This window comes from Harpia harpyja, chromosome 8, assembly GCF_026419915.1.
Source record: "Harpia harpyja isolate bHarHar1 chromosome 8, bHarHar1 primary haplotype, whole genome shotgun sequence".
NCBI classification, from domain to species: domain Eukaryota; kingdom Metazoa; phylum Chordata; class Aves; order Accipitriformes; family Accipitridae; genus Harpia; species Harpia harpyja.
Window position 1 is genome coordinate 51,486,622 of NC_068947.1, and position 514,823 is coordinate 52,001,444.

The 514,823-nt window shown below is 46.1% G+C and overlaps 23 protein-coding genes, 3 long non-coding RNA genes and 2 other non-coding genes across 86 annotated transcripts; 13 read left to right on the plus strand and 15 right to left on the minus strand.

Moving 5' to 3' along the window:
• Nucleotides 1-19,625: 19,625 nt before the first annotated feature.
• Nucleotides 19,626-36,231, plus strand: CD86 (CD86 molecule). Of its 2 annotated transcripts, none has more exons than XM_052795094.1 (6): nt 19,626-19,799; nt 25,814-25,863; nt 27,153-27,494; nt 31,505-31,816; nt 33,863-33,994; nt 34,795-36,231. In XM_052795094.1, the coding sequence occupies exons 2-6, from the start codon at nt 25,818-25,820 to the stop codon at nt 34,812-34,814; spliced, it is 852 nt and encodes a 283-aa protein (XP_052651054.1). In that variant the 5' UTR covers nt 19,626-19,799; nt 25,814-25,817; the 3' UTR covers nt 34,815-36,231. The 2 variants fall into 2 exon arrangements, with proteins under 2 accessions (XP_052651054.1, XP_052651052.1); XM_052795092.1 differs by lacking the exon at nt 19,626-19,799 and adding an exon at nt 25,486-25,681.
• Nucleotides 36,232-60,908: 24,677 nt separating this feature from the next.
• Nucleotides 60,909-138,965, plus strand: CASR (calcium sensing receptor). The gene is made up of 7 exons (XM_052795041.1): nt 60,909-61,140; nt 96,469-96,914; nt 104,773-105,079; nt 107,975-108,856; nt 128,747-128,977; nt 132,585-132,708; nt 135,569-138,965. The coding sequence occupies exons 2-7, from the start codon at nt 96,730-96,732 to the stop codon at nt 137,017-137,019; spliced, it is 3,180 nt and encodes a 1,059-aa protein (XP_052651001.1). The 5' UTR covers nt 60,909-61,140; nt 96,469-96,729; the 3' UTR covers nt 137,020-138,965.
• Nucleotides 138,966-141,107: 2,142 nt separating this feature from the next.
• Nucleotides 141,108-147,455, plus strand: LOC128144947 (cystatin-B-like). The gene is made up of 3 exons (XM_052794442.1): nt 141,108-141,260; nt 145,798-145,899; nt 146,637-147,455. The coding sequence occupies exons 1-3, from the start codon at nt 141,150-141,152 to the stop codon at nt 146,763-146,765; spliced, it is 342 nt and encodes a 113-aa protein (XP_052650402.1). The 5' UTR covers nt 141,108-141,149; the 3' UTR covers nt 146,766-147,455.
• A 3,241-nt stretch (nt 147,456-150,696) lies between these two features.
• Nucleotides 150,697-167,503, minus strand: LOC128144948 (cystatin-A-like). Of its 3 annotated transcripts, none has more exons than XM_052794445.1 (4): nt 167,444-167,503; nt 157,487-157,673; nt 153,205-153,306; nt 150,697-150,920 (listed from the first exon to the last, which is right to left on the minus strand). In XM_052794445.1, the coding sequence occupies exons 2-4, from the start codon at nt 157,550-157,552 to the stop codon at nt 150,792-150,794; spliced, it is 297 nt and encodes a 98-aa protein (XP_052650405.1). In that variant the 5' UTR covers nt 157,553-157,673; nt 167,444-167,503; the 3' UTR covers nt 150,697-150,791. The 3 variants fall into 3 exon arrangements, with proteins under 3 accessions (XP_052650405.1, XP_052650404.1, XP_052650403.1); XM_052794444.1 differs by lacking the exon at nt 167,444-167,503 and adding an exon at nt 157,858-159,044; XM_052794443.1 differs by lacking the exon at nt 167,444-167,503 and adding an exon at nt 157,797-159,044.
• Nucleotides 161,965-172,695, minus strand: MIX23 (mitochondrial matrix import factor 23). 3 transcript variants are annotated; one of them, XR_008236273.1, is made up of 6 exons: nt 172,573-172,695; nt 171,559-171,684; nt 170,894-171,040; nt 167,444-167,503; nt 163,759-163,872; nt 161,965-162,450 (listed from the first exon to the last, which is right to left on the minus strand). XR_008236273.1 is itself a non-coding variant. In XM_052794440.1 (5 exons), exons 1-5 carry the CDS (start codon nt 172,621-172,623, stop codon nt 163,822-163,824), a joined length of 435 nt encoding a protein of 144 aa, XP_052650400.1. In that variant the 5' UTR covers nt 172,624-172,695; the 3' UTR covers nt 163,579-163,821. The 3 variants fall into 3 exon arrangements, 2 of the variants coding, with proteins under 2 accessions (XP_052650400.1, XP_052650401.1); XM_052794440.1 differs by lacking the exon at nt 161,965-162,450 and having other exon boundaries at nt 163,579-163,872; XM_052794441.1 differs by lacking the exons at nt 161,965-162,450; nt 167,444-167,503 and having other exon boundaries at nt 163,579-163,872.
• A 46-nt stretch (nt 172,696-172,741) lies between these two features.
• On the plus strand, nt 172,742-181,844 carry FAM162A (family with sequence similarity 162 member A). 2 transcript variants are annotated; one of them, XM_052794439.1, is made up of 6 exons: nt 172,742-172,960; nt 173,245-173,471; nt 173,953-174,078; nt 176,391-176,499; nt 179,684-179,792; nt 181,587-181,844. In XM_052794439.1, exons 3-6 carry the CDS (start codon nt 174,000-174,002, stop codon nt 181,680-181,682), a joined length of 393 nt encoding a protein of 130 aa, XP_052650399.1. In that variant the 5' UTR covers nt 172,742-172,960; nt 173,245-173,471; nt 173,953-173,999; the 3' UTR covers nt 181,683-181,844. The 2 variants fall into 2 exon arrangements, with proteins under 2 accessions (XP_052650399.1, XP_052650398.1); XM_052794438.1 differs by lacking the exon at nt 173,245-173,471.
• Nucleotides 181,845-186,543: 4,699 nt separating this feature from the next.
• Nucleotides 186,544-239,330, minus strand: KPNA1 (karyopherin subunit alpha 1). The gene is made up of 14 exons (XM_052794436.1): nt 239,220-239,330; nt 226,588-226,721; nt 224,085-224,192; nt 222,708-222,807; nt 222,038-222,132; nt 219,049-219,180; nt 210,785-210,873; nt 208,840-208,939; nt 208,105-208,268; nt 206,857-206,935; nt 203,726-203,851; nt 191,958-192,085; nt 191,048-191,226; nt 186,544-189,574 (listed from the first exon to the last, which is right to left on the minus strand). The coding sequence occupies exons 2-14, from the start codon at nt 226,714-226,716 to the stop codon at nt 189,387-189,389; spliced, it is 1,617 nt and encodes a 538-aa protein (XP_052650396.1). The 5' UTR covers nt 226,717-226,721; nt 239,220-239,330; the 3' UTR covers nt 186,544-189,386.
• Nucleotides 239,331-243,824: 4,494 nt separating this feature from the next.
• Nucleotides 243,825-258,954, plus strand: FBXO40 (F-box protein 40). 2 transcript variants are annotated; one of them, XR_008236351.1, is made up of 4 exons: nt 243,825-244,200; nt 252,299-254,194; nt 256,299-256,807; nt 257,761-258,954. XR_008236351.1 is itself a non-coding variant. In XM_052794765.1 (3 exons), exons 1-3 carry the CDS (start codon nt 244,192-244,194, stop codon nt 256,494-256,496), a joined length of 2,103 nt encoding a protein of 700 aa, XP_052650725.1. In that variant the 5' UTR covers nt 243,825-244,191; the 3' UTR covers nt 256,497-258,954. The 2 variants fall into 2 exon arrangements, 1 of the variants encoding a protein (XP_052650725.1); XM_052794765.1 differs by having other exon boundaries at nt 256,299-258,954.
• A 4,447-nt stretch (nt 258,955-263,401) lies between these two features.
• TAPBPL (TAP binding protein like) lies at nt 263,402-276,848 on the plus strand. Its single transcript, XM_052794094.1, is given in 9 exon segments — nt 263,402-263,421; nt 264,560-264,701; nt 264,703-264,805; nt 266,056-266,349; nt 266,781-267,122; nt 267,307-267,630; nt 268,349-268,438; nt 276,463-276,476; nt 276,759-276,848. Coding segments are annotated over 9 exon segments (1,419 nt in total).
• Nucleotides 276,849-283,684: 6,836 nt separating this feature from the next.
• Nucleotides 283,685-284,252, minus strand: LOC128145291 (uncharacterized). The gene is made up of 2 exons (XR_008236415.1): nt 284,079-284,252; nt 283,685-283,947 (listed from the first exon to the last, which is right to left on the minus strand). It is a non-coding gene; the product is annotated as an uncharacterized LOC128145291 (long non-coding RNA).
• A 184-nt stretch (nt 284,253-284,436) lies between these two features.
• SCNN1A (sodium channel epithelial 1 subunit alpha) lies at nt 284,437-291,904 on the plus strand. Its single transcript, XM_052794477.1, has 13 exons — nt 284,437-284,625; nt 284,853-285,226; nt 285,637-285,892; nt 286,776-286,963; nt 287,767-287,867; nt 288,562-288,725; nt 289,071-289,169; nt 289,340-289,457; nt 289,712-289,790; nt 290,106-290,163; nt 290,291-290,346; nt 290,902-290,977; nt 291,205-291,904. The coding sequence occupies exons 1-13, from the start codon at nt 284,608-284,610 to the stop codon at nt 291,529-291,531; spliced, it is 1,914 nt and encodes a 637-aa protein (XP_052650437.1). The 5' UTR covers nt 284,437-284,607; the 3' UTR covers nt 291,532-291,904.
• A 4,464-nt stretch (nt 291,905-296,368) lies between these two features.
• VAMP1 (vesicle associated membrane protein 1) lies at nt 296,369-302,745 on the minus strand. Of its 8 annotated transcripts, none has more exons than XM_052794481.1 (6): nt 302,672-302,745; nt 301,985-302,114; nt 300,999-301,157; nt 300,699-300,750; nt 297,447-297,560; nt 296,369-296,751 (listed from the first exon to the last, which is right to left on the minus strand). In XM_052794481.1, coding segments are annotated over exons 1-6 (465 nt in total). In that variant the 5' UTR covers nt 302,674-302,745; the 3' UTR covers nt 296,369-296,743. The 8 variants fall into 8 exon arrangements, with proteins under 8 accessions (XP_052650441.1, XP_052650446.1, XP_052650439.1 ...); XM_052794479.1 differs by lacking the exon at nt 296,369-296,751 and adding an exon at nt 296,759-297,311 and having other exon boundaries at nt 297,447-297,545; XM_052794478.1 differs by lacking the exon at nt 296,369-296,751 and adding an exon at nt 296,759-297,311.
• A 2,381-nt stretch (nt 302,746-305,126) lies between these two features.
• Nucleotides 305,127-305,913, minus strand: MRPL51 (mitochondrial ribosomal protein L51). The gene is made up of 2 exons (XM_052794275.1): nt 305,576-305,913; nt 305,127-305,396 (listed from the first exon to the last, which is right to left on the minus strand). The coding sequence occupies exons 1-2, from the start codon at nt 305,829-305,831 to the stop codon at nt 305,200-305,202; spliced, it is 453 nt and encodes a 150-aa protein (XP_052650235.1). The 5' UTR covers nt 305,832-305,913; the 3' UTR covers nt 305,127-305,199.
• Nucleotides 305,391-332,111, plus strand: NCAPD2 (non-SMC condensin I complex subunit D2). Of its 4 annotated transcripts, none has more exons than XM_052794273.1 (31): nt 305,391-305,525; nt 306,440-306,515; nt 306,665-306,723; nt 307,180-307,343; nt 307,843-307,982; nt 308,316-308,443; nt 308,528-308,651; nt 308,733-308,880; nt 309,437-309,634; nt 310,162-310,296; nt 310,851-310,935; nt 311,569-311,746; nt 312,013-312,134; nt 313,109-313,318; nt 315,177-315,351; nt 317,625-317,709; nt 317,860-317,993; nt 319,444-319,576; nt 321,116-321,200; nt 321,304-321,465; nt 321,711-321,928; nt 323,094-323,205; nt 323,521-323,644; nt 323,852-324,007; nt 324,220-324,397; nt 325,442-325,536; nt 328,761-328,841; nt 330,925-331,111; nt 331,366-331,492; nt 331,635-331,793; nt 331,982-332,111. In XM_052794273.1, the coding sequence occupies exons 3-31, from the start codon at nt 306,714-306,716 to the stop codon at nt 332,062-332,064; spliced, it is 3,936 nt and encodes a 1,311-aa protein (XP_052650233.1). In that variant the 5' UTR covers nt 305,391-305,525; nt 306,440-306,515; nt 306,665-306,713; the 3' UTR covers nt 332,065-332,111. The 4 variants fall into 4 exon arrangements, with proteins under 4 accessions (XP_052650233.1, XP_052650230.1, XP_052650231.1 ...); XM_052794270.1 differs by lacking the exon at nt 305,391-305,525 and adding an exon at nt 306,004-306,326; XM_052794271.1 differs by lacking the exon at nt 305,391-305,525 and adding an exon at nt 306,004-306,326 and having other exon boundaries at nt 311,572-311,746.
• Nucleotides 306,784-307,105, plus strand: LOC128145334 (small nucleolar RNA U85). Its single transcript, XR_008236438.1, has one exon. It is a non-coding gene; the product is annotated as a small nucleolar RNA U85 (small nucleolar RNA).
• LOC128144888 (uncharacterized) lies at nt 325,734-338,505 on the minus strand. 4 transcript variants are annotated; one of them, XR_008236251.1, is made up of 6 exons: nt 338,146-338,503; nt 335,918-336,074; nt 335,299-335,430; nt 333,894-334,188; nt 333,026-333,226; nt 325,734-327,188 (listed from the first exon to the last, which is right to left on the minus strand). It is a non-coding gene; the product is annotated as an uncharacterized LOC128144888 (long non-coding RNA). The 4 variants fall into 4 exon arrangements; XR_008236252.1 differs by lacking the exon at nt 325,734-327,188 and adding an exon at nt 330,529-331,100 and having other exon boundaries at nt 333,894-334,211; nt 338,146-338,505; XR_008236253.1 differs by lacking the exon at nt 325,734-327,188 and adding an exon at nt 330,529-331,100 and having other exon boundaries at nt 333,894-334,064; nt 338,146-338,502.
• On the plus strand, nt 335,425-339,736 carry LOC128144887 (C-type natriuretic peptide-like). Of its 3 annotated transcripts, XM_052794277.1 has the most exons (3): nt 335,425-336,001; nt 336,392-336,445; nt 338,928-339,736. In XM_052794277.1, exon 3 carries the CDS (start codon nt 338,928-338,930, stop codon nt 339,198-339,200), a length of 273 nt encoding a protein of 90 aa, XP_052650237.1. In that variant the 5' UTR covers nt 335,425-336,001; nt 336,392-336,445; the 3' UTR covers nt 339,201-339,736. The 3 variants fall into 3 exon arrangements, with proteins under 3 accessions (XP_052650237.1, XP_052650238.1, XP_052650236.1); XM_052794278.1 differs by lacking the exons at nt 335,425-336,001; nt 336,392-336,445 and adding an exon at nt 336,452-337,430; XM_052794276.1 differs by lacking the exons at nt 335,425-336,001; nt 336,392-336,445 and adding an exon at nt 338,726-338,836.
• A 1,882-nt stretch (nt 339,737-341,618) lies between these two features.
• On the plus strand, nt 341,619-345,592 carry GAPDH (glyceraldehyde-3-phosphate dehydrogenase). The gene is made up of 12 exons (XM_052794243.1): nt 341,619-341,697; nt 342,049-342,092; nt 342,727-342,826; nt 343,054-343,160; nt 343,246-343,336; nt 343,522-343,637; nt 343,761-343,842; nt 344,012-344,163; nt 344,297-344,375; nt 344,602-344,685; nt 344,832-344,929; nt 345,287-345,592. The coding sequence occupies exons 2-12, from the start codon at nt 342,070-342,072 to the stop codon at nt 345,354-345,356; spliced, it is 1,002 nt and encodes a 333-aa protein (XP_052650203.1). The 5' UTR covers nt 341,619-341,697; nt 342,049-342,069; the 3' UTR covers nt 345,357-345,592.
• A 174-nt stretch (nt 345,593-345,766) lies between these two features.
• Nucleotides 345,767-351,528, plus strand: LOC128144875 (uncharacterized). Of its 5 annotated transcripts, XR_008236245.1 has the most exons (6): nt 345,770-346,639; nt 348,171-348,317; nt 349,485-349,668; nt 349,763-350,021; nt 350,435-350,678; nt 351,189-351,528. It is a non-coding gene; the product is annotated as an uncharacterized LOC128144875 (long non-coding RNA). The 5 variants fall into 5 exon arrangements; XR_008236243.1 differs by lacking the exon at nt 351,189-351,528 and having other exon boundaries at nt 345,767-346,643; nt 350,435-351,013; XR_008236242.1 differs by lacking the exon at nt 351,189-351,528 and having other exon boundaries at nt 345,767-346,639; nt 350,435-351,013.
• A 4,941-nt stretch (nt 351,529-356,469) lies between these two features.
• On the minus strand, nt 356,470-366,836 carry IFFO1 (intermediate filament family orphan 1). Its single transcript, XM_052794242.1, is given in 10 exon segments — nt 356,470-357,116; nt 357,703-357,833; nt 358,037-358,129; nt 358,823-358,943; nt 359,421-359,581; nt 360,524-360,664; nt 360,921-361,016; nt 361,115-361,175; nt 366,060-366,622; nt 366,624-366,836. Coding segments are annotated over 10 exon segments (1,629 nt in total). The 5' UTR covers nt 366,783-366,836; the 3' UTR covers nt 356,470-357,013.
• Nucleotides 366,837-374,737: 7,901 nt separating this feature from the next.
• Nucleotides 374,738-380,456, minus strand: NOP2 (NOP2 nucleolar protein). Its single transcript, XM_052794086.1, has 16 exons — nt 380,280-380,456; nt 380,148-380,193; nt 379,947-380,059; nt 379,093-379,367; nt 378,752-378,795; nt 378,411-378,589; nt 377,414-377,613; nt 377,223-377,312; nt 377,056-377,143; nt 376,819-376,959; nt 376,498-376,637; nt 376,131-376,220; nt 375,715-375,837; nt 375,533-375,630; nt 375,305-375,435; nt 374,738-375,194 (listed from the first exon to the last, which is right to left on the minus strand). Exons 1-16 carry the CDS (start codon nt 380,383-380,385, stop codon nt 374,941-374,943), a joined length of 2,118 nt encoding a protein of 705 aa, XP_052650046.1. The 5' UTR covers nt 380,386-380,456; the 3' UTR covers nt 374,738-374,940.
• Nucleotides 380,457-380,710: 254 nt separating this feature from the next.
• CHD4 (chromodomain helicase DNA binding protein 4) lies at nt 380,711-402,771 on the minus strand. 10 transcript variants are annotated; one of them, XM_052794082.1, is made up of 40 exons: nt 402,620-402,771; nt 401,386-401,547; nt 399,209-399,336; nt 398,825-399,016; nt 398,316-398,434; nt 397,639-397,880; nt 397,425-397,552; nt 397,156-397,291; nt 396,531-396,712; nt 396,158-396,397; nt 395,025-395,228; nt 394,714-394,919; nt 394,346-394,477; nt 393,941-394,037; nt 393,351-393,542; nt 393,063-393,263; nt 391,950-392,087; nt 389,764-389,885; nt 389,482-389,655; nt 389,014-389,155; nt 388,412-388,543; nt 388,182-388,299; nt 387,843-387,967; nt 387,323-387,560; nt 386,981-387,153; nt 386,638-386,818; nt 386,451-386,537; nt 386,192-386,298; nt 385,973-386,106; nt 385,319-385,463; nt 384,975-385,140; nt 384,479-384,588; nt 384,104-384,239; nt 383,768-383,845; nt 383,515-383,652; nt 383,309-383,417; nt 382,851-382,983; nt 381,685-381,880; nt 381,409-381,584; nt 380,711-381,283 (listed from the first exon to the last, which is right to left on the minus strand). In XM_052794082.1, the coding sequence occupies exons 2-40, from the start codon at nt 401,480-401,482 to the stop codon at nt 381,266-381,268; spliced, it is 5,772 nt and encodes a 1,923-aa protein (XP_052650042.1). In that variant the 5' UTR covers nt 401,483-401,547; nt 402,620-402,771; the 3' UTR covers nt 380,711-381,265. The 10 variants fall into 10 exon arrangements, with proteins under 10 accessions (XP_052650042.1, XP_052650040.1, XP_052650039.1 ...); XM_052794080.1 differs by having other exon boundaries at nt 386,192-386,277; nt 386,451-386,561; XM_052794079.1 differs by having other exon boundaries at nt 384,104-384,236; nt 386,192-386,280; nt 386,451-386,561.
• LOC128145338 (small Cajal body-specific RNA 11) lies at nt 384,809-384,948 on the minus strand. Its single transcript, XR_008236442.1, has one exon. It is a non-coding gene; the product is annotated as a small Cajal body-specific RNA 11 (non-coding RNA).
• Nucleotides 402,772-423,589: 20,818 nt separating the features above from the next.
• Nucleotides 423,590-433,447, minus strand: LPAR5 (lysophosphatidic acid receptor 5). 2 transcript variants are annotated; one of them, XM_052794786.1, is made up of 3 exons: nt 433,222-433,447; nt 431,677-431,774; nt 423,590-425,214 (listed from the first exon to the last, which is right to left on the minus strand). In XM_052794786.1, the coding sequence occupies exon 3, from the start codon at nt 424,891-424,893 to the stop codon at nt 423,781-423,783; it is 1,113 nt and encodes a 370-aa protein (XP_052650746.1). In that variant the 5' UTR covers nt 424,894-425,214; nt 431,677-431,774; nt 433,222-433,447; the 3' UTR covers nt 423,590-423,780. The 2 variants fall into 2 exon arrangements, with proteins under 2 accessions (XP_052650746.1, XP_052650747.1); XM_052794787.1 differs by lacking the exon at nt 433,222-433,447 and having other exon boundaries at nt 431,677-432,296.
• A 74-nt stretch (nt 433,448-433,521) lies between these two features.
• On the plus strand, nt 433,522-438,168 carry LOC128145116 (protein Wnt-4-like). The gene is made up of 5 exons (XM_052794789.1): nt 433,522-434,820; nt 435,175-435,413; nt 435,868-435,999; nt 436,158-436,300; nt 437,093-438,168. The coding sequence occupies exons 1-5, from the start codon at nt 434,756-434,758 to the stop codon at nt 437,558-437,560; spliced, it is 1,047 nt and encodes a 348-aa protein (XP_052650749.1). The 5' UTR covers nt 433,522-434,755; the 3' UTR covers nt 437,561-438,168.
• A 19-nt stretch (nt 438,169-438,187) lies between these two features.
• On the minus strand, nt 438,188-454,294 carry ACRBP (acrosin binding protein). The gene is made up of 10 exons (XM_052794785.1): nt 454,204-454,294; nt 452,648-452,860; nt 449,149-449,243; nt 448,919-449,027; nt 448,380-448,797; nt 440,058-440,190; nt 439,654-439,833; nt 439,379-439,546; nt 439,220-439,306; nt 438,188-438,678 (listed from the first exon to the last, which is right to left on the minus strand). Exons 1-10 carry the CDS (start codon nt 454,223-454,225, stop codon nt 438,565-438,567), a joined length of 1,539 nt encoding a protein of 512 aa, XP_052650745.1. The 5' UTR covers nt 454,226-454,294; the 3' UTR covers nt 438,188-438,564.
• An 8,564-nt stretch (nt 454,295-462,858) lies between these two features.
• Nucleotides 462,859-478,908, minus strand: ING4 (inhibitor of growth family member 4). 4 transcript variants are annotated; one of them, XR_008236364.1, is made up of 10 exons: nt 478,816-478,887; nt 472,748-473,014; nt 465,987-466,058; nt 465,625-465,791; nt 465,321-465,435; nt 464,890-464,998; nt 464,413-464,560; nt 463,944-464,005; nt 463,550-463,723; nt 462,859-463,456 (listed from the first exon to the last, which is right to left on the minus strand). XR_008236364.1 is itself a non-coding variant. In XM_052794902.1 (9 exons), the coding sequence occupies exons 2-9, from the start codon at nt 472,785-472,787 to the stop codon at nt 463,684-463,686; spliced, it is 753 nt and encodes a 250-aa protein (XP_052650862.1). In that variant the 5' UTR covers nt 472,788-473,014; nt 478,816-478,887; the 3' UTR covers nt 462,859-463,683. The 4 variants fall into 4 exon arrangements, 3 of the variants coding, with proteins under 3 accessions (XP_052650862.1, XP_052650863.1, XP_052650864.1); XM_052794902.1 differs by having other exon boundaries at nt 462,859-463,723; XM_052794903.1 differs by having other exon boundaries at nt 462,859-463,723; nt 472,748-472,847; nt 478,816-478,881.
• Nucleotides 478,909-481,219: 2,311 nt separating this feature from the next.
• Nucleotides 481,220-509,558, minus strand: ZNF384 (zinc finger protein 384). Of its 20 annotated transcripts, none has more exons than XM_052794884.1 (13): nt 509,460-509,558; nt 508,820-508,868; nt 507,976-508,129; nt 507,701-507,890; nt 504,907-504,973; nt 504,514-504,754; nt 503,834-504,164; nt 498,876-498,953; nt 491,465-491,689; nt 490,636-490,818; nt 489,727-489,805; nt 488,686-488,844; nt 481,220-488,517 (listed from the first exon to the last, which is right to left on the minus strand). In XM_052794884.1, the coding sequence occupies exons 4-13, from the start codon at nt 507,751-507,753 to the stop codon at nt 488,242-488,244; spliced, it is 1,692 nt and encodes a 563-aa protein (XP_052650844.1). In that variant the 5' UTR covers nt 507,754-507,890; nt 507,976-508,129; nt 508,820-508,868; nt 509,460-509,558; the 3' UTR covers nt 481,220-488,241. The 20 variants fall into 20 exon arrangements, with proteins under 20 accessions (XP_052650844.1, XP_052650843.1, XP_052650840.1 ...); XM_052794883.1 differs by having other exon boundaries at nt 508,030-508,129; nt 509,460-509,557; XM_052794880.1 differs by having other exon boundaries at nt 509,397-509,494.
• Nucleotides 509,559-514,823: the final 5,265 nt, after the last annotated feature.

The window sequence follows — 514,823 nt, forward strand, 5'->3', positions numbered from 1 at the left end:
GAGCCTGTGCTACACTATATAGATTCTGCATCTATTAGTGTTTTCTCAGATATGCCCAGAACATTCTCGGAAGTGTCCTGTGCTGAAACCTAAAGGTTTTCACAGGAACCAGGGATTTCTTGTACTCACCGCCTTGTCTTTGATCAATTACTAGTGTAACTGGGAGCTTGAGGTGCAAAAGTGCTTGATCATCAGCACTAAAGTCACTGTATTACCACAGGCCAACATTTCTGGAAAGTTATTAGGGTAGTTCACATTTTTCAAAGGTAGACAAAGTAAGTCCTGTGCAATTACAGATCCATATCCGCTTATTACTTCTTTCTTCTTGAAATGACCACAATGATCCCTTCTAGCATCACAATCTGGGCACACAGTCTGCAATCATTATTTGCAAAGCCGCCTCTTCAGTTTTCTCCCAAGCCCTTTCCAGCCTTTCCTCTGGCCCCCAGGTTCCATGGAACGTCTGACATCATAGCTCAAAACGGCATTCACGTCCTCTTGGACCAGATGGTGACTGGGCTCTGGTGAGCATACTCTTTGTGAAATCTAGTCTCTAGTGGCTGCTGTGACTCTCTCTTCATTTTTTCTCATCCTATCCTTCCAACCATTACTTCTTTGGAAGAGACTCTTCACCCGCAGCCAAGCTTCGCCGCAAGACTTGGGTCTTTGGCCCATTTCCCTGCTCTCTATATACCTCCTCCCTATGTTGCTGAATGTATGTAAGCATACATTTTACTATTATTTCTAATAATCAACCTCTCCAATTCAGAACCCATTTTGTTCCAAACAACCCTTACCTTTAGATCTTTTTGAGGAAGACTAGCCCTTGCTCATCCTCAACGTGGCTATAGCAGGATGATTAATACTGCCTCATCTCATTAGACTATACCAGTAATTTAGCAGCTATAAAAACTGAACTCGTGGCAACTTCTGTAGAGAGACACAAAATAGGCGTAAATACCAGATTGTAGAAGAAAATGTGAGGTCTATGAGTGTGTGTTGGGATCAGTAGCAGCACTGCCATTCTTTGGCTGAGAAAGTGAAAATAAGCTAGCCAAAGATGCTCAGAAACAAGGGTCAGGAGCTGCATGGCTTCAGGACCTTGAGACCAAATAGTTGCCTGTAGCGTGTACTGGGAAGACCATCCCTAAATTATTGGAGCTTGTTAAACATATGGAAGAGATTGTGTAACAAGTTAAATATATCAACTGCATGGTGGTCTGGGTTTGCACGTGATGGGACTTGATGACTGAGGTTGTCCCTGGAAATAAAAAACAAGCTGATCATTCAGCTGGACACGAATCTCACACATTTGACGTTTTACATCCAAGCACAATCTGCTTTAAAAGAAAAATAGGATTTATGCCCCATTTGTGCAATCCTAAAAATAGAATGCTAAGACATCTTTACGATAATGGAGATGAGAAATTTCTAAGTAAATAAATTATAGCTTCCCATTGCCAAAAGTTTATTTCAGAAATGAGTCAAGATAAAGATTTTCAACATTATAAAAAACAAGTCAGAGTCCTCTTAGAAACGTAATTTAAAAACCTGGCACCCACTGCCACAGGCATGCTGAGATGGACAACACCGAACAGTGGCAGATCAATCAATGTTTGAAAGGCTCACGTTTTTCTTAAAATTCCAGACCAGGTCTGGTAACCACTACAGGGGAGCATGAAAATCAGCTTCATATTTCACAGTGAAGTGTTCTTCCATTCTGGAGAGGGCAGATTAAAATTTGGCTAGAAAAGAGAGAGATTCACTTCCTTACAGCTATGTTTTGGAATATCTGCCTGTCCCTGTTCCTCTACACAGATCGTCATGCCTGTCTCAATGAGCCTCCCTGCAGGCATATGGGCCCAACTGCACTGATTACTTTGCAGAACTGGGGGTTAGAAATTACAAAGCCACATGCTTTATAATTGCAAACTCACTAACTTATCCCAGTCTCGTTCAATGATCTTCTCCTTCCCAGCAGGGCCCATCTGTCACCATTTCACTAACTCCATGTTTTAATGAGATCCAATTTCGCTCTTTGCTTTCAAGTGATTTTATTCTATATCTGTACGTCGAAAGAAAAAAAAAGTTTTCTATTAAAAGAAAGTCATTAATATGTAGAAAACCGAAGGGCCCCTGCTTATATTGCCATTTGACATTTTATCATTGCATTGTTGATAGCTCTGCATTATCTTCATTCCATGCTAAAAGAGCAATTAAAAGACATTTCTCTTTACAAAGAAAGATAAAAAATAAAAAATACATGAAAGAAATATGGACATTCAAGTCTGAACTGCCTTAGAACTACAACAAGCTGATAAGCCAGTCCTTTGGAAGCCTAATCTCCAGGTAAAATGTTCTCATTCGGCTCATGCTACTGAATTAGACTTGGTCCATGGACGGTCAGTGAAGAATTCTGCTGTTAAAGAAGAATATACCACTTGATGCAAAAACGATAGAGCCAGCTCTTGCATTAGCAGCTCCCTTCGTTAGCCCAGCCACAAGTCTGGAGGGAAGAAAGGCACTACACAAACAGAAGCTCTCCCAGGCTGTACCTATATTACCTTTATACCTTGGATCTCCTAGGCTAGCTCAAGCCTGAGGGTGGAGTTGAAGGCATCAAAGCAAATTGACTGGACACAGTAGCTGTCATTTAGCACGACACACTGTGGACTGTATGAGCTTCATGTACCAATGCTCCCTTGTTCCAAATGAATTAAAAAAGCCAGATCGCGGGCACCATCATCAGCTACAGTGGGCAAATGCATGGCTTTTTGTTGTGTGGATGCTATGCTCAGCCAACAAATTCCTGGCATACTGTTGTCTAGCCTGCATTTATCTAGCTAACTGCAGACTGACGTGCGCAGCAGGGAAAGATGCATTGCTGTGCCCCAAGCACTGTGCTCACCCTTGCTACCTTGTGAAGCCATCAGGGTGCCTATCGGGACTGGCAACCGCAAGACAGGGATTTCCCACCCACCTCTGTGCGGGTTGAAAGTCAAGGCAGTGGATCTGCTTTCCGTGAAAGATTATATTCATCACCCAAACACAAGGCCTTCTCGTGATTTGTCAGTCTGCCCATTACACTTGTCAATAATCCTCCCCCTCACTTATCTAATAGTTTCTCCCTCTCCCCATCATTCCCTCCAAGTCATCTAAAGCCACCCAGCCCTCAGGTGGCCACTGTTCTTCCTTCCCACAGTCTCTGAGCTGAGTTTGTGCTTGGGTCTGTAATTACACATACCCAAACATCAGGCTAGCACTGCAGGGCTTCTCTGCAGAAGCTGCAATGGAAATTTATCCAGCAAAGGCCCTACATGGTGTCTCCAAAGTGCCTCTAGTTGGCAGTTAGGATATGCCTTATGCACCTAGTAATACCCTCCCCACTTCTACTCCGTGAGGCTTTCTAGCCACAAATCCCAGCAGATCCCTGCCTGTGTTCCAGCTGTGCCATGAGAGGCTGAGTGGCCTCCCACTGCTGGTCTGGGATTTCCCAGATGTACGTCAGTGTGTGTGAGTAGTAAGTCTGAGCTTTTGGATCATAGTGCATTTATTAAGGTTTGAATCAATGCCATACATACACAATGAACCTAGCATTTGCTGGTCAGGCTCAACTGACTGAATAGCAGACAGATAGTAATTGAGTCCAGTGCGTCCTCACGGCGTTAGCTCTACTTGACAGGTATGCAGCAAACTGCACGAGGTGTGTGTTTGAAACCATCGTGACTTCCAGACATACAGCCGCCCAGCTGGAACAGCTATGCAGGAGACTTGCAGCCACTTGGATCTACTAGACACACCTAAAAATCCTCCAGTTCCAGCAAGTGTGAAATTCTGGATATCAAAACAGAGCTTCTCTGGGGAAATCTATGCATGTGGCAACAGGTGAGGAAAAAAGGTGTTTCTGCTGCTGCCTGTTGCCGCTGTTGATGGAAATGCCCCCAGAGATTTGACTGGGAACTTCTGCTCTACTGTATGTATCTATGATTATATACTTTCACCGTCATTATACATTCTCTTTCTTTTCCCTTCCAGAAACGCACACATGCACGCGTGCACATACTCTGACAACTAAGAACACCGAGCCACCTCCCCTCAGGAAGAATGAAGCCAGCTTCATCCCTTCTCTCTCAAGCATGAATAAAATCTGCTGATCTCACCTGAACAACTTCAGAGCTCTACAGCTAGTCCTTTCGTGCTTCAGAGAGCCCATCCAGCCTCCCTATAAATGCTTGCGATGGACATTTATGTTCCATCCGATAGTTAAATAACTGCTGGCAGGTTATTGCGTTGTACCATAGCTAGATTTTCACAGACTCCTTCATGGATAGAGCAGAGACTAAAGTCAGGCTGAAAGATAGCAGCATGAGTGCTGTGCTTACTGTTTATGTTTTTATTTTTGTTACCTAAAATTTGCATTTAATAGGACTGGAATGCAATGGAGTCCTTAAAGTGGAACTCACAAGTCCCAGTAAATATAGAAAAAAAAACAAGGCAGTGGAAAATGATGCTGGGTCCTACATTTGGGTCACAACAACCCCATGCAACGCTACAGGCTTGGGAAAGAGTGCCTGGAAAGCTGCCCAGCAGAAGAAGACCTGGGGGTGCTGGTGGACAGCCGGCTGAAGATGAGCCAGCAGTGTGCCCAGGTGGCCAAGAAGGCTAACGGTGTCCTGGCTTGTGTCAGAAATAGTGTGGCCAGCAGGAGCAGGGCAGTGATCGTCCCCCTGTACTCGATGCTGGTGAGGCCGCACCTTGAGTAACGTGTTCAGTTTTGGGCCCCTCACTACCAGAAAGACATTGAGGTGCTGGAGCGTGTCCAGAGAAGGGCAACGAAGCTGGTGAAGGGTCTAGAGCACAAGTCTTATGAGGAGCAGCTGAGGGAACTGGGGTTGTTTAGCCTGGAGAAAAGGAGGCTGAGGGGAGACCTTATCGCTCTCTACAACTACCTGGAAGGAGGTTGTAGCCAGGTGGGGGTCAGGCTCTTCTCCCAAGTAACAAGCGATAGGACAAGAGGAAACAGCCTCAAGTTGCACCAGGGAGGTGGGGGGTTAGATTGGATATTAGGAAAGATTTCTTCACCAAAAGGGTTGTCAAGCACTGGAACAGGCTGCCCAGGGAAGTGGTTGACTCACCATCCCTGGAGGCATTTAAAAGACGTGTAGATGTGGCGCTTAGGGACATGGTTTAGTGGTGGACTTGGCAGTGTTAGGTTGATGGTTGGACTCAATGATCTTAAGGTTTTTTTCCAACCTAAACAATTCTATGATTCTAAGATGTTGGATGAAATCAGTACAGAAAAATTATAATAAAAACGAAGTTCCAAAGTCTCTGGGGTGGCACCGTGTAAATAACCTGGCAGCTTTAAAATTGTGAGAGATGCTGATGAAATCCTGAAAAAGTGCAGATTCAACCAGCGCTTTCTGTTGTACATGAAAATCATTAAGGCTAGTAAAATGGATGACAATTAAAGGAATGGCAGTGGTTTGGGGAGTATTGGTTGCATTTTGTATAGGGAGATAAAGGGGAACATTGTTTTGAAATGCTAATGCAAAGGTAGGAAGAACATTGTGTCCATAGGAAGAAATGCTACCCATTTTCTCAGTCAGAGTTCAGAAAAAAAAAGGAAGCAGGTTTTTTTTCCCCACCCTGAAGAGTTTCATTGTTTGTTGTGGGTTTTTTGTTTTTGTTTTCGTTTTTTAAATCAGGACTATTCATTAATGATCAGAAAACTTGTGATTCATTAAAGAAAGGAATATCTCAAAGACCGCTGTATCAAAATCCCAAAGGCCTTTAAATGGCACGGATTACATGATACTAGGCAACCCATTTTAAACTATTTCAGTAAAGACTAGAGAAAACGAAATAGCAAAGGAAATAAACATGCCAAACAATGTCAGCAAACCAGCAGCTGGCAGGTGTAACAGAAGACGTTCAGATGCAAAGCAAAAACCCAGCAATTGTAGTGATAAGCCCAAATAGTTCACAAAGATGTACACACAAAGCAGGAAAATATTTGGGTTATAGATGGAAGGACTGGGAATAAACTCTTCCTAAGCAGAATAAAGGACAAATGTGCAATTTCTGAGAATACCTAATAAAAACAGGCACAAATGGTTCATATTCTAATGTATAAAACAGACAGAACACCATCAGGGAAAGTGAAAGCAGAAATAGAAATAACTGAAATAAAATTATTTACACACGGAACAAGCTTCAAATGTCAAAGAGTAAAATGCCACGCTGGGGGAGAAATTCCAGGCCTGGGTAACTGGGCAGCATCAATTCAGAGAAAAGGCAAAACGGTGGAATAAGGGTGCAGCAGCCTACCCGGACTAGTTTCCATCAAAATCTCAGGGGGAGCACACGTGTTTGGCATAAACAAGGTGTATGCAACTACAGAAAATCAGCTTCCTTAACAAACCTGACCCAGATCTGAGCGAGCCAGCTCCATCACACAAAGTTGTTCTCACAGGAAAGAGATGTCTCTCAGAGACAAAAGAATATTTATAGAAGGCCTTAGACATCACTGTAACTTGCAGATTTTTTACAACACTAAAGACTTGTTCTCCTGATATGTTTGGTAGATATTGCTTCACGAAACTCTTTCATAGTGTGCTCTGCAGCCATGACATTTCTGTGCAGACACAAGGACCTGTCTAGCTATTTCCAGGCCTGGTTTCTACCTGATGCTTGCTCCTACTCTGCCTGCTTTTGTGTAGAGGAGAAATTCTGGCAAAAAGACCGGCTAAACTGATACCCTCCCCAACCCATCGTTCTCCTATCATTAGGTCTATTAGCTTCTCAATTTATCAGCTACATTTTTATGAGTTTATGACATCCCATGTCCATATTTTCTGCTTCCCTTGTGCTATATTTGACTCAACCTGGGTTGCACCTACATCTCAGTGTGCCAGGATGTTCCAGAAATTCATTCTTCAGTGACTAAAATCTACTAGCATCTGGTTTAAATTTGGTCGGACTAATTTATAGCCATTCATTTTTGCTCAATGTTACTGATAAAGTAGTAACATTATCATTCAGGGTTTATGATTTATTTTTTGTAGGAAGACTTTGAAATTTAGGTTTGGCTGAATTTTTCTCATGGCAGAGATTCAGAGATTGTTCATGGATATCCCATAATAAATAACACAAATGTCTGTAACATTTGATGTAGAACCATGCCTGGTATAGTTCTGGTTATGCTATTTCACGTTTTTTCATGTCTGTTTACCTAATTACCAACAGGTAGAAGAAATGTACGGTTTACATTAGACAGAAGTCTTTTAAGTACAGCTTAGAGCACTATACTCCATGTATGTTTGGTGACAGCACATAAATCTTAGATGTTCTCTGTCATCAGCTACACTTCATATCCCTCACAGACATTATTTAACAATTGAAATGTATTAGGAAACTAATTTGATGCACTTTAAAAATAATTTCAAGGTATACAGGTACATAATAGTCTTGGCGTGGACCCTGGGAAGCAAAGGAATGAAAAGTTAGGGCAAGCAACCTACTTCCACCTTCCACACCTCTCCCAAAGGCATGTGCGTTGTGTAAGTTACCCTCCGAATTAGCAGCTCAGCTTCTCATCTTCATTTGCCTGGGGACCCCCATTACCCGTCTCACCAGCCCACTCTGCCTCCAGGACACAGCACCAAATAGCCACATGGCCAGTCACACACAATCCTTCGGTCCCGCTTCCTTGTTTTCAGCCCCTTCCTTTCTTAGAAATGTGCTGGCACTGCTGCACTCTTCACTCCCTGACACGAGGTATGATTAATGACAGTTCTTAAAAAATACAAATGCCCTTTTTTGTCAGCATGGCCAACAACTAGTGTTTCATAAGCTAGCAGCTTCATCAGTCTTCAGGCAGGAAACAAATCATGACACATTCCCCACAGGTCAGCATAAATGTTCCACTGTGGGATTTCTTTATCATTACTAAAAGAGAAATGCACCTAAGAAGAAAGCACCCAAGTTTCATTCTGAAAAATCCTTCAAAAATTCCCTTTAGTCTGCCTTTGCTCAGGGCTCCAGGACACAGGTCGTGGGAAGCAGAGAAATATGTGCCTACACTGAGCCCTTTTTTGGAAAAAAAGAAAAAAGGTTGAAAAGTTGAGATTAAGCAAAAGATACATCATCTACAATATAGTTTTATGGAATCAGTAATGCTCATTTTGGTTAGGCTGCATATGGGTTTAAATTCTAATCCCTTGTTTGCTATTACACATAATTGTCTCTGACAAAAATTTCCCATGCCTGGTTTAGCCAGTTGCTGAATTTTCTTCTGTTAAGTTTAAGCAAAAACAGTTTCAGTCTCTTTCATCAGGAAAGCAGGGGGGGAATTCCTGATTTGTTACAATCTTATCTCCAAAGCACCTCAAATTTGAACAATGAGTTGAAAATGAAAAGTTCTGACTTAATTAGGTGATGAGACTTCGAAAATGTCTTGCTAGATGCGTGCAGTCAGGGCATTCGTGCCACAGCCAGGGAGGACTCAAGATGGCTTTCCCACCCAAGAAAAGCTAGCCCATGGTTATCAGACCTTCTGTCCTGATTTGCACCAAGTTCCCCTGAGCTCTTGTCTGCGAGCACGGACTATCAGCCAAAGTCTGCCACTCTTTTGCTAAGAAAGTGGGCGTTTTCTTTCAAAAGCATCTGGGGGAAGCTGTGCTCCATTTTACCTCTGCTTTTGAGGTAGAGTTATCACAGTGAGAGTCCTCGGGCTCTTCACAACTGCTCACATCACACACGGAGCTGCACCACAACATGGTCCTCTTGAGCAGAAACCCACCTCCCGGCGCGTGCGTAGTCACAGCGTGGCTGCCCAAAAGCAGATTCAGAGGAACCCACGCCGTACGCCACCTGACGAGCCCACTGCCAGCTGATCCTCACTTCTGAGTAATGAAACACAATTGCTCAGCGACAGCTTCTGCTTTGCAAATAGATACTGGGAGCTGTCATTTCGCCAGTTATTAATCCAGTTAATGTGGGCTCTCTTCTCGTTGCACTGTGCAAATTTTTTGATCAGTGTAACGAGGTACTAAATCAACTGCCTTATAAATGTCCGTATATACTATATCAACGGTGTTGTCTTTATCAGTGTAACTTGCTGTCTTCTCAGCACAAATGTTTGATCTGACTAATTTCCCTAAAAATATGCTAACTGACATTAATTATAATCTTACCCTTCAGGTATTTCTCAGCTAATCCCTTAACTGCTTTTCCCTTATTTTACCATGACTGAATCAGGCTAACTAACTTATAATTAGCTGTATCATTCTCATTCTCTTTGAATATTGACACAATATTATCACTGAGACTTGATTTTCTGGTGGTTTTCCATCATTCCGAGATTTGTTAAAAATTATCAGAGGTGCAGAAGTCAACTTGGACTTTTTTTTATGACTCTTAGGAGCAAATAATTTGGGCCTGCAGATTTAACGATGTTAGCAGCTGTTACTTAACATGTCAATAATTAGCGGGTCAGAAATTAGTTCATCGGGCTAATTTGACATACATGTATCACACTGCTTTCTTCCAAATATAGTAAAGAAATTATTATTCTGTCTTTTCTGCACCATTAGCAGCAATTTTATCAGCTGCATCTAGCTATGGCCAAACATTTCTGGTTTCTTGGTTTGGGTTTTTTGTTTTTAATACTATTGTTCTTAAATAACTTGATATTGTACTTTGACTTTCCAGCCAAAGACCCTCTTCTTTGGCAGTCTTATCTCCCCATATCAGTTTTCCAAGATTTGTGGCTCCTCATTCATCATTCTTATGACCTGTTTCCAATTTTTCCATTTGTTATAAATCATGTATTTATTTCTAATCATGGCTTTCCCTTAAGCAACTGAAAACAGTACGGCCAATGTTCCTTTTCTTTGATGGTGACTTTTGGACAGCTAATACACCCTCCTCAAGAGCCATCATCTTCCATTTACATTGTTCTGCCCAGATATATTTCCCCAACTGATTCTACTTATAACTTTCTTGAGATTTGATAAATTAAAGCTTTTGAAGCTGCATGTGTTTGGAACTCTCCGGTGGTTGGCCACGCTAAATATAATCAGACTGTGAACACTGGTCTCTTGGCAACCACCAACTTCCAATTCAGCAACTTTCATCTTTATTCCTTGTAGTGAAGTCCAAAATATTTACCTTACGCTGGTAAGGCTTTTAAGTTATGTAAGTGACATTTTACCAACTTTTTGGAAAAAGTGGTTAGGTCACCATCCCTTTGAATGCGGAAGACAAGATTAGATCTCTTTTTAAAAGATGTTCTTTGATCTAGTTCTGAAAAAACATTATCCAGCCTCTGCACAGGGAGGGTCAGCCTAGGTGAACGGGGGGGTCCCTTCTGCCCGGAGAGTCTGAAAGTCTCTGAACAAAAAAAGAAAAAAACTCTATTGATGTTTAATTGGTAACTGCAAATCTTCCAGTTTTTAATTTCCCCGTAACAGTGCAGGTTTGAATTCTGCCCATTGTAGAAACCTGCTTAGGTGTTACTCATCAATGTAATTGCTAGTTTTCTAACCCTTCTAAGCTAAAAGGTTGGTCCTTTTCATATTCCTCTTATTCTGTCCTTCCACCCTGCTATCTCAGTTGTATTTTCCTAGACAGTATTAGTTGGCACACTGGTCTATAGGCATTCAGGAATCTTCACTTCTGATTTATCTCTTCTTGCAGATGCACAGCAATAACATGAGAGGCAAAAGACACAAGACAGAACATGAGAAATTCCAATTATGCATCAGATTTTTTTGTTTTGTTTTAGTTTGGGTTTTTTTTTTTACCTTGAGAGTAGTCAGATACTGGAAGAGGTTACCCAGAGAGGTTACAGGATGTCCTTCCCGTGAGGTGTTCAAGACTTAACTGGACATGGCCCTGAGCAACCTGATCAAATTAGACCTGCTTTGAGCTAGGAGGTTCCCCTAGATGATCCCCAGAAGTCCCTTCCAACCTACATTATTCATGGCTCTATGATCTACAGGCCTAAACCAAGGTAATTGTATCTTCCCTGTATAGTCCTACCTCTGAAACTTTTTTTCCTCTCTGTCCTTCTTAATCACATTATAACTAGAGGTGTTAAGATTCACATCATTAACATCTGAGCAGGTCAATGTCATTGATAATGTCAGTGAAATTAAAATGTCTTTTTATTAAGGTTGTTCCATTTCTTCAGGTCTTTTCCTCACCAGCCTGCAACCCAATGCTTCATAAAAACAAAGTCTTTCAAAACATGTCTTATTTCAAATGTTAGTATGCCATAGTACTGAAGTACTCTAATGCTGCTCATGACTTTTTGTAGGATAAAAATAGTACATTACAGAAATAATGCATTGAAGGAGGTGTTTGAATGGTACTACACATAGGCAGATACATCTGTCTCAATTAAAGAGGTTTTGATTATACTGTTCTTGCACAGTACTAGTTTTGGTACATTGCTCCTTCAGGCCTACATAAATGAATGCACCGGGCAAGGCAGGTGGAGCTCTGTAATGTATGCAGGGATTTCTGAGATTTGAAGAGCTTGCCTTTGCAGTATAAATGTAAATCTAGGATGTATCAAAAAACATGTTTGTGGATTATATAACCCTTTTTTGGCACATTCTGATGAACTAAATATTTCAGAGCATTGCTAATAAATTCCACAGCTTTTCACTTGATTCTGCCAGAACTGTAATGAGATAACAGAAGTACATTAAATAACCTTGAAGAATATTTCAAGATCCATTGGCTGTTACACGTCATGCAATTTCAAGGCGAAGTACTTTGAGTTCTAGAAGTTACAGTAGTTCGAAGAGTAGAGCCTAATGATGAGGGATGACAAAATACAATGGGAACTGCAATGTGGACCGAATAGATTTTTAGGAGACCTAACTACACAAACAGTCCATCAAACCTCCTGAAGTTATATATAATTAAAAATAACTAGATTTTTTTTCCTGGTTCATAGACTGTTAATATAGTACATGCTCACACACAGGTATATATAGGCATGTAATGTAATGGTCTTAAAAGATAAGGTAAGCAAGTGTCTTACACAGAAGTGTATGATGTACTGTGAAGAACACAGGTACGCATCAAGAGGTAGAGATAAATATTTACCAGCAAAGTGACTGTAGCTTTTATAACCTTATTGCATTTCTGAAAGGGAAAAACCCTATGCCTGAGAGCCTTTTACAAGGATGATTACCTATTATAAACAAACAAGCTTAAAATGCATTCATATCCTCATAAAACAGTATTTCCCACTAAGCTAACTAAAATCATGCAAGATAATGCTCAAATTAACATTACAACTGGAATAAAGTGAATTAATATATTTTTAAGATATAGTATGCAGTCAACAACTACACTTCAGATGAACACAAGTGGGATCCAGATTGTGAAATTACCTGTCTGAGCCTTAAAAATGCGTAATAATGGTAATATAACAAACATAACCTTTTTTCAGTCTCTCTGAGGCAGCTGCTAGACTTATCAAAATTGCTGTTTATTGAGCAACCTATGCAATTTTCCATTATTCAACCTAATTGCTCTCATTTCATTCAAAATGACTTAAAACCCTCTGTTTCCCATTTTGGCAAGCTAGTACTCTACAAACACAGTTTCCAAACCTCGCAATGCAATATGATTTAAGATAGCAATTTCTACATATTTGGATGTGTACGAGCTATCATGCACATGCACTTAATCACAGTTTCTAAAGGTTACAATAATTTCTCACCAGTAGGCAAGCTATCTATAGGCTAGTCTGCAGAGTCTTGAGCTGTTGTCTGCTTTGGATTAGCCTCAGGACAGCAGTAGTCTGCATCTTGCTGGTCCAATAGAAAACTACCTGGACTGCTTACCCTTATGGATGGGATCCTTCTTTCTCTGTAACTCCCCAAACGCATCGAGGGATGTCACATCTTGCATCTCCAAAATATGCTGTTTCCTCTCCTTTTGCTGTCCCTTTTGACTTCAGGGTATTATCTTCAATTTAGCCCCATGTCAAACCCTGAAAATTGAACTCTTTTGCTGGCAGTTTGCATATTGTCACCCACTTTTAAAGCAATGATAGAAGGGTCTCAAAATATGAAGCTTTCAGAATAAGGAAGAGATTGCTGTACAGCTCTTCTCTCAAATCCCACATAGGATAAGAGATGAGTTGGTGATGAGGTCAGTTTCTCACATTTCCTCTGGCTGTTTAGTTTCACTGATGACCTAATTCACCAATATTTTCTCTGACTTCGCTGATACTCCCAGTGCACGTGACAATATTTTGTATTCTTTCAACAATTCTTCAGTCATTTTTGGTCCTATTAGCAGCAAAGGGTCGGGGAAATAAAGTAATTTTGTTCACTCTAGCTAGAGGAGGGTCACCCCTGGCAAAAGAATTGTCTGTAGTTCCATTAATAAGAACTTTAGTTAAGCAAAGAAGAGCAGCGTTACCAGAGCATAGCATAGGAAAGTATGGAAAGAGAGGTTTAAATACCCAAGCTTTGTTTAAAGGGGCTTATTATTTCACTGCTGCCTCCAAGTGATGGCTTCAAAGAGAAACTAGTTATTCTCAATACTTATAAAAAAAAACACACAAAAGTGACTATAAATTGTCAACTTAACCTCTTATGTGATTATTTCTATTTTTCAGCAATGAGTTTAATTTATTTTAAGTTACATATAAAAAGCAAACCATTTAATAGCAAAATCTTCTGTTTCACGTGCTAGTTCTCTTTGGATAACATTTCCACACAGTGGACTTGCACTGCAGAACAGAGTACAGTCAAGTTCTTCCATTTTCAGCCAGTTTTTCTTTTTTATTAGGAGGACGGCCAGATTCTCTTATGCTCTGGGAGGACTTGAGTTGAAAAGGATGCGCTCTCTGCTCTGGTCTCAAATGTCATAATTCTTCCAGTTAGAATAATATAGAAAAAGAGTGAGTGAGTCTATAGGATGCACGGGCAGAACACTTCAGTACATCAGCATATATACAGGGTGAAGTGTTTGTAAGCTCATTGCCTGAATTTAAATTTTATGTATTTAATTCCCTTGTATGTTACCATCACTTCCACATCAAAGAATCACATTTTGTTTAAACAAGTTGCTAAACCAGAAGCCATGAGAAAGAAATCCTCTCCAAATGCACTGGATACTTTAATCTTCATCTCACAAAACTCAGGCATTGTATATTAAATAAACCTTGCTCCCAGTTTAACTGGAACATCCTGTAGGACACAGCCAATTAAATAACCTGACTGATGTTTAAATGTAGTTCCCCTGCCTTGTAATAGCAACTGCTTCTTTCTCTGAATCAAAACTAAACAGGGTGTGCCTGAGAGCTCTAATGCAGTTCTCGTTCCTGGACAACTGTTAGGACTTGCCGAAATGGGCCCTGGGACCAGCAGAATTTTAAATCTCAATCTTTCCTGAGGGCTAGAGTGTTTTCCCAGGCACTGCTGGCCATTGCTCCTAGGAACTGCAGAACCTTCTATGAGATTTCCTTTAACCTCCAGAAGTTTTTGCCATACTATGAGATGAGAAGATGTGGGATGTTATTTTCAGCAGGCATTGGTAATCCCCAGTGACCAAAGACCTAACCAAAATCAATGCAGAAGCTGCCCCTGGCCATGAAAGAACAGAAAAAGACTGTCCAGTTAGGGCCAAATCCACCAAAGTTTCTCAGTACCTAAGATGGCTCCTGGGTTGGATTTAAGGCATCCAAACACAAACTAACAAACATGAAAGCCCCTCTTCAGCTGTTACTCAACCTAAATTCTATAGGTCTCCAGGGTTTCAGGCTTCCAGGTGACAAAACTTGAGATGCTTAGAGAGGGTTTACCAATTCAGGCTCTAGCAAGACCCAGTCCGAGCCAAGACCGAGGAGAAAGCCTTTCCTCTCTTTGTCTTGTTTGATGGACTTGACATAGTTGGTTGTCTCAGAACATATTTATTGAATCAGTCTCTGCACAAAATTGGATTGCAGGTGCTTATTCCTTTTGAAATATGGTTAGAAGGACGATGTCTCTCTCTGCCTATTAGATTGGGACTATTTTTACTGCTGTTTAGTGGTTAGAGCCCTCATTCAGAGGTGGAGAGGGTGCAAGCCAATTCCCAGGCCTGCCTGTGAGATGTCTGTATGCTTCCGTCTCACACGTTATGGAATAGCACTGTAGACAGGTATTCCCTGGTAGATGACAATTCGCAACCACTCCTGAACCTCTGAAGTAGAAAGAGAGAATACTGCTTGAGCTGTATGATGAGAGCAGTCTCACGGAAAAGGTCATTCCTGGTCTTCTTTTCTCAGCCCCAAGCCACCGCCAATGCGTTTGGCATAATAATATTTAATGCGAAACTCTTAATACAGTCCTGGGAGCAGCAATATGAATCCAGAGCTCCCACGTCCCATATGAAGCATTAGAAAATGGAGGTCATTTCGCTCCTTCTCCTCCTCTGACCGAGAGAGTAGTTCTTCTGTGCAAAGTGGAACTGGTTTGGAAGTGATTCAGTCCTATCCCAGGGCTGCCTTTAGCCTGAAAAAGTAAGTCAGAATCTTCTCCTGAGGACCATGAACCTGGGCCTCCTGCGTCCTGAGTGAGTGGCCTGGCTCCTAAAGAAGAGAAATGGGGATTTGCTGGCACTCTTCCGGTAGAGCGATGCATCCTTCTTTTAAAAGGAGGTGATGAAGGTGCCTGTTGGCAGAAGAAGCTTCTAGAGTATGAATCTTGAGGGAGAGCAGGCACCTATTAGCACAGAATAAGAAAGCCACATCCTAGAAAGTGGTCAGACTGAAGACATATTTGTGCTGGCTTTTCCCATAGACTCATGTAGGTGGCTCCCTCCTCAGTGTGCTAATTGTCAAAATTTCCATTCTAAAGCATCGCATTCTCTCCATGAACTGTGCAATCTCTATGTTTAGCATCTCTTGTTTTCTGGATGTGGGCATGCAAAGCCTTAATTATAATAGCAGTCTTGCTGTAGCCAGGATAGTCTAAGTGAATTCTAGAGAGATGGTATTTTCTTTTGGAGTTACTCATACAACAGGAAAAAGAAAGCAGGCTGTCAGGCCTTTTTCAAGACTTTTCAAGCTCTTCTGGGTTTTTTTCCATCAATATTTGGATCTAATAAAAGATATTTCTCTGTCTACAAAACTTGTCTTAGCAATTTATGGCAAAGAATGTTTTACCACCTTTCCTAAATTTTAAAACTTGTCCCGTACAGCCGATTTGGGGAATACACCATGCCAGTGTTGTTTTCATTTCTCCAAGTGAGCTGTGACTGAGGCAGTACAAGCAAGACAGTTTCGTTTCTCAATCTTTTTGTGCTTTGTACCCTCAGGCCACTTAGCAGAGGTTTTGGCCTTAGTGGTACCCAGAGGCTCTAGAGGGACTATGCTGAAGCAATTTCATAATCATCCCTCCAGAGTCTCAAGATACCTCCTAACAATACCGTGGGTACTTTCCTGTTGTTTACTGTGACACACCTTTGTCTGGAGCTCATCTTGCTTTTTAATCAGTCAAGCATCATTTCTGCATTAGCATTTAACATTCTGGGGCTAATGAAGATTGTCTTGGCATCCCTTATGTCTTTAACAGAAAACTGAGATCCTACACAGGGCTGAGGGGGTTCTCTCACCGTAAACTGGGTTGTTCTCTTTGCCACAGGTGCCATCACCCCGGATTTGGGCTGCTCGCCATTTCTCACCTGCCTCCCTGGTGGCTACTTCAGCCTTAGCCAACAGATCACACAGTTCTTCTGGAAAGTTTCTGGGGTTCCCAAGGAAGGCAGCACTTGCTCACTTGCAGGCCACACCGCTTCGTAGGGCATGAAGGTCCCTTCCTTCAGGATGTCCTTTACCTCCCTCCCAGTAAAACCCAATACCGGCTTTCTGAGAAAACCTCTCCAGAGCCTCATGTGATTCAGTACATCAGATTTGCTTGCCTTTGACCATTTTATCCCATGCTTTTCCCACTCTGGCAAATATCTACCAAACATCTGCCTGCCATAAGTAAAATCTACTTATAACACTAAGCTGGTAAGTAGTACCCGTGTGTACAGTAATCAAGATTTCAGCCACCCGCACTTTGGCCCTTTGTCAGCTTGGGGCATCTGCTGAGCATGGGGGATGCAGTCTGAGCTGCTCACAGCATTCACACCCGTGCTGTGGGTGGCAGGCATATGTCCACATATGCCTCAGTCAACCTCTTGCACATCATCTTATCATAATGTAAGTGTCTTGCAGTATCACAAGCAGCTCCAGGTTGGCAAATCTTTTTAACCTGCACCCCTGCTGCACAGTTGTGAATTTCAGCGAGGCTCTGTGCAGTCCGTAGGATCTTGTCCTTGCTGCTACATGTCTCTGGGGGAAACCTCTACAGACCTGGAATCTAGGCTGCAAGGAAACATCTTTCCAGATACCTGTCAGCTTTTAGGGTTGTGCTGTATTAGAAATATACACAATGTTTAGTGTGACCTATTTCAACAAAGAACGTGTTTCCTCTTTCTATGTATGCTAACTTGGAGATCTATTTTCAATCCTTGTTTTGTATCTTCATATTTTTTCTTCAATTTCAAGGGTTTTCTTTCAGCAGCAGACAAAAAAGTGGCTGAACAGTTGATGAAAATTCACTCTTAAGCCTGGGCTTTCAAATTCAGTCTGTCTTTCTGAATAATTGCTTACCTTTTCTTCATGATCTACCATCAAGTTGTTTGGGTTTTTTTCCCCTAACACTGAGTATTCTCATTAACCTCTTCTTAAAAACCTTCTTATCTGCTGCTAACTCCTAATTCTGTTCTACAAAATCCCTGCCTCTCTGTGGTCTTCTTATGTAATTTTTATGTGTTTCAGTTAAAGCCTGATCTGGTTTCTCTTTCCTTGCCTACACATGGTCTCTGTCTTGCTCCAAACCTTTTAGGTTCTCTTCTGATTTAGCCACATTGGTTTCCTATTTCAAATGCCACTCTAACAAGTTTTTAAGAGAGAATCACAGGCAATACGCTGCAAACTGAGTTATCAGCGTCAAATATCTATTATTATCAATAACAGTATAGGCAAAGCTAACCTATAAATGCATAGCAAAACTTTCACCATGAGCAAGGAACCAAATCCCACCACATCAAAAGTTACTCGGGCTCATACAAAGGGCACTACCTCCTCATCCAACTGCAACCAGCCTGGCTGGCTGGTGATTTGACTCAGATGAAAACCGAACTCAATAAATTTGTATGATGTTCAGGTTAAATGGTGAGACTCTGTAGGCAGAAAGACAAAGAATATTTCCAATTTGATTACTTCCAGTACAATGTTTAGGTCTCATCCATCATTACTTTCGGTGACACCTTAGAGTGGGGGGAATATACTCCATCATCTCCGAAAATCCTATGCACCTCTCCTGCTTTTTTTGTTAACTACAAGACTAAGTTGCAAGCAAGTAAAAAAACCTGAAGCCTGTAAAAGCTCCCAGGTTTTAGATTTTTGCTGAACTTGTTTGGAAAACATTTAAATTAGATCCAATTAGTTTTTAATCAATCTAGTTGCAGAAATTATTCTTTTGGCTGCATTCACAGGAAACTTGAGTTAAAAGCAAATTATAGTTCCCTGATTGCTACTGACTGGAGAAACAACTTCCCCTTTTTCACTCATAGCAGCCTACTTCTCTGGTTTTAATCAGAGCTGTTGAGCAGTTTGTCCTGGGCAAAGACAGACGTGTCTAGAAACCAATTTGGAATTAATTTCTAATAATGTTTAATAGGCAATAGATACAGGATGGATTATTCTCCCCAGACAGCTCCTTTTTGAATACCATGTATAAACTGTGATTCAGACAAAAAAGACTCAGGTGTGAATAATGTTTGATCTACGGCTGGCAAGCACAACTGCAGTCATTAAGCTGGGCTTTTATGAGGCTCACTGCATGCTCATAAGCTAACTTAAAACAAATCTTAATGGGTGATAAAGTTGCAAGTTTTACTAAGCTGGCAGAATCAAAATGAGGTTACAGGAGAAGTCAAATTCCATGTAAATAAATTGACAGTACAGGAAAATTAAGTTATCAGTTTATCAAAGAATTATACATACAAATAGTCAAACACATAAGCACAACTCTTTACTCAGTCATATAGAAAAATCAGTTAGAACATGGCAAGCATGGCAGCTGTGGTAAAAGTATGGCCTTAAATTTCTCTAATTTCCCATAAATGCTACGGAATTAGTCCTGATACCACCATTCTTACATAACAATCCATTCAGCTGTATTTTTATTGTGTCATCAGATCTTAAATTGACTTAGTGACTTTCAGCAGGAGAGTGCTGGGGAAGAACAGAGTTTTGTCTAATCTGATTGGAGAAACTTCAGTCCTTGCCAACAAATCTATTTCCCATTCTATTAATATAAGACCTATTTAAGCAAACAAAAGTGAATGGAATTTGCCAGCCATAAAAACTAAGCCTTATCCAAAAAGGGTTATTTCCTTCAGGCAAAATCCAAGCAAAGGTTTTCTTGAAGACCAGGGCTACACAGCAGCTCAGGGACTGCTGTGAATAACACTGACATTTGTCGGAGAATTAAATGCGCTTTGAAAGAAGGGGAATTTCAACTTAAAAAGAGGAAGCTTCTTTTGGACAGAGAGTGCTTGCTGTAAGAAGCACATACGTATTTGTGATAGGAAAGGGTTGATTTTATGTGAGCCAGGCTTTCTGCATGTGGCGGAGGACAGAGGAAAGAATGAACATTTCTGTTGTCACGATCCATACTGGAGTATTTTGCTGCCTCTGAGACAGGAAGCCTGGAGAAAGAAATAAGGTACTCCCTAGTATTGTAATAATGCTTTCAATTGAGTGGTTTTGCTTTTTTATTTATCTGATAATGATTTCAGCAGTTACTGAGGCAAGCCTTTGTAATGATCCTATAAACAAGTAGGAGCATACATTTGTAAAAATGTAATTGCTATTAGTAAAGTGACTCTGCAGCTGCTCTCTATTTCATTTGAGTCACAGCTGCTAATCATAGCAGCTTCACAGACATCCCTTATTCCCTGGAGCAAGCTGACCAATCTATAGCAGAATGACCCAGAGCCCATTCTATAGTGGCATCAGCACAATTATTTCCTGAATTCCTGGAGCAGGACATTTATAATCAGAAACTGGGCAAAAGGACCAAAGTGGATCTGCAGGGCATTTTCTGATTGTGCATGTTATAATGTGGGTGCTGGTCTCTTCTGTCAGGTGGCTGGAGATAGGACGAGAGGAAATGGCCTCAAGTTGCGGCAGGGGAGGTTTAGGTTGGATATTAGGAAAAATTGCTTTACTGAAAGGGTTGTCGGGCATTGGAACAGGCTGCCCAGGGAAGTGGTTGAGTCATCATCCCTGGAGGTATTCAAAAAGCGAGTAGACAAGGCACTTCAGAACGTGGTTTAGTGGGCATTGTTGATGGTTGGACTCGATGATCTCGAAGGTCTTTTCCAACCTAAATGATTCTATGATTCTATAAGGACGGCGGTCTTAATTTACACCAGTAGATAGAAGAATTGGGTCCTTTCTTCCCAACTACTATAATTCTGGTGGTTGAAGGGAGGGACCCAAAACCAAAAGGCAAAACCTCTTCCTTTAGCTTTGTAAGTCAGTTAATGTGCCATGAGAAGTACTGTGAGAAAATCAGTATGTGTCCCCAGAGTGATTTCTGCACTAGAACTGGGAGCAGGAGGGCTTGGCTCATTTAACTGCACTTCTGAATATCACGTCTTCATCCAATAATTGAGATTAATTTATTGCAAGAAAAAGTAGCTTCTGATCAGTGATCCTCCTGTTTAAGAAGCAATATGAGGTTTGTGTCACATGCCCAGCTGGTTTTGAAAGACACTTATTGAAAATAAAGAATGTAATACCTGATGACTAAACATATAATATATTGTATGGCTGCTAATCCTTGTTAGGTGCGTTTGGGTATAGGTTAGGAATCAACTACAGATTCATCCTTTTGTGTACAGCACATATCTTGCCATCAGAGGTGCCTTGCAAATTGCTATTTGAGGTTATGCCTGTACTGCATTGTGTAGCCATGCTGCTATTTCCAGGCAAAGTGTCCTGTGCCAAAGTAGGAGGCTCAGAAGATGGACAACCTGGGAGCGGGCATTTAAATTTCCTTTTCTGTACAATGACTCCTGAGGAAAGTCCAGCAACTGACTGGTCTGTTAATCAGCTGGCATCTCTAAATTGTCACCTGTGTGGGAACAGGGGTGTGCTCCTTCTCTGTTTCACTGCGAAGTCGAACAGGTTAGTGTGAGCTGGTGAGAAGTGAATCTGGCAATTGCTACTTCCCAGCTGACAAGTTTGCTTGACTAACCTCGAGGCAAGCGCGAGGGCTGGGAAAGGAGGACAGACATCACCTGATGTGGTACCTGTGGTGCAGAAGTGGTTCAACCAACTTGCCAATTCTGTGGTCAGGTGTAGCTTAGAGTGTGGAAAAATACGTCAACCTGACCTGTCCTTTAGGTGGAACTCAGAATAAACGCCACAGCTAATCCCAACAAATGGTTTGTTCTGGTTGATGACATTCTTCCCCTCCGAATTTCCCCAGCAGTTTCACTTGCTTGGAGTACGTGTTTGTGTCCTATTATTTGTGCTGTGGGGCTGTGCGTTGTTAGGCAGTTGTTGTGGCTGTCTTTCAGAGATACCTGCCCTTTAGTTGTGGATGAAGAATTCTGCTTGCAGAGGCAGTGGAATGCTCCATCATCTTGGGACCAAAGGTATTATTTAAACAATCGGTGTTGTTTAATTGTTATTAAAAGAGCAGTTTCTGGATGTTAAGCAGAGTGATCCCAGATTCACAGACAAAGTCATAGTTCTCCTAAAGATCTAATAAAAGGATATTACTGAAAGAGGGGATAGTGGGAAGGAATACAAAATGCACTCAGAAATCAAAGGTTAGGGAGACAGAGGGGTTTTTTTAATGTAGTAACAACATAATTAAACAACAAGCCCAGAGTTTTTAAATGTAAAAGATTGTTCTAAAAGAATGAGCAATAGAAAAAGTTTAGCAATTGATTAAAACGGTGCCACTTTCTAACTGGAGAAGCACACAGGAAACACAAGTTTCCCAGTATGTTTTTAAAATGTGTCCCTTGTTGGATATTTATGTGGTTGTATGGCTTAGTATTTGGGTGGAGGGTATCCTAGAATTCTCTGACCTTGCCACTTTAAGGGAATTTTCTTAAGTTGTGATTTCCTTTGATAACGCTTGTTCAAATCAACCTGTGTTTACAACATGGGAGAAGGCTGGTAAATGCTTTTTTAGCAGAATTGCTTTTAGAAGTCTCTAGGATAGCTTTCAGGTCAGTGGTGGAAAGCCTTAGTCACAGATGTCCTGTCTCCAGGAGGTTCACAGTGCTGCTCATGGAGCTACTCAGTGTTGCATAGGGTGGAAATTTTAGAAAAATTCCCTACACTAGAAAAGTCAAAAGCGTAGGTTACTAGTTCAGTGGCCAGTTTTGTTTTGAGTTCATAATGAAACATGGGGGAGGAAAGTCTTCCCATAGAAGACATGTACCTGATATGAGAAAATAAGCTAGTTACATGTAAGAACATGTCAGAAAGGAACATTTTGGAAGGAACTGAAGGGCAGTGAAGGAACTTAGGAGTCAAAAAGCACAGATTTGACAGTGTCTTTCAAAAGATAATGACTACATCCAAAAATGAAAACAGGAAAAGAGAGAGCAAATGAAAACCCAGGCAAGCATACCAGATACAGAGCTCTTGTTTACTCCAAGACCTTCACGCTTCACTGTGCGTATTGGGTTTTCACATGCTGGATTCACATGCTGGATTGGGAGGAACAAGAGACAAAAAGCACAAGCCAATAAGTTGCACAGGGCTTTCTGGCAATTGCCTCTTTTTCCGGAACATCAATCTTTGAGTTCTTCAGGGAAGGAATCCCCCTGTATTCAGCCAAGTGGGAACTGCTCATGACTTTTCTCAGACTGGTTTGGACCAAACCAAAGCAGTCATGAATAAGACCAGTAAAGTGCATGTACTCATATGGTTTCTTCTCCTTTCAGTGATCAGACTGCAGAGATAGTAAATAAAGGGTTGAGCGTGACTACTGACTGCATACTGACATAATTTCGATTAATATACTTCTCCATTTTTCATCTCTGACATCCACACATGGTTTGTAATTGTGAGTCATGGGAACATCTCCAGGAATGGCTAACAAAGCCTCAAAAGGCAAGAAAGACACACCACATCATAGTGCTAGCTTTATTTAGCAGGGGAAAATGGTTACCTCCCTGTGGACTGACCTCACATAATTCTGGATGTCAGAGATAATTTTTAAGTCCTGGGTCTTCAAACCACTCCCATCTCATCAGTTATCACTGGCATCGTGAAAAAGTGCCACTTCCACAGCTGGATGCAGCCAGCACGTGAACAGAAAAAACTGCACATCCATACACAGACCTGCAATGCTCTGAAGAGAAGCAGAGTGCTCATGCACTGGGCCATGGCCACGAAGAGGGCACTTTGGTCTGCACTAGTTGCCAGCAGCAGGCCATACCCTGAAGCAAAGTCTGTCTTTCCCCTCTCACCTAGTCCTCTCTGACTGCTAAACAATTCTGGGACATAACCAGACTTTCAGTGGCCTGCAGGTATAAAAGAGAACGGAGCACAGAATTTGTATTGAATATGCCAAAGAAACGGTGTAAGTAGCCAACACACAGACTGTGTAATTCTCTTTCCTCCCCTCAGTCTCCTGGACACTGGCTCCAAGGATTTGCATTTGTTGGTTAAAGGCATCTTGTAAAAAAGGGGAAGAGAAGCTGCTTGCAGCACTGAAGTTTTAGTGGCCCGATTCATGATTCAGCACCTCTCTATAAAGCAGCTCATGTAGGAGAAGCAGCTTGTCACGGTCAGTGACCTCCCTCTTCAGGGAATGTGGGTGTACACCCCTCTGCAGACTTGGGATTCTCACGGGATGCGGCCATCCCCAGCACACGCCTTCTCCTGGCAGACAGCAGCCAGGAAACCGTGTAGGATCTTTGAGACTTCTGTCCTCACAGCTCCAAATCCAACCCATAAAGAAAGGCAAGCAGTGTTATCTGGTATTTTTGCCTGGTTTTTATTTCTCTCTCTCACTCTTTATTTTCAGTTCCGGTTTTGGTCTTCGCTGCCGTGAGATAGTCATTGCAAAACATGCCTAGCTATAGCAGTACACTCTCTCTACTTCACTTGTTTCCAGTTGCAAATTGTTTTAATTTCTCCTCTTACACACTTGCACTGGACCCAAAAAAGAGGGCTATCCTTTTTTTTTTACTTGACTGGAAGCAAAAATTCTTATTCATAGGAGGAAAACATGACTGCTAAGAAGGAGTTTCTGTAGTTTTCAGTGGCTTGGCACAGGCAATTTTATTAGGCAATCAGTTGTGTGGTTTAATTCAGTGGGGCTCAGCCAAGGAGGAAAACCCCTTGATAAAAGTTCACCATGTAGTAGGGCGGCTGGAGCAGAAAGAGAATGACCTCTGTCTATGGCAATGTATTCTGCACAAGCTCTCCCTCCTTTTCTGCTACGACAGGTGGATCACAGAGAAAATTATCTATATCCTCTGAGACATTTGGGCTTCTTTCTCCCCTTTCCTAAGAAAGGGCAGGATGAATCTGGTCTGGAAAATATATCATTCACAGTTCTGTACGTTACAGCACACACACAAAAAACATGTCAGCGGACTGAGGGGAATTCTGTATGAAACAGGAGAGACTCTTGCTCCCAGAGACCTGGGGTAAAGACCAAAGTGTACCAGCTTAAAATAAAACATGACAAAAAATGGGAAACCATCAGGAAGCTGTACTATCAGTCAGTACAGCAGACAGCAATCTCACTGTTTCTAAGCAGTATGAGAGCTGAAGAGTTTTTACATCTGCTCCAGCAAAAGAGGAATCTTTGGAGCTGTTTAAAGGAGGAGAGTGAAGGACCTTGGCCGGGGAGGTGTGGAGGCTTCTCCCAGATGTATGGAAAAGGCACAGGAAAAACACAAAGGCGCAGCTAAAATGCAAACCAGCAACCACAGGCCAGTCAGATGCAGGTGCCGTTCTCTGACTGCTGCATGGGAATGATATTTAGCTGTTTACCAGGATCATAGGCCCTTATCCCACATGAACCCAAGCAGCCATAGAAGTGTTTTGCTTATGAGATGAGTCATAGGGTTTTTTTCTTTTTTTCTAAACAGATACCAGTTTTTCTTGACCACAGATTATGTGCTGTTTAGCCTCCACTCTTTAAAGCATATAGGATTTCTCTCAGTTACCTTTTACTGTCGTGAAAGATAGGTTCCTGTTACAAAACTAAAGGTCACACACTTCATCGCTTCTGGTAGCTGACATCATAGCGCCGTCTTCCCCACCTCCTCCTTCTGTGTCACCCTCTCCTCCCCCTCTACTTTCAATTCCCCCATCTTCTTCCCTACTCTGCCGGGCCAAGCATGCTCCCCATTCCCCTTTCCTCTGTACCAGGTATTTTGGGTACTCGTCCTGTCCTTTGCACCCCAGGGGCTCTGTGTTCCTCCCATGGCATACCCTGTCTGCAGTAATCTTGCACTACATCCCCTTCTTTGTAAACCAGAGATCTGTCATGGCATGCTTCTTGTTGCTAAAGGCTGTGAAGCACACAGAAGTCCTTGCACCAGTCCATGGGAAAAGGTGAGATTAACTTTCTCAATAGTCTCTCTCTTGCTAAAACTTCTTGGTTTACCACTTCTTGGGGAGTACTGGAGAAGGTACTGGAGTGTTTTCGAACCTCTAACATGTTTCTTTCATTCTTCCTTCTTACAGCGTCATGGAGGTCTGCATATTCTTCCTTTATGCTATGATGCTTCTCCCAGGTAAAAGGCGAATTTTTAATTGTGAAAACTGTTTTGATTATTTGTGTCCTGCTATGTGATACTTCCTCATCCACTAAGAAGCTCATTCCTTAGTAGTAATTAATCATTTCCATTGCACAGTCAAGGTCATATAGCCTATGATGTGACATGTATTTAAATTGTGTGCAGGGACTTTATAAAATACATAGTAAGTACTTTCTCTCTTCAACTTTATATCTTTACATTACACTTATTTTATGGTGCTTTTAAATTTTCAGTTTAAATCTATCTTTTAAATGTGTGTATATCACCCCTGTATATCAGAGAGCAGAGCAGTATTAAACGGAAAACGGACAGTTAGATACGGGACAACTGGAGTTTTAGGTAGCCATGGAGATCATTTTGCAGTCTGGTGCTCTGGATGAGCAGTCAAAACTTTGCACCGGGAGAGAGACTGCAAATCTTCTCGTCCTTTTGAACAGAGCAGAGGTGTTGCTATCTTCTGGGACAGAGGACTGCATTTCTCATTCCAGGAAGAGATGGTCCTCCCAGCCCATCACCGCCCATAATAATGGCTACACGCACTGATGAAAGTGGGAGAAAAATCATCCCTTGTGGGGGTGCATGCTTTCTTTGCATGAAAGCATAATTGTGTTTATTGACTATTTCTGTCAACAGGATCAGCAACAGAATAGTTAAATTTGACATTTAATCTGTCATTAAACTCTAGATTAATTACAGAACAGTTAAATTTGACATTTAATTTGTCATCAAATTTTAGATTAATTCTTCAGTGAGACTGAAAGTGTTCACCTGTTTCTGACATTCTGGTCATATATTCCCTAGACACCAACATTTACCACACAGTGTGCACTTTACATTTTCTTCACTGCAATGCTGTGTTATTTTATTAGGAGAATGAACTCAACTTTTTAAAAGAAATTGTGCAACCATCTCCTTTGTGGCAGAATCTCTGCACTCAGGATGCTACATACAAGAATGGTTTGGACCTTTTGCCTGCATATAAGTCTTCTAAAATATAGACACTCACAAGCTCTGCGTGGTAGGCCTTCCTTGGAAAGTAAAATATAGGAAGAAAAATAAGAAACAGTTTTATGACCTGAACGTCACAAGACTAAGTGAGTCAGTTTGAAGAACTATGTGTCCTGTCATACCTAGTGGGAGAATTTGTGTCTAAATGCTGGAGTTTTTATTGCTACTGTCATTAAGTGTTGCCTCTGTGAGTGCAAATACTTGGTGTTCTTTTGTAGCTGATGGAAATCTTAATTTCTTCTCTCTCTTTGTCTAAGGTATTGTTGCCAGTGTGCATCAGGTGAAGTCATTTCTCAATCACACTGCATATCTATCCTGCTATTTTCCAAACTCTCAGAAAACTGACATAAAGGATTTAAGAATTTTTTGGCAAAAAGGTGATGTTGAAGTGGTGCATGAAGTATACTACGGCCAAGAAAAACATGATAACCTTAGTCCTAAATATATAAATCGCACCAAGATGGATATGGACAAATGGACCTTGCAATTGTTAAATGCAGGAATTGTGGATGAGGGACAGTATACATGTATTATACAGCACAGAGATAAAGGATCGCCAAAGGTCATACACACATCTGAGTGTGTACTGCACATTATTGGTAAGTAATCTCTTCTATTTGTCATCTGGTCTGGGGTTTGGGTTTGGTTTGGGTTTTTTTGGGTTTTGGGGTGGTTTTTTGGGGGGGGGGGGCGGCGCATTTCTCTGTCACTTTGTTCAGTCCAGAATTGCATGGTACTGTCCTCAAGCCACTGAAGATGCACCTGCACTGGAACAGACTTTCTAAAGATGGATAAGAGCATTCTCAATAGAAAATCCTCAGCTCTGAATGAAAAGTACTTGGGTGGAAGCAATTAGTAGTAGAAAATGAGGCAATAATTTGCTCAATACTGCATCATTCCTGATTCTCACCCTGTCATACTTTGTAGTGAAAACCATTCTGCCTTCTTCCTCTTGCCTCCTGCAAGTTTTATGGCTTTTAGGACTCTGGAAAATACACTTCTTTATTTGCATCTGATGCACTGCCTTCTATTAAAAGCAATAGTAGTTAGCATTGTTGGTGGTAAATTACAATTGAAATATAACAAGATTTCTGCAAACACCCAGCTATTTTATGATGATATAAATTACAGGGAGAATAAAGAAAAGAGCAGCTCATATGTGGAGGAGTAGAAATTCGTATGCTCAGTTAGAGTAAGATTGAAAATATCTCCGAAGAAAAAATGTAGGCAATGATGAGATTCAACCTGATTTCTTGCATGTTATCAGAGGAAAAGCCAGAAAATCTTTTAACAGGGGAATGGGGTTCAGTGAGGAAGCAATCTTTTCCTAATATTTTCTAGTATTTTTAGTAATTCCTAATATAATTTCCTAATGTTTTTCTATTTGAAGCTGTTCTGCTAGTAACCTTTGTCCTTATGCCTGTGTTCTCTCTTCCACTATGATAGTGCTAGTCATTAATAATATCATCTAACTTCCACTGGTGTTTTCAGGCTTCAAAACTGCTTCAAAGAAGAATAGGCCATGTGTAACAGCAGCCAAAACCAGTACCAGGATGTCTGAGCCTATTTAGCTTTGTGCTACCAGCAAGTGTTCCCTCAATTCACAGATAGAAAACCTAGATTGTTAATTTTGATTCTCCCAGAATTTACTCAACAAGTATTTTCAGCAAAGTTTTAGAACCCAGAAACTTATAATGTGCACTCAGTATCAAGACCTCCAATTTTAGAGATGCTTAGCATCAACCATTCAGTTAATTAATTCAAGCAGTTAAACCAGTTATCAGCTTAGCCAACATCTGAGCAACATGTTCTAGAAGTCTCAGGCTGAGGCACTAAAACTCTCCCAGACCCTTTAAGGTTTAACTTAGGAAGCCTGTTTTAAACTATTTGCTGCTGTGTTCCTTCCAAATGACTCTCTGTTCAAGAAGCTCCCAAAGGAAGGAGCAGTATAAAATCATATTTTAAAAAAACAAACTTAAAAAGAATTATAAGAAAAATACAAATGTTGAAATGTGCTTATGCTTACCTACTGTTTCTTAATTAGAATCTCATATCATACATGGAGGGGTTTTTGTAGTATGGCGTGTCACACTTAAAATGGACATAAGAAAGATTGAGTGCTGTACAAGAATGATGGGGCAGTCATACAAAGCTATCCAGATCACTTGGTGACCAAGCCCATTCAGAAATACTGAAGTACCTTCTAATACAGTTTACATGTGTTATTTATATGTATTACATTAGGAAAATAGATAGATAGATATATGTATATTATATGTATTGTGTACAGCCAGGATGATTTATATAAGAACAATGAACACAGATCATCCTCCAGAAAGAAGGGAAGGCTTCACAATGGAAAGCTTTGGCTCCTAAAACAGGCAAGGTAGGGACCATGGTGACAAGCAGCTTAACTGGAAATTCTGCTGCTATAGCATGGCTGTAGTGCTTCCTTTGGATGGATCAATAAGGGAAGTAGGTGAGACTAGGGAAGCTATTTCAAAATATGCTATTCAAAGAGTTGGGAGTGAAACTGATGTCAGAATAGAGAATTAACAGTTTGTGTCCTCATTTTAAAGGGGATGTTGAAAAACTTAAAAGCATGAAGAAAAGCTCTACTAGAGTTATCTGAAGGCTAGAAAAAATACAGTCCAACTGCAGACATTAAAAGATCGATCTGATTACCTTATAATGCAGAAGACTGAGAAGAGTCTTGTTTTCAGAGTGTGGAAACCTGAAATACACATAAAATACTGGATATTAAAAAAAAAAGGCTAATTAATTCAGTGAAGAAATAAAAACAGTCAGTGGCTGGAAGCAGGTGAGAAGTAAGGCACATTGCCCCTTTAGAAAATGGAACAAAAACAGGTAGGGTGATTAAGCCATTGAGAAAAATATTAAGGGCTTGATGGATCTGCTGCCTCTTGAGGTATTTAAATCTAAGCCCATAGCCTTTTTGGAAGAAATGTTATCTTTAAATACAAAAGACTTCCTGAAACATGCTTTTCTGTTAACAGTCCAAAGCTCACATATACATAACCCACGCCCTGCATGCAACCAACATCACTTTTCAGTAAATTGAGGTTCCAGAAGCCATAATAACAGAAGTGCTTTGATCAGGGTCTATTCCACTATTTCCACATGTTTACTGTCAATAAGATCAAAACTCTTAAATCACTTGGATGATTTGGCAAGTTTCACAGCCATGGATTACATTCCTACCCTCGCTGTAAAATGCCAAGGAGAGAATAAATACTCCAGACCAGAAGCTGGAGTGAGCAGTCAGCTAAGCAAGTCAGACCTTGAGGAGAAAGAGGAAGCTTGAGCTCTCCTGAGGGACAACTTAGCTAAATTTTGGGGTGTGAAAAAGGTGGGGCTTTTTCCATTTTGAATTCACAGCCATGGACTCTCTTGGGGATTTAAGTGACTAAGCTAAATCCTTCTCTCTGTGTGTTGGCATACAGCAACTAAAAGCAACATCATGTTTCTTCATCCATCCATATTAAGAATTCACCAGAGCAAGGATTAGAGCCTGGATCAAACACATTGAGTGTGCGTGCAGAAGAGTCAGACCCTCTTAGGCTCATATTTTTCTAAGAATCCTTTTCCCCCTCTCCAATGTTTCTCTATATTGTCTTTAGTCCTATTGGCACTAAAATAATGAAGTATTTTCAATGAAGCCTTGAGTCTGTTTTTTGGGTTTTGTTGTTGGTTTTGTTTTTTTAACTTGCTGTATGTCAACATGCAGTCAGTATTATGTCCACATTCTCTCCTTCTTTCCATTATAGTCTACTATTTCTACTATGACCTTTTAACCAAACAAATCCTGTTTGAGACTATTTGGGAGACTACTTAAGAGAGATCATTGGTTCAAAGCTTCCATTTATCATTAATATTTTATGTTTAAATAATTCTTCCCACTCCCATTTCACTAATTATGTCTTGCCTGGGAAACTTGACTTTTTAAAGCAACAGGTATGTTTTTCATTTACTGGGATGAGTATCCAATGACAAAGTAAAAGAACTTGTACTGTAGACACTTCCACATAAAATGCCCAGCTAAGGGAGGTCTACTATCAAGATGAGTGAATTACTTTATATGCTGCCAAATGATTACTCATAATACTGACAGACACCAAGGATATTTCTACCTATGACAGCACTGGACCTCCAACTTAACCCATCTGAAGTCCCTCAGATGATTTCTTTTTCTATATTTCACAGTTAGAAGTTTGTGGTTTTCCCCTTACCTAATCAGGAGGTTGGGAGTAGACAGCACTGTGTCCCATTCCCTTTTTGTGCTTACACACTGACCTGCAAGCAGGCCAGGTTTGATTATTCTGTGGTGTCAATGGATCTAAAGGAGGTGGGAGAGACAGAGGCCCAGTGTCTGGCTGATCAGACTTATGTCCTTGAAACACCCTGAGGACAAGGAGTAGCAAGTCTACATGTACACCAAAAACATAACAAACTCTTCTTGGGACTCCCATTGTTTTCCTGGGAAAATTGTTTAGACTTGCTTCTGCCTGAAAATCTTAAATAATTGGCAGGAACTGTCACAAGATGTGGTATGTCTGACTCATGATGCTTTCTCTTTGGTCTATTTCAGCCAACTATAGTCAACCTGAGATAGCAAGGCTGCACACTGGGGAACTAAAGTCCAACAAATACTTGAATCTCTCCTGTTCTTCCAGCGGAGGTTATCCAGAGCCCAAGCAGATGACTTGGCTAATTTCACACGAAAACACAACACGTGGGCTTGTGCGTCACATGGACATCTCACAGGATGCTGTAACAAAGCTGTACAATGTTACTAGCAAGCTGAATATCACAGTTCCTACAAACACCCTCACTAATATTAGCTGCTTGCTTTACCTTGGAGAGCAGCTGGGGAGCCTTGTCTCAGTGCCACTAGGCATAGGTGAGTCTCCATTTGCCCATTCCAATTTTTGCACGGGTAGGAGCAGGGCACATTGCAGTAGAGCTGATCACAGATAGTAGCATAGTCAAGGCAGGGAATAAATCCTAAGTAGCAGTAGGAGTTGGTTACAAGGGTTGTACATTCTCCATCCTGTCGCCAACAGCCATGGCCACCAAATTCCCTCTCCTTTCCATATGGGAAGTCTTATTACAGCAAGGAGAGGGCACAGAGAAGGAAGGCTACTGCTACACAATCCAGAACACAGCCCTGTTCACCCCCTCCCTAGATGCTGCTGCAGTAGCCACAGAGCAACCTGGATGTCTGGATTAGACAGCAACCAGTCTCTGGAGGTGACATTTAGCTGTTAAGGGAGGTTGCCACTTCACAGAATCAGAGAACTGTTGAGGTTGGAAGAGGCACCTGGAGCTCATCTAGTTCAGCCACTCTGCTCAAAGCAGGGTCAAGAGGTAGCACAGGGCCTTATCCAGTTGAGTTTTAAGTATCTCCCAGGATAGAGACTCCCCAACCTCTTTTAGCAAACTGTTCCAGTGTTTGACCGCCCTGACAGTAAAAAAGTTTTATCTAATGTTTAGGTGCTTGAGCTGCTATTAATCATTCCCTAGAGAGAAGCAGGCGGCTAAACAGAAGAGTCCCTTGGACCAGATTTGGCGCAGAAACTGCCAAATAGACTGTGCTGAGTTTACGAGTAAAGGCCATGAAAATTTGACTAGTCTTAGAAGCATTCCTGGTGGTTTTCGTAACATTTGACAAAATGAAGTGTGCATTCCAAAATGACTGTTTGGGGATTTTTTTTTCTGGGACTGTGTCTTTTTTCAGACACCTCTTGCAAGAAGAAGCTGGGGCCCCGAGTTCCAATAAGACTTCACTGCTGGATTATCTCAGGGTTCCACATGCCTGATCCTTTATTTAAAGTAAAGCTGTATTTTATTTATCTCCTGGGAGAGGAAAACATTCTTTGACATATTGGTTTGTAAGCCATGGCACAAGCGCATCAAAATAAAGACAATTCCTACATGGCTTGCAGGTGTCTGCTTTAGACAATGTTGAAGATGGAGAGCTGTGCTTCAACTGACAGGAACAGGGAGCCAAGAGGGAATGGTAATATTGCAGGAAAGCCTACCAGGGTAGTACAGGCATACACCTTACTACTGCAGATGGAAAAGAAGCTTGCTACTCATTCTGGAAAGAAGTTCCACAGTGCAGTTTTATTCATATAAATTTATCTAAAGGGTTAAGTCATCAATGCTAGGTGTGGCAAACTGCCTCTGTTCTCCTTACATTCTAGGATTTTTAAATAATATTAAAATACAATACAGAAGTCTTCTGAGGTTTGCACAGCTCTACATGTTGCTCATGAATGTTGATATGGCTATATTAGCTATAGTGCTGCATCCTCCTCTTCCCTATTCAATTCTTCTTCTCTCCTCCCTGGCTTTATGAAAGTAGCCACCTGATAAGCAGTGATGGTGGGTACGAAACTAGGAACTCCACATAAACAAAAGCTTTGTTTGGCAATAACTGAAGCTCTGTCAGTTGCTAAACTTAGCACCAAAACCTCAAAAGCACAATAACCAGAAACAGAGGGAAACTCCTTTGCATTCCCTGCTACTTTCACATCCCTTGCAGCATTTTGTTAGGCTTTGACCATCATTTCCAACAGATACCAGGTAGTAACATATCCCAGGTTCTTCAAACTTGCACAGTAGCACAGTAGCTGCCTCACAGGCTCTTGTATTAATCAAGTTGCTGATCTCGCATGTGTTACCCAAACTTCAGAAAGAGTACTTTGCCTTACTGTTGTTTAAGTAGCTGTTAAGACTTGGTAGTTTCATTAGTTATTGGAAATGGAAATAAAGCAATGTGGATAGTGATTTATTGACACTATTAAAACACTGTAAAAGCAAAGGATGCTGAGGGTCTTTCCCTAAACTTCTAATTCACATAACTTTGGGATAGATGGTTTAAGCTAATTGTAACCGAATTAAATTTTTGCTGTGTGTATATCTCTTCTGTTTTCTAATTCAGAGATACAGGGGGAAGAAATGGAGCAAGTGAAGATAAATTTCTTCGGCCCACTTATAGCTGTGATTATACTGATCACATTTCTCCTGGGTTTTGTGATACTGAAGAACAGAAATACCTTATCTACCAACCAGAGTAAGTTATTACTTCTCAGCTTCAGCTCTACTGTCCCTCACGTCACAGGCTTTGCTCTTTGTAATCATCCCTTTACCTACATTCAAGCTGCTGACAGAAGGTTGTGTTTCATGCCGGACTTAAGCTAAACTCCGTGGACAATTTAGTTCCTGCAACAACTTACTCCATCCGGCAGTAAGTCAAAACATCTTTCTCCTGTCTTGTCCTGAGATCCACTTCTCCCTCTTCTTTGTGCTCTGTGAGACTGCCATGGCAACAGCTCACCACTTTTTCCTGCAGTTTCATCCTTTTTTCCTGGTTTATTGGTAGATTTGGCTCCTAAAACCACTGAACTGTATAAACCTTTCTTGTCCATCACCATTTATAAGAAAGGTGGAGCTGGGGGAGGGATGAGATAAGGCTTCTGTCAAGTGCAAGTATCTTTGTCATCACAGAGCTGAAGGATCCAAGGCATTGCTCCACCACAGGCTGCCCAACAGGGGAGTGGAAGAATCATCTTGTACTAGGAACAGAATTCAATCTTTGCATTGCATTTCTCTATTTTGTTCCAACACTAGTCTCAGCAGTCCAGGGTTTATTCTGCACTGAAAGTATCCTCATGCTGACATCAGAGACTATCCTTCCTTGCAGCAAGAGCGAAGAGCATTCCTCACAGTCAGTCCTGTTTCCTTACTCAGCCAAGGGTCCTGAGCCCCACCTCATTCTTTCTCCAAATCCTAAGATAACTGGACATTTACTATCAACTCTTTTTCAGCTCCTGTTTGTCATGTTTCTGTAAATGACATATTCATCTATTTTAGGTGTCAGTCTAGCAGTCTAGAAGCTATCCAGCTTGAAGCTGAGGTGATCAGCCAGACTGCTGACTGGGAAGCATCTCTGCACATAGCAAGTCCTGAGGTCCTGTGTTCCTAGATGCTCTGCCAGAACAAGAATCCACCCCAGATATCCTACAGAACAACATGCAACATTTTTGTCTGATGGCTGAAATCCATTGTCCAGTGTTCTCTGCTTTTAGTTTTGCTCCAGAATGGTGGTAATTATGATGCTCTGCCTATCTGCACGACTACCTCTTTGCTCTATCTTCATGATGCACCATGACATTGTAAAATCCTGAGAGTCAATGAAGAAAGCAGAGCTGCGTGGGTTACAGAAGGGAATGTCTCAGAAATAGAGTTAGGCCACAATCTGTGAATCATAACCATCACTGGAAACATGATCAGAGGCAGGCTATTAATCATGAGCTATAAACGCTTTTGGCAGAGCCAGTGTGGCTTTGTACCAGTGAACTTTCTTGTAAAGCTCCACAGCAGAAAGAGGAACTTCGGGGCACGTCCCCACCTTCTGAGAAAAGTCATGCAATTCATGTCGGCATTTGAAACTAGAAATCACCTGAAGGAAAGACTTGCTTTAAATATAATTTCTGGTTATCTGGATTTTATTTTTTTACTACCATCTAAGCTTAATATGCCCAGTTAGTACCTCCACACTTTGTTCCTCTGTATTCTGGCCAGGTGCTGTACTAGTTGTTCAGGTGGATGCAGGGATAGCAAATGAAAGCATGAGGTATCATTCATATGTGTATAAATCTAAATATACAAAATTAAGCTAAGCAGATAACAAAAAAAAATATTACGTAAGTAGGTCATGTTGCAATTTGGTTGACTATGTTGTCCCTTTCTTAATCGTGCTTCAAACCTTGAAGCTAAAGCAATCCGTGCACTATGCTCAGCTATAGGAAGTAGTTTTACCTTTCAGAAAAGATTCTTCATTTCATTCAAAATATGCCGGTTCTCCAGTCTTGAATGATCTCTGCACTTTATATTCTTCAACAGCATTGACATCGTTCAGGAGGAAGAATGCAGCAGAATTGAGACAAAATTCTTCTGAGGTCTTGATTGTGTTTGTAGGTCTGACATTTTCAGCAAGAGCAGGGACATTAGCAACACATTCTCAAGACAAATTTCAGCTCAGAGTTGCAGTCTGGGGACATAAATTCTCTACAGTTTCTGCTGGGTACAAATATTCTTTTCTGTTAAATAATGTTGTGAGTTGCTAGACTCCACTGCAATTTTTACTCCATTTTCAAGTGTGTGAGAGAATGTGCATGTCCTTTTGAGTTAGCAAAACCATTTGGGAGTCAGTTCATTAAGCTATTACACTATCATTCCAAATATTTTCATTCAGATTAGTATCATTCAGATTTTGTTAAAAGTTTTATTATTATGTAAAATTTTATATTTGCTAGCAAACTTATTTAATGACTTATTAAAATATATGTCTTTTTCTGTGTTGGTGTTTTATTCTCCTGTCATTAAAGCAGTATATTGGGGAATACCCACATTTGGTGTTCTTAGGGAGGAAACACTCCCAGAATTATTTCTTGGAAGCAAATGAAGAAAAAAGGTATTGCTGCAATGACCAAGAATGGGACAACTGAAGGTTTCATACATTCATTTATAGAGCTAAATAAATGTGCACAACTCTGTGTATGCATACCTCCTTGATTTATTGACCTATACACCTTAAAGATAAGATTCACTTAGCAGAAAAAAAAATTCTGAGCACTTGGAAATTCAACAGTTTTTGCAACATCTTAGTACCTCTGAGGGGGCTTTTCACTCTGATACACTGTCTACTATCACTATCACCAGCTGTAACTAGTGGAAAAAGTCACATGGTGGGTTATGTTTATCTTTTTACAGCTCTCATCCTTAATTTGTTCCTAATTACTGAAGTTGTTTGTTTTCCCCCTTGCCATCCCTCTACTTTAGGCTTCCAACCTCCTTCTATTACCTGATCAATTTCTCTACCTCCTCTTTTCTTGCTCTTAAAATCAACTCTAATTCCCTCCTGCAGCTAAAGACAGTTAAGGGGGAAAAAAGCAGGTGGGCTTCAGGGAAAATCTTAGTTTGTCTCCATCTGTTCAAAAGCATTAATCCTCTGCTCTAGCAGGTGTAATGAGCACAGTAGCAAGGCACAAGAAAAATGTAGTTGATGTGCTGGCATTTCTGTCCTCCATACAAATACATTCAGTTTTCCAGGCTATCTCCTCACCCACTTTGTAGTTTTTTCTTTGACAGCATGCTTTCAGTCATTTAGTGACTCTATAAACATGGCAAGCAAACAAATGAGCATATGCCCACTACATACCACAGCATATAACAGCTTCACTTAAAAACACCATTGCTTTATTTTTAGGCATAACATTATGAATTTCAGAAAATGCTAACAGAAATGGAAACTGTGTGTTAAACCAGTATCCAATGCCCTAAGGTAAAATCCTGTCATCAGACTTACAGTTGTGATAGATTGCTTCAGGTTCACTGGTTAACCAGCACTGAATCACAGAATAGTTGAGGTTGGAATGGACCTAGGGAGACTGTCTGGTCCAACCCCCCCTGCTCAGGCAGGGTCACCTGGAGCACGTTGCCCAGGTCCACATCCAGACAGCTTCTGAATATCTCCGAGGGAGGAGACTCCACGACCTATCTGGGCAACCTGCTCCAGGGCTCAGTCAGGCTTCACAGTAAAAAAGGGTTTCCTTGTGTTCAGAAGGAACCTCCTGAGTTTCAGCTTGTGCCCATTGCCTCTGGTCCTCTCACTGGGCACCACTGAAAAGAGCCTGACTCAGTCTTTTTCCGCACCCTCCCTCCCTTCAGGCATTTATACACACTGATGAGATTCCCCTGAGGCTTCTCTTCTCCAGGCTGAATGGTCCCAGTTCACTCAGCCTTTCCTTAGATGAGAGATGCTCCAGTCCCTTAATTATCTTTGTGGTCCTTCGCTGGACTCCCTCCAGTATGTTGATGTCTTTCTTGTACTGGGGAACCCAGAACTGGACAGAGGACTCCAGGTGCTGTAGGACTCAGCACTGCTGAGTAGAGGGGAAGGATCACCTCCCTCGGCCTGCTGGCAATGCTTTCCCTGATGCAGCCCAGATCCTGTTGGCCACCTTTGCCACGAGGGCGCACTGCTGCCTCATCTGCAACTTGTCCACTAGGCCATCCATCTCCTTTTCTGCGAAGCTGCTTTCCAGATGGTTTGCCCCAGCCTGTACTGGTGCATGGGGTTATTCCTCCCAAGGTGCAGGACTTTGAATTTCCCTTTGTTGAGGTTCCTCTCTGCCCATTTCTCCAGCCTCTTGAGAACGCTCTGGATGGCAGCACAACCCTCTGGTGTGCCAGTCCTCCCAGCTTTTTATAGTCTTTAAACTTGCTGAGGGTACACTCGCTCCCATCGTCCAGGTCATTAGTGAAGAGGAAAGTCGGTTTTACTGCTGATTTCTTAATGTCACCCAGTGCTACTGCAACAAGCAATACTTTCTTATGTTTAACGGGCGAAGGGACAGTGAAGTGTTGCATTTCCAGAATATTCCATGGTCAATTCTGAGGGGATTGTCATTAACAAACCATCTTATGGCAAACGTCCCTTAGTGGTCGTCTTCCTCTTCAGGTGAATTATTTGCTACTGGGCATTACATTTGACCACAGAAATATGGCAATTCTATTAAAGAAATCTAGTTCTTATGTGTATTACCTCTAATATTTGGTTTCAAATTCTCTTTCTCCCTCCTTTCCAAACTCAGAAGAAAAAAAACAACAAAAAAACTTGGATATGAAACACTTACCTACACTGGAATGCTGGGCTGTCATAATTCATAACTGGTCTCTTTGCTTTCCCTTCTTCTGCACTGGGAGGGCCACAATGCTGGGGCAGGGAAGGGCCTAAGGAAGACATGTTTTCTGATCCCAGGATGGGCTACCAGAAGGTTCTCAAGAGAAAATATACAATTAGGCAGGACAGCTGGTGAAAGAAGAGAAAGAGGGGGTAAATGGATGAGGGCTAAGAAAGCGTAAGGAAAAGAGTGACACTCCGGGCTGCCTTGCAACGGGAAGTGCATGTGCATGAAGTGCAGAGCCTAGGCACAAGCCCCTGCTTCACAGACCCCAGGAAAGAAAAGGTTCTGGCAGCAGCACCACTAGCAAGGAGAGCTTCTGCACAGAAGTCCTGAAATCTAGAATATTCTTACAGTCCTTGACTTGCCATACCTCCTTACATACTCGTGAATTTTATGGCAGGTTTGCAAGATCAAATTTTCCTGCACTTGGTGTATGCTTGATGCTGAGACCTGCCTACCTTTTCTCCACTGCTTTTGTTAATACAGCTCTTAAAACAAAAACTCATGAAAATCATAAAAATTATGCCTAGCCACCCATTCCTAATAAGCAGTGCTTATTATTTCAGAAGGACATGGAACTAGGAAAAAATGGAAAGATGAGGTGAGAATAGCTCAAATTGCAGTTACATATATACATGCACAGCTTACGAACGATTTACATTGCCCATGAATATTGTTTCTTCTGAAACATAAAAGTTAGACCAAAAGCATAACTAGTTTCTTTCAAAATAATTTTCTAAAGCCTTCCTCAGCCTTGTTCTCTTGCTGTTAGCAAGAGAAACTGCTCCATTTTCAGAGTGTTCAAAACTGAGAACCTCTCTACCACCTCAACAACTTTCTTTTACACCTTTTTTCATCTTTGCCCTCCCTCTGTCCTGCAAACATTATAGAATCCACAATCTGAGGGAGACTTTTCTCAAGGGTCTCAAGATACTCCATGAAAACAGCTTTCACTTGCCTTTCAGTTTGCCAGAACTACAGTGTGTTTCCCAGCTGAGAGGGCTAATGCAATCCCTGCAGATATGAAAATGGGACTATGACACAGAAGCAGAGGAGAGATCTTAGTACTTTACCTTGCACTGTTAAATGCACTCCTGTATCCAGATATATAAGTCATGGTTCAAAAAGATGTTAAAACATTAGAAATAGAGGTGATAAAAAATGACTAAGGCTCTAGAAAGCAAGTTTACAATGTGTAGTTTATGGAGCTCAACATATGCAGACGATGAAGAAAATGGAGAAAGGACCTGATGAATCTGTCTAGCATTCCAACACTTGGAATGACTGGTTAGATAAGGAAGATGTGAGAGATCCTTCCTAGGAGTGACACTTGTACTGGGGACCCCAGAACTGGACACAGTACTACACATGTGGCCTCACCAGTGCTGAGTAGAGGGGAAGGATCACATCCTTTGACCTGCTGGCAACACTCCTCCTAATGCAGCCCAGGATAACATTAGCCTTCTTTGCCACAAGGACATGTTGCTGGCTCATGTTCAGCTTGGTGTCCACCAGGACCCCCAGGTCTTTTTCTGCAAAGCTGTTTTCCACCTTGTCAGGTCCCAGTGTGTACTGCTGCATGGAAAGGAGACAAAGAAGTTGAGTTAAAAGAGGCAGAGTAAGCAGGTTTCTGGAATGTATCTGAAAGAGCCAGCATATAATAAAGGTTTGTACTGAGGAATAGAAAGGGAATGATTTAAAAAAAAAATTAGGTGGAGAAAAATTATGACACCTAGCAAGACAGTCTGTGTGGGAAGAAAAGCCAAGACAAACCCAAGGAAAGAAAAGAAGATGCTCAGTAGCATATTCCCTCATCACTAGATAGCTTCTTGAGAGAATTATCAGTGGTCACAGCTTCCACTATTCAAGTTGCCTATGGCAACAGAGCATATTGTGAGAGAGGTAGAAATCAAGCTTTTCCTATCAGATCAGACATCCAGCAGAGGAAGACTCTAAAACCCTGAGATCTTCTTTCTTCAGACATCTTCTTTCTATGTCTGGGATATTGTACAAGACCCGCTCTCCATCTGCAGTTTGGAGAGTGTCTCAGATGAGGTTTATTCAGATTGGATTGGCTGAAACTGGCAGAATTATGCTGATGGATAACAACAGATCATATGGCCAGTCATCTTTGTCCAGATGTATTGGAAAAGATCATTTAAAATAATGAACCTCTCAATAACAACTAATTCCCTCTCCTGCTTTAGTTCAACTACAGTTAGAGCTGATCATTATACTTAAAAGGTAAAGGTATTGCTTAACTTCTTTGGAATGATGGGAAAGAAGGTTAGAAGTGCTCAGGAGTGAAAAACAGACTGCAGACCTAAGCCTTTATAGAATTTCGATTAGCCTATAAGCACTAGGAAGGGTTTGGTTTTTTTTAATTGGGTCAGTGGTTAAGTCCTTCAATATTATGTACGCACCCAGATCAGAAAATGTATAAAAACAACTGCAGTACAGGAACAGAGTAGGTTTTATCAAGCAAAATACCAAAATGGTCTATCAGCATAACACACTGATACATCAAAACCCAGCTTCCTCTAAAGTAATGCAAAGCAGCTGTTTGATCCCAGCAACCAGAGTTAGGAACCACGGCACATACTTATCAGTTTTTACCACTTCTTAGCTTCCTCTTATTGGCAAAAAGTGAGCGGAAAACTGGATTCAAGGGTATCACATCCCAGACATTCATCTGCAGGGGAATTTCGGGAGGCTGACTGTAACTAGCCTCTCTAAAACCCAACAAGAACACCCGCAGCAGCAGTACGCCACTGAGGAAAAATGTAGTCGTGTCTTATAATGAGGGTCCCTAGCCAGGCCACTGGGCTTGGCTCTTTATTTCCTCTTTCTTCTCCTTTGCTCTCCTGGAGTGCTAGACCAGCAGCGTCGACAGGCTCCCGAGCAAACCTGGCGCCCTCCTCCCGCCCCCCAAACCTCCCTGAGGCGGGGAGCTCCTCCAGGTAGCCCGACCTGCGACCTTTGTTCAGGGAACGGCCTCCCGCTCTCGCCGGTTACCCTGACCCCCCCCGGTACCCTTTTGATTCCACATCGGGTTTTTTCATTCAAGAAAAAGAAAATAAACTTAAAAAAAAAAAAAAAAAAAAAAAGAAGGGAGGGGCGGGCAAAGCAAACTCCCGCCGACGGCCGTTGCGACCGTTGGCCGTGGCGGGGGGGGTGCCGCGCCCCGCGGCCGTTGGGGGGCGATGCGCGCGCCTCGCCTGCCCCCTGGCGGCTTCCCGCCTTCCCGCTCCCCCTCACCTCACTCACCCTGACAGGGGAAGATGTCCGGCTACCCCGACAGAGGAGTCTGCGGGTGTCAGAGGGTGTTTTGTGGAGAGGCGTGGGGTCACAGGCTGAAGACCGCGTCGGGAGGGCTCCAGTTGACCCTCCGGCTCCAAACGGGGTGGGCTCTGAGGCCGGACTGGGCTGCTCAGGGCTTTGTCCAGTCAGGTCTTGAAAACCTCCAAGGGTGGAAATTGCACAGCCTCGCGGGGGAACTTGGTCTACTGCTTGACTGTCCTCACAGAGAAAACGTTTCCCTTACACCCAGCCCAAACCTCTCTTCTTTCAGTTTCTGTCATCTCTCATCCTCCCGCCATGCACCACTGTGAAGAGCCTGGCTCCAATTTTTTTCTCCATAACCTCCTTGTAGGTGTTGGAAAGATGCAGTTCAGCATCCCTTCTCCAGGCCAAACAAAGGGCGCTCCCTCGGCCTCTCCTCACAGTGCAAGCGCTCCAGCCCCGTCACCACCAGGGTGGTCTCCCACCAAACTTGCTCCAATTTATCCACGTCTTTCTTGCGTTGGGGAGCCCAGGACTGGACACACTATTCTAGATGTGGTCTAAGAAGTGCTGACTAAAAAGTGGTAGCATCAGTCGCCTCACTTGTTCTACTGGCAATGCTGCTGTCAACACAGCCCTGGGTATCGTCAGCCTTGTTTGCTGCCAGGGCGCTCTTCTGTCAGGAGCTACATGGACAGAAATCATCTCACCAGCGTCTTCCTCCCTGCTGATGGGACTCCTTTTGTCTTTTCCCCAGCGGCAGCTAGCACTTTGGGAGATGAGGTATTGAGAATCTATGCATTCACTCTGCCAGTCTTTGATCTTGCCTCGTAGTTTTGTCATTTCTCCTTCTCTCTCAGGCCTGGATCATGACCAATCCCACAAGTCTAACCCACTCTCAACAAATTCCTTGCAATTTGTTCCACTCACATTTTGGGAACTTTTCATATAAAACTAGAAAGCAGCCAGAAGATACAGAGAAAAGGAGATTTATTCACATGAACAGAACTGTAAGGCGGTCCAGGCAAAAAAGAAGCTGTAGGACAACAAGACTGAGATTTAGAAAAGCAGGGAAATTAATTATAAGGTGTGTTTGAAAGTGGAAAGCTATTCAGAAAACTGAATGCAACAAGTAGAATGGAGTTCATACAGACCATCAAGAATCTGGACACATCAAAGGCAAGGGACAGAGACTCTCTAAGGGGAGAAGTTCCTTCTTCATGAAATTTATAAACCCTGCAGGTGAAAATTGCAGTTGATGGAAAGCAGTTTTCCTCTCAGGGAAATAATAATTTAAATTAATTATTTAAAGTATACTCTTAAAAGGGAAATTAGGAAAAAAGGTATTTGTAAAAACTGGAAAAAAATCTAGTCAAAGCATTTAATTTCAATAGTGACAGTACTATACAATCCAAACAAAATAAGGATCAGAATGAGAACATATAAAATATCAAAATAATACCTTTTGAATTTTAATTATTTGCCCCCCCAAATTCTAAAGACAATTTTTGTAAATTGTTTTCAGCATTTTCAAGAGGAATAATAAAAAAAAAAAAATCTGTTGAAATTTTCTTTTTAATACCTAAAGGCTTCTCTGCACTGAATTTTCTTTATGGGCTGATCTCAACAGATCTAAAGAGAAGCACTGGGAGACTGATCTACCAGTTAATAGAGAGGCCTGATAGTTTTGGTTAGATAGATTCCACTATCTAATGTTTGTCATTAGACATGTATCAATATAAGTACAGTGTTCTTTAAGCTGCATAGTACAGTACAACTCCATTGTGTATACTCTTCTCCATCAGCACTATTTCCTGAATCTTTTATTGGTGTGAAGTACAATTTCAAAAATGAATAACAATATGAAAAGAATGGAATTAAGTAATACCACTAAGAGGAATAAGGTCAGACAAGAAAAGGCCCTCTGAAGAGTCTTCATGTGGCAGAACTGTGAAAAAACAAGTAGTACTAAATCCTTTTAGTTTGCATTAGCACTACGTACAATAGAACATCAGCCATCTGCGACATGAAAATCCATTCTCTTACATGCCTCTATTACAATTTCCAAGCATTTAGGTAGGTTGAGTAGGCACCCGTAGGGGAAGGCTCCAGCATCAATTTTATTACACATGCATAATGACTGCCACTGTGCAATGCAGAGTAGTACTGATAAAAGTGTGAAGCTGGGCAGGGGTGTCACAGTGACATTTTGTGAAGCACTCTTTTGTCACATTCCCTGGTGACCTCAACATCTTAAGGAAAGATGGTGCTATCATGTCCTTACGGCATTACCTAGGGCAGCAAGCAAAGGAGATGTAGGGCTCTGTCAGAAGGAAGCACGTGTTCCTGTGATTATGGATTTTTAGCAGGCAACTTTTGCTTTCCCTGGGCATTTTAGGAGGTAAACTGAAGAGCACGTGGCACGCACTTAAAGTCTTGGAGACATTACCGTAATTATTTGTTGGCTTTATATAAAAATGTTACTTACCTATTACTGATCTTATCTGAGATACTTCGTCTTAGTGTACATTCCTACTCTGGCTATACAAGCAATATTAACTGAAGTTTTTCCCTTGGCAACATCTGAAAAGTACTTTAAAACCCCACTCCTTTTTCTTCCTTTTCTCCCTCTCAGGTGCAGGAAAGAAAAAAAGAAAAAAGAAGAGGGAATGCCCCACCCTTCCAGTCATGGCAGCAGCTCTGCATGTTCCAAGAATACAAAATATTCTGGAAGAAAGCCATCAATATCACTTGAGCTGTTGCTGTTGATACCCTGATTGTAGCAGAAGCATCTTTTTTTACCTTTCACTGTACACGTCTGAGAAATTTGAAGTAAAATAACAGTCTCTGTGCAGATCTCGCCAGCCCTTAGGTCTCTTTGGCTCAGAAACAAAAGTCATTGGACCTTCCATGGACTTAGCCTTGCTAATATGAGAAGAAGAAGTTGCCTGAAAGCCAAACTGCACAAGAAGCTTCAAAAACATATGCAGGAAAAACATCCAGAGAAGTAAATTTCCTGATTCAAGTGCACTTCTTGAATAATCTCTAACAAACAAGTATGTCAGCAAATACAGTATATTGGATAGCAGGCAACTGCAATGGGTCTTTGCCTTCCTAGCTCTTCCAGGGGATGTAAATACAACCAAAATGCTGTTTATGTGAAAAGATGAAGACGACAGCAGATAACCACAGGCTTAAGTGGTTTCTCCACAACAATTCTGAGTGAAAAAAGTTGAGATCCTCCGTAGCTCCTGATGAAAAGTTTCTGAGCATTAGTTAAGTAAATCTATATCTTGCTGTGTCAGGACGTTCACAGTAGCTCAGTGAGAAAAAATCAGAAAAAAATGCATCCTTTTAGTATATGATGGCAATACTGCTACTGAAGGCATACTCCGCATTCAGTGGGAAGACCCACTGCTTTTATTTTAAAGAAGTAGTCCAATATAGCTGGTAGAAATGCAGTGTCAGGAAAAAGTGAGTTAGATTTTACACACGGTAGAGAATGCAGATTGTTCTAACATGTTTGTCCAGTGGTCTTCCACTGATTAACAAAAATGTCTATTATTGAAGAGGAACAAGCTTACTCTGTTCCTCTTTCTGAGAGCTGGAAGCAGCTGATGTGATTAAGTAGCTGAGTGATAAATCCATTCTTAACTGATCTTTAGAAGATCTGTGAGAAGAGGCAAAATTCTGAAACTTTGTACCAGAAAATATAAAAGGCCCTGGAACCAATCCTGCATGAACCTTGCTGGGAACTAGTGGAAACATCACAACCTCATCCCTTATCCTTTTGGTAAGTACACATAGACCAGCATCAGGAGGAGAACTAACCTGTGTGAGTTTGCATATTTGGAGATGTGGGTGTTTCCTGCTGCTTTACACAGGAAAGTGTAAAGATGTTTGTCTGAAGCTCCATTCTGTTCAGAAACTTCTGCAGCAGAGTGCTAGGTAGAATTTATTTTCAGTGAAAGAGAAATGTCGTTGCCCTGTTAGTTGTCCAGCCTAGCGTATAATTAAACAACTTGTATGATGTATCATAAGGCAAAAAGTATAAAGATGCATTCTGGGGGGGAATTTTTTTTTAAACTAAGTAAAATTTCTTGATTCACAGACCAAAGGAGGAATCTGCCACCTTTAAGTCATAGAAAAAAGAATTACAGGGTCCTTTACAATGTCCCTGGTAAGAGTAAAAACCAAGTCACTGGTGTCATGGACCCTTACCCTTAATGACTTCTCTCCTGCAGCCTAACCCCGACATGAAAATAGAGAACTGAGATCTGGCCCAGTGTTATCTCTTACTGGTTTTCCAGGAGACTCTGCTATGGAAACACATCCTGAGAATGACCCTGCAATGGAGTCTCAGCCACAAGGAAATGCAGCTGAGAGATCAAGTTACCTTCAGTGAGGGAGCCACGTGAAGGCCTGTCTAATTCCGTATGTGTCATATTCATTCTATGTAGGAACAGTTCACTACTGAAATATCTGAGATGGACCACAGCAATTGTTTAACATTACCTACAGACAAATGGTTCAAAGGAAATTAGAAGGACAGCTGACAAGCTGAAAATTCCAAGGAGCTTATTTCCTGCATTTGAAAGTAGATAGGAAAAAATTAAAATGGTGGTTACGATTAGCTGCAATCTGATTTATAATCTGGCATAAATGAAACCTTTCAGCAATAGAGAAAGCCTGGAATTGAAACAATGGAGCTAAAGAGCTCCAAAGAAGAGCTGAGGAAACACTTGGGAAACTAACTTTAACGGAAGGCATCTGTGAAGGTCCTGGTGTCTTCGTAGCACTAAGGTATGTGTCAGTGCAGACACAGAAACTGGCATTGGAGCTATCTAGTCATTTAGGTGCTCAATTTGTTGGCATTACTATAATATGCAAACAATTCCCAAGTAAGGTAGACAAGTACTGTCACGCTGTGCCAGCCATAGGAGAGCTAAAGCACAGAGTTAAGCAATTTGACTGAAGCAATACAGGAGGTGTTTGAAAGAGCAAGGTACAGAATCTGATCTCCTGAGAATCATTCCACTGTCTGATCCCCAAGGCCATTCTTTCTTGTTGAGCCAGCTGCTCAGCAACTGATCTCAGTCGCTGCAAACCACTTTTCCAACAGGAAATCCACATTCTGGGCTTTGCTTGAACCGGGCTAAAAAAGGTTATAGATGTTTCTGAATGGCAAATCAATAACAAGCAGTTTTAGAATCTGGGCAGACTTTGGTCTGCAAGGGAAAAAGAGCACAGCATAGGAAACAAGTCAAGTCAGAGGCTTGAAAGTAGCAGTTTGGCAAATGTGGATTAAAGGAAGTATTGGGTTACTGCTTTAAGTATCCTATATTCTTGTCAGAATATGCTTTTGTACTATCTAGAGCAAATATCCCTGCTTGTCATCCATCCAAACGAGTATACTTAATCTTTTATTAATAACTGCATCTCTTAAACCAGCCATTGGCATTTCCATGGCTCCTGCATCCTAGACTATTGTACATGTGCAGTCAGTACACAGCACTGTTAATAGATTTTCCATAGTAATCCTCCTGTAGTCGCTCACTTCCCAGACACCTAAGGAAATGCATCACATCAGCAGTACAGTGCAGATATTGCTAGTGGGAAGTGCTGGGAAGCTGTCAGTAGGCAGTAGGGACCAGCTTACTAACCTGATCAGGAACTTTTGAACTTTACCACACTGGGGACAATATAGAAATAGACAGATTGCCTTGTAAATAATTTCTTGTCTTCTTTGCAGCCATAGAGAACACGCTTCCCTGTGTGCATATCTGTGTGGCTAATTATTGCCTCCAGTAATTCCAGCCCCTGTGAAAAAAAAAAAAAAACTTCATGTTATCATCTCCACATCTTACGTGGTCAGGCCTCCTACTCAGGATACCTGCATCAGCACCTTTTTTTCTGTGCTGGTCTTGCTGACCTGTACCTTTTGACAGCTCTTGATAAAAAACTAGTTACCACCAGGTGATGATATGTTTGTTACTGACAAGCAGCATGTGCTCTTAGGCCCCCATATGAGGAGTTTTTCATTGCTGTTAAACACAGGCCTTCTTAAAACTGGTTATAGATTTTCTGAAGTAACATTGTTCATTAGGAAAAGCTAATTCTTTGAAACCAGCCCCACTAGTGAGAAAGAACAGCTTTTCATAAATTGACTCAGTAAAAGTCTGGGGAAAAAATTATGTGGTTATGATATCTGAATTTTATGTTTTCAAAATGAAGCTTTCTTTTTCAACTGGAAAATCTTTTTGTTTCCAATATTTGTGTTTTAAAGGGTTTAAAATGTTCAGAAGCTCAAATGGAAAAAGTGGTTTTCAAAATCAGTGTAACAATATTTCAAATCTCCCCAATCTTTTTTTCCCCACAGATTATTTCCCACAGAATTTCCATTCACTATGTTTTATAAGCTTAGGGTCTTTCTGCCACTTCGGGAAGAAGAGATACTTCAAAATCAGACCTTCACAGAAACAAAAAACTGCTTGAGACTCCTCTGTAAACTTTCTCTATTTTTTTCACATCACTGATGCCTATCCAGATATTGCAAATCAGGCACTCTTCTAAAGCTGTTCTTATTAGGGCCTTTGCCAATAACTTTGCCTATTTTCCAAACATCTGCTTGTGTTTAGCGTGGTTCATTTCAAATCACAGACATTGGCAAAATGAATACATTCCATCATGCCCTTTCCTGTAGATGACTTTGGTACTCTAGGTGTTATTCAGACTTTCTAGATCAAAGAAACAACCACTTCATATTTCAGTTCCAGGGTCTGAAATACTGCAAGAACAATCTGATCTATCTGTACAGTACTGTGCTATTTCTAGTTTCATTCCTGGCTGAGCAGGGCAAGTGAAGAGATATGTAAGCACTTAAAAGCATAAATCAAATTTGAACTTGGAGCACTGATGTTTAATACATTGGACAAAACATGCCTGGCATTGCTGTTGTCAAGCTCTGTATCCAGTAAATAACTTCTATACTGACTGCATCAGTACTGCTGTGTAGAGGGTCCCAGGCGGAGATTTGATACTTAGGGCTCAGGGAGTCAATCGGAGCCTGCAGTAAGGCTAAGATTTAAACAAAAGTGTTGCTGCATTGTCTAACTGCATGTGTTTCACTATGTACGCTCTTAAAAAGGTGGACAGAGTAGAGGTATATATGCATAAAAATTGTTGCAAATGTCGTTCATTCATTAGAACACAGGACTGAGTGTTGAGTATCTCATCTCTAAAATGGGAATAATAATACTTCCTTGCCTGGGCAGGCATCAGTCTCCCCTTTGGTAAATCATAAGTATTTCACTACAAAGTCACATCTTGGTGGTCTTTTTGGCTATAGGAAGGGTTAGTCAGTTAATAATTACCCTACTAGCAAAGTATTTGGCCCTTTTAAAAATTAAATCCTTGATGCTGTAAGAACAAGGTCCACGGAGAAAGGAACAGTCTCTACTGTTGCCAGCTCTTACTTTCTGATTGCGTGACTTGACTTTGCACCTCAACTCTCTGCACATTAGTGTCCCTGATTGTTAGATAAGGTAATGGTCCCTCAAACTACAAAAACGCTTTAGCATCCCTAGACAAAAGGCACTGTGGAAGCACAAAAGAACTGTTTACATGAGTTAAAAAATAACTTTTAACCTTTGATCTTGAAGATCTATTTCACCTGTGCACCATATGCTCGAAGGCCTGACAGCTTCAGCTTCACCTTTTTCCTGTGGATGCACTCTTTGACTTCACAGCCCTTATGCTTTTAGCTTGATGGCATCCAAGATGTTTCTTAGCAATCATATTCTGCCAGCAACACACATTCTTTGCTCCTCAAGATCTGGGAAATTTACTGCATTCCTCTCTTTTCCACACTGCTCTTTAGAGAAGTTAACCTCTGAAGAAACCCAAGGAAACAAACAAGAAATCCCACAAGCATAAGGGATTTGCAGCATGTTGAAAATGCATAGGGGTGGAAAAACAACTCTGTAGTTGTCAGCTGAACCTGATCCAAACAATCTGATCAAAGATGATAACTTGACTTTGTTTTGTGCAAAAAGACCTTTGTTTATACATTGGGTGCACAACAAGGGGAAACGATTAGCAACATTAAGGTAGCTGGCCTGGAGTAAGAAATGCGATGGCTAGAAGGTAAGAACAGCAGCCTGCAGAAGAAATTCAATTTTTATAGAGCTTCTGGTGACAAAAGAGATGGTATGGAATGTGGAAGGTTTACTTCAGGGCAGATATTTTTGAACTGATATTTTGCCTCTAATGCTTGATTTAGGGAATGGTGGGGCTATGAAAGGGGCAGGAATAGGAAAAGAGATGGCCACAAACACCTTGCATATGCACCTGTATGGTGATCATGTTGAAAGATTTTTTAAAAAAAGGAGACTGCTTGCCTAAGCCAAAGGGTCGCAAAGAGAATGAAAACATGAGAAAGATAGGAGACCCAACAGCAGCCTCACACTGAAAACTGTGAAATGAGTCACTTGAAAGTGTCAGAATAGTTTTGGGAATCTTCAGGGAACAGAGGCATTCTTTTGGGCCACTTTTTATAGCTATTTCTCCTGATTCAGGCAGGTCCCCTTTCTGTTCCCACCTAGCCTCCTTAGTTGTGATGATACCAATGATCGTGGGGCTGTACATGGACCAGGAGCAAATTAAAAACATATGTATTTTTAATTTTGATTCTGTAATCAGATCAATTCCCCAATTTCCTGTCCATCTCCACAGTCAACCACACACAACAAAGAGGGGTAGGTGACTGTTTGGTGCCAAGGGAGGCAAGTAGGAATTTCTTAACTTTGTGGCTCTGCTAGGAGGATTTTCTTGGAGCCATAGCCTCAGATACAGACATGTGATACATGATATTCATCTGTGTATCTTGTTAGGCCCTTCCTTTCTGCTAAAAATCCAGAACTACTGGTGTCATGATAATAGGTCTATTTGTTTTATTTCAATAGTGACCCAGTTGTTGAATCAGCTACCAAGCAGAGGAGCGCATGTGGCCATGGAAGCAGTTAGTTAAACTGGCCAGTCACTGACAGATAACAGGTAAACAAGATTGTACCAAGATTTGTTACAGATAATTAGACCAAGTCACAGCTGCTAAGGTGGAGAAATAATTTTCAAATACCCAGCACTAAAGGCCTATGTAATAAATCACTGCCTGTTTGTTTGCAGAGTTACTTATTCTTGTAACTATCTGAAACTAATCTCCGTAATACTGAATATGGATATTAATTCAAGTGAGTTGATTCCTATTTGCAAAGGAGAGGCAATACTTAACCAAGTGTGCCTTTGGAGAAAAGAATTTTCCAAGAAGCAAAATACTTCCTTAACTGAGACATTTTGTCATAGGAACTATTAAGACTGATGTAGAAAAAGAATGTAGTAGTATATATAGCTAAACATGATAACACTGCTTCTTCCCTTGCCCTTCAGACCTAATGTCAATATTGACCAATAACTGAGTATTTAAAAGCCACCCAGAAAATTCTTATTCTCTATAAAAGCCTGAAGTCTCACTCTGCCCAAGAAATATGTTCTAAGGCATGACAAATGTGGAAAAGTATATGACAAAAAGTAGGTGCAATACAATAGCAACATTTTAAATTACTTTTAATGTTTTTAAAAGGAAACAGAATGTACTTTCTGATGTACATTATAGATATCAAATCATCCCATTAGCAGCTGTGACACAGAAGACAAGAGGAGATTAATTATTTCCTTCCTTTAATGACTAGATTTATTCAGTGATGGCTGAACAGTGCATGTGACCATTTCAGAGGAAAGCAGAGGTGGTTAATGAGAGCTTCATTAAGACTGATGATCAAACAATACTGTAATAAAGGCATAAATTCAGAGGCTGGGATGTTATAAAGACAGGAGAAAGCATTGTAAACATGTAGTCTGACCTCTTCTGTAACAGACACTGTTGGATTTGGAATTAATGTCCTGACTATTAAAAAAAAACGGTTTTGAATTGAAAAGATTTCCATTGCAGGAGATTGTACCAGAAATTGTTGGTAATTGTTCTGACAGCTATATTACAAAATTTACTTGATGTCAAGTCTGAATTTGCTTAAATTCAAATTCCAGTAAATGTCTCTTGCCCTGCTAGGTGTCTGGGTGTAAATGTAGGCAAATGGGTGTCTGTCCTTTTCTGAGGAGTTGAGGGCTTACCCATCTCTTCTTGCCTAGCCTGGAACAGCAAACAGGTAAGATTTTCTACTTTTTGCTTTACTACCATAAAACTGTCTTCGGATTTGAAACTGAAGAGCTATTACCACTTCCCCCCCACCTCCCCTGCCATGTTGATACTTAATGTCTGTGATAAACTCACACCCTCACCTTCCTTTTCATAAACTAAACAAATCTGTCTTTCAAATTTTCACTGAGGCATTTTTTCCAAATCTTTAATAATTCTTACGTCCTTTTTCTTGCTCATCTCCAGTTTTAAGGCCATCTGTCTTGAAGTGAGAATACTTGCACTTGATACACTATTCCATCTGTTGCCACAGGAGCGCAAATCAGAGGCAGAAGATGTTCAGTTTATGAATTAACACTTTTCTGTGCAGCATTGTTCGGATGAACCTGATGTTCACCTACGTGTCCATTGAGACGTCCAACTTCTTTCACAGCAGTTGAGGACTAAGCCACAGTGAATACATGCACAAGTGTCATTTGTGTGGATTTCTCATCATGAATAACCCAACAACAGCTGAAGAGATTAGGTTGCTGTGAATGACTGAGTAGAAGAGCTGAGGTAACACTGATGGCATTTTATGTGAATCTAAAAAGATACTGAGAACTACATTCTTCCTATTATTAATACGTTTGGGGGTTTGGGTTTTTTTCATCCAAATTTTAAAGTCTTGATGGAAGTGTCTTGGTTAGGAGCAAAAATTGCCCCATGCTGCCTCTCTTCTCCATAGAGACAGGCACCTCCAGGGGGCTGTTCAAGTCTTTTGAGGGGGCCTTATGCTTTCACTCACCTTCTGTTATGTGTTGTATAGTAAGCATCCTAAAGGACCTGCATTACAGATCGCCGCTTGCACTGCCAGTTCTTCATCTGTCTATTGTTATTAGAGAACAACAGAAGACAGCAACTGATTTGTAGAAAGTCAGTTCCCTATGATTTATATGGCGGAGTGCATTAGCATTCAGCCTTTACTACAGTAAAAACTTCTACTTACAAAGATTGTAGGGAAAAGTAGCTATTAACCTTCCTCATCATGAATAATTAACTACAACAGCAGCTGAACTTAAGATTCATCTCTCAGTTAATGTTTGTCCAGACAGATAATACCTGAACTGATCAAAACCAAACACAAACCCCACACCACACCCAGTCAATCTGTCAAAATCTGCTCATGCCTGCAACTGCATGAAACAGAATTGTCTCTTTAATTAAATTACATTTTAAAATTATTTTTAGTGTGTGAGCTAATTAAGATCCTTCTGTTCTTAGAAGGCTGTTTATTATTCAAAGTGTAAATTCTCTGGGAATGCTACAATTTTGGGACAGATCATATGTGCAGTTCAAAAGTGGAACAGAAATTACAAGAGAAAGGAGTTGGGAGAAGAACCCAGAAAAGCAAGCTTATGTGCATATGGCTAGAAATCTGGCTAAAATGCAGCACTTCTGTGCCACACTTTCTTAATAGAAGTGCAGGAGGAGATCAGGAAGGACAGGAGCTAAGGAGCTGTGGGAAGCATGAGGGAAGATCAAGAGGCTTCTCAAGTAAATGAGAACTTAAGCTTCAGTTTTGACCTTGAAATTTTTGAATACATACATATAGGTCCTGCAAAAGCACTTCTAAATATAGGGGGGAAACATTCTTAAGCTATCCAGTTGTAACTTCAAAGTCTTCTGATTTCAGCGTAGTTCTGTGTTTGTTTTTAATCCTACGGTACAACTTTTGCTTGGGTTGTCAGTGCTGAAGGGATATTTGGAAGCCTCCTTTGAGGTCAGATTTGATGGTTCCCCATCCCAACACTTCACTTGCACTAACTGCAGATGAACACAAAGGGAATAACTTTTATGGACCTGCAGACTTAATAATCACTACTGCCTCACAGATGTGCTGCCTTTGTGCTTCAGTCTGAGGAAAAAAGACAGGGCAGTGTGCACAAGGTTTTTCTGTAGCTCTCCTGAACCAAACTTTGGAAATATAGAGAAGAACTAAAGGCATGAAAATGAGGGAAGACAATGAGAGAACTAGTATCAGAAGGAAAAAAAAAAAAAGGAAAAACAAACAAAAAAAACAAAACAAAACAAACCTGACTGAGGAAAGAAGATCAGAAAATACAGGAGGAGCCTGACTGGAAAAAACAGACAGCCAGACACTAGTAAATTTTGCGTTCAGTTCAGTTATTGTGCTAACGCTGGAAAGCTTCACCCTCAGTGGCCTGTTTTTTCACACTAGTTGTCTCTTTCCATTTATGAGCAAGCAGAGATACTGTTCACCACACTGATTTTTAAATAGCTGTTAACAGGCTCAGGAGTTGAAATGTGGAAAGCAAGTCCTGCCTCTCAGAATTACTGTTTGAAGCTAGCAGCCTTCTGGTGCAGATATCACTACATCCATTTTGACTGGCTCACATCTGGAAAGTTTTCTTTGCAATCATAAAATGTGGACATGAAACTGTTATTTTATCCATGGCTAGCTCCTGAAGCACAAGATGACTCTATCATGAGGGAAAACTGCCAGTTTACTAAGCTGCCCCAAGTAGGCCAAATGTGACCTATAGATCAAACAAATGCAGGGACTGAATAATAAACAAAGGAGCTACAATAGTTATAAATAACATTTTTAACAGAAAATTCATTGCTGAAAAGTTACAGCAAAATGGGATTTTAAGGAGAGTGTGCTTGGCTGTGATTAATAGAGAGGCAATGTTCTCTGTGTGCTTCTGCTTTGATATTCAGCAAATACCTTGGAGCTTTTGTTTTGGTTTTTCATACTCCCCAGGGCAGGATATTCCAGGGTTGCTCAACAAATAACTGCTCAAATGATATTGCTTAGGCTGCTTGTATCTGCCAGAGTAGCCCTGCCCAACTGCACAGATCCTTTTTAAAAAAGCTAAGGAGGGAGAAGAAACACTTAAGGATAACCAAAAAAGAAGTGCCTGTGCCTGTGCCTGTGCCTGAAAAAGGAATACGAGAACAAAGAAGATGAAGTGGGAAAGGAGTAAAGAAAAGGTGAGAATGAACATCACCAGCTATTTCCAGATCTGTACACAAGGAACACAGACCCTCGCCAAGAAAGTAGAACATTTCAAAATGAGTTTGGAGGTGGTCCTGGAAAATGTACATGCAGAACAATTCTGCAATGGCAGCAGGGGGGATGGACTGGATGTGAACTTACTGGGTCTCTTCCATCTCCAGTTTCTGTGAAAACAGTCACCATTCTTTAGCAATATGATAAATATTTAAAAAATCATAGATACAAACTAAATAAAACATATTAAATAACAAGTTCAGCCAATTTAATCATGACTTTTCAACTTTTTAAACCAAGACAGCAGGGAGGAAGAAGGAACAGGCTTGAGATTTTTAGTCCTCTTTGTTTAAAGCTAATTCACATAGGACACACCTTCATGAGACTTGTTCAATAACATTTGTGGAGCTGGGCTGGAGTTGTTGTTGGATTGTCCTCAGTCCACAGGGCTGCTGGTTTTGTCCAATGCACACTGGGTGCTGTCTCTCTCTAGCAGCCTTTAATTCAGATTTTGCCTTGTTTGTGTTTCACTCCTAGCTGGACCAGTAGATTTCATTTTGGGTAGTGTAATACCAGTCTAGTCCTTTCAGCATTTAGTCACCAAAAGCTGATTCCTTTCTTCATTCCTGCACTGACCACAACAACATCAACTGCCCTCCAAGAGCAAATCTGCTCCTCTGTAAGGGATCCATGTGTTGCAGCTACACAGACTTCATGGTCCTCAGCAGGAGAAGAAGAATTTTTGGCTTGAAAAACATAGAACTCATTGTTTGAGCACGTGGTGTATCCATAAAGTCTAGCTGCAGCGAGGGGACTTGTGTTCCGCGGGACAGCCACTAGACAGTGATATAGCCACATCTGCACAGCCAAAGTATGTCAGCTTCACACCCCTGTAATAGCCTCAGCCTCTCCCTAGCATTTCCTTCACAGCCTAACAGCTCAAATTTTCTCTGAATCCCAGTCAAAACTCAGCTTGCATATGTTCCTTCTGAGTACTCATCGTTCAGTCTCAGCAGAGAGGAAGGCTTGAATAAAGCCTTTCCTCCTATACAAGCCAAAGATGAGGAACATTCTGGGGTAGAGGGAGCCAGCGATATGCCTTGCCTGTGGTGCTCAGCTTGTCCAATGGAAAGAAGACCTCAGCCTTCTGGGTTGTCAGTCTTCAAACTATCAGCCTGACTTCTTTTATTAGCAATAAAAGTAGTTTAAGAAGTTGAGGCAGACATAGTCATTCTCCCTGCCACATACTGCCCTGAACTTATGTGACAGAGCAAAACAATGGAGAGCCTGGTTTAGGCTTTATCAGTATAATCCTCTTCAGCACGTCAGGCCTTGGGAACAACACTCAGCCATCAGTAACCTGGCTCAAATTTGGGCTTCAGCTTCCCAGGCAACTGGCTCAAGCCACTTACATCCACACCCATTGTATTAAGCATACCTCTGGCAAGCACCAGCTGCATCCTCAGAAAGCTTTGGCAGAATGAATATCAAACTTTCCAGTTATCCCGTCTGACTTTGCACCTTGCCATCTAGCCTTTACACTTCTTCCTGACACTTCCTTCTTCCCCAATCACATGCATACCCTGGATAAGGGACACAGAGAAGCTGGAAGAGGCTAAATTACAGGAGCAGCAAGCCTGTCCTAGCACGAATCCATCCTCCCGACTAGGGCCAGGTGAATCAGGCAGGTTCCCAAGCCCTTTTGGAGAGCTGCCTGACTGCTGCACTTGAGAGCTTGAGAGCTGCAAGAGTTCTGTTTGGAAGGTTACTTACATCTTTGCCCAGATGATGGACAGAGCTCACTATTTAGAGACACAATAGTATCTGTCCTCTTAAACCTCTGCAGAGTTTCTGCAGGAAAATGCTTCTGTCGGATTATTTTGTCCTTCACACTTAGAGGAGACCAGCAGTGGATAAACAAAACACCTGTATGCAAAGAGCAACTTCAATACTCTGCCTTATAAGCTGACACCTGCCCTGTTCACATCAGCACGTGACCTCACCACTCCCCATGCCTTTGTGAGACTCCATCACCTCATGGCACCTGCCCATTCCCTACTCTGGCTACTCACTAGGAAATTAACTTAGAGTGGAGAAAGTCATCCACACAGCCCATGTAAGATGGATGTGCAATGCATTCCAACAGAGCCATTACTCCTGACCAGGGATCATCAGAGGCATCATCAAAAGAATCAGCAGCCTAACATAACTTGTCCAACTGTGCCCTAAAAGACAGTCCATGAGACCCTATTTTCCTTAATGTTGCACAATAAGATGTGTTACACACATAAATCCTCAGTAGGTCCAACAGACTACAGATGCCACTCCAATCGATGGTCTCCTCCAGGAGTCGTTCCCAGCAGTTGCCCACCTCTCTCCCAACCTGCTTTTGCCTCTGAGTTGCTAACAAGCCTGGGCATCTGATGATATACAGTTGGAAACCGTACCAGCCCTGCAATCAAACAAAACCCTTGCAAGAGGAAAGTAGCTGTTTCTGAGAGTTCTTCTGTCCTTCTGAACTCTCTCCTTGTTCTGTGAGACACCCCTTGTTGCTCCCTGAAAATGTCCCCACTGACACCACAGGTGTCTTTCCACCACAAGGGACCTGCTGCAGCTCCACAGACTTGCTTGACAATGTAGCCTTTGATCCTTTGAGATCAAACCCTGAAGGCCACAGTGCAGTAGAGGTGACCACACTACCTTGGAAACCAGAGAAGTCTTCTTGCCACCTCAGTTTTTCTCTTCTTTACCCTTCGGTCTGGTGTTGCAGCTCAGCCCTTCCTAGCTTTTCCTTGTTTAACTGCTTGTGTATTTCCAGAAATAGTCAAAGGTGGTTTTGACTTGTAGTTTTAAAGGAACAAATAGCTGCATGTTCTCTGTAGTTCCGTGTATTCCTTTTCTTTCTACTCTCACACGTGCCTTTGAAGTAGAAGTGATCCTCTGTATTTGTTGGTTTGCTTCTTTCACAGGCACTGTATCACTGAGCTATTAATGCTATTTAGTGTTATGAAGAGATTACAATAAATAGGGAACTAAATAATAAAAAGAATATACTTGGCTTTTCCTTGTTATTCTTCTGCTATATTTTAAGCATATGTTGCATATGGCAAAGGCAGAGACAAGCTGGGATATAAGGACTAGCTCCCAAATCAAGTCACTACTGAAGCTGGCTTGGATCCAGAGTCTCTGCTAAAAATGGCAGCTTCATCTGCAGAAAGGGTGACAGAGTCAAAACCGCAATCAACTGTCATTAGCACAGGACTCAAAATGTTAGTGTTTCCCTGGTGTAAGGAGCTTTCTCTTTCTTTTTCCTCCCACCTAATTCAAAACAAAATGGGGCCATGTGAAACAAAACGAAGGACAGCATGGGTTTCAAAAGGATAGCATGGGTAATTCTTCCTCTGGAATGCTCTGTGGCCAGCTGTTTAGGTTATTGCCTCACTAACTGAGAGATGTGGGTTCAAATCTGCTTAGACACAGGAGGAGCTGAGCCTTCCACATCCTGGCTGAGCTCTGCAATCATTGGGATTAGAGAGTGCCCTGACAAAGTGCATTCTGGTATGGTCTGCTTGAACTCCATAGGTGAGATAGAGGAAGAATGCCTGTCATGTTGCTCAGGCTTAGATAGAAGGGCCCTGAATGGATGTAACTTTACTACCTTGGTTTGTGTAGCTAAGCTTTAGGAAGCAAGGGGTTGTCCAGCAGGAATACAGGAGGTCCCTGTGGGCTTGTCCTGCTGCCTGTCCATTGTCCCATTTTTATCAGTGGAAACAGTTTTTGCTCTGTTGCTACTATCACAGTGAAAGAAGCAATCACAAAGTGATGAAATGACAGATAATGGGGAGCTACAATGAATATAAAGAGAAATAAAAAATTAAAACTTTCTGTTACATTGTTTCCTATTTGATACAACCATGCCTCAAATACTGGGCCACAGAAAACTTACAGCATAAATTTCATGGTTGGCTAAGTGGGGGTAGTGCAGCAATGAATACTGCAGTATCTGACATGGATTTTGTGGAAGAAGTTTGGAAAGGTACCACAATCCGACATCTGACCTGGAACATCTCCCATTTTAAAGGTTTTGTTTTCTTCCATCTTTTCTGTCTCTGCCCCATAACTATAGCTGGATGATTACTTAAAATAACCCCCACCCCCTTCTCCTCCAGTTTCTGCACAACCAGAGAATAGCCTTAAAAAAGTTTAGTTTTGTTGCCATGCTAACCTGACTCCAAATACTTGGTGTACAAAGAAATCTCTACTGTTTCTTCAAACGAGAGTTTATTTTGATTTGCGATTTGAAACATTAACGCTTTTGACTGCTGCAGGGAAGTGTTAGGTTTGCTTGGGTCCCTAAATAACTTTTAGTTTAACCTTAATAGGGAATTCTCTGAATTTGTAGACCTTTTATCTGGAACCATCTCCAATTAAGCATGATTAAGAATTAAGGAAGCTATTCATTCACCTTTGCAATCAGTAATTTTTTTTTTTTAATCTGGAAAGTATTTGTGGTCATTTCATTATGATTGTGCAGTTATATTGTAATAACTATCATAAGGATGATGATCTATTTCTTTAAAAGTTAGTGTACTGCAGTAGAAGTGGGAAAATACATACAATTATTTATCAAAATTAACTGCATCCTAATACATGAAAAGCTATTTGAGGACCTAGGTGACTAAGTCCTTTGTATTTCTGCCATAATACGTGGACTAGTCATTTACTAAAGTTAGGTCTCATGGATCTCCTTCACAAGTAAAGGTCTCTCTCATGTCTTCAGGGTGAAACATACAATAATACACTTTTAATATATTCTAAGTGTCACTCTCACCAGTACTCTGCAACTGTAACAGCATTTTTGTCGTTATTATTTGGGAAAAGGAAAACTGGACTCTCAGGACAGGTCCAGACCACTAGGGTTGGGCTGTAGTTAGGGCTACGTGCTACTTTTCCTAGAAAAAAAAGCATTTTATCAGGTTAAGAGATTTCAGATATAAACTGTATAGTGATGACAAAGGACAGTGTTGCTCTCAACCAACGTTGACAGGTCCTTGGACATGAAAAGCAGCGTAATCGTTTAAGTGCTAGCAAATAACAACGAAAACATTTTGTTCTCTGCATTTCAATCCTTAAGACCCAAATAAACTGGTGAGTATAGCAAATCTGGAGCTGCACCTATCCGCACAACCTCACAACGGTTTAACTGTACAGAGCGAGCTGAGGATTTTCTGCTCCTGGTACCTTCACCGCACGGGGCTCGGGTCCCAGGGAACAGCATAAAACAGCCTTTTTCGGTCTGACCTGGAAGAAGACCCCAGTCTTGAAAAGAAACGGGAGCGAGCGATGCTTTTTTTTTTTTTTTTTCCCCCCACAGTAGTGTCCTGCTGCAGGCTGAGGAACCCGGGTGCCAACCTGTCGAGTCCCGCTACACCGGGAACCCCAAGAGCGCGGCAGCAGCAGCAGCGCTCTGCACCGCGGCCGCAGCCCGGTTACCGCGCGGGGGAACCGACCCGTCGCTCAGCGCAGCGTAGCCCAGCTGCAGGAAGCTTCACGAAGAGGTATCCGACTTGCCGGCACCTCCTTGGCGGGGGGAGCCGGGTACGAGCCATGCCCCGGCCGGGGACGCCGTGCCCGGGAGCGGCGGGGCGCTGGCCGCCGTTACCTGTGGGGCGCAGCGCGGGGAGGTCGCCGCCCCCCCCCCCCGCCTTAGCGTGGCCCGTGGGAGCGGGTCCGGGTGCCGGAGGCGGCGGGGAGGGCTGGGACGGGGCCCCCGGCCAGGGGGTTCTCTCTCTTTCCCACCCCCTCCTCCCCCTCGCCGCCGGTTCCCGTGAGGCTGCAAGTGCCGCCGCGGCAGCTGGGGGGCCGGCGGGGGATGCTGCTGCCGCTGCCGCTGCCCTGCCCAGTGCCGGAGTAAGGGCGGGAGCTGGTGGCGGCAGGAGCAGCCCCGGCGGCGGGACGAGGTGAGCGGGGCGCGGGCCCGCGGGGCAGGTGGGTGCGCGCCGGGGAGCGGGGCCGGGAGCCGGGAGTCGGGAGCCGGCAAGTGCTCCCGCCCGGGGGGCCAGCCCGCCCGCGCTGGGGGGCTGTGAGGAGCACGGGGAAGGGACGGGGCGCAGCCCGCGGGGTTTGCAGAGGCGGGACGGGGGAGAACCCGCGCGGTGCAGCGCCGGGGTCCGGCTTTGGGGGTGCAGGGACCCGGAGGAGCAGAGCCCCCGGCGAGGGGCGGAGGGGGAAGCCGAGGGCGACGGGGAGCCGGGGACATTTCAGGCTGAGCCCGGCCGGCCGTGCCGGATGCAGACGTAATTCCACGGAGGGACCCCTCCGCCTCCTCTCCCCAAATCTTGGGCAGGGTGGCTGCTGCTACATGTAGGATCAGGCAAAAGGAGCAATTTCCGTGGAGCTCAGAGGTGTTTTCTCTGGCTGAAGTTGCCTAGAAATAACATTGACGGGAAGAACAGTAATTCATAACAAAACTTGAAAGAGCAACAGGTTGTTTTACTGAAATCACACGCGCTGGGAAAAAAAATCACCTCAAGTGGTCCTGACAGAAAACGGCTAATAGCAGTGTCGCGCAAACGGATTTGTAACACAATTAGGAGGTTTGGGAGCCCCTAACACTACTCAAATTTCACCATATGTCTGAAGAGAGATTCTAAAAACTAAGGTGTCTGTCCTTAAAATACTCATTTTGACTTCTGTGGATACAGGATAAGATCCTCAGAATTACTTTCATCTGTTTAATTTTTTGACGCGTTTCCCTTTTTACTGATGTTTTTCCTGCTTGAAAAGAGTTGTCCATTATGCATGGCCCTCCTGCTCACTAACAGCCTCTGCCCCCCAAAGCCATCTCTGTGTGCCTTTCAGTGCAGTCCAGGTGCAAACTACAATTAACCCTATGGATACCCCAGGCTGAACTCAGAGGAGCAGGGGAGGTAATGGGCCAGTAGACCTACTGCATGTCCAGTGCAGTGCTCCTGTTCGGTCATATGTGCGGGGAGACTGGCTTTGCAGGCTTTTCCTGATTTCCCCTTTTGAGTAGTGTCTCTATCACAGTCAAGACTTTTTTGCCTCCTACTCGAGTTTCACCACCTGGTGTAAATGCAAAGAGGATGTGCTGGGAGGGGCAAGGTCAGAGGAGTATTAGTGAGGCGTTGCTAAGGCTATTTCTCAGGCAGTGTAGTGTCCCTGAAAGTATTTATGCTAATTGTGGAAATTAGAGCCCTTAACTCCTGTTCTTGATTTAGGCTGGGGCTGGGCAACTGTGGACTCTCTTCACTTACCGTCCTACCCTTCTCACCCCACCATGCTGCAGACTAAGCTCTCCTTGCAGTGAGAAATGCAAATTCCAGCCCCAGGGACAGGATGCGGTTCTGTTCCCTGTGCATTCACTGGGGTCTGGTCATTGATCCCAGTGTTGTGAAGTCTGGATCCATACATCTCTTCTAGTTCTGAGAGTGGAAAAAATTAGTAGGATGATTATTAGGAATATTTTTGCTGAGGTTTACTGAGCGGTGGTGAAGGGATCTGATGGCTGTTCAGATGAAACACTTTCAATAACTAGCTTACATTTAATTAATCTAAGTTAATGAAGTTGTTGAAGAGTAGGTAGTTTTAAAGCAGATTGATTATGGCAGGTTGGTGATGAGAAGGCATACAGAGCATCTCAAAGTAATTTATTTTATTGTAGGACATGACATGGCTGGTGTTTGGGGTCATCTATAGAATTATTAGGGTGATCCCAACTCTACACCCAAGTGTGTGTCAAATCTCATCACAGTATTTGACACCAGACTGTCCTACCCGTAACCTCTCAAAGACGCTAGTGATGGAGTGGGTGGCATGCAGGCAAAATTTTGACATCATTCTCCAAGTAGCAATAGAGCGATAATGACAGAGAAGGTTGTACAGTTACCTCCTGTGTTAAACTTTATGGCTCAGTGAAAGAATTCAGATCCCAGGTCTGTCAGTCTGACGCCCTTTGCACCATTCTCAAACCTCAGTACTTTCTTGATATTTGATGAGCTTGTTAGAATTGTCTTCCGAAATATAAGCAAAAATGTCAAGTGAGACAGCGGGAGCTTTTCAGTCTGCTCCCATTCCATCTGCATGCTGGCCGCAAACTGTTGCATCTGCTGTTGGTTGCAAACAACCTCTTCTGCATAAGTTGATAGACTTTCTCAGTCACTTATTAACTGCGAGAGTGCAGAATGCTTTACCTGCACTAATTTGTGCCAACAATTTTAAGAACATTATTGACACTCAAGTAGACTGAGGTGGTAGCTTTAGTACCAAAATCTTCTCTGCTGATGTATCAGGGCTAATTCTGTATAAGCACATTTTTTGTTCAGCTGAGAAAGTTAGGACAGATGAACTGCTCAGCTCACAAAATATAAGAGATTGTAATCTCTTCATGTGTACTTGAAATGCTAGTGAAGGCCACGCGATCTAGTGTCTTAATTGTAAAGATGATTCCAGAGCCTGTTCTGGGCTTGGACACTGACCTCAGGCAAACCACTTCCTTTCAGTTTTCCTGTTTCAAAAGTGGAAATAAGAACCGTGCCTCACAGGGTCTTGTTAGAAATGTCTTGTTTAGAAACAGGGGTTTCTAAAGCACACTGGAATTTCCATGCAAAAAGCTCTGTATTGTTGTAAGGTATGGTTACCATATGGGAACAGGCAAAGCAGAGGGGTTCGGAAGTTTCTGATCCTTTTTCCTGCCATTTTCAGGAGGCTTCAACTGACTGTTGTGGTGCATAGGGTCAGGCAACCACTCCTCCGTTCTGCAGCCTTCAGGTGGACCTTATAACTAGATCCCCTGTACCTGAAACTAACTTTACTGATCTAAATGCATTTTGGAGTTGGAGGGGAAACTTCATGCTACTGAACTTGATAATTTCTATTTATTAATAGTTAGTTTGGGGCACTTGGGGCTGGCATATTAACCTGTCTCTGCCTACAGTGCCTGGTACTGGGATAGAGACTACTTGGTGCTGAATACAAGATACTGAACACCTGGGTAAGTCTCTGATGACTGAACACCTGGGTGACTGTCTGATAGGGGTATGGCAGTTAGTAAGTGCTTGGGTTCTGATTTTTTGCTTCTCAAAAAATGGCAGGGGGGTGTTAAACACAGCTGTGACATTGAAAATACAGATATGCAATATTCTTTTGTGCAGAAAGCGAGGGCCATTGTGCTGTGTCCGAAGTCTGGAGGTAGATTCGAGCCATTGCTCCTCAGGACTTGTCCGAGTGCAAGTACTCATGGTTAATGGTGGCACTTTGCATGCTAAGAGTGACCATTCCAACACATTGCACAGGGAATGGGAATTTGTGATGACACATACAAAGAAAAAGAAGACAGAGAAAAGAAAGAAGGATGGGGAAGGAAAAAGAGACAGGAGCAAGGGTGGCAGTAATCCTAGCAAAGGGAACATTTTCCAGTAAGCAGTTCTGAATGTGATGTAAAAAATAACAACTGAAAGTTTTATTTTACTACACAGAGCCCAAATTCTTCCTTTGATCTCTGTACAAGCTTCCTTTTGGCATCTGTGGGAGATCACTGGAGAGAGGGGAGTGTGTAGTCTTGAATTTATGATGCAGCCGTGGACAGTCATGAAATGGAATTCAGTCCTCTCAAAAAATGAATACATAGCCGTGAGTCAACCAGAAAGGTACACTCATGGTCCTGAAATGAATGGTAAAAATCAGTCTGTTAGCAGACATCTTACAACCAAAATAGTAGGTAAATTATCAGAATACTCCATTCACTGCAGCTAAACTGTTGGCATCTATTTAAAAAAATTAACAGTGTCTGTGCCACTGTCTACAGAAATTCCTTAATACACTTGATTTGTGTAATAGTTTACACAAATACACTATTTTTGAGACTTTATCAGTATTCAGCATCTAGAAACAGTTATTTCAGCTTAATAAGTTAGGAACACGTTAAGTGACCTCTAATGAGCAACAATAAATTCTCTACAACACTTTCTTAAATTATGGGATCAGTTTAGTAAATTTTGCTAATTAAACCTACTACTTGAAAATAGAAATATGTGAGCTTTAAAAGGTAGATAACAGATGCACCAACCTTTCTGAGCAAACCAAATACACAAGAACTCATAGAACTTAAGATGGTTGATTTCAGGATTTTTTCAGGAGTTTGTCATGGATAATCAACATATAGGTCTAGTCACCTACAGACAGCTCACTTTAACTTGAAAGAGTTTGACATCTGATGCTCCTGTTTGCTTGTTGTGCTGCTGCTATACTTGGACACTTGATATCTTGAATTAAAACACTGAGAAACTAGGGGCTTTGGGTTTCTTTACATACATCTTATGAGAAACAGAACATTTAGGAGCAACCCAAAGCAAAATCTAACATTAAAGTCTCACTGTAAATCATTCCTGCTGCAAGAAGCTCTGCCTGCTTTCTGCCTTCAGTCAGCAAGTCCTTCCAGGACCACGACACTGCTCAGAGCAGTCTGCTGGGTTTTGCAAGCAACAGGGCTGCTGACCTGTTACAGTTACCATTACTTTGCTCCGCTTAGGAGGACATCTCATAAACTGGAATAGTGGTCTACAGCATGCTCTGCAACAGAAAAGAGAGCTAGTCCCTGCCAGAAAGTGCTGAAGTTGTCTCAGGCAGATTACGTTAAGGAGATGAAAGACATTTCGTCTTTCCATTTCCTGTCATCATCTCCTCAAGGCAGAGCTTAAGAGACGTAGTCCTTTTCTCCAAGAAGTACCATCTAACCTGTATTTTCTGCTTTCTGTTCTCTGTGCTTTCTTTTTACCTTGTAATCTTAATCTTCTTGAAAAGGGGACATTCATTCCCTATTCCTGTTTTTCTACCCTCTGGCTCACCACTGGCCTAGCAGCATTAATTAAGCATTCGCTTGTGAGAACTGCCTGTGCTAAAGGAGCACCACTGAAGACGAGCTGCTGGAGGAATGTAATATTATGGGGAGGTTTCCTCCAGCCCCATTACTCCTGGCTCCTCTAGTGCCAACTGGAAGCATCAGGAGAGGATGGGCGTGGGAGCAGCCTGACTGTTCAGTGGCTGTGCAACAGATCTGTGTCTCTTATACTGGCTGTTAGTGTCAAAGCATTCAGCAAACTCAGGAGCTCTTCAGGAGCATCCACTCACGGCTGTTCTCACATGGTCCATTGCACAAAACTCTCCACAGAGGCAAGGCAAAAAGGGGAGTTGAGGTCTGCTGGTGATGGGGTTCATCAGTGAATTTACAGATTAGGGACTGTGGTAGCAGATGGGTTGTTCATCCAGTCTTCTACTTAAATTCTTCTTTGAGAAGCCTGAGCTGATCTACAGCTTGCAGACGGTTTTGTTGGCAGCCTTCCCTCTTCCCAGAAAGGTTCAGGTACCTTTAAAATACTGAGTACCATTTCAGGTGCACAGCAGTATGACACCTAGCCTGCAGCTGCTGGGCCTCAGAAGGGCAAGGATCTTTCACAAGTCCTGCATCACATCTGCCAGACTGGTGCAGTTGTCTCCGATATCCTGGTGAGGCACGGTATAGGCAGGTTTAAATGTCTAGTGCCTCAATAATTGGTGCTTGTGGCAGGGAATGCCTCATTATTCACATCTTCTTTCACCTCGTTGATGTCTTTGCCACACGCAATGCACGTTTCTGCTCAGTTCTTTGGCACCACTTGAAACCCCGTTGTAGGAAGCCACGACTGAATGGGTCCACATGTACCGCACTCAGTCTGCTATGGTAGCTGCTTTCAAGACAACCTGTTTAGCTGTATGTGGTTTTAAATATTTTGAACATATCATAATTGGTACTCATTAGGAACTTCTGACTAACCCTGAGTAAGCCAGCTGTCCAAGCCCTGCAACAGCAATCCAGTTTTCAGATCTCTCTCTTCGTTTACATTTTATAACATGTTTTACATTTAGCCTTTGAGGAGGAATTTGACTAAGCTGTACCCAGTCTACACCAAGCAGTACACTCTACACCATGCAGTGTTGCAGCTGTTCAGATGCCATTCTTACTACACAAGTGTTTCGAAAGTATTTTGAATTGTGGAGGTATCTCTTCCTTCCAGGAGACTTTGTATTGGAAAGACAACAGTCTGCTCAAAGGACAACTAATCTATGCCACATTTAAGTCCCACAGATATTTTATGTCTTCTGCATAGCCATATATTTTGCAAGACTGTCATATTCTTGCACAAATGATAAAATGTCAAACCTTGCTGATGAGTTTCCTCCATTCAGTGGCCTTCAGTCTAGGGAAAATGCACAGATTTATAAACTGAGCTGTAATCCTAAATCTTCTGCTGCCTGTATTTATTATTTCAGGGAACCTGCCTACAGTCCTTATCTTACCTTAGGGAGGCAACTGTAATTCTCCTGTTTTATGTATTAGAGATTGAAGGGGCTGGATCCAGTTAGTGAATGACAAACTGGGTATAAAAGTCTGGTTTCTAAACAACAGAAGTAAGCTTCCACCTGTTGCGCCACAATGTCCTTCAAATACATTACTCCATACGATACCCTTGTCTAAAGCATTGTAATGAGGATACAAACATTATTATCAACAGTGGTGTGTGAATGTATATATGAATGTGTAAGCATGAATTCATGATATGATTTAGACTTCTGTCTTTAACAAACATACCGATAGCAGATTATGCTTCTTTTAGTTCCCAGGATAGTCTTAGGTTGACTAATTGTAGCAGCTAGCTAAGGTACAACTACTGTTACTTCCATTTCTCAGGAAAGAGCATTTGCACAGTTAATGGTCTCTGACGTGTTATGTCCATTTTCATGGACATTTGCATACCTAAGCCTTTGAAAGCAACCGTCAGTCAGAAAGCTCTGCTTAATCTTAAGGAGAAGGCTTTACCCTCCCTTCTCCACAGTTAGATCAGAGCACCTATTTTGAATATGCTGCCTGGGAGCTTTCAGTTGAGAGCTTTGAGCGGTGTCTCTCTATGAAGTGGTGCAGGAAGCACAGTGTTAATGTGCTGGCTTGCAAGGATGAGATCTCAATCCGCCAGGCTTAAGCAGCAGCTGGATGACACTTTTGAGGGTGGAAAAATCTCTGTGCCTAAAGTGGGTGATGAATATCTCAAGAACCTTTGAAGACCTGAGCTTTAGTTCCTCAGTATTAATAACTGGAATCCCTTCCTCTTCTGAAGTGTCTGCAGCATTTGCTGCATTTGTTTCACTCTACTTAAGCATCGGAGTTTTGGTTCACAGCCATGAAAGCTAGAAGTGTGTAGTTTTAATTGAAAACTGAGGTTCAAATGAAAACTGAAAATGAAAAATGTTTTCAAATGAAAACATGATCCCTGATCCCCAAAGTCATAGGTAGATTCTTGCTGAGTTTGTGCTCTGACCATGGATGCATTGGTAACTGTGGCTGGAATCTCACAACAGCAGGATCTGTCGCCTTGTATTGGAAATAACCAGAATGAAGCAGATTAAGTTTTTGGGAGTTGTTTTGCTGTAGTTATTTTCATTGCTTTCATAGAGTCTATTTCAGTTTTCAGTTGGGGCAATGAAGTATTTTATGAAGGAAGAGCAACAAAAATTGGACACAAGGCACTCTTAATGGGAAGGAGTTCACTACAACCAGAAATATCCATACGTACTGGTCGATGTCATAGGTCAACAATATGGAGAGAAGTGCAGTGGTTCTCCTTGTTGTTGGGCTTCTGTGTGCAGTGATAGAGCTGAAGGTACTAGGGTAGGGGCCTGGATCTAGCCATTTTTCAGTACTTGTCAAACTGGAATTGCTGTAGCTGAAGTAGGACGTGTCTGATGTTCTATCATCAGTGCCAGACGAGGTAGCTGGCAGCACAATACGATGAGAGGTGCTGCAGTGGTAGCACTGAAACCAGCAGTAACGAGAGGGTCTGGAGCAGATGTGGCGGCCTGACGAGAGGCAATGGTGGCCTGGGAGTTGAGGCAGGCACGGCACTGGCACTGTCGGCTCTCTTACAGACTTGCCTAAGTCAAATGTGGGAAGAACATTGTCGCTTGCATGGCTGTGGGAGTGAACAGGTTCAACAAGGTGAACCAAGGGACTGCGAGGCTGAGTGCTCCCCATTTGTTATTTGTATGAGGATGACATGCTTTTCCTATATAATGCTTGGTTCCTTTCTCCCCTAATAAACTATTCCTTGCTTTGTACAGCAACACGTTATTTGCAGAAATAGACTTATTGCCTGTTAACAACACTGAGGCATAGCACTTAATTTCCATGATTCTAGGTGGGGACTATTGCTGGTAATAGCTGCATTTGATGGTATTTTTTAAGAACATTTAGGTTGGTGACAGTGCCTGGCAAATGACAGTAAAGATCCCAACGACATCCTGCAAGAAGAAACTATCGACAAAGATTATTACTGAGGAACAGACTATTTTAATGCCCCTATATCAAAATAATTTAAATAACTTATTCTGAAATTGCTTCTTTTTTCTGAAAGTTTTATAGTTTTGCTGAAATATCTTTCCTGTAAGCAGTGCCATGATATTGTTAGTATTTGCAGTTTTTAAAGTGAAATCTTATTCTGGGAGGTGATTTGTAGTAGTCTCATTTTCTCATTCAATACGTCTGTTGCCATATTTTTCAAGGTGATAGCTACAGTTACTAAAGACTGAAACAAATCTTGGGCACTGTGGTTTCTATTAACACTGCAAAACTGGCGGAGATGACGCAACGATTTGTATCCTCTCTCTTTGTGTGCACTATCTAGAGAATTACTGACTTGTAATTGAGAATTGTTGACAGTTGTGCCAACAAACTGGGGGATACAGAAGAGGGTAGGTGACACTGAGGACGCAGTTTGTTCTGATGACTTTCCGTTGCTGTTAGCAATTTGCAGACTGGCAGGTAAGTTTGGAGGGATGGCCATTAAAAACAATAACATCTTGTAAATTATAAAGAATATACATGCAACACGTGGAATATTAAGATTTTGTTTTTATAGGCAATTTTTGAAACAGCCCTATGTTATATGGCCTTGTCTGAAAGCTCTGCTTGCAGTAAATCAGAGCACATTGAAATAGCTGTCTCAGAAATAAGAAAGATTGACTTGATTGAACCAGGATTTGAACATACAATTCCAGACAGAAAAAACAGTTGACAACAGCTTGGCATCCAGACACTGTCTTTCATCCAAAGATCTAAAAGAGCTTTTAAAAATGTCTAATTACAGCATAATGGGTTCCCATTTTGTATCAAGGATTATCAAAGTAGAAAAAATACACAACTACAATTTTCAGGTTCAGATTTCTATTCTTGGGTACTTACATTCGTATTATACTTCACGTTATTGATCTAAATATGGGTTTAAATGGCAACTTGCATTCAAGTTTTAAAATGATCAGATTTCCAGACCCAGAGATGAAAAGGGGGCATTTTTGATGAGCATATAAAACACTTAAAAGCCTAAATTATTTTCTTTCTCACTGGGATTTGCGCTTTTAAATTTCTTTTTTTTTTTTTGCTTTTAATACTTTGTCTCTGAGTTCAGCCTGTAGTTCCCAGCTAACATATCTCTGTGATGCTTACACTAATATTATGCCACCTTCTTCAGAAGCAAAGCAACTATGAAAATTATTTAGGGAACAGTACAGGAACAATAACTAGGAAGGAAAAAGAAGTCATAATTCTTAGTTAAGCAGGTAACGCAGCAGTGCTGGTGTGTACCTAACAATGCACATTTCCTCCGAAATGAGGTATTTCGGGTGAGCAAGAGTTCACATCCTGTTGGGGAAAGGGATTATGAGATCTATACCTCTCAATTAAGGGAACACAGTTTCACTAGTACAGCTTGCAGTGGGGTTAGATAACTCATGGCTCTAATCTTTTCCTTTCAGTACTGTGGACTGATAGAAATGGAAGATGAACACAGAGACCTATGGGATCTCTCTGCTTTGACTATATACTTTGTCCAGTTTAAATCTAAGTGATCCCATGTTAACTTTATGGTATTGTTCCATCCAAAAAGTTCATGGAGTACAGATTTGAAATTGAGATGTTTCTAAAATTCAGACACCTATTTCCTCAGTACCTGCCAGCTCCCTTAACATTTCCTGTACCTGGGGAAAATACCTGTGGGAATTAAAGTTCACCTTCTCCCAGTGGTCCTCAGTTATCAAAACCCCTGTTAGAACCACAGGCAAGTGGGTGATACACAAAGCGGTCCTGTAGCTACACGGTGGCACGCAGGGCTGGGGCTGGCCTCCCTGTTTGTTACTGCATTTGGGCAACTGCAAAGATGGCATAAAGCTATTTTTGTTTCACCTCCTCTGGTCTGATGCCAAGAACAGCTTGGAGAACCTGGGCATGACTTGTACAGGAACATTTACTTACATGTAATTGTTTGTTGCAGCACATAGTCCCCTCTCAGTCAAATGTTTAAGCTATGGGCTGTAACAGATGCCTAGATTCATTGCTTTCTGCTACCTTTATTTTTTATTAATAAAGTCATAAAATCCTTATCTGCATGGATTGTGTAAATCTTAGAGGCAAAAAGTAAATCCCTCTTCCACTGCTTATTTAGTTTGTAAAGCCCACTGCAGTCCTGACATCTGTTTAACACAGTGCATGTTTACAGTGCAACTTAAAAGGTTTAGAGTAATAATTACATATAAAAATATACAGATGTCCTCATCCTGAACAAAATCCATAAGTATATCAAATAGCAAACCTTATCCCAACTCTTACTCACTATATCTTCATTTCTCCTAAATGCCTGAAGAAACAGAAAGGATCTTGTGGTTCCTCTGCGGATTGCTAAATGAACTATCCTTCTTACACTATCTGCTTGGAGTGTTTCTTCAGAAATATTCTGCATGTTCCAAGACTCTACGTTGATACATATAAAATTACAACAGCAGCTGCCTGACATGATATTATTCTAGGAATACTGTATGACTGTGTAAATAAAGATCGCATGATAATGCAAATCTCAGCTAGTTGAAAAATCAAAAGGTCATTCTCATTCATACTATACTGAGATGAAAAATGAAAAAATGGATGAATAGGGCAGTACAAATTTGAGCTCATGTTGTGGAGGTGAGCTAGTTAATTCTTCAGCTCAGTTCCAGTTCACGTGCTGCCATGACTGAAGTTATTTCAGCTCATTTAAACAAAGTAGTGAAATAATCATTCAGGTTCAGCTGTGATTTGAGGAAAAGCTCCTGCTCCCTGTTTACAGGATGATTTAATCATGCATAAATAATCAGATAATTATGAATTGAATACAGGTCAAATTGATAGTGGGTTCCAAAATTTTAATTAACTTTACACACGTTTGCGTAAAGTTAGGAAGTTTGTATCAGGAATTAATTTCCTTTGCAGTTCATGTATTGTTCGCTGTTCCATAGTCTTAAATTATTGTTAGTTTAGAAATTAGAAAGCACGTATGCAACTATTGGATCCTTTTAAGGTCACATGATAGCAAGAGAAAGAAACTTTCTCATATGTTATTTGTCTGAACAGCTCTTCTGCACTCACAAATTAGAATAGAGTTTAAACATTTGTTCAAAGCTGTGTCCTCTTTTAATCCACCTCCTGGCTTCTGGTACTGCACATTTTTCTCACACTGCCCCTAAATTTCCTATTGTCACACCTTCCCCACATTGGTAAGTTTGATTCAATCCTCTTGCTGTGTGGTCAGACCAGTGGCAGAGCATGTTTGCAAGTTCATGCTCTGCAGGTGAGAGATGTGTTCTTTAGCCTCAGTTCAAAGCCCAGCTTCTGAGACCTGAGCCGGTGGTCTGAGCAGTCTGCCAGGGTCTGTGGGTGTGCTCACAAACAAAACAGCAGGTTCTTGCAGTTCTGTGTGAATAGGGAAAAGGGAGGCTGAGAATATTTTGGGTGATACTGGTCTGAAGGAGAAAGGAGGGTAGGATTTGTCAGAGAAAGTGAAATTATGTAAATCAAATCACGGAAGCATATAGAAGTTGTATTGGGCAAGGTTTTTTTCAAATACACAATACAGTTTGGGGTCAAAAAGAGGAAGACCCATTTCATAACTGAATGACCATAAGCTAATGTGCAGGTGGCTCCCCTGGTATGTAGGATGGCTCAGTTCTAGTCTTTCAGCCAGATCAGGGCCAAGTAGACCTGGTTGGACTCCAGAAGTTGTGTGTTGCAGACAAGCACCCACCTCGCCAATGGCATTGGTGTTCCTGAGCAATGTTTCTGACATTTCTGGCTTAAAACAGGGAAAGGTCTTGTAGTTCTTCTGATGTGGAATGGAAAAAATATCTTAAGTTCTGACAGCATTCACTACATGGGGGAACTTTTTTTGACATATCTTCATTATAAGGGTGGCTGACGTGTGGTTTTGAAACTCTGAATGACACCTACATGGTAAACAAATACTTCTTGGACAGGTGTAAGCCAAACTGCTGCTGCTTTTCAGCACCACTTAGGTTCTCAAGAGTCAGATTTTTAGACTTAATCATACCTAAACTTTCAATTAGTAGCATATTGGGCTTTTCCAATGTCCCTAATCACCTAGCTCTTTCTGGACTTCAGTTCCCAAGACTGAGGACCAGAGTCCGGAGTGCCCATTGAAATGGCAAGTGACTGTGGTGTGTCATAATCTATTAGTATATCTTTGATTAAACTGTAGTCCAATATGTTCTCTCTCACTGAATCTCCAATTCTTACTTTCAGTTGTTAAATTCTTCATTTCCTATTGTTATCAATCATTGTAACCATCTTTATTCAGCAATGTGTTTTGCTGGATGTATATCAGAAATAGGGCTATAGTTATAGGTTTATATGTATATTTATAGGTCTGTATAAGACACTCTGGCTTAGGGAAAGCTGAACTAACTACAATGATTGATCCATTTCAACATGCGTCAAATGTATTAACAGTAAATGATGCTTAAACAGATGCCTGTCTCAAGGCCTGAACTTCTTAAGGTGATGGACCCATGTAACCATACAGGTTTGGAACCCGTGTCCTTGCAAATGAGACATCAGGTTTTTCCCTAAAAACTGTATTGTTTTAAAGCTGCAGGTAAAGACTACTTTGCTTATTTTTACTGGGCTGACATGATGCAAACTTCATTCAACATGGCTAGATCCCAGAAGACACAGCATAGCTGACAGTTTTACTAGCAAGGCCAAAGCCAGGAACAGCAGATTGACAGACAGACAAAGACACACTGCTGGGTTTATGTGATTCTAAATACATAAATACATTAAATACCTGAATATAAACATATGTTTATAAATTCAGAAATATTAATCACCCAGATATATAAATAAGAACAATGATGGTGTCTGATTCATAGTTCTTGATAGAAGATATGACAAACACACAGGGTAAGGACAACTGAGTTAAAAATGGCTCACCTTTGAAAAAAGAAAAGGAACAGTTGAAGTTGGGTTTCTGGATTTCAGCAGAGCGTTCTTCATTTTTTGTCTCCTACATACAGTTTGAGCATTGTCTCTTCCTGATAGTCTGAACGTGTGCACAATAATATGTTTGGGGACACTTAACGCAACTCCATCCTTCAGTCAGGATAGATGGAAAATCAGTATGGGTTTTTAAAAACACCCTGGATATGTATGTCAGTCAATGGAAAATTTAAGCAACAGAGAAAATTTACTGGCCCAAGAATACAGCAGGCTTGCAAAAATGATTTTTTAAAAACATAATGATGAATAGTCATAACAGTAAGAATATTCATGGCTAGTGATGACACTTGTTGGTAGAAATATGAAGTGCTTTTACCTCAGAGCTTAAACAACTGATAACTGTTGGAGTTGAAGGTGGGACCTGAGGTGGAAGGTTAATTATCCCAGCTCAGTTTATCTTGTTCTGAAATGACCAGCGATGATTTCTGCTGGAGAGAGAATCCAGGCAAGTTATATAGAGGTGTGGATCTTTTTTTTTCGGTGTCTGTACATAAATTTTGGTGCTCTTACTGGGATGCTGATAATCAAAATAACATGCTTTTATAATATTCCCCTCTTACTAATCTTTCTCTAAAATAAATAATATAAATTTTTTCTTTCTCTCCAGAAAGCCCGTTGCTGGCTTCCTCTAAACTCTGAAGACACTTACTGTCCCTTGATACTGATGTTCCAGACAGAGCTATTAGTGCTGAGCCTCCAGACACAGAAATTGAATTTACAGACTCAATGCTTTAAGGCTTCAAAGAGCTGAAGGGGTGGAGAGAGGCTGGCACAGAACAGTATACTTTTCCCAATTTCACTTCAGGGAAATGAAATAAACATTTACAAATAAAATCATGAAAGCATTTTTTTAAATTAGGTGTATTAGCATTATCTGTTCATTATATTCTCCCACTTGCAAATTGTAGTGAAGAACCATTTGTCTTCCAAGAGTGTGGTGGCAAGGCTTAATTTAATGTTTGTTAGGAAGTCTTGGATCCTTGGAGAGAAGCTATGAGAGGAGCATGCAGTATCATTATCATAATTTTACATATAATAATATTCTGCTCTTTTATTTTGCTGAGGAACACTGATTCATTGTCAACACCCTCCATCCTCCACAGAATAGGTCAAAGTTAATTGTTATCTATTTACTGGCTAGGGAAGCAGAGATTTCTTTTGCTGCATTCAACATTGCACAAGAAGTAAATGCCTGAGGAAGAAATGAAGCTGGCAAGAAATAAGGCATATACAGTGAGCACTTGAAATCTAACTGATGTAGTTGTTTACTAGAGTACCTCCTACTACTGTTTTCTTAGCGATGTTTTTGTTGCTAATGGGTTGAGCTCAGAAAGAGGTTACAAATGCTAATGTTAGTTTTGTGCTCTCCTTGATTCCTTGCAGAAGGACCAAGAGGGGGGTGCTTTGTTTTGTTTGAAATGGTTTCCTTCAGCTTTGCAAATAGCAAGAGAGAAGAATATGCTGTCTTCTGAAGGTTTAGGAGCAGTCTGTCTTGACATTTTATAATTTGAAAAGGTGATTGTGCTGAGTCCTTAGCAAGGCTCTTTAACAATGTTATCGACATAATCAAGTAAAACAAAACAAAAAAAAATGGCTCGAACAATTTGATTAAAATTTGCTGCTCCCAGTCACTTTCTAAATGTTTGTTGCCTTGACTGTTGTAGTGGTACTTTTTTCACTGCCTGTCTGGTATTTTCATAGAATTTTCTAGTTTACAGAAATGCAGATTTGCTCAAGCGCATTCCTGTGGTACACCTTAGGTCTGTCTTCCCAATAGTGGGAAGGGAGATAATATGACCATTTTTTCCACTGATAGATTAATTTTAAGAGTATTCCATTTCACTTTGTATCACATTAGCTCTTTTAGCTGGCTACAGATCTGGCAGACTTGGGCTTAGCAAGGATGCATTTGGAGTATTGAATCTGTACAGTCAAAAAAAGGAGGAAATAGGACATCACTTTAGTGAGAAGTCTCAGAAGGGTTTGAGAACAAGTTTTCAGGTGCAGTCTTTGCACTTCCCCTTGTAAATGTGGGTAGCTCTCATAAAAGGGAGCTATCAATGAAATGACCTCTTGCTCGTCTATATTTATTCTCCTTTCAAGGCTTTGTCTTTGCTCTATTCAGTTTGTAAGTCAAAACAAAGTATCACACCATTGCTAACGCTGCAGGTTTAGCCTGCTATCTGAACATCAAGCCAGGCTTGTTCTGCTTCACTACAGTAGCACCCACAGGAAAAGGACTCTGGATCTGGAACTTATCAGGGTTTTTTGTTTATGCTTGAGACAAGTATACATGTGACCTAGACTTCAACTTTTACTGTGCTGACACTATAGGAAACACTTCCCTTGTCAGTAAGTTGGTATGTCAACACCAGAAGTAGTTACAACAGTTACAACTAGTGGCTACTTTTTTAGCTGGTTTTCTGGTCTTTTTTTTAGATACTGTAAGAGGACTGCCTAGACAGCTGAAACATGACAGCTCTGCTAAGAGAGTTAATTCCTCAACAACCAAAGTTTAGATAATCTGCAGCAGAATTCAGTGTCACATCGTTCTCATTTTATGACAGTGACACATCTGTAGCACACTCTATACACATGTTGGCTTTTGTTATGCCCCGAGGAGCTTGCATTAAAACTGTCATGAGACACACAACTTCAGATATAGCCTCTTCCTTTACCCAAATAGTATGCATGTCTTTTGCCCCACATTTACTCAGAAGAAACAAGCCTCTTCAAGTCATGCAGTGATTGCATCCCCTGAAGAAATATGTCTTATTTTTTTAAGATCCTGTAAATCTATCAAATCTCTGGGTTTAAGTTTGTTATTTGCATCTCCCTGTGCAAGTCTAGGGAGCTAAGAAGAGAAAACAGTGAGTTAGCTGCACTTGGGATTCTCGCCAGTCTTCGTGGGATGGAAAATTCCTTCCTAATTCCATATCTGACTTTAAATTTGACCCTCAGCGTGTGAGCAAGATAGACCAACACATGCACTTCAGAAAAAAAAAAGATCCTTTGTGTCCTAGCAGGACACTGATGCAACTTTTCTAGGGTCCCAGTCTAGCTGCTGCCAATCAGTGAAGCTCTGTCTTCCCTCGAGCATCCTAGACCGTGCGGGTAAATTGGGCCTCAGAAAAAAGAATGGTCATCTCCCTCCTGCAGGCTGTCAACAGAAGCCTTGAAACATGAGATTTTGTTATAGAGTTCATCTCAATGCAAAGCTACCAGAAAGATGAGTATGTTGAGCCCAACACAGAAAACCACTGGTCCCCAGGGGAGAGTTGTAGTTTTGTGTATTCCAACATTAGTGATCATTTATACATTAAAACTGTCTTCTTCACTGCTAGCTTTTGTGTTCTTCTCAGTTTTTAACAAACACAGTTTCATTTTACTATCTAGAGGACTGATTAAAAAATATTGAATAGGTTCAGGATGAGATTGATCTCTGAATGATGCCTTTAGAAATGACTCCACTCATTGATACCATCCCTTTAACAAAACCTTTGAGCTCTAGCCATAAAGTAGTTTTTAATCTCTCTATTAATTGCAATTTTAAAATTTGTACGGTCATATGCCTTGGAGAAGTCCATGTTGTAGTCTATACAGTTGCCTTTATCAAGTCAGCTTCTCATGAAAAGAACAGTGGGTTTTTTTGACAAGATGGTTCACATTAGTTGTATTTTATCCTCATTGATTTTTAGAAAGAATGCTGACTTAACTCATTTCATTACTGTATCCAAATTGATACTGGGGTACAGTGCCTATAATTTCCTGGGCCTTCCTTCTTTAGTAGTTATTTAATACCTAGATACACTTGCAGTTCTCTGATCCTTTGGAATTTTCCCATTTTTCCATGAGTTGTTCAGTATCAACACTAGTGGTTCGGAGAACTCCTCATTGAGTTTATGTAAGACTCCAGGCCTGTTGATTTGAAAACATTTAATTTTAGCAGATCTCATCTCACATCTCCTTTTATTACCTACAGTGAATTTTGTTGTGCTGACATAATATGGGATGATACATTCTCTAGCTTCGTTCCAAGGACAAAACAATGTGCAAAGGACAAAATGTTTATTGGATATTTCCGCCTTTTTTGGATTGTCATTTACAGTTTTATCACCTGCATTTAGCAATGGGCTCATGGCCAATCTCAAGCACACTAATATTCACAAAAATATTGGTTTTGCTTCTCTACCTCTATTAACTATCAGTACTTCCTTGATTTTATTATCTTCCCTCTTAAGTTCCCTGCATATTGTATCTTAGAAATTGTTATTAACTTTTACTTTCCCCTTTCTTCCATGCTACAAATAAGTGATTTGTAGTATGTTTTATTGCGATCTTTTATCCCAGATAGCTTCTGGTTTAGTATAAATATTTTTGTGCTTAGAATTGCATTTTTGGCCTGTGATTGGATAGGCTTAACACTTTATTTTACATTTCTCATTTGATTTTACACTACAAGTCAGTCAGACTGATGACTGTTCTAAACTGTCAAAGTTTGTCCTGTTTAAAGCTCCAAGCTTACACTGTGGAACCAGTCCTCCCATACTGGTTGATGCCACATTCTGCTTGCATATTGTAATTATAACTGCATCACCAGCATTGATACTTAGGCAATTGCCAGTTCAAGGCAAGCACTTAAAACTTATAGTCCATCAGAAACAAGTCTGTGGCTGAGCTGTTTGAGCTTCCACAGGGAAACTTTTACGTTACCACTAGAGTCCTGGGAAACTTAACCATTGTTTTGTTACTGGCCACTTGACAGGTACAACACATACTCTTCGCTAGAGCACATCCCCCATGACACAGTTTATTTCAAGTTAGCAAGGAAATTGTAATAAGAAGCGGGCAGGAAATGTGAGTAAAAAGTCATTAGGAACAATTCCAGTGAGATTCCCAAAGGAAGCATGAGGGGTTGCCTGAAAATCCTCGGGTTTTTTTTTCCTCCCACTGGCTGCTCATGCTTGCTCCACGTTGTTTGCTGCCCCTGCTGCTGTGCTAGTGGAAATGTTTGTAGGGCTGTACTGCAAATAAGAGCATCAAAACCGAATCAGATTTTTAAAATGTCACCAATGAAGACGTGTTCTGATTTATAGCAGGGTCCCCTGGAAGTTTTATCAGCCAAATATCTATTCTTGGGTGTTTTAGTACTAGACTGAACAAAGCACAGGATAGTATATTTTGTACCAGTCCCCAAGGCAGAGAGCTAAGATGAATATAGGTTGTCCTTTACACAGTGGCAAGTATAGCTTTCATGCTCACTTCTGTAACTTCAATGCTGTATGAGCAGTCTTGGCTCCAGCTTAAGGAGGCTCCACTCTGTGATAATATAGGGCTCCCCCTCAGATAGAAAACGGAGAAAAAAAGTCAGTTAAATACCTAGGGCCTTGTTGGGGATGATGAAAGCACATGAAAAAAAGGACCATCAGAAGGGAAGTCTGTCCTTTCCACTATGAAGTACACTTTGGGTTTATCTTTTGGTGAAGGGGAATCTAGTTCATCCCCTGGTCTTGCACTCGTGTCGTTGCTGAAGAAGAGATCCCTGAATGAAGAGGCTCCTCACCTTTTGAAACTTAAAAATGGTCAGTCTTGCTTCCCTCCTGTTCTTTTCCTGAGATTTCCCAAGGGTGGAGGTAGCATTTCCTTCATTGGGGGGTTTATAGGCTGCCAGGAAAAATTGCAGGAGTAGCTCAAAAGAGGGCAGGATGGTTTTCCTTTGGTAGGGAGCAAAATTCCTCCCAGGAGAGGGGAAAGTAGGGCTAAGAAATGGTGAATGAACACTTGGTTAATGGCACGAGCTCCTTGCATTCCTGTGCCTGGAATAGGGACTCTTGTCACTCGCCTTTCCTCCCACTTGACTTTCCTCCCACTCGCCTTTCCCTTCCCATGTAGATAACGAAAGGACCCATTAAGTCTGCCATGCGGGGATGGAGTGAAGCCCTGTGGATGGGGGGCTGACTCCCGTGGAAAACGTTACTGGAAGTGAAACACACATCCAAGTCTGGCCCTCTCCTGGCATTCATTCGCCACGTTAATCCTGACAGCAACACAACCCGTCAGCGTAACGCCCCATTATAAACAAAGATAGACACATAAATATCTAGTCAAGGTAGAAAATGTGGGTTTCAGGGGTTTTTTTCCCTTTCTATTCTTTTCTTTTCTTTTTCCACTTGCTTAAATAAGCACAGCAGAGCTGGTTTTTTATCACGCTCCTGCTCCTGCATTTTTCCAACCCAATTAGGCCATTACCAGGGCTAAATGAGGCATGGAGCCTCCAAAAGTCACACCGTCGTCCCGGAGATGAAGCGCGTATAGCTGCAAAGTTGGCAGGCAGGTGAGGTGGCTGGGGCTCACCGGAGTGTGACCCCCAGTGTTTTTCTGTTCCAGAAAGATCACCTTCAGAAAGGGGGGGGGGGAGTGTCAATTAAAAAATATTGTTTAAGAAAGAACTGTGTTAACGAGGGGTTGCCAGATTGCGGTCTATTAACTTGGCTGTGTTTCTTAGGGATTCATGAAGGAAGTGGGTGGCCGCAGTGCCTTCTGATTTTTGGACAGCATGGCAAAAGGGGCCGTGAAGACCATGAAGGTCTTCATGTATCTTCCAGTGGTTCTGATAATTAGTTTTTTCCTCGCTGGTCAAGAGCTCCCTCCCTGCCGCAGCCTGCCCCTAAGTCTGCAGTGCTCCTGGGTGATCCTGCTCTGCTGGGGGACAACTGGTCCTCCAGTGGCCAGGCTCCCTTTCCAGCTGAGGCCCTTCAAGTCATTCATACTGTGCCAGCTTGTGCAATAAAGCAGGGTGCTCTTCAACTCTTTCCATGACACAAACCCTGTATTTGGTTCTATTCCCAAGCTGCTGGGAACTCTTCGTGCTGGATATAGAAATGATGCAGAGGAGGGGGTCATCTGTACTGCCCTGAAGTTCTGGTAGCCCTCACCAAGCATTCTTAAATTATGAACTGGAAAAAAACATGTCGTAAGTGTCTAACACAAGGGGACAAAAAGGCTCCATTTAGAAAGACAAAGAATACAAAGCCTAGCAACTAGACTCATCAAAGACAAGCCTGGGATCTCCTGCTTTATTTCAGAGAGGAGCTCTGCCAGAAAGGATGATAATTTTCTGTCATATACTGTTTTAAACACATAAGGTTTTGTGTGCCGAAAGAAAATTAACACGTGCACTTTTATGAATTTTGTTTTTATACATTGAAAAGAATGAATTAAGTTCTTTGCTCTGAATACAGATTATTTTAGAAGCTGAATAGCTTTCCTTGTCCCTACCTTCACCTCAGTTCTGCTGTCTTTACTCACACTGAGCAATATCTTATTTACCAGCTAAATCATATGAAACTTCTTGCAGAATATGGTAGTAGAATCAGATGCAATACTGAATTCACCAGCTAAAGAAATCTGGAAGTGACAAAAATACAATTCCTAGCCTTTTTCTGGTTTATAAGTGTGATAATAGATCTGTTGAGATAAATGTAGTCAAAAGAAGCCCACACATGTCCATTATTGGACATGTTCTTCTGGATCTAGCTGCAGCAACTTGAGGTGTTATTCTTACACCAGCATGCTCTTCACCTGGGCAATCTCCCCAGCAAGAACTGTGCTCCTAATCTGCTTCAGTGCCAAATCTAGCCAATTTGGTTAATCGTATCTTCACAGCAGTTTGAGCTAAACTGCCAGAATTTGCAGGAAAAAGCTAAGGTGAAGGCTCAAGATCTATTTTGATGACTCTTTGGAGCTCCTGATGACCTCCAATAGTGGTGCAATAAAAAAATCACAGGTGAGATTGGGGTATCTTAGGTGACTGTATCAACTGAGGAGAGTGACAGGGAATTTGTAATAGGGGAATATCACTCACAGATATGTATTTTGTTCACAGGAATGTGTATGTCTCAGTTGTGGAGAGAAAGGAGCTTCAAAAAAGTTAAGGTGTTGATTATTTTATTCTAGGGCTGACTTTTGCAAAAGTAGGGCTGTTTTTCACAAAACTGTTTGCTTAGGACGTTAACCAACTGCTAACTAGTGGAGCTAGAAATGTTCTTTGTAAGACACTAATGCTGTAATTGTCTAGCACAATATTTTTGAAACAGGTATCATTGGGTACTGCTAGAGGCAGGCTCTTACACCAAATGGACCACTGATTTGAAGCTGGATGGCAATTTCTGTCATCCTCATACATTATGGGGCAGAAAACATGCATCTGTAGGGTTCGAGATGAATCCTGCAAAGAATCTACAGGGGATTATTGAAAAAATGTTTACATTTGTCCTCCCCATCTTTTACAAATTATCATGGAAAGTTTGCTTCGTACAAACCTGTAAATAATATGGTGCATCCCTGAAGAGGGCAGGTGGAGCAATAGGGGAGAGCTACGCTGGGTGCTTGCATGTTGCTGCTTTGGTATTGCTACTTGCCAGTACTGGCTGTATGTCATGGGTCTGTGGTATCATTTTACTGACATCTTTAGCAGGGAAGTGCAGCCCCGCAGGCCCAGCCAGTATTTCTTAGGTGAATAATATAAATAATCATAACTGATAAACAAGTCCTTGCATATCACATTGATTTTCCAGTGCATTGCATAGGCAGATGAGGGTCACTGTTCCTATTCAGGGGTCAGTGTATAGTGTACAGTATTGTATTCCACCCTGTGCTGCGTCTGCCACGAGACATGCTAGCACAAGCCAGCTCTGCAAGGAAGAGTCAGCAAAACCTGCCTTCTCTTACCGTAGGACTAGAGTGGGACATGTACCTGTCCGTGCCAGTTACCTTCCCTCACGCCTGCATTTCTACTCTTGATTTTCTTCTCTGCCTTCCACTGGTCTATGATTAGTGATTTTATGGGTTCGGCAGAACTTCTATCCTTGCTAGAGTCCAACATTTCTGATGAGCTTACCGAGACTCCCTTTACATTGAACCCATTTTCCTTTTCTGGGGACCCTATTCACTCCTGCCTTCTTTAACAGGAAGAGGTTACACATACTATACAGGCAAAAGAAATACAAAAATAGGAAAGAGGGGTTTGGTATTAGCATGAAAGAGGAGAGAGAAGAAAGCTGGAGAAGGAACAATAATTATTCTGTTCATAAAATCATAAAGAGAAAACAAGCAATGGAAAAATAGGGAAAAAAGGACATCCTGGGACAGTAGAGAACTAGAAATGTAAGAGAAAGTGTAGAAAAAAAAACCCACAAAAAATCCATAAGGATTTATTAATAAATCATCTGAGTTAATGTAAAAATAAACCATCCAACACAAAGAAAGTGTTTATTTGTTTTTAATAATAGTATAAATGAGAATGGAACAGCCAGCCAGGGGCTACTTTAGTCTCTGATTCAGCAAACCACTGAAGTACATGCTAAGCTTTTACAATCTACTAAATTTCATTAAAGTCAAGTCTCACTAAAGTTGAGCACATACTTAAGTGTTTTTTCTGAATTGGATTTATGTTGAAATTGGCTCAGAATTACAGTTGTCCTTATTGTTTGGTTCACTGAGGATTCTGCAGGGAAAAAATGGGATCAAATAAAGTGTTTTGTTTCAGACGCAGAGGTTTAAAAAAAAAATCAAGTAAAATTAAAGGAAATAACTAAGCAAAATATGTTTTTCCCTTGTAGCAATTTGACAAAGTTGAATTGGAAAATACGTTCAACTCTCGAATCTGTATTTTATTTTACTTTTTGCTTAGAGAAAAGCCTGAATCAGCCTTGATTCAGCTGATATTCAGTTTAACATCTGATGACATGGATGAAGCATATGTGCAATACATTTCTGAAATGATTTCTGGCCAGTATTACAAGTTGGGAAGCCAAGCCCCAAACAAAGAAACTGATTGGCATAAGGCTGCCCAGCCAGGCAGGAGAAAGAAGCCAGTATCATGTCGAGGATCCTTCCCCACGCCAGCTCTGGGAGAACATCGCTTTCAACAAAACCATACCAAGTTGTTATCAGAAATCTGTTATCCTAGTTTATTTAAAGCTGCACTTCACAGACAGTTTGACTTCTAGTGGCTTGCACCTAATACCGATGCATCACAGAAGGTTTTGGAAAGATGAATTTTGCTGATACAAACCAGATTCTTCTTCTCATGTTTATTTACATGCTCTGAGCTTATTTGCTCCTGCTGTTTTGTAAAAGAATGATCAAAAGCTGGTTGATTAACTCAGAGAAATACAGAAAGATAATTATGCTTTTCCTTATTCTAGTGTTCTTACTCTGTTATTTCATGTTCCCTGACCTTTCAGCTTGCTAACCAGCAGATCTTAGGCTGGCCAGTCAGAAAGTGTGACATCTCTTTTGAATAACACTGCACTAAATTGTGTAATTTTAACTACTTACAAACAACCGACTACTTTGTCATCTCCCTCACTACTCCCCATTCTTCTCTGCCTCACGATGTAGCACAGAAAGAAAACAGTTTAAAATGGCCTGATCCTGGTGACCCATCCTTCTACCCTATTATTTTCTAAACAGGAGGAAGAGGGGCAAAAATAAAAGACAAATGTAGGGTATAGAGCATCCAGGAGTTGATTACAAGGATAGTTCCTTCTTATTCTTTCCAAGACAGACCAGAGCAGCGCAGTTTCATAAATTATGTTCTTGGATTGGCATTTATCGGTATTTGAGAATTGAGCTGAAGCCTCTTTTCATTTCCTTGTAGAGAACTGCATCTTAAAAAAATGCCCTGATGCAAAGAGCATAACACAACGATATTATTTTATGGGCATGCCTAGCAAGAGAGGAGGACTGTGCTAGGGGGATTGAGCCTTCTTGTCAACCCCTGAGAAGTTTCTTCTGAGAGAGGAAGAAGATAGACTAGGAGCTGGGAAAGATGGAGAAACTTCCCAGTTACCTATGCAGGGTTGTTCTGTAGAGCAGTGGTAGATTATACTTCTGTGGGCTGTGAACACAGCACCCATTAACACTTCTGTATCTTCTAAGGCCAGCCCCAGAAAAGCTATTAATCCTGCAAATTAGGAATTAAGAGCAATTCAGTTGGGTGACACTTGCTGGTAAAGTTTCTGCATTGGATGTAGGAGAAAAGGCTTGCTTGGGATGCAGGAATGTATATATAATATGCAGGAATGTAAGGTACCCTGAAAGGCACACAGGTTGAATGCCTCGCTGTTTCACCTACAGGCAAAAGTCTGAACTAATCAAATTTTGCAGACAACATCCCAGTGCCGTATGCATCATCCCACAAGGTTGTAGAGTGTCTTCGTTCTGCAGAGCATCCCCCAGGCTTTCTTTCTCCATCTGTCCAGGAGGGTCTAGTCACTTCCCAAAAATATGGGGTGGGGTAAAATAGCTGTCACTGGAATGCATGCTCGTTAGCATGGTTAGTGCGACTTTCTTTAGAAACAAGGAAAGTTAGGGAAACTAATTTCATTAAAAAATGATACCTTAGCAAAGTATTTCACCTCCTATTTTATTGCAATTCTTAAGGGTCCTATCTCCCCTGTACATGAAGAGAAAAATCATTGAAACTACCAAGAAGCCTTAGACTGATATTATATCTAAGGCACCTTTTCACCCACTTTAAACAACCGGTAAGATGGTAGGCTTTTAACAGGAGGAGTAGGAAACAACCAAGTTAGTAAAGCATGGCACGGTAAGAGGAGATCGGAGTCTGGGATGTAGAGAGGCAAAACAGGACAGCTTTAAGATGTAGACCAGATGGATTCCCTGGTACCTATAGTCTCTAAATCTGAGATTGCTGGAGGGTCCAATGCAGCTCCCAGCATAAATTACGGTTGTCAATAACTAGTGGGTTTATGGCAACTTCTCAAAAGTCTGCAGATGGGCTGCTGTGCCTTTAGAACTCCCTAGGACCTGGAAGTCCCTCCAAGCCCTGCTGTTCTGCCACGGCTTCTGTGCAGTGCTGTAGCTCCTCAGCGTTTCTTAGCAGTTCATTAAGCAATCTAATGAATTTGTCACATGTTGTTTCTTGTCTAGTCATTTTCCAGTGAGCGCTGGGGGTGCAGCAGAATGCTTTGCTTGGTAGGATGCCTTGATAACCTCATACATTTCAGTACTCCCTTTTATGTATACACACATGCACTTTTCCTGCACTGGTAGTGAAGAAGGCACAGGAGTGGAAAGATGAGAAGTTGCAGAATTGTCTTATTCCCTGCTGGTATATGTTTCGGAGCTTTGTGATATGTCTTGTAGAAATGAGCTTTATCTCTTATTGCAGAAAACTCTTACCCATCAGAGGAATAAAACCAGTCATGCCTATAAGGCCCCTAGAGCTGCTGCTTAGGCTAGCTTACAGCCATGCCTGTGTAGAAATGGCTCCAAAGACATAGGTCACCCTTCACATAGATTTCCACCAAGCAGTCACTACTCAGAAACCACTTAGAGCTCTGTGTCTGCTAACACACCCTGTGTCTGCTAATGGTGTTCGCTGAGTGCATTCAGTGAGTCTCTAAGGTATTTTCTATTGCCACTTCTGTATTTTGCTTCCCACCATCAGCACACACAGAACTATTTCCACAAAGGGATATCAGTTCCCAGGACCCAAATCACACTGATCAAGGATTTTGAACATGATACTGATGCAAGTTACCTGAGAAGTGTTAAGTGAATCCCAAAGTCAGGTACAGTCCTGGTTGAAAGGTGGTTGCTATAAAGCCATGCAATCCCAGCTACACTGCTTGGCATGTGGTCATGTGCACTTTATGAGCCAGTGCTGAAGTGGGAGGCAGATCAGAGGCCTTGTAATCCCACATTAAATCCACACATGGTAAATGCTGCCTGTGGGCAGGTTTGGATTTTTACCTGATTGTGCAAGAGCCAGGAGCTGATGCTCTTTTGACTGCTGTTGCTACCACTAAATTTGTTTGAGACTCCTTCAAACAAAGTGTTCTGGTTAGTCCTGGCTCTTTTTTCCATATCTGCAGTTCCCCAGAGACTCAGACATCAGCCTCTAACAGTTTAGGTTTCCTTGTTCTCAAGCTGCTTCGTGGAGCAAAATATCAGCAGTGATGCCCTAGGCATATTTCTGCCACTCTGCTATTTCGTAGTGCTAAACACAGATCAGAGTGTGACTCCACACTCTTTTTTGGTAGGCTCTTTATTATTTGGATACCAGTACATGATCTTAGGAGTAAAGAAAAACTAATGATATGGCTGCTACATGAAAATAATGTTATAGGTACGAAAATACTAGAAACTTAAATGGTAAATCACTGACAAATTTAACAATGTTGGACATATCAGATGTAGCAGAATTAAATGTGATACAATTGCCTGGTTTACTATATTCTCTTTTTTTATGTTTAGTTTATCTTGGAGAATTCAGAATGTTACTCTAGGACAACTGCTTAGGTTTTTCATGGCCAACTTAAACATGTTCTTAGGCATACTTTTCCTTCTGTGGGCTATTCCTCCCAGTGCTAAGAATATGGCTTTCTTCATTTGAACTGGCCAGGTCTTGCTATTTACAAGCTTCAGCAGCTTCTTCAGTACCGTGGCTGATTTGTACGCGGTATTTTTGGCCTCCTCTTAGCTTTTCCGATGCCAAGTGTGACTGTAATGTATCTTTTTTTAACATATATTTTCTGTAGTGTAATAGGATATTAGCATCCTGATTCCTGCCAGCTAAATTCCATCTACAACAGATAACACCCCCTTAAGCTAATAGCAGTGTATGGCAATACTGTCCTGGAGACCCTGTGCTGATGGTCTTGATGATTTTGTAAAGCCTTATTCTCAGTAAAAGTTCTAGCATTCATGTTTTGTATTTAGTTCAAAACTAAGTGTATCGGTAGTGTTTTTAAAACAGAGTCATTATTCTAGATCTGAGTTTTGCTCTACACTCCTCTTGTTTCTGAACTCTCCAAACTTTTCTGAGGCTGAGATTCCATTTCCCAATCATGCTATTTGTCCAGACAAAAATCTCCCTGTTTTGGGGAGCGTGGTATGTAAGAATTGCCTCCTTCGGCATTGGCAATAAGTGCTTTATAGTAATTTTCAGTTAACGCTTGCCTTCTTTAAAGACAGAACAGTTTAATTCCACAGACAAAGTTCAAACATAGCTTTTCCATTTGAGCACACTAGCAGTCTGCTTTTGATTGTGTCTTTGATGCGCTCATCCCTCATTTTGACCAAAGAGGTGCAAGAAGGCTGAGCTAATGCCTGCTCCAGTGACGTACGTGAACAATTTACTTTTTCTCATATTGTCATGGTACCTCAGCACTAGAAGTCTTGTCTAGTCTCAGAACTATGAAGACTTGTGTCCTGTGTCCATTGTCTGCTTCATAGAAGTGCCCTCCTTTAGCTGTCTTGAGCAATGCATTGGGCACAAAGTTGACCACATATATCCTCTGTGATTTCTGTTCTACCTGAACCTCTTCTTTGTCTGTTGAGGGCAGGTGGGTTGCTCATGGCTTCAACCTTACCATGATCTAACCGTATGTCTTGCATTAGAATTTCAATTTCATTAGAATTTCAATTTCATTAGAATGTCTTGCTGTAGAATTTCAAGCTACAGCAGGATATCCGCTAAGGAGTTTCTGTCACTTTAGCAAATTACAACGCTCTGTTAGAGTGAGGCTTAATGAATCCCAGACTTAAAAGCCACAAAAAACCCTAATGAATTATTCTAGCACCTGCATTACACAAGGTATAGCGCTCCAGCCAGTAATTATTTTATCAGATGCACAGCTCCTGACTGAGCTATGCTGGACCTTCTAGAAAGGTATAGAAACTTTGAAACTTCAACAATCAAAAGCTGAAGAGGGAGTGCTCAAGCATTTTCTGACAAAGCAGCATTTCATCAGAAAACAATCATTTGTCAAAAGCAAGAAGCCTTGTGGAAGACTTCTGGCAGGGCAGTGCTTCGCTGAAATGCAGCTGGAGTTCCCACAAGCTTTTGCTTCATGGCCAACAGGCCCCAAGGGGTGGGTGAACACCTTGGCTCCTCCAAACCACCCAACATTGTAGCTCTGGGGCAACCTCACCTCCAGGCTGTGCTGGCCATGGGACATGCAGGCCTCCCAGGGACAGGACAAGCCAGCTGAATAGGCTGTGTGGGTGTCCAGGGTCTTTTGGGGTCTGGGACAGCCCTGTTGCCATGGCCAGGATCAGGCATCTTCCCCAGCTCTCTGCTGTAAAAAGGTCCTAAAAGCCCGGGAGACTCAGCTGAGCTTGAGCATGTTGGTACCCAGGTAAATCACAGGAAGTTTAGCAGGTTCTACCTTTGGGCTGAATGGGAGGAAAAGGCTTTTGGAAGATAAGAATTTCTCGTGAGGTTCCATGGCCTTGTGGATATAAACATGCTCAACTTTGCCTTGTGTTCAGCTGATGATCTACCATAAGTTAAAAATGTCATGCTGTTCCAAAAAAGACAAGTGCCACGCTGAGATGTATAAACAGGGCTGTAGCCTGCAAGACACACGAAGTAATCCTACCACTCTGCTCAGTGCTGGTAAGGGCCCAGCAAGGACACTGTGTCCATTTCTGGGCACCAGCCTGCACTAAATGTGGAGACATGCTGGAGAGAGGTCAGAGGAACAAAACAAGAATAATTTGAGCTCAGGAAAGCATCTTTATGAAAAAAGATTAAATTAATTTAGTTTGCTTGGTCTAAAAAAAAAGACAAAAAGGGTAGATGAATTCAAATCCCAAATAAGGCAATTTTGAGGAGGGAGGCACTGGACTGCATGTGATAGATGGGAGAAGGCAGGCTTAAGTTGCAACAAAAAACATTCAAGTTAGATGTGAGAAAACATTTGCCTCGGTAAGAGCAGAGAAGCATTGGAGTAGGCTGCCCTGGGTGTCTGACAGGTCTTCTTCCCCAAAAGGTTTTAGAGAAAATATGTCAGGAACAGCACTACTATTGCCGAGCCCTTCTTCGGCTAAGGGACAGGCTGCATGACCCCTTGAGATCCTTTCCAACCCAGCTATTATGTGAACTTGAGCAGCTGCTATTTAGAGTTGTGGTTAGTTACTGTTTGATTAAGAGGTACTTCATAAGTAATATATGCCATGAGTGTGCCATTCAGCTTCTTTTCACCCAAAGAACAAAGATTTATTGAACATTTCTGGCTTTTCTGTGTGATTTAGTCTGACAACTAAAACATACATTCAACTAGCAAAATGGTGTCGATTGCTGCAAGCCGTTCAAATACCCACGACTGTACCCTGGGTACCATGTCTCCCCGCTCAGGTACTGTTTCTGCCATGCCAATAGTGTCCTGATGTCTCCTCCTGTTCCTGGAAACACTTTAAGTTCCTCCACTGAAGCTTAGGTGAGATAGCTGCTACTTTACTACCAGTTCCAAGAGAGTTCAAAATCAAAATGTCTGATAGTTACAAAACAGAGTGCAAAAAAAAATTAAAGAATATTTTTAAAAAGGGGAGGGGGATTAAAAATAGGGCTGTGTCAAAAAAAATGGAAATTACAATACTTATTTTTTATATTTTTCTTGCAAAAGAAATCTGATGGAATTCTATTTGCTGAATATATGTACAGAGAAAAGGTGTTCTGCACTGAAGAACTTATAATCAAAGAATTTATGTGCTAATACTAAATAATGTTTTAAATGTAGAAATATTTGCAAGGGAAAAAAATAGCAATGGATTCCTAGCTTCCTTCTTAATTCAGTTTCTTGATAATCTAATCTTTTTAATTTATTAGCTGAAAACTGCAAGACCACACTAATTGTTCTATTAGTAGTACAATTTCCACCTATATTTTGCTAAGTTTTATGTCTTCAGGCATGCATTAGCAGGTAATTCAATCTTTGGCTGCATAATGCTTTCCATTAATAAGGAAGAGGCTCATAATCTTAATCCAATTAAAGAAAAGAGAACTGAAGGAAGATTTGCCACAACAAAAGATGATACTAGAGGGTATTATCTTGGGGCACTGGCAGCAAGCTAATAACTGTTCATCAGGAAATCAGTATCTTCAAATATATTCAACCTCAGGTGTGGAGAGCACTTGAAAGCAGCTGGGAGACCTGTGTCTCCTATTAAATGAGTTTGAGATACTTGGTTTCCCAGCTATAGTTGGTATTTAAGTATGCAGAGTTGTAAATTTTGACACTGAGATTTACAAGGAGCTGGGCGTACACTTAGTTTTGCTTTTTCTGGATATCATTTTGTGCCAGTGCATCTTTGGACATTTATCCCGCAGGTTGCTGCCTCAAGGGTGTGTTTTATATACACACAGCCCATCTTGTTCACAGACAGCACCTCTGGTATTATTTCAGTTCTGTGTCATGTCCCTGAGAATAGCTAGTTCCAAATTATTCAGGGGGGATATCAAGTGTTACCCTATACCATGAATGAATAACTTTGTTTTCATTGTCTAATCCCTTCTCATACTCTTGAATGACATCTTGGAGTACTGAGCACTGTAAATGCTGTTTTAAAATGAACTCTATTTTACCAGTTTAGATCTTTCAACTTTGTCTACTGTGAGAAAGGAGAAATAAAAATGTGAATTTACTTTTCTACATTTAATACTTCAGCCATATACTGTCTGGTGGCAAAGAGTGGTTCCTAAATATTCAGTAGCATCAGCTCAAACCCCTCCATAGCATCCCAGCAAACTAAATTACATCGTCTATCTGTTCATGATGAAAACTATTTCCTTTTTCATAAGCAAAGAACCTTAAGGTAAAAGAAAGCCTTATTAAAGGAAAAGCAGAAAAACAGAGTAACAAATCAGCAGGCTGCGGTCTCAGGCTCACCCTCTTCCCACAGCAGATGGAGAAGTCACTGATCCCATCCCACCTTGGCTAAGTCCTACACACGGTTCCTTGCCCAGGCTCAGGGGACCCCTTTACTGGCTGCTTCCATCTCTGCCCCTGAAGAAGCATGCCATCTCCCAGGTCTCTTTGCCAGCTGGGAGGGAGACAGGGGAGGGGGATGCCTTAGGCTAAATAGCATTAGTTAGACCATCCCATGTCTTTGCAGCCTCTCTTCAGAAATTATTCTCCCGGCTTCAAACATCTTGCCTCAAAGTACTGGCCCCACCTGAGCTAGCCCTCACCTCAGTACACTGTGTCAGCTCTTTTTCCTGCTTCTTTTTTTTTCCTCTTACTACTGAAGAAATGAAAATCCAGACCCTTCTTCCTCTTGTTTCCCTTTCATAGGACTCCTCCCTGCCCTCCTGGAAGGCTACATTGCTGGCTGGGGTGACTCCTCAACCCTGGGGTGACCCCCCAGCCTGCCCTTGGTCTGGGCACAGCAGGCTTTGTCCATTCCTTACGATATGTGATTACCAGCATTTTAGTCATACTATCCTCAAACCTGGTGGTATTTAAACAAGAATGCTCCTCCCTAGCACGACTGCTGTGCCCGTGATGCCGGCTCCCCTGGACCCCCTCACTCTCTAGCAGATGTGGGCAGAGGGCTCCCCACAGAAAGTGGTCTTTGGCCAAAGCTCCAGGTTGCTCTTCTTTCCCCTTGCCCTCAAGTGTCAGCCATGAGCTCTTGCCTGTCACATCTGGCTTCATGTACTGTTTATCATTTCAGATCTTTTCTGCTCTTCCCTTTCCTTCGTATCCTCTCTTAATTTAAACAGTGCCAACCTTTCTAACCATGAAGTGACTCCTTGACACACAAATTTTTGCTGGCTTTCTGAGCTGCTTTCATATGTGCTATATGCTACACTGAGCCAGCACTATCTGCAAGCATATTTAAATTGACTTAATAATACTGCCGCATTACTTCCCAGTTTTTAATCTCATTTTGCTACCCAGGAGAGTATTTTACTTACTTTTTGGCTGCTGTTTCTTACTGAATTGTCCAGAAGAGGACCCAATTTTAGCCTGTTGTTATTGATTTTCTTGTGACTGCTCATTCTGGAACATGCACAGAATCTAATCAAAATGAGTGTAAAAATATTTTGTTCAGCTCATAGTTGCTTCTAAGAACAGAAGCTCTCAGCATAGATTTTCATGCCTGTGCCAGACAGAAATGGTGGTTAAGCAGGAGATGTATCTACTGAGATAGATCAGTGAAGCAGGCAAGGAGGCAAGTGCAATCAGCTTCACCAAAGGCAAAGCACCCTGCTCCACTGGGATGTGTCACTCACACTGGGACCAGCTGGACCAGAGTTCATGTGACAGACCTCACTTGTCAGTTCCAGTCTCTCACAGACCGTTTGCAGGCCCCAGAGCAATTCATGAGGGCCCTACCCACCTTTGGATGAGGTTGAAGAGCAGACTGCAAAACAGGTGAAGCAGTTCAGCTGGGGAGCAGACCCCTCTTTTTCTCAGGGAGCCCATGCTATCGGTTCACCCAGTGTTGGGAGGGTGCCCTTGGGAAGATGGCAGCAAGGACTAGACTGACAATAGTACAACAGTTTGACTACGTGTGTCCTTGCTGCCTGATCTGAGCGGTGCTTGGGAAAAAGGACAGGCAGAGTAGTGGCAGGGATGCTCTGGCTAAGGTTCTCCATGTGGGTGGAAACTTTCCTAAGTGGTCCTCACGCTGGGGCAGGGAGTGGGCTGTGAGCAGATGTAGACAGCATGCATGCTATACTTGACCTCCCCATCTGCAATAAATTTGATGTGCTCACGAAGCACTGAGCTTGCTGCACATTCACCATCTGTCTGGCTGTATGTAGAGGAAGGCTAGCTATGTGTCGAGGCAGCAGGTCATGGTGTAAAGCTCTCTTCTGCAGCTGGCAGTCCATGTCTTTCTTCCTGCCACAAGACCAGACACCCATTCTGTAGATGATTGTAGATATTTCTATGGGGCATCAGATAGCAGGAGGACTTTGTGAAACAGGACAGAATGGAAAGTGTCTGCAGCTGACTGCAATGATTGTTTGACTTTCAGTAATTCATCCCATAGGACTTGGCAGACTTAGCCTCAGCCAGGTGGAGAGAGAGAACATGAGTCTAAAACATGACTGATACACTTTTTCATATCTTTTCTGAATCCGTGAGTGGTGGGAGGAAGATAACCTTTCCCTAGCTGAAACTTGGCAAGTTTCTTATTCTGTTGGGCACTGAAGAAGCAAGAACCACCGTCCGCCTACCAGGAAAAATGAGAACCCAAAAGCCTGGGGACACTCCCTTGTTGCACTGCTCTGTCACCTCCTAATCCTGGCTCTGGTTAAAATTCTGTCATCCTGCTGTCAAAGGGCCACATGCCAATACCAGAGGCTCCTCAGTAAAAGGTACCAGTCAGATGTTGAGACAAGGTGCTCTCAAGGGATAGACGATATTGTATCCTGGCTAGAGCAGTGTGACATCGCTCCAGTGGCTTGCCAGAGGAACATCCCAAAGTGTTTTCTGACTGCCAGTGTCAGCAGCAGCTGGACATTTCATGTCCATGTTTCAGATTTTGAGGATGGTGTTGAAATCCCCATTCAGGAGTAAGGAACTAGCAGTCAAGTTTGCCAAAAATGGGAGTTTCTGGCTTTAGATTGAGTCACTTGGATGCTGCAAACATGAAATACATATTTTTTCATATGAAAACCAGTATGTTCCTACAAAATCTTTCCCTGTGACTCCACATTTCCTGGTAGAAAATTGTTTGCCTAGACATATTTTGATCTCTAGCCAAAGATTTGATTGCCCTTGCAAATAAAAATGTGCTTGTTCAAGCCAGGACCAAAGAATAGTTTAGAGTGGACCTGCCACAGAGAAGTGCAGCGTCTACCCAGCTGTCTGTGTTGACCGCAGAGGCATGAGAATGATGTGAGCTTTATCTCTCTTCTCCCATTGACTGCTGCATCTGGACCTTCATTTTAACAAAAATGTATGAAATATTTCCAAATGCTTGGTGGTCATACAACACGCATAATCATTAAGGCTGACTACTAGAAGAACCCCCATGATCACAGTGTTTCCCTGCAGTAGTTCCTTTTTTGACCTAGGTAGAAGTCAAATCTGCCTAGGTGTGTTTAGTGCATAATAAGTCATCCTCATAAAAAGGTTCTCAGCACTTGAAAACTCTTGTTGTCTTGCTTCAGAAATTAACTGTCCTCAGGATTAGCAACCTATGCCTACCTTCTATTCTGAATTTGACTAACTTCAGATTTTTACTACTAGCTTTTAGACCTATTCCAAATAGGCTGAAGAGCTGTTTATTGTGATTTTTTTGTGCTACCTTCTCCCCCGTAGCTATAGCCATTTTCATATGCCATAATCAAGTTAGTTCTTCATTTGACAGGCCTGTAGACGTGCTGCAGGGAAAATGTATTGAGCACAGACAAGCTGCAATATTTCTCATCCCTAGGATGGAGGCTTCAAAGCTCTATAGCTAAGCTTGCAATGACATGATCACTGAATGTTTCAAGCCTTCATGATTCATTACAGAGAAGTATCTTGATTTCAAATGCTTCCCTGGAAGTCATCCTCACTTTCAATGTGAAAGAAGTCTTTCTTGTGACCTTGTTTCATTTTTAGCAAGGATAAGTTCAAACCAGAGAGTTAAGAACGATCAAGGGAAAGGAGGGGATGGACCAACACTGCAAGATTATCATAGTTATTTGCTTAAGAGAAAGCTTTGATTCTTACACCATTTGATGCTTCCTTATTCCCCACTTGCCCATCCAAATCTCTCACAGCGTACTCTGTTCATGGAGGTCTGATCACAAGTTTTACAGGGTCTCCTGTGACCAGAGTCACGCAGAACCATAGGAATATTTAGTAATGCACCTTATACGTGATAGAGAATTAGGCATCTGACACTTGTTTGAGGAGGTGTGGCTGGCATCACCGGGGTGCCTCGCCTACTCTGTCAAGGCTGGTATGTGCCCTGGGTGGGTTGTTGAGTGGGCATAGCCTCGGGGCCATACTGAGGGGTTGATTTGACAAAGCAGAACCACTGTGGCAGCGTGGGGCCCTGGTGTGTAGCTGGGATCACTTTTCATGTCTTTCTTTTACAGTTCTCAGAGATGGGCTCTCCGTAATGCTTTGGTTATGAAGAAGGAAGGACTGCTGAACTGTTGTTTTGCAATGGGGAAGACAGAGGGAGAAACACCAGCACTGTGGCTCCCACCTTGTTGCTTATCTCCCTGCAGACATGTGTCCGAAATCCTCTCTGTGTTGTATTAAGGAAAGGAAAATCTTACATATTACAACATCTGCTTTCTTACATCATCTTTTCCAATTTTGCATCCTATAACCCCCTGGTGAAAAGAGGAACAATGACTTTATATAGCTGCTGCTTGATTCTTTTGCTATTTACCTGGAACACTGCTGCCTATGGGCCAAACCAACGGGCACAGAAGAAGGGAGACATTATTCTTGGAGGATTGTTCCCCATTCATTTTGGAGTGGCTGCTAAAGACCAGGATCTAAAATCAAGACCAGAATCTGTGGAGTGTATAAGGTAAGCCACAAAAAGGGAAAATAAAAAGTTTTGGTGGGTAAGTCTTGACCTTTCTCGACTTCAGGTGGCATGCTATACATTGTGTAAACACGGTCTGTGATCTGATGCCTGCAGAGGCAATGGAAAGTTATGGTGTAAATAATAGAAAAAACAAGTGTGTAAAGACAGGAGGTGCCTATGTTAAACAGTAACAAAAATAATATTTGGACAGTGAAAGAGGGCAATCTTGGTATTACCCAAAGCTGCCAAAACATGAATATACTGATCTACCTGGCCATTCACAGTGGACATTTGAATAGTTTCTGAAATCAGCTTTCCTAGCAGAAGGACAGAAAAGAACCCATAGTGCCCTTAAGTTCATTTGATTACAGTCATGCATAGCAAAATAGCTTAGAAATCAAATTTGGGTTTTTTTTTCCAGTTCTGCCTCTCATCTTCTGAGACTTTACAAACTGTTTAGTTGCCTAAACAAGTGAATAGGTGAAAGTGAGATAGGTCACTGCTTTTGAAAAATCCCACTGAACACATAGATAATATCTTTAGGATCTTTACAAAGTCCCAGACTTGAACTCTTTACCCAGGCTTTCCTCACCCAAAGTCCTTTTCTTCTGTGTAAACAGTGCATATAGGTTTTGTCTTAAGTATTTGGCAGTTAACCCTGGAGGGAGAAATGCACATGAAAACAAATTCTCTTATTATTGAAGTGTAGCCATTTTTATGATGAAACATGACGAATTTTTAAGCTTACAACCCTGCACATAATACACATAACAAGTGGAAAGTGTGACAGAAACTGATTGCAATTGAAATGTCATATAAACAAAATATAAGAAATTGATGTGGAATTTTTTCATGACCATGCATGGGAAAACACTTTAGTGTTATGGGACCTCTTCTGTAATCACATGTGAAAAATTGTGTATCTGGAATTATTTGGACCTCTCATGCTAGACTGGGGATCTAGTACAGTTTTGTTGCAGATGGCAATGAAGAATGGCTGACAGCATTCCTGCTATGCTTACAGATTTCAGGTGTGGTTTCCCACTGAGACGCTGAGCAAGACACATCCATCTCGGTTATGAGATCATCCCCAGATGCTCTCATAGGAAGCAGACAGAAAGAAGTGTAATTAAGCAGGGGTTCTTTTGGCTTCTTCTGTGTATGCACAAGAAAGTCATGAACTAAATGTATGTGGAATGTCTATTTCATGGAGCAAGAATCTCTGCCAGATTCTCAGCATTTTTTCTCTCCCAGATGCAGCATTTTAAAAGTGGAATGCTGAAAGGTGATGGATGTTTTCAGCTCCATTGTCTTCTTCACCTGCTCCAGGTGGCAGGCAGGACAGTGCAGATATTTGCAAACTGAACATAGCTTTCATGTCTGTCAGCACTGGGTCTGCCTCAGTGACTGTCTTGACATGGTTGCGTTATTAGAACGGATCACAGGAGAATGTTCCCCCCTGAGTACAAGTACGTGGTTGCCAAAAGATTTGTTAATGAGGTAGCACTGCCAGCAACAGGCAAATCCTGAAAAGCCAGACCAGCTGTTTTAAGGACACAATGGGAGATCCTTCTGGGTGGCATTTGGTCTGCTAAAAGACATCCTCCACCTGAAATTTGCCTGGGTAAAATCTGTGTTCCTCTTACCCCTGCACCAAGAAGCTGTGGGTGCAAAAGAGAGGAGTTGACTAAAGGAGAAGGCATTTGTGGCACTTTGCTGCACTCCCTCGAGGAACTGGATAAATTGTGAGTTGATAGCATGATGCAAATAGAGAGAATACTTAATGAAGGTCAGAGATCTAGCTGCAGAGGTAGTAGCAACTACAATAGGAACAAGGGGATAACTGGACTAGAGATGACTGGAATTTCCTTCACTGCACACATCTTTACCAGCAAACGTCCATTTCCAGGAAAGGTTTCATTCAGAAGGAATTGGGTTGAGAAGACGATTTGAGACTGGTCATCAGATTTTAATGATGAAGATAATTAATCCATGGGACAGTTTATGTGTATTCCTTGTTATTGGTACATGTTAAATTGAGAGCAGATATTTTTCCTGAAAGGGTTTTCTATTTTAAGCAGTATTTAGGTCAGAAAATTCCTCTGGCTGGACTTGTACAGAGATCTCTCAACACACCCATGGTGGTCCTTTTTGGTTTTGGACTCCATGATTAGGTAGTAGCCTGTGGCAGGGTTGTGTGTGCTGACTGTAAGAGCCCAATACATTCTTCAAGTCATGAGCTACAGTCTTTCATATCACATTCGAGTTTCCTTGGCTAGTCTGGAATGATCGAACTCATATTTTCTGGGGGGGTGGGGGGAAGATGGGCCCCAGTTTCTTCCCGAAGTAAAATCTCCCTAATCTTGTGGTGTCAAAAAGTCCTGTAGGGTGGGAAATCTGCTAAAGGAGCATAAGTGTGGCTGTACCTGGTCAAACCAAAGGTGCTAAATCTCTCCCATACCTTTGAATGCCTTTGTTGCCCTTCTATGAGCCTTCTCCAGCGCTGCTGTATCTTTTCAAAGCTGAGGCTAATCAGTTTTATACCTGTCCCCTTTTTAGATGTCTGTGTACAGCTTTTAATCTCTTTATTTCATAGGAAAATGTGTCTCAGGTCACATAAGAAAATTAGACCAAGGCCACTCTAGGACTATGGGCATCTGTCTTTCCTCATACTCTCCTCCATTAGGCAGCAGCAGCAAGTCCTCAGACCATATGAAAAGCTCCTTGCTTTGAAACCAAGAGAAGACCTAAGGGTCCCACTGAAACCCTGTGGGTGGTTTGCCCTGGTGTCTTCTGGAGTTCAATATTGAACAATTTAAGACAATGTGGCTTTTCTTTCTTTTGAGGACTGTTCAACCTGATCTGTGCTGTTGGGACATTTTCCCACATGTTTAGCTGTGTTCAGTGCCATACCTGTGCTCCCAAACAGGGCTTCTCAAAATGGGTAGGACAGTTTTCTCTCCAGTTTTTCAGTTTTCATGCTCTTCATACTCTTGTGGCATGCCACGTTTCTCCCCAGCTCAGCATACGTACTGGCCTGAACCTACTGTGCTTACCTTGCACATGATTATTTGGAAAACTATAGGCATAACTCAGCAGTGAAAGGAAAAGGGAACAGTAATGATCTGGTCTCCATTCTTTTTGTGCTGTTTCTACTGAAAATGCATCTTCACGCTTTAAGCACTGAGTTGTAGAGTCCAAAGTGAAAACTTATGCATGATTTCACCACACCAAATGTCAGATAGGAGTACAGAAAGTGAGAGCAATTTTGTTTCCTGTTTATTTTTTAAGCAATCAAGTATCCCGCATTTGATATAAATACACCTTCTGTCTTTGTATGCCTCAGCTGCTGTTGCAGCAACTTTCCATATAACATTTGCTGATGCATATCTGATGTGTGCAGTGGAGGCAGAGGCTGAGCACAGCACAAGCAATCCCTGACCCCCATTCCCTGTCAGCACCTACAGAGGCCTATTCATAACCTGATTTCTCTGTCCTTACTTGATTTCATGTAGATTAACAGTAGTGGTGGTGGTATCGTTAGTGTTATTGTTAGCATTATTGCACAGGTGGGCTATACCCATATATTCCTTACTGTAATGAACTGCAGTGAAGATATACCTTTACTGAGCTGACAGACAGTGTTGCCAATATAGTGTTACTAGGTCATCATTTTTAATGCCTGTTTCCTGTGTTCTGATCAGCAATCTAGCCAAGGTCCCACACTGTGACACATAGCCTTCAGGCTGTGAAATTGTGGTGAGACATCGTCCCCATGTCATAGTGCAGGACTTCACAGAGCGTAGCTCTGCGACGCTTTAGCTCACTGAGTCTGTCTGTCCATCTGAGAGAACAGAGAATTTTAATTCTACCCTTTGTGGATGTATTTGCCAACCCCACTGCAGAACTGAATGCATAACGTGATATTTAGAATTTCCTCCCTAAGACCAAATCATTTCCTTTTCCTCTTTCTCTTCCATTCACCTTCTGAATTATAATTTTTTAATTTTCTTTGGTCTGCACAATTCCCCTTACCCATAGTCCTAGCTTGTAAGAGTGGTAAGCAACTCATTATACCTACTGACTGCAGGAATCTAACAAACGACTGAAGGTCTCCCCTTTGCATAGCTTAGTAATAGCAGTAGTAGTAGTAGCAGCAATAACATGTAATTAATGTACTGGAAATCTAGAGAGGACAGAGAAATTAGTATGTGCATACAACCACTAGAGAAAGAGGAGTACTAATGTGAGCCAAGAGGCATATGCAGGATTTGTAACCATTCTTGAATAAAAGTACCTGTCAGATATGGGAGGGGAAGTGAAAGCTGTATTTAGAGCTTTCACATTACTTTCTCCTTTTCCTTCATATTCTATTGCTTTTAGTTTAGTGCCTTGCAAGTGTTGATAAATGAAGGTCATGAATTCACATGAGGCTGTGAATTACTCCTTTATGGAGACCAACAGGGATCAGGACTAATTTCCCTGCTGGATCCAGACAGTAAGAGCTGTTCAAACCAAACCAGACAAACAAACAAGCAAACAAACAGGGGATGGAGCTACAGGGAGCTTAAACCATGCCGTGAGCTTGTGTCCCTTAATTTATATACCCTTGCTTTGTAACATTGACGGAGACATTTAAGCCATCCTGAGCGCCCCTTGACAGACACATTTCTACCAACTAGAAAGAAACTGGCGGGAATCAGTGAGATCTTGCGAGTTTACGATCTAGCAAACTGGGCTGCTGCAAAGATAATCCATCCCCTGCAGACATGACAACTAAACTGAGGATTTGTGGAGGAATTGTTTCTGATTTATCTTTCCCTGTTTGTGCTCCTGCCTGGGAGTAGGAAGATCAGTGGGTTGCATACTCTGACAGGTGGGAGAACAGGTATCAGAAAGGAAACCTTTAAAGAACCAAGTGTAAATAAAAATTCCTATCTACACCTTTGGGCACTGAATTATTTACATTAAACTCTCATTTAGAGTTTAATGGCCACTTTTCATAGCACCACATCTCAGAAATGTTAAAATACAAGACTATGCCAACATACCTGTAAAGTAATATGGCAGAAAATAAGTTTTGGAGGTTGCTTATTTTCCACCAAGAAAATATCAGTGGTTATTTAAAGATTCTGGAAATCTGATTAAAAGTTTGCTTCTGTTAGCAAATCCTTTGCAGTTTCTTCATGGAAATTACCGATCAAATTTCTGCATGGTTGACAGAGCGTTCCAGTGACTAGTCATATTAGTCACAGCAGCAGCATAGCACAGGAGGTCAGCTGGATCAGCATAACCTGCTGCCAGGTTCAAAGGCTGCTCTTACCCATCACTCATGTACACACCAAGCCTAGAGGAACCTATCTGCAGCTCCTTGCTGGGGTCTTACAGTACAATGGGAGAGAATTTATCCACACAATTTCCATTCACAGGGATTGGAGGAATCATGAAATCTTGCTTCATTTAGACCAGTTTAGTGGCACTGCCTTCATCTGACCATATCCATGTTACGGTACTGATATGACGCTGTATGAGACCTTGTCTGAAGTTCTATCAGGTATTAGAGAAGACAGAGCCAGGTCTGTTTGTCTCCATCCCATCTGATCCTCTTCTCCTGATCTGCTGATGCTGCTATCAGCAGAGTTGCAACTGAAGAGAACTGCAGGTCTCCTGCCCAGGCTAGTTTGAGGTAAATTATCAAGAGCATTTCAAAGACATTTTGGAGTCTAGCTCCCAGAAAACAACCCCTACCCTCCTTTCCCCTCCAAAATAAAACCAGTACAGGCTTCATGCTGTAAATAAACATCAGGAGCATATGTCAGCTCTCCCCCCTTGCATCTCGCTCCTTAATGGCTGCAACTAGAGCAAAAAATAATCTAAATGACCGAATTATTTCTAATGGTAACACACACTGCTGTGTTCTAAAGGGTGTCCATTTTCTAAAGAATTATCTTAAAAAAGCTAGCTGTCCCTTTGGTTATAAGTTATAACTAAGGCTTTTTATTGGCCTCAAACTTTTTGACTTGAAGAGATCTGTATTGAAACCATGCTGTCTGGTCTTTGAGGTACAACCTCAGAGCAGAACCTCATTTGGAAGTTGGCCAAAGATGTCTGGAGCAGGTGAAATCAAGTTGAATAAATGAAGTTTTTAAGACTTAAAGATAAACCTTAGATGTAATATCTTTAGACATTCTGATCCCAGATGAATCAGATAAAACTCCTGGAATGGAAGTAATGTGGTTGTGTTCATTTAGCTTTGAAGAAGTCAGACATAGCTAACATCAACTTTAGAAGCAGTTCATTTAATCCAGCAATTAAAAACTGTTCAGGTCATACATCTCAGAGATTGAAAGACTGTGATTTCATGCAGCTTATCAGTAGAAAACTTCACCTTGATAATGGAAACATCTCGCAAAACATTTCAAAAAGGCACTCATGTGAAACCTAAAATTTACCATTTCGTATAGAATCTGTTCATGGGCAGGCTATTTCCCCAGGCTTTTCCAGTTCTGGGGCCCGTCAGTTTTCCCAACGGATCTCAAGCATAACTGCTTTGACACTTTCCTGTTTTCAGCTGCAGCTCAACACAAAATTGCAAACTAACTGCTATCCTGACCCATAGTGCATTACAAGGAAGGGCAGGTTTCAGTTCATGAAAGATTCTGGCATTCCAGCTGAATTACCCTAAAACACAGCAGCTTCACAAGCACAAAACTGGTTGCTTGTGCAACTTCACGGAAGAAAACACAGTAAGTAAAATTTGAGAATAAGGTGTATCAAAGCTACTTTCTTTCTGCTCATTTCCATGAAGAAGCTTCTCTCCTTTTTGGATGAGTAGTCACTCACACTGCATCAGCTTCTTTCACTGCCAGCCCATGCGATGCTCTGAACAGGGCCTCCCAGGTCCTGCAGCGCACTTGCCACACCACTCCCCAGCTCTGGGTTAGCTCCGTGCACAGCTGAGAGATGGTCAGAAGACTCAGCTTCTCCATTTTAGAGAACAGAGGAGGCTTCAATTTCACAGTTTCAATGTCACAGGCCAGCTCTGATGGCACCTTCTGAAGCTCGTGTCTAAAGCAAATGTATGAGAGCACTATAATAATGAGAAAAGTTATTCCTTCAATGAAAGCACTGAAGTATCTAATTAACAATTTAGCAAGTTATGCTAGGATTTGCATTTATAGCATGCCTCTGTTCTCTGGCATAAACAGGTTGACTGTGCTTTCTCTCACAATGTGAAGCGTGTGATGTGAGGCCAAATTTCCCTGAGCAGAGCTCCCAGGCACCTGTGCATCCAGCAGCATGCCAGTGCTGTGTCTCAGCTTGCTCTGCCTACTTAAAGCCATGAGGAGCTGACAGACCAAGTATCCCTGAGCCCAAGTCCCTGGCAGCATCAGGCTTAGCAGACACTGCCATCTGCATTCAGAAACATGTCAGAGGAGCCTGGAAGCAAACCTGGTAGGTGTAGCTTTGTGTCAGAGCGTTTGCTCAGGAATCATGAGATCCAGGTTTAGGGTCCTGAGCAGAAAGGACAGGCCAGAGCCAACACCCCAGACATGCTCTCTTTCAACTTCCCCAGACTTTAGGGGACTTAGAAAAGTTCATCTCATCCTCACAACCTCTGAAGTGAGCTCCCAAACTGAACAGTTGAAAACCAGAACAAAGCTTGTAGCATATGCACACCTCATCTGTAACCACTGAAGACAAAAGCAAAACTTTTCAAATTTAGTAGGATGCAAGAAATAGCATAAGTTGCTTTTGCCTTTTGTATCTGGAATTCTTCACCCTGTCTCAGTCCTGGTCTCCTCTCCTCTGTTTCCCTCCTTCTCACTCTATTTTATTTTTATTTTTGCTCTCCCAGGTATAATTTCCGAGGCTTCCGCTGGCTCCAGGCTATGATCTTTGCCATAGAAGAAATAAACAGTAGCCCAACTCTCCTTCCCAACATGACCCTGGGATACAGGATATTTGACACTTGCAATACAGTCTCTAAAGCCCTGGAAGCCACACTGAGTTTTGTGGCCCAGAACAAGATAGACTCCCTGAACCTGGATGAATTCTGCAACTGCTCAGAACATATCCCTTCCACCATTGCAGTCGTGGGAGCAACCGGCTCTGGCATCTCTACTGCTGTGGCCAATCTGCTGGGACTCTTTTATATACCTCAGGTACGCCTTCACCTCTCTTGTTTAGGTTACAGAAGTGGCCTGCCTCTCTGCTCTGCAGAGATTAAACAATGATTGTTTAATCTTTGCCATTTCCAATAGGACCTCAAGGAGAGAAACAATACAAAATGTGGGGGTTTTCTTATGGTAGAAATATGTCTTGCTAGCAATTTGCAATCCACAAGCACAAAGGTTACCAAGCAGTGAATAACAACATTCAGCCAACAGCAACTTAGTCTGGGAGGACTAGAGTCCTCTAGAGTGGTTTAGTCTGTGAACACGGGTATTTTAGGTCAGTCATGGGCAGTTGCCAGCCTCGACAGGTTAGTTGTGATGTTACTTCACCACGGTCACTGTCTAGTCATTCCCAACTCCCACGGAGCCCACTTAAGGCAGAGCTCAGTCATTGCCAGCTATTCTTAGGTTTCTCAGCATCTCTGATCATTCAAGTAGGTGATCTGTAAAGTTGTTGCTTGTGCTGATCAGGTGCTGTGAAGGTTTCTTCTGGGCTGACCTGCCTTTCTTTTGCCCTAGGGCCTCCAAAATAGGGTTTGTGAAAGCATGTGGATATGCCCCCCTCCTTGTCCTGGGGGTCATCTGTGTGGTGGTGTAATTGTGCCAGCTCCTGTGTCGCAGCATTCTTCTTGCTGTCTGCTGACTCTACTGGGGCCAGTACCAGCATCCATGTCCCATCCTTTTGTTTTACAAGCTTGTTGCTCTGCCAAGACCCTAAGGAAAGTATGAGGCTGGCATATTATAACTTAATGTTGTTGCTCTTGATTTTAGATTTCCACACTGATGATAACTTTGGAAAAAGCGCTTGGCCTTATTCATTTATGTGTTGCCTTGTATAGCCTAACATTTCCAATTCCTCTTCTAAAATGAATACAGGTGCCAGAGCTCACAAGAGTCCTTGTAACAAGATTGTGTCACACTGCACTCTCAGTCTGTCCTGAGAGGATATATCTTTACTTCAGCCAGGGCTCCAACTCCCATCTGCACTACAAATGAAGAAGGGAGGATTCTTGACTGCCTGGTGCACAGTAATATAGCTTGTCTGTTTAATGTTATCAGCCTGACTCCCTCACAGGAGTCTGAAAGAATGGACATTTGGTCTCTGAGCAGGGCAAGAATGGCTTAAGCTAAGAGCAGTATGTGCTATCTAGGTATTGCCCGGAGTAGCATTGGAAGGTGGTGTGTAATAAACACCGTGATGGCATTTTAAGGGGTATTGTTGATTTATACATCATATTACCATGTGAACAAGGGCAGCTGAGAAGGGTTGGTGGGTTGGACTGAACTTCAGAGATGTTTGCAGTTCTCAGACTTTCTCTTTGAACAAGGAATGGCATTTGTGCTACAAAGCAGTAGTCTTATCTAGAGGTTGCAGAAATGGGCAGATGTCAGGAGGTTCAGTTCTGGAACAAAACCTCAGCCAGGTGGTTGAAGTATGACAAATGAAAGCATGCTTTTAAACTCGGAGTTGTTGGGCAGCATTAGAATACACATTATCGCTACCATTTAAAGCAAGGCCATTAGCAAATCCATGCTTAATAGACCTGGCATTTCAGTGGAAGTTGGAGGTATATTTTACAATTAATGCAAGGCTCATTACTCATTCCGCTGACATAGAAACTGAAGATGTTATGACTTCTGTTCTGTTTCTCAGTATCTCACCTCAGTGTACCCTTAGAGCCCATGCAGGAGCGGGGTACCCTGCCTGTACCTCCTGGCAATAGGTTGTAGGAGATGAGAGTAGCACTGGGCAGGAGCCTGTCCAGGGGAGAGTATAGCTCTGTGAAAGGATTTGCTCCTGTGGCCCTTCAAACTGCACTAGCAGACCTCCTTTTCCTTCTTCTTGCAGAAACATTAAATGCCAGTGTTTAAGGAGGAGAGAAGGTTTTCTGTAAATTTCCACTTTGTACAAAATGAGAGTCAGTCCTAAAGAGTTCAGATACGAATCTCAAAATGCAAAGATAAGTGACTTATAAAAGTTCTCCAGATGTTTAAACTGTTCTCTTCTAGGTTTTATGATTTTCTTCCTACTTGTAGAAAATCCAAATTATATCTTAAAAGCATATGGCACTTGTTCTGATTAGGAAAAAAAAATTCTTGATAGCCTTAGAAAAGGAAATAAAATCCCATTTTAACTGTAGAACATGGTGGCTCGTGGAACGTGGAATGCCTACCTGCTTCTTTGCTGATTCTGGCCAGCAATCAAGAAATACTGCTAAGGTAGTACTGACCAGCACTACCATAACACTCCACAGGGTCAAGGTGACTGATATATATCACATTCTTAATTCAGCTGTCAGGGATTGTATATAACACACATATGGTGCCTGATGGAGCCTGTTTAAGGATGGGGACAGAGGTGAGAGGCAAGGAGAGACAGAGGTAGGTTCCGGATGGCAATACTAGCCTGCCGTCTCATGTCTGGTTCAGGACAGAGGAAGCCTGCATTTTGTCTGAATTACGTGCATTGCCCTCATTTATCTAAAAGATACATTCTTCTTGTTTCTGGATTTGGCAGGAAGTACAGCAGGGTGCGTGTAGGCCACCCATGGCTCACCCCTCTGCCATTCCTCCAAGCTAGCGTCAGTGTGTCTCTCCCTCAGATCCTTGACCTTACAGGTGGACGTGAGCTTGCTCCAGCCTCTCGGGTCCGAGCAGCTGCTCCTGTATGTTTGCCTCTGTAAAACAGCCACAGCTACAAGAACATACAGACTCTCAGAGTGGATCATGTGCAACCACAGGCTAAGAGTACATGGCTGCCAGCTCTCTCTTCATCCCATCCGAGGTTACACAGGTTGACAGTGATGCTAGATAAATGTAGGCAATTTATTCCCAGGCGGTTCACTTCATGGTGTGTTTTGCTTGTTTACTGTGCTCTCACAGGTCAGCTATGCCTCATCCAGTCGTCTCTTGAGCAACAAGAACCAGTTCAAGTCTTTCCTCCGCACAATCCCCAATGATGAGCATCAGGCTACGGCGATGGCAGACATCATCGAGTACTTTCGCTGGAACTGGGTGGGAACAATTGCAGCCGACGATGACTATGGCCGGCCAGGGATTGAAAAGTTTAGGGAGGAGGCAGAGGAGAGAGATATCTGCATTGATTTTAGTGAGCTCATCTCCCAGTACTCGGACGAAGAGGAGATCCAGCAGGTAGTGGAGGTCATCCAGAACTCCACAGCAAGGGTGATTGTTGTGTTCTCCAGTGGCCCAGACCTGGAGCCTCTCATCAAAGAGATCGTCAGACGAAACATCACCGGTAAGATCTGGCTGGCAAGCGAGGCCTGGGCCAGCTCTTCCCTGATAGCCATGCCGGAGTTCTTCCGTGTCATCGGCAGCACCATCGGGTTTGCACTGAAGGCAGGACAGATCCCAGGCTTTCGTGAGTTCCTGCAGAAGGTGCATCCCAAGAAGTCCACCAACAATGGCTTTGCCAAGGAGTTTTGGGAGGAGACATTTAACTGCTATCTCCCCGATGGGTCCAAAAATTCTCCAGCTTCAACTTCCTTCCACAAGGGCCATGAAGAGGGACTGGGAGCTGGAAATGGAACGGCTGCCTTCCGACCTCCATGCACAGGGGATGAGAACATCACCAGTGTGGAGACACCGTACATGGACTACACACACTTGCGGATATCCTATAATGTGTATTTGGCAGTATATTCTATTGCCCATGCCTTGCAGGATATATATACCTGTACCCCTGGGAAAGGACTCTTCACTAATGGATCCTGTGCGGACATTAAGAAGGTTGAGGCATGGCAGGTAAGTCCTTCATTTGTGTGCCGGTGCAATATACTTGCAGAAAAAAGACAAGCTGTCCCGGATGCCTTTTAGGGTGCCTTTCATAATCCTGGGTCTCAGGCACAGCGTAAGGCTCCTGGGACGTAGCATATCACTTGTGTGTGAGTTAGGTGCACGGTCCCACCCCACAGGGAATGTAAGGTAAGTTGTGTTAGGTTTGCTGCAGTGAAAGGGGATTAAACTAAGTTAAGTTTTCTTGCGTTCGCTGTGGGCCAAAAGTGCACACACAGACAATTACCACAGACTGGCTGACGCAAGGTAATTTGATCATATATTGAGCCCTTACATAAACAAGAGGGCCTGGAGAGAGCACATAAACAAAGAAAACAGTTTTTAGAGTTCATTTTCTTTGGCAAGCTCTATGTCTTTTGCAATCCCACAGCAATTTTCCATACAGGCTGTATTTTTTCCCCACAGTTTTAAGCTTATATAGGATCAAACTAAAGCAGGTTGAGTAACAAAGGAAAATAACGTGTGGCTATTGGGCAAATAACAGATAGTTGCTTTGATTTGGCAGTGATATTTGTAAACTGATAAAATGATACTAATGACTTAGTCACATTTGCCCTTTCATTCAATGCGTTCTGCCCACTGGCACATGGATGGTATTCTAGCACTTTGTCTTCTGATCCTTTATGAATACTCTATACCTTACTGTGTGTCTGATTGTGCTATCCGATGTGATATTCAGTATGTGTTTTTAATATCTACTGCATTCTAAATAACAGAATTAGCTTGTAAGGCTATCAAATGAAGATATGTCAAATATGTAGCAAATTCTGTTTGCCCTGTTTTGGTCATCACAGAAAACTTGGGCCCAAACGTGCCTGAAGTCAGAACAACACAGATGAATATAAGGAGGATCGCATCCCCATTTGCATGTGTAATTTCCTCTATTCATGACAGTCTAACCAAAATAAAGGCTATCCGTGCCACAAACTTTGCAGATGTTGGGTCAGCATTCATGGGAACTGCAGTTTGGTTCCTGTCTAGTCTCAGTCAACGAAAAAACATCAGTCAGATCAAAGTAAAAGGCTTTGTCTTGACATTTATGGGAAACCTGCATTGCTGTAGATACCTGATTTGGGTTTAGCAAAACCACTTTACTCAGAGTTGATGAGTGTGGGATTTGACCCTGGTTTAGGGGAATCCTGCGATTGCTGGCTCTCTCTGGGGGTTCTGTCTTTCAAAGCTATTCTGCTTTTCAGGAGCATACTGGCAGAAGTGGGCAAGTCACAGACAGATTTAGCTTTCGCTCTGTTGGTAAAAATGATCCAGAATAAATATATTTTTAATTCATTCCCTTATGCCTTGTCAAGTTGTAAAGTAAGGCAGGATATTCATACCATAGCTAAGTAAAATAATGTGGTGTTTGTTGAGGATTCCACAATTGGGAAGAATGTTCCCTCATTTCTGTGTTGCTTGTCTGGTGCTGAAGGAGGGCTATATCAAAATGTAAAGCATCCTGCTGATCTAGGCTTTTGGATATGCATAGTTGCCTTAAAGGAGGGAATCAGCATCAAGAAAGAATATGGGGGGGATAACATGACTGGGCAGCAATAGCGGGTGCTACAAAGGAACAGGCTATACTTGAAATGACCACCATTATGTGGTGTTAGCTGTCAAGCATATTTGATATTTGTGCATTTTTTCAATTCATTTCAAAATCAAACACATGAATAGCAAGTAAATGCCAAATCTGTGTGCACACCTACTTCATATCAGGCATTGCGGCTCATTACCCTCGGGAAGCTTTCCTCAGCCTTGGGGGTAATGAGTTCACCTCACAAACGTGCATCCTCCAGCATCTCCAGAGAGCAGTTTTCTGACAACCAGACAGAAAAAAATCTTTCTATGAAAGTCAGTCTCATGTGCAGCAGTACTTCTGCTGGTGGTCAGCGCCTGCTCCCTCTTCTCACAATCAGCTCAAGGGTTTCGTGAGCAACCCGAGAGAGCGAAGGACGGTGTTAGGAAGTCTCCATGCCTGAGGCTGGAGGCACCAGCTGCTAATAGCATCTGCAATCACTGCCCAGGTGATGTGGGGGACAGATAAGGCAAACCCAGTGAACTCGTGGCTCCATTAGCGTGAGCTATTGTCCAGAGCAGCCCTTGCCAGCGGGGTCGGTGGCTGGGGCGGATACACGGTGCGTTCCACAATTTAGTTATGTACCATTTAATTTTGTTGCCTTTCAAGGGCATTATCCCATTAACACATATGAGTTATTATTTATTCGTTGTCTGCTAATTGTTAATTTTGTATTTTGTAGTACAAACCTTTTGGAGGAACTGTTTTATATAATTCATGGAGGGTGCTTGTGTGGGTCTGTGTATAAAAATAACATTTTTACCTCCGTGATCAGTTTGTTTGAACTGGACAGCAGGAAGCCTAGCACAGAATTACTGTGAGTTGCTTAAATTGGGTGCAGTTCCCCTATTAAGAATTTACTATTTACAGTTTAAAAAAGCTCTAAGTATGTTTCAGCATGGAGAGGACAGGATTTTTCTGTGTCTTCCAAGCTGAAATATCAAATACTAACAACTTTCGTCTTGACTTATTTATAGCTACTTGTTTAAGAAGCTGCTTACTCATTTTCTCCACCTAAGTCAGTGGCAGACCCTCTCCATAAATTCAGTCTTGCTTTCTTTTGTTTTACTGATGCCACTGAAGCCGGCTGTGGGCATTCCCGCTGGAGATGGGACTGGTCAGCCCACGCTCGCAGGCTGCGGCAGCACATGCAGAGATGCAGGCGCAGGCAGAGCTGGTGAGCAGGCAGGGCAGCTTCCAGGCAGGAGCTGTGCCACTCACTCCGCATGCAGAGCTGCCTGTGGGGTTGAGAGTCCTCTGCCTCAAAATGGGAAAACTGGCACTTCTGTACTCTACAGAAAATTACAGGCGTTAATAGGATGTCTGTGTTGCCCTTATTCTGAGCAATGTATACGCCTGCAGCTGGCACATTTTAAGAATCTACCCTGCTGCAAGGCAGAAGATAATCCAGGTGCACACCTCTGCAAGATGCCTGCAAATAGCAGATAGTATTCTCTGCACATGCCATTGTTGTGTCCTGCACAATATTGATCAAGATCAGATTAATTACTTCTTTTTGCAGTGATTTGTTCAGGTAACAAAAAGGTGCAGGGCAATCCAGAACAAAATGTATAAGCAATTTCTGTCACACTTGGAGAAGGCAAAATTTTACACAAAGCACTAAGATTTAAAGTGCATGACTGCAAATAGTACAACAGAAAGAATCCTCTTAAAGGACTCTGTCACCTCTGATTATCAGACGCCCATTCTCTTCTGATGGTGGGCTGTGATATTTTTAGGAGACTGTATTGAGGAGGGCTAATTCTGTGGGTTGCTCTGGTTCATGGACTGGCCTCCCCCAAATACAGGCTCTCCCCTAAGCTATAGAATAGCAGTGGGAAGGTATGGCAAGAGGTGGGACATGGGCTCAGGGCTCCTGTACTGATGCTGCCTCTTTGTCAAAATTCCCCGCATCTTTGGCCTGTTTCTCCATAACAGTTCAAACAGTCTGCTTTTGAAGCCCTTTTTTCTTAATATCTTCCTTGATAATATTTCCCAGGTCCCTCGGGTTCCTTCATTTTCTTGGTCTCTGCTCACATGGCTATTCCCATGGTCACTTCTAACAGCAAGTCCATCTGTTCTTTTTTCAGTTCCCCTCTGAGCAAAGATTTATAACCCTTTGGGGCATTTACAGGAGCCTCTCTGGTGTCTCTGTCTCCTTTCAAACACTGGATGGTCCTACAAAAAATAAGGGGAAAACTAGTAGGGCATCCTAATCTGTCCTTCAGAGCAAATATTTACTACTTCATATTCTTTCTGCATGAGAAGAGGAAAAACCTGTCTTTTCTTCATAGTTCACACTGTTCTCCTGCCCATTCATTTGGCTTCTTGATGATTGCCAACAAGCAGCTGATGGGCCTCTCTTTCTGTCTCACAGTAAAAGCATTGTAATTAAATAGGGAAGATAGGCTCCCGTGGATTTGCAACGGCAAAGGTGTGCAGTCGCAGGGTCATGGAGCAGAGCATCCTTAGGTGGACTCCCAGACGATTTGCAGGTTGTGGTTACACTAGAGGCTGTGAACTTTGGCAGGTTCGTGAGTGAAAAATGAGACAGCTTTTCTAGGCACCAAGGCAAAGCATGCTGCACAGGCTGAAAAATGTGTTCCTGTAATGATTAGCACGTTAAAGACGTGCTCATGTAAATTATTCTATGCCTAGAAATCTGATTGACCTCAGACTTAGTGAAAAGCTGCCATATGCTGTTCCACAAAATAAAAGCAAATACAAATTGGCTTCACCTAGCAACACCTAAAGACTTATATTACACCTGTGCACCTCCCAGCCAACAGTTCCTTCCTCTGTGCTGGTGATATGCATTATGAAGAGGTAAAAATGGATTGGTGCCTTCTTCAACTTTACATTTAGGTATGTCTGGCTGGCTGGCAATTGATTCTGCAAGGCTTTAAAGAAGTGAATGATGCCTTAGATGACACACGTCTCTCCAGACCTTTGAGCCTAATGGCTTATCTAATCAATTTTGTGTCTGTTGAACTATATAGGCCTGTCTGAACAATTAAAATGGTGTATGGAAAACAGCTGCTTTGTGGCATAGAGAACAAAACAGTATCAGAACAGGTATTAACTGAGGCTGGTGTGAAAATTAGTCATTTGGGAAGAATTGCAATGAAGACAGAGGAAGCTGCTGAATATCAGGCAACTGCAAAACCTCACCTAGTCAGCATTACAGATACACTGGAGATATATTTGTTATGAACAGAAAGCAAGCATTTCACCAGTGTGCCTTCAGTGTGGGAGACCAAACTGAGAGGCAGACAACTTGATTCACACACAGAAATGTGTGGGTCAATAGAGCAAACACAGCTTTTTCCCTACAAGGGCAATAACAGATGATCGCTTATTCATCAGTTTGGAGATAACAACTTGCCATCAGCTGAGAACGTCAGTTGTGAGCTCTTCAACTAAGCAGACAATAAATGGAGTATTATTTAGATGTCTCTGCAACTAAAAGGAGAAAGACTTAACTGGACCTTACTAAAGCAGGGGTCGGCCTGTAACGTCACCAGTAGAAAATACGCAGGGAAACCATCGCCCCGACAGGGTTGTTAGAAGAAGGGTAGATGAACTGCATGCAGCAAATACACAACCTCTGTGTCGTGAAGTAAGGAGTTGTGGTTATTAATTACTTAGTAGAAAATGGCTGAGATTCTTCTGAATCAGGGTAGTACACACTGCCTGAGGACAAAAAATGCAGTATTCCTGCCCACACCCAAATGTGTTGAATTTTTCATAAAAGTAATTTTTAATATAGTCACTTATGCGCTGCATTACAACAAAAGCTGTATTTGAAAAGAAGCCCTTTCTAATATTTATGAAGCTCATTTGTACCTTTGTCACTTGGTGAAAAAAAGTCAGTTTTGCAGCCTATATTGGACATGGGAATTTTAGGGAAGGCTCCATGAGATGCTCACATAATGTCTCTGTCTGTAGCGACTTCAGGTAATAATTATCCCTTGAATTACCAAGACATGAGTATCTTTTACTAAGACACAGCATGTCTTTGTTACATAAAAGGATGTAAAGTTTCTTCTAGGACTGACCTTTCCTGATGCTATTCACAAATGGAGCTGGTGGCAAAGGGCACCTTGAGAACCCCCTAAAGGCACTCAGACAGTGAGGTGAGGAAACAAGTGGGTTTATCAAAAATTCAGTTTCATGTCATAATCATTCCTCTGACTTGCCTGATTTCCATTTACCCCAAGGTAGGTCTGAAGCTAAATTCAAAGGCATGATAATTGCAGCATAGTTTATTATTTCTTTTCTTTCTGGGTGGTCAGCCATCTTCACAGATGCTTTACTAACCAGCCACATAGTTTTATCCCCAAATTGAACTTTCATGCACTATGAAGGACTAGTGTTGCTCCACACAGTGGGTGAAGTTTGGAGGAAGGAGAATAAATTACCTTTTATGTCATATAAAGGACCGTTTTGCCTTGTAGGTTTAAAAGAGTGATCTTCCCACTGAACCAGATGCAATACTTTGCTCAGAAAGGACTTTTACCTGTGTCTCTAGGAGGAATTACATGAAGGTTATTTAGGAACTGTAGAAAAAAAGCCTTGACATGACATTTCTTTGTTGGCCAAGACTTATATTGATAAAGGAAATGGAAAAAAAATGTTTTAAGCTGGTAGCCAAGTGAAACGTGCCCAAGCACAGTAACAGGGCTTCTACTGGGACTTTAGTTGACCATTGACGGAACCTATGACTGTGCTTGCAACAGATGCCCATTCTAAATGTCTGAATCGGTTGCGTGAGTTCAGTCAACTCAGTGTGACTACAGGAAACTTTAGGGCTCTTTTTTTTTTTTACTGGATAGGAGTTCTTGAATAGATTATAAATAAGCATGGAACTCAGGTTTGACGAATGACCATTATTTTGTCAAAAGAAATGACAGCAAGTATGCACTATCAGTTGGTTCTCATTCTGACAGAGGCAGCTTACCCAAGCATTGAGGTAATTCATCCTGTAGTTCCAAATAGGAAAGAATTTACAGTCAAAAGCTATGACTTCTTCCTGGTCTGGAGAAAGGCACAGTTTTTCAAATCAATATCAGCAGTGTTCTGTGCAGGATGCAGTTTCAGAACTTGTTGGTACTTTGAAGAGGCTGATCCATAAAGGGCTGTTAGAAGAAAGCGACAGCAAATGGGTGCAGAGAGACACATATACAGATTTGTTCACTGCACATCTGGGTAGAGACGGCGTTAAACACCTCCCGGAAAAGACATTTCAATCAGATTTTGATTATGCAAGGCATTATATGTGAATTATGCTACTTGAAAACACTGAGCTTGTAGGATAACCACTGGCTCTATTATTAGCATTAATAGGTGGACAGTTAATTATGTATTATTTAGTATTAAATTTAGACTTAAATTAATAAAAAGAGCTCTATCTGAAGCTTTTAGATACTTCACCACAACAGTTATTGTGCAGTACGATGACCTCCCAAGAGCATTAAAACATCGTTTACTCAGTCAGGACTTCTGCCAATAGATCCTTCATCGTTAGTACACACAGCACCCTGGGCCATTGTACCCAGTGGATTTCTCCATATTATATGTTACAAGTGAAAAACAAAGCAATTAGGGCATTAAGTCTAGATTAGGTGGTCATAATGGTTCTTTCATATCATGGCTGTAGGTAAAGACAGCAGCATACAGAGTGCAGTACAAAATACCATCTAATAGCACTGACAGTTAGCTCTCACTGTACTTGTACTGTTGCCTTTGTCTGTCCAGAGACCATCTCTCTCCACAAAACCTTAATAGGAACCTAAAAATGTTCAAATGGAGTCACTTGCCGAATGATCATGCAGTTTGAAATCCTTTGTATAATAAACTATGTAAATTTATGCCACGTTCAGGAAAGTAATTTCGATCCAGCTAAGGGATGCTTCACATTGGATGTAAAGCCCAGGTATTTCATTTCTGAAAGGCTGTGTTTGCCAGTCAAACTTGTGTTTAGCCAGATTTATTTCCCCCAAAGACATGCTGACTAGTAGACCTTTCTTTTATTAGTATGATCCATGGCAGGTCACATCTCTTGTCACAGATAGTGTCTTATTTCTAGTTGGGATTTAACTGACCTTTAGTTTCATTGGTCCTTACTTGGCCTTGCTCTATTAGATTTAAAAGTCCAGATGAAGTACTCATTATTTTTCTCCATGCAGTATTTCTGCACATTGATCAAATTATTCCTCGGTCTTATCTTGATAATTTAAAAGAGTGGGGTTTTAGTCATAAGATATGTTTTCTGCTTTATTTCTATATCTTGTCCATTCAGTCATCCTTCTTTTTGGCATATATTCAGTATTGCTTTAACAGCCTCAGCACAGCCAAACAGTGAAAAAAAATCCCACATTTACATGCTCTTATTATTTCTTCATTTATACATGCACAAGTTCCGTTAGCCTTCCTTGCCACAGCATACAATGGAAAGGTCCCATTGAGTTGCCAGTAATACTTTGCAGGATGTGGTACCCTTTCTGTGCCTGTGGCTTGAATGTCTTATGCCTTGATGCATAAGTCTGAATTTCACTGTATTAAACACAGATGTTTGAGAGCAGTCTGGGGGAAATTCTTTGTCTTGATTATTATTATTTAGCATTGCCTTAATCCATGCATTTTCTGCAAATTTTCCCAGCAGCACTTTTCTATTTGCTGCCAGAGTATTGACGAACATATTGGGTAACAGTGAGTTGTTTACAGAGGCTGGAGGAATTCCCCATGAACTGATGATCTCTCTCTGTTGATAAGTGTTTTTACAAATCTGTTCGGCAATTCTTGATCCATGAACAGATGCTTTACATCAAACATAAAGCTCAGATATTTCACTTCTAAAGGGGTGTGTTTGTCAGCCAAACTTGGATTTAACGAGATCCGTATTCCTCAAAGCCTTATTGACTGGCAGCAATTATGTTTCTGTCCTATAATTTTGTATTAATTGATCCTCAACCCAAAACTCTTGTTTTCCCACTGTTTTTCCTGGGATTGATGTCAGACTAACCAGCCTGTGGTTGCAGAGGACATCCCTCTGCCTTTTACGGTATTGTCTTTGCTTGGCAGCTCTTGCAGCCCATTGGAGGCTAACTCTGGAGTGGCCCACTGAGCAGAAATACAAGCCTCTGTAAGAGGCCTGAGCTCTGATTCATGCCCAGCATGGACTGACACAGAGGGAAACTTCAGGCACACTGTTGGGAGTGCATTATATGTGCACGTGTACCAGAAAGGTGGATGGAGATTGCTGTGGAATAATATTAGATAGCATATTGACTTTGTCATTCAAAGCCAGTGGCATTTTTATATGTATGTCATAAACCTACTGTATTAGCGCTCTTTTTATTGCTCGTGGAGTGCTGTGATGAACTGTCTGGTTCTGTCAGCCTTTTAGATCCAATTTAAATTGCTCAGGCTGTTCTCTAATCTCTTTTTAAGGACCTTCTACCTCCGTTAATGTCACATTATGGCTTCAAAACAAGTGCCCTTGGGATAAGAATGTCCAGGGTTTTTTTCTGATAGCAAAGGCAATAACGTATCATTCATTTAGCTTTCCTCCCCCTCCTCCTTAGCTGTCTCTTTAGCTTTCCATCCTCTTTAGCAGTCTCTTACAGCCTTATGTCATGAGGATCTGGCATATATGACACCCTTCAATTTTAATATGTTCAAGAAATTTCTTAATAGGTTGCCTGGTGATTGTTTTTCTTCTTCATTCTCCAGATTTTTGTATGTTCTACTTTCTGTTAATATAATACTTGTGTTTCACAGCCTTGTTTGAATGGTCTGTGTTGGATCAGTGCTTTTAGAGCACACCATAATAAATACTGTTGTTTGAGCTTTATTTGTATGATGAGGATAGTAACGTATCATTACCCCTTAATTAATGAGCTTTTATTTTAATGAACACAGCCAAAATTTCTGAACTGATAATGGGTTTATCATGCAGGCGGTACAGTCATTCAGTCCTTTCCTCTACCTTGTCCATGGATTTTCTCTGTTCTGTTGGGTACAGAGACCTTTGTCATCACTGGCCTACGCTTGTACATCACTGGGGCAAAGACCAGTCAGAAGCCTGCTTGATTTTGTAGAGCATTATATTCCACGTCTAGGGATCCTCCACAGACATTATTTTTCATTTTGCTACCACGATTTTTGTCCTGATTACTAGGAACTGTATTAATGCTCACAGTATTTGTAAGGAGGGGAGAGATGCTGTCACTCCAGCCATTCTTCTCTAGAAGAAATCTATTGCAGTCAATAGATCAGATTATGTCTGTTTGGGATGGCACTGAACCGGGACTGAGGCTACTCCAGATGCCTTAACTCCTGAAGTTACTTGTAGGAAGGATTCTTTTGGACTCTAGGGAGCTAATAGTAAAATATCATGCTTTGGGCCATACAAATATATTGGGGTACCATCATACAGCTGGATCTTAATTTAAAACAGAAAAAGGAGAAAATGGTAGAGGAAAAAACTCTTTTGCCATCTCTCTTCTCCCCTGGAGTTAGTCAAACTCACTAATTGCAGTTAATTGAAACAACACTGTCCAAACAAGCATTTTGACAGACTCAAACTAAGTGTTTCCCCTTTTTCCCATTAAAAAAAGTAATTACAATTAAAAATGGAACTGTGACTTGAAGGTCACATTTTTAAGTTTGACTTTAAAAAACATATTTGCACTGAATTTCAGTTAACTGGATTTCACATGATGTTTTCCTATGTAAATCTTTGGTTTCAGAAAATCCTATGGCTGGGATGTATGCAGAGGATGTTCCCACTCTGTTTATTTCCTCAGGTATCATGTGGATCCAGGCAAGGCCAAGCACATGAAAACTTTCTTGCTATATTTTCCAGTCATGTCACACTTAGCAAAATCATTATCCTTTATCACAGCATGCTTAAGTGATGTGCTGTTAGCTATCAGCTTTGCATTAAGCAATACAGGCTCAGGACTTGCATTTTATAGACAAGTGCACTTAGAACAGCAGGTGTGCACATGGCCAGCATGAGGTTTGGAGGACCTTCAGGAAACAAAATAGCCTGGTCCCATCCCTACTGTGTCCTGTGACCTCCTAACTGATAGTTAAATCAGTCTGGAAAACCAGGCATGCAATGCCAAAATACTGTGAGATCATTTCTTGATGCCTTCGGGAACCTCTGTGACTCAGCAGACAGGTCTTTCTGAAGCATTTTAGACCCAGTTTTGTAATGGCATTCAGGCATCTGCAAACACCAGCAAATACCTAATGGGATTTTCTAAAGTATCTCAGTTAGACCTGACTTGTGCAGCCTCTGTTGTGAAATCCACTAGGCTTATGGGTTTGAGTTCTTTCTGGACATCCTTGTAAACATAGTACTGTAGTAAATCTGACCCTAAATCAGATTAGTCCTGTTTTATATCAAGTCCCATTTTGAAATGCATGCCTTTAATATATTTGGTGTAAGTAAGTGACTTGCTCCTACTGTTGTAGCAGCTATTAATTTGTTACTTCTGTCACCTTTCACTGTCAAGAAAGTGTCAAAGCTGCTGCAGTTTTGAATCAGCAAAGCAGTGTCCCTTGGTTGGTGGCTAGAAAACCACATAAGCTAACCCATCAAGCCCAGTTCCAGGCAGCCCAACCAGACCTTGTTGTAGGAAACTCTAAGCTTCATCGGTTTCCAAGCAGACTGAGCACTCACAGTATAGCATGAGACGAAGGAAGCACCAAGTACCTTCCACGGAGCAGTAAGTGAGGTGTTTCCAACACAGTCCATCTGAGTTCCTCCCTCTCCCAATTTCTGCAAGATTCTATTGGAGAGCCTGCTTCCCTCTTACAAAGAAAAAAACAAAATGTATGCATGGGTGCCCACGTCGGCACCACTGCTGCCCCTCCTCGAGCAGAGGGCACTGGTCAATGGAAGAGGGGGAGAGATCCATCCCTCAGCTGCCTAGGGATCTCATATCCACGATGGAAGCAGAACCAAACCAAACCAATTACCAGTTAAAATATGCCAATCAGCTCATCCTGTCATGGCAGCTTGATGTCCTGTACTTCTCTGGGGACCTGAATAAACTCAGTCGGCTTTGCAAGGATAGGGATCTGCTTCTGTAAGAATATGTCACCGCTTTCCCACAAATCACTACATGTGTCATAAACAGTTAAATAATCCCACATTTTCATTTATCTTCAAATGGAAGTCATACTGACTGTCTAAGAGCTATCATCACCACCTCTGGACCTCACTAATCTTCCTTTAATTTTATTCTTCTTTTCTGATCAAGTGACTAGAACTAACTGCATTTTCCGGGGGAAACTGTACCATCAATGTATATATTGGCACCATATTTTCAGTGTCATTTTCTTTCTTACTTTCATATCCTAGTATTTTGTTTGCTCTTTCAACTGCATAATGCACAGAATGTTTTTACTGAGCTGCCTACAATAATGAACAGGTCTTTGTCTTGAGTGGTTAGTTAATTTAGTTTCCAATAAAGATTATGAATAGTTTAAATTATTACTTCTAACATATGGCAAATTCTATGTCATACACATTTAGCTTTCAGTCGTGCTGTCCATTGACCTACCTAGCTTTACAAGGATGTCATTCAGTTCTTACCAAAGCATAACAACTTTGAATGTTCTTGAGTTATTCTCAGCCTTTGTACAGCTGTTCTTGAGTCTTGAACTGAACTCTTTCTTTCACCCTGTTTTTCAAGTCACCGGCAGATATAGCATTTCACCAGAGCTGAGATGTCAACCCCATCTTGTCAGAATTCCTTCGCAGTATTGTGAATGAATCTCTGGCTGACTGTTCCCTCTCTTCAACTCTTTGACGCCAGCTCTTCTTCCAGAGTTTATCTCCCTTTGTTCATCTGCACTGTTACCAACCTGACAGTTTCAATCGTGGCGTACAGCCCAGTCCTTGTACAGCTAGGTCGTGACTAGTCTTCGTTATTTTATCATGAAGCGCCCAGTATCCCAACTACAGACCAGGCACTTCTTGTGCATGGGGCCAGACACATGTAACAGAAAGACATCCCATTTTTTTGTGAGGTGTTTACAGTGAGAATCCCAGCTCTGTTCTGGGTCCCTTTCAACTTCTCCACCTGGGTTACCCTTATAGTGATAAACAGTATTAACAGTCACTTCTTCAGAGCAGAAAACCGACAGAAACCAGGCAGCTTAGGTGGAATGTCACAGGCGGTGTACAGTAATGAATCACATCTTCCACTGGCTGAAGAACTCTGTTATCTTCTGAATGGCCCTCAGAAAAAGGCAAGATTAACAGTGTTGGCATAGCCTGGTATCTTGATTTTAAAAAAACATCAGCACTACATGTTGTCTCTGTTGGTGCACAATGGGCAGCAGGGGAGGAGGAGAGATTATAGAGGGGAAGGAGAGTTCAGCTCCTGCCAGCAAGAAGAATGCTTTGGGCAGAAGAGCTGGGTGCAATTCATCTTCCCCCGTCTCAGGCTTCTGGAAACAAGTATTACTGACTCAAGGGGCTAGGGCCAGCACCTTCCTGCCTGCTCAGGTCCTTTGTGTCAGAACTGGTCGATACTGTGATGACAGCACTGCCTTTGGGAGAGCCTAAGAGTTGGCCCTACATAAAAAACAGAACAAGATAATCCAAAGTAGAGAATGCAGCCGGAATTAAACAATTATATAGGCAGTAAAAAATAAAGCTTTGCTAGCATGTAAATAAAGATCGACACATAGATAGATGGAAATAAAAGGAAGGGGAAAAAAAAGAACATATTGCCTCAGGGAGCATTTCTCTTAAAATATTTTACAAGTGGCTCTTTCAAAACTGGCATGGGCATATTTCTTCCTGATACCTGACCACTGACAGAAACCAAATCCCATATGCCATGACCACTGGACTAATGTGACAGCTGAGCTCTCAAGCCCTTACTCCTGTTACAGCATTATGAACGTATCTTCTCTGGGTGCTTGATTATGAATTCAAAACAAGAGGGGAGAATGGGCTGTCAGCAATGCAGAATGAAAGGGAGGACTTGCCATCTTCAGTACAGTTGCCAGCTTTTCATCTTCGCATTGAGCCATGAAGTGGAATTGTTCACTGCTCGCAGCATGGGCACCCTACCAAAGCAAAGAGAAAAACATTTGGCACCCATCGGTCCAGAACTGTTTTACAGGCCTGGATATAGCTAGGTAGACAGAAATTAAAACTCAGTGTGGGAAAATGTATGTTAACTGTCAAGACAGGATTCCTTGCAACTGCATGTTAGGAGGTGGAATTGTTTGTCTTTTATGGGGACAGACACCTATAATGTGCCCGGGTTCACTTCCCTTACAGGACCGTTTGACCTAGCGAGGAAACATGTTAGAAACAAACTGCAGAAGGAAGCCGAGAGTATTAAATCCTTGCCGGTATATGGAGACTAGTTAAGGAACGGTCACAGTTGAGACAGAGTAAACGACAACCCATTACAGATCTGGATACTGATGTTTATTTAAGAATTAACAAGGCTAGAGCTTTTAACCTGCTTGGTATCTTGCACGCTCGCTTGCTTTGCCCACAGAGTTACGTTCACTAGGTCTCACCTTCCCTTCCCAGCAGGGACATTGTGGGTGGTCTGACAGTGTGGAAGTCGTCAGTTTGTGCTGTGCAGCTCCTCACAGTTAACTGGTCTCAAGCATTACTGGCCAAGGTCACTGGGCATCCCCTGACATTCGTCTGCACACATCTCCTTCATCTCCAGGATCTTTCCCCACTTCCAGTGTTTTTCATCCAGACATGATCTTCACCTTCTTCCTTTTAGCCCTCAGCCCTAGGTTTTGGTTGAGATCAGCCTCCTAACTGGTGGTTCTGTCTCACATCTTGTTACTACTAATTGGAGGATTCAGAACATGTCATTTTTGTTTAGTCCAGCTACTATCAAAATGTACAACTAGTATACACTGCTTGCAGCTACCTTGTGCTCCAGAGTACAAAAGTTCAGCTTTGGACATTCATGCACACACACAGTTACCTGCTGCCTGACAGCGTTTGCAGTTTAAGTGGGGTTTTTTGCCTGCCACCAGCCCTAATACTAGTGACACGAAGTAAGTGTCTACTGCAGATACAGAGAAGGTGGAGAAAGGCTAAGGAAGCTGGCAAGGCAAAACAAAGGTATTAAGTGGTGTTTATTAAAAGCAAGACGGCATCCTTCAAATAGCTGAGTTATGTCCAGTGAGTAAAATTGGAAGGACCATAAACTCTGGCAGGTTAAATGTAAAAATAAAATAAGGCAGGCCAAAAACCAGAATGAGGAACAGGCTGTAAATGGGGTAAAATCTCATAAATCCTTTTTTAAACACTTCAGCAGTAGGTCTGTCTGCTGAGCCATAGATTATCACTGCAAAAGACAAGGTAAGGCCATGGCAGAAGTGTGCTTTTTATGGACAAACTTGAGAAGGTTCCTGAGTTTATTTATTTATGGGTGACTTGTACAGGATCTGTCTGATTGAAGTGACTGTAGAAGAAGCTATGGGACACAAGAGCGAAACAAACCTTAATACTTCGGTGCAAGTGAATGATGTGCACCCAGGAGGTCTGCCAGACCTCACAGATGAAGTAGCTGAAGTGCTGGCTACGGGGACCAACCCCTCACTTGAAACAATCTTAGGCCCTGAGGCCTAAAAAGTTGACCGATGTGACATCAATTTTCTAAAAGGGTTCTGGAGGAGATCCAAAGAACTGGCAGAGCCTGACTGAGCCCATTATTAGAAACTGTAGTAAAAAAAAAAAAAAAAAGGAATGAAAAATAGAATATGCTGAGGAGGAGTGACCATGACTTTTGTAAAGAGAAGCCCTACCTCACAAACCTCCTGAAGTTCTTTAAAGGCATTGGGATGTATATGGATAAGGGAGCTCCTATTCATAGAGTATGCTCAGGCTTCTAAAAGGCTTCTGGTAGTCTGTCACCAAATTCAGCCCTCGCATGGATGAACAGTTTGTTGAAAGACAGTCAGCAGAGGATAAAAATAAATGGTGAGTTCTGACTAATCACAAATAGGATCTTCAGGCTCAAGCAGGTCCTTGGGTGGACTCCTCAGTCAGGCTGAGTAGTAGTCAAAGAAGCAAATGCACTGCTAAGAATAGTCACACTGGAAAAGGGACAGAGAGGTAAACAGAGTGCCCTGGGGCCACTTCAGTAATGCTTGGTGCATCTCACTTCAATATCATGTGCAGATCTCAGAAGTGAAGAAGGAGACTGGGAAAGTTTGGAGAAGGGTTAATGGAGCAGCTTCTGTGCAAGAAGCAGCGAAGTCGAATAGGGCTCATCAGCCTGGGAAAGAGGTGGCTGAAGAGAGATCTGACAAAGGTTTGTAAAATCCTGAGAGGCATGGAAAAGGTGACTAGCAAATGACAGTTCTTTGTCTTTTCCAAAATAAGCAGGAAGGTCATCCAAAGAGATTAGTAGCTGGTCTGTTCCAACAGGCAAAAAGAGGCTCTTTTCTCATAAAATGTAGAACTCCTTGCTGTAGGAGGCTGTGGATATGAAAAGCTCGCACAGGTGCAGAACACAAACGTGCAACGTCATGGAAGAAAAGCCCACCGCAGGTTATCAAGTACAAAGACCTTTGGCCCAGGAAGTCACTGAGCTGCAAAACATGTGAGAGTATTCTGGGGAAGTATCACGTCCCCTTTCACTCTTGTGTAGGCATTTGCTGTTGGCCACAGTCAGAAACAGCTCCTGGGGAGATGGGCTGCTGGTCTGACCTAATACAACTGTATTTATGTTACAGTTTTATGATCCTTCCATAAGACTGGAAACCGCATGACCCAGAATATCTAGCCTGGATAACGCAAGGGATGCTACGTGGCTGGGAATGGCCTTACTAGGAATAATGGGAGGGTGAACTAGAGGGCAGCTTGCAAGTCCTTTCTGATAGTAGGTGTTTTAATTAAAAGCCATTGCAATTAAATGTGGAGCCTGTGACAGAGGGAAAAAAAAGAAGGAAAAATTACAGAAACATCTGAAGACAGCAGCTTGCACAATGCTTTCCCCGCAGGCTTCCACCAGCTGCTGACGGCGTATTCAAGCCACGAGGTCAACACTTCTTTCGTAAACTCTTGGCTCCAGGATATGATACACGCACTCCTGACACATGTTCTTGCCCTCACTGAAGCAGGGTCTTTCAAGTCTTTGTGGATTGAGTCATGGGTATTTATGTTTCTATCTTTAGTTACAAAACAGAGTGACACAGTTTTAACTGTAAAGCCTTTAGCTAATCATTGATAGACTGATGCCTATAAAAGAGTGCTGTAGTTATTCAGAGTCTACAACTTCCTCTTTTAAAAGTGCTTATATATTCCTTGACTGTTTAAACCATATTTTCATCCTGTAGAGAGCAGAACTTGTGTGATACACAGAGATCATCCTGGGATTTTCTTACCGTCTTAAACAGGAACATGTCCTAGTAGTCATTCAGTTACCATTTCACAAGCTGCCCCTCAGAAATTTAGACTTGAAAGCAAACTTCAGTATTTGCTGGAAAGAGGAAACAGGTATTGTTACTCCTGTTGTTCCTGTTGCCCCTCCATTTGGGATTTTAAATAGGGCATGGGTCTTTCCTGCATGAACTGATACGCCTGGGCTCTCCCAGCTATGGCTGCATAGCTGAAGCTGCTATTCTGTGCCTAGGGAAAGTCAACATTAAGTGCAGATCAGTGCTTTTACATGAACATTTACCCACCAGATCGAGATATCAGCTTGTACATGAAATAGTTTATAACCTGAATCCTCAGATGTAGTGTGTGTGTGACCAAAGGAAACATGCTGCTAAACTAATCCTACAAACACCCTCCCGTAGCCAGGGGTATATATTACTTTCTAAGAAGCCTAATGTCAGGAGGTAAGGCAAAGGAATAGATTAATTGAGATGAATGTTATGAAATTAAACAAAAAAAAATTGTGTCCAGGGGATCCAGAGGTTTCTCCACTGTTTATCTCGCTGACTGTAAGACCAGCCAGCCTCCTGCTGCTGCAGCTGGCCAGGAGAGGCAGGACTTGAACTGAAGAATCTTCAATATGGCTCTTGCAAGATTGTCTCCTAATGTGTGTAGTAACTGTAATCAAAAGAAGTGCCAGGTCTGCCCCTCCTGTCTATATGTTCAACCCAGCAGTGATACCCAGTCAGAATATCCTAGTGTCGTTCAGCAGAGTGCTATAGTGCTGCATGAGAGTGCAATACTGGGTTGGAGTGAGGAGAAACATGGCATTCAGCTCAACATAATGACTCAAATCTGTTCTGGACATCAAAGCTGCAGGTGTCACCCTGTGGTAGGTCCTAGAGTCTGCAGAGGAATGCGGGTTCCCTGCTTCGGACCTACACTGCTGACAGACAAGGTTCCTGCTAATGCATCCAGGACTGCAGCCCCACTGCAGATGAGGCCAAAGTGAGTTGATGCAGTGCAGACATCACTGTGGATCTGCAGACCCTGTGTCACCCATTCTGACCGCAGACCTGCTTCTGCTCTCTTCTTACTGGTCCCTGATGGAGCTGGGCAAGTAGCATCTTCCTGGGTGCCCCTCAGGGACGAGAGGGAGGAGAGGGGAGCAGTCTCCTCTTTTCTTCCCTACAGCAGGCAATGCCTCAGCTCTCCACAGCAAAGTGCCAGAGCAGAGCACCTTCTTTCGCCGTGTCCGTCAGAGAGGGTGAGGTCTTCAGGGACAGGTCCTGTCTCTTCAGCGAGGTCATTTCAGCTGCACACCTTATGGGGGAGCTGGTCTACAGAGGAGGGCCAGCAGGGATGAGAAAGAAAAAAATCCTGCCTCTGCCATTGCACCCATTATTCAAAGACTGAATACCGTGGCAATGTTTTGATGTACTTCCATCAACATCACACAAAGCTGGAAAGGTGTTGCCAGCCACGTCCTGCACAGTACTACTATGGTTTTTCCAGACTCTCTCAGGCTGGCATTGATATAGGCAGTGAGAGGAGGGTATCTCTGTAGCTCTGGGGATTTTAGCTTGAGATAGGAGGATCCCAAAGGGAAACAGAGAAAAATGAGACAATTTAGCAAAACTGACAAGAATTAATGAAGTGATTCTGTTCCCCTGTCCCTGCGTTTCCAGATGAAAAGGCTTAATCAAAACAATATTGTCTGTTCTATGTCTATGGGGTGAGGAGGGCCCTGCCTGCCCAGACAAATTGATTTCATTTCTTTTTTTCTTACATTTTGCCATCCAGGATTGTATGTTTGGGCACTCGTAGGTGAGAGAGAGAGGACTGGGCTTACAAGCTGTCGCAGGCACTAGAACCACAGCAGCAACTATGCTGCAGTGGTCTAGGGAGAGCTGACAGCCAGGTGCTCTCAGAGTCACCTCAGCTTTCCACAGATGAGCTCCACAGAGAAATTAAGAACATCCATTAAATGGGGAGGGAGGGGGGAAATCTGATAAGCGCATAAACCAGCAACTAACTTTTGAAGACAAATATGATGTGGATAAATTGTATCACAGTTGCCAGTACAGGCTTGCTTTCATGCTGCAGTTTCTTTGGTCTACCTGTCAGGCTATCTAGATCATGAATTTTGCAACTGCAGTTGTCCCTGGGATTAACTGCTCTTGTCCACAGCATATAACATTTTAAGGCATGAGGTGAAAATTACAGGAGTCAACATGTGGGGACAGGCAGCATGTGAAACTGTGCAACCAGGAGACAGGAGCCAAAAAACAAGTGGTATGAATTCTCCAGGCCTGCCATGTGGCGAACAAGCTTGATTTGTTGTTTTTTTACTGAAGTGCATTGGGCTTGGGGTTTTTCAATCAGAAGTCAAGTATGAATTGTTTCTCCCGCATTCCTGTTTCCGAGTGATTGATCATTCAGAGATGAGCGATGCCAACTGAGAGCATTTATGCAGAGTGGTTGCAGGAGTAGGGTGAGCGGGACGCGTGGGTGACTGAAACATTTCAGTGGTTGCCACCACTTCTCTGCCCCTGACAAAGAGCTACAGGCTTGCAGAGGTGGCTCAGAGGGACTGAAGAGGAATGGGGTAGCAACTGGTAAGTGTTACAGATGGGTGCTGACCACCCTGAGGGCCATACCTTGTGCTGTTTACAAGGTTTGTACAGGCTCTGTGTGTGCGTGTGCTGTCTGTGAGAGAAAGCCTGCTACTGCTGTGATTAATTGATTTTCAAGAGATTAAGGACTGTAGTAAAGTGATTATTTCCAGTTCTGTCCCCATAGCAGATGTGTGCTGTGGTAGGGCTGTGACATGCAGGATTTCATGGTATATCTCTCTCTCTCTCTCTAGGTTCTCAAGCATCTGCGACACTTAAATTTCACCAATAACATGGGGGAGCAAGTGGATTTTGATGAGTTTGGGGACCTGGTAGGGAATTACTCAATAATCAATTGGCATCTCTCTCCGGAGGATGGCTCAGTCGTCTTTGAAGAGGTTGGGCACTACAACGTCTATGCCAAGAAAGGGGAGCGGCTCTTTATCAATGAAAACAAGATCCTGTGGAGTGGATTCTCTAAGGAGGTAAGTGCTTAAATCCTCACAGCAACGTTTCCCAAGTTTCCGCAAGCTGAAATTTGAACTAACCCTGCACACTCATTGTATTATGGCTCCATGTCTCATTGAAAGATCCATTCATCTTACTGTATATGTGGTCTCTGCTATAGTCTTTCACACCTTTGTTAGTCTTTCACACCCTTGTTACACACTTCTGGAAATAACAGGCAGCTGCTTCTCCCCTCCTATACATTTGATGAGCCTGGGTATTAATGGTTTAAAAACCGCCTTTTTTCTGGCCCAAGTAGATAGCTTGGAATTTTGCAATGCTGTTTCCAAAAGGATGAGAAATTCATTACGCAAGTCTGGTTGTTGACTAAGTCAAAGTTTCCTGAGCTCAGCAGTTTCATTGCTGAAAACAGTCATCTCTTCCACTCCCAGTATTTCTGTATCAAGAAGAGTCTCTTCCTGCTCCTAGTTAAATTCACAACTCTTTCTGCTGGCTTTACCCGCCAAGTCCCAGAGCCTTCCTCACACCCTTGCCCTGCAAACGAAACAGAATAAGCCCTGTCAATCTTCCCAGGTCAACTAGGACATGGTGCTCAAATAGCAGGAGATGCCGGTACCTGCTACCTTTTTTTAATCTACCAGAAGATGCTTGTGCAGTCTCAAAAGTACATGATGTAGCCGTTGGCTTTAGTCAGGCCTAAGTCCTTCTCCACTTTCTTGCATGTGTTAGATCATTTCAGCATAACTGTATCATCACCAGCAGCCAGGGCTAGGTCTCCCCTGCATGATGGGAACGTGGTGCAGAGATCTCCAGACCAGAGCCAGGAGAGCTGCTGTCATGGCCAGCAGCCCACTCCAGCCTAGACAGAAATCCCAGCTCCCAGAGGGGATCCTGAGTGGGCATCTGGCTTGTGGCCTGGGAGCATTAGTTTAGAAATGTCACTGACAGGCCCTGCTGCAATGTTTAGATGTGTTAAATCAGCACCTGATTAATGAACAAGGCAATTCAGTTCCAGGTGATTATTCATGTTGGCTGACAGATCACGTAACTGCTTCTGCAGTAGCTACATTTACCTAATGTATTTACACCACCAGTTAAGCCTTACCTTTACTCCAGATACCCCAGCCTCACTTATGGTTTAAATCCAGAACTCTCTAAAGGAGGCATGGGTCAGGCAGAGCACATTACTGCAGAAATACTGAGCTCAGGCTTTTCTAAGCCCAGCTGGAGTCTCTGAGCACAAACTACAAGTGGAATTAAAAAACCCTGATTTTCTAAACCCTCATTCTGATCATTGCAAATGCCACTAGCACCTTTTCCAACAGTTAGGATTTTACTGTTTTTTACTTAAACTGAGTAATTGTGTTCTTTCAGTCTAAATTCCTCCAACAGGGCAATATTTATCTTCATTCTCCGTCCTAAACTGTTAAAAACGCGACTGGATGTTGATGAGTGTCATGCCAGAGCATGTAAATTGTGTGCCAGCAGAGGGGTTTGTGATCTCTATGTCTGCTGCAGCCTTTTTTTCAGTTTATAGAGTTTGCATTTCTTCCAGATAAAATGCTCTGCTCAAAGAGAGTAGTCAGTACTTCACTCTCTGAAGCCTTCTGTGCCCGCCGTCCTCAAAAAAAGACTAAACGTAGTTAATTTTAACACAGGAACTTCAGCATTGGCCAGACTTGCAATAGAACAACTTAAAAAGTAGGTAAGATAGATAGATTCATTTTGGCAGAACTTGATGAAATTCCCCACAGAATACTTAAGAAGGCAGCCAAAGCAATCTCAAAAGTATTAGCAATTTGTCTTTGAGAAATGTGGAGGATGGGTGATGTCTCAAAGGATTAAAGGAGGGTAATTGTAATACCTGATTTTAGAAGCAGATATAGGAGAGCCAAGGGAATTACACACAATGGAGCTGAGCTTCAGTAACCTAAAAGACTTGATAAAAAAAATTATTAAACAGTTTATAAACACTTAGAGGATAATAAACCAACATGGATTTGTCAAGATGAAATCATGTCAAACCAATTTAACTTTCCTCCTTGGAAGCTCAGTCAGCTTAGTAGACAATGGGGAAGCAGTGCATGACTTCAGTCAGGCCTTGGATTCAGCCCTGTTCAAAATCATGAGTGGCAGCCTAGGGAAAGACAGTCTAGACTGACAAAGTCCTCCTGGCGGATGCACTACCTGCCGAAAGCCTGTCCCAAGGAATAGGTATTAACAGCACACTGTATTCATAGCAATAGGTACTAACAGCAAAGAGTGCTTCAAGTGGCGAGCTGCAGGGATTTGCCCTGGATATGTGCCTCTCCAATTAATTATGCAATCCTGATTAACAGTTTAGAAACAGCGTTCCCAAACGGTGCTGCAGCTATACTTCAGAGTGATAAGCAACGGCGACCGCTCTCAGCTACAGGTGAATACCTGAGCCACAAAATGGGCATCTCCGCATAGGAGTTGCCACTACCGAGGGCTTGCTTACTCTGTGGCTGAGGTCAATGCCTGCTCACAGGAAATTTCCAAACCATACCCTGGACTCGCTGCCTAAGTGCACCCACACAGGAGGTTCCTGGAGATCAGCAGGTTAGCAGCACTTGGGCAAACTAGCAGCAAACTTCCAAAAAGGTGAATGGAGGCTTCCAACTGGAGCAGCCCTTAAGTATGTACAGATCATGGTACTTTGCTGGCAGTGGAAATTGTGGGTTTAACTCCCTCGAGCTGAGAAAGCCATGTTCTGCGTCAGCTCCCTTTCCTTAATTTAGCTGGGAAAAGGTGAGCTCAACCCCAGGTTGTGCTTCTGTGTAAAAAAGGCCCAGGCTTCCACTTATTTTGCTGAACTCCTTGTTGCCAGTGTGCATTGGGCATGTGATGAGCATGCACCATGCAACCACTGGCTGCCAGGATATGACCATGCCCAGGTGGGCTCACACACACCATAAATGCACAGCCACCAGGTGACACAGCTCATCATTTGTAGCAGCAGAAGTCTGGAAGCCTTTGGATCTACATATAGCTGCTGATTTGTATCTTTTGATGCTCAGTGTTCTAAAACCAGGGTGTTTCTTTCTTTCATATGAAAACTCCTCTTGTTTAATTAATTTACCTTTTTTTGTTTCTGGGTTGGAGAGGGTCTTCAGAAGAACGGGAGGAAGTGGGTTTCAAGAAGCTGTTTTAATTCCCATAAATCATAAGCAGTCAATATGCAGTACATGGGATTGGGGATCAGCAGTCAGAGCCCATCATCTGCAAGGCTGACTCAAATTCCTGCCAGTAGAGATTGATTGTCTTTTCTTTTAACCATCTGACAACTGTTTTCTGGTATGTGTATCATGGGTCACATACCAGTTGTCAGTGCCCACAACACAGTAGAGATTACAAAGATCTGCTGACTTTCCCTACCATCCCTTGATGTGTTCTTTCAAACAAATATCACTGCAGTGGGTTGGGGAAGGACTATTGTGCAAAATGTCTGTTCTTTGGAGGGAAGAAGTGAGCCTCTGAGGCTCTCCATCCAGCGTGCTAATCAAGCAATAACACCCTTGGAGGAAGCCCAAGGTCCTGCTGTAGAAAGGCTGCATGTGGGCCACTGCCACCATTAACTCTCCTCGGGCTCTTCTCTTGCAGGTGCCTTTCTCTAACTGCAGCAGGGACTGCCTCCCGGGCACGAGGAAGGGCATTATTGAGGGAGAGCCCACCTGCTGCTTCGAGTGCGTGGACTGCCCCGACGGGGAGTACAGTGATGAAACAGGTAATACCCCCAGAGCTGCTCTGGGGTTTGCAGGGGACCGTGCGAGCCCTCTGGGCATCACCTGCAGTTGTGCTGAAATCGCTTCCCTACAGTGCTGAGCTGGAGGCTGCTTTGCTGGGGGGGCTTCACAGAAAGTCTGGGGGGACTTCTGAAAAGCTTATGGGATTTGAGTCCTGTGGTCCTCAGGTCCTGTCTTCTGCTAAGTCTGCTTGTCCCTTCTGCTCCAAGTTAGGAAAATTAAGGCAGAGAACTTGAAAAAGGACTTGCATATAGGAAGCCTCTCAGGCAGCCACAAGCAAATTCCATTGCACTGTAGCAATAGCTTTTCTTCTTCCAAAAGCCTGGAGGAAGGAGATACACCCTACCCTAATCCTAAATTCTGTAGTTACCTGTCTGCTTTTCCTCACATTGTCAGGGCTTTATTTCATGCTTTACAAAGAAATAAAGTCCATTCCATCCCTGACTTCACAAGCAGAAAGGGATATTTCCTTTTACGGGGTCACCAACCACAGTTTCTGTTGAGCACTGGCACTGCAAGAGACCAGAATCTCTGGGTCCTATCAAACACCCATGGACATCTTTGTCATTGGTTTCAGTGGGAGCTTGGATCGAGCCACTCAGGTTCTGCAGTTGAGGGAAAAGGTAACCTTAGTTTTAGAGCTGGTTGAAAAAATCTGAATTTCCAACACCATTAGTGCTCCCTCAGTGTTGGGCATCCCCAGGGTAAGGAAGGCAAGTGAATCCTTTCAGAACAGCAGTCCTCTCCACACTACAGAGAGCTCAGGATCTCCTCACACCCTCTCTGGCAGCACTGGTCCCAGCACACGCTGCAGACCTTGCCTGAGATGAAAACTTCAGTAAGCTGCGTGCAAGACTGAACAATTGTTCTCCTTTGGGATAATCTAATTTGCATCCCTACCAGACAGCAATGATTTTTTAGCACGAACATATATAGTACTACAGGATGCTTAGGAGTAGCATTTTCAAATTAAATAGAAGCAATTCTGGTCATGTGTAATAGGGGTCTTTTGGTGTTTTTCACAGGATTTTTTGAGGTGGCACTAGTGTGCTGGTGAAATTTGTGGGGCTGAGGGGGTGACTGCCTTCTGACTCCACAGTTTCCTGCTGCTATTTCAGCTGACAGTAATGCTCTTTACTTCCTGTGCTTGCCAGTTTTGTAGGCGTAGAGAGCAGTTTTACAACCAGTCTCAACCAGCTGAGACAGTGATACTACCAAAGGAGACAATCTGTCATGTCCTCTCCCAGCTGTTTGCTCCCACCCTTTGTCTGGGAGTGGTGCAGGTACTTGTGTGACCATAGAGCAAGTTGGATCCGGTCTCTGGTCCTCCTGAAAACAAACTCTTGGCAGGTTGAGTTTCCAGCTAGAACGAGAAGCTGCATGACCTTGGGGGAGGAGGGAGATCTGGTTTACTCCCTTCAGGGGCAGCATGGTCTCTAAGTCAGCTCAAGGCAACAGTGAAAGCCCATCTTTGGGATGCAGTGCTAAATAGCTGCCACTGTCTCTGGTAGAGGCTGTTGAATTCCCTGGTATGTGAAGTTAGCTCTGCCTTGCCTGCAGTTTGCAATAGGCCTGCAGGTAAAAGGCACAAGAAAAATAAAAATGATTGGCTGAATGGATGGAAATGAAATGACGTGTGGTGATGGGAGGTTCTGACTGAGCTTTTTGCATCAAGAGCAAGTTTTTCACATGAACAGCTTAGGAGAGGCAACAAGTCATTAGGAAAGCAGTATCATATCAGGTCACGGATGCTCCCTCCAACCACCCCTCCAGAATGAGAGAGCTTGAAATCTTGGCCTTCTCATTAGCATCAAGCTCTGCTCTGGAAGCTATGCTCTGAGTCTCTGTCTGTGCTTAGGTGCAAAGCTCAGAGGGAGGTTGCTGCTAAAGGGGTTTTCTGAATGATTGTTCCCAGAACTCACTGCAGCCCATTGCTATCCCGCTGGGATCCTGAAGGCTGAGGTAGGTTGTGACTTCCAGCTCACTGCTCTCAACCCCTTTCCACTGCCATCAAAGGAGTCATGACCCTCCCCACTGGAGCACAAGACCCATTTGGGTCAAAGTAGAGCAGAAACAGCAGGTCCTTGCCTGTTGATCATGGCAGCCATTGGAGACATACGTTGCCATCCCAGTAGGCACAACTAGTTTCATGTAGAGGAAGGAGATGGAGGCATCAATTTTCCCTTTGCAAGTATCAGCGGGACGCTTTGCTGGGTGTGGGGAGAGTGATATCATTAAGACACATCTTCCGCTGATGTTCCAACATGAAATGAGAGTGTGCTGGGAGTCAAGGGCATTGCCTGTCTTCAGGGAAGAGTAATTTAAACACTTTTAAGACTCGCCTCCGTGGAATATGAAATAGGCTCTCAAAGCACTTAAGGAGGCAAGCACGTTTTTAATTTTCTCTGTAATAGAGACAGGCAGGATGTTTCAAATGATGATAAAAGTGTGAGAGGTATGAAGACAGACAGAAGTAGATGATAAAAATGAAGGAACAAGAAAGACAGAGGAACAGAGCCTGTGTAACAGCTGACAGCAATCAAAGTTTGCAAAGTTTTGCCAAGAAATGGATTCCAGAAACACGAGTGCAGGAGCAGGACTTTTTTTTTAAGCTGGAACTAAGCATGCTTTGTGTTTTGCTATATAGCCCATGTGAGGCTGGTTGTTTCAATGTAAAACACTCTGAGACACCAACATATGATTCTGGAAATCTGCAGACACCTGAAGGGAACACCCCATGTATTTAAGATGAAGGCCGGTGCGTAGCTGCCATATGTGTCATCCCACGTTTCAGCCTCTCATTCTGACAAACCTTCCCTCTCCCTGTCACTTCTTTTTCAGATGCAAGTGCCTGTGACAAGTGCCCTGAGGATTACTGGTCCAATGAGAACCACACGTCCTGCATCCCCAAGCAGATAGAGTTTCTGTCCTGGACCGAGCCCTTTGGGATTGCTCTGACTCTCTTTGCTGTGCTGGGAATTTTCCTGACTTCTTTTGTCCTGGGAGTCTTCACCAAATTTCGCAACACACCCATCGTCAAGGCCACAAACCGGGAGCTGTCCTACCTCCTCCTCTTCTCCTTGCTCTGCTGCTTCTCCAGCTCGTTGTTCTTCATTGGCGAGCCCCAGAACTGGACTTGCCGTCTGCGGCAGCCAGCTTTCGGCATCAGCTTTGTCCTCTGCATCTCCTGCATCCTGGTGAAAACCAACCGTGTCCTGCTCGTCTTTGAGGCAAAGATCCCCACGAGCCTCCACCGAAAGTGGTGGGGCCTCAACCTCCAGTTTCTCCTGGTCTTTTTGTGCACGTTTGTGCAGATTGTCATCTGTGTGATTTGGCTCTACACGGCCCCGCCATCCAGTTACCGAAACCATGAACTGGAGGATGAGATTATCTTCATCACCTGCCATGAAGGCTCCCTGATGGCCCTTGGCTTCCTCATTGGCTACACCTGCCTCCTGGCAGCCATCTGCTTCTTCTTCGCCTTCAAGTCTCGAAAGCTGCCTGAGAATTTTAACGAGGCCAAGTTCATCACCTTTAGCATGCTGATATTCTTCATCGTGTGGATCTCCTTCATCCCTGCTTACGCCAGCACATACGGCAAGTTCGTCTCTGCCGTGGAGGTGATTGCAATACTGGCTGCCAGCTTTGGGCTCCTGGCCTGCATCTTCTTCAACAAAGTCTACATCATCCTCTTCAAGCCCTCCCGCAACACCATCGAGGAAGTGCGCTGCAGCACAGCCGCCCACGCTTTCAAGGTGGCTGCCAGAGCCACGCTGAGACGGAGCAACGTGTCGCGCAAGCGCTCCAACAGCCTGGGGGGCTCCACCGGCTCCACCCCTTCCTCCTCCATCAGCAGCAAGAGCAACCACGAGGACCCTTTTCCTCTACCAGCCTCCGCCGAGCGGCAGCGCCAGCAGCAGCGTGGGTGCAAGCAAAAAGTCAGCTTCGGGAGCGGCACGGTCACCCTGTCGCTGAGCTTCGAGGAACCGCAGAAGAACGCCATGGCCAACAGGAACGCCAAGCGCAGGAACTCCCTGGAGGCCCAGAACAGTGACGACAGCCTGATGCGGCACCGGGCCCTGCTTCCCCTGCAGAACAGCGAGCCCCTCAGTGCTGAGCCTGGCTTCCAGGCAGCTTCCAGCCCGGAGACCAGCTCGCAGGAGTCGGTGGTGGGAGACACCAAAGAAGAGGTATCAAGCCCTGAGGCGGAGCCTTCCCTGCCATCGGCTAACTCCCGAAATTTTATAGGCGCTGGAGGTGGCTCTGTCACAGAGAACACGGTACATTCCTAACGAAAGAAGATCGTGAAGAGCACACCAGCCCCCAAGAGGAACTTGCTCACCTCTTGCTTCTGAACGGGAAAGACAACAAAGACACACTCCTGTGACACAGCCCCACCACCCCTTACTGTTAGTGCCGGCAGGGTAACACTTGTGCCTCCAGAGGAAGGACTGTGTCTGGGGAGCCTTGGACTGAATTTGCGTTCGCTTTATCGAAACCAGGACACCTCAGAAGGACAAGTGAAGATCGCCTCTGGTGGGGCTTTGGCAGAAGTCTGCATGCTGCCTTGCCTCCGTAAGCTTTTCCTGCCAGACTGCAACTCGGCTGACTATGGGAGGCACTAGGCAATTCCACTATACTCTGCTTTTACATTTATGTATAATATTCCTCTTTCCCACTATGTATAATATTCCCTCTTTATCCAGTATATGTGATCTGTAACCATGTGCATCAGGACTCTCAGCTCTACAAAAGCAAGGTACACGGTTTCACTTGGGGAAGGCACGGTCGTGGGGAAAATAAAAAAGCCCCCAACATCCTGCATGCTGTGTACAGCCAAGGGTGTGAACATGTAAAGTATTTAATGTGGCAGAGCGCCCTGCTATTTATATTTAGTAATGTCCCAATCTCTCCTTTCTGCCCAGCAGGAAATGTTGGACAATACTCTTCATAGACTCCATTGCACTAGACCAAGCTACTAGGTTCCTACTTGTTTCCTCCAGCTGAGGTAGCTTTGCCTCCAGCCTACCCGCTTTGGTGGAGGGGGAGAACAGCTTGTAAATGCCCCCCGGAGAACATTGTGAGAGCACAATGAGATGTATCCATGATTGATTATGTCGCTAGTATTTGTATGCTTAACGAAGTGTTGCTGCTGTAATATTCCACATGGCATACATGGCTAACCCTTTCACACCATAGTCAGTGTTGTGCTTTGCCATATTAATCTGCCTCACACCTACACAGAGCATCGCGCTAGTCGTGACGATACTGGTGGGCCTGATACAAAGCAAATGAAACAAGGTGAAATGGAGGAGTTAGGGATGGAGAAACAGCCCCCAGATGTGGTAATACAATTGCAGGAGTGGGTGAATATCTGAAGTGTGTGTGCTGGTAGATGACTGGACGAGGAAGACATACAGGCCTGGCCTCTGAGACACGCACAAAGACAACTGGATAAATTGGATATGTTTTGGCTCCTCTAGGCCACCTACTAGGTTACTTCCCTCCTGACCCATCTTGAAGAGAGGGCACCTAGCACAAGAAGGGTAGACTGTACCTAAAGAAAAACAGTAAGGACTTCAGCAGAGAGCATAGCAGAACTTCATTACTCTTGACACTTGTCCCACTCCCCGAAAAGCAGACGTAATGCTCCTGGTTTTGCAAGGCATGCCTGGTTCTCCATCCATGCTGGAAAGGTTGAAGTAAGAGAGTCATTAGAAGAGATATTTGTTGCAGCCTGATGAGAGAAAAAGCACCCCTCGACAGCCTGGCAGGAGAGGGCAGGGTTATGTTGCAGAATTTATTTCCCTCTTCCCAGATCCCGTGTGCAAGAACAAGCATCTGACATGAAGATGTCAGTACCCTCTCTCATCAAACAGGAAGGTAGTCTAGACCACTGTGGAAAGGCAGACGGGCCTGCAGCTTAGTGTGAGCTGAGACGAAAGGACTGTGTGAGTGCGTTGGGGAAAATACCACAGTTCTCTTGTTACTGTTTTCTCTTGGTTGTTCTTTTGCCAGGGCAGGCAAATAAAACTTACAGGTGACATTACTGCATAAAAACTTTGTTTTGCCACCTCCACTTGTTGCTGACAAGGAGGAGGAGTTTGGGCTCAGGAGAGCAAAGTGGAAGTCCAGAACTCCAAGGAGCACGCTATTCAGACAAGTTATTTTAAGCCTTTTGTTGATCTGTTACATTCCCCTCGGAGTGGGCTCACATTTTAATCACACCATGTAAGAACCAATCCAACTTTAACTGTAAGGCCTGCCGATTACAGTATTTGATTAAAGCTATGGCACAGCTGGTTAAAAGAAAAAAAAAAAAAAGAGTTTTAAAACACAAGTCCTTGTGGCCACAATTTTGGAAACCACATTCTACCCCTGGACACAGTGACAGTTGCTCACTGCTTCTGAAAAACCGGGTCCCTTCCCCAGGCTGCTGACTGTGGCCTCTAGGCTTAGTTGAGGGTATGGAATTGAGACCGGTGGTCTCCCGAGTCTAAATGCACGAACGGAGATGGGCACTAGATGGCAGAAAGGGCTAAAAAAAGTACTTTGGTTATGGTCCACACTTCCAAAAATTTCAGTAGCCAAATAGTTTTAGTGCTAGTGAATCATTCCTACGGGCCAAACCCAGTACAGTACCCCCTGAAGCGAAGCTGACAGCACCGAAAGCAGAGAAGAGCTTAATGCATGAAATGAAAATGACACAAGGTACAAACTGAAGACTCTGCACGAACACACCCAACGTGAGAAACAGGACGTCACCGCCTGCTGACTTGTTTGGCGAACAACACTCACTGGCTATGCACACTGTAGATAATATTGACATTTGGGTGTTTTTCATTCTTTGGGCAGTTTTCATTCTTTAGGTGTTTTCCGTTCTTTACATCTACTTCAAAGGAATTTGTACCCTGGCACGCACTGACGCTCCAGCAGCTGCCATAATTTTATAGTAACAGACCCGACCGTGCTCAGTTTGCTGGGGAACCCCCATCCACCCTCACCGCACATATACGTGGAGCTCCAAGCCTTGAACTCCACACGCTGTGTGAGAGCCACTGCTGCAGCCTCTTGTAGTGACACACGCTAGATGCAAGGGAAGTTCAGTTAAGAAAAGGATCCCCTTCGTCAAGGTGAGTTGCAACCAAACCCTTTTTCCCATGCACAGAGGAGGGTCTACGTTCTCATCCTGCCAAGTCCAGAAGAGGAAGTTTGCTCAGACGCCTGTCCAAAAGCCTGTCTGTGTGTCACACAAGACAATACTGATGAAGACAAGTTGAAAAACGTCCTTCTGTTGAAAGCTCAAGCCTGTGAACCTCCACTGGCATGTCCCACCAGAAGTTGCCCACGTGAACGGCTGCCCCATCCCACCCCCCATGGCTCAAAAACCTACTGGAAATCATGTGCCAACGCTGGTGTTTCCTGAGCCATTGGGTAGAGAAGCAACAGCAGTGGGGACAAAAGCAAAGAGCTTTAACTCTGTGGTGGGATTTCCACTGGCAAACTTGGCTGATGGGCAGGGAACCATCCCGGTGAAGAGCCCGATGCTTCACCCCCTCTCTGCTCACAAACCTGGCAGAGCTCTGCTTGCCCAAACCCCCAGCAGAGCATTTATTCGCTCTCCACAGAGGAGAGAGGTGATACCGGGGGAAAGAAATCTTTCTTCCCCATTCTTTTTCATGCCATGTCCTCCCTACCAGTGCAGGAGGCCCGTTCAGCATGCGATACTGGCTGCTGCTAAATTCAGGGTTATATTTACCAAATGTACCGAGGGATGCTGGGAAGCAGGGGGAGGAAGGTAGGTTTTTGTTGTTGTTGTTGTTTTCCCAAGGAATCTGGAGGTTTAAATTGGGGGGAAATTTAGCTAAAGACCTGAACATTCAGACTGAAGTCTCAGCAGAGGGGTTCTCAAAGGCCGGATAATTCCCCCCAGCCTTCGGTTTGCTGGCTGAGGGACAGCAAGACCAGCCTGGGAGAGGGGGCGATGGACCACGGAGTCCCGCAGAGGGAAACTTTCCACGCTGCTCAGGCGAACGCGTCACTGGAAGACGTGACACACCGGAAAAGCAAAAAGCAGCAGCTCAGGACGGCGTGACGGCCGCAGAGCCCTCACCCACCCAGGACAGGCCGCAGGCCTTCTGCGCATCATTTTTTTTTTTTTTTTTTTTTTCCTTTTTAATCAGGCTAGCGGACAGACCCGCTCCCACCGTACTGCACTAAAAATCCCTCCACCCCCCCCGGCCCTGCCGCCCCCCCCCCCCCGGGGCGATCGCTGCCCCCCCGGCGGTGCCGGGGGCGGGGCTTCCCGCTCTCCCCCTCACCCCTCAGAAGACCCCAGAACCAGATTTAAGCCCCCGCCGTCCGCCCGGGCCCGGTGCCGGTCCCGCCCCGCCGGCAGGCCGCGCCCCGCCTTGGGGTGGTGATGGCGGAGGTGGGGGGGGGAGGAAGGACGGGAGCAGCCGCCACCATGTTGTGCGGGGGAACCTCGGCGGCCCGGCCCGCCACAAAGGAGACGCAGCAGATGGCGGATGAGGTGAGGGGACCGCGCTGCCTCGGCAGGGAGTCCCCGGGGGCTCGGGACGGGGAGGAACCGGGGAGGGGGGGGGGGGGGTTGGCGGGGCTGCCTTCTCCCGCCGGGCCTTCTTCTCCCGGGAGCCGCCGGCTCTCCGTGGGGGCCTGCCCGCCGGGGTGAGGGGGGTGCCCGGCGGCGGTAGGTTTGAGCCCAGCGCTGGGTCCTCGTCCCGGTGCGGGAGATGGCGGAGGGCCCAGGTGTGCTGCGCCATCGCCCGACGCAGCTGAAGGCGGAGAGGCCTTCCCTCCCCGCCTCAGTTTAAAGGCGGGAAAACCGATACGCTGTGGAAACATGCCGGCCCTGCGGAGCCCTCCCTGTGCCTGCTTGGCCTCGCGTGGGTTTATTGACCCCGGGCAGAGCCGGTTCGGCATCTTAAGAGGACGTTTTCGGGGGGTTTGGAGAGGAACCGTAGGCAGCCGTGAGTGCTCGGGGGGAGCTGGGCTGCTTCCAGCTCCGTCCCTGGCTCCGCAGGTGATGTGCTACCCGCCAGCGTCAGGGCAGGGACACCGGGCGACCCGTGCGCGTCCCGGCTCTAAAAGGTCCGTTTTCTTGCGCTCAGATGGTTCTTACAAAGTCTAAACCTTGTAGCCACCGGGGTTGGGGTTGGGGTTTTTTTTTTTGGGGGGGGGGGGGGTTAGCAAGAAAACTTCTCTGCTGCTTCTGCTATTCCTCAACGCAGAATTCAGCTCTAACCACTGCCAGCTCCAAATCCTGATGCAGTAACTTAAACTGCCGCCCGTGTTAACGGAGCACATGCTTTTGCTCTAAAAATGCTGGTGTACAACTAAGTTCTTTCAAAGCACACGGCGTTGTTTCAGTCTTAGGAACTCAAGTTACTTCTGCTTTTTGGTTTTATCAGCTAGGGTGTGCCAAGCCAGTGGAGAAAGATGAAAGACGAGCTCCAGCTTCTTATGTTCTTTGTCATTGTCTGGGTTTGTTCCCCTGGCTGCAGCGGTTTCTAAATACGTACAGAGCACCCAAAGGCACAGCAGTCATTGAAATTAATGTTTAGCTTGTAGAATCTGATGATTCTGCATTTAAAAAGAGAGGGATGTGTGTCTCCTAAGCGCCAACCTGAGTTTGCAGTAATGAGTACATTATCGAGAATTGCTGAGAGAGTTGCAATTACTGTTTTGACCTGAAAAGGCCTACGTGTCATGTTAAAGATAATGCAGGTATGCAATTAACGTTGCACATGGACTGACAACTAGGTTTGAAATCCTGACTTTCTGTTCTGTGGCGGACTGCAGTGGTTTGGTAATCCAAAACTAAGATGAAGAGTATAAAAATGATATCCACTTGGATTCAGAAGTGAACAGAATTAACCAAAAATCTGGCATTTTCATTTAAATCACGTAAATATTTCAAAGTTTGTCCAGCTTATTTTGACTGCCAGTTTAAATTACTTTATTTAATGAAATATAAATGGGAAAACCCCAAACTGAAAACTTGCCCGTGCAATCATATCCACATCTGGATACAGACTGTGAAGGAAACACTAGTTTTGTTAAATCTAGGTAGACTTCTCAAATTGTTTTGTTTGCTTAAAATCACATCTTTGTGGAGATTCGTTAGAGCCTGCCAGTTCCCTTGCCATAAATACATTTCCTGTTCCTGCTTTTCCAGTTCTTGCCTCCATTGTGTTGTTTCGTAAGAATCGTGGCGATGGCCGAACGTTGTTCAGATTCGTGGTCCTGGCAAGTACTGCTGCTCGCCCAGAGCGGGTACAGTGTGAGACAGAGCAGGACAGCTTCCTTCCAATGGTGTCTGGCTTAGGAGTTCCCATAGGAACTGCTTCTCCATGGCAAGGACTTCCAGCCAGGCCTGTTCTGCCTTTGGCTTGTTACTGGCAGCTGTGGCAGAGGTTAGCCAGGGTGATTTTGAACCACCTGCTTTTTAGTAACTGCTCTGGGATTAAGCAAACAGGTCACGCAGAACAGCAAAGAGCCTTCAGGACATGATGATTTTCAGCCCTGTGATTGAATCACAGTTTGGGTGAGAAGGGACTGCACCTCCTGCCTGAGCACAGGGTCAGCAGCCCCAGGCTGCTCGGGGCTTTGTCCAGTCAGGTTTTGAAAACCTCTGAGGATGGGAACTGCACAGTTTCTCTGGGCAGCCTGCTGTACTGCAGCAGTGTCCTCAGGGGAGAAGTTTTTCCTTATATCCAGTCTGAACCTCCAGTTTCAATTTATGACCCTTGTGTCTCATTTTTCTGCCATCACCCCTCAGTAAAGAGCCTGACTCCTTGTAGGTACTGGAAAGCTTTCCTCAAAGCCTTCTCTTCTCCAGGCTGAGCAAGCTCATTTTCTTCTCCTCACAGCACGAGTGCTCCAGCCATCTGACCTCATGGTGGCTCTCCACTGAGCTCGCTACAGTTTATTGACATCTTTCTTGTATCGGGGGCCCAAAACTGGATGTAGTATTCCAAAAGTTCTCTAACAAGTGCCAAGTAAAGGGCAGTAATCGCTTGCCTCTCTCTGTTCTGGCTAGGCTCCTGCTGATCCAGCCCAGTATGGTCTTACCTTTGTTACCACCAGGGCACAGTGCTGGCTCACATTTAGTGCCCTATCCACCAGGACCCCCAGATCTAGGCTGAGATCATCCATCAGTTAGCAGGGTGGGCTGATTCCAGGTCTTTCTGAGAGTATTTCTGTCTGGGCTCTCCCTCCCTGTACTGAATTGGGATGCCTGTTTGTCACATGCTGTGGTGAGTCATTGCCACGATAACACCCTGACAAGCTTGCAGCTGCATGCAACTCTGAGCTGTCCGCAGTCATGGAGCCCAGTGTTCAGCTTCCTGGTGGAAATACAAAATGTGCTGAGACAGGGCAATTTTGAGACCTAAGAAACCAACATTGCACAGCGCCTAGGATTGCTAAGGGAGCATGGGACAGGATAGGGTCAGTGGGATACTTATGTCCGCCCTCTTCCCTGCTGCTTAAAATTTGTTACAGTAGCTCCAGTGATGGAAACTGAAACCACTTGCTCCATCTCCTGACTCAGGAGAAGGGGAGGATGGAGGACTGAATCACTGCGCTTTCTGGGGCTGTGCCCTTCCTTGCATCTTAGAATGCAAAGTGGTTGGGTGCGCTTTGATTTCCATATGGCAGAAAATCATATGTACAAAAGCATCCAAACATCGTTATCTTACTTTTGATGTATTGTTCACAGCCTGGAAGAAGTGTAGAGGTATGACATCTGAGGGAAGATGTACAGTATGGTCACAGCCCCCAGGGACAGTATAGTCACTGATGAGCCATCTTGCAAAGGCACCAGAGTTTGGTCCTGCGCCTTCTCGGTGCTAGAGAGGTGGGAGAATGTAACCAGTTGCAGGAATTGTTTCTGTTCCTACTTCACCTGCAGCACCTGAGCAGTGGCAAACTGGCACTTGTTTTCCCCCAAGGAAGCAGGTGGGATTCAGGCAGGAGAGCAAATGTATTTATTCCCCTTGACTTTAGGAAGAAGGGGAAGTACACCATATAGCTGGAAAAAGAGTATCTACTCACTGCTGGTACTATTGCACTGGGAGTGGAAGGAGGGCTACATAATGATGCAGTGCAGGAGGTAAGGCCTGGGTAGAACTACGCTTGCAACAAGGACTCCAAGACTAATGCATTCTTGTCCCTGTAAACAAAGCTTGAAATCTGCTTTCCTGACCAGGAATTTTACCATGTAGCTGTGATGTTCTAGAGAGCCAAGCGTGGGAGAGAAAGCTGCAATGCAGGAGTTTCATGCCTCCCTCTGAGGTATTGGACAAGTTATTTTGACTTCTTGAGCACTGGTTTTACACTCTGGAAACTGGGATGATAACTCGGAAGCCTTTATGCTTCAGTTATTTTTTGGAAAATATTGGCAGTTTGAAAACATTACAGATTTCAGCAGACACGCTGGAAGAACTGTCAAATAAGTGTTGTAAAACCTTAGGCTTGGGTAGTTTGTTTTCAAAGCTTGATTTTTGGATGTCTGTCTGTTCTGTGATGCTGGGTCTGTAATAACTTGTTTTGAATTTGAAAAGGGAGCTAATGCTGAAGACGGCCCTTTTTCTCATTGTAAGAATGATGTATATTAAAAACTTCTCTCTAGAGAGACCTATAGTCTTGTGCAGGTAGATACTGAACCACTTTATATTTGCTGTTAGATATACAGGACAGAAAGGGAAGCTGAGACATCAATAGAGGAAACAATTTGTCACAATAAATCTTTTAGCATACCCACACAATTCTCTTGTTGGAGGCTCCACGCTTGGTGTCAGTCTGTGGCGACTTAATCACACTGCTGTCTTGGCTTTGCTGCCTGTCTAGATTTCTGATCCTGCTTTATTCATTTTAATTCATTTTATTCATTTTAATCTTTTAATAACTTGGAAAAGCAGGAACGCTCTGTCTGGGAATTCAGAAGCAGTGACCTGGAGGGTACTGAGGCACACTGATAGTGAGGGCCTTAAGTCCTAAATACTTGAATCTTGCATCAGTCTTAAATAACCTATTGTTTCCTTAAGGTGAAACCTCAGCTAGAAGAAAAAGAAGGGAAAAAGTTTGATGTCTTCACTGCAGTGGAGTTTAAAACACAGGTGGTTGCTGGAACAAACTACTTCATCAAGGTAGAGGACACTGGGCAATGGGAACTTTAATTTTTTTTTAAATGTATAATATTTGGAATGGTGGGGTTTTTTTTTCTTTACTTACCTACAGAGAGATGCTCATGATTTGGCCTTAATAAGAAAAAAATCTGTACGTTAAAAAAAATATACTAACCCCCCCTCCCCATCTCCCACCCTGTCTCCCTGCCTGTATTAAATGGACATGAGAGTACTTCTCTGTTTTCATAATGATTTTTACTTTTCAGTTATTTTCTGAAACTTGGTTTTGGGGGATAGTTACACATCTGTGATGTTGAGCACTAACATTGCATTAAGTGAAGTCCAGATGTGTAAAGATACAGTGAAGTATCAAATCTGCTTTGATTCTGCCTGTAGTGATGCTGCACACAACAAACAAGCAACTGTAATCAAAGCATTGAAGTGCTTGTTGTGCCAGATAAGATTAGAGCATTTTGCGTGTATTTAATATATTAATCACTTCTATGCAACTCCGATTCCCTACCTGTATATTCCCTGTCTCAGGCACAGGGAGGACTAACAAGCATAGAAGGAGTAGGTGGTATTTCCACAAAGTCCTAACTCCCAGTCTGGTTTAAAACAAGACCGCACCTTCTGAGGTGATGGTTTTTCTTACCGCCTCTCTGCTTCTCCATCCTCAAAACACGCCAGTCTACGCCATCCCTGCTGCTGGAGGCTGCGGTTACTCCGTGGAACTCACTGGTTTTCATGCTTTGCAGGTCCATGTTGGCAATGATGAGTTCATGCACCTGCGGGTGTTCAGAAGCCTTCCTCACGAGAATAAGCCGCTGAGTCTCCACAGTTACCAGAGCAGCAAGACCAAGCATGATGAACTGGCTTTTTTCTAGCAAGTTTATCTTGTGTGTTTTCCTAATGGTTTCTTATGTGCATTTTCTATAGGCTGCAAAATGCTGATTCCTGTGCCAATGAAGGAGAAAGGAAAGTGTCTTGTTTTATACTTAACGCTGGAAAAAATAATTTTCTCTTATGCCATTCCCTTCCTGTGCAAAATCTAAATTTTAGAGTCACACAGCTCTCCTTTCACCTATACTAATGCAAACCCAAGTAGCTGCACTGACCTCAGTGCAACTTAACCAGAATATTGTGACCGAGTCCTGTTAGTGGACTTCCTTGGGCTGGAAATTGAAAGGGGAGTGATACTCATGTATTTCCAGCAAGGAACAAAAGAAAAACCAGAATCTTTTCTGTGCTGTTTTGCAATTGTGAATATATCTGTAGATGTAAATTGTACTCTGTATTTTATTGGCAAAGACCTGACGTGAGACTTGAGCTGAAGCAATTTTGAAAGCAAGAGAACGGGAGGATTATAGTCCTTTGAAACAAACATTCCCTTGGTAATCATGTTTATCCTCTTGCAGCAGTAGGGTGTAATGTCCAGTAGAGGGTGTATGAGTTTAAAAAAAAAAAAAGAAAACAACTTGATTATTTTCTCAGTCCTAAGGATGAAGTCCTGGAAAGGAATTTAAGCTGGACAAGTGTTTCTGCATTAATAACAATAAATATTTCTCTTTAATTGAGATGGCATACTTGACTGGTGTTTCACTGGTCTCTTTACTGGTTTTCAATATTGGTTATTATCTTCCTCAGATTTTTTTTCCATGACTGTTTTTCATATTCCAGATAACCTTATGTTTATTCTATGTTTTAATTAGAAATACTTTCTTTTAATCTGGTGAGAGACATGAAAGCTAACAAGAAGGGCTTCTGAAGATGTATCAGCAGCAAAAGGAACACTAAGGAAAATGTAGGCCCTCTGTGCTCAGCGGAGCAGGGGACCTGCTGGCAGAGGGCACAGAAGAGGCTGAGGCACCCAATGCTGCCTTTGTCTCAGCCTTTACTGGTAGGACTCACCTTTGGGAATTTGAGGTCCCTAAGGCGACTGGGAAGGTCTGGAGAAAGGAAGACTTCACTCAGGAGAGCTGGATCAGGTTAGGGGAACACTTAACCTGGACTTAGACAATGCCATGGGAGTTGAGGGGCTGTACCCATGGATGCTTTGGGAGCTGGCCAGTGTCACTGCGAGGCCACACTCGATACCCTTTGAAAGGTGACTGGCATCGGAGGAGGTTCCCGAGGACTGGAAGAAAGAAAATGTCACTCCTATGTTTAGGAAGGGCAAGGAGGAGCATCTGGAGCACTACAGGCTCATCAGCCTCACCTCAGTCCCTGGAAAGGAAAGGTGATGGGGCAAATAATCCTGGAAGCCATTTCCAAGCACATGAAGGACAAGAAGGTGATTGGAAGTTGTCAGCATGGATTTGCACAGGGGAAATCATGCTTAACCAACCTGATAGCCTGCTACAATGAGGTAAATGTCTTGGGAGGAGAGAAGCTGGATGTTACTTACCTTGAGTTTAGTAAGGGTTTTGATACTGTCTTGTCTTCCATAACATCCTCATAGACAAACTGATTAAGTAAGTGCTAGATAAGCGGACTGCAAACCAGCTGAGCTGCTGTGCTCTAAAAGTTCAGCAGCCCATAGTCTGGTTAGAGGTCAGTCCCTAGGTGCGTACCCTTGGGGTCAATATTGGGACCAATACTCTGTAACATCTTCATTAATGACCAGGATGATGGGACCAAGCACACTCACAGCAGATTTGCAAATGACACGAAACGGAGAGGAGTGGCTGACGGACCGGGTGGCTGTGCTGCTGCTCAGAGGGATGGCAGCTGGCTGGAGACGTGAGCAGATGGGCATTTCAACTGTCAGCGAAGGGAGATCCACAGTCCTGCACTGGAGAAGGAATAACAGGTACAGACTCTGCAGAAAAGGGCTTGGGGGTTGTCCTGTTGGGCACCTTGCGGCAAAGGTGGCCACTGGTAGCCGTGGGCTGCATTAGGAAGAGCAGTGCCAGCAGATTCAGCATTCAGCACTGGTGAGACCACCTTGGGAATGCTGTCCCCTGTTCTGGGCTCCCCAGTACAAGGCAGACAGGGATGTACCAGAGCGAGGACAGCAAAGGGCCACCAAGACAATTAAGAGATTGGCACATCTGACTTGAAAGGAGAGGCTGAGAAAGCTGGGCTTGTTCAGCTGTGGCAGACAAGGTGAAGGGGGAGGCAGAAGAGCCAGGCTCTTCTCAGTAGCACTTGGTGCAATGAAAGGGCAAGAGCCAGTAGCCACAAACTGAAATACATAAATTCCATGTAAATATAGAAAAAAAAAAAAAAACCAAAACCCAACCTTTTTTTTTTCCTCTTTAATAATCACAGGGGTGGTCAAACAGGGGCCCAGATTGTCCAGAGAGGTTGTGGAGGCTCCATGGATGGGAGAGCACCAAAATTCTGACTGCACATGGCCTTAGCCTTTGAACTGAGGGGAGACAGCCCACTTCTAGATGACACTGCTGCATGTCCTTGGCCACAGACTGAAGAAATGACAAGCAGCTTTGAGAGGGCATGGTGAGCTTGCATGCATGTTACTGGGCTTTTTTGCTGCAGGTGTGCTCTGTGTGAGTGTGTAACCAGCATTGCTTAGAAGGAGCATGTTCTGTCTCCTCATTATTAGGGGGAGTTTACATGCTTTTGCTCATATCAGTGCCTGAAAAGTCCCCACACTCCGCCTCCAATATGAAATAAAGGGAGGGAGTAAGTGGCTTATTATGGTGCTTCTTATTTTGCTAAAATAAAGTGGGTTTTGAGACACAGGGTCTTTTTTGGTGCTGGTAACTCCCACCCTGAAGTGTTTTCACAGTTCAGAAAGCTGAGCATTACCTCCAAATGCTACTCTGTGGGATGTTAGTGGTGATAATGTGAGACTTGTTGCATCTTAAAAGATTTGTAACATTAGACTGCAGGATTGAGCTCTTGTGGAAACTATATTGCTTAGATGTGCAAGGGAAGGACTACTCCCAGGAGGCCACAGGCTGTCTTTATGCTTTGAGGAATTAAAGCATCTGATCCAGGATACTAGCATGCAGAGAAATGGGCAGCTGCCACATTTTTCTAGGCATGATATGCCTGTGACAATTACATGCCCATCCTCCACTACAGCACCAAAACATGAATACAAGCAAGGCATGGCCTGAAACCCATTTAATCATTTAAAGTCTTGCGCCTGAGCCCCAGCTCCCTGGCAGGTAATACAAAGGCCCCTACCTGAGCAGCTGCTAACAGGAAAGTATTTTTGTTGTGGATTGGGCTTGCCTTCTACCTTTGTCACCTCAGAGCTCAGTTGAAGACTGTTCTTGTTGCAGGTGGCTGATGCTACAAACAAACAAAAAGGAATGAGCTCCATAGATCTCCAGTAAAGGACACTCACTAACTGAGGATGGTCACTCCCTGCTCCAGGGGCTGAATGTTGGGATTCAGCTGTCTTGGCTGTTGCTGGGGGCCTGTCCTCCCAATCCTTCAAGGAGCTCACTCCTGCCCCCCACCCTGCTCCCATACAGTGAAGCTGCACTTAGAGGGGGACACAGTTTGGCTTCTCAATTCCCCCATGCCAGAAATTATCTATGGATCTATCTATCTCACAAACTTTGAGGAGTGGCCAATAGCTTGTATTTAATGCACTTAAAGCAAAACCAGGCAGCCACATGCTGAAGTACGTAGCCTGTTTGCCTGAAGTATACTTGGGAGGCCCAGGTTTTGTCTTCAGAGGATGCCCAAGTGTTTTGGAAAGAGGAGCTGACATGGGTGTGCTCTGTCTTACAGCTATAGTACCTCAGGTAGTGGAAACAGCCTTGAATAGTATTTCAGAGCCTACTCAAGCTTCAGCCAGGCAGCAGACCTAGATGTGACATGCAGCAGATGAACAAATAGCTTTCAAAACTTATTTTATTTTCATGCATTTACTGAAACAGGCAGAATCCACATGCAACTTGCAGAAGTGAGGCACCATTCCTCATCATCTCTCAGAAGTAGGTCAGAGGATCATCTCTGGTTTTGCCAGTCTGAAAACTGACAAGGCTGGGACCTTGGTTCTCATGAGGAAGGCTCTCAAACACCCTTAAGTGGACATAGTTATCATTGCAAACTTGGACCTAGAAACCAAAACAGGAAAGTGAAATTTTAGGTGTATCTCCATTTTTACTTCAACAGCTCTTAACCCAAGTCTGGATAGTAACTGGTAGGAGAAACTGTCTACACCTGTAGGAAACTAACAAAAACTTTCAGACTCATGTCAATGGAAAATGAATAGGACCACCTGGGCATGGAAGCACCAGAAGGCACAAGAGGAGAAAGGTTTTGATGGCATCATGTTTTGGACATCAAGATCCCAGCACAGCAGCTCACAGCTTCTTGGGACACTCAAGGTAGGAGACAAGAGACACTGAGAAAAATCTTGATGACTCAGGGGTGGGGCAAGATGCAGAGACAGTGTCAGCTCCTAGAAGGTACAGAAAGATCTATCCAAAACCAGCACACAGTCCTAAGAAGCAATAACAACCTCCTGAAAGCCAGGAACTGTTGTCAGCAGAATTACTGCAAACACATCAGCACCTGAACAGACAACTTGACACACACCTTGATGCTTGTGGGAGTGAGTGTGAGTGCCTGAAATAATTTTTATGCTTGTGGGAGTGAGTGTGAGTGCCTGAAATAATTTTTAAAATAAGCTCACCTTCCCCACCAGAAAATCCTCACATAAAGACCTGCTACAAAGTTGTGCATAATTTCACACACATAGAGCCAAGCACAACAGGTGCTAAACTCTCACTGTGTGAGGTATATAGTATTAACAGAAAGTTTACTGCCTTAGGCTCTAAGAGGTTTTTATATGCTTTCTGGTGGCTGCGACGTGGCACTGTTTGTTTCGGTCTGGATTACATCTCAGCTGTAAATCTGTTGGTAAAATACTAGTGATGTGGAAAATTCAGAAGTATAAATTAATCTTGTGACAGAATTCATTCCAGGTAATGCTAAAATGAGTAACTGTTTCCTGTCACTTGGGAAAGAAGAGACAAATCATCCATTTTTCAGTGTTATAAATGGATTTCTTCCAAGTTCAGTAACATGTCAATCATCATTTCTGAGTAGTTTGGTCATGAGGTTTAGCATGGACAGCAGACAAGTATTTTACATTGGCTAGGTCAGCAATAAGATGGCACTAAGGGAAGAAATGCAACTGGGAATGACTTCTGGCTTTACTGCAGCCTTCTTGTAAATTGTTACTCTTCATTACTTAGTACTGTGTCTACAAAGTGAAAGCACATCTCACAGGAGCAAGGGAAGGATAAACATCATTCATGTAAGACTCAGACTAGCCATGTAATAGGTAGTCTGTCAGTACAATCCCCTGGTGCCCACATAGCAGAAATAATCGTTAAGAGTTATTCTAAGGAAGGACCTGGGAAAAAAAGGTTTGGCAGCTTCTGTCCTTCCTGGGATCAACTAAATATGAGAAGCAGGGAGCAAATGCTCAATAATGTCTCTGCAGAATTACTATCCCCCAAACCCTACCCACCCATTTCTTTAATAAAAAGATTCTGACCCTTGTCAAGGGAGCATATCCTACCAAGCATATGTCTGCACACATGTAGGGTTAAGATACAGCAGTTGCATGCAATGTTTGCTCTACTTCCAGAAAGCCAGCCTGCCACTAAACAATGCTTTCCAGCCTTCACTTGCAAAATATGCAATTTACTCACAGAAAGCTGCCCAAATCCACAGGTAGGGTTTTCTAGTAGAGGATGAATGGCACTATCAGAGGGTTCCAGATTAAGCATTACCTGTTTCTCCTCCGCAGTGGAAAGGGGGTTTTGAAAATACAGAAAGAACTAGCAGGCAGGCTGTACCTCTGCAGCACATAGAACCAAAACATCAACACACATGCTTACATGCAAAACTAGTCAGTAGACTGTGAGATGCTTGCATTAAATTTTTTTAGAATTAAATTAAATTCACCCTAACAACTCTCTGTCAGATCCTCGGGCTGACTTCAGATTCATCATAGTAAACACAACTGGAGGACACAGAGGCAATAGGAAAGCTACTTTGCCTTGAAAGGAAACAGGAGAGCAGAATTATGACTAATTTAAATAATTTGAGCTGATAAGGCATTCTATAGTCTTTGAGTAAGATGATCCTAAGAAAGTTATCATTCACATCTGAAGAAGCACAGTGCCTGTTTTATAAATTTTTACATTCCTGTTCTACAGTAATGCCAAACAGGAATTTTATAAGCATCTGGAGATAGTCCCTGACTCTATCAGTCACATCAGATGGTTTTCTACTACATTTGCTTCTCTTTCTTGCTATAAGCCACTATGCAAGTCACCTATATTGTTTAAATACAAAGCACTCCCTCCTACAATATATACAAACCTTAATAAAGTAGTTTATCCCAGCAACCACCTGAGTCCTATACACTATTGCTTTAAAGATGTCATAGGTCTTGTTCTCCTTGCTTTCAAATTGTGGCTTCACCTGTAGAAAGAAAAAGAAATATGATTGGCAGGTTCATATTTAGGCTTTTCTTTCACACCTACTACTCCAATTTTCATCCTTTCAAACAGAGGCCCTTAATGAAATAAACCCAGAACCCCCAGAATAATTCAGTTTACGCCAAGACCTCCAGCCCTCTTTCCTAGCATTACCTCCAGCATTCTTTAAAATCCTGTTAGAATTAGACTGCCTAGTTGATTCTTCCCCATCCTGAAAGCTGTCCAGCTAAACTGTCTCCTGCTCAGCAGAGGGAAACTGCTACCTGCTGCTCTTTTAATTCTTTGTCAAAGGAGCTAGGTACCAAGCCGTGCTCCCTAGCAGGGTACACCCCATGTCAACCACACTGTTACACAGCAGTGCAGGACAGCCCCCCTCGCCTGGAACACCTGCACCCATGCCAGCAGGGAGGCTGCAGAACCCTGTTATGTTTCACAGCCTCAGAGCTGCACTCGATCTGTTTAATGTTTTTCTTTAAGGACTTGCAGTGAACAGGGTTATTTGAGAGTATCAAGACAACCACCTGATCAAGTAGTTCCAGAAAGTTATTCTAGTGCTGGTGGAAGCCCTGCAGCTAAATCTGTAATTTAAACTAAATACGTCCTTAAACATCTAGAACTGTGTAAAATACAACAACTGTAAGTTACAATGGTCCAGGATTAAGCTATATACTTCCATCTCCCAAACTGGAAGTACAGCCTTTACACTGCGAGACAGAAATCAACACCCAGACCTGCATAGACATCATCAGTCCTTCACCATGTAGCAGCTGCAGGTCATGTAGTTCCAGAAGAAACAATGCTCTGTGCTGACAGCATTCACGCTCACAGCTCAGGTAGATGTGTTTATGCACAGTACACAGTTTAAGCCCTTGTGGATCTTAAAATTCGCACAGTTGAGACATCTACAGACTTTTCACATATATATTTAAAAAAAAGAAAAAGTGTAACAGTTTTTCCTGAAACACACAAAATGTAGGGCAAGTTTTAAGTTCAGCAGCAATTACAGTGATACTGTCCTCTCAGAGATGAAATATTCCTATAATTACTAGGCTGAAAGGGCAGGAGGGTAGCAAGGGAGATAGCTGTGAGCAGCGGTGGAAGTCTGGCCAGGTGTCTGAGGTGTAAAACAATCACTGGTACATAAATCATGACTATAGTTTTTTGCATCTGATGCGACAAATTCCCTACAGAAAGGCAACTGCAGCAAATGTAACCCGAAAATTTATTTCTGTCATCTAGAAAGCATAAACAATCTTTTGCAGGCTGGGTAACAGCCTCTCCTCTGCACATGATGCCCATGCCAATGGCCTGATGCATTCCAGAAGTCAGGCAGAGAAGCGCAGCGTCACTGGGCAGCCTGCTCAGGCAGCCCCCGGGAGGGGCCAGCAGCACGTCAGGGCTTCTCACCACCCGCCTGTTTTGCAGAAGCACACAGAATTAATTGGCTTTCTCAGCACATCCACCTACAGCTGGCTGCCACCCCATGGCATTCCTTCCTAGCAGGCACATCCTGAACAGCACGCTAGGAACATCCAGATCAACTACTTCCAGACAGTCAGAAATTATCCAATTCATCATATTCAGGCTCGTCATGATCTCTTACTCTGCTATTCTTCCGAGCAGCTTCCACGAGGTTTCTATACCAGGGAACCGACAGCTATACTTTCAACTCGGGAGCTGCTAACTCTAGCACACCAGGGAAACTTCAATTTCCAACCCTCTTCCAGCTGGCTGGGTCTGGGAGCTCCTAGGATGCTCTTGACTGGCAACATTTGGTACATATTATTCTCTCTCAGAACAAAACAAAACAAAGCCAGCTCTCTCCAATTTTACCACCTCTCCCAAACCCTGACCACTATGTCCCCCACTTGTTATTTATTGACAGAGCCTTCAGTAAAATCAGGCAGGCAGTCAGCTCTTTAATCCTCAGAGGGAAAAATGTAACATTCCTAAGCTCTTACCTAACAGCTCCTTAAACCCAAAACATTCCTCAGTTTTAGGCAACGGCTGTAAAACAAAAAGACTGAACAAATAACATTCCCCAGCTCACTAAGGAAGACTATAGACAAGGCACAGGTATAAGTAAATAATTATGTAATCCCAAGAGCAGATAGAGCTTGGGCATCCCAAGGTCTTCAGATGCTCTTCACAACTTTGCTCAAATCATATGAATTGCTTCTCTGCTTAGCAGAGCATAAAATCCCACAGAATTGCATCATTAACGGCTGACACCATTATCTGGCCAGAAGCAAAGCAGGACTGCCCCAATGTAAAGTTTGTCTCCACAAGAATCTTTTCCTTAGAGAACTATACCAAAGCCTCTGCAGTGGAGTGTAAACTTTTTCAAAGGAAAAGGACCAGGGAGAGTGCTCTCCCGCACTCAGCACAAGGCAAAAATTTCACCTTGCAGAAACTAAAGAACAGAGAATAATTTGTTTTCATTTTCCTGAAGCTACTGAGAACAGAGGAATACCAAAATTAAAGTCAGTCCTCTTCAGGAATCGAACAGAAAATCTGTACATCTGCATTTCGGATTCTGTATTTGCCCTGTACTTTGTGAGAATTAGCACAGCCTGAAACGAACGTTCACATTTCTAAACACGTGTTCACTCACTGACCGTTAAGCACAGTGGTTTCGTCTCTGATACATACTGCAATAAGGTGGGATCTTTTGATCACCCATAACACAGCCTAGCATTAAAAACACAGCTCAGTATCTGGCATGCTATGCTGTCCTAGCAGTGTTCAAAGGAGGCCCTTAAGATATTTCCCAGACTCATGAGTCAAATTTCACAGCCCCCAGCTAGCAGGAGACATTGCCCTCCCTGTCTTACACATGAGGAAATAAGAATTGCAAATACACAAAGGTGCCACAAGTCCTTGCCTAGGGTCTCCCCTCCATAGGTAAAAAGGAATTTCTGATCTCTGCAAGTGCTGCTCCTTCAACTACTTGTGCCAGCATAGGATGAACACTGTTAAGTGCTCCCAAGCGATTCAATCGGTGTCCCCCAAACAATTTTAGATAATCCTTTTCTCTTTCTGTTCTGCAGTAAATTACCTCCCCTCTGAAAACCTGTTATCACCACCCCCCAACACATACTCCAGCTCTCCCCCATGTATGCATGCCCCACTCTGGCAACCCCAGCTGTGGCTGACCTATAAAGCCCTACAACAGAAGGCTCAGAGGAGCTGAGCAAGGGTCATGTGCCTTCGAAACTCAGAAAATAATGCAAGGCGTGACTGACAGCAGCTTCTGCAAAGAAGCTGACTTTATCTCAACACAAAGGGGATCAGAGCGTGTTCATTTTAGATAAACAGCTATGTCAGCTGAGTGGGTCAACTGGTGGTGTAACTCCCTGAGTTCCTTAAAAGAATGCAAACACCTCCCTAAGTCAGCCAGCCCAGCATGGGAACACAAGATGGGAGACACAAAAGGAGCTTTCACATGCCATGTTGTTCCGCTCCCACACTTCAGGATACACTTTATACTCTTTTAAGAGCTGCTGCACTGCAGGGCGTTAGAGCATCTACAGAGGTGTTGTTCACACAGCTGCTTCCAGGACAGGACCGCTGCCTGTAACCAACCACCACGGCAACTGGACTCACCCTGCCTGCCTTGTGCCAAGCCCCCCTTGCCCCACTGGCTCACCAACAGCCCCAGCATCACAGCTGTGACTCTAGAAAACACCAGATGCCAGCAGAGAACATGCTGTTTATCCATAGCCTTGTCCCGCATCTTTTTTTAGTGCATACTACCACATGGTTTGTCCTATCCACGTCCTTCAGTAAGGAATTCTACCAGGTAGAATCTTCCCCCTTCAAATACACCACCTTTAATTTCAAACAAGCGACCTCAGTGCTGGCATAGTAGAGCTCGTCTTTGAACTACATGTAAACATGAACTGAAGGTAGCCAGTGCTATGCCTGGCTATGGACAAGGATGAGACAGAGAAGTTGTTTGCCTCAGTCTTACCTGTACACTGCCTATGCAGAACGCTGAGAAAATACTTACTGGCAATCAAGGAGATTCCCATTTTCAGCGCTAGCTTCTTCAGTTTAAACACTGGTTCAGTATCATCACCTGGTCTCCCAGCCTTTACCCAAGCTTCAGGACTCAGCCCTTTGCACAGAGAGAATTCGTCTTTAGATAGGTCACAACTCACCTGGTTAACGATATGCTGGACTTCTGGAGTAGCAGGCTTGGTCTCAGATAAGCCCCCAGGCATCATCGTGGCAGGTAGCTTCTCTGAAATGATGGGTGGTTCTGAAGAGGGAAGTTTAGCGCAGTCTGAGCAGAGTCACCAGGCATCTCGTATATATACATATACATGTGTCATGGAATCATATGACCTGTAACATATGGAGCCTACCATTACTGAACTGGAGAAGGAAAGAAAAGGGGGAAAACAGGGAAAAAAAGGCAATGTAAAGCACTGATAATATTAATACTAAATGTAAAAAGCACTCTAAAACCTTAAGTGTATATAGTCTCAAGGTCAATAAGAAAAGCAAACAACAGCCTCCAGCCACCCACATCTTAAGATAGTTGGTTTGGGCTGAAACTAGAACCTCTTGCCTCTCCACCCATGTGCAGATGACTAGTCTGTGCACTTAGGAAATAGATCAAAGTCACACCCAGTATTTCCCAACACCATTCAAGATTAGAAGCAAGCATGCAGTAGCTTCCGTAGTGCAGGTCCCGTTCAACTTGAAATTGTATTGTCTCAATATCCTACCAAGCGGGAAACAGGAGCAGATGGCAATTTATTTTCAGTGACATTTACTTCCCTCTGCCTGACCAGAAAGGTGCCAAGGTAAACACGAGAACCAGAAGGGGAAAAAATTAAATCCTAGGTTCAGGTAAGTACTGTAAATAAGTTATTTCTGCTTCTTTTCTATCAAACCTATAGTTGCATTCAGGCAATCATAATAACAACTGAATATGCAGTACCATTTACATTTTTATTGAAACTCTAGTGCCAATTTCCTGGAAGACAAAGTACGATCCCTCTCACTACATTAGTTGTGTGTGCACAATAGCTGTTCTAATTTCAAGGTACTTTAATTTCACACACTGCTGAAAGATGTAACATGCAGAATATATAGTCAGAAGTATTCATTTTGCAATTACAGTCACAGACATATGACATTGTACATTCATAAATGGTCATGAATATGACTAAGTTCAAAACACACGCAAGCTACTGAAGAAAAGCTAGCAACTGTTAGCAGCCCTACCCAGTAAGGGAGAGCTAACACTTCAAGACCCCAGAAAAACTACTCCCCTTCAGTATCCTGCCATCTCCCTTCTCCAGCAAATGGGAGGAATGTTGTTCCAGAGCCAGGACCAGGGAAGTAGCGACAGACCAGATAATTTTTAGTCCCTAGGGTGGGTACATGGGAGGGGTGCAATGAGAGTATGTGCTGCACACAGGCAATGGGCGTTTCTGCTGAAAGCAGCAATAGGGAATTCACTAGAAACAAGCTAGAAACAAGAAAACACAGCAGTGGTGACCATGCAACACAGACTTATTGGTGTCCTAGCCGGCCTACTGGCCCTCCTCACAGATGACAAGTGATGCAACAGACTATAAACAAGTACTTCTTATCTAACTTCAAGGCCTGTTCTTGGCTCAAAGGACCTGAGATTGAGAAATTGGGGCTGTAAGGGCCCTAAACTCAACTCAGGAGCATGTTACCGATAAGGATCTTGCAGAATTTCCCAAACTTGAGCAGCAGTGTTATGGGAGTGGATGAAAGGCATTTGAGGAAAAACAGTTGTCCTGAGACAACATCTTTCTGAACAAACAGAAAAATGTGCCCAGTTCTTGGAAATAAAGGGAATGGGAGGTGTTAAAACTGGAAGTCTGCCACTTTCTCCAAATTCACCGCTCCAGATGAGGAGTTCCTCACAGCCCAATTCGCAGAGTTAATTCAAGCTGATGAGCTCAAACTCCATCTTTTGCACAAGACCCTGCTGACTCACTCAAATGCTGATCATCTTCCACCATGTTCCTACCATGCATCTTATTCACACAGCAGGACAGATGAGCTAACTAACTGGAAGAGCCAGCTCCCCCTACTGAGGCCAGAAGCCACAGAACACGTCCAACAACCATGCAGCACCAATGCTAAACCAGGATATTTTATAAACTTCTCCGCTCACCAGGATGCACTAACTCCCCTGGCAAGGGATGTTGGTAAGATCCCCAAGGTAGTACTACCCCCCTGGAGAACTCTTGATTCTGATTAGTAAGAAATACACTGAGCACAAAGACTAGGAAGATTAATTTATAATCTTGGAAAAACTCTAGGTGTGAAACTAAAGATGTTAACGTTGCATGGAAATCATTCATTGGACTCCACATTCCTGGGTTTTCTGGTTTTTTAGTTCAGAGCATAAGAACTTTCCCCCCACCCCCAGAACACACAGAGTTGTGCAGAAGGGAAGGGAAAACAACACTAATTGTTGGCAAGCTGACGCTAAAGTTTACACAGGCCAATCGGTCTGTTTTCTTTCCACAGGAGTGCTAATAGCCATCGCAAAATCCACTGATATTTCTAAGATTGGGACGTAGTACTCATCCTGCACACATAGTTCATGAAGTCACTTTGAAATGCTGACGTTTCACAGACCTGCTATCAAAGATCATCAGTGACTACGCGCTATCCTAGGCAACCCTCATCTACACCTCTCTCCATTAAGCTTTGGATGTAATGGAACAGCATTTGGAACATTGCCTTGAAAAGAACAGCTGTCCCCATTCCATTTCTTGCACAACATCGACAAGCTAGTGAGTGTCTCCAGTATGAGACGCGTTTGATATTACATACCATTCCAGCCTACACTCACCATTTGCACAGATGGCAATTTCTCTTCACATAACTGTACTGCTGTTAACTTGGAGAATCTCTGCTGGGAGAACAGTACTAGTACTCTTTACAGTTTTAAAGCTGAGTAACATCTTGCACTATGTACTATTCCAATAATAAAGAAACAAATCTTTACAGCTTGCAGGCCACTACTCTCTGGTCGTATATAAGCAATTTTAAGAAGTAGAAGCAATAGTCAATAAAAACACCAGTACAGAAACAAAACAAAGCAAACGAACAAACAAAAAAACCCCAAACCCCAGGGTTATCTATTTATGAGTTATTTTTAAAGCAGAAATTAAGCCACCTCTGTAGAAATTATTGTGAAAGCTAAGTCAGTAGGTCAGTCTTCTGATTTCACAGTGACAAGACACATAATCGTGACTGGATGAAATGACACATGGTCTGCACCATTTTAAGAGCTGCTGAAGGAAAGCAGCCCTCCATCTACCAATTGAAGATCTATTTGTCATCATCACAGTAACAGCCTTGACTTTCAACATGCTAGTCTGCAAAAAAGGTTTCCTCTCCTGCTACCCACTCTGATTTCAAAAGATTTCTGACATTGTACATCAACTGGGATTAATAGAAACCTGAACTTCAGCAGCACAAAGTTACCATATCCCCACCTATGCTGAGCCTGTGGTACCAGTAAAGAGCCTCTTCCACTCAGTCTGCTTCAAGACAGCCAAATCCTATCATTAAAAAATTCTGCAAAGAGATTACCTACTTCATCACTCTCAAGTGCCTACAGGCTGCATAAGACAACAGCACCAAGTGCCAGAAAAAACCACACCTCCTTCTATTTCACAGAAAGAAATAAGTAGTACATGCTCGAGAGGACTTTCCAAGCAAGCAAGATCTGCCCACCTATATTCACCATTTCTGGAAAGCCCCAGAAAAAGGGCAAGCCACCTGCAGGAGATCTAGGCTCTGGGCAGGGGCATCAGTTGTGCTTTTTGTTCAAGTGCCTTTACTTGCAGAAATAAAAGTTAGAACCAGGAAAAGAATGAAATCCTGGTATTTGTGGGGTCCATTATTTGATTCACATATGACATCAAGCAGCCCAGTAATTTTGTGACTACCTTGATGGCAAAGTTGAAGCAGGATTCAATCGCAGACTAAGCATGATCCTAGAATGGACAGGGGTCACTAGACACAGAGATTTTACCTGCCTTTGTTTAGTGTGGCCCACAGCTCATACCAAGGCCATTTACATACCATCACAAAACATCCCACTTCACAGGCAGATCTTAAGTACTCAAAAAATAGCAAAGCCATTTTTTCCTTCCCTGTGCCCCAAAGCATGGCATGCAATTCCAGTTACTCACCTTAACGTTCCACTAAGTTCAACAGCAAGATTCAAACAGCCTCTGATCCAGGTGATTTGCCATGTACTGTAAAAGATATCCCCCTGTGCTCAGAGCAAACTAAATAGCGTAATTCAACTTCTTAGCACAACCCTCTGTATACAAGCTGCAAACACCTGATGAAGGGATGTTTGGGACTTAGAAGTCTTCTTATGGTATGAGAAGTTTTTCACATACAGGTTTGTATAGATCTACTCATTTGGCCTTTTGTTCAAATGAAAAATAGAGCTATGTTGGGGTTGGGGTTTTTTTACATAGTTTTCTCATAACAAATGCTAAGCTGAGCTACTGCAAAAAAAAAAATCTGCATATGTATCACATCCATTTCACAGGTCATTTTTCACAGCACGTGCTTAAGTGAAGAAGTTTTCCCACAACAGCTGAGCAAACATCTGGATGGATAGAGGAGGACAGTGATTAATTCTCATTACATTCTCTAGTTTCTACAGAAATACAATACAAGCTTAAATTTCAAGAGTATTGATGACAACTCTATACACACTGGCAGAAGTTTCTATCATACAACTGGCTTAAAAGGAGAATTTGTCTCCACAGTTGTAGATCCAAGCCCTGGAGAGAACCAATATTTTAGACGCCCATATTAGAGGTCAGTATCAAGAGTACCAACTTTGAAATCAAAACTAACTGTTCTCAACATCTCATTAGTGGACCATCTCCTGTAGAAATTAGGTTACTGGCAATTCAGCACACAGTTCTGAGCAGTATTTGATTTCCACTTCGAAGATAAACAATTATAAGAATTTAAGAGTTGAAGAACAAACATGTTTTCTGCTTTCAGAGTTGCAGAAAAACAATGAGAATACTTCAAGAGTGAGACGAGCGCTCCAACTGGAGTAAAGTTCTGCTTAGAGCAGTTGCAGTACCTTGGGGAAAAAAAGGAAAAAAAAAAATGAAGTTTGAACATTAGGATTTACATCCTCAAAGACTTAAAAATATATTTCTGCCTCACTGTCAAAGAAAAGTGAGACTAAGTGACTCTGCTGCCTAAAAATAAAGGCCACCGAGTAGTTCAAGTCTCTGCTGGACAAACAACTGTAAAACAGATGATGCTGCACACATTTTTGCCAGCTGTCAGTAACACAGGTACATTCCTCCATTTACTTCCCACCCCCTGTATATGCACAGCTTTTAGGGATGTGAGAGTATATAGTAATTTCAGTGTGGTTACTGAATTCCAAGTGTTTGCAAGATGGGGCCTGTATTTTTAAGGCTCTGCTCAAGTTCAATGGTTCTTAAAGACATATCACTAAGTAATAAAAACAGCTGGCAACCCAGCAGACCTTGTCATTTGACTGTCAGTCAATTAGAGTTAGTAAAAAAATCAAGGTATAATTACAGCAGTGCTGCTTTCCTCATACTTAGCCACTTTTAAATGCTGTGTTACTGCAGGGTTGTTGCATTAAAGCTTTCTAAATACAACATTATGGCAGAATCAACAGCATCAGGCATGCACAGCTATTTTCTCAGTTCAAATGCAATTCACCTATAGAATTAAAGGTTCAGAAGGAGGGACAAAATAGGGTCACTGGGTAGTTAACTGTCTCATTCCTGAATGAGACATATCATATTCAACCCAAAGTGGTTTTAATCGACACCATGTTCCCAATCTAAAGACAAAATCCAGAACTTGGTAACGCAGACCAAAGGACAGTATGCAACAGATGCTGCCTGTCAGCATTGTGGGAACAGTGCCAAACCTGTATCCACATGCAACTCTGAACCAACGCTGCTAGTGTTGAGTAGTTCAGAACAATGCTGGTAGCTTCTTACTTTCAGGGATGCTGAACCTACACTTGCCGATCATTCTGCAATTCTTATTTCCTTTCAGAATTTAGTAGATTATTTGCACAAACACACCAAGTTCACTCATAGTTTAGAAAGCACCAGTTCAGGGAGAGCCCTGTCCTCCCTGCTCAGAGCTGGTTTTTACCATTTCTTCCCCTCTAGGACTGCTGTAGCTGTAGAAGTTCAAGAAAGATGCCAGTTTCACATTCCATTTGAAAATTATTTTAATACTATAAAACTCATTTGTTCACATATTTTGTACAAAAGATGAGTTGTTTTCTCTTAATTACAGGAGAATCATTTCAACCTTGAGATTTCAGCTAAGTAGGTCCAAAACAAAACAAGACTGGGTTCTACTGGTTCTGGAGGGTCCCAATACAGCTCACCCAAGGTCTCTTTCCAGTTCGGCTCTCATGGTTATGGACCACCTTGATGGAAAATACCCCACATCATTGACTCTTCGGAGGCTTGTAGTGAATTCGGCAACGCTCATTAAATACCTGAGACACCAAAACAGAAGAGCAAAAGCGAATCAGCCCTCATCCAGGAGATGATCAGAACTTCAGAGCTAGTTCAGTCAACTATCTCTTCACGTAGCACCCATCTCAAGCTGGCCAGCCCTGCTGTACCAATAAATGGTACTTACCAAGGCATCTGTCTCCATTCACCTTCTCTCCTGGCTTTAGCGAATCCAATGTTTGCAGCCTGATGCTGGGGGACTGCACAGCACTAAAAGTTTCCTCCCTCAGATAAGGCAGGCTCATAATCCTGGTAGTCTGTTATCATCAAAGATGCTGATGCCTTTTTTTTTTTTTTTTGAAAGAGGGAGGGAAATTATCAGTGGAAGTCTCCTGACCAGCTGTGTTCTGTTAAGTTCACTCTGGCATTCAAATTTGGACACTGTATTCTTCTCTTTCCTGAGTAAACACATTTTACATTGTCATGACAGCTAAGAAGAGGTGCAAGGGCTCTTGGAAGCCACATTCACACTTTTAGTTATCTGACCGCAGGTGCTGATGCTGCCAGCCCTCCTATTGCAAAGGGCACACTGCTTTCACCTCACTCACCTCTGGCATCTTCTCTAGGCAAAATTTAGCACACAGAACTAGAGACTGAAGATCATGTTTATTTAGCTTGAACTGCAGGCCTTGTCAAGCAGACTGCTTACCCTAAGGAGGGACAATAAATGTGACTAAAGTAAGGCAGTCTGAATCAAAAGCACAACACATAGGCTCACACCAAAGTTACAGGTGCTCCTTACAAGCGATTTAGTTATTTATCGTTTTGGCTCCAAACTTTGTCCGGCACCATGTCCTGAAAAGCGACACGAGCACCACCTAGCACCAAGTTGAGGCACTGGCGGTTATTAGTTCCCCCACCAGCACTCCTGCAAGAGCACGTTTTGTCGAGCTGTCCAGGGACTTTTCAGATCCAAATGCCTGTGATCGTCAGGATATCAAGTTTCGTGAACTCTCCCATTGGCTTCACATGCAAAGTGAGCAGTCTTGTAATTTCGCATAAGTTATGCATCACTTCATATAAATACATTATTTTAAACTGTATCTTCCTAGAATCTTCTACAGCTGATCTTTTTCAGAGTTCAGAACCTATGGCAATTTCAGCAAAAGTGATGTTTGGAGCATGCATTAGTTTTAGCATTGATTCTTAACAATTTTTGAGTCATTTTCAACTTCTTTTCAAATTTAATTTAAGAAACAGACATGTATTACAAACTGCTTCATATTGCAGAAAACAAAAGTTGTGATATAGTTTCACATGCACACAGCCAGCCTGTCCCACTACGTTACCACATGCAACGGACGCCTCTGGAAGAGTTAAGAGTATGTAAAGGTCTGAGATCCCGTAAGTGATAGAAGGAAACTGTAGAAACTAAAAACCACAAAGGGTTCCCATTCAGAAGCATTTTAATACTAAGCAAATTGCACCATTTTTGTCCACTGTCTGTCAAAGACATTTTAAGGGCATATATGTCTTAAAGGGTACTGGAAATATACTCTAAAACACTGTAAAGGTCTCTTGCATCAAACAACACACAAGCTTGCTATCATGCAAACTTTTAAAGCGTTTTTAACAGTAACTCTGCAGCCTATGGAAGGAAGATCAATACTGCAATCTTACTAATACTGCCTCCTACTTTTAGGATCACTGACCTACAGATCTCAGCGTGTTAGTCAGGCCAACTAACTCCATTGGTCTACCTGTGAAGTGCTACTCTCATTTTTCAGACAGGAAAAACACTGCCTGAGAAAACTTAACATTCATGTCGCTATGTAGAAGTTTGATTTTGCTGTCTTTTACATATTAATACAAAACACTCCAAGGATAAACTCCAGCGTGGAGGTGCTGTACAGAGACTAGTGCAAGTGTCTTGTTTTGGAAGTCAATTCCCTGTTTGGTATCAGCCAAACAAAATTCCACTGCATGCACTTCTATAAAGCAGCATCTTTCTGTATGCCACTATTGCTACAGCTACCCAGAGTAAGTGTTTGAAAATAACCATTTCCTAATCAGATTTTTCCAATCAGTTTTCTGTTGGTTAAGGTTAACGTAAATACATAAGTGTACATTCCAACGAAAAGTCTGCAACAGTAAAAAAAGAGTGGAGGTCCTCACCTGCAAACCAATAACTACTCCCATGTAATAAACTGCATTCGGTCCACAACTATGACTGGTTGGTTCCAATTCCTTCAGTGACATATTTTTTACAGGCAGCTAAATGAGACATTTATGCCTATATTCAGAGGGTGACAATAGCAGAGCTAGAGAAAACCCAGAAATACTTTCCTCTTCAAGCCCTACTCTAAACACTAGCAGGCTAAAATATCCCTGCACCATTCGTACCTCACTGTTTATGAACTCTCCATCTTCAGGAAAAATCAGACATTTTTGTCACTAGCAAAAGCTTAATGCAGCTACAGGACATCACTGGCATCAGTGCTAAGTTTGGTGCCAACTCTGGGCTTTGGAATAGAGATTGGGGGCGGGGTTTGTCCCCCTATAGCAGACGCGTCATAAAATATTTGCCACTGGTGATCTGCAGCATATTGTTAAGGCTGTGGCGTTGCTTAGTCATATCTGAGCTGGTTTCAAATTCATTAAGCTTAAGGGTATGATTAGCTTTTTCAGACAGTACAGAGGTAGTACTGACGGCAAAGCATATGTGGAAAACCGTGTAAACGTTCATCTAATCAGCCTGCATTGAGCTGTATTGTGGTGACTAGACCTCCAAGAATAGGCAAGACTTAAAGCTGTATTGCCTTTACACTGATGCAATCTAGGGGACTAAAATCCTGAAGGAGAGATTAAAAAGGGAGCTGCAGATTTGCAAAAATCCTTTTTGCATTTAGAGGGGGAAAGAGGCTCTCTATACAGTATTGAAAGCTCTGAAAAGCTACAACAAACCAGAAAAGGATGCTAGATGTGAAATGCTGCAGTGATAGAATAAAGCAACCTCAGAATTTAAGCTCAGTGTTGAGATCACTTTATAACAAGATAGCATCTGAGGCCATCAATCCAGAGGGTGATCTGCCCCTTCTCTTGATACAGGAGAGCAATGGCAAGCCTGCCCTTTGCACCAGGGAGCATCAGTCCAGGCCTGCAGAAGCTCCATCAGGAAGAGGTTCAACTTCTACAGCCCATCCTCCTCTGGCCTCTGCTCAGAAGCGTGATCCGTACCAAACACAGCCAAATTTGAAAGACTCATCTCTCTGACATTGTTAGAGGCCCAGCAAAGCTTTTCAGACAGGCCACCACAGAAAAATCTACAAAGTCCTTAGCCACTGGGCAAGGCAGAGGAAGGGACCTACACAGGGAGTACTCCACGGTCCTTCTTCCCCCCTAAATCAGATGCTTTTCTTTCCTTTGCAGTGCAACTGAAAAGCTTTGATATCTGCATCCAGAACTGGGGAAATGACTGGTGTGAAACATTTCCCCCAGTACTGCCCTCACTTATTTCTAATTAACCTGCCTCACAAGGCACCAGTCCTGCACGTCCAGTGCAGGGCTGTCTGTTGGGACAGAACATCATCACTGTTTTAAATGACTGAGTACCTTCCAGCTTCTGTCGTTTACCACTTCTTCAACATTCAGCTCCGACTGCATCAATTTCAACTGCAGAAAGTAACAGATAAAAGAGATTATTGTCAAACAGGCCTCCTTGCAGCCTTCAGTATTTACTACCATTGCAACTTACTAGATCACAACCCCAGTACTAGATGCGAATCCCCTCCGATGGTGCAAACTGAAGGGCATGTGTGATCATTCCGAAAGCCTGGCCCTTCCATTCAGCCAATACTCGGGGCAGACTGAAGTCTGCAAGGGCACGGTGAAGGCAAACTCACAATGCAAGCCTGGCAGAAGTAGCTCCTGATTACTAATGCTCAGTTCTTAAATATTGCCCATCAAGATTTGCTAGCAATTAACAGATTAACATTAATGGCTCCACAGACAAAAATAACTATGCCTAATTCAAGCCCTTGGCACAGGGAATGCCACTGCTGGGGTTAGCTCTGCAGCCTTGAGTTGTCATTCTTCCACACGTGCATTACTAGAGTCATACAGGGAGCTGGCAGCAAAGCTAGGACTCAACACAGATCTCAGATGCTGGATTTAGAATTAAGATCATAAAGAGATCCTTTCCACTTCCTTTGCCATCTACTCTGTGCACTGACCAAAAAAGGGTCTACAAGAACAGATCACGGATGTTCATGCTATCTGAACCAGTTAGTAAGTTACGTGATCACAGTAGGACAAATCAGGTTTACACAGATGCAAAAGCTCTGGCAAGAACTACCACAATACACAGTTCTTGAGCATTCACTTGACCCATGAGAAATATAAGAATCTCTTTGTTTCACACCTATTAGAAACTCCAAGGGGCAGGTGTGACAGATGTGTTTAGATGACCTGCGGTAATTTGACCCTGCCACGAGGCCCTGAAGCAATAGTAACAGATAAAAGAAACCATCTGCCATTTTTGCCTACCTACATTTAGGATGTATTTTTGTTACAGTCTTTAACACAACAGACTAAGAATCAGAGTTTATCCATTTTAAATGCATGATTCCAATTAGAAAGATGGTAAACAGGTGCAAGCCAAGACAGCAATTGCATCAAAAACCTTCCAAGTAAGATGTCCAGACACACACAGCTACTACAGTTGTTGGATGGACTTTTACCTACTCAACATGACTTCAAACTGTTTGAAATAACAATCCAACATCCACAGAGTGACTAGATGACCAGGATTAGTCTCTACAAAATAACCACTCAGAAGATCTGTAGCAGTTCAAAGAAAGGTTTTTCCTGCTGGAGTATGTGAATAGGTTTACGATCATCTGGACTGTGACATTAATTGCCTTTGAAGCCAAGCCTAAGCAAAACTACTATTTTAAGCCTTTTCCTTAGAGTTGCAGACCTGAACAGCAATATAGTATCAATCAACATGGCTATACAGGGGGGTTGCTGTTGTTTTTAAAACATGCTCTGATATTTTAACAAGCCTTACTAATTCACTTGATAAAGCTAATAACCATTATGCTGTATGTTTTGGATTTCCAGAATTTATTTGGTTGGATATTTTATGACACCTCATTCAAGTAAACTAAGATGATAACAAATTAATACAATAGTCAAGTGATGTTTTAATGTACGTGCATTAAAAGAATTGGCTGCTAGACTGACACTACTCCAAGTTTTCTTATTCAATGACCCCAAAGTAATAATTTTGGATAAAGTCCTCCAATTTGTACCATTAGCAGGATGAGAGAAACACAACAAGATTGCAACCAAGTGAATATACATTTGAAATGCGTGATCTTAAATGTAGGAGGGCGCAGGCACCCTATGGACACCTCATAAAGTCCAAGTGCAAATTTGAGATCATTTCATCAAAAGATTTCTGGGATGTTTCCAAATCATGGATTGCTTTTAAGACTTGAAATCACCTCCAATTATTAAACACTATCATTGTGATCCTCCTAGTGGTTTCAGTGATAGGTTTGGGGCTCAGCAATTAAGTCATTTAAAGAACTGGCTCTGCAAACAAAATTCGTAGGAAATACTAAGCTACCATTGTAGTTTTCCAAACTAAGATGGATGCTTGTTAGCAGTTCGATAAGTGAGGCTTGAAGAATAAAACCACTTGCTGCCACCCAGTTCTTTAAATCTGAGCTCAGGACAGAGCACTTCTCTGAAAAGCACATGAACAAACAGTTCACTCACTCAATGCCTGGGAAAAATCAGATTATTGAGTTCAAATCATCCCCTCAGGAAGCTCTTTTGCTTCAACTGCATCACCATCCAACTGCTCTTTGAAACAGGGGCTACAATAGGCTCCTCTTGGAAGTACAGGTGTAAGTGAGGTAGTTCAGCACTGCAAAAGCAAAATTTCAAGACCCATCTCTTCAAGTCTTATAGGACTGCAGCAGAGAAAGCTGCACCCAGGATATAGGGCCATATATATATATGTGCGTGTGTGTGTATATATATATATATATATATGATGGTAGAACATCTGGCTGTTATGAGAAGAACTCACTGTTACATTGGAAACTCAAAGGCACCATTTTAGAAACCCCGGTTAGACAGCCCTCAACAGAGGAAGGCTCACTAAACTGCTGAACACAACAGATACACCTAGGCAGCGTATGCAAAAAAAGCAATAAGCAAGCAGTCTTATTTGGTATGTGCTGCAAGCATATGGTATGGAACACGAGTCATACGGAGCAGGTCTGGAAGAGAAATCAATGGAAGAGTTCACATCCCTACTGATCTCCACTCCTAGAGCTACACCTGCAGTATCCCTTCCCCTACAAAGGGGGCCCTGGAATGGCAGCACGAACTTCAGCAGGGTTCCTTTCTCCACTTCTGATACTCCGTCTAGATCACCTCTGCTCACCTCTGGTGAAGTACACTTTCCGTCCAGAGGCCAGAAGGTTGAGAGGGTGTTTTGCACATTAAAATTCCTTATGCAAACCCGGAAGTCTCTCTCACACCATCACAAGGTACTCAAAAAATTAATCCAAGAAATACTAAACAACAACAAAGTTGGTTCAGTGGAATTCAAGGTTGCCTGATAGCTCCTTATAGAGGACAGGAACTCCAGTTAACACACCAAGTAAGATATACTCATTTTACAAGATCTCAAAAAGACAAAATGAACCTTCAGGCATTCTGAAAGCACCAAGCAAGCCCCAGGTAAATTGTACGCTACGTGGTGTTAATCAGCAAAGGTTAGAGTCCACCATGGGGAAGTACACATGTTTTTCTATGGCATTTCTGTAATAGGATCTCAGAAAACGCTCCACTTGCAGGATAAAAGCTGCTCTGTCTTGAGGGCTAGGGGAAATGGTTCTCACAAACCCAGCCAACAAGAACCTCAGAGAAGACTGCCCGAGTCAGGATCCACTCCAGGTTCTCTCCATCACACTGGTCTTTCCATTTGGGAAAGATACCCTCTTCTTCCTCTCTAAGCGATCTCTAAAAAGCTCCACCACTCACCTTTGTCTGCTCTTTCCTGAGTTGCTTTAATAACGCTACGTCATCCTGGGCCTTTTCCCTCTCTTCTCTGAGAGTTTTCACTACACTGGAAGTCTGAGCAATGCAGTTTTTGATGATTCTCTCTCTGCTGGTGTGAGCATCCATCAACTAAGTGGGGAAAGAAAGAACGTCACAACAACTCAGCAGAGAATAAAAACCTCTGAGTTACAAGTTGAGAGAGAGACTTTCTAAAGTCAAGGTATTGCTGTGCCTATAGAAATCCCTTTGACTCTATAATTCAGATGTTGGAAGCAACACTGCTTTCAGCAGCAGCCACCAACCTGATCAAAAGTCAAAGATACACATGAGCAGGAGTCTTGTAAAGTAGCACAAAAAGCGTGCTAGCACCCATTTTTAGAAGAAAGAAGTGGACTAGGCTAACGCAGTGTACCTCAAATGATCGGTATTGCGGAACAAATTAAGTTCCCCACGTGGTTTTAAACTCAAGTAGCTGTTACGTGCATGTGGTTTAGAAGCGTAGAGTTGTCAAGCATGTCAGTTACAGACACATAAAGCATGACATATAAAGGCAGTGGTTTCCTTAAAAACTGAGGATGCTTTACTGGTCACTGCACACTAATAAAACATCAGGAATTGTGCTGAAAGTCAAAGGAGCGCACACTCACAGACTGGTACAGCTCTTTACACGTCTGGCCAGCATCAATTTTCCCCACAAAGGAAGCCGTTGGAATCGTAGTGTTTAATTCGTGGACGATTCTGTCATCGATCGTCCTCATCACCCTGAGCAACTCCTGTATTGAAAAAAATAAAGAAAAATTAAAAAAAAATTGCTTATATCTCTGAGAAAAGCCTACTACAAGAAAATTTGCACGATTAAGCCTTTTAAAAGAAAACTAAGTAGACTGCTTACAAACAGCAAAAAAACCCCACACCAAACGAACAGTTTCTGCGCTGGGGTATGCGCTGCAAACCAACTAGCCTCCTTAGCAGCGAAGGCCGAGGTGGGGGGTCAGAACTAGTCAGTGCTGAGTAACTAACAACCCCCCGAGCCCCCCCGGCCCTGCTCGCCCGGATTCCCTCAGGAAACCCACCCACCCTCCCCAAGGCCCCTTCCCCTCCCGTTAACGCTTCCAGGCGGGAAACTGGGCACGACCTGCAGCAAAACAGCAAATTTCAAATTTTTAAAAAAAACGAACCAAACACGATTTTTGGGGGGGGGGGGGGGAAAGATGTTTAAGAAAAGAGGTCCGGTGCCCCCACCTCCGCCGACCCCCTCACACGAAGACCCGCGCCGTACTTCACCTTCCCTTAAACAACGGGAAGGCTCCCACGCCGCGGGACCCCCCCGGGAAGGAGATTCCCCCCCCCCCGGCCTCCCTCCCTGTCAGAGACCACCGCGCTCCCGCCGTTGGGGCTGAGGAGAAGGCCGGACACGCGCCCCCTCCCCCCCCCCCCCCCCCCGCCCCTTCCCGCCGCATCCCGATCGCTGTGGGGAGGGGTGACCTCGCCGCCCGCCCGCGCTCCCGCGGGGCCGCGCAGCGTTTCCAGGAGGAGGAGGAGGAGGAGGAGGAGGAGGAAGATGAGGAGGAGGAGGAGGAGGAGGAGGAGGAGGAGGAGGCGGCGGGAGCTCGCCGCTCGCCTCCCCCCCTCGCCTCCCTCCCCAGCCCCAGGCGGGTTACCTGAAACTCGGCGAAGTCCTCACAGCTCGCCGCTCCGCTGGGCGCCGCCATATTAGAAAGGCCGAGGGCCGCGGCGGCGGCCAATCCAAGAGGGGAGGCGGGATGACGCGCACGGCACGGCGGTGGGCGGGGCGAGGCGAGGCGGGTCCTGCCTGAGGGCGGGCGCCCACTTCCCCCCACCCGCGACGAAGCGGCCCCCTCACGGCCGGCTGTCCCACACCGGCGGCCCGGGCCGCCTTCACCGCCTCACCGCTCTCCAATCCCGGAGCCGGGGCGGGGCGGGACGGGACCGGACGCCACGCCGGCCCAGCGGTGACATTGAGGGGAGCCGGGGAGGGCCTGGGTAACGCCGCCGGGGCGGGAGGCCGCGCCATGTGGGGACGCGCTGGTGAGTGAACCCCCCCTCCACGCACCACGCACACGCCTCCGCCGCCGCTCTGGGAGGTTCGGGGGCTGCCCGCCGGTTCCCCCCCCCGCTAAGGCGGCGGGTGAAGCGGTGTTGTCGGGCCCGAGGCGGCCCGGTGGGACCCCCGGAGGTGGCGGGTCCCGGGCGGTGCGGCAGGGCTGAGGTGAAGCGTCCGTGCCCGATGGGCGTTAAGGCTTGAAGGCTGGCTGGTTTCGTTTGGGGAGGTGGGCCGGCTGCAAATGTACGTTTATTTTTTCTTTTTTCAGAGCTGGAATGTAAAGGGCAGCTGTTTCTCGTAGGAGAGACGTTTTCGGCTAGCATAAAGAAGGAAAAAATAAGTCAATTTCTATTTTTAAAAGTCCCCTTTTGCCTTTCCAAGTATTTTTTTCCCCCTCAGAATTGTTTCATTCTATTAATTAATGAATTAGAAGCTCTTTCTTGAGAATATGTTTTCATAGATAAGGTGCCCTGTCCTTTTCTAATACGCTACAAAGTAGGTATCTCAATACGGCAAGATTTTGCTTTTTTTGGCTTTTTTCTTGACTCTGTCAAGTCTGCGACTCGCTTTTGGGATGTGACAAGATTGGTAGAATGCTGGTGTGCGGTCCTTAAAATTGCGCTGTCCAAAGTATATCTGGAGCATATGAATAGATAAGTTCCTTTAAGTTGTGATGTGCATTGTGGTTCAGAAATTGCTTGTAGGCTGTAATCTTGCATTCCCATTTTTCGAAATAAGGTTAATGGGCAAGCTCGAGTCTTAGCTTATAGACAAGCTTTAATTTCTTTGGTAGGCTTTGTTACAACTAAATCTGGTGCTTCTCGCATAATACTAGATTTGTACCTACTGTTTTTCTTTCTTTTTTCTCTTGTGTTTAAAAAAATCAACCACTTCCATTTAAAAACTAGTAGTATTCTCGCTCTCTACTATTCTGAGTTAGATTTGGCCCCTTTGCTTCCTCTGCTTTCTCTTCCAGATAGGGCTGTTAAACTGCTGGGAAGAAATATTCCCTCAATTCTGAGGATGACTGAAGGAGTGGATCTGAAGATAAGCAGGCGGCTTTGCATTAAACCCCAGGAACAAAGTCAACTGCAGCCAAGAAGTAAGAGTTTCTGATAACAATCATGCTATGTTTCGTGCCACAAAATACTTAGATATCCCGGCTGCAGTCATCTGAACAGGAATTTGGCTGACATAGATGCTAATATTCCTGATTTTGTGAGAGGGAATTCTGATCCTTAGACTGAAAAACCGAGCACTAAATTTAGCAATAAAATCTTGTTTTTTAACAAAGCCAGGGGTCAATATTTCTTCTTGTGACAATAACACAGCTTTCACTTTGTAGCAGGTCACTAGAATCTTACCTGACATGCAGTCCTACACCGAGGCTCTTCAGCTGTGCTCTAGAACAGACTGTTCAACCCCAATGTAAACTACCGATGTTTAGGAATGTTGTACGAGCTAAAATACTTCTGCAGTTTTTCATACTACAGCCAACTCCAGCTGTTCACAAAATTGAACATGTCCTGCAGGAGGGAGTCAGTCTGAATCATTGGCTTGGTTCATGTTTAAGGGTGGAGTTGGTCAAGTAAAGCTCAGGCCATGAAACATTTTTTCACTATATAGGGGACAGTTACAATGCTCTGATCAGACTTCCTGTATAACAGATTCCCTTCATGGCCTACTGATGCTAGAATAAAAGGAGCATACAGATGTGAAGCATTTTGCATACTTCTGTGTTAAAAACATAATGCAGCTGTACTGGGTAAGACCAAAGGTCTCCATAATGGTGTGATGTCTCCTGTAGTGGCCAGTAAAGGACGCCCCGTACATTTTTGCAAAGACTAATAGGAATGGCGACCAATAGCAAGGATCTAAGGAAGAGTATAGAAAGAGGGCAGACATAGTGTTTCTCCCCTAGACTGCTGTCCCAGAGGCGGTGTCTTTGTGTTTAATGGTCCTCACTGGATTTTTCTTTCATAAATTTGTCCAGTCTCTTGAAGATGGACATATTTTTAGCATCCACGTTCTCCGAGAAGGAATTCCTCAGCTGAACCGTGCTGCGAGAAAACAAGTACAGTCTTGTGTTTGTTTTTGAACCTGATGGTGTGCTTTTTTCAATCTGATGTTCCTTGATTGAGTACCCCTTCCAAAACAGGACCTGTTCATTGTAACTTACACTCCTAATGTCACTTCTCATTCTGGTGCCCTCTGTCGTGCTGGAGGGAGCTTCAATTACTGCTTTTCCAGGCCAGAGGGTCTCAGTCTATGATACTGTTTCTTTTATGGTGGCCATTCCATACCTGTGGTCGTCCTTACCAATTTTCACTGTGCCCGTTCTATTTCAGCTGTTTCTGAGATGAGGGATCAGTATTTCACATGCTTTTCAAAATGCTGGAGTCACGGTTTTATACAATGGCGTAATAATGCTTTTGTGTTGGTCTGTGTTCCTAATCATTGCTAGTAACGCTGTTTCCCTTTCTCACGATTACTGAACATTTTGCCAAAAACTCTATGAAACCCCGAGGACTTACTCCTCAGCAATAATGGTTAGGTTAGAGTCTGCCATTTGTATGTGAACTGGAATTGCTTCCTGTTCATATACGTGGGGTTTCACTGGCCATCTCATGGACTGGGGATTCTGAAGCCCTGCGGCTCTTTGCGCATAGCCCTCTTCTTTATGTTTTTGAATAACTTAGTGTTGTCAGCAAACTGTGTATCCACCCTACTTCCTAGATAATTCATGAATCCATGAGGCAGCACACATCCATACAGGATACCTCCCATTGTTTAAAAAAAAAGAAAAAAAGCTGTCTATCTTTACACTTTGTTTGCTAGATTTTAATGGTATATTATGTACGGAAACCTTCCCCCATTACATTCTGAATATTTTGTATATGAAGTTTGAAAGACTGAGCTGAAAATTAAGGGACTAATCTTTGCCTATGGTCATCTGTTTGTTTATACCTCCAGGTAAGATAAAATCTCACACCGCCTGGAAAAGTTAACATTCTGTGATGTAATGGTGCAACTTATTGGCTTTTCTGTAGCAGTTCCATTTGATTTTTTTTTTTAACTAATTCAAATGTAATAGGAAAACTATAATATCACAGCACCTTAGGAAGCTTAGATGCTGGAGCACGTTCTACAAATTTAGAGCTACAAATACGGAGGTCTTGGGCAAGATTGGGCTTTCCTCACATGGCCTCAGTTTAGTCCATGTTTACAGGTTTGTTAATCTGACTGTGATATACTTTTGGTTCCCTAACCAACTCTACCAATCTTAAATAAAATTCTGCATTGCTTACCCTAACTGGTCTCATTACAGCTGTGGCAATTCAGCTTCTCTGACTGTTGTTTTTGGTGTTTTTGGGGTTTTGTTTGTTTGTGCGTTTCGCTGGTTTTTTTTTTTAGGTCGGTCTCATTTGAGGGTGCCTGGACACAAGCCTACAGACTGGGAGAAAAGATTTTTGTTGTGGGCAGGCCATTTCAAAAAACCAGAGGATATACCAGAGACTGTCTCGTAAGTGCCAGTTTTGAAGCTGTAAAAGAGATGTTGTCTACACAGGAGTAAGTTACTTGAATGTAACTCCAGAATAACTTTTCTTAAATGGAATGGGTTTTCACAGCTGAAAAATCTTACACTGCTTTGTTTGGTGTATCGTCTTCTAGATGAGATGACCTGAGCAATTCTGTATTGCTGAGATAATATATCCCTTTTGATTTTTTTTCTGAAGGGATGACCAGCATCTATCAGTTGTTTCATTAGAAAAACATCACAAATCAGTTAATTTTTACTCTTCTCTCCCAATCAAAAAAGCTTTTTGCGAATATTAGTGAGCTTTTTCTAGTGCTTTTCTTTATATGTCAGTCTCCCATTGTGTGAAACTTTCACGATACAGCTATAAAATAACTGAAACTCATTTAAAATATTTATTAATGAATGTCTAGAGGGCATGGGCCAACTTTCTTTACTCTTGCAATCTAAACTAACGAACAGTGGAAAGGCTTCCTAACAAAGAATATATATAGTCAAAATTTCCCTGTTGCTGGCGGAGTCCAAATATCAATGCTTTGCCCTGTGTGAAAAGTAGAAAATAAAACTGGATGTTCTAGTTTGTCTATCTACAACGAAGATCAAACTTAACAACAACAGGCGATTATTAGTTTAAAAAACATTCCTGGTGATAGTATAGTTATTTAAAACATGCTTGTAATGCTTTTAAATATATGTATTTATTTACATTAAAAAGATACAGTAAATCTTGTACTACTTGGGTAAGCAAACTATGTAGCTGCCCTCTAAAGATATTCTGTTTGGATGCACCATACGGGAATTGAAAATCCACCCATGTATCCCAAGTTTTTTCTAAATGTATCACAATGGATAAATACTGTTAAAAAAGAATTCTTCAATTTTGTATTGAATCATTTTTCTTAAAATTACATTTGAAATACACAAAGGTGTAAATTATTAAAACTTTACTAAATTGTCAGTTCATGTATTTTTGCATACCAAACGCTTGTTATGAGTGTGTTTAAGAAAACAGAGTTAGCAGAGCGATTCAAGTCATTTCAATGGTTTATTGAAAGGACAAACCAACTTCTGATAAAAGCTGACCATTTTTGCAAATGCATAGGGAATTCTTTTTTTTTTATTTAGGCAAATAGTTCAGCCAAAGCTGAGAAGACAATTGAGAACTATAAAAGCACAAAAGCTTGTTTTCCTGTTCTGAGCTGAATTAAGAGTGGGTTGTAAGGGCTTGCAATATAACTTGCTAATCTTGCAAGATGCGGTGATCAGAAGTAACTCATTTATTAAACAAATGTTCATCTTAGCCACTGAATTGATTTAAAATGCAAATTGTGTCCAGATAACTACCTTTTCCTCTTGTATACTCTAACACATCTAAGGTACTTAAAAAATTAACTAATGAAGTTTTTAAATCCCACTTCTGTGCATTTCAGCTTAATTGCAGCCTGCGCCCAAGTTGTTCATTGCAGATTATTACCAGAAACAAATAACCTGGAAGCTAAATTTAACTATTAGTTTCATGGCAGATGGACATGTTCCCTATGATCAGAAATCTTGTACTCGTATCAATACTTTGAAACAGTGATCAAATCACTCTTGCCCTCCTCTTCAAAAACAAGGACAAAACTCTCTTCAATTCTCAGGTCCTATGTGATTTACCATGTTGAACTATCATGGATCCTTTGGTATCTTTTTTCCTCCAAGTACAAGGGTCAAAATGTGGTAAAAGATTCCATATTCACTCATGTTTCTGTACAGTGGTAATTTCCCAGTTCCATTAAATCCACTATCCATGTTAGTCTGGGGTATAGTTACCTAGTTTCATGCATTTATTCTTTCATCAAATGATGTTGATGCTTTTCTAGTCATCTGTAATTTTATAATATGCCAAATTTAATCAATGAGAATATTAGACCCTTGAGAAGGGAGTCAACTGCTCTAAATTCTGCAAGGGGAGTTAAACATGTAGGGTATAGGTCTTTGGTTATTGTGGAAAGCACATCTAAAATCATTATGCTTCACTGGCCCTTCTTGTATTGGTATCTCTAATACGAACTTTAAATTTGCTGTAACTAACTGAGATGTCATTTGGGTAGAATGATCTTCAGAGTTTAATCCAACTTAAATTATTTTTTTGTTTTGACTCACCACATGTACAGCTGGAAGGCTCTAATAACTGATACTCTTTTTGTGGAACATTTCTGGTTTTTAAAAGATAACAGCAGACTAGGCAACAGGTTTCCCAAAGGAGTAGTATAGCTACTGGTGTGGCTAGATAAGCCCCCTGAAATAAAAACCAGAAAGATTTAAAGGAGTCCTCTGTCCAAAGCTGATGTTGGAAAGCTTACAATCCTCCATGCCTCCTTAGATTACCTTAAGACTATTTACTCTAGCAGGAGGGAAGTAGTAATCACTAGTCTTTTACCAAGTCCTATTCAGAATTTCGGAGTATTACATTCAGCAGCCAGTATGTCATCTATAGCACGATGAAATCCTGTAGTAGAGGAAGCCTTCTTGCTCAAAAATATAGACTGTGTCATAAATGAAACTATTTTGAAGTTCAGGCAGAAAGAATTGTTAAGCTGTGATAATGCTTCCCTCTGCCCAAGAAACTCCCGACTGTTAAACACTATGTATTTTATTCCTGCTGACAAACGGTTTTTACCATGCTTCTGCTATCGAGCGAAAATGCATGTTTTAACAATGTTAAATACACCATGGTTCTAATATGGAGGGCTTTGCAGATACTGGAAGGTGATAGTGAGCACAGAGGGAGCTAACATTAAGAAAAACATCGTATTAGTAAAACCTTCCCTCTCTTTTTCCTGTCCTCTCCATAGTGAACATCCATACTCAAATACTGCAGCCTTCCTCCTTCGCGTTGCAGTCCAGTGGTCTGGAAAGGCAATATTGTCTCTTAACAATTACATAACTGAAGTTAAAAATGTTGGGTTTGTTTCCAACTTTGAAAGGAATGCCTTTGTGACCAAGTATCTCCCAAGGTAGCTGGGGATAAGCCCTTCCCATTCTTCTAAAACCTTTTTGTGAAGAGCCAAGTACTGTTAGCATTATACAAATTACAGAGAGCATGCTAGGAGAAATTAAACAATTAGCCAAATGATTTATTTGGGTCTCTCATAATGAGTCTGTTCTTTTATTATTATTTCTTGAGGATTGAAACAATCAGAGCAGCAAAGACCACACTGCGTGTGAAGGTCAGCTATGTAATGATTGCCTTGACAATATTGGGATGCATAGTCATGGTGATTGAAGGGAAGCAGGTAAGCACAGATTTTTGGCTGGTGAGTGCAAATCAATCTTCACATGAACTCCTCAGTTCGTCTTATGGATTGTTAGTACTGTTCTGTTTCGGGTTTGTTTTGGTTTGGGTTTTTTTTTTTTTTCATTTTATCACTGAGTAAAAACTAAAAATAAGTCCGTCTAGTTCCCCAGAAGTGACCCTCATTGATTAATTCTCAAGTCAGAAAAGGGTGATGTCACTGTTAAGACTGTATATGCTTCCTTTAAAAGGAAAAGAAAAAATAAAAGTCTTTTTTTCTCAGTGCAATACTTAATTTTAGCTTGCACTGTTTTAACGCCTTGATTTTCCTGATGGGCTGCGAGAGTTTGAAAGGAAAGAGCACCTTCTGTGGTGAGGATCTGGTAGGCAGGTAAATGCTCCTTGCGCCACTGGGGCCCATACAGTGACTGTATGGACCTGTTACAAATGCCTCTCTACATGCTGCAACACTCATAGAATCAATATAATGGAAATAGCAAATGAGTATGTTTCTCCACAAACAGTCTTGAGAACTTTCAAAAGTCTTTTAAACAGTGAGGAGATGGTCAGTAATAATTCTGTGCCCTTTAATTGCATTAGAAAATAGTCTTCCTGTAGTGTGGATGGAACAAGTTTTCTCAAATTATTGTTTGTTGAATTGAAAAACTGTTTCATAGAAAAGCTCCCATGTCCTGCAGATGCTGAGCATCCCTCACATAGAATTTGACAAGGTATCAACGAAGTTCAGTATGTGGCAGAATTAGGTCTATGATTTAATTTGCATCATATGAAGAGAGTAAAGTTTAAGATTCCAAGTGCAGCAAAGGTTAGTCATGCTTTAATTTTATGTGTTTTTTAACACAGTTGGTGAACTATTAACTTTGAGGTATTTCTGTAAAGAAGCAAGGAGCGCTTTTTGTGTACTGAAGCCAAGCTAAAGCCTCTTGGCAGCATTAGTCTTAAAGTTAAGGAATGTGGATATAATCTGTGCAGCTTATTGTCATGTTACTTTGGATAAAAAGCACAGTGAAAACACAGTCCACTACATTCTTTTAAGGATGACTGGAAGCAGAAAACCCTAAGCTTAAAGCACCTACATGGATGGGCAGAACCTTATTTGTATGCTGCCTTTCTCTGAAGCAGTTCTTGTGATGACAATGTTCAAACTTGTTTCTGTAGACTACTAAGGGTTCTAGAGAAACCTTAAAACTAGTAACAGAGTCTCAACCCCAGCACTGTGAACTACTGAAGTGTCAAGTGACATTTGTGTCAGCATTCACCTATGAAAATGAAAAGGATGCACCACTCTGAAACAAAACAGTGGAAAGGTTTTTCACTGGCTTTAGCAGAAGAGATCAAACACTGACAATTCCCAGAACATTTTCCTCTTACATTGTAGTAGTATGAATGCAAACACCAGAAAGAGAGGAGGACAGCTGCTTTGGAACCCTTGTTTTCGCAGCAGCTGGAATCTATTAAGTTTAACTTTTGATTTGTTTCCAGTACCTCTAACTTCTGAAGACAAGAGATTAGTATTAAATACTGACCAGAAGCACAGAATATATCTTCTAGTGCCTTAACAAAAGGGTTTAATTTATTCCCAGAGAAGTAATGAGTTTAAGCCAAAATAGTCTCTGGATGTTTTATTTTAACCCTCTCTCTTCCTGGCATTAAAGCTGACAGAACTATGCCTTGGTAAGGATAGGCTAGATATTTTGTAAACTATTGATTCAAGTTTCATCTCTGTGGTCCTTTAGGTGATACCTTCTGCTCTTGCTTTGTCATTATATTGTAGGCTGTAAAAAGGAATGAATCTCTTACAAGCATAAACTTGGAGAAGAAAGCTCAATGGAGAGAGGAAGCTACTCGGAGTACATCTGCTAAATCTTAGAGGAGAAAATGAAGAGACCAAGGACTGGGAAAGAAAAGCTGAGTCCTTTTCAGCACTGGAAGGAGGGTATAGTCGCATCTTTCCTGTATGTTAGTTCTGTAGTCTCATGTTCAAGAAAGAATGAATACATTATCCTGTAATTAATAAAACCAGAAATACCTATTTTCTTTTTCTAAAAACCTCCCCTTTATTCCTAAGTCTCTTTTTCCTGGTTAGTGGAACAGGACAAGTGAGCAAACTGGACAGACAGAATAGTTGTTTCTCACATGTGCTATGCACTAGACTAAGTGTCTTTTAAAAGACTGCAGGAGCTGTACCTGCATTCTTGGTACCAGTCTCTCTTATGAAGTCTTACGCTCTTACTAACCACTTAGTTAGGAGAATGTAAGTGGGACACAAAAGGACAGCCTATTTGGTTTCCACTTGTACATAAAAAATACCTTCACTGGGCTGTCATCTGCTATCACTGACTATTTCAGGTCCCTCCAAGGTTCCTTCAGGAAGAATGGTGCTATATGTATTCTATACTGTTACCGGCTGCTTCAAATATTCTGTATGTTCCTCTTTGTGCAAGAGAGAACAGTTATTTGGGGAGCCCTTGAGTCAAGAATGATTGTGTGACCTGCATTAACATCATCAAAATGATCGTTATTAAAAAGTCTGCTTACCTGGTCTAGGTCCAATATATTCTGGCTGCATTTAAGTAAAGGATTACTTTTTGCGAAGAACTGCCTGCCTTTGATAAAAAGAGGAGGGAGATCAAAAGTGAAATGGCATTGCAGAGAATCAGTGTGTTGCAGATGACAACCTAAGGGTTTTTACATCAGAGCTGGTAGTGAGTTGAGAGAATGTCTGATCTAAGGGAACAGAGATTATTATTTTGAGGAATACTGAGCAACAGCTTCAACCTATGTTACCAGATTTATTCATTGGAGGCACACGAGTATGAAAAAGTCAATCAGGCATTCCTGCTCTCTGCTGCTGAGCTCTTTTTTCCAAACCTTATTTAGATTTATTTGCATTTTTCCCCCCTTTTAAATCATCATCTGTGCTTTCATGATACTAGCCCACTTAAAGATCGTCTGCCTGAAGTTTTAGAAGTAGCAGACCCAGTAATACCTGCAAAAAGCAACTCCCAACAGTCCTATTTCTGGCATTCATCCCAGAAGAGTCACATAATGTTCATGCTGAACAGCCTGCAGCAACTGGAGACAGTATTTTTCCTCCTCCTTTCAGTTCATTTGGAAGGAAACGTAGATTGGAACTGTCAGGACTGCTCGAAACTATGTTATTTCCCAGGACTGCCTGCTAACTGGCCCTGGGGACTCCAGAAGCAGAAGGGGAAGATGGGTTTGACAGATTTAGTTTGTGAGCTTCCTGATAGTGGGAGGCAGATTATTCTTCTTGAAACTTTTTCCTGATTATTTTTGTTGTACTACTAAAAATTAGCACTATTGCTGAATAAATTAAAAGCCCTACAAAAATGCAGGGTAAATCTTGTCTTTACACCTGGAAAAGAGAAGCAGTATCTAGTGCAGTCAGTCCTCTCTAGTACTTTGCCTTTTACTCTAGAGCTAGAAAATAGCTGCTGCAGTCCATCTTTCTATTAATTGCATTTCTGGGTACCACTCATATTGACGAGATATAACCAATCAAACAAGCTGTGCAGTCATTCCACCACAGAAGTTATGACCTTCAGGTGATGCCACAACCTGTCATCAGATTCTCTGTAAGGCAATTATTGCAAGTATGACGTCAAGTAAGCAGAGCAGGCTTCCACAGATTTGTCCACTCATTTAGCACTGAATGCAAGTCACGCTTAATTCCACTGCAGGTATGTGAACAGATCTTCCATGACAGCTCTGGTTCTTTGCCACACCAGTAGGCACACAGGTGGGAACCAAAAACATCTTCCCAAATTTGTGTGCCTGTGCTCACGTATGTATTAAATGAGACCAAAAAGGAGAACATGCACTTCAGACAATATTTCAGGTTACCACGAAGAGAAACTTGTGATTTGATTTATGCTTGGTGATGGCAGAGCTTAAAACCATGCATCTCAAAAGTATGCCTCTTTCAAGTAAGCACCTGAGTGCACTCTGTGAACCGAACGGACAGGTACCTCATCTAGTTTTTGAAATAAAACTATTTGGACTCATCCAGCTGGTAAAGTATTTCAAAAAAAAATATGTAAAATACCACTTAGAAAGCAACACTTCAGAGCAGCAATGGTCACCACTTTTTCATTTCACTTAGATTTCTATAAGTTCAAAAGCTCCAGGTAGAAGTCATACACCCTTTCCTTCTATCACTCTGCTATCGCCACCATTTCAGTATCTACCATAAAAATTGTGCATCACTACACACCTTTGTGGTTTTTTTAGCTTCCATGCAGGCTCCAGAGTCTCAAATAAAAGCCTGAGCCATTGGGCTTTGTGTTGTCTCCAGCTCACTCCCAACCACTGCAGTATTTTCTTTGTAAGTAGTTGGGTACCAGAAAAATGAAGTAAATCTTTCTCAGTGAGGCAGTGAAAGAAACCACCTCTTTCCTAGTGTGATGGCTTCCAAGAAAGCACTTCTAAACACAGACAATGGTTAAAAAAACAGCACGCGTTTCTGGCCTAAGCAGCCAGTCTAGCTGACTGGAGAACTTAATACACCTCGGACCACCTGATTAGCTCAGAGCTTTAACCTACAGCCTTTTAACAGTGCCTGATGGAGAGGAACGTACTAAGCCCTTAAACAGTATTTCATTTTCTTTCTCCCCTTCGGCTTGGTCTGCAAGACCATTCACATTTATTCAAAAAAGTAAAATAATCGATCCTATACCATATGCCAGATTGCTGTACCTGTTCCAAAGGCAACGGAAACTTCCTAATGCAATGATTAATCTGACAACCTGAACACTGCCTCAGAAGAGCACACAAGAGCCCTATGGACATGGCCATAGCAGCATACAAAGAGGTCTTGTTTACTTTTCTACTAAGACTCAGGCATCTAAAGAAAGACCTTCGTGTCTACTGGCTAAAATTGGCATGGGAAAGCACTAATGATGTGTCGTGCCAATTCCAGAAGCTTGTGCCAATTCCAGAAGCAAAGAAATCATACTGGGAGACGTGGGGAATTACTTAAAGCTGGCACAGAGATGCAAACTGCACAGAGGTAAGATAGCTGTTCTGGAAATCCTCAGAGAAGCACAGAGCTATATCGCCAGGAGCACTGTCACAAGTAGGACGGGGTGGTACGATTTGATTCTTCAACAGTCTCAGTGCTGACAGTTAAAAAAAAATGCAGGTTGAAGAACACAGGTTTTCCAGGGTCATTGCCTTCCTCCCTTCCTTTAAGATTAAGTGAAGGGACTTTGACCACCAGTATTTGGTTGGCATGAAGGAACCAACACAGGAATTTAAGAACAGGCTGAAGTCTCTAGGCAGCAGTTGCCTCAAATGATTGTTTGCATGTGTGGTGTTTTCCCAGGAGCCCCAAGCACTGGTCCTGGCTTAGTTATTGAGCTTTCCATAGCCTTCTGCCCCATCATCTGTTGTATCCTGAATCCAAGAGAGTGACCCTGCCTGCCATGTTCCACTGGGAACTTTACCAGCAGAAGGAATGATAGCTCCTCTTTGCTGCCCCAACAAATACACAGCCTAAAAGGCACTACAGGGCTGCGGACAGGACTGACTGACAGCAATTCCAGGCAGTCCTGCATCCTTCCTTTCTCTAACGCCCAGTTTAAAATTAGCCATTGTTAAAACCTGAGCGTAATAGTGCCACCTCATTACTGATGCTGCAAGAAGAAGTCAAGAGATTCCTGGCTGTCATGAATCTTTCTGCCTTACCAGCCTGTGGGGCTTTTGGAAGGTGCTTAGATATGATCTCCAGAAGCAGACAGAAACAAATGCATTCAATTTTCAGGATAAGGGAAGAAGAAGATATGTGAGATCACTTTTCTGGCACTACACACTGCATGGCAGAGCTAAGAGAAGAACCCAACAACTTCAACAGCTCCCTGCCCTATCCCCTACACAAGACCACGCTGCCTCCTACTTACACACAGAACAAGAACAGATCATTCAAAACACAGTGTGACCTTCACAAAAGTGGAAGCTAGAGGCATTCTCTGAGATAGTTCCTGTTTGAGCAGCAGCACATCCTTCAGGAAAGCAGAGAATAATGGTTTCAATGTTTCTAGCAGGGGACATAACCCTCCTTACTCTCATGTCAGACTAAAATAAAAAAGTGCCTCACTTCTCAACTGAATGGAACTTACGTTTTTACAGTCATTGCTGTTCCAAATTTTTTAGCATCCCTTTTTAAGTGCTGATAGCAAAACCGAGAGCGATCCTGTAAAAAAAGAGTTTCACCAATGCCAAACACAAAGTTAACGCAAATTCCCCATTTCTGCTAAAGACTTCTTTTTGTACCTGTGAGCGTTACACTAGCTGCACAGAATCGTGTTAGGAAGTAGCGTTCAAGCGGTAACGTATAATGATCCTCATACTCTTTCAGCAGCGCTTTTCCTCCAAAACAGAGTCCTTCACCTGTGGCCTGAACATTATTTATTAGATGGGTAATGTTACACTACACATTTGGCTCTATTAAAATGCAAATAGTTTACTTGCCCTTGGCTTACCAAGTAATTCTGATCAGTCTGTATCAGCGAGCTGTTCCCTTCATAATTCACAAGTCTGATCTCCCTTCCATACTCATATAATTTGCAGCCTTTGTTAGAAGTAGATTTTGTTTCTTTTCAACCTATTAATAAGGCTAAGTAAAGCAAGGCCAAGAACTGGTTGCTGGAAGGTCCTGATAGAAATACACTCAATTAAGCACCATTTAAAATTAAATTGAGACCTATGAGTTAACCACATTTTAATCCATTTAATGTGTGCCATGTTGATTTTTGTATTGGTTTAGTTTTCAGTCAAAATATTACGCAGTACCAGTCAAATGCCTTACACAGTCTAAGTATATATGACAACAATATTACCTGTGTCAACCAGGCCTGTCACTTCAAACAAACATACCAAGTTTAAAGATTTATACTTATCTGCTCTGAATTCACATATCCACGGCAAAAGTAACACACACTGGCCAGGCTCCTTACACAGGAAGGCACACCATTCAGCTTAAATGGACTCTTTTTTAATTCACTCATTTAGAGGCAATTGTCATTATTTTCTTGGGGGGCAGGGGAGGGAAACGCCAATGCACCACATTGTTTTCACTAGCCTGGAAGAGAAAACACTTATATATATATAGATATATAGATATATAGATATGTATATATATACACACATAGGCATGTGTGTATATATATACGTGTGTGTGTATATATGTATATATACACACTAGTGTATATATACACAGAATATACATATATGAATATACAGAATATATGCACACACACTTTGCTCAGATTTGTTTACAAAATATGTAGCATTTTTATACCATCCAATAAGAGGTACATGATTTTAAACAAATCTTATAGAAATGACATGTTATTGGAAATTTACACGTAAAAAAATCCAGCACAAAAAAATCCAAAAGCTAAAACAAGATTTTGCTACTAATCAGTGCTTCTATCACCCTTCAAGAAAAGAGAAACACAGTTATTTATATGTGATGTAAAGGCAACATTGAGGGGTTTTTTGCTTTTTTTAAATTAACCACCAAATTTAACCCCCTAAAATTACAAAGAATCGAAGTCCATTTACAGATCAAGTGCAGTAAACTAAATGTTCCTTCAGCACAAAGCAGCACTAGAGAAAATAACTGGGAGAGGGAAGGGGGAGGCCAACTGGCTTAGCTAGGGAGGCAGCAGGTGGCTTCTGCAGTGGCCACACAGGTCAGAGTCTCCATCCTGAAGCACAGACAGAACTGAAGACTGTATTTAAATAATGGTCACACAGAGCTGATGTTCAGGCCTTTGCCTAGCTTCTTTCAGCAGTTTGACAAGTGATTTATATCTTTTTATTATTCTGTATCCAATGGGCTGGTTTTGCTTTTGCAGTGGCTTGTCACTGAGAGGAGTCATAAGGAGGATCTTGCAGACAGTTCTGCCACTAACATTTACCACAGGTACATGACGCTGCAGCTGTCAGTGGCGATTTTGAAATGTTTACACTGGACAAATATGTGTTCCAAGCATCCAAAATGGCTTGAAAGAACATAGCCCGATGCAGGGGGGAGCGGACGGCCTGGAGAATCCATTGCATTTACAGAAATGGAACCGCCACTTTCAATCACGTGGCATCTCCCCAGTTGTGTGAAGAGTTTGGTGTCAATGTCAGCTGAACTCAGTGAGGAGTGGCTGGCCTTTGCATCAGATGTCTGTGATCCAAGCGGGTTGCGGAGCCAAGAACATGCTGCTAGCAGAAGGGCAGTCTACAGCTGCGGATGACAGCTGTCATGCAGTCAGCAATGCCTTATAGATGTCACCTGTAGGAACCATGCGTTCCATGCTAATTCACCTGAAGTCCCATAAACAGCAAAAGGGAAAAATGAAATGAAAGGGCCAGGTGGATCCGGGTGTAATAGTACTATCCTTTGAATGTAGTGTCATTTTAGTTGTTAAATAAGGGGCTTGACTGGGAGGACTCTTTATTTTATCAGGTGAGCTGGAGAGGAAGCTCTTGTCTTGTAAAAAGGAGATCTAACGCTCCTTGTGCTAAGTTTTACAAATTAAGATTTCTGTATTCAGAAGGTAATTTTTCAGAAGATAAATCTGTTCAAGTCACACTGTGTAAAAATGTAGAGAGGCAGACAGGAATTTTTCAGCCATAACTGTAATACCAAAGACCAGACTCTGGAGCATGAAGTCAGAAAGGGCTTGATTTTTAAGGAAGGCCCAGCTGGATCATACTGTGCTGGCAAGCAGAAGTGGGGGTAGTTTCTCCATTCTAGAAGCTGGTTTGGAAAGTCATTTCTGGGGAGGTGGTAAGAGTGACCTATTCACAGGCTCTTTTTTTGTGGATGGAGAGGAAAAACTGGGAAGGTATACAAATCTCCACAGTGGTCTGCAATCCAGCTTGGGAGCTCAGTGTTGAGAAGGGATGGGGCCAGATGTGTTCAGTATTCTTAAGAACCAGAAAACATGTCCATTGCAGCCTGTTGTTGCAGGGGATAGAGAACTTATTCCATTACTTGTAACATGTTCCATATGCCAATAACCCCAGCTGGCACATACAGCAAAGTAGATACATTGCATGTGAAGATTTAATGCATCTCACACAGCCATCCAAAGAGGCATCCAGGGAAGAATACGGGGAATGAATTCAGCTACGTTCTCAGAAAGTCTGAGTGTCTCCCCGGACTGCAGGCACACACTGCAGCAAATACAAGAGAAAGGCAGCCTTATCTTGGATGCCAGGAGTGCGGGGGCTAGTGGAGGAGGGATTCTTTTCCTGTAATAGGAGCAGGGAATATCTCAAAGTATAGAAAGGTGCCTCAACTCCACGCAGATGACAGTGGAGAGGTTCAGAATCTAGAGGAGAAAGGTGATTCTGGCAACCCCTTGCCAAGGAGGGGGCATCCTGCCACGGAGAGCCAAAAGTTTTCCAGACGTATGTAAGAGCATGTGCACAAGGCAAGCGAATGAGCGCAAACAGGGTTATGGAAAACGTTGAGAGAATCACTCCACGGGTGGCTTGTGGCTCGACAACAGGACTGGCTAGGTAGAGGAGCACAAAGCACAGGGGCACCTCAGAGCTGGAAGCCTTCCATGGGAGCCTCACACTGCTGGAAGATGTACTGTTGCTGGCTAAGATCCACCTGTGGGGCAATGCTGCTGTCTTCATCCTCTGTTCCAAAGTAGTGCTCAATCAGATCAAAGGCCTTCTGATAAATCTCTTGATTCTCGTGGCTCTGCAGGAATTCAATCTTGTCCAGACCTGCAGAGAAAAGACGTACGTTAAAGTTACAGCTCGGTGAAAGCACATGACCGTGATCATTTTCAGTCTGTTGTGAACATCAAGTTCCATGACAATTCTCTCCCACCTTCAGAAAGAACAGGTCCCTCTGTGGAGACCCTTACCCAACTTGTACTCTCCACAACCAAGGAAAAACAGGTTGAACTACAGAGTTCCCTGTAACTGTATGATGTGTTTCATACTTTCTGTCTGCCTCTACCTTTTCACTGAAAAAATGAAATCAACAAGCTTGAATAGGTAAAGAACAAGACCTCAAAGACTTTTTCTGAAGAGACTTTTAGGACCACGTTTCCTGAATATGTGTTCACAGTGCTTTGTTTACAAGGACCATGACTACAGAATCGCCTAACTGCAAGGTGGAAGAGACTTCTGGTAATCACCTAGTCCAACCTGCAGCCCAGCCCAGCACTACTACCAACACCAGATGAGGTCACCTGTGGCTAGCCAAGTCTTCAAAACTTCCAGGGATGGAGACTCCATTACCTGATCTGTATCACATGTATATACAATGCAGTTAAACTCGTGCAACTAGGTTCTGGGCAGACATTAAGCAGATGGGCAAACTCAGGCCTTGTAGTCAGAAACAAATGGCAATAACACAGCAAGCTAAACTATCTCTGATACCTAGAAATGATGCCATAATGAAATCCCAGTCTTAGCCACTCTAGTAAATCTCTAATATTGGGAACTGTAGTGGCTTTCTTGTCTGCTCCTTTTACTATGTATGAAGACTAGAGGAAACAATTCTCTGATACTCTATAGACATTTCTGCAACACTGACAGAAAAAGGAAGTTAAAACCTAGAAGCAGGCAAGAAAAAACCCTGTTCTGATATAACTCTTCCCTGGAAGTGAAGGTAACCATGAAGGGAACCACGGTTCAAGAAACCATGTTCAGTGATACTATCCTCCTCTATACTCCTCTTGATAACCCATTTTTATCTTAACAAGTACTTGCCAATCAACAAGAAAATTAACCTTAAGAGCAGCAGTACCTCAGAACTGGGGTGAAATCATGCAGGTACATGCCAGAACCTCAGCACAGCAAAGGCAAACAAAGAAGTTGCTGCTGCTGCCGTAATTCTACAGAGCAGCACAGAGGAAAGGGGAAAGATCTGAAACCTGAGTGACAGAGCAGTGTGCCTGAACTTTTATCTGCTGTGGAGGGAAGATACTGAGGCTGAATGACACCCAGAAGGTTCCCTCAGGGTCAAAAGAAATTAAGAAAAGACGATCTGCACACACCGTCTCCAATCTACATACAGACAAAGATAATGTAAAAGATGGAGGACATTGGTATATGGAGACTTGTCAAAGAACAGTTAATTTTCAGATAATCTTGATGAGGAAATTAATAGAATTGGGTCTACTGAAAATCTAATGGGTTCATGATCATTGCTTTAACCCCTGACTTCCACAGATGTTTTGCTCATACCATACGCTTCTTCAATAAGAGCGCAGTAAGGATTAATGCCAGTGCCACTGCGTTTGGATTCCTGCTCTCCAAGCCTCAGGATGTTCTCCAGCCCATTCAGTGCTACTTGCACAATCTTTGAGTCCATTACTGTAAGGAGGTCGCAGAGTGGTTTGATGCATCCCAGTTCTACTAAATACCTAAAAAACACCACATGGAACCCAGTAAATTGTCTGCAAATTTATAACTAGCGTAGCCATTTAAGCACTTAGCATGAAGGTCTACTAACCAAAACAATCAGATAAAATATAAACTTGACTGGAGAAACTAGAGAAATCATAGACACTTATTTGTATCTAGTCAATTCTGCTCAAACAATGAAAATAACTTCAATACACCTTCTCTGTCTGTCTCTCTCTATAGATATGAAATAATAATTTAATTTTGTAACTTAAATTTTAATCCTGTAATTTATAAATATCTTTCTGTTAACATCAACCATATTAATTTAATATATTTATAATTTTATTATTTTATTTTATACAAAACTGCATATAAGCATAATGTACCAGTAGAAGTTAAACAGGAAGAACAATGCACATGATGCCCTTGTCTGAGGGGCTGAGCTATTCCTCTCCAGACTGCTAATGCACTTTGTTACACTCTACAATGACTACTAAGAAATCGCTTTAAAAGTTGCATTTAGTTTTGTCACATAAGAGAAATGGTTCCATTAATAAAATAAGTATTACAGCTGAAATACTTATGCGATTTCTCCCTAAAGGAATGCATGGCTCATTCACAACTCAAAACTCTGGATACAACACTGGAAGCATACAGAAAGGTTTTCCAGTTTCTACAATATTAGTTTGATTTCTTGCACAAACACTAATTCACTCAATTGCATTGAAGGATTTGAACTATTTCGTACTTGATCTGTTCAGCAGAGCCCCCAGATGTTGCATTTGTGATTGCCCAAGCAGCTTCCTTCCTTGTCCGAAACTCAGCCGTTTGCAAAATATTTATAAGAGCTGGAAAGATATGGGCATCTATGACTGTCTGCAAAAAGAAATGACATGTCAGGGTTATAGATGAGAAGTAACTTCCTTGTCCTGAGCTAGTTTACGTCTATGCTCAGCACAACACATTAAACAATGAAATGCTACTTATCAAGGAGCAAAAATCAGTTTTTAGCTTTACATTCAAAACTTTAGCTATTGCTGGGATCTGTGCTTATCCCAAAAGAATTCAAAACACATTCAGACTGAAGTGACTGCCGTATCTAATGTGTTACCTAATCGTACCTTGACAGCAAAAGAATACCATACTCCCCTTATTTTTCCAGGTAGTGAACCACTCAGCTATTAAGTCAGTAAACCACTAAGTCATTAAGATCCACTAAGTCATTAAGATCCCCTAAACAGAGAAAAAAAACTTCGTAAGCCTGTGTATCATACTACATTTCCACTGGGTGAGACAACAGAGCAAAGATTGTAAGAACTCCGCAAAACAAGCAAGCACCAATATATTCTTTCCTGGTGAAAAGACAAAGCAACAGATGGTTTGGTAGTATGGTTAACTGCTGAGCTCACCAAACTGATACAAGTCAAATGAGTAACTAGTCAGCAACTCAAAGTTTCTAGTAACTTCCTCTGGAAAGAGCCTTTTGCAATAAGACACAAACGAAACCAGTGTAGTTACACACGTATGACAAGGGTCTGAAACACTTCATAAGGATCAGTCAAAGAAGCAAGAGCTTAGGATTATATTTTTAAACTACTGTTTTACAAGTATAAGTCATCACAGAACTGATAAAGGCAAATTCAAAGAAAGCCAAAGAGATCCTTTTCAAGGAGCTTCGCAGAAGAAAACTAACAGATTACATACAGCAAAAAGCTATAGCCAATTCAGAGTGTGGAAGTTTACCCAGTGAAAAAAACAACTGCTTAGTATTTCTTTTACCATTCCTGTTTGTCTGGGCATCTGCACTGCTTTGTAAATCCATACCACTTATCAGTTGTACGAACAGTCCCATTAACACTGTCTCCTTTACCACAGAATATACACTTCTAATACAGCAGTCTAGGACCCTCAAGGAAAACCACTCACACTTCCATCATGCCATGTTATGTTAGATTTGTACTTGCAAAGAATATTTGGCAGAAAGTCCTTAACTGAAATTTTTGAACATGAATGCTGGAAGTGGTAGGTCATAAACAGGAGCTAGCTATTTAAAAAAAAAAAAAAAGACAAAAGATAAAAGTATCTTCAAAAAACAGAGTGCATTTTCCCCCAACATATTTTACTGGGAAAAAACACTTAAAAACATACAAAAGCAACACACTGTAAGGGTAGACAGAACGTGAGAGCATCTGCTTCATTAAGGTTATCAGATCAAGGCCCTTTTCAGCTCAAAGGGAGATATAAATAACAGGAAAGTAATAAATAAAACATACAGTGACACAAACCTGATAGGCAAGGGATAAGAGAGACAATCACAAAGGAGGAAAGGCTCCAGTCACTAATTAATGGGCCATTAACAAACTACAGGCACGGCTTTGCATCGAGCCAGCCTGGACTTTGTAACTGATAAGACAGGGACAAGTGGGACTGTGCAGAACTTAATAACAAATCTTTTCTTAACTATCTTACCATGTAACCTCCTTCTCTAGACCGCAGGAGTGCTCTAAGGATTAGGCGCTAGCAACCGAGATCAGCATGACTGAATTTGGGCCAGGAACCGGATCAGACCTCAGGAGAAACCTGTGTGTCTGTGGGGCCAGCAACTGGCGCAGGTGGGGGTCTCAGCATCAGTAGCTGGAGGGGTCAATGGAGGGAGCATGTTTCTGGGGTGCTCTGTGCGATGGGGGGGGATTTACATTATCCCCAAATGTGACAGTGGGAGCTGAGGATCATGGTGTACATAATTTGCAGGCAAACTGGACCAGGCAGCAAGTAGGAAGCCCAGGATCCAGGCATGGACAGAGCGCCTGGGCTGATATTCAAGGGGTCTGCGAGTGTGGGGATGCTTGAGACAAACATGTGCATCTGTTTCCTAGTGAGAATCAAGCTGAACTAGCCCGTGAGTAGGAACCAAGTACAGCGAGTTAAGAGAGCTCATGATCCAGCCACAGACAGCAGATGGGCAGAGAGCCCACATGGATATTCAAGAGATCTGCGACTGTGCGTGCGTGCTTGTGGATCTAGAGAGTGAGGGCACGCGTGTTTTCACTAGTGAACTTCAGTCCTGATCAGCTGGAGAGGAGAAAGGGGACTTGGCAGTCTACACTTATGTTTTATGTGAGTCCAGGTAGTGCTATACAAGGGTGTCGTTGAGGTGGAAGCCCTTATAAGAACAGTGTGTTAAGGGATGTTAAGTATTCTCTACCGAAGAGCTTGGTACAGATATAGCATAGGATATGTGAGGGCATTAGTATTTTACTATTCAGCATTAGTATTTTACTACTCTAGCAAAGAACAAGTCAAAAAACTCATTATTGCTTCTTAAACCTTCTCCCCAAAAGAAAACTTTTACATGAGATTTATTTCCTTAGAAAGTGTCATCTTAAAACCAACTTCTTCAGTAAGTACTAAAATCAGAGTATGTTACATGATGACATGGAACTAAGCACATCTTAGCTGACAGGCAGTAACATACTTTGAGCCTTCTTAATTTTTAAAAAAAAAAAAAAAGTTACCTTAAAATGTTTCAATTTAAATTTGTAAAATAGTAGGAGAATTCCACAATAAAGGGAACTAGCAATGGGAGGGCAGCAAGCAAGTGGGAGAATCACAAAAGAATGTTATTGTTTTCTTTCTGCCTCAATCAATTTTGCAAAGACTGGGGGGTAAAATTACTCAGAGCGGAGAAATGTGCATTTGAACCTTTTCAGAAGGAAATTAATCCAGGTCTCTCATGTCTTGGGTGAGTGCTCTTATTTCTAGTTCTACTTATTTTTATTTATTTCTATTTCTTATTCTATTGTGTAAAAGGCTACAGGCACCTTGTTTACTTTCTGCTATACAGTGAAGTTGGCTATCTTTACCAAAGCAGAACAGGTTAAAGCACCACGATGAATTGCAGCCTCTCATAAGGCACTTCACTGAAAGAGACTGGCTCAAGAGAGAAGCAGATTATCAGTCACTATATTTTTATTTTTTATTTTCCTACTGCTTGACATGCAATCCAAGTGTTGTCACCACCTCACGCTAGCATGAGTCCCAGTTAAAGGTACTTAACTGTCCCTCTGTAGTACAGCAAAGTTTTTCAACTAGCAGCCTGTCAACAGTTGAAACTCTTAGAGCTTAGATTTAAAAAAAAAAAACCAAAAAAAAACAGCAGCAAAAAAAAATCCCACAAAACCCAACATTAACTAGGTCAGAAAATAGTTTGCTTTAACCTTAATATCTTCACTGGATTTCAAAAGTCCAGTTAAGCTCAGCAAGGGTAGAAACAATAAAGCATTAATACAGAGAAAGTGCTAGCAGCATCTATTATCTACACCCTATGTCTTGCAGCCTTGCCCACAGCAGTTACTCTTGAAACCAAACTAGAATGCCCAAGGATTCCTAGTTCTATGATATTTTATGTGGGAACAACAGTTATTGTGGAAACAAACAGGCCATGTTTCCCTTTCTGTTAAATTCCTTTTAAGTGATAAAATAGTCAACTACTGAAATAGAATTTGGGGGTTTTTTGGTTTTTTCTTGAAGAAAAGCAAACCTCAGGCAGAGCAAAACCTTAAAGGACTGTGGCAGGATGAGGTACTCCTGCAGATTTAGAAAGTGTTAATTCAAATTACTTTACTTTTTTAGCCTTACTATACTGTGTGCCTGACATGTGGAAGCGTGTTGAAGACTAAAGTAACGTAGTGTGTATAAAATGCTCAAGATAAGCATAGCTTTCAAACAAAGTGAACACAGTTAAGGGATTTCAGTTCAACAAGAACTTTAGAAACATGTGAAAGAAATAAAAAGGAAATGAAAAAAAAAATCAAGTTGTAAACTAAGGAGTGATGTACAAACTGCTGCAGATCTCACTCTGTCACCTGTTCAAATGTTCCACTATTCCTTGAAAAATGAAAAGTGCCTTGGCCATTCAGGAAAATAGTGGGCAACTGCCTCACACATGCCTGTCCTGGTTTTGGCTGGGATAGTGTTAATTTTCTTTCTAGTAGCTGGTATAGCTACTGAAGATGAAGTGAAGATTTATACTAGAACAAGAATAAGGACTCCCCTTTTGGGCTTTTTTTATCCTTTTCCTGATGTTTTCTAATACTCACATTTGGTTTAGGCTGCTACTACTAGGCACTGAGGTGGTATCTTCAAAATACATTAGAAATCTCTTTTCTGCATAATAGGTAATCCAGAGCTCATCCTTTAATACATTAAACTAACACTGAAATTTTTGCCCAACTGCATCCATTCATATTTGTTGGAACTGAACTCCATCTTGAATTGTAACTATGAGTCTTTCAGGAAACTGAAACTGAATTTTAATTGAAAACTGAATTTTCAAATTTAATTTGAAATTGAACTGAATTGTAATGCTCAGCCCTTCAGCAAATCCTGCCCTCACTTTTGAAGTGTCAACTTTTTTGTGTTTGCGTTTTTTTGTTGGTTTGTGTTTGTGGTTTTTTTTTTAACAGATGGTATCCCGGTGCTGTAGCCCTTCAAGACGGTTGCCTGTCTCTTGGAAACATTCTATCCTTCTTATTTATTTTAATCAAGCTTCTTCACTTTATAGTATTTGATTTTTAAAGAGTGAAGCTAGATAAAAGTGAAGTTTTAGAGTTTTATTACATCTGCATGGATGCTGAATCTAAATACATTGTAGTCACTGTTAGGGAGCAGGTCTTCAGCAGTGTATATTAAATTAGTATTTTGAGCTGGTCAATACCAAGTGAATTTGCTTCTCCTCTTTTTGGTTCCCACAAATAAATCACTTATGATATGCAAAAAATACACATATACATTTAGTATGCAAGTGTTGGCATCATGTGTCTAGATATGATTCATCACATAAATGTGAAAGCAACCAATTCTTACAGCATGACTGTTTTTCTGCTCCTGCAAGCTCTCTCATTACCTTTAACAAATCAAGATTACAGTCACCACCCTAGCTGGCAGCTGTGAATATAGCCCTACTGCCATGATCTCCTCCTCCTGGCTAGAAATTTCAGTTCACAGAGGCTTCTCAGTTACTTGTGTTCCAGTTACCTTGTTTATTGATTCAATTTACAACTGCTTTTTAAACAACGTCACAAGTATTTGTAAGCCAAAGCTACTTAACATGATGGCATGAGTACAAAACTACTGCCACCTGAGAGCCTGGAAGGAAGCACTTCAGGTCTCAGTTCTAACAGACTTCTATGCTGTTGACACAGACACCTAAGCCTATATCCAAACTGTGTATAAAGCAAACTTCTAGCCAGTTTACACAAGGTTGCTACTGCTGTCAGGAGGAACCTGCACTATAACGAACAGCAACTTGTTGAGGCATCTCTGGCTTTTAGGGTCTGTCCTACAAAAAGAAAGATAGCAATATACACCGCTGACTGCTGAGGTTTTCAGGCAGAATAAAGGAATTACAGGTATTGTAGCTCTGCTGCCCTCAATGTGGTATGATATATGTGATTCACCACACGTAGAAGCCTGAAAACAGATTTTGTACTTAAACACAAACTTAAACCTGAAAGAGATTCATCTTTGACTTTCACTGGTCCTGAAACAAGTATGACTTTGTCAGCAATGCCACATTTTGCTCCTAATTGAGACACTTTTTGAAGTCCTGCCACCACAAACAGCACGTGAAGATTTCAGACCACTCATGCAAACTATGACATAAACCAAACACACTTTATATTTAAGTAATTTGATACACAGTTTGCCTGTGTAAACCACAACTCTGTGTGAATCACGTCATTCCTTTTCCATGTCCCTAGCGTTACTGTGGTCTTTTTGCAGGCGAGCCTCTGACAATTCTTAGCTTGTATCTTTACCCCAATTTGTAAAAATGTATTTCATTCCAGAGTTTTTAGAACTGACAGGCAATGTATCATTTGCTACACTTGCCCATGTCACATTTCAGCAAGGATAGGAAACACTGAAGGAGGAAAAATATGGCACAGATCCTGTTGCTACCATGCCTAGCCAATACTCAGGTTTCCAGATGTTCTTGTGAGAATTTAAGGTATATTAGAAAAGAAGTGATAAGTTTCTTAACCTGTCAACAGGAGAGAACTCCTATGATGTCTTCACTGTCAGATATGGAAGATTGTGTCTGATGTACTGCCTTTCATAGCTTTTCAACGGGTTGCGAAGTTAGACACAGAACATTTTCTGAGGTATGTGATAGCCTTTCATACCCTTCAGAAGGGTCGACAGTCAGGATTTAGCTTCAGTTGTGCAGTTCTCCTTCTGACTCCCAGGAAGATGTAGTTCCCCTTCTCCCTGACTGGGGAAGCTATCCACTGAAGTACAGCAAAGCTGTATACAAACTAGGAAATTAACAAACAAAAACTATACTTAGTGACAATCATGACTGCATCAGGATATACACATCCAACCCAAACCTTAAAAGCACAGAAATAAAGAGGGGAAAGACTGCTGTATTCCACCGTACTTTTCTGTTGCCTAGGCACTGTTGATAACACACTCTGAAAGGCTTTCACTTCCACTTTTGGTGGAGAAAAGAACCCAAGCCTCCTGTGCTTTAATATGAGCTACAAAAGAAAGTTCAGCACTTACTTTCACACATTTCATGCATGTTAATTTATATTGCCTTAACACTAGAAAGAGTTTACTTGATGGTGTTTGAGTGCAAATCTGATGGTGATAGGCTGCTGCCTTATCTTTTAGAAATGGCAGTGAAAGCCTTTGGAGTGTGCTACCAAACAGCATCATAGGCAGTATGAAAGTGGAAATGAATATAGAAGTCCTTCCCTCCAACTTTATATTTCTATACTTTAGAGTGGGTGGATGGAGGGAGTGTAACCCAATGCAATCTTAAACAACACTAAATATAGCTCTGTCTGTTAATATTGGTTAGGTAAAATACCTATTAACCAAAATATTTCATTTTCTTCTTGGTGTGCAGAAGAGATTGCAAGATTATGGCTTGAGCACTACCCAAAGTTTCCACAGTATTCTAACATCCCAACTGCTCTGGAGCAACAACCCAATAGTTAGATCAGCTGGTAACTTACAATAATGTGGTTTACGATGCCAGGCAGACTTTTAACTTTCAGGAAAAAAAGTTACCATGTGCTGAAATTATTCCTGTCTGATTTCTGGCTAAAGATTGTGCATGTTCAAAATCCAATTAGTATCACAGAGACTGGAGTAGAACTAGCTACAGGCTATGACCTCTAGCAGGAACTATTGAGCAATTTGGAGGGACTGGGGAGAAAGAAAAATAAATTATTTAGTTTAGAGATGCATCTAGTATTTCAGAATTCCTTCTGTAAGGAAGACCAATTCTTAAGAAGTAATGTTTTAATTCATCACAATGTGAAATTAATTTAGAGAAAGAATAAAAGAAAATACCTCAACTCACAGATTAAATAGGTTCACCCATGATCTTAGTTAAATCAGATATTCTTCCCAGATGGGAATTATCCTTTGTCCTCACAGCTACTAAAACAGACTAGGCTTTTATTCTCTCCATTTTAGCATATGGCCATCTTCAAGAAACACTTTACCAAACAGCATTTTCCAACTTCAGAAATGAATTTAAAGTGGTTTTTGGCTCAAATGTTTACAATGATTTTGACACTGAGTAGGAGTCATCTGAAGTAATACTTCAGAGAAGTCTTCTGAGACAAGCAGATGTATCAGCTCTGGAGCGTAAAGGAGGTTTCATCCCACCTTGTATCACACATGACATTCTCTAGGTTGAGACTAGAAACTAAAGAATTAGGGCCTTTCTGGAACTTGTTACATGTCTGTGATAAGACTTTCTTTTCAACATGAGATAATTATTGCAATTACACCTGCAATTGCCAATTTTACTTCCAAGAAACAGTGGCCTTGAGATCTCCCATCAAGCATGTTGTAAACGTTCTCCAATGTCCTATACTTCACAACTTTTCTCTAACAGGCCTCCTTCTGCAGTTCTAAAAATCTAAGCCTCATGATGGACATGATTTGCAATATGTCATAATTACCAGGATAGTTATCTCCTGCTCAGACTCACAAACACTGGTTTTTTAATCTCATTTTCATAACTCCCAGTATAGATTAAATGGGGTATGCACTTAGGGCAGTCAGCGTTTCACTATACAGCGTGTGTGCGCTCAAGAGTTCAAAGGCAGCTCAATTACTCTGAATGGAGCCTGAGGGGTTCTTAAATGAACTATCGCTTTTACTTTTGAGAAGTTGCTTTTTACATTTTTTCAATGGACTTGAGTAATGAATGCATCAACATGCTTCCAATCTTGCCTGTGACATATCCTAAGGCAGCTGCTTTAAGCTGGATTCTTTTAAATCGACATGTATTTTGGTGATTTGGTTGACAATGTGTTTTCTTCCTGATGCAACAATCCTGAGAAAGAAAGCTTCTACCCACACAACCATAACAACTATTTTTCTATGCAGAATGAAGGGGGGTTTTGTACTTTTAAAGAATCACCTGCTAGAAATGAAGCTGCAATATTAATGGCTCATAGCATTAATTTCCCTCTCCCTGCCTTCCCACCTCACCTTTCCAAGTCACAAAGCAATTCTAGCCTGTTCTCAGTAGAAAGGGGGCAGATCTAAACTGGTGGTAAGACACCCCAAAACGTTTAAAAAAACTACTAAATACATGCATAGATGTACCTAATGATTTTGTTTAGCTAGATGAGGCAAATTTTAACAAAGGAGAGATTATTTTATCCTTACTTGTTTTCAAATAAGGATGTGACAACAGTTTAGAAGACAGAGGATTACCAAGGGTATAGTTAAGAACCTCCACACCTAAAGCATTACTTTTACACATCTGAGTAGTGGATACCAGGTGTGAGAATACTGTGGAAACAAGGACAGGCACTTACTCCTTCACTTGAAGAGGAAGACGTGGTACAGTGAATACTTATGTAGAAGTCACAGAAGTAAATACACTATTGAAAGAGCTTCTGGTGCCCTAGAATTTAAGTTACCTCTAGGACTCTTCACAACCATATCTTCAGTAGATCAAAAATATGAAAATAGAGATCCTGAAGTTTTGAAAAAATGCTCTAGTAACAAACTTTACTTTCTATTGCCACTTCCAGTACTTATTTCTTTATGGAATAACCTGTACAGGTATCTGATTTTCTCAAGCTCTTCTTTTGCTTAAGTCTGCAACATTCCTGTATGATTGTGCATCCCAAAGCAATTCTGATAGACTTGGGAAAAACCACAAGGTTAAGAAAATGTATTGGGCTGGATTGTTCCCCAGAAAATGCTCTTAGACTTCCCAGGAAAAGTAGAAATGGCCTTCTAGAGAAAAAATACTGCTCCTCCCTGTTTCTAAGGTGGTAGCAGCATGGATAAAGCAGCCAAAAGATTCTTCACTGCAAGAAAAGCAAAGGCAAAAACATTTTTACCTTAGCACAAGCAGCAGTAACTACCTTCTCTGCACTGCTAAATGCACAGCAATTATAATTGCTGATGCAGGAAAAAAACAGTGGTACAGTTGCTGATTTTACACAGCACTTTTTGTTAGAAGTTCAGCTAGTCCACAGATTAACACACAAGCCACAATAAAGGCAGAATCAAAATTTTTGGAGCTCTACCAAGGTTAGATTAAGTAACCATATCATTCTCTATATCTGACAAAAAACATGATCTTCGGTGGCCAAAGTAAAATTTTGACTGAGAAAGCTGGAACAAATACAACTGTAGGAGGTTTCTTTGCTTGCAGTTCCACTTCCATCTTAGTCATGTCCTTACATCAGACAAGAAGGACCTACACAGCTTTCCACCTTCATAAGTTTTGTTTTCTTGCCTGCTCATTTCCTAACATAAGCATCTCTGAAGTTAGACAAGCATCGGCTCTTAATGCCAGGAAGCTTAGCAGAGACTGAGTTATCTTCCACAAAAGTATTAACTTTATTTCCTGTGCTTTCTGAGATGAAGACCTCATTCATGGTATTAAGACTTTACGTTGCCCCTTCAGCAGCTGAATGTTCTTTGTAAGGGAGAATGTATAAACAAAAGATTGCAAGTGCCACCTGCAAAAGATATAATACACTTTTTCCTCAGGAAAAACATGCAATCTCCTGCAAGTTTTCTGCAAAAAGAGAATAATTCTATCCCTTGGGTGAAGAGGGTTAACCACTTCATGCTAATTCTCATCATATAGAATGAATAATCCAGAGCCATCAGATACAAGACTAGCAAGTGTCAGGCTGCCTTCCAAGGAAAAGGATATGAAGGAAAGAAGTACTCCTTGGCCACTTTTGTCAATGTATTATGGGGCTTGGTTTACTTTCTGTGTGAACATGCATTGTTTCTGCCTGGTTACTAATGAGTGAGACAAATACTTCTAATGTCTAATATTTCTGCTATTTATTTCTGTTCCTCAAAGAATAGATATCTCTAACTGGACTTCCACACATCCTCTGCAATCTCTGAAAATACTCTCTGTATCCAGTGAGGGAGAAGAGCATTGAGAAATGTAACTTCAGAAGAATTAAATTTGATTTACATGAGGAGACTTTCATTCAACTGCCTTGATGGGAACCTTGTATATTTATCAGATAAAGCCTGGTTTCACTACAATCTGTTTTTTCATCACTTCTGAAAAAGGGAAGGAATGAGGCATTGTCCTTGAAAGCCAAGCAAAAAATTCACCTAGTATAGCTGTTCTGAAAAAAACTCCATATCCAAGGAAAACAAAACATATTTAGCAGTTTCTTCTTTATCTAGTCAAAGAAAAACTTTTCTCTGGGAAAGAGATGGTAAATCTCTCATTTATACCATCTGGAGACAAGTCCTGGGAATTCTTCTTGATGGCTGACACTAAGTCCAGACTCAGAACAAAGATGTGGTCTTTTGGAAGCCTAATTGCAAAGACTGACATAAGGGAGTAACTTTCATTTGCTTCTGTGGGCTGTCACTTACCATGAAGGGATTCCAAAATTTGGTGTAATCAGAAGGGACAAATCCCAATGCAACATGTTAGATATCCTCCTTTATTGTTCAGTTTAATAAATAGCAATTTTAGATTTGGCTAAGCACAACTGCCTGTATCAGGAATTATAAGAAAATATAAACAGGAATAAAGAAAGTATTTTACAATGTAGGTGTCTATATCTGGTGGTGAAATCAAGAAACCTGCAAAGTTATTTGATTCTCAAAGTTTGTAGCTTACTCTTTTCATACTTGAGAATTTCTGTATCTTAGTGATTGTCAAAGGCATGAAGCAAATATTTAAGACAAGGTTTTCTCGACCTTAGCCTCATTTTGTCATTCTCTAGCATGACCGTCTCCCCACCTTATAATCTGTAGATGATTACAAAATTAAGTAATTTGAATTTGAGAGATGACTGGGCCATTGAAATATTCTCATTATGCACAGAACCTACAATATACTTCTGCTTATATATAATTATATATCTGTAACTGTGTACACATACAAATATGCACTTTATACACAAAAACCAGTGTACCACCTGGTATGTGTTTCTTCTAGCCTGCAAGACAAAGATTACTGATCATAGCTGAAAAGGTTACCTGGATCTGGGCTCTGTTTCCAGCTGTTATATTAGATATTGTCCAGCATGCTTCCTTTTTGATAGATTCTTTTGGGCTGCTTAGCAAGTGCAGTAAACTCTGCAGGGCTGAACAATTCAGAATTACCTGAATACAAAAGAAAGAAAAAAACAAAACAAAACAAAAACCAAACAAACCACAACTTAGAGGAAATTTAGGATAAAGAATCACAAGAACAAGGAACACAATGTCTTCAAAATCTAAAAAGCATATCCCATCAGATGATCCCCAAAAGAAAAAAAAAAAACACCCAAAACCAAAAAACAACAATAAAAAACCCCACCCCAACATAAACAAAACAAAAAACCACCAAGAACTAAGAAAGAAATGTTTGCAGGAAAGCTAATAAGCAATTCAGGTAAGAGATCATTCCTTCATTATGATTTCACTGTGACCTGAACACAAGAAGATACTAAGCCCATTACGACCAAACAAAAATAAGATGACAGTATTTTCCTGTCATCTTGTTTTCTGTAGTTTTGTGTACTTGGAAGCTCCAACTACTTCTGTTTTCCACATCAGCTGGCACAGTGGGGTAAACTGTTGTCAGTGTTGTGTCCAGTGACATTATGAATGGGCAATTCTTATTAAAAATTTTAAAATATTGTAAAAAATTGCAATTTTACACAGCAGAAAAGTTGCAGGAAAATCTGCATTTCCAAAATAGAAATTTTAAGTGCCCAAAGTACAAGGAAAATGCCCCAGAACAGTGATGTTACAAGAGCAAATACTTGATTATGTCATGTGTGATAGTGAAGGGCTTTTTGACCCTCTAGAAGGGCACAAAACAGGATTCAATGACCGAAAAATGAATTTTTTTTTTTTTTAATTAAATTCCAACTTCTTACAAGTAAGAAAGAAATTGGAAGAGCCCACCAAGAAGCACGGTAGTTTTGCCATGTATGGCAAAAGCAGGCAGCTCAGAAAGAACAGTGTGGTACAGAATTTTATGAGAAATTCTTCAGTCTGTTTGTGGAGGTCAGAAGGATGAGAGTCAAGCTGAATCATGGTGATGACTTCTGATCGTGAAATCTGTGGACTGAATTCCCTTGCTTGTATCCCCCCTCACAGGCACATACTCCTAAAACCTTTCTACTCCACATTAAGATTAAAAAAGTAAAGATTACAGTTCAGGATTGTATCAGGTATCTACTGGGACAAATTTGTTTTTTTCTTCATGCATACAATATATGGTTTTGGCCATCTCCAAGCACTGGCAATTGTTAATAGTTGGAAATGAGATGTAAAGTAAAAGCAGGTTTGTGCTCTGAGGTTGTACAGAGAAGTTTTCAGGCAACTGTGTTACATGTTGCGTTCATATTCAAAAATGTATGAACTGTCAAAGCTGGGCTCTTCCTTCTGATTAAGGATTTTTATATGCATTCTGTACCCCTCTTTAGCATACAGTACAATCTGCAGGCAGGACCATCAAGCACTTAAACAGTTACTAGAATGTTACTTAAACAGTTCTCTAAAATTTTAGGAAAGCTTATGGTATGCTCCTCTGAAAAAATTCTGTGCAACAAAGAAGTTTAAACATTTTTTTTAATTAAAATTAAGATTTATGCAGTATTTAATAACTTGCATTACATGTGATTTAGTGATCCCTTGTGTTTATTTTTAATGAAACTATGAAATTACAAAACACACCTCAATCATTCTTATGACTGATGTGCAAAACAAATGCCATTGAAAAAACACAAGAACGCCTATGCAATTCAGCTACACAAAAATATTGTAGCAATCAAAAAAATCACATTAATCTCCTCCTAGTGGTAAGATACTCAGTGTCCTGCTGCTGCTAACTCATCTTTATCTCTGATCTCATTGTCACAGAACTACAGAATTCCAAAGGATATATTCAAACAAACCAAAAAATAAGCATTGAAAGAAGCCTCAAGATGAGGAACCTGGATTTTCACTTTGGCATAATTTACATGGGAGGAGTAATTTAACACTTTGAATGGGGAACCAAAAGCTTTATGCATCTACACCTCACTGAAAGCATCTTTCTCCACACTCTTCACATCATCTCACACCTCTAACTGCTACCACTGCCTCCTGGATGTCCATTTCACTGCCTCCACTGCACACACCTCCCCATTCGCAGCTACTACCGCTTCTTGATCCCATTTCTCCCATCAGTTTTAATAGAGTCAACAGCCACCACAGCAAGCCTCTTTGAGCCTCTCACTTCAATCCAATTTGGTTGTGCATTTGTCAGACAGCTCTGCACCACACAGGCATGCTTCTAGTTTGTGAACTAGAGATGGAGGCCAAGAGTCAGCAAAGTTTCAAAAGCAGTAGCCTACTCTACGCTCTTCTTCCTCATATTCCCAATTAAGCCTCACAAAAGGTTGTCGGAATGCACAAAAAAGTGGGGAAAAAACTTTAACATAAGGTACAACAGCAGAAGCCTGTAACTGGAGCTTCTGTTCTACATGTAAAAAGAGATTGCCACCAGCCAGTGGATCACAGCTAACACATGTATGCAAGGCACGGACTCTCTGCTCCCACAGATTTTAAAAACTGGTGGGAGCTGCTGCCTCTTGCAAAACCTACCAAGCAGCAGGATGACAACCTAGTGCCTCTGAAGCATCAGGTTTCCTGGCTCCCAGTTTAATTCCAATACAGCGGTGGTAGTCACTGACTCCTACCGATGCTTCTCCAAACATATGCCCAGACACAGCTACATACCATCCAAAATCTGACCAGACACTCGGTTTTGGTATATTCATCATAGACCATCAACAGCATCAAATGTGACAGGCCTTTGATAGCCCTACCATGGCATATAATTCAGCATAAAATTCAGCCTGAGGCAGACTTGCTTTAAACAAATTAGGAAAAAAAAAAACCCCAAAGGGTACTCCACAGCTATATAAAAATCTCAGACATAGCTATGTAAAAACCACCAACAGTTCAAAACTGAACAGAAAAACTATGAAAACCACCACGTTTTGAGGCAACTAGCGTCATCAATCCTTCACTTTCAAACTTCAAAAGGAACAAGAGGAGGTGCTTGTGAATAGGTTACCACAACTAACAGAAAGATGAACTGCAGTACAACACAAGAGAAAGTGAATCCATACCTGTGTCTGGATATCATCTCCTGTAACAATGTTCCCAACAGCTCGTAAGGCAGGAGATACAACTTTGTAGTCGTTGTGCCTAAAATTACCAAGGAAAGATCTAAGTGTTAACCATCCTGAAGCATCTCCATCTTTACATCCTCAAGAAAGGAACATCCATCAGCCAGGGGAAAACCTCCCTGCTAAACCTGACTTAACTCTCACTATCTCAATCAAATCACTCTCTGATTTTAAACTAATGGTAAGTCTTTCTAGGGTTTCTAAATATTTAGGCCTTTAGATATCATTCAGCAGCATAAAAATAAAATATGAGATTAAAAGAATACAAGTCCTTCAGAGTATAGGCATCCTTGGGAGGGAAAAAGTAATCCGCTTTAACTATGAAACACACTTAATGTAGCACCCACAAAGGCAGAGAACAAGACAAAGGAATACGGGTAGAAGCTGTGTGTTTAACCCATAGAGCTGTTTGACCATCTTCTGCCATTATATGCATCCTCCCATCATCATTGTTAAGTCAGGATTGGAATAGGAAGGGTGAAGTAAGGAATTTTTTTCTCAAATGAAAGCACTTATTTATAAAAAGGTACCTTAGGTAATACATTCTACTTGTTAATCCAGCACCAGATTTGCCTCAATGTTAAAAGCCTTAATAGTCTTTTTTATTTACATCACTGAAAACCATTATTTCTTGTTCTTAGGTAACTGAATGCTCCACATCCTTCCCCTAGACCTGAAGAAACAGCTCTGAACAAGGCCACCCTCCCTGACCCCAACTCCCACAGCTACACTTTACTGACCAATGTGTATACTCTTCTACAGTAAGGGTTTAGGAAATTATTTACATTTCAAGTCCTTGGTACTGTCAATTCTAGTAAATTTTACTCTTATATTTGCATCTTTGATATCCTTCAGCAATTTCATTGGTAGGTAATTATAACATGGACTTCAATGGCACAGAGAAAATCCCAGTACGTATTATGGATTTTACAAAAATGGAGCTGTTAGGTGCAGGAAAAAATCTCTTAAGAAACAGCGAAACTAGTACAAGAGAAGTTCCATTGTTTCTGTTACTCATGACAAATAGAGAAGACTGAACACAGACAGGTAAAATTAAAACTCAAATCTTGCTTTTTGGAAATTACTACATTTCAAGACATATCTAATTAAACTTCCTATTGCTTCCTATTGAACCTTGATTTTAGGGAAAAAAATGGACAGTACATTTGCTCAGAACAAATTTCTTACATCAGCAATTCCACAAGTCTTCTGCAGACTCCTGCATCAATCACAGCCTGGATTTTATCATTGGGGCCATCAGACAAATAGGACAAAGCCCAGCAGGCATCAGCTAATACATCTGTATCATTGACAAAGAGCAGCCAGGAAAGCACACTAAGACAAGGTGAAACCTGTAAGACATTAAGAAGAGATACATACATTGTGCAGTTAAAAGGGCCAGAAGATCTATTAACATGTCAGTTAATCTTGTATGTGACATTATAGGACTAGGCACTGGCATCTCAAGGTTCAATACCCAAGAAAATTTCAGACCTAGGTAGCACTTCTGTGCAGGGCTGTAGCTACACAAGTACAGAGGAGCATGGCAGCAGAAAAACGCTATGAGAATTCTTCAGCCTCTGCAGTACAATGTCTGGCAACTTGAATTCATACTTGTCCACTAAGATGTGCCATACTTTGCACTACAGCAGCCAAGATGTACAGAGTTTTGTTCTTCTGTGGGATGGTCATCTCCAGTACAGGAACAGTAACAAAAAGCTAGGAGGCAGCTATATTAAAACAGTGGTTGTAAATGTCCACCCAAAGGACTAAATACATTCAAAAACTTCATCGGTAAGAAGTCCATACCTTGTTTCAGAGAAATTCTGAAACATTTTTGCTACTGAGTTTAAGTTTCACCACCCTCATTGCTTAGTTGGCTACCACCACCTCACAACACATTTCCTTTAAAGCATCTCTTACCTTGGCAAAATCTGGAGGAGGATTTTTCCCTCTGCAGAGGTTGGATAGAGCCCATACAGCATTTCGGGTCATAGTGAGACGGTTCTGTTTTGAAAGCAATCTAAAACAAACCAACAAAAAATTCCAACCTTTGCTTTTTAAAAATCAAAGCCAGGCAACCCTGTAGGATCAACTGCATGAATCATTAAAATATAAATTCAGGCCTACATTTTAACATACACCAGGGCAAAATATGCTAGATTTTTTTTCTATAAAAATACATCCTGAGGACAATCATGCTTGATGGCTGGATACTAACACACATGCTAGACACATGAATCCCAGTATCCTGACAAGAATAACAACCATTACACTAAAAGTGCATTCATTTAATTGCTTAGATACTGATGTGGCAGATTAACAGTCAAAAGGCACAGGAACTGTGACAAAATTACTCTAAGTAGAAGGACCTGCAGGTAGTTTTGGAGAGTACTCTCTTCACTGAACTGCATTTTTATGTCAGTCTCAGACTATCAGCCCCACTTTTACACTTTTGCACGTTAACTAGTGAAGAACAAAACATATCCTCAGAAAATGTGTATGATCAGGTTTAGGGTTTCCCAAACATTCAAGACAGTCACATATCTCACAGCAAGCACCATTTACAGACTTTCTGTGCACACTGGCTCCAGTCCTGGCATACGAGAGCCTTGCCCACTGGGTTCTTGTTAGAACACAATTCTACAGACCACCCCAAACCAGTCTTTTCCTGCAGTAGTTAAGGGGTGGCATCCATACACCAGCCGCAGGGTTCAACTTCTGCTCCGTAAGGCACAGGAGGCCCAATGATGTGATGAACTGTAATACTGAGACCTTTATGAGATCTGCATACCAAAACTGCCCTCTCACGTTAGGACTATCACACCGACCAAAGCTGTGTCAGCCGCTGTTACACTGTAAGTCCCCTTATGTGAGACCAGTCCTCACACAAAGACACCTGTGGAGTTGGTCAATTAAACACAGCGTGAAGCCTCTAAACAAGGCACTTTCCTGACAGCTTAGAAATGACTAGCCATAGCGCTCTTTGGCCTAGGAGGAATGCAGTAAGGCAAGACCTAGTTTTTCCACAACTGTAACAACTCGGTTTCTTTTTCTCATAGCCATCCCACATTGTAGCAATGTCTTTATGAGAATACTGGAAAACTCCACTGCTGCAAACAGAGTTTGCAAAGAACAGAGACTGAATAATCCTAATTTGGACATAACACAAGATGGCATCACTGTTTCAGCAACACTATGGTCCTTCAGCAGAGGACCAGCAAGATAATTAGCAGACTAGAGAAACGACACACAACAGGAGGGTTAGAGACCTGGATTTGTTCAGCCTTAGAAGGACACTGTGTAAGGGGAGCTATAACTGTTGCCTACAACAGTTTAACAGAAAGGAGGAAGCCAGATCCTTCTCAAAGGTGCATAATGATAGGACAAGAGGCAACTGTCACAAGGTGAAACATAGAAAATTCTGATTAGAAATCAGAACATTGTTTTTCACCATGCCATGGTCCAATACTGCAATAGGTTGCCCCAAGTGGTTACAGAATCTACCTTTGATGTTCCAGATTTGACTGGTTAAGTAGCTGAGCAATCTAATCTGTTCTCACCTGCTATGAAGAAAAGCTTTGACTAGATGACCTCCAGAGGTGCCTTTCAACTTAAATTATTCTATGACTCTATAATAAGCCCAGGCATCCACCCACTCTGTAGAATAAAATAGTTCCAGCTTAGCTGCTCCTAAAACATGTTTCCATTTTAGCTCCATTACAAAAGTAGTTCAGGAGTCCCCCATTAAAAAGTCTGATTACTCCACAACAAAACTAATCACTATTATTCTTCAAGGCAAAAACCAAAATTCAGTCTTACCAGACACTCAAGCAAAATTCTGGAAAACGTATTAAAACAGACTTACTGCAATAAAGGGGGCAGGATATTACAGTCCAATACATAGTCTCTGCACATAGTGCTGTCTCCAGCAATGTTGCCAAGAGCCCATACTGCCTGCAACAAAAAACAGAATAGTAATTGCTTTTATTCTCACAATTCAACCGGTTTTGTGTATGTATTAGAGTGGGAGATACTCTGTTCTCACTGTTAGATCCTGGACAATGTACAGAAGGGGAATGCATTCTGGTTGAGTATTACATATATACACCCAAGCTCATTATATGATTCAGGAATATTTACACAGATCTAAGAGGAATACCAAAACAGCCAACATGTATGTCTCCAAAGACTTCGCAGGCAGACATAACCTTGCTCTGTCCACAATATAAGAGATGAGCTTATCTCCTCAGGCTTAGTAATGTACTAACTCTACACTCCTCCGAGTTCAGAGCTGGTTCAAGTCCAGATGTTCATAGCACAGGTCAAGCAAGTTTGTATCTACCCAAAAATGTTTGTGTGGAACAGCCCATATTAGTATTTCCTAAGAAGCCATAGAAGCATGCGTTGTTTACACAGTCATATTAAGAATGCTGACACCAACTAAGATGAAAATGGAATCTATACGTGAGATAAACCAATATTCAGAATCAAAGCGTTCAGATGGGCATTGGCATATATTCTTTAAGAGAAAGCTATACAAGACAGAACCCGTGTTGCCTATTAAGACATATGCATGGCAAAATGCAAGACATATTTTCTCCCTTGGACATCAGTACTACTGTAACCCTTCATTTTGAGAAGAAAAGATCTAAAATACCAAAGATAATTAAGGAAGCATGAAATCCATCTTCTGTGATATGATGAGAATAAAAGATTTAATTGTTTTTGATTTATACTTTTGGTTTAAGTGGTGTTTTTGATATCACTGTCCACTAGTAAGAGAGTTTTAACTGAAAAAAATTAAAAGTAGCCTATATGAAGCATAAAAGCCATTTTATTACTTCCATGAGATTTACAGATGATACTTTGTAACCAAGAAAGTGTATGAAACTCTCATTTGCTATTTATTTCAAGTTAGCAGAGGACCAAGTTCACATCAAAGATACATATATCTGCTTATTTGGTAAGACCCGTATAATGTCTACACAACCACTGGAAATACTTCCAGTAGTGCACGTAGAGGACAAAAGCAATCCTATTTATCATGGGCAGCAGCTGAATGTCCTCCCCACGTTTCTCTTCAGTTGAAGACAATGTATTTATCTGCAGTAAAATGTGTTACAGTGCGTAACTATTTCCCCAACAGAACATAGGTAAGCTCCCCACACAAAACAAGCATGTTTCTCTCTCCGTATCTCAACTTGAAATAAATTGCTCCTCTAAAAGAATTGACAGAATAAGCCAAATTTGTTACCTAAAGGAAATTCTCAGATAATCTGAAATAAACTTATTTATTCATTATCAATAAGATGTCAATTGATTTGTTGCATCAGATTTCTGCTGTAACATGTTTTTAAATGGTGACAAAAAGATGCCACTTTAAAAATCAGACTCCAACCACTCTAGAGGCCCAAAACCACTGGCAAATCCTGCAAAATTAATACAGCTAAAACCAGATGTAGATACAGATGTCAGCTTGCTAGATACAAAATAAAAAGGCTCCTCCTCTGTACCAGTATTACCAATAACACCCCATAGATAGATCAATCGGAAGTCCCTAAACTGCAAGTTGTTAAGAGACTAGGCGACTATTCTGGGGAAGGATTAGTGTGTTTTGTTCTCCTACTGTTTTTCACGCTTCTGCTGTCAGCCAGTCAGAGACACGGCACCAGGCTATACTGACCTTTGCTGTGAAACGGCACAGCCATTACTACACAATGTCCCCCCAGAACTGATCTTCATCGTGAAAACTTATTTTTCATACCAATTCTTATTATTTTATTATTATGTTATGACAACAGTTTGTCTGAAATAAAAGTATAACCTTGGGTCTGGCAGCCTCATGGACTTAAGATGGAGAAGGCAGCTACTGGAAAAATTGTGCTTAAGAGACAACAAATGCCACCTCCTGCAAAATGTCATTTGTATTAGAACTGTAAGAAGCCACACTCGTTGCTCACTGCAATGCTTGTATTTCTGCAGCAATGAGAAGCCCGAAGAATGAATCAAAGATTTCAGCTGGTTCTAAATAAACTTGTGGATCTTCTAAAAACGTTTAGGGTTGAAAAAAAAGTTAGAATTTGCAATAATTTCCTTTTATAGAACATGCGGGTAATTTTGTATGAAGATACAATCTCCTTGCCTGGACACCCTTACACATGTTAAAACACCTCTGGAAGCTGTATTTCACTTGTCTGTGGACTTTGTTTCTGCCATTATAGCAATATCTATTTTTAGGGTTGACAGCAGTGATAATCACTTAATCCAAGAATCCATTCTGACCCTGAATGACAGACTGGTTTTGCAACAGCAAATCTCACATCAAAAAGTCTGACCAGAGAAGTCAAATAGCATCTCTACTGCTTTCCCACTCTTGATTTTTTTTATGGCAAGAGAATTCTGGCCAAGTAGCCTGATATCACAGGACCTGGGGTAAGAGAGGATGTTGCAAGAAATCCTTCTAATGATAATGACTGATAGTACACAAGATGCTAAGAAATTGAAATATCTTTAGAAAAATATGCAAGGTTTTATTCAAAAAGGAAGATGTCTTTCCTTAAGGAGTTACTTCAGCTCTTCAGATAAGCGAGGAACATAAGTCAAGCTCATTTAAACTCTTCTCATCAGACACTGCTATAAATACAAAGCTCTGTCATGGTTCCCACAGACGACATGTGAACAATGACAAGTGTCTTCAGAGTCTGTTTGTCTGAATAATGTTCAATGATTTCCACTGCTGCTTTTGTGCACTCCTCAAGATGCAAATGGCTTGCTTGCCATAACATTTTGGCTTCGTTCTATAAATCCCAAATGTTCTTATCTTCTTTTCTGGATAGTTGCAGAGGTAAAAGGATATTTAATTCCATTAAGTTTCAGAGTTTATTAAATAAAAAAAAATATTTTACTCTCAAAAAATTCCATTTCAGTACTTTCAACATCTACATTCAGACCTGAAGATGAAAAGAATCTGCAATTTTAAGATTTGTAGTCTGACTTTTTAACCAACATCTTAGGTAGCAAAGTTGTGTGTGAACTGAAAATGCAAATGCTGTGTTGTCAATTGCAGCTTCTATTTTTATACACCTGTATAAATTTCCATTTATGGCTAATAGTGGAGTAGGGATTGTTGCAGGTCTCCAGTTTATTTTACTCATTATTAAACTCCAGTGTTTTTTTCCTGCAGTGCTGAACAACTTCAGCAGTCAATAACAGTAAAGTACAAGTTTTGTAGAGTACTTTTGAGCCATATGGTGCCTTCTGTGAATAATCTGTGTGCATTCTGACAACCCTCCACTTTCCCCTGGATTCCGAAGGCGCTCAGGCATTATTTCATTAGGGCTTTGGATATTTAAACCAAGCGCTAAACCAACCACCAACAGTGCGTAGAGTCTGTGCCTCTTGGTGGAGAAGTAGTATTATGAAGTGAGAACCAACACCTTCTCTACTTTTGGTTGCTGACCTGGGAAATGGATCTAATGCTGGGATGAAGACAGTGAAGATGAGCTTGCATACAAGTGTGATTGGATAAGTGGACACAAGGAAGGATATCGTAAGGTCACATTCCTAGGAGATGACTTCTACTATGCCCCAACACAGAAAACACCTTTCTTTCAGTGGCTGGGGTGGTCATAGCTCCTTATTTCTCGCATCTCACCCACCCAAACGCAGAACGTAGCTCATACTCATGCCTCAACTGTTTTTCCACATTTTGATTACTAAGACCTAGTTAGTGGGACTGCTGATGTAAAAGCCAAACAGAACTTGGACACCAGACTCACAGCTCACCTGTGCCAAACAAATGATGGTTACCAAAAGGAACAGCAATACAACTAGGAATGGAAAAATACTGAGAGGAAAAAAAAAACCATTGGTTGCTTTAGCTGAAAACACAAACATTCCCAAAGGAGAATGGGGCAGCTGGGGATTCTCCTGCCACGGGCTGTCCAACAGAACACAATGACACATATCTGTCACTGAAACAATCTCAATCATCTCAGACAGGGAGCGTAATGCCTTGCATGGTTTTTGAAGGAAATTCAATGTTCATCAAGGAAACCCAAGTTGACATCTGGGTTTTAAATACATCAGCAAGGGAACTCGGAAAAGAACTGCAGCTAAGACACTGCTGAAGCTAGATCAACCTTAAGCATGTCTAAAGGGCTTTGGAGTCCTTCAATATAAATAATTTCAGGCTGGCATATCTAAATTTCTAGGTGTCTTTTGGAAGAAAAAAACTGTGATAAGTGGAAGAAGGCTAGGACGTATGCCACTGACTAAATCTAAAAATCAGTACACCAAAAACAGAACCGGTAGAGGTGGGGAGATGTAGCCAAATGGTTTTTCACAAATAATGGACACGTAGCTTCTGTAATAAACTCAGTTTCTTTGATGGGAAAAATGGATGCCAAATCATTTGGCCACTGATCACAGAGAAAGACTGATATAAAATACAAACAATGAAAGAGTTAAAGGATGGTAGGGTAATTGTCAGCCTGCATAGCTTAATGGGAAACAGATCTTGCAAAAAGACATCTTGTAAAGAGATATAATTTCATTAAAATACATATTGCTTAATAAACATAAAGATTCCCTCACACAGACTTCTATAAAACCGCTGATTTAGAATCACACTAGACTCAGAAACTAGCATATGCAAAAGAAACAGTGCAACACATTAGATTAAAACTAGCTTATAAATATGAAAAATAACTGTTGGGAAAATCATGATCAGGTTAGGTAAACTGGTAACTGTTCCTGAGCTACTGCTAAGAGAAGTTTGAAATAAGACAAATTCAATGGTATAAGTCTGTGAGACTGACTTACTGTAAGACAAAAACAGTGGATAACAATTAGCCAGTAAATCAAATTAAATTTTTTTTGGTTTTTTTTTTTTTCAGTTTATGCTATGCTACATATTCCAAATTATATTATCACTAACATTTCCTTCGACAGAATTACTATCCCACTTAGCACAAAGAATGGCTTACTAAACACAGCCTTCAATATTCCTTTTTCTCTTCATCCTTTACCATATGGTTGTAGGGCTAGCTTCTGGCCCATCTGCTCTGAACATGTAGTTTTATTTTCTGTATTTTCCTGTATTTTTGTAATTTGTTGCAAATGTAGCAAGAGTTGCTTGCAAATAATAATCTTCACAGTGCTACTGCGAGAGAAGATAAGAATCATCATTTTACAGAGGAGAAAATTATGGCCAAGTATCTCCCAGTTTCAGGAATCCAGCTTGAGAAGTCCAGGACCAGAGCTGCTCAAAACACAGACCTAATTACAAAAGTCACTTGCAAAAGTGCCGAGTTGTTCTCAACTACAAAGCGAAATAGAAATATTTCACAGTGAGCATTCAAAAAACACAGAACTAGTATCCACTTACTGAAAACTGATATAAGCAAATTGTCCAGCATCAGACACTAAGCAGTAGATAAATGTATCTCAGAAACCTGCAATTGCCTTAATCATAAGAATCTCTTCCCTTTTCTCCTTCATTCACTGTAAAGTGTTCCGACTTTAACAAACAGGGCCACAGTGTGACAAATAAAAGCCTCCTTTACTACCCACTGATTTGTTACCAGGGCAACAATCTGTACATATACTGAATGAGATGAGAGTCATCTGGAAAAATACAATGCAGTTGTGTATTAATGCTATCCTGTAATGCAGAAGTATGAGAGCTAACTTTTAAGTGCTTAATGCTTTTAATTTTTGTCTTAATAGATACTATGGTGAAGTGTTTGGTATTTTTTAAAGCTGTTGGAAAAAACAGAATTTCTTTCATGTTGGCCTGCATCAAACCCAAAGTCATCTGTGAGCCGCGCTGCAATCTCTACACCTGCAGCCCAGAAACCCGCTATGAAAAGGTGTAGGTAACACTTCGCAGTGGTACATCTTCCTTCTTTAGCACAGCTTACTACAGAGCAATTTTTAACTAGTATTTAGAGACTTATTGGTAACAGAGGGATCATGGATTCAGCACCTGAATTGCATAGAAAAATATTTTGCGGTAATTACAACCCACTCTGCCTGCCTGCAGTCTGAACTTTAACATGTCAGCAGTTTATTAGGAGGCAGAGGGGGAAGGAGACAGATAAACTACTTAACTGTGGCCCCTAAGCTCTTCTGTTAATTCACACATCTTAAGGCTGAAGGCTGCACAACTCATTCTAAACAGGTTCGCTCTTCCCACCTGCTCTCTGAACATCAGCAGGGATGGTAACAACAACCTAATAAAAAAAACCAAGTTAGCTCTTGCACAGAAGATCATTAGGAGCAAAAAACTGGAGTAGCCCCTACCACACTCAAAGCATCAATCATTCTGCAGGAACAGCAGCATACAAGTGATGGCTGAATTTGGAAAGTAATGCCACCAATTTCAACCCCCAAAAAACAAACTCTAAAAAGCATCACATAGCTAAGTCTGGATGGATTTTCACATGGGCAGAACATAGCATTCATCTGCCATTTTGGCAAGCTCCCTATCACATTTCTAGTTTCTACAACAACAGACAGACTCACTTCCTCAAAGGAAGCTAAAAAAATGGACAAAAAAAATCTCTTATTTCCTTTAGTATCATTTTCTCAAGCACCTGAATTCAATTTCTCTTAAAAAAAAACTTTTCAAAAATAATTCATCCTGAGACAGACCATTGAAAATGAAAAGTTGCAGAGTGAAAGAACTAGAAAGCTATAAGCAACTGAGAAAATAAAAATAAAAATCTGTCTGTCTTGTGGAAAATGTTAGGCAACCTTAAGTACAGGTGGTACATTCTGAGCCAGCTATAAGAAAGAAAGGCAAGTTACACAAAGCGATCCAATGCTTATAGAGTCGGGACTTCTCCAATCATGCATCTCAATACAGCCAAACGCAAGGTCAGACATCTAGGAACAGAGAATAGAGGTCACACTTACAGGATGGAGAACTGAACCCTGGAAGTCAGTGACTCTGAAAAGAACAATGGATCATATTGGATAATCAGCTTAACCTGAGCTCACAGCCAGCTTCTGTGGCAAAGAGTCTGCAAAGACATCTTGGATATTTACACACCAAAGTATCAAGTAGAAATTAAAATGAGGTACTATCTCTGCAAACAGCATTGCTGGAACAGTGCTACTGGAATACCCAGTGCTTGTAATTTCACCACCACAAAAAGATATTGAAACAAAGAAACGTTCAGAAAAGGGTCACCAAAAAAAAAACCAATCACCTCAGAAACAGCCTTATAATGAGAATTCAGAGCTTAATTTAATTTGCTCAAGAAAAGCTTAAGCTATGGTCTGTAAGTAGCTATAGGAAAAAACAGAGAGCTTACTAATTGAGTAGACAATGAAACAAAAGCAAATACCCGGACCCAAAGCTAGTCAAATTTGTACAGTAAAGGTGCATGGTTTCAAGTTAATCTTAATCCTAACTGAAACTCTATTTGTTAACATGATTAATATTTCATCACCCTAAGTCTTCAAAGCAAGATTACATGTCTGAAATACGTCCTTGTTCAAACACAAGTTATGGGCCTCATGCGGAAATTACTGAGTCAAATGTTTCGTCTGTGCTTTACACTGATCACTTTGGGCCTTAAAAGAATATTCATCTACTCTGTAAGGAAGGCAGAGAACAAACTATAATTTTCTCCGTAGAGAACAAACTACAATTCCCACTCATGCTTTATCTTCAGGAGAAACAAGCATGAACTTTCCATCTGTAAAGCAATTTTGTAAACAAGACTTCTTGAATTCCTCAATACACAGAAAAACATTAACCCATTAGAGATCATAACACATTACCGCATTGGCTGTGGTTAAATATATCATTTCCAGAAAAAGAAAAATACAGTACTTGCTTAGATATCTTAACACACACTAGGTAGAAAGGAACTGTTGTGCAAAACTGCCAAACACTACATTTCCTCTAAAGGCTTTCTTACAGGATAGCCTTGTTCCTTTCAGGGGAAGGAAAGAAAAACCAAAACAAACAAACAAACAAAAAAACCAACCACCAAAACCAAAACAAACCAACCCAAACAAACAAAACAAATAAAAACCAAAACCAACCAAACAAAAAAACCCAACCCCACCAACCACCACACACACAAAAAGCCCAACACCATTCTTAATCTTTACCTGTTCCTGTACATCTTCAAACTCTGAACTAAGCAGCTCTATGAAGATGGGGACGGCTCCTGCTTGGATCACTATTCGAGTCTGAAGGGAATTTCCCGAGGCAATATTTGTCAGCACCCACGCCGCCTCAAACTGGAAAACAAAATACAAAAGAAAGTTTACTAGGAGCCTTCTATGCCACACCAAAAACGAAGACTAAATGCCTTTTAAAGACAGAAAGAATTGGCATAGGAAAAGCATGAGATATTATTAACACAGACAATTTGCAAAGTAAGAATCAGAATCATAGAGTTAAGAGTTATTGGTATCACTTAAAATCAGAATTTGCAGAAGTTCCTTATGAGAACAAGATCGGGTTTGCTGTGGCTTTTCAAATATTATTTTTTGCTATGCAATTGTGTTACCTTTGGTCTGTTCTACTGCCTTTCCCTACTGGCTAAGAACCAATACACAAAAAATGAGTCTTCCCACAAGACACCCGATACCTGCATTCACTGAATCAGCAATGACATTCCTGAAGATGCACGAAGAGAGACACTGTCAACATTGTTGGACAAAACTCAATGGATATAAAGGAAATAAAGCCATTTAAAAAAAACAAACAGGAAAGGAGATTGAATTAAAGAACAAAAAAAAAAAACAAAAAAAAAAACCAAAAAACCCACACAAACGACTTTGTGATCACAATCTGGTAGAACTCTGCAACTACAGCAAAGTACTCCTCTCCACCTGGTGATCAATATTGCTGCAAAGAGTTATTAGAGTATGATGTTTTTATTCAAGACTTTAAGCAAAACTGAGATCCTGAATTAAAAATTTGCATTTTTTTATTTAACTGGTTTTGCAATTTATTTTTATTTTAATCTCAACTTGATAAAATATTAACTTTTTAAGCTGAAATGCAAATTTTAACACTACCTGATATAGACCTCAGAAAATATAGATTCTAGAAATCTAGATTTTGGTAGATTTCTGCATGCTTTTCAGTCCAAAAATTATTACACTACACTAGCAAATTTAAATCCTATCAGATACATTCAGAATCTAGTGAACAAAGACTGCTAAAAGTTGAATGAAAAGGTAAAAAACAATGAACATTAAAAGTAGAAAGTTGTATGCTATAAATGACCAATTTTGACATTACCAATTAATTTTATTAAATATTGAAATTTATTAAGTTTTATTTCCAGTTAAAATCCTGATATACTTTCCAAGCCTAGCTATCTCTTAAGAGCAGCAAGGACTTATATTTAGGATTTAATCACAAAAGCAACTCCTGCTAAGGAGATACACAGAATCCTGAAACAGGCCTGAAATAAGAACTCAACAATTAAGCCTAGACTTGTAAGGCTTTTAATTTTTAAAGTGTTATTAATTATTAAAGACTTCAGTTTTTAAAATACAATTAATCCTACCCTCCTGATCAACTAAAGGAGAAATTAGCTCCTGGTAACATGCGATCAGAATAAACGATTCCAAAATACATTGTTGTAATACAAAGAGTATGGGCTGCAATAAAGCAGAAACACACAATGTCAAAACTGCAAGACTCATCATTAATGAACTAGAAGCAAAACGTTCAGGCCAGAGCTTAAGGCCAACATAAAACGTACTTGCTTTCCTGCAATTGTACCTTCTCTGAAGTGATTATCCAGTGTTTTGTGATACAGTATTATTAGTCATCTTTCAACCACAGAGGTTTCTTACCCGTATTTAAGAACTTGCCCTTTGACTTCCTAATGGATGCCACCAGGTTGTACTCAAGTTTATATTTTCAATGCTTTGTTACAAACTCTTTAGGACAAGCTCGGCAAGTTTCAACTTTGACTGATTTTTGCTCTTTCTGTGTAAAAATCAATACATGTTACACAAGTGCGGCCATGAGAATTTGACTGAGTCTACAATTGCTTTTGAAGTTTTTTAAACTAGAGATGTAACTGCATTTGATGAAGTATCCTCTACCCTTATTTTCCCTTCCTATTCAAATATTAGGAGCTTGTTTCCCTTTATGTGCCTGTCTTAGACTTCCATGCTAGAGCCCTATAAGTAATAAAAGGCATTCTTTTTTTTAATATCAAATTGCTTACAAACTTTCCACAGTTGCAAACCAACTGGCTTAAATCTGATACATACGCTTAATCACTGTCCACAGACTCCTCAAAGGTAGCTAATAGACCTTTGGAATTCTGTGGATATCAATTTGAAAAGTAATTCCTATAAACGGAACCTTTTCTCTAACGTGTAAGAAAAAAAGTATCAACTTTGTGCATATCTCCACTCACCAAAATTTGGATTTCACATGGCATTAACAAACTTGTTGCCTTATGCATTTTGAAAGAACACTGATTCTAACCTTTATATTGTATTTAATGGTTACCTGTTAACGTTTTTTTTTCTTTACTAAATGATTTGTTTTCTTTCATTTTCTACTAACCCAGAAGGAACTCTGACCAGAAAAAAGGACAGCTGGAAATGAGAGAAAGCTCCAAGAAGCAAGTCCAAGATAAATTAACCACCACTGTAGCAAACACAATTTAATTTTTCAAACCAAAGCAAGTAAGTTTCACAGTTTCTATGTTTATCATTATGGATTCTAATTCTAATTCTAAATGTTTTTTTTAATTTAATCAAAAATTTAAGTCATAATTCTGAAGATTTAAAACTGTCTTCAATTAGTAAAAAAGAGACAAACATTAAAGTTTAGTTTAATAGCTTTTCATCTGTTGAGGTCCAATGTTTTTGTTACATGAAAAACTGTAAAGAGCCCATCTTAGCAATTACACAATGCAACTCAGACATCTCTCTCTCTCTCTCTCCTGTCCTCAGAGGCCTTGCTAGAAACCCTGAAGATAAAATAACTTTTTTAACCTAGTGAAGAAAAAGAGAGGAAGTACAGCTAATTAAAAAAACCACTGATTTTTTTCTACCTCATTTGCATCACCAAATGCCTTCATAATAGAGGAACATAGATATATTTATATTTGTATACCTGTAATGTACAGTTTTCTTTTCGTTTGAGGAACTCCACAAACCTGGCCACCACTCCTGGTGTGCTTATGACTTCATCTATTGGGGGATTTGGTTCTATTTAAAATAAAAACCAAAGTTAGATACATTCATTTCTTTGTAGGGAAATTCTCAAATTACCGCATCAAAATAATATCCAAGGACATACTGACTCCTCTTTTCTGAGAGTGTGTTCTTTTTCTGCAATACTGCTTTACCTTTACTAATGCAATGGATGCCCATCTGTCACCATAAGAAGTCTCCAGCCTGAATTTTGAGGTAATGAGGTAACATGATTCAAAACACTAATGCACTCAGTAATTCAGGCAGACCAACTTTAGAGCAGCAATTCTGTGAAGTCACTCTGGCATGCACACATGCAGAGAAACTTCGGCATATCAGCATATTTGAGCCATAGAGACACTCCCTACAATATTTAAACTTACATTCAGGAGTAGACATCATATCTGCATCACTTAGTAGTTACAAAGATTTCAAGAAAAGAAGTGACTATTACATACACCTGCTGACATTTTGCAAAACAGAGCTTCATCCAGAAATCTGTGTATGAAACTCAATCTTTATTGCTGTCAAAGTAAAAACATATGCCAGGGACGCTTCTACATTTTTTTCCAAGTAATTTCAGCCCTTACCTTTAGAAAGAAGCTTTCGGAACTTCTGGGTGGCTGAAAGCTGCTGTTCTGGACTATTGGAGAAAATCATCTCAATCATATCAGAGGTGATGACTGCACTCTAGGATTCAGGTGGGGGAGACAGAATGAGAGTGATAGAGAGCAAGAGGGAAAACAAAACCTGGGATTAGTGGTAAAAAGGTTACAACATTTGTTAAAGTGGTATCAGGTTTATCTCTTATTGAGTAAAAACCAAGATAAGTCCATTATGGACAACAAATGAGTCATCATACATGTACATCTACATAAGCAGCATCATTCTTAAGTGTAGATTTGTCTGTAACAGCTAACAGCTCCAACCGTTAAGACCCTGAAATTAATGATATTTAAAATAGTAAACTGTATAATGGTAGTATCTATCTCAATTAGATAGGCCCCTTTCCTTACTTTTTACCATCTAGTCACTTCATGTAAGCTTCCACACAAATGATTAAATGGTATTTAGGACTTGTCTGGCATTTAAAGACTATCTTGAAGAGTAAACCAATATATTCTATTAGTGATCTATCACATTGTTTATAGGCATGTCTCTGTTTCTCAGTAATTTTCAAGGCTGGTATAACCACCAACAGACACCAAGCCCAGCCCGATTTCTATGAAAACATCATTGGCATACTCTGAATACAGACACAAGTGTGAAGATCAGTAGTCAGACTTTTCAGTGAGGACTGCACTTTCCTTAAACCTCTCTGTTACAGCCCGAATCCCTTACCATTTTTCTTTCCAGGGAGAGAAAGAAGTGGTAAAGCAACAGGGAGAAAGCAGAAAAGCCTAATTTCCACTAAAAGTTTTTTCTGTAGGATGAAATTCCAGCTTGGAAAGGAGTTTAAGGATACATGCGGCAAGATAAGCTAGGCCTAGCTGTGTTTCCAACACCCTAGCTAAAAATGGTGCTGCTTGAAAGTCCACTAACAAAGATTTCCACTGAGCCCCTTTTTACTTTGTAAACTGCAGTAACACATTGCCTGGTTTGCATTTTCACATTTCAAGCATTATGAATTTCAGATTAAAAAACCCCAACAACTCTGGGCAACAGTTGAAAAAATCATCCATAATGGTGAACATCAAAACCAGGAAGTAATCAGCTTGCCTGGAACAATGACATTTTATTTAATTTTCTTGAAAGCATATCCACTGAGCAACCACTCACTCAACCCGTAACATTCTTTCTCATGTAATCTGTTTCCGGGCAGTTCACTGAGGCAGGTGTTTAAGAGCTATCCATAAGCTCTTTGAATGCCACTCTTCACATTCTTCCGGAATTCCATTCCCCTCAAGTCACTGCACAACAGGCCTGCCCAGTTTCAGCAAACACTGTATTTCTTTCTCATCACTTACAGAAGTCATCTCCATGTTGTTCATCTGAGCCTCATGGAAGCCACCATCTGACATCACTTCCTCTTCTGCTTCCTCCTCAGCTGTTGCAACATTTCGGCGTTTAAACAACTAAAGAGAGAAAGTATTTAATATATATTATATAGCCAATATATACAGAGCATGTCACATTAGGCTGCAGTAAAAATGACATATGCTATCACCTGAAAGAAGCTAGTATACTGGCTATAGGACTCCTGACAGTAAATGGAGAAAGTTTAGCTACTCATGGAGTAAACAAAAACAGCAATGTGCTAGAATATTGTTTCCCAAAATTTCTGAAACATTCTCACTGATATTCCCTTCTCTTCTTCACATTCCCCCTCCATCTACGAGCTATCTCTAGCTTCCAGACAATTGCTTTCTTGCAGAGGATGCTGGGCCTTAAAGACCTGAAAAATTGCTGTATATAACAGATCTTTGTAGAACACCTGCAGAGGCTGGGATAATTGAGTTACGGTGGCAAAGAGAGGGCTTTGGAGGATGACCATATGGGACTGAAATTATACTGGGATGAACAGAATTTGATTGCTACCACTTGGAGAAGGTATTCAGTTTGAGATGTCATGAGGAGAGCTAGAGAGGCTGCAGCTTCTCCCCTTAATCCAGCTGTCTCATCGGAAGAAACATTAGCAATGACAAGATGGCTTTGGGGGTGCAGCTTGGCCTGTTGAGTTCAGGAAGCAAGACTCCAGCATTGAGCCATGTCAGATTTGCACCGCTGCAGACAGGCAAGACAGAGGCCTGACACAGACCTGCTGTCACTCTTCTCTCCAGAGAACATGAGGAGAAAACAGTATGCAAAACTGCTAAGTCTATAGCAACCCTAGGTCAGTGATAGGCATCCTTATGGAATGCTATTCCTTCTAAGCTACTGTATGATGTGCCCACTCAAGCTCAAACATGTGCTCAAATACAGCCTTAAACCAAAATTTATACATTGCCAAGTTATGTGAAAATTCAGAGGCCTGAGGTTGTTTTTGTGGGGTTGTTCTGCTAAAAAAAAAAAAAAAAAAAAAAGAAAACACACCAAACACCAAACCCAAACAAACACCAAAAAACCAGGGAATTTAAACAAACTTCAATGAGCTATGTGCCGAATACATAAAAGAGAAGTACCTGTAGAAGGTCTGAAATTGTAGAGCTGCAGACTCTGCTTGCAACTCTACTTCTGCTCCACTGTTTGTCCAGTTAAGACTAACAGTTTTCCTTAACAGAAGGAAATACTGCCACATACTTTGTCTAGCAAGCCTGTGGTAATTGGGTCCAAGGGAGGTCAGAGGCACAGATAAGACAGAAAATGACTCATGGTTTTCCTAATTTAGTAACAGCTTTACAAGTAAGACCGACGACAGTCTGCACTACCAGAGGTCTGGAAATGCTACCTGTAGATACTGAGCAAAATCAACAAGTATTGCAATTTCCTCTCAGAAACTCTCCCCTGCCTTTCCTTGAAAGCATCTGGTATTGACACAGTGAAAACAGTATTAAACAGAACAGATTACAAACTTGACCTACCATTCCAAACACAACCATATTACTGTCTTCATTCTAACTCCAAAAACCTCAACATTGATGAAAAAGGCTTTGTTATAACTTTGTTTGAAATCGAACCAATCCCTTAAAGCTTCCAATGAACACAACTAAGAACAAAAGGAAGAACTGTTCAGTGCTACCTGTTTTTATCAGAAGATGGTTTTCATCATGTCTTGTCACTGCTGCCATTTCCTGATTAAACCTGCAGAGCGCCTGCCACTTTACAATGTGAATGAAGTAGTAAGAACTAGCAAGACATGAGCAGGTAGAGAAGCTTCGTTTCCAAGCATTTTTCTCAACCATTTTGCCTGCAATACATACTAAATCCACTACTCAAGGTACCAGCCTTATAGGCATAAACATAGTATGAACTTTTGTAAATTCATACATGAACTGAAACTTAAAGACAGAAAACTGAGAAGAATTAGTCAGCAAATTATTTCTCCCCTCAAGAAAATCATTACTGCAACTTATAAGGACTTGCTCAGACCTTCTCCTCCTTCTATTCTAGCCACAGTGCTTCCTTCCATTTCACCCCAGCTTGCCACTCTTTGAACAGAGATTATAGCCACCACAACTCAGGTAGCAAGGAAAAAAAAACCCCAAACAAACAAAAAACCATAAACAAAAAACAAAACAGGAGTTCCTCAATCACTTTCAGTGCAAGGTCAGACAGCTTTGTTCAAATCATCTTTAAGCTGCTCCGGCCAATCTTACACTTGAGTGAATGAGGAGCGCTCACCCTGAGGTTTTGTAGAGCCTGCAGAAGAGGCAGTAAATTCTGCAAGTGACTCATTTCAGACTGACTATGCATGAATTTGGCAGGGCAGGAACAACTAAGAAAGGGCTTGGGAGAAGCAAAGAGCCAGAGACAGTGTAAGACAAGACTGTTTAAGGACCGATTACAGTTATCGCAACTGTAGCACAGTACCTGTTCCTCTCTCTTTTGCTTCCGTAGCTGAAGACCCTCTTCCTCCCGCCTGCGACGCATCTCATCAGGGTTTAGAGATTTGTTCTTGTAGCTCTTCAGTCGGAAATTCTCTTTTCCTGAGGTCGTCATGGTTCCTTTACAATGCAATTAAAAAGAGAAATCAGAAAAGAATTACTCTTCAACATAACATTTTATATTGTCTCCATCTCTTAAATCTCTGTAGCCATGCACTTCCAGCCACTGCCCTCCCTATATCCCGTCACCTGACTTCCAATAACTCAGAAGGTGTAAAGCAAAATTTCACAGAATTGTCACTTCAGTGTGCCAGTTCTTCACATCAGACCAACAAACTTTTATTTTACTCTCAGAGACTGCAAGGCATGAATAAATTTAATATTTTATTAAGAAAGAACTGAGATCTATAAGGCAGAGTATACAGCCTGGGCTAAAAAGAAAACTGCACTAATAAATCTTAACATTTCTCCACACAGGGAATTAGCCAAACTAATTATATTCCCCTGTCTTCACTCAGAAGTGAAGGGGCCCTTAGCTGCTTTTTAGCTTAATTCACTTTGCAAGTCAGTACAGGGGCTTTTTTGCACTCCAAATCCACTCTTTAAGTTAACTCAACACAACCCTGTGTTCCTTCTATTCAGACAAGGCCTCCAAGAAAAATGAAATGGAACGAGAAATGTTGGGTGAGGATGGTTTAACCACTGAAAATGCTCACTCCTGCAAAGAAAGCAGTGCTATTCTTCCCCTCCTCTCCACCCCCAGCCTCTAATCCTGCCACTGTTTATGCGGAGGGGCCTTTTTTCAGTCTATGACTTCCAAGTACTGTCTGTCTTACGTAACTCAGTGGATCAGCATTTAGAGCTACCCATGATGATTTTCACATGTACAATGCTGCACTTTGGAGTTACTTAGGATAAAACAATAGCTATAAAACTGTGTGGAAAGACCACGCACCCCTTAAATCAATGGGCTGCGGATCAGGTCTCTACTCTTAGTGCTCCATTCTGCTGCTACTTCCTTCCTTACATCCCCCCTTTAAATTCAAAAAAGGTTGGGAACCAAATTCTAAACACCTCAGTATTTCCATGCATTTTCATACAGATGCAGAATCTCCAATATGTTGTAAATATCTGCAGCTCTGTAATACAAAATTTAGGAAACTATGTTATATAAAAAGCTACTCTACAGGGCTTTTAAAGGTCTCTTTCAAATGCCCTAACATGTTGTATTAAATATCCTACCTACCTCAGATTCCGTAAGCACAGAATCACCAGGTGATAAATGATCTCCTGTGCACTTTTTACTTTAAAATGGAGCAACATGAGTGCATACAGACTCTCAAAAGCTTAGGTTTCCTATTTAAAATACATCAAACATATAATCAAGTCTACTTTAACCTCCTCTTCTTTCAGTTAGCATAAGGAGTTTTAAGAGATTTTTAAAAAAAAAGAGGATACCCAAATGTGCTTCTTATTAGAGCCTCTTTTTAAGTTGCTGCTACCTGACAATCGTTTGTAAGAATTCTGATGATCAGAACTGACTTTCACAGAAGACATTTTGGGCATCACTTCAAGCGTTACTGTATTCTGTCAACTGAGATTTAAAAAACTGTTAAGGGACATAAAACTACTGTATTCAAGATCAGTCACAGATTGCACTGAACGCACCATAAAAGCCTGAGCATATAGGTAAGTAATTCAGCAGCCTAATTCTGCTGAAAAGGCTCTTCCTGAAATGGCTTTTTTTTTTTTTTTTTTAAACAAAGGTCCTACAAAAAGATAAATCTCAGAACATGAGAAGTTCCCTACGTCATTCTTAACAGCTTAGAGACCCCTTTCTTCCTGTGTTTAGGTGTCTGAGCTTAAAGTGTTAATGTTTCTTACAATATGCTTGACAATAACATTTTCTTCCCCTTTTTAGTTTAAGTGACTACTACCTGTATATTAAACATACGAACTATCTGAGGAAGCCCTGGGTTTTAACTGTAAAAAGAAATTCAGGCTAACAAATACTCAGAATACAAAATTTCTTTTGTTTCTAAAACATTTTGAAAGAAATATTTGATATATTTTAGAATTAGCAAAATGAACTCAAACACCAGATGGACAACCATGAGCTAACAGGACATGCCTAACAGGAAAACAGCTTTGCAGCCACTCTAGTCAATCTGCCTTTCAACATGAACAAGCACGGGCATACACAACAGCCCAGATAAGATCTCAGGCCTTCCGTGATGTTATTAATAATTCTCCATTTTTGTCTGAAACACATCTTCTCAAACTCACAAAATTATATTTGCCTTTATTTGAGATTTCAGGACTTTGACAGCTCCTGTGGTCAATTCACACCTTCACTTTCAATCCCTAAAAGTTCTTCATTTAAAGAAATCCTCGACAGGGAACATCTTCGTTTCTTAACACTGGATTTCATCTCATTTCTATTATGTAGCCCCCTCTGTATGATGTTCCAGTGTTTCTAAACATCAATGACACCATCCAACTTCACCATCAGCAAGTTTCCTTAGCGTATTCTTCCTTATTGTACTTACCTAGTTTCCCCTCATCCCCTAACTTGCATATTGATTTCTTTCAATTAATTTTGCTTCTGACTTTAAGGTAGTAACTTTCACTTTCCTCTCATAGCTCTGTTAGCCCTCTCCCATTGTACTTTACATCATCATTTCATTTATTGAAAATACAGGCACAGGATTTACTCAAAGTCTCTGACTTTACCTGAACCCCTCTACCTAATGGCTTCACAAGAATTATTTATTACACCCTTTATAAGCTTTAGCTGCAACTTTTGGCTACGCTCATTTCTGACTTGCAAGACAGCTCACTTTGCTGACTAACTCCTCCTATTTTCTGAGTAATCTGTACACTTAACATCCTTTCAAAATAGAGTATTGTGTTTTACCTGGGAATAAAGCCTTCCTACAAATTCCTACCATTGAATGACTGGGAAGACAGTTTCTTCTATTAAAGGTGAAAAAATTAAGCTCCCTTCACCACTGAGAAGTTGCCAATTCAACTAGTAATGAATTCAGTAATTTATTTCATAGTAGTCCCTCACTGGTAGTAAATAAACAAAATCCCAACACATAGCCACATATCCATTTTATATACCTGCCTATCTAACCTGTATAACTATTAAATCCAAAGGTTTTTTCCTAAAAGCAGCTTTTGTAATGTCCTCAATATCTCCTAAAATCAATTCTTTCTTCATCATTCTTTTACTGGTTCCCCAACTACTGGTGAAAAATTCAATGACCACATCCAGAATTTCATTGAGCCCGCATCTACTGCTAGCATCTTTAGATGTATTCAGTGTGAGCACACAAATTATTTTTTTAGGACTGAAAATATAACAATCCTATGTTAGTTGTTACAGTCGTCCAAGGATTGTTTGCTATAAATCTCCTCTTCCATTTTTCAGGATGTAGCCTTTCCCCCAGACTAACCCACAGAGACAAAACGACTTCAAATTGCCTCACTCATCTGCAACAGCTTTGTTGTGGCTTAACTGAAAACCTTTCAATGGCCACTTTAAGTTCACCTGTGGTAATTTCTTCACAGCAAAGAGCAAACCCCAGATCTTCTCTGCACTATCAAAATTAATGCTACTTCTCATGAAAATCTGTGGTGGTTGTCATGGAAATGTTCTACCCATCTTTTCTTCCCTAAAGATAGCACAGTATTTTCCACATTTTTTGGATACTCCTGTCTACAGATAAAAACCTCTGGCAACCTGGTGAGGTGTTTTCATAGTGTATTCTTTAGGTTTTTGAGCAGCACCACTCAAACCCCATATGACACTTTCTCTCCTCAGTTTGGCTGCCATGAAAAAATGATTTTTTTTAGTAAAATTAAAAACACCAACTATTCCTGAATGTCTGCGTTTCCCTAAGGAAATGATGATCCCCAAATTTTTCACTGATCAAGACAAGTATCCTACCAAATGTGGATGTGTTCTAAGCACACATTTCTAGGAGAAAGGAAAAGTACCGCATTTCTCCTTGCTCATCAAGTCAAAGAAATTCAGAGGCACTGGGAAATGCAGAGTCACTTACTGTGATGACCTACCTTGTCCCAAGCTATCATCTAGATAGGAACAAATATGAACTCCCTGCCTTCTTAAATCAGATATCACTGTTACTAGACTTAAGGGCTTTGCCAGAAGGAATGCCATGTGACTAATACTCCTGGATATTCCACACGTCAGAGGTATCCAGATGTAAAAATAAAGGCCTGACAAATCAAGACCTGCATAACGGTATATATAAGCCAGATGACTGAAACTAAGATTACCAACTACACTGCTGATATTGGAGACTGTTAGAGACAAACCTTCCTTCTTTGGAATTAGGGATGGGAATACGGAAAAAAAAAAGAAGTATTTCAGAAGTGTAGACCTGTATGAGAAATTCTACCTTCCAATGGAAATACATCAGAAGATGAAGACTTGAAAATGAAGGCGGACAAGGAGGTTGAAGAGAAAAGGTGTAAGTGATAAAAAAAAGTTATCTTGAAGATCCACGATCCAGCATACTACCAGTCTACATTTCCTAACTAACAGAGCCAAGGACTCACTGGAGGCATACTTGTGAGCTCTAGTGTACCATCAACCTGCTGTCTCTCCTTTAGACTGCTGCCAGACAGTGAAAAGACACGAGAGGCTCTGTTGGCCCTGAAAGGACAACCCGTGATGGAAATGGCACTGTATAGATGGAACTCCAAGCACTGAGAGAAGCTGGAATTATTCAAAGTAAGAAATGGTTCAGCTACGCTACAAAACCCTTACTTCCAAGGAGATTTTTGTTTATTGGCTCTGCTGTAGGACTCTAGACCTCCTAGAGAATTGAAGTTTCCTCACAATCATGCTTCTTGACATCACGCCAAATACCTACAGCACAGCCTGGACAGATGTTTGAGCAATTCACTGAGCTCTGATTACAGGACGCATCATCTTCTGACACTCTTAGTGAGAGACTAGAAAACCTATCCAATTTACAAAACTACCCTGAAAGCAGCACTTAGTCATTCATTACTCTCATTAACACACCCCCTACCAATCCAACATTTTGGCCACAAATGTGTTTGGTTTTTTCCCCATGAAGTGCACATTTTGGAAAGTCCTTCTAATTTGCTTTTTGGCAATTCTAAGGCAACAGGTTCAGGATGCTAACAGAAGTATTTAAATCTTGTGGAAGTAAACTGTCAGCTTTCCTGAAGGTGATAGACAATGAAAGATCTTCATCATAAAACCATTAATAATATAGGGTGTAGAATGATAAAAAATATGACCTGGAATTAATGCTATTTCCCTGGAAAAACTTCTAGAGCAACATCCTACATTTGCCATCATCCTAGAGAGATGAAAACACATCCACCAAGTCTCTACACTGTTGACAGTGTTATCTGAGGGAAGAAATAAAGAAAATCAGCAGCCTGACTTCTCTCTTCACTACCACCACCTGTTGTTTCAAAAACCAGCTTAACCAGATAAACATTTTGGTGAGGTTGTATCTGCTTCTTTTGCAAAATTATTTGACAAAGCATACTGGATTACAGGGGTCTATGGGAATGCCCATCAGTAGAAACACCCATATCACCTAAGGGACAGGGGTGTTACTTTCTAATTTCAAATGTCTTCAGACTCTTGTAAAGCTCAGGACATCTAGAGGAAAGGATATTTAACCATCTCAACTACAAAAAGCTATTGTTCAAGCACAACACAGCTGATTTCTAAAACCTTTGCTTAACTTTCTCTAGCTGTAAAATGGGATTGGGAAGCATGTCCCCACTATGAAATTAACAGTTACAGTATTTGTAAAGACCTGCAAAGTAAGTTCTGCTGATCATATATCAAAACCTAGCACTAACAAGGAAACAAAACGATCACATGAATTTCATTTTCTGTGGCTTGGGAAAGCTGCAGCAGCAGGCACAAGTGCCATTCACCAGCAGGAATGACAGACTTCAGTTTATGCAGAATAGCAGGGACCCACACTCCTAGGGCAACCCTCACACAAGAACGATGGAGAAAAAACAGAACCACCACCTCCTGCTACCCAAAAGGCCAGAAGATTAAAGGAGCTTCAAATGTAACATAAGAGTCGTAGCTAAACATGGAGAGAATATATAGCCTTGAAACAGGGTTCAGACTTTTAGGGACTTTCTGTCAAAAACTGGTAGTAGAAAAGGGGACTTCTTCATGGAATTGCTGCCCATCTCCGTATCTTTCAAATCAGCTTTATTTTGCAGGCATACTAGACCTATTAGGTTTTTTCCATGCCCAATAGTAGGCCTTAATTCACAAGTGTTTCTGTTCTAGCACCTTTATAAACCTGTGAAATAGCAAACCAAGTACTAATCCAACTAATCTGTAGCAACTTTGGCATGTTCTAGCTCTAGGCCACTCGGCAAGTTAGACTGGTACTTGCTTAAAAATGAGAACAATCTTAAAACTTAAGACAATTAATGCAAGGCTTGAAAAGACAGACAGTTTTGCACATTATGGAACGTGATATTACAAGATGAATTAAAAACCTCAATATTGACTGTTGCTCAAAAGCAAAAAAAAAAAAAGGGAGAAAAGAAAATAGACTGTGTTATCTGAACAATGTTGAGGACACCTGATGTCAAGTTTGTAGGGATGTCACATTTCAACAATGTGACCTCCTCATCTTCCACAAAAGAAAAAAGGGCTGAAAAGGTGGTTAAAAAAAAAAATAAACCACCACCACATCAAAGGTATTTCTACAAAATTACTAATCTTGAAGGGTCAATTGAGTACACCCCCAGGTAACATTTGGAAAGATCTTCTGTGCTTACACAAAATAGTTGGGGGTTTTTTGAGACATGCCTAAAATCAGGCCAACACCAGCTTGTCAGGCCCCTGACCTTCCTTTTTTACACTTTTTTACACACACAGAAAGAAACAAAACAAAAAGTCAATTGCGGCAAAAAGAACACCAACAGAAGTAGAATTACTTGACACTTGGTGCTGTCTTAAACTGAGATGACACATCAGCCTGTACTACTAATTAAGCACACTGACAGCCACACAACCAGGCACTTAAATCAATTTTTAAAAGTTAAAGGATTATGCTTTTTTTTTTTCCTTTTTTTTTTTTTTTTGGAAGAAACACCACTGAAGAGATGAAGTAGTAATGCATTTACAAGGTTTATTGGAGAATAGTTTTACCCGGGGGGGTTGGAGGAGGTGTGTGTCAATAAAAGATTATACACAGTATATCTAGCACTTCACTGTACCTTTACTATCACAAAGATATTTCCAAGATGATTTGATTTCAATTTTTTTAAAGGTCCATTTTGACTTAATGAGGCAACAGATACAGCTTTCAAAGTTCCAAAAAGCTTTTAACTTGAGCAAAAGGCCAAAAAAACTGACTCTCAAAAGCCAGGTCAACTTAAAAGGAAAACATCTTCAAATTTAACTGAGCCTTTCTGATTTGAGCTGCAAACACAAAATTCCTTTACTGCGTTCAAAGTCATTGCAGTGCAATAAATCTGTTTCAATGAAAAAACCTCACCCTGATTTCTATAATCCCACAGTCCACAATCAACCTGAAACCAAAAAGTTCCCACAAGTCATAAAACAAAGCACCTAGTGATGGGGAATTAAACTTTGCAGCTGCACATGATTATACTAACATTAAAAAAAATAACCTCACATTAACTTGCCCATCTACACAAAATAACAGAAGTAATTATTCCTGTGTGCCAAACTAAAACATAAGCTGTTTTTCTTTTACAGCAGAGATTCATTTCTATTTTGATTAAGGTTACAGCACAGCTTCCCTGCACTTACAGAATGAGCTGAGCCACAATATATTTTCTGTAAGGTCATACCTAAAAACCGGACCATTTGAAAAACAACAGTCATGTCTATCACTTGATAGTCATCATCTTCATTTGACAGCCATCATCTGTCAGAAAAAAAATCATCCTAACATTTCTAACATCCTAACACGTCCTAAACATTCTTTACAAGAGAACAAGACTGCACCTTTCAGCATTTCATATCATGAAAATATGAAATCTGAGGCACTTTAAAACAAATTAGGTTAAAAGTAAACTAAATTATTAATTGACTGTGTAGTTTCAAGCAACTTTTGTTTGGGTTCATGAATATCAGAAGGCACTGAAACCAAACCAACCTCATGTTTCCCCTGTTGACAAATTTGCCTTCAACAAATTTATTGGTTCCTGTGACTCAGCATTATGGAAGATGCGTGCAAAAGTACAAAATAACAGTAAGTCAAAATTCTACTGATTTCATACTAGCTTTGGACATCAGCAACCAAGAGAGTCACATAATACTGATGTATCAGCCGCATCAAGCCAAAACCCAAAGGAACTTTAAAGCTTGAAGATGCTCATTCTGCCTCCCTCATCCCATTTACACCTAGCACCCCTCCTACCAAATGCTCTCAAATCCAACACACAGCACATTCACATAGACATCTCTTTTCCTTTCTGATCATTTCTCAATACAAAAAAAAAGGTAAAACGAGAACACGTAGACAGTTAAAGAGGTGATCATGTGGAAGCTACACAAAGGAGTCTTGCATCTTTAAGAGGCAATCTCATCCCCCTTCAGACAAAAAACACATCACAACAGTCTAATACTAATCACATTATTATCTGACTTTACTAAAAGGTAAGCTGTGGTTTGTGTGCCACCAAAAGGTGGCTTGTTTGCCAAAATGACATTTTCATGTATCAACAGGTGAATTTGCTTGCAAGTATAACCTTAGCACTAGATTTGGTAGGCTTACAATGCCTTGTTTGGATATAAATACATTCAGGATGTTTAGCCACAGGATATTTCTTTCTGAAATCAGCATACCGCTTATGTATAATCTCAACTTTATGCCCAGACAGTAAAAAAATAAAATAAAATAAATAAATATCTGTGTGTGTCAAACTGGTTAGTTTCTCACAGAACATATGAATCCTCCTGCTGAGCCTGGCAAGCATTCTGAACTACCAAATAAAAATAGAAAAAGAGAAAATAATTACTCTAGATCATAAGGAAGCTTTCAGCAACTGGTGACTAGCTAAATCTTAAGTCTTACAGCACACTCACCCTCTATATACACCCAGGAACGCAGTCATATTTCTTTCAATTCTAATGCTTTTAGCTTCTGCCTCCTCATGACACTAAGCATTAATTATGTTTCAAGAAAGTATTCACTTTATACCAATTTAAAATTTCTTTTATGTCACTGAACTCCATTTACTCCTGTCTTACATGAACGGATCAACAGAAGTGACAACGCAATGTCCAATCTATCATTACTTCCTACCACTTTTTCATACCCTCCCCTACCACTAATACCCTTCTTAAACCAATTCTGGTGAAAGGAAATTTACTGACGGTCACCCACCTTAGACTACCTCTACTTTTTATCCTCAAAGTGAGTTATTAAGCCTGCACAACATTTAAGGCAGTTCAAGATATTCATGAGGTGGCACAATATAATTTCCAGTCCTACTGTTCTACAGATTTTATATTTAGCAGAGGTTTTCACTGAGTGTTTCATTTAAAATTACCTTTGCTGTTCTTCCAGAGTTCCTCTACCTTCTTCAAAATAATTTAAAAGTACTGATATTTCTACAGGCCTTGCATCCTACTGCTGGCATTCTGTATCTTGAAAACCCCACATTCATTCTTGGAAATAACATAGAGCAGTTTAATCCATTACTTGCTTGACAGACTTCAAAAACCATAGCAGACTAAGGATGCATTTTTCTTCGGAGCAGAAAAAAAACTGACTTGCTCTCATATCACTGTCCCTTATCTCTGCAATTTACATCAGCATTTTTTTCACTAGTATTATTATATTATTTAAACACACTTGTTCTCTGAAAAAAGAGGTGGTCTGGTCTTTCTAACTTCTTGTTTGTCCATTACATCATTCCAGAACCTCCTGTTTAGATATTTCAGCCACTCACAACATTTCATCAAGTGAGTAATTCCTTTAATGCCTTTTATTTTTCTTGACTTGCTCATAGCCTACTAGGCTCCCTCACACCCCTATTCCCTTTGGCCTTCAGAAGTATTTAAACGAATCCATTAAACTTAGCTATTTGCTGCTGCTCTTCTATTACCCCTTATGTTTCCAATTTATATTAAAACCCCAACCCTAATTCACATCACTTTTTTTCTCCTTTTTTATCTGCTGTATTTTATGCTTCTTGACACAGACTTGATTTCCATTTTTCTGGAGGGCATACAGCCATTAACCTCTCACCTCTTGCCACAAATTTATGTTTTCTAACCTAGCAACTCCTTTACTGTTGCCTTTAAAGGTACAGTTTCCTTTTGTGTTCTTAAGGATATGAGTTAAGCCCCCCGTTTGCCCCTCCAGGACTTGTAAAACACTTCAGAAGAAAACTACCGCAGTCCTGTGGAGAGCCAAACAGAAAGATAATCAAAGCAAGTCTGCCAGATATAGGACAGTCTAAAACAAAATGTACCATTCTGTTCACTTTAGCTTATTCAAAGGAAGTGAAAAAAAGAAAAAAAAAAAAAGAAAAGAGCACTGTATTGAAACACTGAAGTTGAAATAAGACTATCAAACAATCTGGTTAAATAAACATTTACACTTAAGAGTCTCTATAAAGAACCTTTTCAGAAACTGCTACAACGTCTGACTGTAGTACTTCTAGTTCTCATAGTGTCTTTGGTCAGTGCTGCTGACAGGGGCTGTTGCTGCCTTTCCCTTTCTAAATGGACTAAACTGTAACTTCTCCAGAAACCAGCACTCAGCTGAATATACAAGACCACATAAGCAAGCCAGGTCTGGAGACATCAACACAGAGAACACTGGGAAAGGAAAAAAAAAAAAAAAAAAATCAGCAGATGGCACACTGACAGCAAAAGGTAAACATCCCGGTACAGTGTTAGAATTAGAGATAGGATGTAACAAAGACTCTGTTCAGAAGTTTGGGGTGGGAATCCCAAGCTCCCAAAACAGCCATGTTTCTTGGAAGTGAAGCATCACTGCACCTGTTTGAAAGATCATGACAATGGAACCCATTCCGAGAAAAACCTCTACCATGTCATCTTATGCTACCATGCCTCAAGCTACTCTTCGTTTTCCCTGTGCCTATGGGTACGTCTAAAGGGTAATTAACAGGTGCAACCACAGTTCAAGTAGAAACAAACTTGTTTTGAATGAGCTAGTTCACCTGTCAACGCACGTGGTAACGTTGCAGGGAGAACAACATAATGAAGTTACAATAAAAACAAGGACAGATACCCCAAAGATTACTTTGATTCGAACTATGAATTTACACAGTGTTCTATTAACTATTCTATTCTAACTATTAATTGCCACAGGTATGTAGAAAATAGCTTTAAAATAACTAGTTTCTAGGGATAAAGTTGCAATCCCATTTCCGGATAGCTCACAGACATATCCCAACTTTGTTAAGTCTTCCGTTACCAGGCTCAGAGCGGAAAATAGGCCAGCAAACAAAAAAAATCCAGAGAAACGGCAGCTTGAATAAAGGATAAAGAGACTATTAAACACAACCATTCAGCACCATTTGGGAATTCTGCAGAAACAGCAGCCCAGTATTTTCACGGCTCATGACTTATCTTTTCAGCCCGGAGTTTCAGTTTTCATGAAACGCCCTCAAGAGGCAAAGCTTAAAATCATCATTACGTGTCCTCTTGCCCGAGCAATACAAATCTAAAGATTATGAATGGGACGCGTTTCTGCTGGTTCTAAGGTCTCCGGAGACGTGACAGGTGGAAACGGCCACCACGGCTCCAGAGAAAGCGCAAACCCTTCATCCCATATAGGTAGTCAAAGAGATAATAACGCTGGGGTAACGTCAGTCTGCAGGGAGAAGGGATAGCTTCGGTAAAATCAATTAAGACCACAAGGAAAGTGGGGAAAAAAAAAAAAAAAACCAAACCAAAAACCCGCCCAAGCTTAGAAGACCCAGGAGAACGTTCCCCTTCCCCTCCCCGCGGAGCTGAGGCGCTGCCTCTCCTCACACACACACACACCCCCCCCGTCCCCCCCGGGAGGACCCCACGGCCGGTCCCACCGGCGCTCAGCAGCACCGGAGAAAACCCGTTCTTCACGGCACGCTGTTACCCCCGTCTCCCCGCAGCCACCCCGCCGATTTCCAAAACCGGAGCCGCGTCACCGGCACAAATCCCTACTCCCCCCCGACCCACACCGGGGTTCCTGGGGCAGAACCGAACCGAACCGGACCGGACCCCCCCCCCCCCCTCCCGCTTCCCCCGGCGGGAAACGACCGGCCCCGGCCCACGCGCGCGGCTCCCGCCGCGCCGGCCGGCCCCGCCCCGCCCCGCCCGCGCGGCCCCCGCCTGTTGCACGCGCGCAAACCGGGGACGGAGAGGAAAGAGGACGGCGGGGGGGGGGGGGGGACGGACGGGAGAGAGAAGGGCTCCCGCGGCCGTCGGTACCCCCAGCCCGGGCCGAGGCGTCCCCCACCGACCCCACGCAGGGACCCCGTTCCTCCTCCCGCGCCCGGCCCGGCCCCGCTCACCGCCCGGCTGCCGTTATTCCCCCTCTCCTCTCCCCCCCCCCCCCCCCCCCCCCGTACCTGCTACCGGCGCGGCCCGGCCCGGCCCGGCCCGGTCCCGCGCTGTCTCCTCTCAGGCCCGAGGCGCGCGAGCGCCGCTCCCTCCCTCCCTCCCTCTCCGCCTGCCTGCTCCAGCGCTGACTGGCGACGGCAGCGCGCATGCGCCCCCCCCCCCCCCCCAGCCAGCCGCGTAGCTTCCGGCCTCACCGCGGCACCCTCTGGGAAGAGGAGAGCCCTTTCCGGCGAACCCCTCTCCGCCCGCCCCGGGCCCGGCGAGGCGAGGCGAACCCAGCCGGCGGCGACGGCGTCCGCTCACCCTTCTGGCCGTCAGCGGCTCCTTCCTCCGGACGGTGACACCCGGTGGGCGGCGTCCCTAACGAAGACTACGACTCCCGGCATGCATCGCGCGTCCGGCGCACCCGCAGACGGGGCGCTCCCTCTCCCGCGGGGCATGCCGGGAGTTGTAGTGAAGCTGGGCGGCGCCGCCGCAGACCGGGAAGGTCGCGGGGGGGCGGGAAGGAGGCACCGCCCCTCCCCGCCTGAGGGGCGGCGGGCGGGGTCGTCGACCCGGAGAGGGAGGCGATGGCGGCGGGGGCGACCGGCCGGCTGCCTCCCTCCGGCCATGGCGCAGCAACCGCCAGCGGCAGGGCGGTGGTGTTAGGCCTGCCGCCTGTCAGCGCTGCCTCAAGGGAACTTCGTGACAGGCAGCGGTAAAAGGGACAGGGACCCCCCCCCCCCCCCCTCAGGAGGGGGCTTTTATAGCCCGGGATAACGTAACGAGCTGATATTTCCGCTTTAATTAACGCTTCCTGCCGTGCAGGTTACGTAGCGGTGGCCCCGGTGTCACCGCAAAGCACGCCGCCGCACGCCAAGCGCCGGCGTCTTCGGCGCGAAGCCGTTTCGAAGCCATTATTTCACGCCTGTGGCGGGAGAGGCGGCGGTGGTGGAGCGGGCACGGAAAGCCGCGACAGCTGCCGGTCACCCGTGGCATACGTTGAGACGGATATGTGCGTTAGGTTGCGTGACCAAAGATGAGAGAAATTTTATGTAGGTTATATATTAAAAAAAAAAAAAAGACCCCAAACCTAACTACACTGATCGTTGAGGAGGTTATGTTCTGAAAGCTCATCCGCGCACCCACAAAGGGGCACAGGGAGACGGCAGCGGGGGGACGCCCCAAACAAACAGCACCCTGCCGGGCTGCTCCCAGGCCCACCCCCGGAGCCGTCGGCCCACCAGCGGCCCGTCTGCAGGAGCACAGGGGCACGACTTGTAAATCAGTCGCGGGATCGTGTATCCCTTCAAGATGTCAACTTTCTGAAATGGTTTCAGTGGTGCTTCTCCAATCCGTTGTAACCAAACTCTTATTTTCATTAGTAGTTCGGGTGTAGATATTCCAGTCCATGGGTCTATTCTCAGTCCCAGGTATTTTTCCGAACTACCGGGTTCAATCATATTAAGTGGGGTACCGTTAATTTGCCATGGAGGACAGTCATTGATCGTATACAGTATTGATCGTATATAGTCCTTAGTAGGTTGTATATAAAAACCATGACATTTCTCCCCCTGAGTCCTGAGGCCAGTTAGATCGCAGAAGGCCTCGAGGATTTTGATATTACTTTGCATTCCTTCCCATGATCCACTTAACAACACCGAATCGTGACGGCGGGCGGGAACCCGAAATAAGAAAGGGACACCCTGCCCGGGCCCCTGCCAGGGCTGTCCCAGCCCCAGAGCACCTTTAGGGCTGGGGGGGGTCACTGCGTTCAGGGGACACACGATGGGACGCAGGGGAAGAGCGTTTGGGTGTTGCGCGGGACTCTTTAGGGGAAGAACCAGGGGCAGGGTTTAGGTGATTTGGGGGGGATCAAGTGTGGGAGAACGGAGGGATACGGGAATAAAAAGGGCCGGTTGCGTGTCAACGGTTTGTGATGGTTTGGCCGTGCCCTGCGCCTGATCGGCGCAGCGCGTCCCGACTTCTCGTTAAACTCCTTTCGCACTTTGCCCCGGGCGAGGGACTCTCGTTACCCCGTGCAGGGGGTCTGGGGGGGTCTGGGTGCCCGCGGCTGGGACTGGTGCCCACGGGGCAGCCCCTGGCGTGGGCGCAGGCACGCGGACGAGTGTGTGAGCGGCAGCGAGGGTGCAGCTGGGCCAGCCGGCGCAGGGGCCTGGGGGAGAGGAGATGGCTGCCGGGGGGGTCCCACCAGCTGCCGAAGAGGCTGGGGGACCTGGGGGTCCCTGAGGGTGAGACCACCACAGGGGAGCTGGCTATGGGGGACCAGGGGGACTGGTGAGACTGGGATCGAGGGGCAGCTGCTGGGCAGACTGCCTGAGCCCAGCTGCTAGAGGGACCCATGCCATAAATACGTGTGTGCGTGTATATATATATATATATATATATGCACATATGCTCACTAGCACACCTCCATCCAGCTCAGCCAGAGGGGGGGGGTGGGATGAGGTCACTGGCGCTGTGTTCATGTGAGTCTTCTGTGTGCCTCGCCATGTAATCTGTGTGGCCATCTGTCATATGTACATATGTCATATGTACGTATGTGGTGTATACGTGTATTTGTGCACAAGCTCAGCCTGGCTACTGCTTGAACCTGGGGACATGGAGCTGCGGCAGCCTCACCTCTCTCAGCCTACCAGATCTGGCCCAATTTTCCCATGTCAATAGATATGTATATTTGTATACATATCATATGTATACATATACATATATGAAATACATATCATATACATGTTTCATCGGGCTTCTGTATGGCACAGCATTTCTACCCATAGAATTGAGATAAGAGAGATTAAAGCAGACAGGCAACAGCTTTCTCCCAAAGCATTTGCACCAAAAAATAAATACCAGTTACACTTTTCTTTCAGAGATTTCATGTTTCTCACACCCTACCAGTAAGCACATCTGTACTGCAGCAGAAGGTCTGGTTACAGTATTAGTTGGCATTCCTGAGATACCTTGAATCAAATTAGCACAGGTCAGGGCGGCAGCAGAGATCTGCAAGTTCTCCTGTTCTTGCTGAGAGTCTGGTTTCAGGTGCGGCTGAGCTCATACAGTGGTCTGCTGCAGGTACAAGAATGAATTCCTGTTTCCCGTCACCTTCGCTCTTCTGCTCCCTTCTCTCCACCACATGCTCATTTTCAGGGATGGTGAACTACATTCATTCTGCGCATCTTGCGGTACCCTGCCCTAAAAGGCCACCACAGATGATGCCTTCCTGCAGTACAGCTATCACCTGCAGGCAAGGATTTGCAAAACTTGGCGGCTTGCGTTACGTGAGGCTGCGAGGCAGAGTACCGAACAGAGTGAGGCAGACCCAGGGCAGGCTCTCTGGGTCTGCGTGATCACTGAGCAACACATGGAAGCGGTAAAAAGCGCCACCAAAGTTCAGACTGTCTGGAAACACAGAGATCTAAAACCAGGCTGATATCAGGTGCTGGTAAAATTAAGACAGAAGGTAGCTTCATTTCTGACAACAGCTACTTCTGAAGCCCAAGTATTTTAGTAATCTGGGTTAATTCAGCTGGAGGGAGTTTCGTCCTAAACCAGTAATACAGAATTTTGAGAAGAATTTTTTACTTCGTATGAAAGTAAGGCACACAAGCAGCATGTTTTTAAACACAGTCTGAAAAGACGATGACAACATTGAAGGCTGAAGAATAACCCTGAACTGGGGGGGGTGAAGGGTGGAAGTGGATTTGGGTAAACAGATCAGCAATCATGTTGTGATTGGGTGAAATTCAGGTTTAGGCATATTACCACTGGCCCCTGTTTTCCCCAGTGCAATGGGATGACAGAAAATGGTATCACGATAATACAGCCCTTTCTAAAAAAGGCCACAGAGCCAGACTGCTAACCATATTTAGCACTACTAAATTACAATTGGCACCAGCAAGCCTTGGTTGTCACCTACTGACATTTTGTTCAGCCCTAAAAATGAAAACACAGTTGCCTGCGCTGTTTCAAACGATGAGAGTCACTGGGGGCTCGCAGATAAGGAAAGAGAAAGATAAGGCAAAGCAACAAGTTCATCACGACTTAGGATCTCAGAGCCACCACCACCACCACGGCCAAAAGATGTTGTTCTGTGTTTCTGAGGTGGTGAAAAGTGGTCGCGCGCGGCAGCAGGGTCACAAGAGGTGTCTTTGCAGCCAGACGGGGTGAGCACCCGCCAGGGAGAAGCAGCGCCTGCCCCGTCCGCACCCTTGCACCTCACTGTCGTGTAGTAGTACCTACGTCTGTACTCATCGTGAGTATGAAATGCTCACCACGGAACTCACGAAACTCGCCATGAATCTCACCATGAAATGCTTTAATTTAATGCTTTTACCCACGCTGACGATCGCGTCCCCGGGTTTGGCGGACTAAGGGTGACGCTGGGAGCTGCACCCTTCGGGCTTCCTCCCGGTGGCCGGTGGGACCCTTTCCCTGTGCAGCGGAGGGGCTGGAGCTGGGAAGTCTCCTGGGGGTCCCCGGGAGGCGGGCAGGCAGATCTGCCCGGCTGCTCGGCTCTGGGCCGTTCCCGCTCTCTTTCTGCCCACCCCGGCCCAGACGGGTCGGAAACCCACCATCGCTGTGTGCACCAGTTGGTGACGATGGGAACCGGGGGCAAACCTCCATCAGAGCACAGCAGGGAGATGATACAGGGCTCTGGGAAAGGTTTTGATCTTTTCCTCTCATGCAGGGGGCACGGAGTATTATTGGTTCTGCCTCTCGCCTCTTCTCTGTGAAGTATCGCTCCAGAAGTGACAGTGTTAACAAATACAGTGGAAGAGACTGCTCTGTAAGCTGAGCTCCACGGTCACATGCACGGGTTTTATTTTTAACATCCCAAAACTACTTGATGTTTCTGCCTGGGCTTGCTCCGTGTCCTCCCGTTCTCTCCTCTTTCTTTGCTTGCAGCTCTCCCTTACCGACCTCACTTCAACCCAGCTTAGCACAACCGGGAGAGCAAGTGTTTGGTGAACACGCGGGGACTCTATGATTAAGGTAAGGCTTTGTAAATAGAGTTGGAGTCTTTATTGGTCAAACCTTATGCAATGCAATGGTTACTGTACTGAGCTATGAAAATCAAGACATCTTCAAAACAGCCTTAGTAACTAAGATGAAGTAGAATAATCAGACACAAGATGTCTTAAATGACACCCTAAAACAGAGGCAGCTGGTAACTGTGAACGCCTCTGTGGCATGCTACTCTAAAAAAAAAAAAAACCTCCATAATATATTCAGTGGATTAGCCATAGTTTGCAGCACTGTAGCTGGGGTTTTAAAAACCTAAGATGCTGATTCTAAGATGGGAGCTTCAGCAGCAGGGCAGATGATAAATCAAAAATTCAGTTTCTGTCATTTTCAAGAAACTCTGAGAGAAGTAAGACAAGGATATACAGTAAGGGTCAGAGGACAGGCAAGAGCAAGCTTGTGGCAAAAATGCTAAGACTTAAAATCTGGTGAGTTTTGTAGATTCAGGCTGCAAACTTTATGTTGGTAATCCAGACTGAATGAATGATGATGAAGTAAGAATTACAAGGGTTACAGGTACTACTGTACCATTTAGAGATGTGGCTGCTTAGCAATTTTTATTCAGGAATCTTTTTGCTTTTGTTTTTTATGACACTTAGACCTTAACCGATAGCTCTGAAATTCTCTGTAACTGGGCATCTGCCTTGGGCTGGGTTTCCTTTGTTTTGCTTCAAACAAACCATTCACTTGATTATCTCAAGAAGTTTTCAGAAGAGTATGTTAATGAGATTGTTACCAGGGCATAAAATAGAACCTGAGCCCAGAAGAAAAAAACCACAGTTTGGACCTTTTTTTTTTTGTTCTCAAACTGCAACTAAACTGGAACCTGTTATTTTAAAGCACTTGCTGAAGTCAAACCAAACCCATTTTCCAGTTACCGATGCAAAGTGAGATTTTGCCTGACTGTGTCTCTACCGAGGACAGCACAGGGACCCCTCGCATGCGCGAGGAGCAGCAGAGCAGCTCCGTGCCACGGCTTCCCCCTTCTCCCCATCCTGCCTGCCTCCCACACGACTCCCCAACATGCCCAGCACAAGACCCTGCTGCTGGGCTGCCCTGCACCGTACCGCCAGCCCAGAGGACCACTTCAGCACCTGGAATTTTGGGGTGGGTTTGGCACAGGTGAGCTATGGCTACATTGCGCCAGGTAGAGAGGAGCAAGAAATATTGCTGATCCAGGTCTCATGGGGGGGAGCGCAGTGTGGGGTTTCTACCAGCAGTGCCCTGTGTTACGTGTACCTCGCTACCCTCAACTCTCCCCTACTTGTCCTGTAACAGCACTAGTGCATTTCACTGGACAGAAATCGCACGAGCAAGTTTCGGTGCCTCTTTACTGCGTGCGTGCAGCACAGATTTATCAGGCGAGGGGGAGACCTGATGGTGCAACAGGTTCCCTTTAGCTCCACGGTCCTGCATGCCAGGTTTAGGGAGCTGAAGAGAAGCTGATGTGCTGCTGCGAGAACCTGAGCAGCAGGCACGCTCTGGAAGAAAAGCAAGGAACATGGATTGAAGTCTGTGCCAGACTGATGCACTATATGGTGGACCTACTCCATCCCTGTCATTTTAAAGCACAGTTTTTTCAGTATAAAACAATTCCAACGCATTCAGTGCCTCTGAACTAGTGGTTATTGCCATGAAACACCACGGCCTCAGCCAGCTGATCCCCAGCTAAAAAATACAGGGAGTACCTCCCTAATTGTCACAGCTTCATCCTTCCATCTTTGGTCAGTTGTCTCACGGAAAATCTTTTCACTCCACATGCCTTATACTGAGGATTTGAGGTTCACCAGAAGGATTGCCCTGGAATCAAAGGGCCCCTATAAAATCCATGTGGACTTGTTCAAGGTCTGAGCCTCAAAGAAACTACGTCTTGCACATGCTCGCTAGAAGTTTGTTAGTGTCATTGATGAAGATTTCATCTATACCTTTTATTCAGTTTTGGGCCCCTCACTACAGGAAAGACATTGAGCTGCTTGAGCGTGTCCAGAGAAGGGCAACCACGTTGGTGAGGGGCCTTGAGCACAAGTCTTATGAGGAGCGGCTGAGGGATCTGGGGTTGTTCAGTCTAGAAAAGAGGAGGCTGAGGGGAGACCTTATCGCTCTCTACAACTACCTGAAAGGGGGTTGTAGTGAGGTGGGTGTTGGTCTCTTCTGTCAGGTGTCTGGAGATAGGACAAGAGGAAATGGCCTCAAGTTGAGGCAAGGGAGATTTAGGTTAGATATTAGGAAAAATTTTTTTACTGAGAGGGTTGTCAAACATTGGAATGGGCTGCCCAGGGAAGTGGTTGAGTCACCATCCCTGGAGGTATTCAAAAAGCGAGTGGATAGGGTACTCCAGGGCATGGTTTAGGGGGCATGGTTAATGGTTGGACTTGATGATCTTGAAGGTCTTTTCCAACCGAAATGATTCTATGATTCTATGATTCTATGATTCTCCCTTTCCACCTACCCTGAGCTCTACCATAGTCACTGCCTGACTCATTTAAAGCTTGGCTGGCCACACGTATATGCAAGACCAGTCTGAATGGCAACTGCAGAGCAGATGTGCCACGAAGGACAGTGACCCGCTGTGACCAAGGCGGTCACTCAAGCTGTAGCTGTCCCTGCTGTGGGTGTTGAGATGTGGGGCTTGACTCACTTAGGGGTCACCGTGATTCCAGGTGGTGGCATTCCTGGGTTTGCTTTTTATTTTGTATTGAAGGACAGGACTTGAGAAAACTTAGGCTCCTGAGAATCATGTACAAATGCGGTACGGTATGGTTTCCAATGGCATAGTGTTTTCTTCCTCAGCTTGAAGAAATAAATATATCTGTTTAGCAAAGGGAGAGCTGAGCCTGATTTCTTGCTGAGGTCGTTAAGTACGTAGTGATTGAGGAAGAGCGCTGCACAAAAAGAGAAGAAAATCTCTGGTTTAAGGAGACACAGATGCTCTCCTAGAAAATGTGATTCTACAGCTGGGTCTGCCAGGGGTTTTGTGCAGGAAGCATGCAACTGCACGTGAAACATCAGAACCTGAGCATCTCCATGCTTAGTGTGTGTATATATATATATTTATATAAAATATTATATTTAATTCTATTTCTTTTCATCTTTCTATATTTTAATTCTACATCTGCCACATAGAAGTAATAGTATCTTTTAACCTCAAGTACACCTCTAGTACTGCAAAGATAAATTCATTATTGGTTGTGAACCCCCTCAGATACTAAGACAGTAAATATATTGAAAAATCCTGTAAGGAAACTAGTAACTCTGTATTCACCTCAGGATTTAAGTGTTATGATAAAAATGAGATAAACACCATATACTGGGTAACAAGGATTAAAAGAAATAGAGAGTATGTCCTGTCTGCATTATACACTTCACCGAAAGTATTCACATTCCTTGAAAATATTTTTCTGTTGTAACATTATATATATATAACTTTAACATTCTTGGCTCCAGCATTTGGATGCAAACTTTCCTGAGATTTTTTTTAAGAGCTCCCTATCATGTCTTAGAAAGACTGTTTTATGTTCATTTGCAGTCTCATCTCAGAGGCACTCTTTAAGGTAATTATCTGGGGTTTCTGGTGGCCCTTTTTGATGGTTCTTTAAAATGGGAGGCATCCCTTGATTCTGTGCGAAGAGCTCAGACATGACGTATAACCTTAGTATGTCATATGATCAGTCACATATAGCAAATACCAAATAGGAAGACAGTTGTATTGTTTTGGCTCATTGGCTGCAACTGAACCAAATATATATTTACTGAAAAGAAATTGTAATTGGTTTATAAACTGTAAGTTATTGTCACTGAACAGATCTGCTCCAGACACAGACATATCTGCAGTTAAAATAGCAGCTGTATATTTTTAAACCTTACTTGATTTGCTGTCATGACGGTCTAAAAATAAAGATTTACCAAAGTGGACAGACTGTGGACTGGATTTGCATCCTTTCTTTCCACAGTAGCTTGAACATGATTCAAGTAAGTATTTCTGGTTTGATTTTTTTTTTGTAACTCAGCTCTTAGGAAATTTTGCAAGTTGCAGGGAAACAAGAAGTGTACAGGTTTAGAGAAATATTTCATCACCCAACGTATCTGTGTGTCACCTGCCTCTGGGTGTTAGGTATCAAACTTACTGAGGCAAGAATTTGTAAACTTTCTGCTCAGGGTTTTGAAAGTTGTAGTTTGTGTCCTGACAATAATACCATCAACTAAACCACAGAGCTAACTAGATCATCAGTTAAAATACAGAGCTCCTGATTACCAGCATGTCAGAATAGAAGCAGCATTCAAATCCTGATAAATATCAGAAAAATTCTCTATCCCTTCTTCCTGTCCTCTAGCTTCACAGATTTGACAATGAGAAGAGAGGCATAGAAATAACTTGTCTGAAAAGAACAGCATATACAAGTTAGAGATGAAGTAAACTCAACTAAAAAATACCTGGATAATGAAGAAGACTGATTCTGAATCTGAAAGATTTGATAATGGTCACTTTTCATAAACAAAGCATGTATTTTCTTTCTCTGCATGTGATTGGGATGGGGTTCAGTTTCAGCATACAGCAGTGTGATGCAGGGTCCTCTCCAGAAACTTCGCAACCAATACTTTCTGTGTTTTGGAGAACCATAAGGCCTGTGCCTCTGCCGTATTTTTATTTATCAATTATTTCTCTCCGAGAGTTACTTTTGCAGTGGAAAGTATTGTTCACACGTTCATGTTTTTATTGCAGTGTAATGTACCCAGCCTTCCTCTGACCTTATGCAAGTCATAGCCAGGACTATTTTTAGAGATTATATTTGCAGCAAAATGTTACAAGAATGAAAGCAGCAAGGATGCTGCCAATGTGAAATAAATCCATCTGTATCTCCTGCTTCTCTGAGCTGCATAAAAGTAGATGTAACCAAACAGCCTAAAGCAGGACAAATGCCACAACTAAACCACAGGTATTTAAGGGCTGCATGTGGCTGGGGCCACCCTGGCCAGAAGCCGGTGCTTCCCAAGACAAGTCAGGGAATGTTATAATGGGTAGTCACGAAATACTGTTTTTCTGCATTGCTGTCTCAAGCTCTTTCCATGCAAACAAAGGTGAAAGTACCTAAGCTTTATACTTCAGAGTGTAAGTTTGTCCCTGGGTAAAGGGACCACCAAGTTCCTTTACTCTGCAGGACCGAGGGGGAGTGGGGTTGATTCATTAGGAGGTGTAAACAGGTATTGGTCAGCGCTGGAAGTTGCAAAGGATGGAACAAAGATGCATTGAGCAATTAATGCACATCAAATTCAAACACCAGTGTGTGGTCTTTAGTGACTGCAGGAACCCACAAGCATTGCCTTTCCCAGACATCTTTCTTTCTCTGGCGTTGTTGACTTCCATTGCCGGCGTGGGAAAGTGTGAGAGACGAGAAGTTAAGACACTACCTCAAGAAAGAGAGGGCAAGCCGCTTCACGTAGCGTCTCTTCCCCTTGAGCCTGAGCCTACTTCTTCTGCAGACCAGCTCTCCTCAGGGCTAGGTCACTTAAGCCTGGGGTTGCAAAAGCACTCACATCTAGGTAAATGACACTACTGTATTTTCTTTAACCTTAGCAAAAAAAACCCAAAGTCTAAATTATTTTACTAACAATGTCTATTTTTTCCCAGAGCCAAATGAGAGCCTGTTGGGCCTATGGTAGTTCCTACTGCATAGAAAGTGTGGTGGGAAGACTTGTCAAAACTTTTTTTCTCATTTTCACAGAAAAAAGCACGCCCTGCATCATGTTTGGAAACAGAACTTCAGTTGCTCCTTATCATTAGCTCTTTCCCTTCCACAAAGATTCGCGGTAGGCTGAACCAAGCTGGAATGCAGCCCCTACAGCAAGGAGCAGAAAGGCAGAAGTCGGGAGTTTTCTGCTTGCAGCAGCTCTTCTTTGGGCCAAGTTACTGATACCAGTTGAAGGTAGCCAGGGAAGTAGCTCTGAGTAGTGACTGAGCAGCCTCTAGTTCTCTAATCCAACAACCGTGTATGAGGGGAAAGGACCACAGGAGGTCCTACATGTTCCCCCTAAACAGCATCTCTTAGGGACATTGGTGAAGAAGACTGCTGGGTTGGGTGGACCACTGGTCTGACCCAGAATGTTATTTCTTACGTTCTTAGGTTTTTTACAAGAGAAGGCATGCCTCATGCTAATCACCACCTCCATTTACTTGCTGTCGGACTCTGTGCCTCTGTTTTCCCATTTTTAGGAAGGACTAACAGCTATTGCCGGGAATTATTGCAAGAGTAGAGATATTATGAGCAAGGGCAACTGAGAACTTTTGGAAGCAGGCCTCATAAGTGCATTATTTTTACATTAAACTCATTTAATTGACTTACTGGGAAAGAATGAAAGACACAATAATGAAACCAAAGCCAGTGGTTCATTGTGACACAAAGCTAGTAATCTGGTAGCGATAACTTTTTATATAAGGATCTTCGTACATCATGTTCTTGTACTTCTGCTTTTTGTTGTTGGACCTCAGGAAAATTCTATGTCCTTTTTATATCAAAGGTTTTTAAGGGGAGGAGAGGAAAAAATTACATATATTTTGAAACCACATTAATATGGAAGCGTGAGAACGGAAATGCAGTCTTTCTTAAGAAAACATATAATCTGTTCGTGTAATAAAGCTGGTTGAAATTTCTGAAACATTTGGTTTGGCAACCTCAACTTGTTCTTTTAATCCAGTCTGGCAGTTGCAAAACATTCAATTCATGGAGCTGCCTGGTGGCAGCTGAATTTATGGAACGGAGACTGGTGGTGTTCATTACTTGTTGCCTGGGACCTCTTTCTGTATTTTCTGGCCCTTTGTGGTGTCACTAACACCTTCACAAGCTGAATCTAAAAGATGATCAGCTCAGGTTCACCTATTCAGTTCCGGGCAGTGTTTGACACTGACCTGTCAGAAGTACATAGGGTGAACTGAAAAAGTAGAGCAGTGGTGACCGGTTTTTGTAGGATCATGCTCTAAGACAAATCCCAAAGGAAGAAAAATGGATTCTTTCTCAAAGAGACACCTTGTAAAAGGCATGCTCGGGCTGACTTCTCCCCTGCACCATCAGAGGAAGGGAAAAGCCCTGCTGAGGTTAGACCTTCGTCGCTCCCCTTCTGCCCTAACTGCACACCGTGGTGCTAAGCAGAGTAGGAGATAAACCATACCTGCCCTCCTCTCCTCGTTCCTACCTACTCGGCATTTACTGGTGACAGCTCGGGGAAGAAAGGTGAAAGGCAGTTTGTACAAAAAAAAGTAAAAGAAAATGGATTTAACTGCGTGAGTATAACCTTGCAACAAGCCTCCACTGCACTCTGGAGCTTGTCTCCAAAACGCAGACTGAGGCATCGCCTTATTCCAGGTTTTGACACCTGAAAGTAAATGCAGTAAATAACCTGCCTGAAGGAAAGTCCCCCACAGTCTCTGTTCCACAACACGCAGGCATCATCTAGGAGTGTAAGGGTAAATCAGAAAAGCAGACTAAAGAAGGCCAGGCAAATTAGCTTTTACCCAGGCTGTTTTCCACGCTGGGAACTGGGGTCATGAAGATAACCCTCACTCTCAGCCTTGCTGGTGTAGAGCAAAGGGAGGTTCATTTGCGCAACATTCATGTCTTTATGTGGGGGGATGACGAGGCACGTAGGCCAAATGACCAGCTCATTTTTCCAGGGAGGAAAAAGAAACATCATCTTTCCTACTCAAAAAGCATTGAGGAAGTGGGAAGCTCCTTCACTGTGCCTCTGGCAGTCTTGATTTCAGCAGCTTGGTATAGACAGACCCAGTGTAAATATTGGGACAGAAAACAGCTCGCTCCCAAACCCTGGCTGCCTCTGCTGGGCTAACGAGTAAGGACCTCATCTGTATCCGTGCTGCTATCCGACCGCGCCGTACCGTGGGGATCAGTGCTGATACATGACTACATGGAGCTGCCAGTCATTTGCCCACAGCCTTATTCCCGCTAGAAGTGCATGTGAGCGTCTAACACATAGAAACCAAGCACGGGCACGGAGGGTCGGTGGCCGTCCTTGCTCCTTCGAGCAATAACTCTTGTCTTCTTGTCTTTGCTACACACAGCGCCGGGCTCAGAAAGCTTCCCCTGGGCAGCACAGGCACTGCGAGAGATGTTTCAACCGGCACTGCCGCGCACCAACTGAGCCCTCCATCTCCTGCATGGTGATCAGCTGCCGCCTTCACTGCGGGGCCACCTTCCACATGTGCAAGGAGGAGGAGCACCAGTTGCTCTGTCCCTTAGAGCAGGTCTCCTGCCTCAACTCAGCTTATGGCTGCCCTTTTTCCATGGCCCGCTTTAAGCTGGCGAAGCACCTCCAGGTCTGTCCAGCCAGCGTTGTCTGCTGCTCGATGGAGTGGAATCGTTGGCCAAACGTGGATTCGGACACAACCCTCCACAAGAACATTATGAAGGAGACCTTGAACGAAGAGTGTCTGGACACAGCCTTGGCTCTCAGAGACCAGAAGATCCTTTTCAGGGCTTTGAAAATAGCTGAATTGTTTCCAGAGTGGAGGAAAAAGGATGAAGTGGAAGAGCTAATGGACGAAGCCATGGATGGGGAAGAAGGTGCTGTGGGAGGAGTAGCCTGTGGTTCCCAAGAGGGCGACGACCAGTTGTCCGAGCTTAGCCAATGTGAGCGTGAAGATTTGGCAAAGGACAAAGAGGGAATGGATCTAGGGAGTTACAAAACCTGGGAGAACATTTTCAGCAAAGAGCTCCTGGCTTGCAAGGTAACGGGCTCAGCAGCCAGCACAGGACAGAAGACAGAGGCTTCCAAGAAAAGAGCGTCAGCCCCTCATGCTGCCAGCTCCACAGAGAAGGCAAAGGAAGTACCTGACGGTGCAGAAGAGGCAAAGGACCAAAAGCCCGAACAAGTAACACCAAATAGAGAAATGACAGGACTGGCTCCCTGGCAAGAAGGGGTCCTGGAGAGGCTGAAGAAGGAAGTTGGTGTAGGTGATTACAACATGTATCTGGTACATCACGGGGGAATGCTCATCCGCTTTGGCCAGCTAGCTGCTTGCACTCCCAAAGAAAAAGATTTTGTCTATGGGAACTTGGAAGCTCAGGAGGTGAAGACTGTCTACACCTTCAAAGTGCCAGTTAGTTACTGTGGCAAAAGAGCACGACTAGGAGATGCACTGGGCCACAAGATGCCAACTTCAGACAAGTCAGTGGATACCTCAGAATTGGGATTAAAACTAGAAGAACTACCTAAGGCAAATATAGTTAAAGCCACACTGCTGTGTGCACTGGAAAAAGAGCTGAAAGGCCATGAGATCTCCGAAGCGAGAGGTATCGATGGACTCTTTATGGATTTTGCAACACAGACATACAGCTTTCCTCTGGAGCCCTTCTCCTCCAGTGCTGTTCTAGCAGATATTCTGGATGAAAAAAGCCCACCAGAACTCCACATGGAGCTCTACACTGAATGCGTAACCAGAAGACACAACAAAAGCAGTTCAGCTTTCACATTCACTTGCAGTCATTTCTTCAGGAGGGACGAGTTCCCGTCCCACTTCAAGAATGTGCACGCTGATATCCAGTCATGTCTGGATGGATGGTTCCAGCGTCGCTGCCCACTGGCCTACTTGGGATGTACTTTTGTTCAAAATCCCTTCCGCCCTGATGGACTTAAGGCCAAGGTTATATACAGCAAGCCTCTCAAGACATTTGCTATTAAGCCAGAGGTGGACACCCTCCTTGCCGAATCAGGGAAGTGCAATTCCACAGTGGCTAATCAAGGGAGAAATAAGGACTTGCTGAGCAGCCTCCCACTGGAAGTGCTCAAGTACATTGCGGGGTTCCTGGACAGCTTCAGTTTATCTCAGCTATCACAAGTGTCAGTGCTGATGAGGGACATCTGTGCCACTCTTCTTCAAGAGAAGGGAATGGTCCTGCTGGTCTGGGAGAAAAGAAGATATTCCTATGGCGGTACTTCATGGAAAGCTCGCAAAAAGGCAAGTGACTGTGACACTGGGAAAAAGATAGCCATGGGTTCTCTCCAGATAAAACACAAGCATAGGAAGGGATGCTGCATGTAAGCACGCAGATGTGGGGAAGGTTCATGAGGTTGTGAATGTGCACCACAGTTGTCAGGGGTCAGGGCTGTAAAATGCAGTACATCTAGCAAGGGTAGGAAGGTGTAAATGGACATCTCCTGACTAGCTGAACGTCCTCACCCAAGCTTGTCTTGGGTAACCTGTTTGCATGTGCACCATTTTTAGGCACTGGGAACTGAGAATTCCTGATATTTAAGGGTTACACATGGATTTTTGAAGAATTTGAAGTGCATACTTTTTTGTTGTTGTTCTTTACAAGCTGGTCTAGAGTATGTCAAAACTAAAACATGCTTTAGAACGCCAAAAAGGTAAAGAACAAGAAGACGTGGCTGTGAGAGAAGGTCAGGCATTTGCATCAACCCCCGAGGGCTTTCATGGTTAGTATTTCACAGGATTGCCATGAGCGGTTCGTTGGGTTGTGAGCACCTGAGGGAGCAGCATGGGGATAGGAAGCCTTCTTCTGCAAAGCTGCTCTCCCACTGTTTGTGCTGGAAAATTACCACCCTTATTGGCTGTTTAGGTAGCCTGAAAGAAATACGTAAATAAAGCTCAGTCTAAGTCCTAGTTGAACATTAGTTATTACAGGGGGTTTTTTTCTAGCTGACAGCCTTGCAGCTGCTCTAACATAAAACTGAAAGAATAACATGGGAGACTCCAGCATGACCAAGCAGACAAGACAGAGATCTAGGAACAAGTAATTTAGAGATCCAGGGAAGACTCCCAGAAATGATCTAAGGACCTGGCTTTCAGGCAGACCCCTGAAGATTCCCACCTATTGATTCTTAGCAAATGGAAGCTTAGCAGTTTATGACTCTTTATTAAGAGAAAGTACTCTTTATTAAGAGAAGACATGAAGCGTGGTGAATTCAAAATCTGTGTAACAATGTTTGGTGGCTGCAAGTCGAATTAGCCCAATCCAAAACAGGAATTAGCCACTGAAATAATTTACTGGAGGATGTGGGTTCCTTCAGTAAAAGGAAGAAATTCCAGCTAAGCATTCATATAGCAATTAACTTAAGTTACTGTAGAGCAATTTCAAACCAGCAGTATTGAATTTACGGACTGTCTAACCCTTTTCATGTTAGCTGTCTGTACTGACCACACAGGAATCTTGTTTCCAATGCACAGCTTCTGCTTGAAAACATTCTGTTTGTAATTAGTCTGAATTTCCTGACTATTGTGTATAATAGCTACCATTACTTAGGACTAGGACAGGGTCAGGTAATCTTAAACGTAGCACACCCACATAGTGTCCTTCTTCCACAGGAAGAAACATTTTTGGGGAGAAGAAATCTACTATGACTTAAAAATTCATTTGATTTACTGGTATACAGCAAATGTTAAAGTGACTTAATCACAGTCTTATCACTCCATGCTAGTATACCACTAAATGGTACATGGTATCACTGCAAACAGGATCGGAAAATTTAACTGCACATTTCTATTTTTCACAAGCTTGTATGTCCTCTAGCAATAACTTTAACCTTAGATTTCCCAGGCTTGTTCTGGGGTGGGGTGAATAACAACAGTGTTGTAATGTTAATTACTTTGAAGTTGCTGATAGATGCTTTGGAAGGTCTTTATGAAGTCAGGGTTCTTTGAGATACGTATCACACAAGCACGCTGTAGTCACTTTGCTTTATAAATATCTTGGATCACCTTGTACATGGGACGGAGTTTTCTGCAGAGGTGCGGTGGTCAGGTGTCCAGGATTTCCTCATGCCCTGCACTGGATTGGCACCAAAACCTGCAGAAGGATACTTTCCCGTTAAAAATGGCAGGTGGTGACTAAAGCAGCAAAACCAGCAAGTATGAGACAGATGATAATACAGACCCCATTTTTGCTTGTTATGCCAATCCTGCACAATCAGATGTTCATTAACCTGTCTAGTACGAATAATGCACATCCACTATAAGAACATACAGATTTTTAAAATCCTCTTCTGTTTTTACCAACATTCCCATTTTCTCTCCTCAATTTCTCTGCCCTTTCCCGTATTAGATCTGGCAGTTCAGCAGCCTGTTCTCCAGAGTTCACAAATGGCAGCGCAACGACGTTGCGTGCATGTCGGAGCACCTGAAGAATTGTCCCTTCTACCAAGTGGAGCACAAGACGGACCCCGTGCTGCTGACAGGCATGTCCGAATCTCGAGAGCAGACTCAAAAGACTTTAGTTTCTACTTTCAAGCGCAGAGTCTGAACAACCTGCTTCCCCTCCACCATGCTCCTTTCAGGGCCCTTGAAAAGAAGATTTGGGAATTCGGGTGTAAAGATTGTTGCTTCCAACTCTCCTTTGAACGTACAAAACTGGCTTCTCCCCAGCTGCGTTTGAAACACCCTGCATCTTTTTTTTCCTGCATTAATTTAATTGTTAAAACTTCTTTCACTGCTCACTGATATCACATGCTTTCTGATTATGTTTCTGGTCCCTGCTTAATACAGCATCCCGAAGAAAGCAATAAGGATCTTGTTTGAAAACAGCATCTTTGCAACCTTGAAGGTAGGCTGCCGGTCCTGTACCATGTCCCTGGAAGAGCAGTTAATGTACCTAGCTCGACTAGGTCTGAAACACCTTAGTTTTGGGTGGAAAGCCAGGTTCTAGGAGCAGATAGATGCCCTCCTGCCTGGCAGACCTAGGGACTGCTAATCTGTTCTGAGGCATGGGCAAAAGAAAAGGAACCCCCCAAATTAAGTGAATTAATTAGAACTCCAGTGAGGAGTCAGGAATTCACTGCACAGCCACAGACCATCGTTTAGGACCCCGATTCAGGCAAGCATGGCTAGTTGAGCGCAAGCCTAAAGCTGAGCTTGTGGGAGCATTCAAACCAAACCAAAGCAAACAAACTTGCTCTTTGTTAGAAATCACCAAGTAGCAAACAGTTTTAGGGGCTTAAATGACTTTCTATATTTTTCAGTTAATAACTTTCTCTGTTTTATTTAAAAATCCATTAAAGCCATCAAAAAGTATTTGAAGTCATTTTTAGAATGCCTTACCTACTCAGTTTTGCAGCTGTAAATTGCAAATTGTAATTGTAAGCAACCATAAACAGTATGTCAAAGAAATATTCTCTTCTGTAAAAGAAAAGGCATTCAGCAACCCATTCAGTAACAGTATGGATAATGTCTGCTTCAGTTAAATGGGCTGGAGTATAAGAATTTTTTCTTTTTTTTACAGGGCAGAAGAGTGATTAGGATTTGGTTTAATTTTTAATAAATACACTAATTTAAAACCAGAATGTGCTTGTTGAGGCAACAGATGAGAGAAAGCGGGCGTGTTACCAACAGCGTCTGTCTTATTACACTACTTAAACCCACTTCAGAGGCGCTAGTTAGAAATGCCATAGTTGTGGTGGTGGTGGTGGGATTCCTCTGAAATGGCCATAAACTGATTCGACAACTTAGAGCCGCTGCACAGCCACAGCGGTGCTGACTCACACCCCTTTCTTCTTTAACCTCATCGCCAGAGGCGTGAGCTCAGGACACAAGGTCTGGCTTTCATCTCACCGTCTCAGGCAGGAGAACCTCGCCAGGAGCTGGGACGGCTGCAGGTGAAAACTGTCCCGGGTTGATGGACACATGCCGAACTTGCCATCCCCGGTCTCGGTACAGATCTGGGCTGAGGCAGGCTATGCAAGAAGGAGCCCTCTCCTACCGATAAAGGTTGCTGATGAACCTGAGCTGAGCGCTTGGTAATTGAAGGCATGAATTGCGTAGTGACCGAAACCATGCCGAGTGCAGCTTGTCCTCATCTATACGTGCGGTTTAAGTGGTCCCTGTGAGATTTATAACCATACGAGGATGTTTTTCTTCTCCAGACACGCACCCTCAGGAGCGTATCATCTGAGTTGTGCAGACAGTGGACTAGTCCCAGGAGCAGGAGTAGCAGCAGTTACAGATTTATTTATTTTTTAATGCTATTCTGTTTTCTGTCCCTAGAGATCCTTTCTGGGAAGTCTCATAGTGCTTTACACATGAGAATATACTTGTCTGCGCCGGTATCCTGTGGAAAACACAACAAGTAGCATCCCAGTTTTATGCAGAAGAAACTGAAGCAAATGAACACGGGGAACCTAAGCTGGGCCAGGAGCAGTTCAAGCTGGGTGCTCTGATCCTTCACCCTGTGGCTTAAGCCGCTGCGCAAAAACAAACGGGCCGTCCTTTAAAGTTGCTTACAAAAACTCACCTGCCCTCAAAACATCCCATATAACATTAGTCACCCAATATTATCACTCTGTTTTACACAGGGAAGTTGACAGAGGAGAGAACATACAGCCAGACTTCCTAGACTGGTCTCTACATCAGGGCCTCATCCTTCGCATTATCATGTACCTGATCTTGAAAGATGCTGAGCACCCAACTGTAGCTGCAGACCACGGTGGCTGCAAATGCAGGTCCAAAAATTGGGTGCCAGTATCTATGCTGGGTATTTTAAAAATGGAGTCACTCAAAATTATGGATAATTTGGGGAGGGGAAAAAAAAAAGAGGGTTAAATAATAGGGTCTCAGAGTAAGTCGGTGTTCAAGGCTGGTATAAGAGACCATGAAAAACTTCAACGTGTGAACTATCTCTCACCTGATCAGCCACTTAGCTGCTGCAAACTGGTGTAGCTGCCCTGAAATTGTGGCTTATGTTAGGTATGAATTGGGCTCGTTTTACCTTCAGCGCCAGTGTCACCAGCACCACTGCTATTCCACTTCTGGCCTCCTCCTGTCGATGCCAGAGGATTTTGTTCTTGTATCTCTCTGCTCCTGGAGATTGCATGACTTCAGTTCCAGCTTTATTACCACTGATCCTGCTTCTTCCCTGTGCAGGAGGTCAGACTACAGGGGAGGATGCAACCTTCGCAAATGTGGTGGGTCAGGGTGCGGGTTGGAGATAGGAATGTCACAACCTCTACCTCTTGGGATCAGACGGGGTGTACATACAACGTCTAGGAGACTGGATCATTTTCCTTCTGGTACTGCTATAGGTACACTGGAGAGACACAGGCTGTTAATTCACAGAGAGAGGAAGAGACAAATTCACCCCTGTGAATATAGAGGTATACTGCTGTAAACTGTAAATTTGGTTAAGTAACATTCAGCATATACAGTGGAAGCTGAAAATCCAGTCATCTTCAGGTTAGTCTGGTTAACCTGAAGCTGGAAAAGGGAAAGCTGTACAGGGGAGCAGAGATCACCCTTATACCAGTGCATACCTACCTGGCAAATGTCGGCTGGTAGCCACTTCTTACTTTATCTTGTATTTAACACTAGCGGAGAGCTGTGGGCTGGTGTCAGATGCAGTTTAATTAATCAGAGGATGCATGCCAAGCTAGCTCAATGTTGATGGTCCTGCTCATTAGCAGAGTCGGCGGAAGCTTTGGGGAGCTGCAAGGAACCGAATTTGCCTGCCCTGTTTATCTTGGTGAGCACAACGCTGGCTTATTTAAAATGCGAGAGGCTTCAGTTTGGGTTCAACAAGTCCTTAGGCTCCTAGTTTAAGCTCATAAATTGTCCAACGGAAAGTTAAAACTCTTCCTAAATTTCAGCTTGAGGGATTTGATTAGAAAAAACTGGGCATTTGGTGTTTTTCAAAACAGGTCTTTTGCTGTGGTGGGGTCTGAACTGGAAAAGGGGATCCAAGTCCAGCAGAGCATTGAGGTTGCTCTCAGTCCAGATCCCACACTCTGGACCTTCGTGGCTTTGATCCCGTTTGTGCTGCCCACATGTCTTGTGAAGGGCAAGAGCAATACTCCGCACACTCCAGGCTGACGTGTTCTGCGGTGTTTCCTCTCGTTGGAAGAACAGGAACTGAAACAATGGCATCACGGACATCAGAGAGGTCAGAGCAGGGCAAAAAGGCTTGGGACAAGAGAGCGGAAAGATGGGAAACGGGAAAGGTAACGGGTTTGGATAGAGGAGACCTGCCTGATTGTGGGTCTCATGAGGAGAGGCAAGTGGAGAAAGGTAAAAGGGCACAGGAATGAAGGGAAGTGGGATGTTGAAGAGGTGATGCAGCTGCAAATGGTTTAGGAGGAAGCGGTTCAATTCAACAGACACTAGGAGGATAGGAGTGATGTTTAGGAGAGCAGAGACATACGGGGAATGGAGAGTTTAGTTTATTTGGTTTCTACTGACAAAGTAAAATATTTGGATAAGCCTGGTGAACTCAGTGAAATGCAGACTCTGTTCTGAATTGTAACTTATGCAGTGGACCTCACTCTGTGGCACAGCCTCTGTTCTGGGTTAGAGTATTCAGCCAGCGGATTGTTGAAACACGAGCTGAGAGGCCATGGTAAAACCACAGAGAGTCACAAATTTTGATGTTCCTGTACGCTCATCATTTGCTGCCAACAACAGACTTTCTGGATAAAGGCTTCTCCTTGAAGGGGCTGGAAGTTCCCAATTAGTGGAATACAGTAACATGGGGCAGATGATCATTCTTAAGGGCTGAAAGGGTAGGTCAGCCACTGACACGTATCGTAAGTCCGGGTTGGAGGGAGAAATTACTTGCTGGGTCTCCAACTCCCAAAACTGAGTGAGCACAGATAAGGTGAAGTCTATCTGAACAGTGTTTGTTATTTTGCGAAACTCTGTAACTCCTTGTTGCTTTCTTAAGAATAAAAATCATTATGGTTTAAAAAAATCCAGCAAAATCCAAGTCTTAGCTTGTTTTTTTTAGTTTCATCACATTAATGTTTGCTTTGGTTTCGAATCAGGTGTGGTAGTTCCTGTACCCTCATATTCATTACGCTCCTTTCCTCCGCTCCACTCTTCACTATCATTTGCCTGCTTAGAGACTATAATTTGTATTTTTATTTATATTTATTTAATTTTAACAATTATTTTTACTTTTGACCCCATCCGCTTTGCATAGCCACTATACTCCTTCCTAGTTCCTACTTATATTAAAAACTTTCTCTTCTTTTAAAAATCCGTTTTCCAGACTGATGTTACATTATATCCACAAACATTTGAAGAAGAGTTTTCTTTGCCAATCTCTCTCCTTACTCTTCACCTTGTGGCTGTTCATCCAGGTAGCTACAGAGGGATTTTTGCTTCCTTACTTGGGGTGCAAGTTCCACAGCCACTGTGCATCTCAGAAATTTTGGGCATCACTCACATCCAGTTTCCTTACCACTACAGTCGATGGTAACAAGTCATCTTAATTCCTTGGGTTTTAATTTCTTTTGCAACCAACCTGCATGTACAGTACAGGCCTATTCTCATTTAGCTTCCCACTTAATTTATATCTAAGGAAACGATGATCACATGCTCCAAATTTATTTTTGATGACCACCTGCTCTATGACTTACTTGCTATTTACAACTAATGAATCTTTTGTAGGTTCAGTGATGGTTTTGTGAAGGAATTTGTCATCCGTCATGTCGAGAATTAGAGGCCCAAGGCCCATTATGATCATGAGAGATTATTCTCTGGTCCATAACTCTGAAGTTAGTTCCCCCATGGCAGCATAGTTCTTAGTGGGATTTATCTCTTTTAATATTAGCTCTCTCCCTGCATATCCAGTTATGAACTTGAACAGCTCACAGCTGACTCTGAGCTGCACCAGAGAAAAGCCTCTTTTAACTTTCTGAGTTTCATCTAAACAACCTATAACATCATTCATGTAATGCTAATGCACTGTTTTTATCTTCCTTTCTATCAGTCCTGAACAGTAGAATATTTTAATACCAGGGATGACTGTTATTCTACCATATTTCTGTTACTTGCATGATAGCTAGTTTCCACCCCATACTTAGTCACTCATATTTCTTTCCTGCCAATATCTGGAAGGTAGTTACAAAGATAATGGCACCAAAGTCTTCTCAATAGGAGCAGGCGATACAACAAGGGGCAATGGCAACAAGTTGAAGCTTGGCAGGTTCAGGCTGAACTTCAGAAACGACTTTTTTACCAGAAGGGTAATGCAGCACTGGAAGGGGTACCCAGGAATGTGACAGTATTTCCACCCTTGGAGGGTTTCCAGGCTCGGGTCGGACAAAATCATGGTGACACGATTGAGCCAGAGGTTGGATCAGAGACCACCTCCCACCATCCCACCAGAGACCCCTTCCACAGCATCACCCGGGATTATGGTAGTACACAGAAATATGGTAGTACACAGAAATATGGTATTACACAGGCATCTGCCTCCCTGGCTTTGCCTGCTTCCCTTAGCCAAAGCAGATAGCCCTTTGGCTACCGGTATTGTCTGCTGCTGCTTCTCACATCACAACTGGTATATTCTTTCCCCTTGTTGTCTGGGCCTCTGCCCATCGATACCTCCTTATCTGTCATCACATAGTTATTTAACTGGTTTTCACCTCCCTGCCTAGGAAAACAGATACACAGCCCTCTCCCAGCAGCTGCAGCATCGCTGAATGGCTCTCTTGAACATGATACTTACATGGTAAAGTTATATTTACAAGCTAGCTTGGTAAGTTGCACAACTTTTTACCAGAGCTGTTCCTTTTAGCCAGCGTGCAATGGATTGGAGCCCTGGAGAATGGAAGAGAGTCCCAGCTTTAGCAGACACCTGGAGGGATTTGATTACAGAGACCAGTCAAGAGTGGCTTGGTGCTCTGCAAAACAAAGTCTATCACAACTGCTGTGTTGGAGCATCTCTGCAGTTGTAACCCACAACTCGTTTCACAGCCACAGCGCAGGCTGCAGACCTCCCCCAGCTCCTCTGCACCAACAGCTAATGGGTAAATCTGCTGAAATGCAGTTTTGGCTCCCCTGGAGCAGGTAGAGAAACAAATCAGAGAAAGGAGCCTTGCCTTATCAGACACGGCTGCTGCATTTGCCCGGGGTGAAGGAGTTGCAGACGCTTGTGCTCTGCTTCACTGGCTGACAGGAATATGTGGGTGCCCTCTGAGAGCACAGGTAATGCCGGATAATCGCATGTAGGGCCAGGGGAGCAGAGATGAGTGCATCCCCGATTGAAGGAGGATGCAGGGATTCACAGGGTGTGTGACATTACCCTGGTGAAGCAGTGGGAGAGCTAGGCAGAGCAGCTGGCTAAGTCTGACAGCTCAGGGCTCCTACACATAACTTCAGCAGGAAGAATTAATATTCCTTATGAGGCTTTTCCAAGAAGGACTGAAGTGGTGAGCGAGGATGAGAATGGGATGTAAGGGGTAAGTCTGTATCAAGAACCCGTGTCCGGCCGGCACAGGATGCTCAGGAAGTTGTACTGGAAGAGCTGTGGCTGGGGGTTATCATGGTCTCCTGCAGGTGTGTATACATAATTATAGCAGGCCACCGCAAGGGTCAGTTTTGTTACTGCAGGGCTAGCACAGCTGTGAAGAGAGGCACAGAGAAGCAGCCATTTTCTCACCGTGTGTCTGAAAGAGGTGGAGAAAGGCAATAGTTAAAATACCATCAGAGCTCATCCATTTCCTCTCTCGCAGCTTGGTTTTTTCCCTGTGATGTTTTTTTTCCCGTGAAGCCGGGGCTGACTTGGCAGCTGGTGGTGGCATTACACGCTGTCGGGCTCGGAGGGCTTGTTCACGCCAACACAGAGCAACCGGCTTCTTTGCAGTTGAAGAAGGTTTTACAGGGGGGAAAAAAAAAAAAGAAACAAACCAGCTTCAACCTCCAAGTCTTTCACGAAGATAAAGTCTTCCACGAAGATAAAGTCTTCCACAAAGATGAAGTCTTCTAAAAAGCAAGCAGACAGAGAGGTGACTGCTTTCAGAGGCTGCTCAGCAGGTCCAGAAGAGATAAGCTTGCATGCAGAAGCACGGTGGGAAAGGCTGATATAATATTGACTTAAAATGGGACCCGACAACAGCAGCCCAGCCGCAGGTCTGGGGATGCTCCTGACGGTGCCTCTTCCCTGCTGCCTCAGGTGTCCTGTGTGTGGTAAAGCCAAAGTTAACAGATTTAAGGCTTGGAGTTCTTTTTTTCCCTTCTGCTTTGCCAGAGCAAAAGTGAAATAAGAAGTGCAGTCAGGTTTGCTTCCCTCCAGGATTTGGAGGCGGTGCGGGGCAGGATGGCTGGGGGGGCTGGTGCTGTGCGGGGCTCCTCCTGCGCTCACCCCACCAGTGAAGGTCTCCCAGTGAAAACTAGGGTCTTCCTAAAGGTTAATGGTGTTGCCGGAGGAGGGTGGTGCAGGGCTAGAGGGGTCCGCTGCCAGCAGGGCTGGGAGAACGACCCCAAAGTGGCAGCCAGCCCCCAGCCTCCCCATTATTTATCCCCCATCCCAGAGAAACTCATACACTCTTTTTTGCAGTGGGGTTCACGCATTCAACTTGTTCTTTTCCTTCCCTAAAGAGCCGGCGAAAGGTCCCATACCAGCACCTCCGTTTTGCAGGGTGGATATTGCCACTGCTCCTGCGTGGGGGAAGGTGTAAGAGGCTTGCTGAGCGCCTTTGGCAGCTCGTCCTCCGAGCATCCTGCTACCCTCGTGCTGAGGGGGGGTCAGCGTCAGAGATGATGGGAACTTGGATGATGTAACCGAGTACAAAGTCCCACAGGAAAATCCTGACTCCTCTTCTCCTGTTGTCTTTGAAGCCGCAGGCAAGTGGGAGAGCTGGGGTGGGAGAGCTGCCGCCGGGGTTTTGACCACCTACGTGCACCGGCCTTCTACAAGATTTCTCTTTAATGAAGTTTAGACAACTGATTTTTGAATGGCCACTAAAGTTTCGTGCATGATTTCCTGAATTCAGCAATTGGGACTTCAAGAAAGGAACTTTGTGGAAGATGTTAGCAAACTCTATTGAGGCAGCTCTCTCCTACTGGGGCTATCCTAGATTGCCTATCTCTTGGGAAATACTTTGTCAAAAACAGCTCAGGAATTATTCCACTCTACAGTATTATTGCACCTGTAAAGAGCACTCACATCTGTAGCCACGCGGGTGGTTTTTGCTAGCAGGACACATGGTGGTAAGAAAGAGCTGTCCTGCTCAGAAGGCGACTTGGCTTTCCTTACTTCACTCCTGGGTGCCAACCTGCAGTCCAGCTCCTGTAGCTCTTGCTTCGTGCGTAACTTTGCAAACACAGTCAAGCAAAGGTCTGAACCTGTACTTCACTGTGGTCTTGTTCGCTGCCTGCAGTGCTTGTCTGTGAGCATGTGCTTCTGTACAAGCTTATTCGAGGCCCTGAGACGTTTTCAGAGAGGAAGCTGAAGGCCCGGCAGGATCTGTTAGCCTGGGTCCTTCAAGTGGTGTGGATGGACTGGGCATGGGTGAGTTCAAGCATGCCACTGTTCAGGCATTGCAGACATGGAGTTAATTTCCAGTGATGTCCGTGGAAAGCATATAGGTCACTAGGAAGCTTATGCCTATGCTTAAGCCCATGCTATGATCAAAGGCACAGATACAGTGTGTCTACACCCAGCCACTCCTGCCACCCTTTCTTTCCTTACCCGGGATGCTTTGGTGTCCCCTTTGTTCCTGGATTCAGGCCTAAAAAGAATAAACATTGCAGGTCTTTACTGGGCATTTCACGTACAGAGCTTGGTTTCCTGAGCTAGCTAAAGGGAATCTGTTCTGTTTATTCTCCTTTCCTAAGAACTTCCTCTGCCCAGCGTGAACTCTGTGCAATCTGGCAGGATGAAATACGATCAACAGACTGAGGGATGTAAGACAGTTAGGACAAACCTCTCACATTCTTTGAAGGCCTTCGTCTATTAAGCCTAGCCTGGCATTTCTGGGCTCTGCCTGACCCCCACAGTGCGTGATGCTTCTCCAAAATATGTGTCTCATCATCTTGCACTTTCTTTCCCCTTTTGGATTCAGGCGGTTAAACCTTTTCCTCTATCCCCACAGCCCAGCCGGTATCCATCCCACACGCAGAGTCCCTGCTGTACGCGGACTGTGATGGGGAGGAGGTGAACTGCGAGATCTCCCCATACAGCTCCCAGCGGGCTGGCGAGGGGCTCTGCCGTACCTCCTGGTCCATCGACACCCTGCAGCTCTCCAGCGGGATCAGTATCGCCCCGGTGCTCAGCGGACCCCACTGTGGCAGCCGGGAGGAGGAGGAGGAGGAGGAGGAGCACGATGCAACACTGCACCCAAAGCCGAGGGTGCCTATGAGCAAGGAGGGGACGTTGCTGACCACAGGTGACCAGGTGGCCCGGGGTGCCCCTGCAGCACCGAGGGACACGAGGGGAGCCTGCCTCCCCAAAAGTCCCCTGCCCCACCTTGCACCAGGACCTGAGGGCTGCCAGGAGTTGGTGCTTAGGGAAAAAGGGGTCATGCAGATTGCCCCCCACCCTGCCTTCTCCCAGGGTTTCCCATGCCCCAGCCTCTGAGGATGACAAGCACCTTCAAGACCATGACATGGCCTTGGTGCCCACCTGTCTAACCCCACCGGGCTGGCTTCCTCCAGCTCTTCAGTCCACATTGCCCCTGGGGCACCGAGTCAGGTGCCTCCTCCTCCTCCTCCTCCTCCTCCTCCGGGTGGGGAGTTCACTGCCAGCCCTTCGAGCCTGAGGGTACCTTCTTTAACCACATCTGTCTAACTCTCTGCTTGCCTGTGTTTCTGCTTCTAGTTGAATTTCAATTGTCGTCACACAACACTTCCTTGCACAGACATCTTGGCAGCTCAGTCACCCTCGACTGCCACTTTGCCTTGGCTCCCAGCTCCTCGCTGCCCTCCCTGGAGCGGAGGAGACAGCACCGAGGCAGCGGCAGTAGCCTTTTCCAGTACCAGGCGGGGAGCACAGGCCCAGCAGCACAGCCAAAAATCCACGTGGATGTGGCGGAGCTGCTGGGGAGTGGGGATGTATCGCTTAGCCTGCAAGGAGTGAGCGTGGCAGACGAAGGGACATACATCTGTTTGGTGTCCACCCTGCTGCACCAGGCCCAGCACATCATCCAGCTGCATGTGGCTGGTGAGGAAGGCAAACATCTGGGGGCAACAGGAGTCCATGTCCCCAGGCACTGAAACTTTGCCCTGCACACTTAACCCATCACTCCTAACATTCATCATGACAGGCAGCTCGTCTTCTCTCCCTTGTGGACGGGGATTTCTATACCCTGCTAACAGTGAGTCAGTTCCCTGTTTATCTCCTCCAGAGCCTCCAAGAGTTCGTGTGATTCCAGCAGTGGTGTCATTCAAGAGAGATGTGACGACTACTCTGACCTGCAGCATTGCTGGCTATTACCCCTTGGACGTCTCGGTGAGCTGGACACAGAAGACTCCTGAGGATGAAGTGGAAATCCCTCTCACAAATGCACATTTCTCCAGCCACCTGCAAAGCCGAGACGGCACCTACAGCATCACCTCCTACCTCAGCATCAGCTCAGCCGCCGTGCGGGCACCAGCCACCTACAGCTGCCATGTTTCACACGTGGCCCTGGCAGAGCCCATCTCTGTGAGCGCCCATCTTAGGGCACCAGGTAGGTGTCAGGGGCAGAGGGGTGAGTTCTCCATCCTGCCCAGACCTCCTCCCACCTCGTCTACCCACCACGGGGACCAAAACCTCTGTGTCACACCACATCTGCCCGTTTCTCCATGCTTTCCTTCTGGTGTCCTCTCATACCCATCCTCTCTATCCTCCTCTTCCCTTTTCCTTTCACTTCCTCAGCTTTTATTTTGCTCCCTGAAGCTTTTGGGGAGCAAGCATCTCATTTCCTTCAGGGGAGAAGAGATTTCATGACCGAAAGTGGAGCAACAGAGCAAAAGTTCGTAGCACGTGGGCTGGACAGGCAGAAGAAAACAGCCATGCCCGAAGGAGTTGGACACCCAGCTGGACTTGATGTTCAGCTGGACACCAATGCTGCTCAAGAACTACAGCAAAAAATCCTTCCCCCCATTGGAGCTGTTGAAGTTCTTACTCTCCTTGCTGATGGGAGATTGCTCCTGTATCTCCTCCTGACCCAGCAGGGAAAACCAAGCAATATTGCAGTTTAACAAGTTACAACACATCAGTCCAGCCAGTATAACTGGCCCTGGGTCTGTGTGGCTTTAGCTCACGTGTGTTGTGTCACACCTGTGTACCTGACAAGAGCATGCACAAAGTCAGTTGCTGAGGGATCTCGTTTAACTGTGACAATTCACTGGCTGTTCTGCCGCTCCAGCCAACCTAACATCACTGACCCTCCTCTTCCTCTGCAGAGCAAACGGGATCGGAAGGACTGGCGGCGGGTTTCATTGCTACTGCCATTTTCATTGTTGTCCTCTTCATTGTGCTCAGGAGAAGAGCAGGTAGTTTAAAATGCTGAGCCACTTCCCTCGTGGGTGAGATGAAGCAAGGAACATCTTCCTCTCCCCTTGTTTCGGGTTTGTGTGGCGGGGTTTTGGTAGCAGGGGAGGGGCTGCAAGGGTGGCTCCTGTGAGAAGCTGCTAGAAGCTTCCATGGCTCCAAGCCAGACCCGCCTCTGACCAAGGCCAAGCCCATCAGCAACGGTGGTAGTGCCTCTGGGATAACGTATTTAAGAAGGGGAACCTGCAGCCAAGTTTGAGAAGTGGGATGTGAGAAAAACCCCTCTGCAGATACTGAGGTCAGTGAGGAAGGAGGGGGAGGAGGTGCGCCGGAGGAGGCTGATGCCCCTGCAGCCCATGGTGAGATGGCAGGCTGTCCCCCCCAGCCCATGGAGATCCATGGTGGAGCAGATATCCACCCACAGCCCAGGGAGGAGCCCCCGCCAGAGCAGGGGGATACCCCAAAGACGGCTGTGACTCCATGGGAAAGCCCGCGCTGGAGCAGTCTGTGCCTGAAGGACTGCAGCCCGCGGAAAGGACCCATGCTGGAGAAGTTCACGGAGGACTGTCTCCCATGGGAGGGACCCCACGCTGGAGCAGGGGACGAGTGAGGAGTCCTCCCCCTGAGGAGGAAGGAGCAGCAGAGACAACGTGTGAGGAACTGACCCCAACTCCCATTCCCTGTCCCCCTGTACCACTGGAGGGAGGAGGTGGAGAAAATCTGGAGTGGAGTTGAGCCAGGAAGAAGGGAGGGGTGGGGGGAAGGTGTTTTAAGGTTTGGTTTTACTTCTCATTATCCTTGTTTTGACTTGATTGGTAGTAAATTTAATTGATTTTGTTTTTTCCCCAAGTTGAGTCTGGTTTTTTGCCCATGACCATAGATGTTGAGTGATCCCTCCCTGTCCTTGTCTTGACCAACGAGCGTTTCTTTATATTTTCTCCTCCTCATCCCAGTGGGGTGGAGGGGAGGAGTTAGCAAGCGGCTTCGTGGTGCTTTGCTGCCAGCTGGGCTTAAACCACGACACCCCTGTACCCCGGCTCAGGAGAGATGGAGGTCAGGATACCCCAGGATCCTGGAGGAAGAGGTGGGGAGCAGATGAGCCAGAGACTTGTTTCTGTTGGAAAGCAGCATGAGGTGACATTTTGCACCACTTTGGTCTTCCTGCATCTTACTTCTCTTTTTTTTCCTCTCTCCTTTTCAGCAAAACCAAAGTCTTAGCAACTTCTAAGGAATTCAGAATAGAGGAAACCCTTGTGTCACCCACCTGCAGTCCTTTGTCTCCTGTCCCTTGACACATCCTGCTCAGGAGACCCAGCCCTGTCCGAATATGAACAGAGCTGTTGGTCGGTATGGGAGGGGTAGGGCTGCCCTTGGTGGAGGAGCTGAGTGACCGTTCAGAGGCGGACTCACAGAAAAACACGTCTTCGTCTTGGGAGGGCAACATCGATGGCCTCAGCTCTTTGCTGGGATACTGCAAAGCAACATGCATATATTTTTAGAAATGCCTCTCTCTGGTTTCAGGAAAATTAAATTGTTTATAGATGAGTGTTTGTATGACTGTATGTGTATAATACACAGATACATGCATGTATGTAAGTAGGTATACAACATTTACACATGTATGTAGGTACGTATCTGTAGATGTATATAGGTACCTTCGGTTAATGCCATGAGGCAGGTGTTTAAGTAAGATATTTATGTATGTATGTGTTTTAACTCTCAAGCTGGGCAAATATGTAGGCAAAATGGGTACTTCAAAATGGTAAATCCCGAAACAGAGGAAGTAATGGGTTAAACTGATTGCAAATCAAGCAATCAGAAAAAAATGACTCTCCAGGAGAAAGCTACAATAAAATTTTTAACAGAAATTTCACTGCTAGAAGTTTACAAGGTAGAGAAGATCTGTGGTTCTGTAGTTGTGAAAAAGAGACACAATTAAACACTTTTCCTGCCTAACAGGGAATTTGAAGGTAACACTTAGAAATCTTGTATATAACCAACAGGGAAGCAGAAGAAAGGTGTGGATGGAAAGGAGGTATATGGCACACAATAAAAGTGAGAATTTATGAAGCATACAAGGTGATAAGGAGTGTTCAAAATAATCTGGAAAAACTGGATTGCTGCAAGTGCTAACAGCACTTGGAAGGAGTTTTTTCAAAATACGTTGAAAACCAAGAAAATCTAGCAACAGCCTAGGCTCTTACTAGGCGGATGTAGGTTGACAAAGAAGATTTTTGATGGAGGCTTTTTGATACAGAGAAGACAGCTGTTTGTATACAGAAAGAAACAGAATTGTGTATGCATACTATGTGAGGATGGTAAACAACTTCCTAATCTACTTGCAAACTAAGGACGGTTTTAACAGCTTCTATTAAGCGTAAGTATTTTCAGATCAGTAGCCAAGAAAATTTGCATCTCAGAATCATAAAAGATTTGGCTGAGGAGGCACCTGGCCCAATGGAGTTAGGTATTTAAAAATCCTGGCGTACTAGAGAAATCCCAAGGCCTTGGCAGAGCGTCTTGTGCCAGTGTTCACAGAGAGAAAGCAAGATGACACCAACAACTGTTGGATGGTTCTGTAGTAATAATCATAGGTAAGAGAGTGTGAAGTTATTACAAGTTAGCTAATAAGCTTCAACAATGAAAATAACATTAATAATCTAGTATGTTTTTTAAAAAAAACAAAGTTGTAAGAAACAAACCTGACTTCATTCTTTGGTGAAACAATACATTTGGTTGATAAAAGCACTGGTGCAGATTTAACAAACCAAGAAATTTGTAAATTCTGAAGAAAAAATAATAGTGTATGTATACATCATAATTTGCATTATATGGATTAATTACTAGCTAACAGACAAATGGCAAAAATTCATTGGCAAAAAAGAAGCAGCAATCACTGCTGAAAATGTGTGCCTCTCTGCAAGAACCGTGCTGCTTAACATTTGCATCAGGAGACACAATTGTAAAAAAATATTGTTGATAAAATCTGCAAATGGCAAAATCAGTAGCTAAGGTGGAGGGAGTCCTTCAGATCAACACGTCACCTGGCCAGCTGAGCATACGCGAACAAGACAAGGTGCTCAGTAATGCCGGTGGAGTCTCCTCAAGTACTGGACCACCATGCTGTCTCAATGCTGTTGATCCACGAATCCCTACTGGTTGCCTGACCCGTGGGAACGCGCAAGAGTGACCATGGGCAGAATGTAACCGCTGGCGGCAGCAGTTTTAGCTTGTATCATTTCATTTTTGATGCATTACCAACAAATAAGTATTTTTCATTCCAATGGTTGTCTTCTGTCTGTGCACCTCCCACACCGCTCTGTGGAGTCAAGCCTACGGCGTGGTTCCACAGCCGGTGAACGGACGGGCTGAGACCCGCACAGAGGGGGGAAAACACCGGGGACTCAGGAAGGGGAGCTCCAAGGGACCCTTGGTGTCCATACCGGTCCCCTTGCTCCCAGAGGCTGCTACTCTGGAGCAGGACTCACAGGAGCTTTTTGTACTGCCTGCTGGATTCAGAGACACCCCCGGATAATCGGTGGGTGCGTGATAGCCAGCTCCTGTGCAGGCGGGGAGGAAGGACAAGCTGCCAAGAGCAGGAACCTCATTGGCGACCGCTGGAGAAGTCACTGTCACCTGTGACTGACAACGCTGAGTTGGAAGCCCCAGCAAAGCCTGAAGCTGCAACACCCTTTGGCAGTGCAGGCTCCCACGTGGGTTTTTATTATGTTGAAAGCCTGGAGGGGGTCCAGAGCAAGATGACAGGACCAATTAGGAAGGTCAGAAAACGCCTTACGGGGGGCACTTGGAGGCATTACTCTGGTCTTACTAAACCAGTATCTCTCAATGGCACCACAGAAAATACAGAGTACTGGTGGCACCATAACCTGCAGAGAAAGGCACAGTGAGAATCAACAGCTGCAAGTTATATTTAGGCATGTTCAGAGTGGAATAAGACACAATATACTCAACAGTAAGGATGATTGTCCTAGCCATCTGTCAATAAAAAGGGCAGACTATCTCTCAAGGTTTTCGAATAAAGGCCAGGTTACTTTTTTCAAGCTGTCCTTCAATAATAATACAAAAAAACCTTAATGGCAGTAGTTAAAAGAGACACTGGGTAGAATTCCAAGGCCTGTGTTAGACATGAAGTGAGAGCCGGTGGTTTGTCTGCCTTTTTGGCCCAGAAACTGACATAAAGGAAAGAAAAATAATGAAGAGATGGAAGAAAAGCATTAGGATTGGCTGTATTCCTCGTAAGGAGAAATATACCATGGCACTTGATTTTATTTGACTACCTGCTCTCTGATGCTCCCCACTAGAATTGCTATGGGGAGGCCACAGTCACTGTGTCCCTGAAGGTCTCAAGCTGAATTTAAACCACAAAACTAAGTAAAGCATATACCCAAAAGCAGAAAAAACTAATACTTATTGATAAACAAAGTGACCTTGTGTTTAACAACAATGTTCCTTATATTTTAAATATAAAACACTTACTACAGAAAATGCCACTAAGAGACTAAAAGTTCATCAAAGATAAACTTGATTGCATTAGAAAGACATGGATAAATAACATTATATGTTCTGTGTCTCTGGGAGACAGCCATGCTGCCTTCCAAGGTCGAATGTGCCATGGCCAGGTGCCACATGCCATCACTGCCTGGCCACATGAGCTGAGAAGCAGAAATCTGGTCGTCATCTGATTAGCTGCTAGGCAGACCAACCCATTATAAGGTATATTGTGTCGATACAATTAAATATTAAATGGAGGTGTTTTAAACTAGTTCTTGAGGAGAATTATTTGACACAAGACATGAAATTTGATAGGGATTTTGTCAACCTGCAAAACGTAAGGTTAAGTTCTTTGCACTTCAGTCAACACAAGATTACTTAGGGGCTGTGGCTGCATTGTATTGTGATTATGGACAAGCCAAAAATTCTAATGAGGTATTGAAAGAGCAGTCATTTTGCAAACAATAAAGCCAAGCTCTTGTTGATGATGCCTCTGCTCATTCAATTTAAGCTAGCAAAATATATCCAGCAGTCCAACTACATTGGTTTAGATGCACTTTATGAACATAGCTGAAGCTCAGCTGGTATGTGCCTCAAAGAGAACATGCATTAACTAGAAGTAAAGTATTTAAATAAACTGTGTTTGCTTCAACCTCACATTGTATCATAATCACACATTCTGCAGCACTTCCAGAGCAACTGTGGACATTGCTTCTCTAGCGCAGGTACCGCAGCGCAGACGCCTAGTTCAGTCAAAGCCCTTTTCTGGAACATGACAGACACAGTATGCGAGAGGCCACTCTCAACCCTGAAGGTCAGCATGCAGGCCCTCTCCAGCCATGCAGCTCCTATCTACACACCATTGGAATTCAATGTAAGTGGCCCCATTGCAAGGCACCACAGTAAGGACAGGCTTAGCAAGGATTGCTTTTTAAACCATAGAGATGTCACTCTTGAAACATTTGAGAATGACATCTCTGCAAATGTCAGAAGTCCTGAGAGCTGTGCTCACCCTTACACGTAATTGCCGAGTTCATTATAGATCAGACTAGGAAGAGTCCTTCTTTTGTGCCTGAAGGGTTACAGCAATACAGCTCCCTACAGCAAGGAAAGCTGTCCTTTATAAAGCTTGTTTCCACCTTGGTACCATATGCTCAGGCTGAGAAGCTTCCAATTCCACCTGTCACCCTCAGCCTCTTGCAAACTCGCCGTGAACTGCCTCATGCACAGGAATCATAAAAAGCTAAAACCCCTCTCCCATAGTCCACCAGGGGATGACAGACAGTAACTTGTTCAAGCCTAGCATGGAACAGGAAACCGATTTCCACACTGACTGTAGACATAATACCAAAGTTTCCCACATCTCCCCTATCTTGGTCAACGAACTGCAAGGAATCACTGCAACCCGCTTGGTAGGGGTGGGCTGGGACAAAGCATCAGGGTCAGCATTCATGCTCTCCAACTGTACATTTCTTCCAGATCAGAAGCTTGAAGCAGCAAGTTCCATTGCAAGAGTTTGGCATCACAGTCTCTCAGTTGGATCGGCACAGTGAGCAGCGGGTGGTTCACACACACAGGCAATGACTCCCATGGCTGCAGGTTCTTGAAAGCCCACAGGTATCAGGTAGTTCTTCTCAACAGCTGGATACCTCTTTTCACAGAGAAGGTCATCTCAGCTATACAATGGCTGCTTCTCCTCCCCAGCACTGCCTGCAGGAACACTGCCCCTGGGCTTCCCTCTATGAAGAGTATGAAATGCTGACCAAAGACACGTCTTCACTAGTGCTGCACGTTTGCTTTTCTTAGTAACAGAAATCTTTTGCATTGATCACTTTCTCTGACCTGTCCTTTATCTGGGCTTCGCTGACATGAGCAATGATAAGCTACAATGGGTAATGAAGCTCCTGTAACATTCCACACTCTATACCTCTCAAGAAAAAAAAAACAAAAACAAACAAAAAAACCGCCCTAAACCCAAAGAAACAGAAAGAAGAAAGAAGAAAAGGAAAAAGGGAAAAGAGAAGGAAGAAAAAGGGAAAAGAGAAAGAAGAAAAGGGGAAAGGATTGGGCTTTTCTTTTCCCAAAACCTCCAGCTCTATTACAACTACCTGCTAACTTGTGTCCCAGACAAAAGCATGGGACACATACTTCCCTCCAGAGCATGATGTGTCACACTAAGTCAGTCCAGCTCCTACCCACTGCCAAAACATGCTCCTCCCAGGCCAACTGAAAATTCAGCTTCTCCCAGCACAGCACACAGAATGGTGGGTTCCCATGCATCTCCTTCGATGAGTGATGAGCAGATGCTGAAAAATGGCAGATGCCTCCTCTGGATGAAAAATTAACTGACAAGCTCAATAAGCCCATCTGGAGTGGAGGGGGGCTGATTTCATCCTCCAGGACCAGCAGTAGTTGCCAGCAGTTCCTGGTGAGGGGAGACAGCAGAGAAATAAGGACCATCCCCACCCATGCACCCAGGTAGATGCAAGGGTTGCAGCACTGGGAGCTCCTTCTGCCCCTACAACCCCTGAACTGGGAAAGGAGAAAGGAGAGGGCCACCACCAGCAACTTTATTTCTGGTGCTGACACAAACACACCCCTCTGTCGTCACTGCTGTTCCCTTCACCGGTAGCTGGGTCAAAGCGCCTGGACCACAATACCCGTTACATCCTACAGCAAGAGCCAACTACTCTGCAGGTCCCCACTGGGTCCGATGCTACAAGGCAGGATTCATCCAACCACGCACCCAAATCCTCAGGAGGCAGACCACAGCACACACCTCCCTTAGGCTGGCAGATGACAGCATGGATTTCACAGCCCACTGGGGATATAAGCATCATGGAGTGATGTGCCAGGCTCAGACCTTCTTCTAGTTCCTCCAGACCCTCTTAGACTCTAGCCGTACTCACCTCTCATCTTTTTATTTATGCTTTCTTCATCTGAAGCCCAAACAAGTCCCAGAACCTCTTCCACCACCTGCCCCTGGCCAAACTGGCCACCTGCAGCTCCAGGAGGAGAATGTTTGATTGCAGGGGTGTTCCTGGTGCCTATTTCTATTCCCTTGTGCCATTACAACTCTATGCAGAGGATCACAGGGCATCATCCACCACCTGACACCCTCAGATGCCTTCAGGAAGCAGTGGGTACTGTTGCAGATGATGGGCTCTGTGACCCCTCTTAAGTTTCTGGTTTATGTTTTCACCTTATCCTTTCCGCCTCTTCACTCATTCCTCACCATAAGCATTTGATTTCTCCCTGATTTCTCTTCCTCTAGTCTCCTCCTCTCTCCTTCTCAGGGAGAGCTCAAGATGAACAGGGCAAACATACCATACTTCTCATTAATACTCTTCCAGTCTTCAAACACTTTCAGGTCAGGGACTTCCTGACTGAATGTGGTTTCTGTGGTTTAGTCACCCTGTGTAGATTTCTTTTCCATGAAGCTGTCCATTCTCCCCTTGAGCCCATGTAAATTCTTTAAAAATTGCCATCATATTCACCATTTTCCCCTCCTCAGGTACCACAGTGGCAGTAAGCACGGATTACGCACTGCTCGGAGCAGTTCAGCTATTTTATTTTTGAGTTCCTTTAAGACTCTTGGACAAATGCCATTGCTCACAGCAAGTTGTTACTGTTCGCTTTGTCAGTGTTGAACAGCCTTTTCCACAGCTGCTTCAATTTCAGACATGTTCATTGGTGAACCCCACCCTGCGGAAGAATGGGTTCTGCCACGATGATCGCGTCACTCAACACTTAACACAGTTGCAGAGATTTCTGCAATGGCCTTATCTCTCCTGTGCACTCCTCTCATAGCCTGATCACCAGCTCGCCCTTCAGAACATCTGGCAGGTTCCTGATACGTTTCAAGAAAGATCTAATGTTAGTTTTGATTCCTTTTACTAGTTGTTCCTTGAAGCTTTGTTTGACCTGTCTTTCTACCTGCAACATGCCAAAGGTTATATCCTTCTCTACTTTTCCCATTGTAGACAACTTCAGCTTTTTTTTGATAGACACTATTTATGACTTCCCTTACCCCACTGAACAACGGTTTCTGTATCCCACATGAAAGGTGTTCATCCCATTTTTCATGAGCGTGCCTGATTAGTAAGGATGGCAAAGGGTGACAAGAGAGTGAAGTCAGGCCACGAAGATGAAAATATAAAACGGGTGCCGCTTTTGGACAGACAGAAGAAAACAGTTGTGGTTGGTGTTGGTATAGGCCATCAACGCCAGGCAACAGGTCAAAACGACAAAGGCTGCCAAAGCAGAATGGGAAGAAGAGAAGTGGATGGAAAACAACAAGAGGTAGAGGGCAGGATGTTAGCAGCAATGAAGACATCAGTGGGAAAACAGGATTATGACCCTGAGCCTTGGGATGTCACATCGAGAGGGGGAGTGAGAAGTAAGAGGGAACAACAGCAACATTGCCCGAACAGGTAGGGTTGATGTAGGGATGTAGAGTTACAAGAGGTGGCAGAAGGGGTTAGGGATGACAGTGAAGAGTAGTGGCACAGGACTATATGGAACAGTGACATTGACATGTGGTGGGTCAAAGCAATGATTGTCAGTGAAGCAGGGCAGCACTGGACAATGCTGATGGACAGCCGAGGAGTGGTCCAGATATGTTGGGCCAATGATGATAAGGTACAACAAAGGAAGGGAAAATGACTGCAAAGGCAAGAAAGGCAATACATCATTGTTTTAAGAGTTTGTGGACTAAGTTCAGCCTCCCGTGCTGCAAACTGTCTGGCATGAGTCATGCTCTGGGAGATAAGTAACTTGCCAGCACGTATTTCAGTGTCACTAGGCAAGGCAGGCCTTCCCACCACAACCAGGTGCCATTCGTGGGGAGGAAGGGCAAGGTTTTCTTCTTTTTCTGAGTTCATTCACTGCTATTCTTTCCATTCAGTTCCTTCTCCTTCCCCTGTTTTCAATAGTATTTTTGACTCTTTTCTTTTCCTCTTTTTCAAACACTTCTGAAGTCATGGGTTTGCTTAGTATTGATTTCTTTATGAATTGCTGCTTTTCTCTTCTTTTATACTTTTGTATATATCCAAATCACATTCACACATCTGCCCTCCTATGAAATACCATCAACATCTTACTAAGTCCTTAGCATGAAAGATCAATTGCCTCAGCTGATAAATATGTGCAGCCTCATACCAGGAGGTATGCTGCAAATATTTTGAGATCCTTTACTGGCAGGGGATTTGGAAGGCAAAAGGCCCTAGAGCCTGTGGAGTCTAGGAAGTGGAACGTTTTTCAAGCTACAGGGGAAGATTCTTTCTCTAAAAAACAACCCAGCAACCCCCCAGGTCTTACTTGAGGAAACCCCCTTCCTGACCCCAAATTTGCACAGGAATATAAACTTTCTGATATGTGAGATGTATCTGAAACAGTTTCAGTCTTGATATAGAGTTAAAAGAAGAGGTGACAGAATTCGACAGTGACTATAATGAAGAAATCTCACTCTTCTCAGTATCACCTAGAAGCGGTCACACGGCTTGACTAAGATTCATGTTTTGTTGGCTGACCTCTTCCGCTTAAAAGAAAGGATGAAAAGCAAAAAAGAAAAATTATCAAGCTACATCTTGAGAAAAATTTAGGTTCTTTGCCTCATGAACCATTCCAGAGCTTCACATCACTGCTAGCCTGAGATCTTCTGAGGGGTCATAGTGCCTGGGAAGACACAAAACCTCTCGAGCAGTGGAATGAACTGAACTGAACACGTCTGAACAATTAAAAAGGAGGTGGGAAAGGGGGGTGATGCCTTCTGCTCTGCCTTTTGAGAAGGGTGTGGTGGGAAGTGTTCCCTCAAGCCATTTGGCTATGAAATCTGGCCTTACCCATAAAAGAAATGGGATTTATGGATTAACTTCTCTTCTTAAGGGCTTAATTCCCTGTGGATTCCCTTTTTGAGGGCATCACTTCTAGCTTATATTCCAGAGCAGGAGAGGATCACCATCACCAGAGCAGAGCCGAGAAGCAGAAGCAACACGAAACCACTGAGATGGGAGTGACTGAGGGGGACACCTGGAGAATTACGTGGGGCAGCTTCGAAACTGGACGTAAACGTCAACTAGGTTGTCCTAACATCAGCTCCAGCAAAGCTCCAGGTGGGCAGCAGCGAGCACCTGTGTCTACCAAGCTGTGCCAGGTGCCGTGTTGGGCTCAGAGGGTGACCAGGCCCAACCCCGTGATCTCTCTTGGCTGGGGAGCAGCAGGTGTTGGAAGAAAAACTGGTCTGAGGTGGCTGCATCCACCTCCGATTTCCAGGAATGGTGCAGGAGAGATCACAAAAGGGGCGGGGGCACAGGCGCGGGGAGTCAGCTGATTGTGATAATAGTTATATTGTTAGGGCTGGAATGAGGAAATTAAACGATTTCAGCTGCAGAGAACAGGGAGGGAGGAACTCCAGGATGCTCCCATCTTGATCTCCCCACTAATTAACTGCCCCTCAGGACAAAGCAGCCAGAGAAATCACTGGTTTTGACATCCAGTCCTATAGCTCTGCTCTCTGCTGTTTCAGCCCGGAGTGCACACCCAGCTTCCAGACGGGCTTTAGTCTTAGCTTAGCTACGCCAGGGGGTGAGAATTTTCATCTGGCTATTTCCACAGTCAATCCTATTGCACCAGGACTGGATTGAGGAAATGGCCTCAAGTTGTGCCGGGGGAGGTTTAGATTGGATATCAGGAAAAATTTCTTCACCGAAAGGGTTGTCAAGCATTGGAACAGGCTGCCCAGGGAAGTGGTTGAGTCACCGCCCCTGGAGGTATTCAAAAAGCACATAGACAAGGCACTTCAGGACATGGTTTAGTGGTGGACTTGGCAGTGCCAGGTTAACGGTTGGACTCGATGATCTTAAAAGTCTTTTCCAACCTAAACGATTCTATGATTCGAAGATCTGAGGAGCTGTCGATCTGGCTGAGTGATCCTACATGAGACCCTGGGTTTAGGGAATATGCAGCAGAGGTAGACCTTGAAGGCCCATTTTCAGCACTCGGTGACTTTCTCATGGAGGCCAGGTCACTAGCAGCGAAGGTGGCAGCTGACTCGGACACACAGTAGTATGGCTAACGTACCACAGGGTCTGGGTCGCTGAGCTGCTTCAGCACCCAGACTGATTCAGCATTTGCAGGAAGCAATATCCCTCGTCCCGCAATACAGACAACAGATGGGAGTCAGCTACATTTTTCAGGAGCTACTTCAGATTTGCCAGCTGAGGCAGAGCATGAGTAGCCACAACCCAGGCTCTCCTCCAGGCTTCGTACCGCATTGCAGCGTGCAAACAGCAACAAAAGACGATCCATCCGGGTCTTCTTGGGTCCTCTCATGTTAACTTCATTCTCCTAGGAAGAGAGACTGGGTTCCCGCCGCACAGTTTCCAGCACGATTTGCTCAGTCCTACAATATTCTTTACATTAGCTCTACCCTGTCATCTCCCACCTTTCATGCTGAAAGACAGGGATAACACACACTGCTTCATTTTTTTCCCAGCACTCCCTTTTGCATCATGAAAAGCAGCCTCCTCGGGACACAAAGGAGTGGGGGTGTGTACATGGACATGCTCTTGCTGCTGTAGTATCTCTGGTTATTTGGGACAGACACCACTGCTGCCTAGCAAGTTACATCAGTAGCAAGGGAGAAGGCATTCAACAGCCCATTAGATTGGTTTGCAAATCCCTGATGGCTTTTTAATAACTATCCTCTTTAGAGATCACCACCTCTGCCTCCATGGAGTCCATGAATCCTGGGTAAATAACTCCCTGCTGAAGAGCAACAGCAGTACAAACTATAGCCTCACGTCTACCCATCTTTATCAGCTACTAGGCTGGTGCTTCTTTGGCCAAACACTTCAGTTAAACTTAGAGCACCATCCGTGCTGCTGTTTCTTGACTGTTTGGGTTGCTAGTTTTAATGCAGAAAAATACAGCTAATCCAGAAATAATCACTGGCTTCTACCTTGCAGCAGAAGGAAAACACAATTGCATACATGGATATACAAAAGAACTAAACTGATCAAAGGTCTTTCAAGTAGTTCAAAAACATGTATAATTTGTTACACTTGGAATCCAGACCAGACAGGGAGAGACTTTTGGTTTTGACCCACCACAGTAGCACTGTGTTGAAAAAAGTTTGTTCTATTTTAAAATGTTGTGTGCACTACAGATCGTTATCACATTCCTACCTGGGCAGATAATAGACATAGCTGGTAAGGAAACATTTCAAATTTGGTGCCATAAAAAATGATTCATGTGTACTCAAATGTTGCTCGGTAGCAATAAAAAGCAATCATGCATTCACCTTGTGAAAATACAATATATAGAAGCACTGCCCAGAACAACAGGGCGCTTCCCATTTCAAAAGAGAAGGACCTAGTGACAAGCATCTGAAGGAAAAGGATCTTTTCAGTATAAAGCTCCTTGGATTTAAAATGTTGTTAGAGGTGAAGTAAATACTATGAATCAAAACTTCCAAAAAGGATTTGTAGTGCCTGATGGAAGATCTTTCATCCTAATGCAAGACTTGGGATTTCAGAAGACCATTTATCCCATAAGTGCTGAACCTGCATGGGGGTAGGGGAAATAACCAGCGGTGTCAAAACGAGTTCCATCAGGTGTGACTCACCTTGATAGGTCAATACATCAAATAAATATCCAGAAACTTGTGGATGGGCAAAATGCTCAGAAGATTCTTGTGGTGAGGGGAGTTTGAGACAGGAGTGTATCTCATTACCCAAATTATCAACAGGAGTCACTTTTGCAAACGACACTAATAATCCCATGTCACTATCTTCTGTTACAGTGAAGCCTGCCTGAGGAAAATGGTACCATTTATGACTGACAATCTTGGTCAGACGATTGTCACCTGAGTGATCTAGTTCATCTAGGCATCGGAAAAAAATAGAACAAAAGCTGGGAAGACGAAAGTAATCAAAATAACCTGAAGAGTTAGCAAATTCTGACGTTCTGCAAATGGAGATTGAACCTGGCAGCTGAGAAGGCAACAGGAGATTTGTTGTTTGCATTGTTTCTAAAGTATTTGGGGAATCAAGTGGTAATTGTGGTCATAGAAATGCTAAAAACAAATTTTTGGTTCCTTTGTGAGTTGGCAATCAACCTGCAGCACATCTGTGTGACCACGGAAATGTAAGGACTTTTTACAAAGCCACAGCCAAAGCGTGATATTCACATGACTGAAGCAACTGGAAGTCACCTACGTGCTCTGAGGTGTGCCACAACAGCAGATAAGGTACAGCAGCCTGAGCAGCTCACCGGCGTGAGAAAGAGGGAAAGGGGAATTGCTTAGATCACAGCTGACACGGCAGCTGGAAAGGGTGAAAGAGCCAGCAAGTGTTTTTTTCATTCTTTAGGAAAAAAAACCCCAACATATGGAAAAAGTCTTCCGGAAAATAAACCAAATATGTACCTAGATGTGCATACAGAGATACACAGATATATGATGTACATCATTTATATACATACAAAAATAAAACATACAATACGTGCACCCACACCCTAATTATCTGCTATTCTTGTCCAAACTGGCAAAGGCCAAAAGTTCTCCCAGACAACACAGTGACGGAAATTGTCAGCCATGACAAAAATGCTGAGAAAATTGCTTTAGACCGTCATTCAGATACAGCAAATCAGTCCAAATGTTTGAGTTTTTAACTATTCCTCAAGTCAAAAGAAATCAAAAAATGTAAGTCACCTTGTCTCACACCCAGCAAAAAGATGCAAAGCAAAAAGTTTTGCAAAGATCAGTTGAAGACAGTTCAAAATGCTTTTAAATACTGTGGAAATCAGAGAATCCCTAAGTATCAGCTCTACCAAATTTGGCTCTGGTTGCTTTGTGGGTGCCGTTAACTTAAATGAGTATAAAACGGGCATTTTCAGGGGCAAAATCATTTTTGTCATTCCGGTAAGACGGAGGCACAATTCCAGAAAGAGAGAGGCGGTTTTGGAGGATGGTCCGCTAGTGTAACTGAGTAATTTCAGGAAATAACAGTAATGTATGTCAAACAAGTTATAAACATGCTCTCTACAAAGTGACTGGACTATAGCTCCATTGTAATGGTAATTGTAAGCACTGATGCTGTGTAATCGTTAACGCACAGGTTACAAGGCTGGTTCAAAAGGCTGATGTGCCTCTTCGGGGATTCTCCAGGTCTATCTGAGTGCATAAAACACACAAATGGCACAAGTCAGAAGAGCTCACATCCCTCCTCTAAATGGCATCTCCTATGGCACTGCCCCAGATGGCGTATGGAGCTGCATGGACCGTCGGTCCGACCCAGAAGGACATTTCTAATGCCCTGGGGAAGCTGCTTTGTAATAGGCATTTGATACAGTATTAGTTAGTTCATTCCCCCCCATCCCTCCCACCCTGTGCAACTCACCTTTGATGAAAGTTCAAAATAAATTACTTGAGGTATAATTAAGCTTAGAACTGCAGAAGAAACGACGTTTTTGCTTTGCATTGCTTTTTGTCACGGGACGGGGCTCGAGGAAAGCTCTAAGTTGTGGCTGTAGGTTTGTAACGAGCAGCTGTCACAAGGCTGTTCCTAACACGCTGTCACTTAACTGCTGGCCTCAAAAGTGTACTGCTTGCCCTTTTCAAGCATGGTATTTTGCAATATGAAGAGGTAAAAGCGGCTGTGTGTTTTGAGTCACTAACCAAACCACTTCTAACTCCAATAAGGATCGAAATTCAGTGACAGATGACTCCGAACAAGGACTGATCTGAAGGAGGCTATTCATAAAGGAAAGAAAGAAGTGAAAACCTCAGAGAGAGCTCGTTTGAGAGAAAATCTTTGGGGGAAAGGATTGGCAAAGGGGTTCCACCGTTATAATGGCAGGGGGGTGTTAGGGGCTCCTGGTCTGGCTACGGGTGTTCATTGCCGCGGTCTGAGGAAACGCGGCGAGGCTTTGGGAGACCTCGATTTCCCAGGCACAGATTGGTGAAACATGTTCCTCCTCACGGCTGGGCCGGGTAGTTCTGGATACGAACGATTTCTTTAGTTAATGAACCAGCGAAAGTGACGCTACCTCATGCGTATCACACCGGCCCGCTCTGCCCCAGAGCCCCGTCCCTCTCGCAGATTTCACCCCAAACCCCCCCCCATCTACCTCGGCTTTGCCCTTGAAAAGCACAAACCGGTCACGAAAGCCACGGACCAGCCCTCAGCGGCACTGCTGCCCGGGACGCCGTGTCCCCGCCGTGTGTGGAAAGGCGGGACGGGCTGTTCCTCAGCCGCAGCAGGCCGGGGCAGGGCTCCCCTCACAGAGCACCGGGCGGGAACGGGGACGGGGACGACCCGCCAAGGTCGTGTCGCCGGTTCCTCGCCTGGCTCTGCCCGGCCGCGGACGCTTGAAAGAGGCTTTTTCTTCCCCTGGAGCAGCGCCCGGGGAAGGGGGGAGGAAAGGGGAAGGGGCAGGAGAAGAAGGAAGGAAGGAAGGAAGGAAGGAAGGAAGGAGGGAAGGAAGGAGGGGCGGGCGGGGAGAGGCTGGCAGGGCAGGAGCCGGGCGGGGTGCTGGCTCCAACTGGAAAGGAACCGGTCCCAGCCCAGCCGGGAAGGCTGTGGGAGAGCCGGCAGCGCTCGGGGAAAACACACACGGGCTCCGGTCCCGGTCCCGGTCCCAGCAGCCGCCGCCCGCCATGGGCACGGCGCCTCGCGTTAGTCCCTTGGGGCGAGGGGGGTCCGGGCGGGGGGGATCGGGTCTATGTCCCCCCCTCCCCGCCTTGTCACCCGTGGGAGGAGAGGGCTGGGGTGGTGGGGGCTTGTGCGTGGACGGCTGGGGTCGGGGAGGAGGGGGTGAAAGCCCGGAGGTTTTGGGAAGAGGGTGATGCAGAGCCGGTTTTTGTCACCGGGGCTACCCGCTAATTCGGGGTTTGTGGCGTAGGGTGGGTCTGTGAAGACGGGGAAGATGCCAGAAGGGGAGAAAACGAGGCAGTGTAAGCAAGAAGAGGAGCACCGGCAGAAAGAAGAGGAGCGGGAGGGTCTCATCGAGTTCTACGGTTCCTACCAGGAGCTGTTCCAGTTCTTCTGCAGCAACACGACCATCCACGGGGCTATCCGCCTGGTGTGCTCCAAAAAGAATAAGATGAAGACAGCCTTCTGGTCCGTTCTCTTCTTTCTCACCTTCGGCTTAATGTACTGGCAGTTTGGGATCCTCTACAGGGAGTACTTCAGCTACCCTGTCAACCTCAACCTTAACCTTAACTCCGACAGGCTGACTTTCCCAGCCGTGACGCTGTGCACCCTCAATCCATACAGGTAAGAAATAGACTCCCAGAGCTGTCGACTGCCTTGACTTTTGCGGGTGTAGGATAAAAGCAGGTACTCTTGTTCTCCTCATGGTCCTTGACCTTCTGTAGCAGTGCCGGTGGAAAGGACACTTTTACAGGCCTTTGCTGCTGCAGGGCATTCACAGTAAGGCACCTTAGTTTAGGCAGCTCTGCTTGGTGGTGTATGTTAGCAGGCTGCACTGTAAACTGCCGCAGGGCAAAAGCAGATGCGTTTACTTCTCTCCTACAAGGATGGTAGCCTCCGGCAAGGGGCTGGATTTGCAGCTGGCAGCAGGAATGTCCTGAATCACCCCAGCAAACTTTGCCGCATGTCTTATTCAGAGCTGTTTATGTGCATCCAGCCCTAAACCTGCAGGCTCTTCTCTCCTCCCTGTATAGATACAGTGCCATCCGGAAGAAGCTGGATGAGCTGGACCAAATCACGCATCAGACACTGCTAGACCTTTATGACTACAACATGTCTCTGGCACGAAGTGACTGGTCCACGCTGTCCACACGAAAGCGTAGCTCAAGGAGCCTGCTCCATCATGTCCAGCGCCATCCGCTGCGAAGGCAGAAGCGGGATAACTTAGTCAACTTGCCAGAGAACAGTCCCTCAGTGGACAAGAACGACTGGAAAATTGGGTTTGTTCTGGTGAGATCCCTAGATATCCTGTGTCCTACCGGCTCTGGTCTCTGCCAAGCTATTTCTGTCTTGTTAGACCCTTGGCCATGCCTTTCCCTATGTAGAAGTCTGATTAATCTGCACTGGCTTTTGCTAATGACAGATAAAGGTAGAGCTGAATCCTTTGCCCAATGCAATCCCGCTCCCCAAGTCCTGTCCCTGTCCACGTGGGCCCCAGACTTGTCCATGTCAGTGCCCATCTTTTCCTAGGTAGAGTAGGGAAACCTTGTCCTTCCTGAAGGCTACATCAGCCTTGCAGTTGCCTTTGGAGAGCCATTTATTAACATCAGCCACAGTTTTGCCCAATAACAGCGAAGGGGAAAGTATTGGATGGCAGTGGGCCGTGTGAAATGTGGTCACATTTGCTCCTAGGTAGCAGCTTCTTTGCCCTAGGGTATCTGTGTTAGCATTTAAAAAGGTGCTGAAGGACTGAAGCTAATCGCTTGCCAGTTAACTGGAGTTCCCACAGGATCACAAATGTCTTTCTGGACACACCCTGAAGGAAGGGCTCCCCACACAGGAATTTAAAGTTGCTGGTTTTATACCACCACATAGAATTTATGTGCCGCAGATCACCCTGCACACCTCACTGTGACTTGCTGCCTCCTGGGTTTTACTTAGCCGTGCTCATTCACCTGGTGTTTCCCTTCCACCGAGGAGCTGCCCTGGGTTTGCTTTTCCCCATCCTGCTGATCAACTTTTAGTCGAGCGCAGGAGCCCTGCGGAGCTCTTCCACTCCCTCGGGTTCATCTCCTGCCCGTGCTGAGGGAGCACAGCTAATGCACAGGCACAGCCTTGCCTCCTGGACAAGACTTCTGTGACACGGCTGGTTTTCTCCTTCTCTTCTTAACAGTGCAGTGAAAACAACAAGGACTGTTTCCATCAGGCGTACTCCTCAGGGGTGGATGCCGTGCGGGAGTGGTACAGCTTTCACTATATCAATATCCTGGCGCAGATGCCTGATGCGAAAGCCCTGGATGAGTCTGACTTTGAGAATTTCATCTATGCTTGCCGCTTCAATGAAGCAACATGTGACAAGGCGTAAGTGGTGGAAAGAGCCCACCAAATCTTCCTGAAAACACCCCTATTTTGTGTTTGGGTCCGAGGGGAATCAAGAAACCCACATTAGAGAACCTCTTTCCCAAGGTGGGATCATGCCTTGTTCAGTTCCTGTTGTCTCAAATGATGTTTCTTGAGTCTTTCCTGTGGGTCGTGCTCACCAGGGTCACAGTTTCTGTGACCTGAAACTGGACCTTGGAGGATGGGTTTGCCTTTTCCTGCGTTTCACACAAATGAAATAGTAATACTGGTACAAACCCCAGAGTGAGTACAGATGTACAGTGTAGAAGTCTCTTTATTCTACTCTCTACAGTGGTAAAGTGGTACATATCAGCCCATGTACAGGAGGAGAAGAGAGAGTTGTTACAAAAAGACAGTAAAAAAATATCCCACTTCTCTCCTGCCATCATTGGTCAAAAAGCCCCAAAGAGGTAGTGGAATGAAACCCATCAGCATGGGAGGAGGAGGGGTAGGATGAGCAAAGAGTTTTGTCAATATTAGGAAGATTATACAGTAATTGCTAGTACTGCTAAAACCCATTTGGGCTCTCAAGAGTTAGCAGTATGAAAAACCTGGTGTAAAAACCTGTCCAGGTCCAGGATATTTTTTACAGCACATTTTAATTGCTTCTCCCTGTTCAGGCAAGTTTACATAACAAATACTGCCCATCTGCTGTAAGCCCCTCTCCCTGCAGGTGGAAAACAGAGTTGTTCCTTTCAGAAAGCCCTTCCCCTTGGTCTCGCAGTCCTTCTCACCCTGTGTGAATGTTTCTGTTCCCCTCTCAGGAATTACACCCACTTCCACCATCCCTTGTACGGGAACTGCTATACTTTTAACGACAACAGCAGCAGCCTGTGGACATCCTCGCTGCCTGGGATCAATAATGGTGGGTGAGAGGCACTCATTGGTGAGTAAGAACAGCTCAGCTCTGTTTTCCCCAGGAGTTACAGGCATCATCCTGCTGTGCTTAACGCTGGTGGTGGCAGGCTGCAGCCCTGCTCTGTCTCGCCCAAGCTCTGTTTTCACTCGTGTGGAGCTGGCTGTCTCATGGACATGGCTGTCCCTCGCTGCTGCCCCACTGAACTCTCTCTACCCCATCAGTGCCTGATCCTTATGTTCGTTGCTCCCTCTGGACCCGTGCTGGCCCTTCCTGAAGTCCCCTGTTGAGCTGTAGTGCTGTGCTCCAGAGAGCCTGGTTTTCACCTCCTCCTTCCCCATTTTCCTGTTTCCAGCCAGAACCTGTTTGTGTTCCCAAACCCCCTGAAACCTCTCTAGGCACAAACTTGAGGCTTTTCTTCCATCCGGCTCCGAGTCTTTCAATGAAATCTCTCTCAATTCCCAGTTCTGCTTTTTCTAAGCCACAGTAAAGAAATCCAGTTTTCTCTGGCCTCTCCCGGAGCCTCCAGCTTTGGCTCTGGCCTCTCTCCAGCCACCCTCCACTGCTTCCCAGCTTTGGTGCAGCCCTGGTTGATGTTTCTCTTCCTTCATTTCTTACGGACTCACTTCTAACCATTCTGCTCTCTCTCCTCTCCCGCACGACGGCCGGCCGTGACCTCCCTTGCTCTCTGACATTTCCTCAGGTCTCTCTCTGGTGGTGCGCACCGAACAGAATGATTTCATCCCTCTGTTGTCCACGGTAACGGGAGCCAGGGTCATGGTCCATGATCAGAATGAGCCAGCCTTCATGGATGATGGGGGTTTCAACGTGCGTCCGGGTATCGAGACCTCCATCAGCATGAGAAAGGTGAGGAAGCAGCAGGGGTAAGAGCTGTGGACGTGAGGTTATGGGGGAGCTTTACCTTGGTGGATAGATACAGATGGGTTGTCATGGGCCTAGTATGTATTTAAGGGAAGGGATTAATCACATGGAGTGGAGGGAGGGGAAGAAGAGCAGCTTACTGGACTAGACGAGAAGCATTTGGCTGCAATTTATCAGTGAACCATGAAATGGAGGAAAGCAGGGGGAGCTGGCATCCTGAGGAAAGCATAAAAAGCAGATACTGATGGACAAGAAGCCTGTGGCTGGGAAGCGTAGAAAGAGAACAGCAAAGAGCCAGTCGTTCTGAGTAATGACTGTTCAATATTCTAGGAGATGACTGTGCGTCTTGGGGGCAGTTACAGTGATTGCACAGAGGATGGCAGTGATGTGCCAGTGCAAAATCTGTACTCATCCCGCTACACCGAACAGGTAACTCATTATCACTGGTCCTGTGCCAGCTTGTTTCCCTACTTTCCTGAAACGCTTCAGTCCCCTAACAGCCATGCTTGTCTGTGGACTCTGTTAATAGTATGATGTGATACAGGCTGCAGTGGGTTTGGTTCCCTTGTTCACCCTTTTCCACCTCATATGCTTCCCAGGTCTGCATTCGCTCCTGCTTTCAGCTCAACATGGTAGAGCGCTGTGGCTGTGCGTATTACTTCTATCCCTTACCCGCTGGAGCAGAGTACTGTGACTACACAAAGCACGTAGCCTGGGGTAAGTGGACAGGAGGAATAGTAAAGCTCATGCCCACCTCAACCTGTTTGGTCCACCTCATGTCCCATTACATCTCCTCATTGTCTTCAGTGACCTTCCTGGTGAGGGACATCCAAAAGACACTCTTGTCTTGGATGGCTAGTCCCTCTGAGCTTGTGGAAGGAAATCTCCCCTCGATTCCCCTCGCTGTCGCCCGTCACCCTTTGTATACAGATACTGTGAGCTTACCTGGATTTACTTTCTCTGCTGCTCAGGCTACTGCTATTACAAACTCCTGGCTGAATTCAAAGCTGATGTGCTGGGCTGTTTCCACAAATGTCGGAAACCTTGCAAGTAAGTTTGATTGTCAGGCAGACTGGAAACTCTTTATTCCTAGAGGTGTTGGAAAGCATTCGCTGACCAGGGCAAATGCTTGAGTCAATAGCTGAGCTGCAACCTGAAATGATGTTTCTCCCATCAGGAAGCCGAAATGGCTGAGGAGCATCAGTGTCGGCTTGGGGGTGAGCTCCCAAGGACTGTGCAGAAGCTCAGTGGGAAGTGGGCAGAACTTCAGCATGGGAGGGAGTTTCCAGGTGTGCCTGGGGATTGAGAGACCTGGCCTTGTGGCTCCTACAGCTTCAACAGCTAACACGGCCTCTTGTCTTCCAGAATGACAGAATACCAGCTGTCAGCTGGATACTCCCGCTGGCCTTCTGCTGTCTCAGAGGTAAGGAGAGGGTATCCTGGCTCCCTAGCGCTGCTCTCACCTCCCATTTAGTCCTTCCTCAACTGGTACTAAACCTACAGGAGGTGACTGTGATCATGTAACGCAATTTATTGCACTTTCATTTCAGGACTGGGTTTTTTACATGCTTTCACAACAGAACAAATACAATATCACATCGAAGAGGTGAGAACCCCTCAACAGAAGTTGCATCCAAACCAGAAACCATCCCAGTGGAGTGTGTGTGTTGGGGGGGTCAGAGTTGAGATTAAATCACGGATGGGAAGAGATTAGGCATGGGACCTGTGGACAAGGCCAGTGGATTTGAGTCACAGTAGAGATAAACTGAGACTTCAACAAGGACTGGGAATCCAAGTGAAGAATCTGAAAAGGATCAGGTGCTAGTATGAAAATAGTAAGCCCCAGGCAGCTGCTGTATGGTCTGGAGTCAGGGTAAGGGCTCGTGGAAGAGTGGGAAGGAGAGCCACGCAGGAGCTGGTACTTAGCCAGTGAAGGATGGCACAAACATTGGGTTTCACAGTACCATCTCAGAAGTGCACTGTGAGTACCAAAGACTGTATTTAGTGCAGAATGAGGGAACAGCAGAGATGGGGAAAAGCCTCTGGCTGGTATATGTGGGAGGACAGGAGGGCAGAAGGGGACAGAGAAGACAATTACGCTTGGTGAAGAAATGCAGGGATTGCAGATTTGGGATTGCTGAGCCCCATCTTTCATTTACAGGAACGGAGTTGCCAAAGTGAATATCTTCTTTGAGGAGTGGAACTACAAGACCAATGGGGAGTCTCCTGCCTTCACGGTACACACTTTACTGCCACGTCCTCTCTAGTCACCCATTCCCCCACGATGTCCCTCCATACTGGCAGGTGTTTGTTCCAGCAGCATTGCTGGATATCGAGTCTCTTTTCCTGTGGCAGGGTGGGAAAAATTCTCCAGCACCGCGGTGGCACTGCTAGTGGGAGCAGGCAGGGAAGCAAAAGGCTCAAACGAGGGCTGTCCTCACTGCCCTTTCTCCATCTCTTGCAGGTAGTGACTCTGCTGTCCCAGCTTGGGAACCAGTGGAGTCTCTGGTTCGGATCCTCTGTCCTGTCTGTGATGGAGCTTGCAGAGCTGATTCTGGATTTCATCGCCATCACCTTTATCTTGGCCTTACGCTGGTTCCGTTCTCGGCAGCAGCTCTCTCCACCGCAACCTCCTCCAAACAGTCACGATAACACTGCTTTCCAAGATGAGGCACCAGGTCTCAGTGCTCCACACCGCTTCACCGTTGAGGCTGTAGTGACCATGCTGCCATCCTACAACAGCCTGGAACCACGTGGGCCGAGCAGGGATGGTGAGATGGGACACGAGTGAGGCAGTGGCTTATTCCACAGTTCGGATGGGTGGCAGTTGGAGCAGAGGCTGCACACTTTGTCTGTGGGACCTGCATTTCCTTCTTTCTGGGGTGCTCTACCTGGACCATAGCAGAAGACTGCACTGTGGTTGGCCTGGGTTCATTGCTTTTACTACTATAGGTGAATTCTTCAGTCTCATAAAATATTATCGCTCTGGGGATCCCCAGGGATGAGAGTTGATCTAGTGTATGTATGGGGGAGATGTCCACTTGGTTTCCTTACACTCCTTGCGTGTGCACACCTACATGTGCATGCATGCTTTCTTTTCCCTGCAACAAGGATGCTGCCACAGTTCTGGTCTGTTGTTAATTAAAGAGGTTTGGCAGGCGTGACTGGCCTCCTCTGTGGTACGACAAGGGACAGGAACGTAGTCTCTGGGGTACAAGTCTCTCAACAGGCTGAGCTTTGTTAAGCTTTCCTTAAGGTTGGAAACTGGTTGCTCTTTTCCTAGTTCTTAATGTCCAGCTCTGATCCCAAGACCAAGCCACCCACCCTCTCCTCTCCCTGAGGAGAGGCTACTTGTATAGCCCTGAGAGATTACAGCCACTGACATAATCTCCATCTATATTACACACAATACTCCAGGGAGGTGGTCGATGCTTGCTGCCACTCTCAGGTCAGGACAAAACACCCCTGGCAGAATGAGGTCTCCCTTTTCAAGCTGCCTATGTGGCACTGGTAGATCTTAGCTGTACAGTAGTCTCCTTCCTTGTGATATACTGTACACACATACGTTCAGCCATTTGACCGTTTGCTAGAGTGTTGGGGATAAACTGATCCCTGCGTAGGAGCTATGGAAACTAAGTGGCTATGCACACCCTCAAAAACATCCCAAACAGTATCTCTTGCAGGATCTCATGGCAGGAAAGAGGATCAGAATAGCACAGGTCACACAGTGCCTGCTCTGCTCCACTCTTCTCTGGCTCACCCACAGAGGCTCTGCTGAGGATTGTGAAGCACAGAAGTGCTGCAGGCTTTAATCTAAGATCCTTTCAGGGAAAGCTTTAGCCTATTGGAATGGACCACATAAGCAATCAAGGCCAGGACAATGATGGTCCTCTTCCCAGGAACGAATTTGGGGGTCTTTGCGTGAAAGCACACATCTTATTTCTTGCAGTAAGCTTGCCATACTGTTTTTTACAAATACTCAGACCTCTGCTGCAATGGTATTTACACAGCACTTTATGGGGTATCAAGAGAGCAAGGGTGCTGTCCTTAACAAACAGGATTATCCACTTGACCGGACACAAACACAGATACCGGAATTTAAGCATATCGTTTAGGCAAATAGCTGTGGTACTATGTACCCAATCACACTGGAAACAACCTCTTCTGAATTTAAAAACTAGTTAATCATAACAAAAGAAAAACTTCAAATATTTTAAAAATTAAGGTAGATGCACTGCCCTTGGGAAGATGGAGGATTTTACTGCAGTATATAAACTGTTGCCCAATTCTTCCCTTTGAGATGCTAAACATATGCTTGTTGTACTGCTTTTGCCTCAGTTACCTAAATGCACTTTTCACTTCCCAGCAGAGAGTGATTTTCTTCCTCCTCACAGACATGAACGCTGTATTCTTTATTACACAAATATTCATGGTTTTTCAAACTTTACCCCAGTGCTCAGCTGATGACCCTTGTTTGAAAGTGAAGATGATGTCTCTGCTGGGAATAGGAGTGAGCGATTCAGGGGGTGTCCTTCAGCAAGGGGAGCAGCCCAGCAGGAGGGAAAGCCCTGCAACCACAGGCACTTAGAGCTGTGGGAACATGTATTCCCGCTGGGAGGCTCCCAGTGGAAAAAATCAGGACCCCTACAAACAAGAAAAAAAAAAATCCACTTTCTGTGTTTATGGGAGATTCTTAAGTGAAGTAAAAACCTGACACTGGACACAAAGGTGTTTGCTTCACAAAACCACCTCCAAATCAAGAAAGAAGAAAGAGCAGGTTCAACTTCTAAAACAGTCTCCGTATATCATAAATGTACGATGATTCATATGGTGAGCATGATCTTTCCTGAATATCCAAAGAGTAAGACACGATTCCTCACATCACATGGAACCTTGTGATAACCATAAAATTGATGTGACCCACTGCATCACACGTAGTTAAGTGGGTAATTAAAGGAAGATTAATCAGATGCATAACTACTTGAAACATTAAATTCTCTTCAACATCATAAAGAAATATAGCTGTAGAAGGTGGTGATGTATTCCCTAGGGGAAGCTTGCACCATATTATCTCTCTCTTCTGTAAAAGTGTTAAAATGCAAAAAAAAAATTAGCTTTGACTGATGAACTCAAAAGTAATGGCCCCATTCTGGGTAGCTGTAAATCCAGAGTTAAAAGCCTGTACAAACATGAAGCTGTTATACTAGCCGATAAATAGATTAGCCCTCCCTGTCCTGAGGATCAGGGCAAAAATTGCCATCTTGGGAGAAATCAGGTGATCCTCCCAGGAACATCCCTACACTTCTTGTAGGCTGACAAGACCGCAAATTATCAGCTCAACAGATGTATAGTGAGCTTGGTCTGGCTGAAAACAAGAGGTGAGTCCAGCAGTGCTGGAGAGAGAGTGCAGAAAATGGAGTATTTCACTGACAATGTGAAATATTAGAGAAAAGGGAAGGAAGTGTGCATTTAGAGTGATCTGTAGGTCAGCAAAAGGCAAATTAAAGATCTAAGCTGGGGAGAAGGAGAAAGCTGAGGGGATGTAAATGCTCCGTGGTCATAGGTATGTTAGAGGCATAGCGCAGTTATTTGGAGGACATGGAAAACATGCAAGGAGCAACTGTAGGTCACAGGACACTGAAGAAAAGCAAGTTGTGTCTTTTTGGACTGTGAGCATCTGTCATGCAGGGAGAAGGCAGAGAAGTAGGAGTACAAGTGCTCGAAGGGGGAAGGGAAGTGCAGGAGCTAAAAAATAATTTTGTGGGCAAGTTGGAGTATTAGAGTGGTTTGTTTTGCAGGAGTAAGCAGCACAGAAGTGGGTAGTTCCACATGCTTAAGGAGAAGAATGAGGATGAGAAAAAGGAAGGGGTTTACAATGGGGAAATTACAGAGGAAGAAGAGGGATGAGTGTCTAGGAGCTTAAAAACATTAGCAGAGGATTTGTGGAAGTCTTTAGTACTGCTGAAATACAAGGAAAAAGAGGTGAGCTCTTTTGGGATGTGGAACAGCCCGCAGAGACAGGCTACAAAGGGCCCCAGTGTCCGTGGGACCGCAGTGGTGGCAGACATCTGCAAGTTGATAGAGGGTTAAGAGCATTTGGAAGTCCATGTGCTAGCAGAGAAAAGGGATACAGCCAGCCTGGAAAATACAGGGACACTGAAGTTTGAGGGCTCCAACTGAGATATGATGAATTTGGAGGCTCTGAGAACCTCTACAGAAATTTGGAGTGGAGTGGGACTGGGGGAATGGAAAGAAGTATTGGAAGAAAGGAAAGAATGGGCCAGCCCCTCCAGGAAGGAGAAAAACTACAGAAAGCTAAGCAAGGATGGTTGAGAAGGCAGGGAACACAAGGACAGAGAGCCATGGGCAGGCATACCCTGCTATCTGCTGAAAACTTGTTCCTTAAGAGTGTGACAGTCACAATTTGACAGATACCAAGACTTTTTTTTTTTCCCCATAAGAATTAAGGTAATAGAGGAAATGCACAGAAGTACAACATAAAAGTGTCTACAGAAGCTAGAAAAAACGAGAAAACTACCACTTCAGAAAATAAGCAATACATCCACAAGAAAAAAACTCTGCTTGCTAGAGTGCTTAGAGAAGCTGGACAGATAGGTGCAAGGTTTGTCTGCACAGACTGAGGTCAAACCTAGAAAGAATTTGAGGAAAGAGTTCCCAGGCTCTTGGCACAGGTTCAGTAAAATCTAAGGAGTGGAGATGCGCTACATCAAGAAATGAGAAGGGCAGCAGTGCTGCTAGTGAAAGGACAGAGGGGAACCACAGAGATCAGGAACACGCTGGAGTGGTGGCTGTGTTCAGTCTTGTAGTTCTTTATACTTACCAACGTGCAATATTTAAAGGGGTCTTGTGAGCACAAGAGAGGAAAGCACCTTCAGCTTCCAAGTACATGTTTAAAGGCAATGAACTAAAAAAAAAGCTTACTATCTGGAGATTGTGGCAAATTTATTAAAAAAATAGTATAAGGGCTTTTGGAAAAGAAGCGTGGCAGGAGAGAACATGAAAAGAAAGAGTCATTTTGGCCTCTGCAAGAATCAGTTAGTGGGTCTACATGCTGAAGGAAAGGATGTTATGGGGCTGTTTGTATTGGAAACCTGGGGAGCAAAATAAGGGTGTTCCAAGTAACTCTATCTCTGACAAAAAAATAGCACAAAGATTATCAGAAGTATGGAGGCTGAAGTGCAACTTTATTTTGGCCTGCAAACGGGAGAAGTTTTGTGAAGGGACCCAGTTACTTCTTCCAAGAGGAAGCATCACAGGTAACCTGGAAGAAACACTGGGCTGAACTCAGGTATCCAAGAGACACCGCTGAGTTGCCTATTTTGTAAAATATATATCCTTACCTCGTACATCTCTCAGAGAGTAATTATTTGCTCAGAGGTCAAACGAAGATAAAACCTCTGTACTTCCTCACTATTGCCTCTCTTCGCCAAGTTAAGGCTTCCAACCCCAGTGGATATGTCAGAGCAGAGACCTCCGTCACTTCACAGGGAAGCTAGGTCCCTTAAACAAGTGTTGATGCTGCATTCCTACTCTGAAGAAAAATCTTGTCTTCCCCACTGTCATTCAGTTACTCTCCAGCTGAGACAAGAAAACAACCCCCCCCACCACTGATGAGAGCATGCAGCCTACTTTGATCAGTGCATAGAAACCTCAGGGAAGGTCAGAGCAAGGCCTAGGGCATCTAGAAACGTGAAGGTTTAAGACATATCCGTTTAAGAGCAGTATACTTGAGGCTTTTCCTCCCCCACCAAATCCGAAGGTGTCAGGATGAAGCAGCTGCTATGGGAGCTGCATGCATAAAGGCAGAGCTTGGATTTCTAACTAGACGTATGAAGAACTACTCTGCCAAAACCTTGGCCTTGCTTTTAGTGCACATTTAAAACCATGTTTTGTCCAGGATAGCAGACTCTGCAGGAGCAGCAGAGGTGCCGACGCTCACCTTAGCTCACTCAGAAGATGAGTTCCCAGCAGAGCATGGTACTTTAAATACCTACCGGAAGATTTACGGTTAGACATGCAACTCTGCAAACATGCACAACATTGACTCATGAGTTGGGCACAACCCTGGGGCAACTCTCAGCAGCATCTTCAGCCCCAGTTCTGTGCTCCAGAGCAGCTGGCCAGCTTTGGAAAGCGAGCATTCAAGTCCCTACATTTGGCTAGTGACCTGCGAGACTGTGTAGTCAACACTCTGGAAACACATCTGTTCCAAGAAAAAGTTTTTCCTATCCCCCTACATGAACAAAGCTGGGAACTAATAGGAAGACAACACACAACTTGGCAGGAATTGTAGCATGACTGGTTCATTCAGGTTGCACAGGCCTGATGTGTGCTGAAGTTTAGACCGTATGTGCTGCTTTAATCCACCAGCCAGTCCAGGCACCCTCCTTTCCCAGGAAGGCTTTCATCTTTCAAAGAATTAGCCTGGCTGCACTGCTCCAAATCCACCATTGACCACACATTGTTCTGGCACGATTTTGATGATGTTTAAGACCGGGCAAAGACTGATCGTAAGGGAACCACAAGCCACAGGGAGTACTGCTTTACAACCTGAAGTTTGGAACAGCAGGGGCAAATAAGGGCACAAGTACCTCATTTTAAAATAAGTCCACACTGGACAAAGCTCTGTCATTTCTTTTTAATGAGTTTCAAGTGTACAGTGAAGCAAAACAAGGGGGCACTTACCTTTATTCCAGCCATGCTCCAAGATATGCTGTGAGCTACTCTTGGAGGTCTTTATCTGGATCCTGAACGTATGTGCCAACACCAATGGAGAATTGCTTTCTGGTCTTAAGGATCCTAGGATAGGTTATTGAAACCCAAAGGCAGCACAGCCTGAGGAACTAGAGCTACCAGTAACACACCCTCCGATGCAGGGGACTACCTCCTCATGCATTACACAGCGGGTAGACATTTGGTGGCTGGAGGTAAGAGTTGGCTTGGGCAGCCTCTTCCAGAGCTGCTGGTTCATACTTCGTGTTACAGACTTACCAGAGTCAGTCCAGCACACGGTTCCAGTACAACTGGAACTACCATCATTGCAATGGAAAACCAGCCACTGCTTTGAGGGCCAGAACTTCAGGTGTGTGTATAGTATGGAAGTGACAAAAAAAAAAAAAAAAAAAAAAAAAAAAAAGATGTTCCAAAACCAGTTTGGTATCCCAACCCCTCCCCACCCACTGACAGACCAGACAGACTCAGTAAGGTGGCGAATTATGTTTCTTAGAGACCATTAAAAGTACATGAGCTGATTAGTATAACATGCCAGAGGAGATTACAGTTGTGTTTATAGAGGAAGGAAATAAACTGCACGTGCGTGAGTGGCTGTAATGCTGTGGACAGCAGAGTCCCTTGCTTTTACTCAGAGGGCCTTGGTGATTTTTTTTTTTTTTTTGCCCATGCATAGAGACACAAGGGAGGGGAAAGGGAGCAGAAGAGGCAACATACAACATTTAAGAGAAAGAAATGGAAGAGACAGCCTAGGGGGACCTCAGCCCCCAAAGGAACAGGAAGAATGTGGCACCAAAGGCTTGTTTAGAAGAGTTCAAGAGAATTGCTGGTCTGTGGGCCTCAAGCTTGTATGCCCACCCCCTAAAATGATAGCAGTAAGTAGTACAAGCAGGCCCTGGCTCCTCTTCAGTAGATGCACTTCTGACCATCCATCACATCTGTTCCACAGGGAATTATTAGGGAAGTGCTCAGGCGACGAGGGCTGCTTCACTCCAGATCTTCACCTCTGCCCTCACCCAAGGTGGAGAGGGATGGAATTGCAGGGAGATGAACTCAGTGCAAATGAAATGCTGGGGCATGGAAGTGAGCATGCAAAACCTAGCCCCTTCCCAGATGCCCAGTGAGGAGGAAAGGGGCTTCCCCAGCACACCCAGTGAAACCAAAAGCATCTGCCCTTCCCATCTTTGCTACTTCACTCCCACCTGGGAACTCCAGTGATGTTCTCCCCTGCCTCCCCATATCCCCTTAAGCCTAAGCAGATGCCAGTGTATTCTAGAACCGAGGCAGAGCTTCCTAAACTAAAGGAGTTCCCTCTTCCCACTCTAGATGACAGGCTACAGCTCAGCTTGTAAAAAAGAAAAAAAAAAACAACAAAAAACACTAAACAAACGACAAGATGCACATTCCTCAGAAGACTGCAGAAACCGAGGAACAGGGCAGCTCACTTAACCCCAGGTTTGACAACACATTCAAGCAATTCACAGCTCTTGTTATTTTTCATGGAGGAGAACAAGGGAATTGCTTACAGAAAGCCGCAGCATTCCACACTGCAAGTTTACTTCCAGCAGAGACCACCTTGGATCTAAATTCAAGAGAACCCATAGCAAGTAGGAAGATTTCAGTTTGATAGGCAAGATTTCTAGAGATCTAAGCTGCCAAACTGGGACATCTGATGTCACTTTGCAATACCCGTGCCAAGGGCAGCATTTTCCTTTGAATCCCCTAGCTAGCCATTCCAAGTATTTTCTAACTCCCGCTGAAAGTTCAGGCTTTGTGGCAGCAGAAACAGAACAGGTATTCTTAATCAGAAAGCTGTGTGGCTCATTCAGTCTCATCAGGAATACCTCCAGTCTCCTTCACAACTCCATCTATGTAGTGCATTTCCTTTGACATTCAACCCAGTAACACAAAAGCAAAACACCCATTCCCATTCTGCCACTACCCCAAAGTCTTCCAGAAAGCTACAAGACAGTAGAAAGCCACAGGGTCCTGGCTTGTGTCTGCACAGATGAAAGGAATATCTGACACCCCCCACCAGACTCCTTACTGTTGTTCTTTTGTTCCTTCTGGCAGGAGATTTTACTCCCACACGTGCCTTTTAGATAGTAAAAAAACCCTCCTTTCACTTAAGTGTTTAGTCTGTTGCACTTGACTGAGGTAATCATGTAGGCTCTCCTTTATAATAACTGAAATGGCCACGTTCGGACAGCAAGTCATCTGAGAATAAGGACAGGCAGAATAAATCATTTAAGTGCTCATCTCTCCATGGCTAGAGAAATCTACATCACTACATCTAGCTCAGTCAGATGGCTCACAGTCACTGACCAACACAAACTAGCCTTTATTTCAGAAGCTCAACGAAAAGCTTAAGTCATGCTGCCACTCTTTTTAGGCAGAACACTAAAGAATCTCACATGCGGAAGTCCTTCATCCCCAAAGGCACTGCGTTAAGGCATTCTTATTTTGCTAGAGTCCATACAGGCACTATTTGAGAAGCTCACACCCAAAAATAAACCACATAAATTCCCTGCAGAAGAGCAGCAGCAATAGCTACCCACTCCTCCTCTACTTCCCTCTCCTCAAAACTCAGATGACCCTCCCTAAAGCTGCAGCAGCTGTTGAAGAGTCTAACCATGTTCAGTAGAGCGCTTCAGAGTCCTATACAGAAGACAAATCAAAACCAATAAAGAAATCAATGAACAAGCTAGGTGGAAGGGAAGGGAAGGAAAGATTCAGGGACAAGAAGAGACAGGCAAGGTGACAGGGGACAGTAGGTTGCAGACTGAAGGAGCCACATTCAAGTAAAAAAGTAGACTGGAGACAAAGCAATAGGGGAAAAAAAGGAAAGAACAGAAGGGCAAGTTACACCAAAGGTGCCCCCCGAGACCTCCAAATCGCCCACCAGGGAAGGGACTTGCCAACCCACCCGCTCCAGGGCAAATGCCCCTCATACTTACGGGTTTACCTGACCTGGCAGAGAGAATTTCCCATCTCTACAATGATGGCCACCCCCAATTCTTTCTGTTACTATGTAAAGCATACCATTGCCACAATAAGCGTGGGAGTTCCAGCACCCCCACCTCCCTTCCCCAAGGACTGAAGTTAACACTTATGCAATCAAGACCCTCCAGATCTCAAACCAAAAAGTTTAAAGTACTCTAGAGTTGGTGCTTCTCCACTTTTGATCCTGGGCATTTTGGTACTTACTTACAATCACCACCACCACAATGGCACCAATCACTCCCATCATGATCATCATCTGGAGAGAGAGATTGGCAAAGAGTAATACTCAGAACAGATTGACAAGTTCACATATTCCCTGACAGCCAGGGAACATAAGCCAGACCCTGAAGGTAGGACAGCCAAGGCCTCAAAGTCTTTCCACAGTGAAAGAATCCTAAGCATTTGAAATTGTTATTAAGCCCCAACTATCCTCTCAAAGCCCTGCAGGAGACGACCAGCCCAATTTCCTTCTGATGAAGGAGGTCAGGGCACTAGGAAACTCACCTTGCAGTTCTTCCACCAGTACTTCCTTTTGAGTTTTGCTGCGCTACTTTCAAATTGTGAGGCACCGGCCTGAAGTGCATCTGCCCGGTCATCTAGCTTTGACAGTTCCTCGTCTCGTTGCAGCACCTTGTCTACATTTACACACATTATATCAACCACCTGCAGAAGGAAGAATAGTAGCAGCAGTTGTATTGGCAAACAGAGTTGAAAAAGTAAGAGGAGTAACTTGGCCAATAACTAACACTGAGATACTAACAAGTGAAAGCTCTAAACAAGGAAAAAGGGTCAGGATAAGAAACAGTTTTCAAGTCATTGCCTACTTTAAAGTGGGGGGAAAAAACCCTAGACCCCATGTTAAAGTATCAGTTCAACTACACTTAAACCAGGTCCTTGGCACCACATTCTCATCACCCGTCTTTAAAAGCTCTCAAATCCAGCAAGTCTAAGTCACTCCCTTCATGAGAGTAATCATATGCTCACTCCCCAGTAACTGCAAAAATAAGTTAGAGCTACATGTTGCTGCCCCAGTGAGGCATAAAAGCGTTACTGCATGTCAGCAGCCACGCCCACAGACACTGACCCTGGAAAGTCAGACAAGATTCCCCCCACATCACACACTGAGTCTGCACACAGACTGTTCCCTTGAAGCAGCAGGCAGGGATTAAGATCCAGCTGTTCTGGATGCTGTATAGCTTTATTTCCGTAACAGATGCACGCTAGGAGGTACCAAAAATCTAACAGGCCCGCTCCTTAGAAATCCTATCTGGAATTAAGCAGCTTTTAAACATAAAGCAATCTCTCCTCCAGCCTCTTTATAGATCTGCCATCACCTTTTGAGTATGAATGCGTTTCTGGCATTGGCATGACAAGAGCATCCACCCCCTCAGCAACAGGCGCCTGTCAAGAACATCGCTGCTGCAGAGCGGTAGGAAAAAAAGAGCGCAGGCAGCCTACGGGAAGCCAGCACGGCTGGCAGGGTTACCAACCTCCTTCATTTGGGCCTGCGTCTGCTGCAGCCGACGGTTACTGCTCAGATTGGTGGCTTGTCCGGAGGGGGCCCCACCAGGGGCTCCCCCTTCGGGGGCGCCGGGAGCAGGTTGCTGAGCTGGATCAGACCTAAGGAAAGACAGAGATGGGTAAAGAGAAAAACCCAGACACTCAAGAGAAAGGACCCCCCACACGCACACTCCCCAAAAATCCACCTGAACCCCAGTACCCCCAGGGCTGGGGCAGTGCTGGCTGTTGCCCCGATGGCCTGCACCCTTCCTAGACCCCCCCACACACCGGACAGGGATGGGGCGAGCGGAGGGGAGAGCCCGGAGCAAGAGCAGGCCCAGGAGGGCAGCGGGGGAAGGCCAGCCCCGGGCGGGGGGGGGGTGGGCGGTGCCCGGCGCTGCAGCCTCCCGGGAGCCGGGAAGGGGACCCGCAGCGTGCCACAAGCACCGGGACGAGGCTCACGCTAACGGGGAGACACAGCGCGGGGGGGGGCACGACGGGGACACGGCAGCCCCCGGACGGCTGGGCGCAGCGGTGGCCGCCGGCCAAGTTGACAGCGGCAATGCGCCACTCGGACCTCACCGGCCAGGACGCGGGGGTCGTCTACGCTGGGCCTGTTCCCTCCCGTTCCACCCACACCACCCCCCCCCCCACGCCACGGCCGGGCGGACACTCACATCGCGGAACCGGACCGGGAACCCCCCCCACAGACACGCCTCAGCACGGAGCTCCACACCCCGCCAACTGAAGTCGCCGCCGGGGGCTCCCCTACTTATAGGCGGCGAGGCCCCGCCCCTAGAGCCAACAGCCACTCACAAGCGGCCGCAGGGAGGAACAGCGAATCAGCGCCCCCTCCGGATTCCTCGGCAGCCAATCAGCGCTCCGCCCCCCCGCCGGAGCGAGGCGCACTGTGATAGACGGCCATTTAGCCGAGCCCCGCCTCCTCCCTCGCTCCCGACTTTCTACGGGACAAGCCCCGCCCCGCCCCGTGACTCACTCTCGGGGTCGCCCAATGGGAGCAGAGCCCGCCCCCGCCCGGCGCCCCGCCCCTGCGGCCGGACCGGTGGTGCGTCCCCCTCCCGCCACCCCCGGGGCTACCACGGCCCCTCTCCCGGTCGCCAAATGGGGCCCGGGCGGCCACCGGACCCGCCGCCCACGCCAGCCCTGAGGGAAAACCCCCTCGCCGCCATCCTCCGTTGGGGTCACGGAGGGCCTGAGACCCGTCCCCGTTGTTTTCCCGGTTCGAGGCCAGCCCCGCGGCAGTGCCGTGAAGGCTGCGGAGCGGCTCCGTAACTCCCACCTCCGTAGCCTGTTGGCTCCAGTTAAGCCGCCGGCCCCTCAATTAAGAGATGGCGTCGCTGGCCGGCTTCCACCCCACCACACGGCCTCAACAGGGACACCAAGGAAGCGGCCGCGGCCCGAGCCCCTGCTGCCCACCGGCAGCCCCAAGAACAGCTACTATGCGTTTGGTTTGTTTTCCCCCTCTAAAGATTTTTTTTGAGAAGCCTGCTGGATCAGAAGGGAGGATTCTTCAATTCGGGACAAACGGGGAGGCGGGAGCACGGCGGAACAAGAAATCTCCCTGTACGGCGTTTGGCATGGTGAGTGGGGTGAGGAGCAACTGGTTCACACCTTTTCCTTTCGTAAGGTGATACAGGCCATTTAATAAAAGTTTTTAGCGTCAGATCCGATAGGTTAGTAGATACACAAGACAGGTTATAAATTATAGCCTGGGAGCCAAAACACCACAGCTACAAGAAAGGTGAAGACTTAAAACAGGGTCGTGACTACAGCCAGGGGATTTGCAGATAGGACTACTGGGGGTTAAGAAGCAACCTAGCACTAGCCTCAGCGGAACTGAAGGTTTTTAAGCTGTGCCTTCAGACAAGCTGAGAAGCAGCTTCCGTAGCTTGGCGACCTTCCCGCCGCAGTGCGAAGACCGTTCCAATAACGATTGCGAATCACGGAAGATGGAGCCTGTGGAACTACCGGTCCACAGAGCCCTTGCCAAGTCGGTGCTTAAGGACTGAGAGGCGACGAAGGCTACGTGATACTTTTCTCTGACGCTTTTCCAGTCACTGACGTACTTTCAGCTAAGGATTTGCTACACCTCTGGTTTACGTATGTAATAACCCCTAGCTGCTCTCTTCCAGGTGCTTGCTCAGTCTCCACTTGGATCCGTGGACATTTCCTGAAGCCAGAACACCTTCTGGCAAAGAGTCCCACAGGTCTGCCACCCTGCTCTGAGAACGTGGACTTCAGCTGCCTGAACAGAGGCTTTGGCTTCACCTTCCTACAGCTTAGACCTCAAAGGAGTTCTTCCCATTCCCTGCCACTTCCAACCAAGCGCTTTTAAAGACAAGAGTAGCATTGCTGTGTAACAAAATACATCAAGTCAGCAGGTAACTCCCCAATTACCTAGCAGCCAAATTAACAACTAAGGGAGAAGAGAGAGGCAAATACCTGCTCATCGTACAGATTTTTCTGAAGTATGCAACAGTCTTTGACTCACCGTAACTTCTCCCCTATAGGAACTGGTAACAGTTATGGAAAACTAGAAGCTAGAGTTTTTTGAAACAGTTAAGTGCCTGAACAACTTTTGCAAATCCTGACTAAATTAAAAGGAAAAGGCCACTTGGTGAGTAGGTGTCATTAGTGTGGGGTTATGTCATCATCAGTGTGAAACAGAGACAAATCCTGTTCTTAAGACACGTTTTGATGCATTTCAACTAATGCTTGGATCATTCACACTTTAATATTAATCACAGATAAATGGAGGGCAAGGAGGCAAGCAGTGAGCAGGAAGACATATTAGCAGGCACTCTTAGCACTAACTTGAAAATTTGGCTATGAGCAAAAATCTAAGCTGGAGCATACTGAAATTGTCAAGCAGGACACGAGGACCTGGGGCTCACAGCAACTGAAAGGATGCTAGAAGCCTGGCCAAAAAATAGAGGACTCTCAGGTCAAGTTCAGGGATGCAGACTGGGACAGACGTCTGCGAGAAGTGCGTCAGAAATGATTGAGAGTGCAGAACTTGCACAGAGGAGCTCGGGCCTGGAGTGGCAGCAGGACCTTGGGACTGGGCCAGAAACGCCCAGCGAAGGTTGCAGAAAGCACTGGGAACCCAACTGTGTGAAAGCCGGCTTTATTCTGACCGCGATGCCGCAAAACCACGCTCCACGGGCTGAGCCCACGGTTGTTCCTAGCGGTGCTTCCCGGTACGATTGAAGCGCCTGTACAAGTATCGGATCCTCTTGCTGAGTTTGTGGTAGTCCTCTACAAACATCCGATCTCCCACCATCTGCTTCTTGCGGATGCACCTCTGCAACTCGTTCCCCTTCCACCCTCGCAGCCACTTGGGCCCCACGATGAGGTTCTTCGGGTGGAGCTGGAAGCCGCCTGACAACAGGAGGGCAGAGCAGAGAGGATGAAGCCAGGCCCTGGAGGAGGCTGTTCCCGGGGCGGCCGGCCCCAATTCACCCCGCTACACACCCGTCCTGCCTTCTCTCTGCTGGAGAAACCGCCCAGGTGGGTCCAGCCTCCCTCCCCTCCAACCGCAACCGGGAGCGGGGTCTTACCCAGGATCCCCACGTTATCGTAGACCCCGAACAAGGCCCGTTTTTCCGTCCACCGATCCACCTCCTTACGCTTTGGGGGTTCCTTGATGCGGAAGGCCCGGGTCAGCCCTGCTAGGGGTGAGGAGAAGGGCACGGGGAGGCCGGGCCGCACCGGCCCCCAGCGGGCCCCGCCGCCGTTAATGCTGCGTTCGGTCCGGACCAAGGGAGCGGTCCGGCCCAGCAGGGCTCGCCCCACCGCCCGCACCAGCACCGCCATGGGGGTGACCCGGTGGGCGGGCCGGTTCCCCCCCCCGGCTACCGGGGAAGGGGAAGAAGGAGGAGGAAGAGGAAGAGGAGCGGTTCCGTCCCGTCCGTGGCTCCGGCCCGGCTCCTTCCGGTCGCTGTGGCCGTCGGGAAAACGGAAGGAGGAGGGGGTGGCGTCACGCTAACGGTCGGAGAAGGGAAGGGGGGGGGAAAGGGAGCCGGCGATTGGGCGAGGCGCTGGCGCGCGGCAGCGCTGCTGGGCGCTGATAGGCTGGGGAAGAGGGGGGGCGGGCCGAGCGCGGCCCGCGCGCGGTGTTTTGAGTTACCGGGGCCCTGCCTGAGGAGGAGAAGGAGGCCGCGGCCTGTGGGGTTATGGCGGGGGCTATGGCGGCGGCCTGGGAGTTCCACCTGCCCCTCTCCCCCGCCGACCTGCTGCGGGACGACGGCCCTGGGCGCTACGTGGTGCAGGAGGTGCTGCCCGCCCGCGAGCTGCCGCCCGCCCTCACGGGTAAGGCCCCCCCACACACATACACATATACACCCCTCACGGCCTGGCCCGGTTCTACCGCCGGCTCACGGCCGTGATCGCATCCCCCCGTCCCTCTCCGTGTTTCCCCGCAGCCTTCCGGACTGCCTTTCGGGCTCGGGGCGCGCTGGCAGTGCTGCAGCATTTCGACCCCCTCTACAGCTTGCTGCAGTGAGTACAGAGCGACGAGCGCGGAGGCCGGGGGTACCGGGAGGGGAGCGGGTGGAGGAGGGTTGTGGAGAGGCTGGCGCACCTGAGCGTTCACGCCTTTCCCTCGTGGTGTTTACTCTCTGCCCTCACACGCTCTGCTTGCCCTGCAGCCACTTCCAAGCTGTGGGGACTGATGCCAAGGAGGATGCCCTGGAGCTGATGATGCGCGGTGGGTATCTGCTGTTTTCAGCTGAGGTGGGAGTAATAGAGAGGTTGATCTCCTGTGGCAGCTCAGTGATGATATAAAGGCTAATGTGACTCGACCAGCTGGGTTGCACCCTCAGCCCATTCCAGTAATACGGGTCTGTAATCTTGGTGGACAACGCTGAGCTGTGCATGTTCGCTGTAAGGGCAGGCCGACAGAAAATCCCCTTCCCTGCGTCCCTGGAAAATACATCTTGGGATGCGTCAGCTCTGAGCAAGTGTTTCTATGAGCTGATGAGGGGCTGTGGGGATAGGATAGGGCAGCGCGTCCAAGGTTTGGGTTGCAGGGGGCAGCCCATGTTACAGCTGGTGAGATGTGAGCACACGTCTTTGGTAATCTGATGACTGCTCTAAGTCTCCAAAAGAGAGGATGGCTGAGGGGCCTGGCAAGGAGTGCTCATGACTTTCTGCCTCTCTTCAGTGGTGTCCCATCATTCCAATGAACTTCCTGCCATCTTGGGTGATTCTGGGCTAAGCCACGCAGACCGCACTGCTCACCTCAATGCTCTCAAGATGAACTGCTACTTGCTGACTGGCCTGGTGGATGCCTTTGAAATGGAAACCTGCAAAAGTGGTTTGTTGGAGGTGGGTCCTGGTGGGAAGGTAGGTGAGGGGACTGGGGGGAAGACGAGGTGATAAAAGTAGAAAACATGTAAGCTTGCTGATCTCTGTGGTTTCTATCAGATGTTATAGCTGGGTTTATTTAAACACGTTGCCAGCAGGAGCAGTGCATTAATGTGGAGTACTCGTATTTCTGTGAAACTGTAGACGGAAAACATCCAAAGAGACAATATTTGTCTAAATATCAGCGGGGCCTCAGATGCCCAGGCCTCTCTCTTTCACTCTTCAGTGTCTGGCTGGTACTTAGTGTGCTAGTATTTTCTCAAGAGTTCCTTTCTGTGCTCAAAGATGACAGCAACGGTTGTTTGATGTGGGCATATAAGCTCCTCATACATCTCACTGTATGTCTCTTAGTGTTGTAGATTTTGACAGCCATTTTCTTTTTTGAGGGAAGCGGGGTGGTGATGGTGTTTTTTCTGTTGTCAAGCTGCTGATGTATCGCGTTGTGTAATCTTCTTTCTAGAACAAGAAGAGCCGTACCAAGACCTCTGGATCCTTGTGGGAAGAGGAGAGGGAGCCGCTCTTAAGGCTACTCATGCAGCTGCTGCAGCTGGATCTCCATAAGCTTTGGGGTGGTTCAGCGGTGGAAGAAGAGTTTGTCAGGTATGGGATGGAGTGGATGTAGAGGTGGGATGAGCGACAGTGGTTTTCTGGAGGGGAGGGTTAAATGTTAAATCTGCCAGTGAGGTGGTATTACAGCCCTCTGTGGGGTACAGATCTCTGAGAAACTGAGGAAACTGTCTTGAGGCAAAAGCAATGTGTTTATCCTTTCCTCGTGTAGACCTCTAACATTCAGATGTTGTTTGCTCAGGTTTTTAAGGATACTGGAGAATCTCTCTGGTTTGAGAGAAATGTGTTTGCCTAGTGCAGTGTGCTAGCATGATGTTGGTGCAAGTTGTGATAGTGAGGTTTACTGTCTCTCTTCTGTGGCTTTAGCTTAATGACAGGAAGCTGCTACCGTGTCCTGGAGAATTCAAGTATTGGTCTTCAGAAGTACCGGGCCACACGGGAGGCTGTGACACATCTGCTTGCCACAGCTCTGGTTCATTATGATCACATGTTCAGTGAGTTCCTGCTCTTCTGCCTTCTTCCTGAAGCCATTCCCAGTTACTTTCCCTGACCTCTTTCTTCCTTCTTACATGAGAAAGGTGCCACTCTGAAGATCGCACAGATGCTGCAGCACTTTGAACACGTAGCCCCAGTGTTTGCACAGGCTGTGAGCCTCTGGGCTACAGAGTATGGTCTGAAAAGCCTGGTGGGTGAATTGCTAAGGTGAGAAACATACCCCGAGGCTTGTCCTTCTATCCCTAGCAACTTGAAGCGCCCTATTCCTTGTTTCATCTTTCTGTGCAGGGAAATTGGACAAAAATGTCCGCAGGATCTGACTCGCGATGCTTCTGGTGTCAAGGGTTATGCTACCTTTATAACTGAACTGGCTGAACAGATTCCAGCTCTGGTGCTATCCAACATGAGCGTTCTCCTGCGTCACTTGGATGGGGAGGTACATTTCTGCAATATTGCCTGTCTGGAGAAGTCAAGTGGTGGAGGTGCTGCTATCCAGTTTTTCTGTCTGAAAACAGAACCTCTTTCACAGAGAACAAGTAGCCAAAACCTGCCCTTTGGAATAGGTTTTGCCCTTACCTAAAAGATGCAAAGGAAATGGAAATCATGACATCTACTGTCTGGTTGTTACTCTCAGGTATCAGAGAATGGGAGACTGCTTACTGGTCTGAGATCCCAGCCACTGTCCCTTGTTCTTCAGTACTTAATGAGTTTGTCATTGTGTTACCTTTTTTTAAACTGCCCTTAAAAGCCATAAGTGTTTCTCGTATCAGTTCTTGGCTTCTGTGGACCTAGCTGGATAGCAGGGTTGGATTACACTGTCTTGCAGGCATACCTGTGCCCTCCCAAGGTTAATACAAACTCCATAATGGAGAAATTCACTTAAGGCTGGAGCCTGAGACTTAGAAAGCCCAAACTCTGGGCCATCCTTCCCCTTGGCATATCAAGTCATGTCTTTTTATCTGTTCCTGGTTCAACTACTCTTCTTTTTGCAGAGTTACATGATGCGAAATGCCATTCTGGTGGCTATGGCAGAAGCGCTGGTGCACGTGCTGAATGGTGACCAGCTGGAGGAAGCTGCCCGTGGTACTCGGGACCAGTTCCTGAATATGCTGCAGGCCCATGTCTGTGACATCAATGGCTTTGTGCGCAGCCGTGTGCTGCAGCTTTTCACTCGAATCGTTCAGTGCAAGGTAAGTCTGTGCTAGGGAAGTGGTGTTGCTTCAGTCATCCTTTCCGCTGTTGTGTTTTCTAAGGGAATTTCTGTCACCCTGCTCTTTGTTTGCAGAGTCTGAAGTTTAGTAGAGAAAGGTATTGTCCCCGTGTACTGTGGTGTCCGCAGTTCCTTTTTCCCAAGAGACCAAAGATCCTAAGGGCGAGGGAACTGGGGAACAGAAATTAAATGCTGTTTTTCATTGCTGGGACAGACTAGAAGGAAGAGCACAGTATGCAAGCTCTTTTTGGACATTGGTATGGGAAAACATCACCCTTGCTAGATATACTAAAACTTGACTCACTGGGACCCTGGATAGCCTAACTGAAGTCCTTGCTTTCAACAGAGGTTGGACCAGAAGATATCCAGAGGTCCCTTCAGACCTAGACTTTTCTATAAATCTATAATCTATTCCTTTTAGTAAATTAATATGTCTGCAGTAAAATAACTTTTCCTGAGTCTCTAGGCCTTCTTGCTAACTTTGTCTATGCTCTCATTGCGTGCTAGGCCCTGCCTTTGACTCAGTTTCAGTCTGTGGTATCGCTGGCTGTCGGGCGTCTCAGAGACAAATCTGTGGTAGTAGCTAAAAATGCGATCCAGCTCCTGGCTGCATTTTTATCCAACAATCCCTTCTCCAGCAAGGTAATTCCGACTAGTATGATGGCTATGTTAGATGTCTGTTTGCAGGCTGAATATCCGCAGCTTGCTATAGCCAGAGCAGCAGCCTTTCTGTGTCTTGTGGGAGGGACAACGTAGCCTTGGAATCTGCAGGTGGGAGCTTTCTGGCTTTCCCAGGTTCAGATCTTGCTTCCTCTGGCTCTTCCCTCGCTTGGTGTAATCAGTAGGTATGCTGAAGGCCAGGAGGGATGTGTTTGATTGTGGAAAAACCTGCAGCAGTTTGATTTGAATCCACTGTGGGGTTTCTTTCCTTAGGATCAGAATTAGTCTTTTAGAACATTCTGCACAGAGCTGCAGCTCTTTGTGTTTAGCTGCACCTTCTCCTGAGCTCCTGAGCCTCAAACTGGCAATTTATAGTAGTTCCCATTCTAGGATGATGGCCAGAGTCCAGTTTCCAAAACCAGGGTTATGTGAGGGGGTTGACAACTTAAAGCGGGGAGTGGAAGAGAAAGGAGAATTCTAGCATTTCAGAAAAAGGAGGATAAGTAACATATTTCTTCTCTTCCTGGCATCTTCAGCTAAGCTGTACTGACTTGGCTGAGCCACTGAAGAAAGAGGTGCAGAAGCTGCAAGAAATGAGAGACCGTGACAGATCCACAGCAGGTAATTTCCCTTCTTCCTCTTTCCCCTTCCCAGGGCATATCAGGGTTTTGGGTTTTTTTTCCTCGTCTTAAATTTGCTCCCAGGTTGTAGTGGCTTTTGTCTCAGATCTTACTTGTGTGAGATGGTGAAGCCAGATAACTGGGATTAAACTCACAACAGTTTTTCATACAGTGGTGTTATAAAAGGATAGTTTCAATGTCCATGTATAGATCAACAATTAAATATCCTATTTTCAGGGTAAGAACTGAAAATACCTATGAATACCCTCCCAGGTTTCTATTTTCAACCATTCGAGGATTGCTTGAGCCATAATTTTGGTCAGATATTAATTTAAACTTGATTAGCTTTGGACTTGGTGCTGCCTACAAAACAATAAATATCAAATGATGGTTCTCTCTTACCTGTTTTGTTGTTGGTGGGGTTTTTTTACCCTCAGTGGTTTCTTTTTTTATGCCAAAGAGTTCTTGCCTATTCTTGCTGCAGTCTGGGTGGGATCAGCAATGGGAATAGTGCCTGCCTGCAGGGAATAAAAAAAAAAAAGTAGAATTCCTAAGTTCCATATGAGTTTCTCTCCCCATTTAAGGTGTTATTTGAGTCTCTGTATTCTTCATTCCCGCTGCTGGTTTTTTTTAGCAGCTCCAGTGATCACCCCAGAGGAAGAGTGGGAAGCAATGCTGCCAGAAGTTAGGGCTGCCACACAGCAGCTCTTTCAACCACAGCAGGAAGGGGAAGAGGAGGTGCTGGAAGTTGAGGAAACAGCGGAGAGTACATCAGAGCAAATCACTAGGCTGCTGAGGAAGCTGAATTACAAGTAAGAAGACTCTGTAGTTTGAAAGAGTGTTTATCCCAAGGGATGTGTTCGTCTCTTGTTCCCTGTTCAAGAAAGGTTTGAGCTCCAGGGTGGAGGGATGATTTCCAGTAAGATTTCTCTGGAGGAAGAGATTGACATGGGCACCCAGCACAAGATGCTGGCAGGAGCTGCTTTCCCAGGTGTTCAGGGCAAAGTTGGGTGGTTTCCCTTGTGTTCTGCCCTAACGGGTTGCTGACGTTCTTCTCGTGGGCAATGTCATTGTCCAGGAGTGCAGCCCACCTTACGCAGAAGGCCCTGTGTCGCTTCCAGGGGAAGGAGCCCTTCAGTGGCCCCACAGAGGAAAATGAGGAGGCAACAATCCTGGGTGTTTTGAAGAGACTTTACACAGGTAACTACTTCAGATCACTCTGTCTCTTCCCTAAGTCCAAGCTGATGCTGGAGCTAGACCAAAACCCTCTGGAATGCCCTGTCCGTCCTTCTGACCTGTGGGGCTCAGTCTGTGCATACTTGACAGCTCATAGAGCTGCACCATCTCTGAATCATTTGCTCCTCTAGTGGCCTGGCATTTTGGCTGGATCACATTAGTCCTGTTATTTCATTTCTGGTTGGAACAGTTCCATGTTCCCAGTAGAATTGCATTTCTGATGCTTTAACTTACGTAATATCTGCTGAGGGGAGGGAAGCTAGCGTTATCCACTCACACCCTTCTGTCCTGTCTGAATTTGTCAGGAGTTCTGCTTCCTGAACAGGTGGTGGCACATAATGCTTACCCTTAGCAACCTTGACCAAGTATCTGGTTCAAGCAAAGTCTTGCTTATCTGGGGCTCAAGCCTCTGGGTGTATTTCTTGTGCTTTATCTTTGGTGTTTGTTTCAGAATAAGGTTTCCTAGCCAATCCCCTTGAGCTCATTTCTATCAAAAGTCTACTATCTAAAAAATCTTCTTAACTTTGTCAACTCTTCACACTCGCACAAACTTTGCTAGGGAGTAGTAGTGTTTGCCTTCTCCTTACTCTGCCCTGATTCCCTTTCAGAGCCTCATCTGTCTTTGGGTAGCTGTCAAGTTCAAATTAACCCCTTCAGCATTTTAATGGAGTTTACCCCAACTGGACCATGCCTTTCTCCACCCCTGTATTAAGTTGGCATTTCTGTGGTGCATCACATTGTAGTACCGGAACTTGCTCTACAGCGTGCTGAGATTTTGTCTTTGTAGCTATGTCTGATGGCAGAATTTAGATTTTTGTCTCCTGGTTCTTGCAAGGTGTTGTCATGGGGTGGAGAGGGAAGGGTGAAAATGCCCTGAACCGTGCCTGCTTTTCTTGTACTTTCAGTACTGCTCACAAACAAGTGTTTGTGCTGTGCAGGTTCATGCCCAGGTGAGAACAGTGAGGATCCTCCACATGGCAACAGTAGTCGTAAGACCAAAGAAGTTGTACCAGAAGAGCAGTCTCAGACAGAGCTGGTCAAACAGGAGATGTTGGTGCAATACCTGCAAGATGCTTACAACTTCTCAGTGAAAATCACAGAAGCCCTGAGCCTGATCAGCAAGATGATGTACGAAAACTGTGTCTCAGGTGTGTGAAATAGCCATGGGGCCCTTTCTCCCCTGTTAAGTGTTTCCAGATCTTTCCCCTTGCTGGAGAGGAGACGTGGGAGTGGTGGAGCTCCAGGGGAAGGGAAAAAGGTTGGAGGAGCTGCTCTTCACTGAGCAGATGTTGGATGCACTTCCAGGCTATCGGAAAAGCAAGCACCGTCTAAATGGGTGTCGCAAAGGGGTTGTGTTGGGGCATGAATGGGCTTTTTAGGAATCAATTTTTTTAAATATCAAGGTTGATAATGTTTTTAAAAGCCAGGTGACCAAAATGACTTAATTTATGGAAGCTCCTCCACCTCCTGCGAGGGGGGATGTATGTTCATCTCGGCCGAGGTTCTCCCAAAGTAAGCGTGGCCAGTGAAGCTGGGTTCTCTTACCTGCTCAGTGCCCTGATGCAGCTTCAGGTGTTATGCTGGCCACAAGAGGGGAACTGAGCAGCTTGTTTCATCCACCTCACCTTTCCTTAAACTTTATTCTGTAGCTAAAAGTGATCCTGATCAACAGGTTCTACGGCCTGGTCCTCTTCAGTGCTGTAGTGAAAGGTGGTGATGAGTAAGCCTTTGAGTTAATTCAGCCATTCATATTTAATATTAGAACTACTGTAACCAGTTAGATTTTTTTGGAGGGCTTATCATGAATCAGCACCCCTGAGGGTGCTTGGGGCATAGAGGGGCACAGCTCCCTCCTCTCCCATCCTCCCTGGCACATCCACATGCCAACCACTTGCATGGTTCTGGGGTACAGATGGGTCTGGGCACTACAGCACCCCAGCTTCACGCAAACACTTCTGAGGCTTCATCTGTATTAAGGACTCATATGTTACCCATGATAAGCACGTGGGCTTCCCCAGCAAGATTTAGGTGTCATTAGCTGTTTGCACACACAAAAATGAACTCCTGAGTTCAGTGTCTTTGCAGGTCATTTGAAGTTCAAGGCTGAGAGGGTGCCCCTCACCTGGTACTTAAACACCTGGGGTTTGGCTTACTTTTTTATGGCTGTGCAGATTTTACTAACTTTTCACCTCCCTGTTGTCCTGTGCTGTAGTTAAGGAAGGCAAGTTGGGTGTCTGGACAGCCAAGACATTTTGAGACATTATCTTCATTTGGAGACAATATGCTGCTGGGTAAGAGGGTGGTGGTAAGGGATGTGTGTGCTCAGATTTAGATTTTTTAATTAAAGATTTAAGATTTAAAGATTTTGTTTTTTCTGTTGCAAATATGTAACTTCTGGTGTGACTGGGCGCAGGGGAAGCATACCAGCTTGTCTGATAGGGGATCTTTATTCAGATTGTAAGTTGGAGCTTATACTGGTGTAAGCTCCCACTTAACCAGAGGTCAGACTCCATGAACTGTTCATTGTACAGTCCCTCTAATCATTCCTGTGGGTCTCTTGTGAATACTCTCCAACTTAATGTTTTTTCTTGTCTTAACGAGCAGAAGACTGGGCAGTATATTTCAGGAGTAGTCAAGCTGGAATCAGATACATTATTCCTTAGCCCATTTATACATCAAATAGCTTAGTTTCTCTGGTTACAGCATCTCACAGGGACTTGCATTCAGCTGCTCTTGTCTGCTGTGACCATGAGATCTTTTTTTTCCAAAGCTACTGTTTCCCAGAAGAGAATTTTGTTCTTTCTCAAACATGGTCTCTGTGCTCTTCTCCTAAATGTATCACATGACCAATATTACAGCTAAATCTAACCTGTGCCCATTTCCTCCAGGAGATCTATGTCTTTGTATTAGTGACCCCATCCTGCAGTATGCCTATGAATTTGTTTTAATGGCCTCTCTAATGGGGATTAGGAAAGAACTGCACTAACGCAACTGTTCTCTCTGCAGTGGTGCAGGAAGCCATTGAGTTCTTTGTGACAGTCTCGAAGTTTGGTGTGCCCCAGGCAGTGGTTGGAGTCCGCAGGATGCTCCCCCTCATATGGTCAAGAGAGGCTGGTATTAAGGAGGCCGTGCTGAATGCCTACAGGCGGCTCTATCTGAGCCCCAGCGGGGATTCGGAGAGGTATGGCTCTTCCTAATCAGAAGGTTTTTTTCTGGTTTGTTTTTTTTTTCTCTTTCCCCTGCTACTCCACCCCTCCCCTCCTTCTTTTGGGGAGCTGTTGGGAATGGGTTATGGACACAAAGAGAAATAAAAGTTGCCATGCTTCATGCTGAGCTGAAACATAAGGTTATATATCTGTATCCCAATCTTCCTGTGGGACCCGCTGCTGAGCTTCTGCTCTTGGTTTGTCATAGTGTTCACGTGTAGGAAATTCATGCAGCAGAACTCCATGTGAGACCTTATGGAAGGAGAAGCTGAGAATTATTTTAAACTAAACTGTTATCAGGCACTCACGCTTAACACTCTCATCCATTTCACTCTCATACAAAGCACTGCACCAAGATACATGTGCCCAAATGATCTGGGCCGGGTCTCTATGTAATAGGGAACAAGGGGTGTTAGTTATGAATGTTCATCTTGTCAGCGGGGTTCTTGATTGGCAGCAACGAACTGATTTTTTGGATGGCTATTTCAGCCCCTTTGGGAGTCAGCTGTTGTTACAGACTCATCCCATATCTAAGAGTCTTGCATACTTCACCCTCTGTAGCAAAGTTGTTGCCTGGTGTCTGTTCCCCCATTTGGGGTTTCTTATGGCTGTAGTTGCTCACCCTGTTGGAATAAGAGGAATGGTATACAGTGAGGTCTAAAGTTGGAGCTATCTTTCTATTACCAGAGCTCAGGTTTTTTGCTGACACGTCATGCATGCTCTGGCCTTATCTGAGTAGAGAGGCATTCTGCTTCTGATGTACATAACACATTCCTCAGCGTTTACTGGTTTTCTTACTGTCAGTTCTGTCCTTGATTTTTCAATGTACACCGTTTCTTTATCCCTCACACTATACAAGGTTAGTTCTTATTATCGTTTGGGTGCTTTCACACACATTTCTATTTGTATTTCATTCAGACCGCTCTTAAATCTTTATGTAACAAATCTCTACGTGTGGCAGGTGAGAGGATGTTAATGGGGTCTTTGTTGCTGATCCTTAGTGAGGATTTGGGGGTGGGAGCTGGGTACCACTTGCGTTCTTGTTTCTTCCACGCTAGAGAGGAGCTGCTTCTCCTATCTACTGTGGCACTTGCTCTTTTCTTCTTAGCACTTGCCCACATGTAAATCCTGTTGGATACACACACGCCGAGATAAGTGTGATTCCCTGGTGAGATGCACCATACCTCACCCTCATTTGCGCCATCAGGGCAATAAAAAGCACCCACTGCTTCATATTTCTTCTTGATAGTTGTCATGGTTTAACCCCAGCCAGCAACTAAACACCATGCAGCTGCTCACTCACTCGCCCCCCAATCCAGTGGGATGGGGAAGAGAATTGGGGGGGGGGGGAAGTAAAATTCGTGGGTTGAGATAATAGAACAGAAAAGAAGAAACTAATAATGTTAATAACAATAATAAAATTACAATAATAATAATAAAAGGATTGGAATATACAAGTGATACACAATGCAATTGCTCACCACCTGCCAACTGATGCCCACTTAGTCCCCGAGCAGCGATTCCCCCCAGCCCCACTCCCCCCAGTTTATATACTAGACATGACAGACATCACATGGTATGGAATACCCGTTTGGCCAGTTTGGGTCAGCTGTCCTGGCTGTGTCCCCTCCCAACTCCTTGTGCCCCTCCAGCCTTCTTGCTGGCTGGGCATGAGAAGCTGAAAAATCCTTGACTTTAGACTAAACATTACTTAGCAACAACTGAAAACAGCAGTGTGTTATCAACATTCTTCTCATACCGAACTCAAAACACAGCACTATAACAGCTACTAGGAAGACAATTAACTCTATCACAGCTGAAACCAGGACAATAGTCTTGCCTGGAGATGACTCTTCTGCAGTTTGAGCTCTGGCCTAATTTGTTCGTAGAGAGGTTTTCCATTTCTTATGCTCTAGGGAATAGTACTTTGACTTGTGGTTGAAAGCAAGCTGGGAAGTGTCTGGCAAGTGCCTCTTGTTGGGTCTTTGAGCACCAGGAGGAGCAGCAGCGCACAAGGCAGTGGACTTCTGAGCCCATGTCACACTCACTGGCAGTTGAGCTGGGTGACTTGGAGAACTCCAGCTTGTGAAAGGGGAAGTTTTCCTGTCCCCAGGGATCAGCTCTGTTATCTAATAGATGTCCTCAGCTCTCTGAATAAGAGAGTAATTGTGACAGTTGCTTTTTCTTTTTCTTTACCTTTAAATTTTTTTTTATTGTTACTTTATTTTATTTTTTCCCCCCTTCAAAGGGCCAGAGCCCAAGGCCTGGTGCATTCTCTCTCTCTCATCATGGTGGATGCATCGCTAGGAACGATACAGTGCTTAGAAGAAATAGTGAGTACTTGCCTTGCCTGGGTTTGGACTGTATTTGTGATCTTAGATGTCTGTTATATTAAAATGGTAGTCATTGCAGTTAATGTCTTTGCTGGTTTGAAGTCCATCCTCGTGCCTCTCCCTACTTGCTTTATTCCATTTCTTTTCCAGATCTCGGAGTTTGTGCAGAAAGATGAAATAAAGCCTGCTGTGATCCAGCTGCTTTGGGAGCGATTCACAGAAAAATCTCAGTGCTCATCACTAGAGCGACGTGCTGCTGTGATGCTGCTGGGGATGATGGCACGGTGAGCCCAGGGCCTGGTCTAATCCTGTAAGTGGGAGGATGTGCAGGGAGTCGATTTTTATCGAAGAACTGTGGGTGCTGCATCAGCTGACCCTTTGTTCTGCAGCTTCAAAAATAGTAACCACGTCATGGGGTAACGAAGCCTGGAATTAAACATAGTTGTGCTGGGTCCCACCAGCATGGTCTCTGAATGAGTATGACGACATTACTTTCTTTGTGTTCTGAATGTCCATCCCTTCTCAGAGCTTACCATGTCACAGCTCTGCAGCTTTGTCTGTGTTTGGATAAGACCAGTGAGAAGCTGCTGAGTAGAGATGTCTGGAGCCTTTAGCATGAAGGGAAATGAACCTGCTTCCCTTTCCAGGGGCAAAAAGAGTGTGATTTCACTATAAGGTTTTCATTTCCTCGGTTTCCCAGCCCAGTAACCCTTTGGCATTTAGCTTACCTGCTGATTTCTTCTTGCTCTTCCTACTTCAGTCCTTCATCGGTCAAAAATAGGCCTGCATAATGATGATCTTAAAGTTCTTGGCTCTAGAGCTGGAGCCATTTCTGGAGCTTACAGCCAGTTCTGCAATTTGAGTATTAGATATTCCTTCCAAGGTATTTCTACCACCCCATCCCATGTGCTTGTGGCAGAATTGTAGGCATCGTCTCAAAATTAATACCCTTCCCTAAAATCATGGGAATTAAAGAAAACTGTAGGTTTCTAGGGTATCCTGTGAGATCCTGCCTTGAGTCCAGGGGTATGTGTGTGTGAAATAAGAACAGCATCGCCGCCTTCACAAATCTGCTAAGCGAGGTGATTTTGCTTTTGTCCTATAGATGCCCGTTATAAACTTCTTAGATTCTCTTCTTAAATACATTAGATTCTGTTCTTGCCTTCTTCACCCAGTTAATTCTATGTTCCTCAGATCAGGCCTGGACTGAGGAATATACAATTCTACCTGTCACAGGTAGAAAGTGGGGGGTGGGTTTGGGGTTTTTTTTGTTGTGTTGTTTTCTTTCCCACAGTAGGGAAGGAAGTGGCACATGACACCAGTCCTGAGCTGCTGGACTCTTTTCTGTTTTGCAACATTTTTCTTTGTCTTACCCTTTTAAGTTTTGGTCCTTCCTGATAAGAGAGAGGAGTCAAGAATCTTCTTTCTTTACAAAGAGACAGTGTGCTGAGCGGTGTTCACTTTGAAGAACCTCATCTCTTAGCCGAGTGTGGGTTATACTGACTTCTGTGGAATATTGCTTGCTGCTTTTATAGCTATATCTTGAATTTGCTGCTCTTATAGCTGTATCTTGAATCATTGGATGGATTTGGGTTTTGTGTGGGTTTTTTTTCCCCCCTCTTACTCAAACCACTGCCTTCTGCAAGGTACAAGGAGTATTTCTCTTGGTTATCCACACTTCTGTAAACTTTCAGCAGCAACTCACATAATACCCCCATCCCTTCCATTCCACAGAGGGAAGCCAGAGATCATAGGTAGCAACCTGGACGTCTTGGTGACAGTAGGGCTGTCTGAGAAGGTATGCGAAGACTATCGCCTGGCTCAAGAAGTATGCAATGCCATCGCCAAACTTGCTGGTAAACCTAAGGTAAGATTTTTAGTTTGTTCTTGAGGTCATCCAGAAACGGAGTTATCCAGAAACAAAGAAGGGGTGGAAATTGAGAAGAGAGAGAAGTGATTAAATTTTTACTGATTTTGAAATTAAGTAGGTTGAGACCATTCAGCAGCACTGTCTGGAAAGCTTAGCACACATCAGTGAACATGTAATAAAAGAATTTTCATTAGGCAACAGGCTGAATTCAATTAGTAAAGAGTTCAGTGCACAAGAAAATCTGTTTTCCTTTCAATTCTCTTCCTCAGACTCCCAGTTCTAAACTGATTTGTGTTTCCTCAACCGTGAAGCCCTTTCCTCTACTGATGTTTTCTGGTGGTGTGATTCTTTTGCCCTCTCTATTAATTGATATTTGGGAGTTGTCAGCTGTACAGCTAAATATAAAACTTGAAAGGTTTTCAAACCTGTCCATGTTGTACTTGCAACAACATGATGGTCAATGGCTTCTTTGTCTGGGGAGCAATTTTTACCTTTTTTTTTTTTTTAATGCACTTGGAAAAAAAATCTCTTTCGTTTTTGACTCAAGCATTTAGGGCATTGTGGTTCAGCAGTTCCAGCATAAAAGCAGCCTTCCTTCACACAGCACCATCATTCTGTGTTTGCCCCTTCCACTGGGGACACTACTGGAGGACCTTCATGAATTAGGGTGTATCACAATATTTAAGAATGTTCTGAAGATGGTTGTAGTTCAATTTTAGGTTGACTTAACTGCAGTTAAGTTTGTATGTGAGAAGGGACTGAACTGTAGATACTTGAATAATTGTGGTAGCTCTTCCTTCGCTCCGCCCCCAATCAGAAATTCAGTACAGAGAGTAGGGTTGTAGTGAATTGAGAAATTTTGTTTCCAGCTACTGAAAGCTTGTAAATCCTCAAGCAGTAGCTCATTTTGGTCAAGTATATTTTTATCAGGCAGCCACAGGTGTGCTGGGATATCTCGGGCATTGTCATGCTTGGTTTAGTAATTCTCTGGGTTCTTTTATTCCCAACCTAAAATGTGGTGAGACGGCAACAGCTTAAGTGTGAGGTGGTGTTGGATCCAGAGCTATCCTCTGTTATTTCTACTGATGATACTTTGCTTTTAAATAAAACCTTATGGTTCTGGAGAAACCCCAGGCAAGGGCATCTAGCTGCCTTGCTGTTGATAACTCTGAAGATGCTCTAAAAGTTTCGCTCTTCATTTATTGTGTATAATGAGGAAATCATATGAGATTTAAAAAGAGTTATTTTGAGATTTCAAAAGAGTTATTTTGCTTTAAGGTGAAGTAGTGGAACTGTCTGGGTTGGCCTGGGATCATCATTTGGCCAAGCTTTAAATCCACCTAGTGCTGCCACCATGCCTTCAAAAGTGACAGTAATGTCCCTGCTGTGTGTTCAGTTGCAGAGCAGTACTGGATGTCCCTGCCATCGGCCTAGCATGGGTTTGATTAGCATTGTGCACACAGCAAGGTTATGTACCGGGAGGGTCATGGGGGGATCTTCTGTGTGGTAAAAGTAACTCATCTGTTCTCTCTGCAGCCAGCACTGGGGAATAACAACACACCTTTTCGACTGCCACAGAACCATATGCTCTTTGGTTGCCTGAGTAAGACTGTGAGTAAAGGTGAGCTCACGTCAGCAGTAGGTTTGGAGGAGATGGAGTTGGATTGTGAGACAGCCTATGTTGTCGCTGGTATGTGCGGTACAATGCTCCCTCTCCTCAACAGGCTTTGACCAGCCAAGTGGTCACTGGATCCCCTTCATGGAGGCAGCGGTAATGCTCATCTACCAGCTAGCAGAAGGGGCAGAGGAGATATGTGCTCACATCCTGCAGGTGTGCAGTCAGCAAGCTCTGGAGAAGCTGCAGGAAGCTGATGGGCAGAAAGCTGGTGAGGAAAAAAGCTGGTGAAGGAAATCTGTACCCATGGTTTCTACTGCTGCGCTTGGGTGGCCTAGAGTAACTGCAGGAGGAGAACAGAACTGAGGGGCTAGTGGAGGTGTTGGCGCGGAAGGGTGCGAGTGCTGTGAAGGAGTCTGTGGAGCATGGTGATGTGTTATACAGTGAGACTTGGCAGTAACGGATGGGGGAAGAGGTCTAGATCAACACTGAACTGTAGTAATTTTTCTCCACTAGATCCAGGAGTTTCTCCCAGCAGAGTCTCCGGTGGTGCTAGCAGTCTCCCCACGTTCCTGCTGACACACCTCGTGTCCCTTGTGGGACAGGTGGCACTGCAGCAGGTAGCACATTTGGAAGTGTCGGTGAGTGCAGAGCTACGCAGACGCCGAATCCTCAGAGAGGAGGAGAAGACCAAGAAGCGTTCTGACAGCAGCATGAGGCAGAAGAGACTCCGGGTGAGAACTGAGGTTTCTTTCCCTATGGGCAATTTCCTGTTTCTTCTAGCGTCCCAGCTACTGCTACAGCAAACTTCTGAAGAATGCGCTCCTGAGGATGCACGAGGTCCAGGGTAATGCATGTTTTGGTAATAGAAATGGACACATGTTGGTTAGGATGAGCAGGGAGAGCTGAGGTCCTTGAATGACCCTGTTCAATAAAACTCACACTGGTCTTGGGTTTTAAAGAGGCAGAGAGGAGGGAGTGAAGGGCGATGACCTGGCCATGCTTATCTTCATGCTTCAGGCAAACATTTCCTTTCTACTCATCACCTCCTTCCTTACCAGTGCAATCTTTTGCAATTGCTGCTAGTGGTGAAGAATACTCACTTGTATCCTGAGTTTTGGAAAAGGGCTTCTGGAATTTTGGCTTCCAGTCCACAGGGTTTGAGGGTCCTGTCCTCTCTCAGGTGGTAATGATAAAAGTTTAATAGTAGCCTTCTTAATGGGACCTGTATGATAGAAACACCCTGTTTGGTTAGGTCTACCTCAGAACATATTCCAGAGTGTAGTGAGGCTGACTTTCTTGTGTAAGAATAGAAAAAATGTTGTGTGTCCCTAAGTATCTACTCTCTATTAGATGCCTATACTGCTCTGTCCAGAGAAATTTGTAGTTCATTTCCTCATCTGCCCTGCTTATCAGTGGCACTTTCATTTCCCACACAGGAGGAGGTAACTGAGATTTTCCAATAAGCAGCAGTTGGATGCAGATTTGGTCCCCATGCAACACTCATGTCTGTCTTCTTCCCTTGTGTTGCTTTTGCCTTTCTATAAGGTTTCCCATAATCTTGCTCAGAAGACCAGCAATTCTCAGGCTGCTTGGAACTTCTTGCTTTTAGGATTTGCATGTCCCTTAAGTTGTGCTGGACTCAGGTATTGATGCCAGATGTTTCCTATGCCTGTCTCAGCTTAGTAGCTTCAGTAGCTTAGGTGTTCTTTTTCATTGGTGTTCTGTGACATGTGGAGTGGCAAATCCTGGACTACCCTTCACAGTTTCATTCAGTTCTCAGGGAAACCATCAGCTGCTGGTAACATGCATGCACCTCTCGCCCAAGAGAAGAGTACTTCGTGAAGGAAGGGGTTATTGTTGCCTGTCATCTTTTTTACAGTTTTCCTTTCTGCACAGAGCACAGGAAATGAGACCACTATGGAGGAGGAGCTGGGCCTTGTGGGAGCCACAGCTGATGACACCGAGGCTGAGCTCATCCGCAATATTTGTGAGAAAGAACTTCTAGATGGTAAGTGCGACTGCCACCAAGGAGTACTGGTTCCTTCTGCCTGTGTGAAAGAACAGGTATGGTGGGTAACAGATCCAGAAGGAGGAAGGCTGTTTCCTTCAGAAGGAAATGCTGTAATTTTTTGTCTGGTGTCAGTTTCTATGTAGGCTGTCTGTTTCTTTGCTCTGCCTCTCTGGAGGTGGTTTTTCAATGGTGAAAGTGAGTCAACCAGTTTCTATAGTTTGCAGGAGTTCTGGGATATATTAAGTCATTGTTCTTAAAGAGGGATGCACCAACAGTGCTCTCATACTTGCTGTCTTTATCCCCGCTCTCTAGGGAAGCATCTGTTCTCTGCCTTTGTTCCACTGGTGCTCAAGATCTGCAACAACCCTGGGCTCTACAGTGATTCGGCGCTCTCAGCTGCTGCAGCCCTAACTCTTGGCAAACTCTGCATGATCAGGTAATGCCTAGCTGTGCCGGTGTTCCCTTCCCAGCCTTCCTAGTACTAAAGCACAAGCAAACGTTGCAACTCCTTTCCTGTGGAGAGAACAAACACAAAAGAGCGTTCGTAGTTTTTTATTTTTGTGTGGTGGGTGTGTGTGTGTCTGCTCTCTGTGAGATGGGATTTTGGTATCTATGCTGCCTTTTCTGTACCGTATCTCATCAGCTCTGAGTTCTGTGACTCCCACTTGCGCCTGCTGTTCACTATGATGGAGAAGTCCACTCTGCCTGGTGTGAGATCCAACCTCATTATTGCAGCAGGAGATCTGGCCATCCGTTTCCCCAACCTGGTGGAGCCTTGGACGTCGCATCTCTATGCCAGGTAATGCTACACTCATTGCTGGGAGAGGACAAGCGATGAGAGCTCTGTGGAAGGGTGACACTGGGCCTCCAGATGGTGCAAATGACCCAGGAAACCAAATTTGAAGGTGTCAGTGCAGGGAGACAACGGACCTGGGCTGTGGAGTAGGCTGTGGGTGTTGGTAACTTAAAGATACTCAGCTGCTTTCTGTGGTAACTATATGCTTCTGTCAGGTTGCGGGACCCCTGCCCAAGCGTGAGGCAGACGGCTGGACTGGTGATGACTCACCTCATCCTCAAAGACATGGTAAAGGTGAAGGGCCAAGTGAGCGAAATGGCAGCTCTGCTTATAGACCCAGAGGAGGCAATCATGGGAGTGGCTCAGAACTTTTTCAGTGAACTCTCCAACAAGGCAAGTGGATGCTCAGGGACCTTAGTTCACAAGCGTGGGGAAGGGCTGGTGGAGGCTGGGTCAATGACACAAGGGTTGAGTCCTGGAGAAGGTGTGTTAGTGGTGTAGAGCAGCTGTCTGTCCCTCTATGTCGCCTAACTGAGGGTAGATAAAGGAAATTTTGCAACGTGACTTTTGTTGCAACCCTGATGTTGCTGAATTTGACCTCATCTGTTCACATCGGAAGGCAGGCTCTAAGCCAGTGCCTTGTCCCTTTGCTTTCTTGCATACGCCCAGCACAGGGTTGGGAACAGTTTTCTGCAGGTTACCTTTAGGCCTTACAACAGGGTTCCCTGACCTTATGGCTCAGGCAGTGCACTATCTCTGAAACCTTTCAAAGTTGTTCTTGGCTGTATGACATTGAGATACTTAAATTGAAGCAGTTACAGCCCAAGCAGGGTAAGAATAGCAGCAGCATTACCCCCTGTACTGTTCATTCAACATGAAGGCTGCTGTGGGCCCTTCAGAGTTTGAGATTTATTGCCTGAGAAGCTGCAATGATACGGGGGCTTTACTATCTTGGCTTGCTCTATTAAAAGCAGAGCCAGCCACCTGACTGCACTGACTTCCCATCTCTGCAGTCTATGACAAAGCCACGTAAAAGCAGTGGAAAAGGAATCTGAATTGGACCTTTTCAGGCAAGATGGGAGTCAGTTCCTTGAGCTGAACTGCTGTGCAAGTTTCCTTTATCAGGAAGCTTTTGTGTTGGGGTGTGACAAGGCTGGAAAGCAAAGAAACTGCATCCAAGTCTGCCAAAGAGCAGAACTGTTGCAAACCAAGGGTTGTTGGTTGGTTGGGTTCCCCCCTGCCGCCCTTAGCTTCAGCCAAGTGGTCCTGGATAGGTTTGGCTGGCTGTGTACAGCTCGTTTCAAAAAGCTGGTGTTTTCAGTCAGTAGATTTGGGGTGGGGAGAAAGGAGGTAATTTTAAGTGGGCAGCTTATTTGGCTTGACTCCAGCTGTCCTTCACAATTCTGTATCTCATGTAGAACCTTGTATTCTGCACAGGGTAATGCCATCTATAACCTGCTTCCAGACATAATCAGTCGCCTCTCAGATCCTAACTGCGGCGTAGAGGAGGAATCCTTCCACATTATTATGAGGTATTCTGGGGTTAAAGAAATCTCATTTGACCAGGACTATGTTTATGCAAAGAGGATGCCAGATCCAGGGAAGAGAAACTACAGTGACATATTTTTGTGATTTAACCCCAGCCAGCAGCTAAGCACCACGCAGCCACTCACTCGCTCCCCGCCTACCCAGTGGGATGGGGGAGAGAATCAGGGGGAAAAAAAAGTAAAAATCATGGGTTGAGATAAAGACAGTTTAATAGGACAGAAAGGAAGAAAATAATAATCATAACAATAATAAAATGACAAGAGTAAAAGAATTGGAATATACAAAACAAGTGATGCACAATGCAATTGCTCACCGTTCGCCAACCAATGCCCAGTTAGTCCCCCAAGCAGTGATCTGCCCCCCTGGCCATCTCCCCCCAGCTGATGTACTGGGCATGACATCACATGGTGTGGAATATCCCTTTGGCCAGTTTGGGTCAGCTGCCCTGGCTGTGTCCCCTCCCAACTTCTTGTGCCCCTCCAGCCTTCTTGCTGGCTGAGCATGAGAAGCTGAAAAATCCTTGACTTAGTATAAACACCACTTAGCAACAACTGAAAACATCAGTGTGTTATCAACATTCTTCTCATCCTAAATCCAAAACATAACACTATACCAGCTACTAGAAAGAAAACTAACTCTATCCCAGCTGAAACCAGGACACATGTTCAAAATGCTTTTTCCAGTTGTTCTCCTTGATCTGACTTTTTCAGTCTGTATCTGAAATGGAGTCATGCTGGGGCAATCGATTCTAAAGCCACATAGTTGGGAGTGAGGAGAGACTCCACAAAGAGTTTCCACTGGCCCATTCAAAATGACTTTCCCTCTAGAAAAGGAAAACAATTGGTTTTATGCATGGGAATGTGGCTATGCAACATCGGGACAACACAACAGATTTTAAAGACTCTGCCGCCTTTGTCAATTTGGTGGCCTGCTGGATTTTTGTAAGCAATTTTAGTAAAGCTGTAGTTAAAGTAACAGGTTTGGGTTTGGTTTTCTTAGTTTTGTTTTTGGTGTTTGTTGGGGTTTTTTTTCCAACAAAGCCTTACTCCATAGTATAGAGACATACTGAAATATTTCAGTCTGAGGGTATTGGTTGCTCATAGACAGCACAAAGAATGTCTTTAGTGGTAAATTACAATAAAATCTCCAGTGATTTTTCAACTAGTCTTTCTGTCCACGAGAATCCAGTGCCTTTAGGAAGATGGATGTACTTTTGGACAGGTAGGAATTGCAAGGCACAGAAAAGGTCTATTAGTGAGGCTGAAATTGAGACTGAAAATAATCTATGGCTGCAAAAATAGATGGATATTTTGCTTCAGCTTTTAGTAAGGAGGGTAATGTGAAATAATGGGAAATGCAGCATGTGGCTAGTGACAGCATGTGTAGAAGGGAAAGTTAGTGTCTGAAGTGGAAGCAAACCAGCACAGAGAAACAAGAAGGTGGCATGTAAAAAGAATGGGACATAATTTTGGAATTTTCAGTACAATTTTTAATAAATGTCAAACTGGAGGTGTTACCACATACCTAGAGAATCGTAAGTGTAGCACTTGCATTAAAGTGTGATTAGTGTGGTTAAGACAGCTATAGATGGACTTTTCAGTCTTCCAGCAACGTGCAGGGAGAGAACTGGAGGTGCCTGGCAAATAAGAGAAAAGGCAGTATCGATTTCACAAAGTAGACGGGTATCAAATTAGTCTAAAGCTAACTAATTTTAAAGAAGACCTCATCATCAGTTAGCACACCACATCATATCCTTTAAATGGGAAAAAAGGGAATAGTAGTTGAAACTGAACTATTTCCCCATGTAGCGCTATATGAAACGCTTACATTGTGGAGAGGATCCCGTTTCACTCGGAAACCGTGGTGGACAAAAGCACAGGCTAGGAAGGAAGCAGTGGCTTATGCTCGAGGGATACTTGCCAAACTGGAGAATAGGGAGGTGTAAAAAAGATAGGGGTAGTGGGGGGACCATCACTGTTAAAAGACTCTTGTGGAGAATGAGATGGTTACAGTAATAACTGAGATGAAAACTAGCAGAAAAAGCATAAGGTTGAATGTTTAGAAATTGTTTAACCTCTTCTGTAAAGCTATGGCTAAAGTTAGAGATGTATTCCCCTTGCTATTTTAGCAGTCAAGTTATTTCTGGTTTACGTACAGGGAAGCGTTGGTAGTGCTGGCGAGATCTTGCCTGGAATGCTGCCATGGTCCTGGTCACTTCAGTTAAAGAAAGATGAATTGATGCTGGAACAAATGCAAAGGGAGGACTCTTGAGGATACAGCTTCTGTTCCGTATCTAGAAAAGAAGCTTGGTGTGATGGTGGTAGATATAACAAAGACTAAACAAGGATGTGCTTGGACCTCTTATATCAAGGCCAGTGGCAACCTGACTGAGCTTAAGTTAACAGAAATGTTGGTACAAGAAAAAGGGAGGCCAGCAGGACTTTCTTAATAAATAGAAGTTATTCAGTGATTTCTATGAGGACGTCATGCAAAATGCAGAAGTACTTAAAGTTCATGTCTCTCTATTCCTCAAGAAGCTAAGAAGAACATGGGATCGGGTCAGCATGTAAGTTCTGTTAGGCTTTGTTCCCACTTCAGTGCAAAGTAACACTCACTTTTGCGTTGATCCAAAATACAGCAACACACCTTCAGCAAATTAATAATGAGCAAGTCAAAAGAATGGTTTTGAAGGGAAAAAAAAAAAATACTGCATGCTACCCCACTCCCCTCAAGGTCTGCTTGTCAGACACACTAGTCTGCCAGCACAACTTGTGAAGTAAGGAGATCATCTGGAGGTGTTGCATGCTCTTAAAACTGGATGGAAGGAGCCGATCAGAAATCGACACTGCAGCCTTTTCAGCGTCCCTCCTACCTCAGACCCTACACAGACATTAGCACTTCTTACTCTGGACCTACAAGGGTCTTTGCTTTAGATGGGTTTCTTAGTTTCATCCTAGGCAGGTGCTATTATGCAAACATGCAGTTTTAGTTACATGTTATGCCATAGCAGCTGTCCCCCAACAGGGAAATATATATATGCTTATACCTTCTCCTGAACTGAGTCTGAGGCATGCAGAGCAATCTTGTCATCTTTTGGAGGACCACCTAGCTGATCACTGGATAGGATAGCTGCAGGCCTCCCTTGGTGTAGGTAGAAAGGGGGTTTCCTCTCTGGGCTCTCAACTATGCCATTTTTTTTCCATTGCAGACATCTATTCTCATATATTACAAAAGACAAACAGACAGAGAGCTTGGTGGAGAAACTTTGTCAGCGATTCCGGACTGCCAGGTGGGTTGCAATCCTAATTTTCCTGACAAGCAAGTCTGCTTCTTAGGAATTGTTGTAAGAAACTAGCTTGTATATGGTGGTTGTAACAGGTTCCCATCATATCTTCGTGTGCCAAAGTGACAAATGCCAAGATAACCTGGATTAGGTCTCCCCCCCCTTTTTTTTTTTCTATCTTCCTCCTAAAAATACATGAATAAATATGTATAAATTAAGGCTTCTGGTCTTATTACACTGTGATTGGCCCCTCTCCCTTCACTCCTTTCTTAGGGAAAAGGTTTTGCGATAATTTAGATCTGCATTAGAGCTGAACAAGGAGACATCCCACATGTGGCTCTTATGCACCTTTGTGGTCCTTCTCCACAGGCTATTCCCTTGCATCTCAGCTAAGAAATCAGTGTGTTCAACTGAGAAGTTGGGATCTCCCCTGCAGTCCTGCCTGTTGATACAGGCCTGTCCTTGTTCCGCATGCGTGGGCTGCTCAGTACTAACTCTATGCCTGGGACTCTGTTTTCTTATTCAAGGGCTTGTGTCACTACACACTTGGTCCTTTGCTCTGTTCTGTCTGCAAGATGTGTATGCCTTGCTCGTGGTGCTGATTACGGAGTATATAGTGCAGGACCCATCTTGTGAACCTGGGATATCATTTTGCTTCCTGGGTTTTGGGGCTATTTTTGTTGCTTCTTTCCCCCTGCTTCCCAAGCTGTAACTTCACTGACCCAGATGTGCTTCCCGCCTCCCCCCACCCCCCCACCCCCCCGAAGAAAGACAGTAGAAATTTATCTGCCTCTCTGTCATGTACTTTCAGTGATATCTTCACTTTACCTTCCACTGGCTTTGGTGCATCCTGCCTTCCTCCATTCCTGTGGTTTTCCTTCTCCATCGTTGTGGCTTTGCCCTTGAGGTTTAAGCTGTGTCTGCTTATCTTGGCCACTTGTACGCAGTGCCTGAGCATGTGACCTGCTCAGCTGCCTCGGGGAGTTGCATATTCCCCAGAAATATTTGGATTTTGTTTCCTGAGCTGGAGTGGAGAGTGGCCCCTCTCTCCAAAATTGTCTCCCAGGAACACTGGTGAGCTCTTCACATCACAATCATAGAGCCATGTCTAGACTTTACTAAAATGTCCTAATATTGCTGTACCATGAAGATGATGAGTTTAATGCACACTAGCAGTAATGCTAGAGTGAGACTCTCACTCCAGGCTAAAAGAGGAGCTTATCAGAAAAGATTTGACAGCCACCATCACCCTCCTCAGCATTTCTGGAGATCTAATCATAGCAACATGCCAGGTATCGTTCAGACTTTAAATGTGGAAACACCTGGATGCTGCAGCTTTGTGCTCCATCTGTCTGCATTTGGACAGTGCATTCTGAGAGAGCACATGCAGGACAGACTTCTGGCCCTCTGTTTTGTATGTATTAATAATAGGGGCTTCAGCCTCACTTTTTTTCCTCCCGTTCTGTCACAGTGAGCTACATTAATGATGTTAGTTTGCTTTTTTTTTTGCCCCCACCCCCTTTTTTTTTAAAGTAACTTTTGCTGGAATTTGAATGTAGTCCTCCTTTGATACAGCAGTTGTTGTTTGTTCACTTTCTATGTTAATGAAAATGGTCTTCTTTATGTAACTGGCCTGTAACTGGCCAGGAAAGAGAGAGAACATCAAATACAGCTTCTGCTTGAGACTATCTCAAACATGCAAAAATGAGCAGCCAGAGTTTTTTTATTATTTGGTTGAAATAAGGCCCTTCAAGAGGAGTTCCCACCTTACTGAGTGCATTTTTTCCTCATAGCCAGCAATAACTTCTGACGCTTTTTAAACAAGTGACTGCGTTCTTTGACAGTGAAGCCTTCATGTTTTTCTGACAGACACTAAGTCAGTGTCTTTGCAATACAGCGGTGGTTGCGTATGATACGGCATGGCACTCATTAACTGACCTGTAACAGAACAACTTGAATCTCACGTCCTGCGGGGCAGAAGCACCTGCAGGAAATGCTTTATCTTCATGTGCTGTAGTTCTAGGTAGGATGTACTCATCCTTGCACACCCCTTTTCACAAGAGCTAATGGCAATCTTTGTCTCTCCCAGAACTGAGCGTCAATATCGGGATCTGTCCCACTGCCTTACTCTGCTTCCCCTCTCAGAACGGGGCCTTCACAAGCTGCAGGACAACTTTGACTGCTTTGCAGACAAGCTTCAAGACCCAGCTGTCTACAGTTGTTTCCAAACTGTGCTGGTTCGATTCCGCAGAGCAGGCGGCAAACCTGAAAATAAAGTAAGGATGGGGAGCAAGTGTCCGGGCTAGGAAAACAATTGCTTTTTACACACAATGATTGGAAAGCCCTGCAGTTCTCCGTTTTAAGCAGGCTACTCCTCACCCCTACCAATTTACAATTTATCAGAGGACTTGATGGCAATTCTGCTATGGATGTAATACTTCTTTCCCCCTGCCTTCTCTCTCTCTCTTTTTTTTTTTTTTTTTTTTTTCCTTTTTCTCCTTCTTTCCCCACTGTGTTACATCTCCATCAGACTCTGGCTGAAGAGCTGGAGCAGAAGCTGTCTGCCTCCCATAACCGAGGGCTGGATTCAGCAGAGACATGCCAGGAAGGTAGTAGAACTCCAGTGCCGGAGCCGGCCAAGCAGAAACCAACAGGAGGTATGTTCCTTTTGTGAGACTGTGAGACTGCAGCCTTCCCCCGATCTTGCAGTCCAGCAGAGACACCTAGGGACTTTTCCTCACCCTTACAGACCTTTCTCTTTTTTTGTTGTTGTTTTTTTATGGTTCTTTTTCTTGGCAGGTTCACGCCGCCAGCCCCTGAGCACAGCCAACAGGGATGATGATTTTGTCACACCCCAGCCTCGCACCTTCCGAAATCAAAAGCGTGCCCAAAAGCGCCCTCCACTCAAAAAAGCTGTTATCACCTTCTCCAGTGATGAGGAGAACAGCTCTGAGGACGGTAAGGCATTGTACATGTGTGCTCAAAAGGTGAAAGTGGAGAAAGACTGTAGATTTGGTCCAACAGGGATGTTCTTTTGGTAATGGGCAGAAGGTGTGTAGGGCTTCAGAGCACTGCCTAGGTAGCCTGTAGATTTCCCTGTTCAAGGCAGTGGAGTGCTGGTTATTGACACATTTTACTCTCTTTAGAGCTATCGGCAGAATTAACAGAGGAAGAAACCCCCACCAAAACAACTCCCATCACCAGATCTTCAGCCCGCCGGCTGCGCTGAAGGAACCATCTGCTACTGTCTTTAAAAATAAAACTTCTTTTTTTGCAGCAGTCGTCTTCTGTTGTCTGAACTACCCCATAATATGACAGTGCTTTAAACGAGGACAAAATGGAAGTTACACAGCAGGCTAAAGCAATTCCAATCCTGTCTTTGTGGAGATTATCAAAAGAAAGGCAGTGATAAACATAGCTGCAGCTTTGAGTTGTTTTGCCCTGGCTTTGCAGGTGAAAGTAAGCTGCTCTGATTTAAAAAAAAAAAATCTTTGGAAGAAAGTCTTTCTAAGAAGAGCCCAACTAACCACCGAGTACAAAATACTTATTCCCTTCCCATTTTGTACATGGTTATAAGTATACCATCCAGCTTCTCTTAACACAGGACCAATACAATTTTGCTGAGTTTAGGCCCTTTTACATCTGATCCTTTTTGAAGCTCTTGCCCTGCACAGCCCAGCAGGGCTTTGAGGGGAAGTCACCTGCATCTTTTTCTTGTACAGATCTCAAAGAACAGTTGAGCGATTGGGGGGTGAGGAGAGAGGGAGAGAGAGAAAGGCTGACTTAGACTGTAGCTAGAGCGCTTCAACAGAGAATGTGCAAAGTGAGTAGGAAAAAAATACAACATTTAAAAGTTTTTAAAAAAAAAAACAACAGACAAAAACTTTAGAATTATCTTTGTTCAAGTTACTAAGTATACTGGTAAGATTGGTTGTCTCACTGCACTTTTTGGAATGTAATTGCTGTGAATCCAGTTATGTTTCAAGTCAGACCGGTACTTAAGCTCTTTCCTTCCAGGAATGCCACGTTGGTGTTCAAGTCAGTCCTGACATTTCTTAGACTGCCACATGAACATTAAGTGCCCTAAACTTGAATTTCTGTTAATCACATAAACAACCTTTAACCCTCCTCTCTCACAGGCAAACTGGCATTTGTCCCAGAGCTACTAGTACAGAATTATTTCCTCTTACCTGTCAGTTGCCTAGAAAGCAGACTAGGCGCTAGCTGGACAGGTTCCTGCAGATCTTCCGTATTCTCTGTCTCTGAGGATCTACCAAGTTCTGCAGTTGTCATGGTCGCCCTTGGTTTGCCAGCAAGTAGAGCCTGCTGCTCAGTTCTCTGGCCTGGCTGCATAAGTAGTGATAAAAAACTGCTGTAGCTTATTTTGATCCCTACATTAAAAAAAAAAAGATACCGTATTAGAAATTGCATAGCTTTGCATTGACCTGGGAATACGGGGGTTTTGTGCTAATACCTGAATGGACATTAACACGTCTACTTGTTTCTACAAGCATTTAACGAGGGAATGATGGGGTGACAGGTGTATTTACTGGGCTGGGACGTGTGGACCAAACACCACACTTGAGTCCCAGAACTCGGTAGAAAGATCTGCCCCCTTGCCGCCACTAGTGTAACAGCCAGATACCAACATACCCTCCCCAACTCCAGAGCACCCCAGTAAGAACAGGACAATCGTGAAATACAAAGATCAGAAAGTTACAGCAATGTCCCTCTCTCCCATCCTCCCTGATAAAATATTCAGTGAAAGCTACAGGAGACAGAGGCAGCAGCTACAGCATTAATGGTAAATACAACGCAGAGTCATGCATGCTGTATGTGATTCCCCCACCGCCACCCACAGGGTATGTCACTCACAAATGGGAATGAAAGAAAAAGGACGGCATATATGGATTTCTACCCAGGCTCAAGGCTTGACAAGTCTGCAATAAATCTTGCATATATATGAGATAATACATTGACAACACTGCAGTGAGGGAGATGGGAATGGGTGGCTGGAGGGAGCGAGGTGGCCGTAAAAGTGTCTAAGCATTGGCTTACCTTCAGGCCATGCTTTTCCACTACAAGCGGTTAAACCTTTTCCTTCAGGAGAGCTGCGCAGCCACCTTTCCAAGACGGAAGGAGGGTTTGGCAGTCAATGACTGGACTGACACAGCGGCTCCTTCACTGCTTTGCAGTCCGTCTTTTGCTCTTTCCTGGGCACAGCACTGCCTGGTCGAGCGAGAGCAGAAGGTCAGTGAGCGGGAGCTGCCGTTGGTCCCTTTCTGCAGGCTGTTCAGGTGGAGCATCCCCCTCTCCTCACTGGCCTCTCCTGGCATCGGAGGAATTAGCAATCCTGTGTCATGGACAAAGAAAGTCCTGCTTCATCCAAAGATGAAGCAAAAAACCAAGAGGGGTTTGAACAGCTACGCAGTGGCTGCTGCCTTAAGCAGCTGGTTGCTGCCCTTCTGTTCCTCGCAAGCGGCTGTTTCGGTGGCTGCCGCGATGACCAGGAATTGCTACTGAAGGAGTAATCCCATTCCCTCGCTTCTGAGGCAGTGGGATTACTCAGTGCCGAGATCAGTGGCGTTTCCAGTCTCTGAGGAACTCCTGACCATGGTGGGCTCCAGACTCCTACATGTGGTACCAGTGGAATGATGTGAATATCATCCTTGCTTCTAGAGCCTGCAGCAACCATCAGCCCTTTCCATCACTGTGGGACAAGGGTTGTTCCCCCAGGGTACCGCACCCAGTTCCTAGTCCTCCCACTCTCCAGTTGCCCTGCTCCTTTCCTTTATAAGCAACTATTTGTAAAAGACTGGTTGTGATTCAGCAGGAGACCACTTTTCCAGTGGTCTTGCAAGCTCTAGAATCGGTGCCCCGGCATCAGAGGGGGAAGGGTTTTTACAGAGGAAACTTGTTAGCACCAGAGAGGAAAGGACAATAACCTATTTGAGTCAGAAAACTGGGGCAATCGGGGACTCGTCTGCCAAAGCCTTTTCACTTCACAGTCATTGCCAGGACATGTCAGAGCAACTATTCAGTTCTACTGCAGTCCCAGCAAGGATCTGGGACACGGAGCAGCTGCAACTTCACGGCACCTGAGTCATTGAGCGCCTGCAATTTATCCAAGCTTTGCTGGATATGCAAATTTGCAAGAAAATTTGCAAACTTTGTCTCCAGTCTCTGAAGTTTCTTGCTTGGTATGGGACAATGATCACTCCTTCCCTCTTGCTAGCCTCAGCTTTTGCTGGACCCAAGGAGGAGACCGGTCACTTGAGAGCTCGGAGCCTGTCCATCCCTGCAGGGCTCAGCCTGCGTGCAAGTGGGCTGGAATTTGGAGCAGTCGCAAACACATTTCTGGCATTCTTCTTGCAGTATGGGGGCTACCACGTTCAAGGGCTGCCAGATCAAACCACCACTACATTTCCTATCACAACCAAAGTGTTGTTGCTTTTATACTTACCTTTCGCTCAGGAAAGAGCTGACTCCTGGAAGCGGTGCGTTCAACCTGAGATGCATCTGCCTGCAGCTGTCTTGCCGGGAGCATGAATACTCTAGCGGACTGACTCAGCTGCTTCTGGATGGTCGGATGTGACTAGGAAGTACAGAACAACATCCTCTGAGACATCTTGCATGTGGGATGAACACGTGCTCGCTTCCCATCCTCCTTCCTCTCTCTCCCACCCCTCCAAAACTTTCACACCGCAAAGCACCGTACCCTACCGCATCCAGCACACGGAGGGGCTGGCTGCGCACGCGCATCCCACGCTCCGTTTCTGCACGAGCACCCCGTCCGAATGCCCACGTGAACAGCACATCCCGTGACTCTCCAGCAGTCACCTGTGCTTCGTAGTTTAAAAAGCTGGTGTGAAAGTAGTCCTGTTCCCCATGAAATGTCTTGGTGGAGGCCGTTAACTGGGGCCTGGAGAGCCCCTCCATTTGCCGGCGTGCCCCGGAAAGCTGGCCCAGGCGAGGCAGTGACAGGGGACTGCCAGACAGGATCACCAGAGCATTGCTCTGGAACCAGCACCACCCACGGGTTGCAGGTATTGGGTACAGCTGACATACTTGGATGCCCCCACCTGTGCAAAGTCTCTTCTGCTTCCAGTGTCAATGCTCCGGACTGAAGCCTGAAGTTTCACTTTTCATGGACTGGATGCAAAACGGTTCGTAAAACTTTCTGGCTCCTTGGGCAGGGAAGAAAGGGACCCACAAATCTGTATCTCTGCGTGCAAAATGCTGGGAAGGAAGGGAGGGAAGGAGAGGAAGAAAGGCAGGGCAAATATCTGAACTGTGACTTTTGTTATCTCTGCAAAAGACTTCTTTTTTCTAATTTTCGTCTTTCCTTAAAAAAGAAATAAACAAAAGCAGGCAGCAGAACACTGCCTGTCAAGTTTTGACCCAACGGCTCTGTGCAACAGTACTGAAGAAAGGGAAGTTGAAGGTGTTATTAAACTCACCCCAGCACACCCACTACTCATCCTGCACTGGGGTACAGTCCCCCCATTCCTCTCCCCTGACAAACTTTCCTGATTAGTTTCTGTCTTCACACCCAGGCTGACTTCTGCACCCTGATCTCCAAACAGTGACCTCATTGCCTTGTTCAACTGGTGAGAAACTACAGTAAAATGGGAGAGGTAAACAAAGGGGGGGGGAACTAATGGCCAGAAGATTTAGGAGGTAGGAATCTGCTCCTTGCCGTCCCGCTTCCATTGTGCGCCTGAGCTTGAGAAAATGCAAGCTGAGCCTCGACGAGCTCTTTTCTGTGCCGGTTCCTCTGGAAACTCAGCCCGGCCCTCCAGATGGTGGCTCAGGACAACCAGCCTGCAAGTTATATGCCCGCTAGTACTAGACCCACAGACCCGTCACCGCTACAAATCCCGTAGAGTTAGTGCTGGAATTCACACACCTTCTGCAGCAAGAGCTCTTCATTCCCAGGCCAACCGGCTCACCAAGATATAAATCTTAAAAACGAAAGCCTGTATTGTCACGGAGCTGAATTTGTGTCAGCTCTGTGCAGCCAGCAGTGTGCCTACCACTAGCTGAGCTGTAGTTCATGCTCACGCTGATTAGAGAAATAGCATTAACAGCACTCTGCCTACGAGGAGTATGTTCAATATCACTATACAATGCAGCCTTCAATATCCTCCTTTGGGACGTGTTTCAAAGTGTCACCCCATTCCTGACCCTGACAGATACCTCCAGGTCCTGGCCAGCAGCAGCTCAACTCACATCTATCTTCCCAGACACTCAGTAAACACCTTTGTGTCCTTTTTCTTTAGAGGAAGGGGTCTTGCTGAGCTCACCCTGAAATATATCACCCTGGACAAAAGGGCTGAAAGGTTAAGGAGCTCCGGGGGGTAGTTCAGCAGAGAGCTGGGGGCCAGGCGCCTGCCAGAACCAAAGCTATAAAGGCGAAGAGGGGCTAGGGACCGCATCCGACACGGATGCTGCGGGTCCTGCCTCGCCTCCCACAAGCCCTGGGATAAGAAGAAGATGCTGGGGCTCCAGTCGTGGCCTTGCTCGCTTTTCCTCCTCTTAGTTCTGCTCTCTGCCAGCGTTCAGACCGTGTCCTTACCAGGACAGAGGCTACAGGTAGGACGGACTGGGAGAGAGCTGAGGGAGGTTTCAGGAGCGGAGGGGCAATTTGGGGAGGTCGTGTTTGAACCTGGAATGAGCGGTGGTCCCAAATTCCAGCTACCGGAGGCTGCTGTCTATTCCCACCGCTCCCTCCCTCCCCTTCAGTCCAACAGCCTCAGCTCCAGGGTGACTGCATCTTCATAACCCAGCTCTTAAGGAGCAGCAGCATTACAAGACAGCGGGCAGACAAAAGATTTTTAGTGCTTTCTGGTCTGGGGCAGGCTGCCCGTGGGACTCACCACATTGCCTGCAGAGGCTTTTAATGGTGAAGAGACTGGTCCCGTCTAACTCCGCCCTGTGTCAGCAGCCACCAGAAATTACAGTCGTGTCCCTCGTCATGTTCAGTGCCTGGTTCTGACGTCCCGGATGGAAGGCGCATCCTGCTAGGCCGGGATTTTCACTCCTAAGCTCGTTATTACCCCCCGGTAGCCCCTCTTTAAGGCCAAGAGCCCCGGTCAGGATGCCAGCTAAGGGCTTCTTCACTTGGGTAAATCTTTTATCCTCAGCAATTACAGCAATAATACTTCTGGCTTTCAAATCTACCCAGCTCCCTCTTACTCAAACCGTAACCTGCGCCCCAACACCTTGCCTTCACGTCACCCTGGGAAAGCTACAGGGAAGTAGTTAGGACGTGAACTAAAATCACAAGACTGATCCTGCTATGACTCACCGCTTTCACTCCTCGCTGAAGATGCCCGTGTCCGCTTCAATTAACTCGCTACCGAAAAGAGCTGCACAAAAGGCATCTTCAGCCTTAGCTCAGCACCCACGTGAGGGACAGATGTGGAACGGCTACCGCAGGCTGCTTCCCTGGGCAGCCATGCCATGCCTCCGCTGCGCCCAATGTACTTCCCAACCCTCGTCTCCCTACAGCCGGAGGCTGTCGGCAGTGCCGGGGGTGTACGATCAGCACGTACGCGCCTGCACAGATAACCTAGAGGATTCCCAGCAGATGGGGAGTCCCCCTTCCTCACCCCTGCTCTGCTCCTGCCTCCCCCTCATCTTTAGCAGCAGGTATTTGGGGCTGGTCCGTCCTCCCCACCAGCCCGCTGGAAAAAAAAAAAAAAAAGAGATGCCACACAGCAGCCTGAGCACATGGAGGTGCTCAGCATCAGCAAAAGGAGCAAGGACTGAAGCCTGTTACCTTCCAAGGGGTGCGGAGGGGATGGTTTGACAAGAGCAGGGCAATCTGCAGGCAGGCAGAGGCTCACAGCAGCTGCCTGCCTGCTCTTTTGGACAGCAAAATCATTTCAGGCTGCAGGAGGGGCCGGTCTAGCCCTTGCCTGCGTCTGGATGCAAGGTCACAGGCGCGGTGCCTGTGTGCTGGCACCATTTTATGTCCCGCCCGAGCCCTAAGGAAGGTGTGAGCAGTGGGGTGCAAGGGGGTACAAGGCTTATCGCCGGGAGCGCAGGCGACCCCGCTCTCACCCCCTTCTCCTCTGTTTATCCCAGATGCTCCTTTCCCAGTTGCTGCCCCTGGAGCCCGAGTCCACGCTGGCCGAAGAGGACACGAAGGAGGGGTCCAGCTTCGGCCCTCAGTTGCTCTCCTCCACCCTCCCCTTCCTCCCCTCTGGGGCTAGAGCTGCCCGTCCCCCTCTCTGGCGCAAGACCCTCGCCAGTCGCAAATGGGCGCTGCCTGGAGATTGGGCCTGGAAGGCCGTGCCCAGGGGCTGCTTTGGGCTGAAACTGGACCGGATCGGGACCTTCAGCGGTCTGGGGTGTTAGTCTCGCAGGGGGTCCGAGGTGAGAGAGTCAGCAGCGGGGGCTCGAACAAGCAGGCAGGGAAGAAGTAAGGGGAGACCTGAGAGCACGGATAGCGGGGAGGACCGGGAGCGAGGGGATGGGGCCAGCGGGGCAGGCTGCGGGACCACCGCCTGCCTGCAGCCGGGGCAAAGGCTGGGACGCGGGACCACCCGCGCGTAGTGGGGTTGTGCTGGGGGGGCCCAGCCGGGGTGCGAGAGCGGGCAGGCTGCGCGCCGCTGGGCGGCTCACCAGCCCCGCTTCTCCGCAGCCGGAGAAGGAGACCCAGGCACCCGCAACACCGGCTTGGGAACCAGCGTGCCGAGCCGGCGGCCGAAAACCCTGGAGCTCCTGCCCCAAAGGAGAGCGGCGGTGGCGGGGAAGCGGCACCGGCGGTACGAGGAGGAGCTGCCCGGCTCCACGGCTGCCCCTCGACCGCAGGACCCCCTGCTCCGCCGGCAGCCCCCTCCCTCCTCTCCGTGCTTGAGGACTCGCTTGCTAATTAAACAGAGCTGTATTAATTTCCGCGTCCCAGCTTGGCGGCAGCGCCTCCGCGAGAGGCCCCGGGGGGCCGTGCGGGGGCGAGGGGCTGGCAGCGGGGGGCAGGCCGGGAGATGTCTGGCCCCCACGCGCGGGGCCATGTTGGGTGCACGCCGCCATTCCGAGTGGGCCAGGCGGCACGCGCGGTTGCAGCACGGTGCCGCCGGGACTGCGGTGGTGGCGGCGGCGGCGGCGGCGGGGGGGGGGGGGGGGGGGCATCAGGCGAGATATCGACCGCAGGCCGAGCGCGGGGGCAGAAAGGCCACGTTGGCTCATCCCAGCCGCACTGTGCCCCCCCCGGAGCAGGGCGGCCGGTGCTGCGGTGTTTGCCGAGCAAACACAGGGGCCTCCTGTTTGTGCAGAAGCTGTCCCCGAGAGCCTCCCCCCCCGGCCCCTCGGCGGGCTGCGGCTGGGGCACCACGAACCCCGGCATGGGCTTGCACGCCTCCAGCCCCGCCGCAGTACCATGCGAGCCATCATCTCCTGGCCTTTAAGAAAAGGTCGTAACCTCGGCCGGGTCTAAACTTAGCCGCCGGCTCCTCGGCGGCACCGGGAATAGCAGCGGTACAAGGAGAGTTGGGTTACGTTCGAGCTGCATGACCCCTCTCTGCCCCCCCACCCCAGTACCTGCATGGCTCCCCCAGCCCGCTCCTCGCTCCTCATCCTCAAATCCCCGCTGAAGCCCCGCTCAGCCGAGCAAGCCGGAGAGACAGGCCTGCTCCCACCACCCCGGATCTGCATCCCCGCTGTTCCCACGCCTTCCTCCGGGACCCCCCTCCCCAAGGGACGGAGGCTTTCGGGCACGCTCTGGGCCTCGTGCCTATAACGCGCGTTCGTCCCGCTGCACCCGGGCCGCGCGAGCCCTGCGCCAAGCCGGGGGGATGCAGCCCCGCATGGGTCTGGCACGGGTCGGGGCGGGGGGAGAAGGCGAGCTGGGCAGCGGCGACGGCCGCCATGCAAGGAGCGCTGCCTTCTCGCAGGCAGCCGGCGAAGGCGGGCCGAGGCGGCGGACGCGGGCCGGCAGACGGGCAGGATTTCCGCCGTCACGTCCCGCGGGTAGCGGCAGTGCCGCAGTGCCTCGTTTAAGATGGTGCTCACGCTGCGGCGCGTGGCCTGCCGGGCCGGTGGTCCCATCCAGAGGACGCCTGGTTAAACCCACCCAGGGGAGCCAGAAGCAGGCAGCTGGGGGGGTCCCCAGCCTGGGGGGGGGGGGGGCAAGCGAGCTCCCAGCCAGCACCCGCTGCCTGCCAGCGCTGGGGGAAATGGGAGATGCTGGTGGACCTGCTGCTCCCTCGAGGTGTCCCCAGCATCTCTGCGGCCCCTTTGCCCTCGCCGCCATGCTGGGGGAGCAGGAGGGTTGGGAGAGGGGGGCAGGCTGCAGCCGGGGGGGGGGGGGTGCGTGTGTGTGTGTGTGTGTCTCTCCTTTGTTACCAGGTAAAAGCAACCCACGCCATTCCCCAGGGGTGGGCGAGCCCCTCACCGGCCATCACGGCCGTGGGGGTGTGTGTGTGTGTGGGGGGGGGGGGGTGTGTGTGTCCTTCCCGCCTCCCCAGGCAAGGTCCCAGCTGCCCTTCCCCACCCTGCGGACACCTCCCGTTTTCCTCCGGGACCGCGGCATCCCCCAAGGGCTGGCTCGGAGGGAAGCTACACCCCGCACCCCCAAAACCCGCCGGGACCTTTGCAGCCCCCCCCCCCCCCCCTCCTTCCCTAAACCGGCTCGGGGCCTTTGTTACACGTGGGGGGGGGGTACCGGGGGGGGGGGGGGGGAGAAGCAACCGCACCCGCAGCTCGGGCGCACGTAGCCCGGCCCGGCCCCCGCGTTCCCATTCGGTGCCGGCCCGGCGGGGCGGTCTCCAGCCCGTCCCCTCCGCGGCTATAAAGGGCGGCGGAGCGGGGCTGCGCCACCTTCTCACTGCGCGCCGGGGCGGCACAGAGGCAGCAGGTAACGGGCGTGGGGCGGGAGGAGGAGGAGGAGGAGGAAGGCGGGGGGGGGGGGGGGACACGGGCGACCACCATCGCCCACCCGGGGGGAGGGCCGGACTGAGGGGAGGAGGAGGAAGGAGCGGGGCCGGACCGCGTGGCGGCGGGCACAAAGGCGGTGCGGAGCGGTTCGCCTCAAGATGGAGGCGGCGGGGGTGGAGGGTGTGTGCGGCCCCCCCCCCCCCCCCCCCCCCCCCTCCTTCCCTTCCCGCCCCCGGCGGGGGGTGAGACGTTAACGGTGCGGGGGGGGGGGGTGGGTGTGTGTGGGTGGGTGGCCGTTTCCCCCGCATTCACCGGCGGTTTTTCCCCTCAGGAACACCCCGAGGAGGCGAAGATGGTGAAAGTCGGAGTCAACGGGTGAGTGGCCGGGGGGGGGGGGGGCTACAACCCCGGCGGGGTTGGGGGGGGGGGGGGGTGAGGGCCAAGGTCGCCTCAAGGGCGCGGGGGGGGGGGGCTGTGGGGCCCGCTGGGCCCGCTTTACCGTCGCCCCCCCCCCCCCCCCCCCCGGTGCCGGGCTGAGGGACCGGGCGCGCTGCTGAGTCACTTCCCCGTGTAGATTCGGGGTGAGTCACCTCGGAAGAGCCGCCGTTGCCCGCCTGCCCCGGGGGTGTCCCGTCTGTGTGTGCCCCCCCCCTCCCCACCCCGGGGGTCCCCGCACACACACCCCCCCCCCCCCCCCCCCCCCCCTCACCGAAAGGTCGCCCGGTGGATCGTGTGTCGCCGGTGGCCCCGGCGCTGTGACCTTCTCCCACCGGGCCGAGGAGTAACCGGATCCCCGGGGCCGTCAGTAAATTTAGCGCTTGACCTTTCCGGTGCGGGGGTCGGTCTTAATCTTTAACCGGAGGACCTCGGCCTTTGGACGTGGCTGACGGGTTCCCTCCCGCCCTGCCGGGCAGGGAGAGGCGGATGATCCCGAGGGAAGGCAGCCGGCCGTGCCCGGCCCGGCGCGTTCCCTGTTGCTCGTCCTCACCCGCCTCTGTCTCTTCCCCAGATTTGGCCGCATCGGCCGCCTGGTCACCCGGGCTGCCGTCCTCTCTGGCAAAGTCCAAGTGGTGGCCATCAACGATCCCTTCATTGATCTGAACTACATGGTGAGTTGCCTTGCAGTGCCCCCCTCCGGGCTTCTCCGAGTAGAGCTCCCTCTCCTCTGTTCTAGTAGCTTCCCGGGAAAACCGGGTGTGGGCTAGCGGCGCAGGGCTGGGAGGTTCGGCAGAGCCGAGGAAGTGGGGAGCTGAGACTGCGGCGTAGGCAGATCAAGGGTTGGGGAGATGGCAGCCGGGGTGCCTGACCTTCCACCCCCCCCACCTCTCTTTGCTAGGTTTACATGTTCAAATATGACTCGACTCATGGTCACTTCCGGGGCACTGTCAAGGCTGAGAATGGGAAACTTGTGATTAACGGGAACGCTATCACCATCTTCCAGGAGTAAGTATCTCTCTCCCTCTCGCCCTTCTGGAGGATGAAAGCGGGTGTCTTGTGGAGAAGCTCTTACAGTTTTGTCCCTCCTCAGGCGTGACCCCAGCAACATCAAGTGGGCAGATGCTGGTGCTGAATACGTTGTGGAGTCTACTGGCGTCTTCACCACCATGGAGAAGGCTGGGGTGAGTATGCCGCAGCGGCACACGGGAGAAGGGACCGCTGCTCCTGCCTGCGGGGCACGTCACCGTGTACAGAGTTGCTCAAGATGAGGAAGAGATGGGGCTGGGAGGGAGAAGAGGTGGTCTGAAGAAGTGAGCTGTTGGAGGATTCTGGGTTATCTAATCTATCTAATCTCCTCTTTTTCCAGGCTCACCTGAAGGGTGGTGCTAAGCGTGTTATCATCTCTGCCCCATCAGCTGATGCTCCCATGTTTGTGATGGGTGTCAACCATGACAAGTATGACAAGTCTCTGAAAATTGTCAGGTAAGGAGAGAGGAAGATGCTCTCTGGCCTGGAGCTCTCACCAGCTGCGTGGGGTCTCGTCTCACCTTTGTTAGATGTGCTGCCTCTGGCTGATGAGCCTTCCTCTCTCTCTCTCTTCCCCAGCAATGCCTCTTGCACTACTAACTGCCTGGCGCCCTTGGCCAAGGTCATCCATGACAACTTTGGCATCGTGGAGGGTCTTATGGTAGGTCTGGAGCTTGCTGCTCAGAAGGGTGCCCGATCCCCAGGTCCCCTCGTGCGAGAGGAAAAGCATCTGTACTCCCTGTGTCCCCTGGGATGGGGAAGAGGTGCCTGGGATGCTTTTTCTGGAGAGTATCGGCTGTGTTCTGAACTCCTGTGCTCTCTTTTCCCAGACCACTGTCCATGCCATCACAGCCACACAGAAGACAGTGGATGGGCCCTCTGGGAAGCTGTGGAGGGATGGCAGAGGTGCTGCCCAGAACATTATCCCAGCATCTACTGGGGCTGCTAAGGCTGTGGGAAAAGTCATCCCTGAGCTCAATGGGTGAGCGTTGTCCCTTCTTGGGTGTCAGGAGGAGGCAGTCAGTCCCTGGCCAGCTCTGGCCCGTTCCTAGCAGAATGGAGGGCTGGCAGAGGGGTGCTGGGTCCTGTTCCCTGCTGACCTATGTCTCTTGCAGGAAACTTACTGGAATGGCTTTCCGTGTGCCAACCCCCAACGTCTCCGTTGTGGACCTGACCTGCCGTCTGGAAAAACCAGTAAGTCGTGGACATGGCCCTACCAACCTCCAAACCTGCCCCCGCTTCCTCTAAACTCCATCTTCTACCTGGGATTGCCCTCTCTGCATCGCTCTCTTCCCTAAGACTTGATCTGTGTGAAAATAGCACCTGCCGTGGTGCTCCCATGTCTCTCCTCCCTCCCCTCCACCCGGCGGACATTTTGTGTGAGTTGGGATCTGACCATCTTAAATTTATCTCTTCTCAGGCCAAGTATGATGACATCAAGAGGGTAGTGAAGGCTGCTGCTGATGGGCCCCTGAAGGGCATCCTGGCATACACAGAGGACCAGGTAAGTAACTTCTAGTCTCTTGGCCCGTGGTTATTGGCGCTCGCCTCATTTTTCTGATGGTAGCAGCCTTGCTGGGATCCCGGTTTGGGCACTTCTGGTTCAGGCTGCGGGTGACGGCATGCGTTACAATTTCCCCTCTGTTCCAGGTTGTCTCCTGTGACTTCAATGGTGACAGCCATTCCTCCACCTTTGATGCGGGTGCTGGCATTGCACTGAACGACCATTTCGTCAAGCTGGTTTCCTGGTAGGCAGAGCCTGGGGGGTGGGGGGGGGGGACTGTGGGGTCGGGGCCGGCACAGACAAGTGGCAGACTTCTGTCCTGTTCATCACTGCCGGCTGGCAATGCAGGGTGATGCGCGGACCCCTGCTGAGTAGGGTGGCTCTAATGTGGGATGATCTCTGTGGAGTGAGATTGCTTCTTGCCTGAAAGGGCTATAGCCGCCTTCCCTTACTGGAAGGATGGATAGAATGCTTCCTGCTTTCTTTACTGGGAGTGGATGGGAAGCCGCGTGGTTCAGCTGCGTGGGCAGAGGAGCAGAAACCATGGAGAAAGGGGTGCAAGAAATGGGTCAGTCCTGACGGCTTCTGTTTCTCTCCCCAGGTATGATAACGAGTATGGATACAGCAACCGTGTTGTGGACTTGATGGTCCACATGGCATCCAAGGAGTGAGCCGAGCACACAGCCAGCCCCCCTGCTGCCTAGGGAAGCAGGACTCTCCTTCGTTGGAGCCCCTGCCCTTCTTCACCACCGCTTAGCTCTGCATCCTGCAGTGAGAGGCCAGTTCTGTTCCCTTGTCTCCCCCACTCCTCCAACTTCTCCCCGAGCCTGGGGGAGGTGGAGAGGCTGATAGAAACTGATCTGTTTGTGTACCACCTTACATCAATAAAAGTGATCACCATCTGAAATGCCTTGTCTGTCTGTCAGTGGGAAATGGGAGCTAGTAGGGGGGTGTAACGAGCAAATGGACGTGCCTGCTTCAAGATGGGCCCTGGCTGCAACTGCTGGGCCAGCTCTTCAAAGCAGTGCTACGTGGACACCGGGCTGAGGCTGTGAACCCAGGCAGCAGAGAACCTGGGAAATGCCAGCAGAGTCGTTTCGGACAGCTCGGGTCGTGCGTGGGCATGGCGGACTCCCGGGATGCCAGACTCGCTTCAAAGAACAGCGAGCGCCCATCTCCACCGAGCGCCAGGCTGGAGCAAGCGGAGGAGCTGTGCTATGCGGACTGGTGAGCTATGTGTGCCAGATGCGAGAGGCAAGACTCCTGCCCGTAAGCCAAAATAAGGTGTGGTGCAGGGCTGCGCTCGCAGGACTGCTGCGTGGTGGAATGGAAGGCGGCTCTGCTGCTCTGTCCACCGTCTAGCTCTGGATTTGCTTGTCTGGTTGGGTGTATGCAGAATAAAGTGCTGAGCAGCTGACTTCTTTCGCATTTGGTTTGGCAAAGGGGCACAAGAAACAGGAATTATTTCTTCTCATTCCTCCTACCTTAGCAGAAATATTACAAGGAAAACTTTTCATTTGCTTTTACCTCTTAAAACGAATCAACTCGCCCTAGAGGAAATGGCTGCCTAGGGACGTGTCGGAGGCCAGTGTTACCATGGTGGTAGCTAGTCTTAATTCTGGCTTAATTCTATGCGGAAGGAGGGGCAGTTGCAGTTAAGCTCCTGAGCAGCAAATCTCTGCAAGGTGAGTGTCAGCCCTCTGCCAGGGACTGTTACCTCCTCCTGGAAGCACAAACGCTGCTGGGCAGGGGCTGAGCCTTCTGAGGGTAGATAAGCGATGCACTGCATAAAATTGTGTGGCCCTCCATTTTTAGCAGCTCATTTACTGTCTTGGGTGCTTTGTCATTCTCTCCCTAGCAGGCAGGGTTGGAGCTGTTGTCTGGACCACAACTGCTTTAGACCCTGATCTGGAGCAAGGACTTAAGCTGGAGGATTTAAGCTCCCAGGATCAAGGTATGTTGGACACAGTTCCCTGGAGCCGCTTATCTCCAGCGGTTGGGCTGCGTAAAAATTAAACGTTTACTGGACTAGAGGGCAATGACTGAAAGTTGCTTTGCAAAGAGAAAAAGGTTGAATAACCTGCTTCTGGATAGGAGCTGGGACAGCAGCAATACCTGGCTTACCCCACAAACGGCCCTGCGGGAGCTTTAGGTAACTCTGGAGTTAAATGGGAGCTGCCTGATACTGGAGCTAACTGGAGGCAGCCCTCCTGTGGAGTTGGGTTTCTGCTGGGGAGAGGTGTTGCCTGCAGGCCTGTCAGGCTTACAAATGAATCTTGGGTTGATCCCATCCTGTCCTCGATTGCTGTGCTTGGGTGCTTTGAATGGCTGTCCTGTGTGCTGCTGCCCGAGTATTTATGTACGGGCCAGCGAGCGCCTTGATAATCTGGAAGCGTAGAAAGGCTACTGAAACACCTTGTTTGGGGGGGAGGATGCCTCTTTTCCCATGTAAAACAGAGATGTTTTGAACTGGGTTTAAAGCAGGAATATTTCAGTGAGTCACCTTTTTCTTCTAAAAAGCCTTAAGTTTCCTGAGCAAGATAAGGCTGCCTGAAAATTCACCTAGAGCAAAGAGCTCTTCTTATTTAACAAGAGCGAGCCCTATCCAACCTGAGATCAAATTGCTGTGGGAATGAGCAAATTCATACAACCTGGGAGGTAGGGTGGAGGAAGAGTATGTGCTCTCAGACCAACAATTGCTGGGAATGTCTCAGATAAAGGTTCACTGTGTTTTGAAATACTATTTCAACCAGTTTACAATCTGGCTTGAAATTCTTGGGAAAAATGATATGGCATGCAGGCGATGAGGCAAGCCAGGAATCACAGAATTTAAAACATGGTTGCTCTTGTATGGAAAACAGGGAGAGCGAGTGTGGCAAACAAGTCATGCAGCCTTTGGACCGCCTGGAGGGCTTGGTTTCCTCTCTCATAAAAGCTCCCGAAAAAGCACAGCTCTTCTCCTAAATCCTCATTTTATATCCAGACACTGTGCCTGCAGATGGCACCACAGCAAGGCCCCTCCGGACAGATGGAAAAGCTAGCTCAGTGGCCAGCCTGTCCAAGAACTGCAACCCTGTCCTAAAACCTTCCTTTTTTTTTTTTTTTTTTTTGGTCATTTTCAAAAATTGACATATATGACTGTGGATGGCATTGGGATAAAGATGGGAGATCTGCTGTGGCAGCTGCTTTTCTCTCTGGAGAAGAGTTTTTCCCTTAAGTAGGGCAGCTCTAGGTTTGCTCTTGAAGCATTTCTAAGGAAAACTGATGATAGAAATGCGTGGTGAGGGAAGGCAGGCGCTCAGGCAGACATAAAGAGGCTCTTGTTCAGCAAAAGCGATCGTGCCACTCTGCCGGGACAAACCGGCTCTAAGGGCAGCTGCGATAAACCAGAATCTGCCCTGCTTTATGAACGCTTTGCAAGGGGAAGGTATAGAAAGACACTGATCCTGGCCAAAGGTTTGATTCTGCCTTTCTCAACCGACCAGGCACCAGGGCTCGCTGTGCTGGGCCATCGCGAGAGGGATGCACCCGAGATACGGATTCGCTCCTTTGCAGGGCTGTGCTGACGCAAAGCTCTCCGGCCGACCCAAGGGACCACTTCTCTGATGGGCAGCCAACCATTTCTAGGGATGGTAAGCTGCACCTTTTGTTTTCTTTTTTTTAAGACTGAGGAAATGTAAGTGATGCTGCGGTATGGTAATTAGCAGTGGTGTTTGTTACAGGAAAATTCCCTTTTATGGCAACTCTGAACGTTTAGAGAAATTATTTAATACTTCATTGGCATTTGCACACACTTGCCACACATGAATTACTCCCCCAAGAAATGTCTAGTTGTCCCCAGACCACCTTCTTCTCAAGATGCCAGCACGAAACTTCAGCATTGAGGAGAATGCCATATAGTAAAACCATCTTGAGCAGATGTGGAAACTAATTAAGCTTGCTTGAAAAAATCAAACCAAAATGTAACAAACAAAATGGTGACTGTATAAGCACAGTAAAAGAAGTCTTGGACATATAAAACATAACTCTGTCCACTTCTGAAGTAAATGAGTCTTTGAGCAAAGCAATTGCCAAGATCTGTGCAAGGAAGAGGCGATACAGATCTCTGATAGGAAAGACTATGACACAAGGCATGTACTGGATGGTTGTATAAGGTGAGCATCTTAAACAATAATGTTCCAAACTACTTTGTCATAGATGCCATTCACAAAAAGCAGGTTCATGACTGACTGACTTAAACTCAGGGTATGCAAATACCCCTGTGGGCACCAGCAGTACTCACAGAAAGCGGGTGTTTCATCAAAACCAAGCTGCCTGCCTTTGGGCAATCGTACTATATACACACTGCAAAACCAGATAATTTGTTACTTACTTCTCTGAGCTGAATGTAATTTCTTACTACAGGACAGCTAACTTACTTACTTACCTTCATATTTTATCTTACTATAGAAGTGTCATCTTCTTGGGGGAGTTATTCTCAATTAAATGGTCATAGAAGGAACAGTAGTACTGGGTTATACTTTACTGTGTAAGATTTGAAAAGGCAGCTGTCAAAAAGCTGAAGCTGTAGTCAAATAAAAATAGAAGAAAAACTCGTAACTACTAGCAAATTAAACTTAAGAGCCTAAAAAGGGGCTGGTTTTTAGGCAACTATGTGACAAATAGAAAAAGTAGTATGAAAACCTTTTTCAAATGCGTCTTGGAGAAAAGCGAGCTGCCAAAAGGCCGTAAGATGGTGTGGGAGTGATTAGGGAAGCTAAGGCCACGGCAGAAAAGCAAAATGGATGTTTTGCCATCAGAGGAGCTTTGGGGTATTCCCGGACAAGAGCTTTTCCTCAGCGGCGATGACACGAAGCCACCGTCGCAAACCGAAGCGTCAGGCCTTGAGAACACGTCCGTGACGTGAAGGGCAGCAAACCCTCAGCACCAGGTGCCAGACTCGGACGGTCTCCAGCGTGAAGCGGATGCGCAGATAACCCTGCTGTAAGTAATAATTCACCACTCGCGTCAGCCCCCGCCCTGTGATGAAAAGCAACTGGATTTAGGAAAAAAAACCAGACTGGCAAAACCTTTCAAGGAACCTGAACTGCCCCAGGACAGGGCAGACCGCCCTCTCCAGCCGAAAACTGGTGGTGACCAGAGAGAAGGTGCGAGTGGCCAGTGTCTGAGGACATCTGCCCCAGGGTCATTTCCATTCAACGCCTTCAGAACAAATTTGGAGCACGGGATGCCAAGGTTTGTTAGTTATGCAAAATGATGCAGGACACTCAACACTGAATCAGCCTGTGGAAAGGTGCAGAAGGATTTCGTGACCAAGTGACTGGGTTATTAAAATGGTGGGTGAAATTCAAGTTGCTAAATGAGAAGTAATACATGTCGGGGGGGGGGGGAACTCTGACATTGCAGGTCTCAAAGCCCTCCTGTAATGTTGCCCAACTCTGTACCAAACAAGCAAGCAACCTTTGTTGGCCTTGCTCTGAGTCCTGGGACAGAAAAAATAATAGGTGGTTTGTAATCTCTATAATCGCTAGCTTTTTAGTTACCAAGTTGGGTACTAGTTTAGGTGCTGGACCCCAGGCAGACACTGAAATCTCACTGAATGCACATGGCCTCCAGCTTCCCCATCTCCTCAGACTCCTAGTACACCCTTCTCAGCCTGACTAAATTGCCATCTAGACCATCATCACCAAGTGACTTTAGGCACTGGGGAAAAAAATGCTCACTTACTTGCCCTTTTTTTTTTTTTCAGGAGCAAAATAACTAAACTTTTCACTCGCAAAACATTTTTCTCCAGCCTGGAGTCACGGTTAGGAGTCTTTGCTCCAGCTACCCCAACTTGTGATGCAAAACAGGACAAAGCACACCAATGTCACATGGGGCTAAAAGCTGTTTAAAGATGGCATCAGCTTCAGCGGCTGGCTGAGAGCTCACATGAAGCTGCTTGTGAGCCCTGCTCCCTAAGTCTTTCCAGCCCTCCTGTTGTCCTGGGGATGGTTAGTCACTAATATTTCTTGCTCTTAGATGTTTCTAGGCATAGCTTAAAAATTGGCTATATATATATGGCAACAGAACCTATGTTTTGACCCTATTAAAAATATATTTTAGTGTCTCTTGGCATTTTTGACTGAGCTATTTTCTCCTTTTGAAAGTCTGTATCATTTCTATGTATCAAAAATGGTACCAGTTTTGTCTGTCAATTCCCTGTTCCTCCATAAATCTGTGCAGATTTTTTTCCATTCCTTTGTGATTTCTACCCTCCTCCCCTCTCCGCTGGTTCTCATTGGTTTTCATACGTGGCCTGTCAGACTAATCACTGACGTCATTTGCTCACCCGTCCACCCAGTCTTTTTTAAATGTCTCCCCCAATGCATTTAAAAATTGACATCAGCAAACCATGGCTTTCAGCAGCCAACGCTTTTTCATCACCACTGAGGTTGAAGTGCTTTGCAAAACACCGTTTGCAGGAACGCAGCGACAGCACTGTCCTTTCTTTTTTTTTACAGCATCACTTATTCCATCTCCCCAAGCAGCCTCAGGCTTTGCGCGGTGGCTTGTTCTGTGCACCTCCCCATATTAGCATGCTCTAGGTCATCTGTGCCTGGAAATGTAGAAGTGTTTATTCTGAGAAGATCCTGTCAAGGATCCTCCTTAATTGCTAATGGCCTGGAAAGTGCTTCATCATTCCCCTCTGATCACATTCTGCTCTTTCCAAATAGAGAACAGACATATCTGGTGAGTACTTCTCTTCTTTTGCCCTTTTTTTTTTTTTTTTTACAATTTATTTCAGCCAAGAAAAAAGGTTTGTATTACTGCCAGGATTGATTTTTCTTTAAATATAACCAGAACAACTTGTTAGTGTCCTTAGACATCCAGCTATTACATGAGTAGCTGAAGACCTTTTTTATACAGCTGAATTATTTTGTTGTCCCTCTATTCCTTTTCCCCACCCACAGTTGCTGTGGTTGTTACAAGGTTTATTTTCATTAATTAAGGTCAGGCTTTATTATTATTTTTATTAGTTATTCTTATTTCTAAGTACTATAGTCACATGGCCACTTATTCAAGGAAGTAGTTTACTGAAAGCTATCTTCTCATGCGTACTGAATCACAGCTTTTTGGATAACTGGAAAAACTCTCTTCTTTCCAAAGATCTCCCACTTAATCAGACTTTTTTAATACTTCCCCTAAACGATTTCACTGTAAGAAAAGGCTACATAACACCATGCAGTTCTCTGTTATGGCATTTTTGTCCTGGGTGTTGTCTTGATTTGTTTCTCAGTTGATCCCTTGTCTTTAGGCAACTACCAATCCTAACCCAGTCTTCAGCTGTCATAAGGACATCTAAAATCATTGCCTTACTTGGGCATGCCATCATCTGTAAATTGATGAGAAACTCTCCACGGCACAGCATATTCTTTGGTATCCCCAGCCAAAGTCTCCCATGACAACGTAATTTTCCTTTTCACACAAAGCAGAGAGGTACTTCTTACAGAATAAATCACCATGTTTTGTTTGGGGATTCAGGAGCATATAAAAGACCCTTCAATGCCTTGATGAAATTGTGTGTTAGAGCATGTTGTCTGGCTATTAGCTCTAGAGTGAATATGATTTTTAGCACAACTTGCAACCCCAATTCACAATTGCTCTTGCCTATTCCACCTTTACCCAACGGGTTAGACTGGTGAGCTAGCAGTTCTACAATGCAGCCATGAACACGAAAAATATCAATTAACCATATTTCTTCCTACCCTGAGAGCTTCTATTTCCTCTTGCACCTTGCCCAGATGCAGTCTGCTATCGAAGCTGGAAATGCTACTTCTTCCCATCTCTTGTGATACTGGTTCAGTTTCATCATGATGCCTTTTGGTGGCCGCTGGAGCTCCTTTTCCATAGCGTTACCTTAGTACCTTCCCAGCTCTTACAGGTGTTCTCCAAGCTATGAAATCTATACCCCCCTCTGCCAGAAGACCTAGAGCATCCTCTCCTTGTTCCCATCCCAAGAGAAAGTGGCCCAAGCATTTAGAAAATTCACAGCTAAAACACCACGTGCAGTCTCATACATCCACTGGAAGATTTTCAAAGGCGACTGGGCTTCCCTAAAGCTGTCTGTAGCCCATCCAGGTCTCCATGCCGTCTCACTATTGCTCCCAGCATTAATCACCAAGGGTAGGGGCTTGCCAGATGTTTTCAGGAGCCTGTCCATGCATCGTCCAGGTGCACCTCCAAGGATACAGCACTCCACTGTGTTCTGAATTAATGCTGACCTCTCCTCTTGAAAGGAGGTTTCTCACCAGTATTATTTGACATACTTGATCAGCAGGTATGGACACTCTGTGCCACAGGTACCTGAGATAGCAACAACCATAACCACATAAAGAGTATAGCCTTCTCGAGAACAAGCAAAGCTTTTGTAGCAGCGGTATGAGGCTTAGGAAAGCCAATCTCCCAGCTCAAATTTACAAACAAGACTGACTTTTTATGCAGCTTTGATCTCTCCTACCTCTTGGCTAAGAAACCAGATAAACAGAATAATAGACAGGTTACCAGAGAATCAAAAGTTGCTCCAGTGAAGGCTGTCAGCATCACATTTAGGCCCATCTAAGGAATCCCGAGACAGGGAAAAGCTAACATGCACAAAGCCAAGTCGTGTGGGACAGGTGACAAAGCGCCTTCAGCAGAAGGGTGCTGGGTGGAATACACGGGACATTAACTGAACGGACGGACAAGTCAGACTTTCAGTTCTGAGATATGACGTAAAATAGATGGGATCCAGAAATGAGTGAAGGGAGGGAGCAGGCTTGCTTAACACAGGGAAGAGGAACTGGGCTACTTAGTGCTTAGGTTGACTGAACCCTCTCTAGAGCCAGCAAGAACATCCCACACCCGTGTGGTGAGGGGCAAGGAGGGCGATGCTCCCCATCCTCTCTGTGGGAAAAATCTGGTAGTCTTCATCAACAAACTCGGTGAGCCTGGTCTCAGAGCTACCTTGCCAGGCAGGGTCTCTGAGGACGAGAGCTCACCTTTCAGATGAGTCCTGGGGAACTTCACTAGGGAAGGGGCTGGGGAGGCCACTCTCTACACGCTACAGGATCAGAAATGCATTCAGCAGGGAGCCAGGGCTCAATTCTGCAAAATGCCTGGCACCGTCTGTTGAAGTCCCTTGCCAAGAGGCTGATCTCAGCCCAGGGAGCGTGGTGCACAGCAGCCACGGCAGAGAACCGCATCTCTCACCCCCGCTCAAAGGCTGATCGTGTCCCTCAGCGCCTCGTGGAAGTGGGATGCTCACAAGTGGGTCTGTCCCAGCCCAGGGAGAGCTCCTGCCTCAAGGGAGGGATTTTGTGCCACTCCCGCTGCTGATATGAAAGTTGTGCCTGTCCTCACCTAGACACGACAGTCCAAACATTGGAGAGGGAGAAGCCAGAGCAATCGCTAGCACGTTTCCAGACTGCCCGAGTAAGTCTCTGCCAACATGGACTTCTGTAAGGTGAGGAAGCTGAACCAGCCTGCCTAAATATTCAATGGGAGGACCTCACTGCCAACCCAGAGAGACATGATCCTAAAAGGATGGTCTTGGACAAATGTTCGTGGAGGTCACCAGACAGCAGCCACAGTCCCGAGATGGATGCTGATAGAGGGACTGCCGGGATGCATCCTGCCATGGAACCCCATTCAGTAGGGCACATCTGTGCTCCGACTGTACTCGGGCAATAAACATTCACATTAATGCATGGACACCGAGACAGGACTTTGTCCCCTGCATGCCAAAGTATCCTCTAGTGCACTAAGGACCGTACTAGATTCAGCTGCAACACGCTCATGGATGAGCACGGTCAGCTGGTAAGAGTAACTAACCTGCTCCTCCAAAGTTCATTTCATCAGTTCATCATCTTGGTCAAGAGTAGGAAAAAGCCCACTCCGGCCAAGGCCAAGCTGCCCCTGCAACCAAGTCTTTCAGAAAATTTAGGCCAAACTAAGATTTTTGAATGGGCTGGGGTCTAAGGGTAAATGAGGTACGATTATTCCCTGTGAGATGAATACAGACCAGCAAGTGTTCAGAAGGATCAAGCAGCCAAGACCTGGGTCTTCACTAGACAATTTCTTCTGATACTTCTTCCTGAGCAGGCACTGCCGAGAGGTGTCCTGGAAAAGGGATGAGGTTAGGGACACGAGAAGCAACACAGCGCTGAGCAGTTCCTAGGTACCACAGTTCCCAGCGGGGCTCATGGTGGAGACAAGCAGGCTAGATATTCCCCAAAGGAGCCCACAGAGAAGAGTTAAAGAGATGGGGGGTCCATACCTCCTCATATCCAACATCAAAGATGTAGGGTCACCACTGATGGACAGGTACATGCAGGGGAGATGGTCCGGCTAACGCTGGAGTTGGGGCTGTGCTTCCCATGCTGAGAAATTGCTGAGGCAAAGGCTCAGCGTTGCCTGTCCTGCCAGTAAGATCTCAGGGGCTGTCAAACTGGTAGGTGAACGGAGCCTATTGCTGGTGACACAATTCACCAGAGAAGAGCATCTTGCACACGCGGGTGGGGGAGATCTCAGTTTCACTGCAGATGAAGTCCTGAGAAGCAGTGCGGGACCGGGGTCCCCACGTGTCCTGGCACACCAGTGTCTGGCAGCACCAGCTGCTCCTGTGGGCAATGACTGCTCGAGGCAGAGATGTCGGTCCTTCTGTGCTTCATGCTTGAAATCTCTCAGGGTACATGCTCTACAGTCCTGTGGGTTTCTTAAGCAGTACTGAGAAGCCAAGGTACACATGTCATGGATTACGCACGGGGGAAGCCAGACTTAGCCAGCCACTCACAGAGATCTCCGCAGCAGAGAAAGAGCAGAAAATGCTGCAGAGACACATACGGGAGAGGGGATTTGCATGAACCAGAAGAGCCCGTGGGCAGGATAGAAAGCGATCCCTGATCTACTGCACATGAGGCATCTATTACTTGAAAGAAAAAGCCCAGGGCCTCGCCTCCCCGCCGGCTCTAACCGGCCAGCTTAGCCCGCGCCGAAATGCCAACACGTGCCTTACCGCGTCCTGCAGGGGCAGGCAGAGGACCTCACCCTGCCCAAACGCCGGGCAGATGCACCGATGCTCGCAGCCCAAGCCTGCGGCGGCGTTAGACACGGAGATAAACCGTTGCATCACTCGGCCCCCGTTTTATCTGCCTTACCTAATCTTACCTAATCACCGGGGAAGCACGTGCAACAGCCACCCAGGCAAATGCTACAAGAGATGGGGGGACAGGGGAACCCCCCCCCACCGTGGTTACGTCGAGGCTGGACGTGGGGCTGAGGGCAGGCGAGAAAATGCTCTGGGATGCCCTGGCGTGGCAGAGGAGACCAGGCGTGGGGAGAGGAAGGTCCGCAAGTCACGTTCGGCTTCGTTTCCAACCCCTCGGCCTCAGCACTGAGGATGCTCCAGGTTAAGAACAAGGCACCGGTGCTACGCACGGCCCGTCGAGGGCCAGCGGCTCCCAGAACAGCGACCTTGCCGCTGTCCCATCCCTGGCACACCCAGGGGACGGCAGCATCCCGTGGGAGACCCCCACTGACGTGAGCTTGGGGGTCCGACGGAGGACACCCCCCCCAACCTCAATCCGCGTGGCAGCACAGGGAGAGCCCGCACCCATCGACGCCGTAGAAAAGGAAACCGTCCCGTTTAATGAGCCCTCGCCCCCGTAACACAGACGCGAGCGCACCGCCAACGTGCGGCAAAGCAAAGTGCACGGTGAGCGGGACTTGGCCCCCACCCCAGACGAGGCGGAGATTTTTTTGGGGGGGGGGGGGGGGACACGACTTGCGGTGCCCGGCGCGGGGACCGGCCGGAGCAACCCGGCCAGCAGCAAGGATAGAGAGAGCCCCGGGCTCGGTCCAGTTGGCACCAGTGTGAGGTCCAGTTTGCAGGGAGGTACGGCTCTCGTTCGGCTCCGCGTGGTGCAGGGAGGGCAGGGGGCAGGTCAAGCGTACCTGGACGGAGGGAGAGGAGGGGGGTCTGGGGGTGGAGGGGGGGGGCCTGGGGTCAGGTCCCGGAGAACTCTGCCGTGGCGGGTTTGGAGCCTCCCTGCCCGAACCGCGGTTTAACCAAAGCAGGGGAAGGGAATAGAGAAGGGGCTGGAGGCTGAGCAGCCCAGGCGAGGGTGCTCAGGTCTATCTAGCTATTCCCATTTGCGAGATATCCAGTGGCGGGAGGGTGCGGGATCTGCCAAGCACCCCAAAACGGGAGCGAGCCTGGGTGACAGACGTTTACCAGCGGCTCCACGTCCCTGACAGTCTCTCCCAGGCGTGCCGGGAAGGGGGTCCGAGGGAGCAGGGCCTCCCCTCATTATCTGATGGAAGCGTCGCTGGGTGGGTCGCGGTCGGACTCCTCGCTCTCCTCATTCGGGGCCGACTCGCTGTTGGAGGCCGGGGTGAAGGCAGGAGACTTTCTGCGGAGAAGAGCAAAGGGCGGTGGTCACAGCACTGCCCAGGGGGAGGGAAAGGACCCAGTTCGGCGTGGGCAGGGGGCACGGAGCGAGGGGGAGAGAAGCTGAAGTGGGTACGCTCCCCTGGGGCATCCACGGGTATCCTTGGGTGCTGGGGAGGGTGTCCCCGAGGACACCAGCCGAGAGGTCCAGAGCATGAAGCGGGGCTGGGGGAGATGCTGGAGGACCCTGCCAAGGCATGCGAGGCCAGGGGTCAGTGAAAGCCCACCGTGGAGGTCCCCAGCCGGCAGCCACCCTGGCTCCGCACGCCCGTGGGGACCCATACGATGTCCCTGCACGAGGGCAGCTCCTCTCTCCATCGGGGGTGTCCGGCTTCACCAGTCAAAACCGACTTCTGCAGAGGTGGGACCACGACCTGCGTGGAGGCTGGCCACCAGGCATCCAACAGCCTCTGGGAACTGCCCTCTCTCCGTGCCACACCAGGGCAGGGCAGGAATACCACCCCGTGCTTCAGCTCCCGCTCACCACCACCCTCGGCCGCGGTCCTTGCGGAAAGCACGGGTATCCCAGCTCTCCCGCTGAAGCTCACCTGTCCCCAGACTGGGTGATGAGTCGCCGGCAAGTCTCCATCTGCACGTCCAAGCCTCGCTTCATGCTGCACATCTCCATGTACTCGTGCAGGTGCCGGTTCATGTCGTTCTTGGCCGTGGCCAGCTCCAGCTGCGCAAGGGAAACGGTGCGGAGATGAGCCCGGGGCACGGCGCGGAGCAGGGCAAGGGGGCACAGCCAGACCTGCGGCTGCTGCCCCCCCCCCCATTACCAACGACCTGCTCCAGCATGGTGTGTCCCTCCCCCGGGGACCCGCTCCCCCATTTCACCCCCTTCCGTGCCATGTCCTCCCCCCTTCCTCCTCCTCCTCCTACCTCTATTTGGTCGATGGTTTCCTGGTACTCCTTCTCACGGCTCTTGAAGAGCGACTCTGTGTCCTTGATCACCTTCTCCAGGCTGTCGTCCTGCTGTTGGGGAGAGCAGGAGGCATGTTTAGAGGCAGGGAGGCATCCAGCATGAGGAACCAAAGGCAAGAGAGAGAGAAATCAGAGAAAGAACCGGCAGCACTGGGAAAAGAGGAAGAAACGTAAGCGGTGTGGTATAAATAAGGCACGAGTCAGTCCTGCCAACACGGGGTAGGGAGACCCAGGACTCGCCACGCTGGGCAGTCAGCACATCGGCCCAGAACAAGCCCAGCAATGCACAAAAGCTTTGGAGAGCACAGACCCCAGCACGACACGTCCCCAGGGGACTGCCGAGGGCTGAAAATACGGGATGGCGAGGGCTTCGGCCAGACATCGAGGCTGCTGTTTGGGCAGTGCTGCTGCACAGCAGGCAGGTGGGCTGGAGAGCCCGAGCAAGGGACCACCAGAGACCAGACCAGCCAGAGAAGGTCTTCTCTTCTGGGAGGGCTGTGGCTTTCCCCACGCATGTGGGCCATGCCCTCAGCATATCTTTCAGGCTACAGGTCCCCGGTCTGTGTAACAGGGAGACCTTCACAAGGATGCGGTAATGTATTCACGTAGAGAAGATGGGAAGCATCTGTACAGGCCTGCAAGGGATGGAGGGGCTGAAGTCTGGTCTTTGAGGGAGCATCTTCCCAGGCTCAGACAGGACCAAGTGTCCCAACCCAGGGCTGGACCCCCGAGGACCACCGTTACCTCCCCCTGCACCTCTGCGGCTGCAATGGCGTATCCGGAGAAGTCCTCCCAGAGGAGCAGCGTTTCTTCTGTCTCCTCCCACGTGAGGCTGTCACAGTCATCCTCAAAGTCATATTCCCTCCTGGGGGGAAGGGAACAGCACGTCAGCACCCAGCAGGAAAACTCCAAGAGGCAGGGCAGGCAGGGGCCACGTCGGTGCCGAAAGCCTCGTCCCCGCTCACAGGCAGGGCTGCAGCTCTCGGGGGGGGGGGGGTCTGGCCAGGGTGAGCTCAAGCGTGCCCAGACCCAAGAGGTGATGGGGAAAGGGCTGGCTTTTTGGTCAGGACCCCCCCGGCAAATCCAGGCAGGGACCCCCAAAAGGTGGGAAGAGGGGCAAGAGGAGGGGAGCCGGACCAGCTCCCACCCACGGCACGGGCGGGCTCAGGTCTCCCAGGGGGGTCAGCCCCGCCACGCCGCAGAGCGCAGGGCGTACGTACCCCGCGGCAGCACCTCCCGTCTCGCCCACCCCCTGCGGTCCCCATCCCGGGCACCGGCAGGGAGCCCGGTGCCGAAGCTTCGCTCGACTCCGGCAGCAGCGGTGCGGAGCAGCCGCACTCACAGCTGGTTCAGCATCCTTTGCATTTCCTCATTGATACTCATGGCCGTGGTCTCGTCCTCCTCTTCCTCTTCAGGTTTTCGGGAGGCATCGCTCTCCGACAGCGAGGTGTCTTCGTCGCTGACCTGCTTGCGCTCCCGCTTCCGCCCCACCGAGGCTGGGACCTTAACGGGAGACAAGTGCAGAGACTACAGAAACGAGGCCGGGTCCGAGGTGGGGAGCAGGTAGTTGGGAGGAAGATGGAGGGGAAAGGAATGGCAGAGGGACAGAAAGGCAGGGAAAGAGAGAAAGACAGAAAGAAAGAAAGAAAGGAAGGAAGAAAAGCAAGAGAGAAAGAGAGAGACGGGCTCATTATGATCAGGTTAAAGATGGTGCAATGGATAAAACATGGCTTCAGCATTTTCTGAAATTAAAACTAAGCAACTAAAGATGGAATCTATGAATCTGATGAGAAAAAACAACGTGGTTTGACTGCAGAAAAACTCAAATTGCCCACCACCCCAGTCCAGAGACAGGAAAACACAGCGACAGAAACAGGAAAAAAGAGACAGAGTCTGAAAAAGGTGAAATATGTCAATATTTACAGTCCGACCTTATTTATAGAAAGTTTAAAATTTGTACACTTTCCCAACTGAATGGAACTAACCAGTTGCTTCTGTAGGGACAAAGAGAGCGAGACAGAAAGGCAGCAACATCCAGAAGGAGAAAAGAGACAGAGACAGAGAAGAGAGACAGAGAGAAGATGACGGAGAGGGGAAGGGAAAGGAGAGAGATGGAGTTAGAGACAGACACTCAAGCAACTCGTCTCCCTCCTGCAGCTGCTCCCCTACCACTGCGGGGTCCCCGGGCCCAACACAACAGGTCAGCGAGAGGTTGAGGGGACTCTTGATGGCCAAAGCAACATCTGGAGCTTTCCACCTCCTCTCCGTGCCCTTTCGCCTGGTCCTCCCGAGAGAGACGGAGAACAAGGGACCGCAAGGAGCGAGGGTGAGGGTGACCAAGCGTCTCCCCTAGCAGGGGGCTGACGTTGTCTCTTCTACCTCCTTCGGGAACTCTCCTCCCCAGAGCCGGCGGCTGAGCCTGGAGCAGCAGCAGGCGCTTCTCACCTGAAACATCTTGATCATGTCCTCGCAGTTCCGCTGCTGCGCCACGTCGCACAGCTTGGCGGTGATGTCGATGCGCCGGCAGATGTCCATGTCCACCTTCATGGCCTTCTCCTGGATCTTGGTGTCCAGCTCCGTGATGTTCTGAACCCACGGCGCCGCAGGAGGGGGGCAAAGGAGGAAAATTGAGCGAGGCAAACGGCAATCAAAACCCCCACGTTCCCCCCCGCGCCGTGCTGCAGGACTGCGTCCGCATCCCCACTCTGCTCACCGCACCCTGGACCGACCCTGCAAGACCCCCTCTGTGCTGGACATGCCCCACCAAGGAACCGCTTTTCTACACAGCCCCACCGCTCGGGTAGGACGCTGCCGCTGGGTCGGAGCGGGGTTAGGGACTCACGTTGCTCATCAGTCCCTTGAAGACGACGAGCTCTGCCTTGAGCTGCTCCACCTTCATGGCCAGCTCCTCCTGGCAGGCTTCAGCCTCCTGGGCTTCCTGCGCCGGGGAAGAGGGGGACGCGCAAATCAGCGTCAGCGCGGGGCAGCCGGGGTGCAGGGGAAGGGGGGGGGGGACGCACGGACAGCGATGCTCACCTCCTGCAGCTCAGTCACCCGGTCCTGAAGCTGGACGCGCACCGTGTACTCCTCTTCCCATCTAGGGAGACAAACGCGGCGCTGGTCAGATCCCGCCGGCATCGCCAGCTGCCGAAGGGAGCGGAGGGAGCGGCAGCTGCTCGCCCCGAAGCTATCCGAGAGGGGGTGATGACGGCACCGGGGCGGGAAGGAAAACGTGCCCAGGAATGCGTCCCCGCTTGTTTCCAGACGACGGGCAGCTGCCAAACGCCCGTCAGCCCCCCACCCCGGCCACAAACCCTGCCCCGCCGCGCTCTCCGCCGTCTCCGCCACGGGCTGGCCCGCTCCGTGATGGGGGGGAGCTGGGGACACCAACCGCAGGCTCCGCGCAGCCCACCGGCCTCTCCATCCACCCCCCGAGCCCCTCGGCCTTGGGTCACGTTAGGTTCAGCTCCAACGCTCGATAAACGGGCTTGCGGATCCCGCAGGGCTGCTGCCACCTGCGTCACGTTCGTGACCGCGCTGGCACGCCTGCAGCGCTGCGGTTCGGGCTGTCCAGAAGCACGAAAACCAAACCTCACGCCAAACCGCGTTACGAAGGGCCGCCTGTACCGATGCGGAGGGCTGCCCTGCGCCAGGCCACGCTACCCGGGCAGGGGCACAAGCCTCCTCGGCTGTACCGCTGCGTAACAGGTTGGATTAAAGAACGTTGTTTCATCCTACAAGCAAGCAGGGTGGATGGTCCCAATTCACGCCAAGTTGGCCGGCGGGTACTGTATTAGGCTCTGCAGCTTTGCAAAAGGCTGAGCTGCAAGGTGCCCGGCCTTCCTATACAAAGACACATCGCCTAGCAATTATTATATTATATTTCGCTGCATGAGATCATCATTTTGGGCCACGCTGCGGTGTTGGCCCAGTCCACGGTCTGTTGGGAGGCCACCAGGCTGTACTGCTCTTTGCTAAATGACTATGCCATAGAGCGGACGGGTTGGCACGCGCCGCGGTGCGGCACGGGGCAGGGCTGCTGCATTCTTACCCGGCTTCTGGCTCTTCTGGGAGAGCCAGATTTTTCCGAGAAAGCGGGATTTATCTGGGAAAGCAACCAGAGCTGGGCCCTGCCTGGTGCCGTGGTCTCCGTTTTCTATTTAATGCTTGCAAGCACCGACACAAGCACTGCGACTCTGCACGAGGACGGGAAAAATCTCTCCTCTCGCTTACTCCCACCAAGTTTGAAAAATGAATGCAAGGGTCTAGGAGACCAGAAAGGGTATGAAAAGCCCTCACACTTGTTATCTCGGGGCATCGGGACAATCTGACGACGTGGGAGAGTCCTGCCTTATGAATTTCTAGGCTCTTAAGGCTGGCAACGCTGCTCCTCACTCAAACAAGGACAAAGCCTGCAGTCCTCGCGTTGGTGTTGGCTCCGTACCGCAGCTACAGAAGGGGAGTCACAGGGGGTTCCCATCCCTTTGGGGGAAAAGGGAGACAAAGAGAGAGGGAAGGAGAAAGTTAAAAGGTAGAATTGCCCTTATATGGGAACCGTTCAAACAAGGCCTCCCTCCCCAGGGAGAAAAAAAAACGCTTTCCACCATAAGAAAAAATTTTCAGCATCTTTCTCGGCGTGGCGCTTCCTCTCTTTTTTGGTCCCCGCCTCCTTCCGGGTCTCTCTATAGCCCGGACTTACTGGGGAAGTAAAGCATAGCTGCAAATCCCTGGAAGAATTCATTTCACACCGACGCTACGGAGGACGAGCGCCGATCAGATAAATGCCGCTTTAAAGGCAGGAGGCAACAGGGATTCGTCCCGCTCAGCGGCGAATCCGCACGCCCATCCGTTACGAACCTCTCTCCCGCTCACCTCCTGCCTGGCTCCTTCTTCCCCGCTCCCTCCTGCAATGCACCACTCCTAATAATAACCTGCCTGCAGCGCTGCGCCCGCAGCCCAGCGTGCCCGGCGGCCGCTGCCAGCTGGAAGCAAGGCTGACCCACGGCAACCCCACGGCCACCGGCGCACGCCGAGGGGAGACGGGCATTTTTCCGGCGCCGCGGCGGCGACCTGCCCAAAGGCTGGAATACAGAAGGGTCCCAGCAGCAGACGGACCCGGCCATCTCCTCGCCGGCTACGTGCCAGTCCTCCCAAAGCTGGGGACGTGACAAGATGCAGTGCTGTCCCTACGGCCCTCCCCACCTCCCCAGGCGCGTCCCCTCGAGAAGTTCACTTAGCAAAATAAACACACAGCCACCCACCCATCTTTAAAAATCCTGTTCACTGCAAAAGGCGCTGGGGTGCCTTACCCTATGGTGCACGGTTAACGCACGCCGGTGCTGCGGGGCACCCTGCGGGCTGCTCGGGGCTTGGGGCTGCACGTTTCCCTCTCTTGCCGTGTTCGAACCATGTTTGAGCTTCACTTCATGAACGGTGAACGCTCTGCAGCCTGGCGCACCTCCTTGGAGGGCAGTTACAACGACAACAGACCTCCTTGCGGCCTTTCAATATGTAAAGGGGGCTTATAAGAAAGACGGAGAGAGACTTTTTACCCGTGCCTGTAGTGACGGGATGGGGGGCGGCTGTTTTAAACTGAAAGAGGGTAGGTTTAGATTGGACACAAGGAAGAATTTTTTTATGACGAGGGCGGTGAGATACTGGAGCAGGTTGCCCAGAGAAGTTGTGGATGCCCCATCGCTGGATGTGTTCAAGGTCAGGTTGGACGGGGCTTTGAGCAACCTGGTCTAGTGAAACCCTACGGCAGAGGGGTCGGACTAGGTGATCCTTAAAGGTCCCTTCCAACCCAAACCATCCTGTGACTCCAACACACTGTGCCATAACACTACTCACCCCACACCTCCAGCGTGTCCTCGCAGCATCCAAGATAAAAACCACTTGGGAATACAGACGTAGCAGACAGCACAAACCTGAGGAGACTCGCAGATCCCCAGCTCTTGCCCGGGTCTGTAGGATACTCGCAGGCACGCTTTGCCCCTCTCCAGCCCACCTAGCCTCAGCCTGCCCGTCCCAAGTGCGGCTCCTGCGAGCCTCTCTCCCGCTGCTGCGTCTCTTCTCATCCCTCCCTAATTGCCCCCGCACCCTTCCTAGATCCCAGAGTTGAATTTCAGGCCCTGCACGTCCAGAGAGAAGCTCCTCCTGCTGCTGCACCGCTCCGAGCGCCGTGGGGTGCACGGCGGCAACGCTGCCCTGGAGAAAGTGCAAGCTCAAGCACCCGCGCCGTGGGTCAGAGAACCGGGAATTCCCGCGTTAAGACGGTCTCTTCCCTCTGTCCCCAGGCAGGCGGCAAAGGGACGATGCCGGCCGCGCCGTCCCCACGGCAGATGAGAGCCCGCCGCGGCAGGGAGGTCTCTGCTCCCGGGGGATGTCAGCCCTCAGCAGGGGGAAGGGTGTGGAAACGGGATCCTCCTGTCCCATTCCCCTGTTTGGGACCTGGCTGCACCCGTCAGAAAATTCCCTGGTGCTGGAAAGGGTCTAGGGGTGGGGTCTGCTTTCCCCCAGCTCCTGGTAACACAGTCCAAAAATAGATCCCACCAACAACATTGGCCCGCAGCGGCTCGTGATACCCCCCTGCCTGCCCCCGGCGTCCCCGCTCCCTCCATCACTGCCCCCCCCCAGAGCCCGCTTGCCGGAGCGGGACAACCCCGGAAAGCTCTCCTTTCTCCCAAAGTTTCAACAGCACCGACAAACCCAACTCGGTCCCCTCTGGCTGACCCATTTTGAGCGGGTGAGGCTCGAGCCCTCCGGGCCAAAAAGGTGTTTCCAGCTCCCCGCTGTCTGACCTGAAAACGCAAGGCGAGCTGCCCACCCCTGGAGAAGGAGCCCGGCCCCTGGTTTAATAATAAAAGGCCTCAGGTGGGAAAGAAGAGGTGCCACCTCTTCCTTTCCCTGTTGGCCAAAGCCTTATAAAGCCAAAAACATAAGGTGTCATCTCGGATCCCCAGCCTTGATCCTGGCACCAGAGCCCGCGGCTGTGAAGCGCAGGTCGGCGGCACGGCTCCCGTGGGCAGAGCGCACCGTTTCGCTCCTTTGGGTACGTAATCAGTTGCTTTCTAATTGCTTCTAAAGCGTCCGAAAGTGACTTTTCTCCCGAAAAACAAATCGGTCGCTTCGGGCGGTGTCAGTCGCCAGCGATGGTCTCGTCCGGCCCCGCGCCCTGACCCAGCGACGCCAGCCGCCTGCCTGATCTCATCCTACGTGCGGATCTGGGAGCAGCCTCGGAAACCGGCCCGAAACAAAAGCGCCGCTGGCGCGACGCGAGAGCGGCGGCCGCCCCGCACGGGAAAGAAGAACCGGCCAAGAGATTAGCTTCGCATTCTGCTTCGCCCTTCTCCGAGGCACATGCCAAGCCACAGCTATTTTGGGTCGGGAGGAAAGCCCCGGAGGAGCGGGGTGCTCCCGCACGGCTCGCTGCCGCTGAGGCGCCGGCTGGGAGAGCACTGGGGAGGGAAAGGGGCCAGCCGCCCTGCGGAGGGGCTTCTCTCCCGGCACCTTCCTACGTATCCCGAGCGGCCTCCTCCTCCCGGCAGCCTTTTCCAACCCAAACACCTTCACCTTCCTCACCTACTTTCTGGCTGCTCCTCCTTCCCGAGCGTTTCCAGATCCCCTCCCCTTTAAAACGCCAGCTCCTGGAGTCACGTTATTTTCTTCCCCGCTTGGCAGAAGCGTTCCTAGCCCCTCGCGCCGGGTTGACAAGACGGAAAAAGGCGCAGCGAGCATCCCGAGGGAGTCCAAACACGGCGAGGGCAAGTGAGGCGACCCGGGCGTCGGCGGACGCTTGCGGGGGTCCGCGTTTTTGCCTTACGACCTCACCTCACGCCGCCCGGAGCCCGAGCTCCCGGGGATGTCAGGCCGGGGCTGCCTCTCCCCCCTTCTCCCTTCACCGGGCGAAGCCCCGGGTGCCGGCTGCGGACCCCCGGGAGGGGGGGGGGGGGGTCCCTCGCTCCCGCCGCCCCCTTCTCACCTGCGCTTGTACTCGTCGCGCTCCCTCTTCACCTTGGCCAGCACGTTGTAGAGGGCCCGGATCTCCGGGGTGATGGTGTCGATCTGCACGCCCACCCCGTCCGGGTGGACCCAGGAGACCCCCGGTCCTTGCACCAGGGTGGTCTCCGGCCCCGGGCCCAAGCGTCGGGCTTGCGAGAAGGACCAGATGGTGCCGGGCACGAAGCGGGAGGCGGCCGGGAAGGGGGGAGGCGGCTGGCCGGGGGGACCGGGCCGGCAGCCGGGAGAACCCAGCGTCCGCGCCGGGCTCAGCCCCAAGCCCAGCCCCAGCCCCAAGCCCAGGCTCCGGATGGGACCCACGAAGCCGGTCTGCACCGCCTGATCGCGGCGGGGGGGTCCGCGGCCCCGGCTCCCCCCGCCGCCGCCGCCTTCCTCCAGCGCCTGCTGCAGCTGCTTCTCCAGCTGCCGGTTCCGCCGCTCCAGTTCGTGGACCTTGGCGAGGAAACAGCGGAACCGCAGGTTCAGCGTCTTCAGGACGCTGATGTTGGAGCCCAGGTCGTTGCGGAGGGCCATGGCGGCGGGGGGGAGCGGGGAAAGGGCCGGCGGGGGGGGAAGCGGCCAGCTCCCCCCCGAGGGGCTCGGCGGGCCGAGGGGCGGACGGCGGCGGCGACGAGAGCTCCGGGCCCGGTAGCCCCTGCTGTTCCTGCGGCAGGAGGAAGAGGTTGGGGCCGAAGAGCGGGTTCATGGCGGCTGGGACGGGGAACGGAGCGGGGTTGGGGGGGGGGGGTCCGCGCCCGGCCCCGGCAGCGGGGGGGTGCGGCTTCCGCTGCGGCGGGGATGCGGCGGGGCCGGAGAGCCGCCCCCCCCCCCCCCCCCCCCCCCCTTAACCCGGCCCCGCCGACCGGAGCGAGCGGAGGAGGGGACAAGGCAGGAACGGGAGGGGACAAGGCGGAATCCTCCCTTTTCTCCTCCGGCCCCGGGGAGGGGGCGGTTCGGTTTTTTCCGCCTTCCGTTCCGGTGGGTTTACGGCCCCCCCCCCCCCTCCTCCAGCACCGCAAGCCGAAGTCCCACCTGGTTCCCGTTCCCCTCATCAGCCCAGCGCCAGCCCCACGTGTGCCTGTGCCGCCTTTTCTTTTTTTTAACGATTCTTCTTCTTTTGGGTGTTTTTTTTTTTTTTTGCAGAGCCTTTAGTGCTCGCCCCCTGCCCCTTTACAAACGGCATCGCTTTCCCTCTGCACCCCCGAAGCCCCCCTCGTTATCCTCACTGGACACCCCCCCCCCCAAAGGCAGCCCTGTCCCCGCTCCATCAGCAGCCCGCCTACGGAGAGCTGCCACCGGACAATGGCGAGCCAGAGGGCAGAGGAGGTTGCGTGGAGGCCGCCAGCCTCTCAAATGTCATGCTTGGCTTGCGACTGGCTTTCGCCTTCCTTCTTCACAAAGCGGCCTCAGGTCTTCTTTCCTCCCCCCTATTTTAAGCCTTCTTTACGTCTTTTCCCACCGTCTTTCCCCGATCCCCCACCTCAACCCCGGGTCGACGTTGCAAAAAGCACTGGCACGGTCCCTCACCCCGTTACTCGGTGGGAGGAGGCTGCGCACAAATCCCTCGGTACCTCAACGCTTACGGATGCGGACACCCGTGTTACCTTGCCGTCCGCGCGCTCGTGGCCCGTTCCCCCAGGACTTCCAGCGCGCGGCTGAGCGCGGCGTTTGCGCAAACCGGCCTCCGAGATCTCAGCTGAGCCGTCGGCAAAGGACGAGCGAGCGAGCAATGGGTTTGAATTAAAGGAGATGCCCGGCGCTGCGCTACATTGAACTCTGGGGCAGGAGCTGGGCAGGCTCCGGTGGGGCGACGTGCTGCAGCCCTTCCCTTGGGATCTGAGGTACGGCTCGGTCCACGCTTCCAGAAACTTCCCGGACCCACCGAGGATGGCCAGCTTTGCTAGTCTTGGCCGGGAATCTGCCTATTGCATTTTTCCCGCTGCTTCTCCTCCAGGCCTACAGGGCTCCTCCATCCCTCCACTACTCTTCTGCCTTCCTTGCCTGGGAGCAGACCGAACCAAATTTGTTGCCCTCTCCTGCCTCGCCGTGTCCAGCATCAGTTTTGTCCTGTGACCTGCCTGTCTCTCCTGTCCTGCCCTCGATGCTGGGCTCCCCGCAGTGGCCCCGTTTGCATTTATAACACCCCCTCTCCCACCAGTAACCCGCCTGCACACCCATGACCACTGGAAGTCCTAACTGGATTTCAGTCCCTCCCATACTGGCTAAGGGTGGGAAGTGAAGGGAGCTTTCCTTCTCCTTCCGTCACCTCCTTTTTAACGGTTTTCCTCTTCTTAAGCAGCTGTTCCCTTGCTCTGCCTCTGACCCGAAAGGCTGAGCCATGTCGAGCAGCGCTTCTGCCAAGGGAGAGGAGGGCAGGAGATCCCCATCTTCCAAAAACCCTCGCTGCAACCGCAGCCTGTAGGGAGCCATGCGCCCAGCAGCAATACTACCAAATAAACAGCCAGGGAAAAGGGAAGGACAGACGGCCAAGAGGGATCCCGGTCAAGAAGCTTCTTTTGAAGCAGCAGCTCCAGCTCGGAGACCTCCCGGCACGTGCCCTGGAAACCATCGCTGACTCCCTCCCGCCTGCTGCCACGTTCCTTCACCCACCCTCCCCGCCGCTGCCGCAGCCTGCCGGCACGCACGGCAAGCCGTGTTTTTTTCTGCCAGCATCCTCCCCCCTCGCACCCCCCTGATTTTAGCCCCCGTACCCACCAGCCTGTTTGCAATCCCCTCCTGTCGCAGGCGAGCAGGATCAGGCAGCGGGGTGATCTGCTGCTGCGTGCAACCGGGGGGGAGCACGGGCAAGAGCAACCCCGCAAACCGTGGAGCAAGTGCTTTCCCAAGCTCTGCTTGGCCTGCTCCTGTCCTGCCGGGGAAACCCGGCGAGCAGAGCTGATTAATGACACGCCAGCGGAGGAAGGCATCACCATCCATCAGGAGAAGCTTCTTCACCGGGAGGCCAGCGCGGCGTCGGAGCAGGTGGCGGGATCTCCATCCTCGGCGGTCCTCAGGGCTCAGCTACGCAAAGCCGCAGCGATGTGACCTCGTGCCGGGACAATCCTGCTTGCGGCACGGAGCTGGGCTACAGACCTCCAGAGCCTCTTCCCGTCTCCTGGAGAGGACAGGGCAGCCTGGAGCCTCCTTTTTTTCCTAGCTTCCCTTCCTCGAGATACTTGCTGGGATAAAGGATTCCTCCTGAGACGGAAGATGGCTGGGGCAAAGGGCCAACCTCTTCTAGTTACTCCTGAGGAAGCCCAGAGCCTAGAGACAATCCTGCTACCCAGGGGACCACAACGCTCCTCCACCTCACCCCAGCACAACAACTCCTCCTCCTCTTCCTCATCTTCCCTTCTTGGTTCACCAAAACCCCTGGCACTTCTCCAGACCCTCCAACAGCTCCTGCCCGGAGTTTATCAGCCTGGGCTCAGCAGCGGCACTGCCGGACCCCACCTGCTGACATCCAGAGCTGCAGCTTTTACAATTGTACCCGTAGCCAACGTCAAAACAGACGCTTATTCGCAAACGTGCTGATATTTATCTCGCTTCCACAGATTTTAAGGCCGAGAAAGAAGCACTGCGTTTTTCTGACCCTGTGCAAAACACACGGTGCAAATTTCTGTAGCTCAAGTCAGATACTCGTGTGGGACTGTGTCTCTAGCTGCTGACAGCACGGGAAAAAGCGACTGAGCCTCTACTATTATCCTTTGTAGGCAAATCAAGGTAGATTCCCCAGGTGGCTAACCACCTATTAAAATCGCAGGCGTTGCCTCTCATTTGAATTTGCCTGGCTTTAACATCCATTGCTGGTTTGAGATGCTCCCCCTCTCCCAGATTACAGAACCTCTTACTAGCCAACGCATCCTCCTTGCAAAGGTGCTTCATAGGTGAAACCTGTTCGAATTAGCTCCACAGCTTTCCTCGAGGGTCTTTTTTTAAAGCATAAGTCACAGTAGTAACCCCACCTCCCTGCTCTCCTTCGCCCCGAGTACCCCAGCGCTACCTTCTCCCTTGTACCACACTGCTGGAACATTTCAGTGTAAACTCTTCAGGTCTTCCAACTTCCAGGATGCTTCACTAAAGCCGACCCCTAAAATTGCTTCTATCCCCAACCAGAGGCAGGTGCTGCAATGAACATGCAACTTTTGGGCACCTTGCTGCCTAGCAAAGCCGGCAGCCCGGAGTTAGCTGCCTAGATTTGGGTGTGAATGGGGAGAAATTGGCACAGAGGAGCAGCTGCCAACAGAAGCTGGGCGATCACCACACTGACACACACACAGAAATGTCCCTGCCTAACAGCAAAGGAGGGAATGGGATTTTCTCTTAAAAAACCCCAAACACCAGTCCAGGAGGGAGTTTTGTAAGCCAGGTCTTGCATGTGAAGCCTGTTTTAGGTAGTACGGCCAAAAGCCAGGGACCTAAACGACCTTACTCTTCTCAGCAATTCCCCATTGACTCCATCAGGCAGGCACGACTCGCAGACATCCTCTTCGGGGGCTCTCCGCGTCCTAGCAGGGATGGACAGCTCGGGGGAGCAAAACCTACTGATGTGACCTTGGGCATTTGTGGGTTCAGCCCCTAAAAAGTGTATATATCTATGGGGTTACGTGCAACGGGGCGCGTGCTCGAGGATCTGAATTTTATACCCAAGTCCCTGAAACGTGCAGCGCAGGATTTCACTCCCTTCCTCTAGGTACAGCCTGACACGAGACGCGGAACAGACATTACAGCGTATGACATCACTGGCATTAGCGACCGACCCGCATTGCTGCTGGAGTCTCTTCTCTTTCCATTACGCGCTATTGTCCCCAGAAGTCTCCGGTTTCCTTCCTCCGCCACGCCAAGGGTGCAGCAGCGCGGTGCCCGACGTCTCCCTCCCGCTTTGCCGGGGTGAGCTGGCAGCGCTCCAGAGCCTGGCAGGCAGGAACGGCCAGCTGGCCGTCTTAATTGTACCCTGATAAGGCTCCTCTGGTAGACTCGTTCCTCTCCGTTTTGGGGAGAAGGGTATGCAGAATCCCCACCGAATTCAAGATCTTACAACGTGCGTGGTATTTCTCCCACCGCGCTGGCTGTCATTAACGCAGGACCTCGCCTCTTCCGTGCACCACGTTTGTTTTGCACGGTTCTGGCCTTGTTTGGCCTAAGTAACTTTACAGCACGTGGCAGCTCTATCACAGAACTGCTTACCCTTTTTTTTTTTCCTCCAAGACATTAAATGCCACCCCAGTCACATTTGCGCACAGCACCGTGGAACGGATATCATGACACATTACACTGACTTCTCTCAACCAGCTTTTAATTTACGACTGCATTTTTACTCCTCAGATCTGCTTTCAACCCTTGCTTTGCCTCAGTTCTTGCTTTGCTCTGCCTCAGCTCTCACAAGCCACGTTATCGGCAAGCTTTCAGATATTCAAATACGTTAAAGGAAGGTGCTGAAAGATGATCCAGTAGTCACGTTTTCCGAAAATCTCAGCTTTCAGCTAACAAAAAGATTCCCAGAGTAAGGCGGCAGCTGCAAATGCTAGTGTGACCAGCAGCCTCGTACCCGAACGCCGAGGGAAGCCACCAACCTTCGTCCCCAGTACTGCCTCCGAAGCTCGATGGCAGCAGCGTTTCGATGTCACGCTCAACACTCTCTCCCTGAGCAGTGGTAACTGCAATGGCCAAAATAAAGAGCAGAAGGGGAGCGAAGCACCGAAGAGAGCTGAAAATTTCCTTTGTCTCTCCGCAGCTGTAACGCAAGGTTTGCAGGCAAGCAAAGCGAGCGGAACGATGCTCGGTAAGAGAGAGTAGTTTTATTGACGTGGTTAAAGCAGCATCTATTCCCACCTTTCGGAGGGGACTGATGTAATTTGGAGATCCACTAGAAACCAGACGGTTAAGTTGGGATCCCAACCAAGAACTTTCTATCTCTGCTGCTGGGGTTATCAAGATAAACGGGTTATCAAGCCGAGACTATGCGCTAGCATAGGAACCTCAATAGGCAGCAGCAGCAAAGCGGGACAGGTTAGCATCGCTCCTGAACGGGCAGGCTCACGGCTTGACAGAGGTAAAAGCCCTTTTAGGTACAAGTCACCCTACAGCTGGAAGATTGCCATACGGCTGCAGTTTTGAGTTGTATGCTTAAAATGCTGTCTTTCATCACTCCTGGGGAAATCTGCTAGAACTGGAAAAGAAAGAAGGGCTGGAGGATACATATACACGTATATAAAATACAGCTGGGTTTTCAAGCTGCGTAAGCTTCTAGCATCCACCGTACCCTGCAGAAAGGAGTTCCACAGCTACCTACACCTTCGGTGCATTTGGTGGGTCCTACGGTTTGGGGTTTTTGTGTTTACTGGAAAAGAACAAGCCGTTGTTCCTCATTCATCTTCTCCACGCCACTAACAATTTTACACATTGTTATGTCACTTCTTTCCCCATGGTCACTTTTTCCAAGCTTAGAGAGGCCTAGATTCCAGCTGTTCCTCTCACAGAAACCATTCCATAGCTCAGGATGTATTTGTCCTCCCTGAACATTTCCCAGTTTTACAATCCCTCCTCAGATGGGGGCATTAGAAACCCAGTATTGAAGTGCACACACAGGGAGGTAATTTTATACAGGGAGGCAATAATTTTCTCCATTTTGCTATCTAATAATTCCTTTCCTAATAGCACCTAGCATTTATTTAATTTTTCTGAAAGATCCTGGAAAACTTCCCTTGGGTCCAGGCAATCCAGAGCCCTCACCACACAAGCCTGGAGTGAGACGGTTGCGTTCAGAGGCTCCTCCCTGCCCTAATTCACTGGGAAGCATGGGGAAAAAGTAATTTTCAACTACAAGGATACTTGGTTAATGGCTATTCAACACAAAAAGACAAAGTCAACCCCCCCCAAAACCAGAGTCATAATAAATTAAACACACAGATACATAAGCCCTAAAAAGCAGAAGATAACACGGGCTGTAACAAAGACCGGGACTCCTGAGACACTGACAGATTGAACCATTACAGAAACCACTCAAGCGCAACCCTGAAGAGCTTCAGCCAGAAACTTCACAACTGATAAGAAAGCAAAAGTATTGTGGGCTTCATGGGAAAGAGCAAATTTATTATGGGATGTTTGAGGGGAATTGTGGGACTGCGTAAAGTTCATCATGCAATGTTTCAGGGAAGATTACGGGAGCAAAACTTACTATGGGATGTTTAGGGGAAGGATGGAAGGAGGGGAAAGGGAGGCATGAAGCTAGATCAGGGAGAAGCGAGCATGGGAAATGGAGAGGAGGAATAGAAGGGGCCAGTCACGCAGAGACCGGCTGGTGGTCCGTGTGCCTGTCTGGCTAAGCCCTGCACCCCATTACCACCACCTGTCCTGGCCTCGTATTAAACTAATCCTAGCCGTTTCCTCTCCAGGCACACGCATTTGTGATCTGCTAGCAAACGGTGAGCCGGACTAGCCCAGAAGTAGGATAAGAGGTCCGCGAGCAAGATACCGGACAGACCACAAGTCTGAGGACCAGCTACCAGCGATCCACGAAAGTGTGTGCGCACGATCCGCTAGCATGCTCTAGGTTTGATGGGCCGGGGAGTAAGAACAGGATTAGGCCTTTTTTGCCATTCATGTTTTGCGAGTGCCGTTTGTGTTTTCCTGGGCACCCGCCACAGCACTTTTCTTTGGTTTCTGCTAATCAGTCTGCGGCTGGTTGCATCTATAGCATGTGTGCACGTGTCTGAGGGAGTTGCTGGAGTTCGCACTCAGCATCGCCACTTGCTGAACCTGGTAACACGGGAAAGCAGCAGCCTCACGTGTAGCAGACCAGGGCAGAAAGGATTCCCCGGATTCTACAGTCCAGTGCGCTCAGCTGTCCTTAACACCAAACACTGGAATAGTGCATCAAGTTCTCCCATGAACCCAAAGCTTGGCAAGGAAAACAAATCAAGGCAAAGCCTCACGTCAGCTGAGCCAGCAAGACAATTACAGAAACAAGAGTTATGGCTCAGGTCTGTTACACACCAAACTCCACGCACACTGTGGTGGAACAGAAGCTGGAGAGCACACTTAGTAGAAAGCTTATTAATGAATGGTCTCTAGAAAAAGATTTATTCACTGGAGAGCAGAACCAAAGAAGAGACTATCAACTCACTCTGACAAGGGAAAAGGACCTGGGCTGACGTTTAAACAGAAACAGCCCCGACCACTGCTTGTTACGTCTCAAGAGGCAACCACATCTAGGTGAACAAAAAGGCAAAAAGAAAGAACGTGATTGTACAGCTCCAGGACCAGCCGCAATCCCTGCTGCAGCCCGCGAGGCCAAGAACCAAGAGACTGCTGGGGACCAGCACAAGGGTGAAACGGGGACGATTGCAACAGTGACCTGGATTAGCACACAGTGACAACAGGGAACTAGGGACCAGCACGGGACCGCTGGCCTATGAGCTCCAGCCCTGCCCTGACAAAACACTCTGCTGACAGGCACCACACAATACACCCTTCATCCAGGCAGCTAGGATTTCAGCTCCCGCTGCTTCTTCACAAACATCCATGTTGCAGAGCGTAAGAACAGACACCAGAAATGCCAGAGCATCAGACGGGAACGGACGGGGTTTCTGTTGCCGAGGAGTAAGGGGACAAGGCAGAATTCTGTATTCTGTGTTCAAGGGAAGAGGACAAGACCTGAGCGAGAGTATAAAACTTTTAATGGGTCTGTGCGTCAGTCCTTGATGCAGAAGGAAAGGAGCAAATGGGGCTATAGCTGTCCCAGGCACTCAGTGCTGCAGAGATTATCCGCACAGAGCGGGAAAGACAAGGTGGTAGATGCATAGCTGCAGCAGCCTCCCGCCTTTGCTCTCCGAGGGGACCAACACCTGGAAAAGCAGTTCCTCTCACTGTCCGCTCAGTTTCACTCTATGCTTCTTCCTGGTAGGGACTTGAGGACGCATCATTTTGGGAGAAGGACGGCCAGCCTTCAATGGTCTCCTCTGTGCCTGTGATGAATGTCTCTTCTTCAAAGCAGGCTGTGGTGGCTTCTGCTCTTCGTCAACTTTTGATCCCTCAAGTTTCCTCTTTTTTGTCTGAGGCTCCCTGACGGTATCAGAGACAGCAGACGGAGTTGCTGCTTTCACAGCAGGTTCTTCATCTGAAACGAGAGAGAAAGGTGCTGTAAGAAGAACTTGCATGGATTCTGCAGGGGAAGCAGCCTGTGGGAGCAGGCCCAGGCAGCTCGGCTGAGCGCCAGCACTAGGTTACCTTTTTGTGCCTGGGGGATGGCATTAGAGAATTTCTTGAACTTGGCAATGAAGAACCCATCCATATTGTGCGTGTGGGGATAGAAACGCCGCGTAGACTTGAGGGAGGGGTGGAAGCGACGGTCCTTGAGCCTGGAGGAGGAGGTGGGGTGAGAAGTGATAGAACGCCTTTGCTCAAACCTGGCCGCTAAAGGAACAGTCACCTGTGCAGGTGTGACCTGGCACGCACCTGGTGAAGCCTTCCTTGCCAAAGTCCAGGCCTGTGGCCACCAAACGAACGTTGCGTTTCTTCAGGGCATAATCCACAACCCACTCATTCTCCTCCACCTGCCAGAGACTAAGCATTAGGATCCAAAGCTCACCAGTCCCCTGAGTAGGAGATGATCGCAGCAGAGCATGGAAGGGACATACCATGATGGAGCAAGTGCAGTAGACAATGTAGCCCCCCGTCTCTGAGGCAGCATTGACCGAATCTATAGCACTAAGAATCAGCTCCTTCTGCAGGTGAGCACAGCGCAGGATGTCTTTCTCATCCTGAAAGAGAAAGATAGGTTAGGATGCCAGAGGCACAGGGAAGCACCCCAGACCTCTGTTGTGGATGGGGGGATGACAGGAGAGCAAAGCACATATGATATAGAAGGTTCTGGAGTCTTCTGCAGAGCTAACCTTAAAAAACCTAGCCCTGGTACAACATGCAGAATAAAAAAGAGAAAGAAAAAAAAGTGTGTCTCTATTGCAGGCATCTCTCAAGAACAAAGCTGCCCTGAAGTTCTTCCTCTCATGACATATATTTGAGTCCCCATCTTGTGTCCCCACCGGTCACTTACCTTGTTGGTTTTGACAGCAGGATCCTTGGAAATGACGCCTGTTCCACTACAAGGAGCATCAAGCAAGACACGGTCAAACCCTCCAAGCACCTACAAGCAGATGTACATTTGGAATTAGGCTCACAGGTGGGAACTCAGAACAAGACCAATACTAGAAGGGGAACCAGAAGACCAGGAAGGCAGGAAAGATCTCTCACTCCTCCCTGTCCACCTTCCTGTCTCCATATCGAATAACAAATACACTCCCCAGCAGCTCTGCTCATCCTCCTGTGACAAATGGCTTTGGAGAACACAGCTTTACTAAAGGGACAGCACAGCAGCTCTAGGTAAGCACAGTAAGGACACCCCAAAGCAGGCAGGAACATACCTTGGGGAACTGGCGTCCATCGCAGTTACTCACTACAGCATTGGTGACTCCCAGCCGATGCAAGTTCCCTACCACGCTACGTAACCGCTCAGCGTTGCTGTCGTTGGCCAAGATCATACCTGTGTTCTTCATAAGCTGAGCTGCCGGAGAGCAAAACACATCAGCAAGGGGCTGAAAACCTCCTGCGCTTTTGCCCATAGGGACAGCCACCCCCGTCGTTTCCCTGAGCTCAGTCCCCCTCTGTTCCCCCTTTCCGTATAGCCCAGTGGAAACTCATCACTTCACAGAACATCCATCCCTCCCAAGGCTTCAGGGTGGTACCTATGTAGCTGGTCTTTCCTCCCGGGGCACAGCACATATCCAGGATGCGTTCGTTCTCCTGTGGAGCCAGAGCCATGACAGGGAGGAGACTGGAGGCTCCTTGCAGCATGTAGTGCCCAGCCAGGTACTCAGGGGTGGCACCTGGGCAGGGAAGGCAGAACAAAAGAAGGTGACACGTGAAAGAAAGGGAGCCAAGAGTGGGTCAGCTCAGCCCTACGACAGGAAGGGTGATCTCACCGATGGGCACAGAGGAGTCATAAACAACAAGTCCCGTTTTCGACCACTTCCCCAAGGGGTCGAGATTCACGCCACGGTTGATTAGAGCCTGCAAGACAAGGAGACGGGACTGAGATGCCGCCCCGTGTGACAGGCGGCGCAGGAGATAATCGTGGGTTCCTGCTCACCTGCGCCAGGTCCCGTCGCCGCGTCTTGAGTGTGTTGGTGCGAATGGTCACAGGGCGGGGAACCTCATTGGCTTCCAGAAAGTTTATCAGCTGGATGAAAGAAGGGACAGAGAATAGAGATAAAAATTAAGACCGGGGAGGCAGCCAAATCCTCGTCAGTCAGCAAAGACACGGGCAGGGCAGGATCCTACCTCAGGGAGCGGGAAGATGTCCATGAGCTTCATGAGCAAGAAGTCGCTGTAGGAATAGTAGGCAGCCATGTCCCGGCGCAACAACGCGAGGTACTCCTGTCGCGTGCGTCCTTCCTCCCGCTTCACCGCAAAGTCCTGCAGCACCTCCATGTTGCCCTTGATGCGTTGGTGAATGATGTGCAGGTCAGGCGGCTCAGCAGGTAGAAAGACCATTAAGGAATCAACAACAGCCAAGACGCTTGCACACAGGCTCTTTACAAGCACAATCAGTCATGCAGGACTCCTGCATCACAACAGCACCCGCAGCAGAAAGGCCTTGTTAGAATATGCTTTCATCAGGGCTCAGCAGAGGGGGGATTCAAAAGGTGGAACCAGACAAAAAAGTTCACAAGGCAGGAACTACAAGGTACTTAAAAGAATCTGGTTAGTTACTTTAGATAAACAGAAAAAAATAGGAAAAAGAAGACAACAAAATAAGTCTTTTAATACTGAAAGCATCACTTATAGCAGAAAGGAGACTACAAGTTCTCCAAGGGCAACTAAGGGGTACAGAGGAGAACGAGAAGAGGCAGGATTAAATTGTAATGGGGGGCAGGAAATTAAAAATCACCAAAGCCCAATAGCAAACACTTTGGATGCTGGAGTTGCTGTTATCAGAGGCTCTAGGAACGGGTTAGACAAACACCTGCCAGGAAAATCAGGGTAGAGAGGAACGAACTACATGATAAGATATCCATGCCCATTTAGGACCAGAAAGGAAACTGGGGCAGGCTGCAAGCTCCATACAGGGCGTAGCAGATTTCCTAACTGTGCTGTACAGAAGTGCAGCGTTGTATGCTATCTATTAGGGCAGCTCATCTAAAAATACCTTGTCATGCACAAAACACTCTCGCTAAGCAAAACTCATGATAAAGTCCAAATTAAGCTCTTTGGTTGTATCTAGGCCCTGTACTGCTGCATGCATATGGCTTACGGATGTCGCAGATAAAAAGGATATCCTCTCTCTCAATCTGTTCATCAGTTGGCAGTTTAAATTGTTCGTCTATATCCAGGTTGAGCTGCAGATCTGTGCTCTCTTCCTCCTTCTGTCCCATTTTCTGCCTGCTTGCCTCCTCTACTGCTGCCTCCTCTTCCTCCTCCTCCTCCTCTTCACTGTCATCTTCACTGAGGCCTCCCCTAAGGACAAAGAACAGGACAGATGTTTTACGCAAGAACAGCATCACACAGGCACTTCACAATTACTGTTTCTTAGATGGCAGAGAGGACAGAAGAACGAACACAGGCTCCTCATCTGACCAGGAAAGACTCTGCAGACTGGCGACGTTCTCGAATCCTCACCTGTCAGACTTCTGCTTCAGGGCAGCTTTTTCAATAGGCAGCAACTAAACAGAGACAAAAGATTAATGAAACAATATCCCCAGGTTCCCCCTTACTTCCCGCCATCAGTGAAATTTATCTGCTCTGTTTAAAAAGGACAACAAACAAAAGCACCAAATGTTACACTGGGATCAGTTGCTAAACTTGAAATTGTTCTTGTGAAGGAAAGAAGGGGAAAGCTCTCTGCCACCTCACCACCCACTCCCCCCACTAAAGTCACCCTTTTCTCCCCAGGCCTGATGGGTCCTTTCAGCCAGCAAAGTCAAGTATTCCTTGCGCAATTAAGGGCAAAAAGCTCCTACCTCTTCTTCTTCTGATGATGAGGCACCATAATCATCCACCATCTCGTCGCTGCTCCCATCCTCCTCCTCCTCCTCCTCCTCCATCTCCCAGCTGCCCTCTTCCACCTCACCATCGCTAGATAACTCCATGTTGTTTCCTTTAGAGGGGATTTTCTTGGCTTTGGCCGGAGCCAGAAATTTTGAATTGTCATCACTGAAGCCAGACCGGCCACGGGGGGTTTGTCCTGCTGCCTTGAGGGCATGTTTCTCTTTCTGTGAGGATACCTGCTCTTTACCTACAGGCAGAAGAAACGGTTAAAAGTTAGGCATTATTCTCAAAAGCAGCTGCCCCGTTTTTTTCATTGTTATACAAGAGAGGCCTTCATCCTAGTCCTGAGCTGCCTGTCCAAGAGAAGGGACTGCTGGCTCTCATCAGTTTTCTTAATCACAGACAAGAGCGTATTCTCACCTCTCCTCTAAGGAAACTTTAGAGATCTAACTAGAATAACCAAAGAAAAACACAGCTACAAAATTCTTACGGCATTTGCTCTGAGGTATTATGGCACCCTTATTCCCAAATCTTTGTCTATCCTTCCTTCTTCCTACTGCGACAGCTTCCCAGGCTAGGCGGGACGTTATCTCGGGGAGCACAGAAATCCTCAGCGACCCCACCTCGCTGGGGTAAATCAGAAGCGGCTTTAACATGTGGAAGAGAAACCTTTTACGGGTCTGTTCTTCTGACAGCACCGCCGCCTGCCACGGCGGCGACCAGAAATCAGGAAAAATCCGTTTGAAATGATGACATTCCCCTTGTCCCGTACCGGAGCGGGGAGGCAGCAGGACAGGGTGGCTGCAGGCCCCCGCCTGGCACTCACCTGCCGGCTCCGGCCCTCCTCCTCCTCCTCCTCCTCCTTCTCCTCCTCCTCTTCCTCCTCCTGCTCTTCCTCCTCCTCCTCCTCCTCCTCCCAGCAGCCGCCTCTTCGCAGCCCTGGATGGGGAGGAGATGCGGCGGTCAGCGCCAGCCCGGCCCGGTCACCCCTCGTCCCCCCCCCCCCCCCCGTCCCCGCCACCCTCACCTCTTCCTCCCGTGACTGGAAAGCTTCTTCCTACCGGTCTCCGGTTCTGAGGAAAGACACGCGGTGGGTCAGGCGGCAGCCCCGCACCGGCGGCAGCGGGAGAGCCTGCGGGCCGGCTCGGACCGGACTTACCTGGCGGCAGAAAGCGGGCCAGCTCCACCTCGGCCCCCCGCTGCTTACGGGCCTTGCGCCCGGGGCCGCGCTTCTCCTTCCTGGCGGGGTCCAGCTTCCGCCCCATGGCGCCGCGCTACCGGGACGGCCGCCGCACGTGCGGAGCTCCCCACGCACCGGCGCATGCGCCGGGCCTCGGTCCCGCCTCCCTCCCCCCCACCCATTGGCTAACGCCACCCGCGGCTGCTGGCTGAGTGGCTCGGGAGGTGACGTCGGAGGGGCGGGGCATCAGGAGGAGCGGGGAAGGCGCCCGGTCCCCGCTCCGGCGGGCGGCGGGGGGATCGGGACGAGGAAGGCAGAATTCCAGGAGAAAGGGAAGCCCCGAACCCGGGAATAGCACAGGGAGGGGTAAGGGATCCCTCTCCCGCTTCTGTTCAAGAGAGGCAACGGAATAAAATACAAGGAAACTTTATTTTTCAGTTTTACCAAGGTTTTGCTCTGTTTTTTTGACTTTTTTTTTTTTTGTACGGTTGCTTTTTGTCTTCAAGCTGCTTATTAGTGGACAAGTCCGGTCAGTTTTTGTATTAAAAAGGATCTTGATGGAGGTAGCTTTGTCTCTGTCCTGGCTTTTGCTTGGTCTTGCCTGCGCACTCGTCTCAGTAAACAAACTCAAAATAAAATTAAAAAGGAAAACTGGAATTCCAGGCGGAGGCAGCGAGCAACGCAGCCAGGTTCTCCGTGTAACAGACATGGCGCTGTGGCCTCCAGTCACTATGTACAGAGTCCATCATACATCCCCCTCTCTCCTAAGCACACTCCTTGCTCCAACGGGCTGGCTGCAGGGGAAGGAGTTTCTCCTCCTCCTCCCCGGAGACCTGCGGCAGCAGCTTCCATGGAGGGAAACAGCACCCAGTCAGGAATGTCAGGCAGAGGGGTAGAGTGTGAAGGGGTGGGGCGGGGGGGTCACTTCAGCTTGGCCGAAAGGTCAACAGCACTGGGCCAGGGACTCACTGCTGCTGGGCCACCTGTAGGGCGAGAGAAGGCAAGCTGAGACTCCAGGGCTGGTCAGCGGAGCCCGGCTTTCCCCACGGAGCCCCCCACGCTCGCCCCCCCAGTAGCTCCGCTTATACTGACCAGAGGGGGTACGTACTTGTTGGGGAGGTGGCGGTGGAGGGGGCTCGCTGCTGCGGTTGGCCAGCCGGCTGAGGATGTTGCGCTCGGACATCTGGAGGCGTACTGCCACAGGTGGGATACGGGCGATGGTGGCAGGCAAACGAGTCACATCGGCCTTCATGTCACTCAAAAGCTCCTCCAGCTGCTTCAGAACTGGAAGAGAAAGGGATATCTGTTCAGAGGGGAAAGGGACACCCCACAGGGAAAAAAGACCAGAAGGGGACAGCGATGCAAAAACACCTCTCCCAATTACCTTTGTGCAGCACAGCGTTGGCTGGTTTATTCCCGGCCATTGACTCCTTGGATAGGTGCTGGTGGCTCTCAGCCAGGCATTCCACCTCTGCGAAACGCGTGTTCAGAGCCATAGATGGATGAGATGGGTCCTCGGACATGTTCAGATAGGCAGCTCGCCGCAGCTGCTCCTCGATCACCAGCGCTTGCTCCAGGAGCTGCAAGATGGGGCAGTACTGAGAAGAAGTTTCTTCTCAGCAGTTGCCTGCAAAGCAGCCCGTTTGCACCCCCAGTCTCTCCTGATCCAGTTCTCCACTACCTCAGGCTGCGAGATTCTGCAGCTGAACTTCCTTTCACCAGCTTGTTTAGGCTTTACTCAATATAAAGAGCCCAAAACAATTAAGGACTCCATTAAGCTAGGCCAGGTACACAAGAAAAGCACGCTACATTTAGTTTAACAGAAGGCTACCATAAATCCTCTAGGATTCTCATTCCTTCTCAGATTCTTTTTAAAGACCAAGTTGTTTGCCATTTTACTCTTTCTTTATGGAGCAAAGTGGATGGAGCTTTCTCTTTGAAAGCGAGTGAGAAGTATCCCACACTACTTGCAGGGAGTCCAAAAACCGTTAAGCATTTCAGGGGCATTTGGAGAAATCAATCTGAATCCTGTTAGTGCAGAACTGATCAGCCAGACTACACTGAATTAATGTTTTGCCCCACGACTGAGAACTACATGGCCTTTATTTGGGTTGGTCTTAAATCACTCCCAGAACTAAGCTACAGTCACTCCCAAACAGGTTGAGGCAGAGACTGAAGGCAACCCTTTCACCAATCCATACAGTGTTTCTAAGTTCTGCTTAGGCACTCTGAGTGGGTTGTAGCACACCAGGCAGAAGCTGTGATGCAAACAGCCACTTGAACCTTAAGCATCCCACATACCAGTTGTTGAATAAACGTTTGGAGAGAGAGTGCTGAACCCAGCTCCCCAATACCGTTTCCAGAGTAAAGGGACCTCCTATCATGGAGCTACTGCATGATCCTGAGAGATACTGCTTATCTTTTTCCCCCTAAAATAAAAGGCACTGCAGAAGCCTTCACTTTCTTAACAGAAACTCAGAACAGCAAGCTCTTGCTCTTAGAGGTGCAGCTGGCTGAAAGGCACTTACCACACTGAAGAGAAATCCTTACCTTAAATCTCCTTGCCAAGAACTTATTCTTTATTTCCAGGAAGTTACCCCTGTTCATCTCACCCTTGAAGGGTTCATTGAGGATGGCGTAACGTGGATCATTCTGAATATCCTGCCAACGGGCATAGCCATGACTGAGATGGGATGAGCTCAGGCAAACAAATGCAGTGAGAACAAGGGAATACACAGCCCAGGCAGATACAATTCTCAAGAGGGGGTGGGGAAAGGGGGTGCAGAGAGGGGAGGAACAGGAGCCAAGGAAAAGGAATGAGAACTATGTCCTGCTAAGTCTTAACTATGCTGGCAGGAAACTCCTCCTCCCACCATCACTTTCACTCTTGTGAAAGAAGGTAAAGCGTTCTCTCACTTAATGTACTCCAGTCAGACCCCCAGACGGTCACCTTCACTGTGATAGTTCATGTACAAGAGGAGAGAACTGGTCTGTCAGGGCAAGGATACTTGATAATCCCAGCAAGGAGCCAGTAGTCATGACGCCGATGCCAGATCTCGTAGGTCTTCTTTGTGACAGTTGCAGCCCGCTCTTCATTCTGCCATAGGGAGTGTAGTTCTGGGAAGGCGAGAGACACCAGAACAGTTGAAAGTTATTTCACAAACACAAGCAGGGACGTGATAAACAAGTTCAAGCATATGAAGACTTCTCGTACCAGTGAAGCCACCATCTGCTATGTTGAACATGAAGCGCTGCTTTACTGCCTTCTTATGCCTTTCATCTACTGACTCTTTCAGCATCTCTCCATTCTGCAGCATCACCACATCCCTCTTATCATCATCCTTTTTCTCATCTGTACACACAGGAAATTATTAGGAAGAACATGGCAGATACCACAGCAAGCTGGATCCACAAGGGATCCTTGCAGGAGAGGAGTTAAGGAAGAGAATGGAATTACTGTGACTCACCTTTCTCATCCAGAGTGATGATAGGAGGTTCAGGGGGATTCTCAATAGGTGCTCTGTCTTCCACTTTCTCCACATCAGCTGCAGGAAAGAAGGGGAACATGAGATGTAGGGGAACATGGCAAGCCCAAGGTTTTGTTCTTCAGCCTGTGAAACCTAATACTGTTCTCCAACTCCCTGTTCAAAGTCCTGGAATAGCCCCACTGATTGCCTACATTTACACCTGTTTCTTTACATTGAAGTGCTGAAGCAAAGAAGATGCAGCTTCAGGAAAATAATATTTGAGGTGGAGGCAGAGTTATTGCTGTTCAAGGTATTAAACAGCCTCCCTAGAGATACCTTTGCTTTCTACTTCCATTGGCTCATCTGGTCTCTCCTTCATCTCCGGTTCCTCTACTTTTTTTTCATCTGCTTCTGTGGGGTTCACCGGGGATTTTGCTTCCTGTGGTGGCGTCTCCACAGGCTGGGCACACTGCTGAGGACAGAAATCAATGAGAAGCGAGGTAAAGCAGTGCATGGCAACAGAAGACAGTCACAGCAGTCTGGAAAGCAAAGACACACAAAACTGTCAGGCCAATTCTGAGGACCTGAGAACTATCCTTAAGTATCATTCCAAGAGCTCACCTCTGTCTCAGCAGCTGAGCAACACAGAAGAAGGGGCAGAAGTAGAGACATTTCCAATTGCATGAGGCAAACAAGCAACCCAACACTCACCTCCATAGGGACCTCTGTTTCAGTAGCAGCAGCACTGAGCTCTTTCTCTGGTTCAGATGACTCTCCTTGCTCCTTAGCACTTGCTCCTTCTTCTATTTTTACTCCTTCTTCTGTGTGTTCCACACCCCAGAGCATCACAGCAGACAAAAGAAGAAGAGAAGTCATCAGTAGGGTCTTTCCCTCACTGTTACCAAGCACACATCTCCTTTGCTCCCAGAGACTAGGCCCATCAAAATGGGACCAACACCACCCAAGATGACCCGCCCTTTCCAGCCCACTGCAAATGCTGGGCTTCTCTTCTCCCCAGTGTCAGCTCATCCAAGGAAAGCTAGTGTCCTCTCTTGCCTTTAAGGGCTTGCACATGTCTTTGGCAGCCCTCCTAACATGAGAGGTAAGTTGATCTGCGTCCGCCCCCAGACCCCACCACCACAGCTCCGGTGAGGGGAACAGCCGCGATGAGGTCAGGACGCAGGACTGACAAGATGGGAGCTCTCACCAGGTGGAGGGACAGGGGCAGGCGTATTTGGCTGCGTATCGCCTGGTGTCGAAGGAGTTGGAGTTTTGGGAGAGGGCGAACTTGGCTGAGAAAGTTTCTTGTTCTCCTCTATCTCTGCCAGTTCTGGCATACTCCAACGGCCATTCACATGCTCAAACTCCTGCACCTGCATGAGAAGGAGAGAAAGACATTATCATCGGAGGAGTCGCACAAAGCTTGTCCTCAAACCACAAGAGACAGACCGCTCAGCACACAACAAAAATAGGTGTGAAAGGAGCTCAGGACCCCAGTGACTACAAGTTGTATGAAAAGCAAAGGCTACATTGCTCTGCCAGGCGCCTTACCTTTTTGCGTATAAGTGACATAACCCCAATGCGAGTAAGGACATGCTGTCGAGAAAGACCTTCCCGTGGGACCCCATCCGCAAAGGTCTCTGCACCATCAGCGCCAGGTTCACATAAATGGCGCATGAACAGTGAGACGTAGGCCCTGGAGCAGTTAAGAGACAAGCAGTTAGACTATAAACCAGGTTAGCTGGAGACATGCATTGTCAGACCCCTTCCAACACATAAGGGAAACCACTGCAAGACTCCTAACCCAGAGTAACACAAGTTCTGGGGTTGGGTTTCAGGCTCCTTTAAGGGAGAAGTTCCTGACAAGAATTACTACATAGATAAAGGACACACAGCTGACTCAGAGTCTTGAGCCAGAAGCAACCATAAGCCCAAAAAGGACTCAGGGAGAGTATTCATTACATGCTTGCGTGGCCATGCTACTCCTCTAAAAGCATTTGCTTTTGGTGACCGATGAGTCCAAGGAAGAGAACTAGGCACAAGCCCCTAGTCTCTTCCAGCTCATACTTCATTCCCCCACATAAAATCAGCCAATACATTAAGGAAACGTAGTCTCTAAGGAAAGGCCCAAAAGGCCCAATTCTCATTCTTCCCCAAAGGGTCTAGATGTTGCCAGTCTTCCATCCCTGCCTAATGCAGACTCACTTGAACTCTTTCTCTGACTTGCCACGGAGGTCCCGAACAAGCCACTGAGTGGTGAAGGCATCCTGAGGTGGCATTCCATAGCGCATGATAGCATTGAGGAAGGCTTTCCGCTGGCGGGCATTGAAACCCAAGACCTAGAATAGAGGAGAAGACAGACAGATACAGCAAGAGCCATACAGAAGCAGCTAGGATGCAAATGCCTACCCTGGTACTACTTACCTCAATGTTCCCTCCCACACGGGCAAGTAAAGGAGGCAGAGGCTTATCCTTATCATTTCTCAGGCCTTTGCGGCTAGGCCGACGAGCTGCTGAAGAGAGAAATGCAGCTAAGGAGGAGAGACAATGCACAGCATATTGTTGTGTGAATATTTCCCTTGTAGAACAGCACCACAAAGTGTATAAATCACCCAAATCAAGTCCCAGCTGTTTCCACACTCAGAGAAAGTGACCCAGGAACTCTGGCTTCACCAGAACTTACCTTCAGACCTCTCATCAAAGTCCTCATCTCCTTCTTCAGAAGCAACTGAATAGTCTGACTGATTATCTGACTGGTCATCCTGCCAGTCTGAAAGAAAAACAGCACGTGAGCCTGAGACGCTACTCCGTTACTTCCCAGCAACATATACTTACACCCATTTCTCCCTCAGGTTCCTGTGGATTTGTACCTCTATCCTCCTGTGAGCCATCATTGTAGTTAACTTGCTTGCGAATACGTTTGCCCTTGCCCAGATTCCTGGCCAGATCCTCCTGTTGCTGTTCATAATGGTGACGCAGCAGCTTCTCCCAGTAATCAGGATCCACTGACTCCTCCTGCTTAATGATCTCCCGTTCAACCTCCTCTTCCTCCTGCCACAGAGAAGTAACAAATTTAGATCCCTATGCTCCAGATCCCAGCCTGTCTGAGCAGATGTATGTCTGCTTGCCCTTAAAAGCATCAGACCTCAGTCTGCTTAAATGATCTTCCATCATTCAGCAGAAGATACTAGCTGACATCCACCTCATACTCACCCCCATCTCCTCTTCACGAACCACATATTGGGCCACCTTGAAGGAGCTGAGATACTCGTTCATGCCCTGAAGTTCTGTATCTTCTGTTTCATCCTGGTTCCGATCCAACAGACGCTCAATTGCTTTATCATCATAGTGGATGACACTGCTGTCCTCACCTTCTTTGTTATCCCCTGAGGCAAAAGCACAGACACAGTTGCTGTGTGGCTCTCAAGGGACTAGGAAAGGGACTGCCACCCTAGACCTCTCTGTAGAGCTATAATCAGCACTGTGCCTACAGTCGCTCGCTAAGTAAGGAGCCAGACCTCCCCACCTCCTTCAGTTCTACTCCCAGGCACTCACCCCCCTCAGTAGCCTCATCCTTGAAGAGCTCTTCAGTGCCAAATTTGAGAATGTCATCAAGTTCCTGTTTGGACATGGAGCCTGTCTTGGAGCCCAACCCTGGTCTCACTACCAGATGAGTTAGCATCATTTTCTTCTTGGCCACCTGAGTGATACGCTCCTCCACTGAGGCCCTTGTCACAAAGCGGTATATCATCACTTTCTTGTTCTGTCCAATTCTGTGTGCACGACTGAAGGCCTAGAAAAGAGATGCGCTCAGAACAGTCTAGAGCTACACAAGTAGTAGTCTGATACACCCCGCCTACCTCCACAAGTTTCCCAGTTGCCTTCATGGTGGCTCTTAACATTAGTGAAGGCTGGGCCCTGGAAGAACCCTCCACTATTTCACTTCCCATCCTCACTGCTCTAATTTTGCATCATTTCTAAAGGGGAACTCTCACATTCCTTCACTCCTCCTGATGAGTTCACCTCCCCTCTTCCTCAGGGTTACTCCACAGTGAGTGGTCTCATTCAGACTCACCTGGATATCATTGTGGGGGTTCCAGTCTGAATCATAGATAATCACAGTATCTGCTGTGGCCAAGTTAATACCAAGACCCCCAGCTCGAGTTGAAAGCAGAAAGCAGAACTGCTGAGCACCAGGAGCTTAGATAAAAAGAGAGAACAAAAGTAATCAAGGGAGAGTGCATTACTCAGACAAGGATTTCTATCTGACCCACATCACCTGAGGGGGAATCGCTACTAATTTAATATTCCAGGAGAGCAATGGAAGACTTGGGCCACAACAACCCCATGTTGACCGCTAAGCACATACAAAGCAACAGTTTTCATTTTGCAAAGAAAGTAGGAGGATCCATACCATTGAAGCGATCAATAGCTTCCTGACGCATGTTCCCTGTGATTCCTCCATCAATCCGCTCATATTTGTACCCTTCGTGTTCCAAAAAGTCTTCTAGAAGGTCCAACATTTTAGTCATCTGCGTAACAGGAAAACACCACCACAAAAGAGTGAGGGACAAGGTGATACCAGATCAACAGGCTCCTTTATCAGAAAAAGAGCTCCCAGCCTTAAGGTTTTCCCCCATATACCTGAGAGAATATGAGCACCCTGTGACCTCCTTCCTTCAGGTTCTTTAACATCTTCTGGAGCAGCAACAGCTTTCCAGAGGCTCGAATAAGAGCACTCCCATCATACATGCCATTTGGCATTTTTGGAGCTTCCTGAGAAGAAAAAGAGAAAAGGAGGAGTAAGGGGTGGAGGAAGAAAAAAGCTTGAAGGGATGTAACTTAGTCTTGGTCCCTAGCTGTGTTCATCAGATGCTGACTCACATCTGGTCATTTAGCTTGGCACAACCACAATGTGTACCACATGGAACACCAGTGCTACCCTGCGCCTCCTTCTCTTGCAATTTGACTCCTAGATGCCCTCCTCTTCCTTACTGACTTAGTCTTGACTCTTACCGTCTTCACCATCTTGCATGAGTCACAAGGTAGCTCCTACCTGTCATACAAAGATACTGGAAAAGAAAAGGCCTTCCAGAATGTTGGGTCTACAATAAAGACAGGATGAAAAAACACAGAAGCAGAAAGAGAGGAAGGGGAACCCCTCCATGCTTCGCTAGGGAGCTAACTGGATCCCCAGAAACAGCCAGCAGGGAATTTGCTTATACAGAATAAGTGACTGGACATACCATAGCAGCCACAGGAAAGAGGTAGGGGTGGTTACAGCACTTCTTCAGATCCATAACAACATTGAGCAAGGAGACTTGGTTACCACCACCCCGTGCATTCAGTGCCTCAAAGTTTCTTGTCAAAATGTATTTGTAATATTTCCTGAAAAGAAAACAAAACAAAAACCAAGTCAGACACCCCTCATAGAACGACAAACATACTCTCTTGCTAAACTCTGCACAGCTCCTGGCATTACCTGCCAGCTACCTAGGTTCTGCCAGTGGCATTCACTATCTCTTTATCCCTTACATCAGAGCACAGGATTAGTCCTCCCTCTGCTATAGCAGCAGCAGGAAATCTTCCTCCTATCCACTGTGTAGAAAGCCCTATAGTGAGGATGAGGCTGCTTCTGCATCCTCTTTGAAACAGTAGCAGAACAGAGCAACAGTAGTTTAAACAGCAGGTGCTCTCTTCATCCTCACACTCACTTCTGCATGGGGCTCAACTCCACTCTGACAATGAGTTCAGTCTTAGATGGCATATTCTTGAAAACATCAGCTTTGAGACGCCTCAGCATGTGTGGGCCCAGCATGTCATGCAGCTTCTTGATCTGATCTTCCTTGGCAATATCTGCAAACTCTTCTAGGAAGCCCTCCAAGTTACTGCAGAGAAACAGACACTCAGCAAAAGCGACAAAGGAAAAAGAGCAAAAAAATGAGGAAGGATAGGAGTGACAAGACAGGCAGGCTGACTTGCACTGCAAGACATACTGGAATCTCTCTGGCGTCAGGAAGTTCAGCAGGTGGAACAGTTCTTCCAGGTTGTTCTGCAGGGGAGTTCCTGTAAGCAGCAGCTTGTGCTGGAGCGAGTAACCATTCAGCACACGGAAGAACTGGGAAGTAGAGAGCAGGGAAGAAATGGTGGGGAAAAAAAAACCAAAACAACAGATCACACAAACATGTCTAAGGCTTACTAAGTCACAGGCCTACAAAAAAAATAATTTCTCCTAGAAAAAAAAAAGTTGACACCAAGCTAGGGCTCAATTTAGATCACATCAGCTGTTTAGACAAGAGCTCCAAGTAGTTCACATTCCAGTCAGGGTCACTAGACTGATCTCATTTGGATCATTGTTCTGCATACCTAAAACATGACTGTAGCAAGTCCTACAAGCCATCAGGTGCTGGTAGGTTTCCTTTGCTCTTTTAAGTTACAAGCTCTTTCAGACCACCAATAATTTCCAGACTGCTATACTACGTACTTTTTCTTGCTAAATTAGTGTTCCACATTCTTACAACTACTCCGCCTTGAGAATTCTAGAAATAGCTAAGTCACTCTTCCTATTCATATCAATCCTGGCAATGTTCCAGAGCTCTGAACAAGCAGAGGAGAAAAAGAGCTAAGGGTTTGCCAATCTGTCTTTAAAGTAATTTGTGCTGGTTTTCACAACAATGAAGTAATTCCAGACAGAGGTACTGAGCAGTTAAAGGACTCAACCGAAAAGCACAAGTGTACCATGTTCAGCAGCACAAATTAACAATAAGGCAGTAATTTATTTATTAGCTTGGCCATTTCTTTGCTTATTTTACACTTGGCACGATACAAGGTCAAATTTAATACAAGTAGCTTGTACTAGGTGGCAAACAAACAAACAAAAAAAAGAGAAACCCACCACCACTTATGTTTTGGTTATCACAGCAGAAGGATCCTTCTAGTGACCTCCACAGGGATTTATCTTTCTACATAGTTACAGTCAAAAAACATTCTCATTTTGGAATCAATGATTATATCTGCAAAACTTTGGTAGATAACCACAATCTGTCAAGAAGCATCTGACCTGTCTTGCAGCCAAACGTCTGAAGCTGTCCTTAGGGGACAGGAAGCTGCTCAAGAAAGAGGTAGATTTAATGGTCTTGGTAGATAACCAATTGTAACTATTAGTCATAGAGCAACCTTGAGCCTTTACATCCTTTTTCAATTAATGAATATTAATAGTAAGCATTCATTACTGCTTCCAATAATTTCAATGCTAAGCATAGAATGGCATCCGGTCTTAGTGCCTACAATAAAAAAGATCTGGAAACTGGACTGCAAGCACAGCTGTGATGTCTCAGAAAGATGCCTCATGCCAAGATCCAAAAAGCTAAAGCCATTTAAACAAAAAAAAAAAAAGAGAAAAAAAAGAAATTAAGAAGCAATTTTGTCTTACACAGTCTCCAAGAACCTCTAAAACCAGATTTCCAATAACAATTGTTTTTAGCCTAGTCAGCACTAGAACCCAGCTGAAGACAGAAAAATCGATACCAGAATTAAGGCACAAGGGATTAGGGAGGGGCTGGATTAAGAAAGCATAGTCAAGCCTACTGAACTCAAAGAACCTTAGTTAAGGTACAGCCTCATATAAAAGCAGCTATATGGCTTTCAGCATCTACTCAGACATTTTTGAACACCTCTGCCCACCTCTCCCATTCCTATAACATCTAATTAGTTCTGCTACAAAGCTAGATGAATGCAGAGAGCAAGCCTACTCTGGAAGCAGGATAATTGTGCTCATGCAGCTTGTTTTATGCTCAGTATAGTAAACCTTTCCAGAACAGAGGCGGTGCAGATATATGATCTGCTTTCAGAGAAGCCAGTCTGTATTTGAGAGCAACAACAACATCCAGGTTTTTCTGTTTTCCAGTCTACACCAACTGCCTATTCACCCAGAGAGAAAGCTGTTTTAACCAGTGATATGTATAAAAGTGAAGTTGTTGCCAATGATAATCAATCTCCGAATGAAGGCTGTTGATTTTTTTTTTTGTTAAAGAATGCATCAAATTTACTAATGAACAAATGACTAAGAGTTAGCAGACAAACTTATGTGCTTAGGAACAGCTATCTAAACTCCTGAACACTCTCTGCCCATGCCCTCCTGCAACATATGCCATGCCTATAAACCATCTATGCTTCTCTGTACCTTAGACTGATTGTTCTTCAGTCTGTGAGCTTCATCCACAATGAGACAGGCCCAGTCAATAGAGCCTAGTATGGCCATATCAATTGTGATCAGTTCATAGGAGGTGAGAAGCACGTGGAACTTCACAGCAGCCTCCTTCTGCAAAGGAAAAGGATGAACATGGTAATGGGATAGGGGAATGCCCCAGGACAAAAGTAGATGCAGTGTTTCTCCAGCAAGTTATTCTGATGAGCCCTGGTCAAACAGCACATCAGAAACTTTTCACACCCACAGTTTCCTGTCACAAGATTCAAAATGCTACCCAAACCATTCTAGCCTTTTAATCCCCCATTTCTCTCAACACATATAAGTCTCCTCAACCCCCTCAGTACCTGCTACTTCTGGACAGTTGCCAAATGTTGTAACAGAGAAGTTTAACAAATAAGCATCAAATAGAGGCATGTTAGGGAAATGAGATTTGGAGAACAGTGGCTCATTAAAAAGCTAAGACTTAAAAAAAGGTAAGTAGTTTATCATGGAACTTCAAATTACTGTTAGTACTTAACGCAGTTCAATTTCAAGGGAAGCAAAGAAGTCCTAGCTATCTCTGCCACTGGAAAAACTTTAGCTCCCATCTTGCTTTTGCCAGGAAGACTAAAGTTCTACAAAAACTAGCCCCCTAGATCAGGCTCTTCCCTCCTGTCAGGGCACAGAATGCAATTTCTCAGATGTCTAGGTATGGCCTCACTGTCAGCCAGTTCCTCAGAGATTACAAAGTTGACACTTCTTTATATGTTTGTCTTTTTCATACAGTGGCAATTCTGACATTGACTTAGATCTGTAGAAGCGATGCGCAACTTCACAGATTAAGTAGAAGAGATAGAGGGACTTGCCTATGGTCAGTATTACCTTAGTCAACTCTTTTTTCACTACTAAATTAGTTCAGACTAGTAGGAGTGTTTAAGCAGTCTAGAACAAGAGCCTAAATGCCCACTAGTCATCAATTTGCAGTTATTTCCCCTTGGAAACTACAAGCATAATCAGTTCCCAGAGTATCTGAATCTCAGCTGCCAAAAGCCAGTCTAGTGCATCTCTTCTTTCAGTTCAGGCTTGCATTACAGCAGAGTTCTGTACCTTCATTCTGGATGCTTTTTTGCCTCCACGTATGGCATTATCCTCAAATGTGAACTCATTCTCACGGATAATGGCTCGGCTGTCTTTGTCCCCAACGTAGGTCACTACATACATATCTGGGGCCCACATCTCAAATTCTCGTTCCCAATTGATGATTGTGGACAGTGGGGCACTCACCAAGAAGGGACCCTTTGAGTGGCCCTACAAATAGAGTCAGTAAGAGCATCAGATGAATGCAACCACTAACACAGGCAGCATCTCCCTGGGTAGTGATCTCCCAGCTCTCACCTCTTTGTATAAGGAATATAGGAACACAGCTGTCTGCACAGTCTTTCCCAGACCCATTTCATCAGCCAAGATTGTATCTGTGCCCTGGGCCCAGGAGAAGCGCAGCCAGTTCAGTCCTTCCAGTTGGTAGGGATGCAAGGTCCCCCCTGTTACATCGAGGTACTCTGGTTGCCGGTCATATTTCACTGTTGGCTACAGTGGGGAAAAAAGGAAGAGTTGAGATCCTTTATCTTAGCTAGGCAACTACCAAGACTCCCTTCGCAGCCACCCATATATTCCCTAGCGCAGATGAGACTTTACAGATGACAACCAAACTAGCACCAGAAAAAATTCCCAAATGGCCAAAGGTATCAACCAAAAAGCCCTTTTTTTTTTTTTTGGTGAAATCCTTTTGCCAAGAGCCAGCCAGCATCTCACCCAATGGACAAGATGGGCCTTTGTCTGAAGGCTCTATAATGTCTTTGTTCTTTGGGCCAGGAAGGAACTCTAAACCGCATGGCTCTTTACTCTTCAGTTTCCTATTTACCTGCCTCCCTCCCCAAAGTAAGCAGCTGTATCAGGTGGTTCCTAAGCAATAAACAGTAACTTACATCTACTGTGGGAGTCTCAGGGGGCCTTTCCAGTTTCCGCATCTTCACTTTCTTTAACTTCTTACCAGGCCTGCCCTCTTCACCTCTCATCAGCTCCCTATGCAGAGACAGTCCCAAGAACATGCAAGTTTAATGGCTTTTGTAACAGACCAAGGGAAAACTACTGCAAAGAACAGGAGGGTGATCACCCAACTCAAATAGGCTCAAGACAACAGGGCCGGAACTTTCATGAACTGGTGGAGAGGCACAAGGTCCCTGCCCAAAGGAATAAGGAGTCAGCAACAAGAAGATGCTTCTTTGCTATTATCTCCATATATTAATCCAGCCAGTGCTAGGGGCTGACATACTCCAGTGTTTTCTCTTGAGGGAAGGGAAAGGAACACAACCTCTAGATACTTCTCTTACCTGTGATTCCAGTAGGCTTGCTTGTAGAGGTCATAATCTTGGATATCCACATCTTCACTTTCCCAGGATGCCTGGTCATAAGGTAGGTCTCTCCATTTAATCAAATAGTGGACATTCCCCTTCTTATCCACACTGCAGAAGAAACCAGTGAGTCTTAAGCACAGTGAAATGACAGTATTCACCCAATCCTCTCAAATGGGAGAGAGGAAAAGGATTCCTTAACGAAGCAACAGAAACAGAAGAACAGCGTCTGTCATACCAAAGGAGCTCCCACTGTTTCCCCCAGTCATATTGCAGTTTACCTTATCCATTCTCCCTTAGCCCTGCTTAAGGTCTTTGCTGAAAATCCTCTTTGCTACTTCCCCTACCTATGGTTAAGGATCCTGTGGATCATCATCCACTCAGGCTTGATCCCATATCGATAGAAGCGCTCCTCCATCTCAGCATATTTGGGGTCCTTGTTTTTTCTCTTTCGGCTTTTCTCCTCTTCCCCTCCAAAGTCCCCTGAGGGTGGCTCATCCATATCATTTTTGCGTTGGTAGTTACGAAACATGACCTGACAGTGCAGCTCCAGCTGGAGCCAGGACAGAAGCAGTTAGTAGGTGTTTTCCCCTTAACCAACCAACATATCTCCCCACAACTATCCACCCTTATGATGTGGTTAGAGTCCTCCGCTCACCTGCAACTCTGACACCCATGAGCAGTGCCAGTAGGACATGCCCTGCCACTTGACAAAGAACTGCCTTTCAGGCCGACCCTCCAGAGGCTTAGGGGGAGGAGCATTAGGGTCTGCATCAGGTGGACGTGGTGGTGGTGGGCCAACCGGGGGCTGACCCCATTTCCAGATCAGGATCTTCTGCACCTTTCCTTTCAAAGCTGGGCACTGAAAAGTTAAAACTTGTTACATCAGAGTGTACATACTCTTAACACACAAGCACCAAGTAGCAGAAACATACAGAGTCACAGTTCTCTTCCTTCATTACAGCTTGGACTTGGAAGCTTTCATCCTCTTATCTCCAGCATTTCTTTGAGCTTTCTCCAGTCTGTCTTTTCCTCCTAGGACTGACAAACCCCAAACTGAATTCTGTATCTCAATTTAGTTGTCTCCCCAGGGCCACACCAATTCAGAAATTCTACAGGAAATACAGAAATTGCTAGGCTTTATGAGCCCAGTAGTCTATCCAACCACAACTCCATTGAAAGTTTGTAGAGAAAATATTTTGCTGTAGAACTAATCAGCCCAGCACAGGGATATGTCCTGAAGCAGCTTCTTTTGTTCATCATCTTAAAAGTCCTTATCACCTAATGAAAGCACCTAACACCATTTATAATACTTCATTTCAAGAACTTCCTGGAAAAGTGTGACATTTCTCCCAACCATCTACTACAAAAGGGCTTGGCATTACAGAGCTTGCAGTGCAAAAAAACTGTTTGGCTCAGCATCAAAGTATTTTTTTTTTTTTAAGCACTGGATTTGCTTGCACTCATTCTCCTGCTTCTACATACATACAGGATCCAAGAAAATTAAGCCTTTGACATCCTGAACCCAAAACTGCCCAACTACTCAGCACATGGGCAAACCTCATGAGACTCAATGCTGTAACCCTGTGCTTTCTGCTGTCTGGAGAAAGCAGCCAATCAACAAGGCGCAATCCAGCCACAAAAAGTCAGGCCTCGATGTTTCATGACAAAAGTGTGAGAGGAGATAGACTCTTCTGAGGACTAAGCATTTCTGGGAAAATATGAAGATCCAAAGGGATTAGATCGATCATCTCTTGTAGCAATAGGAGAATGGTACTAGCAGAAACTCACAGTGCAGCGAGGACACAGCCACTCTCCATTAGGAATCTCTGGCAATGGGGGATTCAGACAGTGGATGTGATAGGATGAAGGACAGGCGTCACAGCACAGCAGCTCTCCTCCATCCTTGCAGACTCTACAGAACTCCATATGATGGTCATCCTCTTCCTCAGCATCCCCCACAACATCTTCCAGGATTTCCTCACCTTCAGAGTTATCCTCCTTTGCTTCCCACTGAATGCCCTCTTTTTCCTACAGGAGAGGGAAATCAGAAAACCGAAGTCACACATTTGTGATTATTTTATGACCGCAGAAGAACGGCCCTAAGTCACTTGACATCCCCCTCCATGAGCTCTTGCACAGCGTGGGGGAATCCAGTACTTACACAGTGTGGGCAGCTCCATTTGCCCTCTGGGGCTTTCTCCATGTCTGGGTCCAGGCAAACCATATGGTAGGCACGAGGGCAGGTATCACACAGTATAATTTCTCCTCCCTGCTGGCACACCTCACAGTAGTCCTGGTGATCAGTCTCATAGCCATCCACAGCCACTGTGGAGTCCTCCTCACCTGCAGAGGGTGGTGAGGAGTTACAGCAGTGCAAGCCACAGGTACAGGCTTCCTACAGCAAGGGAGGGTATCCCCCCACAGCCTATGTAGTAATACAGAGATCCAGAATCCAAAACTCTTGCTCCATCTATGTAAGTAAACAGGGCAGGGAGCAAGAGCTGGAACAGGAGTAAAACAAGCCCCTTTGTGCCTCCTTCCACCCATGAAATTAAAGGTGTAGCTGAGGCCAGGAAAACTCAGCACTGTGTCTGTTCCCCTACCAAGGTGAGAAAGAACTCCTGAAAACCTTTTCCTTGTTAAAAATAACATCAGGTTCTTCCTTCACAAACAAATTTCCTCCCTCAAGCATGCTGTTAAATACCCAAATTCTGCACAGACATTCCTCTAATCTTTCTACACACTTAGCTGCGCTTCCAACTCCAACTGACAGCAAGCATCAATACCTTTCTTTTTCTTTTTCCCAGCTTTGAGTTTTTTGCGACTGCGGCTACTACGGCTTGTAGACCCATCTGAAACAGAGTAGCTGTTGATGCTGGCATCATCAAAGTCTGACTCCACATCCAGATCATCATCTTCACTCTGAGGTAGGTAAGAAAAAAAAGCTATGCCACTGGAGGCACCCATGCTGAGGGCTGCAATCAGACATGCATCCTTGCACTTCTAGCACATCATCACCTCCTCCTCAGAAGGTCAAGGAAGGAGCATCACTTACTGATGATCTTTTACGCTTGGAACCAAATCCTCCCAGTTTGATTTTCAAAGGTGCCACCTTCTTTGTTTTAGGTTTCTTGATATCAGGAATACGAGGACTGGCCTTTGGCTTCCGCCGGGCATTGGGTCCTGGGAACAGAGGAGCTTGCAGGTCAGAAGGACTACTGCTTTGGCACCACTCACCATCTACCATTCTGTCAGATTCTTCATCTCACCTTTGCCCTCCTTTGTCTTGGCTTTCCTGAGCGGCACATCTACAGGGGGCTGCGGCAGGACAGCATCCACATTTGTCACCATACTCTCCACTACTGCAACAGCTGCAGCTGCAGCAGCTGCCACAGATGCACCTGAACTTCCCTTGAAGGGGTTGTTTGTGCTAAACTCCCTCCATTTGGCTCCCAGTACCATCATCATCTTCGACACTGCTATTTTAGGGTTCTTGGCTGCAATAAGTGGCCTGTGTACAGTTAAGGAAGGAAGAGTTACTGAACCACCCTGAAATCTAGATCAGTATTCCTCCCTGCCGCCACCCCCATCAGCACCTCTATCTCAAACTACATTCCTTTCTAATCTCTGATTGCCACAGCCAATGAATCTCTCCACTCCCGTAATTCACTCTGTGTGGAGGATGCAAATGATCAGGGGCTTGGGAAGTGAAATGGAATTTAGCATACTAGGGAAGAAAGGGGACTGGCAGTGAGGACTTGCATCATCTCAATCACTGCAAACAGGAAAGATAAGGATTGATTATTTTACTGTTGCTTCAGTTTCTGCTCTAGGTAGGATGCTAGTGTCTCTAATGTGCCTTCAGTTTCCAAAACTAAGGAACCTAGTCCTTGTCCCATCTCTTTTTTTGTTCCAGAGTCCTTCCAAGTACAGGCTTGCCGTTCACCTGACAAACTGGCTGAAAGCTTTGTAGTTGGTGAGAGTGCGGTAATCCTCCTCTGTGAAGATATGATCAATATCCTCCATGCCCCAGTCTTCCAGGAGCTGAGCAGATGACTTCGGCTCCTGTGCAAAGAGAATCACAGCAACTCTGAGAAAAAGCTCTAGTTCTGCTCTAGGAAAGAGCAGAACTTCCACACATCTACAAATGACCGAATGGGTCAGGACCGGGGGATTCCTCCCTCCCCCCTCCCTGCCATGGGACACCGCCTCAGTAGAACATCAGTGGAAGTGGGAAAGTCTTTGGATTCAATACACATTCTAGGTGTGTTTAAAGCAGAAGAGGGGAAGGAATGCAAGGTGGGAAAACGGTCAAGTCAAGCAGGTCTAGTGGAGGAAGAAGAGACTGAACATCCCCAACTCCATGTGCCATCACAGATGGAGAGCACAATGATCCCCAAAATCAGATACAAGGGAATGAAGAGCAAACAGTCAGTCAGCAGGGTAGCTACTCACCTTTGAGTCATCATCTTCTTCCTCTTCTTCCTCCTCCTCCTTCCGCTTGGCTTTGTTTTTCTTTTCCTTCTTGGGCCCTAATTTCTTCTTTTTCTTCTTCCCAGGAGTGTAGTCACTGCCCTCACTGTCAGAGCGCAGAACCTCCTCTTCTTCCTCCACAAACTCATTCCCCTCACCAGAGCTGTCCCCCAGCTGGGGAAGGAGGGAGAGAGAAGATCAGGCAGCTGTGAGAAAACACCCTGGATAAGCACTAAACACCACACTCTCCCCAAGCTCTAGAGGGTTCATACAAAGGATTGCTGCCATAGGCCAACAGCAACAGTAAGCACCCTCACCCCATATATCCGTATTTTAGAGCATGGCCTTAGGCATCCTTTTCCTTACCTCCTTCTTCTGACGCTTGCTGAGCTTGGGCACTTTTGGTTCCTTTAGTTTCTTGGGCTTCTTCTTCTTCTTGATTTTGGGTGTCTCAGCCTCTGACAGAAGCTCTTCTTCTGGCTCTTCTTCAGGCTCTGGAGGGGAAGAGGCGACAGGTCTCATTCAAACTCCATCTGTGCACTACAACATAGCCCACTTCTCACAGAGATCACTCAACTTGTAAACACTTCTATGTTTGTAACTATGTAGCAAAAAGTACCCAACTGCTTGTTTGTTACTCTTCACAACAGATACTAGGAAATCATATCATACCTTACCACAGCACATGGTTTTCCCCCTCCCCACAATACCACCTATTTCCACAACATTCCGTCTCCAAGCAGAGCTGCACTCAGATCTTGGGGACCAGAAGTCTGCCACAACCCAAGAAGAGGAGGAAAGACCACAGAATAAATGGCCATATCTAAAGGAGACAAAACAGTGAATACACTTGGGAACCTGACTAGGATACTGTTTCAGTCCGTGGGTCTTCAGGAGAGAAACGCGCAACTACCTAGCCTCCTCAGCAGTACAGAGCATCCTACAACCGCGCGCAAAATACAGGCCAGTAAGCCACTAACTTGTCCTCCTCCTCCATAGGAAAGTTGTTCCTCAGCAACTCTATTCCGATCCGCATTTGACACAACCTTCCCTCTGCGCCAACAGCTAGGAAGCTCGCTGCCCGGCCAGAGGAACGCGCGCCAGCTCCCCACCACCGCACGCTCCCATCTGTGCGGCTGCCCCCCCGCCGGCTGCCCCCTGCCCGAGGGGCAGGGGCAGCCAGACAGCCCTTCCCTTTGTGGCAGGCTGCGGGAACAGCCCGGCCACCCGCCCTCCCCCTGCCGCCCCGCCCACCGCACACAGCCAGAGTCACTCCTTCTCCCTCCAAGGGAAAATGGCCTCCTGACCACAGGAGCTGGGCAGGATGGAGGAAGCCACAGGTCAGAGGAGCCACCGCAGCCAGGGGCGAAACGGACGAGGTGCGGCACTCAGAACCTGGGGTGCCGCGCCTGGCCCCTGCCATATTCCCAACCGATGGATCCCTCTTCACTCCCATGGTCCTGCAACACCAGGTCCTTCAGGGATCCCACCTCTTCTTCTCCCCCAAGTTCTGATTTAGAGCCTCTGGCGTCCCAGCCTTCCCAACGTATATACCTAAAGCTCTCCAGTTGGCAGGGATTTTAACAGTTTTTCTTCACCGAGGATCTCCCTACAAGGCTTACTTTCTGCCTAAGATTTCAGAGGTGCCAGAAAACCCTAGAGTCAAAGCTTAAGAAAAATGCCAAAAACAAAAAACCAAAAAGCTCACAACACCATTTTCCCTTTCCAGTTGCAACAGTTCTCTTATGCGACACTACAACACTACAGCGTGAGTTAGTAGGAAAACTCAAACTTGTCTTGCGATCTGGCGCATCAGGATATACGCTATTCCTTTTCACAAGGAAGCAGAGAATCCAGATGTAGGTCCACGCAGCAAGTCATCAAGAACAGCAGCAGCAACAAAAAGAAAAACCCAAACCAGAAGAGTACCCGGGGCTCTAAGTCAATTCTCACATTGGTGATGATGATGAAGAAAACATGAGGGAAAAGGCAAGGTACAAAGACTACAAGAAAAGCAAAGGTGAGCAAGCAGCACAGAGCAAGAACCACAAGAAAACTCAATAATTGGGTGTGGTGATGAAGGAAAGTGGGTCACGCAACAGCCCAGGGCAGTTTGCTCTGGACGTCAGCCGGTCTGAACTCCCAGATGAAAGAAAGCCAGGCACCCTGCCCTTTCCCATACTACCCCCCTTCCCTCTCCCCATTCACAAAATATGAAACTCGCAGGCATTTTGGTAGCCCGTCAGAATCGGACACTCTGCCTCCACCCCTTACACCTCCTCAAAGCACTGGCCCCGACAACCTGCAACGGCTTGGAACAGCTCCACCTGACAAAAAAGCCGCAAGCCTTGCACTTTGAAGTAACCCTAGGACTCGGACATCAAAATCAAAAACATATGCGTGACTCGTAGTAAAAAAAAAACCAAAACCAACCAAAACCAAAAAAAACCCAGACATTCCCCAGCACATCATGTATTTCACATATTCAGCTTGAGACCAGCATTACCCCCATTCCACACGCATGCCCTGCAGGCTCTCCATACCTGGATGCTGGGGGATAGCGTTGTTCAACAGGATCTCCATCTCATCATCATCGCTGCCCCCTGAGCACGGTGACGGAGATCCAATGCCCGATGCCATGTCCTCCGATGCGGGGGAGGCCTGGGCTTATACAGGGTGTCTTCTTCTTGCCAGTCAAGCCAGTACTTCATCGAACAGAAGAAGAGAAAGTTATAGCAGACCTGAACTCCGTTTTCCCAAGCAATAGTGCTACCAAGAGGATCCGCGAGAAAGCTTAGACAGCAACTTTACTGGATTTGGAGCCTACAGATAATAGAAACACTGGCAGCAAGTATCAGCTTAGAGTTGTGATGAAGCAGGCTTTGAAGACACTAGATATTAAACTGAGTCAGCAACTCCTCTCTGGCAAGGAAGCCAAAACAGCTGTCCTACAGGAAAATTCTCCGGTCCTCTGCAGCCGGGCGCCCTCGGTTATTTCTACCTTGGGCTGGGAGAAGGCGGCGAGGCAGGGAAGACAGCTGGCCTTCCAAAGGACACCTTGGGCCAGCCGGCAGGCTGTCAACGAGCCGCGGCGGGCAGCGGGCGGTCCCGCCCGGTGCCCGGTACGGCGGACAGCGGCGGAACCGGCGGTCCCCAACTCGCCCGCCCAAACTTGGCGCGCCGGCCCCGGGGCTGACACGGCCGCAGAGGCAGAAAGCCAGCGTCGCCCTCCTCCTCCTCCTCCCTCCTCCTCGTCCTGGGCCGCCGGCCCCACACAAAAGGCAGGGCAGGCTCTCGGCGGCGCCGGCAGCCCCGCTCCGCTGCCCGCCGCACCCGCGCCCCCGCCCGGAGCGGGGCTGCGCGGCGCAGGGCGGGGGCGGCGGGAGGGGGCGGAGGGGGGGGGGGGGGGAGAGAAGGGGGGGGGGGGCAGCGTCTCGTCGGGGCACGGTCTCCCGGGCGGGGGCGCGGGGCGGGGCCGGGGAAGTCCGGCTGGCATGAGGCGAGGGGCCGTTTCTCCTCAGGGACGGGGGCCGAGCGGCAGGGGCCGCGGGGACCGGCGAGGGCGGCCGCTCCCCGGCGCGGTGTCGGGTGGAAGGGGGGGGGGGGGGAGAAACGTCCTGCGGCCGCCCGGGCAGGGAGACGGCGCGGCCCCGGGCGGCGGAGGGGGTGTGGAGGAGAACCCGCGACCGGGGGCCGACAGAGGCGCCCGGCGGCAGGGACGCTCCAAGAGGCGACGGAAGGCCCTTGCCCGCCCTCGTCCCCTGCCCGGCTCCTCACCCGGCTCCAGACCCCGGCTCCTCTCTCGCCGTCGCTGCCGCTGCTGCTGCTGCTGAAGGGAAAATGGCTCCGGCCCCGGCACCGCCTCTTAAAGGGGAAAAAACCCGGCCAGGCCCCGCCCCGCTCCCGCCTCCATCCCATAATATGCCCCCGGACCCCGGCAACTGGCCCCGCCTCCGTCTCCCCGGCAACGGCCCCCCCCACCCCACACACACCCGAGACATCCCATAATACTCGCCCTCCCCTCAGAACTTCCCACTCACTGCCCGGCCCGGCATCCCATAATAATAACCCCTCCCGCCGGGAACATCCCATAATATACACCACACACACACACACACACCCCCCTCAGAGAAACATCCCATAATACGCCCCGCGCTCGCACCCCTTCGCTCCGGCATCCCATAATACTCGGGACCCCGCGCCGGGGCAGGGCGCCCCCCGCGGCGCGGCCCCGCGCCCGCACGCGCGCCGCCCGGCCCTGCCATCCCATAATAGGCACGTCCCTCACTGCGGGCGGGCGGGGGCCCTCCCCCCCCCCCCACTGTAGTAACCCCCCCCAGAACATCCCATAATAGTCACACCCCGGGCGCACATCCCATAATAGTCACACTCCCCCCCCCCCCCTCCCCGCCCAGGCAGGCATCCCATAATAGTCGCCGGGAGCCACCGTCCAGCCAGGCATCCCATAATACTCGCCGCCCGCCCCGCAGCCCGCGGGGCTCCGCCGCGCCGCCGCCGCCGTTCCCCCCCCCCCCGCCCCAAGCCCACCCTGGCGCCCGCCCCGCCCCGCCCGCCCCACCTGCCTGCCGTTCCCCGTCCCCCGTTCCCTCCCCGCCGCCGTCAAGGTCCCGGGGCACCGGGGCCAGCCACGCAGCCCCGAGCGCTCTGGCATCGCCCGGCCCCCTGCGCCGCCCGCCCGCCGCGGGCCCCAAGCGGCCCGCGGCGGGCAACCCCCCTCCCCCGGCAGAAGGCACCGGGGTCCCCGACGGCCACCGAATTTTGGGGCTGAGCTCCCCTTCCCCGCCCCGCACCCCGAGAGGGGCGTACGGCCTCTGCGGCGCGTTCTCGCCTTCACCCGCGCCCCGTCCCGCACGCTCTGCCCCGCGGGGCTGCCGGGCCCCTCCGAGGCCGCCCGTCCCCAGCCCGTGACACCCGGCAGCCGCCACCGCCAGCGTGTCTCTGCGTGGGCGTGCGCGTGGGGAGCCCGCGGTGACTTCCCGTTGCCTCCCCGCCGCGCGGGCAGGCCTGCAGCGCCAAGCCTCCTCCTCCTCTCCCGACCGCTGGTACCTACAGAACTATCTGCACCCCGGGGATGCGCGGCGTCTCCGTGTTCACCGTTCCTCCCTCTCACCCCGCACCTCACACCGCGACGCCGCTCCCTGCTGCGGCTCTCTGCCGGGAAACTCACCGCTGCTTCATACGGACGTGAGCAGTCCATAGGTGTAAACAGACCCCAATTACGCACGTGCAACTGTATCATTAATTTCCCATTAAACAAAACCACATCCCGTAATGCCGCCTATCCCCCGTTTAGCACTGTCATAACACTATTAATCTCAACAAAGAGGCACAGTCCTGTCCGTCTCTCCCGGTCGCCGGGTGAAAACGTCAACCACGTGGACGTGGGTGTCAACGACTGCGCTCGTTCCTCCTCAAACGAACGCCTCTGCTGTCCCGCGCCTGGTGGCCCACGTGCACGTTTCATCCCGCCGCAGCCAAACATCCCGGAACACGGGTGGAGGATTTTACCGTTACAGACTGCAACAGGCCGTTACAGATCCTGTAACACGATCCGTGCTTTGTCTGCCAAACCACACCAAAACTATGTCCGCGCATACGCCGGGCACGCGGGTATTCCATAACACCATCCCATCGCCTCTGCCGCCTGCCGGAGCGTATCGGACTATTGGCGAAATCGCCCCTACCTGCACGTGCAGCCCCCGACCGCCCACCTCCTCGCACCAGCACCTCTCTGCCGAGACACCGCCAAGCTCCGCCATCTCGCCCGCGTGCCCGTCACCGCCGCGTGCTCCAGTGCGGTCCTGCCACGCCAAATACGCGTGGATCCCCTCCACAGCACGAGCCGCCCCTCCTGCGCACGTCCTTCCCGCCTTGCCAGCAAAGACCGTACGTCCCGAAACGCTGTTGTGTTATTCACCTTCCTGCACATACAGAAACCCCCCTAACCCTCCCACCACACCCCCTACGCACGCGGGCGCTATCCCTGCCTGTATACCTTCGCCTGAATGATGACGACGCTATCATCTACCTCAGCTCCACGGAGGAAAAGCGGGAGGAAAGACCCACGCTACTATTCCACAGACACTATCCGTCCTCCGCACAGATCAAGCATAACGGAATATCCAGCGCTATGGAAAACGTTCGGTGGGTAACGCCACCGCCAAACTCACGCGGACCCCCGCAGGACTTTTCATTCCCTCTTTTGTGCGCTGAGAGCCGTAATCCTCTCTAAGAGGAGCCAGGCAGACAGCCGCGCCAAATTCCCATGCTGAGCAGCCCGGCCCCAACCGGTTGCTGCCGGACTCCGCATGGACCTCTTTTTTTCCGGTGGTTTGGTGGCATGGTGAGAGGTACGACACGGGCGAAGACCCCGCAAAGGGAGTTAGTAACTGGGGCTGTCTCTACAGGTGCTCCCTAACGCTCTTGCCGGCAGGGTTATGATCTGGAGAGGGCTATTCGCTACCGGTTAGGCAGCGTTAACCCCAGAGCCTCGGTCACTAAAGCGCCAAGCTTCCCAATGAGCCGCTGCTTCCCTGAAATCTTTCTCTGTACGACACCCGAACACGTTTTTATCATGACTCCCTTTTCTTTGTAACTTGAAGTTTCTCAGTCGGCAGCAGCCTTAATTTTCACGCTAAAAAACATCCGTGCAGGATATAAGCGATTACGATTAAGGTGGTTTTAGTGTTTGTGAGGACCATGTAGATTAAACGGATTTTAAAAAAATGAGGCTTCTGAATGTTTTCCTTCGAGGATGACACCACGAGATAGATTTCCAGCTGTTTGGCTGCTTTAAACCTGGAAGTTGCCCTACCTTACTGTGGTTTGATTACTTACCTGGTTTAACTGAGTCTTCTGAGTTGATAGCACTTGGCTTGGAAACGATTACAGCAAGATGTGCGTAATACAACCCTCCCTACCTGCTGACGGGTGCCAATGCCTCGAACAACCCCACAGCGCACCTCCGTTGGGGAAAATGCCTGCAACGTCCCCCTCGCTTCGGCGCTGCACCCGTGTTCGGGAAATCCAAACTAACCAGGGGACCCTCCACGCACCCCTGCCCAGCTCTGCTGCTGAGGACGACGGGGTGAAGTGGGCTCTGCATCCCCACAGCACCATGCCGGCGCGGCCTCTCAATTATTTCTGTAGTTTCGTGCATGGTCCGAGTCACTCAGGGTTCAGGTCCCAGCCTGGGGACCCAGGAGAGAGTCCCACTCCACCTTCCTCCACCTCGCGGGCAGCCTTCCCTGGCCAGGCTTTTATCAGGCCCACAGCCCTTTCTCGGTTTCACTTTCAAAAGAAATACATTTCTCCAAGGTAACAAGAAGAGCAAATTATGACATTGTTTCACCCTGGTACTCCTTTGCTGTTTTCACTCCGGCATGGATGGAGGCCAGAAACCTCCGTCCAGGGTATTTCAGCGCTGCCCAGTGTGGGAGGCAAGGGGGTGGGATGGGGAAGGGGCTCCAGAGCATTTTGGAAAGAAGGGAGACTTTCCAGGCTAGCGTGAACCGTTCGTGTGTAGGACACAGATAACAGACTATAAGCATGACTTGCTGGTGCTGCAGACAACGTGATCTTGAAGGTCAGTTTATGGTTTCTCAGGTTATTTTTTGTTAGCTCCTTTCGTGTCCAATAGCAAAGCAGAGGTGTTAACGGGTTTAGATGCTGGATGTTGCGATGCTGCCACTGTACTGCTTCATTTGGGTTCTGGAATACAGGTGTACTTCTGTTTTACTCTTCTTCATTTTTGCTCTTCCTCTGAGTGAGGGTTGCTCTAGCCTGACTGTAATATCCGTTTTGCCAGGTTACGTACAACTAGTAACGTGAAAAATGTCTTTAAGTATCTGTGTAAAACCGGTAACATCTGATGTACCCATAAATGTGATGCTGTTCCTCAAAGGCTGCAGGTACATTTCATTTCCTCCCTTAACCTCGCTGTGACCATCTTCAGCTAATGTGAATGGACTTAACCCTTGTGCTTCCTATTCAGCAGCCCCGTGGGCTCTCCTGATCGTATTGATGCTTGCCGTGACTCTGAGCTGAGGTCTTTCGGCTTCTGCCAAGTAACCTTGAAGATGTCAGGATTTCTGAGAAGTCTTGCCTTTTGTTTTTCTTTGGTAAGGCGGAGAATTTTGCCCTAGACCATTTTGAGAGGGGAGGGGTATCAAACTCCCAGATAAGTAACTTTTACTTTGAAATTAGTAAGAAACTGGTCCAAACTTTCACTCAATACTCGGTTATTGTCCCACAGTCTGTATCTCTTCACCCCCCCGCCCCCATTTTAAACTATCTTGTGAGAATCCTGTGTCCCCAAAGCAATTGTCCTGAATTCTGCAAGTCTTCCCCAACACTACAAAGCTCTTTCCTCTGGCTGAGATACTCTTCTCCACTTCCAGATTTCTGCAAAGTTTCCATGGCAAGCTAAGGAAATATAATGATCCATTTTCATTGTTGCCTTCTTCATCGTGTCCCCCTCCCTTCTATTCCCCCCCCCCCTTTCTATTTTTGTTTGTTTGTTTTTTCACAGAGAAGCCTGAACTTACTTGTTTAGCACAATGGAAGTATCTTTGCTTTGGTGTCAGACATGGAAGAAAATGACACAAGAAACAGTCTCCTCATCTTGCGGAGAAGAGACAAGAGCCCCTCCTGTCACGTCAGAGAAGCCGCTCCTGCAGCAAACAAATGCCACGGGAACAAGAGGCAGAGAGAGACTTGCACGCAGAGAGTTTGGGAGTATACGACCAGAACAAGATCAAGAACCACTGAACAGGCGACGCGTGCTTCTTTTTTGAGAACATTCTAGTGCCAATGGAGGATCCAGTCTCTCTAACAGCCACCTAGGTGTGGACTGCCCATATGCCAGCATGACTCTGCATCTACTTCCCGTTAGAAGAACAGCAGTTCAGACTTCGCTCGGCACTCGTCATGAGCCTCGTCTCCTGTTTGGCCAGCAGAAGGAGGGGGCAGGGTGAATGGCGCGGCCGTGCAGCCAGAGCCACACCGCGTCAGCCAGACGTGCAGGGTGCATGAGGCAGTGCTAGCGGCGGCGAACTGAGGCGAGGGGAGAGATAGAGAAGATTGGGGACTGCACAGCCCCCTGTAAACCTGAACTGTTGATCTCTATCTCTGTAGGCTTCGCTAGTTTGCTTGCTTTAAAAAACATCACAGACGTACTTGGTACTGACACCTATAGCTAAGGTTACTCGATATTTTCCGTCACAAGTCTGTTTTCAGTTACTCAGAACTTTGCCAGATATCAGACACTCAGATTCGAATTTTCCATGTTTATCTTCACCTTTTTTTCTGAAGATGGAGGCACTTAGTAAGATGTAAGAAACAAATATTATTTTGCAATCGTAAAAATTTGCCTTTGCAACACTGCCAGTCTTTTAACTAGAATTTTGTGTATAATGAATAACGAAAGCTGGAAGCGATACTCAAAAGTTAAGGATGCTTAGTAGTTATCAGTTTTAGGTTCCCATTTCCCTAAAGTGCCTTGGATAGAGATGCCCTGCTCCCCTCGTCATGAAACGAACAGTTGTATCCAGTCAGAGAAGAAGCAAGTGGTCTCAAGGGGACTGCAATAACGGCTTACTGGTTCGAGCTGCCTGGATTGCAATTCTGTGATACCTGTTTTTGCATCCTGTATTAAAGCTGGTGCGTGCTGGCAAAAATCACTAACGCTGAAACACATCTCCTCTTGAGCTCGGTTAGCAGAAATACTGAAAAAACAGGCTGGGACAGAATTCTCCTTCATCTCCTACCTCCAGCTGGCTCTGGGAGAGGCGTTTCCAGCGTTGCACCCAGCAACAACTGTGCTACAGGGAACAGTGCGAACTAGCCCAGAGGTCGTGTATACCCCATTCGGTTGGGTGCGAACCCCACTGCTGCTGAGCAGAGCTGACGGACTGGGGTTTGCTCGAGAGGAGAAGGACGTCCGAGACTCAAATCTCAATGGTGATACCTACTGAGTCACCTTCAGCTCAAAACCAGCCAGAAGTTTGCAAAGCTGCTAGAGCCGCGCGTGTCCGGAGGGGGTTTTTCCTCTTGTCCCGTAACAGGCAACAACCAGCCAGGTAACTTTGGGGCTGTGCCCTCAGCGCAGAAACCAGCGATCACGTATCAGGTCCTGCTCTGAGGTGAACTACTCGGGGACGGGTCTTGCTTTGTGCCACGCACGTGCACCTTTCTTGAATGTGAAGTTGCCAGCTCCTGGCTTTGCAACACTCGGACTGGCACCGCAAGTTTTTTTCTTAAAAAAAGATACCATTTGTGACCAATGTTTAAGCGCCTTCCTTGCTGCAAGTCATTGGGGTGCTCCGGAGCCGCCAGCCTGAAGGGCTGCGTGTTTTCTTCCCCCCTTCCTCAACTCCGCAGCGAACAGAATTTGCTCTGCGAGCAAGCCGAAGCCCGCAGGCTCCCGGAGGCGGGAGCGCCCGACGGCGGCCTCACCCCCCCGGGGACCCGGCCGAGGGTTTCGGTAAAACCCGCGTGAGGCTGGCAGCCATGGCCCCCCCTCTGCCTGTGCCTGGTGCGTCCCGGCATTTCCACCCTCCCGCCGCCCTCCGCCGTGCCCCTGCCCTCTCCCTCCCCTGAGGAGCGCCGGGGCCGAGGCCCCCGGCAGCCCTCCTGGGCAGCCCCACCCTGCCGAGCCGGCCGCATCCCATAATAGTTCACAAAGGCGACTCCATCCCATAATAGCCACCCACGGGAAACGCTCCATAGCAACCACCCCCCATCCCCGCGCCGTGGAGCAGCCATCCCAGAATACCCTTGCCGGCTTTATTGGTTATGACTGCTGAGAGACAGCGAAGGCGGGGAGGGCGAGAGCCGGGCCGGGGGGCCCCGGGGCGGGTGGGACGGGGACACCGCCAGGAGGCTCCGGGCGAGCGGCGGGACGTGGAGGAGCGGGGGGGGGGGTGTGTGTGTGGTGTGTGTGTGTCCCAGCGGGCACCGCCAGGAATCCTGACAGGGGCTGCAGCCCTCCCGCCAACCCGCCCCGGGGCTGCACCGACATCCCATAATAACTCCCCTCCCCTCCCTCGGTCCGCCGCATCCCATAATATTTCCCAGGCAGGCAGCCCCGCCGTAGGTACTGAGGCATCCCATAATAGCCGCCCCGGTCACACACGCTGGGAATGGTGCCATCCCATAATACTCCTCCCCTCACGCCCGGGCTGCGGCGGGCCCTGCCATCCCATAATAGCCGCCCGCTCCCCCCCCCCCCCCCCCCCCGCCCCTTATGGGGCATCCTCATCCCATAATACTCCCCCGGCGGCAGGAGGGCCTGCCATCCCATAATACTCCCCGCCACCCACCTGCCCCCCTCCGGTCGCGGGAGGCCTCGCCATCCCATAATAGTCGCGGCTCGCCCTCCCCCGCCGCAGAAGGCCTCGCCATCCCATAATACCCAACGCTTGCCCTCCCCCTCTCCACTCTTCCCCCCCACCCCCCCCGCCCTCCACCCCCGGGCCTCCCCATCCCATAATAGCCGCGGCTGAAGCCTGACCCCGTGGGCCGGACCCGGCTCGGCTCGGCTCGGCTCGGCTCCCGCCCGGCCGGGCCCCCCCCCGCCGCCGCCGCCACCGGGGCCGCCTCTACCCCGGCGTCGCCGCCCGGCTCTGGGCTGCCTTCACCCTCACCTGGCCTGCAGGCGGCCCTGCCTGGTCCTCGGGCCCGCTGCCGCCCTCAGCTCCCCGGGGCTGCCCGCCTCAGCCCCACGCCCTCCCGGGAGCCTCGCCCGGGGTGCCACCGTCCCACGCTGGGCCCCTCGCCCTGGTGCCTTCCCCGCTGGGCCCTCGGTGTCCGCTGCCCGGCCGTCCGTCCCCCCCGCAGCCACCCCTCGAGTCAGCAGAAAAGCACAAAGCCGGAGCGTAGCTCCCGCTCAACGGCGAGGTGGTCGCCTGCCCGCGCCCGGTCCGGACGGAGCCCACCGCTGCCGTGGGGCGCCGGGGCGGCGTTGGCACGGCCCTTCGTGACCGTCGAGCCCTGACCTAGTTTGCCGGGTGACGTGCTGCCGGCCGGAAGGCCTCCCGCTCCTCGCCCACCGCCGCCCCGTGCCGCGTTTGGGTCGGCTCGCCAGAAAGCTTTGCTATCCGCTCGCATCTGCGTTATCGCGCGTCTGCTGCGGAAGATAACTCCGCATCTTGCCCTCCGCTCGCATGAGCCTATTTTACTAATGAACGTGTCGTCTTCGGGTTTTGCTTTCAGCCCCATCGCTGCTTTTGTGTCCCCGTTCTCCTTAATGTTTATTACGGGCTCGTGGTAGCGTTTCTGGGCTGCTCTGTGGTTTTACTGGACGTACTCATACTGGACATGTTCATAAGTACGGCTCCGCGCTTGCAACATTTACTTCTTGTTAAAGCCAGCAAAAGCGACCCAATATCTAAGGGAGGAATAGAAAGTGCAAACCCCCAAAGCCGAAATGACAACATGGAAAAGGTTTGCGTGCAGAAAAGAACCAAAACCCCATAATTTCTCACACCCTGTGAATGGAGGCTCCACAATAATAGACTTTGTGGATTCGAAGTATCTAGGCGGGCTGGGAAACAGTAACACGCGGCGGCAAGGTAGCGAGGTGTTTCTTTGCCGCTACGTAGGGTGGGACGCAGCGAAGGTGCCCGCGTCCGTTCAGTCAGATCCCCACGGAAAACGCACCGGGATGAGGTTTCAGAGCAGCAGCGGCAGCAAGTTTGGACACCGCTGCGAGGAAAGGCGGGAAGGGTTCTGTTTTCCCAGCGAGAAACCCGCCGCCGCAGGCTCTCCCCCCGGCCTCGTCCCGGTGAAACCGGAGAAGGGGTCTACCGGGTGCACTCCTACGGCCGCGCGCCCACCGGCAGCCCCGGCGCCGGTCACCGTCACTGGCAGTACTGGCGAGGTGTGGTCCCTTTGTCTGGTGGCTTTCCGGTGGCGGATGCAGGAGCCCCCTTTGCAAACTCCGTGTTTTACAGGGAGTCCCCCTGTGGCAGATCTGTTAACGGGGAAAGCGTCTGCAGGGGAGCGCAAGGCGGCGGAGGATGCAGCCTGCAAAGTGCCGCGCGTTTTCTTCTGCCTGTCATACATTTTATTCGCGGATGATCTTCTGGCGTCGGTTAGAAACAAGCAAGCAAGCGGACGCACACAGCGCTCCACGGGATTGGAGAAGGAGCTCTGGGCTCGGAGCCTGGGAGCACTGAGTCCGTTCGACAATCCTTCCCGCTCGCTGTTTTTCACGTTTCTGTGCACCTGGGCACCCGCTAAGTAGGTGTCAAATCTGCATTCTCTGGAAGAGAGCTATCTTTTGCTTCTTTCACACAGAGAGTAACTGAAGGGCCGAGTGAGGTCACGTCAGGCTGAGCTAACACAGAGCTTTAGTTTGTAACGTATGGTCCGTACTGCACCATCTGCACGTGACGTGTTTAGATCAAGGTTACATCTGTTTAGTAAAACATCGAGAACGCCTAATGCAGAGGAGGAACGTTAACTGCTCCAAGCCTGGTTTTAATTGGATAGATCTGTGGTTTGGGCACACACTCAGGGAAAATCCGTCGTGGTTTGGGTGCTCCTGTCCCCTGGCTGTCCTCTACTGACCCACCGCAGTAGAAGTTGCTCCTCTACCGGCTGTGGCGACAGAGCAGATGTGCATGCTCGCTACCTGCTCCAGCGCGAAGTCCAGCACTCCACGGCGCGACGGCTGCAGGAGGAGGTCTGAGCTAAGGAAGCCGGTCCGACCTCAGCGGCCGTGCTTGGACCCCAGCGGGGCATCCCGTTTTTCAGGGCCTGCCTGCTCTGCCAGCAGCCGTGTCCTCCTCTCCCCTGCATGCCCTCCTTCCTCTCCTCCCGTCCTCCTCAGCCCCCACAGCAGCTCCCGTGCCGTGCAGCCTTCCCCCTCTTGCACCTTTCACGGAGAAACGGGGCAACGGCTACGGCTGGGCTGCTGCCCCGGGGAGCAGGAGCCATATTTCTGCGGGGGCAATAGCCGCCGCTCAGCGCTTGCGAGCTGCAAGCGGGCACAGGAGGGGCGTTAGTGTCCCGGGCAGCGAGCCACGCCAGCCCGCGGGCTCTCAGTTTGATTGCACTAAGTGAACAGGTGCCTCATCCTTTACTTTAAGAACTCACCAAATGTAATTATACCACTTGAAAATGGTCCATCTTAGGTGAGGCTTGAACATGTCCACATTAGCCGTTTTTAGAGGTGTAACGAGACTGTTTTTAAATGATTTACACTGGTGACACTGCTAACAGACCAACCATCATTTGACAAACTCCAGGTTTCAGGTTTGCCCTTCTCTCTTTCCAAAGAAATATTGCAGGCTTTGTGTGTGAAGTAGCTGTTTCCAGCTATCAGGCCTCATTTCTCCATCTGCCTCACAATTCGGACAAAAGCTTCTGAGAAGGCATGACCTACGGCAAAGCAAGTGCTGTATTCCTGCCTTATTCTGAAGCTGCTAGGGACAGCGATGTGACTGATCCCAGAGTGGCGAGTTCAAGCTGCAGATTTTTGCAAGGAGAAAGTTACCAGCAGAGCTGGAATTAGGCTGTCTGGGCATTCCCGCTGTAAACCGTTCAGTTGCTTATAACTTTTACGATTGGAGTTGAAATTTTCCATTCTGGCTGTCTGCCTACACCTGATTCTTTATAATTTTTTTTTTTTTCTTTTTAAATATGGCTTCAGCCTGAACATTTAATCTACTCAGGGAAAAAAAAAGCAGAGAAAAACATTTTGGTTTAGACCGTTAAAGTGTAGGTTAAAATGAACAGCCCTTTGCTACGAACAACTCCATGAATGAACATCCTCATCCACTCCCTTTCCAGACTCCTTGGTAATGTCACAGAGACCGAACCAAATGAATGAAGACTCATCTGTTTTGAAGTCTTTGGTTAACAAATCCTACACTTTTTTGGGGGGGGGGGAAGTTAGCGAACCAGATAGAAACCTCTTGATGTAAAAAAGGGCAAGGTGCTCCCAAGGTCTGTGCTGTACCTCTTCCTAATTCCTACATGCTCTGCCCGCTTCCCCTTACAATTACCGTACCTGCCCTCCACACTGGCTTATTGCCCAGGCTGTAAGGGGTTTCACCAGAATTGCTGATGGGGCAGGTGACTGGGATGCCAGAGCTGGATGGGGTCCATCCAAAATCTGCTGGAGGCTGTGATTCTTCATTACCCATCCTCTTCAAAAACCGTGATGCCATGGAGGATAAAGTGGGACAAGCTGAGAGGGACCGAGCCCTACAAGGTGTGCCATTCCCAGACATGTTTCTCTCTCTCCAGCAACACCTGATATGTTTGCTGACAGATGCAGTCACCTAAACTTGAAGTAGAAACAAGGATGGCATTAAGAAACCCCCCCAGAGCTGCACATAGGAACAATGTCTGACGTTAAAGTTGGTCTTCAAGTCTTTCTGTTATCATCTTCTTTAAACTGGTTCTTTTGTCAACAGCTGAATAAAATCCACCAGCCAGCCAAAACAAGGATATTGTACCTTACCAAGCTTCCATGCAGTAGTTGTGTGTAGAGACAAGTGGAATCTCTCTTTCTGTAATTTGACCCCTTTTATGGATGCTCAGGCTTTTTTTTTTTTTCTTTCTTCCACTTCCCCCTTCCGAGAAGCAGTGGGAGCAACAAAATATAAGAAAGAGATGCTGACTTTCCTTGACCATCTCTCTCTTCAAAACTGTAGCCTGGGAATCACTCCCCAAGCTATTTGGGGAATGAACTTGAGCTGGATTTGATGCAGGTTTGGTGCAGGATGAGGAGTATTAACTGGCACTCGTGAGCTACATGAGATGGGGAAGCTGCAAGCTCCAAGTGGCTGCAGGTTCAGGCACAAGCAAAGCCCCATCCCAGACTCCAAAAGCATCCATCACTGTGGCACGTGTCCAAAGAGCCGAGACAAAAGGCCGTTCTGGACGTTTTCCCTGGCATCCAAGCACAGAGACGGTGCTATGAAGATCCTGCGTTATTGGTAGGGTCGCTGTGCTGTCAGTGTCTCAAAGTGTTCCTCTGGTGAGGAGGAGCACAAGCATCTTCTCCGGTAGGTCTCAGAGCCTTTCTTGTTCACTTCAGGCTTTGTTGCAGTGCAGTGCCTGACGTCTCACAGGCAACCCTGGCAATTTGAACTATAAAGCAGGACAACCACCCTCCACAGCACTCAGCCGCTAACGGGAACTCTGCACGGGGAAGAGCTGTCTGTCGGACTCTGAGACGCCCACCCACCACCCCACTCAGCCCGACAGGCAGGAAAAGCGATACAAAGCTCAGACGGATCAAACCATCAGCGCTGAGGAGGTTATTTCTCAGGACCACTAACGCCATCTCCATGCTAAACCCACGCCACTAGGAAAGACCTTTTTTTTAAAATTATTTTTTAAATTGGTGAAGGCTACCCCCTATAGAGGGCTACAGAATTCACCCCGACAGAAAGAGAAGTGGTGGAAAAGGCAGGCACAATCAGCTTCATCTCATGTTTTGGTGTCCCTGGGAAGTTGCTCTCCCAGCTTAATTATGGTTTTGGTGCAAAGTGCCTCAGGTTTTTGGAAGAGAGTAGTTTTTCTTAGTACTTTCAGACTGCATGTCTAGAAAATGACATGAGGAAGGACAGCATGGAGGGAACAGAGTAGCACAGGGTCAGGTTTGAAGAAAGCAAAACGGAGAATTCTGTGTACGACAGGGCCTTCTCAAGCTTCAAAAATAGCTCAAGTGATGAGCCTGACCATTTCCCTCTGAAGCACTGATGTCACCCTGCCTGTGGCAATGATCTACTTATCAGATTGATGATATATTGCCACTGGCAGTTACTCCGAAACAGTTAAAGTCAATAAATACCATTTCTAAATTAAGTAACCAGAGAATTTTCCTATTGCTTCTCCTATATTTAATTCTTCCTTGTCCAGTAAGTCACGGTGTCTCACCCACTGGCTTTCCTTTCCCTCGCCATTAGAAAGTACAAAGTGCAGAATGACAGAATGACCCGTGTCACCTTTCTGTCTGTCTTACTCTTTTACTTTCTAAATTTCTCATTCATATTACCTCTGAACTAAGATGGCATTTCCCCCCCGGTTGCTTATAGCCGTGGGCTCTTTGGCTAGGTAATAAACTTCGTGCAACCAACTGCCAGATCTCACTGGTATTTTTCTATCACTGTGTTTCTTCCCAGTTCCCCACATCACTTCCCTCCTCTGGAGGCAGGTCCTTTTGGAGCACCAAGCGTGTGTGTTGGTGGTTCAGGTTACGCTCCAGATGCGCACATAAGGCAACCAGGTCACGAAGACAACCTCCGATTCCCAGGCCAGCAACTAATGCCTCGCTACCCATTGCAACGTACCCCAAAACCGAGCCAGCTTGTGGCAGCGCCGGTCCTTTCCCTGCTCACAAATTGTCACCAATAATTTCGGCAAGTGCTAACGAAGCACCCTTACTATGGCTGCAGGAGTCTCTCGCATGTCTCCCGGATTAAGGTCGCCCATAGCACCCAGATTCAGGTCTCCCATAGCATCCCCCCCGCCCCGGCCGCCCCTTCAGCTCCGCAGCCTGCCGGGCACACAGCGATGCTTTCAGCAGCTGCACAGCAGCGACTGCTGTCCCTAAGCCATAGCAGCATGTTTCCCCAACACTTCTTTTTTTTTTTTAACCTCCCTGTCCCCTCTGAATAGGCCCTAACCGGGGGATTCGAGCGCTGCAATCATGCAAATCGTCCCACTGGGTTTTTTGTAATGCTAATTATATCAAATGCATGCTCGTCAATGAGAACGTCTAATTCCCCTTGCTCATTATCTAGATGTTGCACACTGATATAGAACCATCTGAAAAAATTAATCTCCTCGCAACACAGTGTTTGTGAACCCCTTGCCGCCACCCTTGCCGCCCCTGCCTCTGCCCCAGAGCCCCCAGGTGATACTGGGCATCAGCACATGCACCAAATTGTCCCCCAAAGCCACCAATCCTTTGCCCCTTCTTGCAAAGGCTCTCGGCTTGAGACTTTGGCCTTTGATTCGCAGAATTGCTTAGGTCTTGTATTTGTGACTGAAATCAGTCAGAGCGACACAAAGAATGTATATGTGCTATATAGCACTCTGAAAAGTGACATCCAAAGTAATGCAGAACATACATTTCAGCTGCTGTTTCCTGCCTATAAAATAGTAATAATACCATATCGGCTTATGGGCCTCTTGTGAAAGAAGTTAATTCAAATTTATGAAGCTGTTGGATGCAGGGATGATAAATACTACAGAAAAGCATGAGAAGATCAGTAGCCCCGTTTGCAGAATGGAGTTCGGCTATGTGCGTGCAGTAAATAGCTGATGGATTTGTATACTGCATGTGGGGGAAAAAAAAAAAGAAGAAAAATAGCAAATAGCTACTTTTTTTTTCTCTTTCTGAGTGGTGTTCTTCCTACGCGGGGAACAAAGAAGGGACTTTGTGGGGAAAACAATCTGTCATTGCGTAACCAAGGACAACCGTGACACCTATGCACAAGGAGCCCACAAGGAGAAAACTAAGTCTGGCATTTCTGAACCCAAAGTGCAGGGCTTCGAAACCTTTTTTTTGGGGGGGGGGGGGGGGTTCATTTATGGCAGCGCTCCCTAAATGTGCGAGTTCAGCATTTGCCAGGCTCTGATCAGGTAAAACCCTCACGGAAGACGCTGCCCTGCGTGATGGGCGAGATGACTTTCAAATCCTTTTATTGGTGTTGCTTCTCTCTTCTTCACCTCGTACTGGGGTGTTGCTGTCCTGACCGCAAAATTAACTCCCCTTCTCCCCCCGCTCCCGGGCAAGAAGCACTCACACCTTTACTTCCTTCTGGTTTACAGCTTCTTCCCTTTATTACCAATTTTTTTTTTTTTTAAATTGCTTTTCCCCAAAGGCTGAGAGGAGGACAGAACGAGAAATAGAGCCGTGCCCTGCTGCACGATAACGCAGGGCAATTAGCCTTGATGGCCGCAATCCTGGCGACGAGCCTCCCGGCTGGCAGCCACTACCCCCCCCCGGGGGACACTGGGTGTCCCCCCCCGACCCCAGCCCGCCCGGGGAGGCCGGGTACCCGCCCCCCCCCCCCCCCCCAGTAAAACCAGTTCCTGCGCCCTCAGGGTCCCCGCTCCCTTACGGCTACACCTCGGAGGGGGCCGGTGCTGCGGGGAGCTGACCCCCCCCCCCCGATCCTCCTTCCCCTTCGGCCGTCTAACGGGAGCCCCCCCCAATCTTCTCTCCGTCCCCCCCCCCGGCTGGACCCCGAGTCCCGCGGCCGCCGCCGGGGGCCGCTGTTGGCCGCGGAGAACGCGAGTGGGGCGGGAGCGGCGGGGCGGGGGGGGAGCCGTGTATATATATATATATTGGTTTGGATTCGGACATTCTTTTGTTGTTTCAGATTAAAAAAAAAAAAACAAACCAACCCGAAAGAGAAAGCCAACGGTAAAGTTGGTCACAACGACGTTTTTCGCCGCAAAACGTGCTTTGGGGTGAAAGCGCTCCTCTCGTTTCAGCTCGCCCCGGCTAACGGCTGGCTGGGGGGGGTTCGCCCACGCAGGCACTCCTGGAAGGCAAGGGGTAAGAGACGGCCACCCTGCAGGAATCCCTCTGAAGCCGGGACAGGCTGCTCCAGGTTTGGTCCTGTCATCTCTGTCCATTCCTGATGCGGCGACAGGTTGCTTTATAACCCAGTGATGTCTGTACTGGTTTTCTCCTCCCCCCCCCCCCCATCTTTTTTCTTTTTTTTTTCCGGCCAGAGTCAGAAAAGGTCTTTCATCATCACTTTGTGGTGAAAAGTTTGATCCTTTCCCTCCACCCCTTCCCCTCCCGGAGAAAAGTACTTTCTTGTTCCCTTGTATTTCAGGGACTGAAGCGGAGAGTGACTGCCTGCGCTTCAGGCGGTAGTATTTGCAGGGCAGGGAGGTTTTACAGCTGGCACGGAAGACTAGATCACCGCTGCCTTGTCACTGTTACTAGCTGAGTGAACTAGGTTAAAGCAGTGATAGCTATGTCTGGCTCCCAAATATCCTCAAACAAAACCAGCAGCATAGCAGGTTCTTCAGTGATATGACGCTATTTCTTCTTATTTTGCTTGGGACCCCTTAGAGACCGCTATCTCGCCGTGCAAGGTGCTACGCAACCCAAACAAAAAATGATCCACGCCCAAAGATCTCTTCGAGTGTAAGAGCAGAGACAACGGATGACATGGAAATGTGGGAAACCGCAAGGAAACCCTGAGATGATTTTGGTCAGCAGGACGTACAGCGGTATCAGCGCAGCAGCAGCCTGGCCTCTGCCGAGATTCTGTTAGCATTGCAGAACACAAGACTTTGAAAGAAAGGCTTCAAAAGCAACTCATGAAACGCAAAGCTGAGACTGACCGCTCTCAGTCACAGGATCAAGGACTTGGGCTGCAGCTGGAAGGCAGGCAGGGTACACAAAGTATAATCCAAGCGAGAACAACTCTAAGAGGGAATGATAATGAAGAAGCTGGAAAAATGCTTGGGATATCCGATCAGCATCTAAACCACAAGGTCAGGGAATCATACAATTATTTAGGTTGGAAGGACCTCTGGAGGACATCTGTTTCAACTCTCAGCGACTGGGGGTGAGGGGGAATAACCTCCCGAGCTCAAAGCAGGCACAGCTTAAGTTGCTCAGGGCGTTTGTAATCCAAAATACGTGTTTCGTTGGAGGGATACATCAAGCGGTGGGAGGCATACAGCCAGTACGTGGTGGAAGGAATACAAGCAGTAATAAAAACAATTTGAAGGTTAAGTCTGGCTTGTTCTGGGACTTCTGAAACATCTTTTCAAGCTGACTTACAGAACACAGAGCGTCAGTGGGTTTCTAGAAAGTGTAAAATACATTTAAGATCACGATTAATAGTCATAACAATATGTTTCGATATCATCCAAATAAGGCACCATTTCCAGAAGTGACTGGCATGTCTGTTCTGGAAGCCAAAAGACTTGAAATCCTAATGTATTTATGCATTTTTGCAGATACCCTGTCTGATCCATATAGAATAAGCATTCTGTGCTCCTTTGCCATCTCTCTGACCTTTCACTTGTTTAGTCTTACTTGATAGGAAGACATTTGTTTGATGTTCACATCTGTGAATGACACAAGTGCAGGGAAGCAGCAAATGGCATCTTTTACCCCTGACATACTTAGCAGGAATACTAATTCAAGAATGATCGCAGTAGGACGTAGAGGGTCAATTATAGAAGTTGAAAAGGCTTTGCTCAGCTTATATTCTCATTTAACTTTCCTTTCTTGAATACCATTGCTTTACGTAGTTTGTTCCTGTTGTTTTAAACACAGGCTTTAAAGTGGTTCCATTTTGTAGCAATTGGTGTTGTTGGACACCATCATACCCTAGGACTTTCAGATTTGTTTGTTTGGCTTTTTTTATACATACTTGTTAAACAGAAGCTATAAAGCAAGATAGGGTGAGTGACTCATTTCACTGACAGACAGTACATGCATGTTCTCTTCTTTATCACCGCGTGATGGAATAAAACATTCGGGCTAACAAAGGCAAAAACGCAGAAGCAGAAGACCTAGCGAACACTGATTCTCTCTGGCAGACATGAAAAATATCCAAAATCCCCTCCAGAATCTAAAGCGATTAAATTTGACTAGAATCCTCAAAAATGAAACAAAACCAATGCAAGCTGAAACAGACTGAAAACCCAAAGGACAAAATGCAACAGCACACACTGGGCACACCATTGCCTATATATAACAATTAAGGAAAGCCTTCAGAAACCCAAAGTCAGGAACTTTTCTGCTGTGTGTGGCATGACCAGTAGCCCCCATTATTGTTAAACTGGTTGATGCGATTCATTAAGAGATGAGCTTTTCAGTTATTTATAATTTTGTCAAAATATTTGAGCTAAAATTTTCTCTGCTGGAGGTGGAATATTTATAAAATGTTCCAGGTAAAAATAGTTCTGCTATTTTCAGGAATTAAACTATAAGAAAAGATGATGTTTTCTGATGTTCTTTTTGAGAAGTTCTGTGCTGTGTTTTGGCGGGGGGGGAGGAGCAGCCTCTTCCAAAAGAGTGGTGTCCCCCACCTGACATTTCATTCATGCTTGCCAAGAGAAGATGGGGCCAGACTCTGCTCGCAGTGGTCCCTGCGAAAGCACAAGAGGCAACAGCCAGAACTTGCAACAAGGGAAATTCCCGCAGAGCATTAGGAAAAGCCTCTCCCCAGGGCATGTTTCAGCACCGGCTGTGCTGGGCTGTGCGTGCCCTGAGAGAGGCTGAGGAATCTCCGTCTTTGGAGGTGCTCAGCAGACACCTGGATGAGGCCCTGACCAACCTGAACTAGCGCGGGGTCCTGAGTGCGTCCTCCCCGCTCCTGGGGCTTTGGCTGTGTGAGCTCGGGGCTGGGTCAGAGGCAGGGCAGTTGGGGCTGCCCCTTCCCTCTGGTGACTTTGGGGAGAGTTTTCAGAAAGCTCTGCTGGAGCCTCAGCCAGGGCTGATCCCCTGCCCTGGGAGCTGCTTTTAAGCTGGTGCTCTGGCCCTTGCCTCCTGCCTGAGCAGTCTTGCCCGTGCCCGGCCGCGCACTGTGTCGATCTAGACCCATGGATAGGCTTCTTGGCTTGACCCAAGACCTGCCTTGTCACGACGGACTTGTCTGGCAATCGCCGGACTGTGGCTCACCCCGGTTACTGCCTCCAGACCTGACCCTGATGCTGACTTGACTTCTTAGTTTAACCTTGGACCTGCCTCGTCACCACAGGCTTGTCTGGCAATCTAGATTCTCGGCTGAACCCGGCTGTCATCGCTGTACCTGCCTTGCTACCCCTTGCTGGGGAAGCCCTTTCCTCTGCCTGCCTTGTCACCACGGCTGGCTCTCGGCTGCCGTTCCTTTAGGGAGCAGCCAGCCCTCACGGACCCCAACAGCCTGCTGTGAGCAGGGAGTTGGGGTAGAGACCTCCAGAGGTCCCTTCCTACCCAAATCTTTCTGTGAATTTATGACAGTGCTCTAGCCAAGTTAAGAGGAAAGAAAAATTCGACTTCTCTGGGCAGGGAGGAAAACATAGCGGCGAAGGCTCTAGGTGCTCAGGTGCATGGCGTATTAGATCTGGGGAAGGGAGAAAGGACCAGAGGAACAGGGACAAGGAAAGGGGTCTAGGAAATAGGAAGGTAGAGGAAGATGCGGAAATGGACAGCAGTGCAGCTGCTGTAATATCGCTCCACTACCCCGTAAATCCCGGAACAAAGGGCAACATCAGACCCTAGCAGAAGGTATGCACACAGCTCTGCTTCCTCTGCAGCTGCACTGTGTCACAAATGACTCACATTCACATGGCAGTCCTGAATTTTCAAAATAGAAATACCTACTGCCCCGCAAGCCCTCCTCCACCTTTCTCACTGCATGTCTCAGACACAATTAAATGTCCTTCATCTGCAGGCGTATTTCAAGGCTGGTCTGCTGGTGATGCACGGGTCGAGAAAGGGGACAGAGCTGGACTACCTGGGGTGTGTGTCTCCCAAGGCAGCCTGTGACACAGGGATCTCTCTGTGGAGAGGCTCATCATCTTCTACAGGTCTTCTCGAAGACCTGCTTCTACAGTCACCTGTAGTAGAGGTCTGCAAGGGAGACTGGAAAGATGGATTTAAAACCCCGCATCGCCTAAACGGTATTGTAACACTAAACCATGATGCATTGCAATCCATTTATTCCCGTAGCCGTCATGAGGTAGGGACTTGAAATAAGATTCATTGCTCATTTAGAAGTCTAAGAACCAGGCCTTTACTCTGAACAGCATTTCTTGTCACTTTCCCTTACCATTCTTTTAACATTTTCCAAAAAATTCAAATACACCCTAATGGACCCACTCTGGGATAGCCCGAGTCCTGCTGGAAGCCACAGAGGGGCTGTTTTGCAGTGCAAGTGGAAAGGCAACCCTTGGTCACTAGCAGGAGTGCATAACTGGGGGTTCTGGCACTGCCGGTGTACAGCTCGATCTCTCGCTGCTGGGGAGATTTATAGGGTTTTCCCATACAGTGCGGGCTGAAAAAGCATGTACAAACAGTGCAAGCAAATATATTTCACCGCAGCCTCATTCTGTGACATCATTTCTTTTTAACAGTGCGAATCACTCAGACCTGAAATCAATCACCCTGTGGCCAAGTGACAAGGAAGTCCAAAGCACTACTGTTAATGGGAGCTTCAGAAATGACGACAGTGTTGGTATCCTGTCTTTTTTTCTGGGGCCATTACGAATGTCGGGTGTATTTTTAAGTACGCTAGCGTTTCCCAAGATGTTTTGCTTTAGGTAAATGTATAGCCATTGTGCGGCGTGTGTGTACAGCTGCACAAGCGCATTTGACATACCTCCTAAAGGTTGTTTTGCTAAGGTCTGTGACTTACTATACAATTAGGAACCTCTTTTCTGCAAGAGTACTAAACACTCAGCTATTCTCCTTGACGCCAACAAGGGTTGCTAAATACTTCAACTCTTTTGGAAAACTAAGATACTTATTTAGGTGCCCCAAGCTGGACTTAAGACTCAAATCGAAGCACCTAGTTAAAAAAAAAACCAAAGTTGTCCTCAGTCATTACGACTAAATTCACTCTGTCAGCAGTGAGTACCATAGCTGTGTTCCGATTATCCCCAGATAATCAGGAGGTGCTCAGGCAGGATGGACTTGCTATAGGAATCTATGCTGACCAGAGCTGGACGCAGTAGGTTTGCTTCAAGTCCTTGTTCCCCACTATGTTTCCTGTACCAAAAGGGTCAGGTGAGACCATATCACCAAGACACCTCCGTTTATTCAAAACAGCCTTTCATCTTTCAGCTTTGTATCATCACGTTCACCCACGTACAGTCTGCTGCGCTCCCTCAAACAGTTTGCTAAGTTACCCTGAGCTGTTTCCCACAGTCTTGCTGTAATTATTGAATGGGTGACTCTGCAACTCTGCAATGGCGTGACCTTTCTGTGGTTATATTTCCGAGTCCTCGATAGGGCCATTCAAAAATACTGCAGTAGGAAGTGATGGCAAAGATTCATTGGGACAGATGAAGTCCCCCGGTGGGAACTGTTTCCCTTTTGAGACAGCGTGGCCTCGGGTTGACTTATTGTGCACAACCTGCTTCTTAAGCGTCCCTATCTCTGAGTCCCAGGCTTGTCCCCGCCGCAGTTTCTTAAAGGTGTTACGGAAACCCTCAGTACTGAAGTAGTAGATCAAGGGGTCCAGCGTGCAGTTCATGCTGGCCAACAGCATTGTCATAATTAATACTTGGCGCACGGAGACCTGTGTTTCTTGCTCAGCCTTCACCACCCGGGCCTTTATCATCCCATAAACTGCCAGGGTAGTGTTGTAGGGCACAAAGCAAATGATGAAGATGACCAGATTGACCAAGAGGAGACGGATGGTCTTCTGCTGTCGCAGCGTCTTCGTCTGGCTGTCCTGGCAGAGCTCCTGAAAGATCCGAATCGAGCAGTATGTCACAGAGCTGAGAGGCAGGAGAAAACCCAAGATTTCAGCCAGGACGACGAGGGGGAAGAGGTTATTCTGCCACATGTTGTCACTAAAGCTTTCAAAGCACAGATAAATGGTCTGGTTCTGCACCTCGCAGTGGTTTTGCTTGTGGACTATGGCTGTGGGGATGGAGCCCATGAAGATCACAACCCAGACGATCAGGCAAAGGAGCTTGGCCACCTTGGGGCGCCGCAGATGCCGCCAGCGAAGCGGGTGGACGATGGCAGCGTAGCGATCCAGGTTGATGCACATGAGGAAGAGGCAGCTACCATACATGTTGATCTGGAAGACAGAGCCAGAGACCTGGCACAGGGTGTTACCAAAAGGCCAGTGGTGGTTGGAATAGTAGTAGAGTCGCAGCGGCAGAGGGAGCGTGAAGGTGAGGTCGCTCACGGCCAGGTTGAACATGTAGATCATCACTACAGACTTCAGGCGCAGGTAGCGGATGAATATCCATAGGGCCATCACGTTCAGCATCAAACCTGTAATGAATATCAGGATGTAGCCGGGCAGGAGGAGGTGGTGGTGGAAGCTGTAATCCTTGCATGTCTGAGACGTATTGGAAGCTGACATGCCCAGCGGGAATCAGGGGAGGGTCTCGCTGAGATGGCTGAGCCTGCTGGTGGGCTAAGGAGGCACAGAGAAAAGCACTGAGAGAAGTCATTCCCCTCTAAGAAGCGACAGGCAGGTCATTCCCCTCATTTGCAGCTGGGAGGTGGATGGGCACATCTCTCTCTTGACTGGTGCTGCTTTGGACTGCTGGTCCGCGGTCATCTGGCAGGGGTGTGATGTAGTCACCTAGAGTCAGCTTCTGCCTCTGGTTCAGCAATTCTTGCCGGTGGTTATGGGGATGCTGATGCGATGGAGGGTCATTGCCAGTTGTCGGCACAATTCCTGGTCAGAGTGGAAGACCAAGACAGAAGAGTTTAAGTTAGAGGAGGAAATCTCTTGAAATGTTAAAATCCCACCATGGTGGCTTCTGCAGCAAGAGCTCACAAAGAAACCAGAAGACTAAGAAAAATGGACAGTAGAAAAGTGAGTAATTATATGGCAGAAGAAGCCAGAGCACAGAGGAGGTAATTGTTGTACAGAATCATTTATCGCTCAGCCCCAGAAAATGCACGTTGCTTTGATCACTGCTGGAAGCACATGTATACAAGAAAGGGACAGCACAAGAGCACAGAGGGGAAGTAGTCAAGCCAGCTCCAGAAAAAGAAAGAGAGAGAGAGAAAAAGAAAAAGAAGAGAGCAAGCGTTTTGAGGGAAAAATGCTGACTGGAAGGAACTTAAATAAAAACTGCGTAGTATTGTTTTATATCAGAGAAGCAGGACTTTGTACATCCATTGCAGATAAAAAGAATTATACTACAGTTAGACTTGACTCCACCCTAGCTCCTTTTCCTCGGTGAAACAACCCACACATACCCGAGTCCCAGCTAGTTGGAATTCCTTACGTTTCTTCCATTCATACAGTTCCTTTAGTGTTCTCACCTGCATGGGACCAGTGGTATTTATTTGGATTGCATGTCCTCAGATCATTTTCCCACTTACAACACCGTAAAGCATGTCGCAGCCCATGTCCCACGAACACCGAGCAGCACAGCCAGGTAAGGGAGCACACAGTAAAGAAGGAAGGGCCATGGGATTCGTGTGGACAAACATACCTGTGACTCCAAAGTAGTGTGAGGCTGGTAACCACTTTAGATACTAATGGTAGCACTGTCCTGCCAAACATTGATCAACTGAGTGAGTCCAGTGGAAGGCCACCAAAATGGTCTGGGGGCTGGAGCACGTGCCCCGAGAGGAGATGCTGAGAGAACTGGTCTTGTTCTGCTGGAGAAGAGAAGGCTCCAGGGGATATAATAGCAGCCTCCCTGTGTTATGTTTGCATGGCAATGTTTTGGTAGCGGCGGGGCTGCAGGGGTGGCTTCTGTGAGAAGATGTCAGAAGCTTCCCCTGTGTCCGATGGAGCCAATGCCAGCCGGCTCCAAGTTGGACCCGCCGCTGGCCAAGTCCGAGCCCATCAGCGATGGTGGTAGCGCCTCTGGGAGAACAGATTTAAGAGGGGGATAAAACCTGCTGTGCAATAGCAGCTGGAAGAGAAAGGAGTGAGAATATGTGAAAGAAATCCCTGTGCAGACATCAGGGTCAGTGAAGAAGGAGGGGGAGGAGGTGCGCCGGAGGAGGCTGATGCCCCTACAGCCCATGGTGAGACGGCAGGCTGTCCCCCTGCAGCCCGTGGAGGTCCACGGTGGAGCAGATCTCCACCTGCGGTCCGTGGAGGACCCCACGCCGGAGCAGGGGGATGCCCGAAGGAGGCTGTGACCCCATGGGAAGCCCGCGCTGGAGCAGGCTCCTGGCAGGACCTGTGGCCCCATGGAGAGAGGAGCCCACGCAGGAGCAGGTTTGCTGGCAGGACTTGTGACCCTGTGGGAGACCCACGCTGGAGCAGTCTGTGCCTGAAGGACTGCAGCCCGGGGAAGGGAGCCACGCTGGAGCAGTTCATGAAGAACTGCAGCCCGTGGGAAGGACTCACATTGGAGAAGTTTGTGGAGGACTCTGTCCTGTGGGAGGGACCCCACGCTGGAGCAGGGCAAGAGTGTGAGGAGGAAGGAGCGGCAGAGAGAATCTGTGACAAACTGACCGCCACAGGTTGTCGAGTCTCCATCTTTGGAAGTTTTCAAGACCAGACTCTGTAAAGTTCAGAGTGACCTCATCTGATCTGCTAGTTGACACTGCTTTGAGTGGGAGGTTGGGCTAGAGACTGCCTTAATTATGCTGTGATCCTAAAATTAGACATCTGCTCTCAAAGCTGTCACGGTGGAGTAGGGGTTGGGAAGTATGACACGGTTCCCCACAGCTGTTTGCAGGGGTTAGATAGACACTCCCTCACAGAGCCCACATAGATTGTGCTTTACTTCAAAAGGAAAGTAGAATTTTCTGTCTAGAGGAAATCTTTATGTAAGGTTGATACTACTGTAAGAGGAAGCTACTCAGCAACTTGACAGGCATGACAAGCGTGTCAGATCTCCTGGATGGCATTGTGGGGCAACGCACAGATCTAGAGGGAGGATCTATTAAAGACAGAAGCGTGTGCTGACCTCACAGGTAGGAAGAGATTCATTCTGGCACCAATATGTTAAACAATGAAAGTGGAAGTCTAATATGAGAGCAGACAGCTGTCAATTTGCCCATTCTTTCGTGGTGTTGGGGAGGTCCACCACCAAGACAGGTTTCTTAGAGGAACTTCTATTGGTTTGTCAAGCTGTTCTGAGTGGATTTCACCCTCCTTGGTGGATGAAAACTTTGTGTGAAGACTTGCATAAGTTTAAAATATAAGATAATCCAGCAAGACAAGGCAAACATGCAAGAATGTTGTTGGTTTCAAGTGAAAAGATTAAATGCCTCAAAAAATCTCAAAGAGGACATGCCGGCTTTTGCTAGAGCCAAAACCCTGCAATGACTGCAGGTTGGACCAGTGAGACCTTTGTCTTGACCGAGGCAAAGTGAGTGAGACTGAGACTCTGTGAGAGACCACGACCTGCTCTAACACGTGTGCCCAGACCAGCCAGGTGTCAGGTGAAGGTGACTTGTCTCCACAGACAAGCTATTTTTATCAAAAGGTGTTCAATAAACACCTCTAGAGAATATAATACGTAAGCACAGTCCACACTGTGTGAGATCAGTGGTCTATCTGCAATTCGTATTCCATCTCAAATCATGGATGGTGAAGGGATAATGTAAGAACAGTGCAATCATGTAGTTATGCTCCCTCAAGTTCTTTTCCTGCTTCCAGCCTATTTTAGCCCAGGCATTTCCCAAGCCAGAGGTGACCTATTTGTATTCAGTAGTCCTCGGGGAACTTTTCCTTCATGACTTTTTCCAGTTGCTTTTTGAGTCGATGTACAATTTACCATCTACAACAACATCTGGTGCCAGGAGTGTCAATGAGTTCCACAGCTTAATCGCATCTCAGGTGGAGAACCACTTCCTTGTACTAATTTTTGAATCACCACCTGCTGGATTCAGTTCAGTGCTGGAAGACAAAGTGGAAAAAACATACCTGTTCACCTTCACCTTATCACTGATGACTTTATAAACATCTATCATATTCCCCCTCAGTAACCTTTTTTTTTTTTTTGAGGCTAAAGGGTCCTTGTCTTCATAGTTGTTCCTCACAGAGGAGCTGTTCTGTGCTTTTGAATGTCCTTATTGCCCTCCCCAGCACCTTTCCACTTCTGCTACAGCCTTTGTGAGCCCTGCAGTGGGGTGCTCAAAATCCACACAATGTTGATAATGTGGATGCACTGAGCTGAGTAGGCGTAGATCTCATTTGCAAGAGGTAATGGTCAGTTCAGTTGTTTGATTTTTCTCATCACTGCTAGATGAAATTTCAGCTGTTATTTTAACGCCAGTCACTCACACTTCTCTTAATCTCTGCAGTTCTTCACAACCAACCCTCATCTTTTCTAACTTGAATAATTTTGTCTCCAACAGATTTGTTATTTTATTATTCATCCCTCATGAATAAGTCAAACAGTCCAAGCCCCAACACTGGTGTCTTATAACTCCACTGAGAAAACCAACCATTTACCCGCATTCTCTGTCTTGTCTTTTAGGCACCTTTTAGCCAGGTAGACACCTTTCCGCTGAATTTCTTTAAGCACCATTGGTGCAAGCCCTTTTGAAAGCCTTTTAGAAATCAACATGGGCCACTGTTCACTTGCTTGTTGACTCCTTCAAAGAAGGACTAAGAGACACAGCATCCCTTTATAAAAGCCATGATGACTCTTCCCCAGTAATTAGATGTGACTGCATGCCAATTGATTTTTTCCTTTATTATAGCTTCTACTAATTTGTTCAGCACAGACAACAAGCTCCCTGGTCTGGAATCCCCCAAGAGCCTTTTCTCAAATTGTGTCTGCTAGTGAGCCTTTAAAAGCAGTTTTAAGCTGCCATAAAGAGAATTTCTGCTGTGGAAATCTCTCAGGCTTTCCTGCCATCAACATCAGTGCAAGAAATCTGTTTAGTTTTTTGCCCATCATCACCTTTTCATTTTTTCTGAGTGGTCTTTCCTGACATACTAGCCCTTCAGCCTTCGAGACATCAAACAGCAGACTTCTAAACTGGCAGCAAAGATCACTGGGACTGGAAAATAGATTGGGTTTTTTTGAGGGGATTTTTTGGGGTGAGTGGATTGAAACACAGAAGTAAGAATCTGCTAACGGTGGTGTTATTGAAGCTAAGCTGATAGTCTCAAATTTGATGCTACAGATACTGTAATCAAGATCTCAGAGACCTGTAATGAGATGCGTACATGCACGGTCCTTGGAAGCTGTGGGAACGGAGCGTTTCTCTGCAGAGCTCTGAAGATACTGTTTTGACTGTCCCTCGCTGAAGAGGAAAGCTACAGGTAAAGCAGGCTGGTAGCAGGGAGACAGAAGAGCTGAAACTGGTTAGATTATCCTTGTTGGCTAACGTCTGAGAGCCACAGCCCATGTTCTTTGTGGCTGCCTCTAAAAGAACTTCAAGTACGCGTTGTTCTACGCGAAAGCCGCTGACAGGTCTCAAGTTATCAGCTGCGTGAGGAGGCAGGGGTACCACAGCTGAATCGTCATCCTCCTCACGACGAGATGCTCTCTTGAAATCCTGAAGGAACTTTCTGGTTTGTGACTGACCTTATGTGGCCCAGGAGGTGAAGGAAGCATCTTTTCACCTCTCGGTGAAGACCAATATGAGCTCCTGAAGGCCATCTGCCCAGACCATGGCCTTTTCCCCAGCAGGGACTGAAAAGAGCAATTTGAACTACAGATGCTCCCTAGGCAGATACTTCTTTCTGGTTTTCAGTTGGAAAATTGATTTGTTGCTAGTGTTCTTGCTCTGGGAGGGGGGAATGACATAGACACGACACGTGCACACACACACACATGCTATGAGCACCCGCTGCAGGGATGTGGAGCTGCAGAAACTAGAAGGAAAGGAAAAAACCCAAGGAAAACACAGAAGTGAGGGAGGAAGAGGCGCTGGCATAGGTGTGCGACGGGGGCAACATCAGCTCCTGTTGCTGTCTGAGGGGAGAGGAGAACATGATGCTGGAGGACAGGCAGACAACCCTGAAAAAAACCTAGTTGAAAAGAATGCACCATCCTCCCCTCCTGTGACCACCCCACTCCCCCAAGCGCTCGGGAATTGCGCCGGTCCCTGGCTGGCGTGGGGTGCTGGACTGAGATGAGCTGGAGGTCGGGCCCAAGGTGGGCACCTCTCGACAGAGGCAGAAAAAGAGCTGCTAGGCAGGGAGGCCCCATGGGACATGCAAAACCCACGGGGATTTTGAGTTTTTTTCTTTTGGGGGGTGGGAAACCCTAGCTGAACTTGCATACAGGGGCTGGAACAGGCAGGCGTGCCCTGAGATGAGATGTGTGTCGGGCATCTCGTTGCCCGGTCCTGGGCGTCTTCTCTCCTGACGCTATCTCACCAATAGGCACTGCCTCCGAGCACCGTAAAAATGACGAAGGAGCACAGCGTGGTGGGATACAGGCTTATGCATGGGGCTGAGAAATGAGGTGGAAAAAGACAGCTAGAAAAATCTTGCTGAGTATGCTGCAGGGTCAGTGTTTCTGAGAGTGACTTATTTAAACTCTGGAGCGCTTTGGGGCTGCCCTGGGGATGAAGACAGAGAATGTGGCATTGGGGTGCAGAGCAGTGCAGCTGAAAAAGCAAACTGCACGAGCTCGCTTAGTAAATGTGAAACTAAGAGGAAATAACATGAGCACACCAAACCTCAAAAAACCCACTCAACTTTGCTTTAGAGATAGAAGGTATATTTTTTCATAAATGTGGATGCTTTTTACCTGCTGTAGGTGATATTTAAGCCCCACTTTTCACCTTTTTTATAACCAAGAAATTAGGTTATTGTGATGATTAGAACTGTGAAGGCATTAATTCAAGACTTAGGATGGCTTGTTTTTAACGATAGATACATGACATCGAAGCTGAGACCTTTGTATTTAACTCGTGGGATCTGATCACACTGCTGCTGCCTACTGCCTAGAGGTGTCTCCCCCCTTCACCTCCTGAGGGCCTCATGGAAGAGGACTTCCATCGTGGGCGCCTTGGCAAGTAAGTTCTGCAGGCTGCCTGTGCTTTTAGTACCACAGGATCCCCAAGAAAGCCTCCATTTGAATAAATACTGAGATTTACCTTGCACCTCGAGGTTCACTAGGCAACTGAAGAGGCGTAGAAGGTTCCCCCCAGTGCCCCGTGGTCAGGTCTGGCAGCACATGTGCAGCAGCTCAGGGGGACCGGTGCCCAGTGCGCCCAGACCATCCAGCTCCCCAGATGTTTCCATCTTGCTTACCTCTCTGCTGGTGAGGAGCCAAGGGTGCACGAGGGCTTGCTGGCTAGCGATCGCCGTCACTGCGGAGGTCTCGATCCGGGCACCACAGCTGCAAGGAGCTTGAATCAAAACAGAACCAGGCGGGCTCTTTGGCTACTTGTTCATCCAAATCACAGCTGTCCCCTACCGCACCATGGCTGGTTCTACGTCTGCCGTGCCGCAGTTCATCTCCCCTCCTTTCTCACTTCCTGATGTGCTTCTGGCTGGCCACAAAGCATGAACTTTGCTATCCAAAGCTGATAAGCTAAAACACATCCTATGAAAGCAAAGGTAATCACAAAAGAAGCAACACCCAGGTGTCCTTGCAACTGCAGGAGACCTGCCCTGGGTCATAGTGCCAAATACTTGCTCGTTTTCGCTCCCATGCTAACTCAGCCAACCCCAGGACTGACAGGGGAAAAATTAGAACATCCCCTCCCCAAAACATTGCCAAACAAGAGGTAGAAGTGAAATAGAGGAAGTGAGAGCAAAGTTGGTTTAATCACTAGCCAGTGCAAAGGCTGGGAGTCCTCTCAGTCCCCCCATGGGCTTGGGCGCTTTGGGGCTGAGCCCCTGCCCGGGGTCCCAGCTGTGCACTGCTGGCACGTGGCAGGGACCCAAAAAGAACCGAGCTCTGAAGAGGTGCCAGTGCCTGTGGCAGGCAAAGGCATGTTTGCCACAAATGTCAATCCCTGTCGTTCAATGCTCCAGGAGGCACGATGCTAGGAAAGTGCAAGGGCTGATTTAGCAGGACATCTGCAACCTAGCACTGCCAAGTATAGTTGGGAAGGGATCTGCCCTTCTGCAGAGCCCATCTGGCACTCTGCTGCTTCAAGTCCTGTTTCTGCTTTGCCAGTCCCAGCACACCTGGAAGAAGACACGGGTCATGGGGGACACTCCGAATCCTGCTGTTGTCCTTCCCCGGGAGCAGCTGCCCCGAGACGAAGGTGCCGTGCCTGTGGGCTCCCTCTTTCTCCTCCGTCCTTGCCCGGCTCCTCCATCTGCTGGCTGTTGCTGCTGGTGTTTGACTTTCTCACTCCCTGCCTGCCTTGTTCTGCCATCGCTGCCTTCTCATTCAGGGAGTGACATGCCAAGGGATATATGTTCCCGCTGCTCATAAATCCTTGGAGGGTACAATAGCACCCGAACTACTGATCTCACCCTGCTGCTTTTTAGTGCCTCTTTTTTTTTAACCAGACCCTCTTTCTCACTTCCTAGTTGCTGGGATCTTTGTTCTCACAGCTTTTTGTGCTTCTTCAGTTCCCATCAAGGCTCTGGTACTGATAAAGGCTTGCAGATATACCGGGGGTGGGGTGTCCTTCTTCCTTTGCAAAAGGAGTCTCTGACAGCCTCTGTGGGAAATTTCACCCCCCCCCCGTGGCCCTCGCCCTCCGCACCCGTGTGCACACACTTGGCAGCCCTGGCTTTACCGTGTGTGTCAGAAAAGGAGGACACGGTGGCACTTTTAGCCCAGGCAACGAGCCCGCGCTGCCCCGCAGCATCCCTCACCCAGCCAGGTTCACTCACCTCGCTCCGTCTCGGTGCATCAGCCCGTGAATTCTGTCTCCCCCCGCCCAGGTGGGTTCACACCTCTGCCCCTCGCTGTCTCTTGGAGGCTCAGCTCGTGGGGGAAGAGCAGCACAACCCCTGGCATTTCTTCACCGCTCTCTGAGTCGACAGCAGGTAAGACCAGATTACTGGGGGGTGTGTCGGAGGCTACACCCTGATGCTGCAGATCCCAACATGCCTGCCGCCCCGGAGTGCTGACTCCAGAAAGCAGGAGCAAGGACCCAACAGAACGAGGGATGCGGGTAGCTGGGAAGGCAAGGAGAAGGGTGGAAAGCGTGCTACAACAGAGGGGCTGCTCAGGTTTGAAAGGATGATTGATAAACCCCGATATTCTTCAGCTCGCTCTGTGCAGGGGAATGTGGAAGAGCACAGCAAAGGGGTGAATCCACATGCGGGGCCGTGGTGGAAGAACCATAGCAGGGCCAGAGCAGCCGTGTTTCACTTTCTGAATGATTCAGACAGGAGAAGCAGAAACTTCCAGGCTGCGTGAGAAGTTTCACCTTCCAGGGCAGTGGGGAAGCTGACACTTCCCAGTCCTGCTGGGGGAACGGCAGGCTTTCCTCCCAGGACATTTCAGCTCCCCAGTCGCACGACTCACATTTTCCTGGACTCCCAGGGGCTCTTAGGAAAGGGCTAGCCACTGAGAAGATGGGCAACCACCCTGTTATGCCTGCTTAGGAGAAGGACAAGGACTGTCCCTCTTGCCATGGGGAAGAAAATGAGGGGGGTGAAGGGAGACCTGCCAGGGAAAGAGTTAAGAGAGCCAGGGAGCAGCTGGGTTGCGTCTGTTTGCCGTAGCTATGTGGGCTGCGGGGTAGAAAAGAAGAATCTCCAGCCTGGAGGAGGCAGATGAGGGAGGGTCCTCAAGGACGGCGGCTGGGGATGAGGGAGGCGGCAGGTCTTCCCCTCTCTGCTCCCATGAGCTATCACCGCAGGGAAACTCTCCGGCTCCCCAAAGGGCTTGGTGAAAAGTGACGACGAGTTGATGGTTCTGCTTGGTGCTGCCAAGTTTTTCTTGTGTGGAACGATCTGTTTACAGCTGACGGGGTCTTGGGCTGCTCCCTGCTGCTGAAGTGACTTGACTGGGGAAGAAGACAACCAGATCGTCTGCTGACAGGACTGCAGAGACCGGGGGTCTGACACCGATGCTGTCCCCGGCCATGTGAACTCGTTCCGACGGATTCCCGCCCCAGAGCCCTAGTTCGGAGCTCTCCCACGATGCTGCCCCAGCTGTAGGTGGGGAACAGCACCGGCGTGGATGCCCTCCCAGGGCCAACCTGGCAGGTTTCTGCGGGACACTGGGTCTCCAACGCTGGCAGGCACACCAGGGCAGCCCGCGGTCATTGCCCAGGGCAGGGGCTACGCGTGCTTTGCAGTGCCGGACCGGAGCTGCTGGGAGAAAACCTGTCGGGCAGAGGCAGTGGGAAGTCGCAGGAGGGGATTCAGGGGGCTGCTGCGCCGCGGCTGAGCGTGGAGTTTTGCCAGGGACGGGATGGAGATGGTGTGGCTGTACGTGGTGCTGATCCCAATGCAGCACGTCCTTGCCCTGACCTGGCTGTGAGTATGTTTTGCGCTTGTACTGTCTGGATTGGAAAGTCACCTGGGGTGGTGCCGCCTCCCAAGAAAACAGACAGATCTGCGGGAAAAGGGTGGAAGAGGGAACCTGGGCAACCCGAAGGCAGCACTTTAGAAGGGGCATCTCTGGGAGCATGAAGGGAGAGGGACGGCGAAGCTGAAGAGGCGCAGACCGGGATGGGGAGTAGGAATGTCCAATTCGGCACAGACGAGAGGCGGCACATCCCCTTCCCTGCCCTGTTTCTGCGCTAAAATAAGGCTACAGAGGGCTAGCCCCCTGCAGACACGGCCCTGGCTCTAGCCCAGCTGCAACTGAACCTCTCCCCTGCCCCACAGGTACCTGGCCAAACAGCCTTCTCTGCGGGCGGTCCTCCGGGACCCCAGTGGCTGCGAGGGTCTGCCGGGGCTGGTAGAAGAGCAGGTCCGCGTTTGCCGGCGGCAGCTGGGAGCCATGGATGCGGCGAAGCGAGGTGCGGAGCTGGCCGTCGAGGAGTGCCAGCACCAGTTTCGGTCTCGCCGGTGGAACTGCTCCATGCTGCAGGGGCTGCAGGTCTTCGGCAAGGTCGCCATCCAAGGTCAGCGAGGGGGAGGTGGCGCAGGCAGAGTTGGCGTGGGGTCCCTTCAGTATGCCCACGGGGTCCCCTTGACGCATCAGCCTTTCCTGGGCTGGTGTGCAAGTGCCACCCTGGGACCAGCCCAAGAGTGGCCAGTGCCTTCCTCCACATGCTAACAAAGCTGTCAAAACAGAGCAAACTGAACTGAATGCACACGCTGCTACAAATATTAATATTCTGGCTAAACTTCTTCCTCATTTGGCCAGGCTTGGCTCTTTGGTCCCGTCTGGACCATTCTGGGTACCATCTCTGCATACTGATAGATCTTCTCCCCCACCCTGCCACCAGCCCAGCCCTTTGGAGTAGCAGCTCAAATCAAACCTTATTCTCTGAAGCTACAGTCCCTTTTTGTTGCAGGCCAGGGAAAAAGGATTTGCCTATGCCCCCCAAACAGCCATTTCTCACCCCGCTGCAGGCACACGGGAGTCTGCTTTCATCCACGCCATCTCCGCCGCCGGCGTTGCCTTTGCTGTGACTCATGCCTGCAGCCGTGGGGAGCTGGAGAAGTGTGGCTGTGACCGCAAGATCCGAGGAGTCAGCGCCGAAGGTGAAGGAGGAGGCGGGTGGCAGGGAGGGGATGGCAGAGGAGAAGATCCATGGGGAAGACCCTCAGCAGGGGAGGAGACACCTCCCTTCTCCTCAGCCCTTTGGGAGCTCCTGCCAGGGCTTCTCCTTCTTCATTTCATGGCCGCTTTCCCTCTGCAGGTTTCCAATGGTCGGGCTGCTCTGATAACCTGTCTTACGGGATTGCCTTTTCTCAAGCCTTCGTAGACAACCCTGAGAGGAGCCGCGGCATCTCCTCCAGCCGAGTGCTCATGAACCTGCACAACAATGAGGCTGGGAGGAAGGTAAGTGCAGGAACAAGGGTTGGGAAGCAAGCCCGGCTTCAGGAGCTTCTCCCTGGCTAGGCAGACCTCGGTCCAGCCCCTTTACCCTGAGGAGCAGCTCGGGGCAGCCGTGAGCTCCCGGAGGGGTCCCAGCCTCCCCTACCCACCTCTGTGCAGAGTGCCTTTCCTTACTGAGCCCAGCTGGGATTTACATCCCTTGGCCTTTTCTGCAAAGGAAATGAAATTTCCCCGCTCCGCTCTGAAGGGCTTCCCTGCCCCTCCAGTCCCTCCTTTGCAAAGACACCATCCTCTGCAGGGGCCATCGTCAGATCTGGTCCCTTCCTTGAGCATCCTCTGGCTCTGGGCAGATCTGTTCCACTCCCCACAGCCCTGTGGGTCAGAGCAGATCCCCATCTCTTCCCCTGCCTCAGGGATTTCTCTTACAGATGCAAGCCAGCCTGTTTCCCTTCTGTTTCATACTGGCCTGGCTTAAAAAGACTTTTTTTGCTCCCTTCCCTTCCCTTCCCTTCCCTTCCCTTCCCTTCCCTTCCCTTCCCTTCCCTTCCCTTCCCTTCCCTTCCCTTCCCTTCCCTTCCCTTCCCTTCCCTTCCCTTCCCTTCCCTTCCCTTCCCTTCCCTTCCCTTCCCTTCCCTTCCCTTCCCTTCCCTTCCCTTCCCTTCCCTGGGGCTGATGCTATCGTCCAGCCCCACGGGAGGTGTGGGGGGGAACGGCAGCTGCTGGGGGGCTTGCAGGCATGGAATTTGTAGGGCAGGGTGTCCCGGGTCCGGCTGGCAGCTGCCTCCTGTTCCCCAGGCTCTCCTGGCCCACATGAAGGTGGAGTGCAAGTGCCACGGCGTGTCGGGCTCCTGCGAGGTGCGCACGTGCTGGAAGGTCATGCCTCCCTTCCGCAAGGTGGGCAACGTCCTCAAGGAAAAGTTCGAGGGGGCGACGGAGGTTCACCCCAAACAGGTCGGTTCCCGCAAGCTCCTGGTGCCCAAGAGCTCTCGCTTCAAGCCCTACACGGCTCACGACCTGGTCTACCTGTTGGCCAGCCCAGACTTCTGCAACCGGGACCCCCGGCGCGGGGTCTTCGGCACTTCTGGCCGCCGGTGCAACCGGACATCCCCGGCCATGGACGGCTGCGAGCTCCTGTGCTGTGGCAGGGGCTTCCACACCGCCCAGGAGGAGGTGGTGGAGCGGTGCAGCTGCAAATTTCGCTGGTGCTGCTCCGTCAAGTGCAAGCAGTGCCGGCACCTCGTGGAGATGCACAGTTGCCGCTGAGGGGGAGCGTGCCGGGGCGGTGGGAGGCTGCCGGGGGGGACTGCAAGGTCACGGGGAGAGGACGGTCCAGGGAAAGACACGGGGAAGCAGGGGAAGGTGTGGGGGATACACACAGCCTGAGAAGGAGCGGAGGAGATGTGGGGTTTTGCTGCCCTGCCGGAGAGCAGCCCCTGGCTCCGGGGGTGCCATCGGCTCCTCTGTGCTCCCCACCCAGCACGCTCTCGCCAGCCTCACTGGGCTTTTTGTGGTTTGAATTGTTTTTCCGGACGGAAGGTTGGAGGACACAGGCCCAATAAACCCTTAAACTTTAGAAATAAACCAGCTGCAACGGAAAGCAGAGTGCGTACGTCAGCTCCTTCCTCACACGCTGTGTTTGGGACCTGGAGGGTACCTGGCTCTGCTCCCTCCCGTGGGATGGAAGGGGACGAGGCCGCACTGGAGTCCTTGTGCTCAGGGGACACATGGGCTGCAGCGAGTGAGAAACACCCGGGTGCGGAGCAGGGGGGCATGGGGACCCACCCCGGACATGAGGGGGGTCACTGAGGGGTCTAATGGAACGACAGCATCAGAGAGAAGGGAGCAAATTAGCTTTGTGGGCCGAATGGGCTCTTTATACATTAAGACTCATCCTTGGGAGAACTACAGAAGGGCGAGAAGATGGCTGGGAATTTCAGACAAGGACACTTGGGCCAGTGGCTCTAAATCCAGATTCCCAGGGCTGATGCCTTCTCTGGTGTTCAGCTGCTCCTTTGGCTGCAGAAAATGTTTTCAGGAGGAGTTCCAGCAGGTGCCACAGTGAAATGCTGTTGAGCCAGGCTCCCCTCACGCTGCCGCCAGTGCAGAGCGGGCGCTCGGAAGGTGAGATCTGGCCACGATGAGCTGGCTGGCCAGCAAGGGGTCTGGGAAGAGCTGTCCAAGTCTATCCAGGTTCTCTGCCCCACCACAGCCCCAGAGAGCCTACTCGGGAGCCCTGTGCTTCCCGCGCATCCACCTGGTACCGTGCATCACCCCTTGGTGAGGTTGAGGAACCTCTGACGCCAGAGCCGCACCTCCTCCTCTCCCTCCTTCTCACTCAGCACCCGGTACGTCTCGTTTCTGTGGCAGCCGCGGCGAGACATCTACAAGGAGAGACTGAGTTCATAGGACCGATACCGCTGCCCATCCTTCCCCACGAGGACGGAGGACTCCCATGATGGCCGGCATCTGGAGGCTGGGATGATGGGGCACCAGAAGGAAGAGGGGAGAACCAGCTGTGAAGTGGGAGGGAGAGGATGATAGCTGAACTGTGTGTTTCCTAAGATACGTGCTAGTCCTCTGTCCTGCTCTGGTGTTTTTGTTTTTTGTTACCACCCAGTAGATGCGGGGATATACAGGGATACCCCGACGGGTGAGAGGCTGCCCACAGCTCCTCTGCCTCAACGTTAGTGGCTGTCTCCGCTGCCATCTCTTACAAATCCCACTGCCTCAAGTACATGCCAGCTGTGCTTGGGTCACTATTTGTCACCTCCCCACCCTGCCCCCCATAAACCACATCCAATTCTGTCCTGCCGGAGGGAAAAGCAGTGGGCCAGCGAGTCCTGCAGGGACTCGGGGCTGGCTGTGGAGCGACCAGCCACGGAGGAGAAGGCTGTGTAAAGGACAGTGCGGGCTGCTCCTCACCCTCTGGTTGTAGAGGCTCTGCTGGAGACACTGGTGGCTCTTGAACACGCAGTAGTTGGGGTGCTGAAGTCCGTCTGAGTCGCATATCTGCGGAGATGGGAATGAAGGCCAGAGAAGGGAAAGGAGAAGGAGGGATGGGAGCATCCACTGGGCACCCACCTGGCTCGGGGCATCTCCATCCTGGAAGGCAGCGTACTCTGCCTTCAGCCAGAGGGTCACACGAGGGTCCTCACAGCCGTGGGTGGCAATCCGGCTGCACCAGTACTCCATCCTCAGCCCTCTGAAAACCTCCATGCCATAGTACTCCGAGGTCTCTGGGGAGCTGGTCTGCAAAGGGTTGGGATAAAGAGAGCCGTGCTTCTTCCCCCCCCTTCCCCACCACCCAGTCCCTCCTCCTCCTCAGAGGCCGGCAGGACACGCGGCACGCTCGGTACCTCGTCGCCTGCGGCCCGGTGCTGGGCTGAGATCTGGGGGTTGATGTAGGCGGTGAAGCCGCCCGTCTCGCAGCGAACGCGGTTCAGGTTTCTGATGTTCAGACACTGCTCCCTCTTGAGCGAGCAGAAAGCGCAGTCGGGGCACAGGTCCGTGTGATGCCGCCCAAGGCTGTCGCACACCTGGGGTGGATGCAGCGGGGACGTCAGGGGCGAAGAAGGAGACCGAGGAGCTCCCATATCCCTGGCTTGGAGCTTGCCTCCCTGGTCACCCAGGTCAGCTTCTCCCGGGAGGGAGCACCCGAAAGGACGGCGCTGACGAGGTCTGGGCGCTTGGAGCATTGCGGTCAGCGCTGCGGGGAGCCCTGCACACACTGGGGATCAAAGGTGGACACCGGCATCTTTACCGAATCTCCGAACCCAAGGACTCTTTCTTCCATCTCCTTCCAGGCCTGGGTGACCACCGACGAGAGGCATTTTCCCTCCAGTATTGCATAGCACAGGATTATCACCGCCTCGTCCTTCTTCAGCGCTAAAAGGCTGACAAAGAAAGGGACAGAGAAAGTCGAGTCTCATCTCTTGTCACAAGCTGGAGATAGACCTTTAGTTAAAAACTGAAAGGGGGAAAAACAACCCCAAAGCATAGCCAAAAAAACCCCTTCCCAAAGAGACCTTGGACTCTTGGCCAAACTGCACGGAGGAACGGGGGCATCTGCAGAGTCTGTATGTGCCGGTGTAACACGGAGGCTGCAGGTTTGTGTGTGCATTCAGGAGCACGTGAGAGGGACTGGACGAGGAGCACAGCTTGAGGAACGGTCCCAGGGGCCCTGCAGCAGCTGCTGCCTAGTTTTGTCCATCCGAGTGCACAGCGAGGAGATGTTTGTTAGGGGTCTGCTGAGTGTTGACCATGGGGCAGCCCCGTTTGGGTCTGGAGCATGTAACTTATGAAACCTCCCTCCTGCTTGAGCCAATGTATTTGACAGAAAGGGGAAAAAATCGGTAACAATGAGTTAACTGTTCATCCAAACTGACACGGGGAGCTAGAGGTAGAAAATTTAAGGACAGTGGGGTAAGGACAATAAGAATATTTTGCATCTCTTAGGAACAGTAGAAATTGTAGACATGGTACAGAACTGTTATTAGACAGGGATGGTGGCAATTATCAGCAATGACGCAGAAGAGGTAAAAATGCTCATTGACTATTTGTCTTCCGTGTCTGGAAACAAAACCAGTGATAAATAAACAAACTCTGATCTGGCAGAAATTAAGAAGAAGATAAGAGCAGCAATTGCTTATGTTAAAATGCTCTTAAAATCCATTCATGGGCTAACCAGTATGAAGTTTTCCTAAGAGTAGCTGAAACTTCTTGGAGACCTTCAGATTAGCATTAAAAAGGTAAAAAAGAGGTGGAGAACCAGGAGGAAGTTCATGAAGATGAGATTTCTTAAGGCCTGGAAAACTTTCACCTAGAGCGAGAAGCTAAAAAAGCTTTACTTAGCTGAGCAAAGACACAGTGGGTGGCCGCTCAGTCCGTCAGTATTTTTACCAAGGTGAGGATCAGCTGGAAGCCTCTCTTCGTCAGCAGGCTTTTGTGACCAGAATTTGGGGTGAGATCCATTCAAACCAGAAGTTATCTACATGTTCCTAACACGAAGGGTATTTAGCATGGGAGCAGCTGATGGGGTGGTTTCTCCGCAGCTTGGAGACTCCAAAAAGTTATCCCAGATTTCTCTTAGGAGAAGGGTTTGTAGCTCAGCCACACGACAGTGTTTTTCCCTCCGGGCTTGCCAGGCATGGCTTCACGTCCTGCGCTGAGCAGGAAAGCCAGGGTGAGTCATGGGAGCAATTGCCAGGCCTGAAAGCTAAAAGAGATCAACCTCCCCACTCTTGTGATTACACGGCGTGTGAAGAAATCAAGCTGTAAGGAATGTTTGGTGTTCGCAGATCCGCGGACGCGTGAGAATCATACACCCACCGTATGTACAGGAACATGCGGCTGCTTGGCATTGGCGCTGGGTTTGGATGTGCGCTCACGTAGGACAACATGGGTGAGCGTTAGGGCTACTAAGAGGAAAAAATTTCGTGCACCTCCTTAACACATCCCTGGGCCCTGTCCCACACGTGGATGAAGGAGCTCGCAGCGGGTCAGACACAAGTGATCCTGTGCCCAAACAGTTCACACTAACCGGCAGCAAGTGAGCATGTCAAGATCTCTGAAGCTGTATCTCTCACTTAGATACTGCAAGAGAACCTGGGAAACCTTAGTCACAGAAAATATGAGTACTAGATTTTTTTTAAAGGCATTACAGTCAAACTTGTCTTATCACAGCGCGGCAGATGCTGCTCTAGCCTGCATCAGGGCAAGCAAAGACGTTCCTTCACCACACCGCCTGTGCTGCACTGCGGACAGGCTGCAAATGGTATGCTGTGAATACAGACGTCTGAACAAATTACTGTGGTGCCGACCCACAGCACATAACCACGTCCACTGAAAAACCGAGGACAGCTGAAAACCTGGAAATCTACGTGTTGCAAGCCTGTGGGTCTCTTACTGCAATGCACCACAGTGTCACCAACCTGGTTAGAGGTTCGTGGAGGGAAGGTCCGAGTTCAGAGAAGACAAAAGAATGTGAACTGAGGACAGCAGTGACAGACACCAACTCTTTCAGGCAAAGCTGGAAAGAATTAAAATGTGCCAGTAAAAAAAAGAAACAAAGCCCACCTACCCTGCAGAAAGCACTTCCAGAAGCTGTAAGATCCCTCATGTCCACTCCTCCATCCCATGGCTCCACATGATCCTTTTTATTTGGGGTTTTTTTTTTTGTTTCCTCTGTAAACATTCAGACCATTTAGGATACCAAGAACAGGAAATTTTAAATTTAGAGCAAAAAGTCTGTGCTCATCCCACTCAAAAATCTTCTCTAAGGTTGTTTGATTCAACCCTCTAGCATTTTTCTGTGACTGGGAGCTGGACGCCGCTGAGAGAAGAACCCGTGACAGCCCCCAAGGCACACCTAGCATTTCTCTTCTGTAAAGGATTGCTTTTTGTGTGGGGATTACCTAACACGGACGATTTCTCTCTTAAGCAGTTCTAGCCCAGGAGAGCAACTGTTCGGTCCGCTTTGCTGACAAATCTGTGACAGCCGAAGGGAGTTCTTGTCACCACTCAGATGTTTGACTACTTAGGCACAGTTCGATCTTTGCCTTCAAGAGTTGGTAAACTGGCTGGGTCACCTTGATGGGACTCACAGATTTCAATTAAAGACCCTGATATTATTCTCCAAACTTATCTGAAAAAATTTATCCACAAATATGTCATTATTGGCTAGTGTTCCACTACTTGCTTGTTATTCCAGTGGCACATTGTGATTTGATTGCTTCTTCATCACACCAGGATGATCAAGCCAGTAAAGTGAGAGGCACATTAACAGTAATTAAAAATGATATGAATAGCTCTGGTGTTTTCATCACTGAGGTAGAAAAAAGAAGAAAACTGTCCAGCTTGCTGTACTTTTTTAAAAATAGCAAATAAATAACAACCTGAGGTTTAGAAAGCAACTGCTAATAAATGGGTTTAACAGCCTTTGCTTTCTCCAACACATGTACTGGTCCAACAAGTGCAACCTGAACAAGGTGCAAATAGAGGATTACAGGCAAAAAAGGCAGTAGAAGGGAACTTTTCTAAAAAGGGTGCTTTCGTAAGTAGCGATAAAACATCTGCTGAGTGTTAATGACCTACTTGTTCAGAAGTCAGATGTGGGCAGGAGCCTCTGCTGCACCACAAACTTCAGAATTATAGACCACGTTAGATACGATCGGCTCATGCGGATCAAAAAACCTCGCATCCCTACGCACCACCTACCAAGGCTTTGCTGTCGGCCGTGTGTGCAGATGCACACGAGCCGCGTCCCTGACATCGGCTCACTCACCCAGGAAACCGCCGGTTGTGCCATCAGCCTGAGGTTACCAAGAAATTCTGTTGCGCTCTCTGCCACATTCATTTCCTCCTCTATCTCCGCTCTCCATCTCTGCTGTGGGGCTTTCTGGCCTCACAGCTGCAAATTTATGACTTGGTTTACCACCTCTGGGTAAGATACACTTAGATCATCCCCAAGGCACAGCTAGATCCTGAAAGCAGATGAGAAGTGTCAGGGGAACGGGTCCCATCCTGCACCACCAGACCCAGGGATGGGTCCTGGGCTGCTCCCTCGCTCGCGGGCACCTGCAATCCACCATGCCGTGTCCCTGGTTCCTCTCCCAGTGATTCCCAGCGTCCTGGCACCGCTCTTCGGTGCATCCAGCCACTCTCCCAGCGCTGCTGCCTTACGGCAGTGCTTGGGCTTTGTGTCCCATCACGGAGGTGTTACAGGCAAATGGTAGCGGCACTGGTGCTGGGCCCCTGCACTCGTTGACACGCTGCTGAGCTGTCTGTGGGCGTGCAGAAGTTTCACCGTGCACCGGGGAAAGTGATAGATCTGTCTAAAGCAATTTCCTAATGCAGATCCCTCCCTCTGCACGTTAATGTCCTAACTGCTGCCCTGGAAAAAGCCTAACAGGTACTGGGAGGCAATGTTTCAAAGGGAATGTGAAAAAATATAATTAAGAAGAATCTGTGGGCCAAGATCAGTAATTGCTCAAAGGCAAAAGGAGAAAACTTCAGATAAAAGCCTATCTTGCTTTATCATCTCAAGACATGGAGCGACACACATAGAGCCTACTCCAGCGGTATCTCTGAGGAGTGCTGGTTAACAACATCCACCTCTCCCTCGACGTAATGACGAGGATTTGGGCCATTAACTTTCAGCTGCTGAACCTCCCAGATATTGGCTGGCTGTGTGAGGTGGAGTGAATACCTGAGGCAAGCAGAAAGGAAGATAAGGAGCAAACAGCAGCTTTCCAGCACTTTGTAACTTCTGATTTAGGGGGGTTGCTGCAGGAAGCTAAAACCACTAAGGGAAAAGCCACTCTTAACAGCCTCAGAAAGAGCAAGTGACCTCAGCCCGGCAGCTAAGCACCACGCAGCCACCCGCTCGCTCCCTGCCCACCCAGTGGGATGGGGAAGCGAATCGCAAAAAAACCCCCTTATGGACTGAGATAAGAAAGGTTTAATAACCAAAGTAAAATAAAATATAGCAATAATAATAAAAATAATAATAATTGTAATGAAAAGGAATATAACAAAAAAGAGAGAGAGAAATAAACCCCAAGAAAAGACAAGTGATGCACAATGCAATTGCTCACCACCCGCTGACCGATGCCCAAGCAGCGATCCGCCCTTCCCGGCCAACTTCCCCCGGTTTATATACTGAGCATGACGTTCTATGGCATGGAATATCCCTTTGGCTAGTTTGGGTCAGCTGTGCTGGCCATGCTCCCTCCCAGCTTCTTGTGCACCTGCTTGTTGGCAGAGCGTGGGGAACTGAAAAATCCTTAACTTAGGGTAAGCGCTACTCAGCAACAACTAAAACATCAGTGCATTACCAACATTATTCTCACACTAAATCCAAAACACACCGTGCCAGCTACTAAGAAGAAAATTAACTCTATCCCAGCCAAAACCAGGACAGCATGCCAAGAAGGCAGGCAGGTTGGCTAGGTACCTGAACAGATCAAACCCAGCGGGTAACCCAAGGCAGGAGCTATTGGGAGAACGAGAACCTAAGACCTGCCCAAGGGCTCGGGGAGCAGCGACGGTGCGAAAAACTGTATTTTGTAAATATATCTCTCCTGCTGACCTGCACGATATTGCAGCCTTTTACCTCTGCCCCCCTGGGACACTGAAAGACCCCTGCTTTGAGAGTCCCAAAAGTCTGGGAGCATGTGAACTTCTAGCCTGGTGGCAAGAAGACAACCCGCCTTGTCACGGCTCCCCTTTCACAGCTAGCCGCGCACGGTAGTGCTATGGAGACACTAAATTGGGTCCTGGCCTCACTGAAAGTCCAAAAGATACCTCTACATAATCCCCAAGTGACAGCTAGTTCCTGAAAGCAGCTGAGAAATGTCAGGGGAGCGAGTGCCATCCCGCACCACCAGACACAGGGTAAAAAAGGTAATTACGAAGGGGTAGTGAGAATTCAAAAAGAGTATTTTTTTTTTTTTTCTGGGGACAGTATTTATAACGAAGGGCCTGATCTTAAAATTAAAGCTGCCGGTGATGAAGGACTTAAGCACCACGAGGACTGTTTGGAGGAGTAAAGCAGGAGGAGGAGGGTGCAGCCGCTGGGAGGGCTCAGCTCAGCCTTGCTGGGAAGCTGGGCTCGAGTGAACCACGAGCATCCGCGCGCAAATACCGACGGGATGGGATCTGTGTCCGGGATAGCCGTGACGCTGAAAGGGGCGTCGGGGTCATAGCGGACAAACAACGCAACAGCGGGAAGCCCTGGGAAAAAGGGCAAGTGCAATTCTTGTGTGCAAACAGAGGAGCAGGGAAGGGAAGGGAGGTTGACCGCCTTCTGTGTACCCAACTGCTGAAACCCATCGCTGAATGGTGCACGCAGAGCTGGAGCGTGTGGATGTTTTAAAGGGACACTGAAAATTGCCACAGAAAATGAGAGTTGTGCGGGCTTTATAATGTAAGAGCTACAGAGCTCTCTTTAGCTTATTGCAAGACTGAATCGTGGTATATAGGTAACTTAGAGAAGAAGAAACACTGGGAAATAAGTGGCTCTTTAATCGTGGGACAGAAAGCCCCAATAATAAGGACTAAAAATTGAAAATAAGTGCAATAAGAGACATTTCCCCCCCCCATAATGATTCACTGCTAGCAGAAATACCACAAAAGCGTGCTGCAAATTCTTCACCTTGTTATATTACTACCTTTGTCCTGTCTCTCTCTAAAGGTCACAGCTAGCTTCGGCAGGTACTATGGAAGCTGGTAGAGCTGCCACAAGCAAGGGTGAGCGAGAAGGGACGGATGTCCCGCTGGACATAAGACCCTAGGGAAGACACGCAGCCCTGGATTCTGTGCCCGTCACGACCGTGCGCACCTTGTGTTAAACCAGAGGCTGAACGGCACCTGTGCACACCGACCAGTCCCACCCAGCACTGCTCCTCTTGCTGGAATGGAAATGCCTCAAAGCATTTTGCCCCTCATGTTCTGAAGTCCCTTGGAGAGGAGGCGGGATGTGGCGAGCAGCAAAGCTGACAGGCGCGGTCTATCTCGCCTTTTTATCCTCACTCGAGTTTAAGCTTTGCTTAGCATGACTGATGGGGCTCGGCTGCCAGGTTACAGGCAGAGAGTCAGCATTAGTGTGTCTGAGAAACTGCAGCAGAATAGCGAGTGTCATCTGCAATCACAGCAGTCCCTCAATAATCCCAATATAACTAAATCAGAGCAAGGCTCAATTTCAGAGGCAGGGAAAACGAATAGATCCTCAATGAAACAGAATTTTGCCTTAGAGTACATACACCAGGAAAAATTTGCCAGGCAGTAAAAGCCTCCTACAATATTAGGAAGGAGGATGACATAAGTTACAGCCTTGCAAGAGAACAGTTATAGCTTTTAACAACATGATGCAATTCATTTTTACATGCAGAAGTGGGATCTCTGGCTCAACTGTATAGTACGCAGTGTTTTTGATAGAAACCACAGATGTGCAATCATGCACAAAACCTGTGCGCTTACAAGAACATCACTAGCCAGCAACAGAGCGAAGCCAAAATGACTTCTCCATGAAAACCACATGTAGACAGCACATTTTTTGCTCTTGGCAAGCAAAATAATCTTCGCATCTCAGTCAAAGCAAGTGGTCCCCAGTCACAAAGTCCTAAAGGATCAAAAAGTAGATTTGAGTGAAAACATACCATCCTTTTGCAGGTCTATTTCTGTTTGGGCTCACCAGCCCCAGCTGCCTGAGGACAGAGGTGAATGGATCCTGGCAGATCAGCTGAGAAGAGCTCGAGATGCTCGACAACCTCCTAAAGCATCCCTAGGCCAGAGGAACTAAGAGGGGCGTGTAAAAGGATTGCGGCAAGCTGGACTGTCGCAGGGCCCTGTGCTGAACAGGCACGCAGCTGCTTTCAAAGCCAGAACAGGGAACCAGCAGCCCCCTGGGAAGAGCAATGCACGGATCCAGAGCGCGGAGAGGCGCACGTGCTCGAGGAGAAGTAGTGGTCCAGCACAGCCAGGAGCAAGGCTCTGTGTTCCCGGCTCTGTTTCCTAGCCCAGGGCTGCTTTTGCTCCACCTGGGTGAGGCTGGAGCATTCCTCGGAGTGCTCCTCGGGTCAGACTATTTTAAGAAACGTCTGCTTCACGTTGCATGCGGAGAGGCGAGGAGCACGGCGGGACACACGTTTACTCCAGCGTCCCAAGGACCTGTGTTCTCAAGGAAGCTATTTCTGCAGGTCGTCCAGATTCCTGGGAGACGTGAGTTGGGAGGAGGATGAGTGGAGAGGTGACGGCACGCTGCAGATGGCCGCGGCGTGGGGATGCACGTGCGTGGGATAAAGCCCTGCCTGCAGCTAAAGCCCAGCCTAAATGCACTTTGCTCAGGACGCAGGGACAGTAACATCGTCAGGCGCCTGCGGTGCTGGGTCACCCTCTCCCTGCTCCCTCTGTGCTGGGCCGGGGGGTGTCTGAGGGGCTCCCCAGGTACATTCCAGCTCCGTATGGGACGGCTTGCTCCAGAAAGCCTGCCTGCACTCGCCAGCTGCTCGGGGCAGGGACACGAATGCCACGGGGCTACCAGCCGGTGCGCGTGGGGACAGCCCTGCACCGGTCTTCCCCTCACCTGCCGGGGGGGGCCGTATCCTGCACCCCCTCCTCGGTGCTCCCTGACGTGCTCCCCGGGTCTGACTTGCTGCTGGAGTCCGGAGAAGAGCCCTCGGTGCCCAAGGACGTCTCCAAGGAGAGGGCCAAGCGGATCAGCTGCCAGACGCCGTTCCGCAGGCGTTGCTCCCAGGTTTGCTCCTCCTGGGCAGGGAATCCCAGCCTGGGAGGAGAGGAGGCAGGGGCAGCCGGCACCGGCAGGGTCGGCGGGAGCACAGGCAGCCCCCTGCCCTGCGGGGGTCTCGGCACCCCCGGGGTGGGCAGGGGGAGATTCTTCGGCACCGGTTTCTGACCCGACAGCGCGTAGGAGTACTTCAGGAGAGCATCCACGTTGGCGCGCAGCAGGGCATCGGCGGGCGAGAGAGAAGCCTGCCCCGGAGCTGGGGACAGAGTGGGACGGGGGGGGCTGAGGCCAGCCAGAAAGCTGCTGGGGGGGGACGAGTAGGTACGGGAGACCAGAAGGCAAGCAGGGGCACCCAGCGCAGCTCGGTGCAGCCGTACCTTCTTCCGTAGGGGAGCTTTTGCCCCTTGTCCAGAAGACCACGACGTGGGGTCGCTCCGTCGGGAGGAGAAGGTTTTTCGGAGGAGACGAACTCGGACAGGGGATTCGCTGAGCAGAGGAGAGAGGGAGAAACGTGAGTCCTGCTGTGTTACCTTCCCTTCCTCCTCACCGCTTCCATCTCCCAAGAGAGACTTCCCCCCCCCCCCCCGTCCCAAATCCTGCTCCCCACCTTGGTGTAGAACTGGCGTTTGAAGCAGCGGTACTGGGCGAACTGGCAGAAGGTCTGAAACCACGGTGCCTCTGGGAAGTCAGAGCAGACTGGCCCTGGAGAGGGGTGAGGGAGAGACGCAGGATGAGGCCAGGCAGCAAGTTTTGGCATCTGCCCCCTTGGCCCGGGTGCAACAAGAGCCGGGGACCGCTCCGATGGCTGTTTTCAGAGCGGCTTGTGGTTGAAGGGAAAGTCAAAGCTGTCTGTCCCCAAGTGGAGATCACAGCCTTGTGCTGTTACAGCTCCCGATCTCAGGCGCCACATGTACTTTCCCTGCAAACCACCCAGGGTTTCAGTTCATTCTTCTGCCCTTTTTCACACAGTTATCTTCCCTTTTACAGAGACTCAAACTTCTGGTTTCTAGGATCTGATGAGGACTCTGTTATTAGTCCTTGAAGGGTTTAAAAAAAAAAAAAAAAAAGTGATGTGGTGGGTTAAAAAGATGACCAGACCGGACCTGGGAACATCAGAGGAGACAACCTCTTCAGGGCAAAAATAGTTTGACACTGATTCCAGCCGTGCAGGGGGTGGAGGAAAGTCCACAGGGCTGAGATGCTGCCGGCAAAGCCTGTGCCCGCACACGCGCACCATAGCCTTGCCCAGCGCTGCTGACACTACTGGCTCAAACGCTGCAGCTCCTCCCGCAGCGATCGCAGGATAGCCAAAATCATGCAGGAAAGCCAAAAACCCTGGGAGATTTGGGGAGAGGGGTAATCTCGTGCTCCCTCTGCTCTATGAGTGCCTGGCCCAGCTAGCACAGCCAGCTCTTTGCGCACACCAAACGGGTCAAGCGCTGGCTGAGATGGAGGGGGTTAGCAGTGAAATCGCCCTGCTCTCCTGTTAGTTGCCTGTACACCATCTTTTACGCTGTACGCGCTTCTTCTCTTGTGCTGAGCATGTGGATTCACCAGCGAAATTAGAATTTCAGCTGTCTACCAGGATCCCAGCCCAGAAAAATGCCCAACTTACAGGGAACACGCCAGATCCCCGCCCTGTCCTTTGGTGATGCCCTGTGAAATCCCTCCAGAACGTGGGGGACGGGGACTCGGCCAGCGCAACGCCCGTGCTCGCAGACTGGGAGCTGCAGAGTTACCCCCCATCGCGCAGCCACTACGTGCAAAGGAGCGTTGCTGCCATCGGGCAGGGGAGGAATCCCAACCGTTTGCCAACGCCAGCGTTAGCCTGGCTCTCCCGGGCCAGGTCTGGAGTATTACAGCTCGCTGTGTGCTGTCACAAACCATTCCTATGACGATACAGAAACTTTCCATTTTGGGGTGGGGGGAGAAGAAAAGTACATTTTCATTCCAACATCTGGGAAGTGAAGGAAAACTTGGCACAGATGAAGTTTCCTGTGAGCTGTCTTTGCTGGTCTCTTGATTTTCACCACGGCTCAGCTCTCCCACAGCCTGTTGAACACCGATGGCATGGCCTGACGAGCAGCTTGCCTCCTGTAGCGCCGATCCCCGTCTCCTCTTTTCTCTCAGCTCACCTCCCCTATGGAAATACTCGTCTTTCTTTGAGTCCTCTGACCTTCCTGCCAAGGGGAGCCCTTCCCAGCACTAGCTGCTTAGTTTAATCAATAAGATCTTTCGCCTCTTTCCTCTGCTCCTCCTGCCCCTGTGTTTGTTGCAAACAGCTACAGCTTCGGCTGGGTGTCAGGAAGGCATCCCTTTGGGCTTTGTGGCCACCTCCACCCGCAGGAGCTCCCAGCATGGAGGGGAGCAGGCAATTAATTGACAATTGCATCATCACTAAAAGATGGAGCCAGCCGAGATATTTGCATACGCTCATCAGGAAGCATCCTCCTGACTCTCATCTTCCACAACAAAGAGCGTGGAGAGGCTACGTGTAGGCTTCCCTTGTTTAAAACACAAGGTAACTGCTTTCCTCAGCACCACACCTGAAGAGGCACAATTAATGCTCGTGCATATTTGGACGTAGACAGCACTGCCATTTGTCTGTGAGGACAGTAGAGGCAAAACATGTGAGGGCACGTGCTGTGCTGCATCCACTCAGCCTTTCAGCCTGGCCGCAACATCTGCCAAAATAGCCCCAAAACTGGAAAAAAGGGAACACAGAGGCAAATAAAGCCTGCCGGATGGGTCTGTTGGGCTGAGGGATGGAAGAGAAGGCGGCAAAGAGGGCATCCTGCAAAACCGTCCCATCTCCTGCCATTCCCAGATGCTCCTGCTCTTGGCAGCTGAGCCTCCGAAGGCAGCAGCAGTGGGAGAGTGGTTGGCTATGGCAGAGAGCAGTGCCAGGGCACTGGGCATCACTGGGAGAGGAACCAGGGACAGCCCCCGGGGGCACCGAGTGCCACGGCATGGTGGACCGCAGGTGCCCGCGACGAGGGAGCAGCCCAGGACCCATCCCTGGGTCTGGTGATGTTGGGTGGGACCCGTTCCCCTGACACAGCTGCAGAAACAAGCAAGAAATAGTTGCCCTCAAGCTGCAGTCCAAATAAGCACAGTTGGCGGATCATTCAGTTCATTGACGTTCATAGCTAAATATAAAGACATATTTTTTAATGAGAAAATTGTTCCTATTTTTTTTCCTCTGAAGAAAAATACAACAGAAGTAGTCCCGAGTTTTTCAGCTGCACAGATATAATTATGCCACTTAAATTCTCTGATGCAGGGGTGCAGGGAAAGTATGACTGCAGAGATTTAAAGGGTGCTGTTGCTATGGCGCTTTCTGAACTGGGATGTTTCTTGGCTCCTGAAATGTTAAACACTTAAAAAAGCAGCTTATCAGCTCAAGCTTTCTTAAAGGCCCATGAGAGCCCGTGAGCCAAGTTTCTGCATTAAACCCCAGATCAAGCTGGAAGGAGCCGGTCGGGTCGTAAGATGAACTGTTAGGAAGAGATGATGAGCTTCAGCGAGCTTCAGAAAACTGTGGCCATTTTTTTTCCCCTGCCACCCCACCAAGGGAGATGCGGAGAAGGTGAAGAGCTCAGTGAAGGGCCACCGAAGTGGCCACGGCTTTTAGCCCGTGACCCGTGAAGAGAGGCCGGGGCAGCTGTGCTCGCTCAGCTGGGTGAAGAGGAGATGGGGAGGTGAGTTAATGGCAGCCCGCAAGGACCTGAAGGAAAGCTACAAGATGACAAAGTCAAACTCTTCTTGGTGGTGCCAGACAGCGCGAGAGGGAAAAAAAATGGCAAATTCCTGCTTGGGAGGTTAGGGCTGGCCATTAGGAAAAGCTTTTTTCTCCAGGAAAGTGGTGCAGCACTGGGAGGGGTGCCCAGAGAGGCCGCAAAACCAACCTCCCTCGCACAAAGCCACGGTGCCCCAGCGCTGGGACCGTCCTGCTCCAAGCCGAACTTTGGGCTGGAGACCCCAAAAGAACCCGTCCCACCACCGGTCCCGCCGTCCTGCGGCATTTGGGGGCAGAGAAAGGGCCGGCACCGCTCCAGCTGGAGCGATGCCCGCCTCCGCCCCTGGAGCTGGGCTGATGCCCCTACCTCTGGGGACGCGGCCGTGGTTCTCCTCCTGGTCCCGCTGCAGGACGGCGGGGCTGAGGCAGCCGTGCGCCTGGCGCAGCTGGCAGGACAGTTCTGCCTTCCAGGGGGGCTGCAGGCTGGCAAAGAAGAGCCGGTACTCGCTGTCTGACAGGGGGCTGCCCGGGGCGGGAGGCACCGGGGGAGCGGCAGAGGACATCAGCAAGGTCAGCAGCCCTGGGGAAGAAGGCAGAGAACGCTTAACCCTCCTTAACGGGAGCGAGCGGTGGGTGGAAGTGAAGGAGCAGTTGGTGGGGCACTGGGATGAGCTGGCCTGAGGTCCCCCTGCGTCACCCCTGCTTGCAGGGCCCTGGGGGAACCAGGAGCTCGGGGGGAAAAAGAATGAAAAAGCAGGGAAAAAATAAGAAGAGAAAAAAAGAGAAAAGAGAAAAAAAGAGAAAAGAGAAAAAAAGAGAAAAGAGAATAAAAAAGAGAAAAAAAGGAAAATAAGAAGAAAATAAAAAAGGATAAAGAAAAAAGAAAAAAGGAAAATAAGAAGAAAATAAAAAAGATAAAGAAAAAAGAGAAAAAGAAAAAAGGAAAATAAGAAGAAAATAAAAAAGATAAAGAAAAAAGGTAAGGAAGAAAAAGAAAAAATAAAAAGGAAAAAATTAAAATTAAACAAGAAAAATAAGAAAAAAGGAAAAGAAGAAAAATGTAAAAATAAAAAAAGAAAAAAGAAGAAAAAATAAAAAAGAAAGAAGAAAAAAGAGGAAAAAAGAAAAAGAAGAAAAAATCAAAAAAATTAAAAGTTGGGGGATTTTTTTTTTGTGTGGGTTGAGTGACAGTTGTTTGGGCTTGGTTTGGTTTGGGGGAGGGATTTTTTTTTTTTTTAGTTGTTTGGGGGTTTTTTTTGGTTTTTTCCCCCCCCAAAACCCCAGCCTTACCCACCTGGTAGGCTCCGCCACCCACCCCTGCGAGCCGTCCCCTCCACCACGCTGGGGGCTGTGCCCCTCCACAGGGACGTCCCTCCATCCCCTCCATCCCCTCCATCCCCTCCAGCTGGGCCCCCTCCTCTCCAGCCTCCCCCCCGTGCTCAGCAGCCCCTGAGGTAGCCCCGGGAGGGCGGTTAGTGGCCACGGGCAGGTGTCTCTCACCCATCAGGCAGGGCAACCTCGCCATGTCCGCCCCAGGGCCCAGCAGGGCAGCCCCGGCGGTGGCGGAATGGGAAGGGGATGGCATCACAGTGGGGGTGCCGGGGGGGGCAGCGGAGGGGAGCCGAGGCACAGGCTCGTGAGGGAAGGTGGGTGCCCCGCGAGGAAGGAAGAAGCCGGGGCCACGGGGACGAGGCAAGCAGGAGGAGCGGGAGCCGACCTGGGAGCGTCCCCCCCTGCTCCGGGACACGGCGGTGGCTGGCAACAACCCGCGACAGCGTTTGACGCCTTGTCAGGCTACTCCCGGGCTGAGGGTACCCCGAAAGCGGTACCTTTGGGGTACCTTGCACCCCCAAAGCGTTTTGTGCTCTTCTGCGGGGGAAAGGGGATAAAAATCTGTTCCACCCGCAGGGGATCAAGACGCACCCCACATCTCCCCAGGGAGCATCCCAGCACCGGCTTGCTTCAGGACGTGGTGGGAAGCTGGTTTGATCTCTCCCGGGGCAGCCGTGCCACTTTCTGAACCCCCAGCGAGTCTCGGGAGCACCAGGTGGTCTTCTTCTGCCTCTGGCACGGGTGTCCCGAGTGCCTCTCTCTGCGTGGTGAAGCCTTCCCAGGAAAAACCGGGAATGGTGCCGGCAAAAGAGGCTTTGGGACCACCAGCACGGAGGTGCCCAGAGCCCCACAGGGCTGATTTTGAGGGAGACCCCCACACCCACATGCCCGGTTCTTACTACAGAGACCAAAGCGGGGGGTACGGACTCAGCGACCCACGTGTGCGCCCTGCAGATCGCAGCTGACGCAGCGCTTCCCACGGCTGGGCACTTTCTGATGCGAGAGGGAAAGACACGACCATAACCATCACGGGCAAGCAGCTGTCAGGGTGGCTGGAAAGAAAATGCTTGGCACAGCAGCTCCAAGAACTGCAGCCATAAGCAAAATGCAGGGTGGCACAGCGGTTTTGTGTACCCGCCGCATCACCCCGCAGCCTCAGCTCGGCTGCGAAATGACACCCTTGCAGAACCGAAGAGGAGCTGCAGGCAAAGCGGGCAAAGTTTTCAACAGCGTAGCAGGATGCTGCTGAAGAGGTCGCTTCTGTCCCGAATCCTGGGAGATTCGATCAGCTCTGCTGTACGCAACCGCTGCAGAGCGCGCTGCGGATGCGCCGGCTGCGATTGCAAGGCTGACACGGTAGCTGAGCGGCCGCACAGGCTGTCAAGGTGAAAGCTCAAATCACTCCAGCCATGCAGTCTGTTAAAAAGGTGTCGGGCGACAGCACGTAGCTCTGCCAGTCCTTGCAGGAGACAAGCTGTAGTTTGCTCTAAGATGTCTTGTTGGAAGGTAAGGTTTCTGAGAAGCTTGAAGCCTGAGCATTTAACAGCACTGAATTTCAGGATTTTTTTTGCAGCTTCTTAGAAAGACAGTGAGCAGGAGACATTTTCCAGCTAGCTCTTGCCACTCACATTAAAACACGCAATGCTGCTGGGGCTTGCAAATTTTAGCCAATTCCTAGTCTTCCATTGCTTAGCTTGAGACACGTTGAGACGCATTGCTTATTAGCTGATTTTAGACAACCCCAGGGCCTTCAGCTCCCAACTCTGTTAATCTCCTCTGCTCCCCAGTGACCGCGGAGCACAGGCTGATTTCTGTCATCCCGACTTGAGCAGCTTCCCAGGGGAACTCAGTGCTGACCTCAGTAGCTGATGGAAATGCATGACCTAAGAAAGCACACTGACGTGGCATGTCACGCAGTGGTATTAATGTCTGGCAGGTGCTGGCTACATGGACTGCGTCTACATGTGCCAGCAAGAGATTTATGGGATATGAAAACAGGAAACAAGAATGAACGGACCAGAGTCCCCAGACATACACTCAGACCTCAAACACAAGGTAGGAGACGAAGGAGCTGTCGAAGAAGTCATCCTCGGCTGATGCTCTAGTAGCAATGCCTGTGGGAAGCTGCTGTATATTTGGAAAGAAGGCGGTTAGTGGTGTGAGGACAGGTTGGCTGCTTAGTACTTCTCATGCACTGTGACATACCCTGGATTTGGTTCAGGTTGTCAAAAATCCTTCAGGGAACTCTTACGGTCCGCAAGTGCGTTGAGAAGCCAGCTCGTCTGCAGCCTGCACCCGGCAGGGTCGGGAGACGGAGAGCGCGGGAGACACCGCTGTGCTGTTCAGGTAGGTTTGTGCCAGGTGGCTATGGGGCACCTGTGTTGTAAGTTTCCACAAAAAAGAAGTCATCTTTGGGAAAGGGATGAGGACAGGAGGAGCAGTAGTTTGGACAGGAGGCATCAGTGCGGCAAGCTGCGGGGGAAGTCTACTCCCTGCTGCTGCATCAAGCAATTACGGTGGTCAGTAACGCGCAGCACAGGGGTGATGTTAATTCCAGTATTTTGATTTCTGAGGGTTAACTTGGCACCTTTAAGGCTGTAACCCTGATGACGCATTACGAGCTGTATAATTTTTGCAATGAAGCAGATTTGCAACCTTGTTTTCAGAGCCGCCACAAAATGGCTTTTCCCGCAGACGGTGTTCGCGGGCTGACGTACGCAGCTGTAACCCCCAGGCCTACAGCGTGCCTGCCGCCAGCAGTAGGGATGTGTAACAGCAGGATAACAACTTGCTGCTGTTACAAGGAAAGGAGCTGCGTTTTCCATGTTGCTATCCAATCGCCGTGTCGATTCCGAGCTTTGGAAGAGCCTGTCTGGTTTGTGAGGGACCACCCTTTGGCAGGCAAGCTCCTCTTCCAAGTTAGTCTTGTTGTTGTCTTCAACATCTCTGTTATTTCTCAGTATTTTCCACTCTCCACGTTCCACCACAAACACGACCAGCAAACCCGAAGACCGGCTGCCATCTGGTGCTAACGGAAGAGCGGACAGCCCAGCCAAGAAGCCATCAGAGCCATTGTGCAGCAGCCAAGTAGAGGTCCTCTTCCAGTTCAGCTCTACGTCGTCCATGAAGCAGAAACCAGTTCGAGAGCCCAACGCTGAACACCTTCATCCTGGCAGCTATGGCCCTGTGGGTACCAGCCCACTCAGAGCAGAGCTGAGGTCTCCACCTCCACAGAAAAAAAGCATTAGAGAGCGTTCTGATTTAAACCAAAATGATATGAATTGCTGACTTTAATCACAGGTTAAATAATCTTCATTCTGCAGTTGTACTTTATTTTGGTAGGTTTACTGTCACTGGCTGAGAGCTATGCGAATATGCTGATAAATATAGACTTTACATTAAAATTGGCAGTCGTTTTAACTTGGTGGATATGTTAATCTATTCACATTTATACAAGCACTGTACAGTTATGCATTAATTCAGATACTTCATTTACATTTTATTTTGTTAGGAAGTAGTGAATGAAGCATTTTTTGCTTGTCATTTAGAAAATGGAATATTTAATTGATTGCAAAAACAGCATTTAAAGGTGGTTTCTTGAATTAATAATACAACCTAAAATGAAGTGGATTCATAAAAGCATGCTTGAATGAACTGCTCTAGTCTTTTTAGGCAGGTTTGTTTAGTGCAAGAACAATCTGATTTAACCACAAAGTTATCCCTAGTGCAAGCAGGGGCTAGGACTACTGAGCTCCAGAGAGGTCTCTTCCCACCTGAGTCTTTCTGTGGTAAGTAAATGGGTTCTTCCAACGACTGGGTCCTTCAGGCTTTCGGAACGAGGAAATCTCATGCTCTCACTTCTTTTTCTTGCTGCTTGTCAATGTGTAAAAAATACTTCCAGCCTTTTCTCCTCCCAGCCTGGTTTTCAGCTTTGAATGAGTTCTCCCTTCGATGGCAGCAACCCAAACCTCTGAAATTAAATTGTACATCTGCAAAAACAGACCAAAGTGGGCAATTTGCTGAACGCTTTTTTCACACCAGGCTTTAGGAGCTTAGTGTTTGTCACAGGTTTGTCTGTCCTTAAGACTTGGGCAAAAATGCCTTTTTTAAACTAAGAAACACATTTGTTTTATGTATTCAGAAGAATAAACATAAATTAGCATAAATTAATCAAGATGTTTGACTATTTTTATAAATGAAACGCATTTTATTTGATAGAAACAGCTATATTTCTTCTGATACTGTAACTGCTAGGCAACGGAGTTGGAGAAACTTCCTTCAGTTGTCTTTGGAAAGAAAGATAGGACATTTTGTTTCTTTCTATTAGTCTTTAACGCTTTTAATGCTGCAGTCGTCCTTGCCCACTGTCGCTGCTTTAGAGCAGTCAAGGATTGCACGCTCCCCAGATGTTGACAAGCTGAGTGGCAACATCTCCACAGTTTGTCCTCCTGGTTCACGTGGCAGGGAAAAAGTAGAGCCATGGTTGATTATACGAAGGATGACGACTCAGAAACTGTCAAACCCGCCAGGTCTGCTTCGTGCAGGGCCCTCAGTCGAAGCTCGCTCAGAAGTTTGGATAATCACACTGCGTTAAACGATCTGCCGACGAGCACTCGGTACACAGCCGGTGTGCCTTGCCCTGCGCCAGGAGACGTGAAACATTACCATTCCTGTTGCCGGTTCGCACAAGACCGTTCACCGTAGCTGTGTCGTGGTCTGGGCTCAGTCACCTCAACGTCCTGGTGTGTGTCACTTAGCCAAGTGAACGACTAGATACCCTTCGTATCCCTCCTTGCTGGGACTTGGAAGAAGTGCCACCCGTTTCTCTGTAGATGCCAAAGGGGAGCAATCCTGCTGTCATCTGTAACTACCACTTCTCCACAATGTGTATCTGCGTATCTGCAATGAGAAACATCCTGGGAGGACCTGGTCTTATTTTCAGCCAGTATAAGCAAGTTATCTCTTGGAAATGTTTTTCTTCTCCGCTGCCAACTTGAGATCTCTGGACTGATTTGGCCAGCATTTGAATTGAGCCTTCAGATCTTCGGCAACATCACCTTTCACCTGGAGCCACGCAGCTGCTGCTTCTTATCCTCGCTCGTCTCTGCTACAGAACGTCTTGCTACCCAGCATATATCTGACCTGATTTAGGACAGACAGCAGCCCTGCTTTGAAGGGCAAGCTGAACCAGATGACCTCCAGGCGTCCCTTCCAATCAGTGTTTCCAATTCTAAGGTATAGATATTTAATATGCAGTAATTGTCTCCTAAGAATTGATCCCAAATAATCTAAGTGAGTATCACCGAAACACACTCTACAATTGAGCCTCAAATAGTCTGCTTAAGCACAGAAGCCTTACACGAACTCTTTAACAGACAGTAAGAGACCGTCTACCACACAGCTCTGAGGGTATAGTTAGGTAAATAATACCTTAAGAGCGCTTAATGAAAGGCTGACCGTTGCTGAGCTATGGGGCTGGTTTAATCGCTTACTATGTTTGTAACAGATGAAGAAGGCTGTCCCACTGGTGGAAGGCGACGGTCGTTCCTGGGACGGTTTCTGTGCACATCGCACAGCAGACACGGTGGTGGCACAGGGCGACCGGCGCTTGCTGAGCGCGCCTGCTCGCTGGAAAAGGGAATCCTTTGCTGAGCAACCTCATCGATCACGCTTGCCCAGCTAGCTAGGAGCGATGCCTGCAGTTGAGGCAATCACAGCTGGACAAGATAAACCGGTCACTTGTGTGCATGACCAATTATTATTAATAAATGGGCTGAAAGAGGCTGGCAGAAGTCTTCCCTCTTGTCGGGCTGTACGGCTCCAGCTTCCTGAAACTCAGACTTGACTTTACTCATCAACTAGGTTATTTCCAGTCACTCTAAAAGGGCAATTTCTCCAGCTCCATTTTAGAAAGTGTTTATGTTGCACTGACAGCTGTGCCAGGAAATCTGCAAGCTAGCCAGTTCTTTAAAGAAGTTCATGATTACTTTAACTTAGTGTATCCCCCCTTTAAGCACTTTAATTCTAGGAGAAGTAAAATTTTCAGATCCCATTACCACTACAGTAATACAGGTAACTATTAACAGTGATCTTTAAAAAAAAAAAGTAATTTTTGCCTGACTTTTTTCTGCTACTTCCAGTCAAACTGATTTTATTTTGTTGCCCTGGATTTCTTGCTTGGTTTAGAGAGAAGCAATTTACTTCTCTGCTGTTTCAGTATTTCACATCTGGACTGCTACAGCAGCCTTCCTGACATCGTTAAGGACCAGCACAGAGCTGGCTTTTTTCCAGCCTTGTAGGCTTTCCCTAGCAGTCCAGAGCCTGACAGAGAGCAGACCACAGACGCCTTTGGGTGGCTTTCACAGGACGACAAACACCATTTACTGAAGACTGCTGATCAAAAAAGCCTTCGCCCCAATAGATGCTATTTAAAATCCTCCTTACTGTTTGCCTAGGAAGTACATCATCCCCATATGACACCAGCACCAACACAGAATAAATATTTACAGAACACTTCCCCCTCCTCTCATTACAAACAATTCTGCTATCTGCAGTTGGTAATGGACATGTGCCATGCTCAATTATATCAAAAACAAAAGGCATTCTAAAAAAAGCTGCTTATGTTTCTAGCCTTGTCGCTTATAGGCTTTGTTCCCACTGGCTTCATTTTTGTACTTTGTAATTTCTAGCTTCTACTGTTTCTTTTATTTTCCTCCTTTGGTGATTAAATATTGCACAGTTACTGTCCTTATTCCCTCTCTTCCAAGGTTAGTTTTTAATGTCCTTTCATTTGCATTTATACTTGTAAGCCATTTAAAAATTCTCAGGTTTTATCCATATTTTTGTCTAAGTTCCCTCTTCCTTTTCAGATCCCATTATCACTACAGTGATACAGGTAACTATTAAGAGTGATCTTTTAAAAAAACCAAAAAACCCCACCCCAAAACCCAAGTGATTTTTAACTTTGACTTACTTAAGTCAGTTTTACATACATTTTTAAAGACCCAGAATGCAGACTGTTTTTGCTGTCCAGTAAGCATGAAACACCAAGTCAGCTTACTGAACACATTTCTTATGGATAAACTCAGTTTAAAAAAAACCCAAACAACTAACTGTTCACTATTCACTTACCTCAAACAGGGCTAGTCCTGCTTAAACCTGTTAGAACCACTTATACCAAGCCTTTCTTGTAACAGGGATTAAGGACCATTAATTTGCTATTTGTACACCGACAGAATGATGGCAAAAAGATACAAGTCAGAGCATTCCCTCAGCTGCAGCGAGCGTCCCCGGCGTGCTCCACACTGCTGGCTGAACACCCCTTCATCGGACAGAAGCAGGACGCGATGGCAGAACGGCGGGTAAGCGGAGATGCCCACCTAGCACTCCCCGCCGTTTTCTGGCACTGCATCGGAACCCGCCTACGTGTTTCTCGAGTGTTTTGCATAACCTCGTCAGACTCTTCCAATTCTTGGTGTGCCAAGAGGCACAATGGTAACCCTGCGGCCAAGCTTTAGTCTAAAACCAGGAGTATTCCGGTCTCCCTCCCCTTCTCAGCGTCCTACGCCGACCGCAGAAGACCCGAGACTTGCGTTTCCCAAACCAGAGCTACCCTGAACAGAGTTACTGCTGCGCAGTAAGCAGCACCTGAACAATAACAGGCCATCTTCTTTCCTGGTTTGGTGTGCAACACACCCCTGCCCGCTCACACTTCTTTCACATTACACCACATGCATTTATAAGCTACTTATTATCCTTCAGCAGCAGTAGCTTCATTACAGGGCCACCACTTCAAACGCCTCTCTAGCCCACAGTTCCTAGAAAGCTTGCTGCCAATGGTGGTCGTTACAATCCAGTGTCCTATCCCATCAAAACCAAACCACTTAAAGGAGCGTTTGCATCCTTCGTCGCTTTGCCCAAAGCCCATTTTCAAGTTCAGACCACATCCTCCGTTTGTTCTGTTAGCTGAGCACCCAGCTGCCATCTGGATAAACCCCAGCTGAAGAAATTTGTTCTCCGGCCACAGCCTTCTCACCCACTGGATGATGGCACAGCATCTCCCATTACAAACACTGTACAACACACGCACAACCAGCACCTTCCAGGATTTACTTACTCTCTGTTTAAGGAGCGAAGCCCCAGGAAAATGGTTTAAGACAATCTGGGGATTGAGATTCAGACCGTGGCAGTGGTACCACAAACCATGCAAACCACAGCCGGGGTAAGAACTTACCTCTATTTTTTTCTGTGCAAAATGGGAAACCAAGCACCCCTTCTCGAAGCAAAAGCAAAGACTGACTCAATGCTAGCTCACTTGGAACAGAAGACTTAACACCAGCTTCTAAGCTGATGGCTTTGACAGGGTCCCTGTACAATTACAAGGTGAGAGTAGCATTGCTCTTCACCTACCGAGTCCTCTGAATGGTTTTAATAATGAAGCCCTAGAAGAGCTTTGGCTTCAGGACTACAAAAACAAAAATGCTCCATTGATCCTCATACAAGTCATTTGTGTGAGGAAAACATCCCAAGTTTCAGGTGAAAAGCTTAAACCCTCCTGAATAGCAGAGAACAAGCAGGAAGAAGAGACTCAAGCTCATTAATCTCCAGGCCATGCCAATGGAATTGGTAAAGGGGAGCTTCAGTATGGATCATCTCCTCACAGTTACCTGCAGACACTACAAAGAGAGACACATCTTCAGTAACTGTTTTGGAGCCTAACATTATCTTAGTAAGAGCAGCTGGAGCTTCTGGCAACAAGGTGATCCAAGGTGAAAGTGACCCACTGGGAAGCAAGTTGTCAGGATAGCTGGAAAACCTATCCACATTCTTGGATGCACATGGTTTGTCCTGGCAGCTGATTTTCTCAGCTGAGCTGCCCAACAAGCCACAGTGAGGGCTGGCCTTCTATAACCTCCACCTCTCCTCATTTAAGAGGAGACAACGGATGTAGTAAATGATCCAATGAAAATGTGAATAAATGTCCACTCTCTTGTGGGGGCACGACTGAAGGGGCAGATATTTTTCACAGCCACTAGAAAGCTTAGTAACCTTTTGCAAGTATGTTAGGTACACTTTCAAGTCTGACTTAGGCAGAACGTCACTTACTAACACTGCTCAAAATTGCTACAAGAAAAAGCTGTACCACATTCACCATTTAGAATAAAAGCAGAGCTGAGAGAGAAAGAATAACTAAAGAGACCAATTGCCGCAGTTTACTTTGGCGGTGACAGCAAGGCAAACAGAGTATTTGTTTCAATGAACTTTATTTAATTACGTATTATACAAGCGGGATCTGAATCCCCAAACTTCCCATCATCAACATAATGGAGAAGCACCACCGCACAAAAGGAAGGCAGAATTTTGGAGCCAGAAGACAGGCTAGATCAAGCCATTTCTCCCCATGTGGTCAGAAATTCTTCCTCCTTCATACAATGTGCTTCCCAGACCAGCAGGTTTACCCCAGGAATGAGAGAGACAAAGCTAGCTCTAAACACTCCCTCCTCCTCCTCTCCCCAACAAAAGAGGCCACTCAATGCCAGTAGTGGAATGGTTAAAGATAGGGAGTACATTAGGTTTTCAGTCTCTCAACCAGCCCACTAGATTAAGAAATGGCCTGGTTACTCCCTCTCTCCTGAACAAGATCCAGGAAAATCAAAGACCTAAAATGCTGAAGACTTACCTCCTTTCCTTCCCCCATCCCATAGCCTTGTTCTCTAAGCAGAGAGTAGGCAATGAACTCTGAGGAGGCTGAGGGAAAGCCAAGGAAAATCAGGGGCTACCTGAATCCCTGGGAATCTGGTGGCTACCCTGGTGCCCTCATTCATTCCCTTTGAGGTTCAGAGACCTGTTTGGAATAGTACACAGAGAGGGCCTCCCTTAGGGATTCGGAAGCAACCAGGGACACAGAACACACAGGAACCGCTGTGAGGGTACACACCATTCCAGGGATGGCCCAAACCACAAACAGGGCAAGACTCCCCCCAGCCAAGGCCCCAAGGGCTGGGGGAGCTGGGACGAGGCCCTGGCAGGGGGAAGAGAGCTCCTGCAGCAGTACTGAGGGCTCACGGGATTTTACTTCTTCTTCCTCTCCTGGGAACAGCGAGGGCAGAACCTGGTAGAAAGGCAAGCAAAAAGCCAGCATTTAGGGCATGACATGAACCTCGAACATACAGTCCCAACGGGCCTTTTCCAAGGTCCCAGACAAAGCCTTAATTCAAATTTTCTTTTTTAAGAGGTCTTCTAAGTGTGTATATACAGTACTCTCCCTTCTGCCATCCGGGACCTCCCTTTCCCAAAGACCAATGGGCCCTCCAGGTTGCTTGTTCACTCACCATTTTCCTCTCGGTTTTGTTGTCAGACCCACGCAGGCAAAATGAAACCATTCAATGGAACACTGTTGGGATGGAGAGCAGTCAGTTGAAGAGCAGCTTTCTTTTGAAATCATTGCTTCTGGGCTACCAGAGTTTCCCAACATTTGATCACAAATTCCTAAATCCCTAGCAGCGATCAGGGAATGCAGACTCACACCCAACCTACACATTGTCAGCAAGGAGAACTCCCCTCCTCCCTTGCTAACTGTGGGGGCAAGAAAACAACCTGTCATTTTAAGGAAAACCCTGAAGAACGATGCACTTAACAGGCCCTAGCAAGCCACCCCTCTGCCCTTCCAAACTATCGGAGGTAAGCCGCCTTCTTGTCACTGCTTGCTGTATCAGGCCCCACCCAAGCGGGACAAGAATTTCCGTACCAAGGCTCCCTCCACTCCCTTCTCCCCCATTTCCATCAAGTGCAGGCTCTTACATCTGGGTTGTCGCAGCCAATCATCTCCCCATAGGAGACCTGGTGGCAGAGGCAGTAAGTAGGCTCATTAGGATCCACGGGCATATCCAATACATCCGAAGGGTGCACGTTTCCAAAGGTGACCGAAGGCATCCCATACTCTGTGCTACTGCAGGACAGGAATAAAGTAGGTCAGCAAAATAACTGGCTTCAAGTCCCTTCGTGTCTCCCAAGACAATGCCCTTGTTTGCCAGAGACAGCCACTTCTCTTTTTTTTTAAGCACATACACCCCACTGAAGCGACCTGCTTTCCCCTTCATGCCACACTCCCCTGAAAGAATTAAAAGGTCTCCTTCCCCTTGCTTCCCAAGAAGGGACAGGGGGGACACCGTCTAGGCTGCGTGGGGACCAGATCCTTTGCAGGGAAGTCCGGCTAGGCCTCCCTTGGTCTGATTTGTAGTGCTGCTCCTCATTCCCACAAATCTCGTAAACACTTACGTGCGGACAAGCTTCAGTTTCTTTTGGGCAGTTTTTGGTGCTTCCTCATCAGAGTTCTTCCCTTTCGAACGAGCACGGGCAGCTTTCTTCTCTTTTTGGGCTCGCCCCTCTGGCAAGAAGAGAAAAAGGTGTTGCATCTGCCACCCTATCAAAACAGACACCTGATAGTAACAACCTCTCCAGCACTAAAATACACTCCTACTTCGGAGTGTATATTGGCTTTGGGCCGTGCACCCCATCTTAATTTTATCTAGCGGCCTTGAATATGCTCACACAAGAAGAGCCCAGGTCACCATCTTTTTACCTGTCCTTCAGATTCCAGCGTAACAGTCTTTGATCTGTACCACTCCAGTGCCTGCCTTCATCCCCACCACTTCCATAGTCACTTGGCTGCCTCCTGTATCAATCTGCAGCCCAGTGGTGGTACTCACTCTTCTTGCCCTTGCTGGAAGAACTGTCATAGTCACTCGACTCTATCTGCTTCTCCTTCAGGTCTGCTTCAAAGCGAGCGAGGTCTGTGTCCAGCCGACGGATGTGCTTATCAACCTGCAAAGATGACAGTGACCAGGAGTTACCACAGAACAGAGCCCAAGAGGGCAAAGAGGAGAGGGCACGGGGCTTGCGTGCTGAGAAGCAAGAGTGGATAGGGCCTAAAAAGAGGGATTGGGGCCTTCCAAAACTGGGGGCTTTAGTACAGCCTTTCATGCGATAAGCACTAGACACTTCCCTTCATACCATCTCGTAGGTCTGCATAGCCAGCTGAACCTTGTCGTCGCCAAACTCCTTGCATTTCCCATAGGCCTCCTGGATTTGCTTGAGAAGCCCCAGTTTCTCCTCCGAAGACAAAGTCCGCGCATTGCTGATATACTCCGTGGCCAACTTATCGATCTCTGACTTGAGGTCTGAAACAAGTTTACCATTAAATACATAAACACACATACATATACACACACGCTACAGTGCCCTCCATTAAGAGAGACTGAAGGATCAGAGCTTCCTCCCCTGCCCCGAGATCCCCGTGATAAAGGCAAAGGAAAGAAAAGCTGGTCAAGCTGCATCCTTCCTGTCTCGTCAACAAAACCATCTCTAATCCTCACCTTCTGTCCTCTGATCCAGATCTCGCATGAGCTGGAAGTTTCTCTGCAATTCAAACGGCAGGTTCTCAATACCTGCAGGGAAAGGAGGATACATGGAGAAGTCAGGCTCCTGTCCGCGATGCCAAGGCAGGAACAAAGCTAACCGGTAACACCACTCCAGCGATTCCCAACGCCCTTTCCTGGTGCACATCAACGTGCTTGCATTTGTTGTCAACCCCAAAGGAGACAGACTATAAAAACGCGATATATTTAATCCAGAAGCATAGTTCTATAATACATACTAGTTAACAGAAAACTGCTGCCATGCAGAAAGGCCTACATTAAGAAAGCAGAAAACCAAAATTTGTAATGAAGTCAGTCATTATAATACAACATATCCATCCAAGAACTCCATTCAGTAATGAAAAAATAGTACAACAGCTGGTAAATAATGCCATTTAGTTATTTCTATACAAGGATGTAAAAATTAAATTTGATCAAATGCTAATTCACTGAAAAGTGAGTCTGTTTTAGTGCATCCATTTTACATTAAAGGACAGGAGACACTTTGTGCAGAGCCAAAGAGCAAGTCTGAGACAGGACGGCGAGCAGTCAACAGCAGTCTTAACCCCCGTCACGTGTTCCTTGTTCTGCCTTCTGCACTGTAATCTCAGTGTGGTCTGGCCAACACCTGGAAGGATGCTATACATCATGAATAATAAACGTTTGTAGGGCTCTGAATGAGCAATGTGAAGTTGATAGTCAATTAATTTTCAATGCACTATGCTACTCACCCCCTAGGCATCACCAGATGCTCAACTGACAAAGCTGATAAAAACAATTCTCATTTTTCCATGCCTGTCTAATCAAACTGAGATCTAGTGTCACTGCATTAACCTGAAGTCCACCTTTATACCTTATAAAAAAAATATGTCTCTCTTGCAGGTTTAAAAAAAAGGGTGGGGAGAAAAGCTCTTCAGAAACACACCATAAGCATGTCTGCTTCCTGAACCCACTCTCCAACACACAGGGAGTGTAAATGAAGGTGTGCCTACCCAAAATCAAAACTGTCTAACACATCAGTCCCGGCAGCAGCCTCTCTTTTCAGTGCCACATGTTTCTACAGCAGAGACATTTCCCTGAAAAGCAACCAGCCGGCAGGGAAGGCCTGTGTGCAAGAGGCAGCTTTTAACAAGTACTACACACGGGCCATGAAATTAATTCCTATAAGAGGTAAAAACAACTGTGGGCCTTACTGTGCTCCGATGCTGTTCCTTTAACTTATTTTTTTTGCACAAACAGAATATAGGAAGTTACATACAGAATCCTTATAAGTAACCAAGCTATTGCTTCAATAGATTTCTGTTGCTGTTTCTAATTTAAATATCTGAGAAATGCTCAGATGGTAGGTGTCCTTGAGTACCTAGATACATAATCACACAGCACACATACATCGCCCCCCTGCATTCAAGGACAGTTAACAGTGCAAAATCAAATTCTCAAAAAATTAGTAAGCGGCAAAATTAAGGCTGTCTGCACATTCCTGAATTTGATACTTCCATGTTTGTCCAGCATGACGGACTTCACACAAGGTTCAAGCAGCCGACTACCAGATTACATCCCTACAGCTCAAAAAAGCATGTCAGAAGACAACCGGGACACATTGCTGAAAATTATCATTGCTTACAAAGGGAACTTAGGGCAGGGATGAAATCCAGCTTGGGAATCTCAAGACCATGCCTTTTTCCTTCCTGCAATCCCCAGCCTCGTCAAATCCAAACCTTTCAATTTATACAGCAAATGAAACACAGGTCATACTGCAGCATGCTACTTTTCATTCCTCTCCAAAGCATTGCCTGCAGAAGATAAGACAGGTATCCTCCAGAGGAAAACAGTATCTGTTCTTGCACTGCACACAATATGTCAAATTTACACCGAGTTTACTAATTCTGGAAGATCTCGACTTCTAAATTCTTGACCTTGTAGTTTTAAAAAAAGATTAATGTAATTTCTTTTTCTCTTCTAAAAAGGAAAGTCGGTAAAAGCACAAAATCCACCGGGTACAGTCAGTTTTGCCTCAGCAGGGCTAGAAACCTTTAGATAGTGCGAGTACCTGAGCTAGCACAAAAACCAGTAGGATGCTATTCTCCGGGCAGAACAACCCCACACGAGGTTACGGCCACATTTCATAGCGATGTTCTCGCAGCAGGAGAAACTCGGGCAGGAGTTTGCTTCTGCTACAGAACCTGAAAGGGACTGTGCTCTAGTTTTTACAGCCGTTACTGTAAAAATCTGCCACTACCGCTAATGCCAGCGCGTGCCCTGGTCTGGAAAGCCTCTCTCTTCCCTTTGCCTCTACGTGCCTGGTCTCACCTTTTCAGCCCGTGCCATTTATCCTTCGGAAAGTCTCTCTTCCCAGGGCCTCCTCCCCTCAATGCCAGCCCCTCAGCCAGGTCAGCAGCTCCCCTGCCTCGTTACCTGCCTCCGCACGTGCGGAGCTCCCTGCTCCCGGCAGCGCAGGGAGAAGCGTTATCCAGCTCTGGTGCTGGCCTAGCAGATGCTCAGCACAGACACAATTGGCAAATTGTTTACCAGTCAAGCACGTATGAGGAATGATCTTCCAGAAGCTCATTAGCTGGGCAGGTTTCCACCGGGACTGATGAGACAAGCCCCTGTCATTTGAATTCCTTCCCTGCTAAAACCAGCAAAATAATTTCTTAAAACCCCAGCAAAATGTTTCACTCTGCAAACCTATTATCAGACCAACATTCTCCAATTGCTTCATTAATAAATCGGAAGAAAACGAAACAAGTGACAGTACAATGACTTTATAATCAGAACGGTTATAAAGATGCTTTATCTATTCAACTGAAAGTGGAAAGAAGCTGAGTACACCATTACAAATTATGACCCAGAGAGAGTTTGGCAAGAACAAAATACATAACAGAGAAAGCTGCAGCTAAGCAAATTTTAACTGAGCAACTAACTATTTGTATGGTATGTAGTTTAATCTAACTATGGGGAAGTTTTCTACTATCTGCAGCTTAACTCAAAAACTCTGGCGTACCCTTAAACAAAAGTGATGCTTTGGATCACAGAATTTATTGCAGTAGTCAGAACACTTGCTGAAATTGCTTGGCCTGTGCTATGCTGGCTATATGACATCACCACCCTAAGAGTCCCATTAAAAAAAAAAAAAAAAAAAATTCTAAGATTTAAGTTTCCATTTCCTCATTCCTACTAACACAACACACTTTCCCTCAGTCTTTCTAAAAATGTTCATGTTATTTATGTAACTTCGTTTCCTCCTGAATTTCTCTTTTTTCCTTTACACTTCACTTGCTCTTTCTTCTTACTGTAAGATGCACCTAAACTTTTCACAACTAAATGCTATCTGTTGTAAAATACCCAAATAATTCTCAGATTGTGAAATGGACCATACTAAAGAAAAAACACCCTAGAGGCATCCTCGAACACTAGAGAAGAGGCCAGTGAATGGCAGTCACTCTGTCCCAGACGGGCAATAGTCTGACCGAAAAACAAAGAAAAAGTGAGGGCCTCTTTTGACACAAATGGCATAGCAGAAAGAGAGGAAGAGGAAGATGGTGAAGATGTACAATGAAGAAAGTCCTAGCAAGGCCAGCAGCTTGGCCCAAAGTGTGGGCTGGCATTAACACAACTGTGCCCATCTGCACAGATCCACTCAGAGCCATGTGCAGCCCCACCGTGTCCCATTCGTTCCTGTCACAGTACCATCATCCTGAATATCATCGGCACAGGTCTCTCATTAAGTTTTTCCCACCCCTTCCTTTTCTTACCTTGTTTTCATTTCTTATCACAAGTTAAAAGTCTATCTACCTTCATCTTTCCTTTCCTCAATTCTTATCCCCTCTTCTTTCATTTCTTTTATTCTCCTCTTCCCTTTTAATTCCTTCCCACAACCATGCCGTCTTGCCCCTTAAGAACCACGCACTCTCACTCTCCGAAAGTCAGAATCCATCACCACCCTTCTTCCCCTCCAATTATTATAATTTTATTTATTTATTTTTAGAAACACATGTGGGGTGCCAAGTGTAGGCAACTGATATCTAAACTTCAGCTACTGTAACAATGTCCAAATTCCTAGAAGGAGATCCATTGCACCAAGCACCATACAAAGACACGCTGCCTTTCCCGAGAAAACTGTTCACCTACCATGTTCAGATGCATGTTTAAATTTATTAAAAAAAAAGTAAAAATACATTTTGAAACTTAACCATGGTTGCTTTATTGAACGGTACAGATTTCAGCAAACACTTTAAACATCACATTGCTGAAGGTAATTAAAAAAAAAATCCTGCTTGTGCCAGGGACTGCCATGATCAGAGGGTAAGTTCCTTGCTCCCTGAGACAGGAAATTGGCTGGGATCTTACAGGGGAAGTGCATAGGACTTTTTGGTACTCCGTGATTCTCATAATTCTGTAGCATTTGAAGTATACTGCAGGACAACTGACATACAGCAGTCTTCAGGAGCTTCCTTATTAGGGGGAAGGATGTCTTTTATAACCCTCCATCCCTCCTTTCAGAGGGTATAACCCTTTTAAACTGCTGCTTCTACTCAGTCCTTTGTTCTCAGCTAATTATTTATCTTCCTACACAGTTTACTGAAATTGGTGCATGAGCATAATATATACCTTTCTCTCTATTCCTATATGGCTCAGCCCTACTGCATTATATGCAACCTAACCTGTAACATTATCCTCACAACAGCTCTGTAAGGGATAATACTACCTACATTTTTACAAACGGGGTACTCGGGTGCACGGTAGGCTGATTTAGCCGCAGGCACCCAGAAATTCTGTGCCCACGTCATATACCCCAAGCCCTGAGCCAGTGCACTGCACACTAGTCCACCCAGGCACATTTACTTCAGGTACTGTCCAAAGAAACAGACATGAGTCAGCAACGACAGTCAATGTAACAGCCACAGAAACCTAATACTCCCCCAAAGAGTGGACCCTTTTCTTGGGGAGGGAGGGCTCTATCTTCTTATTACATTAGCTCAGTGCTACAGCATCCACAGCCAAGATAGTAGGCAATGTTGTTAAGTCTCAGAAAAGGGATCTTTATTGCTGCGTTAAAGATCAACCCTGATTTCAGAAGCTTGGAGGACTTGTGTCCTGGTTTCAGCTGGGATAGAGTTAATTTTCTTCTTCGTAGCTGGTACAGTGTGCTTTGGATTTAGTATGAGACCAATGTTGATAACACACTGATGTTTTCAGTTGTTGCTAAGTACTGTTTATACCAAGTCAAGGATTTTTCAGCTCCTCATGCCCAGCCAGCAAGAAGGCTGGAGTGGCACAAGGAGTTGGGAGGGGACACGGCCAGGACAGCTGACCCAAACTGGCCAGAGGAATATTCCATACCACGTGATGTCATGCCCAGTATATAAACTGGGGGGAGCTGCCTGGGGGGGGCAGATCGCTGCTCGGGGACTAACTGGGCATCGGTTGGTGAGTGGTGAGCAATTGCATCATGCATCACTTGTTTTGTATATTCCAATTCTTTTATTCTTGTCATATTATTATTATCATCATCATCATAATTTTCTTCCTTTCTGTCCTATTAAACCGTCTTTATTTTCTGATTTTCTCCCCCATCCCACTGGGTGGGTGGGGAGTGAGCGAGCAGCTGCGTGGTGCTTAGTTGCTGGCTGGGGTTAAACCATGACAACTTGGAAGACAGACATATCAAATGATACTCACACCACTCCAGGCATTTTGAGCCTGTCACAGGTCTTCAAAGGCAGGGACCACCACCAAAGAGATCACAGGGCTGTTTGCCAAAAAGGTCACATCAGATTTGCTGTTGGGTAAGTGAAGAAATGTGGAGAAAATGCAGTATGCTTTGTCTTGTAAAGCCATCTTGTATCAACTCTGTTAAAAATACTGGGCAACAACAAAATCAATTCTAAATGAACTGGTCATTAATAATAATAAATGTATTAGCTTAGTGTGGGTTGTGCCAGCAGCTATCACACAGGAACAAATGATGCCTATGAATCACCAAATTCTCTCCCCTGCATGAGATCTGTTGTAATTTTCCACAGATCACGTGTGCTGCATCACAGATGCAACTAATCCAAAGTCCCAGTGAGGTGAAAGGCATCTTTCACTACGCTAAAATGGCATTGAATATAGAAATAATTTTTTAAGAGATTTGTGTATCTGAAGTATGACGTGAGAAACTTTAGAGGCAAGAACAGGAGGGTATGGCTGCATCCTTCATTGGGGACAGGATAAGAGTAATCATGGTAGGTAAAGTGAGAGATAAAAGAACTGCTGGGGAACGTGGAATGCAGCCAGGACTGAGAAGGAATCATGGGCTAGCCTACAGCAAGTTCTGACATCACACCCATGCCCTCTCAGAGTATTAAGATGTCAATACACATCATACCCTCATTTGATGAAGCTATATAGAAGAAAATCCAGACAGATGTAGCTATTCCGAAAGAATAATCCTATTTTACTGGGTTAGCTAATGTTATCAAGGAACGAAAGGACATTCCCATGTCAGTTGTAGGAGAAAGATGACTTTCAAGAGGGCATATGCTGCTTCCGTTGCTCTGTGCTTATGCTGGCATAAGTTTTCTAGTATTGACAAACCCTCAACTGGTACAACTCTATGTGCCTACTGACATATGCAAATAGAAGGAGAAAAGGAAACTTCATGCCTCCCTAATCAGCATAAAAAAGGGGAAAAACCCAAAAGAAAACAACTACACAGTACCATGTTAACTTACCAGCTGAAGACTCCTCATCTAAGTCTGTTGTCTCCATCATCCTCTTCACTGAGGCAGATATGTCCTAGTGTCTGCTCCTGGAACGGGTCCTGACTGGTGGCTTCCAAGATAATGGAATTAATATCAAGCAGCCATCTGAGTAGACAGGCCAGTGACATCCTTCTACCTCTCAAGATCACCAAGCTTACTAGCCCTCTGCTGATGAGTCTCCCAAGCATTTAGGTCTAATTTAGACCAAATGTTGGCAGAATCTAGTTCCTCAGAGGTCTGGGATGGGGGAAGATGGAAACACTTTTTATTGTTTTGTTACCATTCCTTGCCAACATTTTATGCTGACATTTATTCAGTAACAGACCAGTTCAACCACATGGAAATCCGAACTTCCTTCCAGTCTGGCACACACTTCCCAAATGGAACAACGTGTGCTCCCCATTCAGCAAGACAAATAAAGCAGCAGCTTCATCAGTCCAGGCAGGAACATACACGGTGGACAGTGATAGCAAGAACCAGCAGGGAAGGTGCCGTCTGATTGCTTCAGAAAGCACACCCGCAAACATGACCCTTCCATTCACCTCAGCCAGCTGAGCAACGGGGCAGACATGTCCTCACCAGTAAAGCATAGGTAGGTGAGCAGAGAGGCCATTTCATAATAAATTCAGGCACCAGACAGTTGAGGAGAGGCACATGCCTTGGTTCTGTTGCCATAAAAGATAAATTTGCGTGTTGTCACTAAGTATACTCACTTTATTCTGATACCTACTAGGTGGGTAAACAGGGAAGCACTGACGGTAGAAAATACACGTGGTTGCCCAGCAGTTCCCTCTACTATAAAGACAATCCCTACACTCATGGCACATTCGCATATAAACAGAGACTTGTAGAAAACTATTTGGGACTGTTTTCTGAATATGCGTACTTCAATGATGCCTATTGCAAAGAAGCTCTGCAATCCTCTCGAAAATTCCAAACATGAAGAAGACTCAGTGTTTGCATCTCATCTGCTGGAAAATCTGTATTAGTCACCCTTCCTTTCTCCCCCTCAAAGCCTCCACTACAGTATTTCTAACCCAGTACGAGTGCAAATACTGAGCCAAGCACAGTAACTCAAGTTTAAGCAAGCACAAACTCCTCTAATGAGTCTTCGTGCACATTCAATATTCTCATCACAAAACACCATGTTTTCTTCCTTCTTATTCTTCCCCCATTCCTTGCTACATCTCTAACTCCTTTGCACCTGTAGTTTTTCCCCTACTAAAGCTGCACGGGTTTCTTGGCATGAGGGAAAGCACTTCAGCATCTTGCTCTCTCCCCTCAGAAGCAGGCATAAAATGGTTGAGAGACCAGGAGGAGGAGAGTATTTGAAGAGATGGAAATCTTTTCATGCTTAACTTCAGCCACTGGAGAGAACTGAGGAAAGAGCCATGCTCAAAGTAGAACACTTGGGAAGAAAAGAACTGGAACAAGAAATATTCCTCTTCTTCCCCTTCCCCGAATCCTTTGGCTCAGTAGTCATTGAAGGGGCAGCTTCAGTTGGATGAAAGAAGGAAGGTGATCAGTAGACAAGATATGGAGTTCCTCTGTCAGGACGTTCAGCACAGAAGGAACGTGCGTATTTTTCTGCTGCAAAAACATCTGCTAGGAGCACAACACATTTCAGACAGATATGCTTTCCAGTTAACAGCTTAGAGCAAAGGCAAGGGCATGTCTAATCTTAGGTCTAAACCCAGTTTCAAATTGCAGCAAGGACTTGAAAGCTACTGAAATACCAGACCTAAGAAGCTGCCCGACACCTCTTACTAAGAGAACTGTTGTTAACTTGGCTATTCCACAAAAATCTCCTGGAAAAGAACTTTAGATGTCCGAAGCAGAGGACTCAAAATTCATGAAGCAAAAGAACTGAGGCTGTATGCATAGCTTTGTCAGACTGCTCGTGCATTTTAACACACAGTTTTTAATTACCTAACTGCATGAGATTTTGATACAATGTGTTTCTCATTCCCAGTGACTGAGCAGTGATTCAAAGTTTTATTTTCTTCTCTTTGCTCAACACAGAGTCACACATAACGACCCAAAACCCAATCTGAAAAATTGACTTGGTAATCAGCTTTTCAGGGTGTTCATTACTGTGACATTAGAATGCTTTTTCACAATGCTGCTGTGGAGTAGTCCACTTCCCTTACCAATAAAATGAAGGTCAAGAGATTTACTGAGGCAAAGAGATTAAAGCCAAGAAGACCAGCTAATTACAAACACATCTCTTGAAATGTCTAAAAATGCTACATAGCCTGACTTTTCAGAATTATCTGTTCAAAGCAGACTTCCTTTGCAGCTATGAGCATTCTGCACATCTGCTCCTCTGACTACAAATTTTTACTCATTATTTGAGGAAAGCACAATCCGTGCAAGGAGAACCTGTAAAAAGTGTGACCCCCAAAATAAACACAAACATCAAATTCACTTTATCAGAGTGGTATTCAACTGCCTCAAACATGAGGCCACCTTTTTTCTTCCTACAATCTTCACTTAATTCATTATACACCTTCCTTTATTCAAAGACATGAAGAGGTCCTACAAACAACTGCCCTCTTTCATCACACACTCCTCATTCATTCCCTGAGCAGATCCAGCCAGCAAACCATATGAAAGAGAATCTCTGTGGGAGGAAAAAAAAAATTCAACTGAAAACCGTGTCTGCATTAGCACTATAATATGAAAAGAATTCCATTCCAAGAAGTAAATGTAAATATTAGACATTTTTAAAACAGCTGACCAAAGCTTCTGGACTATTATTTATTTGTATAAATTTTCAGGAAGTTTTGGAACATTAGTGAACTACTTAAAAAATGAACTGAATGTTTTTAAAATACCGAAATAATGTTAAAAATAAAAGCGGGGGGGAGGAAGGAGCGAGGGGAAAACTGAATGCTGTCAGGCAGGCATGAAAAGAAATGGAATAGCTGATCTGAGATAATCTCAAAGAATTAAATGAGGGTGAAAATATGGATGAAGTGTTAAACTTGCCAGACTGGACATTTTTTGGTAAGAGTATACACTTCATTAGTGAAAATAATTTTTTGAAGTGATTAAACTACAACTTGCACCAAATACTCAGTGTAGTATCAGAAAGTATCTTGTGTAACAAGCTAGAATAAGGAAAAAGCAAACACAAGATATATGAAAAGTACTTTAACGGCTCCATAAGGCTTTAGAATGCAATCTAGAGAACTATCAGCAGTGGCTGCACCACTCATGCAAATCACACAGAAGCTGTTCTCAATCCAACAAAAGAAAAGTTAGTCACCTGGAAGTGAGATGCAGACTGGAAGAATGAGAGCAGAAGGAACAGACCACTGGGACAGCAAGAGACAACCTGATGGCAAACTGATACTCTCCACCAGGTCTTACAGAGTGTAATACATTTAGGAATGAGCAATATAAGTGATGGATAAAGGTTGCCGGACCATATTTCTAAGAAACAGAAAGACTGTATCATATCAGTATCATGGTAGAGAGTCACCTGAATATGAGCTCCCAGCTGAAATGCAATGGCAAACAGGGATAAGGGCACACCCAACACGAGAACAATAACCTGACTTCTTTAGTTAGTACCATGAAGACAACTGGTTACTAAAGGACTGTATGCATTTTCAGAGAGTCAGAAGTTCAAGTAGGATGTCAAAAGATTAGAGCAGGCTTGGAGAAGAACAATATGGGTAATGAGAAAACTGAAAAATATGTTATCACAGGCCTTTTTTTTTTTTTTTTTTTGCTAAGTTACCAGAAAGAAGGTTAAGATTTAATCAATTACAATCTACAGAGGGAAGAAACTTTTAATAAGGGGACACTTCAACATGGCAGGTAAGAGGTATTATAGGTGCAATGACTAAATATTGGAACTGTGAAAATTAACCACAGACAAAAGTCACAAAACCAAGACAGGAAAGCCTATCAGCAAACTAACTTACTGAAAACTGAGATGGATGCTCTTTGACTGTAAGTATTACAATTCATATGATGTGCTTTTCTGAAAGAAACTCTAGATTAAGCACAGCAACTGTCTTACAATTAGCTAACAAAAGGAAGTAATGTTGCATATACTATACAGGACACCAGACAAAATTGAAGAAGGCTGTTAAGAGCTCTCAGAGTATGCAAAAAAGGCTAAACCATCGCAGCCAGGATTGCTTTGTTCTTCCTAACAACTTTGTAGCCAGATTTAAGTACTTTTAGATTGTGCACATTACTTTTTTTTTAAGCAAGATACCTTAAAAATGACAGTCTACACCACCATATTACTATCTACCTTCAACAGGATGAGAATGTCTAATTGGACCACACACCTCAGCTGAGAGAGACAATAAAGAGTTTGTCATTTTCTCTGCACACTTGTACTAGAGGGGAACAGAGGAGTTTCATTGATTTTAGCTGACAGTGACGACAAGATCCAGAAGTGTTTGACTTTGGTGGGAGCACTCTCTAGCCACCAAGCTCTTCTACAGCTTCCTTTCTCTCCAACTTAGTATCTACCATACCTTTCCACACTCAGTACTGCATCCTTCTCATCTTTGCCTACCATCTGCAAATCCCAGTCTTTCACTCCTTCCTCTTCACACTGCAGCTCTTACTCAAAATACACTTGTGCTCTCCCCGTAGGAAAACCCTGCATCCTTCCCCATGCACTTACTCCTTATCCATCTACTTCTTTCTCCTCTTGTCTAGCCCCTGTCCTCCCAACTCTCGGCCATCTTTGCTGAGGAGCCTCAGTCAACTGCAGTCTCCCAAAACGGAATGAGAAGAGCAGAACATACATCTTTGCTCAGCAATCCTTGCTCCTCTCTAACAACCTGCCTCCTCATCCAACTCTTCTTCCTGGCTTTTGCATCCTCCTTCCTCACAGCTCCTAAATCCTTGCCAGTTGACTTCCAGCTTCTTTCCAGCTTTCGCTGAAATTTATTATGGTTCTTGAACTTCGTTAATTTAATTCACAAGAGGTTTCCTTTCCTACTGACGAAAGGAGCACTGCAGACACGAGGAATGAGACCCCTTGTCTCCATATCAACACCTTATCAGCTCTGTGCTGGAGGAAACCTAGTGCAGCAAAACTGCTGAAGAACCAAGCTCCAATGTTTCCAAGCATATGCAAACAGAGACCAAGAGATTTAACTCGGCCAGGTATAGTGAAGTAAAAGACATGTTACCAGAACTACCACACTTTAAACACACCACCCCATCAACATGCTCCCCCGCTTCTAGTGCTGACACCAGATCAAAAGGAACACACGAAGAGAGCATTCACAAAAGAACAGGTTACTACATCTTAACTCATTAGTACATTCTTTCAAAAACAACCCCTCTGATTAGTCTACTTGGCTGTTTTAAGCACACAGGGGTAAAGCACGCATTGAAAGTCTTATCCCCGAAGGGCAGAGTTTGACCAAGTTATAAGCACCTTAAGGCAGGCTGATATCATAGGAGGGCTCCGATAACGTTACCAACTCCATTAGTATTTACAGAGCTCTTCTTCGACCAGCAAAACAGGACCGCATTTGTAAAACGACAGCGAAGGAAGCTATCGAAACCGCCTCCCTACAGATACAAAAAGTCACCTTCGGCTTTATTTCACCAGCCCCGCCGTTCATCCCGGGAAAGCCACCGACAGCCAAGCTGCCACTCCCCAAAGGCGGCTGGACTAGCACCGGCCTCCTTCTCCCGGGGACAACCGGCCGGGAGCCGGGCTCCCGGCAGGAGATCCCACGGCGGAGGATCAGCCCGTTACCGGCGCTCCGCCGCAGACCGCCGCCGTTTCTAAACGGCCCCCAGACGCCTTCTACGCGGCGGACGGGGCCTCCCAGCACGGCCCCAGGACCGGGCGGCGACGGGATCCCTCACGGCCGGGCCGGGGGACAAGCGGGCAAGGCTGCCGCCCGAGAGGCTGGGAACAGGCCGCGGGTTCCCCGGGGACCGGTCGGCCCCCGGGCAGAGCTCGGTCCCCGCGGGGACCCGCCCCGAGCCGCCGTCGGTCGGTCGGTCCGTGACCGCGCCGGCCCCCCGTCCCCGTCGGCTCTTACTATCCAGGTAGTGCTCCAGGTACATCCCCGCCGCCATCTTGGGCCCTGCACACACGGGCGCTTCCGGCGGGAGCCGGAAGTGGCGCTGCCAGGCTGCGGAAGCCGCTTCCGCCCGCCTTCCCGCTTCCTGCCGCCATTTTGGGCTCTGAGGGGGCTGTCCGCGTCCTCGGAGAAGGACGGCGGCGGGCGGGGCTGTCTCTTCTCCTGCCCGCCCGCCGCCTCAGGTCCCTCAGCGGCACCGGCCCCCGGGCTGACGGAGGGAGGGTGCCCTGCGGGATCGACGCGGGCCGTTCCGCTGCTGGGTGCGGGGCGGAGGCGGCTGGAGGAGGGCCCCGGCCGCGGGGCACGGGGGGAGCGGGCCCCGGGGCTGCTTGGGTCCGAGTCCCGGAGCTGCGGGAGGGTTAAATACCTGCTGTCTTCATCTCCGCGCCAGAAGAAACGGGCTTCGTCTCTCCTGGCTTCACAGAATTTCCAGCAGCCTGGCTGGGCACTCCCGCCAGATAGTCTGGGTGAAGAAGTGCTGCTTAGTTTGTTATGGCACCATAGCTTTCCATTCACCCTATAATTTGCCAGCGATGAGTAGCTGTTGCTGTGCTACATGCTGTCTTTACTGTAAAACGGTTGTGGCACAAACTTAACATAGCTAACAAACCAACAAAGCAATGAAGTTAAACGTGGGACCGTGCTCTCTTTTCTCCATCTTGCCAGACCCTCTTTCGTGACCGTATACCACAAGTCACCTCGAGGTTAAGAGATCCTCTTCCTACAAAGTTCAGGAGCCCTTCCCCAGACTGTCCTTTGCTAGCGATTGTACCTGACACAGTATGGTATTGCGCTAGGTCATGAGAGTGAGGTCACCTGTGCGATTACAAAGGAACTGAGACAAAGTTATCTTATTTTTGTTGATCCTTATGGTCTATAATAATATTCAGGATCATTGATTCAAGAGGTCAGCATTAATTTAGCATCCTATACTGTTGAGGAAGCACTGGGTTGGTCTGGCAAATGTTACATTTCGTCCGCCTTTCCCCTGCCCACTCACCTACCTCGTTCTGTTTTTTCCTGATAGACTGTATAATAACAGTCATTGCTCGGGACTGCGTGCTGGTAGATTCTGGCCACGAGGAGAAGTGATCGGAGTTGTTTCTTCTCTTCCTCCCAAAGATCTTCCAAGACACCATGCCTTTATTTATATAGCTACACTCAGATTAAGTCTTCCAGCAGCCTGCAGTGTTTTCCAGTCCTATTCCTATAGCAATTTATTTATGACATTTTTAATTATTCAAAACACATTTCTTATTTTTTTCAGTTCCTACGTGAAGCAGCTGGCTTCAGTTAGCTGAACATTATTGTTAAGCCTCAGTTTGTTTTTAAAGTACTTCAAAATTCTTGTATAAATCACCTTACACTCTTAATTAAGGGGAAGGATGTGGCTGTTACAAAAAAAAAAAAAAAAATCTGCTCCCTGTACCCTGTCACAGTATTAATCCAGAATCCCCCAAATGCATCCTGCTTGGAGCTTCCAGGCTGAATGGAGCTGATGTTAAGAAACAGCCATCCTTAGAGATCGCCAGTTTGGCTAACAGACCACCTGGGAATCCCATCTTATCCTCCAAGCCCAGGCTAGGGAGATGTCAAAATACTAGACCACTGAGATGGAAAGACAAGCTCCCTCTGGACTTGTTGCCACTGCTGATACAAAAGACAGTGAAGAGAGGAGACACTTGCCCAAAATCTAAATGGTAAACCTTGTTAAAGTGTACAATTGTATCTTCATTAACTGCCACTGTGAAGTTGGAAAACAAAGGGGAGAGGCAGTTTTGTGTACCTGTGTTGACTCACAGCAGTAGCAACTCTTCCAATCCAGCAAAAACCACTCCTGAGCTCGATCTAGAAAAGTTTGCTGTCTCTATTTTTGCTTTCTTTAGAAAGCCGAGGCACTGAGGTTCGTGGAGAAGTGCATCACTCGGGGTTCCAGAAGCATCCTCACCTGCAGATGGAGTGTTACCTCGGTAGTTATTTGGTGAGAGGTGTAACATTTTTCAGAGTAAACACTTCTGCAAGTAAAGTCCTAGCGTGGGCACAGATGATTTTACAGGAAGATGCTTCCCCAACTGGAATATGCTCTAGAGGTACATGACCGTTTCCATCTATCCCCCACCCAGCCTCATATATTGATACTCTGGTAACTATTGTAGTAACAAAGCCACATATGCTAACCCCAATGGTTATCACACACCACCCCGCCCACCCCGGAGTTTGCTACTTCCATTACATCCTATTGTTAAACTGGTAAATACCTCCTAGTTAGATGAAGGACCTGACCGATGAGTGGGCGTACTGCCCAGAAGGCCTACGCATCTTGCAAAGGGAAGCTAAACAGCCTACTGAAGTAGTCTAGAGTAGTGGTTCTCAACCTTTATTGATCTACAGATGCCTGTGTATTTTCCCTTGGAAATGTAAACATCTGCATAACCAAATTTAAGCCTCCAGCTTTTCAGTTACCTTACAGTTACCTCTTAAAAGTTGTCCGAGGACCACAAGGTGAAGGCCAGTGCTGGGGAGGGATCCTTACGCACACCTCAGCAGGAGGCCTACAACTTCAGAGTCTTGTTTGGTTCCCTTTTTGCTGTAGAGGTACACATTCAGCTCTTCTCACTCCTTAACATTCTCAGTTCAGAGGTCCCTGCTCTGCATTTCCTTCTCTTCAGGAAAGACTAGATGTACCCGCACTTCATTCTCTCAAACATCGAACAATTGATCTGCAGCACTTGCCCCCCCAGTTAATCAGCTTTACAAATGAAAGAGGATGCCAAAGGCCCCCGATTATAGCTGTGTCCGCGTTCCAAAAACATACCCTAATTCAGCAGCAAAACTAGGCATAGACTCTAGTTCTTTGGTGTCATGATTTCTTTTCTTGCAGGTTTTTTTTTTTTTTTTCATTCATTACATAGACACTACATGAAATCGAAATGTTTGTTGGACCAAGTTACTACATCTCTCTAGTATTTTGGTGTTCTACTATACAGAAACAAGAAACCATGCACACAAATTTAATCTGTTGTACCTGAAATGACGATTGAACAGGTACCTATCTTGTAGTTAAGGAAGCGTACAGAGCAATTTCATTCTATGTTCTGAAACTGCACTAGTAAACTTGGGCAGCTTTCAGGTACATTACCTGCAAAATATTAGAAGAAAATCCTAAACATGATATATATCCTTTAGTTGATATAAAGATGATAAAATAATCAATAAAAATATAGAAGACAAGCAGAATCTCATAATTATATTCTATATTAGGAAGAAAGTTGGATGATGTAGACAAATCTGTGAAGTAACAAAATATCACCTATTGCCAATGAGATTTAGGAAGATGTTTAGTTCTACCCATTAAATAAGACATCCTAGAAGTTGCATAGCTAGAAACTGACAATCAATAATTTTAAAAGAATTATCTGGCAAGCAGACTGAAGCAATGGGCTTTCTTTTCCAAACAACTTGGGAGCTCTGAATGTGTTCCAGAAGACCAGCAAATACTTTTACTTAAAAAGTATTTGAAAAGTAAATGGGATCATCCAGGTTGCTGTAAGGCAGTTAACCTAACACTGATTTGGCAAAATCACAGTGTATTTGATACGGGTTGCACTCAGCTAAGAGAAGAAACATAATGCTATTTGTTTTAATTTAAAGAAAAAGATCTCATTAAAAGAACTACATACCGTTTTATGGCAATGTCAGTTTGGTGGCTCAAGATAACTGTCTAGGCCTAATGTAGCAAGACTTAAAACTGCACACTACACAGCCTGGTCATTCATAAAGGAAAAAGAAAGGCAAAAGGTAAGTACTACATGATGGAGCCAAGCCTTATTGTGAGACACCTAAACCAGCTCAGTTTAATTTAGCTGTTTGGAAAGATGAATACAGTGACTTGATCATGGTCTGTAATTGACTACAAAAGAAAAAAGACTTCTTGCAGCAGAAGACTTTAGTGTACTGAACAAAGGCATAACAAGACCCTATGGATTTAAAAAAAAAAAAAAATAGTAAAATAGAGTGGCAGTTTTGATGGCAGTGATAACCAACAAAAAATTCTAATAAGGGACATGGCTGATTAACCATAAGGCTTTAAATTATGAAAATCTTAAATCTTTCTTGAAGATTTAACTGAATTATAGACCAGCAATACTATCATTAGTCATGGCTGAGATTTAGTTACTGTTTGTGGGTGACTTTTCTAAATGATTTCCAGCCTACATGTTGTTTCCTTTTAAAGCAACAATAATTTGCAAAATCCAGCTAAGAACAGACAACCAATTCAGTAAAGGACAAGAAGAAAAAGTGCTACCGCCTTCCAGCAAAGGTACAAGATGCAACCTAATATAGAACTTCAGAGTCATTGTCAAGTCTTCTTGGGTACAGACATAGAGAAATAAATGGATTGGCATCACAAAGAAAATGCAGGGTCAAAGAATTCAGGGAGCTGAAGAGGTAGGACCATGGGATCTTGTTAGAGAATCTTCCACTCTTGTGAGTGGGAGTTAAATAATTGCACTGTTGTTGGCTTGAATGCACAAAGCTGAAAAGCTGCAGACTGGAACCCGAGGCTTCATCTCAACAGGGAAAAATTTTGTATAGATGTTACATTTTGTGTCCTGCAGGTAGCAACTATACTTTTTAAACCACCTGAAGCACTTTGAATATGTTAAACAGCCTTGGGAATCCAAAGAGGAAGACCTAATCCAAACTCAAATAAGTGACAAAGATAATGAGAGTAAGGTATCTTCAATTATTTCTACACCAGCAACAGCACTCTGGGTAAACAGAGAAGTAAGAAATTCTCACTGATGAGAAAAAAAGAGGCCTGCGATAAAGTGGCATTTCTGAAACTTGATGGGAAAGTCCCTCAGTGAAAAATCATTAGTTTCTTCCTGGGCAACAGTAAAAGCTATAGGCGCAGCAGCAAACTGCACAAACACAAGCAGTAATACCTCTGAAATAACTGGTAATGCAGGAATTGTACAGCCTTAAATACATATGGATCCCCATGCTAGGTAGTAGATTCCAAGAAGGGGAAGGATAGCAGACATTAGAAAACAACACATCGAACCAGGGACCAGGAAAGGCGATTTCAAGCACCTTTAACATGTAAAATGAAAAACCACTGCAAGGAATTTTAGCTTGTGAGCCATTCCCCAGGGATTTCAAGCAGTCAGCAAAACATCTTTCCAACTTTTAAAACTGTAGCTTTCTTAATACAAGACACTGCACCCAAAACGTCAATTTTTCAGCCTTCAAGGTGATGCACAGAAGATAATAACTTGAGTGAAACTGGCAATTTTGTCCTGTTCATATGGAATATGGACATGCAGAGGAGAGCCACAAGCAGTAATAAACTGCTGAGTCTGTGCGAATTTCCAAGGTGAGCAAAACTATAAACCGAGTTGTCCATGAGAAAAAAGAAATAAGGCAGAAAAATGTGAATGAAACTCTTCTGTCAGAAAAATTTATTATGTGGCCAAAAAAGCCCGAATTCCACAATCAAGAAAGAGGAAAACTTTTGGTAAAAGCTCATCCTGGGTTCAGTGAGAAAGTCTGTGAGCAAGAAGAAACAATTAAAAAAAACCCAACCCAAAACCTGAAACATAACACACGGAAAAGGGGAAGGCCAGACAGCAACTGACATAAATTAGACATTATAAAATAGAGAAAACTGTTAAGGAAGGCTTTGTGGCTAGCAAAACTACTGGTAATAGGAAAGGGATTTTGCATCTTTCATTCCTTTCTTTAAATAAAAAATAAAGAAATCTTACTAATAGTACTGGTCCATGCTAGATAAAAATGGTGAAAATGCTAGTGACACAGAACAGGGGAAATCAGTCAACAAATACTTCCAATTCCATATTCAGAAAGAAACAGGATGTGGCAGTCATATGAAAGTAGCAACATCTATCCTTAGTACCTTAGTATCAAAGTAGGAGATTAGACAACATCTGCTAGGGATGTATATTTTTTAAGTCAGCAAAGAAACAGGAGTCCTAAAAGAGTTTACTAACAAGCTCTCTAGCCCATTGATTCCAATTTTAATTAAACTTGGGAATATTAGAGAAATACCTTAAGACACTCATGACAGTATTCCCAAAAGGCAAATGAAATGACTCAATGTCAAAATTATGGAAAAGCTGTTGAGATGAAGAATTAGTGAATGAAAAATAAAACCTGTAACCCAAAGGTTTTATGAAATACAGATTTTGTAGAAAAAAGAAAAGAAAAAACCCAAACCCTAATTTCATTCTTCGATGACATCATTATACATTTGGTTTAACAAAGGGGACTGCATAGGTGCAACATACTTCAATTTTTGTAAGGCATTGACCTAGCACCATAAGTCAAAAAGATTTACTGTACATTATCACATACTAAGATGATTAAGAAATGCCTAGCCTGCAAGTCTCAAAAAGAAGCTAATAAAAAGTTGCACTGAATGATGCTTTTCAAGTTAGTGTAGGTCAGATGCAATATAGCATTTTCAACCTGGATCTGAAAGTAAAAAACAACTGATACAGTTTGTGGGTGACAAAACTGGGAAAGCGGCGAGTAACCTGGTCCATCAGTAAGCCAGGTCCATTCACACAAACTGGACTTCGATGCAGCCTCACGTTAAGTATCTAGGAAATAAGAAGTCAGACCATACCTGTAGAAAGGGGGAAACACTATCACGGAAAGCTGAGACTTCGGATGATCTAGGGGTCACACCAGACAAGCAGCTACTGTGAGCTCCCGTATAATGCTGCGAGAAAAGGGCAAATGCAATCCTCTGCAGACTTAAGGCAAAGGGCAGGGGAACCGTGTCCATGGCATTGGGGCTTGAACACTCAATTCTGAAAGGAACATTTTTACAAGATACTGAAAAATTTGACAAGATGTAGAAAGGAAAGACAAGAATAATTCATGGGCTGGAGGAAATCCCTTACAGTGGAAGATCTAAGAAGTTCCATCTATTTAGCTTGTCAAAAAGCAGATTGAGAAGTGGCATTACAGTGTTTAAATACCAGTCCAGGGGAAAAAGCCCCACTGTGCTCTAAGGCTCTCTGAATCAGCGGGATGGACGTATCCAGAACTAGGAACTGGAAGCCAAAGCCAAACAGATGCAAAGGAGAAACTGGGCTTAAATATTTAAACAGTGAGAACACGAAGCCCTTGCAGCAGGCTACCATTGGAAGGGATTCTCAGTGTCCCAGTGCCTCAAAACCAAGCCAATGCATTTTTGTCAACACATACTTCAAATACACATTAGTTCTTGGGGCTCAATACAGGATAAATGGGTTGAAATGTCACCTGTGAAATGCAGGAGTCAAATCAGAGAGCTTCTTCTAGCCTAACCTATGGATCTACAAAACACTCCAACCGTTTGCAGCCAACCCTCATGACTATTAATGCGGAGCAAAAGGTTTCTGCCACAGGCTCCACAGCTGCAGAGCACAGAGGGCTGAGCTCCTCGCCTTCCCTGTGCGAACCGCAAGGCTGCCCAAAGGCAGGGGATGTGCTACCCTCGCGTCCGCCCGCACAGCCGCTCGGGACTCACAGTGGCAAGATGCTCGTGCAGTGGTCTGGTGCAGGGGGAAGGAACACACGTCACGGGCAGGGTGCTCGCAGCAGCACCTTCAAGGAGCCTTTTACACCAATTTATTTCTATACAAGGTGGTTAAAAAAAAAAAAAAAAAAGAAGCCCCTATTGGTTGTTCATACAGAAGTCTGGGATTCTATAGGCTTTGGGTGGGCGATTGATTTTAAATCCCAACAACACATGCTTTTTTCCCTTGCCTTCTCATTCTCTTCCGAGTCAGCCTCCACGATCCAAAGAAACTAACAAGTGACACACAAGACTAGTAGTCATGTGGACCAATTAAAAAAAAAAAAAAAAAAAAAAAAGGAAGGAGAATTGAAGACGAAGAGAAAGGGAAAAACAAACGAAGATTGAAAATAAAAATTCGCCAGGATAATGCGTTTTATAAACACAGAGATAGAAACAGTTACAGCAAGGACAGAGCGGGCTGGGGTGGGGAATAGATATTTATATATATATATATATATAAATTCAAGGGGCCTTCAGTTTATTTTTGTTGGCTCCCCCTTCTCATTAGATTGGTCTCTCTGTGGGGATCTTCATCCCCTTCTCTCCACTGTCCACCTTTTGGGGATTCTCTCCCATGACCAGGGTCCAGAAGAGGCCACCACTGCCATGTGAGTCCAGCCCGTCTTGGCAAGAGGGAGCCTGGGAGAGCGCTCTGACGGGAGGTGAGCAGGAGAAGCTAGCCTTTCCCTGCCTCCTGCCGGCTCCTTGAAAAGACCGGTCTATTCCTCCTCCTCCTTCCCTTTGGGAAACCGGGGGCAGGACAGGCGTGTGAGAGTCAGAACTGCTGTCGTTCCGCCTTTCGGGAAAGGGAGTAGAGAGAAGGGTGATGATTATTTTGGCAGTCTCTTACCCTCCCTCCAGTTGCTTTTTGGTTTGTTGTTGATGCCTGCAGGCTTTTCTGAGGAGGTGGGGGGGGGGGAAGCAGGAGGGAGAGGAGGAGGAGTACAAGCTGCTAGGACATCATCCACAACGGGCAGGAAGAGCAATGAGCAGGAACCCACATTCCTACGGGGCCTTGGCCATCGTGCTGCTCAGACAGCTGGGAGAGAGAGGCAGCAGCCAGTTCAGACAGACTCCTCTCTATTGCTCTCCACCAGGGGAGGAGAAAGAGTGCAATACTCCACAGCCCTCGGGCAGCGTGGGCACCTGTCCGGCCCAGAGAACATGCCTCACCTCTCCCCCCGCACTGGTCTCACCTTCCACTGGGGAGAAGGTTTCTCCCATCCAAGTCCTTGGGGCAGGACGAGCGACCCCTCCTCCCTTTCACAAGCAGGAGGGACAGGAATGGATATTTCTCTCTTAGACACTCAAGGAAATCCTCAAAGAACCCCATCCAGCTGCGAACCCTGCCACATTCTTCTGCGGCCTGCTGAAAACATGTGTCCGAGCCCCTGTACGTACAAGGGCCGTCTCTCCATCCCATCCACCATGCATGTCTCAACACGCACCCCCCCTTCATACGCATCCTACAGTGAGAGAGAAGGCAAAACGGGGGCCTTTCTTTGGGTTTGAAAGGAGGGGCTCTTGCATGAGGAAGTGATCCCAGCACAGGAAAGGGGCTCTTGCACAAGGAAGCATCCTCCTACCAGGCAGGCTGTTGCACAGAAGGAGCACCCCCTTGAGACAGGCTGTTGTTCAAGGGGCTGCCATGAACAGGGTTACACGGCCAGAAGAGGCTGTTGCAGGAGGAGAGGCCGGAGACTGTTGCACGAGGAGGGCCGCTGCACAAGCGGTGCCCCTGGGCGCAGGCTATGCACAAGAGGCTTTCTGCTCCCTGGGTTGAGGTCTCTCTAGGAGCTGGAGAGGTGCTCCACTTGGATGGCGCTGGTGCTGACAGTGAGGCAGATGTCCTTGTGATGCTCTGAAGTCTTGTAAGGAGTCAGGTCAAAGGAGCACTGGGGGGGCGGGTTGGGTTGGTTAGTGTCTCCAGAAGGGCCCCCTGCTGCCCCCCCACCCTGCGGCTGGAAGTGCTGCTGCTGCTGAGAGGCCTGGGCTTGCGCCTGAACCACCTGCTGCTGTGGGTCAGGGATGTTGTGTTTCCGCATGTGCTTCATCAGGTACGTCTCCTGCAACGGGAAGAATGGCGTGAGAGAGGAGGGGACAGCGTTTGCAAAAGCCGAAGCCCGACAGGGAGGAACACGACAGCTCAGGGGGCTGCTCCCGTCGGATCCGGAGGAGCTACTCCCCGGGAAGCGTGTCCGCTTCTGCTACCCCCCAGAGCGGCAAACACTCACCGAGGTGTAGGCCCGGCTGCAGATGGAGCAGGTGTAGACCTTGGCGTGTTTCACCGTGTGCGTAGCCAGGTGTACCTCCAAGGAGGCAGCATCCGTGTACGCACGGTGGCAGTTGTGGCACTTGAAAGGTTTGTCTTTGTTGTGCTGCCGTCTGTGGGACTGGGGGGCAGCAGCGGGGTGGAGGAAAAAGAAAGCAAGAGCAGGGAAGGAAGCGAGTATTAGTACTGCAGAAGGCTTTATCTCCGACACCCCCTTCCAGCCAGGCCCCCAGCAACCTAGGCCCCCGCCTGCTGAGGGAGGTACGCCTGGCTCCTAGCATAGGGGACAGAGCTTCTCCCTCCAGCCCACCACATCTTCCCCACAGATGCCCTTTTTTTTCTCAGGCATACTAGGCATTCGAAGAGCAGAGTCTCCTAACTCTCCACAGTTCTCATCTTCTCGGTCTCCACGCAACTCTCAGTCTTTTCCTTTTCTCTTCTGCCTCACGACACGTTTGCTCCCTGCATCTGTCACTGCCCTTCAGGGCAGGATCTGCTTCAACTGCTCGCAGGCATTTACAGCTCTCTGCCATTTGGCACACCCTACAGTTCCCCTCCTCCAGGATACCGCAACAGGGACACACCACCTCCGCTTCCCTAAATCCCTATTATGCCCTCTGTTTCATTGTAAAACAAACAAAAAACTCAATCAGATACACAGAATAAAATCGGCGTGACATTTAGCAAAAGTCTTGCCCCACGTAAGTTAGAAAACTCTGCAGAAGGGATGGGAGGAACTTTACCAAGGTCTCACCGCTTTCAAGTCAAGTTTACGATTTTACAGGATGTGACTGTTTATGTGACTTCTTTGGGTCACTAGTGCCACAAAAGCCAGGAATCTCTCCCCTGCCCAGGGCTTCAACAGCTTTTCTGTGTTCCTTCACTCTCCTCCCAGCTGCCCCAATTTCTCCATCTCCTCCACCACAGGCAAGTAGCCTCTCCTCCCACTCGACAGCTGCCCTTGCCACCGCCACTGGTGAGCAGGACAAGCCCAGCCCCTTACCTGCAGGTTGGAAAGCTGGGTGAAAGCCTTTTCACACCCAGGGTGAGCGCATTTGTAGGGTCGGTCCCCGGTGTGGATACTGTTGAGGAGGAAGAGCACAAAGGGGAGGCAGTGAGCAGGCAGGCAGGGCAGACTGCCAGGGCCTGATGCTGTGATCAAATCTCGCAGCCACTCCGGAGAACAGGGAAGGGAATGATGTTGCCTCCAGATGCTGTTCTATCTGGACAAAGAGAGCTCTGCCCAGCTCCTGTGTCCAGCTAGAAGTTAGAGAACATAGGCAGTCAAGCAGGTTTCAGAGAGTGACTAGGACTGGGGAGCAAGAGCTTATGAATGCCTGGCCGGCTCGGCATGTGGGCCACCTGAAAATGGGTTGGGAAGGGCTCTGGAGGTCCAGGCTCCCTGCTCCAAGCTCAGGAGTCCCACATGACCAAGAGGAGTCTGTTCTCTTGCTTCCGCAGTTCCAAGAAAGCAGCTCCGTTCCTTCTCAGGATAGACACTCCAACACTTTTCCCTTTACGTTATCAGGCTGAGATCACCTACAGCGTTCATCCGTCCCTGTCCCCCTGCAATGCCAGGAGAAGCTTCCACACACTCAGTGCAACCCCCGTGGTGCCAGGCTGGGATCCCCTACGGCCAATGCCTCTCTCTCTATCGCTCTCTCTCTCTGTGCCCCCCGCGGTGCAAGACCAAGGATCCCCAGGGACAGCACGTGCCCACCTCAGCCCTGACGTGGTCAGTGTCTCCTGCGCAGCCTCCACTCCGTCCACTCTGGTGGGTCACCTCCTTCCGAGGGCGCAGCCGGCCGCGTTCCCCGCCCGCCCCCCGCATGCTTGGCGCGCGTGCTCCACAGGTGCATGCCGGCAGCGCGGGGGGGCCAGGGCCAGGCCCCCAGCCTCCTCTGGCCCTTACCGTGTGTGCTGCTGCAGGTGGGAGAGCTGGCGGAAGGCCTTCTGGCAGTAGCGGCAGGTGTAGGGCTTGGCCCCCGAGTGGATGCGGAGGTGCTGGGCCAGGTAGGATGTGTTGGCGAAGCTCTTGGAGCAGTGAGGACACTTGTGCGGCTTGACAATCGCCGTGTGGAGCTTGGAGTGGATCCTGCCGAAGAGGAGGAGGAGCAGCAGCAGTTGGACATGACCGCCATCTGGCTAGCGCTGATGGAATGAGGGCACAAAGGGGGTGGGACAGCACCACGCTATCTGCTACACGGAGGAACTCCAGACACGGCATGAGCTCGCTCGGTCTCGAGCCGTGCTCCCCTTGGATTCAAGAGACCATGGTCTGTCCGCACCGGGGGAGGATCCAGAGAGAGGAACTATAGAGTTTGGACTGAGGGGCATTGGCAAAGCTGTGTGTGGGAAGCCTACGGCTGAAATAGCAGGGGGGGCTGCGAGCCTGGACTGACACGTTTGGCAGAACTACGCCGGGGTGACAGGGAACAGTCCTCCTACGCCCACTCTACTCTCACTCTGGCACAACCAGCCCTACCTGCCGTCAGAAAGCGTCACTCCATTGCAGACGCCCCTCGGGGCGAGCAGCGCTAACCTCCCTGCACGCCCAAGCCCCTCACACCAAGTCTCACGTGTTGGATACCACTACCGCCGGTTTGTCGTGTACGAGACCCGACCGGCCTGCGGAAAACAGCGAGGTCTCCCCAGGCAGTCGCCCGCTGAGGGTGCTCACAGCATGCTGGGACGACGGCAACATGCAGCGCGGAGGGCCCCCAGCCTCCTCCGGCCCTTACCGTGTGTGCTGCTGCAGGTGGGAGAGCTGGCGGAAGGCCTTCTGGCAGTAGCTGCACGTGTAGGGCTTGGCCCCTGAGTGGATGCGAATGTGCTGGGCCAGGTACGAGCTGTTGGCGAAGCTCTTGGAGCAGTGAGGACACTTGTGTGGCTTTGTCTCCGTATGGGACTTGGAGTGGATCTGCATCTCCGACTTGGAGTAGAAGGTCAGCGAACACATCCGGCACCTGGGACCGGGGCGAGGGGAAGAGACAGCGTCACACGGGGGGGGCAAGCCCCAATATGGATCAGCTCTAACTGGATGGGGTCTTCCACACTGAGTGAAGAAGGGACGTTTTTCTCGCTATGGGGTTCTGGGGAGGTTTCACCCGGGACGCTGGGCTCGGCTGCGAGTACTCCAGTCCCAGGGGGACAAGCTTAATCTCGGAACTGGCAGAAGAGACCAAACGATACCTTGCAGCCAGACAGGTAAAGGTCTTGGAAGAATCAAAGAGGTTAATTTGTAAGGCTTACAAGGGAGACAGGGCAGCACTTTGGAAATTTTCCAACAGCAGTCTGAAGGGGACAGGAATAATAATTCCCAGACAAAAAACACTTTGTTCATCTACGATTTATTTCAGTCAAAAAAAGGTTGGAAAACCTGGAAATCCCAGGTTAAGGTTCACCTTCATAATAAAAGTTAATTCCGTGTACTGCAAAGTCTGCAAAAGCAGTTATGACCAAACCCACTTAACTCTGCTCCAATTTCTGGAGAAGACATTCGAGTATTTAGAATACAAAATGCTGAGAATAACAACAGTGCTGCTTTCCTAGTGGGTCTCACAAAGATACTCTGGATATCAAACGTGGTATTTCACTGGTCTAATGGGCTTTCATCATTTCAACCTTACTGATGTGATGCAAAATGTTTTGTCTAGGAGTTCGGATCCATCTGTTCCCATAATGATCAGAAACGTATTTGGTAACACACAGACTCTTTGAACAGGAAGAAGCAGTTGGCATCTATCTGCTATGGATGCTGCTGTTAAAAACTGTTCCTCCATCATGACACCAGGCTGTTAAGAGAAGCTTGCACTGTTTTACAATTCAAGATGGTAAAAGCTTTTGTGGTTGGTAATTTGACAGAGAGATAGAAGCTGCATCCAAGTTACTGGACTTTTTTTTTTTTTTCCCCAAAGGTATGCCAACCAAGGGGCAGAGTTAAGGTTTCTCTGAACTTAGTTTTTCCATTTGCAGACTTTTCAATTAAACAAGACAAAATCGAACCTGCACTTGGAACTTCCAGGGTCACATTTGAGAGAAAAAATGGCACCCAGAAGAAGTCTGGCTAACATGAATTCAACCTTCACAGCAGGCTGACTTATGTTTTTGTCTGGGAATTTCCTCAAGTTTTACAAGTGTTCACAAAACTGCTCAGTGACAGAAGTCTCTGCAGGTCTTACAAGCCACAGAGTTGATCCTGCTCTTCCCCATATCCATCTCCTCCCAGGAGGATAATTCATTACATCTACTATTGTGACTATTTACATTGGAGCCAGAAGCTTTATGAAGTGTGCAGTCTGATTAGCGTATGTAACGTAGGCAATATTTATCCAGCACCTACCTTAACTTCCACAGGCCCTTCCAAGCTACAGCTTGATTTTAAGCCATTTAACTGGAAGCCATGCCTCCCTAGCAAGCACTCTACCACACACCTGCCGTAATGTCTTTTCCTCCCCATCATTCATTATCATCTCTAACAGTTGTTCCCACATTTCCTACCTTCATCTTTCTCTTAATCCACTTTAATTGCAAACCCTAACAGAACATGCAAGCTAAATACATCCTCACATAAATTCCACCTCAAACACACAACAATCTCTTCTGGAATCAACAAACGGAAGCAATTTGGCTGTTTATCCCTAGGTCTGTTAGAGGTACGAGGAGTAAAAAGGAACATCACAATAATCTTTTTTAAAAAGTAGCTCTTGGTTCAATAAACCCAACTATCTCCAAACGCTTGTGCAGCTTGTTCCAGACTTTCTGAAATGTTTAAAGCTAGACTTGAATACAGCATATGCATTTTGCAGTTATCAAGTCATACTTACAGGATGAGGATTGTATCCTTGAAAGCAGCAACACTAGAAAGAACTTTGAGGTGAATACTGAACTGAAAAATGCCTCTGAGTCGCCAAGTCCACCTCCCTGCTAATGCAAGCAATTACAGCATAATCCCATGCATGACTTTTATCAAGCTCCTTCTCACCAGATGCTTACTTCCATGACTCTCAAGTGAACTCTGTTACACAACATCAGTCCTCTGATAAGGAACTGTTCAATTGAGAACAAGCTCCCACTGCGATGCTGTGCTAATATGGCTAACCAAAACAAAGGGGAATAGCAGGTATCATTTTTGTAAACAGGAATGGTGCGACTATTCTCACAACAGCACGTCCAATTCTGAAGTCCACGTACTCAACAATTATTGAAAAACTCAGGCAAGTTCAGCAAACTTAAAGAATGATGGCATGTGGAAAATCGGCTTCGCAGTAAAGATTCACTGAGCCCAGTCTATCTGGGTTTGGAGAAAAGCTTAAAAGATGGCTTGGTTAATACCCATATAAATCTATGTAGGCAGAAGAATACCAATTACTAGGGGCTTGTTTTATGAGCAAAGAAAGGTACAATGAGAAACAATAACTGACAGTAGAAGTTAAAAAATCCAAGAGGAGATAGGATCTTTCCAACCATGAGAATAACGCATCTTTGGAAGCTCAGAGCCTATAGTACAGTCTCAATCACCTGGCCCCTACAATCAATATTTTGAGAATCCAGCTACCTTTCTGAGAGAAATACCTTTCTAAAAGTTTTGCTTTAGTTTAACTACAATGCTGGGCACTAAACTCTTCTGTGCTGTACACATGACTACATATTTTAAACAGCCTATTCTGTTCTGAAAAATTCACGAAACTTTACTATGTCATCAAGTCTAAGTAGTCCCACGCATTAAACCTGTAGTGCCATAAAGCCATCTACTTAATTTTCCGTAACTTCTGTGCATCCTTTCCTTTACTTATTTGCTTTGTCAGGTATCTGCCTTCAGGTCTGAAATGCCCTAAAATAACTTTAATGAAGAGAAACAGACTCAACGTCCTTTTCCATTTTAAAAATAAAATTGTAAAGAAGGTGTTTCAAAACCTCTCTGGCACTTGCATAAAAATGGAAGATAAATCTGACTGTTAGCAAAAACACGCAAACACATCCCTACAAAAAAACCCCTAAACTCCTCTTGTCTGAATTTAGCAGCTATAGACATTCCAGTATTGTTTTACAAACAATATTTAAAAAGAAAGTCTTGCAAGGACTCATTTTCCAATCATCTAACTAGCATCAGCCCTGAGAGGGCAAGAATGTTATGTAGCATTAACAAATTCATGAGCCTTATGAGTTAAAAAAAGCCCTGGAATATAGCAGAAAGCTGCATTTCAGAGAGTCTTGTATCGTGTGGTATCAGGCATTTTCAAGGGAACAAATGATCCATTTAATTAAGGGCTTCGCATTCTGCCTCAGACAACATCAAATATTAAAGGGGAAGATGCAATCAGCCCTCTAGTGGGCAAATATGGATTAAAAAAAAAATGTTAAATCTATATGGATAATGAGAACATCACATCTGACACTAGCAGCGTTTCAGTATTCTACTTCAGTGAAATTCTCCTGGCTGGGGAAAGGAAAAGTTGGGAGTGCTCCTTGCTAAGCAAGAACAAAACGCTATATGAAAGAATTGATTTTTTTTTTTCCCTCTGTTTAATATCCATTTTTAATCTTTTCTTCCCACTGTGCTTCTAAACTACCACTACTTTGACTGTATTCTTTCTGAGAGCAAGTAACAGCAATGACTGCAGCGTTCCCATTGACAGTGTGACACAACATCCCCTACAGCTGCTTGTTATGGCTCTGCAAATTTAGACAGCCTAGGAGAACATAGTCTTAATAACACAGAGGTTCATATAAATAGTTAATTTAGTACCCAGCCATATGCCAGAGATCAAAAGTAACCCCTTCCAATGTTTATAATCCTTTTTTTTAATAGGGCATCTGCAGGGAAATAAAGTGAGCCGTTCAGAGAATATTCCTGTTAGGCAGAAACACCCTCAAAAATAATGAAATGCCAGTAAAAGGTGGATGTACAATTCTAATTCTGCTCCCATATGAAAGTCATCATGATGAGTCATAAACAAAATGATGCTTATAGCAACTAGACTACAACTCTGTGGCACAGAGTGCCATATTTTTTTCCACTTTTCATGGAATGTTCCACCTCATTCATCAGATGCTGTTATGAGATAAAATACCATCTGAAATACCAGCTCATAGTAAAATTTGCCTAACATGGATTAACAGCATTTTTCAATCAAGTGCTTAATTAATCAGTATCACAGTTGTGAAAACTATGTAAGCTTTTACATGGCTTTGAGAATTCAAATTCCTAGTATCTACTGAGATTAGTCTTAGAAGTTAATTGAGCCTTTGCTCCTTCTGTTAGGCTACAAATACAAGTCAGACCACAAGCTTAAAAAAAAAAAAAAATCACATCGGGAAGGTCTGAAGTTAAACTAGATGGTAAGAGTAAGTTTAGGCTGTCAGAGTCAGCAGTTCATTTAGCAAGGAAAGAAACGTACTTACTGCCTTTGCAATGCAGAGTTAATGAAGTAAGTAATGCAAGCATAGCATAATAATAGATGCACAGTTCATGATAAATACTAATTTAACCCTTGCATTCCCCAATTTTTTTAAAGCTGAAGTTAAACATTTTCTTACTAATATTTTGTAAGAGACAGGGGAAAGGAGACAGAACTAACGCCCAAGATACACAGCTAGAAAACTCGCGTAAGACCTAAATAAAGCCAGTGAGTATGAAGATGCCAAATGAAAGCATACAAATTGTACTTCTGCTTCCACACTTCTACATCCAGCATCAACTCCTATTCAGAAGTTAACATTACGCTTCCATTTACCAATTTACACTACTGGCACATATACTATCAAATCTATCAGCTACACCCAGAGATCTTAGTCACCTTCTTTCCATAGTCCTTCAGTCACTTGGTGGCTTGATAAGGCTACAGAAAAGCATACTCTCCTGGCAAGGCAGCAAGTGTTTTTAAATGCTTTCACCATATAGCACTTTTCCAGTTCTCAGATTTGAGGGCATTCCTGCATTTTGTCCATTTTTCCAAATGATCTTAAAATTCCAGACCCAGAATTTTGTGTATTTCAGCATGCTTCACAGGCTGCCTGTCTTCTTTTAATGACTCCAGCATTTATGCTTTCAACAGTTGCATTTACCCTCTTCTGTCACAGCCTTGCATTGGGAGCTCACATGAAGTCACTTAATTCCTAAAAGTCTTTCAGAGTCATTGCTTTCCAGGATACTGTTTCCCCATGTTCCTTACCTTTAGACCAAAGGTATTCAATAGCATCCAACAGGACACTTCTGTCTGATATTGTTTTCCACTGTGTCCAAACAGCTAGGACTCAATCCCTGACTGCTGCAGAAGTCACACAGTATTACCCAAAAGGCTAAGCCTTCCATCGGACTGTATTAAAACACATTTTGCTTGAATAGTTCCAGTTTAACAACCACATAAAGCTTCCTTTTTTTTTTTTTTTTTGCTATCCACCAGCATTGCTTCTATCTGTAAATTATCAGCCATGACTTTCTGTTGACCTCCAAATCATTGAACAACATCAGGCCTAAGACCTTGTCTACCAATTTGTGAAATCGGTCACCATTAGCATAAAAGACCAGCAAAACAATAAAACACAATAAGGTGTTTCCTAGTATAGTGATAACATGCAAAAGCTAAAATTAAAAGAATACAAAAGGCCCATGAGAAAGCACTAGCAATTTTGGAAAAGCCAGAATTAAGGTCATCTATGTCACCATAATTTGGCTCTGCAATGCAGGTGCGTTCTGATACAGCCTTATTGACTGTTTCCACAGAACTGCATCCTTATTATGTTGCACAGACAGATACTTAACAAGCAAGTGTTCAGTTTTTTTCATCACCACTCTGTGTACAGCCTCAAGCCTCATCGACCACATGCAATTCCAACCTCATGAAGCAGAATCACTCATCTGTTGTGCCCACCACAGAAGTATCAGTGCTCCATAAGCACTTATCTATCCCCACAAGGTCCCCGTTTTATTTTTTCTAAGGGAAGGGAGTGACAAAAGACAGGAGTGAAACACAGCAAGACAGACATACCCACTAATTCCGAGTGGCCAAACCGATACCTGTGACCACTTTTTTCCTTTAAAGGAAAGTTATTATTATATACATTCAAATCACAGCTCCTATAGACTTCTATGTTACAGCTACGAGATGCAATGCTACTGCAAAGCGAAACAGGGTCTGCCATGTAACAGAGGACTATTCAATGATAACTGAGAAGAGATTACGGTTTTGGGAACACCAAATGTTAATTATTTCAGGATAACTGTCTGTGGTCATTTTTAGCCTGCAGCAAATGCAAATCCACTGAAGACTAGACCTAACTCATATTTGCACAGGCTTCAAGGCAAGATTATCTGCAGGCCTGAACTACACAGCTGTAGGACACCATAACAAATCTGTGGCAGAGGCAAGCATAATCTACAGTTCTTCAGACTAGCAGTCAAATTCTTCCCCAAATCATCCTTCTCAATTCTGCAACCCCACGTAAATTTTTTTTTATTTTTTTTTTTTTAAATAAAACACTCCTTTCAGGTTCTCTGAGTAAACATGCAGGACTCTGACAGGCCATCATGTACACAATAACTATAATCACATAATCAAGGATGGTATCAAAGTGCACTGACTCAATCAGGCCAAATTAAGGTGTGATCAGGTAAGATATGCAACAGAATAGTTTCGAAGTTCTCTCTCCCCAGTTGAAACTGTAACTGCCGCTCCATTCCCTTGCACACACTCAATCCACTGACATGCAAGTAACGTGCTAAAATTAAAACTCATGACTGCAGAACCTTTACTGTTAATGCCTTCTGCTTGGCACTATGATGAACTGAGAGCACACACGTGCACACACACAGTTACTTCTCAGCAGAAGGGAGAGAACTTAGCATAATCTAAGTTTTTACCTTATTACATCCTGAGGCATGTGGTCAGTCTTAATTCTGACATTTTCTAGCCTCCCAGCACAGCATTCATATACAAAGCAAAGCTTATGTGTACAAACTGTGTGTGTGTATATATGGATGTGCATGTGCACCTGTCCTCCTTAAGAGTTTTGAGATCATAAGCCAATTTCAAACAAATCTGGAAAAGGGGTAAGGATCTTAATGTCACCAGAAGTTTCATAAAAATATGCAGCTGGGGAAAGAGAGACCCTCTTGGAGCCCCCTGCTGAGGGAAAGGCTAGTAAGCTCACCCTTGATTAGACATCAGAGAATCCACACAGGAGAGAGCCGCTGGAAACCAGGCTTCATTAGTTCCGCTGCTCACGGAACTACTTGTTAAAAAAAGCAAACAGAAATTCCAACATGTGGCATCATACTGACACCCACGTTGGTCATCAGCAATCTTAAGATCCACTGCACAGACCTCTGCCACTGCAGCTAGGATGATAAATGATAGCAACGGTAGCTTGTCACCTTTTTCTAGCCTTAAGAGGGGGATGAGGTTCTTTGCCAGAGGACGTCACATTCTTGTGCTGACATGAGACACATGGCAAAATTTAGAAATATTGGGTTTAATATTTCTAGGCTTTGGAGGGAATGTGGTCAAACTTTCTGCCTGACGCTTCAAACTTAATTCCCGCTTTGCCCTTAGCCTTCTAGCCTGTTGCAATCCCCTCTCTCCTGCACCAAGACCCAGGCCCAAGCTCTTTACCCACATGCCCCAGCCTCTTTATCCTCTGCTGCAGTGACTCTTCCCTACTTCATTCCCTCAATTACCTAACATTTGTCTCATCTCCCCCCCACTTCTCTTTGTCTGTCCACATCCCATGCTCTTGTCCCCATCTGTTCTGCTAATTCTAGGTATCTCCTCATTTTCTAGCCCCTAGCAGATCTGGTGCTTTCTTCCTCCCCGCAGCCTTGGCCCTTCATAGCTTATCTCCGTGCCATCCCCCCCTTGCAAATAGGCTCCCCATCACATCCCCTGCTGCATTCCCTGGTTTGTAGGCTCTTGACTTTTCTCTCTCCTCCCTTCCGATTTCCATCTCTGCTCTACCAAATTTTTGGACTTCCTGGACACAATCAGCTCCGTGGGCCCTGCCCATATCTCATTCTCGTCCCTATTACATTTGAACAAAGCAGTGTCTTCTCGCACGTTGCCTTTGTGCCCATCAGAGGGGGGAGGTTACTGTCAACACCGGGCACAAAAGACTCCCTTCTGAAGCAGAAGGGGGAATAGCTGTGACTAAAGGAAAAGCATGCTTGGCCCTTCAGCGCTGGTCTAGAAGATGCTTATTGCTGCAGAGAGAGTACACATGTAGTCCAGCTCATATAGAAAGTGAGAGAGGTTAGAATGTATTTATCTCTTCTGTGGAGACAGACAGTCTGGTCAGTGCCTGGAGTCATGCAAGCCTCAGGAAACATCAAAGAGGATATAATCTTCGCATATTTCAACTACCAAACTATAAAGCATCTCAGAGCATGCTTAACAGATTTTTTCCAAGCTTACAACTTGGCCAAATTTGACCATATTTTCACAGATATACATGGCTTACAAAAGCCATAGCCACCAGATTTCAAATCTATTCAGAACCATGGGAAGTTCAAACAGCAATGCTAAATCCAGTACAGGGCAGAAAAAAAAGGCTTAAAATGAGATATGCCCACCTGCTGTATTCAAACCACTGGCACCCCTTGTGTACCTAATTTCCTTACTGAAGGGGGCCTTCATGCAGCTTCTTCACCTCCTACAGCTCAACTCTGCTTCTGGCTAAGCCTTCTAAGGCTTCTATACACTTTTGCACCCTGGACTCATCTCAGAAGCTTCCTATTCCTCCGCTGCTTACTGTCTCCCAAACCCCAAACCCCTGCTGTTCCCACAACCTAGTGAAAGCAGGGAAACTCAGAACTAGCGGTGGGGAACACAGAGCTTGTTGGTTACAGTGTGATGGCAAGGCCCTTCTCAAGCCTACAACCTTTCTGTTGGTATCCTAGGTTCCAAAGCACAGCTTGCAAAACCATGCCAGATTATAAACTGGTATTTGTCCCAACCTTTACAAACATAATACTGGAACCAAGCAACGCCTATAGAGAGGTCTCTTCCTCTTGCAAAGAAGAAACTATTTAGAGGACTGTTTGTCAGAGAGATAGCACTCATGATCTGGCCCAGAGAGGCTGAACCACTTCATCAGCCTTGTCCACTGATCACATCACACCAGACTTCTAAAAGTGCACAGGTACAGGCACCAAAACAGTCCTAAGAAACAATACTACTGTCTCCAGGATCCATGCTCGCTCTCTCTTCCTCAACACCTTTTAAAGTACTGAGAAGCAGCCATGTGCTTCACACTGCCAGCATCTAGAGCAAGACTCTTGATGCCGATCTCATTTTCCACAGAAAAAGTAAATTCTACAAAGATGTCAGGAAAGATTAACAAAGAGCTGACAATTAATCCAGACAAGACTGAAGTGACATTACTCATGAAGGAAAATGCTTCACAGGACTGGGTTAGATGCTGTCCCCTGCAGGTGCAAGCATTCTTCTTATAGCACAAAGCAAAACACCAAGGACTCTGCCAGACTAATCCTAAAACTAGATTTCCAAGATCTGCAAGCAACACCATCATTGGCAAAAGCCTTGCACTTTTTCTTACAAGGAAAAACCTAATCACAAAGATTCTTGCACCGCTTTCACAGCAGACTACTAATTCACTTTTAGAGATGATACAGCAGCAGAACAGCTGCCATTTGCTGGAGCACGAATCTCTACATTTGGTAGCGAACGGGATGAGCTGCAATACGCGTATCACCTTTGTGCTCCAACTCCTTCCAAATCTGCCTTGCCGTGCTATCTGTTCAAGGCCTTATTCTGTCTTCACCAACACACTAGGAGTCAGGAATTATGAAAATTAGCCACCTGCCCAGGCACTCAGGACAAGAGAGCTCACAGACCTCAAAAAGAAACTTAAAACCAAAAAATAATTTGACAAAATAATCCCAGGCTTTAGGAATTGGGTATTAAAAAAAAAAGTCATGTTGATCAATATAGTACAACTCCTTCCAGGCATCTGACTAGATCATCCTCAGTGTATCATCGGAAGAATCAGTGAAATCATACAAACGTAGACATATGAATACCACAAGCAACTCCTCCTCCAGCCTGAGAAGGGAGCAGATGAACCTCACCCAGTCTTAATTTAGCTGGGATGTATCTGCATACTGTAGTAACGGGAACTACCCAAATCATCCTCTAGAATACAGAAGAAATCCAGGAGTCCTCAAAGTTTTAACTTGCAGGTCTATTCATATGCATATTATGGAGAAACAATTTTACTGTATTTCACAAAGATTTTCTCTCCCACAGCTCCAAGAAAAGATAGCATTTTCCTTTATTTTTTCAACAATCATTTTTAGTTCCAAACTTGCACATCGAAAGCATCCGCCAAAGAGGAGACCCAAGGAGGGCAGAAGTAATCCTTGGTGGTCTTCAATAAATCTCAATTTAGCTATCTTGCACCTTAGCACTGCTCAGAGGAAGGCTTGCTTGGGATGGGGGCTGGAGGAGGAGGCAGAGGTACCACACTCGGACAAAACATGAAGACAGGAAATCTTCCTGATTACATGTTCCTACATATAAACTCATTCGGTTTTTCCCTGCAAAGTCTTTTTCATGAGCTGTTACACAGACTATGCGTGTTCATAAAGTTTCTGCTGAGTCACTCCACCTGGTCTTGGGCATTTTTTTCCAAACTTACAAGTAAACATGGAGCTATAATTAAAGCTTTGGTTCAGCTTTAATTCTAGCGTTCACTGCCAATTGTGTCCCCTGTAAATACATATTTAACAACCTAATTAGCAACCCAGACTGTAAGCAGCTTGAGTAGTGTGGAATTGTGGCTAAGGCCCAAAATAAATGGTAGGATTACAAATAGCAAGCTACCTAACACTCCCACCCCTCTTCACCATACACTGATTATTTTCAAAGTGGAAGAACTGGGACATTGGGTAAGAGAATAAAAAGGCTGATCCAAGCTCTGGTTTTGTACCCATTTAGCTGTATTGATTTAAAAATGTAAACATTTTAAAAATGCTATAGTTAATAATGAAACAGTGCCTGGGGTGGGTGCACCGATTCTGTATAGATGCCTTCATATTGTTATGACTTAATTCCAGAAACATAACTAAATCTGTACAAAAAAAGAGGGTCTAGGATGGTAAAAGGGGAACTGTTTGAGACAGGATGATGTACACATAGTAGGGAAGTGAGAAGAGCTAGGGACCATCTTCTGTTTCCATCTGGCTACTACTTTGCCTCTTATTGATCTTAATCATCCCTGAGACACACCTATCACTAGGTCACCCATACGTGCTCCGGCTTCCCAACTAAGACAAACCATCACATTTCCTCCCTAGCACTTGCCTGCTCCGTCCAGTTCCCACCTTCTCTAAAACACCCATGCTCCTTATCCTCTGGTTTAAGTATCCCCTCCTAGTTAATCTCTCCCTTTTGCACCACTCACTTGTAAACTCAGGCCACATCCCTCCAAGCTCAGAAACCCAACCTCAGGGCTCAGAACTCTCCCCCCTCTTATCTGATACCCTTAGGGCTCAGAAACAACCTTACACCTAATTCAGAAATACACTTTTTTTTTTCCTGTTTTGTTGGGAATGCTGAATAGGAGGAGATCACAAGGGGCAATGCGCACAGGAGCAGACACTATCACCACAGTTCACTTCCTGCTCTGTGTGCCTCCAGTCTGTAGTCTTTACACTGGACAGACTGGAGCCCTAATTCGGAGCACCCGGGTACACTAGGGCTCTCAGCTACATCAGAAGTGCTCTAGCTGCACCAGGTAGTACTGCATTCTGCAGTACACCAGCCATACTACCCGGCTGTGGCATCAAGGATACGGTTTAGCCTCCGTAACACCCTGGTCATTAGCTAACCGAGTAAGATTAACATTTGTATATTCAGGAAATCAAGGCTGTCCACTAAGAAGGAGATCCTTAGTTTTGGGTCAACCCACCAGCTTGCAAACACTCCTGATTAGAGAGAAAACTCAACTCTTTCTGCAGCTGAAAGATTCTCTACTCAGGGACTCTACAGGGAAAAGGCAGAGATCTCTTCTTCCCCGTGTAACCCTCTGAAGGGTTAAATACACCCCCATCCCCATGCAATGTTTAACAGTCAAGGTTTAACCCCGCTCCCCACCTGTATGTCTTGCCATCCTTGTGCTGGTCCTCATCATCCTCGTTTGACAGCACAAAGGGGTCGCTCATCTCTGGCAGCCCCGACTCCTGCAATCGTTTCTTCTTCCGGCCCCGGGGCGGTTTGGGGGCAACTCCCCCACCCCCGCCACCCCCACCACCTTCGGAGAGGGTGGTTGTCCCTTTCTTGGACAGGTCAGGAACCACCTGGAGGGCTGCCTGGGAGCCAGGGGGTAGCGCAGAGACAATCATGGGAGCTGAGATGGGAAAGGTTTGGGCAGAGGCGGCTGTGGTCACCAAGGAACCTGACGGGGAAGTTATCACCAGACCAGGACCTGCAAACAAAGAAAGATGGAGGAAGTCAGTTATTACATCTCTAATTATGTCCAACCTCCTTATCCCACAGAAGCAAGCTTTATACATCTACTTTTGACTACAACGCAACCAGAAGAGTAGCCTACCCTCCCCAACACACTCCCAGTCTCCGCTGCTGGAAGTCAGACTTCCATAAAGAGCGTGGATGTATGGAGTGCCTAGAGATTCACAGTGAAACCATGCCAAGGCAGTCCACGCCACCAGTAAGGCTAGGAATAATCTACAGCCCAAAGAGGATTCTCCAGAACCCCCTGTCCCCCCTTCCCAGAGTCTCCTTCGTATGTCGCCAAAGCCCTTGGAGTCCCCTACCTGCTGTCATGAGCCCAGCAGACTGCACCGGTACCACGGTGATGTTCTGAGTCACAGGGGCTTGGCTGTGTGGTGTCAGCTGCTCCGGCTTGGTGTCCGAGTCCATGGAGATACCAGTGGGTAGGGCCACAGAGGTGGGTACTGTCAGCAAGGCAGGGTAGTGGGGGGGAGCCAGGCTGCAGCCCTTCTCTGCAGGCAATAGCTGCTCCTTCATCTTGTTAATAAACATGGTGTTCTCAATCTAAACGGGTGGGAAGAACAGCTTTTAGAATACTCTGGCACAGCTGCTCCCAGCAGTTGGCTGAGCAAGAAATGCAACAGAAACACGAATCATGCATCAACTTCTAACAGGAAGCAAGACCAGCATAATAGGTTGGAAGACAAAGATCTTACCTGTCCCGAGACGGTGGGCACTGCTGGCCAGAAGTACGGGGAGGAGTTGAAATGAGATTCTTCCATCCTAGCTGGGCACAGGGGGGAAGAGGAAGGGGGAAGGGAAGAGGAATGGAGGAGAAGGAAGACAGACAGACAGACACACACACACAAAAAGAACATTAAACCCAAAGAGACTCCAACATGGAACTGACTCAGTCTAACGCTGTGACAGTTCCTTAATTTCCCCTGTCTTACTTGAGCAACTTCTCCCCACTTTTGAGCTATCTGCCCAAATCCAAAAATTATTTCCAGTGGAAAAAGGTGCCTGCTATTCCCCCAGGCTTGGGTCCATCTCAAACGCCTCTTGCCCAAGAGTCCTCCATGCAAAAAAAAAAAAAAAAAAAAAAGGACTGACTACGAACCCAGAACACCTCCAGCATTCCCCAATTATCATCCACCCAAGTACATGGCATAAATGATGAAGTCTGTGCATCTGCAACCAGGCAAATACAGCTGAAAACCATTTTTCACTGTCACAGACAGTCTGACCCCACAAGCAGTGAAAATTTTGAACCTTGCCTGTCCCTCCACCCCAGCTCAATGCTAAGGACCCAGATGCAGCAAGGGGACATTAGCATTATGTTACACAGGAAGAAAGACAGGCAGAGAGAGGGAAACAGACTTGCCCAAGATAACAGACAGCCACAGCAGACCAAGAAGTCAAACTTAGGGCTCCTAACTTCCTGCTGCCCACCGCTCTGACCACCCCAGCCCCGCTCTCAAAAGAAACCCGGAAATATCATTCAATATTCCTGACAGACAAGATCCTCCGCTCTCACCCAATGAGACTAGGCAGTGGGAAAATAACCCAACTACCCTGCTCCTGAGACACCCTATTTCCAAGTGAGATCATGTCATGGCTCTCTATTGCCCATTTCATTCCCTTCCTTGGGACAAGATTCTGTAGGACTCTGTCCCCAGTCAAGCACCCACTGTTCCATCTCGACTCTCCATGCAGTCAGAGGACCAGTCGGACACTAAAAGATAGCCCTCTGAAGACAGGGGTGTAATCTCTTTAGGAACGCCTGGCTGAAGAAGCCCTTTCCATTGTAAGCCTTACATTCCTCTGTGTAGTAACATTAGCGGACAAAGCTTGTTACGCTCGTGAAAACGCTATTCAAATCCTAAAGAAACTAACAAAAGAGTATTTCCTGAAGCAGAAGATACACCTATTCCTGAACAAATATGGCAAAACTGGTAGGTAACATATGTGTGACAAAAACCATGCTCAGAGAACATCTGGCAGAGCAAGCTGCTTAGAGAAAGCAAGCACTGTGGGTTTCTCATGCAGCTACCTGCAAATTGTCCCATTCCTATTTCTGTTATGATATGGCAGTAGTCTAATTAATGAGTAAATATTATTTCTGAAGGGCCTATCTCAATCATCAGATAAGCTGAGGAGCATGCCCCGAGTAGCATGAAACACTTACTTTCCAGAAGTGTATTAGGGCAGAATAAATACATGTGGAATTGCTGCGTGTGAGCCAAAATGCAAAGATAATTTTCCTCTATGTAGAGAAGCAGTATGTAAATGAACCAAATTACCTGATAATTTTGTTTTTATGAATTGCTCAGGCAACAGCAAAGCCAAGTATTCCTGCCTCACTCGCTCACTACAAATCAACCAATAAACACACTTAAGGATGAATTATTTACCTTGCGTCAGTGGCATGCAGTCAGACGGCTAGTTGCCTGACTGAATTACGCTGGGTTTACACTGCTGTGATTCAATCAGAATCTGATGGGGCAAGACTCGTACCTTCCTTCCTCTGCTTTCTTTTCTGAGCCAAATTAATTATTAAGTACACTGCCCACAGCAAGGCCCTATGTATGTAACGCTTAATTACATGACTTTTTTTTCTTCCACAGGATGGGCACGCACGAAGAGATAACGCATTCTTGGCAACTGAGCCCCACCTGAATCAAGAGGGGGTTTTTGTCTGGAATGTCAAGTCTGGGTTTGGGGTTTTGGGGGGTTTTGTTTGTTTGTTTTTGTTTTTAAAATACGTAAGCCCTTATTTGCTTAGCTTCCACATCAAAAACATCAAAGTGAACCTGATTCTGTAAAAACATAAAGTCTCATAAAATAATCAGATGCATTTTCCAAATAAACTTTGTAATAGTCCAAGACTCCCTTGGATTCTCAACTGCAAACTTCAGGAGTTAAACAGAAAGATGCCAATTTAAACAAAAATCTCACAACAGCTTGCTTATTTAAAGAGTACAAGGAATGAAAGGCAACTCCATTTCCAGATTCTAAAGTCCAGATTAGCACAGGTCAGAGCACTCAGTGGCTGCCTGTCTCCATCTAGTCCCCTACCAGAACTTCACAGAGCACCTAACTTTTGTTTGCTCAGTTTACAAAGCGTGCAAGTCAAAATAAAGCTTATTGATTCTCAAAAGAGGACTACACTGTTATCATTAAACTCTTTTAGAATCCACCTCCCCATCCAGAAATCTTCATGCTTGAGCTGCTATCAGGCCTCAAAACTTTTGGCTTGAAAGGCTGAAGTGTGATGAAGTTATAAGAATGTGGAGGAAAAGCAGAAACGGTGTAAGAGTTGAAGCTTTCATGCAATCTCACTAGCAAGCCAGTCTTCCAAAGGGAGAAAACAAAGGTAAGATTCCTCCACCAAACTACTGCCCTAATACCCCCAAGCTGTCCCTCCCCTACCCCGCTTTTAGGCTAAAGGGTATTTGGAAAACATGCACCCCTATTCACAGCCCCCGCTTTAAAGCTGCTCACACTTACTTTACCAGAACTCTGCACGTAACCCTTCCAATTGCTCTATAACTACCAGACATGGGCTGGAGCTTCAACCCTGTACCACAGCACGTTCCCACTGCAGTGCCTTCATCATCCCAGCTTCCACAAACAGGCCAGAGATGGGACCTTCTTCCTATTCACCAGTCTAGTATCAGACAGATGTCAACGTACCCTCCTGATATAAACCAAAAACACCTTCTATGTACAGACCACAAATGTACATACACCAAATAAACAACCGAGTGAACCACAGAACTCACAAGGGACAAGGAATCTGGAGTTTAGATCTCAGAGTACTTCACAGAATCACATACTTAACGTGCTGGACTTAAACTTCTTTGCAGGTCATCACTTTAATCATAAACAGACAGATAAAAGCACGTGCAAGTACACGGTGAGGTAGAGGCTGTGTTTCTGGAAGGCACAATCAAGGTTGGATAGGCAAGTGTTTAGAGGTTGGCTTTTAATATGGTTTTCTTTATTCTCCAGATACCTAGCTTTTATTTTCTATTCAGTCTAGAGTTTTCAGTTGACAAAAGGCCCTGAGCATGACACTCGGGAACGATTTACAATGCCGTTTCATGTCTGCCCAAGATCTTTGTTCAATAACAAGGAGCTTTTAGGCTTAATTGCTGCAAAATACTAAGGATGCTGAAGGCCACGCAGGCTGTTAGCTCAAATACAAAAATGCTTCCACAAAGCTCGTAAGCACCAAAAAGCTCAAAGCGCCGCTACATCTTTAGAACAAGCACATCTGGATGCGCATCAGGAACACCCCAAACATGCCGGACAAAGTCCCGAACCCCAATCCCGCGCACCAGAGCCAGAACAACTTTGGTGCCGCTCCCCGAACGCGTGCGTACCCTCTGCCCCAACCGACCGAGCCCCTGGCGGGACAGATACCTGGCAGGGGACGTAGGGGCAGTCAATCCCCTCTCTCCCGCTCCCTGGAGCTCAAGTGACTTCAAACCCCCCAACGCCGGGACCGGCAGCCCACCCTGTTCACCCCACTCCTCCCAACCAGTGTGGCCGGTGGTGGGACACCCCCCCACCCCCCTCCCGGGGGGCGACGGGGTCACTCACGCAGCTCCAGGAGCTCCTTACCCCTCTCACTCTCCCTTCTCTTGCATTTCTCCTCCTTCCAAGGCCGTCTCTGCAAACAAACCGCCAGGGTTACAGGACCACCCGGGGGGGCCCTGTATGACAGCGGACGGTGTAACGCGGGACCCCCGGACCCCCCGGCCACGTCCAGCCCCCGGAGGAGCGGCCATGGGCGGGGGAAGGAGCTCCCCGCGGGGACCGGCCGCGATGGGAGAGGGGGCCCGGACCCACCTCCCCCCGCGGGGCCCCGCGCACACACGGCGGCGGCGGCCGAGGACGGGGCGCGCCGCCCGGTCGCCCCCCGCCCCTTCCTCCTCCTCCTCCTCCTCCTCCTCTCCCCGCGGCGGCGGCGGCGAAGCGGGGCCGGGCGCGGAGCGCGGCTCTCCCGCTGCGGAACCCCCGGGAGCGTCCGACAGCCGACAGCAGGACGGAGGAGCGGGCGGGCGGGCGAGCAGACAGACCAGACAGACAGACAGAACCTCCTCCGTTTCCGCTTCCGGATCGCTTCCGACCCGGAAGTACCGCTCTCCCCCTCGTCTCCCCCCCCTCGCCCCCCACACCCGCCACCCGGTAAATTTACCGGGCACCAACCCCCAGCGGCGACCCCGACCCCCGACTCCAGCGGCGGCAGCGGCCTCCTCACCGGAAAGAGGAGCGGCGAGTCGCTTCCGGATCAAGGGGCGGGGCGCCAATCAAGCTCTTCCGGGGCACCGACCGGAGCGGAACGGCGTCATCGGCGGCTTCTCTTAAAAAAAAAAAAAAAAAAAAAAAAAAAAAAAAAAAAAAAAGGCGGAGCGGCGGCGGCCGCGCGGCACGTTTTCCCTCACCGGCGTCACCGCGGGCGGCCGGGACGGAAGCGGGAAGAAGGCGGGAACCGGGCGGCGGGCGGGCGCTTACCGGAAGTGCGGGGGTGCCGGCGCGCGGGGAAACCCGGGCTGGCGGAAGTGGCGGGGGGGGGGGGGGGGGGGGGGGGGGGAGCCGGGCGCCGTTCCCCCCCCCCCCCACACAGCCCGGCCGCCAGCCCAAGCGGCCTTCCCGGCATAACGTGCGGGAGGGGGGGAAAAACAGCCGCCCTGATGAATATTCATGAGGCCTCATGAATAATAACGCACACCGCCGCCCCCCCCCCCCCCCCCCCGTGCGGGGCCGTGGTTCATTCCTAGAGTCAGGCGCGAGGGTGTGCCCGCGGCCTGCTGCTCCTGCAGGGGAGCGCCCGCCTTCGCCGTACCGAAAAGCCGGTCGAAGAAAGTCTCTAAGACTCGTTTTGGGAGTTTTAGAAAGCAGGCATTCTTCATTGCAGCGCTGGGTGCGCGGGGGATAGTTCCACCTAGCGTGCGTGCCACGGCTTTAGCACTAACAGGTTATATAGAATAACTAGTTGCATATTAATCAGGTTGGTATACATATCCATAAAAATGATGGCAACTGATTATCATAGCACTGCCTACATCCGATCACGCGCCATGAAGGATCCATTTGAGTCGAAGGGCTGCTTTTGCGACCACCGACCCATGTGAAGTTCTTGCTGGCTGTCCTTGAAGTCTTTATTCTTGTCCTTGGTTCTCTGATCTTGAAGCTTAACGCAGTTTCAATCGCATGCGGTCAGTTTCAGCATTGTTCTCATCTAGTCATAAGAGCAAAGAACTGCAAAACTTAGGAGTACCTACCTCTGCTAGTTAATTGCTTGGCTATACTTTTGTCTATTGTTTCAATCATCGTGTTAGTGTAAGATTTCTAATAATTATTTACCAAATCTCACTTTTACAGTCACCTAGCAGCAAACCAGTTTCCACGGCAGGTACAAAATATTAAAACCATCAAAATATTTAGACATACCATACAGAATGTATGGAAATATGCTATCAGAAGGAGTTCGCTGGGTCAGGTCGGGCGGCTGCACCAGGCCGGCGAGATGACGGGGCGGCTTGGGGTTGACCCAAACGTTTTCTGCCACCGCCTCGGGCGGTCCCTGCCTGCCCCTTTGCGTGTGCTGGGTTCTGGCACTTCGCTGGCCAAACACTATATGCATTTTTGTTGCGCTAACCCGACAGGAAGGGCTTCTGGCGAGATGGTTTTCTGCCAGGTCGGCAAACTGGACCATCTCGGTCAGCTAAGTGCTGTAGGGAACAGGAGAGCAAGGCCAGGCGTGGAGGGGAGCGGGGTAACCCTCTCTCCGCAGTTGCAAGCCACTGGCTCAATATAACCACACCCAAATACTGATTTTTTTATTTATTTTATTTTATTTCATTTGTAACCGTTCACAGCTTGACCCCAGAGGGGGCTGCAACTCACCCTTGTTCTCACTCATTGAGAATTCAGTTTCACAGATCCAACCCACCTGTTTTGGCTGGCGGTTTCCCGCTGCCTCCCGTGTGCTGGCACTGTTGCTGTGCAGCGTGAGTTACTGCGCTCGAAGCAGCAGCCGGTCCCCTTGAGCCTTGGCGATGGCGCAGGAGAGGGCACGAGGCCGTCCCTGGAGAAGGTGACACGGAGGCATTCCACAAGAGCACTAAGCCAGGCTGGCTGACTGCCCCCACCCCAAATTGCAGACACCCCACAAGATCACCAAGCCAAGCTGGCTGTTGCAGCCCTGCCCTGGGTTACACTCTTACAATTTCGGTGGAAAGAGGCTTTTAGATACCACTACTTCATTCCACCGCTCATAGCAGGGCTAACTTTGGCACTGGACCCGCTTCCCAGCTCAGGTTAGGTTACCTTTCTCACCTGTGGTGTTGCTCACTGGGCATTTGGCCGAGCCCTTTCAGTGCTCTGACTTGGGAGAAATCTTTTTTTTTTTTTTTTTTTTTAATTGTTGCATGAGTTTTCTGCCAGCTTGGCATGCTGGAACAGCTTTTCACAGCCAGCATGAGTAAGAGGGTGGGACCAGGGAGAGCACGACTATAGCAGCCAGCGGTTAGATTGGCTCGGGTGATGGTGAAACCGCAACATCCGGAGCAGTGGGCAAAGGGGAATCTCCTGGCAGCTGAGAGGCAGGCGGCTGGAGCCGCAGCGCCCGCTTGTCCCCAGGAGGTGCTGGGGTATTGGTCATCCCAGGCAGCACAAAACTTCCTCCTGGGAGGAGCCAGGATTAGCTGCGCATTCTTCAGCAGGAGTCACATGAAGGCAATTGTTGATTTATTTAAATAAAAGGAGTTGGCAGCCTAATCAGTTTGGAAATTAATTTCCTTGTTAATTTGGGGGTTTTGACTTGCTCATGAATATTCACCAATGCTCATCTCTTCCCCCCCCCCCCCTACATAATTTATTTTTGTGATTGTCAGATCACCTCTGAAGGTGACATTTCTCTCCTCATTCTGCAACGCGGCAAATGTATTCAATCTTATGCCTCGGAAAAGGAGCTATGACCTGACACTGCCGACTTTTTTGCCTCTTCTTTGCCCCAGAGTCCCCTGTAGCCTCTCGGCCCTCCTCCTTCCTCTCTGCATGCTGCCTAGAAAGAAATAAGACCAAGAGTCTCCTCCAAGAAGAGGCCTGGCCTGGGCTTGGAAACTGGGAGAGCTTCTCAAAACACCCTATAGTGGACAAGGAAAAGTCGTAATTACCAGCCGAGGAGTGGGACAAAGTGGTTAATTTTTCTTGCCGTGCCTAGTTTTCTGCTCCCCCTCCCGCCCCGCACTGCCAAGCACCCTTCAGTAGCACGTGAGGCAGCGTGACTAACATCTGTCACAGACACTTGATTTCTCTTATCTCCTTTCCTTAGGAGGAGGCAAAATCAGAGAAACGCGGGTGTGCGTCTCTGGAGAGTACAGCTGATCGCTTCACCTCCTTTCCCAGCTCTCTGTTGCCCCCCTTTACTTATCCTGCCTGCCCTTGTTCCTTCTCTGCAACAGGGAAGAGCATCCCGGCCACCACCGCAGGTTTCCCCCCAGTGAGGCGTGCCCGTGTCCCACACGTACGTGTTTAGGGCTTCTGGCATTTCATAACGTCTACCAGCTGGGCTTGACAGGACAGTGGTTAAAAACCCAGGTATAATTGCTGGTGCTGTTGGCGGGAGGAGCAGTGTGGGCAGCAGGGGGGTGAAGAGCGGGTGCCCTCCTTACTCCATGCTCGTGCACAGGGGCAAGCTTGGCCGAGAGCTGGTCCCTGGGCAAGTAGCATGATGGATTGTGGTGGAGACCCCAAGACCCAGTGGCTGCTTCCAGAGCGGCTCATTTCTTTAGCAAAGTCAGCTGTGGTACAGTCTCCATCTATACAACTTCTTGTTGTTCAGAGCGTGCCATCTCAGGGCTCGGAGCTGTGCGAGGAGGGGCGGCCACGCTGCACCAGCCGTGGGGTTCACTCAGCGGCACTGCCAGCCCGGGCTGGTAGCTGGAAAGGGGACGACCGAGAGAGGTTTACAATTGTGCGGCAAAGAAAATGAGCCAGCAGCAACGTAAAAGCGACTGCAGGAGGTTACTGAGCTCTGGGGGGGGGGGGTAGGTGGAAGTTAGTGCTCCCTCCTGGGAGCAGAAGCATGCAAATAGCACAGCCGGGTGCTCACCTCCTGCTGAGGGCACCAGCTCCTGACAAACTCAGAAAAGAAAATGCGCGGCGAAAACCAGCTGAGCCCAAAGTTACCACGGCAGTTGCTCTCTCACAACCTTTGTAACAAGCTCTTTTACACAGCTTTGACCCAGGAGAGTGGCAAACACCTCCATGCTGGCTGCCTGTTCCATCTCCCGTCCTTGTTACCTCCTCCACAGTCACATCTGACTGTCACGTTCCCATCTCAGCTCTTCCCTTCTTTTTCTGCTCGCCTGATTTCTTCATCTCTCTCCTTCCTCGACACCTTAACACAAGGCACCCGCCCCTGGACCTTCAATAATGATTACAGACCATCTGCCTGTGGTGCCACTGTATGCTCTGAGCTTGAACACCTTTTGTCTGCTGTCTGTGTGTAAACTGCACTGTTCACGGTGGCTGTCCTAATAATACAGGTGGTACTTTGTGTCCTGGGATCCTGCTTGGCTAGCTTCTAGGGCCGGTAGACCTGGCCTGACGTGTTCAGTAAGTGGTACCTGAATTTGTTGGGGGTACCTGAGCAGTAGGCAGAGATGGACAGGTGGGCTTGGAAGGTGTGATGATGTAGTGACACACGTTTTAAGGATGGAGGCTGTTCATTCTTGCCCAAATTTTCATCTGCCTGTGGGACAATATTAGGTTTATCCTGAAGCTGGTAGTTCAATCTTGCGAGTACATTTCTCAGCAAGGCGTGTTGTCCTCACTCTTTCAGGGAACTGACATCTCTTTGGCAATCGGCTGATTAAATCCCCTGGCAGCACACAGCAGAGAGCATTTCAGCACGTCATTCCTGGCTTTTTTTCCGCTGTATGGAAATAGATTGCATCTTCCCCTGCATGGTAACTTCTCTGGTTAGTGTTGTTTAAGGTTTGAGAAACACAAGGCAACAGAGAATTATAGTGTGTGTTATCCTGCACATGCTTGCTTGCCTGAATCATTGCATTTTAGTGGCATCTACTCTCTTACGGGCAAGGAGGAGAACCACACATGTGGGGTACCCTTTGGAATTAGGAGCATATGTGACAACGATCCGCTGCTTTTTCACTGAAAGAAGTGGGTTGCTCTGGAACTGGGGGCGTGGGGGTCCCTGTTGGCCAGCGACGTGGTAACCCGGGATTGATCAACCTTAGCTACAGACTGAGTTCATTTGGCCACTGTAGTAAGGGCAGTTAGTTACCGAACGAACCTTCTGGCCAATGTGCCACGAATACAAATCCCATAATTTGGAAGGGGGAAAAAGTGTCACTGTATGTGTCAAGAAAGCCAGAGGGGCCGTGCCTGAGGACCTTCTGCACGGGGCAAAAATCGCAGTCACGTCAGAAGTGCCTGAGGGGGATCTCTCTTGCATGGTCGCAGCCAAAGCACACTGAACGTGCACAGGCAAAACTTGTTCCAGTGGGGTGATAGCTTCTCTGTGGCAATAACCCCAAGAGGCTCAAACTAACTACAATGGATTTTATTAGGTCACCACAAAAAGTCTCAAGGA

Coding starts and splice junctions, on each gene's coding strand:
- CD86 (XM_052795092.1), top strand. CDS start 25,614: ATGGCATGCTTCTTGTTGCTAAAGGCTGTGAAGCACACAGAAGTCCTT. Junction 25,864..27,152: donor TGCTATGATGCTTCTCCCAG/GTAAAAGGCGAA, acceptor TCTTTGTCTAAG/GTATTGTTGCCAGTGTGCAT. Junction 33,995..34,794: donor TACCTTATCTACCAACCAGA/GTAAGTTATTAC, acceptor CATCTATTTTAG/GTGTCAGTCTAGCAGTCTAG.
- CASR (XM_052795041.1), top strand. CDS start 96,730: ATGACTTTATATAGCTGCTGCTTGATTCTTTTGCTATTTACCTGGAAC. Junction 96,915..104,772: donor GAATCTGTGGAGTGTATAAG/GTAAGCCACAAA, acceptor TTGCTCTCCCAG/GTATAATTTCCGAGGCTTCC. Junction 105,080..107,974: donor GACTCTTTTATATACCTCAG/GTACGCCTTCAC, acceptor GTGCTCTCACAG/GTCAGCTATGCCTCATCCAG.
- LOC128144947 (XM_052794442.1), top strand. CDS start 141,150: ATGGCGGAGGTGGGGGGGGGAGGAAGGACGGGAGCAGCCGCCACCATG. Junction 141,261..145,797: donor CGCAGCAGATGGCGGATGAG/GTGAGGGGACCG, acceptor TGTTTCCTTAAG/GTGAAACCTCAGCTAGAAGA. Junction 145,900..146,636: donor GAACAAACTACTTCATCAAG/GTAGAGGACACT, acceptor CATGCTTTGCAG/GTCCATGTTGGCAATGATGA.
- LOC128144948 (XM_052794445.1), bottom strand. CDS start 157,552: ATGATGCCTGGGGGCTTATCTGAGACCAAGCCTGCTACTCCAGAAGTC. Junction 153,307..157,486: donor TCCAGCATATCGTTAACCAG/GTGAGTTGTGAC, acceptor TTCTTTCTACAG/GTGAAGCCACAATTTGAAAG. Junction 150,921..153,204: donor GGATAAACTACTTTATTAAG/GTTTGTATATAT, acceptor TTTGGTTTCTAG/GTCCAAGTTTGCAATGATAA.
- MIX23 (XM_052794440.1), bottom strand. CDS start 172,623: ATGGCGGCGCCCAGCGGAGCGGCGAGCTGTGAGGACTTCGCCGAGTTT. Junction 171,685..172,572: donor AGGACTTCGCCGAGTTTCAG/GTAACCCGCCTG, acceptor TTTTCAATACAG/GAGTTGCTCAGGGTGATGAG. Junction 163,873..167,443: donor TAAACGACAGAAGCTGGAAG/GTACTCAGTCAT, acceptor TTGGTGTCTCAG/GTATTTAATGAGCGTTGCCG.
- FAM162A (XM_052794438.1), top strand. Junction 174,079..176,390: donor AAGTCAACTGCAGCCAAGAA/GTAAGAGTTTCT, acceptor TTTTTTTTTTAG/GTCGGTCTCATTTGAGGGTG. Junction 179,793..181,586: donor TGGTGATTGAAGGGAAGCAG/GTAAGCACAGAT, acceptor ATTATATTGTAG/GCTGTAAAAAGGAATGAATC.
- KPNA1 (XM_052794436.1), bottom strand. CDS start 226,716: ATGACGACCTCAGGAAAAGAGAATTTCCGACTGAAGAGCTACAAGAAC. Junction 224,193..226,587: donor AGCAAAAGAGAGAGGAACAG/GTACTGTGCTAC, acceptor TTCTCTCTTTAG/TTGTTTAAACGCCGAAATGT. Junction 208,940..210,784: donor ATCCTGCCCCCTTTATTGCA/GTAAGTCTGTTT, acceptor GGTTTGTTTTAG/ATTGCTTTCAAAACAGAACC.
- FBXO40 (XM_052794765.1), top strand. Junction 254,195..256,298: donor CATGGAAAGCTCGCAAAAAG/GCAAGTGACTGT, acceptor TTCCCGTATTAG/ATCTGGCAGTTCAGCAGCCT.
- SCNN1A (XM_052794477.1), top strand. Junction 285,893..286,775: donor GGAAAATTGGGTTTGTTCTG/GTGAGATCCCTA, acceptor TCTTCTTAACAG/TGCAGTGAAAACAACAAGGA. Junction 290,978..291,204: donor GGGAGTCTCCTGCCTTCACG/GTACACACTTTA, acceptor CATCTCTTGCAG/GTAGTGACTCTGCTGTCCCA.
- VAMP1 (XM_052794478.1), bottom strand. Junction 300,751..300,998: donor ACTGGTGGAAGAACTGCAAG/GTGAGTTTCCTA, acceptor CTCTCTCTCCAG/ATGATGATCATGATGGGAGT. Junction 297,561..300,698: donor TGTGGTGGTGGTGATTGTAA/GTAAGTACCAAA, acceptor AACCTATCCTAG/GATCCTTAAGACCAGAAAGC.
- MRPL51 (XM_052794275.1), bottom strand. CDS start 305,831: ATGGCGGTGCTGGTGCGGGCGGTGGGGCGAGCCCTGCTGGGCCGGACC. Junction 305,397..305,575: donor CGATAACGTGGGGATCCTGG/GTAAGACCCCGC, acceptor TCCTGTTGTCAG/GCGGCTTCCAGCTCCACCCG.
- NCAPD2 (XM_052794270.1), top strand. CDS start 306,191: ATGGCGGGGGCTATGGCGGCGGCCTGGGAGTTCCACCTGCCCCTCTCC. Junction 306,327..306,439: donor GCTGCCGCCCGCCCTCACGG/GTAAGGCCCCCC, acceptor GTTTCCCCGCAG/CCTTCCGGACTGCCTTTCGG. Junction 308,652..308,732: donor CTGGTGGGTGAATTGCTAAG/GTGAGAAACATA, acceptor CTTTCTGTGCAG/GGAAATTGGACAAAAATGTC.
- LOC128144887 (XM_052794278.1), top strand. CDS start 337,332: ATGCTGGGGCTCCAGTCGTGGCCTTGCTCGCTTTTCCTCCTCTTAGTT. Junction 337,431..338,927: donor TACCAGGACAGAGGCTACAG/GTAGGACGGACT, acceptor TGTTTATCCCAG/ATGCTCCTTTCCCAGTTGCT.
- GAPDH (XM_052794243.1), top strand. CDS start 342,070: ATGGTGAAAGTCGGAGTCAACGG. Junction 343,161..343,245: donor GCTATCACCATCTTCCAGGA/GTAAGTATCTCT, acceptor GTCCCTCCTCAG/GCGTGACCCCAGCAACATCA. Junction 344,164..344,296: donor GTCATCCCTGAGCTCAATGG/GTGAGCGTTGTC, acceptor TGTCTCTTGCAG/GAAACTTACTGGAATGGCTT.
- NOP2 (XM_052794086.1), bottom strand. CDS start 380,385: ATGGGGCGGAAGCTGGACCCCGCCAGGAAGGAGAAGCGCGGCCCCGGG. Junction 378,590..378,751: donor CTGAAGCAGAAGTCTGACAG/GTGAGGATTCGA, acceptor CTTTGTCCTTAG/GGGAGGCCTCAGTGAAGATG. Junction 376,960..377,055: donor TGACTCCTCTGTGCCCATCG/GTGAGATCACCC, acceptor TTCCCTGCCCAG/GTGCCACCCCTGAGTACCTG.
- CHD4 (XM_052794075.1), bottom strand. CDS start 401,482: ATGGCATCGGGCATTGGATCTCCGTCACCGTGCTCAGGGGGCAGCGAT. Junction 387,561..387,842: donor ACCCCCACAATGATATCCAG/GTGAGTCTGAAT, acceptor TCTCTTTTCTAG/GCCTTCAGTCGTGCACACAG. Junction 387,154..387,322: donor GGATGAGGCTACTGAGGGGG/GTGAGTGCCTGG, acceptor CTTTTGCCTCAG/GGGATAACAAAGAAGGTGAG.
- LPAR5 (XM_052794786.1), bottom strand. CDS start 424,893: ATGTCAGCTTCCAATACGTCTCAGACATGCAAGGATTACAGCTTCCAC.
- LOC128145116 (XM_052794789.1), top strand. CDS start 434,756: ATGGAGATGGTGTGGCTGTACGTGGTGCTGATCCCAATGCAGCACGTC. Junction 435,414..435,867: donor CGGCAAGGTCGCCATCCAAG/GTCAGCGAGGGG, acceptor ACCCCGCTGCAG/GCACACGGGAGTCTGCTTTC. Junction 436,000..436,157: donor CCGAGGAGTCAGCGCCGAAG/GTGAAGGAGGAG, acceptor TTCCCTCTGCAG/GTTTCCAATGGTCGGGCTGC.
- ACRBP (XM_052794785.1), bottom strand. CDS start 454,225: ATGCTCCCTGGGGAGATGTGGG. Junction 452,861..454,203: donor GCTCCCTGGGGAGATGTGGG/GTGCGTCTTGAT, acceptor CTTCTTCCCCAG/GGCTGCTGACCTTGCTGATG. Junction 449,244..452,647: donor CCACGGCCGCGTCCCCAGAG/GTAGGGGCATCA, acceptor ACCCCTCTCCAG/GGCCAGTCTGCTCTGACTTC.
- ING4 (XM_052794902.1), bottom strand. CDS start 472,787: ATGATGGAGACAACAGACTTAGATGAGGAGTCTTCAGCTG. Junction 465,792..465,986: donor TCTGGATCAGAGGACAGAAG/GTGAGGATTAGA, acceptor AACTTGTTTCAG/ACCTCAAGTCAGAGATCGAT. Junction 464,999..465,320: donor TTCCAGCAAGGGCAAGAAGA/GTGAGTACCACC, acceptor TCTTCTTGCCAG/AGGGGCGAGCCCAAAAAGAG.
- ZNF384 (XM_052794884.1), bottom strand. CDS start 507,753: ATGTCTGGTAGTTATAGAGCAATTGGAAGGGTTACGTGCAGAGTTCTG. Junction 491,690..498,875: donor TCTCTGATGTCTAATCAAGG/GTGAGCTTACTA, acceptor CCCCGGTCCCAG/GTGCCGGATGTGTTCGCTGA. Junction 489,806..490,635: donor CACCTGCAGCAGCACACACG/GTAAGGGCCAGA, acceptor CCTCCTCAACAG/TATCCACACCGGGGACCGAC.